This window comes from Pristis pectinata, chromosome 2 (genome assembly GCF_009764475.1).
Source record: "Pristis pectinata isolate sPriPec2 chromosome 2, sPriPec2.1.pri, whole genome shotgun sequence".
Classification (NCBI taxonomy): domain Eukaryota; kingdom Metazoa; phylum Chordata; class Chondrichthyes; order Rhinopristiformes; family Pristidae; genus Pristis; species Pristis pectinata.
In genome coordinates, this window is record NC_067406.1 from 20,718,386 (window position 1) to 21,295,101 (window position 576,716).

General features: G+C 40.7%; 4 protein-coding genes across 25 annotated transcripts; 2 read left to right on the plus strand and 2 right to left on the minus strand.

The window, feature by feature from the left end:
• Window positions 1-44,082: 44,082 nt before the first annotated feature.
• On the minus strand, window positions 44,083-310,654 carry ctbp1 (C-terminal binding protein 1). 16 transcript variants are annotated; one of them, XM_052035614.1, is made up of 10 exons: window positions 310,517-310,654; window positions 281,496-281,668; window positions 81,928-82,082; window positions 58,288-58,432; window positions 57,387-57,593; window positions 56,401-56,615; window positions 55,215-55,345; window positions 49,664-49,791; window positions 46,787-46,904; window positions 44,083-45,101 (listed from the first exon to the last, which is right to left on the minus strand). In XM_052035614.1, exons 2-10 carry the CDS (start codon window positions 281,542-281,544, stop codon window positions 44,918-44,920), a joined length of 1,332 nt encoding a protein of 443 aa, XP_051891574.1. In that variant the 5' UTR covers window positions 281,545-281,668; window positions 310,517-310,654; the 3' UTR covers window positions 44,083-44,917. The 16 variants fall into 16 exon arrangements, with proteins under 16 accessions (XP_051891574.1, XP_051891537.1, XP_051891527.1 ...); XM_052035577.1 differs by lacking the exon at window positions 310,517-310,654 and adding an exon at window positions 172,373-172,431 and having other exon boundaries at window positions 281,496-281,516; XM_052035567.1 differs by lacking the exons at window positions 281,496-281,668; window positions 310,517-310,654 and adding exons at window positions 172,373-172,431; window positions 238,296-238,372.
• Window positions 238,580-385,964, plus strand: maea (macrophage erythroblast attacher, E3 ubiquitin ligase). 5 transcript variants are annotated; one of them, XM_052035704.1, is made up of 10 exons: window positions 310,562-310,576; window positions 319,895-320,067; window positions 321,191-321,373; window positions 345,216-345,419; window positions 362,365-362,487; window positions 365,135-365,211; window positions 377,594-377,702; window positions 379,050-379,183; window positions 382,943-383,138; window positions 385,208-385,954. In XM_052035704.1, exons 2-10 carry the CDS (start codon window positions 319,999-320,001, stop codon window positions 385,301-385,303), a joined length of 1,191 nt encoding a protein of 396 aa, XP_051891664.1. In that variant the 5' UTR covers window positions 310,562-310,576; window positions 319,895-319,998; the 3' UTR covers window positions 385,304-385,954. The 5 variants fall into 5 exon arrangements, with proteins under 5 accessions (XP_051891675.1, XP_051891684.1, XP_051891664.1 ...); XM_052035693.1 differs by lacking the exon at window positions 310,562-310,576 and adding an exon at window positions 319,467-319,580; XM_052035715.1 differs by lacking the exons at window positions 310,562-310,576; window positions 319,895-320,067 and adding an exon at window positions 238,580-238,666.
• A 31,458-nt stretch (window positions 385,965-417,422) lies between these two features.
• uvssa (UV-stimulated scaffold protein A) lies at window positions 417,423-508,183 on the plus strand. Of its 3 annotated transcripts, none has more exons than XM_052009235.1 (14): window positions 417,423-417,894; window positions 419,544-419,655; window positions 421,637-421,967; window positions 424,884-425,004; window positions 427,074-427,469; window positions 428,989-429,098; window positions 434,090-434,218; window positions 443,924-444,029; window positions 455,019-455,178; window positions 470,450-470,629; window positions 483,390-483,573; window positions 492,917-493,028; window positions 498,397-498,580; window positions 505,472-508,183. In XM_052009235.1, the coding sequence occupies exons 2-14, from the start codon at window positions 419,546-419,548 to the stop codon at window positions 505,563-505,565; spliced, it is 2,217 nt and encodes a 738-aa protein (XP_051865195.1). In that variant the 5' UTR covers window positions 417,423-417,894; window positions 419,544-419,545; the 3' UTR covers window positions 505,566-508,183. The 3 variants fall into 3 exon arrangements, with proteins under 3 accessions (XP_051865195.1, XP_051865205.1, XP_051865215.1); XM_052009245.1 differs by having other exon boundaries at window positions 417,423-417,839; XM_052009255.1 differs by lacking the exon at window positions 417,423-417,894 and adding an exon at window positions 417,921-418,115.
• Window positions 508,184-532,065: 23,882 nt separating this feature from the next.
• nkx1.2lb (NK1 transcription factor related 2-like,b) lies at window positions 532,066-535,995 on the minus strand. The gene is made up of 2 exons (XM_052033785.1): window positions 535,431-535,995; window positions 532,066-533,075 (listed from the first exon to the last, which is right to left on the minus strand). Exons 1-2 carry the CDS (start codon window positions 535,993-535,995, stop codon window positions 532,066-532,068), a joined length of 1,575 nt encoding a protein of 524 aa, XP_051889745.1.
• Window positions 535,996-576,716: the final 40,721 nt, after the last annotated feature.

The following is a 576,716-nucleotide window of genomic DNA, read 5'->3' on the forward strand; positions in this document are numbered from 1 at the left end:
CTTTTATTTCCACCCCATTTCTGGCTGTATTTTTTCTTTTCTGGTCTTTTTCGCCAGTGTAACACCACCACCTGGGATTGGTCAATAGTCTGTATGAAACTTCTGAAAGCCACAAGTGGCATTCCTAAAAGAAGGTGAATAAAAATATAAATGTTTCATGGCTGGCTTGCACAGTGGTGCAGCTAGTAGAGCTGCTGTCTCACAGGTCCCATGACCCAGGTTCAATCCTGACCACCGGTCTGTCTGTGTGAAGTTTATATGTTTTCCCTGTTATCGCTTGGGTTTCCCCGGATATGCTGGTGTCCTCCTGCATTCCAAATACATGCGGGTTAGTAGGTTAATTGGCCGCTGTAAATTTCCCCTGCAACGTAGAAGAGTGATTGAATCTGGAGAAAGTTGATGGGAATGTGGGGAGAATATAGGGAAAATTAGTGGAGAATGGGATTGCTCTGTGAACCAGCATAAACTTGATGGGCTGAAATGATCTCCTTCTATCGTATTGGTATTGGTATTGGTATTGGTTTATTATTGTCACTTGTACCAAGGTACAGTGAAAAACTTGTCTTGCATACTGATCGTACAGGTCAATTCATTACACAGGGCAGTTACATTGAGTTAGTACAGAGTGCATTGATGTGGTGCAAGTAAAAACAATAACAGTACAGAGTAAAGTGTCACAGCTACAGAGAAAGTGCAGTGCAATAAGGTGCAAGGTCACAACAAGGTAGATCGTGAGGTCGTAGTCCATCTCATTGTATAAGGGAACCATTCGATAGTCTTATCACAGTGGGGTAGAATCTGTCCTTAAGTCTGGTGGTACGTGCCCTCAGGCTCCTGGATCTTCTACCCAATGGAAGAGGAGAGAAGAGAGAATGTCCCGGGTGGGTGGGGTCTTTGATTATGCTGGCTGCCACACCAAGACAATGAGAGATAAAGACACAGTCCAAGGAGGGGAGGCTGGCGTCCGTGACGCGCTGGGCTGTGTCCACAACTCTCTGCAGTTTCTTGCGATCCTGGGCAGAGCAGTTGCCGTACCAAGCCGTGATAGTGTATGGAAATATGGACAGATATCACCAACATATAGTTTTATTAGTAGACAAAAATTAAAAACTGGGTGGTCTTCAGGGGTAGGATTTTTTTTCAGTTTTATCAGTTAAAGCCAAAAATTCAAGCCCTGAGTGTAATAGAGGTAGATATATTGGATGCAATTTGTTATACTTTATGAAGGCATCAGTATCACAAGATGTGTACTTTCAGCTAACCAAGTGAATCAAATGGTGCCTACCCAGCACTGATGTTATCATTCAGGAGTTTTTTCTCTGCTCTCTCATGAAGATTTAATGAAAAATTTTGTCCTCCGGAAGATGTGGCCTCATGAACACAAATGTACCTTGTCTCAATAAAACGTCTTCTGGACTCTGATAATAACAAGGCAAAGTAGAAGCCAGTGCTTGTTATTACTTTCACAGCCAAGGAAAATGCAACAGACAAACCCTCCCTGTAGCCCTTAGTGAGCCAAAGGCATTAATGGTATGGAGTCACATCCTGACCAGACTGACTAAGGAACAGTAAGTTTCTTTCCCAAGGGAACATTCCTTAACTGGATGTATTTTCATAATACTGTAACACAATAATTTAATTGACACCATTATTGGTACTTGCTTAGTAACCAGATTCATTTATTGAAAATGCATTTGAATGGCACCATTCCATGTCAACTGTTTCCTGTCAGTTCTCAGGCCCATTCCACCCCATGTCCCATTGTCTTCCACCCAGCACTTGCCTGGCTGCCAGGGGATAGGAAGTACCCAATGAGTACAAAGCCTTGTAAGGATTCTTGTCAGGAGCACAGGACCCAATCAGATCTATCATGGGAGCTAGAAGTTTATTCAACATGGTGATCCTTCCTTGTTTGAAGAAAAGTTTCCTCATTTCTGTCCTAAAACTACTCTCCTCTGTTTCTACTCTTTCAATTTAATTGAGGAAATATTCTGGGTTCCATTTTTCCATTGCGGTAGCAGGCTTCTATACCATCCTTCAACGAACGTGCAGGTGCCTCCAGCTAGGTTGAAAAGAATAAGTTTCTCCAGTTTTCCTCCTGAATTGAGATCTGCTTTGTGACTCTTGTCTTGACAGCCTCCACTACTGAAATGTGTCGGTATTTAATTATTTAGTGACCAAAAACTGGATGCGGTTTTCACGGGGCAGTCTCAATGATGGAGAAGCTTGATCATTGGTTCCTGTGAGCCACAGTCTACTGTCTTTGATATGTAGTTCAAGGTTTTAGTGGCTGTGTTGGTTGCTGCTTTATGAGCTTCATGGGAGCAAGGAACTTCATTGCACCCTGGTGTAGATGACAATAAACTAATCTGAATCCGAATCTTCTCAGCATGAGTTGGGTGTGTAGAACAATGAATCTTCTAGGACTCTTGGATCTCCTTCGGCTATAAACTTAGCAAGACCATTCATGGCATATAATTTTCACTTATCCTTTCTTCCACATCTGGCACATTGCATTCAGTTGGCACAGTAGTGTAGGAGCAGGCACGGTACAGTAACGGTTAGCATAACGCTGTTACAGTGCCAGCGACCCAGATTCAATTCCAGCCGCTGTCTGTAAGGAGTTTGTACGCTCTCCCTGTGTCTGCGTGGGTTTCCTCTGGGTGCTCCGGTTTCCTCCCACATTCCAAAGATTCCAAAGACGTATGGATTAGGAAGTTGTGAGCATGCTATGTTGACGCTGGAAGCGTGGTGACACTTGCGGGCTGCCCCCAGAACACTCTACGCAAAAGATGCATTTCACTGTGTGTTTCAATGTACATATGACTAATAAAGATATCTCATCTCATCTCATTTCAGTTGCATTATCTTACACTTGCCATTGTCCAACCCAGTTTATATGCCTTGCCCAACTTCTTTTGTAAATCCCCATGAATGGTCCTCAAGCTGAAGACTCGTGAATCCAGGCAATCACAAATGGGCAATCAAAGCGACCCCATCAGTATTACTTACAGATGAAACACAAAAAATTTACAGACATAGGAACACACGAGTTAGGAGCAGAAGTAGGCCTCCCCGCCCCTCAAGCCACCTCCTGCAATAAACAAAATCATGGCTGATCTGATTGCAACTTCAGCTTTGTACTCCCATCTACCCACAGTAATGTTTCACCCCCCTGATTATCAAGAATTCATCTACTTCTGCCTTAAAAATATTCTGACTTAGGTTCCATCACCTTTTGAGGAAGAGAGTTCCAAAGACTCATGAAATTTCACCTCATCTCTGTCTTAAATGGATGATCATAGAACTAGATAACCAGCAGTTCCTAGTTCTAGATTTTCCCAGATCCACTTTCTATCCACCCTGTCATGACTCCTCAGGATCTTTTTTTCTCAACCAAGTCCCCTCCCACTCAAGTCCCCTCTTCACCCAAGTAAATTCACCCATCTCCAATTCCTTTGGGATATTACTATTATTTTATTCACTCTTTTGGGTTGAAGCATGTGCTGATCAAATGTGATGATACCCTCAAGGACACATACACACAAACAGTGCTGATTGGCACCACGCCAAATCTTCTACGTAAATCCAACAAAGTTGGATTGTGTATAATCTGTTTAATTTATGTTTTTTCTTGTGCTTATCTGATGTTATGTGCCTGTGATGCTGCTGCAAATAAGTTTTTCATTGCACCTGTTCATACATGTACTCGTGCATTTGACAATAAATTCGACTTTGACTTTGAGTTCAGATGAAATAGACTACAATAGAAGCAAAGAGTACAAAAGCAAGGAAATTGTGTTGCTCTTGCTTAAAACATTGGTTCAATCACAACTGTGTCCAATCCTAGTTACATTACTTTAAGAAAATAAGAATTACTTTAAGTCACCCCAGACAGACATGAAGCCTGCACTCAATGAACTATACTCTGTGGTCAACAGCCTTGAAACAGGATACCCTGAGGTCCTCTTCATCATTGCAGGTGACTTCTACCAGGCCAACTTCAAGAGTGTGTTACCAAAATACTACCAGCATGTCTCCTGTCCCACCAGGGGCCCAAACACCCTTGACCATTGCTATACAACCATCAAAGATGCCTTCCAAGCCACCCCCCCCCTTACTTTGGTAAGTCAGACCACCAGGCTGTGCTCCTCCCTGCGTGCAAACAGAAGCTGAAGCAGGAGGATCCAGTACAGAAGGTTCACACTGCTGGTCTGAGGAAATAGATGAGCTTCTACGCGACTACTTTGAGTCAGTGGACTGGTTCATGTTCAAAGACTCAGCTGCCAGCCTTGATGACTATGTCTTCACGGACTTTATCAGCAAGTGTATTGAGGACTGTGTAGCAAAGAGGACAATCTGGGTGTTCCCAAACCAGAAATCATGGAGATCCACTCCTTAGGAGATCCACTACCTACTGAAGTCGAGGACTGCAGCATTCAAATCAGGTGACCCTGACCTTTACAAGAAATTGAGATACAACCTCTGTAAAGCTATCAGAGATGCCAAGAGACAATATCAGTCCAAAATTGAGTCCCAGACCAGCTATCAGTTGTGGCAGGGCTTACATGCTATAACGGGCTACCAAATGAAGTTGGGCAGCATTTCCAACAACAGCGCATCCCTTCCTGGTGAGCTTAACGTATTCTATGCACAGTTTGAACAGAAGGGGAGTGGTTTGTCACCACCCACCCTGACAGCCTCCAATGTACCTGAACCCGTGGTCACCGTTGAGGACGTAAGATCAGTCTTCCAGAGAGTGAACCTGAGGAAAGCATTGGGCCAGGATGGTGTCCCTGGCCGTGTCCTCAGATCCAGTGCAGATCAGCTGGTGGGGGTATTTGCAGACATTTTTAACCTCTCCCTGCTTCAATCTGAGGTTCCCACCTGCTTTAAGGAGACCACTATCATCCCGGTACCTAAGAAAAACAAGATAACATGCCTTAATGACTACCGACCAGTGGCTCTGACATCCACCATTATGAAGTGCTTTGAGAGGCTGGTTATGCCATGCATCAACTCCAGCCTCCCAGACAATCTCGACCCGCTGTAATTCGCCTACCGCCAAAACAGATCTATGGCGGATGCCGTCTCCCTGGCCCTACACTCATCTCTGGAGCATCTGGACAGTAAAGACACCTACGTTAAACTATTGTTTACTGACTACAGCTCCGCCTTCAATACTATCATTCCAAGCAAACTCATCACCAAATTCTAAGACCTGGGACTCAACACCTCCCTTTGCAACTGGATCCTTGACTTTCTGACCAACAGACCGCAATCAGTGAGGATAAGCAGCAACACCTCTGGCATGATTATTCTCAACACTGGTGCCCCACAAGGCTGCATCCTCAGCCCCCTACTCTACTCCCTATGCACTCATGACTGCATGGCCAGATTCTGCTCTAACTCCATCTACAAGTTTGCAGATAATACCACCATAGTGGGCCGTATCTCAAATAACAATGAGTGGGAGAAGAGGAAGGAGAAAGAGAGCTTAGTGACATGGTGTCATGACAACAACCTTTCCTTTAATGTCAGCAAATCAAAAGAGCTGGTCATTGACTTCAGGAAAGGGGGCGGTGTAAATGCTTCCGTTTACATCAACGGTGCTTAGATCGAGAGGGTTGAGAGCTTCAAGTTCCTGGGAGTGAACATCACCAACAGCCTGTCCTAGTCCAACCATGTAGATGTCACGGCCAAGAAAGCTCACCAACGCCTCTACTTCCTCAGGAGGCTAAAGAAATTTGGCAGGTCCCTTTTGACACTCACCAACTTTTACCAATGCACCATAGAAAGCATCCTATCTGGATGGTATGGAAACTGCTCTGCTCAAGAAACTGCAGAGAGTTATGGACACTGCTTAACACATCACAGAAACCAGCCTCCCCTCCATGGACTCTGTCTGCACTTCTCGCTGCCTCAGTAAAGCAGCCAACATAATCAAATACCCCACCCACCCTGGACATTCTCTCTTCTCCCCTCTCCCATCAGGCAGAAGATACAAAAGCCTGAAAGCACGTACCATCAGGCTCAAGGACAGCTTCTATCCCACTGTTATAAGACTATTGAATGGTTCCCTAGTACGATAAGATGGACTCTTAACCTCACAATCTACCTCCTTATGGCCTTGCAGCTTATTGTCTACCTGCACTGCACTTTCTCTGTAGCTGTAACACTTTATCCTGAATTCTGTATTGTTTTACCTTGTATTACCTCAGTGCACTGTGTAATGAATTGATCTGTATGAACGGTATGCAAGACAAGTTTTTCACTGTACCTCGGTACAAGTGACAATAATAAACCAATTTCAATTCCATTTCCAATTCCAATGATGTAAAATCTTTGGAGAGGCAATAGAAGAACATTTTACAGGGAAAATTTGGAAAAACTGTTGTTGTTCCCCTTGGGGAAGAGAAGGTTGAGAGGATCTCAGATAGAGATATTTGAGACAATGAGAGGTCTAGATGAGGAGGTAGATAAAAACTGTTCCCATCGGTGAGAGTCAGGGGACACAGGTCTAAGCTGATTGTCAAAAGGACTAATAACAACATGAATGAAATCAAGAGATTGGCAGCGGGAGTGCCTGGCCTGGTGGACATAGATTCAACCAGGTCTTTTTAAAGGGAATTGGACCAGTGTTTATAAAAAAGAAAAGAATTGCAGGCTACAAGGAAAGGATGGGGAGTGGGATTAGTGGCATTCCTTTTGCAAACCTGGGCTCTAAGAGCTGAATGGTCTCCTGTGCTGCCGCCATTCTATGATTCCATCATTAAATGAAACTCTGGAAGCACTCAGCAGGTCAGGCAGTACTTGGTAGCACAGTGCTACATCTAGTAGAGATGCTGCCTCTCAGTGCCAGAGACCCGGCTTTAATCCAGACCCTGAGTGCTGGCTGTGTGGAGTTTGCACGTCCTCTCTGTTATCATGCGAGTTTCCTCTGGGTGCTCCGGTTTCCTCCCACATCCCAAAGACGTGCAGGTTGTTAGGTTAATTGACCACTGTAAAATTACCCCAAGTGTGTAGATGAGTGGTAGAATCTGGGTGAGCTGATGAGAATGTGGGGAGAACAAAATATGGGATTAATGTAGGACTAGTGTAGGTGAGTGGTTGATGGACTGAAAGTGAGACAAAAGGCCCGTTTCTGCGCTGTATCTGTCTATGATTCTATGGCATTTGTGTAGAGAGAAACACAGTCAACCTTTCACGCCAATGAGCTTTCATCACAGTTCAGATTAAAGATCATCCACCTGGAACATTAACCGCTTCTCTCCCTGTGGATGCTGTCTGATCTGCCGAGTATTTCCATCATTTTCTCTTTATGCTTCAGATTTCAACATCCATGGTAACATTCTCCATTATACAGTTAGGATGAATTAGGGATTGTTGAATGGAGATTTGGAGCTAACCCATGGAAAGAAGTTGTAAGGTAGAAAATTAAATTTCCTGAAGAAAAATGAAATCATGGAGCAGTGAATTTTCAGCAATTGTATTCACAGACATAATTATTGGAACATACATTTTGTGTGTTTCTTGGGTTAAAGAGCAGCTTTCTCTATGAACAATGCTCTACCTTACATCCAATGGTAGATTGTACCAAAGCAAACATACTGGTTTCACATACTGACGTTGCAGGAAAGAAAACAGACCCCTTTAGAAACTCACTGTATTTACTTTTATAATACATAGTGGCATAATGAGTGAGAGTGTAATTAAATAGGATGGGATTATCCTGAAATAGTTTGTGAATCTCAAAGAAGCTAGTCACACACTTGGACTGTTGTCAGTTACTTGAATTAATAGGATCTGACAATTTGGACATGGGTGTCATAATATTACACTGAACACTAAAGGCTGTGGGTAATTCAGTCAGAGGAAATTTGTAATTATAATGATCGCAAGTTAAGTGGATGTAGGAGCTGAACAGATTGCCTATGATAGTCAACCACTTGGTGGTGCCCTTGATATATATGAGGACCCACATCTGCTGAAACAGCTGTTCCATATCAGGGAAACTCTGCTGCTTTCCACATCCCTCTAGTCCCTTATTGCATGCTACATTTACCCAATGAGCTGTCAACAATGTCCATAAGGTTGAATGTCAACAGAATGCCCCAGAGATTCCTCAGCAAAACCCTTTCAAATTTACTGAAGCTTCTGGTCCACAGTTAGAGTCACAGAGTCGTACAGCAGTGAGGCATTCCCTTCAGCACACCACATCCTTTGTACCTATTTATACTAATTCCATTTGTCCATGTTAGGTTCATTTCCTTCCATGCCTTACCTATTCCAGTGCCTGAGTAGATGCCTCTTAAATCTGACCTCCACCACCTCAAATGGCTGGGTGTTCCAGATATCATCCACTCCCTGTGTGTAAAACCTTCCTCTCTAAACCTCCTCCTTCTCACCTTAAACCTATTTCCTGTTGTTGATACGCACACCATGGAAAAAGATTCTGGCGATTTACCCTGTCCATACCTCACATAATTTTATATCAGGTGAGCCCTCAGCCTCCTTTACTGCAGAGAAAACAAACCCAGCCTATCCAATCTCTACTTACAACTAAAGCCCTCCAATCCAGACAACATCCTGATAAATCTCCTCTGTACCCTTTCCTACACAATCACATCCTTCCTATGGCATGGTGACCAGGACTGTACACAATACTCCAAGTGCAGTCTAACCAGTGTTTTGTAAAGTTGTAACATGATACCCTAACTTTTATATTCTATGCTCTATCTGATGAAAGCAAGGATGCCATCTTCCTCCTTTGTTACCCTATCCACCTGTGTTGCCACTTTCAGGGAACTGTGGACTTGTGCCCCAAGTTCTCTCTGTTCATCAACACTCCTTAGATGCTGTGCATGTCATACCCTTATTTGACTTCCCAAAATGCTTCACCTTGCGCTTGTTGGGATTAAATTCCATTGGCCAATGCTACATTCCACTCTCCAGCTGATCTATATCCTGCTGTGGTCTTAGATAACTGTCTTCACTATCCACAGCACCACCAATTTTCATGTCATTCTCAGACTTACTCATCATACCTCCTACGTTGTTGTTAACTGTAAATTGTGACAAAGTTAAAAGCCAAGTGGAGTCTTAGGAGACTGCAGATGCTGGAATCTGGAGCAACACAAAAAGCGCTGAAGAAACTCAGCTGATCAGGCAGTGCCTGTGGAGGAAAATGGACGGTCAACTTTTTGGGTCAAGACCCAAGAGGTCATTGGGTAATCAAGATGGGAATCTGCAGAAGAGTTAACGGTCTCTGTTAAGTCTTCTGCAGAGTCAGTATTCCTGCTGAGAGCTGAGTCAAAACTTCCTGCTCCATGTTAGCACTGCTAGAATATGCAACTGATGTCACCAGTTGCCTGAGTGGCATCTCACCTCCCTGGCTTTACTAGACCTATTGCATTTAGAGAGCAAGCTAGATATCAGAGAACAAATAACACCTTTGTTATTGGATGATATGGGCAGCCACTCCAGTGTGAACATTTTTATTTATTGTAGCCCTGTATGGTAATTGTTTAACGATCCTGCACTCATAATCTGTACCATCTGAACCTCTAACTAACATTAATCTGAAGTGAGCATTTATCTATATAATACATTATTTACTGATTTAATTAAGTCAATGTCGAGTTTAATAGATGTCTAACTCTTAGGACAAATGAGGTAATCCATAGAATTGATGCATATCGAGGCACTCAGCAACCTGCATGAGGAGAAGTGTGTGCTCCCAAGCTGTGCTGGGGAAAGCAAACTGGTCCAGGCAGCTGGAAATTGAGAATGAAGTTCAAGCACTTTTAAGGTAGTATGGATGGTGGGTTGCAGGAAGTATACAATTCAAAGATGACCTGCCTAATTTTCTTCTGTCTAAACCAAGAATTTCCAGTAAACATCTGTGCAATTTATTCTGAAGCATGAAGTCCGTGAACAGAATTTGAAGGCAGAGTTTTTCATGGCGTCATACAGCACAGAAACAGGCCCTTCAGCCCACCGAGTCTGTGCCGACCATCAAACATCTAATGAGGAAGTTTTTACTCATTAAGGCAGGAAGTCAGAGAAATGATGTGATAAATGAGAGAGGTGGAGGTGAAGAGCTAGTTATCATCATGTACATGTGGAACTTTCTATTTTTGGATCTTACAGGGAGCAGGAAGATGAAGGGTGGTGGGTGGCTGGGGTGTTATGCAAGGTCGGATCTGTGAGGGGTCCTGAAGTAACAGTGCAGGAACCAGTAAATTTCACTGCAGGTGATTTTCTGATTACAATTGGATAGATAAGAATGGATGGCAACGTTCACAGTGGCAGAGACACTTTGTTCTCCAGTCTGTCTGAGGGAGGTACAGACAGCAAAGATTAAAGCCATATGTTTTCATAAAGTATATGTTAGTTACCATTCTAGTGACAATGAAAAGAAGTCTTCCCTCGATCATTTTAGCTACAGTTACAGGCTGAAGATCTATTGAGGAGGGTCAGCTGGAGCTATATATATAACTAGGAAAAAAGGGTTATGTATGGATTTTAACAATCAATATGCTGCAGAATGGAAGAGGTCAGAGAAATGAGAGGGCCCAGAAAAGACTTATGACATCAGTGTCTGGGATGAGGGACTACAATTACAATGATAGACTGAGGATGTTGGGATTGTTTTCTTTTCTTTGGAGATCCCAGGGGAGATTTGATAGGGGTATATATAATGACGAGGGCTCAGGATAGAGGCATTAGTAGGAGGATATATGTTTTGGTGGAGGGGTTGAGGTAAAAAAATAAAGGGGAAGAGAATTGACATGAAGAAAGACTGTTTTACACAGCATGTTGTTGGAATCTGGAATGCACTGCTACAGATGTGGTGGAGGCAGGTTCCTTCAAGAGGAAATTGGGTAATGGTGTAGAAATTGGGTTGGTATATGGTGTAGAAAAATTTGCAAGGCTGCAGAGAAAGGAATAGGAGTGATCTAGTGAATTGTTCTAGGAGACAGCTGGCAAAACATGGTGGGCTGAATGGCCTCCTTCTGTGCTGTAACCATTCTATGAGTTGCAATGCTGCCCCTGTTCCCTGATTAGAGGGGTGGACACTATAGACCCAGCTCTGCATTCTGTTTTGACGTTCAGAACGTTATCCCTGTGCAGTGAGTGCCCCAGTACCTCATTAGTGTTTGAATTGTGAGATCCCACAACACTATGCTTGCCCTGTGGGATTATACATAGAGTAAATTGTATAAAGGTACAATAGTTCATGTCTGTTAATTAACTTTCCTACTATCTTAAGGTCAGATGTGGGAATGTTTACCAATGATTACATAGTATTCAGTTCTGTTTGCAAATCCTCAGATAATGAAGTAGTCTGTACCTGCATGCTTCATAAATGGATCAATATTCAGGCTCGGGCTAATAGTGGCAAGTGAAATTTGCATCACATGTGCATCACAGGTAAAGAACACTTTCGATAAAGGAAGCAGTCTAGTTACACTCCCTTGACATTCAATAATATTGCCATTGCTAAACTTCACCACCAATATCCTGGGGAATAACTATTATATGTTTAACTGGACAAGCTAGATAAGCAACATGGCTACAAGAGAAGGTCAGGGGTTGGGCATCATGTGTCAAGTTAGGCACCTCATTCCCCAAAGCTTTTCTGTCATCAGCAGAGTATACATCAGGAAATCTGGGAGAATGCTCACAAGTTGCCTAAATGAGAGCAGATCCAATGACACCAAAGAAGCCTGACATTATCCAGGACAAAACAACTTATTTGACAAGCATCCACTCTCCACCAACTTAAACATTTACTTCCCCTGTCACCAGCACACCATGTGTGCAGCATGTACCATCTGCATGTACATGCCCAAAGGCTTTTCTCAAAACAGCCTCCCAAGCACAATCACCTTACCTCTTGGATGGACAAGGGCAGAGGCCACATAGAACATACTCAACTCCAAGCTCACCTCTGAGACATTTACATCCTGCCTTTGGAATATGTCTGCACCTTCCCTAGTTGTGGGATCACAATCCTGGAACAAACTGGTTCAAAAAGGTGACTCACCTCATGGGCAATTAGGGCTGGCTTGTTAGTTGGCACTCACATTCCACAGAAGAATTTAAAAAAACCTACAAAACCTTCTAGTGCTTCACCCTGTTGTTCAAGGGACAAAGACAATTTAAGTGAAATTCCTTATAGCCTGCCCAGTTCCACTGAAAATCTCAAACCTCCCCTTATACCACTGCTTCCCATTCCCAGTTTAACATGGAGACTCAAGTCTACCTATGTCTTCAATGTCATTAGGCAACCGAAAAAATCAGCCCTCAGAATTTTAAATGCAGTCTAACCATTATCATGGAGAAATGAATCATTCATTCATTGCCTTTGCTTGGTGCACTGTGGCTGAGTTAAGAACAATCTGCAGGATATATTGCTGCAACTTGTCATGGTTACTTCAAAAGCATCTCCCTCCCTGTGACCTTCAGCACTCAGAAAAATGAATAGCAAGGTCGTGGGAACACAGTCTCATCCAAGTTCCCCAGCAAGTTGCACACCATCCTGATTTGGATGTATATTGTCAATCTTTCATCGTCATTGGGTCAATTTCCCTGAAAACACCACTTAATGTAACTGGACACCCACCATTGGTATAAGGATTACAATGGTCAAGGGAAAGGTCTTTTCACATCTAGTGTGATGAGCAATGAATGCCATTCAGATCCCAGAAAGAATCATCACTTTAGTACCTCGCAGGGTAAATAACAACAACTAGTGCATGCAGCCTTTTAGATTCTCTAAACGCATTTGATTGAATGACATACGAGAATTAATTTAGTATAATTTAGGACTGATGGGTATGGGCTAAACTACTCACTTGAATGAGGGCTGGTTAAACAGGTAGAAAACAGATATTAGAAACAAATGGATCAGCGTCCCCTTTCACATGCAGTAACTAATGGGGTACTGCAAGGGCCATGTGTTTGGCCTAAGTTATTCACTGTCTATATCCTTGGCCAAATAGAGCAGAATTCAGCCTGCCACTGGGACTTGCCACCCACAGTTCCTGCACTCCCCCCCAACCCCCCCACTGCCCCCAGCACTTACCTAGGCCAGATGTAGAGGACCAAGAGAGCTAATACACTGCATTCAGGGGACCTCAGCAGCAAGTCAGTCTCACACAGTGTACTGTTGAGGCTCTGCCACTGGTTGCACTGACAGCTTTTGACATGGGCTAAGTTGGGGGGGTTGGGGGGGTGAATCCTCGATTCCTGTCAAAGCTGTGGTGACAAATTTGTTTCTGATATTGAGGAACAATCAAAATCCATCAAGTTTTCATTAAAAAAATGTGAAAATTAAAAACTTAAAAGAAAAAAGTAATAAAATTAGTTAAAAGCTCATTAAGTTAAAATCTTTCTTGTATAATTGTGTATAATTTATGTTGTTAATTTATGTTTTTCTTGTGAACGTTGTGTATCTGATGCTATCTGCCTGTGATGCTTCTGTAAGTAAGCTTTTCATTGCAACTGTGCGTACATGTACCTGTGCATATGACAACCAACTTGACTTTGACTTTTGACTTTGATCTTACCTGCAGCCTTTCCCCTTGGAAGGATTGGCCAAACTCAGCATAGTTTAGATGAATGAACTGTGTGCAATACAACTACATTTGGTGATAATACAATACTAAGGGATAGTAAGCTGTCAGTATGCTAAGAACCTGCAGAGTGATAGTTCTAGCTAAATGAGCAAAAAAAAGGGAGATAGAAAGCAATGTAAAGTTATTCACTTTGTTAGTAAAAGTAAAAGAGGAGAATATTTGGAAAAGGTGAGAAAGTGGCTAATGCTGGTAACAAGAGACCTGGATGTCCTTGTGCTAAACATGGAGAGTTAACATGGAGGTGGAGCAAGCAAGGAAAGCAAATGTCTTCCTAGAATCACAGGAAATTTATAACACGAAGAGAGATCATCCAGCCCATCCTGTTTGTACAAATTACAAAAAAACTAACCAATCTAATCCCATTTTCCATCACTAGATCCATTAACCCTGAAGGACACAACTTTCCAACTACACATCCAAGTACTGTTTGAATCCGATGAGGGTTTCTGCATCTCCTTACATTTGGGTTCCAGACTCCTACCACCTTCATTTTTCCTTATCTCCACTCTAATCCTTTTACCAATTACCTTATTATTAAATTACTGCAGAACAAGAGTTGAAAGGTCTCACTGCAATTATATGGCACTTTCACACAAGGTCTATCATGAATTTATTGAGTGGTACGGCAGCCATGAGGGGCTGAATGGCCTGGTCCTGCTTCTATTTCTTATGGCCTTATGTTCTTACATCTTTCATGCCTGTACTGTTTGCTCTCTTCACCCAAAGGAGCTTGTACTTGCCTGGTTTTTGAGGAACAAGGGGTGAACTCATTGAATCAAAAATTCTTAAGAAATTTCACATTTTGATTTGCTAAGATGATGTTTCCCCTGAGTAATGAGTCTGAAGCTAGAAGCCAAAATCTCAGAATATAAGGGGCCAGCCATTTAGTATTGAGATGAGGAGAAATTTCTTCATTCAGGGAGCTGCAACATTTTGTAACTTATTCAGCCAGTTATCATATTCAAGATCAATAGATTTTTGGATATCAAGGGATGTTGAGATGATGATTTTATTGAATGGTTGAGCAAACCTGAAGTGCTGAATGGCCTACCTTTGCTCCTGTTATTATCTTTTAATGTGAAAATTGATATATTTAGTGAATAGGTCTGATACCACCTTCCTATTCATTGTAGCATCATCTATACCCATCTGTAAGGAGTCCACTCTCCCCATTGCCCTTACCTCCCCTTATTTAGAAAAATGCAATATCCCTTTGAGATTTGTTTCCAGACTCTGTTTGCACATACTATTTCTTTCTATATGCTCCCTTGCTGTGTGCTGAGTTTCTGCTTTACCTTGCATTTCTGGGTCAGTTTTCTTTAATGATGTCCTGGATGGCAGGTGATTCCAGGAAGATTATCCCTTTGTTCCTGTACCTATCCACCAGGAGGAAGCCTTATCCTTGGAGAGCTGCCCTCTTTGTCCAGAATTATGACCCTGCAGTGATAAGTGAAGGGGAGCAGATATCCAAGTTACATTAGCTTGCATGCAATCATGGCAGTGGTCGTGTTTCCATATCCCTGCTTCTCTTGGTCTTCTGAATAGGAGAGATCAAAGTGCTAGGAAGTGTTGTCAGAGGAAGCTGGGTAAGTTGCTGATCCACCATACAAGGCTCTTTGGAATTCAGAGTCAATCTTGTAAGACCTGATAAAATAATCTTGTAATATTGGTTAGACCACACTTGGAGTATTGTGTTCAGTTCTGGTCGCCTCAGTATAGGAAGGATGTGGAAGCTTTAGAGAGGGTGCAGAGGAGATTTACCAGGATGCTGCCTGGATTGGAGAGCATGTCCTATGAGGATAAGCCCTAGCTCACTCAACCTATCCTCTTTGGAGAGAAGGGGGATGAGAGGTGAGTTGATAGAGGTGTACAAGATGATAATAGGCATAGATCGAGTGGACAGTCAGAGACTTTTTCCCAGAGCGAAAATGGCTAACATGAGGGGACGTAATTTTAAGATGATTGGAGGAAGGTATAGGGGGGATGTCAGAGGTAAATTTTTTACTCAGAGAGTGGTGGGTGTGTGGAACACACTACTGGCAGAGGTGATGGAGGCAGATACATTAGGGACATTTAAGAGAATCTTAGATAGCCACATAAATGATAGAAAAATGGAGGGCTATGTGGGAGGGAAGGGTTAGATAGATGTCAGAGCAGGATAAAATGTCGGCACAACATCGTGGGCCAAAGGGCCTGTACTGTGCTGTAATGTTTTATGTTCTAAGTGTGTTGATGTAATATAATCACACAGGTTAATTGTTGAGTTCAGTCAAAACATCACAATACTGTACTCCTGTACTTAACCAAATCTCACACCCAACACTTTCAGATCCTATCTACTAACTATCGTTAAGGCAAAGTTCTTTGTCAATGAAAGTCAAAGAAAACTGAAGGTGCTGGAAACATTAAGTTCTTTGTCAATATGGCTTCGTGATTTACTACAATTAGTACTCAACAAAAACAATCAAACAATGTAATTGAGCTACAATTTGTGGCATTTCCAGGGCTGTTTGATCAGGCTGTGCTCTTGGAGCAGATTACCAGCTAGGTTGATTCACATTATAATGAAGATGTCACTTGCCTAAGAACAAAAAGAGAAGGCTGTGATGATGCAAAAGCATATTTCAGATTCTGAAGCAGAATTAGATTTTCTCTGAGAATTATTTACAATGTTTTGTACAGGCTTACATGCTAACAGCAGCTAATTTCATTTGTAAGTACATGTAAGACTTTATCTGTGATTCCAGATGTGATGAATCTTTGTGTGAGTAACTAAAAGATAGGCTGTTAACAAGGTGGGTTCACTTCTCTGCAAACAAAGTACTAAACTTCCAGGATTGATGGCACATCTGAAGAGATCCTAGCAAATTATAAAACATATGAAGCACTTCCCTGAACTTCGATGGGATGAATTACAGCTTTAATTAAATCCAAGAGTTGGAAATCCTCACTCAAGGTAACACTGATTTGATTCATAGCACCAGCTGCTGGGAAGCATTTGTATAGAGTTGCAGTATTTGTACTCCTATATGAGGAGCAGAGTTCTATGTGTAATTAGATTATACACATCAGAGTATAAATCAGATTTTACAACCTGATAGAACAGTAAACAAAATTACCTGCATGCATTTCATGTCGAGCATCTAACTTTAAATTGGGAAATGTTTCTTGTATCATTAATAATACGTGTGTACCTTTAATAATTTGACTCTGTTGTGTTCAAAATTACAACCGAGTACACAATATGAAATAAGAAGATGCTGTGGGTTTGCAGAGCACCATCACAATGTCTGTTCCAAACTGACACAGCATTTTGGTCACAAAACTGCTCTGAAATGTTGATAAATCAAGGAGGTCCACATAAGATTTGAGACAGAGGAACAGAAAAAGTACAGCGCTGTCTAGGTAGTCAAAATAGTAACTGGGCTAGTTAAGTCCAACTAACAGAGTGCCACAAGGATCAGTGCATGGATCTAAGCCATTTACAACCAATGTCAATGACCTAGGAGAGAGGACCATATACCCAAGTTTGCTAAGTAGGAAAGTAAATTTATAGAAAAACACATAGAAGCAGCATGGGCAGGTTAAAAGTGATTGGATAAGAAGGTGTCAAATGGAATAAAGTTCAGGGAGTGTTAAATTACCAACTTCTATATAAAAAAGGAAGTAGCAGAATGCTTCTTTTGTTAAAAGTGAGAGACCAAAATATGTTGGGCTTCAGGGGCTTTTGGGGATTCCTGCACATATATCACACCAAGCTACTGTGCAGTCACTGCAAGCAATCTGGAAGGCAATGTCTGTGTTAGCCTTTATTGCTAGCAGGGTTGATGCACAGGAGTGAGAAATCAACTGAGAATAGCTCCTGCCTATGTGTCAAGATGGAATGAGTCTTCCAATGCCACATAAAATATGAATGCTCTAATCCAGTTAAATATCCCCAGAGCTTCTGCACCATCCATGCACTCCCAAGATATTCCATATCATTAATTAGTTTCACACTAAAGGATAAGAAAAGTGATCTTATCATCAGGTTATCAAGAAAATCCAAAAACAAAGCAATTTCATAGGTTCTACAGAATATGTTACCAGTACATAATAGCAATTACAAAGTAGTTAAACTATTGTGGAGCTTTGAACCGATTAGAAGATGCTCCAACTTAGATCCTGTAAACTACCTTTATCACCACCTCTGAGCCCCTCAAAGAGGTTCCCCTCTTATCCCTCCTATTGTCATAATCAAAATGTGTACAGATAGTAGAATTTTCCTGTAGCTTCTAAGAAAGCATCTTGTACTGTGTATTAAAGAGTATGTCCATTACAGTAAACTTGGAGAGTTCTAATCTACATTTGCACTGGACAAGTCAAATTAGCTGTAATAAGGTTGAAGACATATTTACTGTTTGTAAACTAGATGGTTATCTAGATCAATATGCTGAGAAACCAACTAGGGGAAAGGCTATTTATATCTTGTTCTGTGCAATAAGAAAGGACTAATTGATAATCTTGTTGTAAAGAAGCCTTCAAGGAAAATGACCATAAAATCATAGAATTTTCCGCTAAAAATGATGTGGTTCAATCCAATACTAGAGTCTTAAATCTAAACAAAGAAGGTTGTGAGGGCTGTGATTGATTGGGAAAATCCATCGAAAGCCATGACTGTGCACAGATGATTGTTAGCACTTTTAAAAAAACATGATTTGTAGGCTAAATATGTTTCTTTAAGGCATAAAAACTTAACATGAAAAGTGGTCTATCTAGCTGGCAGGAGAAATTAAAGATAGTATTAAATCCAGGGAGAAGTTGCAATAGGCCTTAGGATTGGGAGGACTTTAGAACTCAGCAAAGCTTCTTCATTGATGTGACAGTATCATCTCCACCACCTCCTCAGGCAGATAAAGAAAGACAAGAGAGAATACGAAAGTAAACTCATAAGAAGCATAGAGCTGGACTATCAGAGCTTCTATAGGTATGTAAAAAGCAAAACACTAACACAGGCAAATGTGCACAGAAGGTGGAACAAAAACCTGTCAGAAGTGCAAGAGAACAAAGAATTTAGTGAGAATGAGGAATAAATATTAGTAAAAAAGTAACACTGGAGAAGCTGATGAGACTAAAACCTGATGACTCCTAAGGATCCATCGCACAGTTTTGGTGGCTTTAGAGATAGTTGACACTCTAGTTACAGGCAACCCCTGATTTACATCAGTTGTAGGTAATAAAAATTCATCCTTATGGAATTCACAAATCTCTACCAAAAAATCTGAGACACAGAATAAAATTTCACTCACACAGAACTTATGTGTCTTTTTTTTTCAACTTGCATTTCTTGACACATGCACAGATGATGTGGCTTCGTGTTACAGAAAATCATGATACGGTTTTCTGGCGACGTACCAGCCCCTTAACACGGAGTTCGCCTGTACTTTCTTCCAAAATTCTACTTGCAGAATTATTCCTGCAGTTTCCAGTGTAGCATATGTGACCTCACTGTTTAAGAAAAGAGGGAGAGGAAAAAACAGGGAACTATCAAACTGTTAGCCTAACGTCAGTAGCACGGAAAATGTTGGAATCTATAATGATGTGGTAACAGAACACCTTGAAAGCACCAGTGGGATTGAACAGAGTCAGAGAACAGAGACTAGATTTATGAAAGGAATATCCGGTTTGACTAATCTATTGTGAAATTATCTACTTCATTACATAAACCAGAATAACAGGAAAACAAATAAAATTGCAGATGCTGGTGCCTCTGAGATGTCCGCCTTCATCCTGAAACTTGTCTTCTCCTCTGCTATAGCAGATGGAGCTCTCCACTGGATTTCCTCTATTTTCCACACATGCTCTCAGCCCCTAGGTAGTACAATTAATAAGTTTGCAGATGACACCAAAATTGGCGGTGTGATAAACAGTGAAGAAGATTGTCTAACATTACAACAGGATCTAAATCATCTGGGAAAGTGGGCCAAGGAATGGCAGATGGCATTTAACCCAGATAAATGAGGTGATGATTTGGGAAGTTAAACCAGGGCAGTTCATACACAGTTAATGACAGAGCCCTGGAGAGTGTTGTAGAACAGAGAGACTTAGTACAAGTACATAGTTCCCTGTCAGTGGCATCACAGGTAGACAAGGTGGTGAAGATAGTATATGGCATGCTTGCCTTCATCGGATGAAACACTGAGTACAATAGTTGAAAAATCATGTTATAGCTGTACAAGATGTTAGTGAGACAGCACTTGGGATACTGTGTGCAGTTCTGGTTGTCCAACTATAAGAAGGATGTGATTAAGCTAGAGAGGGTGCAGAAAAGATTCACAAAGATGTTGCCGGGACTGGAGGGCTTGAGTTGTAGGGAGAAACTGGATAGGCTGGGACTGTTTTCCCTGGAGCAAACGAGGCTTAGAAAATCTGGAAGTTGATGGAAGTAGGAAGCATCCTAAGGGAAGGAGAGTGCCTTGGGGAGGAGAACAACCTTTCAAAGATTTTAGTTAATCCCTGCTGTGCTATGCCTACTGGATATTTGGGTCACTATGTTTTTCGGTGACCTTATAGAGGTTCATATAATCATGAGGGGCATAGATAACAGTCTTTTTCCCAGGGTAGGGGAGTCTAAAACTATAGGGCATAGGTTTAAGGTGAGAGGGGAAAGATTTATAGGGGACTTGAGAGGAAAGTTTTTCATACAGAGGGCAGTGGGTGTATGGAATGAGCTGCCAGAGGAAGTGGTAGAGGCAGATACAATTACGTGTACATAGACTTTTGGACAGGTACATGGATAGGACAGGTTTATAGCCAAATGTAGACAATTAGGACTAGCTCAGGACGATACCTTGGTTGGCATGGATGAGTTGGGCTAAAGGCCTTTTTTCCCTGCTGTATAAATCTATGACTCCTATATTCTTTGCCACAGTTTATGAAGGCAAGCATCCCATATGCCTTCTTCACCACCCTATATACATGTGCTGCCACATTCAAGGATCTGTTGACTTGTATCCCAGTTCGATCTGTTCATCAACGCTCTCTAGGGCCCTACCATTTACTCTCTATGTCTCACCCTTACCTGACCTTCCAAAATGCATTTTCCTTGCAAGGAAGAAAGCAAGGAAGACATTCTTCCTTGCTATCTACAATACCATGAATTTTAACATCATCTGCAGACTTACTAATCATACACTTCCATTCACATCCAGGGCATTAACGTATATCATAAACATTAAGAGTCCCAGCACCAATCCTTGTAGAACACCACTCACTGATCATGGTATTCCAACCAGAAAAGCAATGCTCCACCATTACCCTCTGACTCCTATTAGCAAGCCAATTTTGGATCCATTTTTCCAGCTTGCCTTGGATGAGCTTTAATGTATTGGACCATGTAACTGAGAAAGGAAGCAAGCAGCCTCAGGAGAGATGAATGTCATAAAAAGAAGACAGCTATTCAGGCATGGCAGAGAACAGGTTGATAGGAGAGAATGCCTCTGGGAGCAGGGTCATGGAGAGGAGCTGCGCTAAGGGGAATGGGAAAGAAAATCTGGAAGTTGATGGCAGTTAGGGAGCATCCTAAGGGAAGGAGAGTGCCTTGGGGAGGAGAACAACCTTTTAAACATTTTATTTAGTCCCTTGATGTGCTATGCTTACTGGATATTTGGGTCACAATGTTTTTCGATTTGCAGAAGATAGTTTCAATATTAAAAATAAAGCACTCCTCTAGGGTGCTACCAGAAGCCCTCTGGAAGGAGATAAAGGTTATTTCTTTTAATTTTGCAGTTCAGTAGATTCCTTCTTCAGTACTTGCAGCTTTTATAGCCTTTACACTTCACAGCAATTTTGAGGCATTGTACACTTTGTTGCTGAAACATTGCTGACTCTCATTACATTTTAGTCAATATTACTGGACAATCCAGCATTATTCGCTCTGTCAAATATGTGCAAAACCAATGTTTATATTTTTTTGCAATCCATGAAGCAGTAGACTGTAGCCATTATCAGGTTAAATTGCAGCTGTGGAGAGATTTAGTACAGTCATTTATATTCCTTCTACTTGGTTTGGTGGCTTCAAAATGTACTTAGGTCAGCAAAATGTATGATGTGAACTGTTTAATTGTGTGCTCTGCTTACAATCCATAACTGGAAATATTTATTGAGGTTACACATCACTTAATTTAGTATCGGCTGAAAATGACATTTATCATTTGAGATGCCACAAAGGTTTCTTTGCTGGAAGACACAAGACAATACCTCATTCAAAACAAATTGCCTAATTTTATACTATTAATAAAGGAGAAAATATAGAACACTGGTCAGAGAAATAATGTTGGTGGATTTATGGTGCAATAAAGATCTGTGCAGGAGCATCAAAAAGCATCTTGCATGGTATTTGTTTTAATTGTGATATAGATGATGACTTTGAGCACACTTAGGGCAAGGTTTCCCAACGAGCAACAAATTGTATTCACATCCTGTCTTTAATGTGGCAAAACTTCACAAGAGTATTATGGACTCATGAGTCATAGAGACATACAGCATGGAAACAGGCCCTTCAGCCCATGTGATCCATACCAACCATCAACCACTCATTTTACATTAATCTTACATTAATCCCAGCTTTTATTTGTTAAAAAAAAACATTTTAAATCAAAGGCAAAGGGAGATACTGCAGTAGATTGATATTGGTATTGATATTGGTTTATTATTGTCACTTGTACCGAGGTACAGTGAAAAGCTTGTCTTACAAACCGATCATACAGGTCAATTCATTACACAGTGCAGTTACATTGAGTCAGTACAGAGTGCATTGATGTAGTACAGGTAAAAACAATAACAGTACAGAGTAAAGTGTCACAGCTACAGAGAAAGTGCAGTGCAATAAGGTGCAAGGTCACAACAAGGTAGATCGTGAGGTCATAGTCCATCTCATTCAATAGTCTTATCACAGTGGAGTAGAAGTTGTCCTTATGTCTGGTGGTACGTGCCTTCAGGCTCCTGTATCTTCTACCCGATGGAAGAGGAGAGAAGAGAGAATGATCCGGGTGGGTGGGGTCTTTGATTATTCTGGCTGCTACACCAAGACAGCGAGAGGTAAAGACAGAGTCCAAGCAGGGGAGGCTGGTGTCCGCAATGCGCTGGGCTGTGTCCACAATCGGAGCTACTAAAGAGCATCACAATGGAAGAAACAGATTGTGAAGGTGGAGATGGTTTAGGAAGGGAATTCTAGAGCTCAGGGCTTTGCTCTCTGCAGGGGCTTGCCATCTACAGTCAGAGAGGAAGCAGAGACATCTTGTTTTGCACAGTCTTTTTCTTTCCTTCAATGTCTTGTGTAATTTATGTATAACTTGTGTTCTGTGGCTTGTCTGAATCTATGTGCCTGTGATGCTGCTGCAAGCAAGATTTTCATTGTATCTGTACCTCACCATATCTGTGCACATGACAATAAACTCAACAGAAAAGGAGGAATGCAGATTAACAGATCTGGAGGAGAAAACAAGAGGCAGGAAGGCAGAAAGGCATGGAGGGACTTAAAAACAGGCCAGAACCTTAAAAATGAAACATTGCCTAACCAGGAGCCAACATGTCTGAGCAGGCACATGGTTGAGAGATGAACAGGAATCATTGCGAGTTAGGATATGTAGAGTTCAGGATGACCTTGAATTTATCGAGGGCAGAATGAGGGAGAATGGCCAGGAAGGAATCCGAGCCATTAACAAAGGCAAGGATGTAGATTTCAGGCAGCTGATGAAATAAAGAAGGGGTTGAGTTGCCAAATTTGTGGATGTGGAAAATAGGTGGACTTAGCATAGATGTGGTTTTGAAGCTCATTTTGGGGTTAAATTTTACACCATGGTACAAATCTATGGTTCACTTCAGACAGATGCTGTGGAGAGAAGTAGGGCTGGTGGCTCCGAGAATGGTATTTGTTCAGATGGAGTATTTGGCTGGAGGAAATTTCAGCTTATCTGGTACTGGATTCGAGAGTAGTTGTTTGAGACTTTAGAATTATTGAGGTGGGAGTCAGACTGAATAGAGCATCATCAGAAACATCACAGGCACATACCACCCCACCATTGGTAGTACCTACAGAAGGAGCTGTCTCAAGAAGGCAACATCCATCATCAAAGATCCCCACCATCCGGGCCATGCCATCTTCTCGCAGCTACCATCGGGCAGAAGGTACAGAAGCCTGAAGTCCCACACCACCAGCTTCAAGAACAGCTACTTCCCTTCAACCACTCTGTTCTGTTCAACCCTAATCACTACCTCAGTATAACAACACTAGATAAGATAAGATATCTTTATTAGTCACACGTACATCGAAACACACAGTGAAAAGCATCTTTTGCATAGAGTGTTCTGGGGGCAGCCCGCAAGTGTTGCTATGCTTCCGCTGGCAACATAGCACGCCCACAACTTTCTACCCGTACATCATTGGAATGTGGGATGAAACCAGAGCACCCAGAGGAAACCCACGCAGACACGGGGAGAACGTACAAACTCCTTACAGACAGTGGCAGGAATTGAACCCGGGTCGCTGGCGCTGTAATAGCGTTATGCTAACCGCTACACTACCGTGCCTGCTCAAAACCATGACCACTTTGACGACGTTGCACTACACTGGACTTTGGTTTTTTGTATTTTAATTGTGTTCTTTCTTGTATAATGTGTGTTTAATTTATGTTTTTCTTGTGAATGTTGTGTGTCTAATGCCATGTGCCTGTGATGCTGCTGCAAGTAAGTTTTTCATTGCACCTGTGCACACATGTACTTGTGCATATGACAATAAACTCGACTTTAACTTTGACTTTGAAACTAACACTGTGTATTCAGATGGTGCTACCCAAGGGGCAGCACCTGGATAAGAAATAAGAGGGGGTCAGAACAGATCCTGGGGAACAGCCAGAAGAAAAGAAGCCATTGGAAGCTCTGGCTAGTATGGGAAGATGGGAATAGAAGCAGTGAATATAGTCAAATCCATCTGGATAATGGCAGGGAGGAAGTGCAGGAGAATGGTGCGCCGAAGGATGGTCAAGTCAAGAAGAGATAGAGCACCCACCTATCCCTTCAAAAGGCCTGAGAGTCATATGGTTCAATACTGCTCCTATTTCTTATTTCCTTGTGTTCAATAGTGTGCCTGTGAACTCTGAAGAGACTGGTGATAAATTGTTGGATATAAGTAGGCTGGTAGAACTGGCAGATATGTGGCAAATGAAGTTTTATTGGTATTGGTACTTTATTGTCATTTGTACCGAGGTACAGTGAAAAACTTGTCTTGCATACCGATCATACAGGTCAATTCATTACACGGTGCAGTTACATTGAGTTAGTACAGAGTGTATTGAGGTAGTACAGGTAAAAACAATAACAGTACAGAGTAAAGTGTCACAGCTACAGAGAAAGTACAGTGCAATAAGGTGCAAGGTCACAACAAGATAGATTGTGAGATCAGAGTCCATCTCATTGTATAAGGGAACCGTTCAATTGACTTATCACAGTCGGATAGATGCTGTCCTTAAGCCTGGGGGTACGTGCCCTCAGGCTCCTGTATCTTCTACCCGATGGAAGAGGAGAGAAGAGAGAATGACCCAGCTGGGTGGGTGTTGCATTCTGGTAGGAAGAATGTGGAAAGACAATATGTATAGAATAAAGGACACTGTTCTTAAAAAGGGTGCAGCGGGGAAGGGACCTGGAGGAAAGGGTGCACGTCATTGAAGGTAACAGGGCAGGTTCAGAAGCAATTGATAGGGTCTACAAAATTCTGGAATTTATCAACTGAAGCATAGAGTATAAAACAGAGAAGTCATGCTGAAACTTTATAAAACACTGTTCTGCCTCAGCTGGAGCATTGTGTTCAGTTCTGGTCACCTAATTATAGGAAGGATGTGGAGGTATTAGAGAGGGTTCAGAGGAGATTTCTGAGAGTGGTTCCTGGGCTGACAGACTACAGTTACGAGGCTAGATTACAGAGAATGGCATTGTTTTCTTTGGAGAAGGAGAACTCTGACAGAAGCATATAAAATGACGAGGGATCTGGATAGAGGTAGACTATTCCTGTTGGTGGGAGAGTCGAGGACTAGAGGTCACAAGTATTAAATAAAGGGAGAGGAGATTAAAAGTGACACGAGGATGAACTATTTAAAGTGTGGTTGGCATCTGGAATGCACTGACTGATGAACAGTCTCGGCCAAAAACGTCAACTCTTCATTTCCCTTCATAGGTGCTGCCTGGCCTGCTGAGTTCATCCAGCATGTGTATTGCTCCAGATTTCCAGCATCTGCAGTCTCTCTTGTGTCTCCTTATCCCACATTAACTCAGTTCTCCTCTCCACACAGATGCTGACTGATCTGCTGGGTATTTCCAGCATTCTCCTTTGTTTCAGATATCCAGCAACGTTATGACCTGCATCTCACAGTTCCAGAATGTTCCGGTGGGTTTTGTTTTCTCTCTAACTGCCCTCATTAATCTATTAACTAGACAGACCTGAAAGCATCGAGCCATCAACAACCTTTGTCTCCACCCTATCACAATCCCTCTGCTCTCTCCAACTGTCCCCTCCCTCAGACTTTAAGCACACTTGTTTTTTCACATCCAATTTTGATAAATGGTCATCACTCCACAGATGCTGCCCTACCTAGAATCAACATAGAACATCAGAATCAGGTTTATTAGCACTGACTTATATGACATGAAATTTGTTGTTTTGCCACAGCAGTGCAGTGCAAATAGATAAAATTACTATAAATTGCAAGTAAATAGTGCAAAAAAAATAACAAGGTAGTGTTCACAGGCTCATGGACCATTCAGAAATCTGAAACTGACCTTATGTTGTTGAGTGTGGGTCTTCAGGCTCTTGTACCTCCTCCCTTATGGTAGTAACGAGAAGAGGGCATGTCCCAGATGCTGAGGGTCCTTCATGATGGATGCCGCCTTCTTGAAGATGTCCTCAGTGGTGTGCCTGTGATGGAGCTGGCTGAGTCTACAATCCTCTGCAGCCTCCTGTGATCCTGTGCATTGGAGCCTCTATACCAGGCTGTGATGCAACCAGTCAGAATGCTCTCCACTGTACATCTATAGAGATTTCTAAGAGTCTTTGGTGACATACCGAATCTCCCAAACTCCTAATGAAGTAGAGCTGCTGGTGTGTCTTCTTCGTGATTGCATCAACGTGTTGGGCCAAAGATAGATCCACTGGGATGCTGACACCCAGGAACCTGAAGCTGCTCACCATTTCCACTGCTGACCCCTCAATGAGGGCTGGTGTGTGATCTCCTGACTTCCCCTTCCTGAAGTCCACAATCAATTTCTTGGTCTTGCTGACGTTGACTGCAGGGTTGTTGTTGCGACACCACTCAACCAGCTGATCTATCTCACTCCTGTACACCTCCTCATCGCCATCTGAGATTTTACCAACAACAATGGTGTCATCTGCGAATTTATATGAGGTGCTTGAGCTATGCACAGCCATACATAAAACAGTACAGGAACAGGCCCTTCAGTCCACCATGTCTGTGTTGACCATGATGCCAATCGAAACTAATCCTATCTGCCTGCATATGGTCTATATCTCTCCCTGCCTCTTCATATGCCTGTCTAAATGCCTTTTAAACATTGCTCTTGTATCTGCTTCCACCACCTCCCCTGGCAGCGCATCTCAGGCACTTACCACTCTCTGTGTAAAATAACTTGCCTCGTAAATCTCTTTTTAAACGTCCCCTTCTCACATTAAAGTTATGCCCTCTAGTATTTCACATTTCCACGATGGGAAAAAGATCCTGACTATCTACCCTATCAATACCTCTCATAACTGGATATACTCCTTTCAGGTCACCCCCCAGCATCCGAGCTCCAGAGAAAACAATTCCAGTTTGTCCAACCTCTCCTTCTAGTTAATACTCTCTAATCCAGGCAACATCCTGGTGAGCCCTTTCTGCACCCTTTCCAAAGCCTCCACATACCTTCCTGTAATGCAGAGACCAGACACAAAACTCCAAATGAGACCTAACCGAAGTTTTATACAGCTGCAACATGACTTCCCAACACTTATACTCAACACCTCCCCTAATGAAGACAAGTATGCTGTGTGCCTTCTTTACCATCCTATTTACTTGTGTTGACACTCTCAAGGAGTTATGGACTCGCACCCCAAGATCCCTCTGTACTTCAAAGTTCCCAAGGGTCCTGGCATTTACTGTATACTTTCCACTTACATTTGACCTCCCAAAGTACAACACCTCATGCTTGTCTGGATTAAACTCCATCTGCCATTTCTCTGCCCACATTTCCAACTGACCTATATCCCACTGAATCCTTTGACAACCTGTCTCACTATCCATGACTCTGTCAATTTTTGTGTCTTTTGCAAATTTACTAATCAGCCCATCTACACTTCCATCAAAATCGGTTTTATATATACCCTTTTGTCTTTTACGTCTAAGCCAATTTTGAATCCAATCTACCATAGAGTTATAGAACCGTACAACACAGAAATGCGCCCTTTCTGCCTACCTCGCCCATGCCTACCATGATGGCGAACTACACTAATCCCATTTGCCTGCATTAGACCCGTATCCCCGTACACCTTTCCTATCCAAGTAGCTGTCCTTTTAAATGTAACTATATCCACCTCTACCACCACCTCTGGCATCTCATTCCAGATAAGTGCCAACCTCTGTGTGGAAAAACTTACCCCTTCAATCACCCTCAGAGCATTTCCAGCAGATAAAATGGTAAAATGCATGTTGATGTCAGAAATAAGCTTAGAAGTCAAGAGGGCCACAAGTCCATTCGGAAAGCCTCTTTGCTGAACTCCATTGATTAGATTAGAAAATTGGAATGTGGTCCTATCGGTTCAGCGTTTTCCTTTAAGGCAAATACAAATTATGATTCCAAGCACATGCAAAGTAACAGAATAGCCTTGATAATGTGCCATATTCCTCCTTTTACCTGGTTAATGAATTCTACACAATGAATTGTTGCAATGTTCATTAATCCAAGGGATCAAAGGTAAAAAAAAATCCCTATGGAAAATTAGATTTCTTCCATCTTTGTGCAGTTTAAACTAAACAGTTTTTCTATTGGATATTAAAGATAAATTTGACAATTTAATTCAGTTGTTTTTGGCCCAATGTGATACAGAGAAGTTATTTTTCATGACATGAAATCATAACCTACATTTATTCATTACATTATTCTGTTGTTACATTCACACACACACATAGCTGCAGGTACAGTAAAGTGCCAACACTGCAGCATTCATACTCCCTACATACTAGGGTCAAGATGTGGCAGTTCTGCCACCTAGAGGTGCATCATTAGAACAGTTAAAGTAAATGGATTCTTGAGACATTTATTATACAGGTAGAACAAGACAAAAAATAATTGGGGACCAAGCAAAAACAGTAACTTCTATTTACATTAAACTTCTAATAAAGAAGAAATGATCCATGGCATCTCACAAAAGCTTAAGGACAGAAAGGGATGTTGCTCAAAGAAGAAAATATTTAGAAAATGAGCAAAAACATAATGGAAGAGATAGTATTGTTAAAAAAAAATGTAGTTTAAATCTAAGAAATCAAAGGAAATAGTCCAGATAAAAACAATGTTAGAATTTACAGCTCAAGCTGTGGAGAGAGAAGCAGGCATAATGTTTCAGATCAATGACCTTTCACTTGATGAAAATAGATATTGCCATTATAGCTTAATAATAAAGGCAGAGATGAAGGTGCTTGGAAATGTACGGTGATGATTTTTCGTCTGATGAAAGGCCGTTGACCTGGAACATTAACTCTGTTTCTCTTTTCACAGATGCTGCCTGACCTGCTGAATGTTTCCAGCATTTTCTGTTTATTTTTCAGGTATCTAGCAGCTGTCACTTTTTGCTTTTCAAAATAGTCAGGTGTCTGGCTTTCTTGGATCCTGTGGATAAATGCAGAGCAAGTGGTGAGAGAAGGGTGGAAAAGTGGGGATGGGTGAGAGACTGAATCTTTGCCCTGGTGTGTCCAACAAGCTAAAAGACAGAATACTGGTCTCCTAAACTACAAAACATTCAGAAAAAAAAGAGCTAAGCCTTGCCTAGATAGGAGGGCTGGCTGCTCGGAGATCTATTCATGGGAAACTTCCAGTTTGGGAGCATCAAAGAAGAATAAATTGGTATTCCATTCTGGGGTCCACGTTCTGATGTGTAGAATAAACAAGCTTGTGAGGCAAAGAAGGGAACTGAGGAGACCTGTGACGTTCAACCCAGACAGCTGAATGGGACAGAGATGGAATGTTCTCCTTCCCAAAGTCAAAGTTCCTTGTAATGTCAGGATGTAATATTCCTGAGTGATATAGGGAGAGTCTAATGACTTTGAAATACATAGGAAATGTATTGTTTGTCGTTTAGACTAATACCTCAGAATGCATGAATAAAGACAAACCATTCTTAGCCAACATATTTGAACTTGTTTCAAATCAATGGGATAGAGTCATGTGGAGGTTATTGCTGCAGGACTGAATCCCATTTGGTAACTGTGATTTACAGTGTGTACCCTGTACAAAAGGTACTGCAGTTACTTGCCCAAGCCACACTGACAGTACCTCCCAAACCCACGACTTCAACCAGAAAATAGGACAAGGGCAGCCGGTGCAATGGGTCCACCCCCACCCGCCCCCAACCCTCCAAGTCGCACACTCTTGACTTGGAAAAATATCACTGGTCTGTCATCCTTGCTGGGTCTAAATTCAGGAGTTTGAAGAGCATCTTAAAAGGGGGAGGAGGTATTGAGGGAGACAACTCCAGACCCTGTGGTCAAGGCGGCTGAAGTCAGGACAACCACTGATGAGAGAAGGGTGAAGGAGTTGTGCAAGAGGGCAGCACCAGTTGATCCAAAGGCTGTACAGCGGAGATGGTGCTGAAAGTGGTTACAGAAACAGGCAGGGAAGGGAGTTAAACACAAGATTAAGAATTTTAAATCCGAGTGAATTGGGAGAGAGGGAAGTAATTTCGATCAGTGAATGCATAGTGCTGAATGGACAGCAATGTTTTGGATGGTTGAAGTTCAAGGACAAGCAAAGTGGAGGGTCACTCAAGAGACATTTGGAACGGTCAAGTCAGATTGTGAATTTCAGCAGTTGGTGAGCGAAGGCAGACCAGAGGCAAGCTATGTGATGAAGGCAGGTGGAGAGTCCGCTTTGGCCTGAGCCATTGGTTGGGAAAATGGAAGGAGGCAAAGGCAATGTTATGGAGTTTGCTTGTGACAGCTTTGTCCTCCCCAGTCACTGGATGGAGAAAATTGGGCTAATCTAAATTTGGAGATCAGGCAAGCAGTCTGATGGAGGGGGGTGGGGGACGGAGATGGGAGATGAGAGAATGCTTAGAACATAGAACAGCACAGCACAGGAACAGGCCCTTCGGCCCACCATGTCTGTGCTGGCTATGATGCCAATCTAACTAATCCCATCTCCCTGTACATGGTCTGTATCCTTCTATTCTCTACCTGTTCATGTGCCTGTTTAAATACCTCTTAAACATTGCTATCATATCTGCCTCCACCACCTCCCCTGACAGTGTATTCCAGGCACCTACCACTCTCTGTGTCAAAAACCTGCCTTGCAAATCTCTTTTAAACTTTTCCCCCCTCACCTTAAACCTATGCCCCTTAGTATTTGACATTTCTACCCCAGTGATGTTGTATATAACCCTCCCTGGACTTGTTACAAGCATGTCTGTGTCTGCAATTAACATTGACAAGAGGCAGAAATTGAATGAGGAAGAGTTCAGGTCAAGGGTGGATCCTTAAGGGAAACTTGAAAGGTAATAATGAGGGGACAGGAAGAGAAATTATTGCCAGAGGTAAACTGGTTGTAATCAGGAAAGGAAGAATGGAAGCAGCTATGGAAATGCCTCTGAGCTCTGTAGGTCCTTTGTGGTTTAATAATTTTTTAATTTGTCCTCACACCTTCAAACCTTCCTGCAAGCATACTCCCATTCAAACTGTATTATTTAACTTATATGGTCTCTCTTCATTCCTCCAACCAAAATTCATCAGCTCCTCCTTTACTGCAATGAATTTCACCTGCTGTGCGTCAGCACATTCTGTTTGTCTATCTGTGCCCTTTCAAAATCTATTATTATCTCCTTCCCTGTTTACTGCACTGACAAGTACTGTATAATCTGCAAGTTTTGAAATTCTGCCCTGCATTCATTGTTTACCAAAAACAGCAGGAAGCCTGGATTGAATGCAGGCAATGATCAGAGTATACCTCACTGCCGTCCAAAGGACAGCCACTCAACACAACAGCTTCTATCCCAAGCCAAACTTGTATCCTTCCTATTCTTTTATCGCTTAAGCTTCAAAAAGGCACAGACAGCAAATACGTGGTATTTTATCAGAAGTCCACATTGATGTTAAATTTCTTCAGCCAGGGTTTTAGTCAGTTGTAGAACTTGCCAAACACATCATTTGGATCCCTGGATGTTTCACCTGACTTTATGTCCTCTATTTTTAACAGCTCCCTGGGGTCTGGAGTTATTCCTGTGGGCTGGAGAGAGGCTCAGATGGTGCCAATATCTAAAAAGGCAATAAATCAGAACTGGGAATATATAACTTCTATTTTTAACACAACAAGGACTAACTATTTTACCCATGCATTCACACATACTATACATGCAGATTCTCTATTCTGTCCACTCTTTCAATATATTTTGAATTCCAGAATTTTGCTTTGCATTATTTGAACTCAACTGAACATTTTACTTTCAAATTTTTATTTCCTTCACTGCCCCTCAAGCTACATTCCAATTTTGAGCTATGTGGGTAATCCAGAGGCACTCTCACCTCCAGCTCAGTCAAGGGCAATTTATTAGGGGTCCTTGAAATGATGACCTGCACCTCTTGGTAAATAACTACTAGTTAGTCATGTTTCTTGATTACATAGGCAATACCTGCAAGCCAACCTGGGTGGGATGGTTACAACAGTTACACGGTTATGTAACACTATTACAGCGCCAACAATCAGGGTTCAATTCCCGCCACTGTCTGTAAGGAGTTTGTATGTTCTCCTCGTGACTGTGTGGGTTTCCTCCGGGTGCTCCAGTTTCCTCCCACATTCCAAAGATGTACGGGTTAGTAAGTCAACATGGGTGTAATTGGGCGGTGCGGGCTCGTCGGGCAAGAAGGGCCTGTTACCATACTGTATAAATATTTTTTTGAAAACCTAGCACAGAACACTCCAAGCTATGGTATTTAAGAACTCTAACTGTTCTGAACTGCTGTGATTAAAGCACAATATGGGCCTGTACCCCAGCAAAATCAATCAGCAATGTTGGTTACAATCTCTCATCACCCAATCATTCTTCCAAACTTCAGTGTCTGATGTTTTTATTATTTAACCTTGGAAGTTAAGATTGATTATGTCTGACTGCATGCACCTTATTTTTCACTTTACACATTAATATTTTTCTTGCCTTTGGATATTACAGGAACAGTTTGCACATTGTTACAACTTGAAGTGGTTAGTGTTCACGTGTATCAGACTCAAATCAGGTGGATACACACACTTTAGGAGAGAGTCTGTTCAAATTTCATTCCAAAAACTTGTACGTAAAACTGAGAGCCTGGGGCAGCACCAAGAAAAGGATGCACTGTCCAAGGAGTTGCTTTCAGTTCAGGCATTAAAACAAGGCTCTGAGGGCTCTCCAAGACGGATGTAAAAGAGACCCTGTCAGGGGAGTTGTCCAGGTGTTATACACAACAGATATCCCTCAAATAGCATTACTAATAAAGGTCATCAGCTCATTAACACATTGCTGTTTGAGGCAGCCCTCTTCTTTGGCTGTAACTGCTTTGAGACATCCTGAAGTGGTAAAAGACACAATACCACTGTTATCATACCACAGAATCTCACTGTAACGAAGAGGAAAGCTTTGCTTCATCCTTGATAGTTTAAACCTGTGTCGACAATACCCTTGAAGCTGCCATGACATAAGTTTTATATGTGAAAATGACCCTGTTCTGTTGCACCCCCATAAATCAATAACAAGGCCAAGGCAGTGTTCAGCTGAAGGCCAGCTCTCTATAAGCACCAAGTGTGGTGACACGAGAGTCACAACAGTGAATGATCCAATGTCATGAAGGATTATAAAATCTTTTACTTCTACTGCACTAGAATCTGCACATTTAAGATAGAAAGAATATAACTAAATGTAGATTGGAGGCCTGTGACTATGCCTCAGGGATCTGTGTTGGGGCCATTGTTGTTTGTTGTATATATCAATGATCTAGAAGATAATGTGGTAAATTGGATTAGTAAATTTGTGGATGACACTAAGATTGGAGGTGTAGTGGACAGCGAGGAAGGCTTTCAAAGCTTGCAGAGGGATCTGGACCAAATGGAACAATGGTCTAGAAAATGGCAGATGGAATTTAATGCAGACAAGTGTGAGGTGTTGCATTTTGGAAGGACAAATCAAGGGAGGACATACACAGTAAATGGTAGGGCACTGAGGAGTGCAGAGGAACAAAGGGATCTGGGAGTTCAGATACATAATTCCCTGAAAGTAGAGTCACAGGTAGACAGGGTTGTAAAAAAGGCTTTTGGCATCCTGGCATTTATAAATCAAAGTATTAAGTATAGGAGTTGGAATGTTTTGGTGAGGTTGTATAAGTCATTGGTGAGACCAAATTTAGAATATTGTGTGCAGTTCTGGTCGCTAAACTACAGGAAGGATGTCAGTAAGATTGAAAGAGTGCAGAGGAGATTTACAAGTATGTTGCCGGGTCTTCAGGAGTTGAGTTACAGGGAAAGATTGAGCATGTTAGGACTTTATTCCTTGGAGCGGAGAAGAATGAGGGGAGATATGATAGAGGTTTACAAAATGGTGAGGGGCATAGAAAGAGTTAATGCAAGTAGGCTCTTTCCACCTAGATTAGGAGAGATAAGTATGAGAGGACATGGCTATAGGGTGAAAGGGGAAAGGTTTAGGGGGAACATTAGAAGGAACCTCTTCACTCAAAGAGTGGTGGGAGTGTGGAATGGGCTGCCATCTGATGTGGTAAATGCGGGCTCGCTCTTAACTTTTAAGAGTAAATTGGATAGATACATGGATGAGACAGGTCTGGAGGGGTATGGTCTGGGGGCAGGTAGATGGAACTAGCAGAATAATGTTTTGGCACAGACTAGAAGGGCCGAATGGCCTGTTTTCTCTGCTGTAGTTTTCTATGGTTCTATGGTACAGGCATTGTTTCTAGCTCCCTGCACGAACTGCCGTAAATCATAGGATGGCTCCAACATGGGAGCAGACCATCTGGCCCATCCACTCCTCCTCTGTTGTCCTGTAATCCCTTTCTCCTTTCAATTATTTATCCAGTTCACTTAGAATTGAATCTGTCTTTATCACCAATCCAGTAGAGACTTCCAGATTCTGCTTTGTGAAAGTTTTTCCTTACATCGGTTTTGATTCTTTCACTTTCATGCTCTCCTTTTTGCCTCCTGAACCCTCCAAGAATGGGAATGAATACTTTGCAGTGTCTTTACAAATTTAATGACTTCAAATACTTGTCAGATTTCCTCTCAATCACTTCTTTTCTAAGGAATTTTCATTCCTGGAATCATCCTAGTAAATACCTTTTGCACCCTCTCTAAAGCCACTTGCTTCTTAAAGTGTGGTACCTGCAACAAGGCATAAAACGTTAATGTACCAATGCTTTTTTTGGGATTCATTATGACTTGCTTGCTCTAATACTCTCCGCCTCTAAATTATATAGTCCAATTTATCAACCTGTTACTTTCAATGATTTGTGCACATAGATCCACAGATTTCTTTGTTCCTTCAAATATTTTAGCATTTATGTGCTCTGGTTTATATTGCCTCACCTTGTACTTGCTACTGAAACCTAAAACTTCCATTTCTCTGCATTAAGTTTCATCTGCTGCATGTCCACCCACTAGGCGGTCAATATCCTCTTGAAACTTATTTCTATCCTCCTTGCAACTCAATAACTTTCCAACATCTACAAAATTTGGAGATTGTGCTCTGTGTATCCAAGTCCAAGTCACTGATATACAGTATATTAAGAAAAGCAGTAGTCTTGGTACTGAGTCCTGTGGAAATCAATGCATAGTTCCCACCAATCTTTCACAACTATTCGCTGCTTTCTATCAGTTAGCCAATTGTCTACACATACTGTTAAAGTCCCTTTTACTCCATTGGCTTTAGTCTTGATGACAAACCAATAATGCCTTTGCAAAGGTTTGTGCACACCAAGCACATTTCCTCCATTAACTCTCTTTGTTACCATGTCAAACAATTCTATCAAGTTAATTAAACATTATTTGCCTTTAACAGATCCATATTAGCTTTCTCTAATCAATTCACAGTTGTCCAAGCTACAGCAAATTGTCACTGAGTAGCATTCCTAAAGGTTTCTCCACTGGCAAGGTTAAACTGATTGGCCTGCAGTTGGTAGATTTATCCTTGCAGCCTTATTTTGAACAAGGGTGTAACTTTTCATGTCACCACTCCTTCAACACCATCCTAAATTTATCACCAGTATCTTTTCAGTTTCCACCCTTACTTCACACAGCAAACTGAGATACTTATCACCTCTCAGCTTCTTACTTTCTCCACCCCCACCCTCCTAAGGTTTAAGATATCTTTACTAGTCACATGTACATCAAAACACACAGTGAAACACATCTTTTTGCATAGAGTGTTCAGGGGGCAGCCCGCAAGTGTCGCCATGCTTCCAGCGCCAACAGACCATGCCCACAATTTCCTAACCTGTACGTCTTTGGAATGTTGGAGGAAACTGGAGCACCCAGAGGAAACCCACACAGACACAGGGAGAATGTACAAGCTCCTTACAGACAGCGGCCAGAATTGAACTAGGGTCACCAGCACTGTAATAGCATTATGCTAACTGCTACACTACCGTGCCTGCCCTACCTTCCCCCTCTCACCTGGACTCACCTATCACCTGTCTGCGTGTAGTCCTCCCCCTTCCCAGACCTTCTTATTCCTGCTTCTGCCCTCCTTTCCAGTCCTGATGAAGGGTCTCGATCCGAAACGTCGACTGTTTATTTCCCTCCATAGATGCTGCCTGACCTGCTGAGTTCCTCCAGCATTTTGTGTGTGTTGCTGGGATGTATCCTGTCTGGACCAGCTGATTTATACATGTTAACTACAGTTAAGCTTTCTCATAATCCCTTTAATGAATGTTAGCCTATCTAGTATTTTCATCTTTGTCATCCATTGCTGAGACTCTGGCAGCATCATCTTCCTTGTGCAGACCAATGTAGTTACTTACTACCCCAGCCACACCTCTCCCTTGATAAACATATCTCTTTCATCACCCGTCACTAGCTGCACTTTTCCTCATACTTTTTACGTGCCCATGGACTTTTGGATTCCCTTTTATGTTTGCTGCAATTTTTGTTCATGTTCTCACTTTGACTCTCTTATTTCGTTTTTCACTCACCCTCTGGGCTTTCCATTATTAGCCTGGTCCTTGTGTTCTCACCCTCACATCTATCTCACACCTTATTTTCTGCTATATTTTACTCTGCATGTCTTTGGGCATCCAGCCTTAACTGCCCTATACTTTCTCGCTTGAGGGAATGTACATAAACTATACTGGAATCATGTCCTCAATGTGTGCTAAGATAAGATTTCTTTATTAGTCACATGTACATCAAAGCACACAGTGAAATGCATCTTTTTTTGCGTAGAGTGTTCTGGGGGCAGCCCACAAGTATCGCCACGCTTCCGACGCCAACATAGCATGCCCACAACTTCCTAACCCATATGTCTTTGGAATGTGGGAGGAAACCGGAGCATCCGGAGGAAACTCACGCAGACACGGGGAGAACGTACAAACTCCTTAGACAGTGGCCGGAATTGAACCCAGGTCGCTGGCGCTGTAAAAGCGTTACGCTAACCGCTACACTACTGTGCCTGCCATGATTCAACTTACCCAGACCAGATCAGTTCTCCTTTTGGAATTGCCCCTTCTCCAATTGATTATTTTTACCTTAATTTGGTCCTTATCCTTTCCCATAGCTACATAAATCTTGGAAATTTTACTTGAGTTCTGTCTTCAGGAATTATTAGAAAATAACAAATTTCATTTAATACAGGAAAAGCGAGGACACTTAAGTCTTTAGGAAACACAAATAGCTGATAAGACACAGCATGTTATGGATAGGAAAGATTTAGAGGGGTATGGGCCAATCATGGGCAAATGGGACCAGCTTAGATGGGAATCTTGGTTGGCATGGACCAAATGCACTGAAGGGCCTGCTTCCTTACTGTATGACTCTATGCTGTTCTTGTTTTTGATTATATTCCTCATTGTTTTTAGTATATTCCTCAATCCTTTCTGTTTGTAGGTGCAGATCTAGGTGCCTCTTCATCCTATTGTACTCTCCTTCAGTGAAGGCTCTCTTCATGCTCTAACTGTGCAATAGTTTTTGCTGTCAATTGAAGCTCTACCACCCATCAAAACTTGAAAAATAGATGGGGCAGGTTTTATAATCAGCCAGAACCGGCACTGAAATTTATTAGAAATTTAGTCAAGCTACATCCTTGGACTTGTGTCCCATAATACAACTTGCATGTTTTAATTAAGGTTGTAATATCCCTGCAGCCAGGTTTACAAGTAAGGATGGGAAGGAAGGTGGGCTTGGCAAGGAGAGGCACTCCAGTAAGTAAATGTGTAACTTCAACTTGTGGATCCATGCTCACTCAGTAACATCAAGGACACATATGTCTGCCCAGCAAGCTTAAGTTCGTGCTCTCACTTCTAGTTACAGCAATGCTTGAATTGTAAGTGATTTTAGGATTACCAGGGAATGCACCAGAATTAGTGCTAGTTGTTGTAGGAAGATCATGCCAGGGTCGTGTGTCATCTGCCATCAGCTTCTTGAACTGACCTGAAAAATCTTAACACTGCCTCGGACTGCTTTTTTCTTCTCTCTTTCAATCTTGCATTAGTTCGTTGTTTACTTTGCACACATGTACGTATAATTTATGTTAACTTTATCTCATGTTCGTCCTTGTCTTGCACTGTGTTGCTGCTGCAAAAAGCTAATTTTCATGGCACTTATACCCTATGACAACAATAAATTTGAACTTAACTCATCCTTCTCCTCATATTCTACTTCCCCCTCATTACATGATCCCTGACTCAGGAGTCAAGCAGTTAAGCGTGCCTCATCCCTCTCTGTGACATGACCTTTGCGCCTTCTTTCCACCTGATTGGTTGCTCAGTACCCTGACTTGATCCGAATCCTTGCAGTCACCAGCTCGAACACAGGCAGATAATAGTTTAAATGGGGCAAGTCAGTGAACATTAGTCACCTGCAGGCAAGCAAGAGGGTAAGGGTGGTCCAGGTCCCAGCTCCCTAGAGAGAGAATGAAATGTACTGCAGAGGATTGAGGTTTTGGTGCAGTAGTCACGAGGAGTAGGCTGATGGGCATGTAGTGTGATGACTGGGGCACTGACAGGTCTGCCTGGAAGGCTCATGGAAATAATATGATGCTTACCTTGCACATGGATTTGTGCAGAGCTTGGAAGGAGTAGGCCTACTTTAACTCTGGTGGACCTAAGCAGTGCACTACATCTAACTGCCAAAATCCAGCTCCATTGCAGCACAGGCAATGCATTGGTGGATGCTCAGGCATTTGACTCTGGTCCACAGGACACAGGTGTTCAAAGGGACTTTTGAGGATCCAACAATAAGTTCTCCAGATGTTCGGTAGGTTTGCAGAAATCCTGCCCTGGGTGAATGGCTGCAGCCCACTGGAGCACACATCAGCTGCTCTTGCACAGAGTACAGTGTTTGTGATCTCATCACTACCTCTTCAACCTTATCTTTGCTATTGCCTGTTAGCCCAATCTGCATCTATGATGTTTTGGGTGCTAAAGCTGGAGACTGAACAAAGCTTTCAGGCATAGGCAAAACCTTAGGGGGTGAGGTAAGATAAACTGTAATCACTGATTATAGTGGTTTGATTGAGAATACCAGGTACAGCGAAGACTAGTGAACAACATGTATTCAGTGTTGAAACCCCTGTTTCAGTCCAACTGCAACATGGCACCTGAACCAACAATGTGAAAAATTACCCAGGGATGTCCTGATCACAAAAAGGACAAACCCAATCTGGTTAACATTCTTCAACACAAATCACAATGCTAATACTTCCCAACTATTTGAAATTCCTGATGCTTGCTGGAGATAGGAACACAATATATACACTTTAAAAGAGTTAGGATGAATAAAAGCCTTCAATAAAGTTGATCTCATGTTTCCAGAGCATCACATGCAAGTATCTTCTCAAACTGTTTACAACCAGCTGAACAGATATTCAGGATCTCATTTTAAAGCCTTGTTCAAAAGGCAGTACTTGAAAGGTACACTAAAATAGGGATTTCCAACTTGAGTTTGTTCAATACCAGGGGATTTGATCATTTTATTTGACTGAATTCTGCTTCCCATGTGATAGATAATCGACTGACATGTGTAAGTACCATTGTATTTACCTCAGTTGAATGCTTCAAGTCCTGAATAAAGTACCTTTTACAGCAAAATGAAGACAAGTTGATATCACAGGGAGAATTCTACTGGCTAATCTTGAAAACTCACTTTCTAAAATGTGTTGCAATCCATCTCCTTCACCCTGGGGCACAGTCTTCAAGCCATTTTCAACAGCCCTAATCTCCTCATCCTGATGGCAGCAATGAAGTACCAAACAACTGGAATAATAATGGGCCTTAGAATCCATAGTTGGATGAGAAAAATGTAGTTCAAAAGCTAAACTTCCATCGATATCAGTGGCAGACAATGCTTTGAAAAAATGATGAAATTTAATAATTACAGATGCAAAATTTTTACAGATGCATTTTTGTTTAGGGCGGCATGGTAGCGTAGCAGTTAGCACGATGTTATTACAGCTCCAGCGATCGGGGTTCGATTCCCGTCGCTGTCTGTAAGGAGTTTGTACGTTCTCCCGTGTCTGCGTGGGTTTCCTCCAGGTGCTCCAATTTCCTCCCACATTGCAAAGACGTATGGGTAGGTTAATTGGGTTTAAAATGGGCGGCGCGGACTAGTTGGGCTGGAAGGGCCTGTTACCACGCTGTAAATAAAATTTTAAAATTTTAAATTTAAAAAAATTTTAAATACACATGAAACTTTTCAGAACTGTGGTCAGTGGCAGGCAAAGAAAGTGGTCTGCAAAGAACTGATTGTCTCTTGTGCCAAGAACTTCCATTTGGTGACATTTGCTTCATCAGGCATCTGGTCAACGGGGACATTGGAATCCTTCAACTGTGATGTCATCAAGCAGGATGAGCAGCCAATCGTTAAAGAATTCTCACAGACAGCAGACCAGGAGGAAAAAAAGTACAATTTTTAATTTACTATTTAAATTTTACAAATCAAAATTGGAACATATACATATGGTTAAGTAAAAGATGAAATATAAATAAACTTTCTAACAAATATTCTTGTTTATTTTAAAATTCATTATATTGTGAATTTTTTAAGCAAGAGTATTGCATTCTACACACACATCATAATTTTTTTTAGGGCCAAGAAGTTGAGGTACTGATTATAGCTTAGTAGGATATTGAGAAATCACACCTTAAGTAACAAGGTGTGAGCTCTTAATATCCCACTTAAGTACAAAGTGTAGTATTTTCATGTATTCTATGCTGTGAAGAGTTTGTAAACAGCCCAAGTCCATGCACATTCATATGATTTGCCTCAGTTCTGTTGGAGAAGGTTGCGAGACATCATCGTCTATGAGGGAGTGTTGAATCACTGACAGCAATTTTGGAATGACCACGTTAAACTATGCATATGTGGATTGCCCAAAGTTACCTTGAGTTTCACAAAGTAATGGCAACAACAACCAATAGTTTCTCTATCATAACTATCGCAAAATCCAAGCCATGGTTTTGTTTAAACAACCCTTCAATAAGTTTGATATTGTAAAAGAATATAAAATATCCATGTATTTCTTGATTAAAATCAACTTAAATACAATGCTTGAAAACCCTTGCAGCCGAAGACTTCTTGACTTGACATGCCGAGGTCCTGCATGATTAATTAATGTTAAATAGTTTGTAAACAAAAATGTTGATGCTCTTTCAAACATTCAGCATAGGTACAACGCGTTGAATTCTCTAATGCCAAACCCACTAAAAGACTTGAACTCAGGAGTATCCAGTCTTAAACATTCTGTACAGCATTATGTTAATTTCTGTTTTATCATCATGAATAGGGCAAGTGATTTTCTTTTGTCATCCAGATCTGCTCATATTCAGTTTTTCACTATCACCAGTATTCTTTTAATATGCAAATGTTATAATTTTGCAGCAAATTACATTGGCTATTAAATTCTAGATCCATGTGATTAGCTAATTGATGCCATATATTCAAACATCACTCTCATTAAGTGAAATTTATCAAGTGCTGAAAAGAATTGATCCTAACTGTGGGAAAATGTTATTGTTGCTTATTTCAGGTGTTGATTCCAAGTCTTATTTCAACTTAGCTACTGTATTTTGTACCCTTAAATGAACACAATCTAATAACTTTAACACAGTATATTAGTGTACTACATGACATATTCTGTACGTATCATCTGGCCACCAAACTTACCTTCCTGGTGCATCTTAATTAACACTTCTATTCTCTCCTGAAGCACTGACATGACCTTCAGAACTGTTGACATTACCTCTGTTCCATCTTATCCCCATTCTTCCTTCCCTTTCCAAGCACGTTGAATATGTTGAAACTTCTCAGATTTACATTCTTGTAACTTCACTTCAATCAGATTTCCACCTTCTTACAAAAATATCAAGTTATGATTGTGATGTAAGTGCTCCTCTCTGTAACATCTGACATAGTAAACCACCATCCTTGCCTACTGGTATCCCTCATTCAATGAAACCGTACCTGCTCAGTTCTACTCGACCTATATATTTTAGCCGGAACATTTCTAGTAATGACTTCTCTTCCCATTCCTGCACTGCCACCTTGGAAGACTCTCAACAGATCCATCCTTTGTCCCTTCCTCGTCCACATGGTACCTCTGTACTGTTAGCCTCCATATGCACACATGTCAATCAGCTTCATCTCCCTACCGATTCTCTCAATCCCTCCACATCGACTTGACAAGCTGGTTGCCCAACACCCAGTTTTGTTTGAAATACACAGGTTACTCCAGCTAAATGGGTATTTACTCCAGCTAAATGGGTAAAGCACCAAAATGGTCACCTCCAGCTGCTACCAGATTCTCATCACCCTCCCTAGTCTCTGTCTGAAGCTGAAGCTACATCAATGCACTCTGTAATAACTCAATGTAACTGCACTGTGTAATGAATTAACTTGTACGATCGGTTTGTAAGACAAGCTTTTCACTGTACCTCGGTACAAGTGACAATAATAAACAATTTAGTACCTCAGTTTCCCTCTAGATCCTGATTTAAAATTTTCCTCACCCCTGTCACTATCATCTCTTGCAACCAATCCTTTAATAATTTCATGCTCAACAATTCCAAGGGTCATATTATTATTCTCTTTTGCCATCACTTGTCCACCGCATCAGAATTTCTCTTTTGTTCTTACTTCCCCTCTCCCAATGTCCTCAATGAAAATTTGTTCAATTTCTAACTTCTGTCAGTTTCCTTCCATTGCTCACCAACTTGAAGAATTAATTTTATTTGTTTCAAGAGATGCCACTCACCTGATGAGTATTCAAGCATTTCCTGTTTCCATTCTAATTGTTTTCCCAGAGGTTTCCCATTCTCCACCCACCGAACATTATCTGTTATCATCTCTCACACCCATTTAGTTATAATCCCTTTCCTATCCTGAACTCCTTCGGTCCAGAGTCAATCATACAGCGCTGAAAGAAGCCCTTCGGCCCACCAACAAGCGCCAACTTTTACTAATCCTCCACCAATCCCATTTTATTCTCTCCAACATTTCAGATTTACAAGTTTCATCTGGTCATTGCCTCTCCATTCCCCAATTCCCCAGCATTATTAAAACATCAGCAAATGTTCTGCCCCCTGCCTCTGGCCTTTTGCTTTTCCTCATTTTAATGCCACCAATGACGATGCCTTAAACATTCCACACAAGTCTCTCCCCAAACCTCACTGACCCTTTCTCCTCCTTGAGACAACTTAAAAACCTTGTTTTTGACCAAGCTTTTAACATCAGCCTTCTTTGTTTGCTAGCCATCTTCTCCTTCCCCTTTCTTCAAGCACAATGTGACATCATTCAATAGAAAAGCACTATATAATTTCAAGTTATTATTCATATACCATAATTATTGGGACTAAGTTCTACCTTAACGTAAACCAAGATAGACCACATTCATTCTAGATATTTAGATTATATTAAAATTGGAGAGGAAAAATAATAGCTTGAGATAAGTAACAGACGTTTTCTGTCTTTTTGTTTTATTTCTTTAAAATAATTCATACAAATGGTTACAGTCACAAAACATGATTATTTCAACCAAAATATTGCTAGCCTACCACATTAACAGGAATCGATGTAGGCAAAGAAATGCTGCTACTTTCCAGTAGTCTAGTGCCTGTACGCATACCACCAATGATATACATTTAAACTGGTGACAGTAAGCATGGTGCTGCTTTGTATGAAATTTTTTTTAAAAAAATCTCTTTGCAACATTTTCCTCAGCCCCCAGGAAAGTAATGGGAATTCATGCCAAAAAGAAAATGAATTAAAAAGTGTTGATTTTATTAGTTGATACTAAAAAAAGATAAGCAGTTACAAAACAATGCACTGCATGGCATATAACACAAAATAAGTGGGAATTTACCTTAGTTTCCTGAGACGTCTGAAAACTGCCTCTTTTTGGGCGTGAATTTAATGTATAAAAGAAAGATTGTTTTCTTTTCAAAAAATCAGTTTTACTGAATATCTCTCTTGGTTTCTGTTTCACAGCTAAGCGAACAAACCCTTAAGTTCTAAAACTGTACACAGACATAGTACATTCATGATAGAATTAACTACTAGAACTTTTCTTGCTCACAGGGAATCCATATGACATAGAAACAGTTAATCAGTCCACTGGACAGGGACAAGCTACAATTTAACGGAGGAACAAATTTACCAAATTTCTTCTTCTCTCCCACATCTTTATTTGAAGTTGGACCAGTTTCTAAGCTTGGTTATTTCCATAGTCCATTGTTCACCATAGCAGGTATTTTATGAACTTCTCTTGTGGTGAAGATCTTGGGTCAGGAATGCGGTCCATCTGGCTACAATTGGTCACCCGTGTGATCTCTGTCAGACTCTGGTTTGACTGTTTGCCCTGGGGAAGGGGCATGTGGTGGGTGGGTGACTGTGGAGAGGCTGTGCGATAACTGCACAGCACTGGGCGCTATTCCTTCTACTGACGGTGGCAGTCCAGTGGGAGCCACTCCGACAACACCTGGTGGATACCTGATAGGGAGATAAAAAATTGGCAATGGGTTAGAATTAATGCCCCTCTCAACTACACTCTGAAACGCAAGTACATTAGAAGACATTTACAGAAACTGGAAGCTTCACTGGTAATCCAGTAAAGCAGTTAATGATGTTGAATAACCCTTTACTAATCTATGGTTAATGACGGAGATGAACGTTAGAGGAGCACTCACAGATCAAACACTTTCTGGTATACTCAGGTTCTGGCAATATGATGTGTGGAATAGCAAAAGCTTGAAATGTGAAGCCTTCCTTCCTTGTTTCCAACATTTCAATCTTTATAATATTTCCAGTAACATCAAATGTTGTCCTCTTCATCTCCAAACATCCTGCTGGGCATACTTTCCCTCTTGCCTTCCATTTTCACTCTATGGACAGTTCATTTCTACCATCTCCTCTACCGATTAACCATTCCCAAACTGCCCAAGCTATACCTTTCCTAATACCCCTTTCTCTGACCTCTGCCTCCACAACTCATTGTACCCTCTCTATCCTAAGTTGTATCAGCGAGTATGTGTCCACAGTAATCTTTTGGTTGAGAAACATTATAGGATGACTAAGTCATGAAAAGGTCGAATTTCTTCTTTACTTCCCTCTTGCCTACTCACATTAAAAGCACTTTTATCTAGGTTAGAAAGTGAAATTCATGCTTCATACCAGCATTAGAATTTCCTTTGAAGTTGACAATCAGAACCAAGAAATGCTATACTGTTGGAGGTACCATTCTTTAGATTAGACCTTAAAAAGATTTCCTTTGTCTGCTCCTTTACTCCAGCTAGACCTTAAAAATCCCACAGCATCATTTGAAAATAAGGAGGCAATGTTATTCCCATAATTTCTTGTCGCATCCTCAAAGAATCCAAGCAAATTTGTCAACCATGATCTGCCTTTCATAAAACTATGTTGACTAGGTTTGACATATATTCAGCTTTCCGTAATGATTAATTATTCCCTCTTTCATCACCGACTCTAGTAACTTGCCAACAATAGATGTTAAACTAAATGGCCTATAGTTCAAGGCCTTCTGTCTTCCTCCCTTATGAACAAGTTCAACCAATGGGTCTACTATCTCTCTGGACAGGTCCCTGCAGATTGCCTGTCTTTAGCCCAGTGAGTTCCTCTAATTGGGATTCCTTCCTGTTATGTGAAATTAGCCCATCTGTTATCTTATGGATATTTGCAGTTTCCTCCATAGTGAAGACTGATGCAAAAGATTAATTTTACGTATAAAACATTTGTTTCTTGTGATTAAGTCGCCAGCCTTGTTCTCTAGATGTCCCATACCTACCTTCGCTGCCTTCTTCCTAGTTATACATCCATGGAACCTCTTGCGTTTGTTTTGATATCACACACAATTGTTCTCTCAAAATCAATTTTCTCTCTTCTTACGAGCTTTTTAGTCTTTTGCTGCTGATTCTAATAATTTCCCAGTCCACTGGCCTAGCACCAGTCCTCGCCACTGTGTACGCCTTGCCACTTATTTGGGGCTTTGTGAACATCTTTTTACCTTTTCTAGTACCCAGCATACGGAATAAGAGCTTTATTGATTTCAATTTCATGTTATGCATTGATGGGAATTGAACCAAGTACCAAACCCCCTGCACCAATGTTTGATGGTAAATAGCATCTTTTAAAGAGATTACTTTCTGCATAATCCTTACCTGTAGGCAGCACCATTTAGCTCTGGGTGAACAACTGCAGGATCCATTCCAGCCCAGTGAGTTGCTGCAGTCAGGTAATCCTTATTAATACAATTTTTCAGGCTGTCTGGGATGCGCCCTGAAGAAAATGTAGAAGGTCTGGTTCATTAATCAGCTCATCCTACAGGTATCAGCATGTGATCAATTTTACCTCAGACATGAGAACACATCAGGAAGGAGCAAGGTTTTCAAACTTGGCATCATCCTTACAAACTATTTTCCATGCAGGTTTTTGTCCACTCTTTCAATGTAATGCTTTTTTACTTTATTCTTAATAGACTTAATAAACTCCGAGTGACAAACTAGAATTACTCCTAATGCCGTGTACTGATTGATGTGGAAGGTCAAAGATGAAAGTGTAAAGAGAGTGTGCTGCAATTCTCAGACACTGAGTGGGACAGCTGTGGCTCTGTTGATAGCTCCCTCATGGCAAGGTTAGAGTACTTGGGTCAAATCCCCATCGAAAAACTCTAGTACACAAACCTAAGCTGACAGTGAGGGGTGCTGCATCATTGTGACTTTAGGGTGAAACATTAAAGAGAATTTCCCTCGGTTCCCTTAGTGGGAGAGTCACAAGCAAGTGGACATAGCCACGAAATGAGAGGCTTGTCATTTAAAGCTGAGGTGCACAGAAATTTCTTCTCAGAGGGTAGTGGAATCTCTGGAATTCTCTGACCCCCAAGGGCAGTGCAGGCCAGAGTATTAGATATATCTAAGGGAGAGACAGATATATTTGAAAGATTGCAGAATTGAGGGTTATGGGAGAAGTGGCACAGGAAAGGAATTAAGGCCAGCATAGATCAGCCATAATATTGAATGGTAGGCTAGACTTGAGGGATCTGGTGGCCTACTCCTGCTCCTATTTTCTCCTGTTTTTGTGTCACATTGCTCTTTTTGAAAAGCAGACATTACCCTTGATATCCTAGGTAATATTTATCCTACACTGAACATTGCTTTTTAAAAAAAAAATTGATGTAGCTTGCCAGGTCTAAATTGGCTACTGTGCTTCAACAGTGACTAAACCTTAAAAATATTTATTTGGCTGTAAAGGGCTCTGGAAGGAAAGTGGAAGCAACATTTCATTCTTCTGGACTAGCCTCTTCAGGATTGTTAAATTTTTTTGAACAGCTTTGGGATTTTAAAAAACGGTTTGATAAAAAGGAACAAAGGCAGCATTAATGAAAATGGCAAGATATTAAAAGGCAGCCAAGATAGCAGGCTAACAAAATAGCAGTAACCAGAAGGTAATACTTAAATTCTGCTTTTCATACTTAACATTATGTAAACACTGCCATTATGCAGCGTCACTATTGGGATCAGTGATCTATTCTGTACAATCATACAGTTTACAAGTCATATGGTTTGAACACAAGGAATGGAAAGTAAATGGGATCTTCAGCTTTTGCACGGTAAGTGGTTGGGATCTAGTTATATCGAGGCATACAGTCATAATTCAGTTTTCTTCATAAAGTACCAATCCTTTTTAACTAGTTTATTTTATATTACTATCTGGTTAATAGGGAAATATTGGTAGTTTGTGAAGCAGTTTTCAGCATTGAAGTTTCTCTACAGTACACAGTGTACGGAGCTCGGTGATGCAGCTTCAGACTCATCATTGACATAAATTACATGGTGAAATCTTTACACCACCATCTTCCATTATAAAAGCTGTCACAATTGTGTGATAAAAACTTCACAGGGAGGAATAGCATAGAGGCATAAGATTTTTACCACCTGCATTTGAATATAGATTGCACAACATCAGAATGTGCAGGTTAAACACCATAGAATCAGGTCCATAACTGAAAGGGTGGGAGAGAGTACAGGAGTCTGAAAGTCCTATGTTCCAGTGTCTTCTGCTTTTATGTCAGGAATACACAGTCTGTTTAGCAGACAAGACAGGTAGAAGTGATGTGAGAACGTAGAGAAATATAAAGTGATGCATTTTAGAAGGAAGATGGGAAGAAAATGAAATGATTAAAAGGAATAGAATAATAGATATCTACAACCACCAATCTGAAAAGCGGCAGGACTAAGTGCCATAAAGTGTTTAAACAATTGAAAAATCAAGTGAAAAAATATGTTTGGTTTCAGGTTCAGGTTTATTATCACTGACATATGTTGTGAAATTTTTTGCTTTGTGGCAGCAGAACAGTGCAAGACATAAAAATTGCTATACATTACAAAAATAAACAAATAAATAGTGCAAAAGAAGAATAACGAGGTAGTGTTCATGGACTGTTCAGAAATCTGATGTTTGGATTGCCATATTACACTAGTTGTCAATGCTCTTCTTCTGAAAGGACATTAACGTCCTGGAAAGAACACAAAAGAGATTTGTTAAATAACTCTGCAGATGAGAGGCTTTCATCGGGAAAAGGCTATTCAAGAGTCATAGAAACACAGAAACATAGAAAAGCTACAGCACAATTCAGGCCCTTCGCCCCCACAAAGCTGTGCCGAACATGTCCCTACCTTAGAAATTACTAGGCTTACCAATAGCCCTCTATTTTTCTAAGCTCCATGTACCTATCCAAAAGTCTCTTAAAAGACCCTATTGTATCCGCCTCCACCACCGTTGCCGGCAGCCCATTCCACGCACTCACGAACTCTTTTCATTACAGCTGGGAGGTTAAGAGATCAAAAAAGTGCTCAAATATGACAATGTTTGATAAGCTAATTAGGAAATAACTACCATCGAAGTCAATAAAAATAATAATAAAAATCAGGAAAATGCAAAATATAGCCTGCTGACTTGCTATCTCCCCTCTGCAACGTCACACAAAGTCAAGAATTTTTGCATCAAGTCAAACTCAGACCCAGCTTGCAACAACATACCTGTTATAGCTCTCCGGATTTCTCGGGCTGCTTCTTCCCTCATCTCGATCGAGGCCTGTTCACTGTACCAGGCAGCATGTGGTGTGCAGATTAGGTTTGGAGCATCTTTTAAAGGACCTTGGCTAAAACTGTGCACAAACATACATTTTTAATCATCCCATCCGAATATAAAACAATTATATACTTCCATACTTAGTTAACAGATACAATTATGTTATTTCCTATTAACCCTTTCTTTGTATATGTGACTACCAGTTTTGGTTCAGACTACTAATAGTCTTTCAACAATACATCAATACAGATATTATGTTAGTGTACTAGTAATAATGAATGTTTGAACCACTACACCATTGAAGACAGCCTCCTTTTTATTAATTGGTCCATGCTAACAAAGTAACACTATAGGTTCTTTCCAGCAATCACAGCTCCCAACCCTCAACACAAAGTTGACACAAAATGAACTCCTCCCCGTGCTCATCCATTGCAGTCAATTTTAATCTTCTCTGGATTTTAGATTGCTAGGAGAGTGAAAAATGCACTGGCAGATCAAAGGCTGAGACTAGTTTGACTCCCAGATCTCATCAACACCCTGCCCAAAACAGATAGGGCTTGGTAACTAGAGGTCTCTGTTGCGGCTGTTGAGGGAAGGTTCACCATTCTTATTCTTCTTGGATCCATAGTGACTAGTTCTTCACCCACCTTAGAGGGTAGTTTTTTAACAGGCTTGTAAATTATTTTTTCATGTCGCTTTCCAATTCCCATTTGAAAACCCTGAGGGAATTTGTTTCCATCAGTTTTATAAGCAGTGAATTCCAGATTGTAATCTCTGTAGAACAAAGCTCTTCCCTCACACTTCTCCATACCTTTTGCCAATCACTTTAAATTTGTGTCCAGTGGTTCTTGAACCATCTGCTAATGGGAACACTTCTTTTTATTTTAATGTTGCAAAACCCTTGTACACCTCTATCAAATTTTCTCTCAACTTGTTTTGCTCCCAGGAGAATAACTTTATTTTCTTTAATCTTTGCTGCTAAAATCTCTTATCCCTGGAAATATTCTATTCAATCTTTTCTGTGCCCTCTTTAAAACCTTCAAATCCTTCCCATTGTGGCCTTTCTAGTGTTTTGTACAGGTTCAACAAAACCACCCTAATTCTGCCCTAACTTATGAAGCACAGGATCCCATATATTTTACTAATCACTACCTGAACAAGCCTGCAATTTTCAAAGGTTTATGCACATGAACTTCCAGGCCCCTCTGCTCCTGCGCATCCTTTAGAACTATGCTATTTAGACCATATTAATTCTCCTAATTCCCACTGGCTGCGTGCAGTGCGCATATTAGGTTTGCAACACCTTTTAAAGGACCGTGGCCAAAACGGTACATAAACATATATTTTTAATCATTCAATCTAAATGTAAAACAATTATATACTTCTATATTTAGTTAACAGGTACAATTGTGGTAATTCTTATTAACTTCTCATCACTTTAAACTCTCTGCCTTAAATTTGTTTCTCTTGTCATTTATCCAACCTGCATCCTCTTGCAGTTGTTACTACCCTCCTCGCTGTATATCACATTTCCAAGTTTTGTATCATCTGTACATTTTGAAATCTTTCCAAACACACTCATTCGCAAGTCAAAAGAGACAGTGGACCTAACACTGACTCCAGGAAAGGGTTAACATTAATTCCCTTTACTTTTAATTGTTATGTTGCATTTATGCATTGCTTTTATCATTAAAAAATGGCCCAAGGCACCTTATAAGCATTATCAAACAAAACTTTGTTTTCTGGCTAAGTCTTTTTTAAACTCAATTCACATGGAAGTCTATCAGAGAGAAGATCGAGATTTTCATTCCAACAGTCTGGATAAAATCTAAACCATTGTTGAAAAACAAGTAATCAATGCATTACTCAGTTGCTCCTAAAATTAAAAATGCAGTAACTTTTAAACTGAACTTCCACCAGAAATTCTAATTATATTTTTTCTATTCCCTAAGCAAAACCTTGTATTTGGCTCTATGTTCACACATGCCAATAAAAACTAACAGATCTACAAACAAAGATTTGAACTCCAGTTGTTTCAACTCAGGCTTAACCTCCTAAGGCCCAATAGGAAGCATATGTCCCCATAAGGATGACTCTCTTGATGGCTCTCTGTCAAACGCTTACAATGAACCTCTAACCATTGCTCCATCTCTCCACTAGTTTCTGATCAGTGCAGACTCGCACTCCTCCGACTGGTGCTGATGGCACCAGCCTCTCCCTCACAGAATTTATTTTTACATCCACAGTGCCCAAGTTTAATGCTTCAACCAAAAGACAGCACTGCCGACAATGTCTCTTACTATTGCACTGGTGTCAGTCTGAATTACTAAGAAAGTCTCAGAGTGAGGTATGTGTTCAAGGCCTTTTTATCCTGAGGTGGTGGTCCTACCACTGAGCCAAAGTGGCACTATCATAGAACAAAACATTGCTTAGGTACAGAGTTCTTGAGGCTATGGAATGGCAGAATACAAACACAGGCCAATTTTTTTTTTATTTTGTCTAGATTGTCCTTTATAGTTATTAAGGTCCTACTAGACATTTTGCTCCAATTTTATAGAGCTCTGGTGAGACCATATCTGGAAACGGTGTGTACATATCTGGTCTCCTGACCCGGGGAAGGATGTACCTGTAACAGAGGGAGTGAAGTACTGGTTCACCAGATTAATTCCTAGGATGGCGGATTTGGCATATGAGGAGGGATTTATGAAGGCTAGGCCTGCACTCTGAGTTTAGAACAATGAGAGGTAATGTCATCGAAACATCTGAAATTCTTGAGGGGTTTCACAAGACAGACACAGAGGCACATTTTCCCCTGGCCGGGGCTGCCCCCAGAACACGCTACACAAAAGATGTATTTCACTGATGTAAGTGTGACTAATAAAGATATCTCATACATATCTTAGAAGTGTGGGTCACTCTCTCAAAATAAAAGGCCGGTCATTCAGGACAGGGATGAGAGTGGTCCACTCCTACTTTGATATCTTATGCTCTTATGAAATAAGTGAAGGCAGTCTCAATCCAGTTCCTAGAAGGCATGGGCCCAGAACACATAGAAAATTTCAGTCAGGATAACAACAGGACAGCTAGTATGAAATTTTAAAATATATCACCGGTGGCTGAGAAGCCCTGTTGAGAAAGAAACCAATCCGGGTCCCTGGAGCTGTGAGGCAGCAACAGTCCCCGTAGCACCATCCAGCCAAGGCTGGTACTTAAGGCTGACTTTACAATTCTTCCTGGTCCTCCCCTTTAACTTACCTGACCATTTTGTTATTTTTAAGGATGACCTTCACTGGTACAAGAATATTTCCTTTTATGGGATTGACAAAAAGACGTACGGGTAGGTTAATTTGAGTTTAAAATGGGCAGCGCGGACTCGGTAGGCCGGAAGGGCCTGTTACCACACTGTAAATAAAATTTTAAAAAAAGATAAAGAAAGCATTTTATTGTAGGTGGGGGCTTAAGAAGCTTGTAAAAGTGGGAATTGCTTGCCTGCCCTGAAGCCAGTTCCAAAGTCAGGAACCAGAAGGCCTTCAGCATTTGTTAGTTGTCTCTTCTCAGACTGTGCGTGACATTGTGCAATTACTAATTGTGTGCTCCCCTTATAAATGGGCCTCTGCCAAGGTAAAAAGAAGAGCTTTGTGTGAGGATTCTCTTTCTTAATACCTTACTACAATGCGTGTACCAATCAGCTATGCCTGGAGGAAAATTCACAGATTTTATATAGACTGCACATGGAGTGGAGATAGCATTATGGTTTCTGCCCTGTATACCAGAAATAACCTTTCCCTGGGTGTGAGGCCAGGGAAATTCAGCTCTGAGCTCCACTGATTTTGCAATATCATCTACTTTGTAGCCTGCTCACAATGATAAGATAATTATCTTTATTAGTCACATGTACATCGAAACACACAGTGAAATGCATCTTTTGCATAGAGTGTTCTGGGGGCAGCCAGCAAGTGTCACCACACTTCCGGCACCAACATAGCATGCCTACAACTTTCTAACCCATATGTCTTTGGAACGTGGGAGGAAACTGGAGCACCCGGAGGAAACCCACGCAGACACAGGGAGAACGTACAAACTCCTTACAGACAGTGGCTGGAATTGAACCTGGGTTGCTGGCACTGTAACAGCGTTATGTTAACCACTACACTACCATGCCTGCCCATGACTGAATGTCATATCTTTTAGCCTCTCCTGTAGTTGGGTCTATTCACTTAGTTATATCTGTTAATTTTCTTCTTCCACTGTGAAATATCTTCAACCTACTGAATTGGATCTTCCACTCACAAAGTTCTGGCTAGCTTATGCTGCCGTTTCTTGACTGGTGAAAACTTGTTTCCCACTCTTATCCCATACAAGTTTGGTTATTTTCTGTCAATATGAACAACTTGGGTTTCTAATTCCAGGTGATTCAAAACAGCAGAGTAGCAAATATTATACCAATGACACAACTCCCTAACCTGCCATTGCTTCTTTACTATCTGTACTGAATGCCTATAAGTTTAGGTTTTAGAGAGTCACTTGCTTAAACTTGTGTGACAGGCTTCCAGCTGAACTTTAAGAAAGTTGAAAATCAAAAGCACTGCAGAATCTGGTAATCTAAAATAACAGATGAAGGGTCTTCGACCTGAAACATTAACCTTGTTTATTTTCCCAAAGATGCAGGCTGACCTGCTGAGTATTTGCATCATTTTCTGTTTTTATTTATCAAATGTTTTATGGAAATGCATGAGTGAACTTTCTGATAGAAATGTATAAGGTAGAAAGGTAAAAGGTAGAAATGTCAAGTACTAGAGAACATGGATTTAAGGTGAGAGGGTGAAAGTTTAAAGGAGATATGTGGGACAAGTTTTATTTTACAGACAGAGTGGTGGGTTCCTGGAACAGGCTGCCAAGGGTAGTGGTGGAAGCAGATACAATAGTGGCATTTAAGAGGCTGTTGGATAGACACATTGAATATGCAGGGAATGGAGGAATATGGATAATGTGCAGGCACAAGAAATTTAGTTTAATTTGGGATCATGTTCGGTGCAGACATCGTGGGCTGAAGGGCCTGTTTCTGTGCTGTACTGTTCTGTGTTCTATAGGCTGAAGAATTATTGTAACATGCTCTCTTCACCCTCAGTACAGGTGACCCCCGCATTACAGCTATTCGGGTAATGAAATTTCACCCTTATAGAATTCACAAGTCACTACCCAAAAACTAGAGCTATGGAATAAAATTCACTCTCACGGAATGAATCTGAAAAAAGGTAAATGAATAAACACAAAACTTATCTTCTTTTCAACTTTTGTTTCTTGACACATGCGCAGATGACACAGCTTCATGTCATGGAAAGTCACGAGAAGGACAGTTTTCTAACAGCGCAACCCCCACCCCTCCCTGTAACATGGGGGTTACCTGTATTAGCAGCTTTTGACCATTTTGTTTGTAACCTCATCCTTCACATTCACCCGATGCAAGTAAAAAACAAAATCTTTCATATTTGACTGTACCTAAACGGCTCTGATTCATGCACATCCAGTGCCGCTCCTCGTATCCTTCCTTCTTTTAAAGCTTGAGCCAGTGCTTTCTCATCGACGAGCCCACCCCGGGCAGCATTCACCAGAAACGCTCCCTGCCTCATCTTCAGGAGAGAAAGCAAAGCCTGCACTTACAATGTACATCTTTTTTGATGGCTAATATTAGAAAATATTACAATTAAATAGAAACATTTTTAAAATAAGGCTAAAATAACAGTTCATGATCCACCATTTTAGCCAATGTAATTTACACATTTAATTGACTAAAGCAGAGCAAAAGAGCCATGATAAAAATGCTTCATTGTTCTTAAATGAAGCTGAACTCAGATCTCATTAGTGTTATAGCAAACCGTTATTTTCAAACATTGCAAAAGGAAATAACACTTCTTTAGCATAGGGGAATGTTAGAAATCTAATGATATCATATCTGAATTTCTATGACCATCAAAATTGTTTCTCCCCTTACATCTTCTATGTTTATTATTATTTTTATTTTTAGAGCAAAGGAAAGTCATCAATTAGATGACAACACGGGCATTTGCGAGAATAATAATGTGAAGTATGTCCTTTTAGTTCATTATATAGTTTGCTTTATTGGAGAATGCCAATTGGACTTTTTGTTCATGTTTTAAAAATAAGACTGGGAAAAGAGGGCCACAGACAGCCTTGAATAACAAATGAAAACTATAAATCTTTCAGACTGATCAGAAAGGAACTCTTTCACACATACTTATTTATTTTCTCATTAAGTTTATTTCATCTGAATCAAGAACTCACAGATACCAAAATTTGACAAGTGTAATTTCCAGCTACCACTAACAACAGAAGCAGTTGTCATTCCAGTCTTCCAGTAAGTGCACCCTTTCAAATTATTAAAATTTGCTGCACTGTCAAAATTCATTCATACATACTTGAAATTAAAGAGAAAATTTCTCCTCTTAATTTTTATTCTATTATCAGGTGAGGGGTTGAAAGGATTCATTTAGTTAGGTGCAATTTCGAGCATTTAAGAAACATTCGATACTACAGTATCTGTGAATGCATACCCTAGATGGTTGTAAGGATAGATATTTCAACAACTTGACTACATGACTGCTGAGACTACATTGAGAAAACAGATGACATATTATTCAAAATTAATGGAAAAGCACAAGTGTACCTGTTTGATAGTGAAATCATTGATAAGATGGTGGTTGTGTTCATTCAGGCTACAATGGAGGGACACACAGTCGCTGTGAAATAGGAGATCTTGTAAAGTATTTACTCGTTGGAGACCCAATGCACGCTCAATACCATCTGAGAGGTATGGGTCATAGAAAATTACATTAAAACCAAATGCTTTTGCTCGTAATGCTAATGCTTGACCCACACGGCCTAAAGGGTAAAGAGAAAAAAAAAGACTATTAGCCATTGAGTCACACAGCAGTATAGAAACATGTCCATTCTGACCATCAAGTACCCATCCATACCAATTCCATTTACCGGCACTTTGTCCACAGCTTTCAATGCCTTGCCATTTCAAGTGCTCGTCAACATGCTTCTTAAGTGATGTGAGAATCTCTGCTTCCACCACCCCTTCAGGCATTGTGTTCCAGATTCCAACCAATCTTTGCGTGAAAAAAATTCCTCCTCTGATCCCCTTTAAACCTCACATACTTTACCATAAACCTATGTCCTATAGCTTTAGACAAGTCTGCTGTGAGTCATGAGAATATCTATACAATATAATAAAAGCACAATTATCAACATAAAAACTTAGTAATTTTACTCCTGTGAGAAACAACTACTTTAGTGCCTTTCTCTTCCACAATAGCAAATTCTGGGCCTGTAAAGGTCACACTAAAAGAGGTGGCTGGCAATTTAAAGGGGGACTGGGGAACAACAGAAGCAGCCCAAGTAGGATTCCAAGGCATTTTTTTGTAGCCCTGGCAAAATGAAGGGAAGAAAAGACATCTATTAGGCTGCAACTATTGAAAGAATTCTTAAGTCCCACCACCAATACATGGAGTCCACCAGCACCATTTAACAGGCAACTTGAATTTAAAGCAACACCCATTAAGTTAAAACTAAGCAAAACGATATTAGTTTTGCCCCACCAATATGCATGAGCAGCTACTTTCTGCTTCAATTTAACAGAAGTCTCACCTAGCCCAATAATTCCAAGCGTCTCTCCTCGAATCCTGGCAGCTCCTGAAGCTATGTCTCGTATTTGTTCAACACTTTGAACCCTTGTGCCTTCCCGCAGAGCTTGGTGAAGCCAGGTAGTCCGTCTGTACAGGTTCAAAATATGACACATTGTGGAGTCTGCCGTCTCCTCTACTGAGGCTGCTGGGACGTTACATACAGCTATACCTAAAATCAGCACACAGAATTCCACTGGCATGTCAATTCTCTTACAAATTAAATGTAGGATGCATACTTTGTGAACAATTACTGCCACAAATGAATAGAGAAAATTGTAATCTTTGCCTCCTTTGGTAAAACCGTACAATATCCCTGGCATATTACCATGAATCCTCATAAAGTACATTTTACAGACAAAAAGTATAGTCTGCAGGAGAAATGACAGAGTTCATTCCACGTGAAGGGAAGTAAAGCTGCTATTAGAGCTGTCAAAGAATATAGTAGATTTCCACAATAGCGATTATAGTACTTTTTTTTCCAACTGTATCAGGGGAGAGGGGGGCATGTTCATTCTGTTCAGTGAACCTTCCAGGCAGTTTCGGGTGGGCTCCCAGGACATGGTAGGGAATTAAACTGATACTTTTCACAAGTCTTCAAAACAGAAGATGATGCAGCCCTGCCAAGAATATATCACAGAACTTACACTAAAATTGAATGAGTGAAACTGAATGCAAATACAGTATATTCCCGACTAATATAAAGGGTCTCAAAAAGTATTGAGCTGATGGCCCTGATGGCTTTCTTGGAAAAATCACAGAAGGAACTTGGTGGTATTCAAATTTACCTTCAATCTCAAAATTATACTCTCTTAAATTATATCCACTTTAAGAACAAGGCTGATCATCACAACTGTTATTCATACCTAAATCTCCAGCTGATTTTATGTCAATGTTATCAAAACCACTGCCAATTCTGACAATTATTCGAAGTGCTTTGAATTTTTCCAGATCTTCTCTTGTTAAAGTGATAGTGTGATACATCAGTGCACCCACTGCTTCATTTAGTACCTAGGGAAAAGAAGCAAACATTTCAGCAGGAGTTTTCAGGTTTGATACAAGTCAGAGGTACATAATTACAAACTTTTGAAATATATGTATTTTGTTGCAACATAAACTAGTGATGGTTCCACAAAATATAAATAAAAAGATATAATTTAATGAAAATGCAGTAGACATTACTTCAAATATTGCACTAAAGATCTACCAACACACTTGACAATATCATCAGATTGCTATCTCACGGTTAAGAAGTAAAAACTGAATAAAGTTTATTGATAATATTTTCATATGGTAGATAATCCTACAAAAGAACCGTGCCACTCCAGGCCTGTGAACTTCAGTACATGTCAGCAGCAGAGTGAGCTGCAAGAGTGATATACCAAGTTCTCTGGCTTGTAACCAGTTCCAGGCAATTGAACCCTTCTGTGGGGAACTTCCCTGGATTAGCAATTCCTGGTGACAATGTATTAAGAGTTTCATCACTTCAAGCAGCAGCAGGATCAGGTGGGAATCAATGACAGTGCTGAGATTGGGAACTCTAGGAGAAAGCAACCAGGATGAGAAGTGGAACTGGTCAGGAGATTGGGAAAGGGAGGAGCCTTTAGTAGGGTTAAGGTGAGGAGGGGATTGAGGGTGGGGTATATAGTAGGGGAAGTGGGACTATCCAATAATGAGGAGAGGTGTGTGTCTAAGGTGAAAGCAGTGATCAACAACAGCTGATAGTGGGTAGCAGTAATGATGGGGGTAGCCACACCAACAGCAGTGGGTGCGTTGGGATTGGCACTGAAGGAAGCACAATGCCATTTTGAAAGGAATGAAGAAGTGTCATTTTAAATGGGAGAGAGGGAAAAACATGGGGTGGAAAGGTAAGGTCTTCCAGTAGAACAGGTGGGAACAAAGACAAGAAAGGTAGTATCTCAAGTTGGCAGAAAAAGTGATGAAGATGAAATGGAGGCCAGAGAAAGGGTTCTACTCTAAGTGGCAAGGTGAAGAACTAAAACTGCAAAGGAAAAAGGCAATAGGATGATGGCCATCCTATTTAGGTTGCTATGGTGATGGTGATAATAGTGTAACTATCAGCTCTCTCCAGCAATGGGATGTGAGTGCCATAGTGGCTAGAGTAAAATACAATACATTTGCAATGAAATTGCAACATGGATCCTTGGTTTTCCTGCAATATTCAGAAGCCTATACAGAAAATCCATGTAACAATAAGCTCTGTGACTGTGCTTAAATCAAAAGTAAATTCTGTGAATCTCAAAATCCAGTATGAAAACTAATGTTCATTCAGCTCTGGTAACATTAGCTTGTTAGAGTCAAAGCACTTAAAGCGTTGTGCGGGATTGATCACAGGATGCCTTCAGACTTAAAATAAAATGCATGTATCCATTAATAATTTGTCTTCATCAATGGTGCATTTGTACAATCCTTTCCCAAATGAACACATCATTTTTCCCAGTCTTTAAACAAATGCTATGTGCTACATATTTCAAGCAAAGTAAGGCATTACTGCTTGCCCCTACACGCAAATTTTATAATCTGGAAATGATACCACATACCAAAAGATGGGTCATCTACAGTACAGACTGCTGGATTACAGAGAATGCTAACATGCAAAGTTTTTCGTTTAAAGGGATGATGTGCCTTGTAACAGACAACAGTCTAGTTCCAAAGGGAATGAAAAGGAGCACTGATCCTTGTTACATTTGGCATGTCAAGATCAGAAACAATATCCTGCAATATTTGTTTTGTATGAAAAGAAGAACTGCATTATTATTTGTAATTCTTCCAAGCAGGTCAATGGCCTTTGGACTGATGATGTTTTAGTTTCTTAATTCTCCCTTAATCTATTCAATTACTTTTTTTTATGAGAAGCCAGAGATTAGTTGCACTTGTCATAACAATGTCCTGTCCTCCAATATATCTGCTGCACCAGTTTCACTCTTGGATTTTCATTGGAAATTATTCAATAATGTTGGATGTTGCTTGGCATTTCATTATTCAGAAACATCAGTACCATTACATAGATGGCAAAGGTTGAAAGGTCCACTGTTTCATTCTTAAGGGAATGGGAATGGCTAATAAATGCAGCATTGTCATCATCATCCAGATTATGTGAGTAATTTTGTAAAAGTACCCCAATTCTCTAAGTGCATTTCTTTCCCTCAAAGGATCAGCTACAATGGTAAAAAAAAGTCTTTGTTGAAACATATGTAAAGCTCATTGATAATACTGACAAAAAGCAGCATGTCATACAGTGTGAGTAAAGTGCAATCAAGCTTGTATTGAAAAGTTGATCACATTTAGCATTAATGATTCTATAACTCAAATTTGTACTTACATAGTCCCTTCAACACACAAAATTGTCCCAATCTAATTCAGAGAGCAATAAGACAAAAAGGATATTGAGCCAGAGGCTTTTAAATTATATAAGATTTTGATAAAATATTTTAAATTGTGCTGAGAAACAAATTCACCAAGAAATCAAATAGGGATTTCAAATTATAGACTCATGTAACTAACTGTCAATTTGTCTACATTTGTCTCAGTTTGGCTTCATGTTAGCCCTCATCTTTGATTAAGATTTTCAGTTCAAATCCCACTCAAAGCTTTGAGCATATAATCAGATCTTTTTTATTCAAGGGATGAGGCAAGCTGAGCCAGCATTTAATTGCCCATCCCTAATTGCCCTCGAGAAGGTGGTGGTGAGCTGCCTTCTTGAACTGCTTGAGCTGTGGGTATACCCACAACAGTGTTAGGGAGAGAATTCCAGGATCTTGACCCAGCGACAGTGAAGGAACAGTGCAATATTTCCAAGTCAGGATGGTGTGTAGCTTGTAGGACCACTTCCAGGTGGAGGTGTTCCCGTGCTTTTACTGCTCTTGTCCTTGTAGCTGGTAGAGGCCATGGGTTTGGAAGGTGCTGTCTAAGGAGTCTTGATGAGTTGCTGCAGTTTATCCTGTAGATGGTACAAACTGCTGCAACTGTGTGTCAATGCTGGAGTGAGTGAATGGTCGTGGATGAGGTGCCTGTCAAGCGGGCTGCTATGTCCTGTATGTGTCAAGCTTCTTGAGTGTTGTTGAAGGCAAGTGGAGAGTATTCCATACCACTACTAACATAAGATATCTTTATTAGTCACATGTACATCGAAACACACAGTGAAATGCATCTTTTGCATAGTCTTCTGGGGGCAGCCTGCAAGTGTCGCCACATTTCCGGCGCCAACATAGCATGCCCACAACTTCCTAACCCATACGTCTTTGCAATGTGGGAGCAAACCGGAGCACCCAGAGGAAACCCACGCAGTCACGGGGAGAACATACAAACTCCTTACAGACAGCGGCCGGAATTGAACGTGGTCACTGTAATAGCATTATGCTAACCTCTACGCTACCAAGCCTTATCAATGGTGGACAGGCTTTGAGGAGTTAGGAGGTGAGTTACTCACTGCAAGATTCCTAGCCTCTGACCTGCTCCTGTAGCCACATTACGTATACGGTTACTTCAGTTCAGTTTCTGGTCAACAGTAACCTCCAGGACATTGACAGTGGGAGATTGAGTAATTGTAATGCAACTGAATATCAGGGGGTGATAGCTGGATTTTCCCTTGTTGGATATCGCCACTGCCCAGCACTTGTGTGGTGAGAATGTTACTTGCCACCTATCCTGGCTGAATATTGTCCAGGTCTTGCTGCATTTGGTTGTGGACTGTTTCATTATCTGAGGAGTCACAAATGGTGTTGAACACTGTACAATTACCAGTCAATATCCCTACTTCTGACCTTATGAATGAAAGAAGGTCATCGATGAAGAACCTAAAGATGGCTGGGCCAACGACATGATCCTGAGGAACTTCAGCAGAGATGACCTTTGGCTGAGGTGATTGACTTCACAACTATCTTCCTTTGTGCTGGGAGGGTTCTCCCTGATTCCCATTGACTCCAGTTTAGCCAGTGCTCCTTGATGCCATACTTGATAAAATGGGGTCTTGATGCCAAGGGCAGTTACTCTCACTTCTCCTCTGGAGTTCAAGCTCTTTTGTTCATGCTCGGACCAAGGCTGTTATGGGGTCAGGAGATGAGTGATTTTGTTGCAACTCAAATTGAGTTTCTGTGATCAGGCTGTTACTAAGCAGATGCTGCTCGATAGCACTATTGATTATCCCTTCCATCACCTTGGTGATGATCGAGAGTAGACTAATGGGGCAGCAACCGGCTGGGTTGGATTTGACCTGCTTCTTGTGGTCAGAACATACCTGAGCAACTTCCTACATTGTCGGGTAGATGCCAGTGTTGTAGCTGTATTGGAACAGTCTGGCCAAGGGCACAGTAGGTCCTGGAGGACAAGTCTTCAGTTCTGGATGAGGGAGATCTTAAACAGTAGATAAAGGGAAACAGGCAATAGTGTCATGGAACATATAGAGATTAAAGAGGAGGGGGTGCTTGCTGCTTTACAGAGAATAAAGGTAGATAAATCCCCCGGGCCTGATAAGATATTTCCTCGGACATTTGAGAGAGACTAGTGTAGAAATTGCAGGGGCCCTAGCAGATATATTTTAAATGTCCTTAGCCACGGGTGCGGTGCCGGAGGACTCATGTAGTTCCGTTGTTTAAAAAAGGATCTAAAAGTAAACCAGGTAATTACAGGCCAGTGAGCCTGACATCAGTAGTGGGTAAATTATTGGAAGGTGTTCTGAGAGATCGGATATACAAGTATTCAGATAGCCAAGGGCTGATTAGGGATAGTCAACATGGCTTTGTGAGTGGTAGATCACGTTTAACGAATCTTGTAGAGTTTTTCAAGGAGGTTACCAAGAAAGTAGATGAAGGAAAGGCTGTGGATGTTGTCTACATGGACTTTAGTAAGGTCTTTGACAAGGTCCCACATAGGAGGTTAGTTCAGAAGGTTCAGACACTAGGTATCCGTGGAAAGGTTGTAAACTGGATTCGAAATTGGCTGTGTGGGAGAAGACAGAGAGTGGTAGTGGATGATTGTTTCTCAGACTGGAGGCCTGTGACTAGTGGTGTGCCTCAGGGATCTGTGCTGGGGCCATTGTTGTTTGTTGTCTCTATCAGTGATCTAGATGATAATGTGGTAAATTGGATCAGCAAATTTGCTGATGATACTAAGATTGGAGGCGTAGTGGACAGCGAGGAAGGCTTTCAAAGCTTGCAGAGGGATCTGAACCAACTGGAAGAATGGGCCAGAAAATGTCAGATGGAATTTAATGCAGACAAGTGTGAGGTGTTGCATTTTGGAAGGACAAATCAAGGTAGGACATACACAGTAAATGGTGGAGCACTGAGGAGTGCAGAGAAACAAAGAGATCTGGGAGTTCAGATACATAATTCCCTGAAAGTGGCATCGCAGGTAGACAGAGTTGTAAAGAAGGCATCCTGGCATTCTTAAATCAAAGTATTGAGTATAGGAGTTGGGATGTTATGGTGAGTTTGTATAAGACATTGGTGAGGCCAAATTTGGAGTACTGTGTGCAGTTCTGGTCACCTAACTATAGGAAGGATATTTGTAAGATTGATAGAGTGCAGAGGAGATTTACTAGAATGTTGCCAGGTCTTCAGGAGTTGAGTTACAGGGAAAGACTGAACAGGTGAGGACTTTATTCCTTGGAGCGTAGAAGAATGAGGGGAGATTTGATAGAGGTTTACAAAATTATGAGGGGTATAGACAGAGTTAATGCGAGTAGGCTCTTTCCACCTAGATTAGGAGAGATAAGTACGAGAGGACATGGCTTTAGGGTGAAAGGGGAGAAGTTTAGGGGGAACATCTTCACTCAAAGAGTGGTGGGAGTGTGGAACGGGCTGCCATCTGATGTAGTGAATGCGGGCTCACTCTTGAGTTTTAAGAATAAATTGGATAGATACATGGACAGGAGAGGTCTGGAGGGTTATGGACTGGGTGCAGGTAAATGGGACTAGCGGGATACCGTTTCAGCACAGACTGGAAGGGGTGAATGGCCTGTTTTCTGTGCTGTAGTGTTCTATGGTTCTATTGCCGAAATGTTGTCAACTGTATTTAACGCTGCTAGCCATTTCTTGATACCACATGAAGCGAATCAAATTGGCTGACGACTGACATCTATCACGCTGGGGACCTCTGGAGGAGGCAGAGATGGGTCAGTTAACTCAGAGCATCTGGCTGAAGATTCTTGCAAATGCTTAGCTTTCTCTTTAGTACTGATGTGCTGGGCTCCCCCAACATTGAGAAAGGGGATATTTGTGGAGCCTCCTCCTCCTCCATGAGTTGTTTACTTGTCCAGACACCCACCACCATTCATGACTGGGTGTGGCAGGACTGCAGAGGTTAGGTCTGATCGGTTGGTTGTGGGATCACTTATTGCATACAGTTTATGCTGTTTTGCATGTAAGTAGTCCTGCCTAAAAGCTTCACCAGGTTGATTCCCCATTCTGAGGTATGCCCAGTGCTGCTCCTGGCATGTTCTCCTGCACTCTTCATTGAACCAGAGTTGATCCCCTGGTATGATGGTGATGGCAGAACAGGGTATATGCCAGGTCATGAGGTTGCAGATTGCAACTGAGTGCAATTCTGCTGCTGATGACAGCCCACAGCGCCTCATGGATACCCAGATTAACAAACAGCACCAAAATAGGGGCTGGAGCAAGCCACATAGCCCAAGAGCGTGCTCCAATATTTAATAATAGTTGGTCCTCAAGATCAATCCTCTTTCCTCCTTTATCCTTATAGCCCTTCATTCCTCTAATCTCCAAACACTTCAGTGCAATTGAGGGATGAGATGTTAAACCTATACCCTGTACTTCTGTTCAGTTGGACAGATATCCAATACCACTACTGAAGGGAGCATTGAAGAGACCCCAGTGTTTTGGATAATGTTTAACTCTTAGCCAGCATCACCAAAACTGATTAGTAATGTATCTTGTCTTTGTGTGATCCTATTATGTGCAAATTAATTAGAGTCATTGAATCATATAGTATAGAAATGGGCCATTTGGCCCACCATGTCTATTGAACAGCAGTCATCCACTGTATTTATAATGGAGGTGATGAAGGTGACTGATGAGAGTAGGACAGTGGAGGTTGGCTACAGGGACTTTGGTAAGGCATTTGGCAGGGTCCCTCATGATAGGCTGATCCAGAAGATAAAGATGCATGCAATCCATGGGAACTTGATAGTTTGGATTCAGAATTGTGGGTAGTGATGGGAGGGTGTTAATCTGGCTGGAGGTCCATGACCAGTGGTGTTCCAGCAGGTGGGTAAGTAAGTTTGCAGACGACACAAAAATTGGTGGACAAAACTTTGATAAGGCCGCACTTGGAATATCGTGTGCAGCTCTGGTCGCCCCATTACAGGAAGATTGTGGAGGCTTTAGAAAGGGTGCAAAAGTGATTTACCAGGATGCTGCCTGGATTAGATGGTATGAGCTACAAGGAGAGATTGGACAAACTTGGGTTGTTTTTTCTGGACCATCGGAGGCTGAGGGGAAACCTGACAGAAGTTTATAAAATTATGAGAGACAAAGGTATGGTAGACAGTCAGAATTGTTTGCCTAGGTTAGAAATGTCAAATACTAAAAGATGTGGGTTTAAGGTGAGAGGGGGAAAGTTTGAAGGAGAAGTACAGAGCAAGGTGTTTTTTTATATATACACACACACACACACACACACACACACACACACACACAGAGTGCCCACTTCAACCCTTCTTAAATGGTGTTCACAATTGTTTCCACCACGCTCTCCAGCCGTGTATTCCAGGTACTGACCACTCTCTGGGTGATAAAGATCCCCCTCAGATTCCCTCTAACTCCTTTACCCCTTACCCTAAATCTACATCCTCTAGTTTTATTCATCTCTAATAAGGAGAAAACCTGCAGTCTACCCTACTTAAATCCCTCATAATTTTATATGCCTCAGTCACGTTGCCTTTTAACCTACTCCTCTCCAGTCTCTCCTCAGACCTAAAATACGCCATCTCAGGCAACATCCTGGTAAATATCCTCTGTAACTACTCCAGCACTATCACGTCTTTCCTTTTTATTGCTGCACTATCCCAAAAAAAAATTCAAAACTTATTTTTAGAGGCTTTGAAAGGACCTAAACATGCAAAAGAACCAAGTGTTCTCTATAGTCATGATCAGAAAAAAAAGTGTTCACTGTTAATTAATTTTATTCAATGAAAGCACAATTAACCATCAAGGGAAAGTGCAGGAGGGACCCTCCAAGAGCACTCTGACAGGAACTCCATTGATTCAATTTTTGAAGAGTATTGAGTGGGAGTAGTTGCTAACTCTGCTCCGAATGACATCAAAATACTTAGGAAGTTAGCAGATAAAGGGAGAATGAAGCCCTCCCTTGACCCTTCATGTCTTGCTTATCAATATTCTTAAAACATACACTTCTTTTCTGAGTTTGTTCTATAATTCTGACAGGCAAGCCAAAGGTGCAACAGATGGCTGATGACTGAAAAGTGTTTAAAAAGCAAAAAACTGCTACTGGAAATACTCAGGTCAGACAGAAACAGTGGAATGAGAGAAACAGTTAACTTTTCAAATAGTTTTCTCTTCTCAGTTCTGATGAAATGACAACTATGAAAAAAAAGCAACTGGGCTTGCTTTAAGATGCAGAAGAGGGCGAGAACAAAGAAATGTTTTTGAATAGGGTGGAGACCAAGAGACAATGGATAAGACAGATCGGTGTTTCCAGACAGAGTGATGAAAGCTTGTTAACAGCAGTTAATCTGTCTGAGGGAGGTGTAACCAGAAAAACAGAGGAAAGAGGGAGAAGAGAAACCACTCCGGAACACAGAGATATAGAACATAGCAATTGCTGGAAATCTGAAACAAAATAGAATGAAAAAGCTCAGCAGCTCAAGCGACATCTGTGGAGATGGAAAAAACTGCGTCAACGTTACAGGTTGATGACATTACATCAGGAATGGCATAAACTGGAAAGGCTGCTGATCCGAAATTATTGAATTTGATGTTGAGTCCTGAGGAAGAGCATAAGCCAAGCTTTGTTTGAACAGTATAGAAGGCCAAAGACAGAAGTCAGAAAGGCAGTGGGTGGGAGAACTAAAGTGGCAGGGAACTGGAAGCTCAGGGGCACCTTTACCATTTGAACAAAGATACTCTGCAAAGTGATTACCCAACCTGCCTTTAGTTTCTCCAACGTAGAAGAGACTACAATATACTAAACAGGAAGAATTGGAGATGTAATGCTGGCACTGAGGCTTTACAAGGCATTGGTCAGACCACATTTTAGTATTGTGAGCAGTTTTGGGCCCCATATCTAAGGAAGGATATGCTGGCATTGGAAAGGGTCCAGAGAAGGTTTATAAGAATGATTCCAGGAATTAAAGGGTGAACGTATGAGGAGCATTTGATGGTTCTAGGCCTGTAATCAATGGAGTTTAGAAGGATAAGGGGGGATCTCACTGAAACCAACTGAATATTGAAAGGCCTGGATAGAGTGGATGTGGAGAGGATGTTTCCAGTAGTGGGACACTCTAGCACCAGAGGGCACAGCCTTAGAATAGAAGGACATCCCTTCAGAACAGAGATGAGGAAGAACTTCTTTAGCCAGAGGGTGGTGAATCTGTGGAATTCATTGCCACAGACAGCTGTGGAGGTCAAGTCATTTGGTATGATTAAAGTGGAGGTTGATAGGTTCTTGATTAGTATGGGTGTCAAAGGTTACAGGGAGGAGGCAGGAGAATGGTGTTGAGAGGGTAAAATAAATAACCATGATCGAATGGCAGAGCAGACTCGACGGGCTGAATGGCCTAATTCTGCTCCTGTGTCTTATGGAGATGTAAATGGAGGGAGAATAGCAACTCTGATAGAATCAGATTTATCATCACTAACATGTGACATGAAATTTGTTTTGCGGTAGCAGTACAGTGCAAAGACATAAAAATCTAAAAATTACTGAATAAACTAAATTAATAAAATAGTGCACAAAAAACAAGGAATAACTAGGTAGTGTTCATGAGTTCATGGATCGTTCAGAAATCTGACGGCACAGGAGAAGAAGCTGTTCCTGAATTGTTGAGTCTTCAGGCTCCTGTACCTCCCCCCTGATGGTAGTAACGAGAACAGGGCCTGTCCTGGATGGTGAGGGTCCTTAATGATGAATGCCACCTTCTTGAAGATGTCCTCGATAGCAGGGAGGGTTGTGCCCGTGATGGAGCTGGCTGAGTCTATAACCCTCTGACTCTTGCGATCCTATGCCTTAGAGACTCCATACCAGGCTGTGATGCAACCAGTCAGAATGCTCTCCACCGTACATCTATAGAAATTTCTAAGAGTCTTTGGTGACATACCAAATCTCCTCACACTCCTAATGAAGTTGAGCCACTGATGTGCCTTCTTTGTGATTGCATTAATGTGTTGGGCCCAGGATAGATCCTCAGATCTTGACGTCCAGGAACTTGAAGCTGCTCACCCTTTCCACTGCTGACCCCTCAATGAGGGCTGGTGAGTGTTCTCCCAACTTCCCCTTCCTGAAGTCCATAATCAGTTCCTTGGTCTTGCTGATGCTGAGTGCAAGGTTGTTACTACGACACCATTCAACCAGCTAATCTATCTCAGTCCTGTACGCCTCTTCATTGCCATCTGAGATTCTACCAACAACAGTGATGTCGTCAGCGAATTTATAGATGGCATTTGAGCTGTGCCTAGCCACACAGTCATGAGTGTAGAGAGAGTAGAGCAGTGGGCTAAGCACGCATCCTTGAGGTGCACTTGTGTTGACTGTCGGTGAGGGGGACACGTTACCACCGATCAGCATTAACTGTGGTATCCCGACAAAGAAGTCGAGGATCCAGTTGCAGAGGGAGGTACAGATGCCCAAATTCTGAAGCTTGGTTATTAGTACTGAGGAAACAACGGTTGAATGCCGAGCTATAATAAACAGTAGCCTGATGTATGTCTTGCAGTTGTCTGGGTGCTTCAAAGCAAAGTGGAGAGCAAGTGAGATTGCGTCCACTATAGACCTGTTGTGGCAGTAGGCGAACTGCAGCTGGTCTAGGTTCTTACTCAGGCAGGAGTTAATTCTAGCTATAACCAACCTCTTGAAGCACTTCATTACAGAGTGCTACCAGGCGATAGTCCTTGAGGCAGCTCACCCTGCTCTTCTTGGGTACTGGCATGCCTGATGCCCTTTTGAAGCAGGTGGGAACCTCAGACTGCAGCAGTGAGAGATTGAAAATGTCCTTGAATAAGCCAGCCATTTGTTCAGCACAGGTTTCAATACCTGGCCAGATACATCGTCGGGGCCTGACGCCTTGCAAGGGTTCACCCTCTTGAAGGATGTCCTGACATTGGCCTCCGAGACAGAGATCACAGGATCGCCAGATGCTGTGGGGATTCTCATAGGTGTAGGTTATTCTCCTTTTCAAAGCATGCATAAAGGGTGTTGAGCTCGTTGGGAAGTGAAGCATCACTGCCATCTATGCTGTTAGGTTTCGTCTTATTGGAAGTAATGTAATGCAAACCTTGCCACAGCTGTCGTGCATCCAATGGTGTCTCTAGCTTCACTCTGAATTGCCTTTTCATTTTCATGATGGCCTTCTATAGGTCGTACCTGGAGTTCTTGTAGGGTTCTGGATCGCTGGTCTTGAACATCACAGATCTAGCCCTCAGCAGACTGTAAATCTCCTGGTTCATCCAGGGCTTCTGGCTTGGGAAGATTCAGTATGTTCTTGAAGGTACACACCCGTCCACACAGACCTTGGTGAAGTCAGTGTTGGCTGTGGCATGTTCATTCAGATCCGAAGGTGAATCCCTGAATATGGTCCAGTCCATCGAGCAAAGCCGTCCTGTAAATGGTCCTCCGCCTCCCTTGACCATACCTTCGCCATCCTCATCACCAGTGCTGCCGGACCTCAGTCTCTACCTGTATCTCAGGAGTAGAAGTACAGCCAGGTAATCGGACTTTCCAAAGTGTGGGCACGGGGTGGCACAGTAAGCATTCTTGATGGTGGTGTAACAGTGAGTGTGTTAGCTCCTCTGGTTCTGCAGGTGACGTGTTGGTGGTAGATTGTCAGAGACTTCTTCAAGCTAGCCTGGTTGAAGTCCTCACGATGATCGGGAGGACATCAGGATGCGCTGTCTTGTGACTGTTGACCACAGTGCTCAGCTCCTCCAGTGCCAGCCTACCGTCTGCCAGGGGTGGAATATACACTGCTCCCAATATGACAGCAGAGAACTCCCTCGGCAGGTAGACAGGTGAACAACTTGTAAAGTTATAGAGTACAGAAACAAGCCCTTCAATCTAACTCATCCATGCTGATCAAGATGTCTATCTGAGCGAACTCAGTTTTTCTCTTTCCACAGAAACTACCTGGCCTGCTGGGCTTTTCTAATATTTTCTATTACTTCTGATTCCTAGAAACACCTGTGTTTTCCACCTCAATTCCAGGATCGTTTATTTATCTTTCTCTTCTCCCTCTATTTAGAGTCATAGCATAGTATAGCACAGAAAGCAGGCCCTTTGGCCCATCTAGTCCATGTTGACCTGATCTTCTACCTAGTCCCATCTACCAGCACCTTGACCATATGCCTCCAAACCCCTCCCATCTATGTATCTATCCAAACTTCTCTTAAATATTACAATTGAACCCATATCTTCCACTTCAGCTCATTCCACACTCGCACCACCCTCTGAGTAAAGAAGTTTCCCCTCAGATTCCCACTAAATATTTCACCTTTCACCTATGTCCTCTAGTTCTAGTCTCACCCAGCCTTGGGGGGGAAAAAAGCCTGCATGCATTCACCCTATCCATACCCCTCATAATTTTGTACACCTCTACAAGATCTCCCCTCATTCTCCTGCGCTCCAGGGAATAAAGTCCTAACCTATTCAACCTTTCCCTATAACTCAAGTCCCGGCAACATCCTTGTAAATTTTCTCCGTATCCTTGTAAATTTGCATCTCCACCAGGCAAATTAGCTGCTGTTAACAAGCCTTCACTACCTTCTATCAGCCTTCACCTCATGTCAGATTGGGAATGAGAAGGGAATTGAAGTGACAGGCAACTGGAAACTCAAGGTCACCTTTCCTGGATGAACAGAGCTGTTTGTCAAAGCAGTTAATCCCATCTGCTTTTGGTTCCTCCCACACAGAGAGAACCATGTCTCTCTTCACAAATGCTGCATCAAGTCACTTGGACAACCTTGGTCTCCACCTTATAGCAGACATTCCTGTTGTTCATTCTACCCATCTCTGGAGCTTAAAACATGCCTGCTTTCTAATTTTTTCTCAGTTCTGATGAAAGGTCATCTACCTGAAATGTTAACCCCTGTTTACCTCTCTGAGTACTTCCAGTGCACTCTGTTTTCATGAAAGTAGTTTGACATTTGATACATATTAGCCCTCATCATAGAGACCACAGCAGGTTCTAAATCAACCCACTTACTCTCCAGTCAAATTATAAGTCTCACTATAAGTCTCCAAAACTTTCTCTAGTGTAGGGAAGGTATTAACTTCGGGATCCTTCAAGCACTTGCCTTTTGTTTTATAATGTGAAGTCATAAATCACTTAAAATATAATATTCTTGAAAATCCCATCTGATCTGAAATATTAAATTATAAAACTACTGTCTGTCAGCAAGTAAGCAACTACTTAATTCAGATTCAATTAGCAGGAAGTCACAAAGTGCCAGTTGAAGCTGCTTTCACCCGAGATGATAATGAGAAAGATAAGCCCCAAGAGCAAGTGGTACAAGAAATGATGAATTAGGTTCTAATTCAGTAAAGAAAAACAAATCCTAATAATCCTTTAATGGACTTCCTGTTTGTTGTGTCATGCAGGTTGTTGAATAATTATCAAAACATTGACCCTCATACTTGATGCGTGGGGAGTTCAACAATAAATGGCACTCATTTACCATTTTTCTTTTATATATATAGCAGAGGTTTTAGGGCATGCAAGTTTTTCATCAACATGAGGTAGAGCAGAGCAATTTATTAACATATATCAAACGGGTGCACACATTGTAATTTGGAGCCTGATTTAAATTTAATGGACGCCGAATGGGTTTCCCATGGTTCAGGAAATTATACCAGTAAGGTTGATGGCTCAAAGTTAATTGCCTACTATAGAACTCCTTGTGGATCATTTAGTGATCTGAATGACGATGGCAAAAGATCTATCGACATCAGGTGCCTTACTGCTAACGGATGCTGAGAAGATAAAATGTGTAATCATCTATTTCAATTTATGAATATATTTACAATTCTTTGAGCATGTTGATGCATTACATTTCTACAAAGGAGATGGGTGTCTGCTTAAAGTCAATAGCAGTCACATGGTGAATGCTCAATTACAACAGACCAAGAGAGTTGCTTTCGTAAGTGTAAAACAATATTATAGTAATGTTACACTGCTGTTATAATTCTGTTCCCGACATGACAAACATGGTAATATTAAAGAAAACAGAAAGGCTGATCATTCTGAACTTCCTGATGTTGCAATTTTGCATTTATTAGGCAAGTGTATCTGAGCAGCAGTCAGTATTGTAGCAACAGGACTCTAAATTTTCTAAGTGAATTCTATCAGTTACAGGTTTTACTGACATGCATATGCATAAATGTAGTTACACTGTCCTCATTATTCATGATGAATAAAGGCACGGTTTTCCCACAGATAAGAAAAAATTTGGATACCACTAAGGCTGTTGGCAATGACAGGCTGCAATGACATACAGCGGTCAAGACCTCTATGGATAATAACAACTTCTATGTAATTTTAGTCTGTAGGTTTCACACTGTCAAAACAAGCTGAAGCATACAAGCAATCCTGGCCCTGGCTCTGTCCATAAACCTGCTTCACACTTCAGGCCCCAGCTCCAGCACATCCCAGCCACACTCTGGATCCCACTCCAGCCACATAACAACTCACTTTCCTGATTCCTGGTGTTCCCAACCCCAACCCTGGCTCCGATCGCACATCCAGAACCAAACCAATACACAGCAGACTTTGCGAATACCCGTATAGGTTAGCAGATAACGATGACCTGTTACTTTATATTTCTAATCCAGAGGAATCTATCCCCGCAGTACTATCACTATTAGATCAGTTTAGTGTTTTTTCTGGCTATAGATTAAATTTTAATAAGAGTGAACTTTTTCCATTAAATATGCAAATTCCAATTTATAGCCAATTACCTTTTAGATTGGTAACTGACTATTTTATGTATTTAGGTGTTAAAATTACTAAGAGACATAAGGACTTATTTAAAGCTAATCTACTGCCTTTAATTGACCATGTTAAACAGTTATTTACTAAATGGTCCCCACTGTCTCTATCATTGGTAGGCCGAATTAATGCGGTTAAGATGAATATTTTACCAAAATTTTTATATTTATTTCCAGCGATTCCAACTTTTGTTCCAAAGTCTTTTTTTGACACTATTGATTCTAAAATTCTTTCATATATCTGGCAGAATAAAAACCCAAGGTTAAGTAAGAAATATTTACAAAAACTAAAGAAGGATGGTGGTATGGCCTTGCCTAACTTTAGATTATATTATTGGGCAATCAATATTAGATATTTAATTTTTTTGGATACAAGATTCAGATGTAATTCAACGTCCCAAGTGGGTACACCGAGTCCCAATCAGTACTTGAATTTTCATTAGTTTCTATCTTAGGAGCTCCACTCCCTTTTGCACTTACTAAATTAAGTAAACATGTGATTAACCCAATTGTTAAGCATACAATACGAATATGGTTTCAATTTCGTAAATTTTTTGGATTGAATAAATTTAATCTATCGAGTCCCATTCAATCTAATTTTTTCTTTCATCCATCCAGAGTTGACTCAGCTTTTTCCATATGGAAAAGGAAGGGAATAGTATGTTTTTGTGATTTATTCATTGATAACTGATTTTCATCTTTTGAACCATTGTCTAACAAATACAATTTGCCGAGATCACACTTTTTTTTTCCAATATTTGCAAATTAGGAATTTTTTACAAGCTACTATACCCTCTTTTCCCATACCTTACAAAGCTGAAATTACGGAAAAAAGTTTTGGTTTTAATCCTTGTCAGAAGGGCTTGATAGCAATAATTTATGATTTAATTATGAAAATTCGTTCAGAACCACTGGACAAAATTAAGAATGAATGGGAAAGTGAACTCCAGACACCTCTACCTACAGAGACTTGGAAGAAAATTCTTCATTTAGTTAATACCTCTTCAATGTGTGCCAGACACACTTTGATACAGTTTAAGGTAGTTCACAGGACCCATATGTCAAAAGATAAGCTAGCTTGTTTTTAATCAACATATAAATCCTATGTGTGATAGATGTAAATCGAATGTGGCTTCTTTGACACATGTTTTGATCCTGTCCTCTTTTGGAAAAGTATTGGAAAGATATTTTTAACGTTATTTCAAATGTATTGAAGATTGATTTACAACCTCATCCTATCACTGCAATTTTTGGTTTACCAAGGATAGAATCTGGCCATCTATCTGCCTCCGCTAACCGTATGATTGCCTTTGTTACATTAATGGCCAAACGATCCATTTTGCTTAACTGGAAGGATCCAATACCCCCTACTACTCTTCAATAGTTCTCTCAAACTATATCATGTTTAAACTTGGAAAAAATTAGGAGTGGTACTGTTGATCCTTCGTTTAAATTTGAGGAAGTTTGGAGTCCATTTATTCAATATTTTCACATGATATAGATCCCTTTATAATAACCTTTCAATTTAAAGGAACAGAGTTGACGATGTAATATTGCTCTGTTTCTATTGAGAAATTTTAGTCCAGTTTTTTTTTTGAACTTTTTTTTTCTTTAGCTTAGTTTGGTTTGATATATGGTTTATAATTTTTCTTATTTTTGGGGGATTTTTTCTTTCTTTTATATTTTATAATAAATCTTTTTCTTTTATATTATATTCATTCACTAACAGATTGTTGGATCTACAGATTTTTTAAAAATACTTTATTGTTCTTTATGATTATCCATGTCATTGTTCTCCTGATCTCTTTGTATTACATGTATAAACATTGATATATTAATCTGTATTAATTTGAAAACTAATAAAAAGATTGAAGAAAAAAGTTAGCAGATAACAAGGACTTCGTGTATTTAAAAATACAGATGGAATAACATTTCAATACATTAAAAGCAAAACATTTCAATTTATATCATAAGATCTTCATGAAAGACGAACTTCATTTATGAGGTTGGAAATCATCCAATGCACATTTTTGTGTGCGTGCATGTGTGAGTATGAGAGTTTACTGTTTGTTGTTGGAGCGTACCACCCTCTGAGTGAAGAAGTTTCCCCTCATATTCCCCTTAAATATTTCAGCTTTCACCCTAAACCTATGACCTCTAGTTCTAGTCTCACACAACCTGCAAAAACCTGCATGCATTCACCCTATCTATGTCCCTCATAATTTTGGAAAACCTCTATACAGTAAGACCTCCCCTCATTCTCCTGCGCTCCAGGGAATAAAGTCCTAACCTATTCACCCTTTCCCTATAACTCAGGTCCTCAAGTGCTGGCAACAACTTTGTAAATTTTCTCTGCACCCTTTCAAGCTCATTGACGTCTTTCCTGTAGGTGGGTGACCAGAACTGCACACAATACTCCAAGTTCAGCCTCACCAACATCTTGTACAACTTCAACATAACATCCCAACTCCTGTACTCAATGCCCTGATTTATAAAGGCCAATGTGCCAAAAGCTCTCTTTACGACTATCTACCTGTGATGCCACTTTCAAGGAAATATGGTTCTGTATTCCCAGGTCCCTTTGTTCTAGTGGATACCTCAGAGCCCTACCATTCACTGTGGAAGTCTTACCCTGGTTTGTCCTCCCAAAGTGCAACATCTCACACTTGTCTGCATTAAATTCCATATGCCATTTTTCAGTCCATTTTCCTAGCTGGTCAAGATCACACTGCAAGCTTTAATAGCTTTCCTCACCCCCAATCTTGGGGTCATCCGCACATCTGCTCATCCAGAGTTAATGGATAATACAGACTCTTCCATTTGCTGAGATCTAAAACCTCCAAAGTCATCAGTGTACTTCAACTGCACTTATGATGTAGGTGAGGTCACCACTCAGAATAACTGTCCAGGAAGTCACCAACAGCAATGAAGCAGCTGGAAAACAACTACCTATTCGTTCTTCAGAGCCAGGGTATACACATTGATAAGCCAGAGTGAAGTTTTTTTGCACATTACAATCTGCTATGAAACAGGCCACCACTGACATCAGTGATGGTGAAGCCATCTCCCTAAAGTGGAATACCCAGGCCAGAGGAACAGCAATCACCTCCTGACTAAGTCAATTGCCTGTGGGATAATCACAATCGCTGTCAATAGTTGCTGAAATGCAGCAGGCCACACTTCTGCATATGGCTTTGATCTTGGCACGGCATCCCAAAGCGGCAACTCATCACATATGCACTTTACAATTTTATGCACATGACATATGAACAAGCATTGCAAATCAGTAATGTAACAGCACATTACAGCAGCTGCACATAAATGTAACCAATTAAATCAATGATCCAGAATTTGTCATCAGTTGCAGCTCTTTGTGTGGGAACTTTCCTTGAGTTTAGTAAAGTTCTGGTCATCTTTGTGTAATCGACATTTTAAGGCGATCCTTGGTGCCTTGTGATGTCCTCAACAGCTCGAGCTGCCAACCACATGAAAAAAATTCTCAGAGTTAGCTTTCAACCACTTTTGTCTCTCCCATTTGGCATGGTTTTTTTTTGTCTATTTGTGGTGCTATACAAGTAACCTGCACAATTAACACAAGAAATATGCTCTCAACGTGCCCAATTTCTGGCTGTAAATCAAAAAAAACGAAGCCAACTTGGGGGAGCTATGCCCTGCATGCAGTCTGTGCACGGATATGGACACTGTCATATTCCCCTCTGTTTCTGTGGTGTGGCCTGAAACCAGGAATAAACGGCTCCTGCTAAATTGGAAGCCCAACTCCAATTTCAGGACGCTTGACATCATCTGGTCAGCTTTGTAGCAGCCTCCACCAAAAATGTAGGTTAAAGTGAACTAAGAGAGTTGCGCTTCATCCTCCTCTCAGAACTAAACTTAGCAATGTGGATAAAGTGCTCTGCAAGCACTAGCAACTTGCTCAAATTTTAGGCAAGTCTTGGGTCCTTTCGTCAGAATGTGCATTGTCTGGGCACTGTTGATTACATATCCAAAAAATGAACCACAATCATTCCCACATTCTTTTCCTTTCATGAATTTGTCTGTGAGAAGAACAGAATCTCCATCACCCACTCTTCACCACAAACACTGGGCAAAAACTTGTGTTTTTTCCAAAATATGTTTTGCATTTACATGCTTCACGCATCAGATGCAATTTGCACCCACCCTATATTTTGTCCCTTTGCATTTTCTACATTTTAAATAAAGTTGGAATCAATTTTTGCAAAGATGCTTTCTGTGAAGTTGGCAGGGAAATGTATTGGCTATGAAAGTGAACAATTATTTCACCATTGTTCTATTTAGACTTCTCCAGCTGAGATGGCTGAATGAGCAATGTGGAGTCACACACAATAGAAGGCATTCATGGAATTGTTGCTTTCTTACCATCTGCACTTCAATTTGTAATCAGTAACAGAGAGAACAAAGCTTATGAGCCATTACTGCAGTAACTATCCTGTAGCACAGGGTCACGGTATTGAATCCACATGGGTTTTTAAAATGTGAAAATGTGACAAAGCACTTAATGATACTTAAAAACATTTGCATTTTTAAAAATGCCTTAAATATGCTGTTCTGATAATCAAAATGATACTGCATTCCTATCTGACGATAAAGTTAAAAACTTTCTTCTTTACTGAAAATCAGGAAGAGGATTTGCAGATGACTCATCTAACATTCCTGACGTGTACAACATTGCTGCGCATAGCTTGCATTTGGCCCATAACTTGCTGACAGTCACATGTCTCTTTTCAAATCAACCAATTTTAGATTCCCAATGATTTGTGAAATTCTGATTTTCTTCACCTCTGGAGATCGAGCTTTGAATTATGCAAGACATTATCCTTCTTGTGCTTTAATTATCAAAATATTATTGATTGAATTCAGGGCAGTTCTTAATTTAATCTTAATTGCATTATAAAAGGTATCATTGATGACAGAGAGCCATACAGAAAAAAAACTGAATGCTATATTTAGCAATTTTTTTTTGTTTCAGTTTCAGGAACCTTTGATGCACCTGCAGAGATCTGCATGACGGTGTTTCAAAAATAAACTTTACTAAATGAATCATCAACAATGAGGCATGACTGTCATAAACAAAAGCCCCACTTCACGTAATGCCCTTAAGGTATCAAAGTAGGCTACAGGATCATTATCAAAGAAAAAATTCTCATGCTGAGCCACTGGAACGGTGACCAAAAAAGGGTTGGTTCTAGGGGGACATTTTAAAGAGCGACTTAAAAAGAGAAATGAGAAATAGATGGGCAGAGCGGGAATTCAAAAACTTTGGATCTTAGCAGCTGAAGAATTGGTTGCCAATGGTGAAACAATTGAGGGATGATCAGCAATTCATAATTAGAGGTGCTCAGACAACGGTGGGTTATTGGCTTGGAGGAAACTACTGAGAAAATGAAGAGGGGAGAACAGAGGGATTTGAAAACAAGAATGAGAATTTTTAAAACCATTGCCTTGCTTAATTGGGAGCTAATGCAGATCAGCAGGTACAATGGTACTGAGTGAATGGGTTTGGGGTGAATTGTTCCTCACCAATCTTGTATAACTGTAACATAACATCCCAACTTCTATACTCAATGTCCTGATTCATGAACACCAACGTGTCAAAAGCCTTTTTCACCACTCTGACTACCTGTGATGGTACTTTCAGGGAACTGTGTACTTGTACTCCTATGTCCCTCTGATCTACAACACTCCCCAGGGCCCGACCATTTGCTGTGAAAGTCCTACCCCGATTTGTCTTCCCAAAATGCAACACCTCAGACTTATCTGAATTCAACTCCATTTGCCATATTCAGCGCACTTACCCAGCTGATCAAGATCCCTCTGTAAATCCTGAAAACCATCTTCAGTCAACGACACCACCTATTTTAGTGTCATCTGCAAACTTACTAACCATGCCTTGTACATTCTAATCCAGATCTTTGATATAGATGACCAATAGCAATGGGCCCAGCACCGGCCCTTGGGAAACACCACTAGTCACGGGCCTCCAGTCTGAAAAACAACCTTCCACCATAACTCTCTGCTTCCTACCATCAAGCCAATTGTGTATCCAATTAGCTAGCTCTCCTTGGATCCCATGCAATCTAACTTTGTTTATGTTGGGAGTTTCCTCATTTGAACCCAATGACAATGAACAAACCAAAATACGTTTCCACAATGGTGTAGAACTTGCATTCCAACCTGTCTGCGGCCTTTTTTAGGTTTCAGGTTTAGGAGGAGCAGTCAAAAGCAATTACTGCTGTTTGCATTGGATATTCCCTCTAGTGAAGGTGCAACTTCCCAATTGGACTTTAATGAACCAGATACGTTTCTACAACAATTTGGTAGTTCTGATTTTTGAAACTAGCTTTATTTTAATTGCACATTATTTACTTAACTGAATTTAAATGTCTTGCTGGGATGCAAATCCAGACTATTCATATGGAACTCTGGATTACTGGCCAGTAATTAACCACTGTGCTACTGTTTTGAACAGCTTGTGGTCATAAATTTTAGATGATCTCTAAATAAGAATGAGACAGCTGAAGAAGAATGGGCTGGAATAGTTAGGTCTGCAGGTAACAAGACCTAGATGATGATTCTGACTGCTGCTGAGTTGAGGAAGGAGGTGGAAGTAACAATTCCGTGAAAACTGTACCAAATACCTCACAAAAATGGCCCACAATAAGCCAGGAAGAAGGATGGAGTTAGTGGCTGGATATCAGTGTTTCTGACTGGGAGTGAAGATAGCAGCTTTGTCCTCCTAATATTTAGCTAGAGGGAATTTTTGCTCATCCAGCATTGGATATTCAACAAACAGGCTGACAAGTGCAAGAGAGTGGAAGGGTGAAGGAATGTGAATATAGTAAGAATGTCACTTCAGAGAAGCCATGGTAAAACAAAAACTGAGATTGAGACAGTTAAGATATTAAGATGGATGGCTAACATCTTAGTCAAAGAGGTAAGCTCCAAGGAAAGGAAAGGAAAGGAAAATGTAGAAGGAGAGAGAGCCATGAAGGAAAGTGTAGAGCCTAGGTTCTTGATGGCTGAAGACAAAGAATCAAAAAGGTGGAGTGAGTGAATCTAGAGTTGAATAAAAGGCTGGGATTTGAAATAGCATACACATCTTGTAGGCTGGAAAAGATTCAGGGACAGGGAGGACCCACTGGAGTGATTTGAACATGGATAAAAATGTAAAAATTGAGGTGTTTCCTAACAGAGCCAATGTACACTATAAAGCATCGAATGGTAGTTAAATTGGGTGGTGCGAGCTAAGATATAGATGACTCAAGTTTGAGTTGCACAATGAGAAAGTTAAGGCACAAGGGATCCAAGGTGCATTGGTGAACTGGATCCAAAATTGGCTGGATGATAGGAAGCAGAGGATAGTGGTGGACAGGTGATTTTCTGACTGAAATCTGTAACAAGTGGTGTACTGCAGGGATCGGTGCTGGGACCTTTGTTGTTTGATATATATTTTTTTATATATTTTTATATATGTGTAAATGACCTGGATGAGAATGTAGGGAACATGATTAGTAAGTTTGCAGACAACACAAAAATTGGTAGAGTCATAGTTAATGAAGTAGGTTGTTTGAAGATACAGTGGGACACAGACAAGGTGGAAAGTTGAGCGGAGAGGTGGCAGATGAACTTTAATTCAGACAAGGTGATGCACTTTCTGTTAGGACATATAAATAGCAGGAACATTAGGAGCACTGATGCACAGCAAGATCTTGGGATGCAAGTCCATAGCTCCCTGAAAGTGGCGACACGGCTGGAGAGGGGTAATGAAAAAGGGATTTGGTATGCTCGTCTTTGTAGGCCGAGGCATTGAGTATAAGGGTTGGGACATCATGTTTCAGGTGTACAGACATTGGCTAGACTACACTTAGATTCATCAAGATGTTACCTAGTATAGCAGACTGTAGTTATAATTTCTGCTCCCCCTATACTGGATGCCAGACAAGCTACCAGGGTTGTGAAAAATCAACAAAACAAAAAGCTGGAAATAGTAGGACAGGCTGCATCAGATGCTAACCTGAAACGTTAACTCTATTTCTCTTCCCACAGATGCTGCCTGAGTATTTCCAGGATTTTCTATTTTTAGGCTCCATAACCCTTTCAGAGCAACAACCGAGATACCAATGACAATCAATATGCAAACAAATTGGAAATACTGAAAACTAATCAGATGTTATACATTAATTATAATACTTGATTTGTAAGGCAATGTAATAACTTCATATTGCCAACAAGCATTCAAAGATTTTCAATCCAGATATTCCTGTACTCACCTTTTCGTGAATCTCCTGTGTGGACTGTGCATCACAGAAAGCCACTGTTGCTACATCTTTCAGAATAGGCATTTCTACGGTGCAATCCCGGCCATCCAGCAGTGCCACCAGGGGGCGAGGATGCATGGGCCCATTCATAATAGGAGGACGAATGCCTAGAGTCAAAGGCAAACACAAATGTTGGTTAAGCTTTTCTGATGCCAGTACTTAATCTGTTGCCTTGGCACACTCCCAATTGAACTTTCTTGACAGAATGCTTTTTGAAGTACAAGGCTTGCAACCAACAAACATTACTACAGCTCTCTCAGGGATACAAAAACCTCAGTGAATGCATCTGCATTTACTATAATCCTAACAGAAAGCACAGCGTAAAGAGTTAACTGCCCAAACCCAACTAAGGAACACTCAGTCCTTTATTGTGGTTAATTATGTTTACCAAGTCTAATCAATACTGAAGTGGAGTGTCAGAAAACAATCTGAACCAAAGTAATGAACAGTTGCAGTTTATAGCCATACTGAGTTATGAAATACAAATTACTAATTGCCCCACGTCTGCGTTCAGCGATACTGATGACACTACTTAAGGGCAAAACACTGACTTTCACATTGCTACAAAGTAGACCAGGGACAAGCTGCAATGTGTCCACAGAGCATTCCCAAGCAGCACTGTAAAGGAGGAAATCGTTCCCACAGAGGGAGGGAAAACCTGCAGACCTGCCCCACCCCTGGGGCAGGTCTACTGACTTGCTACAGCACTTTATAAAAATTTTCCATAAGCAGACATGGTATCTTTTTTTTTAAAGAAACATCCATATAATAAAGTAAATAAATTTAGTGCATTTTCATTAAGATCCTCACGAAAAATTCTGAGCATTTTAACAGTTTATACATCTCCAAATTTGGATCAATGTGGTGAGTTATGGTTATACTGGAGATCATTATAGGTTTCATGCTTAAGTGGAGGGGGCCACGCTTGTCTCATCCCGTCAATCAATAAAATCAAATTTCTGGTAAAAATCCAACCAAAAGAATATTGCTAGTATTTAAAAATTTTGACATACGTGGAGGAAAACGTAAAGATTAAACTGAAATAACACTGAGTACAAGACCGCTCAGGAAGCCGGACACATTCTGGTTTTTATTCTAATTTGTTTTTCAGAATGGGGGCATTGCTGGCAAAGCTAGCGCTTGTTGCCCATCCCCACTCTCCATGGAAGGTTTCACAGAATGTCCTTGGGCAAAGTGTTCTGGTTTAGAATCAGCAACTATGAAGGAATGACAATAAATTTCCAAGTCAGAACGATGTGCAAATTGCAGTAAAACATGCGGTAAAGTGGTGTTCCTATATGCATGCTAGCTTTGTCCTTCTTGGTGGTGGAGGTCATGAATATGGGAGGTGCTGTTGGAACAGCCCAAGCAAGTAAGTGTTTTTATAGATGACACATACTAAAGCCACGGTGCATTGATGATGGAGATAATGAATATTAAGGATAGATGGAGTGTCAATCAAGTACACTGCTTTGTCCTGAAAGCAGCTTTAGAGGTCTTGGACCTACAGAATCAAGTTTATTATCACTGAAATACGTCGTGAAATTTATTGTTTTGCGGCAGCAGTGCAGTGCAAGACAAGACAAGGCATAAAAATTACTGTGTTACCAATCAATAAATAAATAAATAGGTTTTGAAGCTTGTTGATTAGTGCTGAGGGGATGATGGTGTTGAACACTCATCCAGACAAATGGAGAGAACTCCAACACACTTCTAAAGGCTTTAGGACATCAGGAGGTGATTCGCTGCAGGATATTCAGCCTTTGGCCTCAGTATTTATGTGGCTTGACCAAGTGTTGACAATATAGAAACTCGGTGATGATAACACAATTGAATGTGGAGGGTAAGTGGTAAGGCTCTCTCCTGTTGAAACCTGTCATTGCCTGATGCGTGTACAGCACAACTGTTATTTGCCCCTTGTCAGCCCATGCCCTAATGTTGCCTGGGTCTTGGTGCATGCAGGCATGGGCTCTTTCAACACAGAGGAATTGTGAATAAAACTGAACACTGCAATCATTAGTGAACCTCCTCACTTCTGGCCTGATGAATGAAGGATGTCTTTGATGAAACAGCTGAAAATGATTGTCATTGGACATTGCCTAGATGAATTCCTCCAGAGATATCTTAGGGTTAGCATGATTGATAACCAGAACATCTTCCTTTATGCCAAGTATGGTTCCAACCTTATTTTACCAGTATTGGTTGATTCAACACTCAGTAAAAAGCTTGACTGATGTTAAAGGCAGTCACTTTCACCTCACCTGTGGAGTTCAGCTTTTTGGACGATCCAAATCACTTTAGCCAATGGACACAGAATTAGCTAATAATAAGCAAGAATACATTCTCTGCCCTTGCTATGTTCAGTGGTTCTGTGAACTGTTGCTCAACACGGAGGAGCACTGCTTGATCAGCTGAGAGAGGACTGCAGGTGATAATCAGGTTTCCTTTTCCTGAAGCCAAGACACTTCTGACATCTGAAGTTAATGTTGAGGACTTCCAGGGGTATTCCCCCCCACCCGTCTTCTCACCAATGTTTTACCCTCTGGTGTATTACAGTGAGATCAACTACATCAGGTTGTTGCATGTCTGGTCTGTTGTACAACTCTTCCAATTCAGATACCAGTCCCCAGATTTTTATGTGGAGGAATTTGCAAGTTGACTATGCTGGGAGTCACTTTGAATTTGAATCCACTGCCTGGGTCAATGCTGGATGATCCACATGAATTTATTCTAATCCTGTTTTAAGGCAGCAGTTTGACATAAATGAACGGCTTAATGGGCTACTTCAGAGGACAGTTAAGTGTCAACCACATTAATGTGGGCCTGGAGTCACACGTAGGGCAGAGCAGGTAAGGACAGCAGATGACTAAAGGCCATTAGTGAACCAGATGAGATTACCTGATAATCTGTAGTCACCACTACCAAGTCCAGATGCTTTTAAAAATTTCAGATGATTTAATTAATTTAGATTCTACAGCTGCTGTGGTGAGATTTAACTTGCGTCTCTGGCTGCAGTTTAATAATCAAGTAATTTCACTGCTGCAGCACCACCATATCAAGATGCAAAAACCTTCCCCTTTGGACATTATCCAACTTTCTGCTGTTGATCTCAGAGTGGAAGGGAAGAAAATGTGAAGGGATATCATTCAGCACAGGAGGCGGCCAGACAGTTTATTGTGGCTGAGCAATTGATCTCACTCCCCTGCACTTTGGTAGTGTAGCGGTTAGTGTAACGCTATTACAGCGCCAGTGAGCTGGGTTCAAATCCGGCTGCTGTCTATAAGGAATTTGTACATTCTCCCCATGTCTGCGTGGGTTTCCTCTGCATGCTCCGGTTTCCTCCCACATTCCAAAGACGTATGGGTTAGGAAGTTGTGGGCATGCAATGTTGGCGCTGGAAGCATGGCGACACTTGCGGGCTGCCCCAGAACACACTATGCAAAAAGGGGCATTTTACTGTGTGTTTTGATATACATGACTAATAAAGATATCTCATCTCAATCCCTATCTTTGGGCACATATCCATCATATGAACATTTTCCTTCAAGGGCTTCTGTGGTAACCTTTGGCTAAAGTTATATTGAGCGCCCTCATGGAAATTAGTGACAGATTTGATTGCAACATCAAAAGGTTTTCGCCATCGCTGAAATGGCCATTTCTCAGAGAACGCCAAGGAACTGCAAGGACCATACACTCTGAAAGCAGCATACAAAGTACTGCAGATTTTGACATTTGCTAGAAAGATATTCTCAACTATTTTAATGATGAAAACAATGCAACAGGAAGAAAATGCTTCAATGGGGAGGAGGGTGGTGGTAAACATTAGCCAGTTGTGCCAGCAGCAGCCCTGAAAGAGCTAGCCCATCTCAGCTGTTTCCTTATAGTCCAGAAAATTTTCACTTTCCAAATGTAAATCCCTTCTGAAAATTAGAATCAAATCTGCTTTCATCATTCTTTCCACATCAAAACCGTTTGTTGTGTGAAAATACTGTCCTCATTACCCTTTCTCCCCTTTTTATATATTAACTTTGTGATCAGACTTAACATCGTTCAGGTAAGTGGATTTTCAGAGAGCTATATACATCTATCACAGAAAGGAGGAGAAATTACCTGGGAAAAGGATGGGAGAATAACAGTATGAATACATCTCAAATTTCAAAGCTGTAGCAAACTTAGTAAACAGGTAAAGCTTGTGAAAAGATACATATAAAATTGTTCTTAGCAGCAGAACCACCATTATTGATTCTGTAATCAGTGTAAATTTTATCAAGCAATTCTGGTTCTAATACAAGCATCTAATGGAAAATGGCCAACACACTTAGAACTACGAAAGGTCAATCTGCCTGCATCCGCAAAGATGATCTTCAAAACCAGTTCTCTCTCAATGTTTTTAAATTAGTAAGGCTTTACATAAAAGCTGCTCATTTTCTAGGTACTTAGGTGCAAAATGATAGACAATTTTTTTTAAGTATCAGAAATCTATTATCTTCTCCTTCTAACTGTTCAACATCACAGTTCCAGCTCCTAAGGATTTCAATGGCCTTTTCACAGAGTTTTACCATATATGCTCTAGATCTGGTTGTGGCACGAACAACAATTTGATTCGTGAAGTTAATTTTAGTGGTTTGGTGGCTCTTTGCATGGGCACTGTGCAAATCTGGAATCCAGAGGAAAAGCAGAACATCAGAATACCTGGTTACTCCTTAATCCTTTACATGAATGATAGAGAAATGGGGGGGGCTATGTGGGAGGGAAGGGTTAGATAGATATTGGAGCAGGATAAAATGTCAGCACAACATTGAGGGCCGAAGGCCTGAACCGTGCTGTAATGTTCTATGTTCACATGGCTCCGACAACATAATTAAAAGCCCATGACAGTTCACACGCAAATTACCAGACAAAGCTCAACTACACCCAGGGCAAATGACCCAAAGCATAATCCAAAAAGGTTTCAAGAAATGTCTGATAGGAGAGGGAGAGGGATTTACTGGAGGAAATTTGGCATGAGCAGGTGACAACGTGGCCAATAGTAGCACAGAAGGTGCACAAAAAGCCAGAATTGGTAGAGTGCAGATTTCTCAAACAATAGTTGGGCTGCAGAAGGTAGAAGGGGGTGATATCAAGGAAGGGATTGACTCTTTGAAAATTGAGGATGACAGGCGAATACTGATGTGAATTTTACGACCAACAGAAGAGCTATGGTGTGTAGAACATAAAAGGCACTGGAAATCAAAATAGTTGATTTTGACCTTGCAGATAATAAAAGTATGGATGAGGCAGTAGATGAGCTAAGCCAGAGTTAAAAAGGAACAGTCTGGTAGCGTTACAAAAAATGGAAATGGACTCTTTACAGGAACATACAGAAGCTCATCCTGGGGTCAAATACAAACGTGAAAGCTGCGAAGTAGTCTGGTTGGGCTTCAGAAAAGATGGTTAACGAGTTGCAAATGATGGCTTTCTCTTCCCAATATTCATTTGGAGGAATTTCATGCTCATCCAGTACTGGTTATTGAAGAAAAATGAAATTGCCGATTTTGAAAATCTTTAAAAATAATTGGATGCTTGCTAATTTTGAGACTTAACTAATCATACATAATTTTTAAAAAACACAATATTGAATAACTGGTCCACTCAAAAATGAAAACTGGAAACTCATCAACTAATCAGCATTCAACTTGTCACTGACAATGGAGAACAGGTTTGCAGTGTTTATAGAAATGAGAAAAAAATTGGTAAGGTGCACACCTCAAATAGATTTACAGGACAGTTTGAAAGGGCCCAATCTTAAATGAATGACAGAGATCATAAGTCTTGAACGGCACCCTGGATCTTCTATTCCAACGTTTATCCTACTTATCCTTGCTTCTGCACACAAGTTCCAGTTACCATCACTAGCAGAGGCCTAAGCCAGTGACAACACTTTCTGTTCCATCCCATGCTGCCTGTGGACTAGTGAACTCAAGAGGCTAACAGATTAACACAAACTTCCAAATACTTCCCAGCTCTCAGATTGGGAGTCCAGCCACTCAGCTGGTGACAGATGAAATGTGGCATAAACACAGGAGTTCCATCAAAAGAAAGGGAGTCATTGGCTGCAAGGAGAAAGATCAATGAAACTTATTTAATTGCTTGTTTCAATGTTTTTAATTGTTTGTACTTGTGTTTTTTTTTAGTTTTTTTAAACTATATTATTATTTTTTTGATAGGTCCCAAATGTTGCTGGGCATTTGTGAAGATCAAAAACTTTCTAAGTAACCTTGACAGCCTGGGGACAGAAGCCACACTGGCTGTCAAAACCCTTCTGCGAGTACAGCAGGCCGTCTGTGCTGGGACAACCCAATGCTGCTCTCAGCCACGTTGAAGTGTTGGGAGTGAAAACTGCACCTGGGGCCATGCTGAAACAAGCAACTGGCAGATGGCCTGCCATTTCAGGGCAATGAAGATCTGCCCCATTACTACAGGTTCAATACTACACAGATTTATCTGCAATCCCAAATTAATGAAATTATTTGCTGCTGTTATTAGGTCAAGTCTCACATCCATGAAGAACTCCTAGGCAACAGAAGAACGGACTGTAAATAGGCTTTCATAGCATATAATGATCTTGCCACTGTTCAGAAATGAATAAGGTCTTTATTCAGTTAAACAAAACAAAATCTTATATTAAAGACAATGTCTTAACATGAAGATGTAAAACTGAAAAGTCTGCTCTTAATCTGCATATTTATTTAGCAATGTAAATTTCTTATAATCGACTGCTCAAAATTGCTTATTTCGTCTATGTACACTCAGGCAGTTGGCATGCTAGGAGGGAATACCCACCTAACATGCTTCTAATTAATTCAAAAATTACATACATCTTCAAAGTGCTTAGCATCTTGGTTTAAAGAACATGCACTTTGAAGCCAATTTTCAAACACTTTGATGAAGATGGTTCCTGGCTCCAAATAAAACAGCAAGCCCTGATTCAAGTATTATACAGTAGTCTATATGAATAGAAAGTAATAACTAAAATCACAAAATTGGTAGAGAAATAAAAATTGTAAAGAGAACCAGCAGAAAAGAGAAAGGCGAAATAAGTAAAAGTGAGCACAATTTTAAGTATGTATTTTTTTACTGAAAAAGTCATCTATAATTTCATTGTACTTTGCCAGTCCAATGATCAAAATTTCTTCAGGAAAAACTTCAAATTCTGTATCTTAATCTCTGTAGCTACACTAAGAATTAAACTCCTTTTATTAATTTCATTTCGCTCTTGCTTTATATCTGTAAAAGTTGCTTCAAGGCTGTTGTTTGAAAAGGTTCAGACAAAGTTCTGTTTATTTGACAATTTGGATCAGGATCAACATTTCATTTCAAAGGAAAGTTAATCCAGCTAGCGAGCTTTGTGAACCTGGTAAAACCTTGCTGTAATATTTACAGAGATTGGTGCACTTGGTTAAAGTCTGTTCTTTTAACATACAAGTGCAAACATTGGGTAAGCTTGTAATACTACTGGGGATATGATTTTTTTTCCTTGAAAGGAAAACACATTTCAAATAAAATAACCATCAGATGTTTTCAAAGGAAAGGTAAGACTACCAATGGAAAAATGCAAACTAAATTAATATACACATTAATATACATAATTGAATTATAAAACGATTACATTTTCAGATCTGCAATTCAGTTTTCATAGATTAGTTTTTGTTTAACAAAAGCAAAAAAAAAAGGCAAATTGTGCAAAGGTGCAGCGATTGATTAATGCAAGTTACTTACTTTGTATGACACAGAGAAGGCAATTCAGCCCATGGTTTCAGCTCAGAGCAAATGCATTAGTTCCATTCCCCTTCTCCTGACTTCCCTACAACTCGTTCTTTCTCATGTGTCCTTCAACTCCCTCTTAACCTTTTTTTGCCACTTAACTACACTAAGCCAATTAACATACCGAAACACCGATAAGAGGTTGGAGGATAACAGAGCGCCCATGTGGAAACTCACGTGGCCACTGGGAGAACATGTAAGCTCCACATATGTAGTACCAAAAAGGTCAGGATTGAACCCAGGTCCATTAACTGCTGTACCTTCATGCCACCCACATTTCAATTAGTGCTGGCCAAAAACTAATCAAACTTAATGGTGCAATTTTTGCAATGTCCTTCTCCAAGTAAACTAACTGGTGGCCTGAAGAGAAGTTTTGCAGCACTTGCAAGTGCTTTTGTCAACACAAATATAAGATGCTATTTAATCACCACACTCACCCTCTGCATCAGGTCCTTCCTATTGACTATCTTGGGCACTCAAATTTACACACTTAAACTGAGTTCCCCTTCAGTCTTCCCTATTCCACAGGAAACAATCTCAACTTTTCCAATCTTGTCACATTGCTAACATTTTGCAATTCTGACACCTTTGTAAACCTCCTCTGTATGCACTCCAGTGCAATCACATCTTTCATCAGAATTGTACCCAACATACAAGCCATAGTATAACTAATATTGCACACATTTCTAGCATAAGCTTTTGCTTTTCTACTTCATGTCTTGGCTAACAAAGCATCCAACATGCCTTTTCAACAATCTTACTGATTTTCATCCCTGGCTTCCTGCCAATTTTGGATCCAGTTAGCCACCCTATCTTGGATTCCATGGGCTTTTACTCTTTTGACCATTGTTATGTAGGACGCTGTAAAAAGCCTTGCTTAAATCCAAGTGGGCCATGTCAAATACATAGCCCTCACTGACCTACCTCAAAAATTTCAGTCACGATAGTCATACGTGACCTTCCCCGAATGAATCCATGCTGATTGCCCTCGATTAATCTGTGCCTTTCTAAATGCAGGTTTATATTGTTCCTCAGCATTAATTTGAATAATTTGTGTCCCAGAGAAATTAAACTAGCTTGCATGTAATTACTTGCTTTGTCCTTCCTCCCTTTGTAAACAAAGACACAATGTTAACGGTCCTTCAATGCTTTGGCACCACTCCCGTAGCCAGGGAGGAAAAAGAAATTATCAGAGACTCCACGATTTCTTCCCTTCTTTTTAACAGCTTGAAATATACTTTATCTAGAATTTGCTATTCAGTCATTTTCAATGAAACTGAACCTCTTAATACTTCTGCTCTTATGCTCTCTCTCTCTCTGTTTACTTTATCCAACACTTCAATGCTTCCCACCTAATTACCAGGTCTTTTCACTGTGGGCCATCTTTCTCTGGTTTCATCTCTGATCTGATAAATGTATGCTGGTGTCTCACTCAAAAGGCATTTGCTTACGTGGCATTTTGAGATTTTGGATCCCTTTAGGTTAATCCTTGTCCAGCACTCAATTTGGCCTTTCCCAGCCCTGGAAATAGCAAGGCCAATTGCATAGCTAACTGAGGTTAGCTAACTCGATACAAGTAAAACAAATTAGATGTGCAAACCTGATTTGTATGTCTCAGTTACAAACGTGTTACACTTGAAATGCAAAACAAAACTGCAGAAGGTAGGTTATCAACCTGAAACGTTCACTGTGATTCTCTCTTCACTGATGCTACCTGACCTGCTGAATATTTCCAGCATTTACCACATTTATTCCATGTGATACACATGTTCGATGGCCCACAAGGCAACTGACATGAGTGTCAAATAGTTAATACTTATTTATCTTTTTAATTACACACAATGATGTTTCAACAGAGTTGGCTACCCCCACAGAGAGACTTAAACTATGTTCAGACCTACACTACTTCAAAGAAAAAGAGAGTGCTGTGATTTGTAAAGAATAATGGTTCAAGTTTCATCAAGAAGCTAAAATAAAATCTACAAATTCAAATCAGTAGCTGCCATATTCTGACAAGGAACCAGTAAGAAATAACTGATCTACTTAAGTGAATGAAACTGAAAAGAATCAACCAATACAAAAACAACATTTTTCCCTTTTCTCCTCGGACATGGAAATGTGGGATAAATTTGGAGGAAGGCAGCCATCCGTATTGTTTTGAAAGACCGATGTACTGCAATCCTGTATCCCAGCCTTCTCATAAAATGATTCCAAATTTTTAATCAGCGAGTTATAATTATTTGAGATCAGAGTTGTAAAGACAGCTTAGAAAACTATTAATAAAGAATTATTCCCTAAAAGCATCATATACACACTAGGAAAGCACTCATGAAAAGAATAAATTATAAGCTATATTATGTATATAATGCATTTTGTTAGTCTGTTTCCGTTTATCTCATTCATCTCCAAATTAGATAAGCTTAAAAGCAACTTATTTCTTTAAATGTTTTCTTCCAACCATCAGTGTCTCAACACCACAAACCTAAGGCCAAAGCAGCATAAAAGGACTTGAACTCAAACCCAAGGCAATGCTGCTTTCATTATGACCCAAGATATACAAACAAAATATTTAGTAATACTTTTTTTTTCTCCCCCCACAGATTCTCTCTCCTAACCTGTGGAAAGACTTTCAGCCTCTCATTGATGCCCTCATGCAGCTAAAGTACAGAAATTAGGAATCCAAATGGGGCTTGTCACAAGTCTGTGATGTGAGGCCCAGATGGTGTCCCGGGCCACGTGCTCAGATCTTGTGCTGATCAGCTGACACAAGTATTTGCGGACATATTCAACCTCTCCCTGCTTCAATCTCAGGTTCCCTCCTGTTTTAAGAAGATCACTATCATCCCGGTACCAAAGAAAAGCAAGGTAACATGCCTCAATGACTACCGACCAGTGGCTCTGACATCCACCATCATGAAATGCTTTGAGAGGTTCGTCATGGCACACATCAACTCCAGCCTACCAGACAACCTGGACCCATTGCAATTCGCCTATCGGCGAAACAGGTCTACAGCGGATGCCATCTCCCTGGCCCTACACTCAGCTCCGGAGCATCTGGATAGTAAAGACACTTACGTTAGACTATTGTTTATTGACTACAGCTCTGCCTTCAATACAATAATACCAAGCAAGCTTATCACCAAACTCCGAGACCTAGGACTCAACACCTCCCTCTGTAATTGGATCCTTGACTTTCTAACAAACAGACTACAATCAGTGAGGATAGGCAGCAATTCCTCTGGCACGATTATTCTCAACACTGGTGCACCACAAGGCTGCATCCTCAGCCTTCTACTCTACTCCCCATACACTCATGACTGTGTGGCCAGATTCTGCTCTAACTCCATCTACAAGTTTGCAGATGATACCACCGCTATAGGCTGTATCTCAAACAGCGATGAGTCGGAGTACAGGAAGGAGATAGAGAGCTTAGTGAAATGGTGTCATGACAACAACCTTTCCCCCAATGTCAACAAAACTAAAGAGCTAGTCATTGACTTCAGGAAGGGGGGTGGTGTACATGCACCTGTCTACATCAATGGTGCTGAGGTAGAGAGGGTTGAGAGCTTCAAGTTCCTGGGAGTGAACATCACCAACAACCTGTCCTGAACAAACCACGTGGATACCATGGCCAAGAAAGCTCACCAGCACCTCTACTTCCTCAGGAGGCTAAAGAAATTTGGTTTGTTCCCTTTGACTCTCACCAACTTTTACCGATGCACAATAGAAAGCATCCTATCTGGATGTATCACGGCTTGGTATAGCAACTGCTCTGCCCAAGACCGCAAGAAGCTGCAGAGAGTTGTGGACACAGCCCAGCGCATTACGGACACCAGTCTCCCCTCCTTGGACTCTGTCTTTACCTCTCGTTGTCTTGGCGTAGCAGCCAGCATAATCAAAGACCCCACCCACCCGCAACATTCTCTCTTCTCTCCTCTTCCATCGAGTAGAAGATACAGGAGCCCGAGGGCACATACCACCAGACTTAAGGACAGCTTCTACCCCACAGTGATAAGACTATTGAACAGTTCCCTTATACAATGAGATGGACTATGACCTATGACCTCATAACCTCCCGATCTACCTTGTTGTGACCTTGCATCTTATTGCAATGCACTCTGTAGCTGTGACACTTTACTCTGTACTGTTAGTTTTTTTTTTACCTGTACTACATCAATGCACTCTGTAATAACTGAATGTAACTGCACCGTGTAATGAATTGACCTGTAAGATCTGTTTGCAAGATAAGTTTTTCACTGTACCTCGGTACAAGTGACAATTATAAACCAATACCAATACCATGTTTTAGGATTCCAGTGCTCTGCATCACTTGATCATAAGCTCACCTTTTTACTTGGTTTTTAATATTTCTCATTTCTCTGAGCACAGAAACACCTTTACTACTATGCAGAAGACACCATTAGAAATACAAGTGGGCTCGTCCACTTGCAGCTAGACTCTAGCTCACAGATTCTTCATGGAGTAGATCACACAAACATGAGGTTTAAGAAGGGCATATTCCTCTCAGGGTTTAGCAGTGGATTCCTTTGTCTACCTTACCTTTTTACAAAAATGAAATCTCTCCCTAATGTCAACACATCATCACCACAATTTTTTGGGCACAAGTACACTTATTCTGATGAGGAGCCATTTTACCAGTTTGATTTCCTGTCCTGACTACAAAGGAGTTTAAGTAAAAATGCAGAGTGACGATAACATGAATAGAAAAAGTGTTATAATGAATTCTTAACTAACGCAATTTCAGATGTTGCTCTGTACAAACAGATCTATAAATTGACTGGACATGCTAAAATCAATATTCAGTGAGCTTTTTCAACAAGAAAGAATTTCATTAAGAGACAATTAATGATGTTACAGTTTTTCTTTGCCAGTGCTGGCTTTGCACAACAGGGTAAAAAGTTCAGAAAAGCAATGAAAAGGACCCACTGTGCATACTGTAGTCATTTTTGTGTTAAAATATCTTCATTGCTTCATCTGTTGGAACCCAGCGATAGCCATAATGCTTTTTCTAAACATAATTAATAGACAATGTATTATTAATAACGTGTAATACAAGTATGCACCACTAGTCATATTGTATACAATGAAGCTTTAACGCAAAAATGGCATACCAACCTGAAATGACCCTCAAGCTGCCCTTTTAAAGTTGCTAAAATCAGCTGTTGTGCAAAAATAATGGTCAAGATACTGCAGTTAAATTATAGTTTAAAAAAAAATCACAACTCATGACCACTTTCTTAAATTTTACATTCAAAACCTGAAAGGCTGGAAGCATGGATTTCTTTTTAATACTCCTTCCTATAAAGAATTTCAATTTAAGTGTAAATTGTACTGGTCTTCTAGACCAGTGGCAATGCCACATATTGGCCATAGAGTGATCGGTTAATACAGCACAGAAACAGGCCATTTGGCCCATTGTGTCTATGCTGACCACCAGGTACATAGCCACACTAATCCCATTTACCAACACTAGGTCTGTCGTCGTCTATGCACTGGTGATTCAAGTGCTCATTTAGATACTTTTTAAATGTTGTGAGCAAACTGAAAGGAATTCCAAATGGTCAGTGGTTCAGACACCAAACTGACCTATTTTTGTCTTCACCCACAAAGCCGCTCTTCATACAGGAAGAAAACCCTATGCTTATTTTTCATTCGATGCTTACAATACATCAATAGTACTATCTAGGTACAACTGCAAGTCAGAACATTTTTTGTGACATTCCATAATGGTCAAAATGGAAATTTGGAAGAAAAAGTTATTTTCTGCTTTTCAAAAGATTATAGTAAAATCCAGCGTGAAGACTGTTATCATTCTCATATAATTATACTTTCAAGTAAAAAAAGTCACAACAAATCGTGAATATACAAGAAGTCTTCAATCATCTAAAATGTCAGTCATTTAGGCATAAAAAGATTTATACTAAAGTTTGCTTCTACTGACCCTCATTCTTACTAAAGGCATGAAAATTAGCAAAGATTCCTACGTGCTGGGGCATGATACTGTAATGACGTGCTTTCAGCTGGAGTGCTCCATTAATAGAGTTAGCATCAAAGGAAAGTGCAATTTAGAACATGTTGTTTGCCTATATGCTACTTCAAATACAAGTTATTGTGTATAATTTTCCCTAAATCATGATATAAATCTTTCAAAAATATTATGACCTCTGTGGGAAAAAAAATCCACAAAACAATTACTATGCTTCATACAGGCTCAACAAATGATGTCCTGGACTCTATTTAACAGTCTTTGCAATTGTGTATAAAGAAGTCACTTATGCTATTACTTACCTAATGGAAGTAGTTTCCTTTGGAGCAAGCCCTCTGAGAAGACTGCAACAGTTGATCAAGCTGTATGTAAACTCATTTCATTTCTTCACAAAGGCTAACAAGTTTAGGTGAACTTCCATTAAGATATAATCTTTTTGACAAGTGATTGGGCAAAATTCTAAAATTCTGACCTACACCAGAATCTCAGACCAGGTATATTAAAAGGAAGAAAGAGGTGTAAGATAAAATTCAGGTAAAAATAAGAAATTAGCTGCAGGGAAAGACTAGTAGTGTTGCAAAGTTAAAAGTCTGCAGAAATTAATATTTTCACCAATACTGGTTCAAATTCATATCAATGATCTAGATTATGAAAGTTAAGAAGCTCAACTAAGAGGAGTGATTGCATTGGAGACAACCACATCATGACAAATGAAGTGGAGATTACATTATTGCTGAGATGAATGATGCTTTTAAACTAATGAAGTTTTTTTTTAAAGCATTTTATTTAAGCTTGTTAGATTTACAAAGTTCATTCTACATACAGTGCTTGTTTTACCACTGTTCTGATGAAGTAATTAATAAAACATATACCAATATGGAGATTAATGACTTCTAGCACCACGCTTTTTAACATTCACTTAAAATCCCCTTGTGTGTTATTTTAAATACAATTTTTTGTCTGATCAATAAATGCTTGAAAAATTAAAATTTTACATAAAGTTGCTTAAGCAGTGTACTACCGGTTGAAGTGAAACTCCTAAGACATCATGCTAAATTTAACTATAATTTGAAATAAAATGAATATACATTCAAACATGCACAATTAATCAAGGATAGCTCCTGCATGACCTTCTTAAAGGCAGGTTGTGTGTGATAAATTTTCTGAGGATTTGAAAGTAACCAATAGGACAGTCAATGGAAATAAAGTAGAATAGATTTTCTTAAGGGTTTCAAATAATCTCACAGGTATTATTAGGTAGCTTATTTAAAGTTTAAGGAAAGTAGTAAATGAACAGGGTGGATAGAATGTTGGCTGACAAACAGAAAACAGAGTTAGAATAAAGGGTGTACCAGGCCACATGTTGTGTAGCTCAGACATCAGTCTGATTTTTATCTTTGTCTTGAGCAAAGAGAGAGCAAGGTACTAGAGTCAAGAAGTTGTATGAATCTGTACAAAAGATTGGCTGGAGGACTTTGTGTAGTAGTTTACTAATTATGAAATAGGGTAAAAGTAAAAAAAAATCCCACCATGGCAACTGCAAAAACTTTAATGTATTCATCAGAGGATTAGAACCAGAAAATTGGGGAAAACAAGCTTTTCTGGGGCATTCAAGGTTTTTGGCATGAAAATTAGGGCAAATGAATGGGACAAAAGCCACAAAAGATCATCACTAAAGGCTCAGGAGATAAAATACCTGTAACTTTGCTTTTCCATCATCAACAAAATTCTGTAAGCTTCCAAATTAGGCAAGAATCATCGCCATAGAAACTGTCAAGTTGGTGTCTGTATGATTATTTCCAATTTGCATAACACATGTTTATATACCTGGATCTTTTTAAAATTTGCAGAGGGAGGGATTTTAATTTAGCAGTTTCCAATTGGAAACCACTCCTTTCAACTAGTTTTCTACCTGCCACCAATAGACCACTGGGCTGATAGATTTTGCCCATCATTAACATATTTCTATCTCACTTTCTCTTTTGAAGTTATTGTTAAATAGTCAACCAGAAATTCACCAGGGTAAAATTCTTTTGGATCCATCTAGTAAATTATGATAATCTATAAATGATAAACAAGCATAATCATCACTAGTGATTTTCAGGATAATAAATCTCTCTATTTCCCCTCTTCCCATTTCAATGGTATTATTTCCTCAATGGCCAGAAAAAAAGCCAAAAATTGATTTGCAGTAAACACGGGCTGTGTTATCAGGAGTGGAGAGTCAAGGACAAATTGACTCTCATACCCACTTCACTGAATTTCTCTTCTGCACACTGGGCTAAGATTTCAGTTGCATGGTATATTCACCAATCGGTAAACAGTCAACAATTAAGTTACAAAGAATAGATTTCCCCTATAAATAGTCTGTATATGAACCCAACAGACAAAATGCATTTTCCTTCGAACAAAGAATAGGTGCCTTGAATTTTCAGCTTTACAGTTTCATCTACAAATGTAAAGGCTATCTCACATCACTCATCACAATTATGTCAAAACATACAATCATGTCATTACTTGACAGAATTTCCCTAATGTATGCTTCACCGATGTTCGCATTTGAATGATCAGTCTTGGTTCATTTAAAAAATGCACATGGATCAGCATCATTGAGTGGTTTGAAACCAGTAAAAGGTTTACGAAACATTCATCCATCTTAATAACGTGTTTCAATGCAGTACCGGAAGTGAGAAAAGTACCAAAATAGGGTAAAAATATAATTTCTTCCACAAGACATCAATTTATAAATTGAGATTTATGTACAAAATTACACTACCGAATGCAACTCTCCCACTTGCTATATTCAGATGCAAAGAATTTTTAAGCAAGCTTCATTCTCCTGCCCAGGTTATAAACTGTGGTATAAAGTCACTATATGTATACATTTTACCTTAGTTCTCTGCATTCTCTCTCTTAGCCAGCCTACACATCTATAAACATATCTGCACTAGATTCTTTCACGTATTCAAAATCTTTTCAGCAATGGTGGTTTCTTGGGTTTTTGCAAAATGCTAAAATATTGTTATGGAGACAAATGAAAAAACTTGCAACTCCACTCTCATAGCAGAATTCCTCTCTCGAGCTGAACATAAATTTATTTTAAAATTATTTTAAAACATAAGGAATGAGTTAGGTAACAAGAATATACTTTCCTCTGATATAGTAATGCATACATGAGATAAGTAGTCTTAGAAATGCCATATGTAATTAAATAATAATCTTTATTAATGACAATTATTCACTTGAAAACTGTCAATAATATTCCAAGGCAATCCCAATTAATCATGTTTACAATCAACAGTATTCTGATTTTATTAAACAGGTTATTTAAGGAAGCAATTACACAGTGCAATATTTTCATATTTTACATTATTAATACAATACTTTGTATTTGTCTATTCAGGTAGGAGATTATTGTTTCGTCAAACTTAAAAAAAATACTAGCCTGGCCTCCTGGTCTCTAAAAACAAAAGAAGCAAACCTAAAGGTATTACTACAACGTTTGGTAAGACTCATTTTTCAAAGCAGCACAAAATTACTCGATGATGTTACAAACTGCTCAAAGACAAGATTTTCTAAAGGAGAATTGCTGGGGTTGTCCTTGCTTTCTGAATACAGAAGATTCATTCAACACGTCCACTGCATTGGGAGACGTGGATTTACAGAATCCCACGCATTCAATTTCAGAACTGCTGACCATAGGGAAATATTAATACAAAAAGCTGATTTTCGTTGTCGTAAACACCACCCACCATCCATCCCACCAACCTGGATTTTTTTTGGGGGGAAGTTGCAGATTGGAATACTGAATGCAAAATAATCTCTGTGCAAAAAAAGTTATTTTGCAGTGGCTGTTTGTTCGGTTAATGATATGAAAATGAGTTCCACTCAATTCAACAGCTGAAACGGGGAAAAAAAAGGTACAACTAATTCAGAATTAAACAAGAACAAAAAGTCACTCATATGCCAAAAATAAAAAAATAAACATTTGTAGCAGTGCACAATCGAAACGATTAACGACAAAAAGTGCTACCATTTGTTTTTGAAACAAATAAAGTGATCTACTACTGAGGACGGCGTGTGAGACCATTTGTAAAAGTCCTCCGTGAACAATCTCACTTTCAATATCAGCCTGCAAAATGCAGGCGGCGGGGGTGGGGAAAGGAGTTGGAAAGAGCTAGCTGCATGTACACACTAATAATATTTTAACTCTGCCAGCACACACCTTTATTTAAGCCACTTCCAGTGAACGAAAGCCAAGAATCATTACCTAGATGTAACCCTTTGCTTTGGAGGTGAGAGCTCCCCATCTACACAGCCGTTATTTTCCCATTTTCTGAGAGTACTGCACATGAGATATGAAAATACTGGGCATATGGCGGCCACTTCAATTTTCCCAGAAATAAAGCACAGCCAAGTCCTGCTCTCTATGAGAGTGGGAGAGGCGCAGTGCTGAAGCTTATAGGCTGCCAGGGTCACCTGACACATTCAGTGCTGCACACTCAGCTGAGTTCCGAAGGGACAGATGAACTGTGGTATATAATTTGATCACAATGCCCTGTGCATTTTGCACCTCATCATTTTGCACGATCCAGGACTTAATACTGACAAGAAAATCTGATTTGGAGCCGTTTGAATTTTGAGTAGACGAAAGTAGGTATTTTCAGTCTATTCCAGCAACTGACATTGTCAGCACTAGATTTCTCTTCCTCCCTGTGGTAAAAGGCTGCTGTGTCATTAAGCAAACAATTCAGCCTTGTACAGTCAGCCCGTTTAACTTAAAAGCAGCAGTGACACATCAAGGAACGATGACAATTAATTCTCTGCGGTCTATCTGCGGCAGTTTCTTTAAAAAATCTGTATATAGCAAGGTTAACACTTCTCAGTTGATTTCAAAGGCTAATAAAACTGGACTGTCTGCAGTTCAGGAGTTCAAGAACTGCAGGAATAGGGGTCAAAGCAAAGATCAACCATTCACATCAGAATGTTTTCTCTTATCCAACGCTGACATGCGTATGTGCATACGCGAGTCGGAAATAGTCCAGACAAAACTAAAATAAAGAAAACCAAATTAATAGTTTATGCTTCGTGTGTAGCTCCGTGTTAGAATGAAGACAATTCTGATTTTTCTGACGCGACTGCAGTAAACAAAAACTGAAAGTGTCATTTGAAATCCTGCTGTCCAGGTATCTGCGCAGCCGAGTGTTTGAAGACGTTGTTTAAAAACCGATTAGAGTAACGGTAAAAATTCCTGAATAAAACATTGTTCTACGCGACCACCCACATGTTTTTAGATTTGCAGTGATCTGATAAAGGAGTTAGGTAAGTCATTAGATACTCATGATCTATTTTTGTAATGAATGATAAAATGATCTGGCATTCAAATAGCAAAATAACACCAATGAGCCATTAATTTTACAAATGACCAAAGATCTTTTGTTTAAAAGTACTGCATCATTAAACTTATATACTTACACATATAGTTGCTGACAAATTGACCTATGTTGTACTTACTAGCACTTGCTTCGAACTGAAGCATTATTCACATCAGATAATTCTTTTCACTGGTGATGTGGTGATGGTAAAAAATACAGTGGGAAGACAAAATTAATGTTTATAACTCATAAAGTATCATTCCATTTTATTATGATATCACTTATTGCAGTCTGCAATGGACAATTTATCAAATTGTTAATGTAGAACTGAAGTTCTGCACAGGAAATGTTGCCAATCCTGCATCCGGTTTAAATGAGAGGTTTCTATTTTTACATCAAAACTTTATGCAATTGCATTTCATTCCTTCAGTCAAACTTCAGCTATGAGAATGTTACAGTTTACTGACATGCCACAATTTGGTTAACAATTCAGTAGAGAAAAATTTATGATAACTTTTTTTTAAAAAAAGGACACGTGGAGACTTGGGTAAGTAAGTAAGAAAAAGATCATTCCACCTCTCCCCTCCCCCCAAGAATCACTTTGCAGAATCAGAAAGTTGAAAATTATCTTAAAACTGTGAACTTTCCATTATTTCCTTTCTTCCAACAGAGCAAGTCATTGCTAGCAGCGAAACAGCAAAATTGGCATTGCATAAATTAGCAAAGAATTGAATGCCATAGCCAAGAATCCAAAACATTTAAATGTTTTACATAGCTTATAACCTCTTCACATTTGAGCATGATGGGACACATCTTGAATTTTTGTGATAGCATAAAAAAAATGACAAACAGGCAGACAATTTCTAATTCTTTCCTATTTCTGATGACGATGAAAGTTGGGAGAGATACAAAATGGGCTAACAGCCTAGGAACACCTGTTTCCACTGCTTGACGAAGTTGAGATCTAAAACAGTCTCTTAGTCACACACATACTATATGATAAGATATTGTGGTTCTAAGCAATATTATTTAAGTATACTTACAATTTGATTTCCATTTCCAAAAAGTTACTCTAAAACCCCTTCTACTGATGCAGTAATCCTGTTTCTTCCAATGGAACGTTCACACTCCTTTTGCAGATTCAGTGCCTCCTTCCAGCTGGTCAGAATCCAGGACCAACATGTTCCCATGAGGAAGACAAGGATGGCAAGGGTCGGGAATTTTGGATGACGAGCAATGTTGCAAATTTAGTCAGAAAAGGAGAGGAAGCCCATGTAAGGATTAGGAAGCTGAAATCTATCAGGGCCCTCGAGGAGTATAAAGGAAGCAGGAAAGAACTTAAACAGGGAATCAGGAAGGCTAAAAAGGGGCCATGAAATATCTTTGAGTAGGATTAAGGAGAATACCAGGGCATTTCATATCTACATTAAAAACAAGAGGGTCAATAGGGACAGGGTAGGACCACTCAAGAACAAGGGAATTTTTGCCTGGAACCAGAGGATGTAAGCAAGGTACTAAATGAGTACTTCACTTCAGTATTCACCAATGAAAAGGACATGAGAGCAGTGAGATCAGGAAGGGGTATAGTGATATTCTAGGACATATTGATTTCAAGGAGGAGGAGGTGTTGTGTCTCTTGAACATTAAGGTTCCTGAAGAGCATTAAGAAAATTAACACTCATCAATTTTTGTAGATGCAGCATAGAGAGCATTCTATCTGGATGCATCACAGCTTGTGTATGGCAACTGCTCTGCCCAACACAGCATGAAATTTCAGAGAGCTGTGAACACAGCCTAGTCTATCATGAAAACCAGCCTCCCCTCCAATGATTCTGGCTCTGGGAAAGCAGCCAACATAGTCAAAGACCCCTCCCACCCCAGTCATTCTCCCTTCTCCCCCCCCCCTCTATCGGGGAGAAGTTACAAAAGCTTGAAAACATGCACCACCAGGCTCAAGGATAGCTTCTATCTTGCTTTTTTAGGGCGAAAAGAGGGTATGAAATGGATCTGGCAGGTAAGGCTAAGGAAAATCCCAAGGTGTTCTACAGCAATATTAAGAGGGTGGACAGGAAGAGAGTAGGTCCCCTTAGAGATCAGCAGGGCTGCCTATGTCTTGAGCCACAGGAGATGGTTGGGATTTTTAATGAATATTTCTCCTCAGTGTTTACTGAGGAGAAACATTCATATTACCAGGGAGGAGATATTTACAGCCTTACAGTGCATTGTGGTGGATAAAGCCCCAAGACCTGACTGAGTGCATCCTAGGACTTCATGGGAGGCTAGAGAGGAAATTGCAGAGGCCCTTGCAGAGATCTTTGCTTCACCATGAGTCATTAGTAAAGTTCCCAAAGACTGGAAGGTGGCTAATGTTGTTCCGTTGTTTAAGAAAGGTAGCAAAGACAAGCCAGGGAACTGCAGGCCGGTCAGCCTGATGTCAGTAGTGGGGAAGTTACTGGAGGAAATTCTGAGGGACAGGATCTACCAGCATTTGGATAGACAGAGTCTGATTAGGAGGAATCAGCATGGTTTTGTGCTTGGAAAATCGTGCTTGATGAACCTTTTAGAGTTTTTTTTTTGAAGAGGTAACCAAAAAGGTAGATGAGGGTAGGCCAGTGGACCTTGTCTATTTGGACTTCAGCAAAGCCTTTGACAAGGTCCCACATGGTAGGCTGGTCTGGAAGATTAGGTTCCATGGAATCCAGGGAGAGCTAATTAGGTGGATTCAAAATTGGCTTGAAGGTAGGAAGCAGAGGGTGGTGGTTGAAGGTTGTTTCTCGAAATGCAGGCTGGTGACTAGTGGTGTGCCGCAGGGGTCGGCGTTGGGACCCTTGTTATTCATTATTTATATAAGTGATTTGGATGTGAATGCACAAGACTTGATCAGTAAGTTTGCAAATGACGTGAAAGTCAGGAGGTGTTGTTGATAGTGAAGAAAGTTATCATAGAGTGAAGGGGGATCTTGATCAGTTAGGGAAGTGCGCCGAGGAGTGGCAAATGGATTTCAATACAGATAATTGTGAAGTGATGTATTTTAGAAAGTCAAACCAGTGTAGGCACTAGGGAGTGTAATGGAACAGAAGGACCTAGGAGTACAAGTGCATAGTTCGTTGAAAGTGGCGTCACAGGGTGTTGAAAAAGGTGTTTAGCATGCTGACCTTCATCAGTCAGGGCATTGAGTATAGGAGTCGGGACATTATGTTGCAGTTGTGTAAGTCGTTGGTAAAGCTGCACTTGGAGTACTGTATACAGTTTTTGTCACCCCGTTATAGGAAAGATGTGGTTAAACTGGAAAGAGTGCAGAAAAGATTTATGAGGATATTGCCAGGACTAGAGGGCCTGAGTTATAGGGAGAGGTTGGTCAGGCTAGAGCTTTATTCCTTGGAGCATTGGAGAATGAGAAGTGATCTACAAAGGTTTATAAAATCATGAGGGGCATGGATAAGGTGGGTGGTAGTAGTCTCTTCCCCAGGGTTAAGGGAGTACAAAACTAGGGAGCATAGATTTAAATCTTCCCCCTCTCACCCTAAAAGGGACCTGAGGGGCAACTTTTTCACGCAGAGAGTGGTGAGTATAATGGAATGAGCTGCCAGAGGAAGTGGTTGAGGCAGGTGCGATAGTATCATTTAAGAGGCATTTGGACAGGTACATGCAGGGGTGAGGCTTAGAGGGATATGGGCTGAATGCAGGAAATTGGGACTCAATGGATGGGCACCATGGTCAGCATGGATTTGTTGGGCCGGAAGACTTGCATCTATGACTATGAGTCTTGAATAGATCTGTTGTACAATAAAGATGCACTCTGTAATTATAATACTATACTTTGTATTCTGTTATTGCTTTACCCCTTTGTACTACCTCAACGTACATACGTTTGGAATGATCTGTCTGGATGGCATGCAAAACAAAATTTTTCACTGTATTTTGGTACATGTGGCAATAATAAACCAATTACCAATTAGGTGGATAAGTCCCCAGGGCCTGATAAGATCTATCCCAGATTATTGAGAGAGGCATTGCTGGGGCCTTGACAGAGAGCTTTGTATGCTCTTTGACCACCTGTGAGGTTCCAGAGGATGGAGGATAGCCAGTGTTTTTCCTCTGTTTAAGAAGGGCAAACCAGGAAATTATAGGCCAGTGAGCCTTGCATCACTGATAGGGAAATTGCTGGTGAAGATTCTTAAAGACAGGATCTACTTGTATCTGGAAAAGCAAAGACTTATTTGGGATAGTCAGGATGGCTCTGTGTGGGGCGAGGTCATACATTGCTTGATTTGAGTTTTTTGAGGAGATACGAAGATGATTGGTGAGGGTAGGGCAGTGGATGTCATATACATGGACTTCAGAAAAGCTTTCGACCAGGTCCTTCACGATGGCTGAACCAAAAGATTAAGGCACATGAGATCCATGAAGAATTAGTAACTAGATTCAAAATTGGTTTGGCCATTGGAGACAGAGGGTATTGGTGGAGGGGTGTTATTCTGACTGGAGGTCTGTGGCCAGTGGTGTTCAGCGAGGATCAGTGATGGGACCTCTGTTGTTTGTGATACACATAAATGATTTGTATGAAAATGTAGGTCAGCTGATTGGAGTTGTGGATAGTGAGGAAGGTTGTCAAAAGATTCAGCATGATATAGACCAATTGGAAATATGGGCAGAGAAATGGCAGATGAAGTTTAATCTGGATAAGTGTGATGTGTAACACTTTGGGAGGTCAAAAGTAAGAGGAAAATATGCAGTAGATGGCAGGACTCTTAAGAGCATTGATATACAGAGGGATCTTGGGTTGCAAGTTCATAGCTCCCTAAAAGTGGCAGCACAAGTAGATAGGGTGATACTCGCCTTCATCGGTCAGGCTGTCGAGTATAAAACTTGGGAAGTCATGTTGCAGCTGTATGAAACTTTGGTTAGGCCACATTTGGAGTACTGTGTGCAGTTCTAGCCACTGCATTACAGGACAGATGGGGAAGCTTTGAAGAGGGTGCAGAAGAGGTTCATCAGGATTTTGCCTGAATTAGAGAGTTTTAGCTACAAGGAGAGGGAGGATAAACTCAAGATTGTTTTGTCTGGAGGACTGGAGACTGAGGGGCAACCTGATAGACATATATAAAATTAGGTGAGGCATAGAGGGGTGGATAATCAGAGTCTTAGCCCAGGGTGGAAATATCAAATACTAGAGGCCATCGGTTTAAGGCGAGACGGGGAAAGTTTAAAGGAGATTTGCAAGGCAAGTCTTTACACAGAGTTTGGTAGATGCTTGGAACGTGTTGCCAGGGGAAGTGTTGGAAGCAGATACAATACCAATGTTTAAGAGGCATTTAGATAGACACACACAAACATGCAGGGGATGGAGGGATATGGACCACATCCAGGCAGATGTGCAGTTTAAATTGGCATCATGGTCAGCACAGACATCATGGGCTGAGGGGCCTGTTCCTGAGCTGCACTGTTCTATGTTCTTGATAGGATCAATTTCCATGTGGCTTTGTTAAGGGGAGGTCCTATCTGACTGATTTGATGGAATTTTGAGATGACAACCAAGTGGGTCAGTGTCATACAGCTGGAGAGATAGAGAGACATAGCATGGAAACAGGTCCTTGGCCCACTGAGTCCACACCAACCATCAACTACTTATTTACACTAATCCTATATTAATCCTGTTATTTTTTCATACTCCCCTCATTCTCATCAACTCCCCTCAATTCAAGCATTCACTTACACACTAGGGCAAATTGCAGCAGCAAATTAACCCACCAACCCACACACCTTTAGGATATGGGAGACCATGGCACCTGGAGAAAACCCACATGGCTACAAGGAGAATGTGCAACCTCCACGCCAACAGCATATGAGGTGAGGTTGAACCCAGGTCTCTGGCACAGTAAGACAATGGCTCTGCAGGCTTTTTTTTAAATGGTAAGTGAGTAAAACATACTGGTATTCAGAAAGATCTGAGTGTCCTTGTACACAAATCATAAAATCAACATGCAGGTACAGAACACAATTACAAAGGCAAACAAAAAGTTGGTCCTTTTGGCAAAAGGGTTTAAGAGAAGAGCCACGTTACTCCAACTATGCAAGACAGCTCTTTGTGTATAGGTCAGTATACTTGTGATAGGGGGAACGCAGCAAATTCTCAGCAAATTTATTACTGGTTGGTTTGTCATACAAGGGGAGGTTAAGCAGAATGGGTCAACAGTCTGAGTTTGGAAGAATAAAAGGAAAGTTCATTGAAATGGACAAAGTCCCTTCAGGGTCTGATGGGATGCAGGGATGATATTTTCCCTGTTTAGAAGCAGCAGGTTCAAGTCTCACAATAAGGTTTGGAGAGGAAATTTCTTCACTACTCAAGGGCTGTGAAGGCTTAGTCATTAATATATTCAAGAGAGAGCTACATAGTTATTTAGACACCAAAGGAATCCATGGATATAGAATTACTGGAAGAAAGTGATGATGGGGTAAAAGATCAGTCATGTCCTTATAGAATTACAGAGCATGTGCGAGGGGCTAAATGGTCTATTCCTGCCTCTATTTCTTACGTTCCAAAAGAGTGAGATCATCATAAAGGACAAGGGCAAAATCAGTCAAGAATGATTCGGGTAACGTGAAAGACAATATCAAGGAATACAAGGAACAACACAAAAAAAAAAGTCAGACAAATCACAAGAAATGGAATTCCAATTATTTCAAACATTGGAAAATTCCAGAAATATAAAGATAAGTGTCTTTTCACAGACAATGGTTTCAATGTGCTACTGATTACCACTGGTGTGTCTGAGGTTAATTGTACAGATGCACTTAAGAGGAAGCTAGATAAAGACATGAGGGGAAAATGATGAAGTAAGGTATTAGAAGGATCTTGTGGAGCAACAGTCTGGACTGCATTATAAATATTTGGCAATACTTCAGAACTTGTGGAAACAGCTCACACACACTTAAGAATCAAAAAAAAACTTCCAATCATGAGAATCCAAAATCATGAGAACTAATATGCAGTTTTAAGGTGGCAATAGCAACAAGAAATTCTGTTCCAGGAAAAGGAACAGAAAATACAAATTAGTGATGCAACAATTGGCAAGAGAGCAACTAAAGAGATAAAGCTGATGCCCTGCCCTTGCTCTCCCACTATTAGAAGAATTCTGATGAATTCATTGTTTACATGTAGATTCACTGAAAAATAAGTTCTTAAAAATTCTCAGTGTGCTATTGTTAAGTTCAAAATTAAAACATAGTGGAAAAGTGTGTGAGTGAGTGAGTGAGAGAGAGAAAATAGACATCAAACAGCTGAATCTTTAATCCACTGTTATACTTAACCATTTTTGGTAATTCTATTCTCAGGATAGAAAGCCATCTGTGTACATTTCCACATTGATATAAAAGATTATACAAGAATTGGATCCAAATTTCATTTCCGTATTACATCTATTACCAAGAAAAAATTAAAACCTTCTTTTATGCTGTGCAATTTGTGCCCACATCACCAACAAGGCAGTCTTTGAACTATCTGGTACTGTCGGTGACCAGGAAAGATTAAAGTTCAAGACTTTTCCATACACAGAGGTACCCAATTAACACTTAGAAATTATTCTCTTACTTCCATCAAAACAGACCTTAGCAACTATTCATAAGGAAGATCATTATGGTTTATAAAGATCAAGAGGACTGGCAAAAAAGCTTTTGTTTGATCTTCTTCAAATGGAAAGGTCTCCTGTAATTTTATGTTTCTCTCAGTGAGAGATTTGTTTCCAAGTAAAAGCTTTGCAATATCCTGTCAAAATGTGCAATGGCACCAGTACACAATATAGCTATTTTTTGGAAAGTCAAAAAATCTGATAGCTCGAGATTTTTAAATCTGTAAGACACAACAATATCAGATTGACATGCACAAAATGATGGGCTGCTTTTTAAAAATATGCTTATCGACAGCATCTTAAGACTTCATATACGTAAATCATGACCAAATTGTAGCACACAGTAAGATATGCATGTCAAAAAACAAAATGTTCTTGGGGAGTACTCCTAACTCGTGCTTATGTGATTCTCTTTACTTTATTCTGCTACCCGCAAGAACATGAGCTTTGGGCTAGATTTTAAGTCATGAATGTCTAACACTCTATACTGCTGCAATGAAGGGCTATACTGCTGCAATGAAGTCATTGGTGAATTTCATCATGTAATATCTACCTTTGTTTAGAGGTTGCTCCTGAGAAATGGGAAGTGGTCCATGTTTTTCCAGGGTCCTGTTGTTAGTGCACAGTGCTGTGCTGTGAAGGCAGGCTGGTATAGAACATTTTTAGCTTGCTAAGAGTGAATCCCATTCTTTTGTATGCTTCACTGAACGAGTCAACGATGACATAAGAGTTTGGCCTCTACTTGTGCATACACAAGCATCATCTGATTACTGCAGCTCAGTGATGGAGGCGGGAGAGATTTTAGTCTTGAGGGACTATCCACAGCAGAACCCTCAAAAGCACTGGCGAGGAATCATCAATACTGCCTTTGCAAAATCCTCCAAGCCACTGGCAAGATTAGCAAACCAATGGCCTCTCACAGGTCAACATCCCCAGCTTTAAGGCCCTAATTACATGCAGTCATGTCTGAAGGACAGGTCACATTGTTGTTGCCATGCACAACACCAGACTTGCAGCACAGACACTATTTGGAGCTCGGTCATAGCAAGAGATTACTAGATAGACAGAGGAAAAAATTCAAGGACATTCTCAAAGCATCCTTGAAACACTAACATCCCCACCAACTGATAGGGATACCTGGACCATGATTGCTCAAAATGGAGGAGAATGTGGGATGGCATAGTGAGCTACAAAGTCCACCGTACGGATCACACGGAAGCCCAGCATTAACATTGAAAGCAGCACATCATTTTCCAAACTGCCCAAACCACCAAGCAGCCTCTGTCTAATCTACACATCCTATCTCAGAACCCACTGAACTGGAATGGAAGTCTTCCTCAACCCCTTGCAGCTGCCTGACAAAGAGAATGTATTTAAATTAATATAACATGGCAACACATATGGAGAATCAAGACCAAGGGCAGGTTTCCGATCAAACAAGGCCAAATAATGGGAGGGATAATTGGTCTGAAGCATCCAAGAGACAAAGTGGAAAAAAGGTGAATGGACAATAGGATAAGTAAAGATGAGGAGGAAGTGGTGAACGAGGCATATAGGAAACAGCAGGGATAGGAAAAATTGAGGATTGTGGGAATTGGAAGAAATCAGATGCAAGAGGAATTGTTGCAAGTACTGAGAGAGCTGAGAAGAAGTAAGGTACAGTAGGGAGAGAAAGAGACAAAATGATGAAAAAAATAGGAGAGCATTTGTATCATCAATTTGGTATTGGGAGCAAGGGAAAGCTTTTAATTTTCACTCTGGAGACAGAAGTGGGGAAGGTTGAGAAAAAATACTTCTGCTTGGGTTTTGAAGTTGCAGAAGAGTTGAACAAATGGCCTTGTGAATGTAATAACTCTGCTAGGGTAAGGGAAAGAAGGTTAAACTTCTCCAGAGTAGGACTGAATTGGTGTCCCATTTGCAGCCAGAGACTGGACATAGCCCAGATTCCAGGTCCATGGAAGAGGATGGGCATGTGTTGTTGTGCTCAATATGAAGGAAGTAAAGGAAAATACTAGTAAATATTAGGAAGGGGGGATTCATTATTGGCCAATCAAAACCCACTCAAAGAAAGAGAGTATGTGACTGGGTCAATTTCCCTCTAAAGCCAGGATGAGCTTGCGAAAAAAAAGTGGCTGATTATGTGCTTATGGGGAAGTAGACTGTAATATTGCTTGTGGGCTCAGGGAGAAGTCAGATATCAAAATGCGATATGATGATGGTGGAGGAATGTGTACCAAGAACAGACTCTCAGGAAGAAGGGAATTGATGTGATATTTAATGGGGAATGAGGAAGACCCAAAAGAGGTGATGAGGAGATGCTGAACTTCAGGGAAAATGGAAGGATATGTACATCAAACTTTTGCTCATTATTATATTCATGGAGCAGACATGGACTGAAGCCGTCATTGAAGTCAGTGTGGTCGTTTTGGGGAAATGGTAGCATCTGAATCTGAAGACCAAATTTTGCTGTGATGGCAGCAGATACGGAATGTCTAAAATAATGTTCATTAACAAGATGAAGAGAGGCTATTATAAAAATGGTATTTAGCGAGAGCGGAAGCAGGGAAGGGGTCAGGATGTTGCCCAGCAGTGGAGAGATGAGGAATGATAAAGTCTGCTGCCAAATCCTGCAATGCAGCTCTCTAAACATACAAAGGCATGGGAGGGATCGTCACGAAGATGACTGATACAGCCAGGAGCATCAAGGCAGGAGGAATACATGTGCAGTGCATTAACAGATGACCAAGTGTACCAGAAAATACCTAGGACATGAGGTTACTGAAAAATGTTTCAATCTCCTAACAAAAGACAGTTTGTTATAGGTTTGTAATGATCTTTAGTTTTTTTTTATGCAGCTCCATATTACATCAGTAGACCCTTCAGAAAGAATTGCTCCATGATTACTTATCAACAGAGTAGACTTACATCATCACTGGTACGTAAACCTAGCGTCCAACTTTAAACAAACCACACCTCACCAATTTTATGCATAAGAAACAAATTTAACTCTATCCCTAGAAAACTCAGGAGACTGCAGATGCTGGAATCTGGAGCAAAAAGCAAACTGCTGGAGAAACTCAGCAGGTCAAGCAGCATTTGTGAAGGCAAAGGGATGGTCAACACTTCAGGTCGGGATCCTGCATCAGGACTCTATCCCCACATTTTCAGGAATACATCAAAAAGAACAAGGACTTTCAGGCAATCTTTTCTTGTTATTTTATTTTAAATATTCTGTAAGTTTCAAATCATACACCATAGACACAGGCCCTACAGCCCATCACGTCCATGCGAACTATAAGGAACCTATCTACACTAATCCTATTTGCTAGTACTTGATCTGTAGCCTTCTATGTCTTGCTGATTCAAGTACTTGCCTAGATACTTCTTAAATGTTGTGAAAGTACCCACTTCCACCACTCACTGGTGCTCTGTGTTCCAGATTCAAATCATACACTGGATGAAAAAGTTCTTCCTCTGAATGCCTCTAAACATCTTACCCCTTACCATAAACCCACGTCCTCTAGTTTTAGAGGCTTGAACCATGGGGAAAACATTCCTTTCATCTGTCCTATTTATTTCCCTCAAAATTCTGTATACCTCCCTCACCTTCTCCTCCACTCAAGGAAAACAAACTCAGCCTATCCGGTCTCTCCTCGTAACTGAAATGTTTCAATTTAAGTAACATCCTTTTCAATCTCCTCTGCACCCTCTCCGGTACAATCACATTCTTCCTACAACGTGGCAACCAGAAATGTTCAAAGTACTCTGGCTGTGGCCTAACCAATATTTTATAAACTTGTACCATAATCTTCCTGCTTTTATATTCTATGCGACAGCTAATGAAGGCAAGTATGCCAACTTCACCACCTTATCTACCTGTACGGTTACCTTCAGGGACCTTGAACTTGTACACCAAGATCATTCAATCTAAATGTCCTGCCTGCATTCATCCTCCCAAAGTGCATCACCTCACACTTTTAAGCAATAAATTACATCTGCCATTGTTCGGTCCATCTTACCAACTCACCAATCTGATCCTGTAGCCTATGAATATCCTCCTAGTAATCAACATCATTTATATATTACAAGTCACCAATTAGTATATTTGTATAATAGTTTTATTTGCTTTAAATTGGTCTACTGATGTTAAGTTCCTCCGAACCTAATAAGAGAATATGATGGGTATCAAGCACTTTTTCCATTAATCATTTTCATTTGTAGGTGGCCTCATGTTAAACCTGAACATGGTACGAATAAAAGCACATATTACAGTTCACAAGGGATATTCTGACTGTGAGCAAGTATCTCTCCAGTAATTGGTGATATTTGCACAACTCCCTCGTGCAGACATATTCTTGGTTTTCAAATTTTGCTTAGGTTAATAAAAAAAATCAAGTGAACCAGTTCACTTGATTACCAAAACTAGTTCACCAGTTTGATAGTTTGAACTATCAAACTAGTTTGATAGTTCACCAAAACTATCTACTGACTGAGCATCTTCCCATTGGCAAAAAGTTAATTATTGCATTTCAGATAGTGTAGTATCCAGTAAAGGAATCCACTGACAGAAAAAATACTGTTAGAAAAAACATTGTTCTGCCATGCTCTTGTTTGTCAGTTTCAACTATATATTTATAATCCTGCTGTTTGTAGCAACTTACTGCATGAAAAATATTAATATGTAAAAGGATGTTGAGAATAAAAATCATCCTTTGCTCTATCCCTGCTCGATTAACAAGACACAAGAGACTCTGCAGATGCTGGAATCTGCAGCAATACACAAGAATTGCTCATTCCTTTGGACCCCTCACCCCTTCTCTTTCCCCTGCCCCATCCTCATGGCCTCCTTCCTATTCCCCACCTCCTTCCCTTTATTCCATGGTTGACTATCCACTCCTACTAGATTCCTTCTTCTTCAGCACTTTGCCTCTTCAACCTGTCACCTCCCAGCTTCGTACATCACTCCCTTTCATCCCCCCTCCCCCACCCACCTACCTTCCCCCTCTCACTTGGACTTACCTATCACCTGCCAACCTGCTCTCCTCCCCCTCCCTCCTTATTCTGGCTTCTGCCCTCTTCCTTTCCGGTCCTGATGAAGGGTCTCGACCCAAAACGTCAACTGTTTATTTCCCTCCATTGATGCTGCCTGACCTGCTGAGTTCCTCCAGCATTTTGTGTGCATTGCCCTGTTCAATTGAGTTTGTCAGCCATTTCTGCTTTCATTGGGCTGGTCACTAAGAAACAAAGAGGCTGACAGAGCAATACTTGGTCATTAATTATCTGAGTAAAAATGATTAAGCATACACCGCAAAAATATAGTAAAAGAAACTCAAGTCTGTGGGAGCAAAACACAAATTCTTCAAGGTTGAGGGGGTAGGAAGACTAGTAAAGGTTAAAGCACAAGGGTGGCAAAAGCAGAAAGGAGGTAAAATGAGAGTTTTGAAACATAAGAGACGGCAGATGCTAGAATCTGGAGCAAAAAAAATGAGCTGCTGGGGAACTCAGTGGGTCAGACAGCATCTGCAGGAGGAAATGGACAATCAACGTTTGGTTTAGACCCTTCATCTGGACTGGGAAAATGAGCGTTTCCCTGCCTGAAATCCAAAAGAAAATCTTGCCTGTATGACACACATAAACAGAAACATGCACCTGAGTGTGCAAGCATTACTCTACCTGAATGGTTTAAAGTGTTTTTCAATTTCTCAGTGTCAGAGATGTAAAAATTCATTGAGAAACATCAAAAGTTTGATAGAATACAGAAAGTGGAGGTTTGTATCCTATCAATGTCCATCAGGGGCATTCTGAGGAAAGGGCTTCTGCACCGTACTACCTCAAGTCAAGTCACCACTTAGATGTGGCACCATGACTTGGGCTGCAGAGGCCAAATGACTTCAGTTCTCCGCATCCACACCAAATGACTGCAAGCACACAAGGACTACGACTAGTAGGGCAGATCCTACATAATCCATTCATTATAAAGAAAAACGTACAACAATCCTAAAAACAGGCTAGTTACTGTTAAATGACAGATGAAATTTGTAAAACAAAAGGGAATGAAATTGGGATGATTGAGCCCAAAAACTGTTCTTTTAACTAAGTAATGCTTATTTTAATAGCCTTGCAGTAGAGAATTATATTCACTGCTCTGGTATTTCAGCATTTTTGTTATTACGAAGTTGGTTTACCAGCTGTAGCATTTGGTCTCTTCTGGCCTTTTGTATTCCACTTCCCCATGGATTTCTATGGACATGTTAATACTCTAAAAGCTAATCCTTCATAGTTCAAAATAAATCAGGTGCTAGAAATAGGGAACAAAAAAGCCTCAGCAAGTCAAGTAGCTGGTAAGAAGAGAGAAACAAGAGTTAAGATTCCTGCAATCAAAGGACCATTAAACAATTTAAGGCTTGAAATTATGTACAGAGCTCAACTTAATTTGAACAAAACCTAAGAAAATGAAAACTGCATATTTTTGATACAGTAAAACAATAAAAACCTGTAAATCCTTTAACTCCATATCCAGAAGCACTACAGAAGCTTCATCACACTGACTGCAGCAATTCAAAGCAGAAGCTCACCAACACCACCTACGAGGTAGATACATGATCCTTTGACAACTGCCAGCAACACCCTCATCCCATGAATGTATTAAACAAACTACAGGACAAAAAAATGCATTGAGAAGACAATAAACCAAGAATTATCTTATGGAATTATAAATATGCAGCCTTTCAACAAAAGCAGACCAACTGTGATATGTTCAACTCTCAACTGCCCTCTGGATATAGGCTCAGCAAGCCACTCGGTTGCACCAATAGCCATTATATTAAATCAGATAAAGAATTAACCAGATGGAGACCTGGCATCGAGCAAGGCACCTAATTCAGACATAGCAAAAGTGCTCCAAGCCCAGTCAATCTTGCAAAATCCTTCCCATAAACATGTGGGACAGCTTTCCCAATTTGGACACCAGTCTAATTTGGGAATGCTATGCCACAGTCTAGTTAAACCACAGCCTCCCATCAAAAACAGAAAATGCAGGAAAAACTCAGCAGGTTGAGCAGAGTCTGTGGAAAGGGAAACGGTCAATATTTCAGGTCTGCGAGCGTTCATGAGTAGTTGATGGTCAGCATGGATTTGGAGGGCCAAAGGGCCTGTTTCCATGCTGCATCTCATGACTCATTGACTATGAGACTCAAAACATTGACTGTTTCTCTTTCCACAGATTTTGTTTCATCCGCTGAGTTTTCCCAACATTTTCTGTTTTTGTTTTAGATTTGTAGCATCTGGAGGGTCGTTTTGATTTTTCAACAGCCTCTCATTATTTTAGTCACAGAATTATACCTTGAAGAAACATACCTGACTCTTCTGTCACAATCGCTGGAACCATCCTGTTCTATCAGCAGGACAGACTCATCAGAGATGGAACTAGAGTGATACACAGGTGGGAAGTAGTAGCGCTCAGAGTTGTCAATGTTGACTACAAACCCCACGTCTAATGGCCTCGGGTCAAACATGGGAAATGAAATCTCCAGATTACAGCTGACCATATTCCCCCAGCTGATGAATCAGTGGTCCTCCATGATGAACAACCAATGAAAGAAGCACTAGAAGAAACAATGTCTATCAACATCAGTGGCCTTCTAATACTGAGCTGCTCAAATCCTTAAGGATAAAGCTACCAGACCACCAAGCAAACCAACACAAGAAATACACCTATTTCACCTTCCCTTCACCATTTAGTTGATGCATTGTAACCACCACACATTCCTTGCAGTCCTGTGTGGCACTACAAATATGCAAAATGAGACGGCCATAAAACAAGTCTGGCTGCTCAGAATTGGTCACACATGCAGTGCTGTGGACCACCAGCAGCAGCAATGTATACTGCCACAATCTGTAACCTTATTACCCAGTAGATCCCTCACTGCACCATTACAATCAAACCAAAGGATCAACCCTGATTCAATGAGTAGAGGGGCATGCTGGGGAGGCAAACATAAAATGAGTTGCCAACCTGATGAATTTGTAATACATTAGGTACACATATACACTAAGAGATTCTGTAACCAATGGATCAGAATAGAGCTCAACAATCCTGCAGTTACTAATTATGAACGGTGATGAACAATTAAACAGCGAACAGACAGAAGCAGCTTCATGGCTCGCATTCTCAACAAATCGCATGCTTAAGGATGAAACATTTGTAAACACATTTAGCCTGAGGTGATGAAAACATAATTCATCCCAGCTCCCTCCTGAGATCCCTATCACCCCAGAAAGTTGGCCTTCATTCAACTGGAGTCATACTTTTCATGAAGGAAGAGAGTTTTTCATTGCTAGAAGTCAATCATTTCCAGGTCTAAGACATCACTGGAGGAGTTCTTTGAGGTAGTGCTCTAGATGCAAACATCTTCAGCTGTTTCAACAATGAGGTTCCTTCCAACATAATAGTCAGAAATAGAGATGTGTGCTGGTGATTGCACATTGCTCAATTCCATTCGCAACACCCCAGGAAAAGCAGTCCTGCTTGCAGCAAGACCTATCAACATTCAGGCATGGGCTGATAAGTGAGAAGTAACATTTATGCCACAAAAGTGCCAGGAAATGATTATCTGCAACAGGAGAGAATCTAACCACATACCCTTGATATTCAATGTCATGAACACTGTTATGTCCTCCACCACCAACATCTCAGGGGTTTCCAATGAGCAGAAATACAACTGCAGTAGCCACATTAACACTGCAACTGCACAAGCAGGTCGGAAGCTGGGATCCTGTTGGGAAGTGACTTTTCTGACACCCAATAAACTCTCCACCACCTGCAAGAACCAAATCAGGAAGGTGATGGAATACAGTCCATTTGACTGGATGAGCACTAAGCTCTTGAGAAGTTTGACACCATCCAGAACAAAGCAGGTATATTCCAAGTGTTGGTGGAGAGAATGAATATTTGGAAAGGGGGCAAAATGGTAGGCTGCTTTGTCCTATTGAGCTCTGACTGTTCTCCCTAACCCACATCCGCTACCAGAATACAACATGCACAGGAACACCACTACCTGCAGGTTCCCATATAAATCATGCACCACCCAGGCTTGGAAATATATGGCTAGTCCTTCACTGATGCTGGAAATTTTGTCCAAATTCCAGAACTCCTTCCCCAATAGCATTGTGGGAGTACCTTCATCACAAGGCCTGCAGCAGTCAAGAATGTAGTTCATCACCACTTGTCAAGGACAATTACGGAGTGACAATAAATGCTGGCCTTGCCCACGATGCCTGCATCCTGGAAAATGAGCAAGTATCAATAAATTCTGTCACTGATCCAAGCTTGGAGTTACAACTTCCTCTAGTGACACATTAGGAAGATCAAAGTTATTCTTTTGCATGCACAAACAAGCACTGAAGCAATGCAAAGGAAGAATCCATGCTAATTTTGGTCGAAGCTTCAGGGATCCAATATACATGTACTATCATAGTGCTGGGGCATGGTATCAGGAAGGGCACCAGACCCATCAGAGAGCAGGAAGGTCATTGTGTAGTTTGTGGTGAGCACTCAGATTGGAGCAGTGGCAGTGGTGAATATGATCATCGTTGCGACCACCCTGGAGGATTGCATCAGAATCTTCATTATTGAGCTTGCTGGCAGTTGCCCAAGTAAGGGCAGTCTTCTAACTAGAAAAGGAGCAGGCAGCAACCTCCCCATGACACTCCTGCAAGTTCCTAGTGTATTTGCATTAGAAAAATCACAGGAAAGATGCTTATCATACATTGCTTATCAGTAGATATCACTGAAATGGGTCCAGCAGTCTCTGTGCATGAACACATCATGCACGTGAAGACCCAAACTAATACTTCCAGAAAAGCACATGGCAAGCATATTTGAATTAAATTCCACTGCATAGTCCATCGACAATTATACCGCAGAACGGAGTATTCAGGGCACTGTTTCTGACACGCACAACAAACACTATTTCTTTGTCAACAACTATACCCGTTCACAACTTCATTTTATTTGAGCCTTAAGCTGCACTTTGAAGTTCAAAGACTGCTACTTTAACCATTATAATACTAGTGTCAAATTAAGCTCAACTTGCATTGAAGTTTCAGCAGCAGTTACTTCCTCCAGACAGGACAAATCCAGTGCTCTCCTGCCCAGTTTCCTATGTTGCCCTATGTAAACTTCAGCTTGCCCAAAGCTTCGCTACTTGCAACCTATCCTGCGCAAAGGTCCACATGACCAAGCCTCCCATTCTCGCTAACCTCAATTATCTTCCATCCAGGAGATGTCTCAAAATTTAAATCTGGACAACAATGCCCCAACATGCTCCAATTAACTTATAGTTTTTCCTTATGACCCTTGTATTTTTTTTAAACACTTTCCTAGTGTTTTTTCATTTTATATCGAGAACTCCAGAATTATGTTCAGCACTGCAAGAACGGAGCACATGAATTCTTCAATCTATCCATGTCTGACTTTTACTTTATTCAGCAACTTGAAAAGGTATTTAACCTGTCATGCCATTGGCAGTCCCTAAAAATATTTAATTTTGGTCAGCTACTGGTTAATGGAGATATGAGAGTGGGGCAATGGAGGGATTTTAAAACAAGGATAAGGATTTTTAAAGAGGAGTTATCGGCATGGAATCAATGTTGATGAGTAAGGTAGAGGTGGGTGAACGGAACATCATGCAAGTTGAGATACAAGCAGCATCCTTGGGATGGGAAGCTCATCTTCAAATCAAAGGACAGCAAGCTTGAGAAAGTTATGAATTAACTCCAATCACCATGTGAGGGATCGAGTCGACTGCTCTTGATCATCATTCTTTCCCTCTGTAACCTAGAAGAACGAGGCACTAAGTCCAACAATACCATTTTATAAAATCGGTTAGAGCTTCAGTTTTGCTAAAATTGGCCATATAGATGACGATGCTTGAGCTGTCAAATTTCAAATGAAAAATTAATGTGTGTATGTGAGAGGGGAGGGAGGGAGGGAAAGCGAGAGAGCAGAGTCCATATCTGTATTCAATCTTAAAAATTAACATTGACAAATATCATGTTTCAGCACAATACATTATTTTCAGACCTTAATGCATACAGTAAATAAACTTTATGGCTTGCCTCAAACTGTCTTTTAGTATTTTACTTAGAGCTAAAGAGAGAAACTTCAGAGATCCATATGCTGGGTAACCATTTTTCCATAGCAACCATTATCATTTGCTCCTGGAAAAAGGGCCTAGAATCCTTAAGTGCTTTTCCACAGTTAAAATTATTTTTCCTTCATTTTGGGTAAGATATGAATGTTGCAAAAGTTCTCAAATTCTGAAAAAAACACACTTCTGGTCTCTTCATTCTATTTATACAATCAGGGGATGTATGCAATTCAAAATAAACGCTAAATAGGTTGATAATATACATCAGAACATAGTAAGACTTTTACCACGAGAAACTGGCCATCACAGAAGATGATGTCCTATTTGACCCTATGGAGGCTCTTAACTTCTGCCTAAGAAACCTGCAGCAGATCTAATGAAGAGCTCTTCAAGATCCAACCAACCAGTAAGGTTGGCTCACTAAGATCAAATAAACCAGCGGATGAAAGTCAGCATGGCTTTGGGAAGGCAGGGAATGTACATCGAAACACACAGTGAAATACATCTTTTACGTAGTGATTTTGGGGGACAGTCCGAAGTGTCGCCACGCTTCCGGCGCCAACATAGCATACCCATAACTTCCTAACCTGTACGTCTTTGGAATGTGGGAGGAAACCGGAGCACCCGGAGGAAACCCACACAGACATGGGGAGAACGTACAAACTCCTTACAGACAGTGGCCGGATTTGAACCCGGGTCACTGGCACTGTAAAGCATTGTGCTAACCACTATGCTACCGTGCCAAGCAAATGGTTTAGGTCTTTTCATATGGAAAAAAAGGGTATAAATTTACCCAACCTCAAAAACATCAACGCAGAGAGTTGTGGACACAGCCCAACACGTCACGGAAAGCAGCCTTCCCTCCATGGACACTCTCTATACCTCTCGCTGCCTTGGTGAAGCAGCCAGCATAATCAAAGACCCCACCCACCCGCGTCATTCTCTCTTTTCCCATCAGGCAGAAGATACAGGAGCTTGAGGGCACATACCACCAGGCTCAAGGACAGCTCCTATCCCACTGTGATAAGACTTTTGAACGGTTCCCTTATACGATTAGATGGACTCATGAGCTCACAATCTACCTTGTTATGACCTTGCACCTTACTGTCTACCTGCAATGTACTTCCCTGTAACTGTGACACTTTACTCTGTATTCTGTTATTGTTTTTACACTGTATGACCTCAATGCACTCTGTCCTAACTCAATGTATCTGCACTGAGTAATGAATTGATCTGTACAAATGGTATGCAAGACAAGTTTTTCACTGTACCTCAGTACAAGTGACAATAATAAACCAATACCAAAAATTCCATAGGGTGCCCAGGTTTTACTGATCAGAACATCCACTGCAAATACTCTCACCTCATGAGGCAATAGGACTCAATATTCTCATGCTTGGATCAGGCAGGCAAGCAGCCCAAATACCCAATGGTGATAAAATAGTCACAAGCCAAAAGACTGATGGCAAATCAACTGCTTGGATTTTGTCTGGAGTTGTGTGAAGATCAAGTTAAAACTTCTTCCCAAGTTTCAGGTGCTGAACATTATCTGGTAACTAATTCTATGATCCAACATTCCTCTCAAATATGTATTCAGAGCAACATTATGGAGAATTCACAGCACAGAACTTGTCTATGTTAGTCTCATTGACAACCAGAACAATTCTTTACAGCACTTAATTCAGTTAAAAGAAAAATGATGCATAAATAGCAAAACAAATGATTGTGTATTCTGATTTCAGTATTCATAAACAGGAGGCCTAATAGACTCAAAGTTCCTGAGATACAGTGCCACAGAGATTTTTTTAAATATAATGGAGATACAGTTTCAAGGTACTACAATTATTAGTCTATTAGAGTTAGTACTCTGAGAACAAAATGTTTTTTCTGGTTTATATATGTATTTAATTTTGAACTTAAGCCAGAAATTTATCCAGTGTTTAAGGTACCATAAAGCACACTTATGGTATCTTCCCTTATCCACAAAACAAAACCAGTGCCTGTCCATAACCAAAATAATCCTTTTGGTTTCAATAAACTTAAAAACTAAAATCCCAATTACAAGCATTTTATTTTGGCCAGTGTATATATAACCATAACTTAAATTACTGCCAAAGCTTTAAAGAATTTCTCTGTTTACTTTGAAGAGATTAGTTTAATTTAAAATATGTTTCTGATTACTGTTGCTTAGTGCATCATTATTTTAATTTTAATAAATGTTGAACTGAAATACAAGTCATACTTAATAAAAGTCAATCCAATACATGCACTGGATTGTACAGCATTATTCCACTCAGTACAACATTATGTTTTCCTTTCTTGCCCGGTACATGCTGACTTGCATACAGAACTCATCCCTGCACTGTCACTCTCTACAGACATACATGGGGAAAATGACAGCAGGAAGGAGTAGCCATTTGGCGCCTTTATGCCTGCTCCATCATTGAATAAAATATTTTACCTCAGCATCATTTTCCTGTACTAACCCCTTATCCCTCAAATTCCTTCATATCTAAAAATTCTATCGACCCAAGGAAAATGAAAACATGGCATTTTGCCTGAACGACATATCAGTTTGATGTTTACAGTCAGAACTGGAATATCAAAAAAAACCATGGCTCAGATAAATATTGCACTTCATAGTTTACTTCAATGCATATTGACGATAGCAAATATATGATCTCGATTTTACAGAGGTATCGATTTTATCAACAAGCACATTTAGATTGAAAGTATATAGGGTTAATTATTCTCAACTAACGTAGGGCCTGTTTAGATAGCTTTAAATGGTTTCCTGCCCATGAATCTGAATTTGATAGGTGGAACCAGATGGGGATGGGCAGATGAAATTAGGTGGTGGAGGGAGATAGAAGAGGTGAACAAAGGAAGAAGAAAAATGGGTAGATAGGTGAGCGTGTGGGGAAGGAGAAGACAGTGGGCGTGGGTTACCTGACATTGGATAATTCAGTGTTCATACCATTGGGTTGTAAACTGCCCAAGTGAAATATGAGATGTCATTCTTCCAGTTTGTGTTTGGCCTATCTGTAGCAAAGAAGGCAGAGGACAGAGAGGTCAGTGTGGGAGTGGAGAGTTAAAATGACATGCAACCAGAAGCTCGAGATGGCCATTGTGGCGAGAGCACAGGTGTTCTGCAGATGGTGATCAAGTCTACGCTTGGTTTCACCAGTATAGAGAAGACCACATCCTGAGCACCGATTGCAGGTTGGAAGAGGTGCATGTGAATCTCTGTCTCGCCTGGAAGGGTCATTTAAGTTCCCAGATGTGGTGAGGGAAGAGGTGTAGGTACAAGTGTTGCACTTCTTACAGTAGCAGGGGAAAGTGCTGGGGGATGGGCAGGGGTGGATGGGGAGTCACAAAGAGAGTGGCCCCTGCAGAAAGCAGAAAAGGGGGGGGGGGGGGGGGGGGGGGGGGGGCGGTAAGATATGACTGGTTATGGGACCATGTTGGAGATGGCAGAAATGAAGGACAATACATTGCAGACTGTGGGGGTCAAGGCAACTCTACTGCTGTGTCGGGGGCGGGGACGAAAGCAGACATGTAGGAAATTACCCCATCCAAGCAATTGAAAACAGCAATTATATAACGAAGTACAGCTTTCATGCCAAATCAATAGAATACATGTTATGAGGATGATACACTTCCTTAACTTTCATCCACCACGTGTTTGCCCATTTAACCTAGCTATGTCCAAATAGACTAAACTATTGTCATCTTCACTATACTGTATGTCAAAACTTAAAAAATGTTGAAATTGTGTTCTTTATACCGAAGTCAAGGTCATGGTCCTAGTGTTGACCCCATGGGCATCAAGTGTCTATTTCCCTCCAGTTAACCATGACTAACACTTCTCTGTAGTATTGACTGTCAGAGTTGATGTCTTTCAGATGAGATGCTACATCAAAGGCCCATAATGCTGGTTCAGGCCTTAAGCCACTATTATGAAGATCCCTCAAATGACACAACTGAACAAAATATATGCTTCTTGCAGGAGTTTGGTGTGCATAAACCACCTTTCTACCAGTACAATTGTGATTGCACTTTAAAAAGTACTTAATTGGTTGTAAAATCCTTTGGACAGTGCAAATGCAAACATTTATTTTCTTTTTCCACCTTCAGTGATAAGTTCACTTCTGATGATAGAGAGGAAAGAAATTCATAAAAATCACAAAATGAAGCATAGAAGTGGCCTGGCATTAGAGATGGTGTTAACATTGTTTCAATTTTAACCTAAACCATCTGGTAGATATGGAACAGTTTCGGGTCAATAGGGCAGGCATGTAATAAAATTTGATTGATGTAATGTGGACAGGAAATTCAGCACTCTAGACACGTCAACCAACAAGGAGATAAATGAAACCCTGATGTCCTATCAAGAGAAGCTATACAGTTTGGGTCTGCATTCCTTAGAGTTGAGAAAAATGAAGGGTGACCTTATTCCAACATACAAGATCCTAAGGAGGCTTGACAGGGTAGATGTTAAGATGTTTTCACGAGTGGGAGAATCACAAACAAGGGGCTACAGCTACAAACTAAGGGGCCGGTCATTTAGTGTGTGAAAATTTCTCTCAGAGGGTGATGAATCTCTGGAGTTCTTTGCCCACGAGGGTGGTGAAGGCTAGATCAATAGATGTATTTAAGGTGGAGACAGATAAATATTTGAAAGATTGAGGAACTGAGGATTGAAGGGAACTGACACAGAAGAGGATATGAGACCTGGGGTAGATCAGTCACAATCATTTTGAATGATAGGACAGGCTTGACGGGCCTGGTGGTCTACTTCTGCTCTGATTTTCTTTTGTTCCTGTGATGTCTAAAAATTATGAAGAATGTATAATAATACAGAAAAGGTTAATGCAGAGAACTATTTCAAGTTAAAGCACACCTGGAAGCAAAGGTACCACAGAACTGTCAACCAAAAGGAGGCCAATAGTCCACTGAGTCCAGGCCAGTTCTTTAGCCCATAATTTATTCACTTGCATTCCCATGCTCTTTCCCTCCAGTCCTGCAAATCATTTTCCTTCATCTGCCTACTTAATTCCCTTTGGAAAATCCTGACCAACTCATTTTTCACCACCCCTGCAGGCAGTAAGTTGCACATCAAAGAAAACTTCTGACTAAGGAAAAGTTTATCTCAAAACCTTATTTTAAATATGTACCACTTTGAACCACTAGCTAAGAATAACAGGCCCTCTCTATCTACCCTATCCAAATCAATTGTGATTTTGTACAATTCCAGTCAAATCTCCTTTCAACTTTCGATGCTCTAAGGAGAGCAAACACACTCTTCAAGTCCAACCTTGTACATTAAAAGCTGGGGTACCTGCCACACCTTGGCAGTGAACACTTCACAAACAACATCAGGATAATATTGAGGGAACGCCCAAGCAGACACTGGGACATTGCTGATTGGTATTGGTATATTCCTGTCACTTGTACCGAGGTACAGTGAAAAGCTTGTCTTACAAACCGATTGTACAGGGCAATTCATTACACAGTGCAGTTACACTGAGTTAGTACAGAGTGCATTGATGTAGTACAGGTAAAAACAATAACAGTACAGAGTAAAGTGTCACAGCTACAGAGAAAGTGCAGTGCAATAAGGTGCAAGGTCACAACAAGGTAGGTCGTGAGGTCATAGTCCATCTCATTGTATAAGGGAACTGTTCAATAGTCTTATCACAGTGGGGTAGAAGCTGTCCTTAAGTCTGGTGGTACGTGCCCTCAGGCTCCTCCATCTTCTACCCGATGGAAGAGGAGAGAAGAGAGAATGTCCCAGGTGGGTGGGGTCTTTGATTATTCTGGCTGCTTCACCAAGACAATAAGAGGTAAAGACAGAGTCCAAGGAGGGGAGGCTGACGTCCGTGATGCGCAGGGCTGTGTCCACAACTCTCTGCAGCTTCTTGCGGTCTTGGGCAGAGCAGTTGTCGTACCAAGCCGTGATACATCCAGATAGGATGCTTTCTATGGTGCATCGGTAAAAGTTGGTGAGAGTCAAAGGGGACAAACCACATTTCTTTAGCCTCTTGAGGAAGTAGAGGCGCTGGTGAGCTTTCTTGGCCGTGGCATCTACGTGATTTGACCAGGACAGGCTGTTGGGGTGATGTTCACTCCCAGGAACTTGAAGCTCTCAACCCTCTCAACCTTAGAACCATTGATATAGACAGGTACATGTACCCCCTTTCCTGAAGTCAATGACCAGCTCTTTTGATGTGAGCTTCGCATGAACTTCCCCAATAAAGAACGTTTTATTAACTGTGAGGGTGATTTACTACTACATGATGGAATGTGCTACAATCATAGTTATCGACTGGCAATGATTATAGACTGGCATTGGTATGCATAACTAGGAGCTCCTGCACTAACATTGGTTAAGTGGCATCCATCAAATCTGATACGCGCCAGGTAACAGAGCTTTGGCTACAGTTAAAATTCTCATACCCAGAACCATTCCAGTGCTAGATCACTCTCTAGGATCTTCACATTCTTTCAAAAACTTTGACAGAATTGGATGCCCCAATTTTCTTGTGGCCTGCATTAGAAACAGGAGCTGGAGGCGGCCATGTGGCCCCTTGAGCCTCCTCTGCCATTTAATAAGTTCATGGCTGATCTGATCTTGGCCTCAGCTCCCTTTCCCACTTGTTCATCATAACCCATAGACACCTAGGTAGCAAACATCCGTCTGTCTTAGCCTTGAACACTTTCAATGATTCAGACTCCACAGCTAGCTAGGGTAGAGAATTTCAAATATTCAAAACCCTTGAAACTATTAGTCATTGTACGAAAATTCTCACGAGGGGAAAAACACCATCACCTACCTTGTCAAGCCTGAGCAGAATCTAAATTGTTTGAGTCAGTTCCCCTTTCATTCTTTTAAACTACAATGAGTATTGGCCCAACCAGCTCAAACTTTCATATCAACCCCCTCATCTCAGGAATAAAATTGGTTAACTTTCCCAGCATTCCATCCAATACTCCTTTGAATAGAGCAAAGTGGTTGCATTTCAGGTGTGGTCTCATGTACAGTTGTACTGGAACTTCCCCACTTCATTATAAAGGGGATGGAGTACAAAAGACAATAAATATCCCATTACCTTCTTATTTACTTCCTTAATTACTGTAACAATTTGATGTTTTATGTTTGAGGACACTCTGCACAGTAGTGTTCTGTCTTCCTTCTCTTTTTAAACCACATTCTATTTTTCTATTCTTCCCATTAAAATGGATAACCTCTCATTTTTCTCACATTATACTAATTGTTTAATCTATTCAAATCCCTTTTCAAACTCTTTCCAGCCTCCTCACAACTTGCTTTCTCAACTACCTTTGTATCATGAGCAAACTTGGCTATAATGCAGCAAAAAAAAATGAGCCACTGGAGGAACTCAATGGGTCAGGCAGTATCTATGAAGAGAAATGGGTAGTCGCTGTTTTGGATCGAGTCCCTTCACCTGGACTGAAGGAGTAGAGGGGAGACAGCTGGTATAAAGAAGTGAGGGGATGGGGTGGGGCAAGAGCTGGCAAGCGATAGGTGGATTCAGATGAGGGGGAGTTGATTGGCAGATGGAGTCAGGTAGGGAGGGAAGTGTGGAGATAACAACACAGGCTGGGAGATGATAGGTGGAGGTGACACCCTCCTGCCCTTGTCCACAGACCAAACCTACAGTAAACCTCAAGGGTGCAACTGCTTCATGACTTCCTCCCTTCTAGATACATCACAGTGTCCGAAGCTTAGATTCCAGCACATGAACACTGAGTCAAAGTTTCTCAAGTTGCAAGTGTATCTGATGGAGATCAGAGGTCTCCACCAACTCCAACACACTACAACCACAACACAATAACTACCCTGCCAAGTGCATTGCAGCCTAATTAGTAATTTCATTTTTCAAATTGCTGTTTATGACATTTAATGATAATTTAGTCTTGTTACTAATCTGGTTTTAAGTTCCAATTTTTGTTACAGTTTTTCTTTTAGTTGTAATTTAGAGTGAACCCTTTTGAAAACAGAGGGAAAAAATTATGGTCTTCACCAGTCAAATACCTTTCTGTCTCCTCAAAGTGTGGTGAAGCATAGAGTCAGACAAATGCAGAAATGGGCTCTTTGGCCCACCATGCCATACTGACTTTTTTGCTCATCCACACTAATCCCATTTGCCTGCATTAGGTCTGTATCCTTCTGTGACTTCCATATTTATCTGGAGCAAAATACAAACTGCTGGATGAACTCAGCAGGTCAGGCAGCATTTGTGGAGGGAAAGGAATCGTTGACATTTTGGGTGGAGACCCTGCATCAGAACTCTGATCAAGTGGGCAGAAAGGTCAGCCTGGATGTGGCGGGCCGAAGGGCCTGTTTCTATGATATGGTACCACGGTTTGCCACGTGATGCTTCATGTTCACAAGAGGCAACAGAGGCCTCAGCAGTAGACTAGGTTTTCAGCTCGTCTCCAGTTTGTAGCAATCTAAAATATATTGATTTACTAAGACACGGCTGCTCCCAGAATTAAATCAAAGAAATAAAAGGTGTAAATAACAAATAATTTATAATTACATTTAGCAGATAAGTTTTTTTTTTAAAATGTTGCACAAAAACCTGCAATATATCAACTGAGGCAGTAAAGCGATTTAATTATAGGGAACAATACACTCCACATTTAGAACTTCCTTTAAAGATAATTAAACCACATTTAAAAGCAATGCCAAAAATTATCAACTGGCATTATAAACCAAGTTAAAGGTCAATTAAGTATGAACATACACAGATGTTGTTCATTGCACCAAATCTTCCAAATGTAGATGTGAATTAAAACAGTTAATCAGAACTTAGACTCCTATCTCTAGTACAGCTGCAGAAGCTTCAACTGCTCATAAATTTTATTTGTTGGTGTGATTGTACTTAAAGAATGCCATCAAGTAATTAGAGATAAGTGATCACAAGTGTAGTTTAGGCAAAATGAACTTGTTGCTGTATTATATTGTGAGGGAAGGAGGGAGGGGACTGCAAAGTTGATCTTCACTCAGTATATTTTCTTCCCCAAAATGACCACAGAAACTGGAAACACTCCCAGCTCCCTCTTCACTGCTATCCAGCGACTTCTTCAGCTATTATTGCTGGAATATGAACTGAGACATCAAGGTAGAATGCAATAATTTGCACTATGTTAAATGAGATAATTCAGTGCTAAATATAAGGTTAAGCACTATTTCAACAGATGATAAACTGATAGAACTTGGGCAGCTCAAGGATTGTGAAAATAATTGGTATTTAAAGGGGTAAAAAGTGTAAATTGTTACATTAATAAGGTAAGTGGGCAGATGGTAAAACTGATAACATGTATGTAATACTCCAGCCTCCCAGACAACCTTGATCCTCTGCAATTCGCCTACTGCTGAAACAGGTCAATGGCGGACGCCATCTCCCTGGCCCTACATCATCTCTGGATAACAAAGACATCTACGTCAGACTCCTATTTATTGTCTATAGCTCCACGTTCAATACTATAATTACATACAAGCTCATCTCCAAACTCCTAGACCCAAGACTCAGCACCTCCCTCTGCAAATGTATCCTTGACTTCCTGACCAACAGAACACAATCAGTAAGAATCAGCAGCAACACCTCCACCATGATTATCCTCAACATTGCTGCCCCACATGGTTGTGTTCTCAGCCCCTGACTTTATTCGTTATAGAGTCGTGACTATTTGGGCGGATTCTGCTCTAACTCCATTGACAAGTTTGCAGATGACACCACCGTAGTGGGCTGGATCTCAAACAACGCGAGAGAAGAGTACAGGACGGAGATAGAGAGCCTAGTGGCATGGTGTCAAGACAACAACCTTTCCCTCAATGTCAGCAATGCAAATGAACTGGTCATTGACTTCAGGAAGCAGAGCAGAGTACACACCCCTGTATGTATCAATGGTGCTGAGGTGGAGATGGTTGAGAGCTTCAAGTTTCTGGACATAAATATCACCAATAGCTTGTCCTGGTCCAACTACGTAGATACTATGGCCAAGACAGCATACTTCCTCAGTAGGCTAAGGAAATTTGGCATGTCCCTGTTGACCCTCATCATTTTTTATAGATGCACCACAGAAAGCATCCTATCTGGATGCACCACAGCTTGGTATGGCAACTGTTCTGCCCAAGACCGCAAGGAATTACGGAGAGTTGTGGATACAGCTCAGTCCATCACAGAATCCAGCCTCCCCTCCATTGTCAATCTCCCCCCTTCCAGTGGGCAGAAGCTACAAAACACGCACCAACAGACTCAAGGACAACTTGTATCCCGCTGTTATAGGACCCTTGAACAGACTTCTTGTATGATAAAGATGAACTCTTGATCTCTCAATCTACCTCGTCGTGACCATTGCACCTTATGTGTACCTGCACTGCACTCTCTCTGGAACAGTAACACCATACTTTGCATTCTGTTATTGCCTTTCGCTTTGTATGACCTGAATATACTTACGTTTTGGAATGATCTGTATATGTGGCATGCAAAACAAAGTTTTTCACTAATACTAGGTACGTGTGGATAATAAACCCATTACCAATGTTTGGGGACTTCTGCACAGGTCAAACCACAAGACTCCCTCAAACTGTAAGCTACTGAGAGCACTTGGGATTTATGAAGCACAAGGTGGCGGCCCAAGAACAGGGATAGTATTTCATTATGCTCATGGTACTTCAGTTGATTGCTATTGGCTATGCTTAATAGGTACTTTACAGGAAAATTCTCCAATTGTGTCACAGGCTGCAGCAAGAGACATTGCTATCTGTTGCACATCTTTGGGAGTGTGGTTTTGGCAATGAGGCATGTTTAGCATATGCTGAATTTACACATACAAAATGTCTATTTGGTTGTGGCGAGAGGACCTCCAACCACAGCTGTTACGTTATCTCAGCTTCAGCTACTGATTTTAGATAGATTGATTCATTGGGAGAAATCTGGTTAAAGAATGTTTCAAACATAGGTTTACCAACATAGTTAGGCAAAATATAGCTCATATATTCTACAAATAAGAAAATATCAAGGTGGTAGAAGGGGACAGAAGAGGAGTTGGGGCTGAGTGCAAATAAATGTAGAGATGTGCTAAATTCTTTAATTCATTTGCTGAAAGACTAACTGCAGACAGTGATGACAACTATGCAATTATAGCTATTTACAAAACATTTTCTTGCCAAAATTCCAAACTACCCCAGCGTGCCATCTGGTTAATTTTGTTGTGTCTTTTGTGCTTTTCTTTAAGCTTGGCAAATAGCTACATCGCCTCTTTTTTTAAAAAAAGAAAGAGCCATCTTTTAGAAGAATTGCACAAATTCTGACATACATTATGACCATGTATTTTCCAAAGCAAAACAAAATGTATTCCGCTTACTGACATACATGAAAATGATATAAAGTGAAATATTCTGGGATAGTTATTTATTCTCAGTTGCTTATGCTAAATACAGAACAAAGAAGCAGCTGTGTCGTGTACTCTGCTTCCAAAATTCACTTCCATTTGCTTCAATGGACCAGAGTACAAATCGCAGGCGCTATGTGGCGAGTTTAATGCAAGCAGCCAAGAAACAAATCTCTGCCTCTTCAAAATATTTCAACACTTTTTTTTAAATTGAGAGTTTTTAATTCCACTGCCACACCCAAATTGTTCTTTAAAACTTTTAAGTTGATAAACTCTGAAATAACACAACTTCAGCTTAGCTCGTTCTAGATCTACGACACTTCAGAATTACTGAAACCTACCAACCATCTATTTGTCTGTAGGCAGCTGTGAAATCATACCAGGCTGGAGTTAAGTGGAAATGGAACTAAGTGGCTCTCCCTCCTTCACGAGCTTGCATTGAATATAACAATCTTGGTGAGGCAGAAGAAAATTAGCCTTGCTTAAAAATTTGAAAATAGATTTAAAACAAAAATCACAATTGTTACATTATTTGCAGGTTTATTGACAATTAATGGCGTCATTTAAAAATGCTGCTTTTTTAGACAACCGAGTCTTTCTCTGATAACCCAGGGACAATGCCATTCTAGAACCCGACTATGCACAATAAACTGGCCTGACAATATACATGCTGAAAAAAAAACCAAATCACAAAGCTATAACAGACTGGATAAAAGGGTTTGCAACACCACTGATACTTAGTTTGGGGAAAATTAGATCAGATTTGATGTTCATAAAATGTTCAAAACTGTAGATGGGAGTAGTACACTTAAATTGTTTGCTCTATGTCCTGTTAAAAATATTCAGTAGAGCTGGCAAATTTGTACTGGTGTACATCATGCTCCCATTGACATTTGTCAGGAAATACTGTTGCTACTTTCCTTGGGATGTAAGAATAACCTTGCCTTCTCCCTGGGGAGGAAGGGAAGGAAATAGTAGTGCCATTTGAAAATGGAACGTGAAGGTGAACTAAAGTTAAGCCAGTTGATAAATAAAAATTTTCAACTGAATGCACTTCTTTAATATTCCAAGTGGTAAAATGGTTTGAGTGAGAATGGTTAGGTAAATTCTTACTGCTGTTTAAGGTGACCTTGGCCTCGCTCTCCCTCCACCCATAATAGTATCACTCTTAATAAATTCAATGGGAAATTTTTATGAGGCCTCATTCTTTATTTTATAAAATTACCCCTAAAAAATGCATCCACTGGCAAATATTTCATTATTTTTAAATTGTAGCAACTTTTGTTTCCCTAGAGCTCTCCTGAAGAGATTCAGAATCCCTGGATCCTCTACCCCGTTTCTTTGGCTGGATTTACACTTAGAATCTGTGGTAAGTTGAGAAGGATTTACTTCCACCTACAGCCAGGTAAAATGTCCCCATGTGATTTTGTCTTCAATTTCCTACTTGATTCATGCTTTTAACTTCTTTTTGGACAGAATGCAAAATAGGCATTAGTCTGATGTAGGCACAGTACAAACTATTTCACTAAATCTGGACCTTGTAGAAATGTACAGCACAAAAACAGACCCTTAAGAATCATCGTTGCATCCAGGTGCTGTTGCCAAAGCTGAAAGAATCACCCCATCAAGCCTAAACAGCAATCCAAGTTCGAGTCCAAGCAGGGAAGTCGATGTGGCTCTCCATCAGGTTGAAGCTGGTCTACAGAGGATAGAGCCATGGACAATTTTTCTAAACAAAAATTTTGATTGGATCAAATAAAGTGGCTACCTTCCTTAGAGGCAGATTCCTCTCGCTGGCCCAGGTTCTGCCAATTGCTGCTCCAACATGGATCAGCTCACTCAGTGCAGATCAACCTCAATCCTGGGGCATGCAATCTTGCACTATACAACTCGGCATATTTTTTCAGTTAGAAAACCATCTTTGAAATGTTCATACATTGTGATCACAATCACTTCATTTTTGATCAAGATGACAGTCTCCTTCATGAAGATGACAATAGTAAAATAATCAAAATCAACTCATGCCTCTTATACACTGAAGGATATAATTCTTTGAAGCTCTTGGCAAAGTTCCAAATCTATTTGCCACACCTCTAATGCAAACAGTAATATCTATGGGTTCTAAAATACTTCATCGTAAACCCCACCCTCAACTCGATCCTTAACTTCTCCAAAAAAATTCCTTTGAAACAGCCGTCCTCTATTGTGAAATCAAAATGAATTTGATTTCGCTCTACTCTCACCATGAATAAAATAATTCAATTTTCTTTAGTATTTTTCCATTTTCTTTATGTCATGCAAGTAGCAATTCCAATTTACACTTTACTGAGTTCATTGTTTAATATGAGGCTGGAGCAAAACAAAAAGTGATATGCACTGAAACCCAGCCAATAACTGAAATATCCATTATCTATCCGCACAGCTGCACATCCCCACCCTCAGTTCAAAGTGCCTTTTCTGACATCTAGTTTAGTTCAACGTTTAAAAAAAGTCATGTCCCACAGGCATTTACCATACTGAGTTTGCGGATGCATAAAACATCAAGTTCTATTTGACACCAGCACACTTTCAAGATCTCCCCTTGTGGAAGTGGAGTCTTTATGCTTTCATGCAATTATTGTTTGACCCCTGAATACCATGAGTGTCACAGGCAATGCACATGGCATGATATAGCACAGTCATTGAACCAAAGACATCAGTGAAAACGTACAACACACAAGATGACCTTTCAGCCCATTGTGGCCAGTTGAGAAAAGCAGTTCTGTCTGATCAATTGCCTTACAGGTCACAGTCCCTTAAGTACATACCCAAATATTGTTTAAGTATATGCCTTGACCACCTTGTCAAGCATTCAGTTCCAGATCTCGACACCTCCTGGGTGAAAATGATTCTCTTAATCTTTCTTTCAATCCTTCCACAGATTACTGTGAATCTATACTCCCTCATTTTTGAAACAAAAGTCTTCCTGATTACTCTACCAAGACTGCTTAATTTCATGCACCTCAATCAAATCTCCTCTTATCCTTCTGTTCCGAGAAACCGACCCTAGCTATTGCTAAAACTTTCTTACCCTGATAGCATTCTCAAATCCCCTTCTCCCCCACTACAGTGCAGTCACATCGGTCCTGTAAAGTGGTAACCAGAAGTATATGCAGTATTCAAGCTGCAGTCTGATTAAGGTTACATATAATTTTGATGTAACCTTGCTGCTTTTATATTTTCATCTCGAGGCTAACAAAGAAATCATCCTGTATGCCTTTTTAACCACTATATTGATCTGACCTGCTTCCTTTTAGGGGCTGTGGACCAAAAGTCCAAGATTCTTCTATTCTACTCCACCGATTAAATATCCTCCAATTGTATAACATGGAAGGAGGCATTTGGCCCATCAGGCCTGTGCTAGCTCTTTGGAAAGACAATCCAGTCAATGACATCCCCCATTTTTTCCTCAACACCCCAAACTTTCTCCCCAGTCTTTATCTAAATTCCTTTTGAAATTGTTGATGGTTTCCACCACTTCTTCAGGCATCAAATTCCAGAGTGCTTGGTATGCAAATAAGTTTTTCCTTATGTTAGCACGAGCTCTTTTGGCAAGTCACTTTAAAAGTAGGTTGACTGGGTTTTGACCTTTAAGCCAATAGGAATCAGAATCAGGTTTATCATCATTGACATATGTTGTGAAATATGTCAGGGGTGGCACAATAGCATAGCGGTTAGCGTAATGCTATTACAGCACCAGCGATCGGGGTTCAATTCCCGCTGCTGTAAGGAGTTTGTACCTTCTCCCCATGACTGTGTTGGTTTCCTCCAGGTGCTCCAGTTTCCTCCCACATTCCAAAGATGTATGTGTAAGTAGGTTAACATCGGTGTAGTTGGGCAGCACAGGCTCGTTGGGCCTGTTACCGTACCGTATAAATAAATGTTTTGTGGCAGCAGTACAGTGCAAGGCACAAAGACATAAATAAAGAGAAGCTATTTTTATTACGTCTAAACCCTTTGCTGGGAGTTAAATACAGACCTCATAACTGTTAGTGGGAAATAGAGCATAAATGTAGGCAAGTTACAGAGGAACATAAGTAATAATATTAACCAGGATCACCCAAGTGTTAAAGGCCAACGGTGTGGAATTTTTATAGTATGTCCAGGAGGGCTTTTTAAATCACGACATAGTCTGAATAGAGAAGGGCCAGTACTGACCAAACGTTAGGAAACATAGCTGAGAAAATGGTTGCACGAGGAGAGGAGAGCATTTTAATGTTAGTCACCACAGCCCTATAAATTCCAAGGTAGTATAAAAGAGCGTGGATGGACCAGAAATTAAGGTCCCAAATCCTGAACTGAGGGGTGGGGGGTAGAAAGAGGCCAATTTCAATATTGTAAGACAGGGCTGGGCAAAATTAGACTACTCCTAAGCAAGTCTACATCCAATAAGAGGGAGACACTGGAAAGTGAAACAATGAGAGCTCAGAGCTAAAGTGTTCTGGAAGGGTGAGAGTTAGGATAAAAAGTCCAAAGAACCCTGAATGTTAAGGATATTGAGGGTTGGATTAAAAGGAAGCAATATGGCAGGTATAGAGAACTGTAAACAGGGGAGGCTCAACAGAATATAAAAATTGTAAGAGGGTATTTTAAAAAAAGAAATCAGGAGGGCAAAGAGGGGGAATGAAATATCACTGGCAGACAAGGTTAGGAAAATCCCAAAGCATTCCACGAGTATATTAAGGGAAAGGCACAATTCAGGTGTAGAGGAAGGCCCATTTAGGGACCAAGAGGACAATCTGTGCATGGAGACACAGGATGTAGATGAAGGTTAAATGAATACTTCTTATCTGCATTCACTACACTATAGATGGAAAACTCAGGATGGGACAGTGAAATTCCAAAATAAGTTAACATTAAAACTAAGGTATTAGATATCTTTTCAGACTTAACAGATGGACAAATCCTCAGAACTTGAAGAGATACATGTCAAGCAAATGTGGATGACAAGTGAAGAGATTGCTGGGGCTCTAACAGATTTGTCAAGTCTTTGCTGGCCACAGAACAAGTCCAGAGGACTGGAGAACAACAAATGTCATATATTTATTCAAGATAGGCAGCGAAACCAAGTAATTACAGGCCATTGAGTCCAATATCAATAGTTGGGAAGTTTTCACCATGCTCTCACTTTCACATGGCCTATATCAGACTCTTCTCTTTAAGACTTTAAGGAGCACCTTGTAAGATGCAGACAGAAGCAGACAGATAGGGCAGGGCAACTTGGGAAAGGATCCCTTTACACATTTTTATGATTTGACGACTTTTTTTTTTGAAAATCAGTTTTTATTTTTCCCCACCAACAATAATCCATGTTGTCAATAAAAGGCAACTATACAGAATCTATATTATCTTTCATTTTGCATTAGGAATATCACAGATGGTTTTCAAAATATTGATCAATCCAGTTTGCATGTGGACATGCTGGGCAGTGGCAAGACAGTGGTGAAGAGGCTGGGGGTAGAAGTGTGACTAAAAATAAAAAGTGCAATTTCATGAAAGAAAATGAAAATTTTGTTGTAGAAATAATTAAGATACAGACCAAATGAATCGCTATTACGAGTTAATGCACCTTAAATTCTTTCAATAACCAAAATACAGGGGCTCCCAGGGTTCTGAATGACCTGACTTGCAGAAATCCGACTTTACACAAATTCTCCCGTACATTTCTAAAGCATTTTACAAGCCAGTAATTATGTTTCATGGTATTCATTAGTGACTGGGTACTGTATATATTCCATTTGTTTAATTACGGGTTGTGTTAGTGTGATTATTCAATGAAATGAAAGAATTATAGCAAGTGTATGCAGAGCGATACGAATATGGCTAGCTTGAGAAAATGGATTGTTTCCAACTTACGGAGAAATCAGCATATGGACACTTCTCAGGAAAGAACACTTACGTAACCCAGGGACTGCTTTATAATGAACACAAAACTGAAAAACCCCTCAACCAAGCCCAAAGTACCAACTGAAGAACTCAAACTTTAAATACGTTTTACATAAAATGGTGAGCAAGAAAGCAAGCAGTGCTCCAAATGTAGGGTGGTTTCAAGTCCCACTCCAAAAGTACAATCTTCAAGATCTAAGCTAACAATCCAATACAATACTGAGGATTTCTATGTTGCTGGAGATTTTAACTTTTGGATGAGGTATTCAACTATCTTCTTTTGTGATCAAAACAATTCTGTGGTAAAATTTTACAGAAAAGCAGGGGAATTGACCAATATTTTTACCTTTAATCAATATTAAAAATAAAATTATTATTAGTTCATTGTCATGTTGTGGGTGTGTGGGAAACTTGTGTGCAAAATGGCTGCTTTGTTTTCAACTTTATAACCATAACTTCATTGGCTGTAAAGCATCTTAAGGTGGGTCAGGGCCACGAAAAGTATTTCTTCTTTAAAAATATTCTTAAAATATACAGAAATTTTTTTTTAATCAAAGAGAAATAAAATTCCTGAAGGCAACCAACCAATGGGGAGAGCTGCAGGCTTCCTTTAAGCTGCTTTTGTTGAGTCCGCAAAATTTGGAGATGAAGCCAATAAATTTTAGTGCTTCACACTGATTCTAAGAGACACTACAACGTCACGTGTTCCCTTTCAGTAAAATTTTAGATTCCTTGCAACAAATGCAGGCTGTTAAAATGCCTAAAGGCCTACAAAGGATGGGTCAAGTTTCGAAAAACAATTCTACTCTTTTATTCAGACCAAAATCTTGCACACAGGGCTCAAGTCATACAAAATTTCCTTGGCATCCTCTCCTGGAATTTGTATTACGTTCTAGTTATGCTGCAAGCACATCTAAAAATAAGTCTCTTTGCTCTATATGGTTGAATAAAACATCTAAAGCACAGGCCAGTGTTCTGTGAGGCACTCATCTTGGGAAGAAGCCGGCAGCATTCTTTCTATGAACTGAGAGAATGATGCAACTGGAGTATGGGAAATTGGTGTCATCTGCTTTTAGCACCAGAATTGCCTGAAAATTCATTTCGCAGGACAATCCTGCAGCAGCTTTTCAAACTGACTAACCCCAGAAAAAGATACAAAAAAAAATGAGGCGCTGACTTCTTTTGAATTGGACTGTTCTTTAGGTTGAGAGGTTACATACTCCAGAAAATTGGAGGTGGTTAGCTTCACAGCAATTTTGTACTGTAATAGTGATTATGTTTTATTTACAAAAATCTGGACAAGTGATTCAGATAACTGGAAACCATTGTAAAAATTCCACCAGCTCAGTTTGGGAATATGAATTTAGTTTAAAGCACAACTGGAAAATAAATACATCATTGAGACAAAGTGACAATGAAGCTTTTAGACTCTCATTCACATCCACGAACTTATAAAACAAAACTTGTCACCTTACCAGATTTGCCCTTGGTAATTCCGGTCCCATAATAATGCTCATTGTTCAGTGTCAACTGCAAGTTACCCAGTTATATAAAATTGCTACAAAGTCTGCCCTTGTCAAAAAAAGCACATATCAAGAAAATATTTTGGAACAATTTGCAGAGAATGCACTGAAGTGAGATAATATTGCGCAGGCAGTGCTTTCCCCCCCAGATCAGTCACTAAATCTAATCCCACAAGCCTACTCATTAAACTAAGATACACTGCCATTCTTTTTGAAAGAATCTTGTGATACTGCCTGTCTTTATACTGTAAAATTTTAACAGAATCAAGCACTATTTAAATGTGTGCTGTTGGTATGTATACATCAGTGGAGATACAGATTACAGTAACAGCAGGCTAGCCAAATGCTTTCTTGGCAGCAATAAACTGCTGTGGCCTTTTTCTCCACAAAAATGTAGGATAGATTCTTTGGTAAAATACTAAATATTTCAATTTGCAAATGTCATTAATTCTAAACATTTACAATATTTTTATCCGTAATTTGCTATTTTATAAGTTCAAATGTTGATTGTGCAGAACTTCTGCTCAGTTTTCAGTTCAACATTTATTAAACCATTAGATTGGATCACATGTGCAAAGGGAAATTTATTTAGGGAAAATCAACTTGATTTACAAACAAAATATATAATCCCCCCGCTCTTAATAAAACTTTATATACAGCAAATGAATTCAGTGAATTCATATACTGAAAGGTTGCCAAAAATTAAACCAGGATTTTGTAATGCTAACAAGAAAAAACATTCCTGGATGTTCTGCTACTCAAGTTTCCTTATCTACCTATTGTTCAAGTTAAATTTGAGAGCAATGATGAACACTAAGATTAGGCTCCTGCCTATCTTGTAAAAGTTTCACTTTTAAAATGGTCATTCTCGGTTTCATATTTGCCCTCTCTCTCCATAATCATAATCTCTTGACAAACACATGCATGACCCAATCAGTTTCTAATCCCTGAAAGATTTTGTGTAGGAGGTAATAGATAGGAATAAAGAAAATAAATCTTTCTCCCCACCTCCCCCCAAGTCTTTTCCCCTAATCCAAGCGTCATGAGGAACTTTTCTAGTAATCATATGTCAGTGGACTTTTCCACTGACCCACAAATTTCAAAATAAACATTTTGTTTTAAAAAAGACTTCATCCTGCATCTCAGTTCATTGATAAAAGTCAAGAGTGAAAACCATAAAACTGCAGCAGTATTACACTGTGAGCTTTATTGGCACTGAAATTATATGCCAAAGGGTAAATTATCCTCATCACTTTTTAGAATTAACCTCATAACATTTAGAAGAGTGAAAAAAATTGGAAAGATAAAAAAAATACCTTATCTCCCACTTTGCAATGATGTAGCTTGATGGCAGTTTATGGTGAAATAGAGTAACAGACAAAATCACTTACAACATTTGGAAATTCCATACACAAGAAAGAATCCTGACAAGTATATTTTCATTTACTCAGATAACATATTACTTTATGGGTTATTAGGAAATTGGTAAGGGGATTTACATTCCATCCTAATAAAATCTCCCTGCTAATGTGGTAAATATAAATGTATTGCCGATTAGGTACAGCTGCCCAGAGAGATATGGAAGCAAACTAAGAAAGTTTATCTCTACTTCATATTGATAATTATCAATCACTATTCTTCTGACTTACATTAGCTAAACTCTGGATCATCACCATGACAACACAAACATGACTCAGAAAGCTATCGAGTCAAAAATACAGAATCACAAGGGAGGTCAATTATTTTTAGATTGTCTCTACACTGGTGCATCAGATCGCCGATGTTACAATTCTCTCTTCTACTATCTTATCAAATTCTGTTGCATTTTCTTTATTGTACTCGCTCTCCTTCAACTGGAGACCAATCTGGATGTGGAATGAAACACAAAGCTCTAGAAATAGCAAGGAAAGTTCATAGAGTCACATACAAGAAAAACTAACAAATTTCAATTTGGGTTGGATAGAAATGAATAGAAGTTAGGAAATATTTGTTAGAATACATGTATAACTGTGAAGAGTTCTGGGTACTATTTTATGGAAGGGTTTAAGGAAAGCATTAGAGGAGGTACAAGGTCGTACCAGAAAAATTTCTGCACTGAGGTTAAATCTATCAAGAAAGACCGAATTTGCTGGGACTTGTGTTCTGACAAAAAAGATGGAGTGATCTGATAGAGATCCTTATAAAGGAATGTGATAGGTAGACGCAAAGATATTTTGAATTGCAGACAAGAGATAAATTCAACATTTTGACAAATAAATCCAATGGGGAATTCTGGGGAAGCCCCCATCAGAAAGTAGTTAGAACGTGAAATTCATTAACTCTTTAAGGAGTGGTTGAGAAAAAATATAGCATTGATACATTTAAGGGAAAGCTGGAAAAGTACAAAAGGGAGAAAGGAACAGCAAGTAATGTCCATGGGCTTAAATGAATTTGGATCCATTGATGACTGAGGGAAGTACAAATACAAGCACAGGATCTTTACGATTAATATTTTTCTGCTTGCATAAATGCTATGTAAAAAGTCAAACAGCCTTCATTGATTAGATGATCAACTAATTTACGAGCACCCAGTTAGACTGTGCTTGTTTAGGCTTTAACATGACTATTTTGATGCTGCTGAAAATTTAATTTACCAGCACGGTGAGAACAATGCAGCATTTGATATCTTGCTGATGTCTCCTAAACCAATGTTCAAAAAATGCATTGTGGGCAAATTCAACATCTAATCCAATACAGAAAGCGAATAAGAAACAAAAGGAGACAAGGTATCTCCAAAACAATTTGCAACCTGAAGGATTGAGTCTACATGTTTTTTAATCTTTTGCACCAGAGACCAACTGACAGTTTTATTAACAATTACACATGGTTAAAAGGGTACTTATTGTGATAATTAGCAGACTTAACTTTTTATGGCAAACTTAATGGGTAATTAATGTGCAAGAACACTGTTGGTGACATTCCTGGGCATGTTAAGCACAAAATGCCATTTTCGTAAAGTTATTGAAGCTGTGTAAATTGGCTAGCAACGTGTGACAATTCACAATCCATGGGATATCTCTCCTTCAAATTGTTGGCTGATTTGAGCATTTAAAACATTGCGCATTTTTCACTCATTAATTTCATGGAAAGTCCTTTAAATTATTCAAGGGCTTTTTTCCCCAGAACATTTTGCATTTCTTTGAGAGCAAAGTCTTTCAGGCAATTCTCTTCTCTAGTAAAATGGAGATCTGAACAATATTTCTCAAGACATTACCTTCACAAATATGATCATATAAACTCACTGTCATCTTCTATGTCTTGCCTCTGCCACAGTTGACTACATCAACCCCTCCAACTTCTTCCATTTTATTCAGCAGTAAAGGATCACATCCATTTGGTTCTGTAAAGTCAGAGAGATACAGCGCAGAAACAGGCTCACGCTACCTACCAATCACCCATTTTTACACCAATGCTACCCTAACCATTTTTATTCTCCCCACATTCCATCAATTCACTCCCTCCACCCCAGATTCTACTACTGACCTACACATGGGGGGAACTTAGTGGTCAATTAACCTACCATTCCACACATTTTTTTTTGGAGGATTCTGCTAGCCATGCCAATGTGCTGCCACGCTCCATCCAAAAATCTCACCTCTCTCTGGCTCTGATAATTACCAATCATTGGCCTCCTGTCCCTATCGTATACTCTGCTCCCTGTCTGAAATTGAACCAGAGTGTAACTTTGGTGTCATAAGCGATCCAATGATGTATTTCAGACAATGCACCAAATCTATTTCCACCTTAACAAACAATGCCCAATTCCATCTCTGCCTCAGTCATGCCTTTATCATCTCTCAGCTTGCCGATTCCAAAGCACTCCCAGCCAGTCACCCTTGTTGAAATGTGTGAAGTTGAGGTTGTCTAAACGCCGCTGCTTGTTCACCTACCCTCAAGTAATAGGTATAACTTAAACGTCCTGTTCTAGTTTTCAATTACAAGTGGCAGTAAGTGTGGGCCTAACCAGTAGCCTTGCAACCTGTACCAAAATTCATTTAACAACTAATGGGAAGAGGCTGGTCCATGAATATCTGCTTCTTAATAGTTAGTAAAGCCAGCTCAGATGCCACAGGTCATAACATTTGCATCTCTCTTCAGACAGAACTGTCAAGCAGATTATCCTCTATGGCTTACTCCTTGGAGGTTCACCATCACAGAAGCTGTTGAACAGCTAATGTGATAACAAGAAACTGCTAAGAACAATGGATACATTGAAAGTTAAAGAGACTTAACAACATTCTAGTCATAGCCATAGAGCCAAGGTGAGATAGTACAGAAGCGGGCCCTTCAAGTCTGCACCAACCATCAATCAACCATTTACACTTAACCTACACTGACCCCGATTTTATTCTCCCTACATTCTCATCAATTCCCCCCAGATTCTTCCAGTCACCTACACACCATGGGCAATTTGCAGTGGCTGATTGACCTACTAACCCACACACTTTTGGATGAAGGAGGAAATCAGAACACCTGGAGGAAAGCTTACACAGTCACAGCAAAAATGTGAAAACTCTATGCAGACTGCACCCAAGGTCAGGATTAAACCCCGGTCGCTGGCTCTGCAAGGCAGTAGCTCTATTAGCTGCATTACTGTATTGCTGATTGAAGACTTCTTTCCCTGACTCACTACATTGCTGACCCAAGTTCTTTCAGCAAGGCTACAATACTGGGATCTATCCAAAAATGCAGTGTGTTCAGTCCATAAAGAACAGGTTAATTACTGCCCCATCAGTCAATTCTCAATCACTGAGGAGCCAATTTATGGAATATGTCATCAATGGTGCTTTTACTGATGCACAGTTTGGGTTTTGCCAAGACCACATAGCTCCTAGATTTCATTATACCCTTAATACAAACATCAAGAAAACAAATTCTGTTACTGTTATTTTGTCATTATATTAGGCAAGTTGCAACTTAAATATCAGGCTAAAAATTTAAATCAGCTGTTAGAAAGTTAATATAGTGCTGAGGAAAATAATTAGTAGAAAATAAATTTCCATATGAACTGTTCCAACAGATTAAAATACCGAATTATAAGCATCAAAAACCTATCAACATTGTGCGCATGAAAATAATATCCAAGTTTTCAAGTCAGCACTGAATAAAAACAGGCTTCATGAACATATTGGTTGCTTAAACTTCTATTTGATAAGAAGATATGGAACACAGGGTAATTGAAGAGATTAGCATGAAGGCAAGATAAATGTAAAAGAGACAAAGGAAGAATTGAAATGGATGATATGAAGTAAGCTGGGAGGAATTGTGTGTGCAGCAAAGATCCACTGAGATAAATATCATGACGCAATATCAAGCAAAATTGCATAGCGGTCAAAAAATTAGCTCAAGAATATTTCAGAAGTTGTTGGGCTGCAAAACAAAAAGGATATTTTATTCCTTGTGCACAGGGAATAAAGATCAAGTTGGTGTTGCCTGCCAGGATAATCACCAAATCACAAAGTCCAATTTTATTCATCTGCTTCATCCAGAAAGAACACGTCAGGGGTAGCAGAAACAAAACAAAAACAATTTTATTAAAACAAAAATATTAAAAGAACCAAAGCAAAGGGAGAGTTAATAACCACAGTGGGAAAAAAGAATTAAAGCCAGTTGGTCCTTGTTCAGGTTCACGTGTCCAAAATCCCATAAGCTCACACCCAAGACTGTGCCAGAACTTGGACAAAAGTCACCTACCGTACTTACAGATGGACAGGGTATTATGCTCCCCTTCCTCCCAACCCCATCCTGTGGTATTTGCGCTAGCCTTTTTAACACGATTGTGATAGCAAAATACAAGGGAAATCAAAAACCGCACAACCTTTGCTCCCTTTAAGTTGGGTGTCAGTTAAGTCAACTTTTAGCACAAGAACTACACCGATGCACCACTGTAAAGGAAGGGCAAATTGATAATTGGTCTAGCACGGATCTAGCAAGAAATAGGACCTAGTCAAGCTGAATCAGTATTTGAACAACAGGTCTGAATTACTTTCAACTGAATGTGAAACAGAATATTTTCAAAAATGCTGAGTTTTCAAATAGCCACATTTTGGAAGACCAACCTGCAACAGAAATTACCTTATATCCTGAGACCAAATAACTTGGCATTCTTTCCCAAACGGTTCAAATTTACACTTACATTGTTAATCTCATGAATCCTGCACATCTCATATGCATGAAAATAAAAATAAACTGCAGATGCTGAAAAACTGAAATAAAAATGAAACTGATTCGTAGTCAGAAGCTCATGGATTGGACAAATAGGTTGCCATGATTGCCAGTCTGGTTCAAGATCAGAGAGTGACCAGTGGTTAGAAAATGGAGGTGTAACAGAACCAAAACTAATAATTAGTCTTCCTAATGCTGATTTCATTTAGAATGCAAACCACACAAGCAGAGACTGCAGAGGGGTCAGAAGTGATAGTGGGATACAGCTGGAATGGCAGAAACACCCTCATTTTAAACTGAAGCATTTTACAAACGAGGTGGCTGAAACGTATTTTAGTTCTCAAGATTCCAACAAATTTGCATTGTTGTCCACTGCCAGCTTCTGAACAAGGTGGTGCAGTGATCAGTCTTGAAAGATATTGACCTTTATTCACATAGCGGTTAGTGTAATGCTACTACAGAGCCAGCAACCCAGGTTCAATTCCGGCCACTGTCTGTAAGGACTATGTTCTCCCTGTGTCTGCGTGGGTTTCCTCCAGGTGCTCCAGTTTCCTCCCAAATTCCAAAGACGTACGGGTTAGGAAGTTGTGGGCATGCTATGTTGGTGCCAGAAGCGTGGGGACACTTGCGGACTGCCCCCAGAACACACTATGCAAAAGATGCATTTCACTGTGTGTATCAATGTACATGTGATTAATAAAGATATCTTATCTAGTGCACCAACAATAATGACATTTCAGGATTATAACCCACTAGCGGAGTAGTAATGTTGAAGGAATGGTAAAGTAGAAGATGCACAACTCAGTGAAATTTATCTTTCAACAATGCCAAATGTTTTCAGAAGCCAGTTGATTCCCTTTATAAGATGGTATGCACGTTGAACAAAAACATGCCTTCTGTAAAATCAATATCACTGATTTCAACTCTGCTCTCTTGGCAAATTTATAAAAAATAAATTAACAATTTCCTGAAGTTAGCGTTCTGTCGATTGAAGCAGTCATCTGGCATTTTGATGCATTTTCTACCTTAGATTAGAAAAGCTTGTATTTATAAAAAGCTTCAAATAACATACAAGTCAAATGGAGGATATAAAACAATCACAATAGACAGCCCTCCAATGATAACTTTATATCCATTTTCTGCCAGTTTCTTCTTCATGTGATTCAAACAGTTACAAAGATTATTCCACTCAAAGAAAAACCTTGTTTACTAAATTAAACTATTACCAGTGCCATAAATTAATCACACCAATGCCTTAAGAAACCTACTTTGAGTAAGACAAAATTTTGCTGAGGTAACAATAGAACTGATAAATCAAATTAAAAAGCAACATGCTGCCAATGCTAGAAACCTGAAACAAAAACAGAAAATGCTGAGGAAGTTCTCAGAAACTCAGGCAACATCGATAGACAAAGTGATAAAAAGTGTCCACTTTTTCAGCACCGGTGACCCGGGTTCAATTCTGGCAGCTGTAAGGAGTTTGTACGTTCTCCTTGTGACTGCGTGGGTTTCCTCCCACATTCCAAAGACGTACGAGCTATGAAGTTGTGGGCATGCTATTTTGGCGCCAAAAGCGTGGCAACACTCGTGGGCTGACCCCAGAACATTCTACACAAAGATGCATTTGACTGTGTGCTTCGATGTACACATGACCAATAAAGAAATCTCATCTTATTTCACATCTTTGGCCTTGCAACAGTCTGATCTGCCGATTTCCTACATTTTGTGTCTTGCTCCAACACTTGGAATGCTGATTAGACCTAATAACATGTACCACTTACACATAACTGTAAAATAATTCTTAATCTTGATTTCTGATATCATGCTTCGCCCCCATTATATTTTTTTAAGCTGCTGCTGAATTATTCTAATTATGCTAAGGCTATCTCTATCAAGCTATGATATAGCTTGCTTTGTTAAACATTACCTTTACTGATGTAAAGTTATATCACATAATGCACTGAAAAGAGGTAAATCAGAAGACCACTACAGGCAAGTTTACATCATTCACTCGTGAGCTTTTTTGAAATTGCTCCAACCAACCAATCACTTGAGAATGACTGTAAGGTCATTTGATGGACAAAGCAACATATTTCAGCCAAAAAAAGACTTTAGTGCAGCTACACTCCAATTGCTTTTTTGTGATGACAGTACATTAAAATTCTCATTGAATATTCATAGAATTCCTGACAAGACACAGTGACATACAATCCTAGCTTCAGTAGGCAGGAATGCATTGTTCTTCTAGCTGTTCCATAAGATCTCACACACAATAAGTTGAATTTTTCCTTACTAGAAAGGTCTAAAATCCATTGACACGTTTTAACTACACATACTTATTCAAGGTTAGAAATGACAAAGGTAAAATGCATCGATTATAACACCAAATATCTCACCAAAGTATCCCATTTTGACTCTAACCTGGAAAATTATGACCAGGACCATCCTACTTTATTCAGGATATAAAACAAGAAAAATAGCACAGGCCCTTGAACTGACTTTCACTGTGCTAATAAATAATCAAAAGGGTTTTTATCTATATCTGTCTATCTATCTATATCTGTCTATCTATCTACACACACACAAATAAATAAATTTAAAGTGTCAATTTAAAAAGCATTATTAAATTATTTAAATATTAAGCACAGATTGCACCAAGTTCCAGTCTCATCACTGGCTCAACTCAAACTCATTCTTTACGACAACTCAAACAATTGAGCAAGATGGAACAGAAAGCTGCTTTTTTTTTCCATTAAAATTCTCACATCTGCTAGCATCTCATAATTAAAATAGTACTTAAAAGGAACAAAGGCATTCCAATCCATTCTTCTGACTCTCTACACAATGAAAACAAGATGAGACAAGTAAAAATAACCTCCTTAAGTATCAAGAGTGCAAATTCTATTTCAGCCCACAAAGAGTTCTTACACAATGACAGAATATAAATTCAGCTTGATATTTTGAATTGTTGACTGGAAAACAAAAAAAAATGAATAAACGTTTGAAATGAATCTAGTTCCCGTTTCCCAGAATGCTCATAAAATAGTCAGCAGTATGCTAAAATCAAATTGCACAGAATTGCAGTTTTCCATTCAGCTTGTAACCATATAGTAAAACCTGCACACAACCTTTACATGTCACACACACTGCAAATGATGATTCATCTTTTTGCTCGTCAACAAAATACAAATATTAACAAAATTAGAGCCTTGCATGCATCACTGCGGAGTGACATTATTGAGGTTGATAAGATAATGAGGGGCATATAATGATAAGATAATGAGGGACTGGACAGTCAGAGTCTTTTTCCCAGGGTAGGTGAGTCTGAAACTATGGTGCAGTAATTTAAGGGGAGAGGGGAGAAATTTAAAGGTGATTTGGCAAGTCTTTCCCACACAGAGGGTGGTGGTGGTGATATGGTTGAACTGCCAGAGGAGGTGGTCACGGCAGGTACAACTACAATGTTTAAAAGACACTTAGACAGGTACAAGGATAGGAAAGCAGTAGAGGGATATAGGCCTAATGGAGGCAAATGGGATTAGCACAGATAGGTGTCACAGTCCACATGGATGGGTTGGGCCGAAGGGCCCATTTCTGTACTGTATAGATCTGAGTCTATGCCTGTTATTTATAAATGACAAACAGCTATATAAATTCCCCTACAAAATGGCCATTACAAAGCACCAGAATTACATCTTAGTTTGAGTTGAGACTCAGTGCAATTGCATGTTGATTTTACTTCTTAACTAAACGTCATAAGCAAAAGTTATGATTAATTTCATTTATTATCCTCCTCAGGATAAAATGAGAAAGGCATTTTCTTCTTAAAGCTTGCCCATCAGCCTAGTATTGCAAGATGTAAAAGCAATATTAAAAGTTTAATAAACAAGGGTGTAATATTTTGGAATGCAATTAAAAATACCTAATTCACAGCGTCAGCCAAAATAGGTTGGAAACACTCACTTTAGTTAGATGATTGTGGTTTCTGGTACCACTCTGAATATTTGAGCACTAAAATCTATGTAGCACAACAATGCTATATGCATCAGGATTAGATATAAAACCAAAGCTTTACCTACATTCTTTGGTGAACATATGAGATTCCAAGGCACTTATTTCAAAGTGGAGAGAAGCTATCACTGGTGTCCTGGCCAACATTTATCACTCAATCAACATTATGAGAACAGATCATCTGGTAATTATTGCAATAGCTATTAGTTATCACTAGGGGTGCATAATTTCACAGCTGTGTTTCCCATAGTCCAACAGTACCTACATTAAAAACTACTTCACAGGCTGGAAGTATATTATGATGCCTGCTAAGACCACCAAATAAAACCCCAGTTTTGTCCTCTTTCTTCTTTTGAAATTTCAAACTGAGGACTAAAGCCAACAATAATGATTACATGGAAAGTGGTTCACATTTCATGCCAGGGGGACAGAGAAATGTTTCTGCAGCCACCCATGCAAATCCAGGATTATGCATTGTCTCTCTGGTACCAGGGTCACAGAACAATTGCAAGGCATTCAAAAGGGAAGGGTAAACACCCAGAGTTTGTAGTTAAAAATAGGGACACGGTTATGCGATGTGAATTTAGGAACTGCACAGCAGAATAAAGAGCAGGAACTCTGAAGTTCTAGTCTCTGGATTACTTCCAGTGCTACACGATTCATAGCATTATGCAGCACAGAAACAGACCCTTCAGCCCAACTTGTCCACGCCCACCAAGATGCCTATCGAAGCTAATCCCATTTGCTTGCATTTGATATTGGTTTATTATTGTCACTTGTAGAGGTACAGTGAAAAACTTGTCTTGCATACCATTCGTACAGATCAATTCATTACACAGTGGATTGAGGTAGTACAGGGTAAAACAATAACAGCATACAGAGTAAAGTGTCACAGTTACAGGGAAGTGCATTGCAGGTAGACAATAAGATGCAAGGTCACAACAAGGTAGATTGCGAGGACAAGACTCCATCTCATCATATAAGGGAACCGTTCGGGGCCATATTCCTCCAAAGATTTCCTATTCATGTACTGTCTAAATGTTTTTTTAATAAATGTTGTAATTGTACCTGCCTCTATCACTTCCTCTGGCAGCTCGTTCCACATACCGACCAGCTTCTGTATGGAAAACTTGCCCCTCAGATCCCCTTTAAAAGCTTTCCCCTTCCACCTGAAATCAAATGACCTCTAGCTTTAGACTCCCCTATGCTGGGGAAAAAAAAACTGTGACCATCTACCCTATCTATGCCCTTCATAATTTTATAACCTCTGTAAAGGTCACTCCTCAGCCTTCTTCATTCCAGGAAAAACAGTCCCAGCCTATCCAATCTCTCCTTATAACTCAAGCCCTCCAGACTGGGTAACTTCCTTGTGAATCTTTTCAGAATCATGGTAACAAGTATAGGAACTGGAGGAAGAGTCAGATGAATGTGTGGCTGAAGAGATGGCACAGGAGGAGGGCTTAATATTTCTGGATCACTAATAACATTTCTGGGGAAAGTGCAACTCCAAGGTTGATGGACTGTGCTTAAATCAGAGTGAGTCCAACATACTCAGAGGTTTACCAGGGAAGTCAACAGGGTGGGGGAGTGGGAGGTTAAAACTAACTTGGCAGGGGCATGAGGCACAGAGTACAAGTCAAATAAAGAAAAAACAAGTAGGCATTACTTATGGTGGCATGATAAGGCAAATAGGAGGAATGCAAGGTTAAATTGTATCTATTTTAATGCATTGCATTATTATTGAAGGAGTCCATTACTGCAGAATGGGGGACAATATGCTAAAGACTTTGAATATGGCCACATGGATAGAGCTTAGAAACAGCAGGTGGATAATCATCTTCTGGAAGTGCACTATAGATATAATAGTCAGCAGAAAAGAGAGGAGCAGATATGTAGACATACTGCAAGAACAACAGGGTTATAGCACTTAGGAATTTCAACTTCCCCAATAATAACTGGGATCACTTTTGTGTGGAAGACTTAGAGGGGGTAGGATTTTTGAAGTGGATCTTGGGGGGGGGGGGGCTTTATGAATCACTACATAGATAGAGGAGGGGCAGAAAATCTTGCAGAATATAGCCTTGCAAGTGGTGGGAGTGTCTGTGGAATACCATTTCAGAGATGGCGACCATAAATCTGTACATTTCAAGGCAGTTATGGCAAAGGATAACAAGTCCAAGGAATATTTAGTTATGCACTGGAGATTAAAATCCTGAATTGGGGAAGATAGATTTCAACAGTACAAGACAAAATCTGGACGGGTAGAATGTAAGTAGCTGCTTGCACGCAAGTCGAGATCCGACAAGTGAAATAATGAAAGTTCAGGGTCAATGTGTTCCTGGAAGGGTGAAGATCAAGGTTTACAAGTCCAAGAAAGAAAATGGGGGGGGGGCAGGGAAAAGGGTGAGGCCTGTCAGGAGATTGGAAATTATAGCAGCAAGAAACAGGCTGCTGGAGGAACTCAGTGGGTCGGTCCTGATGGAGGGTCTCGACCTGAAATGTTGACCATCCCTCTGCCTCCACAGATGCTGCCCAACCCGCTGAATTCCTCCTGTTTTAGGCTCTGATTACCACATCTGTAGCCTCGTCATCTCTTTTGGAATTATAGATGGAAGGGTAATTAAAAAAATTAGGAGGGCAAAGAGGAAGCACAAAATATCACTGGTAGAAAAAAAATAAGGAAAATCCTCAAGGATTTTTAAGTATTTTAGGGGCAAGAGGGTAACCAGTAAAAGAGTTGGGCCCAGTAGGGGAAATCTGGGCCTAAAGCCTGCACAGTAGTGTAGCGGTTAGCATAATGGTTTACAGCGCCAGCGACCAGAGTTCAATTCCAGCTACTGTCTGTAAGGACTTTGTACGTTCTCCCCGTGTCTGCGTGGGTTTGCTCCGGGTGCTCCAGTTTATTCTCACATTCCAAAACACGTACGGGCTAGGAAGTTGTGGGCATGCTACATTGGTGCCTGAAACGTGGCGACACTTGCAGGCTGCCCCCAGAACACACTACGCAAAAGATGCATTTCATTGCATTTCAATGCACATGTGACTAATAAAGATATCTTTTATGCATTTATGATTTGGATTCAAATAACTCAAACAATTATTCAAATAATTGTGGATGATTCAAAAGTTGATCCTGTTAATACAAGGTAGCCAGCCATAGGCTACAGAACGATATTTATCAATTTGTAAAATGGGAAGAGCAATGGCAGATGAAAGTTAATCTGGTAAATTGGAGGCAACGCACTTTGGGAAGACTAACAAAGCTACGACATGTACAAAGAACAGTAGGGCCCAAGGGAGTATCAAGGAACAGAGGGAACTTGACGTACAAGTCCGAAGATCTCTGAAGGTGCTAGCACTGGCAGATAAGATGATTGGGACTTCTGGGATATTTACATTAGATGGGACATAAAATATCAAGAGTTGGGATGTTATGGTACAATTTTATAAGAAATGGTTTAGGCCACAGCTGGTGAATTGCATACAGTTCTGGTCGCTACACTATACAACGGGCATGGTTTCATTGAAGAGAGTGCAGAGAAGATTCATCCAGTTGTTGCCCAGGATGGAGTATTTCAGTTATGAGGAGAGATGGAATATGTTATATTTTCCTTGGAGGAAGCAGAGATTGGAACCCGATGAGGAATACAAAATTATGGAAAAGCTTATTTATGGAAAATAGCAAGAAGTTTTTTTTTCCCCCCATAGAAGAAATATCTAAAACCAGAGGCCTTAGTTTTAAGGCAAGGGGTAGGAGGCTTTGAGGGGATCTGAGGATGTTTTCCCACCCAGAGGGTGGTTGGAATCTGGATCGCTGAGTCTGAGGGGATGGTGGAGGCACGGACTCTCAATAGTTTAGCATCCAGTTGAACACTTGAATTGCCAAGGCATAGAAGGCAATGAGCCAAGTGCTGGCAAAACAGGATTAGTATAGATCGATATCTGATAGTACAGACATGGTGGGCTGAAGAGCTTGTAACTATTACTCCAAGATAAAAAGAGTGTGATACTATTATGGGTTTGTTTGCTGAGCACCTCAACTATTTGCACTTAAATAGCAATGTTAACACTGTAAATGTCTCACAGGCCTTCAACAGGAACATTAGAAAACAAAATCTGACAACTGGTCAGATCAACATATTAGAGAACACATGACCCAAAACCTTGATCAAAGAAGAAGTGGTTGAGGCAGGTACAATACCAACGTTTAAAAGACAGTTGGACAGGTACATGGGTAGGAAAGGTATAGAGGGATATGAGCCAAACTCAGGCAAATGGGACTAGTTTAGATGGGCATCTTGGTTGGCATGGACATTGGGCCAAAGGGCTTATTTCCTTGCTGTATTACTCTACGACTCTAAAGAAGTCAGTTCTAAGAGGCATCTTTTCAAAAACAAACGGGTAGAGAGGGAGTGGCTCAGTGAACAAATTCAGGAGCTTGGGGAAGGTGGCTGACAGTGGAGGATTGATTTAAGCAAGGATGTAAAAGATGCCAGAATTGAAATAATTCAGAGGGCTCAGTGTTACAGAGTAGAAGGAATTTACAATGATGGGAATGGGCACAACCATGGAATAATATAAAAACTAAAAGAGAACTTTGAAGAAGCTATTGATTTAATGAAGATCAACACAAAGAGTAATGAAGAGCAAATGTCAATTAATGCAATTTAGTACACTGGCAAGAGAGCTGTGGGACAAGCTCAATTACAATAGGAAAGAAGGGGTTTGCTCAACAGAAGACGACTGTTGAATGCGGAGGCAATAATACCCATGTACCAAAAGGAAAATATAACATTCAGGGTATCAATGTTATAACAGGGCTGGGTGACTGTAATGGCCATTACAAGTTGACATTACGACAGACTTGATGCCAAAGTCCTGAAAACTAGACTTAGAGCAGTTGGTGACAACACCAACCACCACAAAATCCAACCTGATCTCATCATCACAAAATAACCTGTCAGTTACATTTATAATTGAAAAAATCACTAAGCTGTGGTTGTGGCAGTGAAGTCCTATCTCCATTACAAAGATTCATAAATCCCTACCTGCACAAGGCAAATAAATGGCAATTGCCATCTTTTCGCAGCTACCATCACGCAGGAGGCACAGAAGCCTGAAGTCCCACACCACCAGGTTCAAGAACAGCTACTTCCCTTCAACCACTTGATTCTTGAACCAACCAGCAAAACCCCAATCACTACAGTTTAGCAACACTATGACCACTCTGATCACTGGACTAAAATAGACTGATTTTTTGGTCTAATTGTTTCTTGTAAATATTGTGTATAGTTTATGTTTTACTTGTGAATGCAGCTTATATGATGCCATGTGCCTGTGATGCTGCTGCAAGTAAGTTTTCCATTGCACCTGTGCATACGTGTACTTGTGCACATGACAATAAACTCTTTGACATACCAGATGGTACATTCAAAGCACACTCAAGGAAATACATACCAGCAGAGAGTTAGTTTTCAAAAGTTTCTGATACAGATATGGGTGTAGACAAGAAAACAGATATTAGAATCAACCATTATATACAGTGGCATGCAAAAGTTTGGGCACCTCTTGTCAAAATTTCTGTTACTGTGAATAGCTAAGCAAGTAAAAGATGATCTGATTTCCAAAAGGCAAAAGTAAAGATGACACATTTCTTTAATATTTTAAGCAAGATTACTTTTTTATTTCTCTCTTCTACAGTTTCAAAATAACAAAAAAAGGAAAAGGGCCCGAAGCAAAAGTTTGGGCACCCTGCACGCTCAGTACTTAGTAACACCCCCTTTGGCAAGTATCAGCTTGTGAACACTTGCTATAGCCAGCTAAGAGTCTTTCAATTCTTGTTTGGGGGATTTTTGCCCATTCTTCCTTGCAAAAGGCTTCTAGTTCTGTGAGATTCGTGGGCTGTCTTGCATGCTCTGCTCTTTTGAGGTCTATCCACAGATTTCCGATGATGTTTAGGTCATGGGACTGTGAAGGCCATGGCAAAACCTTCAGCTTGTGCCTCTTGAGGTAGTCCATTGTGGATTTTGAGGTGTTTAGGATTATTATCCTGTTGTGGAAGCCATCCTCTTTTCACCGTCAGCTTTTTTTTAAAGACGGTGTGGTGTTTGCTTCCAGAGTTTGCTGGTATTTAATTGAATTCATTCTTCTCTCCACCAGTGAAATGTTCCCCGTGCCACTGGCTGCAACACAAGCCCAAAGCATGATCGATCCAACCCCGTGCTTAATAGTTGGAGAGGTGTTCTTTTCATGTAATTCTGCACCCTTTTTTCTCCAAACTTTCCTGCGTCCTCACCACAAAATTCAGCATCAGAAGTTTGCAAAGGAACATCTAAACAAGCCTGATGCATTTTGGAAACAAGTCCTGTGGACTGATGAAGTTAAAATAGAACTTTTTGACCACAATGAGCAAAGGTATGTTTGGAGAAAAAAAAAGACTGATTAATAAGATGAGAGCTCATGGAATTACAGGTAGGATAACAGAATGGTTGGAGCAAGCATTGGCTGGTTAGCAGAAAGCAAAGGGTAGGAATAAAAGGATCCTGTTCTGGTTGGCTACCGGTTACTAGTGGTGTTCCGCAGGGGTCGGTGTTGGGGCCGCTTCTTTTTACTTTGTACATTAATGATTTGAATGATGGAGTAAATGGTTTGGTGGCTAAGTTTGCAGATGACACCAAGATAGGTGGAGGAGTAGGGAGTATTGAGGAGACAGGAAGGTTGCAGACACACCTAGATAGTTTAGGGGAATGGGCAAGGAAATGGCAGATGAGATTCAATGTTGAGAAATGTGCAGTTGTACACTTTCGAAACAGAAATAAACGGGCAGATTATTATCTAGAGGAGGAGAAAATTCAAAGTACAGAAGTACAAAGGGACTTGGGGGTACTCGTGCAAGATACCCTGAAGGTTAACCACCAGGTCGGATCGGTGGTAAGGAGAGTGAATGCTATGTTGGCATTCATTTCGAGAGGTATGGTGTATAAAAGTAATGAAGTGTTGACGAGGCTCTACGGGGCACTGGTGAGGCCTCATTTGGAATACTGTGTACAGTTTTGGGCTCCACATCTTAGGAAGGATGTACTGATGTTGGACAGGGTTCAGAGGAGATTTACGAGGATGATTCCCGGAATGAAAGGGCTTACGTATGATGAGCGTTTGTCGGCTCTTGGACTGTACTCACTGGAGTACAGAAGAATGAGAGGGGACCTCATAGAAACATTTAAAATGTTGAAAGGACTGGACAGAGTAGATGTGGCCAAGCTGTTTCCCTTGGTGGGTGAGTCCAGGACCAGAGGGCACAATCTTAGAATTAGAAAGTACAGGTTTAAAACAGAGATGAGGAGAAATTTCTTTAGCCAGAGGGTAGTGAATTTATGGAATTCCTTGCCAGGTACAGCAGTGGAGGCCAGATCATTGGAGGCATTTAAGGAGGAGATAGATAGATATCTAATTAGTCAAGGTATCAAGGGGTATGGGGATAAGGCCGGAAATTGGGGTTAGAATAGTTTTTGTTTCCTCATGGAGCAGACTCTTTTCCCTCCCACCCACCATTTCTCTTTTTTCCCCCCCCACCCCTTTCTTTGGAGCAGACTCGATAGGCCGAATGGCCTACTTCTGCTCCCTTGTCTTGTGATCTTGAGGCATTTAGCATCAAATTCACACTTTACCAGTATGGTTGCTGCTTCATTCTTTAGCAACTGGCACAAAATGATGTATTGCAATCTTGTTACACTTGTAATTGCAAATAGCTGTCTTCAACTTGTGCATACTGCATGCTGTTATTTTGATCCTACTCAAGATCATTCAAAATGAACTATGCTTTAAAAAGCAAACTTTGAGTAATTCGATGGTCAAATCAAAATCGTGGAATTATCCATTAACAAGACAATGAAGATATTGCAATAAAAAAAATACGATCATCTCACAGACCCTGACTATTTGCATATTCAGCTATCATAAACAAGGCCAACATCTGATACAAATGCTGTTCAATTTCAGTTCAGACATGGGATGTTGGCATCACAGGTTGTGCCAGATCAAAAGGCCAATATTTATTCATCCTTAGTGGTGGACAACAAGTGGGAAGGGAGTATGAAGTAAGTGATAAGACAAACTGTAGAGGGACAGTGAGATCTTAGACTGCCTGTTCACAGAACCCTGAAAGGTACAGTATATATCGATGGACAAGCTGGTTAAGTAACAATAAGGGACACTTGTCTTTACTGAGAGTTCATACCAGAATTGTATAGGACATTGTCAGGCCATAGCTACAGTACTAAATACAGTTCCTGTCCCAATACAGGAAGGATGTGAAAGCAGAGATGATTTCTGAAATTGACACCAAGGCTGGAAAATTTTAGTAACGAAGGAGCGAATGGTTAGCAGGGCTGTTCTTGTCTGGAACAAAGGAAGGCAAGGGTAGATTTAATTGGGAGTAGATAATTACAAAAGCCCTAAGAAAGACTAGTTTAACTTTGCACAAGGACTTAATTAATTTAGCAGAAAGGTTGGTAATGTGGGTTGAGCTTAAGTAACGAGGAGAAAGATCAGAAGCAAATGGAGGAAAAATAATTCCAGTCAAAAGAATGTAGGGGTCTGTAGGTCACTCCCTTTAAGAATGCTAAAGTCTCCACGTTACTATCTGTAACCTTTTGGACCAGGAACTGGGATTAGGCTAGATCGCTGTTCTTTAACCGTCAAGGGGGACACTGAACCAAATGGCTTCCTTCTGAGCTGCATGGTTCTGAGATTTTAAATGGTCCCAGATGTTGGTGGTGAACTGTCTTCAACTGCTGCAGTCTGTGCAATGCGGGAATCCCTACAGTATTATTTGGTGGGGAATTAATAAAATTAACTCTGATAAAGGTGGAACATACTTCACAGTTGGAAATAAATGCAGCTTGGAGGAAAACAATGCAGATGATATTCCCACGTGTCTCCTGCCCTTGTTCTTCTAAGCAGTAGAAATGCCATGTTTGGGAAGTGATGTTCACGGCAATTAGAGTCAAGAGTCATACAGCACAGAAACTTGCCCTTCAGCCCAACTGGTCCATGCCAACCAAGATACCCATCTAAGCTAGACCCATTTACCGATGTTTGACCCATACCTCTCAAAACCTTTCCTATCCAAATACCTGTCCAAGTTTCTTTTAATTGTTAATGTACCTGCCTCAACCACTTTCTCTGGCAGCTCACTCCCTCTGGGTGAAAAGATTGCCCCTCAGGTCATATTAAATCTCTCCCTTCTCACCTCAAGCCTATGCCCTCTAGTTCTTGATTCCCCAATCCTTGGAAAAAGACTGTGCATTCACCCTATTTATACCTCTCATTATTTTATACGCTTCTATAAAATCCTCCTGCATTCCAATGAATAAATTCTCAAACGACTCAGTCTCGGCAACATCCTCATAAGTCTCCTCTGCACTCTTTCCAGCTTAATGGCAACTTTCTTTTAGCAGGTAACCAAAACTGAACACAGTAACACAGTTTAATGAATTGATCTATACAAATGGTATGCAAGACAAGTTTTTCCACTGTACCTCGATACAAGTGACAATAATAAACCAATACTCCAAATGCAGCTTCACTAATGTCTTATACGACTGCAACATATCATCCCAACTTCTGTACTCAATGCCCTGACAGATGAAAGCCAGTGTGCCCAAAGCCTTCTTCGCCACCCTGTCTACCTGTGGTACCACTTTCAGGGAACCAGGTACTTGTGCTCTTCGGACCCTCTGTTCTAACACTCCCCAGGGCCCCATCATTCACAGTAAAAGTCCTATCCTAAGTTGTCTTCCCAAAACGCAACACCTCTCATTTATTGGAATTAAACTCCATTTGCCATTCCATGGCCCACTTACCCAGCTGATCAAGATCCTGCTGTAATTCTTGAGAACCATCTTCACCATCCACAACGCCACCTATTTTAGTGTCATCTGCAAACTTAAACTACGCATTATACATTCTGATCCAAATCTTTTGACAAATAACAAATGGGCCTAACACTGACCCCTGATGCCCACCACTCGTCAGGGGCCTCCAGTGTGAAAAATAAGCATCACCCTTTGCTTCCTACCATCAAGCCAATTGTGTATCCAATTAGCTAGCTCTCCCTTGATTCCACGTGATCTAACTTTCCATAGGACCCACAATGTGGAATCTCAAATCCTTACTGAAGTCCATATAGAATACTCTCCCCACAAGTGGACAATATTCCATAGCAATCCTGCCATAGGCTTTGTAGCAAGGTTTTAGTGAATCACTCACTGAGGTATACCCAGCTTCTGTTTTGTTGTCATAAACAGTTTTTAAAAAAATTTGAACACTTCTGGTCAAATGTTAGTGGTTTTCCTTGTGGTATTGTTCCCTTAATAAAAGATACCCTGTAACTGATTTGCTCTCATACAAAACAATACAGTATTTATTACATATTAAGTAGAACAATGGTAACCGGAAAAAAATACAAGAGAACGAAATAGTCCTAGAACATAACCAGAGTCAGATCTGGATGCACACTTGAGAATAAGAGGCAATGTTATGTGCAGAATTGCCCCCTATGCTATAACAGTTCCATGATTATATGTCAATGGCTTGCTTGGAATGTGTTGACTCCAGCGGCTTATGACAATCAAGATGTTCTAAATGAAAATTCATATTGGATGAAGATCAATTTAAAGTCATTTGTTAGTATAAAATATAGACAAACTAAATAAATAGGTCACCTCAGGAATCTCTGGGGTATCAAGTTCCAAGAAAAATTAACACTGCCTCCTCTTGCACAGAAAATAAAAAGCAACGTTTAACTTCACAGGAGCTGTAATTGTCCAGTAATTATTCTGGGTCTGTGATGGCCAGCGTTAACGTCAGCAATGCAGCAAGCTACTTGGCTGCCAAAAGAAACTGTTGTTTGACTGGTGGACTTTAAGCATTTGGCACTCTGGTCAACTGGAAGAAATTTAAAGCCACTGTTGGTGACTTAGCTGCAGAGAATCAGCAGGAGTAAAATCAAAAAAGCCTTGTACTTTTGTGGGGTCCGTTTTAAATAACTACTCTGCAGAAGAAACATACACAGTTGAACAAATGATTTTGTTGGGTCTGTGCCAATTTGTTCCTTCTGAAAATCAGACACATACCAGTTAGAGCTTGTTACCCCACTCTGCAGAGATCAGAAATACATGTACGTCTCCATTTGGCATCAGAATGAGGAAAACAGGGCATAGTTGGGGAGGGACGAAACAATTAACAATCAGAAATGCAGAAATGCAATTGCTTAAGGCTTGATTTCAATTTAGAGATGATTCAGAAATGACAAGGAAGTTGGAAGATCAGAGAAATGAGCAGAGACCAGCTTGGAGACACTTAGCTGAATGTTTTACATTTGGATGATGACAGTTATAAGCTTCCTCCCAGGTTTTCGGTTTATTTGTAAAACAGGAACATAGTCTCATAGAAAAATAAAATTAAGCTCATTCAAAAAGCTTTTTTTAAAACCAAGTATTCTGGTAAATTCACAAAAATTAGTGGATTCAATATTCAGGAGGATAATCTTAAGTGACAGGACAATTGTTAAGGGACAGAGCAATGACAGGTGAAATTTAATGCTGCCACGTCTGAGCTACTGCATTTTAGGAGATCAAATAAAAATAGGTCATACACAATGAATGGTAAGGACCTAGGGAATATTGAGAGAAAGAGGAACCTTGGTTTAAAAGTCCAAGGATCCCTAAAGGTGGTCGCACAAATAGAGGTGGTCAAGGCAGCATACAAGGTACCTGCCTTCATCAAGTGGGGCATTGAATATAAGAGGAGGGAGGTTATAGTACAACTTTATAAAACATTGGTTAGGCTACAGTTGGAGTACTATGTGCAGTTCTGGTCACCACACTATTGGAAGGATGTGACTGCATTGGAGAGGATGCTGCCTAAGATCAAGCATTTCAATTATGACGACTAGAGAGGCTGGTTTTCTTTTATTTGGAGGAGAGGAGTCTGGTGGGGGGGGGGGGGGGGGGGGGGGGGGAGGTGGCGGTAGGGAACTTGAAAGCGATATGCAAAATTATGAGGGGCTTAGATATGGAACTTAAGAAACCTTTCCCTGTAGCTGAGTATATAAAAAGAGGGCATATGTTGAGGTAGTAAAAAGGTTTAGAAGGGATCTGAGAAGAATTTTTTGCACCCAGAATGTGTTTGTCATCTATAACAACTGTCTTCGTGGGTGGTGGAGGCAGGTACTCTCACGATATTTAAGATGTATCTGGATGAGTGCTTGAACAACCAAGGGCTAATTGCCAGAAAATCAGATTTGTATAGATGGGGACGGTGGGCCAAAGGACTTGTTTCCATGCTATATAACTCTAGTAAATGTAAAATAAGTTTTAGCTTTTGAGGGTTCATCTGCAAATACAATCTGGAAACAAGAGGTTTTACTTTGGCAAATGGTAGTATTGTTCAGGTTATAACTGCAAATTATGAATCTTTCTCATCTGTACTTATCATGAAGGTCATGGAAGCTAAGGAATTAAGGGAAATGAATAGCGATGTCTTGGAACATATCCACATTACAAAAGAAGTGGTGCTGGCAATCTTAAAGCACTTTAAATCTCCAGGCCCTGATCCTAGGACATGGTGTGAAGTTAAGGAAGAATTTGCAGGGGCCCTGGTAAAGATATTTGCATCATTTTTAGCCATGGGTGAGATACCAGAGGTCTGGAGGGTGGTAAATGTTGTGCTTTTACTTAAGGGCTGCAAGGACAAACCATAGGACTACAGGCCAAATGAGCCTAACCTCAGTGGTATGAAAGTTACTAGAAGGCATTCTGAGAGACAGGATCTACCAGCATATGGAAAGGCAAGGACAAATTTGGGATAGTCAGCATGGCTTTGTGTATGAGAAAATCCGGTTTCACAAATGCGTTTAGCTTTTTTGATGAGGTTACAAAGAGAATTGACAAGGTCAGCATGAGGAGTGTTGTCTATATGGACTTTAGCACGGCTTTTGACCAAGTCCCACATGGTGGGCTGGTCCAGAAGATTGGATTGCATGGGATCCAGGGAGAGTTAACCAGTTGAATACTAAATTGGCTTGGTAGTATGAGTCAGGGGATGGTAATGGAAGGTTGGATTGGAGGAGGCCTACGACCAGTGGTGTACCACAGAGATTGGTGCTGGTGCTGTGGTTTGTCATCTATATTAACGATTTGGATGAAAGTGTAGGTGACATGGCAAGTTTATGGATGACACCAACATTGATGGTATAGTGGACTATGAAGAAGGTTACCTGAGATTACAACAGGATCTAGATCCACTGGGGAAGTGGGCCAAAGAATGGCAGATGGAATTTAACTTGGACAATTGTGAGGTGTTGCACTTTGGTAACTTAAACCAGTACAGGAATTAAAACAGTAAATGGTAGGGCCCTGGACAGTGTTGTAGAACAGAAAGACTTAGGGCGACAGGTACATAGTTCCCTGAAAGTGGAGAGGTGGATAGGCAGGGTGGTGAATAAAGCGTTTGGCATGTTTGCCTTCATCCGTCAGGGCATTGAGAACAGTAGGTGGGATGTGATGTTACAACCATACAAGTCGTTGACGAGAACACACTTGGAGTATTGTGTGCAGTTCCGGTCACCTAGCTACAGGAAGAACGTCATTAAGCTGGACAAGGTGCAGAAAAGATTCACGAGGACGTTACAGGGACTGGAAGGCTGAATAAGCTGGGACTTTTTCCTTCCCTGCAGCAGAGAAGGCTGAGGAGCTTCCTTATAGAATTATACAAAATCATGAGGTGAATGGTCTGTCTTTTTCCAAGGTAGGGGAGTCTAAAACTAGAGGGCATAGGTGAGGGGAAAGATTTAAAAGGGATCTGAGAGGAAACTTTTCCCATAGAGGGTGATGGCTATATGGAAAGAGCTACCAGAGGAAGCTATAGAGGCGGATACAATTACAACGTTTAAAAGACATTTGGACAGGTACATGTATAGGAAAGCTTTAGTGGGACTAGCTCAGAGAGACAACTTAGTCAGCATAGATGAGTTGGGCCAAAAAGCCTGTTTCCATGTTGTAAACTATGACTCTATTATGTTTTTCTATCAAAAACAATTTGAAAAAAAAATGCACTCTTTCATCCTTCCCAAGCAGATTTAAATCAGTTAACTGGTAGAAATGTTTCAATGAAATCTGAGTGCGTGCTGTGAACGATTGCTAGACCACAAATCATAAATGTCAGATGTAACCATCCAGCTTTGATAACCTCCATGGAAGTTTATGGAGCTCTTTTTGAGAGGGAGGAGGAGGATAGCTGTCTTTGGCCAAGGAGGCAGCAAGATTGGTAATTTGATATTGATAAAAACAAGTACAGTTATGAATTTTGAACACTAAAATTGTGAAACAATTTGTGCAACTTAAAGAACTTTCCTATTGTAAAATAATATGGGCTATGAATTGGTTTGCGAAAAAAAAATGGATAGTGGAGAAATCCTATCATAGATGGAATAGATTAAGTAGCAGCAGAATTAGATAAGGTTATACAAATTACATTTTTCATGATATGATAACAAAAGGTAATGCCTGAAGTAACTCCCAGTCTAATCCCATGTCCTTTAATTTAAAGTTATTTAAAGTTATTGCACAGTTGGTTTTAGACCACAAACAATGCATAAGAAACTAAGCTAGCCATAATTTTTAATATATGGGAAATAAAGTGTTGGGACCATTTAAGCAGTGTAAACTCAGTGGCTCAATTGCACATTGCAAGCTCCCACTGTAAGCAATGAAAAACACAATCAGCATTTAGTACCGACAGGGATAGATTTTAGTCAGGATACAAGGGTAAATTCTACTGCTTTTCTTTGAAATAGTGCCATTGAATCTCTGATTTCTTTTTATTCATTTATGGAATGTGGGTATTACTGGAAAGAAAATCATTTATTGCCCACACCCGAGTCAACTTGAGAGAGCAGAAAGGATCGCAACATGATATGGCTCAATTAAATTCCACCACATTTTATACTGGAAAATCACTTTTCAAGTCAGTGCTATTAACAACTTGACAAATGCATCAAATGTACTAGGTTTCAAGAAAGAAATGTTAACATTTTGTGTGTTTGTTTCTTACAGATGGTTTTCAAACAACAATTGGTTCTCAGCATACCATCCAACAAATGTAATGATAACAAAATGATACCTACACAGAAAACTGGAGTCAAATATTCCAATGAAAACACCCACCCACACAACCTCCTCTTTATACAGAATAATTTGAGATGCTTGACATATAAACATCATTGGAAACTGAACATTTTGTGCAGACAAATCGTCACAACAGTAAAAGTCCACTTTTAGAAACTGGTAAAAAGATACTCATTTACTTCAGATAAAATGTCAATAACCCTAAGCATTGACACAAATTTTGAATGCAGTACAAAAGTCAGTACATTTAAGGATAGCTAATACTCTGCATTGTTCAAGCCCTTGGAAACTGAAATCTAATGGACCAGATTGCCCTTTCACAAAGAATTTATTTTTTCCCTGTGAATTCTAACAGAAAACAGATGTTACTAACAAAGCAGCATTCAGGTGATAACCTTACTATGCAAGTAATTTGGTACACAACCAGCAAGACAAACAGTACTTGTTTACGTAAGTCTTTTCTCTCTTAATAAATTTGAGATGTCATAAGAAAAACATTCCAAAACATACACCATTATGTTCCATCACTAGAATTTTCTAGAAAAATATTCTTGCTGTCTTAGCTACATTCACAATTTAGTTTTCTCAGTCAATGGCTATTAACATCAACCTAATCTTGCTTTGCTGTGATTACACATTGTTATTAGAATCCATGTCCTCTCAATCAACAGGAACACTGGAGGACATTTCAACTTGCAGCAGCCTTCTGCTGGGAAACTTCACTGGCAACTTAATTTACAGCATACATAAAGATTCCACATCATTTCTAACTTCATCAAGACAACAGTCAGGCAGCAAGGGGATGCCAACATAAAGCAAAATTGAAACGGGATGAGTAAACCCATCTTGTGGGTTCTGAAGACACACGAGAAGGGAAACTAAATAATTGTCCCAAATTATTAGGCTTTCACCCCAGGGCTTTGCAACTTAGGGTAGAATTAAAATTACAGTCTATTCATAATGATGACAAAGAATCCCAACTGCAAATTTTTTTTAAATGAGTTGCAAACCTACATGATCACTAAAAATTGTGGGGGGGGGGGGGGGGGGGGGGGGGGTAGCGGTGGAACGGGATACTGGTGGTGGATATTGGGAGAAACCATCAGATAGATTTTAAATGTTTGCCCATCACATTTCCACTAAAGTGAACAGCAACAAAGTCCACTGATATTTAGCAAAGATATGTTCACTTCATAGTATTCAATGATGCACTTATCTAACATTCCATCAACACTCAAAGTAGTGTGGCAAGATTAGATTCGTCCTCTGTTGAAAATTTAAAAACTTTGTTGAACCTTATGACATTAAATTTCATGTTTATAGGGGGAAAATTAATCAATGATATTAATGCTGACATTTACAAAATGTAGAATCCCATCAGCAGATGGCTTCACAAATAGGAAAACTCCACTGGAGTAATATTATCGGGATGATCTGATGCTATACTCCATTTACAAGCTGAACAACCTCTTCCTGCTGACAGCTGCATAACCAAGAACCATTACAGAAAGACTGCAGTACAAAAGCCATAAACAATTGTACATACATTTTAACTAGATACTGTAGTTCAGCAGTGGCATCTATGGATCGTTAAAGAGGACATGTAATCCCAAAGACAAAGTTTGCAATAGTAAAATGGAGCAATTTACTTAGATAAGAATATTTGAGGTCTTAAAATCTGATTTGTAATATGAAGATGCTTGCATATTAGACAGAGGGTAATTGATGAAGCTCTTCCTTGGACCCATCACCCCACACCTAATCTAAGAATGTGGTATTTCACAAACAGTATCGAAAGGCAATATTAACAAAAATTTTAATCAAGCTGGCCAGAAGCATAGAGAATAATTCTTACCGATTAGAAGCTTGTGATTAGTTTCTACATCCTTTTTTTTAGGTTTATGATATTTAGTGGACTGCTCCCATGCTCAAAAGGACCTATTCCTGTCATCTCCACCCAAAACATTTTCCTTTAATGGCTATCCCTGAATAATGCTGTGCCTCATTGACTTAGGAGCGTACATTCTTAGACGGAGGTCAGATGGCTGTGGACTTGAGTACCATAACAATATTCAACATAATAATTAAAGCCAGCATTGCAATGCAGCATCAGAGAACTCTGCACTACCCAAAGCAATTATGCAATGGAATATCCTACAAATCTCCTGCCCACTAGTTCCTATGGTTATGTGGCTAGGTGATGGGACTATTAAGTGATCAAAAAAAAAGCACTTTTTAAATGTTTAAAAACTGGTCCAAAGCAATTCAGAAAAAAGCATACATACAAAAATGGATTCTATGCTGTAGAAGGAGATATTGAGGGAACTTTAAGCAGGGTCCAAGAGCACGTTTTCAAAAAGTGCAACTGAGGATGAGTTTATAAGAAAAAATCCCTAGTATGGGGAATCATGGAACAAAGACATACAGAGAAAAAAACAAGGCCAAAGCCAAAGGAACATGGAGATCTGGGAGGGGGAAGTATGTGGGGAGAAAAACATTTTCGGGCTCAAGGTTTAAATATCTGCGCTAAAATCGCTAAAAGGGCAAGAGCCAGAGCTTGGGCAGGAAAACCATGGAATGGCTGATTTAGGAGGTCGCAAGTATGTGCTCGAAGATTTCTGCAGCAAACAACCTGAGACGGGTAGATGTTACAGATTAAATCAGTAGTTCTTTGTTAAGAGCATGATATAAAAGCTTAGCTTAGGTCTGCAAGGTAATGGACAAGAATTAGTGGTATGTTACTGAGTTTGTAGTGGAGTCCAAGTTTTAAAGGCCCTAATGATTAAATGGATGAAAATGCAGCTCATCCAAATCTGGATCAAAGCGACTTCAAGCCTTGTGTCATAAGGGAACACGTAGAGCTTAGACAGATATAGAAAATTTCACCAAAATAAAGCATGTGGATGGAGAAGAGGAGGGTGCTGATGTTTGGTACCCAGGAGATCCTCAGGTAATGGTGAGTTAAGGATTGACAGATGTGATCTAACTATGATCAGAATATTTTCTAATCAGGACCATGATAAGAAATGTCTTCACTCAAAGGATGGCAAATCTTAGGAATTCTCTCTCCAAGACAATAATGGAAGCTCAATCACTGAATATATTCAAGACAGAAATCGATTGACTTTGATATTAACAAGCATTTCTGCAGCATTAGGGTCGCACAGTAACACAGCTTGGATAGCCACTGCCTCAGTGCCCAAGTACAAACTGGAGGGAGTTGATGAGAATGTGGGGAGAATAAAATACGGAGTCACGCAGCACGAGCATGAGTGGGTGGTTGATGGTCAGCATGGACTCCGTGCGCCATAGGGCCCGTTTCCGTGCCATATCCATCAATGACATTTTAAAATCAAGCGATATGGAGTTCAGTGTAAGAAAATAAAGACAAGATAAAATAACATCTCTGATCTTGCTGAATAAAGGAGCAGGCTCAGCCTGTTATATTTTATGTCAGGAGTGAGTAAGACTGGAATCCCATGAAGCAAACAACAGAGGAAAAGGCATTTAGTGTTGTGATCAATTATCTCAAAAGCAGCAGAGTTAAAAAACCCATTGCACCAGTTAGAGAAGGATGTTACCATGCAGTTCTCTTGGAGTCCTGGCAAATAAGAGAGCATGAACCAGATCTCAGGTGATATGGCACATATCTGAAAAAGGGTAGGAAAAAGGTAGGAAGTATGTGTCTCTGGCATGTGTGCTATGCTCAAACTGGCACTGGAACAATGGAGACTGCTGGTAGTAAAGACACTTTGAAGGAATCCAGACCTTGGTGCCAATGTGCACAGGAGTGAACAAGGGTGAAAACAGCAAAGCAAAGAAACGCAATTGCTACGACCAGAGATAGGTGATTCTGGAACCTGCATTATGAATCCTGCATGGTGCCAGGGCAGAGGACATCATGGGTGTTTCTGTAACTGAAGATTACTGGGGATCCAGAAGCCAGAGCACTTTGCTTTTTGTAATATATATTAATAATTTAAAACAAAATGTAGGGGCTATGAAGAAACAAAAGTTTGCAGATGATACAAAAGTAGGCTATGTGGTCAACAGAGATGAAAAAAGCTTTAAACTGCTGGAAGATATTGACGGTATGTCAGTTGGGCTGAAAAGCAGCAAGTGGAATTTAATCCAAAGAAACACAGATAATATATATATGGGATGAGCAATAGGGCAAGGGAATATACTGCCATTTATTGCATATTAGTGGTGTGGAGAAAGAAAGGAACCTTGGAGTATATTCCTACATATTGTAAAAAGATATTTTAAAAAAAAGCTGGTGGAACTCAGGGGCCAGGCAGCATCCGGTGGTACTCTTCCACCGGGTAGAAGATACAGGAGCCTGAGGGCATGTACCACCAGGCTTATGGACAGCTTCTACCTCATAAGACTTTTGAACAGTTCCCTTATGCAATGAGATGGACTATGACCTCACGATCTACCTTGTTGTGACCTTGCACCTTATTGCACTGCACTTTCTCTGTAGCTGTGACACTTTACTCTGTACTGTTATTGTTTTTAGCTGTACTACATCAATGCACTCTGTACTGACTCAATGTAACTGCACTGTGTAATGAATTGACCTGTACGATCGGTATGCAAGACAAGTTTTTCACTGTACCTCAGTACAAGTGACAATAATAAACCAATACCGTGGACAAAACCAGGCGGTCCATGTTTGGGTCAGGACCCTTCTTCAGGACTGAAGATAGGAATAAGGGGAAGCCGAACATATAGGAGGGAAAACAGAGCAGTGATAGGTGGTGGGGTGGGCACAAAGTGGTGATAGGTAGATGCAGGTAAGAGATAGTGATAGGCAGGTGCGGGGCAGGAGGGGAGAACAGATCCACTGAGGGGGATGTATCACAGGTATGGAGGCAGGTGCCTCATGGGGGGAGGCAAGGAGAGGGAAGAAAAAAAATAGGGGAGGACAAAAAAAAGAGATAGGCTAGGAAAAGGAATAAAAGAAGAGGCATGGCAGGAGGGTTGGTTTACTTAAAGTGGGAGAATTCGATAGTTATGCTGTTGCGCTCTAAGGTCCCAAGACAGAAAATGAGGTGCTGTTCCTCCAGTTTGTGTTTGGACTTCTCCTGGCAGTGGAGGAGGCCCAGGACTGACTTATCAGTGATGGAGCGGGAGGGGGAATGGAAGTGACTGGCAACAGAGAGATGCAGATTGCAGTTATGGATGGAGCGCAGGTGTGCTATGAAACGGTCACCTCGTCTGCCAATGTAGAGGCGGCCACACTTAGAGCACCAAATGCAGCAGATGATATTAGGGGAGGTGCAGGTAAAACTCTGCCTCACCTGAAAGAACTGTTTGGGTCTCTGGATGGAGGTGATGTAGGGGCAGGTATTACACTTACGGTGGGGGCAGTGGAAAGTCCCTGGGGTGGGGAGGGAGGAGTGAACTAGGGAGTCGTGGAGAGAGCAGTCCCTGCGAAAGGTAGAAAGGGGTGGGGAGGGGAAGATATGCTTGGTGGTGGGGTCCCATTGGAGATGGCAAAAGTGGCGGAGAATATGTCGGATACATAAGCTGGTGCGATGAAATGTGAGGACAAGGGGGACTCTATCCCTATTGGGTCTGGGAGGGGTGGGGTGAGAGCAGAGTTGCGGGAAATGGCAGAGATGTGGGTGCGAGCTTTCTCGACCAAAGTATGGGCGAAGCCACGGTTAATGAAGAAGTTGGACATCTCAGGTCCTGGAGGGGAAAGCCTCATCATCGAAGCAGATGCGGCGGAGGCAGAGAAATTGAGAGAAAGGGATAGCGTCCTGCTTCAGTCCTGAAGGGTCCTGACCCAAAACGTTGACCGCCTGCTTTTTTCCCATGGATGCTGCCTGGCCTGCTGAGTTCGTCCAGCATATTGTTGTTTTTTTTCCATCCAGATTCCAGGATCTGCAATCCTTTGTTTCTCACTGTAAAAAGGTATACTGATAGCTCAACAGAGTGGTTAAAAATCAAAGGGATTTCTTTTATTAATATAATAGAATATAAACAACAGCGAGATTATGCTAGCACTGTACACTAGTTTGATGCCACCTGGAGCACGGCAGACATTTCTAGTCACCACATTACAGGAAAGGTGTGATTATTATCGAAGGGCCGAATAGCCAAATTCTGCTCTTATGTCTTATGATGAAAACGATGCAGTTGATATTTCAGGTTAATGAACCTTTATCGCAACTGGAAAAAATTGAAACAGAAGGGAAGTACGTGATAGGTGGAGACCAGGAGAGACCATCTCCTATTTGAGGCAGAGACGAGACAAAATTTATACTCAGAGGGATGCAAATCTTTGGAATTTCTTCTTCAAAGGAGTCGTGGAAACTGAATATTGAATAAGTGAACGGTGAAAGGTTACTACAGATAGGCAGGAATGCAAAGTTAAATTTGCAATTGGATCACCATGCTCTTACCAAATGTCAGGACATGCTGGAAGGGCCTAGTCTACTCCTGCTCCTAATTCATATATTTTTATAACTTTATGCAGCAAATCATAATGGCCCAGACTTATTGATTTGTTTTTACTTCCAGTGCCCTCGTAAGCATTTCAAAAGAAAATTGGATTCTCACACAGGAGAAGTAAATTTGCAGGGCTACAGTGAAACTTGACCGAGTGGATTGTTCCACGATAAGCCAGCAGGATGTCAGTGGGTCAAGAGACCTTCTTCAAATTGTCAAAGAGTTCATCTATTTCTACCTCCCCAACTTTCCTCACCTCCTCTGGATCCAGCTAAACTACTCTGAAATCCTCATCAGCACCCATATTATCTCTAGATTTCAATTCATACATGGTCTGTAAACCTGGAATATACTCAAAATTCTGTAGCCACCTTGCACCAATTTTTTTTCCCCTCACCCATTGTCTATTTCTCTAGATTTAAGTTAGTTGTCAGTTAAGTAATACCCCTCAAGATTCTCATCATTGCTTTTAACTTCTTCTGTTGCTCTGCATTCCTCTCCTAACCTGCAACTTGGAGAATTCTTCACTCATCCAATCTTGATTTTTGTCAAATCAAATAGCCACTGGCAGCACTGGCTTTAGCTCTGGAGATCTCCACTTATTAAAACTTTCCTTTTAGGACAGCCTTTAAAATTTAGCTCTTTGACCAAGCTTTGCCTTTGTGTTTTCCAATGCAAATCAGCATCAAAATTTGCTCAATACCATGGATGGTTTGCAGCGTTTAGAGTAGAGTATATAATTATAAATTGTGGCATTCAATCTGTGCTACCAAAGAGCAGATTAATTGGTGACAAATTGCGTGATGATGATACTGGTGCAACAGTGGTTGTCACATTTGCCTCGTTTATATAAAACATCAAAAGAAAATTCCATAATGTCAATTGAAAATATAATGCATTTTAGACAATAGGAGTTTGCAAAATTGCACCAAATTAATGAATCGCCCACCTTTCTGCCTTCATGGCCTGTCCTGCCTAGTTGTATTCCTATATACTATTTGCAGCTATTGAGTCCTTCATACTTGATGACAAAAGATTCAATGTTAAAATGTGCGCTAATTATATTTGCTAAATTATGTGATGCTTTGACTTGATTCAAGTGAAATGTGCAGTTTGTAAAACAATTGCAAATCTGGTTAAAATCACCATAAAAAAAGACTCCTTTGCTGATCTTCATCTATTCAGTGTATTATATCGTATAATATTTTCCTATTAACATTATGCTCTATCAAACCTGAAACCAAAAATATGAATACACAAGTGGAAGGAATGAACTTGGAAATTGAGTTCACAATCTATTCAAAATGTCAGGTTAAATAAGGTATTCCATGTTATCTTAGCTATAATAGGGAACTACAATTTTTTTCTCCCCAACAAGAGCCAGAATACCACAAGTTTGAAATTATGATTTGCCATAAGACATTTTAGCCTTTGCAGAATTTTATTATTCATATATTTTAACACGAATCAGAATTTGACTAATTAACCCCAGCAATAAATGCATAAAACAATTTAAATTCTGCATTAATTTTTCAGTATTCTGCTGAAAGTCACCAATGTTAATTCACCACAAAAATTAAAATGTCTTAAAACTTATCCAACAGTCATGTTTGACTTGCATACAAATCAAGAGGATAACATTTATCCACAGAAGCTTTCACATAATAAAAGAGGCGTTAACTCATGTGACATACTTAAACTCTCCAGGCCGCTGCTCCACTTGGTTTCTCGATGCATATCCATCATCTTCACTCTAATTTCAAAGCAAGAATAAAAACAAATGCTAACAAAATGTGATAAACCCCATTTCATATTTCGACCAATTTTAGGAGAGAAACACAAGCCCAATAAATTCCATCTCCCAGCACATTGGCCTAACAATATATCCCGAGCTGGAGAACAATTGGTTGGTGTGGAACGTAGGTGTTTGGGGGAACCAAATTGTCTAACTTCAAATCAAATATTAGTAACAGCACTACCATTAAGCGATTGCTGTGATCCACAGTTCATGGCTTTCAAACATTATTTCCAGAACAATGAGATGCAGTTGGATGATTTTTTTTTATATAATGCATTTTCCCGAGTTTCGCTATTCTTCATCTGTTGCAGAGACATGGATAAATGGAGTTAGAGAGAACAAATTTCCACCATTATTTATATTTTACACAAAACTGATGCCAATCTTTGCCTGTGGATTAAAAGTAGATGAAAATCTTTTTTGGACGAGCTCCAATTTTATTGACCACATGCTCAGAGAGAAGGAATTATTTTTAAGAGTCCTTTATAATGAATGCAGTGATTGAAAAAATTGCTTACACTTGATGACCAAAATTGATGTGCATTCCCAGTCTTCACTCAACATCTTAATGCATGCTGCAACTAACATCAAAATACTGCTCATTACCAAATTGAAGCAGCCATTGAAAGTTTTAATGATTAATACTTAACTTAAAATTGTGCATTTTCACTTCACTGATAAAACAAATTCAAGTGTGACAGAATTACACCACTTGCTTTTGTTCAAGTGGCGTTTTTCCCATCATACTACATGTAGAAAAACAAAATATACAATGTTTAGATCTCCTGAAGCATTAATAAGGAATAGCTGTTTGGCTCTGTGTGCTTCCTACGCTCAGGACTCAACCAATAAAGATAGATCTGTCTAATGTCTACAACTATACATTTAGCTGTATCTGCACAATTAGTTATCATTTCAATCCTGGTCTATTCACTGCGTCACAGCTTTAACAACATAAAACTAAAATATTATGTTTTAAGTGCAACCGAACTTTGAGGCAGCTTTCCTTTTAAACTGAGGTACCATTCAAATGAAGGACAAATTAAAGAAAAAAGTTTTAATTCAATAAACGAAGCTTTAAGAGTTAATTGACCCCACTCAAACGCCAAGATTACATTACAGACATCGTAATCAACAGTAAATTTGAAGTTACAAATCCTCAAGAAAGGACCATGTAATCAATCTGTTTTCAGCATCAACTTAATGGATAACTTCCTATTCACAAATGATTCTTGCAGTTTTTCAGCTTTTGACCTGTCAATCTGTTGCTCAAGAATTTATGAATCAGATGACTCATTTTCCCCAATATCCACAAATGAGATAAATCTAGATTTTGCTGGAGAGAAGCACCTCAAGACAAGCAGCTTGAACTGATTTGTGTCTCCTTTACTCCTCAGCTTGTGATGGAAATGTAAAACAACAATTGGACATCTGGGAAACTGATCCAAAAGTACATCTCCTTAACCAATTAATCTTAAAGTTAGAGAAAGAGAGAAAGCAACAGAGGAAACAGGGTGAATCAGCCAAACTAGGTATAGAAAGAGAAACAAAGAGCAGAAATAAAGAACAGATTGAAAGCATACAGACACAACTTGATTTTTCTTTTCAAATAAAAGGCTCTATATATACACTACCTGCTTTGCAATTCCCAATGCTCGCTCTGTGCCTCAATGGCTGCATTTCATGTCAGGTCCGCATTTCAATTCAGTAACAGGACCCTGATGTCACGAAATATAAAGCCCGCATATGACTAGTAATATACTGGCATAGACAGAGCATAACAGAAAGCAGCAAGTAGAGATATGGGGGTCATTTTTAGATTGGCAAAATATGACCAGTGAGGTCCCACGAGGATCAGTACTGGAACTGCAGCTGTTTACAATATATATTCATGACTTGGAGGAAGGTAACAAATGTGCAAATACGTGAATAACACAAAAATTAATGGGAAAGCAAGTTAGGAGGAGTATAAAACAGTTTACAGAGAGATATTGAGAGGTTAGATGGGTGAGCAAAAAAGTGGCAAATGGAGTGTCACGTGGGAAAGATGTATAATTATTTTTTGGAAGGAAGAATAACTGAAAAACGATATTATTTATGCTACAACTTTGCTCCAGTTAAAGTGAATTGGGTGCATAGCGTGGGTCTTGCATCTGAAACACAAAGCTAGCACACAAATGCAGCAGGAAATTGCAAAGGCGAGCGCAATGTTGGCCCTTATTTCATTGGGGTTAGAGATTCAAGATTAGGCAAGTCTTACTGCAAATGCACAAGGCATTATGAGAACTACATCCAGAGTACTGCCAACAGTTTTGCTCCCACTATTTTAGGAAAGATGTTATTTCAACAGAAGTGGTTCAGAGAAGGTCCAGTTGGAAAATTCTGAGTATGGAAGGATTGTCTCATGAGGAACATGAGCTCTACTCAGTGAAGTTTTGAAGCATTCAAGGCCATACTATTGAAACAAAATTCTTAGGAGGCTAGACAAGGTAAATTCTAAAAACATGTTCCCTTTCATGGGAGAGTCCAGAACCAGAGTGTACGGTCTCAGAATAAGAGAGCATTCATTTAAGGCTGTGATAGATAAATTTCTGTTCAGAGAGGGTATCATAAGGTCAAATCAACCATGATCCTTTTGAAAGTTGGAGCATGTTTGAGGGACTCAGTACTCCCATGGTCTTATTTCCAACAATTTCTTGGTGCTTACAGGGAAACTGACACAATTTGCAAAGAGAGTTCTCGAGGCACAATCGTGAATGCTTTGCAGCAATCTGTAACAATTCTCACTGCAAGATGCATCTCTTACTTGTCAAAAACTATTTTATTTTGAACACAAATAATGACAGCCACCGAGAGTCTGCAACTGATTTATAAAACAACTTCTGGGCTCTTAAACTAACATCTACTTTCAGTTACAGTAAAACTCCAGTAATCTGGCATTCTTCGGTGATGCCTGACTGGCAGATTTTCCGGACTATTGGAAATTACTCATTAATACACCAACATAATTATAATTCACCTTTTTTTTTAATGTTCCACAGTAGCTTAGCACATTCTCTAGTGGGCCTTGGTATGTCTATAGCAAGTGTCTCTAATGAGGCTCTGATGAGCCAGATGCCAAACCATCAGGATTTCCACACAACAGTCCAGCAAATCAGAGTTCTACTATAATGGCATGAAAATACAATTACAGTGCAACATGTTTACTTTAAACATCAAACGAATTGAATGCATGAATTTCAAACAAGAAATAAATTAGGTCTATGACACCTCAATCTTGACCCAGAGTCTGCACTTGACATTGCCACTAACTTCAAAAAGCCACAAATGTTCAACATCTTGCCTAAAAATCTTGCCCCATCATTACAATTACAAACTGGATTTCACCCTCCGTCCTGATGGAGGGTTTTGATCCAAAATGTCGACAATTTCTTTCCTTCCACAGATGCTGCTGGACCCGCTGAGTTCCTCCAGCAGAGTGTTTGTTGCTCCAGATTCCAGCATCTGCAGTCTCTTGGGTCTGGATTTCAGTGTAGTTTGGTGCACTGAACTGGAGCAGGGTATAGTCCTAAATGTTCAATATAGGATCAGTCACCAAAAATTATAAATTACAAATATTTATCTTCAGAAGGGGGAGTTGATGGACATGCACAAGAAAGAATGTGAAGTGGGTTTCCAGTTTAAAGAAACTGCTCCATAGCAGCAACAGTACAGCAGTATAAAAGGCTATCATTGGAGGTGAAGAAAAATTAAGGCATACGAGGGAATTGTACATCCTGCACAGACCCATGAATTGGCAAAAATTGCATCTATGTAGAGAGGAGATATTTTCCCCCTACAAAAACCTGGAGTTAGTCAGAATCTACTTTATTCATTTGCAAATAGGTAATGCAGGACAGCGGGACCATTACTGCATCTGATATCATGACATTTACTCACAAGATATACATGCCACCAGATTTTGATTAAGCTCCCAGCGTTTTTTTTTTGCACAGGTTCCAACCCTCAGTTTGCAGTGGCAGGAGGACAATACACTGTGGCCTTACTCCACAGAATCTTCACAGCAGCCGCACAACATTTCTAATGCGTCTCTCAGTATGCAATGCAGCACCTTGTAAATTGTCAGTCTGTAACATTTGGTTGCAGACAGGTCCTTGCACTGGAAGGCCAACAGTTTTCACGCAGATCAAAGTGTGGCCTTCCACCCACTTCATGACCTTCCAGCAGCTGTTGATGTCTGCGTCAGTGTGCATCCCTGGGAAGATCCCATAGTGCATCGAGGGCAGTGTGTGTTATGCAGCTGTCTGGGATAAACTTCAACAGGTACTACAGCCCAAGTCATTAATTTCAATAAAAATACTTGAGTCATTAAAATCCAGTAAGACAGGGACCAGTATCACACACAATGACATCATTAAATGCCCGGGTAACACTGGCAAAACTCAGCTGCACTAAGATGAATCATACTCGGAAGAGAATGATCCAATTTTCATGGATAAGAATACAATTGAAAATGGCTGCTGTTAAAACGTGACAAAAATGGATTTTATTGTCTCGTTTATTTTTCGAAAGATGCAAACGTACAATTTCTTAGCTGTTGTTTCTCTCAGACATGAATAAGAATTTACAACTTGTTTTGTGCTGGAATGAAAGCTTCCTTGGTTAATGTATCCCTGATATTGAGGTGTCTTCCTTGTGCTTGGATTCCTGGATAGTGTTTTAATACCATTTTTTTTCACCTCCTGAGAAATGCTAGGACTACAATTCTTTGCTGGCACCCTTCTGATGGGGAAAACATCTTTCAGGATTGTCTTGTTAATCACAGAGAGGTATTCTTAGTCCAGAACCAAGTTGCTGGAAACAGTTTGACCAAAGTTTTAAAACATGCAGCAACACTCAAAGTAACAAGAATATCCATTCTTTCCCATCCCACAGTAGTGAAAAACAGCAATTACTTTCTGCACTCTTTATCATAGATGGTATACGAGAGAAAAAGATAATTTTTCCAATATTCAAGGGAAGGCTGAAATGACTGCTTCTGTACCACAAAGGTTTTCAGTTAGGACAGCAAAGTGAAAATCCTTTTTTGCTACAAAATAAAAATAAAATTAAAGGGGTTTTATAATTAAGTATTCAGCATCATAACAGTAACTGTTTTTAACTTAAATAATGTACTGTCCTCTTGCAAAAAAAGAAAGCAGAGTTGGATAGAAGTTCTATTTAACAAACACCTGCTTTCCACTGAGGGCTCTTCAAAGTGAATGACTCATGAGGTAATTTCACTGAATCTTTCTTTCATGGGCTCCTAAACTCCCATACTAAACAATACACTTGTATCGATTTTTATGAACAAATTTAAGCAAACTATCAGAGAAGTTCGGGCAAGTCAAGGCAAGTGAATTTTTTTTTGCCAAAGACAACAGAAGAACAGAACACTGGTGCAGCTAATTGAGTCAATGCCTCGGAATTCCAGCCACCCGAGTTCAATCCTGACCCTGGGTGGGATCTGTATGGAATTTGCACACCCTCTGAGACCATGTAGACTTCCTCCTACATCCTAACCACGTGCAGGTTGGGAGGTTAATTGGTCGCTACAAATTGCTTCTACTACAGATGGGTGGTGGAACGGATTGCAACGTGGGAAGAATAGGTCAGAGGTCCTCCCCAGCTGACAAATGCCCAACTTATATGAGCGCTTAGGACACCGGCAGTATGGATTTGCCAGATGCTGCAGGGCTGCAAACTCATTTTGTGGCTACATTTCTGACTTGTGAATTGTTTGGGTTACAAACAGTTTCAAGAAACTGAATCCTGCTGTAACCTGGGTATGACCAGTACTGTGAAAATTAATGCGGGGAAATGGGATGAGCTAGCATGAACTCAAATGGCCTTCTACATCCTGAGAAAATATGGAAACAACAACAAAACTAGTGGGATATTGATTGATTATCCACTCCTTGCAAAAACCACACCAAAAAAGGTCTTGAAGGTCAAGAAAGAATCTACAAGAAGGGAGAGCATAGATTTGGCAACCTATGCTGCAATATGGAACAGATTCCCTCTTCATCCCAGCCGATCAAGAGCTAGATTGTTGAAGAAACCCTCAAATATGAGAACAATGCCATTCCAGTCACTTTGTCTGCACTGGCAACTTAAAATAATTATTCAATTGTAATTGTTTCCCTACATCTTCCCAGTTGAAAAATAGATCTGTAATACAATATATTCAAGGCAGACAATGACAAACATTTCAACTGCATCAGTGTCAATGCTGTGCAGGGGGCTGGAGAGTGGGAAAGAAAACAAGGAGAGCGAGAGAGAGAAGAGAAGGTGTACAATATTGTAAAGATTAGTGGGTTCAAAAGCCAACAGAGGATAACTTAAAAAGTGAGAAAATGGATGAAGTTACGTCATCAAGAAATAATAAATAGAAAAAAGCTTCTTCAAACACATGAAAGACAGTAGATAAGGTTAGCCACTAAGGTAATAATACTGGGAGTTAACAATGAACAATAGGGAAACTGCAGTACTTCAACCCAAATTTTTCTGTCTGTCTTCACCACATAAGTCACAAAAAACACCAAAGAAGTAGAAAATACAGGAACACAAATTAAAACAACCACAAATCACTTGAGAAAACAATAGGACTAAAGGCTGGCTCTTTCCATGTATTTTCAAGTCTTACAAGAAGTGGTTGTAAATGTAGTGTATGTATTGGTTGTGATCTTTAATAATTCCCAAGATGATGGAAATGACCCCAGAGATAAGAGGACCACAAATGTAATAATGCCCCCTCATCAAATAGGGAAACAGATAACAGGAAAGTATAGGCCTGAAAGCCTGACATCTGTCACTGCAAAAAATGCTGGAATCTATTGTTAAGAAAGCAGTAGTGATATATTTAGAAAATCATAATGCAATCAAGCCAAGTCTGTATGATTTTATGGAAGGGAAATGATTCTTGACAAATTTATTAAAGTTCTTTGCGGATGGAAAGTGCACTTTTCCTTTTATCCACCCAGCAGATGTTGTGGATTTCAAATACCAAAAGGCATTCATATAAATCAACAAGGCACAGGGTAAGAGCTCATGACATTGGGAGCAATATATTAGCATGGATGGAGGACTGGCCAAAAAACAGAACTGGTCTAAAAGGGGTCAAGCTGTTATTAGAGGGGTGCCATTGGCATCAGTGCAACTATTTGCAATTTATATTAACGTCTTAGATAAAGGGGCCAAGAGTATGAAGCCAAATTTGATAGCAAAACAAAAGATAGATGGAAAAACTAATCATCAGGAGGTTACAAAAGTATCTGCAGAGGGATGTGGACAGGTTAATCAAGTAGGCAAAAATTTGGCAGATTCAGTAATAATGTGGGTAAATGTGATGTGATACACTTTGGTAGGAAGGACGGAAAAGCAGAATGTTCTTTAAATGGAGAAAAAGACTGATTGCATATTTCAAAAGATATTAATAAATTGAAAATAATTGATCAAAAACCTATTGTGGTGGAGACTACCAAAGAGGACGAGAACAAGGGAAAAGCCAAGATAATGCACAGTAGTGGTCGGGCACAACTTGCCTTGTTCTTTTAAAGGGAAAGCAGATGCAATTGCACAATTTTTCTCTTGCAAAAAAATGGTAGCATAATAAATTTCAACACAGGGCAGAATAAACTATTGAACACAATATAAAGTTAGGGGAATATGCAGGAAATCTTGTTAAGGATCCAAATGAGTTCGAAACAATACGATCTTTCTCTTTAGTCCTGTCCAGGAACAGGAAAAAATAGTAGGGAATTTTCCAAGAACAGCTAGGCAGGGCATCTGATGGATAGAAAGCTAATGATTAACTTTTGCTATGAAATGAAACTTCTTTAAGAGCACACATCTATTAGTGCTACCCACATCATTTTTCCTGGTTCATGAGGTAATGGGAAATTAAAAGAGCATGCTGCCTTGGTTGGAAAAGTAATGCATTTTACCCAGCTACTTTTGGATAGTAATCACGAAACAGAAAGCTAAGAAGATGGACAAATCAATATTTTTTAATGCAGCATACACGTTCACTTCCCCAGTAATAAAACTCTACACATCTTATTCTTTAGAAACTTATTTGAGACATAAACCAAAAATAAATTCATACAGATTTAATTGCTGAAGTGTCTGTTCCTTAAGTGAAACATTGCTACATCATTTTTAATGATCTTAAAAATGATTGTATCATAAAAATTGTGAAGGGAATGGTGCCCCAATTATGTTTCAATTTAAGGACAAATAGGGAATGATCATCTATCAATTAAGACAAAACTGAAAAAACCTGCATTTTTCAGCCTGACCTAACACCTTCAGAGCCTGGGATCTCATTTATCTAATGCAAGATCTGTTTCTACCAGATATATCCCAAGAATTTCTCAATAAAAATGACAAATCCAACTGACAATCTTTCAGTCATAAAAATGTGATGCGAAGTAATTTGGGGTACTCCCATTTTTACCCACAGCACAACTAAAATTGGACTTCAATTAGCAAGGATCGCTGGTGTGGGAAGAAAAAATATAAAAATCATTTCAGCAGGAGCACTCTGAGATGGGGCCAATGTAGAGGTAGATGTATTCTGCAGTTGGTTGCGCTGTATTTGACATCAAGCACTCTATGCTGACAGACTGCTTGAAATGAGGAAGTATTTAACTTCAGGAACAATTAATGACATGAAATCTAAATTTTGTTCATCATTAAAAGTGTACATCAAATTTAAAATAACAACTTATTACAACTTTCATTTAAGTCCCTTCACTGATCAGCTTTGTAAGAAACAAATTTCAAAATATCACCTTTCCTGGCATGTCAAATTTTATTGAAATATACATGCTTAGTTTTCCCACTCAAAACTGCAAATGAAAGCCTTAATGTGGAAAATACATTTTTGATATTATTGCAGTATGCAACAAGGAGGATAGTGGAAAAAATATTTGAAACAAGGAACAAGTCACAGCATACACTAATATTTAAAATGCTAACTTAAAAGGAATAAGAGATGCCCAATTTTGAAAGATGGATCCAAAAACCACACTAATATGTGGAAGTCATTTTGACTGGAAGAAACAACTACCTCATTCAGTCATCTGAAATAAAGACAAATTCCCATGGGTTCACCCAGGATTCCTCAGAGTACTGAACATTTCAGAAACACTTGTACTTCCTGAACTCCCAAGCTGCAGATCATCTTTTACTGTCAAGAACAATTTTAAAAGGAAATTTGGTCCACGACCAAAATAAATGACTTACCCATTTCCTTGCAGGATCCAATCTTTTTGAAAGCAACAATTCTGTATCAAAATTTTGAATGGCACTGCAACCTTAGTGAAAAATAAACCCAATAGATTTCCCACAATATTGTTTGCAGGAGCTGCACATCTTTTTCTTATGTTCTAACTAAGAGAAACAGCTCAACATTCCATCTCTCCTTTTCGTAGGCACGCACTGCACAGTCCCTGACAACACAATGAATTTGCGACCAGCAGGCACGCTGTGAAACCAGGAAGAAGCCTCTTGCAACAATGTTTTTTTTTAAATATTTACGTAACAGTGAACATCACAGTTGGCCAGTGCTTGTTCCACTTTGGGCAGTCCAATTTTCCAAAATTATCTATAAGGTGGAGTTAGATTCCTCATTAACATAAACAAGGAATCAAACTTTGCTTTAAAAACAGCCATAGATGGTTCAAAAATAAAATAGTGTGGTCCAGTGGTGGGCTGAATAGTTTTCATGAGTGTTTCAAGCACTTATTTTGGCATGACAATGGATTCTCATTTATCTGGTATTTATGCATCCAAAATTCTCATGCAGCTGACAAAAATCCCCAAGAATATTAAGCACTCTTAAATATTTTCCAATTTAGTTTACATTTTAGACAGTTTCTATATTTCTTGAAATACAGAACTGGGTGTAAAACATTGTTATTTAAAAGGATAAGAACATGACAAAGTTCAGCAATTTATTTAAAGGGTAATGCACAGAATACTAGTGTGTCACGCACAATAACATAATATGCAACCGGCATATTCATGCAACCAGCAACCCGATTCCCATGATGCCACAGGGCTGAGAGTACACTCCATTAAGTTTGGCCAGATGGTTTAACGGCTGTAAAATGATTTCAAATCCGATCACTACCCCATCCTGGTCGACCCATTGTCTCACCTGGCTCTTTCTCCACAAAACATTTCTTCCTATCTTGACTCCATTCTTTCCTTCTTAGTCGAGTCTCTTTCCATTTACGTCTGTGACATCCCTCATGTCCTCTGCAACTTGGATAGTTTCCAGATCTCAAACTGGCTTATCTTCACCTCTCTCTCACATCAGGATAGTCCAAGAGCTCTTCAGTTCATTCTTGAACAGAGGTCTAACCAGTCCCCCTCCACCACCAACCTTATTCGCTTGGCTGAATTCATTCACATATGGATCAACTTCTTCTACAACTCCACTCACTTCCGCCAAATCGAAGTTTAATTATGGGAACTCTCATACACTCAAGCTATGCATGTTTCTGTAGGATGTAAGCAGTCCTTTTTTTTTTCAGTTCCACTCAGGTCCCTGCCCTTATCTCTTCTAACCACACATTGATGACAATGTTGGTGCAGCTTCCAGCACTCTCACACAACATTGTTTTGCTGCCAGTTTCCACCCTGCTCTTTCTTTCACATGGTCAACATATGGATTTTCCCTTTCTTGACTTTTCAGTTTCTGTGAATCAGTAGTTTCCAATATCCATTACAAGCCTACAAACTCACAGCCATCTCAACTACACTTCCTCCTACAATGTCACCTGTTAAGACTCCATTCCAGTTTCTCCTTTATTCCTGTTCTGATGCCCAATGTTCCAACACCAGTGTCTTTCCTTGTTCCTTAACAATGGCTTCCTCTCTACCAAAGTTGGTAAGGTTTTCAACCATGTCTCCTCTCACCCCAGTCAATACAAGGATAGGGTTCCCCTTATCAGCTTCCAATTCACTAGTCTCCACAAAAAAAAAACAGATCACCCACTGTTATTTCCATTCCTGTCAACAAGATGCTAATACCAGGCACATCCATCATAGGAAACAACTTTGTCCTTTCACATTTTCTGCTCCCACCATCCAAGGATCCAAACAATCTTCACATGTGAAGCAGTGATTCACTTGCACTTCTTCCATTCTAGTGTACTGTATTTGGTTTTCACAAAGTGGTCTGCTCGAAACGTAGAGAAACCAAACATAAATTGGATGACTGCATTGCAGGGCACCCATGATCAGTCCAGAGGATTGGCCGCAAGTATCGGGTGGCCTGCCACTTCAATTCATCACCCAAATCCTATCCTAAATCTCACACTGACCTTTCCGTCTGTGACATCCTGCACTGTTACAATGAAAATCAATACAGGTTTGAGGAACAAGACATCATCTTCTGTCTAGGCACATTCTGGACTCAATATAGAATTCTCCTACTTTAGGTAACTCATGCATTCCAATGGTATTAGAAAACTCCATTTCTACCTGTCATTATTTTGACTCAGTTCGAGTAAAGTCTGGCCTACTAGGCATGTCCCACAGCCTTGTTATTAGCAACACAAGGCAAACAAAGCAGCGACTAAGCTTTAACTGCCACATTAAGTCATTTGGTCTCACCCTAATCAGAGATATTCCCTTTGTTCTTCCCATCAGTTCTGATAAAGGATCCCCAACCTGAAAACAATAACTGTGTTTGCCATAGAAATCCATGTATGGAAGTTGGAAGTAATCCGGTGGAGTTCACTTTGTTGCTGACCTGTAGAAGGAAACAGGTATTTGTGTGTGGACGACCACGGTTCGGATGCTTTTCGGGGTGAGGAAGTCACTACCGAGTAAACACTGAAGTGTCGTTTGGGTTCCATCGTGGAACATTTGGATTTCGTATGTACTCTCTCTATGTTTTTCTACATCTACATCTTATCTTCAGACAACGGTGGTTGTTGAAGAAGCCCTTGCTCATGTTTCACCTTATGGCTTGCGGAACTGAACTTTAAGAACCATTCCGGAACTGGGAGTTTTGGACTTTATCACACACACACACGAAGAGTTTAGTTTTGGGGTTAACGTTCGAGGTTTAACATTCTTGAATTCTAACATACTAACATTTTTTTTTACTTTTATTTTACGTATTATCATAAGTAGTGATTAATAAAATAGTTTTTAACACTGAATCATGCTCAGTGTGTTTCTTTTGTTGCTGGTTTGTGACATTTAAAAAATGTTTTCATTCAGAGTTCTAGCATCTGCAATTTTATTTTTGATTTTCATCTTCCACCTCATCACATCATGTCTCAATACTAAATTTAACAATTTCAGATAGCCAGACTTTTCTGCCTGTGTCAGAATTGGTCAGTTCCAATACAATGTCAACCAGTAACTTCTCTCTCCCCACAGATGTGACCCAGTCTGCTATGCATTACTGCCATTGTCTAATTTCACATGCCCAGCAACTGTGTTCTATATTATAGTTCCAGCATGTTGTTGCTTCTTCACTTCCAATTTTCTTCTACTTGTACTCCTGACCAATCAAATACATTTAACTTGCATTTTAGAATTCCCAAGATTATGGAAATGAACCTCAATTATGGACAGTGCCATAAATGTACTGCTCCCTGATCGGGGCGGGGCGGGGGGGGGGGGGGGGGGGAGGTTAGTCGGCAGGGAAACAGATAACAGGAAAGTATAGGCCTAAGAGTCTGACATCTGTCACTGATGAAAAAAAAATGCTGGAATCTATTGTTAAGAAAGCAGTAGTACTATATTTAGAAAATCATTATGCAATCAAGCCAAGTCTGTATGATTTTATGGAAGGGAAATAATGCTTGACAAATTTATTAGAGTTCTTTGAGGATGGAAAGTGCACTTTTCCTTTTATTCACCCAGATGTTGTGGATTTTGAATACCAAAAGGCATTGAATAAGATGCCACATAAAACAATAATGCTCAAGGCAAAAGCTCATGACATGGGGGCAATATATTCACACAAATGGAGGATTCGCCAGAAAACAGTTGGTTTAAAAGGGATCAGGTTGACATACTGTTATTAAAGGGGCACTATTGGCATCAGTGCAACTATTGCTTCCATATTAATGTCTTAGATAAAGGGACAAAGCGAATGCAGCCAAAATTTGATAGCAATACAAAAAGGTAGGTGGGAAAACAAATTATCAGGAGGGTGCAAGTGTCTGCAGATGGTTTCATTATTATTAGCAGTACAACGCAGCACAATAGACTTGAAACGCCACATTGACTCACTTGGTCTCACCCTATCAGAGATATTCCCTTTGTTCTTCCCATCAATTCTGATGAAGAATCCCCAACCTGAAAACTTGAACTCTGCTTCTTTCAGATGCTGTCTAATCTGCTGAATGTAAACATCAGGTTTTGTTCTCTTTGCAGATTTCCAGCATCTGCAGTTTTGTTTTTGATTTTCATCTTTCACCTCATCATGTCACACCTCTCACGACTTGATACTGAATGTAACAATTTCAGGTAAGCAAAATTCTCTGCCTGCATCAGAATTGAACAGTTCTAATGTAAGGTCATCAAGTTCTTTCTCTCTCCATGGATGTGACCCAGTTGGCTGAGCATTACCACCATTCTCTTTAATTTCACATTTCCAGTAAGTGTGCTCTGTATTTGAATTTCAGCATGTTGTTGCTTTTTTACCTCTTCAACAGGCCTTAACAGATTCCTCTATCTGTACACCTCCAGACCCATCAACTATATTTAACTAGTGTTTATTTACCTGTCTTAAATAGCACCAAAAACAGTTCTGTTAGCAGGACAACCTGGGTCTCCACTGAATTATAGACATCCCCTCAGCTCTTTCCAATCTTTCCCCTCTCTACAATTTCAAAATCACTTTTCCAGTATTGATGAAAATTATTAACTGTTTCTCTCTCCAGTCACCTCAACAGTTTCTGTTCTCTTTCAGATTCAGAGCATCTGAAATTTTTATTGCTAAACATAGTTTCATGATTGGACTCAAACTTGGGTGGGTACTCACCACCATTCTGCAGAATAAAGAGACCAGAGAAAGGGACAATGTCCTCCTAAAACAGAGGCAAGAAAACTAGGCTTCTCCTCTAACATTTCATGGCTATGGCAACACAGCACTAGCAATATTCTTTGAGCAATCATCGACCTAAACTACTGAGAATTTTATTCTAAACAAATACATGAAGGGTTTTTGCCTGAAACCATTAATTTATTTCACCCCCTTTTCCATCTATTTGCAAAAAAAAAGGTAACACTGGTGATTGGTATTTCCAGCTGATTTTGAGTACAGCTCAAGAATATGTTAAACTCAAAGTCAGTAATGGAGAAGTAAGGTGGCTGTCAGTTGAAACATGTTAGGTAAATAAAAAGAAACCCCCCGAATCACAAAAAAAATCACGCCACCAGAAAAATCAATACACGAACGCCAGTCAATGTCACAAAAAATTCCACAGTTTAAATGTTATGCTACTGAAAATATAGGCTATTCACAATTTGCAAAACAGGATGCTTTTGTTCTCAGCTGTTTCATTAATAGAAACATGAAACAAACTTCTTCCCCAAGGAAAGAAAAACCTGAAAGACTTTTCGATTCCCACCACTCTCTCTGTTATCACAGACACTAAACCAAATCCTCTCCACCTAACCTCGATTCAAAGATGATAATATGTTGAAAGGCATATGAGGGGTGGTGGTGCTAATGATGGGGGTTGAAGGCTGGAATGATTGGAAAAAGATGACTAAAATATGGGGCGAGAGAAAAAAAAACACAGCATCTACAGATTGAATAGACTAAATGGCAGTGTCTCCCAAAACATTTAATCTAAAGCATTATTTGGAAATAACTTTGCATATACATAAATATGCATAACACCAGAAAAAGGAATCTCATTTGAAATACACCACATTAAAAATGTAAGCACTCAACCACATTGTATATACAATCTGATCATTTGTAAAGTATATCTAAGTTAACGTTGACTGTATATCATAAACCATATGGTCTCCAAGAAGAAACACAAATTTTTCCATGAAGTGACAAGGATATGCAAAAACAGAAATTAAGAACCTTCAAATCAACCTTATATAAAATGGAAAACCCCAAGTGGTTTGAAGTCAGTTGACAGATATAGTGCATGAATGCTTCCTGACCCAGTACGTCAAGGAAGCTACAGGAGGAAATGTGCATCATGATCAGGTATTTGTTAATGACTCAGAAAATGTACACGAACAGGAGTTGTAGTACCTCTGGGGTCAGTGACCACAGAATAAAAACATCTCTCATGATTAGGGAGTCAAATATTTAAACAAAGAAACCAATTATATTACTTTCATAGGAATAAATCTTTAGAAACAAGCAAAATAAAACAAAACCCATTTGAGAAGATGGTTCAACAGTAGTTCAGTAGAAGTTAGGTGGGACACTTAATATTGAGCCAACAGGATAAAAACATAACAAAATCAAAGCAAGCAACTATGATTCTAAAATAGGTCGAGCGATTTAAAAAAGCTTTAAAAATCCAGTCGTCAGAAAAACGGAAGCACGTAAAGGGAAGATTTCACGACCAACGTTTAAAAGGAAGCTTGCTGAAAGGCAGAACAGAAAAATCTGAAAGCCCTCGAGCTGCACCTCAACATTTCCTTGAGAAACTTTGAAGTCAGGGAAAATAAAACAATAAAAGTGTTCAAATTGGCTGAAACGAAAGAGAGAGCAAATAATAAATATTTTTGTCAGGAACTTCACTGAGCTTCTTAAAAAAAGGGATTATATTATCTATTTCTGATGTGTCGTGGAAATTCTAGACTTGCTAAATGAGTCCAAACATAAAAATCACCAGATGTGGATACTTCACCCCAGAGTCCTAACAGAGACCAGGAACAAAATTTGAGGCACTAGGGAGACAGCAGTAGATCAAAAACAGGGTCATGCATTACCCAGATTTATCAAGGAAGGCAGAAATGACATAAACCAGTAGATAGCAATGTGTACTGCATCTATTTTCAAATAGTCATAAAGGAATAAACCAGAGGGTCATATTCAGAGATAATCAAGTAACTTGCAGTAAAAGTAAGTTCCGATCTGAACTCTCATATCATTTGTGAAAGTACAATCAAAAAGAGCTCGGGAAAGCCTCATGACTTGCCCGCAAAACAAAGTAGGCACCTCACCTATAGGAAAGATGCAAAGAATCTGTAAAGGGACATAACCTGGTTAGGTAGATGTTCAGTAGTGGAGAATATTCTGGGGGATTTTTTGACATTAAGGGAATCCAGGGATATGGGAAATGTCCAGGAATAGAACAGCATAGTACAGACCCTTCGGCCCACAATGTTGTGCTGACATTTTATCCTGTTCTAATATCTACCTAACCCTTCCTTCCCACATAGCCCTCCATTTCTCTATCATTCATGTGGCTATCTAACAGTCTCTTAAATGTCCCTAATGTATCTGTACCCACAACCTTTGCCACCAGTGCATGCCACGCACCCACGACTCTCTGCGTAACAAGCTTATCCCTGACATCCCCCTTATACCTTCCTCCAATCACCTTAAAATTATGCCCCCTCGTGTTAGCCATTGTCGCCCTGGGAAAAAGTCTCTGACTGTCCACTCGATCTATGCCTCTTATCATCTTGTACACCTCTGTCAAGTCACCTCTCATCCTCCTCCTCTCCAAAGAGAAAAGCCCTAGCTCACTCAACCTATCCTCATAAGACATGCTCTCCAATCCAGGCAGCATCCTGGTAAATCTCCTCTGCATTCTCTCTAAAGCTTCCACATCCTTCCTATAATGAGGCAACCAGAACTGAACACAATACTCCAAGTGTGGTCTAAACTGAGTTCTAGAGAGCTGCAACATTACCTCTTGGCTCTTGAACTCAATTGCCCGACTAATAAAGGCCAACACACCATACGCCTTCTTAACAACCCTATCGACCTGTGGTAGTGCATAACTATCATCTTACTGAATGCTGGAACAGGCTAATGCTTCTATTTCTTATGTCCTGGTTGTCACTGTGTTTATAAATAAAGTTATGGGGATTGAAATAAGACCTACATGTTGATAAGCCTTACATCAGCAAAAAAATATTTCTTTTGCATGGTTGGACCGAGGATGAGTGGGTGGAGGAAACGTGGAGTATCTCAGGGTTTGGCAATGTTCTTTATAATTTTACATAATAAATATACACATACCCATCTTTCAGGAATAAACAAAAAATGGCAAATATTTCCAATGATATAAAATTAAATGGCAAAATATGCAAAGGAATAGAATGGTTTGAAAAAGTTGATATGGAATCCATATAAAAATTGTTAACATGGAATCGTGTCACAGTAGGCTGCCAATCAAATAGTGAAGCGCTCTTTGTTTAGTAATCCCATCAGTCTCATTTCCCTGCTGCTTACCCCATTGCCCTGCAAACTCCATGAAAGCCCTTGGTAACACTATTTCCATCAGCCTTACGGGCAATAAGTTCCAAATCACAATTTTATCATTACCCTCTGCAAGTTTTGCCCATCATTTCAAACACGCAAGCCCTGGTCCTCAAAATGCACTATTGGAAACAGCTTCTCCCTAGTTACAAAGTGTTGTAAACCTATCAAATCTCCTCTCTAGCATCTCCAACATGAAACAATCCCAGCTTCTTGAATCCAACCCAGTGGTTGAAATCCCTTGGCCCTGGGAACATTCCTTTTGTGCACCCCCTCAAGATCCTTCATTTCCTTCCCTAGGGGTGGTAATAAGAATTGGATGCAGTACTCCAGCTGCAGCCAAACAAGTGTTTTAAACATGTTCAAAATAATGTCCCCTCTTAAACCTCAAAAATTACAACAATTGGTACTGAAATGAAGTAGAGGGTAACATCAAAGATTTGATGAATATTGTAGAGGAGAAAGTTACAGGAAAGATGTTGAACTACAAAACCCAAATAGCACAAGTAAAAAGATGACAAATCACGTACTGGTTTATTCTTTCAGAACATACATATGATATTCAGCTCTATTCACCAAGAGACATTCAAGAACCAGATGCTGCTCAGCAGAGTTACAACACTGATCTCTAGAACTGCGTCTAAGTTATTAAGTGAAAAATGAAGAGATTGGCAGATTTTTATCTTGGAGACAAAGTGCCTAAAAGATAAACTTAGCAGGTGCATACAGTGTCAGGTACTTTAAAGCAAGTTTGGACTTGCACATCTTTTTTAAAAAAAGTCATTCATTGTTGAGGCGTGGCTATCACTGGAAAATGCCAGCATTTATTGATATACTTAGTTACCCCAGAATTAAGGAGGGAGTCAATAAATCAAATACATTGGTGGTTTTGGAGTCACAAAGGCCAGGAATGGATGACAAATTTTCTCCCAAGGACATTAGTAAAAGCAATAGTTTTTTTTTTGACAATAATGCCCAAGTTTCAAGCAAAGAAAAGTGTTAATTTCAGATTTATTTTATTACTTCAGATGTTCCCAACTGACATGGTGGATTCAAAGTCGTGTCTCTGGGTCAACTGTCAGAAAACTGACTACTTGTCCAGTAATTGCTTTGCTACTTTATCCTGAGATGATATGAAGTTTTAGCAAACAGCTTCAAGAAATGAATGAAGACAATTATTACAATTTAAGAAACAAATTTGCCACAAAAGGGAGATGTTAAGATCTCCTGATGAATGACTTATCAGCAGAATGGTCTTTGCCATTCACAATTAACTCAAATTGAAAAATTCCTTGAGTTTCCAACACAAGCTAGAACATACTTACTGACATTTACCAGGCCTTAACCAAAAGAGCTTAAATGTTTTGTCAATTATCAATTTACTATTAGGGATATCTATGGCGGGAAAGTGGGAAAGAGTGTAGTTGAGGGATCAAAAGTATTTCCATCAATTTGTGCATCCAAGATTTGTTTTCTTCTTGATTGAACAGCTATTCTTTAATGTTTGAAGAAGTGGTCAAATTTAGAGGGATCATGAACAGCAAGGAATGGACCAAACAAATACAAAGCTTTGGATGGGTTGGGAAATTGAAGTGTTGGGAGGCAAATAACCAATGAAGGCATATCAAGGGAAATAAAGTGGTGAAAATGAATTAATCATCTATGAGCTATGTATCACAATGCCCAAGAGGAATTTAAGCAGCAAATTAGCCAGATTATAAGCAGGAAGGTCAGAGCATAAGTTTGAGGAGATCACGATGAGTCTCTACAAGGCAGAGTTGTAGGGATAACGGGACAAGGTTTCTGGCTAGTATTCCAAAAACAAGAAATTTCAACTGCTCGGGGTATCTGAGCTACAAGGTGACAGTGCAGGAACTTGGGAAAGATTTTTCTACCAAAAGCTAAAGGGAGAACCTTAAATAATAAATTACACCCAATATGCAACTACAAACTCTACAAGCAATGAATGGGGGTTAAGCATAAAATAGGAAAGTGTGCAGAATATTAAGATTTTATTACTTCCTACTGGGAACATGACTGATGTGTGGATGACTCCCTGGGGAAACTTGAGAGACAACTGGTACAGAAAATTACAGAATTCAACTGATACTTGAGGGAATAGGCAAATAGTAGGAAAATATTGCAAAGAAAACACAACTTCTGGCTGTTCCCAATATTAATCATGTTAAAAAAACAAGATCAGACTGAAGCCCTTTCAGAAGCCTCTTCACGCACAGTTATAGTACAAGCATGTAACAGCGAGGAGGAAAAACACAGATAATAATGACTAATCCTTCTCAAATCTGGTCCACCTTTTGAACAGTCAAATGAAAGGAGGTATTAGCAGAGTTAACCAAAAACTTTGCTGGAAAGGTAAAGTAAAATAAAATTTGGAATAGTCTGCTGCAAAAATATCTGGTTTTGAAAAAAAATTACAGATGCTGGAAATCTGAAATAGAAACAGAAAATGCTGAAAACACTCAGCAGGTCTGGCAGCATCCATGGAAGGAGAAATAGTTAACATTTCAGATTTAAAATGCATCATCAGAAGTGGGAAAAAGAGAAAGCAAGTTAGTTTTTAGTAGCAGAGAATGTAGAGAAAGGATAAGTGAGACAAAATTAATGTAACAGTTAAAATTACATTATGCCTCTTCGTGCAATGCATTGCAAATAGAGGCTGTAGGATACACCCTTCACTTCAAGTTTCCATGTCCTAGCCCCAATGCTTCATCTTCACCATAGACATACAATCCCTCTGAACCTCCTATCCCACATTAGGAAGGTCTGAGGATCCTCTGTTTCTTGCTTAAATCAGTTTCCCTCATCAACACACTCATTTTCCTGGATGAACTCATCTTCACATTGGATAACAGCTCCTCCAACTCCACTCATTCTCCAAACAGATGGACCCAAACTACACCTGTCTTTTTTGTGGGATATGTTGAACAGGCTTTCTTTCTGTCCCACTTGGGCCCTCTTCCTCAGCTCTTAATGAGAAAGTATAATGGTGCTATTTCTTTCACTCATACAGAACTTGAAAATTTCATCACTCTTGTTGCTAATTCCCATCCTTCTTTCACCTTCCGAGATGGACCATGTGATTCTTTTCTTCCTTTTCTCTGGATCTTTGTCTCCATCTCAGTGGACAGACTAGCCAAACACATTATTACAATCCCACAGCTACCTTGACTATACTTCCTCCACTGCCACCTCCAAGGACCTCATTCCGTTCTCCCAGTTCCACCATTTCTGTTGCATTTCCTCCGACGATGACACATTCTGCACAAGTGTCCAGAGTGTTTTCCTTCTTCCTAAATCAGGGCTTTCCCTCCACGAGAGTGGATAGATTTAAATTTTAAATTAAAATTTAATTTAATTTAAAAAAAATAATTTATTTACAGCGTGGTAACAGGCCCTTCCGGCCGAACGAGTCCGCACCGCCCATTTTAAACCCAAATTAACCTACCCGTACGTCTTTGCAATGTGGGAGGAAACCAGAGCACTCGGAGGAAAACCATGCAGACACAGGAGAACGTACAAACTCCTTACAGACAGCGACGGGAATCAAACCCCGATCGCTGGCGCTGTAATAGTGTTGCGCTAACCGCTACGCTACCGTGCCGCCCCTAACTGTATTAATTGAGCCCTTAACAGTATTACTATATATCATGTGTTTCCCACACCTTTGCTCTCACCCCCATCCTTCTGCATCGACAAAGAACAGGGGTCTTTTGGCCTCAGACACTTATTCTTCATCCCCCATCCTCCACTCCCACTGCTTTCATCATTTAAGGGTTAGCTCTCTGTGATTCCTTGGTCCACTCTTCAGTCCCCACACCCACCTGATTGTAAATCCCAGCCTGCCACTTTCCTCCCCCTCTTACCCATGTTGAAGGGAAAATCATAGTCAGAGAGGCACTGAAGTGAGAAACTGCAGCTAAGTTATCAGTCATTACATGCACTATTACATTTACTAATTTGAATTCTAAAACATTTGGGTTATCTCAATTTTTAATTGATTTCGGTGATACTTACCTAAAGACCCTTCAAGTCGTACCAATGACTTTCTCTAATGCCTGGTTTGTGCAAACAAAAACACATTCAATACAAGATCAAGTAAAGCAAAAACAAAACAAATAATTCCAAAACAAAAAGCTATCACTGCAGTGAAATATTTTTGCATTTCCAATTTACAAGAACGACTTCGATGAAAGAGTGCTTAACATTTGACAAATACCCGGGATAGCTAAATCAAGAACTAGAGGAAACAGATGTCAAAAGATCCAAGGGTGATGCAAGGAAAAAAGTCAAAATGAGTTGTTATGAACTAGAATGTTATGTTTTAAAATGTGGTGGATTCAAATTCAATTGTGGCTTTTAAACGGAAATTACTCGAGTACTTATAAAGTAAAATACGTGCAGAACTATGGAAGAACAAGGGAATGAGATGGCTTGGATTATTCTTGAAGGAGTTGGCAGAGGCTCAGTAAGTCTAATGGCTTCCTTCTGTGTTGTAATTATTCTATACATTTTGGACCAAATAATCATTCAACCAAACAGTCGGAAGATAGTTGGAGAGTAGCATCCAAATCCCTGGTGGACTATGTAATTTTTAGCACTGTAAATGGCATGGGATATCTCCTTATCCAATGACACCAAAAGAAAAATCAGTAAGGTACCGCTCTTCAAGACTCGACAAAAGTTAGCTGCCAATGCCAATAGAGTTAGGAAATTTGCTGTAGGAAGATGAAGCACACAGGTTTTAGTTCTTGCAGTTGTCTCCTTGCCTTGTTTTAAAGCTGAAAGACAAAAGCAACTGAATATGTTGGAATTTTGGGGGGGGGGGGGGGGGGGGGGGGGCAGGAGAGGAGGGAAAAAAAATACTCCTGAAGGGAGGAACTTAGTGGGTCAGGCAACATTTGAAGGAAAGGAATTTTGTACATTTTAGGTTGATATCTGCACTTAAAGTCAACAGTTCCTTTCCCTCCACAGCTGCTGCTCAACCCACCGAGTTCCTCCAACGGCATGCTTTAAACCATAGAACAATGCAGCACAATACAGGCCCTTCGGCCCACCATGTTGTGCTGACCTTCAAACCACACCTAAGACTATCTAACCCCTTCCTCCCACATATCCCTCTATCTTAAATTCCTCCATATGCTTATCTAACAATCACTTGAACTTGACCAACGTATCAGCCTCCACCATCACTCCAAGCAGCACATTCCATGCACCAACCACTCTGGGTGAAAAACCTCCCTCTGACATCTCCCTTGAACTTCCCACCCATTACCTTAAAGCCATGTCCTCTTGTTTTGAGCATTGGTGCCCTGGGAAAGAGGCGCTGGCTGTCCACTCTATCTATTCCTTTCAATATCTTGTATACCTCTATCATGACTCCTCTCATTCTCATTCTCTCCAATGAATAAAGCCCTAACTCCTTTAGTCTCTCCTCAAACTCGATCCCCCAACTTATGAAAGCTAACATCCCATAAGCTTTCTTAACTACCCTATTCACCTGTGTGGCAACTTTCAGTGATCTGTGCATATGAACCCCCAGATCCCTCTGCTCCTCTACACTGCCCAGAATCCTGCCATTTACCTTGTACTCCACCTTGGAGTTTGTCCTTCCAAAGTGTACCACCTCACACTTCTCTGGATTGAACTCCATCTGCCACTTCTCAGCCCAGCTCTGCATCCTATCAATATCCCTCTGCAAGCTTCTACAGCCCTCCACACTATCCACAGCACCACCGATCTTTGCGTCGTCTGCAAACTTGCTAACCCACCCTTCTACCCCCTCATCCAAGTCATTAATAAATATCACAAAAAGTAGAGGTCCCAGAACCGATCCCTGTGGGACACCACTAGTCACAGCCCTCCAATCCGAATGAACTCCCTCCACCACAACCCTCTGCTTTCTACAGGCAGGCCAATTCTGAATCCACATGGCCAAGCCTCCCTGGATCCCTTGGCCTCCGACCTTCTGAAGAAGCCTACCACGCGGAACCTTTTCAAATGCCTTACTAAAATCCATGTAGACCACATCCACTGAACTACCCTCATCAATCTTCCTGGTCACCTCCTCAAAGAACCCTATCAGGTTTGTGAGGCAAGATCTTCCCTTCACAAAACCGCGCTGGCTGTCCCTAATCAGTCCATGATTCTCTAAATGCTCATAGATCCTAGCTCTTAGACTCCTTTCTAAACAGCTTACCCACCACAGACGTAAGGCTCACTGGTCTGTAATTCCCTGGACTATCCCGACTACCTTGTTTGAATAAGGGGACAACATTCGCCACCCTCTAATCCTCTAGTACCATCCCCGTGGACAACAAGGACTCAAAGATCCTAACCAATGGTTCAGCAATCTCTTCCCTCGCCTCACGAAGCAGCCTCGGGAATATTCTGTCAGGCCCCGGGGACTTACCTGTCCTAATATTTTCTAAGAGCTCCAACACATCCTCTCTTGATATCTACATGCTCTAGAACATTAACCTTACCAACACTGTCCTCAGCATCATCAAGACCCCTCTCCTTGGTGAATACTGAAGAGAAGTATTCGTTGAGAACCTCACTCACTTCCACAGCTTCCAGGCGCATCTTCCTACCTTTGTCTTTAATCGGACCTACTTTTATTCTAGCCATCCTTCTGCTCTTCACGTATGAGAAATAACCCTTGGGATTTTCCTTAACCCTACTTGCCAAAGTCTTTTCATGTCCCCTTCTCAAGTTCCTTCCTTGCTACTCTATATTCCTCACGAGCCCCATCTGATCCTTGCTGCTTACACCTTATGTATACTGTCTTCTTCTTCCTAACTGGTTGTTCCACCTCTCGTCACCCATGGTTCCTTCACCCTGCCATTCCTTCTGCCTCACCAGGACAAATTTATCCCTAACATCCTGCAAGAGATCCCTGAACATCGACCACAACTCCATCGTACATTTCCCTTCAAAAATATCATCCCACTTCACACTCTCAGGTTCTCGCTATAGCCTTCTAATTCGCCTTCCCCCAATTAAATATCTTCCTGTCCTCTTTGCTCCTATCCTTTCCATGACAATACTAAAGGTTACGGAGCAGTGGTCACTGTCCTTCAAATGCTCACCCACCGATAGATCTGTCACCTGACCCGGTTCATTACCTAAAACTAGATCTAATATGGTATTCCCTCTAGTCGGCCTGTCAACATACTGTGAGTGGAATTAGTCATGGACACACAACAAACTCTGCCCTGTCTAAACCTTTGGGACTAAGCAGGTGCCAATCAATATTTGGGAAGTTGAAGTCTCCGACGATAATAACCCTATTATTTTTGCATCTTTCCAAAATCTGCCTCCTAATCTGCTCATCGGTATCCCTACTGCTATTGGGGGGGGGGCTATAGAATACTCCCAGTAGAATAACTGCTCCTTTCTTGTTCCTAACTTCCACCCATATTGACTCTAGAGAGGATCCTTCTACATTATCCACCCTTTCTGCAGCTATAATATTGTCCCTGACCAGTATCACCACCCCTCCTCATCTTCTCCCCACCCCCCATCCCTTTTAAAACACTGAAAACCAGGAATGTTCAATATCCATTCCTGCCCTGGTATCAGCCACGTCTCTGTAATAGCCACAATATCGTAGTCCTATGTGCTTATCCAAGCTCTCAGTTCATCTCCCTTATTCCTGATGCTCCTTGCATTTAAGTAAATGCACTTTAGCTTATCCACCTTACTACTTTTACAGCCTGTACTCTGCTTCTCCTTCCTCAAAGCCTCTCTACCTGTCAGATCTGACTTTTCCACATCCTCTTCTTCCTCTGACCGACTCCTCTGGTTTTCTGCTCTCCTTTTAAAGCTAACTGCTTAGATTCAAAAGAGAGTCAGGAAAAAAACCCATCACATTTCTGAAACAGGGGGTCCTCTGTTCTGGAGAGCATCTCCAAAACTGGATGGAGTGGATAGTGGGGGGATTAAAAACAATCCAAACTTCCAAATGAAGTCAGTCCTGGGAAATAGATGGGCAGGTGGGTGGCAAAATAACCCTGCAGCCAGTTCAGAAATAGCGCTACAGGTTCTGCACAGCACCTCCCTAATCATAGGGTCCCACTCTAATGGCGTAGGAAATTTCCACAGATCAACAAATGCAAGTGGGTAAAGCTGCCCTTAAATATATATTTTGACAATTTGAATCAGTGGATCCAATACTCATTCTAAACAAATATTCATGAATATATGGGTAACATCCTATGTGGTAAAGGATCTGTAGCAACACTTGCAGATGGAAGATTTTAAAGAACTGAACAATATCCTGAATTGGAATTGGTTTATTATTGTCACATGTACCGAGATACAGTGAAAAGTTTTTGTTTGCCTGCAATCCAGATCATTCCATACACAAATAGATCGAGATAGTAAAATGAAAATGGTGTTACATTACAAAGTGCAGAGCAGATGGACAAATAAAGAGCAAGTGCCATGATGAGATAGATTGAGAGATCAAGAGTTCATCTTCAATGCATAAGAGATCCGTTCAAGAGTCTGATAACAGCAGGATAGAAGCTGTCTTTGAGCCTGGTGGTATGTGTTCTCAAGCCTTTGTATCTTCTGCCTGATGGGATGGGGTAGAAAGGAGAATGACCAGGGTGGGAAGGGTCCTCGATTATGTTGGCTGCTTTCCCGAGGCAGCAGGAAGGAAAGAGAGTCAGTGGAGGGGAGGCTGGTTGGCAAGATGGACTCAGCTGTGTTAACAACTCTCTGCAATTTCTTGCAGTCTGGGGCAGAGCAGTTGCTATACCAAGCTGTGATGCATGCAAATATGATACTTTCTATGGTGCATAAAATTAGTTGGAGTCATACAGAATTTCCTAGTCTTCTGAGGAAAAAGAGGCACTGGTGCGCTTTCTTGGCCATAGCGCCCAGATAGCTGGACCAGGTGACATTGTTGGTAACATTTACACCTAGGAACTTGAAGCTCTCAACCATCTCCACCTCAGCACCGTTGAGACAGACAGGGATGTGTATTCCTCTCCGCTTCCTTAAATTAATCACCAGCTCTTTTGTTTTGCTGACATTGAGGTGGAGGTTGTTGCCTTGACACCAAGTCACGAGGCTCTCCCATCACCTTCCCATACTCCATCTCGTCACTGTTTGAGATCCAGCCCACTACAGTGGTGTCGTATGCAAACTTGTAGATGCAGTTAGAGCAGAATTTAAAATAATGTGCCATAATGACTCCTGCCCAGTGGCTCCGACATCCATCATCATTAACTGCTTTGAGAGGCTCATCATGGCACGCATCAACTCCAGCCTCCCAGACAACTTCGACCCACTGCAATTCACCTACCACTGAAACAGGTCCACAGTGGATGCCACCTCCCTGGCCACACAGTCGTGAGTGTATAGAGAGTACAGTTGTGGCCGAGGATGCAGTCTTGGAGGGCACTGGTGTTGAGAATAATTGTGGAGGTGTTGCTGCCCATCCTTAATGATTTAGTCTGTTGGTCAGGAAGTCAAGGATCCAGTTGCAGAGGGGAGTGCAGAGTCCTAGCTCTAGGAGTTCAGAGATGAGTTTGTATGGAATTAGGATATTGAAGGCAGAGCTATTGTCAATAAATAGAAGTCTAGCATAGGTGTCTTTGTTATCCAGATGTTCCAGAGTCGGACCAGGGAGATGGCATCCACTGTGGACCTGTTTCAGTGGTAGGTCAATTGCAGTGGTTTGAAGTTGTCTGGGAGGCTGCAGTTGATGTGTGCCATGATGAGCCTCTCAAAGCAGTTGATGATGGTGGATGTCAGAGCCACTGGGCAGGAGTCATTAAGGTACATTTTTCTTTGGCACTGGGATGACAGTGGTCTTCTTAAAACAAATGGGAACCTCAGATTGGAGTAGGGAGACGTTGAAGATGTCTGTGAATACTCCTACCAGCTGAAATTCATAGATGCTTATTTCTGTGCAAATGCCATGAAAAAAAAATCAGAACTGCTGAATATTTGCTGGAAAAAAACTATTATTTACCTCTTGCCTTTAACACAGAGAAAACCCAAAACACATTACAAAAACATTGCAAGATAAAATGCTGCACAATGCCACAGAAGAGATATCAGGGCTGGTAAGTTTGATCAAAGGTTTATTTAAAGCATTATTTCAAAGGAGCAAGTAGACACAGCAGAGAATAGGGTGTGAATTCCAGGGCTGTAGCCATGACTTGAACATTTTTCACTTCGATGGAAATGGTGGGCACAGGCTTGAAAGAATGAGAAGGCAAATGACTGCAATCTGGGCACATGGAAAGAGCTGCCAGAGGAAGAAGTGATAGACGTGGGTACAATTACAATATTTAAAAGACATTTAGACATCTAGATGAATAGGAAAGGTTTAAAAGAGATATGGGCTTAATGCGGGCAAATGGGATTAGTTCAGCTAGGCAACTTAGTCGGTGTGGATGAGCTGGACCGAAGGGCCCATTTCTGTGCTGTGTAACTATGGCTCAGTGTTAACTATACAATCACAGAATGGTTACAACACAGGCCATTTGGCCCAATTTATATGATCCTGCTGTAATCAGTCTAGTTCTCACTGGTATTCACAACACAAAACTTCTCTTTTACACCCCGCTTCACCCCCCGCCCCCCCACCCAGCAGCTCTGGATTTATTCTCCCAATTTTGAGCTGACAGATCTGAGTCTATCCAACTTAGCACAATGGTCGTACCACAAAACAGTGTATGTCTTCACAATGAAGACATAACTTTGTCTTCTCAAGGGCTCTGCAGTGATCTTTTCATATTGTAATGGATGGATACAATTGAAACTGGTCAAAAGGAGATGAGATGGAGGATTATCCATCTTGCTGGTTGGCACACCATAGGCCACAAGACAGTCTGACAGCATCTCCTTCAGGACTTAACCAGATTGGTTAAGAGTGGTACTACCAAGCTACTCTCGATGACTGATGGACAATGAAGTCCCCTAGTAAAAGCATATTTTGTCCCCTTGTTAACCTCAGTGCTTTTCAATATTAAATAATTCCAATTCATCATCAGGAGGGCAACAGTAGGTAACAATCAAAATTAGGTTTCCTTGTCCATAGTTCAATAGCATGAGGACTGGACTCAACATTGAGGATTCCCCTCAGATTAAGCTTTCAGAGACACATCCTTCCTCTTGGAAACCCTACTGGTGGGACAGGACCTATCTAGGAATTGTGGCAAAAGAGTGCACATTGTTGATGAGGCATGATCTTTGAGTATGACAAGGTTAAACTATTGCTTCTCCCGCCATTGGGGCAGACCTAATTTAGATGTCCTTTCCCAGATTTTTACGAGGAGGACATGGCAAGGTCAGAGTTGGGAATTACGCAAGGTCCAAATTCTATACCAGGGCCAAGGTTGGGTGGTCTTACTGAGTTTGTGCTCCCATTTTGATACAACTGAATAGCTTGCCTCAAGTTTTTTTTGCTAAACAATCAAGTTGATTCACCTACTGACCTCTGAACAGAATTGACAGGAACAAAAGTCAAAAGGTACAGTAGTGTAGCGGTTAGCGTACCAGTGACAGTGACCCGGGTTCAATTCCGGCCGCTGTCTGTAGGAGTTTGTCCATTCTCCCCGTGTCTGTGTGGGTTTCCTCCGGTTTCCTCCCACATTCCAAAGATGTACGGGTTAGGAAGTTGTGGGCATGCTATGTTGGCGCCGGAAGCATGGCAACATTTGCGGGCTGCGCCCAGAACACTCAACATAAAAGATACATTTCACTGTGTTTTGATGTACACGTGACTAGTAAAGATATCCGATCTAGTAGAAATATGTTTCAGTCAATCAGAAAGCATTGGCAGATTATAGATTGCTAAAGCGCTCTGAGTTAGATCCCAAGTAGCAAACTTTAATGCATGTGCCATCAAGAGAAGCTAATTAACCTTAATTATACTTTCAGAGACACATTCTGGACATGAAGTCTTAAATTTAAGGATGAATCCTTTTCCTCAGAATTTAGGTTTACTACAGAACAAAAAAAAACCCTTTTTATTCAAATAAAACATTTCAACAACTGGATTCAGAAAATTTATCTGCCTTCCAAGAAGAGTTTTCACTGAACATATTTTAAGGTAGGACAGCACTGAAGTGGTTGATGAAGGAGCAACTCTGCTTGAAGTAAAACTGGACAATGCTCAACCATACGATATTTTACAACCATTATGCAGGTGTCCCAAATCCAGGACAATTTAAAATTATTGCCATTTGAATACAATACACATAACTCATGAAAAATGAGTTGCAACATCACAATTGCTTCTGATTATCGTTGAACACCATTCTTAGAGCGACTCACTTTTCCCAAAAGTAATATAAAACCATTTTTTTCCTTTACAGACCAACTATGGATCAACTCATCTACATGGCATCTTACAGGATTTAATGTAGAATTGTATGTACAGAAATACATCACCATTTGGCCCAAGTGATGCTCCTATTTCATACAATTCTCTATGCATTCTATTTGCCTCACTTTAGACTTTCGGGATATCTTTACTCAATTTTCTTGTGCTGGCCTAATATCCGCTTGAAAGCTTCTGGGTAATTAACCTCCTACCTCCTGGTAGTAATTTCCATGTTTTTTTCTTTACTCTGAATATAGATACTCCTCATTGTCTAATGGACTTAATCATCAAATTTGGGACTACTCCTGGATTTGCCCACAAGTGGAAAAAATTAATCCCCAATTAATTTCTCACATCCATTCTTAAATTTTACAGGCATCTCTCAGTCAGTCAATCCTAACTTTAAAAAAAATAAGCAAGAGGCTCCATGATGTTCAAATATTCTGAATGTGCCAGAATTTCTTCCATTTTCTTTTAATCTCAGTAAATCTTTCTCAGTCCTCTATCATATGCTTTTATATCCCTTATACAGGCAGAGGGCTGAAATCCACACAGACATGAGTGCAAATTGAATGGTGTTCAATATAAACTGAATATTTTCATTTCATAAACAGAAGTAAGTCCCTGTAAACTACTGATATATTAAATTCACGAGTCAAATACTGCAGCTGCATCTGAAATAAACTGAAATACTCTTATCAGGCAGCATCTGTGGAAATAGAATGAACTAACGGTTCGGGTTGATCATCTTTTGGCATGAAGTACTGATGAAATATCATTGACCCTGGAACAGCAGCTCTGTTTATTTGTCCATAGGCGCTGCCCGAACATTTCCACCACTTGTTTTAATTTAGCATTTTGAGTTTCTCCATGGGTCCATAATGCTGCATTTAATAGATCTGCATAGTTTTATGATGATACTGCATCTGCAAAACCAGCAAGAATGGCAACTTTATTCAACCACAAGTTGGATTTATGCATCAAAGACAGGCTTCCTTTGCCTCTTTAGATAAAGGATTATAGAGAATCTGGCTACAATATCAAAGCCCATAAGCCAGAGTTCTCAAAAGCTATGCAATCAAATATCAATAATCTGCACAACTCAAGTCAAATAGCAAACTTAACTATGTTTAAAGCACCTGCAGAAACCTGGAACAGAAACTGGTGCTTCAATATCACGTCTGAGAACTGAAGCCCTCTTAAAAGACTGTATGACAGAAATTCATCCTGTTTCAGGCTGAATTCAACAACCTGTTGCAAATTTGCCACATATAGAAGATGACAAACTTATCTCTACAACTCAGATAATGCAATAATGCCTGCAAATTCAGTATTTTTTTTAAACAATGAACAGCTTGACTGCCCAATAATAAACATGGCAGGCACAATAACATAGAAACCTCATCTGTGAACTCAGTCCTCCCCAAGCTCAATATGGACAACTCAGCAGAATGGAGTGTGAGCAAGGCAATCAAAATCTTGTTTTGTGTAATACATAAAGCAAAAGCAAAATCTGCAAACTCCTGTGCAGAATACTTAAAAGTAATAATATCCAACTCCTACAAATGCAGTACACCAATAATCCACCATCTGATTATTCAGAAGACACAACTATTCAGCATCTAGCTCACAAGGTGATGCCTTTCCACTCACCAGGACCCCTGTTCCCACACTTTCTTTCCACCCAATTTCCACACTCGTTTACCACTCAGCAGGTTTACTGAAAATTTATTATATTACTGTGTAACGTCTAAATAAAGTGATTGAAAACTATTTTAGGACATTAATAGAAATAACATCCCAAAGTCCAGAAAATCTGTCAGTCCAGTGACATTGAAACCCCAAGCACACTGGAGTTTTAATGTACTTCATGCCAGGCATAATAACATAGAAATGCAACCAACAGAAGTAAGGGACCATCTTTTAAAACAGAGGTAATAAAAACTCCAATGCACAGTAAAAGATTAAACTACATTACACAAAATTGTACAAGATACTCAATAAAATGCTTACCTATTTCATGTCTGGATAGACAAGCATTTGTAACATTACAATATTATTGGAAATGCCTTCATTGCTGGACAGTTCAATGAAGCCCATTACCATGTTGTTCTGCACTTCTGAACAGTCTGTAAAGGGCATTTTGATGCAGTTAAAAGATAGCTCCATGCTACCTTTTTCAAAATTCTTATTCCATTGTTTATAACACTAAACCATTGTTGATACTCATTTCCCATGTGAAGTCAAAATATTCTTTCATCTTGGAATACCTAACAACATCTTTTGGTACTAGTTGCAGGTTCACCCCATCTGAAATCATTTTTTCTAACTTTCGTACCTCCCCATTGCCAATTCCATAAGAACACCCACCGAACCTGATACCCACAGCTACTGGGTTCTGTCCGGAGGGATACAGGAGTGTAAGAACGGAGGTAAAGATCAGGCAATGATAACAATGAATTGTGAAGCAAGCTCAAAGTCCTGATAAAGGGTCTCGACCAGAAACGTTGACTGTCCATTTCCTTCCACAGATGATGCCTGACCCACTGAGTTCCTCCAGCTCCTTTATGTGTTGCTTTATAGAAAGGTTATGCCTTTCAAGATCAATTTCCACAGTTCTAAAAGGCTTCTTTAGCACATGTACAGGCCTAATACGCAAGCGAGACGGAATTTAACAAAAGATTCAAATCTGTTTATCCATCACACAAACCTGGTAGTTTTACATTATATGTACCCAGTCTGATTTGGTGATCCTGGGGAGGTGTAATATATCCCAAGTGCACAATGTCTTTCCATGTCCCCAGGCACATCTAAAATTACATGAACTATTTGCATATCTGGCACAGGCCTAATCCCAAATGGGGCCACTATCTAAAAACAAGGCAGAAGAATCAGCTTCTCCAAGACTTATGGTGCTTAAAATAGCTGGGATGAGTTACTAAGAACAAAAGAAACAGGAGAAGAAGAAAATTCGGCCCTTTGAGCGTGCTTCACAATTCATCATTATCATGCCTGATCTTTACCTCAGTGCCATTTTCTTACACTCTCCAATATCACTCAGTTCTCTTAAATGTCCAGCAATCCATGATCTCTCTTCTGAATGAACTCAATGATTGAACCTCCAGTGGTTCAGCATAGACAATTACAAAGATTCAACACCAGCTGTATGAAAAAATTGTGCCTCATCTCAATCCTAAACCCCTTATTCTGAGACTGTGACCCCTAGTTCTAGACTCCTTAGTCAGAGGAAACATCCTCCCTGCATTTAGCCTGACAAGCCATGGAAGAATTTTCCAAGTCTTAATGAGACTGAGTGCCGCAGCAAGTGCGGGCACTGCCTCACCACTCCGGCTTTGAATACAACTGACTCAATCAGATCATTCCAAAGCTTGATCTCAACCTCCAATGCTCTCAGTGTCAAGTTTGCCCAGTCTCCTCGGGTTTGCATGGGCTTAAACTATGTGATCTGGTTCTTCCCACACCCAAAAGATGTACTGATTGGGTAAGTTAACTAGTCACTGTAAATAATGCCTGGTGTAGGTGAGTAGTAAGAGATTCAGGGTGGAATTGATAGCTTCAAATCCTTCCAGGATAAGAAATTCTGGTGAAGAAATTTCTCCTTGTGTTTGTCCCAAACTGCCTATACTTTATTCTGAATCTGCGAACCTTGGTTCCAGACACTTCAGCCTGGGGAAATATCCTTGTGTCCAATCTGTTAAGGGATCCTATAAGTTTCAATGACATATCCTGTCATTCTTCTTAACTCCAGAGAATATAGTCTCAGTCTACTCACTCTCTCCTCATATGGCAAGCCCGACATTCCTGGAACTTATGTCGTGAATCCTTGCTGCATTCCTTCCGTAGCAGGTACATCATCCTTTCTTTGGTAATGAAACCAAAACTGTGCACAATACTCTAGATACTGTCTCAACAAGGGCTTACATAATTGCAGTAAGATGTCCAAAACAGCCTAGAGGGCCTATTCTCAAATTTATGAAAGAGAAACTACATACTCAATCACCATAGTCACAAACTTGCTTCTGATAGTGCCCGAGCAATAATATAACCTCCCTACTTTATTAGCAGGAACCCCAACTTTAAAAATCCAACCTAAATTCTCCAGTTAAAAAATTATCAATTGGTTTCATTTCTGGCAGCATGTTGTGCAAAAGGGAGACCATTTCCAAACACATTCTCGTGGTCTGAGCACTTAATCAGAACTCTTAATCTGTTAAATATTATTTTTACGAAATGGTCTTTTAGATCAGAGCCCAACCAACTTATTCAACAGAAGGCAAATGACGAACATCAGTCATTTCATGGAGATACGAGAGATTGGAGATGCTGGAATGTGGAGCAACAAACAATCTGCTGGAGGAACTCAGCAGATCGAGCAGAATCAGTCACTTCGTGCCCATTTCATGGAGGGAATTTAATAATCACAAAATTTAAAGAAAGCAACTGTCATTGTTCGACAAAGTGGTGATCATCTATTGATGGCCAAATCCACAAAATCATGCAAGTGCAACTTAGCAGAAGTAACTGAGTTTCATTAAATATAATATGGTGTTATTTTTAAAAATGAAACCTTCCTGCAGGTTACATAATAATTCAAAGGGCAGTTAACTAAAAACAAACAAAAAACTAAAAACAGTATTTGCTGTTATTCTCAAGGCTGCCCTGAAAGAGTAACAGCTGAACAACCAATTTTGTAAAGTGAAATTGGAAACTGAACCAGCTGATTAAATGAACTGAAAACATGTTCACACCTTTACAAAAATTGATTAAATGAACAATTAACAGTCCTCCATTGAGTTACATGTACAACTTTCTAACATTCTAAAATATGGGAAATCTGCAGAACAGCAACTGTAATTCAAACACTAAACCAGACCATTAATTAAGAACTGGAACAAAACCAAACATCACCATCTGTCCATTCTGTGAAAAGACAGTCAAATCCTATGAAACAATTAAGCTTCATTTACAAAAGTAATTTTTGATTACCATTTCACTCAGATTATCAATGATCCAAAAGTTACTATTCCTTCCTGTATAATTCTATGAACGCAATGGAACGCACCAAAGGACTTTAAAACCCCCAAATCTCCTCAAAACCTGATGTGTCAGAGGATCAGACCTTCTGAAAAGGCACCTGCCCTCAAGAAAATAAGTGAAGAATTGGCGAGTACTCCTGATGATGCCATTCCTAACTGTAACCCCAAATTAGGATTAGAGTCCAAATGAACGCAACATTATCAGCCCTTCCATAAAAAGATGCACCCTTGTTTATTGTCCAGATTTAATTGTTTGGAGAAGGTCTACAATCTCCATGGGCTGGCAAGAACCTGTTAGGGACAGCTGAATTGGCCTTTGAACAATTAACCAGTAGAGTAAGAATGTAAAAACAAAACTCATTAAAAACAAACTTGCAGTGCAAACTCCAAGTTTGATCCATTTATGTGAAAACTTTTCTTTAAATCACATCATGTTGAGAACAAGTCCTCCATTAAGCCTCAACAACATTGGTTTTCCTCTACATGCAATGAATTCAGAATTGACTCATGCTAAATTCTCCACATAAAAACTTGTTATCTGTTCCACAGATGTCCTTGAGCAACACCAAGTATGATGGTCCAACCAGGAATTCAAAGAACAAAGAACCAGTAATATTATATATTTAAGTAGTGACTGTGCAGCTCGGGAAAAACAAAATTGTATGATGGTGGATATTGCTGCTTTGTTGGTAGCATTATCAACTCAAGTTAAAAAATCAAGTGTTTTTTTTATATAAAACATAGAAAATACTGGAAATGCATGGGAGTTCAGGCAACATCCATGGAGAGAGAAACAATGAACACCAGGTTGATGAACTTTCAAACATGCTGTAAATTTTAATACTCTCGACAGATGCTGCCTGATTTGCTGTACATTTCCAGCATTCTCATTTTTTTTTAAAAGTTAAGAATGTTGTGGGTATCACTTCAGGAAACCTCAGCACATCATCAGGCTGGCACTTCAGTTCAATAATAAAATTCTGTTGGAGGCACCTTGCATCGAAAGGACTCAAGGATGAACCTTGGTGGGCTGGAGTTGGCTGTCCCAATTGGAACGCTCAACTTTCAGCTGTTGGAAGTTGGTCTTAGGCTTCCACACAGGTGCTGCTCAACGTGAAAGTTTGAGATGGTGCCACATCTGTCATTTCACTCTTCTGCTGATTTCAATTGAGATTCCAGACTTTGTGGATTAGGGGACAAAGGTTAAGAAACTCTTTTTAAAATTATTTCACTGCACTTTAATGTTAATAATTATTTTTTTAAGTATATTTTAATTAAAATTTTTCATGTTAAACAAAAACACTAAAATTTTGGACATTTTTAGTTTTATTCCATCAAAGCTTCTCAGGGTCATTCCATAGATACAGCCTTAAGTTCATAACCCAACCCAAAGTCAACAAAATCAGCTGTTTGCATTTGGATGTGGCATTTTGCACACAGATAGGAACCAAGATCAAGGATAAGCCTGAACCTTAAACTAAAATACAACTGCCCCTTTCACATGATTTCAAATTGGGAGTTGTCCCCAGTGTTTTGACCTACATCTATTGCTTAAAGAAACCATAACCAAAATGAATTACAGGCCATAGAGAAACAAAGGACTGCAGATGCTGGAATCTGGATGAAAAACACTATGATGCTGGAGGAACTCAGCAAGCCAGGCAGCATCCATGGAGAAAAGCAGGTGGTCAACGTTTCGGGTCAGGATCTTTCTTCAGGACTGAAGATAGGAAAAGGGAAGCCCAAAATATTGGAGGGAAAAGCAGAGCAGTGAAAGGTGGACAAAATAAAAGGGGAGGCAGGGTGGGCACAAAGTTTAATCAGGTATAAGATAGTGAGGAGGGGAGAGCAGATCCACTGGGGGATAGGTCAAAGCTAAGTAAAGAAAGGGAGAAAAACAAAAGGGTAAAAAATAAAAAGAGATAGGCTAGGGAAGGGAAGAAGAGAAGCAGCACGGTTGGGGGGTGGGGGCGTTGGGGAAAGGGGATGGGGATTACTAGAAGTGGGAGAATTCAAATCTTTGTGCCGTTGGGCTGCAAGGTTCCAAGACGGAAAATGAAATGCTGTTCCTCCAGTTTGCACTTGGAATTCTCCTGGGAGTGGAGGCGGCCTAGGACTGTCATATCAGTGATAGTGTGGGAGGGGGAGTTGAAGTGACTGGCAATGGGGAGATACAAGCCATCTCTGGGTTTCAAACTTCTGGACACCACCGCATTTGAACAAGCTCCTATGATATTACTGAATTCAAAAGTTCAAGAAACATACATTCATTCCTATGAACAGCAGAACTAGTTTCGTCACTCTCTACTTTTAGCAATTGTTCTTCCTTATCAGTCTTGTGTTTTTGATGCCATTCATTTCAATACTGTGGAAGTATTGTGAGATTTGTGTATTTTCTAACTTGCAGACAAAATAGACTTATACACATCTGTAAACACAGAATCTATTCATTTCCCACGGATGGCCTGCATCTGGTTACTTAAGAGCTTTAGAGGGGTATGTCAGTTAGCAGCTGCATTTTCTACTGAAACGACAAGATGCCCAAAGAACTTCATTCGATACAAAGTATTTTGGAAAGTCCCGAAATTGAAAGATGTTAGGTTAATGCTAATTTCTTTTTCATGATCTCCAGTGCTGTTCTCCAATTTTTCTGCCCCAAAAGCTGCCCAACTCCAGGCATTTTCGTGATCTTTTATAATCTACGAAAGGTTGGATTCCAGGCAGAAGCCTTGTTTGCAATATGTGTTGCAGATGATCAAAGTCTGACAACCTTCTCATTGTGTATGATCAGGGCTTGATCTTTCAACTTTCAAGCTGGAAGGCCAACTCTTTGCTGTCTGTTTCATCTCTTCTCATGCTAATTCTTTTTCTCTCCCACATCATTTTAATATCTTCTGCCCTATTAAGCACCACTGCTCGAGTCAGGAACTGCTTCATAGCCGAAGAGCCAGATGGTCAAATCTTCAATCTTTGCCAAGTTGCACAAGTAAAGAATTCACTGGATTGGAAATCTTTCAACCCTTCTATTTTTGCCATAATCTATTTCTGTTTAGTAGAACAAGAATGTTATTTTGCTCTTTTCTATTCAAACTTTCACTATTTAGCAATTCAGGGAAGTCACAAAAGCAAATACTGTGCAATAGATAATACAGGTCAATGTTGGGAGTTATAGGAAATCCATAGCTACTACAGGGTTTTTAAAATAAAAATCAGGGTATTGATTTTTTTTTCTTGTTTTAATGCCAATAAATTGAAATGATAATTACATCAGTTTATTACCTAGAGAAACTTGGCCAGTTGACTACAATCTTCATTTTGCATTTTTCAAATCTAATAGCTATTACTTAAATAACAGGACAATAATCTTGTTCTGCAAAACTGAAAAGTTAAAGCAACTAAGAACAGTCGATCCATATTTATCGTTAGACAATACAGCCAGAATTTTAAAATCTATTTTTTTTTTACTAACCAATAGCAAATCACTTAAGTCTGTAATCAAGCTGTAATCCTGAAGTCAGAAATTGCAATTTAGTTTTAAAACTACATGCATTATTGATCAATGTATTTTATTGGAAACTGTATTGACATTTCTTGATTACCTTTGTCTTTTTATATTGATTTAATCAGAGCTTAGTGTTTTCCATTTCTTTCAAGGGGAAAGCTCCTCTTCTGCTGAAAGTACCTTTTTGAATTGAGAAAACTCAGCTTTTTTTTATAAAAATGTGTCAATGACTGCAATGCAGAAAATTATTTAAAAGCGATGATAGTGGGTGGGGTGGATATCTAATCTCTAGAGACTGGTAGTCCCCGAAAACCTTCATCCAATGCCAACAATAAAACACTTCATCTAACAGTTACAGCAAAAATCTCTTGAGCAAATCCTCTTGCAGAGGTTGGTTATCTGCTCCATTGATCAATTAATTAGCTGATGAGCTCATCAGAACCAGGCTTGTTTTCAATTTTCTACTTCCCCTTCTCCTGCAAGCTCATTACAAGGCCTCAACAAGCAGCTGATACAATAAATAAACTCAAACCAATTTCACTCTTTTTGGATGAAGCAGATATTAAGGAAACAGCACAAAGTGCATCAGCTCAAATGCTCTTGTTTTAATTTATCTGTCACTACTAATGGTTGTTACTAAACAATGGGAGATTAAACATCCATTTCCAGTTTGAACAAATTTTCAATTTAAACACTTTAAAAAAAATTATCACAAAACCTTTTCATCAAAACAAAACTTGAAATCAGTCATAAAATGCATCTCAATTTCCTTTCTATTATTGGGCTCTCAAAAGAGCAAACAAAAATTAAAGTTTCATTTTAAGTAAATTTTAAGAACCATAGGTATCTCATGAATAGTTTCCTGGACAACTGACACACTGTAACTTCAGGGAAAGAGAAGGGTATTCATAGCATAGTAAATTTTCAATACTTCGGCACACTAGGGACTTGTGGTATCAGACTGACAGATTTTCCAGACTACTGGACATTATTCCTATCAATAAATACCCCAACACTTAATTCTTTTCTTCAAAAAAAAATGTTACAAAGTAATATAACAAATTAACACAGTGCTATATCCCAGTGAATGCAGGGAGTTTCAAGGGAGTGCAGGAAATAGGGCACCAGTGAGTTAGATGTTGAACCATTGGGATTTCCAAATAATCAGACAGTGGATTAACAGAGATTTAATTTATTACTTTAGAGAATGATGGATTTAGACACAGGGAGATAATGCCTTTCTTTCTACCTAGTTATTTGGGATGCAACTCACCCATTCTGGGCGAGGTTTGGTGAAGAGTAATCTGTGGGCTGCAGTGGGCCCGTTATTAGAAAGCAAGGGATGCTGCTTGAGTATTACTGGCAAGGCACTACCCAAATTGTGCTGTTGGGTCTCTACTGCACCACATGCTGATCACTCGATCTACACCCACTTGCGGGGTTTCTGGTCTTCATTTTGGTTTCTCTGACCTCCCTGTCAGATATTTATTGGATCTCTGGCCTCCATACCAGCTGCACTGAATGTCTCTGACCTCCCACTTGGCCATTCCTGTGGCTTGCCCCTCAACCACTGAATCCCAGATACAACTCTTTGTGAAAACCAAATCATGTCCCTGGACCAGAGCAATGAACTGCGATGCACCAATTTATTGAAACCCAACAAGTTAAAAAATAAAGCACTCCAAAATTATTACTCAAATGTTTTAAAAAGGGATAAAAATTGTCTATTTCCTCAACAAACATATATGCTAAATATATGCAAATTATCTCAATTAACCCAAGTAAATATTACTTCAGAATTTTCTCCATCTTTTTGTAACTCTGCTCCAATTATTTTTTTGAAGTTCGATCTGCAATTGTGTATAATTAATGTTTTTCTTGTGAATGCTGCTTATATGATGGTATGTGCCTGTGATGCTGTTACAAGCAAGTTTTTCATTGCACCTGTGCATACATGTACACGTTCATATGACAATAAACTCTACTTTGACAATTTATATAGGGCTTTAATAATGAGCGAATACATACAATACTTGGTGGACTTGCTGTAAATCAGATTTTGTTGCAAATATCTAGCCCATTAAAGTCAGTTTGGTTATGGTGCTTTTACAGGTGAAAGCAAAGCACACCGAAATTAAATGCCTGGCTGCAGTCAGGACCTTGGTCAAACTTTTAATTTGGAAGAGCTGCTACTGCCCATCATAACCCCTATGGCAACCTCAACAGCACAGGAATTTTATGGTGATACTAAGGACCATTGCCAGCTCAGCAAAGTTCTAAGTGGCAGAAGATGTGGGTGGAAAACCCGCTGCTTGCAGGCTTTCAGGAATACAAGTAAACACTCCTGCAGAGCAAATGCACTCCATAAGACATAGAAGCAGAATTAGGCCATCTGGCCCATCAAATCTGCTCTGCCATTCAATCATGGCTGATTTATTTTTCCCTCCCAACCCCATTCTCTTGCCTTCTCCCTATAACTCACTAATCAAGAACCCATCAACTTCTGCTTTAAATATAACCAATGACTTAGCCTCCACAGCCATCTGTGGCAATGAATTCCACAGATTAACCACCCTCTAGCTAAATAAATTCTTCCTCATCTCTGTTACAAAGGGACATCCTTCTATTCTGAGGCTGTGCCCTCTGGTCCTAGGCTCTCCCACTACTAGAAACATCCTCTCCATCCAGGCCTTCCCATGTTCCACAGGTTTCCATGAGATCCCCCTTCATCCTTCTAATCTCCAAACTCAGTCCACAGGAGTGATTCAAAGGTTCCGCGACTTTAAATAACCATCCCTGCTCTCACTCTGACCTGTCTGAGGCCCCTTGTGCTTGTATAACAAGCCCCAATGAAGCAAACTCTAGGAACAATATTTAATATCTCAAATCAGGCATTTTGTAGTCTGCAAGACCCAACAATGAATTTGACTTTAGATACTTATTCCTCAATCAACATACTAAAAATGTTCTTTGGTCATCATCATGTATTTTTGTGGAACCATCCTGGGAACGAACTGGTGGCCATGTAACCTACATTGGAGTAATAATCCCAAATGAATAGCTATAACACACTTTGGAGGGATGTCCATAGTTATCAACAGCTCTACATAAATGGAAATCACATTTCCTTTTTCTTTCAGAGGGCTATGGAGAGTCAGAGGGTAAATTTATCTAAAATGGAGATAGATAGGTAAGATTTCTGGATATTAAAGAAAACATGCAGGAAAATGGCACAGAGAGATAAGCCATGATAGTAGAAAATAGAGCAAGTTGAAAGGACTGGGTGGCCTACTCCTGCTTTCCTGCTTCTGTTTCTTATGTTCAAGTAAAAAAAAAGGCTCTAGAACAAATTCCTCTCATTTAAAACAGTCATCCAAAGAAACTAATTTGTATTCATTTTACACTCAACCAATCTTCAATGCACAATATTTTGCTCCCAATAGTAATATTTATTCTTTAATTCAATGAACTCACTTGAAAATTATTTCCACCCTATCATTGTCCTATACCACGAGTGATCAGAAACACAGGAGGAAATTTTAATGCAACCTTACACCCATGGAGGAGGGTAGAAATTGGGGTGAGACTTTAAAATTCCCTCTGCTATTTTGATTTTTTTCCCCTTATTTTGTTGGTGTCGATGTGCCAAAATATCCTTTTTTTTGGTCACGCAAGAGAGAAACAATTTTCTACCAGTGTATTAGAGAGGCTCCATTCCTCTTCTCAGATTGTGGCAATCACTTGAGTTTGGTGGGGGGGGGGGGGGGGGGGAAGGTGGTCTTCGATTACGTAGGCAGCGGATAGTATAGCTAGAATCAATGGAGGACAGGCTGGTTTTCATGATGGACTGGGCCGTGTTCACAACTCTGACAAGGCTCTGGAAACCTGACAACTAAAGACAGACAAGAATAGAGAGATCCAATAGACATTTCCCCACCCCCCACATAGCAGGGAAAGAAAGCAGGACGTATTTTTTCCCAGCCCCTTGAACAAACTGTCCACCATCACAAGTATTCACCCTCTCGTCAACTCCTTTTTGATTGGTATGTGCTCATCAACATGACAATGTGCAACTTCCCTTGGTTGCCTGAGATCTTTCCCAACTGCAGTCTATTGCCACCAACTTTGCCACATGCCGGGAAAAACCAGTTCCGCCTATTAATTCAGCAAATGGAATTCAGAGAAATGAGGTCCTATCCTCAAATACAACAGGATCACAGGTCTCCAGCATTATAGTCCCCAACCATCGTGGGCTCTGACTCCTCTCCATAAGTTTCAGAAAGTTTTCCCTTGAGATTTCATTGACCATGCTGTCACCACTAAATGTTTGACATCTGCACATCCTCATGGCACTTTCCAAATTCAGAATCTCTGGGAACAAATGCATGACATTCAAAATTGTGGGAATGAGCCCAATGAGAATGCACAAGTTCCACGAACGCAGGATTTAAAAGAAAAATACAGCTCCCTTTTGCCCCCAAAAATATACTGTATTCATAATATGCATCGCTTTGGATACTGCACCACATATTGGATATGGTACTGAATAATATATACCACTTTGGATACTGTTGGGGGAGATAGCTCATCAGGAGAAGGCACTAGTAGCCAGGATCATGACAACATGAGTGGCTCTGCTGCACAGGAGGGCAGGAAAAAGAGTAGCAGAGCTATTGTGGTAGGGGATTCCACGGTAAGGGGAATAGACAGGAGCTTCTTTGGCCGCAAACAGGGCTCCTGGACGGTGTATTGCCTCCTGGCTGCAAGGGTCAGGGATGTCTCAGAATGGCTGCAGAGCATTCTAACAAGGGAGGGTGACGAGTCAGTTGTTGTGGTGCATGCAGCTACCAACGATGCAGGAAAAAAAAGCACGATGAGATCCTACAAGCCAAATTTAGGGAGCTAAGAGATAAATTGAAAACTTAAGACCTCAAAAAGGTAATAATCTTAGGATTACTACCTGTGCCATGTGCGAGTCAGAGTAGGAATAGCAGCCTAGTTAGGATGAATATGTGGCTTGAGCAGTGGTGAAAGATGAAGGGTTTCAGATTTCTGGGGCACTGGAACTGGTTCTGGGGGGAGGTGGGACTAGTACAAACTGGACGGTCTACATCTGGTCAGCACCAGGATCAATGTCTTAGGGGGATTGTTTGCTTGTGCTGTTGGGGAGAGTTTGAACTAATATGGCAGGGGGATGGGAATCCATGTAGAAAGACAGGGAAGCAAAGCAGACACCAGAGCAAAAGTTAGAAGAGAAAAGTAAAAGTGAATGCAAACGAAGGTTACTAGATTCTAAGAGGACAATGAGTACAAGGGCACTTTATCTGAATGCCTGCAGTATTCCAAACAAGGTTAGTGAACTTGCGCCACAAATCAGTATAAAGGGGTATGATTTAGTGGCCATTACAGAAACATAGCTGCAGGGTGGAGATGAGTGGAAATTAAATATCCAAGGCTATCTGCTGATACAGTAGGATAGGCAGGAAGGCAAGGGAAGTGTGGTAGTACTCCTAATTAAGGATGATATCAGGGGGATTGTGAGAGACGATAGAAGATCTAAGGAGCAGAATGTTGAGTCCATCTGGGTAAAGACTGGGAACAGTAAAGGGAAAAAAAAATCATCATCAGTGGGAGTTGTCTCTTGGCCACTGAATAATAACATTACAGTGGCACAGGCAATAAACCAAGAAATATCTAATGCATGCAAGAATAGAATAGAACAGCAGTTGTCATGGGGGACTTTAACTTCCACAGAGATTGGGTGAATCAAGTTGGTAGAGCTAGCCTTGAGGAGGACTTCATAGAATGCATGTGATTGCTTTCTTGAACATGTTAGTGAACCTACAAGGGAAAATGCTATCTTGGACCTGGTCTTGTGCATTAAGACAGATAAGATTAATGATCTTGTAGTTTGGGATCCTTTTGGAAATAGTTATCATAGTATGACTGAATTTGTCATACAAATCGAGGGTGCAATAGTTTAATCTAAAACCAGTGTATTATGCCTAAATAAAGGGGACTACAACAGGATGAGAGAAGTTGCCTAACGTAGATTGGAGAAACAGGCTATATAGTGGGACAGTTGAGGAACAGTGGAAGACTTTCAAAGAGATTTTTCATGGTACTCAAGAGTATATTCCAGTTAAAAGCAAGGACAGCAAGGGTAGGGAGAGCCAGCCTTGGATAACTAAGGAAATAAAAGAAGGCATCAAACTAAAAGCTCATGCACACAAAGTCACCAAGAGTGATGGGAAACTGGAAGACTGGGAAAACTTTAAAAAGCAAAAGAACCACTAAGCAAGCAACAAGGAAAGGGAAGATAGATTATGAAAGTAAACAAGCACAAAATATAAAAACAGATAGTAAAAGCTTTCATAATTATGTAAAACAGAAAAGGGTGGCTAAAGTGAACCTAGGTCCCTTGGAAGATGAGAAGGGGGAATTAATATTGGGTAATGTGGAAATGGCTGAGGCCTTGAACAACTATTTTGTGTCGGTCTTCACAGTGGAAGACGCATCTAATATGCCAAAGAGAGATGTTATGGATGCGAATGGAGGGGAGGACCTCAATACAATTGCTATCACTGAAGAGGTAGTGATGAGTACACTAGTGGGCCTAAAAGGTAGGCAAGTCCCCTGGTCCTGATGGATGCACCCCAGGGTACTGAAAGAAATGGAAGTTATAGTGGTGGTGTTTGTGATAATTTAATCGAAATACTTTGGACCCTGGGCAGGTCCCAGCAGCTTGACAGACAGCAAATGTCACGCCACTGTTTAAAAAAGGATGTAGACAGAAGGCAGGTAATTATAGGCCAGTGAGCTTAACATCTGTAGTTGGAAAAATGCTTGAAGCTATCATTAAGGAAGAAATAGTGAGACATCTGGATAGAAGTGGTTCCATCAGGCAGACACAGAATGGATTCAGGAAGGGCAGATTCTGTTTGACAAACTTACTAGAGTTCTTTGAGGATATAATGAGTGCAGTGGATAGAAGGGAACAGGTGGATGTTGTATACATGCATTTCCAGAAGGCGTTCAATAAGGTGCCACATAAGACTTATCCAGAAGACAAGGAAGCATGGAGTTGGGGGGTAATGTATTAGCATGGATAGAGGATTGGTTAACCAATAGAAGGCAGAGTTGGGATAAATGGGTGTTTCTCTGGTTGGCAGTCAGTGGTGACTGGGGTGCCGCAGGGGTCCGTGCTGGGCCCACAACTGTTCACAATATACATTAATGATTTGGGAGAGGGGACCGAGTGCAGCGTATCTAAGTTTGCCGATAGCACTAAATTAAGTGGAAAAGCAAATTGTGCAGAGGATGCAGAGAAATATAGATAGGTTAAGTGAGTGGGTAAGGGTCTGGCAGATGGAGTACAATGTTGGTAAATGCAAGATCATCCACTGTGGAAGGGAAAATAGAAGATCAGATTATTTAAATGGTGAAAGATTGCAGCATGCTGTTGTGCAGAGGGACTTAGGAGTGCTTGTGTACGAGTCACAAAAGGTTATCAAGGCGGCAAATGGAATGTTGGCCTTCAATGCCAGAGGGATTGAATTTAACTGCTGTGCGCAGTTCTGGTCTCCTTACTTGAGGAAGGATATACTGGCTTTGGAGGCAGTGCAGAGGAGGTCTACCAGGTTGATTCCCGAGATGAGGGGGGGGGGGGGGGGGGGGGGGTCAGCCGATGAGGAGGGATTGAGTCGTCTGGGACTATAATCACTGGGATTCAGAAGAATGAGAGGGGATCTTATAAAAATATAAAATTATGAAAGCGATAGTAAAGATAGAGGCAGGAAGGTGGTTTCCACTGGTAGGTGAGACAAGAACTACAGGACATAGCCTCAGGATTCAGTGGAATAGATTTAGGACGGAGAGGAGGAGAAACTGCTTTTCCCCCCAGAGAGTAGTGAATCTGTGGAATTCTCTGCCCAGGGGAGCAGCAGAGGCTACCTCATTAAATTTATGACAGTTAGTTAGATTTTTGCATAGTTGGGGAATTAAGGGTTATGGGGAAAAAAGGCAGGCAGGTGGAGCAGAGTCCACAGTCATGATCTTATTGAATGGCAGAGCAGGCTTAATGGGCCAGATCCTACTCCTGCTCCTATTTCTGATGTTAGGTACAATAAATACAATTGGGCTATCTATCTACATTCATTGTGCCATCAATTCAATGCCCACCCCTGTTTGCTCCTGAAAATACATCCCTGAACCATTTGAGAGGTTCTTACAAAAGTCCATTCCCTTGGTATCCAGTGGTGGCAGGACCCTAGACCCTAGAATGCAGTCCTTCACAACATAGCTTTGACGGTGGCTGCACGGAGCTTAAGTACATCTGTCAGCATGTCCTCCTACACCTTGGAAAATGCCATTCTGCAGCATTCACTTCCAGACATCTCCTTGCATTGGAAGGCCAACAAGTTTCAGGCAGCCATCTCAGTAGTATACAAAACATTTAAGGGTCCCTCTCACTGCCAGCCAAGCAAGGTCTTGATACTTGTTTGTAAATTCTGGTAATGAGGTATTCTGCCAAATGACTTGAACAGCAAGGACAGGTAGTGCAGAAATTTCCATTTAGTTGGACATCGCAACACAGTGAAATGCATCTTTTGCATAGAGTGTTCTGGGGGCAGCCCGCAAGTGTCACCATGCTTCCAGTGCCAACATAGCACGCCCACTACTTCCTAACCTGTACGTCTTTGGAATGTGGGAGGAAACCAGAGCACCCGGAAGAAACCCACGCAGACATGAGGAGAATGGACAAACTCCTTACAGACAGTGGCAGGAAATGAACCCGGGTCGCTGGCACTGTAATAGCGTTATGCTAGCCACTACGCTACTGTGCCGCCAATAACAAGGCCAGGCCTATCTTTCACAACACCTGCAACAAGCAAAACCTCAGCCTGTAGTGACACATGGAATCTCTAGTCTGGTTTTGTGCAGAGCTTGATGTAGTCACACACAAAACTGGATGAAGGCTATACTGGGTAGATTTTCTTTCCCTTCTCTGGAAACTTGTAGCTCATGACCTGATGAACAAGATCCATTTTGATCTCCAAGTGAAAAGGAAAAATGGCTCAAGTAGCTGATATCAAGCAGCAGCGGGGTATGGGCCATACCTGCACCACGTACAGGTCCTCCCCAGCTTAAGAGGAGATTCCATTCTCGTGAATGGTTGGTAACACAAACAGTTCACAAGTCAGAAATGCAGCTGCAAACCAAGTTCCCACTCAGCAGAAAATGCCTGCCATAGCAGGCAAATTCACCCTACCAGTCTCCCAGATGCTTGTTTGTATATACAGGCTATACAAAGGTCAGGTGTTCCTAAGCTGAGGAGAACTCATACACTAATCTTGAGGGCACCTCAGCACACTGATGACCGAAATAGAATGGATTCCACTGGCGATGATTTTGGACAGAACCTTGTAATCCACATTCAACAGCAAAGTGGGTCACCAATTTCTGTTGCCCTCCCCCTTGTAGTCAAGGGTGACAATACACTTCCTTATGGATTCTGACATTGCTGATTGCTAGGAGCATAGTAACCAAGATGTTATTGCTACAAGGACTAACCTAAAATCAGTAACAGTAAGGACAGCACATATGGACTGCTCACAGCTCTATGTTTTACAGCCATTCAAGTGTATATGGATTGACCTGCCAGAGGAAAAGTTGAGGCAGGTGCAATAACAACATTTAAAAGACATTTGGGTAAGTATATTGAAAGGAAAGGTTTAGAGGGATATGGGCCAAACGTTGCCAAATGGAACTAGCTTAGTGGGCACCTTGGTTGGCATGGATGAGTTGTGCCTAAGCTCCAATTTATCAAGGGAAAAATGTACCAGCTACTCACAGGTCACACATGTAAATATGTAAACCACATCTCCCCACCTCCATTACAAATATTTGCTCCTATATTCCAGCCGAACAGTTAATCTGCCCAATCTTTTTGTGCAAAAAAAACTGCAGTAATGTAAATGAAGGTCTGCCATATTTTTGCAGATTCTTCATCTATTACCAAACTCTCCCTTTAATACAGAGGCTAAGCGAATGGCTCAAATGAAACAAATAGTGCTGAAATTACACATGACAGCCATTTTTCTAATATTTTCATAAGCTATATATTTTGTGTTCAAGCAGTTTTGGACCAGAGATAAATTATCCTTCCTTTCAACAGCTCTCTACATAATTGAATCATTGTGTCATATCTTGGGAAGCTTTTCAAGCATATCTTACATTCCTGGATAGGAAAGTGAAAATAACATCACCTGCCATGTAATCTCTCACTCATTGCTAAGTTCCAATGCAATGTTTCTTTTTCCTCCTTCACATTCTCTATATTGTCCAATTTAAATTGTAGCCTTTTTTTCAGCAATTTTGTCCAACTCCCAGTAATGTGAATGAGGAGCAACTGGTTTACAAATCATAAAAGGCAGCACCCAGAGCTAAAGTTGTGAAAAGTAAACAAGATGAAATTTAGATTCATCATAAACTCGTACAGAACATTGGAAAGTTATGCAAAACCTGCTTTTCAACTTCTTCCCTTTATACTACCTAGGGCTCTTCAAGTGAATCAGCAAATCAATTACACATAATTCAACTTCATATGATGCTTACAATGTGATCAAACATGATTTAGAACATAGAACAGGCCCTTCAACCCACGATGTCTGTGCAAACTATGATGCCAATTTAAACTAATCCCATGCCTACTGAAACGCATTTGAAACATTGCTCTCATATCTGCTTCCACCACCTCCCCTGGCAGCATGTTCCGGGCACCTACCACTTTGTTTAGAAAAACTTGCCTCATAACTCTTTAAACTTTCCCTCTCACCTTCAAGTTACACCCTCTCAGATTTGGCATTTCCACTATGGGAAGACGACCAACTATTCACCCTATTGATGCCTCTCACAAGTTTAGTTACTTTTATCAGGTAGAGGGTTTCAGAATGGCTGAACACCTCTGCTCAGACAGCAAGCACCACCTTGAGCTTCCAGTCATTGGTCCCTCAAATCCTTCACCCAACTCTCACTCCACCCTCTGCCTCCTCTATCGTTCCAACAAGATTCAACACAAGTTTGGGGAACAGCAAGTTTACAGTGCTCAAAACTCTTTTGATAACAATGCTGCTTCTGCTTTCACCATCTTCAGGGAAGCCTTTTGTTTCTTGTCCCATTAGTACCTTATTTTATTTACTTTCCCCCATTATCCAGAAGGTATTTTTTGTTCCCTTTCTCCTCCTTGACCGCAGCATCTGAAAACATGTATTTTCCTCAGTACATTTCCAGTTCTGGCAAATGGTTATAGAATCACAGAACAGTACAGCACGATACAGACCCTTCGGCCCGCAAAGTTGTGCTGACCTTAAAACCTCGCGTAAGACTATCTAACACCTTCCTCCCACATATCACTATTTTAAATTCCTCCATATGCTTATCGTATTGACCCAAAACCTTCACTTGATTTTTCTCCTCACAGATGCTGCCTGACCAACTGAGTAATTACAGCAGTTTCTCTTTTTAGCCCAAATGGAAACTGGGTTGGAAAGAAGATGGGAAAAGTATGGATAATTAATTTAGAAATGCTTCCTCACACAGAAGATAAACATTGAAATGGATTGATCCTGGTCACCATTTTTGCACGTTTTAATGCTTAACATTCTAACCAGCTGCTTCCTACTTCCTTGCCCCATAAGTTTCAGGCCATTTTAAGGTCACTGCTCCCATTTTCTAAATTAATGTTTTCTGATTTATTAGTTTTATATATTTGTTCATGGGTATGCGCATCACTGAAGTGATGCCAGAATCTATTGTTGATCCCCAATTGTTTGCCCCCCACCCTCAAAAAAGACAATCACAAGTAGGTTGATGTTGCATATCGGCCAGAGTGGTCAAGGATGGCAGATTTCCTTCCCCATATATCAACAGTGAACCACTAGTTACGGTTACCACTGAGAAATACCATTTCCTTTACATTGCAGATTCATCCAATTATGGGTATTTTAATTCCACAGCTGTTACAGTAGGATTTCAACTCATGACTCTGAATCAAATGGTCCAAAATTCTGACCACTAGTCCAGGAACTTAAGCACCATACAACCACATTCCATCTCCTCATTTCAGCTTCAAGTCACATTCAATTATACAAAAATAGTCCAAACCAAAAACTAAACAGTTGCAGTTATTTGAAAAAGTAGGTTATTTTAAAATTGCGTGATCTTAAATTAGGTTTACTGTGACAGAATAGTCTTCCTCTCAATGATGCACACATTGATATTCATTGGCCTTAATCAAACTGCTCACCAGCTAGAGTTCTATAGACAAGGTCCAGCTGGCTGCAAAGCATTTTCCTGACTTTCACAGCTGCACACTGCAATACAGAAGTCAGGAGCATGCTGGTGGTCCAACCACCAGAGCATCCAAACTTGCTGCTGAGTCCAGCAGCAAAACACCAAGTCCAGGGGTGGAGCTCCATCATATTGAACTGACAAGCTGGATGCACTTGGCATCTGGTCTCTCAGCTTTACAGCAACCAAGTGCAGTGCACCCCTGTTCACATGAAAGGGGCTGCTGACCTGGGCAGAAAAAAATCAGAGGTAGGTAGTTTATTTCTCATCTTAATTTTATTTAATTTCCTTAGCATTTAATAAAATTTTATATGGTTTAAACAAAGCAGAATACCCTGACATCTGTCACATCAGGGCAGGAGACTAATCAGGCTAGCCCAAAGAAGTCTCTGCCTAACTACTATCAACACATCACCTGCAATACTGGAGGACTCAACACACTTGACTACTCTATGCCACCATCAAGAAAGCCTACCGCTCCATCCTTCACCAACACTTTGATAAATCCGACTACCTGGCTGTGCTTCTTCTGCCTGAATACAGACAGAGACTGAAGACCGTGGCACCAGTGAAGAGAACTACGAAGAGCTGGACAGCACAAGCGGAGGAGCGAATTCAGGATTGTTTTGAGTTGGTGGACTAGAACACGTTCAAGGATTTGTCAGCGGACCTAAATGAATATGCCATAGTCGTCACTAACTTCACGTGGACATGCGTGGATGAGTGCGTACCCACAAAAACATTGAGTCTTCCCCAACCAGAAGTCCTGGATGAACCAAGAGATTCGTAATCTACTGAGGGCTAGATCTGTGGCGTTTGGGGCTGGCGACCCAGAGTTATACAAGAAGTCCAGATACCACCTCCAGAAGGCCATTGTGAGTGCCAAGAGGAAATTTTGGACTAAACTAGAATCATGGATGGATGCTCGACAGCTGTGGCAGGGCTTGCACAATACAACTTCCTGCAAGGCGAGATCAGGTAGCATAAGTGGCAATGACCCATTACTCCCAGATGAGCTCAATGCCTTTTATGCACGCTTTGATAGGGAGAACTATGACATACCCACGAGCACCAACATCTCCAGTCTCCAGGTTGACATCCTGGCATCCTTTAAGAAGGTGAATCCCTGAAAGGCATCTGGTCCAGATGGCGTACCTAGCAGAGTACTAAAGATCTGTGCAGACCAACTTGCTGGAGTACTTATGGACTTATTCAACCTCTCACTTCTGCAGTCCAAGGTTCCCACCTCCTTCAAAAAGGCATCTATTGTACAGGTGCCCAAGAAGAGCATGATAACCTGCCTCAATGACTACCATCCAGTGGCACTTACATCAACTGTAATGAAGGGCTTTGAGAGGTTGGTTATGACACAAATCAACTCCTGCCTCAGATGACCTGGATCTGCTCCTATTTACCTACTGCAAACAGGTCAACAGCAGATGAGGTTTCTCTGGCTCTTTGCTCTGGACCATCTGGACAACAGGAACTCTTATGTCAGGCCACTGTTCATTGACTACAGCTCGGCATTCAAATCAATTATCCCATCCAAACTCATCAAGCTTCAAGACCTGGGCCTCTGTACCTCCCTCTGCAACTGGATAGAGCATCAGCAGACCTGACAGAGGATTGGTAACATCTCCTCCTAGCTAACCATCAATACAGGTGTACCTCCAGGCTCTGTGCTTAGCTCCCTTGCTCTATTCTCTATACACATGACTATATGGCTAAGTAGCTTCAATGCCATCTTCAAATTCACCAATGACACTACTGTTGTTGGATGGATCACAGGTGGCAGTCAGCTTAACAGAGTGAGATAGGGCACATGGTTGAGTGGTACCACTCAACCAACCTCTTGCTCAATGTCAGCAAAATTAAAGAGCTGATTGTTGACTTCAGGAAGGCCAGTCTTCATTGGGGGAATGGTGCTGAAGAGAATCAGAAGTCTTAAATTCCTGGGCATTAACATGTCAGATGACCTGTCCTGGGCCCAGCACATTGATGCAATCATAAGGAAAGTGCACCAGCATCTTTACTTTCTTAGGAGTTTACGCTCATCATCGAACACTAACAAACTTCTGAAGATGTACTGTTGAAAGTATCCTGACTGGTTGCATCGTTGTCTGGTACGGCAATTTGAATGTGCAGCAATGCAAGCAGCAGAGAGTAGTGGACTCTGCCCAATACATCACAGGCACATCCCTCCCCACCACTACAGGAGGAACTACCTCAAGGCGGCAACATCTATTAAAGATACCTACCATCCAGACTATGCCACTTTCTTGCAACTACCATCGGGCAGGAGGTACAGAAACCTGAAGTCCCACAACACCAGTTCAAGAACAGCATTCTATTCTTGAACCAACTGGCAAAACCCAAATCACTACTGTTTAGCAAAACTATGATCACTTTGCAATAAAATGGACTTTTTGTTCTAATTTTGTTCCCTTGTAAAAATTGTGTACATGTTTAATTTATATTTTTCTTGTGAATGCTGCTTGTATGATGCCAAGCAAATTTTTCATTGTACCTGTGCATACATGTACTTGTGCATATAACGATAAATTCTATTTTGACATAGATATCTACTTCAACTGATTTTAGAAGTCTCCAAGCTGTCCCGTGCCATCGGCGTGATCTGGGGAGTCCATTCGCGGCGACTGGGACCAGTCTGCTCTGTGGTACAGCCAAGCCTGAGCTCAATGTGTTCCACAGAGATGCCAAAGCTCAGTATGGCCAGGGGAATAGCATGGAGATAAGCCCAACGAGCCCACAATATCCTTATTTAAATAAAAAAGTGCCAACGTAATATCCTGAACCCACATGGATTGCAAGAACTAATCAAGCTGCATATGATTCTAATTTATGCCAACGTTCAAATTACACTGCTGAACAATTTCACAATCCTCGTGCTAAAAAACCTCACTACACAAATATGCAGATTAATTCATACTAAAGACAACAGCTAGGACTACAAATCAACAAAAGCTAATTACACAGAAGTCCCTTTTAAGTTGTGATTTGTGACCACTTCCAAATTGTTTGGAATACTTAAATGTCAAGCTCTACTTGGCAAGCACTCTCAGGTCTGTAAGCATTTCAGAGACTCTACGCTTTTCATTCCACAATACTACAGCAATGAAGTATCACCATAATTAACACCCAAGACTAAGAATAATCTCTCTCGTGTTTCTGCTGTTCAAATGAACAATACCAAGATGAAAAATTCAGGAACCAGCAAGAACAAATCTACTGTTACTCTACCTTAGTGAGACAGCACTACTACTTACATAACTGCTCACATCACTTAAGTGGGAAATACCATAAACTGAGAAATCAAATAGCAACTCCTTCCTTATAAATCATTAATGTATCAGTTTGGATTGTATACAAGTATGTGAGCTATTTATTGTAGCTGGCAGCTCCAATATATAATGGGTGAACATGCTTTTGTTTTTAGAAAGTTATTTACTTTACTAAATTATACCTTACAGAATGACCATGGTTCAAAGTTGAACTCAACCAATTTCAAAACATGCAGATACATTTTTGTTGCTGCTGCCATTTAAAGGACATGAAATGCCCTTTGTGTTCTTAAAAAAGTAGTCGAACAGAAGACAAATCTCCTCTGTCCAGAAAGCAGCACATATTACAATTCTGTTTGTTACTGAGCAAACAATTTAATCAATGCCATTTTCCAGGGACTTCTGGACCATTCCTTCACTAATAAAAATAGCAGCTCTACCCTGTTAAAATAAAAATCAAAGACTAATGCAGTGTTCCAAGATTAAATGCTAGTCTTCACACCATTGCCATTTACACTCAGGAATAATGGCACTGGCAGGATTCCTTGCTCCAATATTGGCTCCATTATTTGTTTTCAGTGCCCAGACAGTTTTATCAGCTTTAGCAGCTGGATGTAAGCCTGAAATAATGTCTCTGCAGCTAGTAACCAGCATTCACCAAAGTCCAACAAGCACCATTTCCAATTTATGGTGGCTTTGGTACATCCAAGGTCACCCAGTACTCTAAATGGAGTCTTAATTCATGTTTGCTCCAGGTTTTAATTAACAGAAGGCTGTGCCTGTCATTTCATGCAATTCAATGGAATGCATGCGATACCAAGCATAATGTGTACTAATTCAAAGACAGGGAAAGAATTCAGAACAATAAGTTAAAGGATTTAGAAAAGGTACTTCAAAAGCCTATAATCTGGTTACGACCTCCCTAGTTTATCAGACCACCTTGTTCCAAGTGTCTTTGTTGGAATTAAGAATCAGAAGTTTCTCCTGCCACTCAGTAGTCTAATATTTCCAGCAGTTGTGTTCTGCCAGTTACAACTGAACTCAGTAGAAGCCTGTTCACCTAACTTCAGCAGATTGTCTCGTGGATTTCCCCTAAAACATATTGCCTTCTGTACAAAATCTGTAGTGTCCAACCTGCCCAAGAAGCCAATGACAATGAAGAACTCTCAGACAGCAAACCAGGCAGCAACATGTTAAAAGCTCAAACAATAGAAAGGTTGCAACAAACTTGTGGAAAAAATTAAAGAAAATATCCATAGATTTTATGAACTATGCTTTTGAAGGAATAAATAAAATTGTGTAAGTCTACATGAATAACATTTTCAGGCAAGAGTAGTTGTTCAGCAGCAGACCATAAAAAAACCCCCAAGTCAAAAGAGTAACTGATAACATCCTACGAAGGAAATATTAGGGCAGTTAAGCAAACACTTGGTCAAAGAAAACTTAAAATAGCAACACGAAAGAAAACAGAAGAAATGAATCCGGAAGTTTTGAGAGGAAGCTGCAGTGTTAGGGCCTTGGTAGCTAACTATATAATCACCAATAGCTGAGCAATTAAAACTGGGCGTGACCTAGATATTCTCAAAATCAGGTTGTTCATAGCCTCCTAGTTGAAAATGACTCTACTGGGGAGCTACAAGATGCTCATTGACTTGAAAGGATAAGAATTTTAAAAGCAAAGATAATGCTTAGCTGGGGACCAAAGTCAGCAAACTCACACAATAGTTAAATGCAATTTGGTTTAAGATTTTTGGGTGACCTTGTTTTCAAATACAAGCAGCGAGGCCAGTCAAGAGTCCTTGGAGGTCTAAAGCAATTAAAAAAACATAGCTTAAGTATTCAACAGGCAATGAGCTGAGGCAGAAGTGGAATCATACATTAAGATATTCATAGACCGTTTTAAATGGTAGCCTAGTTATTTGGTCCAAAGCTCACAAGGTCAAAAAGGAAACCAAGGTTTCAAGCAGTCTGCTTCAGCTTCAGATCGATGCCACTGATGGGGATGAACTTAGTGGTTGGGGAAAGCAGTTAAGAGAGGTAGTGGTAAAGTACTGAAGGATGTCATCAGCCTGCACATGGAAATTGATTTTACCATTTTATGTTTCTGCTGAGAATAACCATTAACATGAAGTTGGTGGGTGCCAAGGATAGATTCTCTGCAAAGCCATCGCTCATGACTTTGATTTGGATAAGCAGTGGAACCAGGCGAGTGTAGCCCTAACCACGTGGACAAGAGTGAAGAGGAAGTGGAGCAGGATGACAGTCTATGGCCTTTGCTGCAACTAACAAATTGAGAAGGACAAAAAAGGATTGATTAACTTTAGAAGATTACTGTGCAATTCTGGTGAGGAGTGCTTTTGTACAATGGCATGGGTTAAAATATGTTGGGAAGGATTCAAAATAGTGTCTAAGATGGGTAGAAATTTGGCAAGATTCAACTCATTCATGGACTTGAGATCCAAGGAGGGGCTGTAGTTTGCAAAGATAAAGTGAAAGTTTTTTTTGAGAATAGTGGTGGTGAAAGGAAATTTGCGAGACAGAGGTCTGGGGTGGGGGTCGTGGCTGCAGTTTCTCAGAGAGAAAAAAAACTATCCTCAGTTAATATGGAGCCACAAGGGAATTTGGGCAATAAACAGTTTAATGAGAGTAGTGTTGCTATACGAGGAAGTGGGTCCTGTGGAGAACACAAGGTCAGAGAAGGCACAAAGACAGACTAGAGAAAGATACAAAGTCGATGCTAAGAAAATAGAAAAGAAATAGCAAACGTATGACCCCAAAGCCAGCAAAAGAAATTAAGCAAGAGAGACAGCTAACCAAATGATCTTGATCTTAGTGCTGAAGTAGTCCTTGAGCTCCTTGCAATTGTTGTTGGATACAAGAACCAAGACAGGGAAAAGTAGTTTAAAGACCTTGATACTCTAAAATTACCCAAATGACAGCTGAACCCAATAATGCTTCAGATACTCCAGCACATGCAATTGTGAATTCCTGAACATATTGTTCATCATAACTTTCATAGGACAGATTTAAAATCTACACCAGGGGAGAGTGTAATATCTTGACTGGCAACTGGGTTCTCAAAAAGCAGAGGGAGAGATTGGTTAAATAGATTAGTTGCCTCAATGTTCATGCATTTCATTTGGCAACTTTACACTGACCATGTGACTCCTCATTAACAGTTCTCTCCTGCACTTTGTGCTTATTAGAAATTGCAGGAAAATAGGAGGAGATGGTGTGAATGGTGGCATGCATTAAGTGCACAAAATTTCATTGCTGAAGTAATTTTGAGCCTTGTTTGAGACAAATGGGAAAAGGAGAGTACAAGTGTATGGTGTAGGGTTCATTTGATTTAGGAGAGTTTTAAAGGGGGAGGACATTCGTTGTCAGTGCACCACTAATTTCAGAGTCAGACTATACAAATGGAGCCAAGAGCACAACCCAAGCTGATATTGTAGTACAATATTGCGAGAATGCCACACCGTTGCCTTCAAGTACAACATGATATAATAACTCCACATTCCCTCCAAGGTGAACTTTAAAGATCCAGTGGCTCTTGTGGAACATTAGTACAGTTCTTCTCCTGAACACTGGTTAATATTTCTCCCTCAATGCACATCTGAAGAACAGTGGTTAAAGATCAACAGAAATGCCTCACAGTCGATTCCCACCAAACCTTTCCTCATGACAGCTGGCACCTGGTCTACACCCAGTTTTAACAGGTAATGACTGGAGGTCTTGGGCTGACACAATCTGAAGCTATTCAAGCTTTAAATGACATCGTTTTAGCAAGTTATAACAACATTGTTTGCAGGACCTCACTGCATTTGAAGTGCACCCTGATACCCAAAATTACAGCAAAGACTGTACTTTAAAAAGTCTAACTTCCTGTGAACAGCTTTGGAATGTTCTGAGATTGGGGAAATTATTACATAAATGAAAGTTCAAAACTCATACTGAAGAGTGAAGGTGATAAGGTAAATCAATGACTGAAATATTATTTTATGTTTAACTCGCATGTAACAGACAATTTAAATTCATCTAACTTACAACAAAATAAATTTTTCCCTCATACTAAAAATACAAATGACAACGCAAGTTTTGACAGCTTAGGTAACACAATATATCAGGCTCTGATCACTCAACAATTGGCTAGAATGAAAGACACCGTTAATCATAAAGGAAAGTTTCAACTAAAAGGTGCCTGGCATCGAATACATTTACTCCAGTTTACTGTGCTCGATTGTACTTGATCTGGCCCATTGTTTGCTGCTGTATGGCTCCCACATCAAAGCAATTTTTATTTTTGTCTACATGTTTCTGTTCACAGGAAGTTAGCAAAAAAAAAACACCATTTCTGACGAGCACCAATACTTGTTAATAGGTCCCTGGAAATATAACGTGATCATGGTTTTCCAGAAGTTAATTCTGCATCTCCTATTTAATGTTACATTGAACATGTCAGTGTAAAGGTTTGTGGTCCTTAAGGAGCCATTCATAAAATAGCAGTTTAAAATCCCACTGCAGGAAGCTGCAAATTCAAATATCACAGCAGAGATATGCCAATGACAGAATATCACCAGCAAAAACCCTGCAACTTTTAGTATTTAAGAGTGACACCTCACCTTGAGATTGAAAAGAACACACCAGTCCTCATTGAGGGATCAGCAGTGGAAAGGGTGAGCAGCTTCGAGTTCCTGGGCGTCAATATCTCAGAGGATCCATCTTGGGCCCAACACATTGATGCAATCATGAAGAAGGCACGCCAGCCATTCTACTTTGGAGTTTGAGGAGATTTGATATGTCACCAAAGACTCTTGCAAATTTCTACAGATGTACGGTGGAGAGCATTCTGACTGGTTGCATCACCACCTGGTATGGAGGCTCCAATGCGTAGCATCAAGAGGCTACAGAGGGTTGTCGACTCAGTCAGCTCCATCACGGACACACTCCTCCTCACCATCAAGGACATCTTCAAGAGGCGGTGCCTCAAGGCAGCGGCATCCATCATTAAGGGCTCTCACCATCCAGGACATGCTCTCTTCACGTCACTACCATCGGGGAGATGGTACAGGAACCTGAAGACCCACACTCAATGTTTCAGGAGCTGCTACTTCCCGTCTGCCATCAGATTTCTGAATGGTCCATGAACACTACCTCATTATTCCTCTTTTGCACTATTTTTGTAACTTATACTAATTTTTATGTATTGCACCGTAGTGCTGCCGCAAAACAAACTTCACAACATATGTCAGTGATGATAAACCCAATTCCGAAATAGATTCCATTTATTCATGATCTTGATTTATCGTGCCTTCCATAATCTAGAAAGTTACACAATTTATTTCAAGAGATCCACAGCAACCATCATGGACCCACAAGATATCCTCTAGTTTTTGAGTCCCTCAGGATTGAGGTTAAATTGCTTCTTCTCCAGTTTTGTGGGTTCTGAGGTAGCTAAAGAGGGCAATGCGAGAACCACAAACTCTTTCCCAGAGCAGCAGTAGGTGCCCGACTTGTCGGGCAGGTGAGTTGTTTGTGAGGTGGTGAATATGGACACAGTCACAGCTCAAATAAACTTTTTGCGCAAGAACAAATCAGAGCACTCAAAATGTTAGAGATGATTTAAAATAATTAAAGAACTTACTCCTTCAATTTATTTTGCCCTTTCTGAATATCAAAGAAAAATTCTTGCCATTAAAAGTTTTTTTTCTGATTGTTATTACTGGGCCCTTACTGTTATTTTTGTGGGGAAATCCTGTTAGACCTCAGTTGGAGAATTTAAGCATCTATTACTAATGGCCAGATGTTAAGCTATTCAACTATTTCATCGGTCACATTGTTAGAAACACACATCATTCTTTCCCATGTGAAATATTTAAAAAGGTAGAAGTCTGCCATCCATCACATATTCCAGAATGCAACGCAGTTGCAGCAGTGCACAGTACACTGCATCTGAAATTCAGTTACATTGAAGTTAATGTCAGATGATATTTCAGGATTCCTATCACACACATTTAGCACACGCTTGGTGTTAGCACAGAAAATGCTGCTGTTAATAATTATTTTTTAAATTAGTATTGCAGACAGGTAAATGGTGCAAAGAACAGAGCCGGAAAAGTTTCAAGAACTAAACAAAAGCAGCAAGTCAAAGAATCATCAGCATCTGCCCAATAAACAAATTAAAATTGCAGCAACCAGAAGTTTGGAGTGCAAGAATTATTTTCAATAATGTTAGGTAGTACAACCAAAAAGGATTGTCAGAAGCAGACTGATACAAATGAGCATCATGCTAAAAGCAAAATTCATAGGGTACATAACGTAGTGTCTGCACAAAGCCAATTGATTCACACAATTGTTTCAAGACTATCTGCAGGTGTTAAACCTATTTATTTGCATTTCCTGATAACACATACTTGTGGACTCTCTGATCTCCCTCTATTTTTTTCCCATCCATACAAAAAGAGCAAAAGCCAGTTCTTCAGTGCAAACATTTTTTTAATGTATCTGCACCCAAAGTATCCCAAATTAAACAGCTGGTTGTGTGGTTAAGAATTGGACCAAACTACTAGCATTCAGCCATTTAAAAGGAAACAAACCTTAGATTTAACACCAACTCACTACAAGTCCAAGACTTACTGAAATGACAGATGTGGCACCATCTGTCACTCGATTTCACATGGGATAAAATGGCAGTGCCTTGTCTTGCTGGGACTCTTCTGTATTTCAGAAGAGACATGGGGGTGAGAGAATGGAAAAAGGGAAGAGAAAAAAAATCTGAAATGAAGGATTTCTCTGATCTAATCAAAAGGGATTGCTGGTCTACAGATTAGAAAGCAAAGGGCAACATTTTTTCATATAATTACTTTTAAAATCTTTCATTGCCAAGTGTTTTAACAAAAACTTAATTTTTAAAGACCGTAAATATCTCCAAATATCAAAACATACATAAACTTGTTGTCACTACTGTATCCTGGACAGTCATACAACACTGTAAATACATTTGCAAATCACTGACCATTGAAGAAATACTTGGAGCATTTGACAGGCTGGAAAATGGTGCCTCTAAAACTCAGTGCAATATGAAATCAATGAACAGACAGTTTGTTACTTAATAAAAATAAGGTGGTGCTTCTTTATTTTTCAAATGGTCTAATAGGAAGCAACATGAGGATTTAGATAAGGCAATACTGAAACAGTTCAATTAACAAAGATGAAGGTATGCCAGTGTTGGGACTGTGAATGTTAAATTGGGCAATTTTTCTTTTGAGCCTCAAGAAACATGATTTTTTTTGTTTCAACAGTCCAAACAGATGAGATGAAAAGTGCAAACAAGTCAACTGCTGATAGTTTCAGGGGAATTCAGAGAATTCAACAAAAAAAGGATTACAACCAAAATATATCAACAATGGTGGAAAAAAATTGACTTACTTGGAAGTGCTTGCTAGAGGCATTTGAAGCTAAATGACATGCTCTTTGTCAAGAGTGTTGTCAGAGGCAGACAATCACATGCTATGCAAATATAACCAGCTCAAGCTCTGCACAATTGGCGAAGCAAAAGACTGGAACCAAAACCTACAGTACTCTGGCAAAGGATAACTTCAGCCAGAAATTAGCATAAATGAAAAGTGGTTTGATAAGTAGTTGAGGCTACAAAAGCATGTTTGCGAATTAAACGATCTAAAATCTTTTTGCAAAAAAAAACGACAGCTCCAATTGCAATTTATGAAGCGATGAGAATGTGAAACCAATCATCCTGCTCAGATCACAGAAATACCTTTACAGAACAGTAACGATTTTGGACAAGGAAGAAATTTCAGCTGCAAGCCAAGCAGAAATAGTGCAGCAAATGAAGGACATATTGAGGGAATGGACATTGAATGCTGGGAACCTCAATACAAGTTGTTTTGGACAGCATTTACACTTATAATGGCACAGAAAGCAACTATTCGGCCCATTGGGTCCATGCTACCTCCCAGAGCAATCCCCAAGTTGTGTGCAACATTCTTTTTGCCTTTTAATGGGCTTTTACTTTTACATTATCTATGGAGCACTTCCTCAATTCCAGTAGATAATCACAAGTCATACGACACTGCCCTATCAGGCTTTTAATCAGAAAGATCAGGATCAACTACAGTTCACAAGGTAGCAACAAATGCAAAATACTGAGTCAGCCTTATAGGCAAGTCGTAAAGCTGCCCACCCCCCCACTGCTGCTTTTACTTCCATACTTCTTTCTAAAGATCCATCACATTTATTGGTCACCTTTGCATCCAATTGTAAGTCAATTTAAGACAAAAACATTTCAGCATTACTCTTCCTATCCACAGACCCTGCTGGCCTCTCATTCCCACTTTTTGCTCAAGATCTCAGTTGCTCCCACATTTAAGTTCACAAAGATGAGACTTGCAGCTCCTCTAAATTCAGTACTGTTGCCTTTCTACAGTTAATCAAAATTAAAACAGGGAATTTATTCCAATGCCAACCTTAATTTTGAAACAGCACTGTGGAGTGACTTTCCAGATTGTGTTCTTTTAAAATAAAGTCAAGACACCATAACACAAATCAAATTCTAAGTGCTTGATACAAGCAATTACAATGGCCCTTCAATTTCTCTATTGTGTTATTCAAGGTGAAATTTACAAAACAAAACTGATTAATTTTCTTTATGACTACAACCAAAAATAGAATCTTCATCTCACGCACCTTGGTAAGTCAAAATGCTTCTCTTAACATCACTGCCTCGTTCAGAAGTTATAATTAGTATTATACCAAGGACAGCACGGTAGCATAGTGGTTAGCGAGTTCAATTCCTGCTACTGTCTGCAAGGAACCATAGAACAATACAGCATAAAACAGGCCCTTCGGCCCACCATGTTGTGCCAACCTTCAAACCACTCCTAAGACTATCTAACCCCTTCCTCCCACATATCCCTCTATCTTAAATTCCTCCATATGCTTATCAAACAATCTCTTGAACTTGATCAACGTATCAGCCTCCACCAGTACCCCAGGCAGCGCATTCCATGCACCTACCACTCTGGGTGAAAAACCTCCCTCTGACATCTCCCTTGAACTCTCCCCCCCCCCCCCACATTACCTTAAAGCCATGCCCTCTTGTATTCAGCATCGGTGAGTTTGTATGTTCTCCCCGTGACTGCATGGGTTTCCTCTAAGTGCTCCAGTTTCCTCCCACATTCCAAAGACGTACAGGTTAGTAGGTTAACATGGGTGTAATTGGGCAGCACAGGCTCATTGGGCTGGAAGGGCCTGTTACTGTGCTGTATAAATAAACTTGTATAAAGTTTTAAAGTTCTAATCATTCAGCAACTTTTATTCTCCAACTAAATTTACCTGGTTTGGGCACCTTTCCAAGCAATGAGAGATGTTGCATCAATCCTTTTATCTCGTCCCCCTCCAGAAGCCCAAACACCGTTTTCCAGGTGGACAGTGTCCATGACTTGGACCTCCAACACTGTTTGAGCCAAACCCAAAGAACAGCAGCTCATTGCCAACATAGGTTATCATAGCTTTCCAGTATGAACAGTAGCATTCAACAATTTATGTCATCAAGAAATTCAGCCCTGTACCTCAAACTCCAAGCAAATCAATGAGAAAAAAAACTATCACCCACTTATATTTTTTGGTGACAATTTTATTCTACTATTTTCTGTCCTCTTCCAAACCCACCTTGTAATTCATAAAATACATCTGCTGCACTCTTATACCAGGTTTCACCATCTCTTTTGTCATTTACTATCACTCATCCTCTGAAATAAAAGATCAACCCTTTTGTCCCATCTGCCCTCACACTTCAATTTGTTTTATTTTTAAACTTTTCCCAGTTCTGAGTAAACATCTTCAACATGAAACAGTAAACATTTGATTGTACAGGTGCTGCCTGACCCAACAATTTCTAGCATTTGTTTCATTTCAATTTAGAGTATATCAAGTAACAGAAGCACTTTCCACAAGTCTCACGAAACAATGACTCTTATCAGAAAAAAATAATTTTACACACTCACATTCACTATAATGGTCACCACAGCTACCAAATGGAAAGAAATAAAAAAAAACAAAATTTCACTCTGCAGCCAAGTAAATACCACCTTCAGTTTCAAAAATATGCAAGTTAAACCTTCCATTCTCCACTCCACCCCCATTCTGCAATATATCAAGTGTGACTCAGATACATTCAGAAGCCTAATAGAGGCCACTTGGAGGACATTTTAATATTGTAACGTACACAAATTTTCTAGTTCGCCATGCAAAAACATGTTTAGTGAGTTAAAGAACATGGTACTACAAGTGCAAAGATGGAACGATACAGTCAGTTTACTGCACCAACTGGAAAGGTGCTCAGCCACAATATTGCAACTATTCCCTTTCTGCCTTACAACACAAACACCAAAACTAGTTTCATTATCAAACAGACCAACAATCTTTAAACTTCTGAGTGTTACAATTATAGAAAGACTACATGACACTGACATTATTTGACAATTTTTCCATACAAAGCAAATTAAATAAAAAGGTTTTATTTCGGGTCAGAGGAAACTTGAGACTGAGGTGACGAAATAAACGATGAACAGAAACAGCAGAACTGGTTTTGTACAACAACTAAACTTTTATTACAGAAGGTTAGAGCAGATACTTGGAAGGATGATGCACAACCAGGGTATGTTTAGGATTTTATCTGGAGAATCAAATACACAAATATAATCAGAAATATAAATGCATACATGCATCCTATTCTGCAAACTCAAGAGTCCAATGAAGTATCAAACACTATCTAAAACCACCATAAATTAACATAAATGCACTACGAATTACCTAAATGTGTACACAGAACCATAACAGCTTTCCATATATTGCTCACGATGAATAAATATTTTTAAAACCCTTTAGTAGCTCTGTTTCTATCCATCATGGAGGATCGTTTACTTAACAGACATCACACAACATTTTCATTCAAAGGAAATCTATAAAATGATTAAAATACTTTATGGACAGTTGACTAAAATATAGAAACTACAGCAACTTGATTGTGAAAGAGCCTCTAAAATTGTCTTAAGTTTAAGAAAATAACCTGGAAATACACATCAAAATCAGCATAAAGTTGATCCAGCAGACTATGTAGAAATAAAGCTTTGATCTTACAAAGTTAAATTATCCCACAAAAAGGACGGGAACTGAAATATTTCAGCAAGAGCCGGCCTTCACTAGCAAAAAAAAATCTGTAATAAACTTGTACCGAACAAGACTTTGTACTGCATCAAACTCAGCCAAGTTATACACAGGGAAGCATTCTGTTACAGCATCCACAGACCTCCGGGCACAAAATACATCCCAACAGATGAAACTACGGGAAGGGGCAGTATTCATTTATGAGGAAATAAAAGTCGAGCAGCCTGATTACAATACGCTTATGTGCTTGAATTTACAGATTCCCCACCCCCACACTCCTCTAAAAATACACAAGCTTCCTGGCATGGGTTTATTAAAAAATACAACCCGGCCCCTGCATCCTCTTATTTCAAACACTGTAAAAAAAATGAAACAGCAAGCGATCAGGAGCAACCCCACCCAAACCTTTCCAAAGAATTACATAAATCTACCCATCTGCAAATCAGTGCGCAAATAGCTCCTTTCCCCACCCCCCAATTCACCTCACCCCCAAACCCCTCAAAAGCTGCTGGTCCTTTGCGACTACCCGGACCAGAGAGAGAAAAAAAGAAAATGAAATGAAGAGCCAAACCTTGCATCCCCCACCTTCACTTTGTACCAGAATTTGCTTGAGCTTGTAAAAAAAATATGCTGCGAAAAAAAACAGGCCCTGAAACCAATCACTGTATACGATAGCTTGAAACAGACCAATCAGGAGGAGCTGTTGTTGGAGACTGGCCAACCATATCATAGCTCATTACTCAGTCAGACAACTGCTTGCTCAGAGAGGAGGGAGAAGTTGGAGGGGGGGAGGGGAAGGATTAAAAAAACAGAGACATGCACCAGAGATAACGCCTCAAGAGGTGGCTGCAAGGCTAAAATCGTTCCGAAGAATGGTGCACGCAGTCAGGGAACCCGATCGTCCAGAAATGCTGAAGAAAGGGCGACTTGTCACTGCAGCAGGTCAGAAACAGCTGCAAGGGAAAAATTAACCCTTGCAGCACACACTGGGTCTGTGCCGCAGCGCCGGTCACGTACAGCTCCATGAAATTGCATTCAGGTACTCGAGGCTCCCATCAAAGTGCCATGTTTGTGTTGTTTAATATCAAAACAAAACTTGCAAGTTTTACAACTGTAAATTTCATTTCATGTTTACAAGCACTTGGCAACTGGTTTGATATTCACGATTCGACACTTATAACAAGATCATTTTACCCAAATGTCAAATTCCTTCTTATCTATTTAATCATTCTGAATTATACCAAAAAACAAACATAACTGAAATATTACTTATATCAGGAGTTTTAAACATTTACACTCAGAAATACCTGCATTAGTCTAACAGACTCCACTTGTATGTGTGCCTAATCATCAAAGCTGATTTTTTTTAAATGTTGCTTACAAAATTAAGTGATTATCTGAAATATATTTTTAAAAATGTTTCCCAGTATTAACAATGTAATTTGGAAGGCTGTAAGGTGTTTGAGACACCTTTTGGTAAACATTTCAAATAATGGAATAATTAAGTACATCTAAATTCACCAGTGTTGGTGTAACTGTAATACAAATAGCCTTTCTCCCAAAAATGACACAAAATATTTTACCTTAAAGTTCTTGCGTACTTTCAAAAATAATTATAGCCCATATGTAGAATAAACATGAAAGTAAGAATGGTGGCACAACTAACCAAAGTAGTGGTCGAATTATTCAAGGTCTCCTATGTTCTCTATTTTTCCTTCCAGTTCTTTCTTGAAAAGTATTGGATGGTGCATGGGGATGCTGCAAACATTCATGAACTAGGCTGGCCAAATGGCCTCTCATCTGTCTGTGAATGCTCTTGCATCCCATCATAATTGTCATCTTCCTAATAACAAGACTTGCTCTGCATCAAAGAAATAAGTCCTGTTGTTTCAAAATGCTACATTTTTAATTGCTTCTTAACCAATGAAATTATCTGAACATTGTCATTGGTGGACTTCGATTTATGAACTTTCTGCAGATTGGAGGCCACAAACAAAAACATTTGTCGTGCTCAATTGTGGTGGATCTGGTATCCTTGGGTCAATGATAATGTAAAACTCTCCTTGGGTGAAACTGTATGCTACATTGCAATAATGTTGAAGAAAAAAGCCTGAGGATTCTTTTCCCATAGTCTAACCAGTGTTTGAGTATGGAATTCTCACTATAAGTCAGAAAGCTGTGAGGTCAAGTTCCACCTCAAAGGAACAGATATCTTGGGACTAAAAGCTGTTCTTGCAACCATGTGATCCCCACTCAAATGAATGAGCAACAAAAACATCTGCATTGAAAAGTGCAGCAAAAGCTGACATATCATTTGATGCCTTCTCCAGCAAACTGCAGCCTATGAATAATAAACAAAAATGATTGCAGAAATAATGGGCTCATATTTCCTGAACCTACCTTCTAATTCGATAAGCTGAACTTGCTTGCGTAGGTGGCCCTGCAACCAAGCGACAAGGCCTAGTTCAACAACAGGGCCTCATGATGTAATTAGATGATGTGGGTCAGCCAGAGCAAGTCACTGCTACAAAGCTCCTCTCAAAACCTTTGACAGACGGCAAAACCCTACTACCAGATTTGCTGTCTGTAAAAACTGTCAAGGTTTTACAATTCTTCTGGATGACTCTTGACATTCAGACACATTAAATAATTGTTAAAAACCAACAAAATAAAAAAATGAACTCAAATCACAAATAAATCAAAACATTGAACCAAACATAAATTACTTTAAGAAGATTTTATCTTAACTTTTAATCTATCTTACAAATAATATTCACTTAAATGAATGGGCTCTTGGATCCTGCACAAATTTTGAACCTGACACAGTATCCAAGAGTAGAACCCGCAATCCAGCAAACTCAATCTCCGCTACTGTAGAGTTTAGTGGTGAAAAGCACCTGGGAGATCACTGGTGAACTGAGGGAAATTCACATCTTCCACATTCACAAGGGACTCCTGAAACATGCTGGTACTCAGACCAAGAAATGCCAGCAGTTCCATGAGGCACTGCAAGGAAAACCCAGTCAAATCTGAGCAATTATGATGAAAGGGAAGCCTTTCATACAGCCTTGATAGTTGGGAGTTTGAAAGTGCCACAATTAAATGCTGTCATTTGATATTGTTAACTGCTTTGGTATGTTCAAGTTTTCTAAATGCATCTATATTTTCACTCCTTAGCTTGGACATTTAAGGATGCAATCTTTGACGTTTGGTTAATCTGAATTAAGATAAATAAACATCAAGGCTAATATATACAGCTCAATTGCTGAAACTGGGGTAACCTTGACTCTGGAGTCTGGCTACCATAGGTTGAACAGTTTCCCATTAGTTGTGTGAATTAGCTTCACTCCAGGGGAATGCTTGTTGGAGGTGAGGTGCAGCACTCCAGTGAGAAAAGCTGAAAAAGTATCAGGGCACTAACGCAGCTTTGCTTGACGCTAGTCTTGATTGATCTTGTGGACCCTTTGGCTGGGACATGGTGTGCATTCCATTATGAAGATGGACACAAGATGGAAATATGTTTCTGCTGAGTGGAGGAGAGTGCTCCACAGTCCCTCAGGACAGAGTCAAAGGTTTTAGTGAGGTCAAGAAAGGCCATGTTTCTGTGTTTCTCAAGAAAGCCCTGCATTTCTATCATAGGTGTCAGGCGGTGATTGCTGCACCTCTGTGACATTCTGTTTTCCAGTTTCTCGCCATGAATCTTTATACTGGAGAGCAAGTTTGTTCAGTTTGGCAGAGGACCTTCTTACCCATATTGATTATAAGGCCCATTCAATGATATGCTGCAGTGACCTAGTCAAAGATGGTTGGGAGCTTAGATCCCAAGTGCGTGACGAGGAAGACTGAGAAAAACTGTTGGGCAATGATGCAGCCTTGTTTGACACCAGCCTTCAACAAAATTGTTATAGATGTGATGATTAAGATTATGGTTTGTGTGCCATCATGAAGCAAATACAAGTTGGGGGTGATTTTCTCTGGGCAGCTGAATGTGAGGAGAGTGTTCCACAGTCTAAGGCTTTTATGAGGTTGAGAATGGCTGTGTATAGGGGTTGGTGCTGCACTCTGTATTTCTCTTGGAGTTGTCACATTGTGAAGATCATGTACACTGTGCCTCTAAGTGAATGGAATAAGTGAAGCAAGGCAATGTCTTAACTCAGGCCTATATGATTAGCATGGAGGCCCTCAGTTTGCTCTGTTCACATGCCCAACATGAGACACTTGAAACAGACACTCTCTTCCAAGCTTTGTCATGAGAAGAGATAACCAGGCTTACAAAAGAAAAGTTTCAAGGATGTGCTCAATGTCTCCTTGAAAAAAATGCATCATCCTCACTGACCCCTAGGAATCCCTGACTTGTGACCACTCAAAGCAGAGAAAGAGAACTTAGGATGGTGTTAAGAACCTGGAGTGCATGCATTTAGAGGACAAAAAATCCCTGTGTTAACAGTGGAAGGATCTACACCACTGTGGAAGGACCACACTTAACGTTTCAGAAACAGCTTCTTCCCCTCCACCATGAACACCACCTCATTATTTCTCTTTTGCACTATTTATTTAATTTTGTAACTTGTAGTAATTTTTATGTCTTTGTGCCTTGCACTGTACTGCTGCCGCAAAACAACAAATTTTGCGACATATGTCAGTGAAAATAAACCTGATCCTGATTTTGATTCTATCAGGCACTTTTTGTCCCATCTGTGGAAGAGACTGCAGTTCCCACATCTGTCTCATCAGCCACTTCTACACTCACAGAACCGGAATGGAAACAAGTCTCCCTCAATTCCGAGGGATTGAGAGGATTCTGTGTCAAGTGTCTCAATTCCTGATCCTCCAAAGCCATTACACCATCTAAACGACAGAAGTTAGGAGTGTGATGTAACCTCTTTCACCTGCCTGGAGGATTTCCATATCAACAACATCCAAGCAACTCACTACCATCAAAAACAGAAGCAGCTTGATTGGGACACAATCACCAGAAAATATTCAATACCTCCATCTCAGGTGGACTATAATCACAGTGTATCATCCACAAAATGGACCACCGCTCTGTACCAAAGCTTCTTCCACCAGACTTCCCAAATAGGTGAATGCTACCAACTAGAAGAGCAAGGGCAGCAGATACATCACCTTTAAGATCCCTTCCAGGCCATACCATACCTAGAGTTCAAAATGAATTGCTATTCCTTCATTATCACTGGATCCAAATCTTGTAACATACAATTAACACTATTGTGGAAATACCTTGACCACTTTGGTTTTCAGCAATGCCATTTACCCCCAGCACTTTCTCAAGAGCAGTTAGGGGCAAGCAGCAATACATACATCCCATGCAAAGTCATTTTATATTGCTTTAGTTTGACCTGGAGCCAGTAATTTACAAACACCTGCTAATCCTTTTTTCAGCAAAAGCAATGAAACTGCAATTGTGCAGGCAATCTGTTATTTATATCAATTATTCTGAGTGGCCTTTAATGGACTGCTCTGATTTAATATAGATGCACCTCAGCGACAGAATAAAGTTCTGATATCCTCTGATGAGAAACAGCAGTGCCACAGAAAATTAAAATAAACGTATTGCATTCAGTACTGGTCCCAAGAAGAATATATTGATCTTCAAGCAGTTGCAGCACAGATTCATCATCTGCTGCCGATGCCTTATTTGAACCCAATGGTATATAATTGACAGATGTATTATCAGGTAAATTAGTAAACAGTGCAGCAAAAAACAGCAAAGGTTGCAAAACTAAAATTAAGGGTTAGTTGGAAATGGCTGAAAGATGAAACAGGTTCAAGGGACTGAATAATCTCCTTTAATGTTATAATTCCATTCACTTATTTATTTATCCATTTACTTATTTCACCAGCAAAACTTCAATAATCTGGCAGTCATGGGACTTTAGTGGTGCCAGACTAGATTTCCTAGTCTACCAGGTGCGACTATCAATAGCATAACGCACTTTCAGTTTACTGTTTTTAGATATTATTTGGTGCGGTAATAAAGGTTAAAGGGAGCACAGGAAACAACACTGGTCAGTTTAGGGGGTCTTGTAGTTTGTCTGCACTGCAGTTTAAATATTGGCATTTAACCCTTGGAGGAAAATGAGAATGAAAATTTAAGCTACCCTCCAATTTGATGCAAGGTCTTGACCTGAAGTGTCAACCATCCCTTTGCTTCCACATATGCTGCTTATCCCACTGAGTTCTTCCAGCAGTTTGTTATTTGCTTCAGATTCCAGCGTCTGCAATCTCTTGAGTCTCCATACCATCCAATTTCCCTGTTTCACTTGGAGAAATACACAACTCCCCATCAGAACTTAGTCTAAACTCAGTATAACAGTGGAATGTGGCATAAAGCATGCCTGATTACTTGGATAAGGACTGACATTATCTGATATGCTGCAACCAGTAATAATATCCATTGCAATCAGAACACTGGCTACTGCTCTTTTCATTTTTATCTCTATGTTACCACAAAGAGTTAAATGGCTATAAGTCAAATGATATGCCACTCACTTAAATTTTCTGTCAGTCTATTAAAGAGAATTTCTGTGTTCAGAGGTCAAATTGTCACATTAATTCAACAGTGGGCAATACTTTCCAATTTCAGTGACAGGGGGACATTTATCTTTGGACAGTAGTGCAGAATGTATGCAAGACTATCAATCACTAATTGCGCTTGCTAACCTTAAACTTAACTCAGTTTCTCTATCCACAAATGCTGCCTGACATTGAGTATTTCCAGCATTTTCAGGCTTAACATCAGACTTTCAGCATTTGTTGTATTTTGTTATATCTGCTAGATATGTTCTGTGGGTGACTTTGTGGGAGACTGGGAAACTGTTCTGCACCTTAGACATTCTTCACCTTGATCTACATCAAAGTGTTTGAGAAAGAGCCCTGTAAATCAGTCTCCTGTGCATATCCAGTTTCCACCCTTTCTATTCTGCTTTACTTCAATTAAGTGTTCTGGTGACCTCCATTCTGTTCTGTCCATAGAAGTAGAACCAGTTCAATACAGTGACAATAACATTCTTTGTAGGAATTCTCATTGCAAATAAAAGCAAAATACTATACAATCCTGGAAAAGTGCAATTTTTAAAAAGGATTTTGCAAACTCTTAGCCTGTCGGGTATCATTTGTGAAGTGAGGAAGGTAACATTGGCATTTTAAGGTGCTGTGTCCATTCATCCCATGAACTGCCTTGGGTGAACAGTCAAAGGACCTCGACTATGAGCCTTACCACAGACACAGTGTTACATGTTCTTCCAATATTTTATGCTTTTAATTCTCTACTTTTAGTTATTTCTGATGCTGAACATTAAAACAAGAAGCTGATGACTGATTTCATTTTCATTAAAATGTTTGGATAAATCAAACTGAACACTTAAATGAATGTAACCTGGCCAGCAAAAATTGTCAACATTAAGCAAATCTAAGGAGTGAGAATTTCGGTTACAATTAACTTCTATCTTAAATTGTATCCCTTAAGCCAGTAAAACAAAAATATGCCAACCAAGTCAAATTAAAATCTATGTTCACTCTGCTTTTTCAGAGCATTATTATCCTTATTTTTATTCTCAATTTTCATTCACAACAAATTTAAATCATCCAAAGTAACAATATTTACAATATGGGTGGCATGGTGGCACAGCAGTTAGTGTTGCTGCCTTACAGCTCCAGCAACCCAGGTTCAATCCTGATCTTGAATCCTATCTTTGTGGAGTTCACACATTACATGCGCCAGTTTCCTCCCACGTCACAAAGACATGTCTGTAGGTTAGTTTTCTTTTAATAAATTACCCTTTAATGTAGGTAGGTGACAAACAAATCAAAGGGGAGTTGATGGGTAGGTGAGAGAGAATAAGTTGTAAGGCTACAGGGAAATAAGTATGAGGAATGTGAATGAAGGGATTGCTTCGTTTGGTAATGGACTAAATGGCCTCATTCTGTGTCGTAATAAATAAACAATTTATTTTAGCAGTGACTGCTCTTCATTGGCTGTATTAAGCCAGAGGTAGTCCAAAAAGATCAGCTCTTTTTTGTTAACACAAACCACAGAAAAAGTCTGGAATTCTGTCCTTTAATTGCCATGGATGCGGTCAATTGCCATTTTTAAGTCTGAAATTGACAGCTTTTTAGAGGCAAGGTAATCAAGAGCAGGTTAGTGGAGTTGGAACACAAATGTTGCAATAAAATTATAAAACCCATTCAATTGGCTGAATGGTTACTGCTGTTCTTAAACTGCAAGGTAAGATTTCAAATTGTAATTCAATGTTAAAAATGACCAGGAACAGACTTCATTTGTGGTTTCTGATGTCCTCTGAGCTGCAGGATCTGCCAAGCAATCAATCCAAGTGTTCAATATTCACTGTGTGTTCAATGGACGACAGGAATGACCCATAAGTAGAGGTTCAAATTGGAAAGCTTTGCGAGCAGAATAATGTTCGATTAAATACAATGTAATTCTGTTCAGTGGCCTGAAATACTCCCCATAATACATACATGAAGCATTAATGATGACAACTGTACTAATACCAGCAAGTTCTCAAATGTACAATTCATACAGTGTTTTTTGATATTTGCTTCAAGCAACATAAATTTTGTTTGCCAAGTCACAGAGTGAAATTACATCCCCTGGTGTTTTTCTACATTAAGAGTACAGGAGTTCTTGCCAGACAGATTAAAACATTTTTTTTAAAGTACTAATGATTAGGTTTTGAGCTACTGTTAGTATCTTGCCCCAATGCAAACTCTCTGCCAACCTCATATTTACAAAATAATATCCCCTGTACTTCAGAATGGAAGGTGCTGTGGAAAAGTGGGCAGGGGATTGGTGAAGGTAGTTTGAGGAGAGGGTGGGAATTTCCCTTCTTACCATTGTTGCACAAAGGGTCAGCCTTGCAGTACTTACACATGTCATGTAGCTTTAATTGATTCTTACTGGCAAGTAACTTCTGAAGAATCTACTCACTGCGTACTTTTGCCAATTCATGACCATAGTTTACTTACACTGAAAAGTCGACTTACTTGGAGCATACTCTTACAAAGTCTTAATTCCTTTATAACGCGATTATCTTAAGAAAACAAAATTACAATTCGGGCCATTAAGTCCCAGATTTATAATTGACAAAGCTGCTTATGACCTTGTCCTTTGTCCTATGAAAGGAGAATGACTGAATCAGACAATTAAACGAAGAACCACACCAACAATGTTGAAGATCAGGATTACCAATTAAAAAATTTGTAATGTGAAACATTATTTTATGCATTATGATCATTGTATTTGTTTCATCTTGTAAATTAAAATATAATGGATTGTCTATTTTTTGAAAGAAATGTTAATAATATAAATCATTCTTTCAATTCTTTTGAATTAAATAATGCTAAATGTTAATATTATTCTCAATGCTGGAAGAATATTACATATAGTTTCAGGTAACACACACACACACACACACACACACACACACACACACACACACACACACACACACACACACACACACCAGTTCACCTTGTTTTCTTCTCCCTTTGTTCATCCCTTCCATCCGCTCCCCCACCTGGTTCCACCTATCACCAACCAACCTCTATCATACTCCCCAGCGTACTGCTACATACTGGCTATCTTTCCCGTTCTCTCTGATGCAAGATCTCAACCTAAAATGTTGGCTTACACCTTTTGCCTCCACAGATACTGCTTGACCCACTGATTTCTTCCAGCATTATGTTTTTGTTCTAGATTCTAGCATCTGCAGTCTCTTTTGTCTTAATATTATTCTGCTTTTGTTAAGATTTGTTCTGGTGAGTTTTGATCTCAATGTCATTTAACTTGTATATTTCCTTTCCATGGTATTAATGGGAAATGCCCAATCACATTTCAGAATATATAATTAAAATTCTTTGCTTTTACAATGAAGTTACCATGGAAATCAAAAGCAGTCTACCATCTGTAATATCGAAACATCACCTACCATCAGAATCATTGTATTATGAATTGAATTTCTGGGAAGAATTTATCTATTTTCATTTATATATTATGTATATATTTATGTATTGTATATCATAATAACAGCACCTGGATTCATTTGCATTGACAGAAAGCAGCTGCTTCCATTCAGCTCAGTGGATATAGTTATTACCTCCATCAGCTGAGTTTATTATGGATAAATACACATCCAGTAGTGGTGAAAAAATCCCAAAAGAATGAAGCACATGGAAAAAATCTGCAGAAATCAGTAAACAAAACAATTTGCAAGTTCACTAAAGTGAATGAAAACTGCAAGAACATGTTAGGTAAACGAAGTGACATGTGCCTAAATAATCTGGGAACTAAGATTACACAGATGTTGGGTTTCTGAGATATGCAAAATCCTTCATTTGTACTCTCTGTAAGCAAATAAGTTATAACAACTTTTGATCCAAAGTCCAATGACATGATATTTATTCTTTATAAAAACTGATGATGATGATGTCTCTTAAAATGAACCAAATCAAAGTAAAAGCACTCTGATGAGCTCTATGCAAACATTTCTAAATAAATATTATTTTAAAGTAGAGGAATGTGCCCTTGGTTGTTCACACTAAACAGGTGTAAAAGTCATGGAATCATTTAGCAAGGAAACAGGCCCTTCGTCTCATTTGCCCGTGTTTGGCCCATATCCCTCTAAACCTTTCCTATCCATGTACTGTCCAAGTACCTTTTAAATGTTGTTAATGTACCTGCCTTAACCACTTCCTCTGGCAGCTCATTTCATATACTGACCACTCTCTGGGTGAAAAAGTTGCCTTCGGGTTCCTATTAAATCTCTCCCCCTCACCTTAAACCTATGCCCTCTAGTTCTTGATCCCCCAACACAAGGAAAAAGACTGTGTGCGCATTCACCCTATCTATGCCCCATATGATTTTATACACATCTATAAGATCACCCCTCATTCTCCTAAGCTCTAATGAAAATAGTCCCAACCTGCTCAACCTCTCTCCATAACTCAGTCCCTCGAGTCCCAGCAACATCTTTGCAAAAAGTGTCTATCAGCTGTCGATGACAATATAACTAAATGAATATTCTCTCAACAGTCAGTGAACTGGACAGATTTCATCCCTTAGGTTTTTACTATGGAGTCATTAACAGAATCTTGTTCAGCTGGCAAGCTGATTCCACTAAGCAAAAAATTACTTCAAGGTAGGGAAAAACAGTACTTTAAAAATGGACATTAGATTCAGAGATTAACCCTAAAGAAGCTGCTAAACAATCTTCAGAGCCAAAAATATGACAGGCGTAAAGTGCATTCATATTAAGACTTAGGGTGGGCTTGCCTTGTACTGAATTTGGACAGAAACACGCAGTGCCTATAGGAATGACTGCTCACCAGAGCCATCATGCTGAATGTTAGGGTAAGGGAGGAGGTTTATAGAAACAAGTCCAAGACAGTGTGCAGTGAGGATGGCAAGAAGGACAGGCAGGTGAGAAGTCAGGATAATTTGCTGAACAATAGAAGTACAACAAAATCAATAGCAGATACTGGACTAAACGTACTATATTTAAATGCACGTAGCATTAGGAATAAAGTAGATGACCAAGTGGCACAACTACAAGTTAATACGACATTGTGGCAATCACCCAGTCATGGCTTTATGACGGATGTGATTGGGAACTGAATGTCCAGGGGTACACAGTGTATAGGAAGGATAGGCAGGTTGGAAGAGGGGGAGGTGTGGCCATGATGGTTAGTAATGATATAAAATCAATAGAAAGTAAGGACATTGGGTCAGAGGAGGTGGAATCCTTATGGGTGGAGCTAAGAAATAGCAAGGGTAAAAGGACAATAGTAGCAGTCATATATAGGCCCCCTAATAGCAGTCAGGAAGTGGACGATAAGTTGCAGTTTGAAATAGAAAAAGCGTGCCAGAGTGACAACGTGAAGATAATTATGGGGGATTTTAACATGAAGGTGGACTGGGAAATCCAGCAAGGCAGTAGATCTCAGGAGAGTGAGTTTGTGAAATGTCTACGGACGCTTTTTGGAGCAACTTGTTGATGAGCCCACCAGGGGATCGGCTGTTTTGGATTGGGTGCTGTGTAACGAACCGGAGGTGATTAGGGAACTAAAGGTAAAGGAACCATTGGGAACTAGTGATCACAATATGATTGAGTTCAGTTTCAAATTTGAGAAGGAGAAGCTGATAACTGGTGTATCGATATTTCAGTGGAACAAAGGAAATTACAGTGGCATGAGAGAGGAGCTGGCCCATATTGAATGGAAGAGTAACCTAGCTGGAGGGACGGCAGAGCAGAAATGGAAGGAATTTCTACAAGTAATAAGGAAAATACAGGATAGATATATTCCAAGAAAAAAGAACGTTTTGAATGGAAAAAAGGGACAAATGTGGATAACGAGAGAGGTGAAGGCTAAAATAAAAGCAAAAGGGAGGGCATACAAGGAAGCAAAAATTAGTGGGAAAACAGAAGACTGGGAAACTTTTAAAAACCTGCAGAAAGAAACTAAGAAGGTCATTAGGAAAGAAAAGATGAATTATGAAAGGAAGTTGGCTGATAACATTCGAAAGGATACTAAGAGTTTTTTTTAAATATATAAGGAGTAAAAGAGAGACACGGGTTGATATAGGACCAATCGATAACAGTGTGGGAGAGATTATAATGGATGATAAAGAGATGGCAGAAGAACTAAATGAGTATTTTGCATTGGTCTTCACTGTGGAGGACATCAGCAATATACCGGTTAGTCAGGGGTCTCACGGAATGGAACTGAGTTCAGTTAAAATTACTAGAGAGAAGGTGCTAGGAAAACTAAATGGGCTAAAGACTGATAAGTCTCCCGGACCGGATGAGGTGCATCCTGGGTTTTGAAGGAGGTGGCTTTAGAGATAGCAGAGGCATTGGTGATAATTTTCCAGGAATCGATAGACTCCGGCATGGTTCCGGAGGACTGGAGGGTCGCAAGTGTAGTTCCGCTGTATAAGAAAGGTGGGAGGCAGCATAAAGGAAATTACAGACCTATTAGTCTGACGTCAGTGGTGGGAAAGTTATTGGAATCGATCCTCAAGGAGGAGGTTATGGAATACCTAGAGGTGCAAGGCATGATAGGTCCTAGCCAACATGGTTTTGTGAAGGGAAGATCCTGCCTGACCAACCTATTGGAGCTTTTTGAAGAAATCACAGGCAGGGTGGATAAGGGAGAGGCGGTAGATGTTGTGTACTTAGACTTTCAAAAGGCCTTCGACAAGGTGCTGCATAAGAGACTGATTAATAAAATTAGAGCTCATGGAATTACAGGTAGGATAACAGAATGGGTGGAGCATTGGCTTGTTGGCGGGAAGCAAAGGGTGGGAATAAAAGGATCTTGTTCTGGTTGGCTACCGGTTACTAGTGGTGTTCCTCAGGGGTCGGTGTTGGGGCCGCTTCTTTTTACCTTGTACATTAATGATTTGGATGATGGAGTAAATGGTTTGGTGGCTAAGTTTGTGGATGACACCAAGATAGGTGGAGGAGTAGAGAGTATTGAGGAGACAGGAAGGTTGCAGAGACACCTAGGTAGCTTAGGAGAATGGGCAAGGGAATAGCAGATGAGATTCAATGTTGAGACATGTGCAGTTGTACACTTTGGAACCAGAAATAAACGGGCAGATTATTATCTAGAAGGAGAGAAAATTCAAAGTACGGAAGTACAAAGGGACTTGGGGGTACTCGTGCAGGATACCTTAAAGGTTAACCACCAGGTCGGATCAGTGGTAAAGAAAGCGAATGCTATGTTGGCATTCATTTCGAGAGGTATAGTGTATAAAAGTAAGGAAGTGTTGATGAGGCTCTACAGGGCACTAGTGAGGCCTCATTTGGAATACTGTGCACGGTTTTGGGCCCCATATCTTAGGAGAGATGTGCTGATGTTGGAGAGGGTTCAGAGGAGATTTACGAGGATGATTCCCGGAATGAAAGGGCTTACCATAGAACCACAGAACCATACAGCACAAAACAGGCCCTTATCTTAACAGGTCCCTAATCTTAACTGAACTCAGTTCCATTCCGTGAGACCCCTGACTAACTGGTATATTGCTGATGTCGGCTCTTGGACTGTACTCACTGGAGTACAGAAGAATGAGAGGGGACCTCATAGAGACATTTAAAATGTTGAAAGAACTAGACAGAGTAGATGTGGTCACGCTGTTTCCCTTGGTGGGTGAATCCAGGACCAGAGGGCACAATCTTAGAATTAAAGGGTACAGGTTTAAAACAGAGATGAGGAGAAATTTCTTTAGCCAGAGGGTGGTGAATTTGTGGAATTCCTTGCCATGTACAGCAGTGGAGGCCAGATCATTGGAGGCGTTTAAGGAAGAGATAGATAGATATCTAAATACTCGGGGTATCAAGGGATATGGAGATAAGGCTGGAAATTGGGGTTAGAATAGTGTGGTTTTTTTGCCCCCCCCCCACCAATTTCTCATTTCTTTTTCTTTTTTCCCTTTTCTTTGGAGCAGACTCGATGGGCCGAATGGCCTACTTCTGCTCCCTTGTCTTGTGATCCTGTGATATTAGAAGCCACTGCAGCTTGATAGATACTTTTTGGGTATTGGTGGATTTTTACAATTAAAACTCGCAGGGCAAAGATAGCAAAAAATTGCTGGTATGAGAACAAAAAATGGCAACATCCATAAAGAGAGAAAAAGAGTTATTGTTCAGACTGATGACCTTTTATCAAAACAAGGAAAAGTTAAAAATTACATGTTTTAAGTTGCAGAGAAGGAGGACAGATGGAGAGAAGAAAGTGAATGTCTGTGATAGGGTGGAGACTGAATGACGCAAAAGGTGGCAGTACTGGCTGAGGAAAGACAATTTAAAACATATTCGACGTGAAATGTTGACTGTCTCTCGCTACATGACCTGCTGACTATTTCCAACGTTTTCTGTTTTTGTTTCTGATTTTCAGTATCTGCTGTTTCTTGCTTTGCAATTAAAATTTGTTGGTGTTGTACTGTTGCTGCCTTTGAAAATTTAACAACATTTTAGACTACAGTTTAACAACCACTTTCAGAACTAGATGTTGTGGTGATGATAGTCCTTTAATGTTGTTCAGTACAAACTTCCAGGATATTGATCCTGCAGTAAAGGAGGATAATAGTGATATTATTTTGCCCTGATGATATGGGGCATGGGGTAACAGTGGTTCCGTACTTCTGCTGCCTAGTCCTTCTGAGTTGAAGAGGTCATGGATTTAGAAAAATGTTCTCCTGTATGCCTCTATGAATTGCTGCACTGTATTTTGTGAGTAGAAGAGTGCACGTGACATGCCTGTAGTAGTGGCTGTGAGAGCTTAGATTTGTAATTCAGGTGCTAATTTTTTTTAGTTGATTTAGAAGATCTGATATCAATGACAAAGATGGAATTTTCTCCCATCCCAAATGCTCTTGAGAAGGTGATGCTGAGCAATTTTCATGAACAACTACAGTTTTTCCCTGAAGAAACTACACAGTGATTTCCAGGATTTAGACCCAAAAACTATGCAGGAATAGCAAAATATTTCCAAATTGAGATGGTGTTAACTTGGGGGTAGAAGGCGGCCACTCAGCTCCTCAAATCTGCAACCTCATTTAATAGGATCATGCCGATCTGATCGTTACTTCAATTCTGTATTCCCACCTACTTGAAGTAACCTTTCAACTCCTAGTTCATCAGGTATTTATCTACATATGCCTTAAAGATACTACTCGTTTATGGATAGGGTTCTGAGGGTCATGACAAGGACTCACAAGGATGTTACTGAGACTGAAGGGCTTGAGTTATCAGGAGAGACTGGAATAGGCTAGGACTGTTTTTCCTGGAGCAAAGGAGGCTGAGGGCTGACCTAATAGAGGTATATAAAATCATGAGGGGCATAGATCAGGTGAATGCTCACAGTCTTTTTTCCCAGGATAGGGGAGACTAAAACTAGAGACCATGGATTTAAGGTGAGAGGGCAAAGGGGACCTGAGGGGCAACTTTTTCACACAGAGGGTGGGGGATATATGGAATGACCCAGAGGAAGTGGTTGAGGCAGGTACAACTGCAACGTTTAAAAGATATTTAGACAAGTACATGGAAAAGAAAGGTTTAAAGGGACATGGGCTAAATGCAGGCAAATGGGACTAGCTTAGGTCGGCAACACGGACAAGTTGGGCCGAAGGGCCTGTTTCCAAGCTGTATAAAGTCTATGACTTTATGACCCTCAGAGAAAAAAATTCTGTCTCATCTCTGCCTTAGATAGGCAATCCCTGGATTCTCCCGCAAGAGGAAACATCTCCACATTCATCCTCAGGATCTTAGATATTTCAATCAAGTCCCCTCCCTCTTTTAAACTCTAGCAGATAAAAGTGAATTCTGTCCATTCTTTCCTCATAAGATAACCAGCCCTTTCCAAATATTAATCTAGTAACTTTCTCCGAATTGCTACGAATGCATCAACTTCCTTCCTTAAATAAGGAGACAAATACTGTACCTAGTACTCCAGGTACTTACTCACCAATGCAATGTAAAACTGAGTCATAACCTCCCGACCTTTGCATTCAGCTGCCCTAGCAATAAAGCATAACATTCAAACATGCTTGCTTTTTAGTACATTTAGCTGCCACACCTTTGATGCTTTCATCCACTTGCCCTCACATCTACATACATTTTTAAAAGTTGAGGTCCCAGCACCAATCTTTGTGTATTCTTGTATAATTTAAGTATAATTTATGTTTCGTGTGTTGTCTGAACCTACATGCCTGTGATGCTGCTGCAAGCAAGTTTTTCATCGTACCCGTACCTCACCTTACTTGTGCACAGGACAATAAACTCAACTTGACTTGACGTGACACCACTTGTTACATCTTGCAAAGCAGGAGATTGGTTGTGGACAGGAGATTCCTGAGTAACTTGGAGTAGGTGGTATTTTCAAGTACCAAAAGCCTTCATCTTTGTCAGTGGTTGAATAACCGGTTTAGGAAGTGCTGTCCATTTACTTAAGTGAATTTGGTGTAGCAGTACTTGGGTTTTTGAAATGGATAGATCTAAACTGCTTGAAGGCTGTTGGGACTGTGCTCATCCACTCAAGTGGAGAGTATGTATTGTCGGCTTTGGAATTAAGGAAATGAATCAAAGCCACAAATACCCAGCCTCTCACCTCTTGTAAACACTATTTATGTGGCTGGTTCAATTAAATTTTTTGTCAATGGTGCTGATGTTAGGCGTCCTGGAAATGACACTGTTGAAAGGAAAAAAAGGTGGTTAGACTCTCTCATTGAAGACGGTCATTACCTGATACTTATTATGTTATACTTACCAGTCCATGCCTAAATGTTATTCTTGTCTTACGACAAGCAAACACAGACTATTTTATTGTCTGAAGAATTATGAATGGAATTTTTAACATCATGCCATCATCAACAACCACGCCCAATTCTGATGTTATGATGGAGAGGTGGTCATTGATAAAGCAGGTGAAGATGACGAGGCCTGGAAAATCACCCGACCATCCCCTGCAGCAACATCCTGGGAATATGATAATTTACCTCCAACACCATCATTCTATGTGTCAGATATCAATCCAGGCAGTGGAGAATTTTGGCCTGGATTTCCACTGACCAATATTATTGGGGCTCCTGGATGTAATACTTAATCAAATGCTGCCTTGATATTAAGGGCAGAGACACACATCTCACCAATGGAATTCCGTGTTTTCTCCATGCTTCAGCCATAGCTGTATTGATCCTGGCAAAACCCAAACTCAGCACCTATTAACGGGCTATTGGTGAGTGTCACTCGATTATACTGTTGATGACAGCTTCCAACACTGATAATGATTGAGATATTTACAGACTGTGATTAACCCAATTGAATTTGTCCTACTTTCTGATGACAGTACATTCCTGGACATTTTATCCAGTTGTCAGGTTGATGCCAGTTTCATGAATGCTTGGCCAGAGGGGCAGCTACCTCTGGAACATATGCCTCCAGTCTAACAGCGAGGGTGTTACCTTAGCTGCAGAGCAGTTAGTTACCTTGTATTTAATCTGATGCCACTTCCTTTCACTGTACATACAGAGGTTATGGTAGTGTCTGGAATGTTGGCTGTATGGCATAATTCTGTGTCAGGCTGTTACTTGATTTGTCTCCTAGTTCAGGCATGTCTTCCAAAATTTGTAAAGAGGACTGTGTAGGATCAACTGGGCTAGGTGTGCCTTTGCTATGTCAGAATTTTGTGCCAAGTCCAGGTTTATTCTTATGATGTTTTACTGGCATGTTAGCTATTTCAGAACCATTTCTTAATTAATAATCAACCACATTGCTGGAGGTCTGGACTCGCATATAGGTCAGATGTGTAGGTCGGTCAAGGAAAAGGAAGCAGATTACAGAACTAGATACTGCTAATAGAAGGAACACACTCAGCTCTCACAGAGTACATCTCAGATCTCTGGAAGAGCAACACAGCCGGTTCTATTCCCTGGTCGTTTTGCAATAGCCTTGTAATTTCTTTCTTTTTCAGATACTGATAAAATTCTCTTTTGAAGGCCTTGCCAACATAGACTGGATGGGCCAAATGGCCCACCTCCTTTATTGATAATGAATATTGATGTGTCCTGACTATCCATCAGGCAATAGATTCCGTAAAAGGTCACCTATTCATAAAAATGTATTTCCCTTGTTTATCCTTTCCTTTTTTAGAAAACTGGAAGTGGTTTATGGTAATTCATTCCAGATTATTTACAAAACTTAATTTAAATTTGCCAGATGTCACATTGAAAGTCATACTTGTGCCTCTGGATCAATAATGCATGAAGCTGACCACAATACTACCATGCCCATATCCGTATCCCATTTCAAAGAATTGACTGCAAAACATAAGCGAACACCCCAGCACTACATTGTTGGATGTGCCATATTTTGGCATATCCACATGGATGTTTCATCACTGATATCTGCATTCATTGATAGGTGGCTCACAAGGTGTGGGAAGTGGCCCACATTTTCCAGGCCTCATCATCGATGGACCTTTACTGTGAAAAAGGTGGTGTTACGCAACAGGGAAATATTGCTGGAGGAGTTTTGTTTTGCAGATGTTTAATGTAAGACCCATTCCCTGTAGGCGAATCTAGAACAAGGGGTCACTGTTTAAAAATGAGAGGGTCACACATTTAAAATGAAGTGTAACATTTTCTCTCAGAGTGTGGAGAGTCTTTCTCAAGGGTGGTGGCTCTCAATATTTTTAAGGAATAGATAAATAAACACTTGACAAGCAAGGGAATGAACGGATACTGCACCTAGACAGAATGTAGAGTTAAAGTTACAATCAGATCATCTGTGATATTACAAATGGCCTCGAGGATCCGAGTGGCCTACTTCTGTTCCTAATTCAAATGTTCATATGACTTGGAGATATGTTGAGCAGTTTCCCATTTGTGCTGTAGATTAGCCTGTTGGATGTGAAATGTTGATTGCAGTGAGAAATGTAGAGAAAAATGTTGAAGACATAGCCTTGCTTGACTCCAGTCAGCGCTGAGATTGTTGTTGCATAACAACAGTGTGAACCATCATTTTTTTCCAAGCAGTTGGCATTGCATAGAATTGTTATTTTAATTTCTCCTTATTTAATCCTATTTGCTTAATTTGTTTAGCTTTGCTAATATCTGGCCTTAAATGATGAGAGTTTTTAAGATGAGGGATTTGATAGTGCACTGATGGATTTGGACATCCTTTCTCTAACAATTAAGCTGTGTCTTTGCATGGGACAACACACCATCTATAGGACCAATGTCTGTATGATCATAGACCTCAAACTTTGGTCCTTGGGCTCAGAGCAACAGTGCACAAATGGACACATCCTCAGCATCACCACAGAGGCCCAGGAATCCAATCGTCTCTATCAAGATGTGGGTAGGGGTTATGGGATGGTGCATGCTGCTGATTATTATCGGAGTTGGGGGTGGGAAGGGGAGAAAATGCAGCTATCTAAAACGTCTAATAATAAAGCTAAGCAGATTCACCAATTACATCACTGAAGGTGCTATTTGGCCTCCTCTATGCAAGAACAATGCAGTTGGCCCCATTCCTCAACCCTCTGCCCACAGCCCAACACTGTTTTTCCTTTCATAAACATATCCAGTTTCCTTTGATATCACAATTGAATCTGCCTCCAATGTTCCAGATTCTGATAAGCACTCTGTTTAAAAAAAAGTGTTGCCTTGTCATTTTTGTTTCATTTGCCAATTGCCTTTATTCTATGTCTGCTGTTCTTGACCTTTCCATCAGTGGGAACAGTATTTATGTCCAGAGCCTTCGTGATTTTAGATAGCTCTATTAGATCTTCTCCAAACCTCTTCTGTTCCAAGAGTGGAGTGTTTCTCAGACTGGAGCCCTTGACTAGTGGTGTGCCTCGGGTCGGTGCTAGGCCCATTGTTGTTTGTCATCTGAATCAATGATTTGGATAAGAATGTACAAGGCATGGTTAGTAAGTTTGCAGATGACACTAAAATAGGTGGTATAAATTTTTGTTTTTAATTTTATTTACAGCGTGGTAACAGGCCCTTCCGGCCCAAAGAGTCCGCGCTGCCCATTTTTAAACCCAAATTAACCTACCCGTACGTCTTTGCAATGTGGGAAGAAACCGGGGCACCCGGAGGAAACACACGCAGACTCGGGAGAACGTACAAACTCCTTACAGACAGCGACGGGAATCGAACCCCAATGGCTGGCGCTGTAATAGCGTCACGCTAACTGCTACGCTACCATGTACCGTGGACAATGAAGAAAGTTATCAAAAATTACAAGGGGATCTTGATCAGCTGAGTAAGTGGGCTTTAATTTGGCTAGGTGTGAGGTGTTGCATTTTGGAAAGACAAATCCAGGTAGGGACTTTTGCAGTGAACAGCAGGGCCCTGGAGAGTGTTGCAGAGCAGAAGGACCTAGGAGTACAAGTACATGGTTCCCTGAATGTGGAGTCACAGGTAGACAGTGTGGGGAAGGAGGCTTTTGGCATGCTGGCCTTCAGTCAGGGCATTGAGAATAAAAGTTGGATGGTACAGTACGGTTGTACAGGACACTCGTGAGTCCGCACTTGGAGTATTGTGTTCAGTTTCAGTTGCCCTGCTTTTGGAAGGATGTTAGTAAACTGGGAAGAGTGCAGAAAACTGGGCAGGCACAGTAGTGTAGCGGTTAGTGTAACGCTATTACAGCGCCAGCGACCCGTGTTCAATTCCAGCCGCTGTCTGTAAGGAGTCTGTACATTGTCCCCGTGTCTGCGTGGGTTTCCTCCGGATGCTCCGGTTTCCTCCCACATTCCAAAGACGTACGGGTTAGGAAGTTGAGGGCATGCTATGTTGTCGCCAGAAGTGTGGTGACACTTGCCGGCTGCCCCCAGAACACTAATCAAAAGGTGCATTTCACTGTGTGTTTCGATGTACATGTGACTAATAAAGGATGTTGCCAGGACTTGAGGTTATGAGTTATCGGGAGAGGTTGGACAAGCAAGGAATTTATTCCTTGGAGCGTAAGAGACTGAGAGGTGATCTTATAGAAGTGTATAAAATCATGAGGGGCATAGACTGGGCGAATGCACGCAATCTTTTAGCCAGGGTTGAGGGCATAAGTTTAAGGTGAGAGGGGAAAGATTTAATAGGAACTTTAGAGGTAACTTTTTTACACAAAGGGTGGTATGTATGTGGAATGAGCTGCCAGAAGAAATGGTACAGTAACAACTTTTAAAAGACAGTTGGACAGGTACATGGATTGGAAAGGTTTAGAAGGTTATGGGCCAAATGCTGGCAAATATTTGATGGGGCATCTTGGTCAACAAGGACCAGTTGGGCTGAAGGGCCTGTTTCCGTGCTGTATAACTCTATTCACTCTATGAAGGATTAACCCCAACTTCTTCAGGTTATTCATGAAACTGAAGTCCTTCATCCCCAGAATCATTCTAGGTAAATTCTTCTGCACCATTTCCAAGTCCTTCAGATGTTTCCGAAAGTGTTGTGCATAGAATTGACAGAACATTCCAGAACCAGCCTCGAAGAACGGTTCATTATCACTTAATTGATCTGCTATTCTGTACCTCTATTTATAACACCAAGGATGCCACTTGCTTTTTTTTAAACAAAATCCACAATCTATCCTACTACTTCCAATGGCTGATACATGTATTCCCAAATTGAGAATTATTCCTCATAATTTATGTTGCTTCTCATTCTTTCTATCTATGCATTGTTCTAAATTAAATTCTGTCAGCCACATTCCCACCCTTTACACTGGCCTGTCTTATTTCTTCAAGAGTCCATTCTTCTCCTCCTCACAATTCACTGTACTTCTAAGTTCTGTGTTATCTGCAAAGTTGGAAATTATTCCCTGTGCACACTGTCCTAGCCAGCACTGGTCCTGGTACCAACTCCCAGGAACAAGTTTGCAATTCCCTCCAGTTAGAAAAACAACTGTTTTCTGTTTCCTATCACTAATTGTTGATGCATGCTACTATTGGTCCTTTTGTTCTCTAGGCTTAAATCTTGATTACATGCTGTAATCACTGTAATGGCACAATATAGCATATTTTAAAAATCCATATCTTTCTTCTTCTGAGGCAGTCCCTCGGGATTGAGGATGATTTACTTCCACTCCCATTTAGTCCCCTTCTTGTCCCTCTGCCATCCCCTCTTCCATTGACTTCCTCCTCTTGGGGAGGGGCCTGGGGGCTTGTGGCAGGCGTTTGGAAGTTCAAGGTGGTCAGATTTTCCTCACTCCTGGTCTCAGTCCTTGCTGGGGCCACTGCCCTGGTAGGGGGTGTGTCAGCGTTCCTCAGGGGGTTGTCGTTGGTGCCAGCTTCCCCTCATTGCCTGTGCGTAGGTATAGACACGTTTTGGGAGGCCTCGTGGAGATGACCTGCCTCGCCAAACAGGTTGCAACATTTGCTTTCCCTGCAGTCCTTCATCTGGTGGCCTTCCTGCTCGATTTCTTGCAGATGACTGCACTGCATTGGGCTGCCACATGCCCAGGTTTGTTGCACTCCAGCTTCCATTTACTGGGTTCTGAGATGGCTAATGAAGCCAATGTCAGAACCACAGATTCTGTCACAGACGGTGCAAGTGGTGATTGAAGAATTGGGCAGATGGATAGTTGGTGAGCTGGTCCATTCCTTCCACTGCTTATGCAGGACCAATGCATGGCCTCGAGATTCTCAATACCATTCCACATGTTCCTCCTCCACTGTGAGTGGTGATGGTTCCTAGAAATCAGCTGAAATGTTGCATTCTTCAAGGAGATTTTCATCATATCTTTGAAGCTTTTCTTCTATCTCTATGGTAATTTCACTCTATTTTGGGAGTTTGGTGTCAGGCATGTGAACAACGCTAGGAACGTTGGCCCAGGAAAGATCACTGATGTTGATTCACTGAACCTTCCAGGGAATTTGGAGGATTTTGCGAAGACAGCATTGGTGGTATTTTCCAGTACTGGAGATGCCTTCTATTGGAGGTGAGGTCTCAAAAGCACATAGGAGAACAGAGATTATGGCTGACTGGTAGGCCATAAGTTTTGTGTCCCTTTTGAGGAACCTGATCTTCAAATACCTTCTTCAATTGACCAAAGACGGAGCTATGCACTCAATGCAGTGCTGAATTCCATCTTCAATGTTTGCCTTTGCCTAGAGGTGTCGTCTAACTCATGGGAAATGATTCACGTTTTCATGGTCTCAAGTAAACTGTTGTTGCATGGCAGTGTGGTGTAGCAGGGTGGTGGAGAAACTTTGCCTTGTGGATTTAAAGTGTGAGGCTCATCCTCGTGTGTTTCAATGAAAGCGTTGACAATGGCTTGGAGTTTATTCTCTGAGCACAAGTGTCCTACAACAGCTTGCCTACAGTGGTTGGGATCACCTTGGTTCTGAAGTGTCGTCACCAGAGGGTGAGTAGCATTCATCCTGAAGATTAGTTCCACTCCCACCAGAAGTTTGTTGGAGCTGTGATGCAATATTGAGGCAAGAAAAGTATTGGGACAACAATACAACCTTCTGATAGAAGAACAACATCTCATATGGTGCCTGGGTAATTGACAATCCAACAATATGAACAGTGAATTTTCCAATTTCAGGTAACCCTTGCTTCCTTTGTTCCCCTCTCACTCTCCTTCCGATCCAGCTCTGGTCCTCCCATTTTTTTCCATTTCCAATACCACTCCCCCACCCCCCCCCCATATCACCCATTTTCATCCTCCTCCCACCAGTCCCATCCACCTGTCACCATCCTCCAGATCCCCTCCCCCTTCTGGTTCCATCTGCCCTTCATCTCTCCCTTAAATGGATCCCATTATCATCTTCCTTATTTAACAGATTTCTGCACGTAGCCTTTGTTTCCTCACTTATCACCCTCTAACCTCTGTCTCCACCTTCATTCCCTCCCCTGACCTGGCTCCATCTGCCCTTTTCTTCCTTGTCTGCTTCCACCTATCATCCAACTGTCTCTGTTTCCCAACTCCACTCTTCTCCCTCCCACTGGTCCCACTGCCAGCTCCTTCTGCCCAATGTCCCTTGCCCTTCCTTGGTCCTCCAATCACCTACTGGCCCCTGTCTCAACCTTCCCCCTCTCCTCTTTATACAGGCTATCTTCCCTCTCCACATTCAGTCCTGATGCAGGGTTTTGACCTGAAACATCGACAACTCCTTGCCCCCAACAGATGCCGCTTAACTTCCTCCAACAGTTTAATTTTTGCTCCATATTCCAGCATCTGCAGTCTCCTATGTCTCCAATGATACAACGTTGTTTAACATCCTCTTAACTGGGAATGGTTCTGTTGTAGACACACTGGTGAATATTATGGCTTGTATGATGTTGAGGAACAAGCTTATGATGAAGATCAATTGCTGTAGACAGCCAAATTTGGTTATATGTGCTTTTATGAAAACAAAGTTTCTTTGCAGATGTTGGGCAGCAGAAGTATGTTTGAGCATGCCCGTTGTTTACTCAACAACATTCCTTGTCCTGGGCCTGTTTTGTAACTATGCATAGGTTCCTGTTAGTGTTGCTTTAGCTGCCCAATAGCAAATCTCTAACTTGAAGGACTGACTAAAAAGGATCAAACATCGACGAGTACTGACAAGACAATGGACAGGGACCTGCCTGGGGAGCAAGCTGGCAGAGTTGTACCACAAATTAACAGAATCCCCTCTTGTTAACCAGTAAAGTTGCCCAGCTATTAATACGGAGCATGCAAGGCAAGATGTGTTTGATCAAGACAGCCTAGACCTGTCATGTGAGCAAAACCTCATGTTTTTCTCAAAATTTCCATTGGATCACTCATACCTACAGCTAGACTATCTCTAAGACATACAACAAATCTAACAAAAACATGAACAAATAAGGTTAATTTGATAGAAATGTTTCAGCTTGATAAATTATAAACAAAATGCACGAAGTTATAAACTACAGTTGATTTTCAAGCTCTTCTGCACGATGTTCTCAGACCTGACTAGGAAGCATCAGATCAACTCTTATTTGTTTGGAGTCTTCGTTAATAACACCAAAATGTCATTATGCTTCTAAGAAAATCCCTTGAGATGGAGAATGACTAACTAGATTGTGATGCATAAACAGCCAGTCCTGTCTACACTGCTGCCTGGAATTTGCCCTAAGCTCAGGAACAAAGGAACAATAATCAGAAATACCCTTACAAAGATTTCCGCTTCAGCTACCGTTCAAGTTGTGATGCCATCCTCAAGCCCATTAGGATTTCTCAAACCTTCAAAGGGGAAGTTTGTGCCTGGAAAGGATGCAGTGGGATTCTGCAAGTATCAGTGGTATCCTTGCAAGATATAAAGTGGGGTCAAGGTTAAGAGGTTTGTAGATGATACATAAATTGGGCAAGGTTGGAAGTGAGGAAGGAATCTTAGATAACGGAAAGAAATCATCAGATGAGCACAAAAATAACAAATAGAATTCAATCTTAACAAGTGTGATGTTATGTATTTGAAAAGTATTTGAAAGACAAGAATACTAAGAAATATAAGAAACATAATCCAAGTCCATGTCCACAGATCCAGAAGAAGCCTCACTAATACTGTGGCTACAAGAACAAATCATTCTGAACTTGCAACACTCCACTCACTAAGAACTAATTCTAATATTGTAAGTTCTGACAAGGGGTCCCCAGTCTGAAATGCTAACTCTGTTTCTCCTTCCACAGAGGTTGCCTGAGCTGTTGAATATTTACAGCAATTCCTGCTTTAATTTCAGATTTCCAGCATTGGGATTTTCTTGTTTTGATTTTCAGAGAAGATCAGAGGCTGAATATTCTGCTGCCATTGACGCATTTTCTGACATCTCAAAGCTTTTCTACTGTTCACAAGATGCAATTCAAGAGTATGAAGTATTTTCATCTCTTGCCTGAATGATTTCAGCCCAGCAACATTCATAAGCTGAAGATCACCCAGGACAAAGCAGCCAGCATGTTAAGCATCACATCCATCATGATGAAAAACATGATGATGCTGGAGGAACTCAGCAGGCCAGGCAGCATCCATGGAGAAAAGCAGGCGGTCAACATTTTGGGTCAGGATCCTGAAGAAGGATCCTCTTCAGAAACGTTGACCACCTGCTTTTCTCCACTGCTGAGTTCCTCCAGCATCATCGTGTTTTCATCTAGATTCCAGCATCTGCAGTCCTTGTTTCTCACTGCATCCGTCTTACTCTCCATGTCCTCCCTCCCTCATTGGTGCACCATGATTGTATCATAAGGCAGGCAACTCTGGCATGAAGATCCCTTGTCAACTTGAGCCAAATCTGTAACCTCCAATATCTAAAAAGGCATTGTTGGCAAACGCATGCAAACACACCACCTGAAAGTTCCCTCCAAATCACTCACCAATCCTGACATGGAAATATTTTGTTGCCCTGTCAGCATTGGTAGTTTTTTGAGGAGGTGATCGAGAGGATTGATGAGGGTAGGGCAGTGGACAATGTCTACAAAGGACTTTAGAAAGGCCTTTGACAAAGTTCTGCATGGTTGGCTGGTCCAGAAGGTTAGAAGACATGGCATTCAGGGCGAGAGAGCAAATTGGATACAAAATTGACTTGGTGGTAGGAGGCAGAGGATGGTAGTGGAGAGTTGCTTTTTCGATTGGAAAGCTATAACTGGTGGCGTGCCACAAGGTTTGGTGCTGAGTCCTTAATTGTTCATCATATATATTAATGATTTGGGGGAAAATGTAGGTGGCATAAGTTTGCAAATGACTCCAAAATTGGCGGTATAGTGGACAGTGAAGAAGGTTATCCAAGGTTACAACAGGACCTGGGAAAGTGGGCAAGGGAACGGCCGATGGGATTTAACTCAGACGAGTGCGAACTAATGTACTTTGGTAAGTTAAACCAGGGCAGGACGTATACAGTGAATGGCAGAGTCCTGGGAAGTGTTGTTGAACAGTGAGACCTTGGGGTACAGGTACATCGTTCTCTGAAAACTGCGCCACAGATGGACAGAGTGGTGAGGAAGGCGTTTAATATATTTGCCTTCATCATCTAAATGGTTAGGTCACACTTGGAGCATTGCATGCAGTTCTGGTTACTACACCATAGGAAAGATGTGATTAAGCTAGAAAGGGTGCAGAAAAGATGATAGGAATATTGCCTGGACTGGAAGGCGTGAGTTATAAGGAGAGATTGGATAGGGTGGGACTGTTTTCCCTGCAAAGGAGGCTGAGGGGTGACCTTATAGAGGTTTATAAAATAATGAGGGTCATCAATAGGGTAGATAGTCACAGTCCTTTTCCCAGAGCAGGGGAGTCTAAAACTAGAGGGTATAGGTTTAAGGTGAGAGGGGAAATATTTAAAGGGGATCAGAGGGACAACTTTTTCACACATATGGTGGTGGGTAAGTGGAACAAGCTGCCAGAGGAGCTGGTAGAGGCAGGTATAATTATAATGTTTAAAAGACATTTGGACAGGTACATGGATAGGGAAGATTTCGAAGGATATGGGCCAAATGCAGGCAAACAGGATTAGCGTAGATAGGCATCTTGGTTGGCATTAAAGAGTTGAGTTGAATGGCCTGTTTCTGTACTGTATAACTCTATGAATCTATAGCACAGAATAATGTAACATAACTTTTCCCTCACAGAATCCAACACAGAGAACTGAACAGCTTGGCTGTTCCTGGTAGATAGAAAAAAGATACACATTTTGGGTTTATATTTTAACTCTCTGGTTTGAACTTTATATGCAGCCAATCATGGCAACCCAAATGTAGAATGGAGACACAAAAAATTCTGCAGATGCTCGAATCTGGAGCAGTACACAAAAAGTGCTGGAGGAACTCAGCAGGTCAGGCGGCATCTGTGGAGGAAAATAAATAGTCGACATTTCAGGCCAAGGCCCTTCATCAGGACTGGAAATGAAGAGGGCAAAAGCCAGAAGCTTTAACATTCTACATTTCAACATCAAAACTGAAATAGAAATATTTCTACCTTAATGCTATGAATTTGATTTCTCTTGTCTATATCTTCACATTAACTACATATTTGTTGACTGACCTTTAAAGTACAAAGTACAGGTCTCAGCATTAAAAATAATGAGCTTGTCGAATCCTGATCTTGCTAACATTACTTTATTTAATTTTAAATCATTCTTTCTCTATGTCCCTACAGATTTCTTTTTACTTATTAATTGGTTTGCTTAAGTTCAAATATCCAATTATGAAAAAGAGTGGAGTTCTATAAATGGGATTTAATTGCAACTTTGGCAAGAAAGGTTTGTTAAACAGTCAGCAAAGCGAGCATACATCTCTTGTCCAGTCATCCCTCCCCACTGATGACCCTCCCGGCACTTATCCCTGCAACCATGCAAAGTGCTGTGTCTGTTCCTACACCTCCTCCCTCACCACCATTCAGGGCCCTAGACATTCCTTCCAGGTGAGGCACTGCTTCACCTGTGAATCTGAGGGTCCCGGCGCGGCTTCCTCAACATCAGTGAGACCCGACACAGATTGGGTTACCGCTTCGTCGAGCGCCTCCGCTCCAACCGCTGCAGAAGCCAGGATCTCCTGGTGGCCAGCCACTTCAATTCCACTTCCCACTCCCATACTGACATGTCTATCCACAGTCTCCTCTACTACCACGTTGAGGCCAGGCACAGGTTGGAGAAGCAACACTTCACACTCTGCCTTGGTAGTCTTCCAACCTGACGGCCTCAATGTTGATTTCTCTAATATCCGGCAACCCCTCCCCTCTTCCCCCCACCTTTGTTTTCCCTCATTTCTGTGGCCCCCTCACCCCTTCTCTTTCCCCTCCCCTGCCCTCATGACCTGCCCATCTATTCCCCATTTCCTTCCCTTTATTCCATGGTCTACTGTCCTCTCCTACTGGATTCCTCCTTCTTCAGCCCTTTGCCTCTTCTACTTATCACCTCTCAGCTTCTTGCATCACTCCCTTTCATGCCCCTTTCCCCACCCACCTATCTTCCCCCCTCCCCTGAACTCACCTATCACCTGCCAGCTTGTGCTCCTTCCCCTCCCCTGACCATTTTATTCTGGCTTCTGCCCTCTTCCTTTCCAGTCCTGATGAAGGGTCTCAACCCGAAACGACAACTGTTTATTTCCCTCCATAGATGCTGCCTGACCTGCTGAGTTCCTCCAGCACTTGGCGTGTGTTACTCCAGATTCCAGCGTCTGCAGAATTTCTTGTATCATACATGCCAGAAGTAAGTAAATTGGTCTGGAAATGTAATGGACTCAAAATCAGAATCCACCAGAGGATCCAATATTTGTGTACACATGCATGCTTGCCAACCTATCAGTAATATCTCCAGATTTGCTTCAGAAAAATCAACCATATACATTGGGAACAACAGAGGATCACATCTGTAAATTATCCCATTCACTTATGGAACAGTGCACCCTGTTGGGGAATAAGTGCCATAATCAGAGGATATAAAGAATATCCACCACACAAATTAGAACCTTCAAACTACTTCCAATGTCAATTTAAAGCAGCAATTGGTTTTGAAGTTACAAAGACAGCTACATAAACAAACCACTTCCTGTGAAGGGTGGACAACAGACTCAAAGCAGGAAACCACTCAAGTGATATGCTTTGGAAACTGAGAAACAGTAGATGAAGGTTTAGGCATTTGACCAAGGCAATAGGCTCTTGAAATGCTAAGATATTTTGCACCATGGTGACATTGATGAAAGGGGCCCTGTGTCTCCAACCCCAGAAAGAGATCAACGAGGTTCCAGACTGGCTATTTTATGCTCATCAAACATAACACAGTATCAAACATGTCTATCAATTACTTGGGACATTCGTACATCCAAAGAACCATCCCTTGCAATACCATGGTAAAAGGAGGATGTTTTGGATGTCTGCGTCTTGTCCTCAGAATCTTTTAGAATATTGACGTGAACTACCTTGTCTCTTCAAAGGTGTTTGCTTGTCTTGTCACTAAAGTGTGTTCCCACTATAAATGTATAATTCTATGACGCCATTTGTTCACATCCAAATGGTGAAGTAAATCATGCATTGAAACTCGTGAAATTGTATTTTATCACCTGCTATTAACTTTGTACCCGAGGTATAAAATGCATTTTGAATTTGGGGAGATTCTTCCAACAAGTCTCTCCGATGTGTTTGCTTGTGCCAAAGAAGATGTTGCATCCACAGCTTTGGACATTGTGGCTCCTATAAAGTCACAACATAGGCAATTACAAATTACCACCAACTTCCATTCCTGGATCTCCAAAAGATCTTGGCAACATAGAGTTGGATGATCTTTTGTCAGTGTCCCTGCCCACTTCAGGATTGCTCAGCTATTCCTAAGGTAGCAACAAGCACAAGCAAAGAGGTTGGTGGACCAATTTGCCATGTCCTCCTTTTGGGGCAATTTAAAAGGCCATTATTATTTAATCTACAGAGTACGAGATCCAGACAGCCAGAACACAAGGAAAACAAGACTTCTCGTACAGATAAAAATAAAAGATGTTGAAAACGTGAAATAAAAACACAAATGACTGGAAACACTCAGCAGGTCAAGATCTTCTGTGGAAAAAGGAACATTTGATGTTTCAGATCGAAGATTCTTGATAAAGAATTAGGAAAGAGAGAAAGAAGGTTAATTTGAAGTTGCAGAGAGGATGGTGAGAGATAGAACAGAGAGAATATTGCAGACAGGGTGGGGCCAGAACAGCCATAAGATATCTTTATCAGTCACATGTACATCGAAACACAGTGAAATACATCTTTTGCGTAGAGTGTTCTGGGGGCAGCCCGCAAGTGTCGCCATGCTTCCGGCGTCAACATAGCATGCCCGCAACTTCCTAACCTGTATATCTTTGGAATGTGAGAGGAAATCGGAGCACCCGGAGGAAACCCACACAGTCACGGGGAGAACGTACAAACTCCTTACAGACAGCAGCTGGAATTGAACCCGGGTCGCTGGCGCTGTAATAGCGTTATGCTAACCACTGAGTGATAAACTGTTGATGAACTTGTTGACAGGTTAATGAGGGTAGTTATATAAAGAGAAAAGAAACAAAGGGGCATGTAAAAGCTGTCAAATATAGGCCAGAGTTGTGGAAAATGCCAACAGATGGGGCAGGATGAGTGCAGCAGTAAAACTGAATTAATATGGATCACCCGCAGCAGTACTGGCCCATAACAGCTATAGAGTACAGCACAATTTTCCTTGCCAATTTAAGTGCCTGTTTCAATGTCTCTTAAACAGAGTAATTATATCTGACTCTACCACCTACTCTGGCTGCGAGTTCCAGATATCAACCACTCTCCGTGTAAAACACGACCTCCTCAAATTCCCTTTAAAACTCTTTCCTCTCACCTTAAGTACGCGCCCTCTTCTTTTTGATACCCCTACCATGGGAAAGAGACTGTGACTATCTACCCTATCTATGCCACTTATGGGTGGAGATGAGAAACAAAAGGATTTTGTCATTTTGCTGGAGATCTATTACAGACTTCCCAATAGTCAGCAGGAGACAGGGGAACAGATATATGGGCAGATATTAGAGAGATGCAATAACAGTAGTGTTTATGTACAAGGGGATTTCAATTTCCCAAATATTAACTGGAATTGCCAAAGCATTCATGGCTCAGAGGGAGTGGAATTTTTGTGGTGTGTCCAGGAGAGCTTTTTGATGCGGTATGCAGATCAATGAGGGAAGGAACATAATTGACCTTGCAGCTCGTCAAGTGTCATTAAGGGAATATTTTGGAGACAGTAACCATATATTTTAAAGTGGTTATGGAAAAGGATAGGGATGGACCAGTAATTAAGTCTTAAATTGGGGCAAGGCCAATTCCATTAACATAAGGGAGAACCTGGAAAAGGTTAATTGGGAGTTTCTTTTTGCAGACGATTATGCATTTGCACAGTGAGAAGCATTCAAAAGAGAAATAATAAAAATTCAAGACCAACATGTTCCTGTAAGGGTAAAAGACAGGGTGAAAGTATAGGGAATCCTAGGTGTTGAGGGATATTGAGGATTGGATAAAGAGAAGAAATTAAGTATCGAGAACAATTGACAGGGAGGCCTGTCAAGAGTATTAAAAGTGTAGGAGGCACTTAAAATGGAAATTAGGAAAGCAAAGAGCGGTTACAAGAAATCTTTGGCAGACAGGATTAAGGTAAATACGAAGGCGTTCAATAGGTATATTCAGGGCAAAAGAAGAACCAGGAAAAAAGTAGGGAATGATGAGAGGCAATCAGTTTGTTTTGCCAAGAGGTACAGGTGAGGTCTTACATCAATGCTTTTCAATCGTATTCACAAGGGATGCAGACTTTGAAGTTGGAGAATTCAGTGAAGAGATGTGAAAGTTTAGTGCAGCTCTTCATTAATAAAGAGAAGGTACGTGATGCTTTGGCGGGCTTAATGGTAGATAAATCCCAGGACTGAATGGGATTTATCCCAGGCTGCTGTGGGAGGCAAGGGAAGACATTGCTGTAGTTATGGCTGAGATTTTTAAATCTTTGTTGGACACAAGTGAGGTACCATGACTGCAAGACAGCAAATATGGCCCCCCTTTTCAAGAAAGGCAGCATTGAAAAGCTGATAACTAGAGACCTCTGAGCCTAATATCAGTGGTGGGGAAGATACTGGAAAATATTCTGAGGGAGAGAATTAATAATCACCTGGAAAGGCAGTCAGCCAACATGGCTTTGTCAAGGGCAGATACTATCTGACCAATTTGTTTGAATCCTGTGAAAAAGTAACAAAGTGCATTGAAGAGGGTAGGGCACTTCATGTGATAATCATGATCTTTAGTGAAGCCTTTGACAAGGTCCCACAAAGAAGACTAGTTCAAAAGGTTAGTGCCCATGGGATCCAGTGCAAGTTGGCAAACTGGATCCAAGACTGGCTTGGCAAGAGGAGATAGAAAATAATGGTAGAGGGTTGTTTTTGCGACTGAATGCCCATGACTAGTGGTATCGTGCAAGGATTGGTGCTGGGATCCTTGCTGTTTGTAATATATAATAAATGATTTGGATGTGTATGTATGAGGCAAGATCAGTAAGTTCATGGATGACATGAAGATTAGTAGAATTGTTGATAGTGTGGAAGGTGGTCTTCGGCTGCAGAGAGATATCGATGTATTAGTGAAATGGACTGAAAAATAGAAGATGGAATTTAATCCAGACAAATGTGAGGTGGTGCATTTTAGGAGCACTAATAAGGCTAGGACATACACCATGAATGAATGGAAGGGTCAAAGGAGTACTGAAGAACAGAGGGACCTCGGAGTACAAGTCCACAGTCATCCAGCCCTCGGAATTTATCAACCATTGTGCATTCCATGACTTCTAACTCCTCCTAGAAACATAAGAAATAGGAGCAGGAGTAGACTATATGGCCTGTTGAGACTGCTCCACCATCCAATAAGATCATGGCTGATCTGGCCGTGGACTCGAATCCACCTACCTGCCTTTTCCCCATAACCCTTAATTCCCGTACTATGCAAAAATCTATCTAACTGTGTCTTAAATATATTTAATGAGGTAGCCTCTACTGCTTCCTTGGGCAGAGAATTCCACAGATTCACTACTCTCTGGGAAAAGCAATTCCTCCTCATTTCTGTCCTAAGTCTTCACCCCCGAATCTTAAGGCTATGTCCCCTAGTTCTAATCTCACCTACCAGTGGAAACAACCTTCCTGCCTCTATCTTATCTATCCCTTTCATAATTTTATATGTTTCTGGAAGATCCCCTCTCATTCATCTGAGTTCCAGTGAGTATAGTCCCAGGTGACTCAATCTCTCCCCATCGGCTAATGCCATAATCTCTGGAATCAACATAGTGAACCTCCTCTGCACGTCTCCAAAGCCAGTATATTTTTTCTCAAGTAAGGAGACAAGAACTGCACGCAGTACTCCAGGTGCAGCTTCACCAGTTCCCCGTACAGTTGCAGCATAACCTCCCTACTCTTAAATTCAATCCCTCTAGCAATGAAGGCCAACATTCCATTTGCCTTCATGCACCTGCAAATCAACCTTTTGCGATTCATGCACCAGCACTCCCAAGTCCCTCTGCACAACAGCATGCTGCAATCTTTCACCATTTAAATAATAATCTGATCTTCTATGTTTTCTTACAAAGTTGATTACTTCACATTTACCAACATCATACGCTATCTGCCAGACTCTTGCCCACTCACTTAGCCTATCTTTGAATACTTTGCTTCAGTATTCACCAGACAGAGAGAGCTTGATGTTTATGAGGATGGCATATGACAGGCTAATAAGCTAGGGCATGTTGACGTGAGCATAGAGGATGTGCTGGAACTTTTGAAAAACATTAGGATAGATAAGTCACCGGGGCTGGATGGGATATATCCAAGGTTTATTACGGGAAGCGAGGGAAGAGATCGGTGCGCCTTTGGCGATTATCTTTGCGTCCTCACTGGCCACAGGAGTAGTGCCAGATGATTAGAGGGTGGCAAATGTTGTTCCTTTGTTTAAGAAAGGGAGCAGGGATAACCCTGGGAATTACAGACCAGTGAGTCTGACTTCAGTGGTGGGAAAATTACTGGAGAAGATTTTTAGAGACAGAATTTATGGGCATTTGGAGAAGTATAGGCTGATTAGGGACAGTCAGCATGGCTTTGTGAGGGGCAGGTCATGCCTCACAAACCTGATTGAATTCTTTGAGGATGTAATAAAGCACATTGATGAAGGTAGAGCAGTGGATGTGGTGTATATGGATTCTAGTAAGGTGTTTGATAAGGTTCCTCATGGAAGGCTCATTCAGAAAGTCAGGAGGCATGGGATCCAGGGAAACTTGGCTGTGTGGATTAAGAATTGGCTCGCTCATAGAAGACAGAGGGTAGTTGTAGATGGAGCATATTTGGACTGGAGGTCGGTGACCAGTGACGTTCCTCAGGGATCTGCTCTAGGACCCCTGCTCTTTGTGATTTTTATAAATGACTTGGATGAGGATGTGGAGGGGTGGGTTAGTAAGTTTGCTGATGATACAAAGGTTGGTGGTGTTGTGGATAGAGCAGAAGGTTGCTGTAGGATTGCAACAGGACATTGATAGGATGTCGAGCTGGGCTGAGAAGTGGCAGGTGGAGTTCAACCTGGAAAAGTGTGAATTGAGACACTTCGGGAGATCGAATTTGAAGGCAGAATACAAGGTTAATGGCAGGACTCTTAGCAGTGTAGAGGAACAGAGGGATCTTGGGGTCCACATCCATAGATCTCTCAAGGTTGCGTGCAGGTCGATAGGGTTGTTGAGAAGGCATATGGTGTGTTGGCCTTCCTTAGTAGGGGTATTGAGTTCAAGAGCCGCCAGGTAATGTTGCAGCTCTATGGTACTCTGGTTAGACCACACTTGGAGTATTCTGTTCAGTTCTGGTTGCCTCATTATAGGAAGGATGTGGAAGCTTTAGAGAGGGTGCAGAGGAGATTTACCAGGATGCTACCTGGATTGGAGAGCATGTCTTACGAGGATAGGTTGAGTAAGCTAGGGCTTTTCTCTTTTAGATATGGAGGATAAGAGGTGACTTGATCGAGGTGTACAAGATGATAAGAGGCATTGATTGAGTGGACAGTCAGAGACCTTTTCCCAGGGCAACAATGGCTAACAAGAGAGGACATAATTTTAAGTTGAGGGAACATATAAGGGGGATGCCAGGGGTAAGTTTTTTTTTTACACAGAAGGTGGTGGGTGCATGGAACGCACTGCCAGCAGAGGTTGTGGAGGCAGATACATTAGGGACATTTAAGAGACTCTTAGATAAACACATGAATTAAAGAGAAATGGAGGGCTATGTGGGAGGGAAGGGTTAGATGGATCTTAGAGCAGGATAAAATGTCAGCACAACATTGTGGGCTGAAGTTCTATCTGTTCTATGTTCTATCTGTATCTCTCTGCAGACTCTCTGCATCCTCTGAACAATTTGCTTTTCCACTCAATTTTGTGACATCAGCAAATTTAGATACGCTGCACTCGGTCCCCTCTTCCAAACCGTTAATGTATATCGTGAACAGTTGTGGGCCCAGCACCGACCCCTGCAGCACTCTGCTCACCACTGACTGCCAACCAGAGAAACACCCATTTATCCCAGCTCTGTGCCTTCTATTGGTTAACCAATCCTCTATCCATGCTAATATATTACGCTCAACTCCATGCATCCTTGTCTTCCGGATAAGTCTTTTATGCAGCACCCTATCAAATGCCTTCTAGAAATCCAAGCATACAACATCCACCTGTTCCCCTCTATCCACTGCGCTCATTATATACTCAAAGAAATCCAGTAAGTTTGTCAAACAGGACCTGCCCTTCCTGAATCCATGCTGTGTCTACCTGATGGAACCATTTCTATTCAGATGTCTCGCTATTTCTTCCTTAATGAAGCTTCAAGCATTTTCCCAACTACAGACGTTAAGCTCACTGGCTTATAGTTACCTGCCTTTTGCCTACATCCTTTTTTAAACAGAGGTGCGACATTCGTTGTCTTCCTTCTTAATATTGACCTACTCTATATTATGCATGTACCCTTCCCTGAAATCACTATCTTCCATGTCCTTTTCCTTGGTGAATACAGATGAGAAGAATACATTAAAGACCTTGTCCACATTGCCTGGCTTCACACATAGATACTCTTTTAGTCTCTAAGGGGACCCACTTTTTTCCCAAACTACCCTCTTGCTCCCGAGATACTTACAGAATGTCTTGGGATTCTACTTCATCTTTCTTGCCAAGGATATTTCATGGCCCCTTTTTGCCCTCCTAATTTCTTTCTTAAGTTCTCTCCTACACACCCAATATTTTTCAAGAGATTCTCTCAATCCCATTTGCCTATACCTGCCATATGTTTATTTTTTATTCCCCTATTCAAACTTCCAATACCCTTTTTCATCAAAGGTTGCCTTATTTGCCATCTTTGCCTTTCACCCTTAACAGAACATGCTGGCCCTGAACTCTTACTGATTCTTTATTAGAAGACTCCTATTTGTCAGCTGTCATTTTACCCTCCAGTATCTGTTCCAGATCTACTTTCGCTAGGTCCTCCATTGTGCTATTAAAATCAGCCTTCCCCCAATTTCGCATCTTAACTTGAGGACCAAGCTTATCTCATTCCATAACTACCTTGAAGCTTACAGAATCATGGTCACTCTTCCAAACGTGTTCCCCCACTGACACCTCCACCACCTGCCCAGTTCCATTAAGATCAGGTACTGGCCTGTCTCTTGTAGGACACTCTACATATTGTGTCAAAAACTTAACGGATGCACTTACAAATTCCGGCCTATCAAAGCGACATATGTGATACAAACAGAGAAAGTGAGTTCCCTGAAATTATTGAATTCGACATTGAGTCTTGAAAGTTGCAATGTGCCCCAGGTGGAAGATGAAATGGAGCTGACATTAGGCTACTTTGGATCAGTGCAGCAAGCCATATACAGGTAGGTCAGTGTGTGAGTTGGATGGAGAATTAATGTTTTTTTCTCTCCACTGACATTGTCTGATCTGTTGGGCATTTCCTGCAGCTCTGACCTGTATTTCAGAGCTTTTACACATCCTTTTTTTCCCCTTTCTTTCAAACTTCCCTCATAAATCTATCAAACAGATAGCTTGACCATCAATTTATCACCATGGCAATCCTGGCCCTGTCCTATCAGAGATATTCTCTTTGTCCTATCTGCCCCCCCACCCCCACCCTCTCTGCAACTTATAACTATCTTGTTTTTTACTCTTTCCCAGTTCTGATTAGAGGTCTTTACATGTACAAGTACTTGGATTTAAAGTTGAAGTGCAATGATTTGCAAAGCAACAGGTACAGAACTAGGAGTTGGGATGAGGCGACACTGACACCATGGACTGAATAACCTCCTTCTGTGTTGCATACTTTTATAAATCTATAAATGCCTCTGTCATTAATCATGCAAATCTACGTGAGTAAGAGTTTGTAAATCTAGGCAAACGGATAATCTGTGTCAGCAGTCAAAGGAATGCATTTCACTTTTAATTTCCACGGCAACCAAATGACTCAATACATGCATTATTATGAGGACAGCACTCATTATTCAACCTTTTCCACGTACTGCCGTCTACAATAGCATTACACTGGAAAGAATGAAAAGACTTGTCTTTATCACTTCATAAGCACATTGCAAACATTTCTCATCAATGTTTTTCAGAATGCAGCCACTATTATTATTTAAACAAAAATAGTTACCATGTACTAGTTGCAAAACAACTTAAAAATTCACGTTTGGAAGCAAATACATTACTTGCAGTTCCTTTCAGATTCACTGTACAGCATTAACTACTATGCTTATACAAAGCCCCTGGACTGTTTTAGAGTCATAAAGTTGTACAGAACAGAAATGTGACCTTAAACTCACCACATCCATGCCAATCTTTTTGCCCATCTACAGTAATCCCATATGCCCACATTAGGACCACATCCTTCTCTGCCTTGCCTATTCAAGTATCTGTCTAAATGTTCTTAAGTGTAGTAATTGTACCTGATTCCACCACCTCCTCTGGCAGCACATTCCACATATCAACCACTCTGTAAAAAAAACTTACCTGTTAGATCCCCTTTAAAATTCCTTCCTCTCAACTTAAATCTTTGCCCTCTAGTTTTTGAGACCCATCCCATGGGAAAAGGTTTTTGACTATCTACCCTCAATAATCTTGTGTACTTCTATCATGTCACCTCTCAGCCTCCTTTGCTCCAGGGAAAACAAGCCCAGCCTATCCAATCTGTCCCTGTAACTGAAGTCCTCTAATTCAAGCAACATCCTGGTGAATCTCCAAGGTACTTTCTGTCCTGCTATTCTTATTCGCATTTTTTTTGGAAACCATCAGCTAATCATTGAAATTTGTATCGTTAAAGCCCTGATTTAAATGAGCAGGTGGCATCTATCCACCTCAGACTAAGTTGAATAGTGATGATCTGTCCACTCAACGTAATTGAGAAATAGATAACTCACCCATTTCAATGCAACCTTTTGTAAGTCCACCAAGGCACATTTAAAATGGCATGCACATTTAAAAAAAACATGTTTGTAAATAACACAAGATGTGGAGCCACTGTGAGGAAGACAGCAATGAACTTCAAGGAGATATAGGCAGGCTGGTGGAGTAGGCAGATAGGTGGCAGAAAAAGCTTAATACTGAGAAATATGAAGTGTTATGTTTTGGTTGGACGAATAACAAGAGGTGATGTAAATTAGAAGGCACGATACTAGAAGGGTTCCAGAACAGGGAGATCTGGGTATATTTTGCATAATTTAATGAAATTGGCAGGGCAGGCTAGGAAAGTGAATAAGTAAGCATACAGGGTCCTGGGCTTTAGAATTAGAAGCAGACTACAAGAGCACAAAAGTCATAATGAACCTTTCTAAAACACCAGATTAGCCACAACCAGAATACGATAACCAGTTCTTGACACCACACTTTAGGAAAAATGTGCCAGTTTTGGAGAAATGCCAAAAAGGTTTACTAACATGATTCCAAGGATAAAGGACTTCGGTTATGTGAACAAAATGCTGGAGTTATTCTCCTTGGAGGTTGAGAGGGAATGTGATAACAGAGCTTAAAGTCATGTAGAGTACAGACAATGTGGAAACAAGAAAACTGTTCACAATGGTGGAGAAATCAAGAACGAAAGGATGTAGAACAAAGGTGATTAGAAAAAGAACCAGAATGATTTCAGGATTTTATTATGTTTACACAGCATGTGCTTGGGGTCTGGAATGCATTGCCAGGGATAAAATGGACACAGATTCCAAGGCAGCATTTAAAAGGGAACTAGGTCTGCGAGGAAATAATTTGCAAGGCTAGAGGGAGAGGGCAGACGGACTCGGTGGATTGATCTTACATGGAGCTGGTAAGGGCTCAACAGACCAAATGGCTATGTCAATGCTACAGCCATTCTGTTATCCAGTGGAAATTGTTCAAGCATGTGCACTGTTGTGCAGTTTAAACTTAAATTGTAAGCACAGAGATTGGCAATGTGAGGTAGAGGAGTCTACACTAGTGAAGCTCCTCCCACCCTGTCTCTTGCAAAGATGCGGTCCCTTTTTCTCAATTTCTCCGCCTCCGCCGCATATGCTCCCATGATGAGGCTTTCCACTCCAGGATATCCGAGGTGTCCAACTTCTTTTCTAACTGTGGCTTCCCCCGACTGTGGTTGAGAGAGCTCGCACCCGTATCTCTGCTATTTCCCGCACCTCTGCTCTCACCACCACCCCTCCCAGATCCAACAGGGATAGGTTCCCCCTCGTCCTTGCATTTCATCCTACTTGCCTACGTATCCAACACATCATTCTCCGCCACTTCCGCCATCTCCAACGGGACCCCACTACCGAGCATATCCTCCGCCCCAAACCCCTTTCTGCCTATCACAGGGGCCGCTCTCTCCGCGACTCCCTAGTTCACTACTCCCCCGCCCACCCATCCCGCTCCCACCCTGGGAATTTTCCACTGCCCCTGCCATAGGTGCAACACCTGCCCCTACACCACCTCCATCACCTCCATCCATGGACCCAAACAGTCCTTTCAGGTGAGACAGAGTTTCACCTGCACCTCCCTTAATATCATCTACTGCATTCCGTGCTCCAAGTGTGGCCTCCTCTACATTGGCGAGACCTAACGCAGAGAAGGTGACCGTTTCACAGAACACCTGCGCTCTGTCTGTAACCACGATCTGCATCTCCCCATTGCCAGTTGCTTCAACTCCCCCTCCCGCACTATCACTGATATGTCAGTCCTCAACCTCCTCCACTGCCAGGAGAATTCCAAGCACAAACTGGAGGAACAGAACCTCATTTTCCGTCTTGGAACCTTGCAGCCTAATGGCATAAACATTGAAATCTCCTACTTTAAGCGATCCCCACACCCCTTCCCCACACCTCCCCCCAACAACAATGCCTCTTTTCTTCCCTTTCCTAGCCTATCTCTCATTCTTCTACCCCACTTTTTTCTGTTTTTTTTCTCTCCTTACCTTTGACCCATACCCCGGCGGATCTGCTCTCCCCACCTCCCCCGCACCTGCCTATCACTGTCTCTTACCTGCATCTACCTATCACCACCTTGTGCCCACCCCACCTCCCCTCTTCTGTCCACCTATCACTGCTCTGCTTTTCCCTCCTATATACTGGGCTTCCCCTTTTCCTATCTTCAGTCCTGAAGGTCCTGAGCCAAAACGTTGACTGCCTGCTTTTTCTCCACGGATGCTGCCTGACCTGCTGAGTTCCTCCAGCATCAAAGTGTTTTTCATCAAGATTCCAGTATCTGCAGTCCTTTGTTTCTCTGTCAAATAGATTATGTTTTATGAGACTATCACACATAGAAGGAAATTTTTGGATTTAGTTTGATAAATTCAAGAATGATAAACCATCTGCAGATGATGCTAAAAATGGAGAAAACTCCAATAGCTCTGTACAGATTATGGGAACTAATGATGCTCATTTTGGAATTTTGTATTATGAATTCATGCATGCATATAATTAGACAATTATTTTTGGAGGTACAAGTCTAAATATAAGTATTATTTAGTACTGGCCAGCAGTGGTACAATAACATGCAGTGTCATGATTAGAGAAATAAAAGATTTTATCTTCAACATAGACAAACTTGAAAATCTGAGTCATGACAGCAGCAAGGCATTAAGGAGAGAATAAGAGAAAAGAACACACTGAAAAGTCTCCAGTAGGTTCCTCTTGTGTGCCTTCAAGAATTGCCTTAAGATCACCCAATCCACCTGATCCATCATTTTGTGTACTACAATAGGAATACTTGCCATATACCTTCAAACCCAAAGCCAAATTATATGTTTAATGGGAATAAAAAAATACTTTATTCCAAAACTTGTTGGGATGAAAATGTTTTCAGGTATGAAGGAATATCTAATATTGTTCCAGACAATTGTGCATTGTACAACAAAATAGTCAATCTGCAGGAGCAAAAGACATACTTGTGTCCGAATTGCATATTATGCTTAATAGCATGAAAGTAGATCTCTTCAGAATAGACTTCAATTGCAAATGATTGATTTTGCTTCCTTCTGCACCTGATACTTTGAAGAGAGCCTCTGATTAAATGCAATTGCAGGGAACTTACAACTCTAAATGTAGAACACTGCTTCTCATTTTGTTGAAGCATTTAAGTCTGTTCTCTGTGACACTGTAACGATTGACATTAATGTCTGGTTCCAACAAGCTAGAATCAAGATAATGATGGAGGAATTTGGCGATCTCCCTGTTGTCCAAAGACTAGAAAAGCAGCTTCTGAAAGCCCATCCTCCAGACAGGACCTATGTGATGCAGCAGCTGAACAGACTGCTGGCTCTAATTCTATAGTTCTACACCGCCAGTGGCAATCCAAAGTGACAACAGATGTTACTGAATATATCCAACTCCACAGCAAATGTGGAAAAGAACATTGTGGTGCAGATGCAGTCAACATATGGAGATATTGGACCACAAAAATCCCACAAACTCACAGAGCCTGCAGGCAACAACAACATGTACAATAGAGTGCCATTAACTTTGCAAGATGTCCATAGACACTTCTTAAGAGTGATACAGCACAAAATTTGAAATCAAACCACATATTAGGCAGATGACCAAAAGCAAATCGCTCTCTGTACAAATCAGGATTCTTTATGGAATATCAGCTTGATATCATAATATCAACCAATCAGGGTTCACCTTGATATGAGTAGTTCAACTTGACACTCAGAATGAAAAATATCAAAAGCAGCGCAGTTACTGCAGCAGGTAGTGCAGTTGTCAAACAGCTCCAGTATCCTGGGTTCAATCCTGACTTTTTGGTACTGTCTGTGTGGAGTATGATAAAAACCACTTTCCCCTGTTCTCATTTTATCAGTGAATGCAACTCTTTATGCAGATTATGATTCATAATTGCACTTATAAAAACCTTCGGAGAAATAGAACTGCTCTATCAACAGTAAGTATTTAGCTAAATAAGGTTTTGTTAACCAAATTTTGAATAGTATGAGCACTGAAAATTTTTTTAGTCTGATAGTCATTTGTAAAACTCATTGATATTGGAAGATATTTGATGGTTACTAGATATATTTGCCTGTTCCATGGAGAATAAGCTTTATAACTGTTTGAATTTAAAAAGTCTATTCTGCTCACAACCATGCTATTATTTGGGTTTTTGATGCAAGTAAGTAAGAACCTTACCCATATAACTACACAAATACTTCTGATCCAAAAAATACAAGTCTTAACAAACAAATTACTTTTGTGCATTAGCAACTGCATAATTTTGATCAGTGTAGCATCCAACCTTCAAACATTCGATCAAGACGCAGCCGCTTTACTTTATGTTTGTCCATGAGAGACCAGGGGCAGGATCGAAAGGTCAGAGGTTGTCACCACTCCTTCTGCTGTGGTACTCCAAGGGAAAAATACAAATCCAATCGATATGATGCACTGAGTGTTCAAATAGTTCTTCCTAACCTGGTGAGAAAAGAAAATGCATTTTTCCCAGTTGTAGTTGGAATGTTAGAATTAAACTACTTATCTATCTCTCAGATTTGTGATAGCTCCTCCTTTTATTTACAAATGGTGTCATGTCAAGTTAAGGAACCAGTCATTGCAAAATCATCTCTGAAGATTGAGGAATAACAGAACGCAAATAATCCATTCCAGTTTTCTACTTTGCTTCACTGATTTGTTGTTTATTCACTAGTTTATTACTATTGACAAAACTTAAATTTCTTCAACAAAATCAGTCAGCACAATAAATTTATCACCAAGGTGCTGAGAAAATAACTGTTCTAAACAGTGATGAACACTAAGCATTTGCATGATGCGTGTCAGTTTCACTCTACACATTAATGTTAAAACAGAAAATATTGGGATTACTCCGCGGGTCAGGGGCATCTATGAGAAAGGAACAAATTTAATACTTCAGATCAATTTTTTTCACTCTTCACACCATTCCCTTGAGAAATTTACAACCAAGAAGTTAAACATTTGGCCTATTGTATTGATGGCAGACACATTAAATAAATAGAAAATATAATGATAGTAAAGTTAATTTATTCCAATTATGACATAGCCAGAGTAACAGTTGCCATATATTTCTCAGGCAGCCATTATGTAGTAAATACTATTTGAAACCATCTGAACTGGAAATTCTCTAGCAAGGAAATATCCACATACAAATTATGCAAAACCATAAGAATTCTGACAGAAGTGCACACTAAGCATGCTACTTGATTAATTGGTTAATTAAACAATTAAAATAAGGAGCAATGTTAGAAAAGAACCTGGTTTGAATGGCACTTTACCATGTATTCATAATGTTAAAGTGCTTCGTAATCAATGAACTCCTCACTGGAGTGAAGTTGTCATTATGCAGGCTAATAAGAAAAGCAATGTTTGCAGTGAAATTCAATCTTAAAAACACTTTTTATCAGACACAAAATTACACTGTTTGAACCTCCAAGCAGGATATATTGCAAGCGAAATGTTAAACTTAATAAGACCAGCTTCGAACAAAGAATGAACTAACAATCAATTTTGAGTTAGCCACCCATAATAAACCCTACTCATCTGTGGATTTGGCTAGTAGCCTCTATACCTACCACCCAAATCACAAGTAGATTGGATATCCATTGTATATCATGTCCTCATAATATCGATTCATAACACCAATTCACAGTGACAGTAGAGTGCCACTGCCTCATAGTGCCAGAGACCCAGGTTCAATCCTAATCATGGGTGCTGTCTGTGTGGAGTTTGCATGTCCTCCCTGTGACTGTGTGGGTTTCCACCAGGTGCCCCAGTCTCTTTGGTACCCACTCATATCCTCCTCTTCCCTGATGTGGGATGTAAGTTTGTGAATTTGTGACTTAAGTTCCTTCAGCAGGGATACCAGCTGCTCCTAAGGCTTTGTTCTTTCTCTTAGTTGGCATGTTGCCTTTTTAACTTCTCATTGGTCAGGGATGGTGGCAAAGCTGGTCTCAACAGTTTGCTGAAGCATTTGAGTCAAGAGTGGTCACATCAACGATAAAGTCATGACTGGGGAGAACTCGCAAGTATACAGCTTCGCTGGAAGGCCAAACTGGAAGTCAAACACCTTCTCCAAGGTCAGCCATCAACAATGAGTTGGTGCAGCTATTCCCTTTTTGGGATATGTGAAAATCAGATTGGCTGGCCATAGTCAACCATGCACATGTCCCGATCCTGGAAGCTACAGATGAAAATAAAGAGGAATTCTACTCAGCCATTTCTGTGGACTAGATGTGATCAACAAGGAAGGAGTTAGAAACGTTTGAAGCTCAACCATCCAAACTCCTGTTTTTCCTGAGAGACAAGCAAACACCAACATCTCAAAACAAGAACGCTCTATAGGAGACTTTATGACAACACCCTAATCCAGGCAAAAGCAGCTGAGACATTATATAATCGCTTGAGTGAAGAACTTCAACAATGTCCATAACGCCTGCACCACAATCCTCCCTGTTATCAACATCAGCCATAAGAAAATCAATTCTGAAGCTCTCTATGACTCTGAAGACCCAGAGGAGAAGAAAAGGTCGTGGAGCTGGATGATATTCCTAAATTTAATCTGGGTGACTGCTGCCACAGATTATATAGCATTTTTATTTTGAGATTTTGGTGTTTGGTTGTGACTTGGACAATCCAGATGTAAATATTCCACCACACCCCTTAATTGAGTTCATAATGAGGTCAGGAGGTAAATCACTCATTTCATCCATATCCTGCTCTGCTATTCAACATAATTGGTTCAGTTCAGCTTCCAGTGTACTGATACACCAACAACGATAACAGGTCGTAGTGAAGCTCAGAATCAAAGAAGCAATTTGTGAGCCAGGAGACATTCATAGAACATAGAAGAGTACAGCACAGAACAGGCTCTTTGGCCCACAATATTGTGCCAACATAGCTAATCCCTCCTACCTACAGAATGCCCATATCCCTCCATTTTCCTCTCATTCATGCGCCCATCCAAGCCCCTCTTAAAAGCCCCCAATGAATTTGCCTCCACCACCCTATCAGGCAACACATTCCAGGCATCCACCACTCTCTCAGTAAAAAAAATGTACCACCCATGTCTCTTCTGAACCTACCCCCTTTCACCTTAAATGCATGCCCTCTTGTATTGGATCTCTCAATAATGGGAAAAAGATATTGCTTGTCCACCCTATCTATGCCCCACATAATTTTATGCACTTCCAACAGATCACCCCTCAGCTTCCGCCACTCCGGAGAAAAGAGCACCAGCCTCTCCTGATAGCACATGCCCTCTAATCCAGGCAGCATCCCAGTAAACCTGCTCTGCACCCTCTCTAAAGCCTCGACATCTTCCTATCGTGAGGTGACCAGAATTGCACGCAATACTCTAAATGCGGCCGAACCAGAGTTCTATAGAGATACATCATAACTTCTTGACTCCAATACTCAATACCTCGATTAATGAAACCGAGCATTCCATAAGCCTTCTTAACCACCCTGTCTACCTCTGAGGCCACTTTCAGTGAGCCATGGACTTGCACCCCAAGGTCCCTCTGCTCTTCAACACTGTTAAGGGTCTTGCCCTTGTGTACTGCCTCTTGACATTAGTCCGACCAAGATGCAACACCTCACGTTTATCTGGATTAAACTCCATCTGCCATTTCTCTGCCCAATTCTGCAACTGATCAATATCACGCTGTATCCGTTGCCAGTCTTCTGCACTGTTCACAACTCCACCAATCTTGGTATCGTGTGAAAACTTACTAACCCACCCATCAACATACTCATCCAGGTCATTTATGTACATCACAAACAGCAGAGGTCCCAGTACAGATCCCTGTGGAACATCACTACTCACAGGCCTCCAGCCTGAATAAGTCCCTTCAATCAGCACCCACTGTCTTCTATGGGCAAGCCAGTTTTGGATCCACACAGCCAATTCTCCACTGACCCCATGCATCCAAACATTCTTGATTAACCTATTATCTGGGACCTTGTCAAATGCCTTCCTGAACTCCATACAGATGACATCCACAGCTCCAGCTTCATCAATCTCTCTCGTCACCTTGTCAAAAAACTCAATCAGGTTAGTAAGACACAACTTGCCCTGCACAAAGCCATGCTGGCTTTCCTTGATCAAGCCATTGGATTCCAGATGCTTATATATCCTATCTCTAAGAATTTTCTCCAGCAATTGCCCTACAACTGACGTGAAACTCACCAGTCTATAGTTCCTCAGATTTTCCCTTGTTCCTTTTTTAAATAGAGGAACAACATTAGCCACTCACCAGTTCTCCGGGACCTCACCCGTGGTCAAAGTGTCACAAACTTGTCACCAAACTCAGAGACCTAGGACTCAACACCTCCCTCTGTAACGGGATCCTTGACCTTCTAACCAACAGACCGCAATCAGTGAGGATAGGCAGCAATACCTCCGGCACGATTATTCTCAACACTGGTGCCCGACAAGGCTGCGTCTTTAGCCCTCTACTCTACTCCCTATACGCTCATGACTGTGTGGCCAGATTCTGCTCTAACAAGTTTGCAGATGATACCACCGTTGTAGGTCACATCTCAAACAGCGATGAGTCAGAGTACAGGAAGGAGATAGAAAGCTTAGTGGAAAGGTGTCATGACAACAACCTTTCCCTCAATGTCAATAAAACAAAAGAGCTGGTCATTCACTTCAGGAAACGGGGCGGTGTACATGCACCTGTCTACATCAACGGTGCTGAGGTCGAGAGGACTGAGAGCTTCAAGTTCCTGGGAGTGAACGTCACCAACAGCCTGTCCTGATCAAATCACGTAGATGCCATGGCCAAGAAAGCTCACCAGCGCCTCTAGTCCTCAGGAGGCTAAAGAAATTTGGTTTGTCCCCTTTGACTCTCACTATATTATATGATGCACCATAGAAAGCATCCTGGCATGGTACGGCAACTGCTCTGCCCAGGACCGCAAGAAGCTGCAGAGAGTTGTGGACACAGCCCAGCGCATCACGGACACCAGCCTCCCCTCCTTGGACTCCTGTCTTTATCTCTCATCGTCTTGGTGAAGCAGCCAGCATAATCAAAGACCCCACCCACCCAGGACATTCTCTCTTTTCTCCTCTTCCATCGGGTCAAAGATACAGGTGCCTGAGGGCACGTACCACCAGACTTAAGGACAGCTTCTACCCCACTGTGATAAGACTATTGAATGGTTCCCTTATACAATGAGATGGACTATGACCTCACGATCTACCTTGTTGTGACCTTGCACCTTATTGCACTGCACTTTCTCTGTAGCTGTGACACTTTACTCTGTACTGTTATTGTTTTTACCTGTACTACATCAATGCACTTTGTACTAACTCAATGTAACTGCACTGTGTAATGAATTGACCTGTACGATCGGTTTGTAAGACAAGCTTTTCACTGTACCTCGGTACAAGTGACAATAATAAACCAATACCAATACCAAGAGGACACAAAGATACTGGTCAAGGCCCCAGCAATTTCCTCTCTCACCTCCCTCAATAACCAGGGGTATATTCCATTGGGCCCCGGGGACTTATCCACCTTAATACTGCTCAGGAGACCTAACACTTCCTCCTCCTTGACCTCATGTTTACTCCCTCAATTCCAATTTCTACGTCCTCCATGTCCTTTTCCTGGGTAAACACTGAAGAGGAATACTCATTCAGAACTTCACCCACATCTTCTGCATCCAAACATAGATTCCCTTCTTTATCCTTAAGTCGTCCTACCCTTTCCCTCGTTATCCTCTTATTCCTTACGTAGGTATAGAATGCCTTTGGACATTCGTAAGGTCTTAAGTGTATACTTCTCATCTGTTTCACTAAGGAGAAGGGCATTGTCATTGGATATTTCAAGGAGGGGGTGTGGAGAAATTCTGGAACATGTTATCATTAAAAAGGAGGTATTAGCTGCCTTAGCTAGTTTGAAGATGAATAAATCCCAGGGTGGGATTAGATGTATCCAAGGATGCTGCCTGGATTGGAGAGTATTGAATATGAGGAGAGGCTTAAGGTGCTGGGGCTTTATTCACTGGAAAGGAGGAGGATGGGAGGAGACATGATAGAGGTATATAAAATATTGAGAGGAATAGATAGAGTAGACAGTCAGCGTCTCCTTCCCAGGGCACCAATGCTCAAGACAAGAGGTCATGGCTTTAAGGTTATGGGTGGGAGGTTCAGGGGAGATGTCAGAGGGAGGTTTTTCACCCAAAGAGTGGTTGGTGCATGGAATGCACTGCCTGGGGTGGTGGTGGAGGCAGATACATTGAACAGGTTCAGGAGCTTGTTGGATAGGCATATGGAGGAACGTGAGATAGAGGGATATGCGGGAGGAAGGGGTTAGGTAGTGTGAGGGTGGTCTGATGGACGGCACAACATGGTGGGCCGAAGGGCCTGTTTTGTGCTGTGTGGTTCTATGGTTCAATAGAGGAGATAGCCAAGGCCCTGACAAATTTTTTAATAATTTTCACTGGCCACATGTGTGGTGCCAGAAGACTGGAGGATAGCAAATGTGGTATCTTGTTGAAGAAGGACAGCAGGAATAAGCCAGATAATCAAAGGCGAGTGAGTCTCATGTCAGTGGTAGGTAAGTTATTGGAAAATATGCTGAGGGACAAGATTAATTTATGTTTGGAAAGGTAGGAATTAAATAAATATAGTCAGCATAGTTTCATTAGGGTGCGATCCTACCTTAACAATTTGAGTGAATTTTTCAAAGAGCCAACCAAGTATATTGATGAGGCTAGTGCAGTTGACATGATGGTCCTGGCGAGCTCCTGCTCACCCAGCCTGGAATATCTAATGGTGAAGTGTCAACCATTCTATCTGCGAAGGGAGTTCACTTCAGCTATCCTGATGGCGGTCTACATCCCACCACAGACAGACATGAAGCCAGCACTCGATGAGCTATACTCCGTGGTCAACAACCTTAAGAAAGGATACCCTGAAGCCCTCTTCATTATCGCAGGTGACTTCAATCAGGCCAAACTCAAGAGTGTGTTACCAAAATACCAGCACATCTCCTGCTCCACCAGGGGCGCTAACACCCTTGACCACTGCTATACAACCATCAAAGGTGCCTTCCGAGCCACCCCTCGTCCTCACTTTGGGAAATCAGACCACCAGGCTGTGCTCCTCCTCCCTGTATACAAACAGAAACTGAAACGGGAGGATCTGGTACAGAGTCGTGCAGTGCTGGTCTGAGGAAGCAGATGAGCTCCTACGTGACTGCTTTGAGACAGTGGACTGGTCCATGTTCAAAGACTCAGCTGCCAGCCTTGAGGAGTACGTCACCACCATCACAGACTTTATCAGCAAGTGTGTGGAGGACTGTGTACCAAAGAGGACAATACGGGTGTTTCTAAACAGGAAACCATGGATGAACCGGGAGATCCACTCCCTACTGAAGGAGAGGACTGCTGCACACAAATCTGGTGATCCTGATCTGTACAAGAAATCGAGGTATGACCTTCAGAAAGCTATCAGGAATGCCAAGAGGCAATACTGACTCAAAACAGAGTCCCAGACCAGCTATCAGTTATGGCAGGGCTTACATGCCATAACAGGCTACAAGACGAAGTTGGGCTGCATAGCTAACAACAGCGCATCCCTTCCAGATGAACTAACCACATTCTATGTGCGTTTTGAACAGAAGGGAAGTGGATTGTCACCACCCACCCCGACAGCCTCCAATGCAACTGAACCCGTGGTCAACATTGAGGAGGTAAGGTCGGTCTTCTGGAGAGTGAACGAGGAAAGCACCTGGCCCAGATGGTGTCCCTGGCCGTGTGCTCAGGTCTTGTGCTGATCAGCTGGCAGAAGTATTTGCGGACATCTTTAACCTCTCCCTGCTTCAATCTCAGGTTCCCGCCTGTTTTAAGAAGACCACTATCATCCCGGTACTGAAGAAAAGCAAGGTAATATGCCTCAATGACTACTGACCAGTGGCTCTGACATCCACCACCATGAAGTGCTTTGAGAGGCTGGTCATGACACGCATCAACTCCAGCCTACCAGACAACCTGGACCCATTGCAATTTGCCTATCGCCGAAACAGTTCTACAGCAGATGCCATCTCCCTGGCCCTGCACTCAGCTCTGGAGCATCTGGACAGTAAAGACACCTACATTAGACTATTTTTTATTGACTACAGCTCTGCCTTCAATACAATAATCCCAAGCAAACTTGTCACCAGACTCCGAGACCTAGGACTCAACACCTCCCTCTGTAACTGGATCCTTGACTTCCTGACCAATAGACCGCAATCAGTGAGGATAGGCAGCAATACCTGTGGCATGATTTTTCTCAACACTGGTGCCCCACAAGGCTGCATCCTCGGCCCTCTACTCTACTCCCTATACACTCATGACCGTGTGGCCAGATTCTGCTCTAACTCCATCTACAAGTTTGCAGATGATACCACCGTTGTAGACCGTATCTCAAACAGCGATGAGTCGGAGTACGGGAAGGAGATAGAGAGCTTAGTGGAAAAGTGTCATGACAACAACCTTTCCCTCAATATCAACAAAACAAAAGAGCTGGTCATTCACTTCAGAAAAATGGGCAGTGTACATGCACCTGTCTACATCAACGGTGCTGAGGTCGAGAGGACTGAGAGCTTCAAGTTCCTGGGAGTGAACGTCACCAACAGCCTGTCCTGGTCAAATCATGTAGATGCCACGGCCAAGAAAGCTCACCAGCGCCTCTACTTCCTCAGGAGGCTAAAGAAATTTGGTTTGTCCCCTCTGACTCTCACCAACTTTTACCGATGCACCATAGAAAGCATCCTACCTGGATGCATCATGGCTTGGTACGGCAACTGCTCTGCCCAGGACCGCAAGAAACCGCAGAGAGTTGTGGACACAGCCCAGCGCATCACGGACACCAGCCTCCCCTCCATGGACTCTGTCTTTACCTCTTGCTGTCTTGGTGAAGCAGCCAGAATAATCAAAGACCCCACCCACCCAGGACATTCTCTCTTCTCTCCTCTTCCATCAGGTAGAAGATACAGGAGCCTGAGGGCACGTACCACCAGACTTAAGGACAGCTTCTACCCCACTGCGATAAGACTATTGAATGGTTCCCTTATACGATGAGATGGATTCTGACCTCATGATCTACCTTGTTGTGACCTTGCACCTTATTGCACTGCACTTTCTCTGTAGCTGTGACACTTTACTCTGTACTGTTATTGTTTTACCTGTACTACATCAATGCACTCTGTACTAACCCAATATAACTGCACTGTGTAATGAATTGACCTATACAATCAGTATGCAAGACAAGTTTTTCACTGTGCCTCAGTACAAGTGACAATAATAAACCAATACCAATACCAATATTCTGTCTGGACTTCAATTAGGCCTTTGACAAGGTCCCACATGGGAGGTGTTCCAACCAGTGAGAGACCATATGATTCAAAGCAAGTTGGCAAATTTGACCCAAAATTAGCTTGGTAATTGGAGGCAGAGGATGATGGTGGAGGGTTGCTTTTGTGATTGGAAGTCTTTAGCCAATGATGTACCACAGGGATCAGTAATGGGACACCAATTAATTATACATTAATAATTCAGATGTGAATAAAGGAGATATGATTAAGTTTGCAGATGACATGAATATCGGTGTTGTTGCTAATAGTGAGGAGGAGAATTTTAGGCTACAGAATGATATTGGTGAGTTGGGAAGATGAGCAGAATAATGGCAGATGGAATTTAATCCGAGTATGTGTGAAGTAGTGCAATTTGGGAGGACTAATAAGGGGTAGGTATTGGTATTGGTTTATTATTGTCACAGTGAAAAACTTGTCTTGCATACCATTTGCGCAGATCAATTCATTATACAGTGCATTGAGGTAGTACAGAGTGCATTGAGGTAGTACAGGGTAAAAACAATAACAGAATATAGAGTAAAGTGTCACAGCTACAGGGAAGTGCATTGTAGGTAGACAATAAGGTGCAAGGTCAAACAAGGTAGATTGTGAGGTCAAGAGTCCATCTCATTGTAGAAGGGAACCGTTCAATGGTCTTATCACCATGGGATAGAAGCTGTCCTTGAGCCTGGTGGTATGTGCCCTCAGGCTCCTGTATCTTCTGCCTGATGGGAGATGAGAGAAGAGAGAATGACACCTGGTGGGTGACGTCTTTGATTATGCTGGCTGCTTCACCAAGGCAGCGAGAGGTATAGACAGAGTCCATGGAGGGGAGGCCGGTTTCCGTGATGTGCTGGGCTGTGTCCACAACTCTCTGCAGTTTCTTGTGGTCCTGGGTAGAGCAGTTGCCATACCAAGCTGTGATACATCCAGATTGGATGTTTTCTATGGTGCATCGATGAAAGTTGGTGAGGTAAAAGTAGGATATACACAATGAGCTATAGGACCATAGGGAGTATTGTGGAACCTTGGTCTACAAGTAAAAGTATTCCTGAAGATCGTAACACGGGTAGATAAAGTGGTGAAAAATGCATTTGGATACTTGCCTTCATTCACCTGGACATAAAGTGTAAGAAGGATTAGTACAACTTCATAAAACACAGGGTAGGCCACAGCTTGAGGATTCTGTGCAATTCTGGTTGCCACACAATAGGAAGGATGTAATTGCACTGGAGAGAGTGAAGAGGAGATTCACCAGGATGTTGCCTGGAATGGAATGTTTCAGTAACGAGGACCAACTGGAATTGAAATTGGTTTATTATTGGCACATGTACCGAGGTACAGTGAAAAACTTGTCTTTCATACCATTCATACAGATCAATTCATTACACAGTGCATTGAGGTAGTACAAGGTAAAACAATAACAGAATGCAGAATAAAGTGTAACAGCTACAGAGAAAATGCAGTGCAGGTAGACAATGAGATGCGAGGGCATAACGAGGTAGATTGTGAGGTCAAGAGTCCATTTTATCGTACTAGGGAACCATTCAATAGTCTTATAACGGTGGGGTAGAAGCTGTCCTTGAGCCTGGTGGTACATGCTTTCAGGCTTTTGTATCCTCTGACAGATGGGAGGGGGAGAAGAGAGAATGTTCAGGGTGGGTGGGGTCTTCGATTACGCCGTCTGCTTTACCGAGGCAGCGAGAAGTATAGAAAGAGTCCATGGAGGGGAGGCTGGTTTCCATGATGTGTTGGGCTGTGTCCACAACTCTCTGCAGTTTCTTGCGGTCACGGGCAGAGCAGCTGCCATGCCAAGCAACTGATGATGCATCCAGATAGGATGCTTTCTATGGGCTGGATTTGTTTTTCTTGGAACGGAGGTGGCGGAGGGGCGATCCAAAAATTATACATAAAATTACATTGAAATACATAAGACACATAAAATTATGAGTGACACAGATATGGCAGATAATAGGAAGCATTTCCCCATAGCAAAGGTATCTAAGACCAGAGGCATAGCTTTAAGGTAAGGGGCAGAAGGATTAGAAGGGATCTGAGGAAGAAAGTTTGCACCTTGAAGGTGGTTGATTCTGGAACAAATTGCCTGGAGACAAGCACTCTCACAACATTTGAGAAGTATCCAGGCAAGCACTTCAATCAGCAGGACATTGAAGCTTACACACCAAGTGCTGGTATGAGGCATTATTATAGATTGGTACTTGATGGTCAGCATGGACATGGTGGGCTGAAGAGTCTGTTTCTGTGCCAAATGCATTTATGACTCTATGACTTTCTATCTATGTTTTCTGTTATTATATTCATCATTACAGATTCCAGCATTTTCCATACCGCTGATCTTTGACTCACAGGTTGGTGGTTCCCCGTTTTCACACTCCCTCCTTTCTTAAATTGTGGGCTCACATTTACTACCCTCACAGGAACAATGCCAGAATCTGGAAATTTTGGATGAAGACAAACGGCATTATCTCTAATATCACCTCTTTCAAAACTCTGCAATGTAGATCATCAACTATGCTTCTGCAATACAGAAAAATATTCGATGTGAAAAATGACAATCATCCAACTCAATCGATTCTATCCCGAGAAACAATTGTCAATTAAGAGACATTTCATATATCTTTGCCTCAGGCTACGTCCCTAATTTACACAACTTAGTAATTATACCATAATAAAAACAAAAAATACGGTGAATGCTCAGCAGGTCAGGCAGCATCTGTGGAAAGGAAACAGAGTCAAAGACATCAGAACTGCTGAGTATTTTCTGCCTTTATTTCAGATTTCAAGCATCTGCAGGTTTTGGATTTTCATTTAATGATTTATATTATTTATGTCTGGCATTCAAACGGATGGAGAAGTAGAATGCAACATGACTTATGTCTGAGTGAGATGTTTACAAGGTCAGATCTGAACAACAGCAGAATTTATTGTGTAAGTACAAGTGACCCTCTCTGAGTTCCATTATAATGGAGGAAGGGTGACAACAGCTTCAATAGTATGTTCATGCATTTTTGGATGGATAAATCAGAAAATTACTGCCAGTGATTCACTGCTTCTACAAAAGGTGTGCTGTTTTGCAACCTCCATAAATGTAAATACATGAAGTCCTTGCCAGTTCATTGATTACTCAATCAATGAATGGCAAGTGAAAATGTTACACATTACTGTATGAGGTGCAAGTTTTAAATGGAGGTATGCTGCTGTAAATATTGCTTAACAATCTCCGAGCCCCAAAAAAAAGTAAACATGAAGATCGATGTTTCTTCAAATAAGTATTTCAAAATACAGTATCTGTTTAAAATAACTAAAGAAGATAAAGCAACAAAAATATTAAGCTTCTTTATGTTATTTCCACTTCCATCTAAACCTCAAGTACTCTTGTTCTAAACTTTATTTCAAGTTTTGTGAAATGTTTATCACATTCATTAAAAACTGTGCCTTTAACCTCCTGACTTGCTGTACTTGACAGGTCTTGAATGGCTACCCAGCCTGCTTGATGATATCACTATTGTTGAACTCCAGCATTCTTCAAGCTGCTGCCTGATAAAACTGGATAAATCCATGTCACAGAGAATGCTAGAGCTTTGTGAGCAGCTTGTTTTTTTTTTAAGCCCATTGTCACTTTGCCACAAACTGCAAAGTCTGGGGCTAATTTCCATCAGACATGACATTTCTCCATCCAAAGCAAAACAAGGAATGACAACTCCCATCATAATAAGGCAGCAGAAATCCATGTTGGGGTCATAGTACTTAAACCTAGCGTCAGTTTCATATTAAGGTATAATAAAGAAAAAATTAAAATGAAGTGGGATAGTCAGCTAAAAGTGTGTTTCAGAGAGCAAACACAAAATTCCCCATTTCTGTTCAACTACAAAATTTGAAAAAAAATCTATCACAGGACACCAGCAAAGGTTTACCCTGAAGGATAATTAAAAGTAAAACAATTTCACCAGTTCTTCTATCTTTGCTTTGAGAGCTATGAGCAAGCTCTTTTTCTGCATCACCCTATTCTGAGGAGAACAAAATTCAATTGTATACTATTCTGCAAATAAACAAGAGAATTTTTAATACTTTTAAGAAATTAACCACTTCAAATGAACGCACTGCAAAGCCAAGGAAGTGAGAGATCACATCTTAGAGTAATCTGAGACTTGGCATCAAGTTTGAAAATGATGGCATATTGGCCACAATTCATTTTTAGTTCCAGTGAAACTTAAGCAGCTTGACAGGAACATTAGGATAGGTAAGTCACCAAGGCCGGATGGGATATATCCAAGGTTATTACGGGAAGCAAGGGAAGAGATTGCTGCACCTTTGGCGATGATCTTTGCAGCCTCACTGGCCACAGGAGTAATGCCAGATGATTGGGGGGTGGCAAATGTTGTTCCTTTGTTCAAGAAAGGGAGTAGGGATGACCCTGGGAATTACAGACCAGTGAGTCTTACTTCAGTGGTGGGCAAATTACTGGAGGAGATTCTTAGAGACAGGATTTATGAGCATTTGGAGAAGCATAGGCCTCACGAGCCTGATTGAATTCTTTGAGGATGTGACAAAGCACGTTGATGAAGGTAGGGCAGTGGATGTGGTGTACATGGATTTTAGTAAGGCTTTTGATAAGGTTCCTCATGGAAGGCTCATTCAGAAAGTCACGAGGCATGGGATCCAGGGAAACCTGGCGGTGTGGATTCAGAATTGGCTCGTCCATAGAAGACAGAGGGTGGTGGTAGATGGAGCATATTCGGTGACCAGTGGTGTCCCACAGGGATCTGTTCTGGGACCCCTGCTCTTTGTGGTTTTTATGAATGACTTGAATGAGGATGTGGAAGGGTGAGTTAGTAAGTTTGCAGATGCCATGAAGGTTGTGGTGTTGGGGATAGTGTAGAAGGTTGCTGTAAGTTACAACAGGACGTTAATAGGATGCAGAGCTGGACTGAGAAGTAGCAGATGGAGTTCAACCCGGAAAAGTGTGAAGTGATACACTTTGGAAGATCAAATTTGAAGGTAGAATACAAGGTTAATGGCAGGACTCTTAGCAGTGTGGAGGAACAGGGGAATCTTGGGGTCCACGTTCATAGATCCCTCAAGGTTGCCGTGCACGTTGATAGGGTTGTTAAGAAGGCGTATGGTGTGTTGGCCTCCTTTAGTCGGGGTATTAAGTTCAAGAGCCAATAGGTAATATTGCAGCTCTATAAAACTCTGGTTAGACCACACTTGGAGTATTGTTTTCGGTTCTGGTTGCCTCATTTATAGGAAGGATGTGGAAGCTTTTGGATAGAGTGCAGAGGAGATTTACCAGGATGCTGCCTGGATTGGAGAGCATGTCTTATGAGGATAGGTTGAGTGAGTTTGGGCTTTTCTCTTTGGAGCGAAGGAAGATGAGAGGTGACTTGACAGAGGTGTACAAGATGATAAGAGGCATAGATCGAGTGGACAATCAGAGACTTTTTCCCAGGGTGATAATGGCTAAGATGACAGGGCATAATTTTAAGACAATTGGAGGAAGGTATAAGGGGGATGTCAGGGGTAAGCTTTTTTTTTTACACAGAGTGGTGGGTGTTTTAAGTTCTATGTTCTAAGTCACATGGGCAATATATGCAAGTATAAACACTAAGCATTCGTGTTGTCACTTGATTAAAATTAGATGCAATGAAACACTCCAAAGCAATTTCTTAAATATTAAAGGGGATTGTAACTATACACAGCAAAGATTTCCTAATAGTATTTTACACCTCTGTTCCCTTTACCCATTATTTATGGCAAGAGAATGTATTATGCATAGATTATAGATTATCTTCTTTAATTACAAACTCTTTCAAACAGCTAAGATTTTCTGCACCTGCAACAGGATCAGTATCTTCCACAGTATTTGGTCATGGAACTTGGTATTTGGAAGAATGTAAAATAAAATTCAGATGATGACTTTGTAGTGCCTAGGCTAAGCAGAATACAGGATTTAATTTTGATGACAAAGGAACGAGTGGCATGTAGAATTGAACTGTGCATGACACTGGGAATATGGGAAGTTATTTATGTCAGCACATTTTACGTGCAAATAATATAATGTTCTTTATCTCTGAATCTGCTCAGCTTTTGCCACAGACGAATTTTATATATGGTAAGTCAGAAAAAATATCACCATTGCAGATGAAAGGAAAAAAAAATGATAATGAAAATATGCCTAATAATGATGTACAGCAAGAAGAGGAGATTTCTTTGATAGTCTCCTTATTTCTGGGTTTCTGAGAGAAACTACTTATCCCTGACTTATATTCTTTATTTTTTTCATAAATAATTTATGAATTAGAAACAAAGAATTTGCATCACAGCAGTGAAAAGGTGCCCTTTTGATTCAAAATTAAAACATCAACATATATACTACATATTTCCTGCCATCTCTAGTCAGTTACATTTTGAAATAGCTAAATGGACCAGTTTGAGTTCAATTATTGGGGGAAGAGAAAGACAGAAATGGACATAAAGGTTAAATAGTCAACAACTATTATTTCAGCTTATGTGGATTATTGTCATATAACAAAGTCAGAGATGTGGAACCATACCCCAGGAATAAAACCCAAGAAAGCAACATTTGAAAAGACAATTGAAATAACTTTAACATAATTCCATTGTATGTTACTTCAACCAATCATGCTAAAGACTTTTAATATTCTCTCATTTGCAGAATTACACAATTTCAGGTTCTTTACAAGTATTGAAAAATATTTTAAATTTATGTTGGTATTTATAATTAGAACAAATGCATAATTAAGTTGGAGCTTTTAACATCACAAATGCACTGCTTGCAAATTAAATATCATCCTTGGCTCAACGGAAGCTCTGAGTATGAAGGACAAATAATTAAGAAAATCATCTTGGGTGACACCAGTACAATGTGCAGGCAGGACAGTCACTGCCTTGTTAAATGAGAGCTTATTTCAACTGCCCTCACAGGTTGAAGCAGAAACTTTCAAGACAGCCTTTTAAAAGAACAAGAAACTTGTCCTGATGGTCAGGCCAATATTTATCCATCGACCAAGAACCAACAGTATATTGTCCAGTCCCTTAATATGTTGTTGACAGTGCAAGCCTGTCGTGTGCTAATTCCTTTCAAAGATTACTTCACTGGCTGTCAGGAGCTTTGGAGTGCACAGCCAAAGTGAAAAACACAATATAGTGTGTTTAGACATACCACATCCTACAATTTGGGTATATGCATGTTACTTGTAGAGAATATGAGTCCAAGCCCAACTCTGGTCCCTGACTCAGCATATCACAACAGAAGAAAACTGAAATCATCCTCATGTTTGACATCCAGCTGCACCTACATCTTGGGGGTAAGCCACCAAGTATTCTCATCTCTACATGTAGCTTGGAGAGAGATGAGAGAATGCAGGTGCTGCAATCTGGAGCAAAAAACAAACTGCTGGAGCAACATCTGTGGAGGCAATAGGATAGTTGACGTTTTGGGTTCAGACTCTGCATCAGGACTGAGAGTGTAGAGAGCCAGTATAAAGAAGTGAGAGGGAGGGGTGTCTCATCTTGCCCCATGGCAGAAATAAATTCTGGGTCACTGGCAGAACTAGATCATGGCACTGTTGAATAGATATGTGTTTTTTGTATGTTTTGTTGCTGACTGCTGAAGAATTGCCAGAAGTCTATTGTCCTACTGATCTAGGGGTAATTTTGCTTCAACACTTATTGTGCTCCACTTTTTCCTTTTCTTGGGTTATGATCCTTAAAACTGGTCTGTTGAAAGGGAGGAGTGAGACTAATGTGCAAAAGTTCTGTAAGTATTCTTTGTGCTCATTTTACATTCAATAACCAGGTGCAAAATATACCAATTTCAACCCCAAAACATTAAGAAGTTCAGCATATCATTCAACTGCACATCAAAAGCTTGAAACAAAAAGAAGGTGACAATGTGCAATAATAAAATGCTCTGGCTCTATCTTATTTAGAGTACCACCTTGAATTTTGAAGAACTATCCCACAGGAGGGAAGTGTTTGCTATGGAAGGGTGCAATGCAGATTCACCTTAACTGTATTAATGTCCCTTGAGATGATCTCATTGAGGTGTTCAGATGATAAGGGAACTAAATAACTGGAGACAGAAAAATTATTTTCTGAGTAGGGTGTCCATAAGAAAAGGGAGTTGCCTAATTAGAATAAGGTTGTTTTGGAGTCATGTCAGGAATCATTTCTTCACATGAAAAATGACAGAAATCTGAAATTCTCTTCCCCAAATGCTGATAACACTTGGTCAACTGAAATTTTCAAATCTGAGATTGACAGATATTTATTTGGCATGGAGATGAAGGGTTCCAAGCTAATAAGGATAGATGGAGTAATGATAAAGTTCAGCCATATTCTAGTTGTAGGGCACATTAGTCTCAGGATACTGAATATAATAGTTCAATACAATTTATAAAATAAGAAATAAAAATTCAAAGATAAATATTACCATCAAAGCTGGAATTGATTCATTCATGCTCAGTTGAATTCAATAGAAGTGGCTTTGTTTGTTTATATACAGTACAATGTACTCAGATAAAACTGTTAAGTAAACAGCTAAATAGCTGTTTAATGGTAAAGATTTGTTGTTCTGCAATTAGTAATCAAAGCAAACATAGAAGCAACACATTTGCAAATGAGTAACAATTGGCTAGCTGTACTGGGCATAAAAGGGAGAAACGCATCACTGATGACACTGATGTGATAGTCAATAAAAATATTGCTGAACTTTATCATTACTGACCCCAGCTGTAAGTTCAGACTTTATCAATGAATTTCAAAGTTCAATAAAAAAAATATTTCCTTTGTGTTCAAAATAATAGCTTAAATAGTTTATTCTTAAGAACAAAATAGAAGAGCATATGGTGAAAGATTATAGAGCTCTGAGAAGCTGACAGATCTGGGTGTTCTACTGCATGGTTCATAAAAGGCTAATATGCAGGTATAGCAAATAATAAGGGGATGGGGATGTTACGCTTCATTTATATAACGCATTGGTGAGACCACATCTGAAGTAATGTGCAATTACTCTAAAAATCTCAAATTTTAAGGAAGAATGTAAATGCATTGAAAGCATTTTAGATAAGATTTACCAGCCTACTACCTGGAATGGGCAGGTTGTCTCATTCAAAAAGGATGGGCAGGCTTGGCTCACATCCTCTGGAGTTCAGAAGAGTGAAAGGGAATTTGACTGAAACATAAATCCTGAGGGCTCTTTGCAGGTTAGGTGTGGAGAGGATACTTCCTCTTGTGGGAAAATCTAAAACCAGCGTCATTTTAAAAATAAGTATTCAGCCAATTAAGACAGTGATGAAGTGAACATTGTTCACTCAGAGAATTGTGAGTCTTTGGAACTGTCTTTCTCAACAGGCGGTGGAAGTAGATGGATCTCAATAAGAAAGGGAGTAAAAGATTGCCCAAAAGATGGGAAGACAGAATTGAGATTACAATTGGATCAGCCATAATCTTAATAAATGTTAGTGGAAGCTTGAGGAGCCATGTGGCCTTCGCCTGCTCCTAATTCATATCTATCGTATTTTATTTGCTATTCACTTATCTGCGTTTGTTGCTGATTGCACCGGTGAACAAGTGTAAACTGATCACCAAATCTGACATTTTTATCAACTGAATAACCATGAAATCTATATGAATAACTTTCACTTTATACATCAATTTTTAAGTAATACAACAGCCAAGACTTAAGTTCTTTCACGCAGAGTTACGGGTAGTGAGTATCTAAAACATTGTCATTTATCAGTATGAAACACAAGTATTTTAAAGCATTGCGCAGAGAAATCAAGGTGTCAAGATGTCAATACAAAGAAAACAAATCAGGCAAGTTAAATAATGTCATTTTTATTCAAATTTGTTTGGTTCCTTTTTTTGAATGGCAAGAAGTAATGGTAAAGACCTAGAAATCACATGCCTGAATTTATTTCATCGTTAACCAAGGATCTCCACAGCCGTGTGTGAGATAGAATTTACGATAAATAATCTACATTTATAGAGTGCCCCTCATATCACAAAATGTTCCAATCACAGGAGTGCCACCAAGTGAATGACAACAAAACTCTTAAGGAGATGTTACAACAGGGAAGAAAAGAGACTGGGCTGGGGTGCGGTTAAGGTGGCTTCTTGAGAGAGGTAGTGGGGAGAGAGGTTTAAAGAAGGGATTACATAGCTTTGTGTTTGGTTATCTGAAATACAGACATATCAGAAAGGGGCTGGAGAAGTGAAGCTGTGGAGGAATCTGAAAACAAATCTGAACAGTAAAGTGTTTGAGCTTATGGAATAGGCAAAGCAAAATAAACAGCATTTTACCAATACCACGTGGAGCAAGGCACCAAAAGATACCTGTGGGTCAATACTCAAGTCAGGAGGAAGAAAGCTGGTGACAATTCTAATGCATTATTTTATTCAAACTTTGGTATTTTTGTTAAGTGCTTAACATTATATGAATAGGGTACTATAATGGGATGAGTTTAATGTTATCTCATGAACCCTCTAGCTGCAAGTGCATTACTTGGTTGCTCATATATTTTAAAGCTGAAATAAACTTATAATGTAAATCAACTAGAAATGTTATTCCAGAGGTACATTGTTGCAGTGTTGCTGCAGAGAGTGGCTTGAAGCAATCATTTCATGGAAGCTAATATAAACGGGGTTACAAACAAAGTCTAGGAGAAAGGATAAAAAGCATATATTTGTTCTTCTCAACAACCCTGCAGCATTCAAAAAGATAAAATAAGAATTGCACGCTACGTTCTTCATAGAAAACAATTTCATGTTGCTATCCAGTACAACTGGAGCTTTTATCAATGCCATTATTCTTAGATATTGGAATATCATTCTTAACTCTTGCTATTGCATTCTTAGCAGACAAAAATCAGTGAAGAATTGATTTGGCATGAACATAAATGATTCAGATAGGAAATTTTAATGACATACTGTAACATTACTATTGCTGAACAATTCTGCAGGCTCTCAAAATGCTATTTTACTTACAAGTGTGAAGTCTTTCCTTCAGAAGAGGAATAAAAATTGAAGATTTTATAAAAGATTGTTTTATGATATTTAAATGTCTTCCTTCATTCCCTGTTTATGTCTCAATCGTTTTAAAAACACCCAGCAAAGTCATTTATATTCTCTCAATTTTACTTCAGGCTCTTACCACAATCTCATTAGCTGATCAGCCCACTAAACATATGAACATAAGAAATAGGAGTTATGGGCCACATGGTTCCTGAAGCCAAACTGCTATTCAATTAAACCATGGTAGTTGTTCTACCTCAGTGCATTTATGGCAGATCCCTCTAAAATTTCCCTGATTCCAAAATCTATCTCTGCGTTTACTTTAGTAAGATACTACAACATTGGACTGGAGGCTCATATCTATAATGAGATACTACAGAGTATCAACAACACTGTGGAAGAGAATTCCAAACATTCAGAACTCTTTGAATGAAGGAATTCCTTCACCCTAAATATCCTGAGATTATGTTTCCTAGCTTAAGACTTGGCAGCCAAGGGAAACAATCACATCCAATCCATCAAGTCTCTTCAAAATCTTTGAAGTTTCAATACAATCTGGAGAGAGAATATGGCCCTTCAAAGACCAAAGTGGACATCGATATGTGGAGCTGCAGAAGGTGGATGAGGTCCTCAATGAATAGTTCTCCTTTGTTTTTACTGTGGAGAAGGACATGAAAACTTTGGAACTTGAGATAGTTAATGGGGATGTCTTGGGGATAGTCCGCATTAGAGCAGAGGAAGTACTGGACGTCTTAAAGCTTGAAGGTAGATAAATCTGCAGGACCTGATCAGGTATATCCAAGAACACTGTGGGAAGCTAGAGAAGAAATTGCGGGAGCCCTGGCTGAGATATATGTATCATCATTAACAACGGGTCAAATGCCAGAAGACTGGAGGGTGGCTAATGTTGTGCCTTTATACAAGAAGGGCTGCAAAGAAAAACCTGGGAACTATAGGCCAGCAAGCCTAACACCAGTGGTAGGTAAGTTACTCGAGAGGATTCTGAGGGATAAGGTGCGCAAGCATTTGGAAAGACAGGAGTTGATTAGGGATAGTCAGCATGGCTTTGTGGGTGGGAGATCATGTCCCATGAACTTGATTTAGTTTTTTGAAGAAGTAACCAAGAAGGTCAATGAGGGCAGGGTAGTAAACATAGCCTATATGGACTTCAGCAAGGCCTTTGATAAGGTTGTGCATGGTAGGTTGCTGTGGAAAGATAGATTGCATGGGATCCAGGGAGAACTAGCTGATTGGATACACAATTGGCTTGATGATAGGAAACAGAGGGTGATGGTGAAAGGTTCTTTTTGGACTGGAGGCCCGTGACTAGTGGTGTTCCCCAGGGGTCAGTGCTAGGCCTATTACTATTTGTCATCTATAGTGGGTCAAGGAATGGCAAATGGAGTTTAATTCTGCTAAGTGAGAGTTGTTGCATTGCGGAAAGACAAATCAGGGTGGTCAATGGTAGGGCGCAGGGGAGTGTTGTAGAATAGAGGGACCTAGGATTAGAAATACATGGTTCCCTGAAAGTGGAATCTCATGTAGATGGGGTGGTGAAGGAGGCTTTTGGCATGCTGGCCTTCATCAGTCAGGGCATTGAGTATGGAAGTTGGAACGATATATTGCAGTTGTACAAGATGTTGGTGAGGCCGCATTTGGAATATTGTGTTCAGTTTTGCTCACCCTTCTACTGGGAAAGATGCTATTAAGCTGGAAAGAGTGCAGAGGACACTTTTGAGGATGTTGCCGGGACTGAGTTATGGAGAGAGGTTGAGCAGGTTGGGACTTTTTTCATTACAGCATAGGAGAATGAGAGGTGATCTTAGAGGTGTATAAAATCATGAGGGGCATAGGTAAGGTCAATGCACAAAGTTTTTTTTCCAGGAATGGGGAATCAAGAACTAAACAGGAACCTGAGGGGCAAATTTTTCACCCAGAGAGTGGTCAGTGTATGGAATGAGCTGTCAGAGGAAGTGGTTGAGGCAGGTACATTAACAACATTTAAAGGGTACTTGGACAGGTACATGGATAGGAAAGGTTTAGAGGGATATGGGCCAAACATGGGCAAATGCGACTAGCTTAGGTGGAAATCTCGGTCGGCATGGACCAGTTGGGCCAAAGGGCCTGTTTCTGTGCTATATGACAATCACTTCTGAACAACAGAGAATATAAGTCCATTGTATGAAGTCCTTGGACATCCCAGGACTGAAACCAGTAAATCTTTATTGGGCTTGCACCAAGGCAAGTACACTTTTCCTGAGATAACAAAAGCTGAACAGAGTGGTTCTGGTGTTATCCAGGTGGTATCTCATTAAACCCTTATGAATTAGATTATCCTGTGATTGTGGTAACGTTTCCTTGTACTCCAAACACTTTTCAATTAAGGCAAAATGTTTCACCTGCCTTCTGAATTCCTTCCAGTATCTGCATACTAACTTTCTATGATTCATTTTGCTACTTGCCCTATTTCTGAATGTCACAGATCCTCTGTGGATGCTGTCATTAAAAATAACATTAGCAATAAAGAAATCTGTACTCTCAAGTTCAATGAATCTTTGTGCACAACGTTTTTGTTAAGGGTAGCAGTAGCAGTACTTTCACTACAGGCTGCAAAATGTGAACCAATGGCTCAAAGTCTTTTGAAATCAATCAAAATTTGAGAATCCTCATACCAGAGTCAATCAAAATGATTGAAATAAATTATATTATATTAAATAAAGAATATTTCAAATTTTACTAGCCTCTGACTGAAACAACTGTCCTATCTCCAAATAAGTGGAAGTATATGGCTCTCATAGAATTCATGTTCTTGATTGCTGGAGGATAAAAAGAAAAATTGTTAACTATGGCCTTGGCAATCTAAAGCTTTTCCACCCGGCACAGTTATCAACTTAGATCTGACAAATACAACAGACTCTTCGTCGCTGTCTGTAAGGAGTTTGTACGTTCTCCCGTATCTGCGTAGGTTTCCTCCGGGTGCTCCGGTTTCCTCCCACATTGCAAAGACGTACGGGTAGGTTAATTGGGTTTAAGATGGGCGGCGTGGACTCGCTGGGCCGGAAGGGCCTGTTACCACGCTGTAAATAAAATTTAAAATTTAAATTTACCTGACCACCCATCTTTCACTGTCCATAAATAAACGCATTTCAAACTCTTCTGGCTGCATACTAACTCACATTGTCCCATTGAGTCATCACCCTGTGTTTGCTGCTGGTTAAGCAATGCCTTATTTGTAATGTTTTCATCCTTGTTTCCTGATCCCCCTTTAGCTTTGCTACCCTTTCTTAGCAACCTCTGCCAGTCTATAATTCTGAGTTATCAGTTCCTTCAATTTTGATCTCTTACTCAACCCCAATTTTAATTGCTCCATCACTGGGGGCTGTGACGGTACCTGCAAGGCTCTGGGCTTCCTCTCAAAATCTCTTCACCTGTTCCCTCCTTCTTACGATTACCTGACCTACAGTCTCATAATGCAGCTTGATGTCGAAATTTCTTCAGCAACCTTTTTGCAAACCATCTTCGAATATTTTATGAAAGGTGTATATAAGTACAAGTTGTCACTGTTGTAATTTATTCTAAACCTCTGCACATCATTTACTCCTGAATACAATTTTTTTCATTTGCCAGAGTGGCAACATTGCAATGATTTGACAGTCTTCTGTTGGTGTTAAAGTAAGAGATACTTCCTCAAAGGAAGGAAATGCAGTCTCAATGCACCTCCTAGCTGTTGGAGTAGGATTAACATCTGCAAATATATCAAGACTTGAAAAGAAAGTAAAATTAATTTCACAAATACAATCAAAAATTTAAATTTCATTTAATACAGTATTCATCATCATTAATGATATATTTTCATCTCATATCTCTCTCTTTTTATGTGAAAAACTATCTATCCAACTCCAATAGTATCTTGGCTTGATGATTCAATTCAATATGGATAGTGTAGTTGCTGAACAGGGAAAAATAATTTCCTGCAATAAATTGTTTTTACAATGCATTTAATGGTTCATAAATGTAACTTAATCTGTCGTACTTCCAACCACGTCTCTCATTTATCAACAAATTATAGGAATAAATGGACAACTGCTTCATGCAATTAACCCATCTGTAACATTATTTCCACTGAAGCACAGTAGATTCTTCGGTAACAATACATAATAATTTGGAATAATAATCCCTAAATAAAAGCAAATTCTCTCACTAGGGATCAAGAAATTCTTCTGGTCTTCTAGTGCTCCCTTTGAACGGTGGAATTTTGCTTTAGAGTTTTAGAATATTTTGGAACTTTTCTTGTTCTTACCAAAGTCCAGTCATGCAAGCAAGCCTTTATCCCATCACTCCTATGGGCTATGGGATCACAAGCAAGACCTGCATTCCCTCAGAAGGAGTACACAATTTCTTTTGTCAATATTTACAAATACAATTTGCATTTATCTAATCCATCCAACACAGGATAAATAAAATAAGCTATTTTCCAATTTGTGTACTCAGAAAATAGTTGACAATGAACCAAAATGTTGACTGAATGTCTGGTCAATGAAATAGTTTGTAATTCAGGGAGAGGGAATGGCAAAGCATATCCCTGAGCTTAAGGCTCAAGATGAGCACAGTCGTGAAGCAATTGGAAGATGAACAAAAGATCAGACAAAGCAGAGCACAAAGTTCTCAGAGGCTTCGTGAGGTGGCAAAATACATAAATAAAGGAAGGGCAGAGGTTGTAAAAGCAAATGATAGAGAATTTTAAACTTTAAATGTTGGAGAATCAGCAAGCACAATCATACTATGTGGGCAGGACTTGGCAAAGTTAACAGAGTTCAGTAAGAAATGAAATTTATGAAGGCTAGATAATGGGAGGGCAGTCAGGAGATCTTTGGACCAATCATTTGTGGAGCTGGATGGGGGCTTCGGCAGTTGGTGGGCTGGGGTGTGTATTGAGGTGATGCTCATAGGTGGAAACGTGTGCACCCTGTGCTAGAAACACAGAAATAATTGAAAATTTAGGACAAAGAAAGTCATTTGGCCCACTGTACCCATCCCAATCCAATTTAATCCCACCCTCTAGCACTTGGTCTGTAGTTCTGCCATTCACTGCTCTTCAAGTACACTTTCTAGCACTTTTTAAAAATGATGTGGATTTCAGCTTCTTGAAACTTTTTCAGGCAGTTTTTTTCATCTCTCCTCTAATCTTTCTACCAACAGCTTAATATACACCGAGTTTAAAATGATTGCTCGGGAAATTGTCCTTATTTACTCAATTGAGGCCCCCCAGAAATCCTATACACCTCAATTAAGTTTTCCCTAAACCTCCTCTGCTCCAATCTTAACTCAAATACTTTTTCTTTCCAGCTACAATTATACAATCTGGTAACATCCTGTTAAGTTGCCTCTGCACCGTCGCTAATATAATCACATTTTTTCTTCTAATGTGGGAACTTGTGTTATATATAGTTCTGGTATAGCTTCTTTGCCCTGGTTTTCTACACCTTGCTAATAAAGGGAAGTGTCCTGCATACCTTTTAACCACTTTATTGAATATGCTACCTTTAAGAATCTATAGGCAAACACTCCCAAGGTCCCTGTCTTTCTCCACACTTTTCAATATCCTCACCATTTATTGTGCATTCCCTTGCTCTGTTGCATCTGCCCAAATGCAATATCTCATGCTTCTCTGGATTAAACTCCATTGCCACTTTTCTTCTGAACTGACCATATCATCTTTTTAATCTTGCAGTCTTAAGTCTCCTCATCAAAGTCAAGAAGAGAGAATGTGAGGTCAAAGTTCAGTTTCAGGCCAGAGATGACGCAAGCGTTTTAATTCAATCCAAGACAGTAGTCAAGCAGCAGTTCATATGAGTGGCATGGGTACAGAATTTGTGCCTCAAACTGAACATGACAGTTTTGATTCTTCCAGAATTTAATTGGAGGAAATTGTGGTCCTAATACAGCATATCTTAAGGGGTTGATCAAAACCGCTGCTGGTATGCATATCTTAGCAGATATAATAAACGACGATATAATTTCTCAGTCTTTGTAAAGTCAAGGATTAACACTGTTGGACCATAATGAATGCCACAAGATTGTGGAACAAGTCGCAGGAAGGTAGTGCCAATGTAATTTAAAAGTCATGGTCTCCTTGCTTCGAGGAACAGAAACATACACTTTGATAATTCCACCTATACAATTAGTTTCCATAATGTAACTCTTTGCCATTGTGATACGTAACACACCGCAATACAAGATAAAGTGAATAATGTGTTCCACATGCATGTCCACTTCTGGTTAGCATGAACACTACAGGTCAAAAGGCCTCCTTCTATGCCATGCATCTCTAGGATTCTACAATACAATGAATGAGAACAGCTGAATTGGGAAGATGCTACAGGAATCTTCAAAAAAATACATAGGCGAGTCTGCAGAACTTCCAATTCCCCAGCCCCCCACCACCAAAATAAAAGTCTTCAGCAGAAAGTAAATCCTACTGTTAAACCAAATTGACCAAATTAGTTAAATGGTAATTGATTGCATTTTAAATGAGAAAGCAAGCAATGAATGATTTCTGTTTGCTTTGTACTGAAACTCTAATTTTATTGAAAATAATGCCTATAAAGTAACATTTCAAACAGTAGTGTGTGATCCCCAGCCTGGGGCAAGGTAGTTAATGTGTATTTGAAATGGCCAATCACAATGTGGCAGAAAGATATTAAGAGGTCAACTCTGTGACTAAACTTGTGTCAGCCCAACTATTCATCTTGATTTTCTAAATAATGGCCTCTGTAGGCAAATAAATACAGTAAGTTGCAACAGCTGCACCTTTGATCAATGTGGCAATGCAAAATATTAAGTAAAGGTCCAGAAACAGTAATCAGAGACAGAATGAGCAGTCTGGACAAGTAAGGATTGCTTAGAGTAAATTAGAATGGATTACTGAAGGCAAATTATGTTTAACTTGAGAAAGGTTTTTGATGAAGTAACAAAGAGAGTACAGGGTCCTCCACAAGGCATTTGATGAAATGTCACATAATCAGCTTGAGATCATGACTGAGGGTCACAGAATAAAAGGAGTTGGATAGAAATTTGGTTAAGTCACGAAAAGCTGACAGTGGCAGTGAAAGGCTGTTTCTCAGACAGGAGGGAAGTGTACAGCAGAGTTCTCCAAGAGTCAGTACTTGGAACACTACTTCTTTTCATTGGACATGAAGTTGAATGTGGAGGTCACATTTTCCAAGTCTGCAGGTAACACAAAATTTGGGGACAACAATGAAATGGACAGTAATAGACTTCATAGGGAAATGTACAGGCTGTGGAATTGGTGGCTTGATAGCAAATTAAATTTAATGCTGATAAATGCAAAAAAGGTTACCTTTTGGTAGGAGAAATAAGAGACAATATAAACTGGAAACTGGAAGACACAATTCTAATGGTGTACCAGAACAGAAACCAGGGGGCATACATTCAAACTTTGTTGAAAATAACAGAGCAGGTTGTGAAAATGGTTAAATTTTTTATGGGATACTAGGCCTAATAGAGGCAAAGATTACAAGCAACCAAATTATGATGATCTTTTGGAAAAGACTGTCCAGTTCTTGACACCACGTTTTAGGCTTCGCACCTCGGAGAAGGTGCAGAAGAGATTTACTAAAAATGATTCCAGATGTGAGATACTTTGGCTACATGAATAGACCAGAAAAGCTGAACTTGTTTTCCTTGGAACACAGAGGTTGTGAGGGGATCTGATGGAGGTATTTAAAATCATGTAGGGTATACATAGAGCCGATAGAAAAACTTTTCTCAGTGGTAGAAGGGTCAAGAACTAAAGGATATAGATGAGAGTTATCTGATAAAAGAACCAAAGGTGAAATGAGGGCTTTTCCCCACACACAGCCAGTGGTTAGGATCAGGAATCGCCAGTATATGCAGTTTCAAGTGTGGCTTTCTGAGGGAGATCAATGAGTACATCAGAGTAAACAATCTGCAGGGCTGTGAGGAGAGGGCAGGTGAGTGGGACCAGCTGGAGAGCTTTTACTGTGAGCCACTACAAAACAGATGGACCGAATGGTCTCTTCCATGCTATAACTAGTCTATGAAACAATTTCTAGGACTAAAACAAGAGTGTTAGATAAACTAGTATGTAATATTTATTTTCTATGCCGATGTAAAAAAGTACTTCCAAAGTATTTGCAATTAATTGCATTGACTCTATCTTGTATTCAAAGCTGACAATTCATTTGGTATTGGGTTAATCTATGGCTTCCAAATGGCCTCTAGATTTCTCCCATGATGTCAACACGTGCTCCAAATTCTAGAACTTTACAGTTTTAAACCACACTCGACGATCGACTTTAAATATCCCATTCCAGTATCTGCAAAGAGGGAAGTGCTTAATTAGTCCAGAACACTTCATGTACTGCCAGCTCCGATGTTTGTGTCATTCAACACCACGGCCAATCACAAAATCAACAAGTTTCATAATGCATACAGTTATGACTAACGAAATAAACACTCCAGCATGTTTTGTTAAAAGTCAAGCGCTAATCCCAAAGGACAAAAGATAAAGCAGCTGGAGAAAGAGATGGGGAAAAGAGGATTGCGGATAGGTCACTCCCCTCAACCTTATTCTATCTGAATAAACAAAAACATGGCGAAAGTGGTCTGAGCTGCGAGTGCCATCTCTTTCCAATGCAGACACGCTATTGTTACAGGCATTTTCATCACACTAATATTCACATCTTAATCCAAACTGAAAGGTTGGTGGCGGGGGAAAGAGGTCTCACCCTAACAAGCAAGAAAATGTGCAGAGTACAGCGCTTGAGAGAATTCAATTTACAATAACATTACAAAGGATTCCAACGGGATTATCATTAATATCACGTACAAACCTTACATTTTTTGGCGGTCGAAAGTCCCTTCGCTGTTATTCAGGCATGCGACTACCGACAAATTGGTAAGTTCATGCTTTTTGCACGAGTCGACGTATCTATAAACAACCCCCACCCCAGAACAAATTATTGCTCCACTCCGCTCCTTTGCACGTCAAATTATACTTTGATAACAAAAGCACGCAATCCTTTCACAAACACACGACGACATAAAGGTATTTCGGTCGTTTCAGCACCAATCCGAACAACGTCGTATGATTTACTTACTCATCAGCAATGCACATCATTTCTACCCTCCTGCAAACTGTGAATAAACAGCACATTTGTTTTACACGGGCATTCACTCCAAACTCATAGCAACAGCCTCTATAACACATGCAGTAAAACACAACTTGCAATTTTAGAGAAATACACAACGTATTTAAATTATGTTGTGCATTTAGCTGCTGTTATAATTACAACAGTAAATTAACAAAATAGTCAGATTTGCCAAGTGTGTGCTACCAACATGAAATGTATAAGCGTTTTCATTCAAGAATACATTTTATTAAGAAAATAATGAAATGGTTGGATTAGCATCTTTACTATACGCTAGAACAATTTGGCACGCTATGATTTTCTAAAAGTTATATTACAGGAGGATCTTGTACTCATTTTAAAAAGCATTAATATTCAAAATTCTGTTGCAAAACATGCCTGGTCTATTGTACTATTAGAATTATGATAAAAAGCACGTTTTTAATAATATTTAACTGAAAGACAGAATAAGGTGATCACCAGTTCAGAGGTATCATAGAGAAACGAATGTGAAGGATGGCAGGCCAAAAAACCTTAATGTTTTCATGTCAATTAATATAACTGTAACAAAATACATATCCCACCACATGCAACATTAAGCTCCAATCTTTCAAAATTCACCTTTCAATTGTTTCCACACAAAATCATTTTGTTCTGAAATTCCTATTAGAGAAAATCATTGAAACTTGAGTTTTAACCAGCCTCCCTGATCAATGTCAATTTCTACTGTTGTTTTCCTGGATAACTCAGGCAGTGGCTGCATCAGACACTTCCTAAACAGAGTCTAAAGTTTGGAAGTTGGTTGGAGGGAAATTCAGTGCTCAGGGAAGAAGAGGTGCTGCCACTTGCCTCCTAAGTAAGATTGAGAGAGTATTTAAAATGATGCCAATTGTTTTAGTGTTTAGTGCAAAATAGTGTTAATTTTTTTTTTAAAAGACTTAAAGAGAATTACAAATTATGTCTTAAATTACAGGACAGCAGATTATTTTAATGAACAATAAAATATGAGATTGCGTGGACAATGAGACTGCCCTGTGCAAATGCAACTGCATATAGATTTTCCATCTGGAATCTCTCCAGCTCAACGTCATTGAGCTAGAGTGTGAGTTGTAGATGTTTTGACACAAGTCCACATATTCCTCCCACGTCTTTGCTCACATCTCACAGATAAGTACAAGATCAAAATTAATTTTTAAAAAGAATTAGTGAACGACAAAGAACTTGCAACTTCTGAAGATAGATAAAGACAATTGGGAAGACTGCCAGAAAAGTGAATGTGGGATCTTGGAGCAGGGATAGGAGGAGTAGCTTAATGGGATAGTTAAAAGGATTCCATAGTTCAGACTGAGGGGGCGGGTGGCAGATGGCATCCTTTGTAAGCCCTATGTGGTGGGTTGCCTGCACTGTGGCAGGATGAGGGACATCTTACATTCGTTTGAAAGGATATTGGAAAGGAAGTGTGAGGATCCGATTTTTGTGGGCCATGTTGGAGCCAACAAGGAGACATGAGTAGGCAAAATATCCTGTTTAGAAAGTGCTGATACAAAGAGCTAAATTAGAGGACTAAACCAAAAGGTTTATAATTTCTGGATTATTGCCTGAGACATTTGGAAATTGGCAGAGGGATAAGCAGATGAATGAGGTAAGTAAATGACTGAAGGAATTGTGTGAGAAAAAGATACTGTGCCAATTCTGTGACCTCATTGAACTGTACTGTTTGGATACGCTCAGTGTAAACTGGACTGGGACAAGTGCCTTGGCGGAAAGGATACTAGAGCAGTTTCATGGTTTTTAATGGGAGCGGGGAGGCGTATTAAAAGGCACAAGAGCAGGCTAATATTCAGAATTGTGCTTTAGGCTATGAATAAACAGTATTCTAAAGAAAGTAACTTACTTAAATGAGGGGAGGGAAGTAAGAAATGTATGTGTGAATCAGTAAAGCAAGATTGGTATTGGTATTGGTTTATTATTGTCACTTGTACCAAGGTACAGTGAAAAATTTGTCTTGCATACCGATCGTACAGGTCAATTCATTACACAGTGCAGTTACATTGAGTCAGTACAGAGTGCATTAATGTAGTACAGGTAAAAACAACAACAGTACAGAGTAAGGTGTCACAGCTACAGAGAAAGTGCAGTGCAATAAGGTGCGAGGTCACAACAAGGTAGATCGTGAGGTCATAGTCCATCTCACTGTATAAGGGAACCGTTCAATAGTCTTATCATAGTGGGGTAGAAGCTGTCCTTAAGTCTAGTGGTACTTGCCTTCAGGCTCGTGTATCTTCTACCCGATGGAAGAGGAGAGAAGAGAGTATGCCCCGGGTGTGTGGGGTCTTTGATTTTGCTGGCTGCTTCACCAAGACAGCGAGAGGTAAAGACAGAGTCCAAGGAAGGGATGGTGGTGTCCGTAATGTGCTGGGCTGTGTCCACAACTCTCTGCAGTTTCTTGCGGGCCTGGGCAGAGCAGTTGCCGTACCAAGCCGTGATACATCCAGATAGGATGCTTTCTATGGTGCATTGGTAAAAGTTGGTGAGAGTCAAAGGGGACAAATCAAATTTCTTTAGCCTCCTGAGGAAGTAGAGGCATTGGTGAGCTTTCTTGGCCGTGGCTTCTACGTGATTTGAGCAGGACAGGCTGTTGGTGATGTTCGCTCCCAGGAACTTGAAGCTCTCAACCCTCTCGACCTCAGCACCATTGATGTAGACAGGTGCATGTACACCGCCCCCTTTCCTGAAGTCAATGACCAGCTCTTTTGTTTTGTTGACATTGAGGGAAAGGTTGTTGTCATGACACCATTCCACTAAGCTCTCTATCTCCTTCCTGTACTCCGACTCATCGCTGTTTGAGATACGGCCTACAACGGTGGTATCATCTGCAAACTTGTAGATGGAGTTCGAGCAGAATCTGGCCACACAGTCATGAGTGTATAGGGAGTAGAGTAGAGGGCTGAGGACGCAGCCTTGTGGGGCACCAGTGTTGAGAATAATCGTGCTGGAGGTATTGCTGCCTATCCTCACTGATTGCGGTCTGTTTGTTAGAAAGTCAAGGATCCAGTTACAGAGGGAGGTGTTGAGTCCTAGGTCTTGGAGTTTGGTGACAAGCTTACTTGGGATTATTGTATTGAAGGCAGAGCTGTAGTCAATAAACAATAGTCTAACATAGGTGTCTTTACTGTCCAGGTGCTCCAGAGCTGAGTGTAGGACCAGGGAGATGGCATCTGCTATAGACCTGTTTCAGCGACAGGCGAATTGCAATGAGTTCAGGTTGTCTGGGAGGCTAGAGTTGATGAGTGCCATGACCAACCTCTCAAAGCACTTCATGGTGGTGGATGTCCGAGCCACTGGTCGGTAGTCATTGAGGCATGTTACCTTGCTTTTCTTCGGTACCGGGATGATAGTGGTCTTCTTACAACAGGTGGGAACCTGAGATTGAAGCAGGGAGAGGTTAAAGATGTCCGCAAATACTTCTGCCAGCTGATCAGCACAAGATCTGAGCACACGGCCAGGGACACCATCTGGGCCAGGTGCTTCCCACGTGTTCACTCTCCGGAAGACTGATCTTATGTCCTCCACTATGATCACAGGTTCAGCTGCATTGGTGGCTGTCAGGGTGGATGGTGACAATCCACTTCCCTTCTGTTCAAAATGTGCATAGAATGCATTAAGTTCATCTGGAAGGGATTCGCCGTTGTCAGCTATGCAGCCCGACTTCGTCTTGTAGCCTGTTATGGCATGCAAGACCTGACATAACTTGACGGTTGGTCAGGGATTCTATTTTGAGTTGGTGTTGCCTCTTGGCATTCCTGATAGCTTTCTGAAGGTCATACCTCGATTTCTTGTACAGATCAGGATCACCAGATTTGTGTGCGGCAGTCCTCTCCTTCAGTAGGGAGTGGATCTCCCGGTTCATCCATGGTTTCCTGTTTGGGAACACCCGTATTGTCTTCTTAGGTACACAGTCCGCCACACACTTGCTGATAAAGTTTGTGATGAGAAAGTTAGAGTGTGTTGTCCAAATATACATTCTTTGAACAAATATTTCAAAAACAAGTTCAATTAGTTTCTTATGAAAATTCACCTGTAACCATTACAGAGACAGAGATTGATAGATTTTTGGATATTAAGGGAAAGTGGTGCCAAACTAAAAGATCAGCCCTGATTTCATCAAATAGCAGACAAATGACAACAGGCCAAATGACCAACCTCTTTTTATATTTGTTATGTTCTTATTTTAAATGGATTGCAATGTAGTTCATAACAAAATACTTTTTAAATGATGAAAGTGGCAATGGTAGTGGTTATGCAAAAAGACTTCTTGAATGGGGCTATTCATGTGCATAGATCATTAAACGTCACAAGGAAATACAGAAAATAATCTAAATTAATGAGATGCTGGTGTTTATAGCTGGGGAACCTGACAAAGGAGTGGAAGTTATGCTACAGCTATACTAAGCCCAATAAAATCTTAAAAAGGACTTGTTGGCCTTGGATGGAATGCATGAAAAATTATAGTTGGAATTTAGGGGTTAAATGACAAGAGATTATACAAACGAGTTGTATTTCTGGAATTTACAGGATGATTTGCTTGAAACTTTCAAGATATTAAGAGTACAGTAATACTCCGATAATTCGTGATCTGACAATTCCCGGGCTGGGGTCCCTTTCCACTCACTGGGACCTCATTTCCCATGCTCCCTTTAAACTCACTTGGTTCACTGAAAAAAAATTATTACAATTATGTGTAACATCTAAAAAGAGTGAAATGAAAGGGTATTGGGGTATTAATTGAAATAACATCCAAAAGTCTGGAAAATCAGCCAGTGTGGCACAACCAAACTCCTGAGCATGCCACATTATTGGAGTTTTACTGTAACAATAGGCTAGGTATGAAGAAACCATCTCCACTGGTCAGGGAGTCAAGGACCTTCGACATAGAACAAAGAACAGTATAGCACAGGTACAGGCCCTTCAGCCCACATTGTCTGTGCCAAACATGATGCCAAATTAAACCAGCTGCCTGTTCATGTTCCAAATCCCTCTATTCTCTGCCTGTTCATGTGTCTGGCTGAATGTCTCTTAAGTGTTGCCATTGTATCTGCTTCACCCACCTTCTCGGCAGTGCGTTTCAGGCACCTACCAATCTTTGTGTCCAAAAACTTGCCTTGCACATCTCCTTTAAAATTTGCTTCTCACCTTTTACCTATGGCCTCTTATATTTGACATTTCCACCCTAGGAAAAAGATTCTATCTACCCTATCTATGCTTCTCATTATTTTATATACTTCTATCAGGTCACCCCGCAGCCTCCAACACTCCAGAGAAAACAGTCCAAGTTTCTCCAACCTCCCCTTGTAACTAATACTCTTCAATCCAGGCAACATCATGGAGAACCTCTTGTGCACACTCTCCATGGCTTCCACATCCTTCCTGTACTGTGGCAACCAGAAATGCTCAGACGACTCCAAATGTAGCCTAACTAAAGTTCAATACAGCTGCAACATGACTTCCGGACTTTTATACTCAATGCCCTGAGCAATGAAGGCATACATGCTGTACACCTTCTTTACCACCCCAACTATTAGTGTTGCCACTTTCAGAGAGCTATGGACTTGCACCCCAAGATCCGTTTGTACATCAATGCTCCTACGGCTCCTGCTATTTACTGTATGCTTTCTTCTTGCAATCTGACCTCCCAGAATGCAACACCCTCACACTTATCTGGATTAAACTCCATCTGCCCAAATTTTCAACCGATTTATATCCTGTTTGAATCCCTTGATAACCTTCCTCACTACCCACGTCACCATCAATCTTTGTATCATCTGTGAAGTTACTAACCCACCCATCTACATTTTGTTCCAGGTCATTTATATATGTTACAACCAGCAGAGGTCCCAGCACTGATCCTCATAGAACACCACTGGTCACAGACCTTCAGTCAAAGAAACACCCCTCTATCACTATGCTCTTTCTTCTATGACCAAATTAATTTTATATCCAACTTACCAACTCACTGTGGATCCCATGTCATTTAATCTTTTGGACCAGTCTACCATGAGGGACCTTGTTATATGCTTCCATGTGGACAACAGCCACTGTCCTACCTTATCATATTCATCACTTCATCAAAAAACTCAAATCAAATTTGTGAGACAGGATTTCCCCTGCACAAAGCCACTTTCCCTAATAAGTTCACACTTTTCCATATGCAAATAAATCTGGTCCCTCAGAATCTTCTTCAATACCTCCCCTACCACTGATTTAATGCTCACCAGCTTATAATGTTCTTGTTTATGTCTGTTGCCCTTCTTAAACAAAGGATCAACATTGACTACTCTCCAGTCTTCTGGGACCGAGCCAAGTAGCAAAAGAGGATACAAAGATCTCAGTTAAGGTCCCACCAATCTCCTTCATCAGGCATTGGGGACTTATCCACCTTAATGTTTTTCAAGAGATCCAACACCTCCTTCTTAATAGTGACATGTCGTAGAATATCAACATACAACTCCCTGATCTCACCATCATCCCTGTCCTGTCAGAAATGGAGATAATCCAAAAATTTGTGTTTGGGCTTTCAAAAATGAAGTTACAACACTTCTATACAAAGAGGATAGTGGAATTCTGTTGCACAAATGGCAATTAACTTGTTAATTGTTAATAAATTAGAGGTTGTAGATTAGATAAGACTTGCATAAGGGTTTAAGGAATGTGGAAAAAGACAGGTTTGTACAGTTAGGTGACAAATTACTCTTGATCGCTGAATGATGGAACAACCCGAAGGGCTAGATAGCCTCCCCCAATCTCATGTTTCAAGGCTAATCCTTTCCCTTATATGCTCACTGGCAAGATATGATATGACAGTTATATTTTAACTGCCCAAAGTATGTCACCAAGAAAGGAGACGAGGAGGATAGTGAGTTCAGGTAGGGATATGTTGACAGTCTGGAGCATTAAGAAGGTGGAGCTGACATATGTCTTGGAACACAAAAGGATGGATAATTCCCCAAGGCCAGATGAAATGTATCCTGGAATGCTATGGGAGACGGGTGGAGATTAGTAGGGCCCTGATGGTGATTTTTGCATCCTCATTAACTCTGGTGAGATACCAAAAGAATGGAGTATGGTAGTTTCTTTATTTAAGAAGGGCAGCAGGGATAAGCCAGATAATTTACAGGCCAGTGAGCCTTACGTCGTTGCTAGGGAAATTACTGGAAAAAATTCTACAGGATAGGATTTATGTACATTTGGAAAGGCAGAGACATGGCATATATACCCTGTGCAGGGGAAATCCTGTCTCGCTAATTTGAGTTTTTTGAGGAGGTAACTAAGAAGAGTGGTGAAGGCAGGGTGGTAGATGCTGTCAATATGGATTTTAGTAAGTTTGCAGATGACACAAAAATTAGTGTTGTGGATGGCAAGGAAGTTTGTCTTCCACTACAGCAGGATACAGATCAGAAGGAAAGTTGGGTGAAGCATTTGCAGATGGATTTTAATCCCAACAAATGTGAGGCGATGCATTTTTTTAATCAAATTGGGATAGGACATAAATGGTAAATGGTAGGGCAATGTTGATGAACAGAAAGACATAGGGGTCCAAATCCATAATTCCCTGAAAGTGGCACCATAATGAAGAAGCTATATTGCATGCTTGCCTTTATAGGCTGAGGCATGGAATAGAAACGTTGAAAATGTTGCAACTTTACAAACACTAGTTGGGCTGCATGTGGAGTCTTGTATGCAGTTCTGATCACCACAATATAGCAAGGATGTGGTGGCACTAGAGAGAGTGCAGAGGAGATTCACCAGGATGTTGCCTGGTTTGGTGGACTTTAGGTTGAGGGAGAGACTGGATGGGCTGAGCTTGTTTTCCTTGTAGTGAAGAAGGAGGAGGGGGTGACCTGATGGAGGGATATAAGATTATGAGAGACACAAGAGACTGTAATCTGGAACAACAAACAATCTACTGGAGAAACAAAGCAGGACAAGCAGCATCTCCCACAGATGCTGTTCAACCCACTGATTTTCCTTCGGCAGATTGTTTCTTAAGATTATGCGAAGCATGTTTTGGGTAGATAGATTATTTTTTCCATGATAGAAGCATCAAAAACAAGAAGGCATATGTTTAATGTCAGAGGAAGGGGACCTGAGAGGAAAGGTTTTTTTAAACAGAGTGTCTGATATCTGCAAGTAGTTATTGGAATCAGATGCAAACACTACGTTTTAAGAGGCATTTGGGCAGATATTTGGCATAGTAGGATTTGTTCCAAATGTGGGCAAATGGAATGAGTGTAGACAGGCAAAATGGCCTGCATGGGCATGATGGGCCGAAGGGCCGGTTCTGTGCGGTACAACTGTACCAGAAGCATAAAAGTATGAAATGAGTTTTAAAATTATGCATACACCGTGCCTTTGGTCAAACGATGTCCTTCATAAGTGTCCATGCAGCTTTCAAGGTTAATTTTCCATGCATGTCCGAGGTGCTCGGGTGAAGAGGACGAGTGAACTGGAAGCTGGAAATTCAAACCTGTTGAAGGGTTTTGAACCCAACGGTTCGGCAGAGGGGGCGGGTCTCCATCCGTCACGTGGGGAGGGGGCGGGATTTAGCTTCGGCACGTGGGGGTAAGGGTAGAGTCTGTTTCCGACACACGGCGAGAGGGCGGGGTCTCTATTTGTCATGCGGTGAGTGGGCGTGGCCTGGTCCCGTCGTGCGGTGAGTGGGCGTGGCCTGGTTCCGTCGTGCGGTGAGTGGGCGTGGCCTGGTCCAGTCGTGCGGTGAGTGGGCGTGGCCTGGTCTCGTCGTGCGGTGAGTGGGCGCGGCCTGCTCCGGTCATGCGGAGCGGGGGGGGGGAAGAGGGCGGGGCTTATCTCCGTCACTCCGGGAAGGGGATGGTGCTCGGTTCCGTCACGGTGGGAGAGGGCGGGGCTTGGTTCCCATCGGCGGCGGAGTGGGCGGGGCTTGGCTTCTGTTTTGTCCTCGTTCGTGTTCTGAGGGGATAACGGCCGCCGCTTTCCTGATGGGAGTGGAACAAGGCTGGGTCGACAGACTTGTTGGGTGAAGTGGTGAAGTGACCCGGTTTGTGCTTCAGAGCGTTCGCATCCTGCACTGGCTTCCGTTGGCCCGGCCTCCTCGCGTCCCTTCGGGCTGCCCTTTCTACCCATGTTGCACCGCAGTATTGATGGTTGAGCTAAGATGGCGGTTCAGGAATCTGCTGCTCAACTATCGATGGCATTAAAGGTCCAGGAGTATCCCACCTTAAAGGTAAGCTCTGCTGACCAACACCATCTCCCCATTACCAGTTAATGTTCTCAGCCGTTGTACACATGATATCCTCTTCAAGCTACAAAAAGCCACATTTAGGTACCAGTTTTCAGGTTCTTGAGAGATATTAAATATTCGCTCAAACATCTTGGAGAGGATTAAAGGTGAGGTATTCGGACTTTCTGTTCAACTTCATTATATACAATATGAAAAAAAACGAGTCAGAGTTAATTGTTGCCGTGTCAGGTACATTGAGGATCAACGAGTCATCACTCACCCGTTTTCGTGAGGTGTAGTCGCATGTTAAAATAAATGGTTTCGTTGAATTAGCTAGATGGGAATTTGTTCTTATTTCTAGCCCAATAGCAAATACTTCTCTAAGAGGTTTTATTTCTCAGTAGTTAAGTAATGTTAACACATGCTGAAAGTTAATAACACAGTGTTTAATCAAGGGGCTATGAGAAATACTAGCGTTTCTGATGTTTAGAGGCATTGTATAACAATAAAACAGGAAAGTTGTTCTGTGTTGACTTCACTGTTTGAAATCAGTCAATGGAGTGACTATAATATGAACAATAGTAATATTTTTCACAGGTCCTATGAAGCCATTTCTAAGCTATTGAGAAAAGATTTGGTAGATGCTGAAAATGTCAAATTTAAAAACAAAATGCTTGAAATGTACAGCTGATTTGTGTTCTTCGGTGAAGATGGAAACATTTTCTTTCTCCATAGATTTTACTTGGCTTGATTATTATTCCCAATGCTATTTATTAATGTCATTGTAGTCTTTTGATTGCACTGTTTAATCTTTAAATGAGATTGCAGTTGCACAAGATTTTTTTCAGTTTCCTTACATTTGGAGTACTAGTTGAAGTTTTTGCAAGATAGTTTGTGGAATAAAAGTCATGCTCATTCCAATCAAGCACATAAGAACCACATTCAAGTGGAAAAGTGAAATAGCAAAACTTGTGGTAATTATAAGATCAAACGTGATGTACAAGAGGTGGGAGCAGTATTTTTCCCTTCATGTAATTTCAGTAATGTTTGGGGGAAAATGATATCAGTAATTCCCCCCCAATTTCAGCTTTGTAAAATTGTGAATAATTGCTTTTTATATTTGCAGGTACCTTATGAAACCTTAAATAAGCGTTTCCGAGCTGCCCAGAAGAATATTGACCGAGAAACTAGTCATGTGACCATGGTAGTTGCAGAACTGGAGAAAACATTGAGCAACTGCCCAGCAGTGGATTCTGTCGTGACCTTGTTAGATGGGGTGGTTGAGAAACTCAGCGCTTTGAAGAGAAAGGTACAAAAGTCTTTTGGTAACAAAACCAATGCTTTTGGCTGGGTAACTTTTCATTGAAAATGGAAAAAGCTTTTAATTTTTAAGAATGGGTGGATAACTTTGAGATATCATTTCTGAAAATAAGTGTAGCACTCACTGATATTTAAAAATCAAACTGACTGCTTTGTATTCTCGTGGAAATAAAACGTCTATGTATATTCTATCTCCTGAAAATTCAAAATTGAAGACATTATCCATATATTAAGTCATTTTGCGTAAGATGTTACTGAAAATTTTAAATGTTATATGCTTTTGATTGTATTGTAGAGTCATCCACATAGAAACAGGCTCTCTGGCCCACCATGTCCATACGGCTTGTTGTACACTAGTCCTATTACCCTCGGTTAAAGTTAGAGTATTCTTAATAATTATGCATTTGACCCTTTCCTTTTGGAACTTCATGGGTTTTCAAGCAACTTTGTTAAGAAGCAGCCGCATTCTTAGATCCAGAATGTGCATTGAAATTTCGTTAATTATTATTTGCATGTCATTGGACTGCAAGGTAGAGTTTCATTGTTTCCAGAGGCAATGATCAATAGAAATGTCTGGCTAGTAAACAGCAAAAATAATACGTAATCCATGTGTTTTGTCCTGGAATTCAGAGGTATAGTGTCTCAGGATGGGTATTGATATGATTCTGAATAATACTTTTATTATCACCCACCCATATACTTGTTCGGTTGATGAACTTGTATAATATGTCAAATTTAATATAACCAACCAAAAATATTCTGAGCACAACTCCATTTTTCTAATATATACGAGCTTTGCTTTTATGAAGCATGGCAGTGATCTCATAAAATAAAACCATATCCACTCCTTGACCAGGAAATGAGCCTTATTGTGTATCCATATCCAAGTTTGTTGCCTTGCAGATTAGATTATATAAATGTAAGAGTTAGCCTTATTTATTCCTGATATTAACTCCAATGTGAATGCTACATTTTACAAATTTTGCAGATGAAATTTGAATTAGTAGTCAGTCTTGACTTGTTCAGATTAATTTGAAGCATATATGAGAAGGCAAAAGTAGATAATCCTGCAGTGGAACATTTTCATTTTGGAACCGATCTGGAAAAACCTTAACGCGACCTCAGACTTGTTCCTATTTCTTTCAGTCTTGCACTTGTGTCCATGTTTATTTAACGCACGTTATGTATAATTTGTTCATATTAACTTGTGTTTGTCCTCATCTTGTAATATTCTGTGCTGCTGTTTCATAAAGCTAATTCTCATGGCATTTATACCCTGTTTATGGATGCCTATGACAACAATGAACTTAAGCTTGAGGAATGCCAATGATTTGGACATATTAAACATTCTTTCTTTTCTCGTTGCTGTATTTTCTGGATTCATTGATTAGTCATTTAGCTCTCAGCAGTGTAAATATTTGAGTTGTTTTCGTATTGTAACTTCAGTTTTTTTTCCCTACAATGGACATCAAAAATTGGATTCAGAGGCTTCTGCTCGTAAGTTTTTAAATTTGGTTCTTTACTTTGGGAATTTTTGTATCTTGAGATATAGCTTGGAGGAATTGTTCAGGAAAGTAGTAAATTGATGGCTTTTATTACTGGCCTTTTCTCATAAGGATGAGTGATTCCACGAGCTGAGTAACCTTAAGTTGCTCAGTGATTTATACCATCTTCCTGATGGTTATGAAAATCCTTCTGAGGTAATATCTTGGATGATGAGGATGAATTGCTTCCATTCTGATTTTGTGGTTTTTAGGTTGGTTCATGATGCCACAGATGGAATGGCTGGTAGTGAGGTGTTCCACCCTTTATTTTGCTGCATATTAAAGGTTTAGGTGCGCTCTTAATGCAAGGCCTTAAGTTTCTCAATATCATCCTGAATACTGCTCCTCCACTTTAAATGATCATGTGTCAAAAATTATCAAGACATGGCTGTGATTGCTCATGAATTCCAAATCATCTTGTCACAGAAACTGGGGGTGCTATTTAATTTCTTAGCCATTACATTAATAGGATGGTTTGTGGTCCTATCATGCATCAACTCTGAGGCCCAGAATTAGAAATACAGAGACCCTGGAGTCTCATTCTTCTGATTAACCATTTGTAGAATATTTTCTTAAATTTTTGTTTTGTTTTTCTTTGTCTTTTTGAATCTAATCTGACTGTAATTCACTCTGACCTTTTTCTTTCCTCTTTGTATTATCTTCCAGTTGTCAAGCCATTGATTTCTGAGACTCAGATACCCTTGAGCTGTTTATATTCGGCCCAACTAATCCATGCTAACCACAGCGTCTACCCATCTAGTCCTAATTTCCTGCATTCGGCGCATATGCCTCCAAGCCCCATCCCTTGTGTAACTATCCAAGTGCTTCTTGAATGATACTATTGTACCTGCCTCAACCACTTCCTCTGGCAGCTCGTTCCATATACTCTGGGTGAAAAAGTTGCCCCTTAGGTCCCTTTTAAATGTTTCCCCTCTCACCCAAAACCTATGCCTCCTTGTTTTGGACTCCTACCCTGGAGCAAAGACGGTTACCATCCACCTTATCTATGCCTCTCGTAATTTTAATCATTTCTATGAGGTTACCCCTCCTCCTTCTACATTCCATGGAATAAAGACCTAGCCTGGCCAACCTCTCCCAATAACTCAGGCCTTCTAGTCCAAGGAACATCCTCCTAAATCTTCACTCTTTCCAGTTTAACCATGTCTTTCCTATAATAGGGTACCAAAACTGTATACAGTACTCCAAGTGCAGCTTCACCAACAACTTGTACAATTGCTACATAATGTCCCAACTCCTATACTCAATGCCCTGACTGATGAAGGCCAGCGTGCTAAGAGCCTTTTTCATCACCCTGTGTAGCTGCTTTCAATGAGCTATGCACTTGTACTCCGAGGTTCCTCTGTTCCATTGCAATCCCTGGTGCCCTACCATTCATACTACAAGTCCTACACTGGTCTGATTTTCCAAAATGCATCACCTTACACTTAAGTGTATTAAAATATACTTGCCACTCCTCAGCCCACTTCCCTCGCAGATAAAGACCCCGTTGCAATCTATAATGACCGACTTCACTGTTAACAACACCTAATTTTGTGTCTTCTGCAAACTTACTGATCAAGCCTTGTTTATTCGCATCCAAATCATATAAATAACAAGGGTCCCAGCACCAACCTGTGCAATATACCATTGGTCACCAGCCTCCATTCTGAGAAACAACCTTCAGCTATCACCCTCTGCTTCCCACCTCTGAGCCAATTTTGAATCCACTTAACTTGCTCTCCCTGGATTCCATGGAACCTAATCTTCCAGACCAGCCGACCATGCGAGACCTTGTTGAAGGCCTTGCTAAAGTCCAAATAGACAACATCTACTGCCCTACCCTCATCCACTTTGTTGGTTACCTCTTCAAAAAAAAACTCTAAAAGGTTCGTCAAGCATGACCTTCCATGCTCGAAGCCATGCTGACTCCTAATCAGACATTGTCTCTTCAAATGCTGGTAGATGTGTCCCTCAGAATTCCCTCTCGTAACTTCCCCACCATTGATGTCAGGCTGATGAGCCTTGCAGTTCAGAAATAATTAGAACTGACTGGTGGACACAGAGTGCGTACTTAAGTGCTGATGATAAAAATTCAACTTCTGACCTGCACTATGACAATCCATCCCAAATTCTGACCCATTATGGATAAAGATTTTGTTTTAAATGCATGCATAATTTAGCACTTTCGATGGTATGCAATAGTTGTACTAACTCAGTGATCCTGTAATTTCATTTGTACTTTTCAACAACAAAATTGCAGGATACAACATTGAAGGAGACTGTTTGGCCCATTGAATACGCAGCCTGTAGTTTTTTTTTCTCTCTTCAAATATTTACCCATGCCCTTTTAAAATATTTCAATTAAGGCAGGCACAGTAGTGTAGCAGTTAGCATGACGCTATTACAGCGCCAATGACCCGCGTTCAATTCCAGCCACTGTCTGTAAGGAGTTCGTACATTCTCCCCATGTCTGCATGGGTTTCATCTGGGTGCTCTGGTTTCCTCCCACATTCCAAAGTTGCACAGGTTAGGAAGTCATGGGAATGCTATGTTAGCACCAGAAGCATGGCGACACTTCCGGGCTGCCCCCAGAACACTACGCAAAAGATGCATTTCACTGTGTTTCGATGAACGTGTGACTAATAAAGATATCTTATTTACCACCCCCTCTTCCACCCTCCCTATAAGTGGACCTCAGACTCTAATCCCCTGCAGTCTGTCCCTGGCAACTTTCTTTATTTAAAAGAAATCCCAAATACTAGTAGTTGGTGGATTTATCCTTTCTCTTTTTTTTAAAAAACATAATGTAACATTTGCAGTTCTTCAGTCCTTGTGGACCACTTTCCATACCTGCAGAGCTGTGATAAGAACATAAGCCCTGAATGAACTTTGTATGTTTGAATAAAATCATCCCACATTCCTCTGAACTATATGGAGTATAGGTTTAGTCTGCCTAATCTTGCATTGTGACAAATATGCCATCCCAGAATGCAGCTGGTGAACTTGTTGTAGCACATCCTTATTCGCAAGTAAATTGCTCCTTGGGTAGGGAGGCCAGACCCAAACACAATATTCCAGATGTGGTAGCATCAGGGCCCTACAAAATTGTGTTTAAGACATTTTTATTCTTGGATTCCAACTTTTTCAGGAAAAGCCAATGTCTGTTCAACTTCCTCACTGCATGCTCTAATTGCATTTTAATTAGCATAGATCAATGTACAGAGATACCAAGGTCTTTCTGAACATTGACACCTTTCAGTATTGCTAATTAAAATATACTGTGACAATTTTTGACCTTGTATTCCATCTCCTTGCCCATTTAACCTGTCCATATCTACCTGACACCTCTCGGCAACCTTCACTGCCATCACAATGCACTTCCAGGCAGAAATCTGCATTACATTTAAACAGAACTTCAATGTGTACTTGAAGAACTGTGACCAGCAATGCTCCAGACCAAAATTTGGACGGTGACATTAGGCTTGGTAGCACTTGCTCAACCAGCAAAGACACCATGGGTTCTGGGTTATTTGTTGTAACTGTTCTGTTTCTGAGATTAGATCATGGAAAAATGGCAGATTATAAATTAACATATTTTGAATAGCTCTATTTAATTAACCAAGTAAATGCGGTGCTATTGTTAACAACATGAGTCCAAGTTTTGAGATGCCTTTAATATGGTTGTGTGAATCCCAGATATTTTGATACTATTTACTGCACCACCAGCCTTTGGATAGTTTTTGGATGTCTTGCTTGAAAGTGATTTGGGGGTGTGGGGGAAATAGGGCTATTTCTTGGACTTGGAAATCTGTGCTAAAATGAGCAACTTGTAGCATTCAATTTGTATGAATGATTTTTCCATGAACTCTCATGATAAGAGATCTTTATTAGTCACATGTACATTGAAACACACAGTGAAATGAATCTTTGCATAGAGTGTTATAGGAGCAGCCTGCAAGTGTTGCCACGCTTCTGGCACCAACATAACATGCCCACAGCTTCCTAACCCGTACGTCTTTGGAATGTGGGAGGAAACCGGAGCACCTGGAGGAAATACTTCCATTAATAATGGGGAGAACGTAGAAACTCCTTACAGACAGTGGCTGGAATTGAACCTGGATGGCTGGCACGGTAACATAGCAGTTAGCACAACGCTATTACAGCGCCAGCGATCGAGGTTCGATTCCCGTCGCTGTCTGTAAGGAGTTTCTACGTTCTCCCGTGTCTGCATGGGTTTCCTCCGGGTGCTCCGGTTTCCTCCCACATTGCAAAGAAGTACGGGTAGGTTAATTTGGGTTTAAAATGGGCGGCGCAGACTCGTTGGGCCGGAAGGGCCTGTTACCACGCTGTAAATAAAATTTCAAAAATTTAAAAAATTTAACCACTACACTATCATGCCTGCCATGATCAATGTCTTGCAAAATGCTGGTTTAGTTTTTAATGCCCCATGCACCCATTCCAAGTCAACATTGACAGTGATTTTAATGTTGAACAAAGTGACTAGTATATTTTTTCCCTCATGTCCCATAACCAGTTTTTATTTCATGCTGACACTGTCTCTTAATCCTTATGGACTTGAACTTTTCCCATCAATCTATTTTGTGGAATCTCTGTTATGTAATCAAAGAGCTAGGTCAAGTTTGTCAAACATGATCTGCTTGAACAAATGCTCATCTTTCATTAATAATCCCATGTACTTTTCATCAGAGTTAATTGTTCCCTGGATTATTGTCCTGTTTTCATTCTACCCGTGTTGGGCTGACTGACTTTTTTGATATTCTAGTTGTCCTCCAGTACTCTGACATTAGTCTCACAGAAAAGGAGGACTGGTAGATGTTAGCTGAGAACTGTGTGCCCTAGCTTAGTTCATTAACGTAGGATGTTATATCTTACAGGGTCAGTGACTTCAATACCGAATTTCATGGAGTGCGCAGTGTAGAACTTGAGGAACTGCATGGAATTGGCAGTGCTGAACAAAATCATCAGCCCACCAGCCTATGCTGGCATTTGAGCTCCATGTGAGCCTTTTCCCATTCTTATTTACCTAAATCATGTCAGTTGCTATAGTTCGCCTTTCTAACTTCCCTTTGAGTGCCTCTGAAATTTTCTCCTTAATTACTCTTGCAGTGGTGTTTATCGTCCTTGCCAAATTTTTAAGCAACTTTTTTAAGGTTGATTTTTTTTTGATTTATTGGTGATTCTTTTACTGCAGCATTGGCAGCATCCTTTTCCCTATTGAAAACATAATGAGTCTAATTTTTTTTTGGCCCCTAATTGGTTTAGTTCTTCCCCAGACTAATAGTAAAAGACACCTTATTATATACCTTTTCAATTGGCTGCTACTCTATTCACAAATTTTTCTGCTTATTCTCTTCCTTCAATATTCTTTGCATTTAAAACAAAAAAATAAATATTATTAACTTAGCGTCTGTTATGGCTTTTCTTTACCTTTTCTCATGAGCCACGCAAGGAATTTCAGCTTTGGGTGGCATTGCTTTTACTCTCAAGGTAATATTTACTCTGGACCTTTCTGAAGACATTTTGGTAGTCAGTTTATATCCTTTCTTTTCCTCGACCAAAGCTCACTGAAGCTAGCACTCGTTCAGATAAGTATTTTTATGGTTAGTGGTACTTTGTTCTTATCCACAACCATTATAAATCTAGTAATGTGATCTCCCCTTGATAAATGCTCCACTTGCCCACTTCATTCAATGTAACTTTTGGTGTTTAGCCAATCAACCCTTTCACTCCTAACTTAACTCTTTCTCACATCGATAGCGTCGATCAGAGTAAGCAAGACCTGACGTATTATGATGCTTAATCTGAGGTTAGTAGAGCACAGCATGTATAATACACATTTGCAAACTGGACACAAGCCATTTTCTAGGAATTTTGCCTGCATCCTGATTTCCTTGCCTAGCCCTTTCCATTTCTTTTGGGACCATTGAGCATATGTAGCCAAAGCCTCTGGTTGAACATGTCCAAAATTTTTCCTCAAAATAATGTTAGCCCAGAACTTCGGATCAAATTTGTATCGTGCAGTGACAGAGATCCCACATACCTATAACCCTGCCTTGCCCTTCAATGACCCTTGCAAACATCAGTTTTGTCAAACATACTGTCACGATCGGTCTATTGCAGTTCCAAAGACTTGATGGGCACTTACTGCCCTTTTGTACCCGAGGCTGAACTTGACACCTGAGATTTGAAGTTGGTAAGACTTTGGGTCCCCTGTGAAAGCTGCAGCTTCAAAAGTGCTGATCTTGTCTTTTCAATTTCTTGAAGAGTCTATGCTTTTGCTGTGTGCCTTTGCTATCTAGTCATACGACAGGGAGCATTTTGCGATGGAGTTAGAAATGAAATCATGTTTCAAGTTGTTGTTTTGAAGTATGTAAACAGTCCTTGATGAAAATGTGAATGATAATTTACATTTATGACAATTATGATTACAACAATGATAAGCAATCCAATACCAGAGGGCCTGCATTTAAGGTGAGAGGGGTAGGTTCAGAAAAGACGTGAGGAGTACGTTTTTTACTCAGAGCAGTGGATGCCTGGTGTGGTGTGGGCAAATTCATTGGGGGCTTTTAAGAGGGGCTTGGATGGGCACATAAATGAGAGGAAAATAGAGGGATGTGGGCATTCTGCAGCCAGGAGGGAATAGCTATGTCGGCACAACATTGTGGGCTGAAGAGCCTGTTCTGTGTTCGATAATGAATGGTTATGGTTGAAAGGATTCAAACTGGAGACTTCCCACAGAACCATATTCTTTGTTAGGCTGGACACAGATCAAGAAAGTTCTCTGCACTTGAGCAATGCCTCCCCCTTTGCCCTTTTATACTGTTAATATGCAAGTTAGGATAACAAAACTCTTCCGTTATCAGTGCTGTGTAGTCTTGCACAGTTCTGTAATTTGCCTGCAAATTTGCCAACCCTTCACCACCTCACTACTTGGTAATTTGTAGTGCATACTTTGTATAAACTCCTTCGCCATTAATCTTGAACAAGTTCTGCCTTTGATCTCTCAGCTGCATCATCATTCTTCTCCTGTGTAGTAATATCTTCTTTCATCAGTAAGTTATTTGCTACCTTTCCTGAATACCTTGTAGTCAGGTGTATTAAATTCCCAAATCCGTGACTTGGTTATGTTTTTGGCATTGTATCATATATCCATGTAGCCATTCGTGTTAATTGCCATGCTGCACACATGATAAAGTACACCTACTGTGGCTTTCAGATATACAGAACTTTAAAAGTAGGAAAAACATTGAGTCCTTCACAGGAATTTTATCAAACAAAGGAATTGATGCAAAGCATCATAAGTAGATTTAGGAGCACAAGAACCCGATTCAATGTTGCTTCCTTCCTTGTTAGGCTGGAACCAGATCAAGAAAGTTCCCTTGTACATTTTTCAGCAATTCCTGTTTTGCCTCCTTGGGGGGTGGGGGGCCGTTTTAGAGGTAGTTTTTAAGTTCATAGGAGAAAAAGGGAGACAGAAAGAATTTAAAAGGGAATTTCAGAGCTTGGCAGCTGCAGGTATGCCTGGAGCTGGATGTGAGCTGAATTCTGAATGTGAACAGCAAGTAACTGTTCTTGATTTCAAGGCAGCATTTAACTGCATGCAGAAAAGGGCATTTGGATCCAGTCAGACATGAGTAACCAATGCTTTGAGCTGATCCTGTGGAACTTCCGGAGATTTGTCAAGTTATAACTTTTAGCTAAGGAGTATACACCTCATTTTGGCAATCTGGTATAGGTAACTATACCTCAATAACATTTTTTAAATGCTTGAATGCCAATATCTGTTTTTATTTATAATAATGCATATAACAAATTATTTTAAAATAAGATTTGTAGTCCACAGGAATAAATAATATACATCAGAGCTTCCAGAGAGAAAATATTTGATTTCCACCTGACTGACGGAAGTAGCATGTTGTGTTAATGCCCCCTTGGCTGACACATTTCTAAACGTGAGGCAGTTGAATAATGAACAAAGAATATTAGCTGGGCGATATTCTGTTTGGTTAACTTGTTTTAATGAATAAAATCAAACATTTGGGCATTTTTGTTGAAGTTGTCTGATGGCAGAATTGTTTAGAAGTTTGTATTTGGCATGGACAAGCTGGAACTTGACAGTCAGAAACAAAAGATATGTAATTGACATTGTGGCTAGTTTACAGAAAGTAGAAAACAAGGGTGAATAATTTTACTGCAAAGGGAGTTTTTACATTTTATGAAAACTAGGATATTATTATCTTGGTATTTGATTTACTCACTGCAAGGAAAGGAGGTCATAAAATTCTGCATGAGTTTGTTTTCAGCACTTAGTGCCTTCAACTAAGCCTTACCAAGCATTTGGCAGCCTCTGAAGCTGCCCCAGTTCCATCATTTCTGATCTGGACCTCCATGGAACAAATGCAAGGAAATGAAATATAGAGTAGTGGAGCAGCAAGTGCGGTGGTTGACCTCTCACTGAGGTGGGTCTTGGTGTGCAGTCTGGATCTTGTGAACCACTGCTGAATCTGCAGATTCAGATTGGCCCATAGAGTTAGTCTTTTAAAAAGGAAATTGTCTGCAGGGAATAGGTTGGGTAGCCAAACCAGAGTTTCCTGAATGACTTGCGAAAGTGAATGGGCGATGGACAAACACTAGGTCCAAACAGATTGCATCCTAGGTTGCTGAGTGAAATAAGGGTTGAAATTGTACAAAATCAAGCCATAATTTTCCTTACCTCTTTGGATATAGGAAGGCTTGAGGCCTGGAGAATTAAAAATGTCCAGGATAAAATTAACAATAACTTGGATAAAGTATGGATTTGTTAATGGAAGCTGGCATGGATTCTTATAAAACAAAGTGTTGGAAATATAACGTCATGCATGATTGAAGAGCAGACTAATTTTGATGTGTGTTGACGTGTGATAAGGTGCCACATAATAGCCTTGTATGCAAGGTTGAAGCATATCAAGTGAATGGGATAGCAGTTTGATCTGGCAGAAGGTGGTTTGGTAGAATATAATTCAGTTAGTTTTAACATAGTAATGGAAAAGGACAAACACCAGGAGTAAAAGTTTGAAATTGAGCAGACTGTTTAGGCTGGTCCAGAAGATTAAGGCACATGGAATTCATGGTGAGTTGGTAACTTGTATCCAAAATTGGCTTGGTCATAGAAGACAGCGGGTAGTGGTAGAGGATGGTGACCTGTGTTGTTCTGCAAGGATCATTACTGGGACCTCAAGTTTGTAATATACAGTATTTAATAATTTGCATGAAAATGGGTGGTCTTGTTGACACATCAGTTTGCTGATGACACAAAGATTAGTGGAATTGTGGATAGTGAGGAAGCTTGTCGAAGGATTTAGATCAGTTGGACATTTGAGTGGAGAAATGGCAGATGCAGTTTAATCTGGACAAATGTGAGGTGCTGTGTTTTTGGGAGGCCAAATGTAAGGATGGTATACAGTAAATGGCAGGACCCTTAGGAGCATTGATGTGCAGAGGGATCTTGGGCTTCAGGTCCATAGTTCCCTGAAAGTGGCAACAAAAATGGATAGGGTGGTAAAGAAGGCATATGGCATATGTGCCTTCATCGGTCGGGGCATTGAGTATAAAAGTTGTGAAGACATTGCAGCTGTATAAAATTTTGGTTAGGCCACATTTAGGAAAGATGGGGAGACCTCGGAAAGGGTGCACAAGTAGTTCACCTTAGGAGACATTTAAACAGATGTGTGAACAGGTGGGGAATAGAGGAATGTGGACATTGTGCAGGGAGATGGTTTAATTTGGCACGATGGTGAAAAGTCCCGTTCCTCCGTCCTTTCTTGCATTCTTTGTGATTTAGCAAGAAGTGGATAGGCCACAACTAAAGTTAAGCGCGTGTCATAGCAGTGAGATACAAAGGAAGGCTGTAAAAGCTGGGATCTTGCTCCTTTGAATCACATATTTTAAAGGAGATTTATTAAAGGTGTTGAAAATACAAGGTTTGAGTCAAAATGAACAAAGACAAATTGATCCGAGTGATGGGAGAGTCAAGAGCCGGAGAATAGATTTAAAGTGAGAGGTTCTTTTTCCAAAGATAAAATGAAAAACTTTCCATTGATATACACAGAACTGAATTTAGGGACTGAATGTGATCAAATTCGAGTGTCTTAAAGATAAATTGAAGTGTTTTCTAAATTATAAAAATCCTGTGGAGAGGACTAAAATTATTTAAGGCTTTATTTTTGGCACAAAAAACAATCCAGAAGGCTGTGTTGTTGGCCTGATCACATTTAATGCCATGACTGTAGATATGTTTGAATCTGTTGGAAACTTCCTGCTTCCATCAGCACAACTTTTTGCCCTCCTATCATCTGTAGGCTTGGATATGTAACTCTTTCTCTTCAATCAAGCAAATTTGGAAATGAAAAAGTTAAGGCACATGAAATGATTATTCTGCAAAACCACTTGTTTCAGCCAAATTTTTGTCTTTGTCTTGCACTGTACTGCTGCCACAGAACAACAAATTACATGACATAGTCAGTGATAATAATTCTGATTCAGTACTTTTTTATTTAATCTCTCCCCGGCCCCACCAACTGCCAAACTGATAGTTTCGGCCTTTTTCAAAAGCCAACTGAATTATGTTTGTATTTTGGCTAATTATCTTGTGTAGGATTTTCCTATTTGTATCTGCCTATTTCAAACCCTTCACTTAGTGCAATTAATTCCATAATTGACATTAATACTGCAATTTATGGATTAACATTCAGACATTGAAGTTAATTGGCAGTTTGCTGGATGTGTACTGACCACAGATTAATTTGAAAGGATCATGCAATATTATTAGTGTGGTAATGAAGAAGAAATTTAAGATTAAAAATTTGCTGTGGATTGAAGTAAACTTTTAAAAATATTAACTCATAACTGATTATATATTACATCCTTGACCTCAATAGGAAAATATTAGACCCTTTTAAAAGAACAGTACATTCAAAGGTGTGGATATTCTCTGTTCAGGTTAGTATTTATTGCCCCGAAACTGAATAGTTCTGCAGGATTTTAATTCCAAAGAACACAACACCCAAAGGTTCAAGGAATAGTTGTTTTATTTCATTTTTTTTAAAAAATGACAATTACAAGTCAAGTTGAGTTTATTGTCATATGCACAAGTACACGTGTGCACAGGTGCAATGAAAAATGTACTTGCAGCAGCATCACAGGCATGTAGCATCACATAAGCAGCATTCATAAAAACATAAATTTTCAGAATTTTTACAAAAAAACACTTTTTGTAAGTGGTCCAGAAGATACAGCTTCTGTATCTCCTGGACCAGATGGTGGGGATCTTTGATGATAGATGTTGTCTTCTTGAGGCAGTGCCTCCTGTAGATACTATCGATAGTGGGGAGGGATGCATCTGTGATGTATTGGGCAGAGTTCACTACTCTCCACAGCTACTTGAGTTCCTGTGCATTTGAATTGCCAGACCAGACCATGATGTAACCAGTTGGGATACTTTCAACAGTACATCTGTAGAAGTTTGTTAGTGCTTGGTGACAAGCCGAACCTCCTTACCCAAAGAAAGTAAAGACGCTGGTGCACTTTCCCCATGATTGCATCTCTGTGCTGGGCCCAGGACAGGTCATCCAATATGTTAATGCCCAGGAATTTAAAGTTCCTGCCTCTCTCCATCACCTATCCTCCTACTCCCCTGATCTCCTTCTCTCTCTCCCCCCCCCCCCCCCCCCCCCGTGTCGATTGGTGCATGTTCGCCCTGCTTCCCCTTCGTGAAGTCAACAATCTGCTCCTTAGTTCTGTTGACGTTTAGCGAGAGGTTATTGTTGCGGCACCACTCAGCCAGGTGTCCTGTCTTGCTCCGGTAAGCTAACTCATCACCACCTGTGGTTCATTCAACAACAGTAGTGTCATTTGCATGAATTTGAAAATGGCATTGGACCTGTAACAATTATATAATGTCAGTCAGATGTGACAATTTCTTCATGATAGACTGATCATACAAACAGTAAACAGAAAGATGTCTTATTGTCATTTACAGGCCTTTTTTTGGTTGCAGTCTTAAAGTTGTTGAAGTTTTAAACCAAGGCTAGCATAAAGGATTCACCTTCAAGTGCTCTCAGTTACTCAAGTGATCTGATGTGTACAGTTTAGACAACATACTGAGATAAGCCCATGCTGGCATCAACTTAATTAATGTTATTCTTTTATCTGTCTGCAGGTTTTGATGCCAGTTCTCCCTTTTCCTTTTCTGTATCTCAGCTAGTGCATTATGTTCATTTTATTTTCTACTATTACGAACCAGCAACAAAAGAAACACACCGAGTCATGATTCAGTGTTTAAAAACTACTTTATTTATAACTACTTATGATAATGAGAAAAATAAAAGTAAAAATGTTAGAATTTTATAATTAAAAATGTTAAATCTTAAACACTTTCCCCAAAAACTAAACTCGTCGTGTGCGTGTGGCAGATTCCCAAACTCCAAGTCCAAGAATGGTTCTTAAAGTTCAGTTCAGCAAGCCGTAAGGTGAAACGTGAGCAAAGGCTTCTTCAACAACCACTGTTGACTGAAGATACGATGTCGATGTAGAGAGAAAATAGAGTAATTATGAAATCCAAATGTTGCACTTTGGAGCCCAAATGACACCTCAGTGTTTACTCAGCAGTGACCACTCCACCACATCTTCCTCACCCCGAAAGGCTCTCGAATCGTGGCCATCCACACAAATACCTGTTTCCTTCTACAGGTCAACAACAAAGTGAACTGCACTGCTTTGTTCTGAAGCATCTGCCACCCCAAAAAGCATCCGAGATGTGGCCGTCCACACAAATACCTGTTTCCCTCTACAGGTTAACGACAAAGTGGACTCCGCTGGATAACTCAAAATCCATACGTGGATTGTAGTGACAGGCACAGTTATTGTTTCTCATCCATTTGATAGAGAAACTCGCAGGCCCCTCCCCCCCCCCCCCCCCCCCCAAAACGCCATTATGTTCTTTATCTTCCGTTGTCGTAACCACGCCAACACACACACACCACTATGCTCTATCTTAAGGGACATTCACCAATCGTAACCCAGTTCGTAACACTACAAAAATGTAATGTGGCCTTGCTGGATACTGGTGAAAAGATGTGTTCTTAAGTTGAACTGTGCAAGCGAATCTGTTGAAGCACTTAAATTCAGGAGTGGTGTCCTTGTATCCATCTGTTCTTCCTTGTATAATTTTCTCTCTGACCTCCATATCTTGAATTATTGCATCATGTAATTAATATTTTTGTGCAATGAATGGTTCAACCTTTTTGACAATGCTCCCATCTGCTGATCAATAACCTAACTTAGAACACTTTAAACTAGATTGCGAGGGGGAAGGGAACCGGAGGAGTAGGTCAGAGGAAGAAGGGGATGGGGAAAAGTTAGACCTGACAGGTAGAGAGGTTTTGAGGAAGGAGAAGCAGAGTACAGGCTATAAAAGTAGTAAGGTGCATGGGCTAAAGAGCATTTACTTAAATGCGAGAAGCATCAGGAATAAGGGAGATGAATTGAGAGCTTGGATGAGTAAATGGGACTATGATATTGTGGCTATTACAGAGACATGGCTGACATCAGGGCAGGAATGGATATTGAACATTCCTGGTTTTCAGTGTTTTAAAAGGGATAGGGGGGTGGGGAGAAGAGGAGGAGGGGTGGCGGTACTGGTCAGGGACACTGTTACAGCTGCAGGAAGGGTAGATAATGGAGAAGGATCCTCTCTAGAGTCAATATGGATGGAAGTTAGGAACAAGAAAGGGACAGTTACCCTCCTGGGAGTATTCTATAGGCCCCCCAGTAGTGGTAGGGATACTGAGGAGCAGATTGGGAGGCAGTTTTTGAAAAGATGCAAAAAAAACAGGGTTATTATAATGGGAGACTTCAACTTTCCAAATATTGATTGACACCTACTTAGTGCCAAGGGTTTAGACGGGGCGCAGTTTAAGTGTGTCCAGGGCAGATTCCAGTCACAGTATGTTGACAGGCCGACGAGAGGGAATGCCATATTAAATCTAATTTTAGGTCATGAATCGGGTCAGGTGACAGATCTATCGGTGGCTGAGCATTTGGGGGGCAGTGACCATTGCTCCATAACCTTTAGAATTGTCATGGACGGGGATAGGAGCAAAGAGGACGGGAAGATATTTAATTGGGGAAAGGCAAATTATGAGGCTATAAGGCGAGTACTTGGGAGTGTAAATTGGGATGACATTTTTGAAGGGAAATGTACCATGGAGATGTGGTCGATGTTCAGGGATCTTTTGCAGGATGTTAGGGATAAATTTGTCCCGGTGAGGCAGAGAAGGAAAGGTAGGGTGAAGGAACCGTGGGTGACGAGAGAGGTGGAACAACTAGTTAGGAAGAAGGAGGCAGCATACATAAGGTGTAAGCAGCAAGGATCAGACAGGGCTTGTGAGGGATATAGAGTAGCAAGGAAGGAACTTAAGAAAGGGCTGAGGAGAGCGAGAAGGGGACATGAAAAGGCTTTGTTGAGTATGGTTAAGGAGAATCCCAGGGCGCTTTTCTCGTACGTGAAGAGCAGAAGGATGGCTAAAGTAAAGGTAGGTCCAATTCGAGACAAAGGTGGGAGGATGTGCCGGGAGGATGTGCAAGTGGGTGAGGTTCTCAATGAATACTTCTCTTCAGGATTCACCAAGGAGAGGGGTCTTGATGACGCTGAGGACAGTGTTGGTCAGGGTAATGTTCTAGAGTATGTAGATATTACGAGAGAGGATGTGTTGGAGTTGTTAGAAAATATTAGGACGGATAAGTTCCCGGGGCCTGACGGAATATTCCCCAGGCTGCTTCGTGAGGCGAGGGAAGAGATTGCTGAACCGTTGGTTAGGATCTTTTGAGTCCTCGTTGTCCACGGGGATGGTACTAGAGGATTGGAGGGTGGTGAATGTTGTCCCCTTATTCAAAAAAGGTAGTAGGGATAGTCCAGGGAATTACAGGCTAGTGAGCCTTATGTCTGTGGTGGATAAGCTGTTAGAAAGAATTCTAAGAGATAGGATCTATGAGCATTTAGAGAATCATGGACTGATTAGGGACAGCCAGCATGGCTTTGTGAAGGGAAGATCTTGCCTCACAAGCCTGATAGGGTTCTTTGAGGAGGTGACCAGGAAGATTGATGAGGGTAGTGCAGTAGATGTGGTCTACATAGATTTTAGTAAGGCGTTCGACAAGGTTCCGCATGGTAGGCTTCTTCAGAAGGTCAGAGGCCAAGGGATCCAGGGAGGCTTGGCCGTGTGGATTCAGAATTGGCTTGCCTGTAGAAAGCAGAGGGTTGTGGTGGAGGGAGTGCATTGGGATTCGGATTGGAGGGCTGTGACTAGTGGTGTCCCGCAAGGATCTCTACTTTTTGTGATATTTATTAATGACTTGGATGAGGGGGTGGAAGGGTGGGTTAGCAAGTTTGCAGACGACACAAAGGTCAGTGGTGTTGTGGATAGTGTGGAGGGCTGTCGAAGCTTGCAGAGGGATATTGATAGGATGCAGAGCTGGGCTGACAAGTGGCAGATGGAGTTCAATCTGGAGAAGTGTGAGATGGTACACTTTGGAAGGACAAACTCCAAGGCAGAATACAAGGTAAATGGCAGGATTCTGGGCAGTGTGGAGGAGCAGAGGGATCTGGGGGTTCATATCTACAGATCACTGAAAGTCTCTTCACAGGTAGATAGGGTAGTTAAGAAAGCTTATGGGATGTTAGCTTTCATAAATCGTGGGATTGAGTTTAAGAGCCGTGAAGTGATGGTGCAGCTTTACAAAACTCTCGTTAGGCCACACTTAGAGTACCATGTCCAGTTCTGGTCGCCTCATTATAGGAAGGATGTGGAGGTGTTGGAAAGGGTGCAGAGGAGATTTACCAGGATGCTGCCTGGATTTAGAGAGTATGGATTATGAGGAGAGACGAAAGGAGCCAGGGCTGTTCTCATTGGAGAGAAGGAGGATGAGGGGAGACATGATAGAGGTATACAAGATATTGAGAGGAATAGATAGACAGCCAGTGCCTCTTTCCCAGGGCACCAATGCTCAAAACAAGAAGACATGGCTTTAAGGTAATGGGTGGGAAGTTCAAGGGAGATGTCAGAGGGAGGTTTTTCATCCAGAGTGGTTGGTGCATGGAGTGTGCTGCCTGGGGTGGTGGTGGAGGCTGATACATTGGTCAAGTTCAAGAGATTGTTAGATAAGCATATGGAGGAATTTAAGGGGGATATGTGGGAGGAAGGGGTTAGATAGTCTTAGGTGTGGTTTGAAGGATGGCACAACATGGTGGGCCGAAGGGCCTGTATTGTGCCGTATTGTTCCATGGTTCTAATAATGTTGTTTCCAAAAGTTAGATCACTTTGGAAGGTAGTTAAAAGACTACATGTATCAGCACGAGTCTGAAGTCGCACATGGGCAGAATTCACTTTTCACTTGGTTGCTATTTGAAGTTATGATTTAGACAAAATAATTTATAAATCCATCCCTTGGATTGATTTGATTTTGAGGGAACAGGTGATTATCTGGAACCAAGGCCTAATATAATTTAAATTGAATGTTAAACCAAATGATGAACAAGGAAATGTTTCATCAGATGAAAGATAAGTGTAAATGTCAATACAGGTGAAAACCAAACTTTAATTTGATGTTCAACAATTTGTGATAGAGAAGCTTGCCCAATACCCTTGGTTCCTATCGATCCCTATTCACCAAAATTTTCTCCAGTATTAAAGTACTTTTGAGTCTGAAAGTAATATAAAATGTACTACTTCAAATGGAAATATTTCTGTCCGGTTATGCACTGATGAAAACAAAAGACTTGGAGCTATAGAGATTTTTTTTCTATTCACCAGTCACAGTTTGCTCAAGTTGTGTTGGGGTTGGACAAAGTTGGATTGTTTTCTCTTGAGCATCAGAGGCTGAGGGGTGACCTGATAGAAGTGTATAAAATTATGAGAGGCGTAGATAGGATGGATAGTCAGTCTTTTTCCCCAGAGTGGAAATATCAAATATAAGACACGTTGCTTTAAGGTGAGAGGGGGAAAGTTTAAAGGAGATGCGCAAGGTAACTTTTCTTTTTACAGAGTGGTAAGTACCTGGAATGTGCTGCCAGGGGAGGTGGTAAAAGCAGATATGATAGCGGCATTTAGACAGTCCATATTCCTCTGTTCATGTGTCTATGTGCCGGCAAATGGGATTAGTTAGGTTGGAATCAAAGTTAGTGCGGACATAGTGGGCTGAAGGGCCTGTTCTGTGCTTTACACTGGTGTTCTCTTTTGTAACTAACTTGGTTCACAACAGCTGTAGTCTTGTTTTCAGATATGTTAATAATAGGTAATGAGCGTTTATGCTGGAAGCTTTATTCCCCATTGAATCAGTTTCTTACTGCATGCTTTTCGTCAGAGGAAAAACTTTGAAGTGTTTGTTTTTGATCAGATATTCCTGTTCCTTGATGTAGTTTTACCTCATAATGGAAATATACTCTTTAAGATGTTTTCTGTCAGCAGCATGGTACAGAGCAGTTTGTGATTCCTGTCTCTCAGCTCCAGGGATGTGGGTTTGATCCTGGCCGCAGTACTCTGGAGTTTTGACATTCTCTTCTGGGTTAATTGCCTTTTGTAAATGTATTCCCAGTGTAGGAGGGTGGCAGGCGCATCAAGAATTGAGAGGGTATGTGTTGCAGTGAAATGGCTTGCTTTGAGCATTGACATAGGCTGAATGGCTTTCATGATGCTTCCTTATATTATTTTCTTAAAAGGAATAAAAAGTCAAATTTTCTGTGAATGATTATGAACTGCAAGCAGTATACGTTCTGTAAAAATTAGCAAGTCTCTGGTTTAAGTACCTTATTTATGAAACATTGATTACTTTGGTTGACCACATGAAGATGCTGAGTTAAAGATTGGCATTTCTGAGCATTTTAAGTTAGTATTCAAAATGGACTTAAAGGAAGAAATTATCAGTTAGAAATATTTCACGATAGCATAATTTGTGGACGGAACAAAGTTTGTGGACTTATATCTTTGTTATCTGTAGCCATCATTGATTTTTGATTGCTGTGGTATTTAATTGTATGAGGATGCAGAATTAATTAAATTAAAAGTAATTTAATTAGTAATACAATTGTGCAATATTTTTGAGAGACCAGGCTTCTGAACAGAACTGACAGACATGTAAGATATTTTTCAACCTCAAAATGAAAGTAAATGAGGCGATGAAATCAAATTTGTCAAGATAGAAATCTGAAATAAAATCAAGATGCTGTAAATACTGAACAGTTAAGGCAGTTCATTTCATTGACCAAAATGTCATTTGACCTCAGCATTTTGACTTTTCTTTTCTATCACTTGTATGGGTAGGTGTGTCAATGCAATTCTTGACTAAGTCAGGCAATATGCTATCTTCAAGTGCAGATATTGCTGACAAAGTATGATGAAAGGAAAAAGTAGAAATGACTGTAGACACAGAAGACCATGAAAAATAGAGGCAAGGGTAGGTCATTCAGCCCCTCCTGTCTGCCTTTCCATTAGTATGCCTAATCTTTTAGCTCAGTGCAACTTTTCTGCACTAACTCCATGCTTCCTGATTCCCTTACTATCTTTATTTTAAAAGTAATATCATGAATACACTAAGCATCTAAGACTCCAAACCCATATTGGGAGGAAAAAATGGAAAGATGTCTGCCTTCTGGGTAAAGGAGTTTATTTTCATGTTACTCCTGAATGACTGATTCTTTTAATTTCAAGACTGTAACCCCTTGTTTTGGAAGCCCCAGCCAGGAAAATCTTGCCTGCATCAACCCTTAACATTTTGAAGGATTGGATGAAATTGCCCTTAATTTTTTTAAACTAGTGGATATTGGCCCAGTAGCCACCTCTCTCTTCCTCCAACCCCAACATCCTGGAAATTAATCAGTTGAACCTTTGTTGTGGTCCTATATCATAATTGTGACCTTCCCTGCATCATGACACATTGATTCTAAATCTGTTTTCTACCTGTTAATCAATACTCAGTTCACACCCAGTCTTGTGTGCTCTAATTTTGTTAGTATCTCGTGGTACCTTTTATGAAAAGCCTTCTCCAAGTCCAAATACACTCATCTACTAGGTCCTCCTAATGTATGATAGAACCATAGAACAATACAGCACAATACAGGCCCATTGGTCCATCATGTTATGCTGACCTTTAAACCACGTCTGAGACTATCTAACCCCTTCCCCCCACATATCCCTCTATCTTAAATTCCTCCATATGCTTATCTAAAAATCTCTTGAACTTGACCAATGTATCTGCCTCCACCACTACCCCAGGCAGTGCATTCCATGCACCAACCACTCTCTGGGTGAAAAACCTCCCTCTGATATCTCCCTTGAACTTCCCACCCATTACTTTAAAGCCATGCCCTCTTGTATTGAGCATTGGTGCCCTGGGAAAGAGGCGCTGGCTGTCCACTCCATCTATTCCTCAATATTTTGTATACTTCTATCATGTCTCCTCTCACCCTCCTTCTCTCCAATGAGTAAAGCCCTAGCTCCCTTAGTCTCTCCTTGTAATCCACACTCTCCAATCCAGGCGGCATCTTGGTAAATCTCCTCTGCACCCTTTCCAACGCTTCCACATCCTTCCTATGATGAGGTGACCAGAACTGGACATAGTACTCCAAGTGTGGTCTAACCAGAGTTTTGTAGAGTTGCATCATTACCTCGCGGCTCTTAAACCCAATCCCACGATTTATGAAAGCCAACATCCCATAAGCTTTCTTAACTACCCTATCCACCTGTGAGGCAACTTTCAGGGATCTGTGGATATGGACCCCCAGATCCCTCTACTCCTCCACACTACCCAGTATCCTGCCATTACCCTTGTACTCCGCCTTGGAGTTTGTCCTTCCAAAGTGTACCATCTCACACTTCTCTGGATTGAACTCCATCTGCCACTTGTCAGCCCAGCTCTGCATCCTATCAATATCCCTCTGCAAGTTTCGACAGCCCTCCACACTATCCACAACACCACTGACCTTTGTGTCGTCTGCAAACCTGCTATCCCACCATTCTACCCCCCATCCCTAAGTCATTAATAAATATCACGAAAAGTAGTGGTCCCAGAACCGATCCCTGTGGGACACCACTAGTCACAGCCCTCCAATCCGAATGTACTCCCTCCATCACAACCCTCTGCTTTCTACAGGCAAGCCGATTCTGAATCCACACGGCCAAGCCTCCCTGGATCCCATGCCCTCTGACCTTCTGAAGAAGCCTACCATGTGGAACCTTGTCAAACACCTTTCTAAAATCTATGTAGACCACATCCACTGCACTACCCTCGTCAATCTTCCTGGTCACCACCTCAAAGAATCCTACCATGTGGAACCTTGTCAAACACCTTTCTAAAATCCATGTAGACCACATCCACTGCATTACCCTCATCAATCTGCCTGGTCACCACCTCAAAGATTCCTATCAGGCTTGTGAGACATGATCTTCCCTTCACAAAGCCACGCTGGCTGTCCCTAATCAGTCCATGATTCTCTAAATGCTCATAGATCCTATCTCTTCGAATGCTTTCCAACAGCTTGCCCACCACAGACGTAAGGGTCACTGGTCTGTAATTCCCTGGACTATCCCTACTACCTTTTTTGAATAAGGGGACAACATTCGCCACCCTCCAATCTTCCGGTACCATCCCCGTAGACAATGAGGACTCAAAGATCCGAGCCAACGGTTCAGCAATCTCCTCCCTTGCCTCACGGACCAGCCTGGGGAATATTCTGTCGGGCCCCAGGGACTTAACTGTCCTAATATTTTCTAACAGCTCCAACACATCCTCTCTCTTGATATCAACATGCTCCAGAACATTAACCTTACCAACCCTGTCCTCAGTGTCATCAAGGCCCCTCTCTTTGGTGAATACTGAAGAGAAGTATTCATTGAGAATCTCTCCCACTTCCACAGCTTCCAGGCACATCTTCCCACCTTTGTCTCTAATTGGTCCTACCTTTACTCTTGTCATCCTTCTGCTCTTCACATATGTGAAAAAGTCTTGGGATTCTCCTTAACCCTACTCGCCAAAGCCTTTTCATGTCCCCTTCTTATGTTCCCTCCTTGCTACCCTATATTTCTCATGAGCCTATCTGATCCTTGCTGCTAGTTAAAACCTCAAAATCTAACATTTTAAATCTGTTTATCCAACAAATTCTATTTTTTTTTCTTTTTAAGCACTCTGTTACCATTTTCTTAATAAAATATTCTGTATTTTCCCCACATGCACTAGTCTGTAGTTCCCTGCTTTCAGTCTTCCCTCTTTCCTAAATAGCACAGTTAAATTACTACTTTCCAATCTTTGGGAACCATCGAAAATCTAAGCAACTTTGTAAGATGGCAACTAGTGTCTCCATAACCATATCTTTGAAAATCTTGGGGCGTCAGATCCCAGGGATTTATTGGCTTTCAGGGCCTTTAGGTTTCAAAAATTCCTTAAGAATTTTTCAGATTCTCGTTCACTACTCAGATGATTACTGAGTCTTTTTTTGAAGTCTAAAACCAAATATTTGTAAGTGTATCTGCTTTTTCTCATTTATTCATTCTGTAATGGACCACCTTAACTTGTGCTAATCTTCTCCTTTTTTTACCTTATTTGTAGAATATTTTGTTATATTTTTGCTCTGTTACTCCTGACTTTCTCCCTGTCTATTGCTGAATTCTGATTTATTTTCTTCAGTTCTCTGGCTTCTGTTCTTTTAGCAACTTTAAAGCTTTTTCCTTTCACCTAGCACTATTTTTAACTTGTTAGCTATGCCTTGTACTGTATATGTGAACTCTTATCTATTGTCATATCTCAATAAAATTTCTCAATCCACTAAAGTCAACTCCTCAATTTTATATATTTTGTAGCTTGCATTTAAATGCAAGAACCTGATTTGAGATTGAACTCTGTTACTTTCAATGTTGATGTAAAATTTGTATTATGATCTCTCTTCCCTAACTCGTGTCTAACTATTGGATGATAAATTAGTCCTTCCTTTACTGCACATTACTAGATTTGGTATTACTATGGTATTATTGACAGGAGGCTGAGACCAAGGGCAAGTGAAATGGGATAATGTGCTTTCTAACTTCTCCATTTTCATTCAAAATCTACGTTCACAATGGAGATCTGTTATGCTGTAATCACACTGAAGCAAGTGCTACTATATTTTGAACTTCAAACCATGATTCTTGTTTGTTAAATCAGTTTCCATGTTGGGGATATCATTAAGTATTTTTGTTCTTGCAGGCAGTTGAGTCAATCCAAGCTGAAGATGAGAGTGCAAAGCTGTGCAAACGTAGAATTGAACACTTGAAAGAACATAGCAGTGACCAGGCGGCAGCGGTTAATATGTGGAAGAAAAAACGCATGGACCGTATGATGGTGGAGCACTTGCTGCGGTGTGGCTATTACAACACTGCTGTTAAACTGACCAAACAGAGTGGAATTGAGGTGAGTGGTGCTTGAAATGAATCATTGCAGCATTTCCAGCACAGTGCAATTGCATAATAAGGAGAGCCCAGTGAAAAATCACCCTATTAACTTGTTATATAATGGATTATTTTGTCATGTATATTGTTGGTTTCATTTGGGTTAATTATTTTGAACTTTCATTTAGCTAGTGTTAATTAGACAATAAATGTTGTGGCTGAAATAACCCTTGATCCAAATATGCTAACTCAATGGTATTTAAAAGCAATGTACGCATAATCAAATTGGCTTAAACAACATTGAGGTGCATTTTAAACTTGTATTTGTTTCAGTTGAAAGATCATAAAATTGATTACAGGATATGCCTGAAATCTTCTGTAATTGAGAAGCATTTGTATCATATCATACTATTATAATGCAAAGATCGTAAAATTATTTCAGTCATACTTGTTGTTCAGTCTTGTTGCCCTGTATATTTTTAGAATCTGGTCTCTTGACAATGTATTCAAATTTAACATTATGCTGATAAGCTATTCAATTTCAAAATAAAATTCAGATGACAGCAAATCAAAGTTTCAGAGAAATGGGAGAAAAATATTTTGTTTTGAACATCAAACAAATTTTGAGTGAAAGCATTCAACCCATTTTTCAGTCGGTCCAAATCCATGAAGAATTTTTCCAATTTGATATTATGAAAACTAATGCTGTGCATCATAGAATAAGGTAGATATTACTCGAAGAATGGCTACTTCTGTGCTGTGTCCACATTTTGAAATAACTTTTTCCTATAAGCTCTGCAATTTCGTTCCCCAAGTATTGAAACAAATTTTGAAAGCTAATATTAAATCTGCTTGGAGCACCCATCCAGCAGTGCACTTTAGATACTCGTGTGTGTGTGTGTGTGTGTGTGTGTGTATATATGTATATATGTGTGTATGTATATATGTGTGTATGTATATAAATAAATAAATATAAATAAGGTCCTTTGGCAATTTATATAAATGTATCCTTTTGTTTATCAATCCCTTTGCCATTGGATACAGCACTTCTCCATCTGCTTATCAGTGGCAGTACCAGTCTGGTGATGAGCTTTTGCACCCTCTGGAAAACCTTCACACCATGTCTAAATTGAGTCTTGAAATAACCGAATTACAACTGGAGCCTACTTTAAAATTTATCAGTATTTTCATGCTTCTGTGTTTTTGTTTTGGCCTCGAATTATAAAGCAAAGGATCCTATTGCATTAAATCTTCCTATAAAAGTAACTTCTGTACATGTCAACAACAATTATTATTAATGGATAAATTGGCCAGTGATTTAGATATGAGATGTGAACGAATTATTTCCTGGATGTTTTGTACCATTCCACTGTTCACGATGCATTTGTCATCTTGCCCTCAAGTTCCCAAGTGCTTTATTTGTTCACAAATTGTCCGTTAAATGCATCACAGAACATTAGGGTTGGAACTTATAAAGTTTTTTTTTCCACTGTTAATTAATGTAATGCCAGTCAAACCTGGCCCAGAATGGAAACAGCTTTTGCTTTTCTATCTTATTTCTGCATTAAATTGCTAGTTTATATTTTTTAAAAAATGCAGACTCACATTTTTCATGCATTTCTTTCCTTTTACTGAACCTCATTTGACTCTAGGTCACTTATTCTCAATTCTTAAATCTCATTGAACCATAGAACCATACAGCACAAAACAGGCCCTTCGGCCCACCATGTTGTGCCATCCGTCAAACCACCCTCACACTAACCCTTTCCTCCCGCATATCCCTCTATCTCACATTCGTCCATATGCCTATCCAACAAACTCTTGAACCTGTCCAATGTATCTGTCTCCACCACCACCCCAGGCAGTGCATTCCTTGAAACATGAGTAAACCATTCATTCGTTTACCTTTTAGCAAGATTGTGACTGACTCCATTTGTTGCAATATCCATATTCCTTAATTGCATAGATTAACACAACTTTTTGGGTAATACCTTGCCAATACTCCAATTACTGAACATTCTCAACCCTCGAGTAATTTAAACATGTTTCCTGTTGAAAGATACGTTAGTAAAGTATATGAGATCCTGGGTTTCATAACTGGAACAAAATACAAAACCAGACAAGTTGCATTGAGAACCATTAATGAAAACATAAGTTCAGCTACCCTGAGGGCTTTGTCCAAGAGGGTACAGAAAAAATTTAATAGAATGGTTCCATGCATGTGGTATTTCAACTACAAGATTACAATAGATAAACTGGGATTATTTCCCTTGGAGCAAAGAAGGTTGGGAAGAGGTGCCAGAGGTATATAAGACCATAAACTGGTTTAAATAGAGTAAGAAAGACAAGAAGTTCTTTCCATTAGTGGATATTTCCAAATTTTCGAAGACCAAGAAACATAAAATTTTAAATTCTGCAGAAGGGAATGCAAACAAAATGTGATTTTACTTTTTGGAGTAATTGGGAACTGGAACTTGCTATTTATAAGAATGGTGAAAATAGAACTAATTGGTGCCTTAAAGGAAATAGGATAAGTACTTTGAGAGAATACTTTGTAGAGATATGGAGAAAGAGCAGAGGAATAGGTCTGAAGGGATCATTATGAAAGGATTCAACATAGACTTGATGGGCCAAATAGTTTCCTATTATGCCATAATTATATGATTCTTATGATTTTGTATTCAGGAGCAGCCAAAGTCAAAATGCTGAAGATGGTGATGTTAAAAGATTTGAAGTGTTTTAGTTGTAGTAGGAAGCTCCCTTTTTATATGCAATAATTATGAATTTTGACTGCAGTTGTAGATCATCCTCTTTTGGAACCAAGAAACGAACATGATTCCCATAAGAACCACCCTTATGGATTGTAATATACTGTTAGTGTCAAAAGTTTAATATTATTGGTGATAATGACATTGGGAAGTAATAAATTAAGCTTATCCATTTTGAAGCGGCATCTATGATTTGTAGGAAATTCTCAAAGCCAGAGATCTAGTGATCATCAGTATTCTGTTGACATTAGTGAGAAAATCCCAAACTCTGTTTTTGTTATCACCAGCATGAGTGTTTTTTTTCCATCAGTGATCTGCTTGTGTTTAAGCAATCATCTATTTCTTAATAATGAGAGGCCATCAGACTACTGTAGCAGTATATTAACAAAATACTTCTGATTTTGCCATCAGAGTGTTTGTTGCTGTAATTTGACATTATAAATTTAAACAGATAACTCGTACGTCTTTTGTGTTGTGAATCACATTGATAAACTTATTATACTGAAGACTTCACAGCCAGTGTATTCGTTCCCAGTCATACTTGGAGCTGAGATCTTAAAACTGAAAATAGTGCTTTATAGTTCAGCATATAATCCATTTCAGCCAATCTTTAGCCAATTGTCTTTTAAGCATTTCAGTTAAATTTTTTTTTAAAGTTGGATTAATTTTTTATTTTTGTCCTGCAATATCCTTGATTGGATTTTCTGGGAAACTTGCACTATGTTGTGCAAGACTTCACTGCAGTACAGGGCCTTGCTATTTACAATCATCACAACATTTGAACAGGAAGTTAACAGTAGAACTACAAAAGATGCATAAAAGAAGTTGCCTTGTGGTCAGCAGTGAGCACAGTAGCTAATTCTGTTCTCTTCTCTGCTGTGCATTTTTATTCAGTTTCTTTGCTTTATTTCAGCTGTGATTAATTGCTACCTTCCAAGCCTTTCCTTTCTACTACAAACTGTTTAAGAATTTAATGTATTGTATTTGTAAAATACTGTAATGTATTTGTAAAATAGTACTGAAATTTTGTCATGACAATTGTAGATTTTAATTTACGTGTATTTGTATTTATAGCACTTGGGTCCTTACTCATTTATTATACACTTTTTTCTTAAAAAGATGTTTTAAATGCAGAGCTTTATACCAAGTAACTGGAAAGACCTATGCCAGTCCTTGCAGAAGACTTCCGTCCTGCCATTTTTCAAAGATGTTTGTGAACATCCAAGGCTGTGTTCTTGCATCCCCTTCAGTGCTATTGATATGTTTAAAACACCGGTCATCATTTTATTTACTTCCATGTTATGTTAACAGCAAGGTGATTTGGCCTTAAGTTCCTGCCTGCTTGATAGGTAGTATCAAAGCGGCTAAATGTACATGCAACTGGAGGACCATGGGATTGACCTTGTTGTTCAGGTGAGGACAGCCAGTCATGCTGGAAACAAAAGACAGCTTGTGACATAGTCCCTGAAATGTCTATTCCATGAAGTGCTATTACCTTTCTCCTCTACAGCAAGCCAAAATGAGCTCCCTGAATCTTGCTTTTCTGAGGATTTGATGGAAAATGACAAGTGAGGTGCTAACTTGGTAACCAAAACAGCTGTAAAAGAAGATGCTTTTACTTGTGATGTGTTTGTGTCCATCTGTAACTGAAATCGATAACAGCTAGAATTGTATTGTCAGCTCATTAGACTCAGTTGAGCAGATTTTAGAAATTTTTTTTGTTATTTCATTTCCATTTGTGAAGTTCCATTTATGCTAGCTTGCAAGTAAAAGTTAAAATATATCTTGGTGTATTTGTTATAGTGTTTGATCCAATTGGCTTGATAAATGGGACTTAATTCTGCTGAAAGAGTGAATTCTGAATTGCTTTACCTTCTGATTGTGTTGTGGTAATGGTACTGGAAATTGAGTTCAAACTTCATTAAAATATTTGTGGTTCTGAATTTAATAAATAGAAGATAGAAACACACAAAAACAGGAGCAGTGGTAGGCCATTCGTCCATTCATAGAACATAGAAAACCTACAGCACAATTCAGGCCCTTCAGCCCACAAGGTTGCCAAACATGTCCCTACCTTAGAAATTACTAGGCTTACCTATTTTTCTCAGCTCCGTGTACCTATCCAAAAGTCTCTTAAAAAAGACCCTATCATATCCACCTCCACCACTGTTGCTGGCAGCCCATTCCATGTACTCACCCTCTCTGAGTAAAAAAAACTTACCCCTGACATCTCCTCTGTACCTACTCCCCATCAACTTAAACCTGTGTCTTCTTGTGGCAACCATTTCAGCCCTGGGAAAAAGCCTCTGACTATCCACACGATCAATGCTTCTCATCATCTTATACACCTCTATCAGGTCACCCCTCATCCTCCATCGCTCCAAGGAGAAAAGGCTGAGTTTACTCAACCTGTTTTCATAAGGCATACTCCCCAATCCAGGCAACATCCTCGTAAATCTCCTCTGCACCCTTTCTATGGCTTCCACATCCTTCCTGTAGTGAGGCGACCAGAACTGAGCACAATACTCCAAGTGGGGTCTGACCAGAGTCCTGTAAAGCTGCAACATTACCTCTCTGCTAAATTCAATTCCACTATTGAAGGACAATACACCGTATGCCTTCTTAACCAGAGTCAACCTGTGCAGCTGCTTTGAGTGTCCTATGGACTCAGACCCCAAGATCCCTCTGATCCTCCACACTGCCAAGGGTCTTACCATTAACACTATATTGTGCCATCATATTTGGCCTACCAAAATGAACCACTTCACACTTATCTGGGTTGAACTCCATCTGCCACTTAGCCCAGTTTTGCATCCTATCTATGTCCCACTGTAACCACTGACAGCCCTCCACACTATCCACAACACCCTCAACTTTTGTGTCATCAGCAAACTTACAAACCCATCCCTCCACTTCCTCATCCAGGTCATTTATAAAAATCACAAAGAGTCAGGGTCCCAGAACAGATCCCTGAGGCACACCACTGGTCACTGACCTCCATGCAGAATATGACCCGTCAACAACCACTCTTTGCCTTCTATGGGCAAGCCAGTTCTGGATCCACAAAGCAATGTCCCCTTGGATCCCACGCCTCCTTACTTTCTCAATAAGCCTTGCATGGCGTACCTTATCAAATGCCTTGCTGAAATCCATATATACTACATCTACTGCTCTTCCTTCATCAATGTGTTTAGTCACCTCCTCAAAAAATTCAATCAGGCTCATAAGGCAGGACCTGCCCTTGACAAAGCCATGCTATTTCTAATCATACCTTCTCCAAATGTTCATAAATCCTGCCTCTCAGGATCTTCTCCATCAACTTACCAACCACATTCAGCGTGATAAAGGCTGATACTATACCTTGATAGCATATTTCATGCGTCTCCTCATATCCGTTGATATTGACTAAGATGGCATGGCCTGGATGGTGGGGATCATTGATGATAGATGCTGCCTTCTTGAGGCAGTGCTTCCTGTAGATACTACCAATGGTGGGGAGGGATGTGCCCATGATGTATTAGGTAGAGTCCACTACTCTCTGAAGCTTCTTAAATTCCTGTGCATTCAAATTGCCATACCAGACTATGATGCAACCAGTCAGGATACTTTCAACAGTACATCTGTAGAAGTTTAAGACTGTTCAGTGACAAGTCAAACCTCCTTAACCTCCTAAGAAAGTAAAGCTGCTGGTGCGCTTTCCTTATGATTGCATCTGAGATAAGATATCTTTATTAGTCACATGTACATCAAAACACAGTAAAATGCATCTTTTGCGTAGAACATTCTGGGCATAGCCCGCAAGTGTTGCCACACTTCTGGCGCCAACAGAGCATGCCCACAACTTCCTAACCCGTACATCTTTGGAATGTGGGAGGGAACTAGAGCACCCGGAGGAAACCCATGCAGACACAGGGATAACATACAAACTCCTTACAGACAGCAGCAAGAATTGAACCCCGGTCGCTGGCGCTGCAAAGCATTACGCTAACTGCTACACTATCGTATCTGCCTATGTCCAGGGCAGGTCATCCATTATGTAGCGCCCAGTAATTTAAAGCTGCTGGCTCTCTTAACCATCAGTCCCCCAATGTAGACTGGTGCACGTTCGTCCTCCTTCCCCCTTCCTGAAGTCGACAATCTGCTCTTTGTTTTTGCTGATGTTGAGTGAGAGGTTGTTGTGGCACCGCTCGACCAGGTGTCCTATCGCACTTCGGTAAGCTGACTCATAAGCTGACCTGTGATCCGTACAACAACGTTAGTGTTGATAGTGAATTTGAAGATGGTATTGGAGCTATGCTTAGTCACACAATCATGTGTACAGAGAGTAGAGAATTGCACAAGTTTCAACACCCTCTGCGTGAAGAAATTTCTCTCTTGGTTGTAAATATTCTGAAACTGCGATACCTTGTCTGGACCCCCAACCAGGTGGAATATCCTCCCTGAGATCGGCTTGTCAAACTCTTGTCAGAATTTGTTTCAGAGATCCCTCTTGCAGTGAATACAGGCTTTACTGACCAAATCTCTGCACATGTATCAGTCCTGCTATTCCAGGAGTCTGTCTGATGAACCTTCAGTACACTCCCTCTCTACTCAGTGCATCCTTTTCCAAAACTGGGCACAGTACTCCAGGTACTGTTTCATCAAAGCCCTGTGTAATTCCTCCTGTTCATGGTCAACATTTCTGTTGCTGCATCTCCACATTTGTTTCCAGTAACTGGTGTTCTAGCACACCCAGGTTCCTTTTTGTACATCAACATTTCCCAATCTGTCACCATTAAAATAATGGTCTGCCTTTTGATTTTCCACTAAAGTCAATAGCTTCACATATCTGCACCTGTAATGTATCCTGAAACTCCTCCTGACCAAATAGCACTTTTGGAATCCCTTCAGTGGTTAAGACCACAGTAATTCATAGCTGCTACCACCCAGACAATTGGAAAGTGAAAATATCTTGACAACAATGCTCATGTTCTATAAATGAATGAAACATTACCTCTTCAATGTGTCCTCCTCGTTTGAAAGATGTGGATGGCACCCTCTGAAATATTTTACCATTTAGTTCCTGTTATGTCTCCTTTTTCCTCAAAAATATTAAAAAAAAGACTTCTGTGGACAAAGTATCATTAGCGCATTTAATGAGCCTCACAATTATTTGTTACATTTTCAAAGCTTTATCATGTGGAATTTGAAATTATGCGTCAATATTCAAGTCTTGGTTTGTAATGTACTTCAAGAACAGGAGTCCTAAATATGCCACAGGATGATCACAACACTGTTCTGACAAATGTCTGTCTTTCACTGTTTATTTTGTCTCCTGAGCAAATTGTGTATCTATCTGTTACTACCTCTTCAATATCATGGACTTAAAGTTGTTTTCAAACTTGTGTGGTACTTTTAAACACATCTGAAAACACACAGACATGCACTGCAAACCTTAAGTAACCTCTTTGTTCACCAACAAACTTTGGGAAATCACTAATATAACAAATCTGTGACTTGTTTATTAACTCGTAATGCTTGTAATTGCATCACTGTTGACTGACATTGTTGACCTGATGCTGTATTTATGGTCCTATAGGACAGGGAATGATGAAAGAAGTACTTTGTATTATGGGCCACCAGAATCTTAATTTTGTAAAATGCAACTTCATATTTCATTCTTTGCATCCTTCAGTAGGAGACCAAGATTTCTAATCCAGAGATTGTGAATTTGGATTTCATGTTCAGTATGAGAAAATAGATTTTGAATCATTTAAAAGAAAGAGAACCATATACAGGGGCTCGCAATGTTACCAGAGACCTGACAAGGTGGTGAAGAAGGTGTATGGCACGCTTGTCTTCATTAGATGGGGCATTGAGTACAAGAGTTGGGATGTCATGTTACAGCTGGACAAGACATTGGTGAGACCACACATGGTTACCATACTATAGGATGGACGTGATTGAGCTCGAGAGGGTGCAGAAAAGTTTTATTAGGATGTTGCCAGGACTGAAGGGCTTGGGTTATAAATAGAGACTGGATAGGCTGGGACTCTTTTTTTTCCCCGAAGCATAGGAGTACTCCAAGGTGACCATAAGGGTGACCTTGGTGGTTTATAAAATCATGAGGGGCGTAGATAAGGTGGATGGTCACAGCCTTTTTTCCAGGATTAAGGGAGTCTAAAACTAGAGGGTAGTGGTTTAAGGTGAGAGGGGAAAGAGTTAAAGGAGATCTGAGGGACAAGTTTTTCACACATATAAGGTGGTGAGTTTATGGAATATGGAACGAGTTGCCAGAGGAATGGTGGAGGCGAGTACAACTACAACACAAAGACATTTGGATATCTACATAGAAAAGGTTATAAATATGGGCTAAATGCTGGTAAATGGGACCAGCTCGGGAAGGCACCTTGGTTGGCATGGATGAATTGTGCCAAAGGACCTGTATCTATACTCTGACTAGGAATCAAAGTTAGAAGTGTAAAATATTTCTTGAATTTATCTTTTAGAGATTTTATTTTGATTATATGACGTGATGGTATGGATGCTTGTCAGATTAACGTGACCAGCAGGCCAGAATACAAACAGAAATAAAGAGCAAGTTACTTAAATTAATAATAGCATGTAACATTTTCTCTTTGATAGTTGTTAAGGAAATGTGTAGTTCCCTGCTTTTTGTTTTCTCCTCTCTTTCAATCAAAGATTTACATTTGCTATTTTTCAATCTAACAGAATCTTCCTGGAATCTAGTAAATTTTGGAAAATCAGAACCAAAATATCAACCATATCAATAGCCACTTTTTTAATACTCATGTGGAATTCATCAGGACTATTTCAAAGTTGTTAATTTCGGAGTATTATTTTAACATGGCTTGAAGAATATAAGAAATGTGAGTAAAAGTTAGCCACGTAACCCATTGAGGCTGATATGCCATTTTACAGGACCGTGCTGATCTGATTTTAGCCTCTACTTTCATATATCTTGTCTATCATTATAATTTTAATCTTTCTCAGCCTTGAATATATTCAATTACTTTTGCCTCCACAGCTCTGAGTAAGGATTCGTAACCCTCAAAAGAAATTACTTCTCATTGCTGTCAGACTGCTTCTTAGTTTCTTCATTGATCTGTGCATCTGTAGTTGTTTCTGATCTCAAATGAATACCGTTTACCTCACTAAACATTGCTGTCTCTCAATATGGGCACTGTTTCTTTTTTGCTAATTTAGTGTTTGAAACCTTGCTCTGTATAAATTGGCTTCTTACACTGTTCCAACTGCAAATGAAATTTTGGCTATAATTTGCTTAGGGATGTCATGAAGCATTGTGAAGCACATGATCTAAATGTCTGCCTTTAATTGGAATGTTGAATTGTTGCTGAAGAAATTCTAAAGCTGACTTTGTATTTGTGTTTTAAGTTGTACTCTGGACAGGAATTTCCTGAAAGTAACTTCTTTTAATTTGAACTGGCTTAAATCTATCTGTTGTCTCATTTCTTTCAAGTAATAATTAATATTGCATTTCATTTTTTTTTGCCATGGTTAATTGCAAGTGTTTATCCACATAACATTTTGGAAGATCGTAAGCAATTTGTACTTTCCATGTGATTAGATATGCCACCCTGCCATATCTAGCTGTGTGCTGTTTTCAGCTTGCTATTTGGGTTCTTGTGGTCCAGCATGCTTTCCTCTGAACCAGCTGGATAAAATGGACTCTCTAAGAGTATGAAGATGACTCGTTACAGCTGAATGTCATCTGTCTGTCCAGCTTGCACACTCCTGCATGGGTTGCTTGGCTGGTTGGTTGACCTGATCTTGATTGAGTATAAGTTATATTGGGGGAATAAAGAAATGCAGAAATTAAATCAAAACTGCAGAAGACGGAGAAATTTTTAGGATAAGAAATTAGCTCAAATACTTCTGGAAAGAAACCTATATTCTGTTCTTACTCCCCCCCCCCCCCAAAAAAGATCTTGGAATTGGCATTGAGAGATTATCCAGTGTTTGACAGAGGGTGAATGTTTATCCTTTCAAAATATTTATGAAATGTATTAGTTCTGTAATGGGAGTTTACTAAGTAATGTTCACAAAGCCATTTTTATGTTAATTTAGCTATTCTGAAATCTAAGTAATTATCTGTTTAGGGCAGTGTGAACAATAGATTTCCCTGCAGAGCTCTTTGTACCGTTATAAGCCGTCACAGTGAGACAGATTGTACGTTGTTGAATGCCACATATAGGTTCCTTTGATGCAAAATCCACTTGTGTTTTTTTATTAAATTGTATTTTTGACTTTCAGCCTACATTACTACTTGTATGACAGTTTATCATATTCTGTTTGACACTGCTGATTATAAATAGTGTTTTGAAATGAGTTGTTACTGTGCTTGTCTCTGTAAATATACAGTTCTCCTTGAAGTGTAGGGCTACACATCAACTGTAAAGTGCCTGAGGCAAATGAAGTCCCGTGTTACACTTGCATAAAATATTCTTTTACTCAAGTTTAGGGGGTGTTAACATGCTTTTAAATTTAATTGCAGCTCTGATGTATTGGTATCAATTCTTATCTGGGAATTACTAAAATATGATTAATTTTGGCTTTCTTCCCCTTGCCTTGTGTGCATTAATAAGCTTAATTCTCGTATGTCATTGAAGCTTGAGGCATTCTTTTTTTCCAAAGTAATGAGATTATTTAGCTGCTTTTTTTTATAAGACATCAAGAAATTGCAGTGCAGGAGAGATGCTTCATAACTTGCAAATCACAATCACTACAAGTGACTGGATGATTTTCATTATTCTGCTGAATATTCTTATTCAAGGAAACGGTAGCTTACCATTGACTTCATAATGACTTTGGAAAAATATATTACTGCAATGGACAGAGTAATGCTGAGAGGATATTTCCCAAGCATGGGTATCATGAATTAGGGGGAATTAGAATTAGGGGTTGCCTACTTAAGAATGAGATCATAAGGAACATGTGAGAGAAGCACCTGTTTGGAATTCTCTATCATTGAACCTCGTCAAAGTGATGACTGACAGGCATTGGAACTACAAGGGAGTTGAGGAACGTGGGGAGAGAGCAGGAGAGTGTTGTTGAGGCCAAGTTTGGATTAGTCAAGTTGAGTTTGTTGTCACATGAGCAAGTATGGTGAGGTACAGGTACAATGAAAAATTTGCAGTAGCATCACAGGCATGTAAGTAAAGATAACAAAATATAAATTATACATATATTGTATATAATCAGCCATGATATTGAATGGTGGAGCCGGCTCATGGGAGGTGGGATGACGCAGATTGGCCTACTTATCCTGTTGGATATAGTGCTGAAGTTGTGACAGGTTTGATGCAGCCTCATTGTGAGCAAGGAGAGGGATGAACTTGGTGTCAAAGGAACAATACATTTTGGTGGAATTCAAATGTGCATTGATGAAAACCAATAATAATGAATACCATGCTGGAAATATTTGTTGAGGCAGCATCTGTGTGGAGTGAGTTATCATTAACTCAAAAGCATTAAACCCTCTCTCGGCAGATTCTAGCAGATCTGCATATTGCCAACATTTCAGTTCAATTCATTTTATCACTCCACCATTGGCAGTGGCATGAAACTTGGTATCTATCCAAGGAGGGAAATTAATTCTTGGTTAAATGTCTTAACAGAAATGTGGTACTTCTGACAGTCCAGTGCTCTCTTACTGAAGTGTCAGAAGAGATTGTATGCTTGAGTATTTGGAGTCCGACATCCACTAACAACCTAATTGCTCAGAGATGAGTGTGCTATCACTGAGCTGAGGAAGTTAATTACTTTTATCTCTTATTGGGTGGGTGAAGAGGTGGGGAGGAAATAGTTAATGCCACATTCCATTGTATTTTGGGCTGGGGATGATCTGTCTGCAGTATTGTACTGAAATACAAATTTTGGAGACTACCACAGACGTAATGTTAATTCCAAACAGATGTTTTGAATTTAGTTTGGCTGCTTGAGCGACAAATAGGGCAGCTTTTGAACAAACATTGACTGTATGTTTAAATTTAAAAACAACTGGGCATCAACAGATTGAGTTATTTGCATCCAGGAGTTCCTGCTAACGGTTTTCAGGAATATTTAGTTACTAAATATTTGCTAGTAATATTTGTCTAACTGTTTTGATAAGAATACTTTTAAAATTTCATTTCCTGCAGTTGTAAGAAAATGAGAAATGTGTATATATTAGTGCTCCACAAAATATGGTTAGATTGTAAATCTTGATTATATTCAATACATGGATGTGCACTTAGTATTTATCACGTGTCTCTAGATGGCTGAAGCCTTAACAATTTCAGTGATTCTTCTGGTTTCACATAACTCATTGGTATACTGAGCTACTTCAGAGCATTTGAGTTGATCAAGTACATAAGTGCAGAGCTGGAGTTACATAAGTGAGGCTAAGTTTTTAAAAAAAAAAGAACCATTTAGACACTTAATAATCGCTTTTTAAACTGCCCTTTTCTCAGATGACTTCATTCTCAAATTAATTTCATGGGGTAGGAGTTGAAGGCAGGTAAATAGACCAAGAGTACAGAACAATTATGAAAACACACAAGGTCAGGCAGCATATGTGAAAAGAAATTAATGTTTCTGATAGTCTTTCATCAGAAATAGGGAAGGGAAATCTGGTTCACTGGAGGTTGCAGAGTGGCTCGGGTTGAGGGTGGGTCAATGAATCAGACTGAGAGAGTACCCGTAAAATGGAGCCAACATTGCTGTGGTGAGGAGCTGTTGATGAAACAATCTTCATAGATGGACAGATGTGCAAACATTTAAAAGCTGTGAAGTGCAGATCCGAGCTGTAGGAAAGGTGTCAGTGGAGAGAGAAAAACTGTTAATATTCAATTTGGGTAACCTATACTAGAGCTGGGCAGTTTTGATACAAACAGAGGAAGTGAATTGCCTGAAATTAATCTGATACTGAGTTCTGAATGGTATGATATGCCCAAATGGAAGATGAGCTGTTGCGTTGGTCTTCAATAGAACAGTGCAGGAGGCCCTGGACAGGTCTGAGAGGGAGTGGGATGCAGAATTAAAGTAATAAGCAAGTAGGAGCTTGAGGTTGCAGACTGAGTGTGCTCCGCAAAGTGATCACATAATCTGCATTTGAGTTCTCCAATGTAGAATACAGAAGATACTTGAAACATCGGGTCAGCATCTGTGGAAAGGCAATATATGTCTCATTTGCCTACAACCTAAGTGGGGAATGATTTTTTTTAAATCTGGTACAACAAAAGTATATTTTCTTGATTCCATAATAAAGAACTAAATACTGTACCTGGATAAAAGTTATTCCAAGGCATCAAGTAGTGGTTTTCCCCAGCCTCTGAACAAAAATGAGTATGATCGTACACTTCGCAAGGCAGGTTGTCTTCAAAAGTTTGCAGCAAAATCTGAAGAGTTTTAGCAACAGAAGTCTTTCCTTTATATTTCCTTATAAACATCGCTATTGTTTTCCATGGTCTCTTATCCAATTAGTTCGTGAGATGACATGCTACAGTTTAGGTCCCTCACTTTGAGCAGGGTAGATCTGTTCTCTGGTCAGTATAATTTGTGCTGTATCCTCTTGTCAAATAACTATTTAAACAATGAATACTAGGGCATGACCACTGCACCTCTAGCAGTATTTCTAGTGTAATAATTAGAGTATCAAAGCTCAATTAAACAGTGCAATAGTTTTGCAGCAAAAAAGATGGCCCAAAAATAGGTAATCCAAAAGTGAAGTCAGATTAATTTTGAGATGTCAATGACAGCTGCCTAAAATAGATGTTGGGCCCTCCGCATGTAAATGAGGATCCTGAACCTCGCACTGGGTCTCATCTCAAACTGAAATAAATGACGGTGAGCAGAAGTAAGGGTTGGGTCTGGCTGTGTTAGATTCTTCAGTGGTTGCCAAGAAGGTCCCTCTTTTGAGGGATCAGGCGGCCTTCTTGTCTGTCCAGATGGAGCAGGCTAGATCAACTGGGAAAGTGGGCCAAAGAATGGCAGATGGAGCAAAAGAAAATCTGTTGGAGGAACTTAGCAGGTTGAGCAGAATCCATGAGAGGAAAGGAACCAGTAACGTTTTGGGTGACCCAGAACATCAATAGTTCCTTTCCTCCCACAGATGCTGCTCAAGCTGCTGAGTTCCTCCAGATTCCAGCATCTGTGGTTTCGTGTATCTTGAATGGCAGATGGAATTTAACTCTGACAAGTGCAAGGTGTTGCATTTTGTTAAGTTAAACCAGGGCAGGGCTTGCATAGAAAATGGTAGGGCCTAGATGAGTGCTGTTGAACAGAGACTGAGGGGTAGGAAATGGTGTTTGGTACGTTTGCCTTCATTGAATAGGGTATTGGTACAAAAGCTGGGATGTCATATTACAGCGGTACAGGACATTGGTGAGACCATGCATGGAATATTGTGTGCAGATATAGTCACCATACTATAACATGGATGCAATTAAGGTAGAGAGGGTGCAGAAACAATTCATGAATATGTTGCTCGGACTAGAGGGCTTGAGTTATTAGAAGAGATTAGATACTGGGACTGTTTTCCTTGGAGCGAAGAAAGCCAAGGGTGACCTTGTAGAGGCTTATAAGATCATGAGGGACATAAATAAGGTGAATAGTCAGTCTTTTTTTTCCAGGGTAGGGGAGTCTAAAACCAGAGGGCATGGGTTTAAGGTGAGAGGGGAAAGATTCAAAGGGGACCTGAGGGGCAGGTTTTTCACAGGGTAGTGGGTCTGTAGAGACATCAGTCATCCAATGTGGAAACAGGCCCTTCAGCCCAACTTGTCAATGCTGGCCTTGGTTCCTACCTAAGCTGGTCCCATTTTGCTGTATTTGGTCCATGTCCCTCTTAACCTTTCCTATCCAGGTACTTATCCAACGAGCTACCAGAGGATGTGGTGGAGGCAGGTACAATTACATTTAAAAGACATTTGGACAGGTACATGGATAAGGAAGAGTTTAGAGGGATATGGGTCAAATGGGACTAACTCAGGAAGGCACCTTGGTTGGCATGGACTAGTTGGGCCAAAGGGCATGCTTCCGTGCTGTATAATTCTATGACTCTACTACTTGATCACAACAGTATAAGCAGTTATCTCGCTCCCATTTACCTGCTTCAGCCATCCCCTCAGAACATGGCTTCATGCTGCAGTCACTGACATGTTTTGACATTTACTGATTTACAATGCATAAATTGCATATGGAGGAACAAACCTAACGCAAAATGTTAAAGGCACTGTTTTGTGCAAGCTGCTTGGCAAGCATGTAGTTTAGTCTCCCTTTCCCTGTGTTTCAGCTACATAATTCAACATTGTGGTCTATGCCATTTCTGCCTCAGTTTTCTCCTTTGTTTGCCAAGATTTCTCTGTTTCCTATAAAATTGAATGTGCCTATCTGTAACTTCTGCTGAGAGCTCTTGGTTTCCTATATTACAGCAGAGACTGCACTTGAAAGAGCTATGGCATGCTCTTGTATACTCTCATGACAAGTTCCGTAGGTGCAAGTTCTTAAGTTGTGCAAACTGTTATCTTTTTATTCATAGTCACCTTGCCTCGTAGTTAAAAAGTTCTTGACATTTTTTGTTGTTGCAAGCATCAGGATTTCTTTTTTGCTAGTTTAACAAACAGGCAGTAGGTTACCTAGTGCCTGAGGAAAGATTTTTCAAATAATATTGGAAGCAAATGGTACTAATATTGCATCACTAGTTCAGAATTTTAAAAATGAAATTCTCCCCCTGCCTGTGACACAATGTTGTTTTCGAATGCTATATTTCTTAGTTTGATGGGTGGTATGGTTATCCTACTGGTAAACCAATCAACTTGTGTCATTATTTTAGCACTATCACTCAATTATTTGTCTTAACTGCTGTATTCTTGAGCTGTCTGGTTGTTTTGTGCTTGTATGAATAAAGGATATAAATTGACTAAGTCAGATTAGAGGTCTGTAATGCATAGCTAATCATCTCGTGATTTGAGAATCCATTTTTTTTTAATAAGTTGAAGATAGAGAAGTGAAGTTCACAGTATAAATTGCACCCATGCATCCAGACATAGTATCAATGCCTTGATTTCCTAAACTCTTGCGCTTTGTGATTATGCTTTGTATTGATGAAATACATTTAATCCATAATCGATTAAACTGTAGTATGTCATTGCATTGTTTTGCCGGTTAGGACATAATATTTATGGTTATTTTCTCTTATAGGACTTGGTGAATATTGACATGTTTCTTACAGCCAAAGAGGTTGAAGAGTCACTCGAAAGGCAAGAGACAGCTACTTGTTTAGCCTGGTGCCATGACAACAAATCAAGGCTGAGGAAGATGAAGGTATGTTCTTAAAATGAGCTATGAATATTGTTAGACAAAATGGTTTTAGATGTCTCCTAATTAACCACCATTTATGATTGGTGTATCTGGAGATCAGTTGAACATTCACTCCAAATTTTCAAACTGTATAGTAATCTTTCACCAAGGGGAAACTAAAAACTTCTACTCACAATTGCCAAAACAGTTTTAGAATTTACTGATTTAGATTAATGAGTTAAATTTTCAAATATTAAAATGCTGTTCTTAAAATTTTGTCAGACCTTTTTTGCATTGAAATAAATGCAATTTAATCCAATAGTCTTTTCTTGCTCCATGCCATGCTGCTGCCCGTCTTGTCTACTGACCTTAGAGAATTCTGTATCTACTTCCAGCCTCACTTCTGCTTGGGATCACACCCCGCTGCTAAACTAGGGGTACATGGAAATTTCTTCTTGCAGAGGATGGTGAATCTCCGGAAACCTCTGCCCTGGCAGGTGGTGGAAGGTAGATCGTCATTATAAGTAAGATAAGGTATCTTTATTAGTCATATGTACATCGAAACACAGAGTGAAATGCATCTTTTGCATAGTGTTCTGGGGGCAGCCTGCAAGTGTCGCCATGCTTCCGGCGCCAACATAGCATGCCCACAACTTCCTAACCTGTACGTCTTTGGAATGTGGGAGGAAACCGGAGCTTTAAAGTAGAAGAGAATAAATATTTGATCAAGGAATAAAGGGTATCAAGAAATGACACAAAAGAGGACTTCAGGTCAGCATGGATCGGCCATGATCATATTAACAGGTGGGACATTCTTGAAGGGCCTGACAGCCTACTGCTATTTTCTTGTGCGTGATTCTACAATGACACATTTTGTTAAAGAGGTAGATTAGTACAACATTGGCTTGTTATTTTCTATTATTCAACTTTGAGTGTGCACAGGCTTTCCAATCTTTGAAAGCACAATAAAGGATGATCTTTCTATCGACAACAAAATCCAAGGTGGAGGACTAAGCACTGCATCACCTGCAGAAGTAATGGAATTCAGTGAACAACTAGTATTATCAGAAATGAGTTGTGATGCATTCAGACTTGGACTGCAGGACTGGTGAAAAATTCTCACCTACAACCCATAAAGCTTCATCTAGCTTTCATCTGAAGCAGCTCTTGATTTGATGCTGGTTGTAGTTCTGTGACCAGAAATTTCATGCTGCTGTTTGATGTGTAGATCATTCTTTTTAAACAAGTGATTACAGTTTCAAAGTGATTTGTGCTTTTGAAAACCTGCTCACTGCTTCAATGCTGTTTGGACTTTTTTAACTCTTGAATGACAACCTTGCCCTACCACCCAAACAGGAAATAGTATTGTGGTTCCATGTAGGAACATTGAGACTAGAACCAAATTACTTAGGACATTTTTATTAATCAATATCAATGTTCTTTCAGATGTTTAGTTTCTGTGACAAAGCTTTACTGGTATCACAGCTATAAGTGAACTGTTTTAAAGAGTGACATTCTTATAATTGCAGTGAACTGTCAGAATTAGACAGCCCTTGGGGAAAAATAATAGATATTTCAGACAGTGACAGTGAAACGATATGACATCTGTTGCAAAAGCACAAACAGCTTTGGGGAAGTTGTTTCTTGCCAGTAAAAACAAGAAGATTCTACTTTGTAAGTTAAGAGTTAAAATTGAACTATATAATTAACCCAAGTCCCACTAACTTTAGCAAATGATAAACACAGCAAAAGTCAAGGTCTATATGGCCCTTGTAGTCTACCGTGCAGTTCAGCAAGTTCATGGTTTATTTTGTACCTCATCCACTTTCCTGCCCCATCCCCGTCTCTCTCCATTCCCCTTTAGTGTCCAAAAATGGATTTTTCTCACCCTTCAATGTGCCACTGAGCATTCACAGACTCCATTAGAGACTTGCAAATATTTGCAACTATCTGAATAAAGTGAGCCAGATGGCACTATGAGCAGGGAATGAACAACATGTGTGCTTTGGGCCTCTGTTTATCCATAAACATGGGTTTTGTGCATGGGGAGTGGCTGTCGGTGAAATATCCAAACTTCATGTGCAGGCGACCTTGGACTTGTGAGCATATGGCCTTGATTCAAAGATTCCTCAATATGACTGGAGGAGACTTAAACCAGGAAGTAGATTCCATGTCAATTGAGAGCAGAAAGGAAAAAAAAACTCTGAGGAAAACTTAAATTAAGAGAAATTGTGAGAAGAAATCTCCAATAATCAAATAAAAGCTAAAGAAACACCACAGGTCAAATTATTTTGTGTTGGTGGAGAGGCTGTTTTCAGTAATTTAAGGATTACTGTGGGATTGAAAGGACTCTCAGACAGAAATGGACAAGCAGTTCTTGCTTTGAACTTCGTCTGATTCTTATACCCAGTTTGAAAAGTTAATGCTGTTTCTTTAACAGGTGAGGCACACAACAAACTAAAATTATGCCTCAATGGACACAGCAGTTTCTGTACTTTTAGCATTTAACTACACATGAGCTTTTGGCAGGTTTTGCTTTCCAGTCTTTGTATAACCAGCATTGTGTGCTGTAGGCCTGCTATTTCCTGCCACTGTTTTCATATACTTGGGCCACTTTTATGCAGGAAATTAAAGTGCTTTTTGAGTTGAAGCAGTTCTTTTGTGTTCACAGAGTTGCCTGGAGTTCAGTCTGAGGATTCAGGAGTTCATTGAACTTGTCCGACAAAACAAGAGGCTGGAAGCTGTCAGGTAAGGTTACTGCTTGACCTTGAATTGTGTAAATGCAAAATGCAATTACTTAAATAATTTCATAATAAAATTTATTTTAATTTTGTTGGTAGATACCAACATTAACATTTACACACATGCTAACTTGGGGTTTCAAAATGAATACTGTTGCATTGCTGCAATTACTCCCTGTGTGATTGACCGAAGGGTAATACTTTGAAATCTTTTGCATTTACTTTCCAACAATGCTGTTAAATGTTTTAAAATTTAATTCTCTCATTTGAGTCATTTCACTAACTTAATCTGTTTTCTTTGCTGACCAGTTAGCTAATAGCCCTCCCTTTCCAACATAATTGCTTTGCATGTTCCTGATTTTAAGTTTTTGCCATGGTGTCATGACTGCTAGTTTTCTTGCACATTGGTGCTCTAAGTTTAACTTTTTAATGTTCTTGTATTTTCATGTTTTAATATTGCTTTTTACAGCTGATTAATACCACTCTATTTCTGCAACATTAAGCTGTTGAGATGAACCAAATCATATTTTGGAAGCTTAGCTTACTTAGTCAAATTTATTTATATTAATAAATTTATTAATAATAACCTTTATTATTCCAAGATGGTTGCAGAGAACAAATTAGTTCTTTCAGCTTAATAGTTGTGAGCAATATGTTGAAACACTACCCACAACTCCATACCAGTGCTAATAATGGAGGATAGATTTAAGACTTTCTACAAATACATTAGAATTAATGGCAACATTCTTTCCTTGGTTCCTCAGCAAAAGCAGATATGATGTCATGGAAACACAAGAGATGGCAGATCTGGAATCTAGAATAGTAAACTGCTGGAGTAACTCAACAGGTCAGGTGGTATCCCTTATTCAGGATGCTGCCTGACCTGCTTAGTTCCTCCAGCAGTTTGTTTTATTGCTCCAGATTTCAGCATCTACAGTCCCTCGTGTCTCCATTTTACAAGTACATTGCAAAGTTTCCAAAGTATGCCCGCTTTAAATAAGTATTCCTCTTCTCTTTGGGATTTCTGAGAGTACCTCTCGCTGCTCCGCCTGTGGTTTCTTCAGCTCTTCTCTTCGACTATGATGTCAAGAAAGACTACTAAATTTTTCAAATATTTTGGTTTTGTGGAAACACTATTTTGCAGCCAAATTTACAGCTTCCAGAATTCAATCTGGTGGTTTGATAATCATGCCAATTCCTTTCCCTTGCCAATCTAAAGAAATCTGTAATACCCATTCTAAACCTGTTGTGTCGGTGCAAGTGTTATATTTTAACTATGGATTATATGACCTTGGTTTCTACCAAATGTAATAAACTCGCTTGATTTTTGCCATTAGGGCAAATGATTCAATGGATAAGGGATGCAATTACAAGTATTGACTAATGGACAGGTTGTCATCAGAACCTACCACATAATGGTTTCATCCTGATGCAATGCATGTTTTTGTTTTGAGTGGCTCCTGTTACTATTTAAGAGTTGTGCAACTTAAAAATTTATGAATGCTTAAAATGCATAAGCTAGTAATAAAAAAAATCCATTTTAGCTTGCTTCAACTGTGTAATCTGTTGTAATTTTTCAATGGCTGAACTGTTTCAGCACAGATTTTTGCAGCTAACAGATCAATTATAATAGGTGTTCAGTTAGCCATAGTAGGTGTACTTGCTTCATCAATTTTATGAAGCAATCATGCTAAAATGTAAGTCTGAAACACAGCGATTATACATGTTGAGATTGGTGAAAACAAGGAAGTATCATGTGTTGCAGTGAGTGTGTTTTTAATGTGTCATGGATTTGAGGAATAATCCAAGAAGATTTTCTGTATTGTAGTCACTGAAATTCCTGAGATAGAAATGGTCCACTGATGATCATCTGAAAGATCACTTGGTTAATGTAATAGCTATTGAAATATTCTATGTATGTTATCTTTGGAAGATGAAATGGAAAAACATCTTGGAGATGAATGTGACTTTAGATCAGTAGCCAACTTATTTTACGTAAAATGTGACCAGAGCATTTTGCACAATGAGAACCAAGAATTTCTTGTGAAAATGCAATTTAGAAACTCTTAATATAGGTTCACATGTTTAGAAGAATTTGTCATTGCTGACTGGCTCAACTTTCTATAAAGATGTTTTAAAATACAACACCAGTGCTGTTCCTTTATGTAATAGAATGGCTTCCATCACCTGCACTAAACCCATGAGTCTGCTCTTCAAGTGTTGTGAGATGAGTAGAATCATAAAATTTATGATACAGAAGGGTGTCAGTGGGCCATGGTTTCTGTGCTGGTTGAAAGAGAGTCAATCTAATCCCACCTTCCAGCACTAGGTTCTTGGCCCTACAGATCATAGCTCTTCAGATACCTATCCAAATACTTTGGAAGTGTCATGAGGGTTTCTGTCTTTTCCAGCCTTCCAGAGAAAACAACCCAAGTTGTCCAGTCTAGTCCTAGTTTTTGCTCCAGATCCCAGCATCTGCAATCTCTTGTCTCCATTGGTTAGTCTTGCTTCCTTTAAGGATATGGTATGTTGATATCAACTCCAATGCCCTTCTTCTCTGATTTATTATCCATTCCCTTTTTTTTGCACTTCTCAGTCCTTCTCACTTCATGTGATCCTTTTATGCTCTACTCAGCAGATCCACATCTTGCAAACACTGTCTATAAATTTCTTTATTACGCTTCCTATGTATACACCAGACTGATTCCTGCAGTGGTGAGACTGCTGTATGAAGAGAGATCAGAATGACTAGGTTTGAATTCACTAGAATTTAGAAGAATGAGATGGGATTTTAACTTGAATATGAATAGACCATCCAGCCCTTCCAACTTGCTCCACCATCCATTATCATTATGGCTGATTTTCTGCCTCAAACTAATTGAAACTTTAAAACTTCTGATTGTGCTAAAAAGGTTGGATGCTTGGAGGATCTTTCCCCTTGCTGAAGTGTGTAGAATAAGGGGACATGGTGCAAGACATTTAGGACAGATGAGAAGAAACTTCCTTTGCTAAGAGGGTGGTGAAACTGTTGAATTTGCTACCAGAGATGACTAGCGTCTCAGTCACTGAAAACGCTGAGAAAAGAAATCAATTTCCAAACTTAAGAGACGTCAGGCACTGGTGAGAGAAGGAAAATATGGTATTGAGATCTGTTATAGTTTTACTGAATGGCTAAATGGGCTCAAATAATGTTTTAAGATAAGATCTTTATTAGTCACATGTACATCGAAACACACAGTGAAATGCATCTTTTTTCATGTAGAGTGTTCTGGGGTCAGCCTGCAAGTGTCGCCACGCTTCCGGCGCCAACATAGCATGCCCACAACTTCCTAACCAATACGTCTTTGGAATGTGGGAGGAAACCCACGCAGACACATGGGGAGAACGTGCAAACTCCTTACAGCGGTGGGAATTGAACCCGGGTCGCTGGTGCTGTGATAGTATTACGCTAACCGCTACACTACTGTGCCTGCCTACTTTCCTGTTTTTCTACTCCTATTTTCCTGTTTTTATTATTAAATTCAAAGGACCTAGTACTGAGTCCCGTGGTACCCCACTGGCAATAGACTTGCAGTCACAAAAAAAACCCTTCAACCTTCGTCCTTCCTGCCACTATGCCAACTTTGGATCCAATTTGCAACTTTCCCTTGATAAGCTAGTGGAAGCCCATGGATATTAATAGGCTTGTGACATTGTTTTCCATAGATCCCATGTAGACTACATCAACTGCACTGTTCTCATAGAAACTCCATGTTATTTCCTCAAAGAACTCAATTATGTTACTCAAACACACTTTCTCATAACAAATCTGTGAGAACAAATGAAGGTTTTTAATGTCCATTTAAATGGATTCCAATTATTTGTCCACCACCAAAGTCAAACTAACTGGCCTGTAATTGGTTTATCTCCTTCTCCCTTTTTTTTAAACAAGAATACAATGTTAATCCTCTGGCATCACTGCTGTAGCCAGGGAGGATTGATTAATTGAGGTGAAAGCCTCTGCAATTTCCTCCCTTGCTTGTTTAAACAGCCTGGGATTTATTTCGTCCAGGCCTAGCGATATTTGGATAGCAATGATAAATCTCTTCCTCTTATTGTAATTCTCCCATCCAATATTTCACATTGGTTTGCCTTAACTATAACGAGCATCATTCCCCTCCTTTTGTGAAGATTGTTGGAAGTTATTCATTAAGAACATTATTCAAATCTCCCTTTGTATACACGTTACCTTTTTGTTTCTTATAGACTCTGCACTCTGTTATCTTCTTAATGAAATATCTTTCAATTTTCTTTGATTTTTTTCCAATCCATTTTTTTTGTATTCTGTTTTCCCAAGTTCCCCTTTGAATATTATTCTTGCACTTCCTGTACACTACAGACTTTTTTATAAAGTGAAGTAAACTAAGTGTCTCCAGCTGGGGTCGCTGTGGTGCATCTTGGTATTGGTTTATTATTGTCATTTGTACCCAGGTACAGTGAAAAGCTTGTCTTACAAACCGATCGTACAGGTCAATTCATTACACAGTGCAGTTACATTGAGTCAGTACAGAGTGCATTGAAGTAGTACGGGTAAAAACAATAGCAATACAGAATAAAGTTGCACAGCTACAGAGAAAGTGCAGCTCAATAAGGTGCGAGGTCACAACAAGGTAGATCGTGAGGTCATGGTCCATCTCATTGTACAAGGGAACCATTCAATAGTCTTATTACAGTGGGGTAGAAGCTGTCCTAAAGTCTGGTGGTACGTGCCCTCAGGCTCCTGTATCTTCTACCCGATGGAAGGGGAGAGAAGGGAGAATATCCCAGGTGTGTGAGGTCTTTGATTATGCTGGCTGCTAGGCTCTGAATTTCGTGGATAGCATACTTGGAGAGTGGTCACCCTGCAGCTCAAATATGAGCAGGCAAAGAGTGCACAGCACAGTACAAGGAGCAAGCAACCACTGCAAGCACTCTAACAGCATCCAAAAGAGGGAAAAAAAGTTGTTATAGGTAATGGTCCCTCATGGTGGGTCCGCTGCAGAGGATAAGTGGAAGAATTAAGAGAGCAATAGTTCTGGGTGTTTCTGAAGCTGTAGAAGTGATTCCAAGATGATATGTTACACCTGTAGTGCCAGGTTCAAGAATGTCACTGAAGGGCAACAGAGCACCCTGAAAGGTGAGAATGAAAAGCTGGAGGATAATCATTCATAGTAGTACCAACAATATAGATTGAGAAAGGGAAGAGGTCCTGCAGGCAGAGTTAGGGAGCTGGAAAAGGATTAGAGGGCATCCCTGGATCTCTGTCATTAAGTAGTGGATGGGATGGTTGAGCAGATAAATGTGTAGCTGGAGAATTGATGCAGAAGGAATTTACCTTTTCAGGGGCAGGTGATGTCTGTACAAATTGAATAGGTTGCACTTCAGCAGGACCAGGACCAATATCACTGTTTTGGTGGTGGGAGGGTAGAGATTACTAATGTTATTGAGGAGGTTTCCAAACTATTTGTATGATGATGAGAATTGAGGAGGAGGGAAAGGGGGAGGAAGTTTGAAAAATAGTAAGTGAAATAAACAAACAGCAAAAACTAAGTTGAACAAGGGGGGTTAAAGTACAGAAACGGCTCTGTACCAGGGACTCTGGTACCAGGGAGATAACGTGTCCTCCTGGAATTGACAGCAAGAAGATCTACCTGCTCCCCTAACTATAGAATCCCTTTCAACTATTGTTCTGCCAATCTGTACAGCTGAGCCACCCATAGTGTAAAGATTTTGTTCTGGTTGCATTCCACAGGGGGATCCTGTCAACATGTAGAACTGAATAAAAATTAGAGAGCAAGATGCTCTTGGAGGTCTGCCTAATCTTCATTATGAATTTGACAGCCATCCACTCCCTCTCTTGAGCCATGGGGTGATCACCTCCTGAGAGATGCTGTCCAGGAAACACTCAACCTCACAGATGCATCCCATTATATCAACTGTTGCTTCAAAACCCAGAACTTGCACTGTTCCATCTGGTGACACTTCCTACACCTGTGCTTGTCCAGGACATTGGAAGCATGCTGGAGTTTCTCCCTGGTACAGGATATGCACTCCTCAGGCCTGAGTTAACTTAGGTTTACCTCTAATCAGAAATCAGAGTAATTGAATTAATTGACCAAACATAAAGCTGCACTGCTGCCTTTAGCAAGTCCACCGCACACAGTGGGTATTGCATGTTGTGCTTCAGTAGTATCCTCAGTTTTATATTCCCAGATGTCACAAGTTCTGAGTTGGCTGATAATAATAACTTCATATAACCATTTCTGGCTGGTTACCTAATTAACTAGAAGCAGAAAACTGAGATTGGGATCTTGATGTATTTAGGATGGTAGCACCCACTAATTATGGAGTGTGTGAACTAATATTGGGCCGTCTTTAAGGCTGTTGTGTAATTGTTTGAAATTGGGATTTGTGCATGGTGGAGGACAAAAAAACTATTACCAATTCCTTTGGCATTGGCTGTGCTAATATTTTAAAATATGTTTCACCTGTTTATTGTCCGTCCTTGCACATATCTAAATTTTATTTCCTTTTTTTGATTTACCTTGTCGTTTGATTTGCACAGACAAAAGTTTTGCCGTAAAAGAACAAACTTAGAAGAACTCAGTGGGTTGAGCGGTACTTGTGGAGGCAAAGGGACAATCAAGATTTTGGGGTCAAGAGCTTGCATCAGGGCTGAGAATGTAGAAGGGAGATAGCCAGTATATAGAAGTAGATATCGGGGTGTTAGGAAGAGGATTAAAGTTCTGATATTTGGAAGGGCTTGTGTTATTGTTGGTCTGGAAGCAGGAATTGGTTGTCTTCGGGCACATTTATCATACTTGTATGCAATGTTTTTAATGGGAAATCCCTCTGATCGAGAATGACTTGCTTTCACTCTACTTCCGTGGGTTCTGAGTTGATCAATGCAGCCAATGTGGGAACAAGAGACTGTTCTGGAGATGGGACAGGAGGTTTCTGATTAAGCAGGGCAATGCATACTTCGTGAGGTGGTGCACTCCTGTAGTTACTAAGCTTTCGTGTGCCCTTGACGCATGAACTCAAGGCTTTCAATAATATACTTGCTGTTCCTTCTCCACTTTGAGAGATTATGGTCCAGAGAAATTTGTTTATTATTGTCATATGTATCAAGGTGCAGTGGAAAAACCTTGTTTTACATGCTATACGTACAGATCATTTCATCACATTGGTACACTGAGGTAGTACAAGGGAAAAGCAATAACAGAATGCAGAATATAGTGTTACAGTTACAGAGAAAGTACATGCAGACAGTAAGGTGCAAGGCCATGATAAGGTAGATTGTGAAGTCAAAAGTCCTTATCATACTAGGGAACCGTTCAATAGTCTTATAACAGTGGGGTAGAAGCTGTCCTTGAGCCCGGTGATACGTGCTTTCAGGCTTTCTTTTGCCTGATGGGAGGGGGGGAGGGAATGTCTGGGGTGGGTGGGGTCTTTGATTATGTTAGTTACTTTACTGAGGCAGCAAGAAGTGTAGACAGTCCATAGGGAGGCTGGTTTTCATGATGTGCTGAGTTATGTCCACAACTCTGCAGTTTCTTGCAGTCTCAGGCAGAGTAGTTGCCATACCAAGCTGAGATGCATTCAGATAGGATGCTTTCTATGGTGCATCTATAAAAATTGGTGGTGGTCAATGGAGGCATGTCAAACTGGAGCACTTGGTGGAAATCTGTGGTCACTGGAAACCATGCAAAGTTGCATGGGCAGCACCTTAAGGCTGGAGTCAAACTTGGGTCCATGGAACTTTGAGGCAGCAACATTATCTGATGCATCATCAAGGTGCTTTTAACTGCAAGGGGTCGTCTTGCTGTCTGACACAGAACAACATTGCCAAGGTCCTCCTCAACCACCACCTCCCAGTGGCTGAAGAACTGTATCCCAAATCACAATGTGAATTCCCTCATCTCGTGAAATTATCTGCATGTGTGGCAACTTCAAGAGGGGGTAGTACCAGCCATTATATGACCTCCAGCATCTCTAAATCATCAAGTGGTAGGGATTGTGGCATGCTGTTTCATAAAGGAGCAAGCTGCTAAATGCTGGCTAGCCTGTATTTCCCTGCTCTATTTCGAGCAGGGTATCTATTATAAATGGATATGTTCAGACATGAAAGCTTGCAGGAAAGATATTGAACTTCTTACTGTGAAACAAGTGTTCATGGTTTTGTATATTTAACATTGACATTTGGAGCCTATCCCTGATTCATTTTGCCTTGAGAGAAATGGCCATTACTTTGGTTTACGAGAAAGCCAACCTACGAAATATAACAAGGATCTGGTCCTCCAGCTAAGAAATTCTTTTTTTTGTGCAACTCACTTGAAACTGTTGATGTGAGTGTTCTGCTTCAGAGAGAGTACTCCTGTGCTTCTTCAAAATGTGTTCACAATGGCAGCTGGCAGGTGAAGCTTGGGAAATAGAGAAGTAGTAATCCTTTATGAAGGTTCAAAGTACCTTTTAGCTTTCGGACCTTAGAATAAATTGAGGCACAAATATCTGGAGCCTTGCTGCACACATGAAGTATTCCACAGTTGTTTATGCAGGAACCATGTCTGAAGTGCATTCCAACTGTTGTGGACCTGCATAACTGTTGAAGTAGCCAAGTCAAGTGGTCATAAATGTTTGAATTGTCAAGGTAGTGCCTTTTTTCTCTTGAGAGAGATTTTCCTTTTCTTTCAGAAGATATTGACATCAGTGGAAAAGGCAGCTGTTAAAAATCCATCCCATTTATCTAGCAACTGAAGGGCTTACTTGGCTACTTAGAGCAGTTAAAAGTCAGTCATATTGCTGTGGGTCAAGGCCAGGTAGATTTTTGTCCCCCTGAAGGACGTTATGAACTAGATGTGTTTAATAATCTGGCTTCATGGTCACAATGCTGTTGCAAGATTTTTATTCCAGATTATTTCACTCACAATTTATATTCCTCAGCTATTGCGAGTTCAATTTTTCAAGTTGAATTACTCCAGGTTTCTCTAACTCCGATAATCTGGCATGCTTGGGCACCAGGCTGGCTGATTTTTTTTTCCAGACTATAGGATGTTATTCCAACATTTCTTTTTAAGATATTACACAGTATTCTAATAAATTTTCCAGTGAACTTGGTAGGTCTACAGGGAGCATAGAAACCAGGCCCTGGTGAGTTGAAAGGGAGTGCAGCAAGCATCACAAGATGCTGATCAGTTGGGATTTCCAAATAGTCAGATCCAGGTTTATCAAAGCTGTACTGTACTAATCTAATGTAACAATTATTTTGCTGTATTCTGTGATGGCAGTTTTTCTAAGATGTTGTAAACGTGTGATTACCTGAGAAAAATATGGCAAAATCTCATCTTGTGTTAGTTTGTATTGAATCAGTTTTGACCAAAGGAATAATCAGTCAGTGGTGGCTGCTTTTTTTTTAAACAATTGTTCTTTTACCATGCAAAAATTTGCAACTTGGTTGGATGTTACTTTATCCAAATACAAAAAAAAATCACATGTTAACAGCAAAAGTAGCTGGTTGAAATAAAAGCACAGTTTGTGAAATCCAAAGTTTTTTGGTTATTCATCCTGGAAATGGGTTAGTGAGAATGAAAATTCAGACAAAAATGCAGCAGGCCTCAAATGTTCAATGAGAACACAAAGTTCCAAATAAAGCTACGAACTGCTTTAACACCAGAGCATCCAGGGACAAGCTTTTAAAAAGTTACAAGGACCTAAATTAACAACTATACACAAGTCTTTTAAAACACCGGTCATGTATTTCCACGGGAACCTGCATTCTCAATGTGCACCCAACACATTGCTTTCCTACCTGTTTTCCCCTGTTTCCATTTGATAACAGAGACCTTTATTTCATCTTACTATGTCTCTATATTGCCTCACTGTTTGTATGATATTCTGTGGTTAAGTAGTCATTTTCCCATTTGACTTTTTTTTCCTTTGCAACCTGGGTTGCTCTTGGCCCACCAAGCCTGTGCTGCCTCTAAGAGCAATCCTATTCCCCCACATTTTTCCCTGTAACCTGTTCTCTCCCACATACCCATCCATAGCCACACTAGAGGTAATTTAAATAGCCAAAGAACCTACCAGCTAGAACTACTTTGGGATGTTAGAGGAAACTCATGCAGTCACACAAAGAATATGCTGGATCATTCAGAGAAGAACATTTAAAAAGTTAAAGGCCTAAATTGAAAACAAAGCAAAAAGATTCTACAAAGTATTGATCAAACATTTGCACAGGAATCAGTACTTCTCAATGTGCACCAACCACGTTGTTTACCCCCCTCCCGTTTTCCCCCACGTTTCCATATGATAACACAGTACTTGAGTTTGGGATCAAACCCAGGTTGCTGGAGCTGTGCAGGAGCAACACAACCTGCAGTGCCACTGTTATACAAATATCGTTTCCAAATATTTTTTGGCTTCTTGCTAAACGTTTCAGAGTCATGCCTCTATATTTTTGCCTTAACTGTCATCTCCACCAGTCCATTTCCAAGATGAATAACCCAAAAAGAAAACCTGCCGAGTAGTTTCTCTGATGAAGTAACAAGAAGACCTTCCATTTTCATGGGCCTCTCCACAAATCAAGTTCAAGCTTATTGTTGTAGGTATACATACATGGTATAAATGCCATGGAAGTTCTGTTGCCCTCGTCACTAGCTTCATCACTCCTGGTGACCAGTCTGAAGCTGAGCTTGGCTCTTGCAAGCTTACCTCATTTCAGGGATGAATGAGGCTTCAGATAACGCATCTGTGCCGCCAACCCCCAGGGCATACCATTTATTCCTCTAATATTGCCTGCAAGAGAAGAGACGGAAGTCTTAATTTCATCCAGGCTTAACTATTTGGTGTTCTGGTGTCAGGCATGAGAATGACATGGCCTGCCTGACATAGCCAACTGAATGAAAATGAAGCCTCAGTGCTGGGGATTTTTGCCTGTGAGAGGACACTGATGGTTTACTTATTCTTTCAGTGAATTTGGAGGATGTTTGGACGCAAGGTTGGTAGTATTTTTCCAGTGCCTTGAAATGATTACTATAGGTAGTCCAGGTGTATATCCACAATGCACATTCTTTACTATGCAGTATTTTGAGGTAGTTTTGGCAACACTGTTTCACTTACTCCCAGTAGTATAGAGAGGCATATTTTATTTCTATGCTGTGCATATAATATGCTCGGCAAATGTTTGCTGGTTTTTCTTTGCCATTTAACCAGCTGACGCTAACCAAAGAACCAGGCTTATGTAGTTGGTGGAACACAAATCCAGAACACGCATTCTAGAAGACTGCACCTGTTGGTTTGTTCTTTGCTAGATTGCAAAGAATACAGTTGTGGCCCCAGTTTTTTTCTTGAGGTTCTCCAGCATTGCACTGAAGAATTTGCCTCCTAGATCCTAATTTGTGTCTGAAGCAAGACCCCAGTAACTTCATTGTAGATATTTGGTTTTGGATTCAGCAAAGGGGAAGTTAAAATAAAAGCACAATGGTGAGCTGCTTACTAGGTCAGGCAATGCCTGCAGACAGAAACTGATGTAATGTTTCAAGTTGATAAAGGTTGTTAATAATGGGTTTTAAGTTGCAGAAAAGGGGAGAGGGGTGAAGAAAACAAAGGAAATGGCTGTGTTGAAACCAAGAGAGACTGTGATGTGAATGATGGTGATAAAGGCTGATTTAATGCAGATTATCTGTGTGGAGGAGATGCAAGTAGGAGACAAATGAGGACAGAAGTGAGAGGGGACTAGAAAAATGGTTTCAGATATAAAACTTTGCAGTTGCTGGAAATGTGAAATAAAAGAAAATGCCAGAAATACCTGAGACATGAGAGACTGCAGATACTGGAATTCTGGAGCAATGCACATGGCATGCTGGAGGAACTCAGCAGGTCAGGCAGCATCTATGGAGGGAAATGAACAGTCGATGTTTTGGGCCAAGACCCTTCATTAGGACTGGAGAGGAAGAGGGCAAAAGCCAGAGTAAAAGGGAAGGGGGAGGAACATGAACTGGCAGGTGATGGGCGAGTCCACATTTTGGTTTGAGGGGGGGGGGGGGGGGGTTGGTGGTGGTAAAAGGGAATGATGTGAGAAGCTGGGAGGTGATGGGTGGAAGAGGCAAAGGCCTGAAGAATTCCTTCTTGGGCTCAGATTCCTTCTTCAAAAAGCAAAAACCAGCTTATGCTAAAGAAACCAAATTCTAGTCTGAAAGCAGTGATCTTTGCAAGGAAGTAGTTACTCAGTGTTGAACCAGACGTCTTCAATCAATTTCAGTCGAGCAGTAATGTTTTCTAAACATTAACAACTATTCAATAATTCAGCAGAATTATATTTTCTTCAGTAGAACTTGCACTGAACGAAGGTATTTACTATTTCTTCCTTTTAGGCATGCACGGAGACACTTCAGTCAAGCAGAAGGAGGACAACTGGATGAGGTGCGACAAGTGATGGGTATGCTGGCTTTTCCCTCAGATACTCACATTTCACCATATAAGGTAAACATGTTGATTTAATTATTCTTCAAAAATTATAGATGAGAACACCTAAAATATCTTAAATTTTCTGTTCTGAAATACACATTATGCCCTTAATATATCTGTAATAAAAATGATTTCAGTCAGATTTGGTCCATGATGCCATCTGCCACGAGTTCCTTTTGCTGTGTTTATTGATGCAGCTCTGCTGTCAGGATACATACCAGGTAGAGGGAGGGAAAATTTGGGATCGTCTTGCTGTGGTCATATGATTGAAGTTTGCAGAGTGGCACTGGCTATCAGAGCACATGATTGAGTTCTTGTGTTCCCTAGCAAATGACGTGTGGCACTCCCTACCTAAATTTACTGTTCTATTTTATTGTACATGGAGGATAGTGAGATCAAGGAAGGATATGCTAATATTATCAAGCATCTTGATATCAAGAAGAACGATGTTGTGTCTTTTGAAGAACATTTGGTGGATGTCCCCCAGAGCTTGATGGGATCTATCTCAGATTATTGAGAGTTGCAAGATAGGAGATTGCTGGAGCCTTGATAGAGATCTTTGTATCCTCGCTAGCCACAGGTGAAGTTGCAGAGGAGGGGGGAATAGACAAAGTTCTTCCTTTTGTGTCAGAAGGGCAATAGAAAAAGCAATAGAACTGTCTAGGGTAGACGGTGAGAATCTTTTCCCAAGGTAGAAATGTCAAGTACCAGAGGACATGCATTTAAGATGCGAGGAGGGAAGTTTAAAGGAGACGTGTGGGGCAAGTCTTTTTTACAGAGTGGTAGGTGCCTGGAATACGCTGCCAGGGGAGGTGGTAGAAGCAGATATGATAGCAATGCTTAAGAGGCATTTAGACAGGCACATAAATAGGCAGGGGATAGAGGGAGGTAGACCATGTGCAAGCAGACGTGCAGTTTAAATTGGGATCATGGTCGGCACAGACATTGTGGGCTAAGGGGTCTGTTCCTGTGCTGTACTGTTCTACGTTCCAAGTATTTGCAATCATGAAAGAATTTCCAACATTAATGCTGTGCCTTTTTCTGGCATCAGTTTATTCTTAATTCCCTTGCTCTCAGGACACTGCATACTAAATGAACTCTATCCTTCCGCTGTCTATCTTTACTTGAGAAAGTAACAAATAGAAGTTGTATCCTCAAGCTCCTGCTGTTTTCTGTTCCCTTTACTCCATCTGCTTCAAGCTGTCTACACTTATCTGTTATGTGGAGCTCGGAGTTCTTTTATGTGGAGAGGAACTGTAGCAATGGAAGAAGCCATTTTAATTTTGAGTACTCTCAAACTTCTGAAGCTTGGCACGGGTTTTACTTTAAATGAGAGTCAAATATGTACGTTATCCTTTACAGGATCTTTTGGATCCAGCCCGATGGAAGATGCTCATTCAACAGTTCAGATATGATAACTACAGACTTCATCAACTTGGAAATAGTTCTGTCTTCACTATAACACTGCAAGCAGGACTATCGGCTATAAAGACACCGTATCCTTTTAGAGTTTTAGAACCTTTCACGTCGCTATCAATATCTAAAAATATTTATTTGATGTAGATATTAGGATTGTTGGAAGTATGCAAATTGTAAAATCATTCCCTAGGCATTGTCTTGGGGTGTTGCTTGAAATTCCAGGATGTGTTGAGAGTTTTTGTGGATTCTGTGAACGACGACTATGTACTTTTTTTTTAGCAAGTTGGCAAGTTTTACAATTATTTTCTGAGTATGAGAGTTTATTGAAGATTTTTAAAATAAAAACAGATTGGGGGATCAGGCAGCATCTGTGAGGAGAATCAATCACTAACCTTTCTTCAGAACTGGAAGAAGTTGGTGATTTAATCTTAAACCAGATTGGTGGAAAAAGTCTGGGTGGAGTGGTCAAATAATGAAAGTGATTAAATGGTACAAAGTAAATAGTAATAGAAGTAAAAGAAAACAAAATGCATGTCCAGAATAAACACCAGATTTGACCATGGCAATGGGACACTGTCCTCAACAAGAATATGTGCCCTAATTGAGAGAGCTGTTCCATAGCCAAGATACAGTTGAAAATGGAAATAAAAGCATAGAAACATAGAAAACCTATAGCATAATTCAGGCCCTTCAGCCCACAAAGCTGTGCCGAACATGTCCCTACCTTAGAGACCCATAGCCCTCTATTTTTCTCAGCTCCATGTACCTATCCAAAAGTCTCTTAAAAGACCCTATCGTATCTGCCTCCACCACCATTGCCGGCAGCCCATTCCACGCACTCACCACTCTCTGAGTAAAAAACATACCCCTGACATCTCCTCTAGACCTACTCCCCAGCACCTTAAATCTCTGGTGGCCACCATTTCAGCCCTGGGGAAAAGCCTTTATCTACCTGAGTAATGCCTCTCATCATCTTATATACTTCTGTCAGGTCCCTCCTCATCCTCTGTCGCTCCAAGGAGAAAAGGCAGAGTTCCCTCAACCTGCTTTCATAATGCATGATCCGCAATCCAGGCAGCATCCTTGTAATCATTAAGTGTCTCCTGGTTTGTGGATTCAAGAAGAAGCATTTAACTGCAAATTATAACTTATTGAACGTACAGCTCAGCAGATGGGCCATCAATGAGTTAATGAAACAATGAATGGTGGTGATGCATGAGATGGAGGTCATAATGTATCAGTGTTAGGATGAGATCCAAAACATAATGTTTAAGTGTCGAGAATCACAGCTTGAGTGGTGCAAGATCCTAGGGAGTAAGTTTCTAGTAAGACATTACCAGTGACTGTAAACAGGTTTCTTGGATTTCTAGCATACCCTTCCACATAGTCACACAACCTCCTGAGAGAGGCAAAGGAATAATTATAACATGTACTAGGAGCATTGTGGTTTACAAAATCGAGCCTGGCACCATGCTTCTAAATACAACAATTGGCCTTGCGAGTGAGCAGATTGCGACCAGATTTGAGACTTGTAAACGGTTGTATGCATTCAGTAGTGGCAGGGACTGCAGCACGTGTGAACTTGAGTTGAGATTTCTGTTAATTAAGGGGGATCTGAAGTAAGATGATCAATATTGTGAAGGAATTATTGCCAGCCATCTGACGCCCAGATTATATAACTGTTGAATAAGCCCATCTTAGCCTGGAGACAGCATAACCTCCCTGCTCTTAAATTCAAACCCTCTAGCAATGAAGGCCAACATTCCATTTGCTTTCTTGACAACCTGTTGCACCTGCAAACCAACCTTCTGCGATTCATGCACAAGCACTCCCAAGTCTCTCTGCACAACAGCATGCTGCAGTGTTTCACCACTTAAATCGTCTGATCTTCTATTTTCCCTTCCAAAATGGATGACCTCGCACTTACCAACATTGTACTCCATCTGCCAGACCCTTACCCACTCACTTAACCTATCTATATCTCTCTGCAGACTCTACATTCTCAGCACAATTTGTTTTTCCACACAATTTAGTGTCATCAGCAAACTTACATGCACTACACTCGGTCCCCTCTCCCAAATCATGAATGTATATTGTGAATAGTTGCAGGCCCAGCACCGACCCCTGTGGCACCCCACTCACCACTGACTGCCAACCAGAAAAACACCCATTTATCCCAGCTCTGTGCCTTCTATTGGTTAACCAATCCTCTATCCATGCTAATACATTACCCTCAACTCCATGCATCCTTATCTTCTGCATAAGTCTTTTATATGGCACCTTATCAAATGCCTTCTGGAAATCCAAGTATACAACATCCACCTGTTCCCCTCTATCCACTGTGCTGATTATATCCTCAAAGAACTCCAGTAAGTTTGGAAAACAGGACCTGCCCTTCCTGAATCCATTCTGTGTCTGCCTGATGGAACCACTTCTATCCAGATGTCTCGCTATTGCTTCCTTAATGACAGCTTCAAGCATTTTCCCAACTACAGACATTAAGCTAACTGGCCTATAGCTTTTGTCTACATCCTTTTTTAAACAGTGGTGTGACATTCGCTGTCTTCCAATCCACCGGGACCTGCCCAGAATCCAGAGAATTTTGGTAAATTATCACAAATGCCTCTACTTTCACTTCCGTCATTTCTTTCAGTACCCTGGGATGCATCCCTTCAGGACCAGGGGACTTGCCTACCTTTTAGGTCCACTAGTTTGCTCATCACTGCCTCTTCAGTGATAGCAATTGTATTGAGGTCCTCACCTCCCATCGCATCCATAACATCTCTCTTTGGCATGTTAGACTTCCACTGTGGAGACCGACACACAATAGTTGTTCAAGGCCTCGGCCATTTCCACATTACCCATTATTAATTCCCCCTTCTCATCTTCCAAGGGACCTACGTTTACTTTAGCCACCCTTTTCTGCTTTACATAATTATAAAAGCTTTTACTATCTGTTTTTATATGTTGTGCTTGTTTACTTTCATAATCTATCTTCCCTTTCCTTGTTGCTTGCTTAGTGGTTCTTTGTTGCTTTTTAAGTTTTCCCAATCTTCCAGCTTCCCATTACTCTTGGCAACTTTGTATGCATGAGCTTTTAGCTTGATTCCTTCTTTTATTTCCTTAGTTATCCAAGGCTGGCTCTCCCCACCCTTGCTGTCCTTGCTTTTAACTGGAATATACTTTTGTCGAGCACTGTGAAAAATCTCTTTTTTGAAAGTCTTCCACTGTTCCTCAACTGTCCCACCATATAGCGTGTGTTTCCAGTCTACGCTAGCCAATTCCTCACTCATCCTGTTGTAGTCTCTCTTATTTAGGCATAATACACTGGTTTTAGATCAAACTATTGCACCCTCCATTTGCATGGTGAGGGTCCTTAATGATGGATGCTGCCGCCTTGATGTCCTCGATGGCGGGGAGGGTCTTGTCTGTGATGGAGCTGGCTGAGTCTACAACCCCTCTGCAGCCTTTTTCGATCCTGCACATTGGAGCCTCCGTACCAGGCTGTGATCCAACCAGTCGGAATGCTCTCCACCATACCTCTGTAGAAATTTGGTGACATACCAAATCTCCTCAAACTCCAAATTAAGTAGAGCTGCTGGCATGCCTTCGTGAAGGGCTGAGCACTTCTGCCCAGCTCTTCAGTAATTTGTCCTGTGGCTCTGGTTCAGTTTTTTGTTTGATGATGTTTCTGTAAAGCAGTTGGGGTGGGGGTGGGGTCGGTGGTGGGGAGGGGGTGTAGTTTTGGCACCATGTTAAAGGCACCATAAAAATGGTAGTTAAGTATAGCTATTCAAGATTTCTCACAGAATATGCCTGAGCTGCAAGGTCCACAGACAATGTTATAAAGAAGATGGCACCTCTAAAAATCCAGACTGCCCTGTCTGTAGCAAATCTTTGAACAAGCTTGCACAGCCTCTACCTATGGCACATTGTGCTAACTCACGATTGGTCTGCAAGATTTCTGGTGAAGTTATGAATGAAAATAATCCACCCATGATGCTGCCTAATGGATACGTATACGGATACAATGTAAGTTTTAAAGGTTTGCTTTTTGTTTTATGGCTATGCTTGCAATAGATAAGTCACTTATTCAAGATGGAATGCATCCTTGGTTGCTGAGGGACAGCAGGTGAGGTGGAAATTACAGAAGAATTAGTCATAATTCTTTAATCTTCCATAGATATAAAAGAGGACAATGAAATAGCAAATGTTACACCCCTGTTCAGAAATGGGTAAAAGGGCAAGTTCTTCAAAAAGCTAGCTCCGTTTCTAAAAGTGTACACAATATGTATGAAAAGTGGCTGGCTTGCCGTTGAACAGAGTGACATGGTAAATGTCGCATATTTGGATTTTAGGTGATTGTTGAATTGCAACATAAACATATGTATGTAAAGTTAATTGGGGGCAATAAGCACAAAGTTGCAGGAAATATTTTTGTTTTCTCCCTCAGACTGGAGAAAGAGGTATTGAAAGAGATTGAATATTTGTATAAAAATCATGATTGATAAATTGAGAAACTTCCTATTGAAGATCAGGGGACATTATTTCCAAATGATTAGCAGAAATCCAGGAATGATGCAAGGAAAATCATTATTATACAACAAATAGTTGTAATCTGGAATACACTACCTCCCACCTCTAACATGTGGCCTCTTGTTTTTACCATGGAAAACTACTACCTACCTGATTTATGTCTTTTGTAATTTTCCTGTTCATCACCTACAATTATCTTTTGCTTCTGTGATAATACCCACCATGATTCACAGCATCCAAACAGGGACTGCAGTCCTCTTCATTTGATGTCTCTCGCCAGTGAGAAGTTGAAGTGTCCCTGATGTTACATTTGAAGCACTCCCTAACATTTCATAGTGTATTCGTTTGAGTAATAAGTTAATTTCTGTAGTAATCAATTCTATCCACAAGTATTTTTTAAATCAGGAGTTGTACTTTGAATGATTCAACTTGCCTGTTTTTTTTCTTGTTCCTGGCAGAAAATTCAGTTAGTAAATTGATACCCAATTAGTTTGCATCCTTCCATGATTTGAATTTTTACATAAAGCTGTTAATTTCATTTCACCTTTCTTATTAAAAATTTCAAAATACATCATCCTGCTGGTAACTCAGTATTCATGGTGTCTAATATACTTTGGCAGCTGATGCTCCAATCAAATTAACATGTGCATGTTTTATTTTTATTCTCTGATTTGCTTCTCTCATTTGGTAAATACCAAAAATCTTGACAAATCTTGATATTGTCCATGTTACACTTTCCTTGGGATAAAAATTGATGTATGCTAATTCTAGAATCATACAGTCCCTTCAGACAACTGGTCTATGCCGACCAAGACGCCCATCTGAGCTTGTCCCATTTGCCTATGTAAAAGGGGGTACATTCTTTTCAAACAAACTCTTTTAAAGAGAAAATAAACTGGGTTTTCAAATATATCCCCTTTTATGAAAGCACTGGAAGTCTGAAATAAAAACAAAATACTGTAAACGCTAAGCAAGTTGGGCAGCATCTGTGGACAGAGAAATAGTTAATTTTTTTTGGGTTGAAGGCTCTTCAGAACACTTGAAATGTAGTCTTTTAGTGCTTCAGGCTCACTGCTTCTGCACACAGTAGAAAAGTGTACTGCTGATGCCTCGGTTAATTTGTCTAATCTAATTGCTTTTTTTAATTTCTGCATTCACGGGATGTTGGCGTTATTGGCAAGTTGGGATTTTAATGCCCATTCCTAATTGCCCATGAACTGAATAGTTTGCCAGACCACTTTGCCCTGGGTCTGGAGTCACATTAGGCCATAATAGAAAGGGTGCCATGTTGCTTTTCCTGAAAGCACATTAGTGATGCACATGAGTTTTTATTACAATTTAGTAATTTCATGGTCACCAGTATTTATACAAGCTTTTAATTCCAAGTTCATTTGGTAACTAAGTTCAAATCTCATATTGCCAACTGGAGCATTTTGATTTCTAGTTTTAAATCAATAGCCCAGTCATCGTGACAATTGGTCCAAAAACTTGACATTTTCTTTGTTGTATCCAATTATGTTGGTGGTAATTATCCTGCTTACATTTCCTGATTTTTGTTGTTTCAGTCACTACTTTCTATTCGTCAAGATGACAAAATTATCTGCCCAAGGACCAAAGAAGTCTACAACTTCTCTCAAGCTGAAAAAGTATACATTATGTAGAAGTGTGGAAAAGAGCAAGGCCAGAATTTGAACCACGGGCTATCAGTTGGCTTGGCCTGTTGACTGCTGGGTATTGCTTGATTACCTGTGGAAATGCACCTTTTCTTGGTGGATGTCTGTCTCTTGTGATCAAAATTCCAAATGGAACAAGAAATACACAATGTTGTATGATGACAGGAGGGTGAGGAAAGGAAGAAGAGTTTGTACTAAAAAGGTGAAATAAAACAATTGAGGCTCTGACATGGGTTTTGTAATGGTTTACATTACCTGAAGAATTTTGACAGTTTTCAAATGTACTTCATTCGTAAATTTAAATTTAGTAACTCTCATTAGTGTTGTGCTTGGGGGGGAGGGTACAATATTGAACTTGTTTGGCTGCCTTATTTCAGGCCTTCAGAACTTGCATAACTTGCACAACTGCAGTTAGTGTTTACGGGCCATAGTGTTTTAGAGTAGTACATTTCAGTTTAACCGGATCAGCTGTAAAACAAAACACTTAACGTATTTTGAGTAATTGTGATTATGTTCCAAGATTCAAAGTTGCAAATTCCAGAAAGCTTACATTTTAGCTCTATTTATGCATGCAGACACTGCTAGATTGTAGACTTAAAATTATAAGGTTGGAAGCAATTGCGAATTAAAAAGAATCAAATAAAACCTGGTTTAGTTTGTTTTATTTGATCCGAGTTAATATTTTTCTTTGAGAGTGACACTTGCACTTTTTCACAATTACTTTCCTTCCTGAAATTGTGATTTGATTTTGAATATTTTGTCATGTCCTGTTAGTATTCATGTATGAGTCAACTGAGCCTGCTGACATTCTCTCTCCCTTAGAACTCTAATGCTTTCATCCTGAAGCTTTGAATTTGTAGTCATAAGCCAGGACCTTGTTCTTTTTCAATTTCCTGTCCAGTTTAAGAATACAGACAAATTTAGTTAGATTGGCTAACTACATGGTGTATTTACCCATAGAGGAATCCAGGCAGCTTTTTGAGAGATTTTCATTTCCCTTTGATCAATGTGCATTATCTTCAGCCAAGAATAGACTGAAACCAGCAGCTTGGTCTAATTTTAGGATAGATGAAAGATGTGCCACAGATGAAGGAAACCATTGCCATTTCAGCACCAGGGTATCTGAAGTGTCTGGAACACTGGGATACAAAACACTAGAGATGTTGGAAATCTGAAATAGAAGCTGGCAATACTCAGCAGGTCAGGCAGTATGGCTGGAGAGAGAAAAGTAGTTAACATTGCAGGTCAATTTTCCATGAGGAATGGCCAGTTCTGATACAAAGGAGGTCCAAGCTGTGCTTTCTTTTTGAGGGAGACATGGAACAACCCTTGATGCAGTAGTGTTAAGCTTCCTTTACTATTGCTTTTTCAAACACTGACTATTGGTGTTGCTTCCTGCTCTCGTACAGGACTTGTACACACACAGTGCTGGAGGAACTCAGCAGGTCAGGCAACCATGGAGGGAAGTAAACAGTCAACATTTTGGCCCGAGACCCTTCGTCAGGACTGGAAAGGAAGAGGGCAGAAGCCAAAAATAAGAAGGTAGGGGGAGGAGCACACGCAGGTGATGAGTTTAGGTGATAGTTCAGGAATTGAAATGGGTGGTGGAATTGAATTGGGTGGCCACTGGGACACTGACACTGATTGGGTGACCGCATCATCGAGCACCTTCGCTCCATCCGCTGCAACAGCCAGGACCTCCCAGTGGCCACCCACTTCAATTCCACATCCCACTCCCATACCGACATGTCTATCCATGGCCGCCTCTACTGCCATGTTGAGGTCAGATGCAGATTGGAGGAACAACACCTCCTATTCTGCCTTGGGAGTCTCCAACCTAACGGTCTCAACATTGATTTCTCTAACCCCTGGTAGCCCCACCTCACCCCCCCCACCCCCCAACTCCTTTTGTTTTCCCTTATTCCTGTGGCCACCTTTCTCCCGCCTTGATGACCTGCCCATCTCTTCTCCATCCTTTATTACATGGCTCACTGCCCTCTCCTACTGGATTCCTCCTCCTTCAGCCCTTTGCCTCTTCCACCTATCACCTCTCAGCTTATTACATTTTTCCCCCTCCCCCACCCACCAACTATCCATCCATCACCTGGACTCACCTATCCCCTGCCTACGTGTTCCTCCCCCTCCCCCCCACCCTCTTATTCTGGCTTCTGCCCTCTTCCTTTCCCATTCTCAGCCCGAAAAGTCGACTGTTTATTTCCCTCCATAGATGCTGCCTGACCTGCTGAGTTCCTCCAGCACTTTTTAATGTATTGCTCCAGATTCCAGCATCTGCAGAATTTTTTGCGTCCTCGTACAGGACTTGAAAGTTTAATCACATTTTTCATTTTTTTATCTTAATCTTGCTTTCACCTGATGTATCTAATGCTCTCTTTCTATCTTGACTTCTCTATCTCAAGGGATAGCTCGGTGATCAATATCCATTACAAGCCCACTGATTCCTACAGTTGTTTTGGCTGCTTTCCTTCAACTCTACTGCATATAATAACACGACCAGAACCTTGAGCCCACCATGTTTGTGCTGACCATGACGCCAATCTTAATCCCATTAGCCTGCACATGGTCCATATCCTTCTATCCCCTCCTTGCCTGACTGACATGTACCTCTCCAATTTAGTGTCATGCAGATATCTCCCCTGCCCCAGTTAAAGTTTAGGAACACAAACCCTTTATCTGTAGCAGGAGGCAGCTTTCTATTACTAACGAGGTATCCATTGCAAAGGTTTTTAGTTACAGGAGGTCAAAAAATGTAAAATCAAAAGTATTGGTTTTAAGTACATTAAATATTTAAATTTAGAAGGCAGTTCGAGGACAGAAGCAAATGTTTTTCCATGAGAGGGTGGTGTGAGAAATGGACAGATCTGCATTTTAAGTGCTGATGGTGGACATGGAGGCTGGTGTGAGAAATGGACAGATCTGCATTTTAGGTGCTGATGGTGGACATGGAGGCTGGTGGGTTAGGCAATGAGATAGCAGCATCAGTCAATGTGCTGGATGAGCTCAGTGGTGGGTCAAGCAGCATCCATGGGAGGAAAGAAGTTGTCGATGTCTCGGGTCAAAACCTTGCGTCAGGAGTGAAAAGGTAAGGTAGCCAGTGTAAAGAGAAGGGGAGTGGCAAGAAAGGATTCCAAGGATTAAGGAGGGGTGTAAGATGACAGGTAGGGGAAGGAGGTGAACGTGGGTGGAGTTGGAAGACAGTGGCAGGTAAATGATAGATGGAGCCAGATTGGGGGGGGGGGGGAGGGGAGTGCGAAGATGGGAGGAGCTGCTGGAGGGAGATGAGCAAGAACACAAAGCGCTACCAGTGCTGGATTCACACAAGTATAGGGGGTGAGAATGGGAACCATTGTGGGAGAGGTGAATGGCATATGGAACCAGATGGGGGGAGGTGGGGGGGAAGAAATACTGTGTGTGAAGTGGGTGGATGAAGCTGGGAGGGGGCTGGGGGGAGGGTAGGAAAGGGGACAAAAATGGGAGGACTGGAGGATCAAAAGGGGGGAGGGGGTAAAAGGGAAAAGTGTGTGTGTGTGGGGGGGGGGGTGTTTACCTAAAATTGGAAAATTTAATATTCATGCTTTTGGGTTGTAGACTACCCAGGTAGAATATAAGGTGTTGCTCCTCCAGTTTGCGTTGGACTTCATCCTGGCAGTAGTATGGGAATGGGAAGGTGAGTTGAAATGGTCTGCAACTGGGAGCTAGGGATTGCCATTGCAGACTGAGTGTAGTGTTCTGCAAAACAGTTGCAGAGTCTGCACTTGGTCTCACTGATGTAGAGAAGGCCACAGTGGGAGCACTGAATGCAGTAGACAAGGTTGGAGGAGATGCATGTGAACTTTTGCCTAATCTGGAAGGGCTGTTTAGATCCCCAGATGGTGGTGAGGGAGGAGGTGTAAGGACAAGTGTGTTGAATCTACTGTGAGGGCAGTAGACAGCAGGCTGTGGTGCAAGTTGTTTGGGTGATATTGATACAGTAAGCACTGGTTCATTGGAGGACGACATTTACAGTTTAAAGAAATTTTTGAGAGAAGACTGGTAATTTTCACAACTTCATACAATTCCTGGTATCAACAACTGTTTAGCTTGGTGCCATGGACAACCTTTATTACTATGTTCCATTTTGGAGTCAGAAGCCTTTACAATTTGCCAAGATAATATTTCAGAAAAGAAATCATTTAACACTTTCAATCCAAGTTTTCCTGAAGGTTTTCCTGATCACGATGCATATAAAAAGCTTTGAATGTTGAAATGATACCTTAGTTCAGAGGTTGCAATATGCTTGTAGTTTAGGTGTACAGGAGTGAGAGAGATCGGCTGATTGTTTTTGTGACACCACTCAATCTTGCACTCAATGTCAGCAAGACCAAGGAATTGATTGTGTACTTCAGGAAGGAGTAGGCAGGAGAACACACACCAGTCTTCATTGAGGGGTCAGTGGTGGAAAGGGTGAGCAGCTTCAGCCTCCTGGGCGTCAACATCTCAGAGGATCTATCCTGGGCCCAATACATTGATGCAATCACAAAGAAGGCATGCCATCAGCTCTACTTTGTTCAGAGTTTGAGGAGATTTGGTATGTTACCAAAGACTTGCAAATTTCTACAGATGTACGGTGGAGAGCATTCTAACTGGTTGCATCACCACCTGGTATGGAGGCTCTGATGTGCAGGATCAAAAGAGGCTGCAGAGAGTTGTAGACTCAGCCAGCTCCATCACAGGCACAACCCTCCCCACCGTCGAGGACATCTTCAAGAGGCAGCACCTCAAGAAGGCAGCATCCATCGTTAAGGACCCTCCCCACCCGGGACATACCCTTTTCACATTACTACCATTAGAGAGGAGGTACAGGAGCCTGAAGACCCACACTCAACAATTCAGAAACAGCTTCTTCCCCTCCGCCATCAGATTTCTGAACGCTCCATGAACACTACCTGTATTCCTTTTTTTGCACTATTTATTTATTTTTGTAACTTTAATTTTTATGTCTTTGTCTTGCACTGTACTGCTGCCGTAAAACAAATATCACCCCTTATGTCAGTGATAACAAACTTGATTCTGAATCTCAGGATGCACCTCTCAGTCTCAGGATATGATTGCACGGTCTGGTAATCCCTTCCAATTAAGCTTGTTTGACTGCATAGCCATTGTATTTCATAATTTGCAGCTCTTCAGGATATCACTGGGCAGCAGCAACATCTGCACTGGCAGCATCTCCAGCCATCTTTTTGTTGCAGCAAAAAATTTCATGTGTTTGCTGACAAGGGAGACCTGTATACGTGATGCAGTGTCTTCTACACTGGGGAAACAAAATAAAGATTAGAGGATTAGAGAATTAGAGCATGGGCTACCCCATGCGAGGCTTATGGAGAAGGTGAGGAGACATGGGATCCAAGGGGACATTGCAGTGTGGATCCAGAACTGGCTGGCCCACAGAAGGCAAAGAGTGGTTGTTGAGGGGTCGTATTCTGAGTGGAGGTCGGTGACCAGTGGTGTGCCTCAGGGATCCGTACTGGGACCCTTACTATTTGTGATTTTTATAAATGACATGGATGAGGAAGTGGAGGGGTGGGTTAGTAAGTTTGCGGATGACACGAAGGTTGGGGGTGTTGTGGATAGTTTGGAGGGCTGTCAGAGGTTACAGGGGGACATAGATAGGATGCAAAGTTGGGCTGAGAAATGGCAGATGCAGTTCAACCCAGATAAGTGTGAAGTGGTTCATTTTGGTAGGTCAAATATGTTGGCGGAATATAGTATTAATGGTAGGACTCTTGGCAGTGTGGAGGATCAGAGGGATCTTGGGGTCCGAGTCCATAGGACGCTCAAAGTGGCTGCGCAGGTTGACTCTGTGGTTAAGAAGGCATATGGTGTATTGTCCTTAATCAATCGGGGAATTGAATTTAGGAGCCAGGAGGTATTGTTGCAGCTATATAGGTCCCTGGTCAGACCCCACTTGGAGTATTGTGCTCAGTTCTGGTCACCTCACTACAGGAAAGATGTGGAAGCCATAGAGAGGGTGAAGAGGAGATTTACAAGGATGCTGCCTGAGATGCGGAGCAGGTTGAGGGAGACGGAGGATGAGGGGGTCCTGATAGAGGTGTATATGATGATGAGAGGTATTGATAGGGTAGATAGAGGCTTTTCCCCAGGGCTGAATTGGTGGCCCCAAGAGGACATAGGTTTAAGGTGCTGGGGAGTAAATATAGAGGAGATGTCAGGGGTAAGCTTTTTACTCAGAGAGTGGTGAGTGCGTGGAATGGGCTGCCGGAAACGGTGGTGGAGGGTGATATGATAGGGTCTTTCAAGAGACTTGTTAGATCGGTATATGGAGCTGAGTAAAATAGAGGGCTATGGGTAAGGCTAGTAATTTCTAGGGTAGGGACATGTTCGGCACAGCTTTGTGGGCCGAAGGGCCTGAGTTGTGCTGTAATTGTTCTATGTTCCAGAATTGGTTTACAGAACACTTCTTCCAGTCTGCAACAGCGATCCCAAACTTCTGGTTTCTTTTCATTTTAATTCTCCATTTCACTCCCACTCAGACCCGTCTTTGGATTTTTGCACTGTTCCAATGAAGCCCAATGTAAGTGTGAAGGACACCGACCTCCTGATTTGACATGTAACAACTGTCCAATATTAACATTGAATTCAGTAATTACAGCTTTTCCATTTGTCATCAGCTGGTCAGTTCTGGAGGCCATCAACTTGTAATGTTAACTCTGCTTTACTCTTTGCACAAATGCTACCTGATTGGAGTATTTCCAGCAGTCAGTCAGTCTTTATTTCAGATTCGCAGCATCTCCAGTGTTTTTATCTCACAGTTCCAGCACTGTTACTTTTCTCTTTGTTTTTATTCATTTTCTTTTACTTGCAATTCCTGCAGACCAGTTGTGATTAACAAGCCTTACCCCACTCTCTCAGCTGGCACGGCTGTCACTTATGTCATTCATTTCCTTGGTTTTCACCCAATCATACACAATCCCTTTGTCCTCTACACCCTCCCCCTTCTCTACAGAAATATTAACTGTTTTTCTCTTTCCACAGGTACTGCCTGACCTCAGTATTTCCAGCATTTTTACTTTTATTTCAGATTTCCAACAGTCTTCTCACTTTATAATAATATAATTCAAAAAATGCAAACTGCAACATTACACTGACCTATACAGATAATAATATAGGAACAAAAGCTTCATAATGTAAGAATTAGAATTGGAATTAGTTTATTGTCATTTGTGCTGAGGTACAGTGGAAAAATTTGTCTTGCACACCAATTACACAGTGCATTAAGGTAGTACAAGGTAAAACAATACAGAATGTGGAGTGTCACAACTACAGAGAAAGCACAATGCAGGTAGACAATAAGATGCAAGGTCATAACGAGGTAGATCGTGAGGTCAAGAGAGTCGTGCAGTGCTGGTCTGAGGAAACAGATGAGTTCCTATGCAACTGCTTTGAGACAGTGGACTAGTCCATGTTCAAAGACTCAGCTACCAGCCTAGATGACTATGCCACCACCATCACAGACTTTATCAGCAAGTCTGTTGAGGACTGTGTACCAAAGATAATACAGGTGTTCCCAAACAGGAAACCATGGATGGACCGGGAAATCCACTCCTGACTGCAGTCGAGGACTGCTGCACACAAATCTGGTGATCCTGTACAAGAAATCGAGGTATGACCTTCAGAAAACTATCAGGAACACCAAGAGGCAATACTGACTCAAAATAGTCCCAGACCAGCTATCAGTTGTGGCAGGGCTTACATGCCATAACAGGCTACAAGATGAAGATGGGCTGCACAGTTAACAACAGCGCATCCCTTCCTGATGAGCTTAATGCATTCTATGCACATTTTGAACAGAAGGGAAGTGGATTGTCACCACCCACCCCGACAGCCTCCAATGCAACTGAACCCGTGGTCACCACTGAGGACGTAAGATCAGTCTTCCGGAGAGTGAACACGAGGAAAGCATCTGGCCCAGATGGTGTCCCTGGCCGTGTCCTCAGATCTTGTGCTGATCAGCTGGCAGAAGGATTTGCAGACATCTTTAACCTCTCCCTGCTTCAATCTCAGGTTCCCACCTGTTTTAAGACCACTATCATCCCAGTACCTAAGAAAAACAAGATAACATGCCTTAATGACTACCGACCAGTGGCTCTGACATCCACCATTATGAAGTGCTTTGAGATGCTGGTCATGGCATGCATTAACTCCACCCTCCCAGACAATCTTGACCCACTGCAATTTACCTATCGCCAAAACAGGTCTACAGCAGACACCATCTCCCTGGCCCTACACTCCGCTCTGGAGCATCTGGACAGGAAAGACACCTATGTTAGACTATTGTTTATTGACTACAGCTCTGCCTTCGATACTATAATCCCAAGCAAACTTGTCACCAAACTCCCGAGACCTAGGACTCAACATCTCCCTCTGTAACTGGATCCTTGACTTCCTAACAAACAGGCCGCAATCAGTGAGGATAGGCAGCAATACCTCTGGCACGATTATTCTCAACGCTGGTGCCGCACAAGGCTGCGTCCTCAGCCCCCTACTCCCTATATACTCATGACTGCATGGCCAGATTCTGCTCCAACTCCATCTACAAGTTTGCAGATGATACCACCGTTGTAGGCCGTATCTCAAATGGCGAAGAGTCGGATTACAGGAAGGAGATAGAGAGCTTAGTGGAATGGTGTCATGACAACAACCTTTCCCTCAATGTCAACAAAAGAGCTGGTCATTGACTTCAGGAAAGGGGGCGGTGTACATGCACCTGTCTACATCAATGGTGCTGAGGTCGAGAGGGTTGAGAGCTTCAAGTTCCTGGGAGTGAACATCACCAATAGCCTGTCCTGGTCCAACCATGTAGACACCATGGTGAAGAAAGCTCACCAGTGTCTCTACTTTCCTCAGGAGGCTGAAGAAATTCAATATGTCCCCTTTGACACTCACCAACTTTTATCAATGCACCATAGAAAGCATTCTATCTGGATGTATCACGGCTTGGTACGGCAACTGCTCTGCCCAGGACCGCAAGAAACTGCAGAGAGTTGTGGACACAGCCCAGTGCATCATGGAAACCAGCCTCCCCTCCTTGGACTCTGTCTTTACCTCTTGTTGCCTTGGCAAAGCAGCCAGTATGATCGAAGACCCCACCCACCCAGGACATTCTCTCTTCTCTCCTCTTCCATCAGGTAGAAGATACAGGTGCCTGAGGGCACGTACCACCAGACTTAAGGACAGCTTCTACCCCACTGTGATAAGACTATTGAAGGGTTCCCTTATACAATGAGATGGACTCTGACCTCACGATCTACCTTGTTGTGACCTTGCACCTTATTGCACTGCACTTTCTCTGTAGCTGTGACACTTTACTCTGTACTGTTATTGTTTTTACCTGTACTACCTCAATGTGACTTCACTGTGTAATTAATTGACCTGTACGATTGGTGTGCAAGACAAGATTTTCACTGTACCTCGATACAAGTGACAATAATAAACCAATACCAAGAGTCCATCTTACCATACTAGGGAACTGTTCAATAGTCTTCTAACAGTGGGATAGAAACTATCCTTGAGCTCTGTGGTACATGCTTTCAAGTTTTTATATCTTTTGCCCAATGGGAGAGGAGAGAATCACTGGTGTGGGTGGGGTCTTTGATTATGCTGGCTGCTTTACCGAGGCATGGAGGTGAGGCTGGTTAGGTGATAAAAGTTGGTGAGTGTCAAAGGGAACATGCCAAATTTCTTTAGCCTCCTGAGGAAGTAGAGGCACTGGTGAGCCTTCTTCGCCATGGTGTCTACATGGTTGGAGCAGGACAGGCTATTGGTGATGTTCACTCCTAGGAACTTGAAGCTCTCAACCCTCTTGACCTCAGTACTGTTGATGTGGAGAGGAGCATATGCACCTCCCCCTTCCTGAAGTCAATGACCAGCTCTTTTATTTTGCTGACATTGAGGAAAAAATTGTTTCCATGTCACTAAGCTCTGTATCTCTTTCCTGTACTCCCACTCATTGCTACTTGAGATATGGCCCACTACGGTGGTATCATCTGCAAACTCGTAGATGGAGTTAGAGCAGAATCTGGCCATGCAGTCATGAGTGTATAGAGAGTAGAGTACGGGGCTGAGGACACAGTCTTGTGGGGCACCAGTGTTGAGAATAATCAAGCCGGAGGTGTTGCTGCCTTTCCTCACTGATTGTGGTCTGTTGGTCAGGAAGTCAAGGATCCAATTGTCGCGGGACGTGTTGAGTTTGGTGATGAGTTTGCTTGGAATTATGGTATTGAAGGCGGAGCTAGTCAATGAACAATCGTCTAACATAGGTGTCTTTACTGTTCAGATGCTCCAGAGATGAGTGTAGGGCCAGGGAGATTCAGAATCTGTTGAAATAGGTCCAAAATGCATGGTAAACAGTGGCAGTAAGGTTACTGGAGACTCATTACTAATGAAGCTAATTAAACGGACTGCTCTGTAATATTACTGCAGTCTATTCTCATTGAGCACAGTTACTAAATGCAGGAGCATACATTAGGGGCATCCATATACAGTATATTGCCCAAAGAAAATACTGGAAATTGGGAGAATAAATATAGCCTATTATTTATTTTTGACAGATTCGGTAAGGTTTCTTGTTCATTGACTGTTCTCCATCACCACCACTACTATAACAACCTCTGCTTAAACTGTAGCTCTTGATATTTCAAAATGATTTTTTTTCTCATCAATTCAGATAATGTACCTGACCCAGTTGGGAGGAAATGATATTTGATGGTGAGAGGAGATACCAAAAAAAAGTAAATCCCCTCCCACCTGATGACATCTGCCTATTATCCTCTCCCCACCTGGTTCCAAATTCCAATTATCATCTGTCATTTATCAGCCTTTAATCCACTTCCCTCTACTACAATAATGAATATGCTTTTGGATGTCAAGAATGTGAAATGTATTATATAAATAGGTAAATTTATTATTGTCACATGTACTGAGGTACAGTGAAAAACTTGTCTTGCATACTGCTCAGACAGATCAATTCATTACACAGTGCATTGAGGTAGTACAGGGTAAAACAAAACAGAATGCACAATAAAGTGTTACAGACAAAGTGCAGTGCAGGTCGACAATAAAGTGCAAAGTCATAATGAGGTAGATTGTGAGGTTAAGAGTCCATCTTATTGTACAACAGGTCCATTCAATAGTGTTCTAACAGCTGTCCTTGAGCCTGGTGGTACGTGCTTTCAGGCTTTTATATCTCCTGCCCAATGAGAGGGGGTGAGTGGGGGGAGGGAGGGGGAGATTGTGTGTTTTGAGGAAATAAAAATAAATGTGAAATAAAATCACAAATTGATAGAAATAATCTATAGGTCAGGCAGCATCTGTGGTATGGAAAGTTCTTTGTTTTCTCTGTAAGCAAAAGCTTACTTGCCCCATTAAGGAGAATCCAAATTACAGCACTGCAGATCCTGTAATAGCCTCTGTTCATAATATCTCTCAGCTTCTGGAGTTCATCATGAGCTGGAAGATGATTTATTTTATAAATTCAATTACCATCAATGCATGCATACACACATACACTATGCTAGGTTTGAAATATATGATTGATATTTGATTGTCTCTTAAATCTAATATGATTTATTTTTGCCATTTATCTAAAACCTGCGACTTATGGCCATCAACCCCTGCCCACAAAACAATTTCTCTTATTTCAACATGATCAAACTCCTTAATATTGAAAAGTTTTCTTAAATATTTATTTTGTCTCAACAAAGAAGAATCTCTCCACATAACTGAAATCCCTTGCCCCTGTTACCATCTTCATAAATATGCTTGCAGTAATAAATCCCATGAAACAGCACGCTCTTGTGGCTGACCTGCAACATAATAAAATATTTATTTATTATTCTTTGAAACACACAGTGAAATGCATCTTTTTGCATTAACAACCACCACAGTCTGAGAATGTGCTGGGGGCAGTCCACAAGAGTTGCCACGCTTCTGGCACCGACATAGTATGCTCACAACTTCTTAACCTGTACGTCTTTTTGGAACATGGGAGGAAACCAGAGCACCCGGAGGAAACCCACGCAGTCATGGGGAGAGTGTACAAACTCCTTACAGACAGCAGCAGAATTGAACCCGGGTCACTGGCGCACAAATGGTGAATCACCAAAGAAAGTGGTATAATCTTTAATTTTCGGTTGTGCATTGTATGCTTCATGCCGATTATTGCTAGTAATAGTGTCACACCAAGGGGAAAATAGGGTGGGAGAGTGGTCAGGACTTTGTATGACAGTAATTGTTGGGTCCATTAATGATATATCTGCCCCCATAGAGTGTTACATTTCCTATTGTTCTCATCTCTACTTTAACATTGGGACATCTTGCCCTCTATCCATTATTTTCAATGATTACCCTTAATTTCTTTTTCAAATATTCTATTGCTGCCCTGAAAATATATTAATCCCTTTTCCACCAATCCCTCTCTTTCAAACCTCCCTAATCCCCAGCTACTAAATCTATAAAGTATTTCCATTTCTGGTCTTCCTAATCCCACCATCATCACTATTGCTTTTGTAATATGTTCCTCTGATACTTGCCATTACCTACCAAACATAAGGGCACATTAAATGTAATTTATATATGTTGTATATATGTATATTCCCATGAACCTTTTCCAATCTAACTTTTTTGAATGGTTTGGAGTATTTCAGTTTTGCACCCCAAAATAACCTATTGACTTAGATTACTTTCTTATGTAATCCTCACAGCACTGAGTTTAATCGATGGTCTTCTGCAGAATTTTATCAAAACTCTTTTGGATTTAAGGTATACCATATCTGAAGGCACAAGCTGTTGCTTCCTTGCAGACTTCAAGGTTTTTTCTATTCTGAATACTTGCTGACCGCTTTTAGCAAGGTTATTGTACAGATTATCTTAGAGTCATTGAGTCATAAAGCATGAAAACAGGCCCTTCGGTCCAACTGGTCCATGCTGATCAAGATGTACATCCAAGCTAGTTCCATTTGCCAGCGTTTGCCCCATAACCTTCTAAACCTTTCCTATCCATGTACCTGTACCCATCCAACTGTCTTTTAAAAGTTATTTTACCTGCTTCAACCTCTTCCTCTGGCAGCTCACTCCACATATATACCTCCCTCCGTGTAAAAAAAAGTTGCCCCGCAAGTTCCTGTTAAATCTTTCCCTTCTCACCTCTAACTTACGCCCTATAGTTCTTGATTCCCTGAGAAAAAGACTGAGTGCATTCACCCTATCCATTGCCCCTCATAATTTTATACACCACTATAAGATCACCTCTCAGTCTCCTAGACTCCAAGGAAAAAGGTCCCAGCCTGTCCAACCTCTCCCTATAACAGTCCCTTGAGTCCTAATAATATCCTTGTCAATCTTTTCTGCACTCTTTCCAGTTTAACAACATCTCCTAGTTTATTCCTGATTGAGAATTCCATGGAATGTAAGTAACACTGGTAGATTTGTAATTACTTTTTGTTTCACTTATTAATTATAGAAATCTTATTGTTATTGGCAAGGTCAGTATTTATTGCCCACCCTTGAGAAGGTGGTGATGAACTGCTTCTTTAACCACTGCTGTCATTTTAGCAAGGTTACTCGAGTTCAGTTGGGATTTCCAGGATTTAGAACCAGCGATGCTGAAGGATTGGTGCTGTATTTCCAAATCAGATGGTGCGTAAGTGCTTAATTTGCTGTGGAGTTGCCACACTTCTGACCTTATAATGGAAGGAAGGTCATTGAAGGTCAGCAGCTTAAGATATTTGGGCCTAGGAGTCTGCCCTGAGAAACTCAAGGGGCTGGGATGATTGCTCTCAACAACCATGGCCTTCTTTTGTATAGAGTATAACTGCAACCACTGGAGTATTTTCTCTTCAATGCCCATTAGTGCCATACTTGGTCAAATGCTGCCTTGAGGAGTCACTCTCATGGGTAGTCACTTGCAATTCACATCTGAAATTCAGCTCTTTGGTCCATGTTTGAATCAACACTGTGATGAAGTCTGGAGCCAAATGATCCTGGCAAAACCCAAACTGGACATAAGTAAACAAGTTATTGGTGACTACACATGGCTCGATAGCGCTGTTAATACACTTCCATCACTTAACTACTGATTGGGGAACAATTAACTGGATTGGATTTGACCGGCTTTTTGTGAATAGGACAAACATGGGCAATATTCCACATTTATTTTCCAGAATGTTTATATTATCATAATTAAAATGTGAACATTTTCCTGCATGAAGCTGCAGTGAGTAGTGGACTCAGCCCAAAACATTAAGGGCACATCCCTCCCCACCATCAGTGGTATCTATAGGAGGCGCTGCCTCAAGAAGGCAACATTCCATCATCAAAGATCCCCACCATCCAGGCCATGCCATCTTCTCTCAGCTACCATCAGGCAGGTGGTACAGAAGCCTGAAGTCCCACACCGAGAACAGCTGCTTCCCTTCAACTATTTGGATCTTGAACCAACTGGCAGAACCCTGAAGCAGCATGGCAGGGTAGTGGTTAGTGGAATGCTGTTACAGCGCTAGCGACCCAGGTTCAATGCTGCTGCTGTCTGTAAAGAGTTTTTAACGTTCCCCCCATGTCTGCGTAGGTTTCCTCTGGGTGCTCCAGTTTCCTCCCACATTCCAAAGGCGTACAGGTTAGGAGCTGCGGGCATGCTATGTTGGCGCTGGAAGAGTGGCAGCATTTGCGGGCTGCCCCCAGCACACTCTCAGTAACGCAAAAAGACGCATTTCACTGTGTGTTTCAATCTACATGTGACTAATAAATATCTTACATAATCACTACATTTTAGCAACAATATCACCACCTTGATGACATTGTATTAAAATAGACTTTGTTCTTTTTTGTTCTAATTGTGTTCTTGTAAAAATTGTGTATGATTTATGTTTAATTTATATTTTTTGTGTGAGTGCTGCTTATCTGATGCTCTTTGCCTGTGATGCTGCTGCAAGTAAGTCTTTCATTGCATCTGTGCATATATGTACAGTACTTGTGTACATGGCAATAAACTTGACTTTGACTTTCCTATTCTCTTTCCTCAGCAACTGCCCATAATGTGCACTTCTTTTGTCTTCAGGATTTAAAGAATCATAGAATTGTACAGCATGGAAGCAGGCAACTTGTCCATGCCAACCAGTGGGCATCCTTCCAATATTAGCCCCATCGCTCAGTACTTGGTCCATAGCCCACTGTGTCTAAGCATTCAAGTGCTCAGCTAGGTACTTCTTAAATGCTGTCGGCAGCCCAGGTTTAGGTTGCTCAGGCAGTGCACTTTGGGGATTTTCCACTCTCAGAGTGAAGAAGGTCCCCCTTAATCTCTTCCCTCTTACCCTAAACCTATGTCCTCACGTTTTATCTACCTCTGATATGGGGAAAAGTTTCCTGCAGTTAATCCTATCTATACCTCTCATGATTTTTTATATCTCAATCATCCCTTTTTAACCCCTTTGCTCCAGGGAGAAAAGATCTAGCTTCTTTAGTTTTCCCTCATAACTGAACTGCTCCATCTGAGGTAACATTCTGGTGAATCTCCTCTGCATCCTATCCAGTGCTATCACATCTTTCCTAGACCTTAGTGACCAGAATTGCATGCAATAGTCCATCTGAGGTCTGGCCAAGGTTTTACATAATCTCCCTACTTTTGTATTCAATGTCCCGACTAATGAAGGCAGTACCCTGTATGCCTTCCTAACCACGTTGTCTGCTGTGTTGCCACCTTCAAGAATCTATGCAATTGTACTCTGAGGTCCTTCTTTTCCGCAATGGTCCCTAACTCAAGTATTCATGGTATATGTCCTAGCCTCATTAGTGCTCCCAAAATGCATTACCTCACATTTGTCTGGATTAAGTTCCATCTGCCACCTCACCGAAACACTGATATCACTTTGCAGACTAAGGCTATCTTCCACACAATCAACTCCACCAATCTTCGTGTCATCCGCGAGCTTACTGATCTTGCCTCCCACATCCAAGTCATTTACACATCTTCAGGCAACTCCTGCATTCCAGGGATGGGGGTTGCATTCCTGCAAAACTGTCCGTATGCAAAATATTCCATAACGCAAAGCATATGCATGCAACAAGAAGCGTGAGTTTAAAAAAAATAAATTTTGTGTTTATTTACTTATTTTTTTCACATAATTTCCATGAGAGCATATTTTATTCCGTATCTCACATTTCTGAGTAGCGACTTGTGAAATCTGTAAAGGTGAATTTCCTTTACCCAAACAGCTGCAATGCAGGGGTTGCCTGTATTACAAACAACAAGAGTCCCAGCACCTATCCTAGTGGGACAAAACTAGTAACAGGCATCCAATCGCAAAAACAACTCTCTACCATTACCTTCAATCTCCTATTGCCAAGCCAATTTTGAATTCAGTTTGCCAATGTGCTGAATCCCATGGACCCTAACCTTTTGAAACTGTCGCCCACATGGGATCTTGGCAAAGGCTTCACTAAATCACATCTACTGCCCTGCCCTGATCAATACACTTTATAACCTTTTCAAAGAATTTTGGCTGTCTTTGATAAGTCCTTGCCTTTCCACGTGATTATTAATGCACTCACTCAGAATTTTTCAATGGATCTTCTCTACCTAGATGTTAGGCTCACAGGTCTATGGTTATCAGGCTTTTCCCTAGTGCCTTATTTTTGAAAAGGGGGACCACGTTTGCTGTCCTCCAATCATTTGGTGCCTTACTTGTGTCCAACGAACATTTAAAAATCTCAGCCATCGCTCCAGCAACCTCTTCCCTTGCCTTCTGCAGCAACTTGGGGTACAAAAGGCACAGACAATTTTATTCGAGTGGGCAAGAAGGTGGCAGTTGGAGTATAATATGGGGAGATGTGAAGTTATTCATTTTGATCAGGAGAATTGAAAAAAAAGATATCTCAAGGTACAAATGGCCCTATAGTTTACTCCTACTTTTATTTGATTTGTTCTTGTTCTAATGAGACCAATATTACACTTGGTATACCAGATGTGGCCTTATACAAGATTTCCTTATTCTTTGTTACAATCTTCTTGTATCATACCATTTGCCTTCCCAATTGTTTGCTGTACTTACAGGTTTACATTTTGCATTTCATGAACCTGGACATTAAGATCCTATTATACAGTATATTAGGTTACCGTTAAAAAAAGGTTCACTATTCATCCAACATAAACAACCTTATTTTATCTACATTTTATTTCATCTGCCAGGTTCTTGGTCACTCACTTAACCTATCTATTTCTGTTTCCAGATTCCAGACCTATGCCGTAAGAGACTGATAGCTGGGATGAGGGGAATGCCCTGTGAGAAAAGATTAAATTAAATAGGCCTATACTTGCAAGAGTTTTGAAGAGTGAATCACATCACATCACATCAAATTATGTAAGATTTTGAGAAAGGATAGATTTTGGAAGGCTGTCTCATCAGGCTGGAGAGTCTAGCATTTGGGAACTGTTTTAAGATTAGGATTTGATCATTTGGGATTGAGTAGAAATTCATTTTATAAATAGTTGTGAATCTATGTAATTCTTTCTTCCAGAGGGATATGGATTGTCAGTTAATAAGTACATCTAAGACTGAGATCAATAGATTTCAGGACATCAAGGGAGTCAAAGGGTATGAAGATCTGGCAGAAAAGTGGAGATAGAGGATTAATTATGACATCATTGAATGGTAGACCAGGCAGGAAGGACCATTAACGGGTCACTTAGTTTAGTCCTGTTTATCCTTATGTTAAAATCTTTCTCTGGTAACTCTTTGTATCTAAACCTTTTTAGTATCTACACCATAAGAACATAAGAAATAGGAGCAGGAGTAGGCCATCTGGCCCATTGAGCCCGTTCCACCATTCTATAGATCATGGCTGATCTGGCCATGGACTCAGATCCACCTACCTGCCCTTTCCCCATAACCCTTAATTCCCCTACTATGCAAAAATCTATCCAACTGTGTCTTAAATATATTTAATGAGGTAGCCTCTTCTGCTTCCCTGGGCAGAGAATTCCACAGATTCACTACTCTCTGGGAAAAGCAGTTCCTCCTCATCTCCGTCCTAAATCTATTCCCCTGAATCTAGAGGCTGTGTCCCCTTGTTCCAGTCTAATTCCCTTTAAAAAGCAGTGAAGCGTTGGAATGTGTCAGATGTTAATTAAACGATTTAATTGAACAAATTATGAACGAGTGAATATTGTCAATGTAAATGAATATATACTACTAACCACCTTCAACAAAAAAATCAATTCATATGCTAAGCTTTACATTTCGTACTTAATCTTAGTACATGTGACAGTGGAGAACTGCATACAATTGTGGTCAGCACTTTGCAGCAAAGATATGAATGCAATGGAGAGGGTGCTGAGGAGATTTACCAGGAAGTGTGAATACTAACCTGAGGGCAGCATTAGAGAAGGGTGAGGAAGACATACTGAGATATATATTTTAAAAAAATCCCAGAGTAAGTAGAAAGGACCTTTGCCCCCAGTGGAGGGATCAATTGCCAGCTTAAAAGGATTAGAGGAGAAATAAGGAAAAATGTTTTCAACCAAATGCTGGTTGCAATCAGGAACTCACTGCCTGAAAGGTTGGTAGAGGCAGAAACCCTCATTAGGTTTAAACAGTACTTAGATGTGTACTTGAAGAGCTATGACCTGCAGGACTAAAGACTAAGTGCTTGATGGTGAGATTAGGCTTTTTTGACCAGCATGAACATGATGGTCTTGGTATTGGTTTATTATTGTCACTTGTACCGAGGTACAGTGAAAAGCTTGTCTTACAAACCGATCGTACAGGTCAATTCATTACACAGTGCAGTTACATTGAGTTAGTACAGAGTGCATTGATGTAGTACAGGTAAAAACAATAACAGTACAGAGTAAAGTGTGTTATGGACTCAGTGAATGTCCCTTTAAGATAGAGAGTGTGTGTGTATTTGTGTGTGTGGCGTGCTTACGTCAATAGAAGATAAAGGACGTAATGACGTTGTTGAAGAAGAGAGAGAAGGGAGAGAGACACCAGCCTGCTAGTTTTCTCTATCGATGGATGAGAAACAATAACTGTGTCTGCCATAGAAATCCATGTATGGAAAGTGGAAGTAATCTGGTGGAGTTCACTTTGTTGCTGACCTGTAGAAGGAAACAGGTATTTGTATGGATGACCACGATTCGGATGCTTTTCGGGGTGAAGAAAGTGACACTGGTGAGGTAAATCTAGTGCGAGGCGTTACGGATGACACCATATCTGTCCCTTTACACAGGGTGATTTTAAAGTCAAAGTTCATAGAAGGACCGGTCGAGATAGGGATAAGACCTAGGTTACCAGTGGAAGGAGTTTCTTTGTTATTGGGAAATGACCTTGCAGATGGAGAAATTGTTCCTGTGGTACGGTTAACAACCAAACCAAGGATTGATGAGTCTGAGAATGATCCAGATGTTTACCCATCATGTGCGGTGACTCGAGCTAGAGCTAAAGAATTAGCCAAGGTCGACAGTCCTGTGCAGCCTGATGTGGTTCCTTGTGACAGTCCTAAACAGGAAGAAAATTATGATGCCTTATCTGAGACTTTTCTGTCTTCACTGGAGGATCAACATCCTTATAGTGAGCATCAAAAGAATTATTCCACCATAGAGAAAGAATTACTGTCGCTTGTTTTAGCCTTGCAACATTTCAGTGTATATGTTTGCACTGCTCAGAAACCATTGACTGTATATACAGATCATAACCCATTGGTGTTTCTGAGCCGAGTCAAAAACAAGAACAGAAGGCTGTTAAACTGGAGTTTAATTTTGCAAGAGTTTGATCTCATGGTAACTCACATTAAAGGCAAAGATAATGTGATTGCTGATTGTCTTTCCCGATGTTAAATGGGAAACATGTATCTGTACTAATTTGATAGTCTGTAGTTGTGTAGCATGATAATTATTAACATTACTAACTGTATGCGCGGTTAAATTTTTCTTGGGAAAAATTTTTTTTAGGTGGGAGGTGTTACGGACTCAGTGAATGTCCCTTTAAGATAGAGAGTGTGTGTGTATTTGTGTGTGTGGCGTGCTTACGTCAATAGAAGATAAAGGATGTAATGACATGAAGAAGAAGAAGAAGAAGAAGAACCTGCTAGTTTTCTCTATCGATGGATGAGAAACAATAACTGTGTCTGCCATAGAAATCCGGGTATGGAAAGTGGAAGTAATCTGGTGGAGTTCACTTTGTTGCTGACCTGTAGAAGGAAACAGGTATTTGTGTGGACGACCACGATTCGGATGCTTTTCGGGGTGAGGAAGTCACTACCGAGTAAACACTGAAGTGTCGTTTGAGTTCCATCGTGGAACATTTGGATTTCGTATTTACTCTATGTTTCTCTACATCTACGTCTTATCTTCAGACAACGGTGGTTGTTGAAGAAGCCCTTGCTCATGTTTCACCTTATGGCTTGCGGAACTGAACTTTAAGAAACATTCCTGAACTTGGAGTTTGGGACTTTGCCACACACACACACACGAAGAGTTCAGTTTTGGGGTTAATGTTCAAGGTTTAACTGTTGAATTCTAACATACTAACATTTTTACTTTTATTTTACGTATTATCATAAGTAGTGATTAATAAAATAGTTTTTAACACTGAATCCTGCTCAGTGTGTTTCTTTTGTTGCTGGTTCGTGACAAGTGTCACAGCTACAGAGTAAGTGCAGTGCAATAAGGTGCAAGGTCACAACAAGGTAGATCGTGAGGTCATAGTCCATCTCATTGTATAAGGGAACCATTCAATAGTCTTATCACAGTGGGGTAGAAGCTGTCCTTAACTCTGGTGGTACATGCCCTCAGGCTCCTGTATCTTCTACCCGATGGAAGAGGAGAGCAGAGACAATGTCCCAGGTGGGTGGGGTCTTTGATTATGCTGGTTGCTACACCAAGACAACGAGAGGTAAAGACAGAGACCAAGGAGGGGAGGCTGGTGCCCGTGATGCGCTGGGCTGTGTCCACAACTCTCTGCAGCTTCTTGCGGTCTTGGGCAGAGCAGTTGTCGTACCAAGCCGTGATACATCCAGATAGGATGCTTTCTATGGTGCATCGGTAAAAGTTGGTGAGAGTCAAAGGGGACAAACCAAATTTCTTTAGCCTCCTGAGGAAGTAGAGGTGCTGGTGAGCTTTCTTGGCCGAGGCATCTACGTGATTTGACCAGGACAGGCTATTGGTGATGTTCACTTCCAGGAACTTGAAGCTCTCAACCCTCTCGACCTCAGCACCATTGATGTAGACAGGTGTGTGTACACTGCCCCCTTTCCTGAAGTCAATGACCAGCTCTTTAGTTTTGTTGACGTTGAGGGAAAGGTTGTTGTCATGACACCTTTCCACTAAGCTCTCTATCTCCTTCCTGTACTCCGACTCATCGCTGTTTGAGATACGGCCTACAATGGCAGTATCATCTGCAAACTTGTAGGTGGAGTTAGACCAGAATCTGGCCGCACAGTTGTGAGTGTATAGGGAGCAGAGTAGAGGGCTGAGGACGCAGCCTTGTGGGGCACCAGTGTTGAAAATAATCGTGCCGGAGGTATTGCTGCCTATCCTCACTGATTGCGGCCTGTTTGTTAGGAAGTCAAGGATCCAGTTACAGAGGGAGGTGTTGAGTCCTAGGTCTCGGAGTTTGGTGACAAGCTTGCTTGGAATTATTGTATTGAAGGCAGAGCTGTAGTCAATAAACGATAGTCTAACATATGTGTCTTTACTGTCCAGATGTTCCAGAGCTGAGAGTAGGGCCAGGGAGATGGCATCCGCTGTAGACCTGTTTCGCCAATAGGCGAATTGCAATGGGTCCAGGTTGTCTGGTAGGCTGGAGTTGATGCGTGCCATGACCAACCTCTCAAAGCACTTCATGATGGTGGATGTCAGAGCCACTGGTCGGTAGTCATTGAGGCATGTTATCTTGTTTTTCTTTGGTACCGGGATGATAGTGGTCTTCTTAAAACAGGAGGGAACCTGAGATTGAAGCAGGGAGAGGTTGAATATGTCCGCAAATACTTCTGCCAGCTGATCAGCACAAGATCTGAACACACGGCACAGGACACCACCTGGGCCAGGTGCTTTCCTCGTGTTCACTCTCCACTGATCTTACGTCCTCCACTGTGATCACAGGTTCAGCTGCGTTGGTGGCTGTCAGGGTGGATGGTGACAATCCACTTCCCTTTTGTTCAAAACGCGCATAGAATGCGTTAAGTTCATCAGGAAGGGATGCGCTGTTGTTAGCTATGCAGCCCGACTTCGTCTTGTAGCCTGTTACGGCATGTAAGCCCTGCCATAACTGGCAGCTGGTCAAGGACTCTACTTTGAGTTGGTATTGCCTCTTGGCATCCCTGATAGCTTTTCGAAGGTCATACCTCGATGTCTTGTACTGATCAGGATCACCAGATTTGTGTGCAGCAGTCCTCTCCTTCAGTAGGGAGTGGATCTCCCGGTTCATCCATGGCTTCCTGTTTGGGAACACCTGTATTGTCTTCTTTGGTAGACAGTCCACCACACACTTGCTGATAAAGTCTGTGATGGTGGTGACATACTCATCAAGGCTGGCAGCTGAGTCTTTGGACATGGACCAGTCCACTGTCTCAAAGCAGTCACGTAGGAGCTCATCTGCTTCCTCAGACCAGCACTGCACGACTGTCTGTACCAGATCCTCCCGTTTCTGTTTCTGTTTGTATGCAGGAAGAAGGAGCACAGCCTGGTGGTCTGATTTCCCAAAGTGAGGATGAGGGATGGCTCGGAAGGATGGGCCAAATAGCCTCTATTTGTGTCATAAATTGTACTTCGACTCAGCCTCTTCTGTTCCACAGAAAATAACCTGAGTTTATTAATCTTTCCTAATGGCTGCAGTTTTCAAGTCCTGGACACATCCTGGTAAATCTTGGCACCCTCTCCATTGCAATCACATCTTTCCTGTAAAGTGCTGACCAGAACTGTATGTAGTACTCAAACTGTGGCTGAACTAACGTTGTATGCAGTAACAGCATAACCTCCCCGTTCTTAAAGCACAATCAAAATACATGACATTAGGAAGGGTAGAGTAAAAATAGGATAAGTGGAATAGAATATTTTTACTTAAAGTAATTTATTTTATAGCTGAAATGTAGTATACCAGAACCTATACAGTTATTTACCCTGTAATACCAATGATCATTTCAGCCTACTTAATAACCTGGAAATTTACTGTAGTCCAATCTTTAAATCTGCAAGCTGTGCAAGAGTCAATTGACACAGCCAAAGAAATCCTCCAATGAAAGGAGAAGAAAATAATTGGGAACAAACCCTAATTATTAGTTTAGTTAATTATACTGTTTAAGTTTCAAATCCTTAGCCAAAGAAAATAGTGATAATGCTAATTAGTTAAACAGATGAGGCAATTAATGAAATTTATTCTTAAATTAATGAAAGACTGATATTGCTAGTTAGATATGGTGTGACTGTCATACTAAGTAGTTGTATTGATGTGCATACGCAACAGTGAAATCAACATACAGTCAATATTATTTACAATTAATTCAATTGCTGTCACATAAATGGAGGGAAATCTAAACGAAGAGCTAATCTGCATTTTATTGGTCAGATCTTGTAACAGCGGGATAGCTGTCCTTGAGCCTGGTGGTATGTGCTTTCTTTTATATCTTCTGCCCAATGGGAGGGTGGAGAAGAGATAATGTCCAGGGTGGGTGGGATCTTTGATTATGCTGGCTGCTTTACTGAGGCAGCAAGAAGTGTAGGCCAAGTCCACGGAGGGGAGGCTGGTTTCCATGATGTGATCAGCTCTGTCCACAACTCTGCAGTTTCTTGCGATTCTGGGCAGAGCAGTTGCTATACCAAGCCGTGATGTATCCGGATAGGATGCTTTCTATGGTGCATCGATAAAAATTGGTGAGTGTCAAAGGGGACATGCCAAATTTCTTTAGCCTCCTGAGGAAGTAGAAGCGCTAATGAGCTTTCTTGGCCGTGGTGCCTACGTGGTTGGACCAGGACAGGTGATGTTCACTCCTAGGAACATGAAGCATTTGACCCTCTCGACCTCAACACCGTTGATGTAAACAAGAGCATGTGCACCACCCCCCTTCCTAAAGTCAATGACCAGCTCTTTTGTTTTGCTGACATTGAGGGAAAGGTTGTTGTCATGACACCATACCACTAGGCTCTCTCTCTCCTTCCTGTAGTCATCGTTATTTGAGATTTGGCCCACTACGGTGGTGTCATCTGAGTGCAGATGAAAATACGGTCAGTGTAAAAAAAAGATAAAACGAAGGGTTCTTTATCTGAATTCACGCAGCATTCACAACGAAACAGAACTGACAGCACAAATAGAAATGAGTATCACCTGATTCTATTACAGTTGAGATGGCCAGGTGACCAAGGCTAGGAACTAAATATTCTGGAATACCTTATGTTTTGGAAGGATGAGTGGAAAGAGAAAAGATGCGTTGTATATCAATCAATAAAGGAATAGATCAACGCCTTAAAAAGTAATGATCTTGACTGAGAAAAGATCAAATTGTGGAATCAATCTGGGTGGAATTAAGAAATAATGAGGGAAAGAAATCACTGCTGAGAATTGTGGAAATTTTCAAGAAATAATGGGAACCTGTAGGTAAGGTATGCAATTATCATGGATGATTTTAAGCTCATATATTGGACAAATAAAATTGGCAAAGATGGCCTTTAGAATGAGTATATGGAATAGAAAAATATGTGCAATCAACCAGGAAACAGTTATTTTAGGTTTGGTCACATCTGTATAGAACTCTGGTTAGGTCGCATTTAGAGTATTGTGTGCAATTCTGGTTACCTCACTACAGGAAGGATGTTGAGGCTTTAGAGAGGATGCAGAGGAGGTTTACTAGGATGCTGCCTGGATTAGAGGGCATGTGCTATCAGGAGAGGCTGGACAAACTTGGGCTCTTTTCTCTGGAGCGGCGGAGGCTGAGGGGTGATCTGTTGAAAGTGTATAAAATTATGAGGGGCATAGATAGGGTGGGTAAACAATATCTTTTTCCCATTATTAAGCGGTCCAATACCAGAGGGCGTGCATTTAAGGTGAGAGGGGGTAGGTTCAGAACAGACGTGAGGGGTATTTTTTTATACTCAGAGAGTTGTGGATCCCTGGATACGTTGCCTGATAGGGTGATGGAGGCAAATTCACTGGGGGCTTTTCAGAGGGGCTTTGATGGGCACATGAATGAGAGGAAAATAGAGGGATATGGGCATTCTGTAGGTAGCAGGGATTAGCTATGTCAGCACAATGTTGTTGACCAAAGGGCCTGTTCTGTGCTGTACTGTTCTATGTTTTTTGTAATAAGACAGGATTAATTAATGATCCTCCGAGGAACAGTGATTCTGTCATGGGAGGATTTCACGTTTAATTTGGGAGTGAGAAATTTAGGTCTGAAAATAGTGTCTTAAAGTTAAATAAAGGCATTTACAAAGGTATGAAGGTGGAGTTGGCTAAAGTGGACTAGCAAAAAGGATTATGTCAGATGGTAGATAAATTGTGGTAAACATTTAAGGAGATATTTCATTATTCTCTGAGTATAGTGTGGTCATGGATAACCACAGAAGTTGCAAATGGCATAATGTTAAATGACAAAAATAATGTTGTGAAAATTAGGGCCAGGCCAGAATATTATGAAATTTTTAGAAACCAAGACTGACTAAATCTATTTGCTCCCTCTAATTTGTTTTTCCAGAGTAAGGTAACAAGAAATATAAACAAAAGGCAGTCAGAGCTTCTATGAATGTACAAGAAGGGGTACCTAAGTTTGTCTCTCAGGACAACAGTGGGGAAGTTATAATGGGAAATGAGAAAAAGACAGGCACTTAAAACAAATATGCCTTCACTGGAAATGACACTACAAGCATCCCAACAGAAGAACATTAGAGGCAAAAACTGAAACTATCATTATCATCACATTAAAAGGTGCTCGAAAAACAAATGGGATGAAAGCCTGACAAATCGCCTGGACCTAATGGCCTATATTCTTGGATCTTAAAAGAAGTTGTTGCAAATAAAATGCATGTATTGTTTATGAACTTGTAAAGTTCTCTAGATTCAGCAGTGATCTGAAATATTGGAAAATCAAAAATGTAAGTACCATGTTCAAGAAGTTAGAAAACTACAGGCCTGTTAGTCTGACATCTGACATTGGGAAAATGCTGAATCCATAGTTAAATAATAGCAGCACATTTAGAAAATTATCACACTATTAGGAGAGTCAACAGTTTTATCAAAGGGAAATTGTGTTTATCAGACTTCTTTAAGGATGTAACAAGCAGGGTGGATGAAGAGTACCCTGAAGATTTAATGTGGTTGGGTTACTGCACAAGGTAAGAGCTCATGGTATTACAACATTCCTCTATCTGAGGAATGGCAAGGAGTCAGTATTGTTGGATCAAGTTCAAGTTTTCTGGCTGTAATTAGTGGACTCCCAGAGGGATCAGTTCTGCGGTCTCAACTATTTACAATCTCTAGTGATGACTTAGATAAAGAGACCAAGTGTATTGCAGCCAAATTCGCCAACAATACCAACAAGCATAGAAAAACAAGTTGTGAAGAGGACACAAAGAGACTGCAAAGAGAATTAAATAAGTTAAGCAAGTGGGCAGATGGAGTATAATGTGGTGAACGTATCCACTTTTGTAGAAATAGAAAAGCAGAATATTGTTTAATAGAAAGATTGAAGATTATGAAATGCTGCTCTAAAGATGGATCTGTTTCTCACACATTGAAATATATTCAAAGCCAAGATAGATTTTTTGATTTATAGAGGAATCAAGGGTTATGATGAATAAGCAGGAAAACGCAGTTGAAATAAAGATCAGATCTGCCGTATTACTGAATGATGCGAGAAGCTAAAGAGGCCACACAGCCTATTCCTGCCCATTTCTCTCATGCTCCTCCTATCCCAAGATGAGGCAACTTGGCAATTGTTTTTTTTAATTGCCACATGTATGGAGATACAGTGAGACTTGGATGGATCAGGGACTGGAATGGTTGATTCAAGTGCCGGGTTTTAGATATTTCAGGAAGGACAGGGAGGGAGGCAAAAGAGGTGGGGGAGTGGCACTGTTGATCAGAGATAGTGTCACGGCTGCGGAAAAGGTGGACAATGTGGAGGGATTGTCTACGGAGTCTCTGTGGGTGGAGGTTAGGAACAGGAAGTGGTCGATAACTTTACTGGGTGATTTTTTATAGGCCGCCCTATAGTGACAGGGTTATTGAGGAGCAGATAGGGAAGCAGATCCTAGAAAGGTGTGAGAATAACAGAGTTGTTGTGATGGGGGATTTTAATTTCCCAAACATCCACTGGCATCTCCAGACAGTGAGGGGTTTAGATGGGGTGGAGTTTGATAGGTGTGTTCAGGAAGGGTTCTTGACACAGTATGTAGATAGACCTACAAGAGGAGAGGCTGTGCTTGATTTGACATTGGGAAATGAACCTGGTCAGGTGTCAGATCTCTCAGTGGGTGAACATTTTGGTGATAGTGATCATAATTCTATCTCCTTTACGTTAGCACTGGAGATAGGAACAGACAGACGAGAAAGGTGTTTACTTGGAGTAAAGGGAATTATGAGGCTCTCAGGCAGGAAATTGGAAGATTAAATTGGGAACAGATGTTCTCTGGGAAAAGTACGGAAGATATGTGGCAAATATTCAGGGGGTATTTGTGCGGAGTTCTGCATAGACATGTTCCGATGAGACAGGGGAGTCACGAGAAGATACAGGAACCATGGTGTACGAAGGCTATAATAAATCTAGTCAAAACGAAAAGCATACAAAAGGTACAGAGAGCTAGGTAATGTTAGAGATCTGGAAGAGTACAAGGCTAAAAGGAAGGAATTTAAGAAAGAGATTAGGAGAGCCAGAAGGGGACATGAGAAGACCTTGGCGGGCAGGATTAAGGAAAACCCCAAGGCGTTCTACAGGTACGTGAAGAGTAAGATGAGATGCGAAAGGATAGGGCCTATCAAGTGCAGCAGTGGGAAAGTGTGTATGAATCCAGAAGAAATAGCGGAGGTACTCAATGAATACTTTACGTCAGTATTCACTACAGAAAAGGATCTAGGGGATTGTAGTGGGGACTTGCAGCGGGCTGAAAAGCTTGAGCATGTAGATATTAGAAAAGAGGGGGTGCTGAAACTTTTGGAAAGCGTCAAGTTAGATAAGTCACCGAGACCAGATGGGATGTACCCCAGGTTGCTGTGGGAGGCAAGGAAGGAGATTGCGGAGTCTCTGACGATGATCTTTGCATCGTCGATGGAGACGGAAGATTGGAGGGTTGCAGATGTTGTTCCCTTATTCAAGAAGGGGAGTAGGGATAGCCCAGGGAATTATAGACCGGTGAGTCTTACCTCAGTGGTTGGTAAGCTAATGGAGAAGATACTGAGAGGCAGGATTTATGAACATTTGGAGAGGTATAATATGATTAGGAATAGTCAGCATGGCTTTGTCAAGGGCAGGTCCTGCCTTACGAGCCTGATTGAATTTTTCGAGGATGTGACTAAACACATCGATGAAGGGAGAGCAGTAGATATAGCGTATATGGATTTCAGCAAGACGTTTGATAATGTACCCCATGCAAGGCTTATGGAGAAGGTGAGGAGACATGGGATCCAAGGGGACATTGCAGTGTGGATCCAGAACTAGCTGGCCCACAGAAGGCAAAGAGTGGTTGTTGAAGAGTCGTATTCTGAGTGGAGGTCGGTGACCAGTGGTGTACCTCAGGGGTCTGTACTGGGACCTTTACTCTTCGTGATTTTTATAAACGACCTGGATGAGGAAGTGGAGGGGTGGGTTAGTAAGTTTGCGGATGACGAAGGTTGGGGGTGTTCTGGAATAGTTTGGAGGGCTGTCAGAGGTTACAGAGGGACATAGATAGGATGCAAAGTTGAGCTGAGAAGTGGCAGATGCAGTTCAACCCAGATAAGTGTGAAGTGATTCATTTTGATAGGTCAAATATGTTGACGGAATATAGTATTAATGGTAGGACTCTTGGCAGTGTGGAGGATCAGAGGGATCTTGGGGTCCGAGTCCATAGGACGCTCAAGGCGGCTGCGCAGGTTGCTCTGTGGTTAAGAAGGCATATGGTGTATTGTCCTTCATCAATCGGGGAATTGAATTTAGGAGTCGAGAGGTATTGTTGCAGCTATATAGATCCCTGGTCAGACCCCACTTGGAGTATTGTGCTCAGTTCTGGTCGCCTCACTACAGGAAAGATGTGGAAGCCATAGAGAGGGTGCAGAGGAGATTTACAAGGATGCTGCCTGGAATGCGGAGCATGCCTTATGAAAGCAGGTTGAGGGAACTCGGCCTTTTCTCCTTGGAGAGACAGAGGATGAGGGGGGACCTGATAGAGGTGTATAAGATGATGAGAGGTATTGATCGGGTAGATTGTCAGAGGCTTTTCCCCAGGGCTGAAATGGTGGCCACAAGAGGACATAGGTTTAAGGTGCTGCCGGAAACGGTGATGGAGGCTGATACAATGGGGTCTTTCAAGAGGCTGTTAGATAGGTACATGGAGCTGAGTAAAATAGAGGGCTATGGGTAAACCTAGTAACTTCTAGGGTAGGGACATGTTCGGCACAGCTTTGTGGGCCGAAGGGCCTGAATTGTGCTGTAGTTTTTCTATGTTTCTATGAAAAACATTGTTTTGCATGCCATCCATACAGATAATTTCAAAACATAAGTACAAGGTAGTACAAGGGAAAAGCAATAACAGAATGCAGAATACAGTGTTACTGTTACAGAGAAAGTGCAGTGCAGGCAGACAACAAGGTGCAAGGACCACGATGAGGTACCTGGATGCATTGTTAACTGCAGTGAGGATGTATGTCATTCCAAAACATTCATCCATATTTTCTTTTTTTCAGATGTTATCTGATATGAATCAGGAATATGAATCAGGTGCAGGAGTAGGCCATTCAGCCTCCTGAACCTGCACCACCATTTACTGAGATCATAGATGATCTGACTGCCATCTCAATTCTGCATTCCCAACTACTCCTGCTAACCTTTCATCTCCTTGCTAATCAAGAATCCAAGTGCCTCCAAGTAAATATATTCAAAGTCTCTGCTAGACACTCACATTTGAGAGAAAAGGCTTTCCCTCCTCTCTGTGAATGAGTTGAAAATGAACAACTTTATTTTTAACCAGTGACCTCTCGTTCTACTTTATCCCGCAAGAGAGATGATCTCTCCACATCCACTCAGTCAAGAACTCTTCAGGATTTAGTATCCTTCAAAAGCACCCCGCTCACTCTTATGAATTTCATCCAATACATTCAAAGCCTGTCCAATCTTTCCTCATAAGACATTCTAGTAAACCTTTCTATGAATTGCTTCCAATATTTTCCATAAATGAGGCCAATATTGTACACAGTACTCCAGACATAGCCTCAAAAATTCCCTATGTAACTGAACCAGAAATTCTTTAGCAATAACTGAGAACATTTTTTTGGCTTTCCAAATTACCCATTGTACTTGCAGAGTTGGTTTTTACACATCATGCTCTAGGACACCCAGATCCTTCTGCAGCACAGTGCTCTGCAAACTGTTACCATTTAGATAATATGCTATTTTGCTTTTTTCTTGCCAAAATGGACAATTTCACACTGGACTCCATTTGCTCACTGACAACCTATCTATAGCCTTCTGTACCCTCATTATGTCTTTTCACAACCTACTTTCCCACCTATTGTGTGTATTAGTAAATTGAAGTGGGGATATCAACGCACTGATAGGACACCATTGACCAAAAATGCAATTGCATCAACCACACAAATACCTGTAAGAGCAGATTAGAGTCTGGATATCTTAGATCAAGTAACTCACCACCTTTCCACCATCTACAAGGCACAAGTCAGGAGTGTGATGAAATACACTTCACTTGCCTGGATGAATGCAGCTCCAACAACTCTCAAGAAGCTTTAAGAAGATTTTAAACACCCTAAACATCTCCTCACCACTGGCACATTGTGGAACATCTATTAAATGCACTGCAGTTACACAGCCAGGCTCCTCCAACAACACTTCCCACACCTTTGATCTCTACACCAAGAAGGACAAAAGGAGCACTGCTTACAGGTTCCTCTCCAACCTACAGACCATCCTGACATAAATTGAAAGCACTATCTGGTGAAGGGTCTGAACCTGAAATGAAACATATTGCTGGTCCATTATCACAGGGTCTAAATTCTGGAACTTCCCACCAAATAGCACTGTGGGAATAGCTTCACCAGAAGAACTGCAGAATTTCAAGGTGGTGGTTCACCATCACTATCACCACATGAGCAGTCAGGGATAAGCCAAAAATGCTCAGCTTGTTATGCCCACATCCCAGACATAAATTGAAAGCACTTTCTGATAAAGGATCTGAACCTGAAACGTTAACGGTTTCTCCTTCCACAGATGCTATGGGCCGAATGTACGAAATTGGGACTAGCTGGGTGGACAACGTGGTCAGCATGGACTCATTGGGCTGAATTTGTGCTGTATTGCTCTATGACTCTATACTGCCTGACCTGCTGGGTGTTTCCAGCAGTTTGTGTATCTATTTTCATTTTAAAAGAAACATTAGCAGCCATACCTTTAGTCTCTTCATGTAGTGATGTCTCAGCACCAATCAGTGAGGCACACCATACATTGCATCGTGTCAACCATAAAATGCCCCATTTATGCCTGTTCTCTGATTGCTGTGAGCCAGCCAATTATTCCATACCAATATGTAACCTTCTGTATTATGGTCTTTTATTTTCTGCAATTTTTTTTGTATCTTAAAATCATTTAATAATATTTACAACAATAAGGACAAACTACTCTTAATTTAGGTTCCTACGATAAACATTCACTTCTAAAACCTATTATCTTATGCTAAACGGAACTGGAAAAGGGTGATGGACAGTAGCGCTAGAGAAGGACTGCAGTAGCGCTGTCAGATCAAATAATTTTATTTTCTTTGTTGCTAAATCGGTCTAACTGAAGACTACTTCAGCACGTACTGGCGTAAAACATACTTTAAAAGTGGAACGCACCGTTGACTTTACCTATTACTGTAGTGGAGTTAAATGGTAAAAGGAGAAGCGCCACCCGCCGCTGCACAGCAGCCTTGCCCTGGTCTGTGCCCGGGCTGGCGACGGAACCTCGCCATCAATTCAAGATGGCGGCCCGTGCATAAGGTCCATCTGCCGAAGCGGCGCTGATACGGAGGCGGCCGTGACCTGACGCCGGCATATAATCTGCTGCGCGACCTGTGTACAATTGAACCTCAGTCTACGTGGATCACTCGGTGGTCGCTGAAACCTCAGCAAAGAGAATCGGAGAGAAGAGAGAGGCCGTGAGCCGTATCACCTACTCGTCAGTTCGCTATCAGGGCACAGGAAGTCCCGCCCTCAGCTCTGGCGTGCCCATCTGATTGGTGGCGCGGCTTGCCTCTGTCTACAGCTGTCGATTCCGATTGGCCACGGTCGGTGCCATTCAGCCGGGCGGCTCTGGGCCAGTGTTGTTTAGCTGTCGGCTCGGTGGGTAGTGGAGTGGGTTGGGGGCAGGGTCATAGGGTCACTGTGTTGCCCCTGGTGACCAGCTGGGATAATGAATGTCGCTCCGTGATTTAATTTTAGTCCCAATGCTGACTACTTACACAATCCACAGTAACATGTTGCAGGCGCTTCATGGTAATGTTACCAAACTAAACTGACTCCCAACCCAACTCCAGGACACTTGTCACTTGCTTGGTCTTAAGGTAAGTTTTAACAAGCTTCCCGAAGAGTTAAAGTAATGTAGGAAATTCTGGAGTTTGTGACCTGATGCAGGGTTAAGACCCGAAATCGCGACAATTCCTTCCCCCTGCCCTCCCACCCACCCCCCCCCCACCCCAGATGCTGCCCGACCCGCTGAGTTTCTCCAGCAGATTGTTTGTAACATCATCCCTCTTCACCTCCCAACCCCAGAACCTTCCTGTGGCCACAGGCGATGCTACACTTTCTTTGCTACATTATAGAGTACTAAGCAGCCCCACTATGAAACAATTATTGTACTTTCAATATAACATACAGTCAAACTCCCATAATTTGGTATGTGTGGACTTTAGTTGTGCCAGATAAGATATCTTTATTAGTCACATGTACATTGAAACACACAGTGAACTACATCTTTTTGCGTAGAGTGTTCTGGGGGGGGGGGCAGCCTGCAAGTGTCGCCACGCTTCCGGCGCCAACGTAGCATGCCCACGACTTCCTAACCCATATGTCTTTGGAATGTGGGAGGAAACCGGAGCACTGGAGGAAACCCACGCAAACACGGGGAGAACTTACAAATTCCTTATAGACAGCAGCCGGAATCGGAGCCGTGTTGCTGGCGCTGTAATAGCGTTATGCTAACCACTACACTACCGTGCCTGATTTACTGTGCGTGAATGGCAGATTTTCTGAACTATTGGATGTAATTCCTATTAATTCCCTAATGCACCTTTAATTCCATTTTTTTGTAGCTGTTATATGGAATTATATTAAATTTCCAGTGAATCTTTTAAGTTTAATAAGATTGCGAGAACTGGGGCCCCAGTGAGTTGGAAGGCAGAATCCCAGTGAGCTGGAAAAGAAAACCACAAATATTATCTGGTAATTCACGTGCTGAACCATTGGGACTTGTGAATAGTCAGCTGCAGATTATCAGAGTTGTACTGTTCTATATTTTCTATTTTGGGAAGTTTCTTCTGAATTCTTACTGATTTTATTAGTTACTATGTTGTGTTGAGCTATTTCAATGTTTTTGTTGTGGCACCCATTCAGGCACGTGGTGAATATTTTTTCACACAATTGATCTGAGTATTATAAATTGTATATAGACATTCAAATGTACCTAGATTCTGATTTACCTGTTTTGTTCATGTAACTGTAGAAAGGAAATGTATTAATGTAGTCCAGTGTGCCTCATGATTTTTTTTCTCTTATCCTTTTGAGGATAGCCTAGTTTTCACACAGCATCTCTACAAAGCCCCAGCTGAAACTGTTGACTCATCATAATTATTTTTTCATGCAAAATTTTACTCTATTGGCTTTTAAATATTGATGTTCCTGTGACCCAGTCGCTATAACAATATAACTTTGGGAGTGATTGAATTCTGAACCTATGTTATACTATATGTATTTGTGTTCTTATTCCTTTGCAGGAATGGAAGATCAACAGGATGAGAAGCTTTCTCAGTTGGTAGAGGATCTCACCACCTCGGGACAGCAAGTGCTAGATCCAGAAAAGATGAGGCAACTGAAGAAAATCTGCAAGTATGAAGTTGCATACTGCTAAATTACAATGTTTGCTGAAGGAGTCTATTGTGTTGCAAAATTGCGGAATTGTGCCTGTAGTTCCTTGCATCATGAGTTCCTGTATCTTGATATATCAAGTCATAGAACCGTAGTAAAGAACAGCCCAGAAACAGGCCCTTACAGTCCACCTCATCCATGCTGACTATGATAACCTATCTATGCTAATCCCATTTGCCCACGTTGGGCTGATATCCGTCTACTCCTTACCTGTCTGAATGCCTTTCAAACATTGTAATAGTATCTGCTTCCACTACCTCTTCTGGCAGCTCATTCCAAATGTTCACCACCCACTGTGTGGAAAAAAACTTAACCCTCAGATTTCCTTTAAGTTTCTCCTCTCTCACCATAAACCTGTGTTATCTAATTCTAGACTCCTCTGCTCTGGGAAAGAGATTCTTACCATCCTATCTATGTCCCTCATAACTTTGTAAAGCTCTATAAGTTCACCCCTCAGCCTGCCATGTTCCAATGCTATGTCCCAGCCTATCCATTCTCTCCTTGTAACTACAGCCCTTCATTCTAGATAATATCCTGGTAAATCTCTTCTGTACTCTCTCCATTGCTCAGACATCCTTCCTGTAGTTTGACACAATACTCTAATTGCAGTCTAATCAATGCTTTGTACAACTTCTGTACAAAGTCAAGTGCAGATGCTTTATGCACAAAGGAAGGGTAGCTGGAGGGTGACCCTCTGCATTCCAGTCCTTCAAGTAGTTTGTTGTGAAAGTGTTGGTACAAGCTTGATTGTACTCTTGATCAAGGACTAGTACTTGATGAAGGGAGAGATTTCTTTCATGATATTATAATTGTAATGCTTAAGAAGTATTTAGCTAGGCACATGATCAGGCAGGGGATGGAAGGATATAGATCATGTGCAGGCTTATGGATTTTAGTTTCGGTTGGCATAATGGTTCGCACAGACACTAAGGGTGGAAGGGCCTGTTCCTGGACTGTTATTTTTTCATGTTTTAATGTGAATGGTATATTTTGGAGCAGACCTTATTTCAATAACTGGAACGAAAAAAGCTGCAGATGTTGGGAATCTGACACAAAAATACAATGTTTTAAGCACTCAGTAGATCAAGTAACATCAGCAGGGAGAGAAACAATTGATGTTTTGGGTCAAGGACCCAACATCAAAAGTCAAAGTGAGAAAATGAGTTGGGTTTTCAGTTGTGGGGAGAGAGCTGGAGAAAACTGAGAGCATGCCTGCTCCACATCTTTGTTTCAATGTGTTTCCTTTCCTTTAATGTCAAGCTAACAATTACTGTTTAAAAAAAAAATTGGCAGAATTGGAGACAGAAAAGCAAATGCATTGAAACATAGAAGTGTAGCTGCATCTCTGGAGAGAGAGGAAAAAACAGAGTGGTTATCTGAAATTGTTATCAATACGAGGTGCTGAGGGCTGCTTATAACCCATAAAGATGCAGAGGGGCTATTCCTCAGATTATATTGGGCATCAATAGAGCAGAATAGGAGGCCTAGTGGAGAGAGGCCAGAATAGCTGTGGGCTAAGAGATGACAGGCCACTGGAGCTGTTCTGCATAGCAGTCACTTAATCTATGTTTAGTTTCTCTAAATTAGTGGAGACCACATTATGAGCCCTGAATGAACTACACTAAATTGGAAGAAGTGAAGTGTCTCTTTTTCCTTCCCACACTCCAGGGAGCCCAAACAATCCTTCCCAGGTGAAACAGCAATTCATTAGCACTTCTTAAAATTTAGTGTATCATATATGGTGTTCGTGATGTTGTCTCCGCCACACTGGAAAATCTAAATACGGTTTGGGTGAGCACTTTGCAGAGCTCTTCCCATTAAATCAGCAAGAACGCCTTGAGCTTCTAGTCACCTGCCACTTTAATGCTCCATCCCGCTCCTACTCTGACCTCTCTGTCTTAATTCCCAAGACACGTAATTAAAATGTATTTACATTTTACAGGTCATCTGAGGAGTATGTCAAGCATGCATACCACTTAATTATGAGACAACTAAATCAAGAGCATGCAGAGATCCGTCTATCTGCTTTCCAAATAGCAAATGAACTCTTTGTGCGTTCAAATCAGTTTCGGTTGCTGCTTGTTTCGAACTTCCAGGAATTCTTGGAACTAACAGTAGAAACTAATTTTGAACAACCTCTGCCTCCACCAAAAGAAACAGCTCAGAAATTGAAGAAAATGGCAATTAAATCTGTTCAGGAGTGGCAGGACAAATATGGAAATGCTTACAAAAAACTCTCACTGGGTTATCACTTCCTGAAGCAGATTAAGAAGGTGAGTACTTTTTCCTCCTATTGAAGTATCCCTGCCTCAGTCCTTTAAATATTTGAGAATTGTTAAATATATTTGAAATAGCAGAAGTATGCATTTGTATCATGTATTCCTTCTCATTTTAATGGAATGATGTGTGTGGGGGGAGATTTCTGAGTGTATTTGAGAGAACTTTGTCAACACACTAACCTGGAGGACCACGAGGAACTGGCTACTTTGGATTAAAAACAGGCAGTGCTGGAAATTCTTAACAGGTCAATCAGCCTCTGTGGAGAAGGAAATGGTTACAAAGAGACAATATGAGACTCAAGTTGGTGGTACTGGCTGAGAGTAGTGGTACAGATTTGCTAATCTCAGTTGATCTATCTGGAAGAAGTATAAGTAGAAGGAGAACTGGAGACTTTGCTCATTAATTGGAGGACAGAGGAAGGGGGGAAGGGAATGTTAGAACTGTGAGATACAGAACACTGCTGTTGCTGAAAAATTGAAATAAAAGAGAATGCTGGAAATACCAAGCAGGCTGACAGTGTCTATAGACAGAGAAACTGAATTAATGCTACAGTTAATCTTTTATTGAAACCATCCAGTTCTAACACAGACTGGAAAGGCTGGTTATCTGAAATTGATGAATCTTGAGGAAATTGACATGGCAAGTTGGAAGATGAGATGCTGTTCCATGAGCTTGTGGTAGACTTCACTGGAACAGCATAAAATACATGAAGGCCCATTGGGATTGGGGTGGAGAATTACAACTCAGAATCACCCTTACAGACTAACCAGAAGTGGTAATGGAATCTGAGTTTTCCCTAATGTAGAGGAGACCACATTGTTAGCACTGAATGCAGTACACACATTTGGAAGAAGTGCTAGTTAATCACTACCTAGAAGGAGATTCCAGGTCCTTAGTTGGATAGGAGGAGGTTAAAGTGCAGGTGTTGCATCTCCTGCAGTTTCATGTGGAGGAGATGTGAGCAGATAAGTGTTACAAGAGATGGAAGAGTGAAGCATGGAGTGGTGGATGGAAAAGTCCCTTTGGAATGCCGAAAGGTGGAAAAGAAGTGTCTGGTGGTGGCATCACATTGAAGGTGGTAAAAATTATGGGGGATGATCCATTGAATATGGAGGCTGAATCCAATGTGGAGGCTTTGAACCCAATTCTTCTTCGGAGGGCAGAGTGCATGAAGTGGAACAGGCTGAGTTGATAAGATATCTTTATTAGTCACATGTACATCAAAACACACAATGAAATGCATCTTTCATTGAATGTGCTGGCGGCAGCCCACAAGTGTCGCCATGCTTCCGGCACCAACATAGCATGCCCACAGCTCCTAACCTGTACATCTTTGGAATGTGGGAGGAAACCGGAGCACCAGGAGGAAACTCAAGCAGTCACGGGGAGAACGTACAAACTCCTTGCAGACAGTGACAGGAATTGAACCTGGTTTGCTGGCGCTGTAATAGTGTTACGCTAACCGCTACGCTACCGTGCCCTATCATCAATGATAGAGGGGAAGCCTCTGTAAAGGCAAGTGGAAGATATCTCGGAAACACTGGTGTGGAAAGTGACATCGATTTCATATCTCGGTTTATGTTAAAGTTATAGCTAATTGCTTAATTAACTGAAGTTATTAATTACTGAAACTGTTGTTTGCTTGTTGCTCATGTTGATTATTCTTCTATACTTTTCACAATAATCAAAATAATTTCTCTTGCTTGTATTTCTTTAAAGCAAACATTGTTCCAGATTACCCCTTCAGTTAGGACAAGTCTAGCAATCCTGCCCCATGTTCTGGTTAAAAGAATTCAGAGTAGTTCTCCTTGTCCTCTCAGTGACTATAATATGCAGAGCTTTGTGTTTTATTCATTTTTGGAATTCACTGACAATGCTCATCCCTAATTGCCCATGAGAAGGTAGTGCTGAGATACTTTTCTGAATCACTGCAGCCTAAGTGTTATTTTCATTGATGGTGCTATCCCTGATTCTGCCATAGATTGTGTTTGCTACAGTTAAACTGGCTCATAGATCTTTATTTTTGATGGTTGTTATTATTTACTGCTATTAATGGGTAAATTTGGCAGATTTTGGATTGGCCTCCAGAAAGTTGTGTTTTAATAAATTTTGTATTAAGTTATTTTCTAATAAAAAATAGATGTGCTTTTGGTGTGCTGAGAGGGCAAATTCTTCTTTAAACTTCTGGTTTACTTCACTGCACTATTTTTATAGACTTCATCATGATAAGTGGTGGGTAATATTTGTACCACAAAAATGTCAAGCAATGTCCAGCTCCAACCAGAGAGAATCTGACAGCATGCCCTTGACATTCAATGGTCATACCCATTTCTGAATTCCCCCACCATCAACAACCTAAGGATTTCAGTTGGCCAGAAACTCAATACTATGCTGTGGCTACAAGAGCAAATCAGAGACTGGGTATCCTTGCAGTGAATGACTGACCTCTTGACGCACCAGTACCTCTCCACCATCTATTTGGCCCAGGTGAGGAATGCGATGGAATACTGTTCACTTGCTGGATGAGAGCAGCTCCAATAGCACTCGAGAAGACTGACACTATGTAGGACAAAGTAGCAGTTCATCCTCTACCACCTTGCATATGCTATCTATGAAATTAAGGCCACTTGCCTCCTTGGCAAGTGACCTCTTCCCAAGAACAATAAAGGCGGCAGGCACATTGGATCACCACTATCTGTGGGTTCCTCTCCAAGTCACACATCATTTTCAACTAGGAAATGTATTTCTGTTCTTTCCTTGTTGCCAAATGTAAATCCTGGATTCTTTATCCCCCAGCTTCATTGTGGAAGTAGGATGACAGCAATTCATGGAAACGGTTCACCACCATCTTTTCAAGGGCAATTATGTGTGGGCAATAAATGAAAATTTTTTATCTCTTCCACGTATAGGTAGATTTCCAAGGTATCCGTGCCAGAACTCAAGCCGAGAGAAGACGCGAGGAAGAGAGATTGAAAAGACTGGAGAATATTAATAACGTGAGAGTGAAGAGAGCGGAAGAAGAAATGAAAGGTCTGCTACTAATTCCATTACTTTTTAATTACGTTGCATTAAAACAATAACAGAATGCGGAACAAAGTGTAACAGCTACAGAGAAAGTGCAGTGCAGGTAGACAACAAGGTGCAAGTTCATAACAAGGTAGATTGTGAGCAGCTAAAGTTAGTAAACTAACTTTTTAGTTGCTAAAGCAACTAAGAGTCCATTCAGTAGTCTTAGGGAACCATTCAATAGTCTTTCGACAGCAGGATAAAAGCTGTCCTTGAGCCTGGTGGTACGTGCTTTCAGGCTTTTGTATCTTCTGCCCAATGGGAGAGGGGAGAAGAGAGAATGTCCCGGGTGGGTGTGGTCTTTGATTATGCTGGTTGCTTTACCGAGGTAGTGAGAGGTGTAGATAGGATCCATGGAGGGGAGGCTGGGGAACAGGATATTGATAGAAGGCAGACCTGGGCTGAGAAGTGGCAGATGGAGTGGCAAACTTGTTGATGGAATTAGAGCAGAATCTGGTCATGCAATCATGAGTGTATAGGGACGCAGCCTTGTGGGTTACCACTGTTGAGGATAATCATGGCAGAGGTGTTGCTGCCTATCCTTACAGATTGTGGTCTGTTGGTCAGGAAGTCAAGGATCCAGTTGCAGAGGGAGGTGTTGAGTTCTAGGTCTAGGAGTTTGGTGATGAGTTTGCTTGGAATTATAGTTTTGAAGGCAGAGTTATAGTCAATAAATAATAGTCTAACGTAGGTGCCTTTACTGTCCAGATGCTCCAGAGATGAGTGTAGGGCCAGGGAGATGACGGATTCCACCATAGACTTGTTTTGGCGGTAGGCGAATTGCAGTGGGTCGAGGTTTTCTGGGAGGCTGGAGTTAATGCGTGCCATGACCAGCCACTTGAAGCACTTCATGATGGTGGATGTCAGAGTCACTGGGCGGTATTCATTAAGGCATGTTTCCTTATTTTTCTTAGGTACCGGGATGATAATGGCTTTCTTAAAGCAGGTGGGAAATGGGATACAACTGGTACGTTTAAGGGGCATTTAGACAGGCACTTGAATAGGCGAGGCATAGAAGGATATGGACCTAATGTGGGAAAATGGCATTAGCGTAACGCTATTACAGCGCCAGCAACCCGGGTTCAATCCCGTATCTGTAAGGAGTTTGTACGTTCTCCCCATGTCTGCGTGGGTTTCCTCCGGGTGCTCCGGTTTCCTCCCACATTCCAAAGATGTACGAGTTAGGAAGTTGTGGGCGTGCTATGTTGGTGCCGGAAGCGTGGCAACACTTGTGGGCTCCCTCCAGAACACACTACACAAAAGGTGAACTTCACTGTGTGTTTCGATGTACATGTGACTAATAAAGATATCTTATAGTGTAGATGGTCCAAAAGGTTGGCATGAATGTGAAGGGCCTGTTCCTGTGCTGTGTGACTCTGACTTTAACACAAGTTCTTGCTGACTAAGAGTTTCCCATGTTTTCAAAATTGCAATCTATTATTTGTGGTATTAAACTGGGGCATAGCATTAGGCTAATGTTTTTCCTGGCCATTCTTCATCTTGCAACTGACACTACCTGCCTTGATCTCATTCCAGTCTATGAGACTTGACTACAGAAATGGGTTATTTATTTGTCTATTTAGTAAGAGCCTACTTCTAAAGCAATTCTTGGGCTGGCTAATATTTTGGGGAAGGAGTCTGAGGGTCTGAAAAGTCATACATAATGCAGTCTAGATGAAGGGGCTTGACCTGAAATGCCAACTGTCCATTTCTCTCCACAGATGTTACCTGAACCACTTGAGTTCCTTCAGCAGCTCTTTTATTTTCCCTCTTAATGATGATATTGGGCATTAATCTAATCTTTGCAGTGCAATGGAAAGAGAATGGAAGTGTGGGATTAGCTAATTTGTTCTTGAATAGAGCTCACACAAACTCAATGGATTGAATAACCTGTATTCAATATTTTCTTTAATTCTAGTGTTCAGCCATCTTTTACAAGCTAATATAGTGGTGTGTCATTTTCACCTTGGGATGTATTTCTCTGTGTTGCTACTGGCTGTTATTTCTAATTGTCTATTCTGCATTCAAAACAGATATGTCAGAAGAAATTCAGAACACTTTGACAGAACTGGAGGAGTGCTTCAAATTACTGCTGCCCAATCTTTCTGAGTTCACACTTCATGATATAGGGTCTCAGAGCAAACAATTGCCTGATAGAACAGATAATGGCAGCTCTGCAACCAGCAGGCAGAGAGATGACCACCAATCCTATCACTGTGATGATGAGCAGCCTTGCAGCAGTAAGGACCTTGCCCCACTGCCTCATATGAACAGTCTCCCTGAAGAACAGGAATCGGATGAAGAGCTAGATGACTTTAGTCAAAATGAAGAAGGTGAAAGTGAACAACTTGAAGACAATGAAGAATCATTTATCAGAAATCATGGGCTTCTTTCACATAAATATTCTCTTGACTTGGAAATTCATACAGGTAATACATGTCACCCTTATTGCATTATTAATGTTGGAGGTGGGACTGCAGTCTGAAGAGAAAAATGGTCCAGGGCCTACTTTGTGATATTGGGAGACTGGGAGAAAAAATATTTCATAAAAGGATAAATTGATGTGTGCAGGAACCATACAGATGGATTTGATCATCATTCCCAGGAGCATTGCTGCATAATTTTTGTAGTGTTGAGAGTGTAATTTTAGCAGTTTTCATGTTATTAAGTTATGAATGACAGTCATAAAACATTTCAGTTGTCATGCAGATTATTTTGTTTCCTTGTGATCAAAGTCAAGTTTATTGTCATATGCACAAGGACATGTATTTGTGCATATGACAATGAAAAAGCAGTATTCACAAGAAAAACATAAATTAAACATAAATTATACACAATTTTTACAAGAAAGAACACAATTAGAACAAATAAAAGTCCATTTTAGTACAGTGATCAAAGTGGTCATAGTGTTGCTAAACTCTAGTGATTAGGGTTGTGCTGGTTGGTTCAAGAACCGAATGGTTGAAGGGAAGTAGCTGTTCTTGAACCTGGTGATGTGGGACTTCAGGCTACTGTACCTCCTGCCCTATGGTAGTTGTGAAAAGATGGCATGGCCTAGATGGTGGGGATTTTTGATAATAAATGTTGCCTGCTTCCTGTGGATACTACCGATGGTGGGGAGGGATATACCCGTGATGTATTGGGCAGAGTCCACTGCTCTATCCAGTGAGTGATCAGAGTTAAACTGATTTTTAATTAATTTTCTTTGAATTTCTTCTTGTGTTTTTAAAAGAACTGAAAATGCACAAAATACTAGCTTTGTAAATCAGCACTTAAAAGTATATTTCAAAAACCCTTGTAAGTTAAGGTCATATCTTGTAGAGAAATTCAAACTCAAAATAGTACTCAACCTGGGTCCTGGGTCAAATCAGTGGTTCATGACGGCAAAGGGCAAATGGGGAAGGGTTGCAAAAGATATTTATTTATGCAGAGGTTGTTAGGCAACTGGAACACCTTAATGGGTATGGGTTGTTGAGACCAAAACACTTGGCTCTACAATAAACAGCTGGATTGCAGAGCTTGGATTTTGGAATGTTAGCAGATGGCCCATCTTTCAGATGCATCTCATATGCTTGGGGTTCGGTCCTGACCTCTGGTGCTGCCTGTGTGGAATTTGCACATTCTCTCTGTGGCCACGTGGGATTCTCTTGGGTGCTCTGGTTTCCTCCCATGCACCAAAGAAGTGCAACTGGGTAGGTTAATTGCCTACTATAAATTGCTTCCAGTGTGTTAGTAAGTGATAGAATGGGGAGGGGCAAGAACTTGATTGGATTTGGGTAGGATCAGTGTTGGTGGGCTGAAGGGCCTGTTTCCATGCTGTATGATTCTAAATTATTTATATGCTGATTTTGTGTATTAATTATTTTAGTTATGTTTCTAAATGCACAATAAAATTTAGTTTGAAAGAAATTGTACCCATTTAGAATAATCTGCATGTTTGTATGACAGATTTAAAGATCAAAGAGGATGAAGAAAATAGTGCTGTAATTAACAATATAAAGGATTTCCAAAGATTAATCACTAATAAATATCTGCCGACTGTACAGTACTGGATCCAGGTATGAATAATCCTTATCATGTAACTACAGCGTGGTTATTAGTTTTGTGCAAAGAAGCCTCTGAATTGTCATATCTATATATAGTATTATTATCAATGAGGTTTCAGGACCTATTATGTTCCATCCAGCAAGATAAAATTTACAAATTGCATGTCTAGGTTTATGCCACCAGAATGTTACTTTTAAGAAATGCCTTTTTCTAAGTACTTGCAAACATTTTTTTGTCTCAAAGCTGCCCTTCAGTAACATCATCCAAAAACACTGTCTGTTTCCACATTTATATTGACTCTTCCCTTGTCACTATAATGTTAAATTACTTGACTATCATTCAGTTCTGAATGGGCAAAAATTTCCTCCAGCAAAATACTTTAGGGACCAAGCCTTTGATTTTAGACCCCACTGCAATCTCCATGCCTTGACTACTAACTTCATCTATCTCCCTGTCCAAAATGACCAGACTGTTGGATTTTAATTCTCCATTTTCTTCCACTCTGTCCTCTTTGCCCTTGGCCTCTTCCATAATTTAAAATGAGGTAAAATGAAGCTCAATGTAAGCTTGAGGAGCAGCGCCTTATCTACCAACTAGACACATCCTTGCCTCTGGACTCAATGTTATTCAATCGTTTCAGATAATGAGATCTCCATCATCCATAGAAATTTTCATTTGATAATTCCAGATAATGATTCAGCTTCTCCTATTTACCCCTCCTCTCGACCAACATTGTGCTTCTTAACTTAACCACCCTCTTACCTGGTACTGTCATCACTTTTTGTCATTTAATCTTTCATGACTTCCTTCCTATGACAGACCACCTTCTTCATTCTCCTCTTTCACCCACCACACTCCCGTCTATCCCAACACACGCTCACTTTCTTGACACCTGTTAACCTCTGACTTTTCCCAGTCATGATGAAAGATGATCTATCTCAAACATTAACTCTGTCTCCATCTCCATTGATGCTATCTGATGAGCAATTCCTGCATTTTCTGTTTCATTTTGGACTGTTTGCAATATCTGTGTCACATTTGAACCCAAACTGAACTTTGGATCACATTCTTGTCCCTTTACTGATACAACCTTCAGTCCTACAACCTTCTGGGTTTAGAGTTATACAGCACAGGAAAGGGTCCATGCTGACCTTTTTGCCCATTTACACTAATCCCATTTGCCCACATTAGAACCGTATCCTTCTATGCCTTGCCTATTTAATTGTCTGTGCAAATGCCTCTTAAATGTAGTGGTTGTATCTGATTCTACCACTTCATTTTGCAGCGCATTCCAGATATCAACTCTCTGTTTAAAAAAAAAACCCTTAGATCCCCTTTAATACTCCTTCCTCTCACCTTAAAATTATCCTTTCTCATTTTTGATATTTCTACTGTGAGAAAAAGATGTTGATTATCCTATCCGTGTCTCTCATATTCTTACATACTTTTAGAGATAAATGGTATTTGACTAGTGTGGTAGCATGTTTTTGATAAGGTAGCAGAAAAGGTTAAAAGGAACCCTTTAGATGTTATCTATGTGGATTTTAAGAAGGCAGTTAACACACAAAATGTGAATGGGCAAAAATGAGGGCCAAAGAATAAAAGGATCATTGGCAGCATCCCAGGCAATCATGGGAACTGGTTGGTAGACAATGGTGTTTCCTCAGCAGGCACTTCCAAGATCACTGGCTTTTAATATGTATTAGTGAGTTGGATATGGGTATAAAATTTCAAAAGTTGTAAATTATACAAAACTCACACTGGTAAACAGTATGGAAGATAGAAATAGACAGCTGTCTAGAAATTCTATTCTACCCATTTCCTTGAGCCTCCAACCTACAATACCATTATTCCCTCCCCTCCCCTCCCCTCCCCACCTCACCTCAACCTTTGCTGTTGCTTCTGTTCTTCCTCCACCCCAAACTTTCATGCTAGGTTCTGAACTCCTCCCACTGTCTGAACATACTGACTCCTGGCCCAGATCCCAACCCCACAACTTGGATATGCTGTTCTCCCCAACTACAGCACTAACCTCCCAACCCACATCCCCAAATGCTTGCCTGCAATTTTTAACACCTCTCACGTAACCATACCCACACACAGGAAGATAAGAGCATTCTTTAGAGTGGATTAGAATTTTTAGGCATCCAAAAAGACAGACAGGCTGGCAGAATGTGGTAAATAAAAGTTAAAACAGAGAAATGTGAAGTGATATCTTTTGGCGAAAAGAATGAAGAAAGACAATGTAGTTCTAAAGAATATCCAGTAATGTGGGCCTGTGAAGTGGCAGAGAGGTAACTTGGTCAGCATGGTTGAGCTGGGCCTAAGGGCCTGTTTCTGTGCTGTATTACTTTATGACTCTGACATTTTTTAGAGAGTAGTTAGTGAGCATGTGGGATCCTGGGATTCATAAATTGAGGCACAGTGTATAAAACCATTCTTTAAGCCAATTTCTTATCAATGCTAGTACTGTCCCCCTTATTCCATGTTGTACCTGTATAAAGCACTACACCTGAAGTATTGCATCCAATACTGGTCACCATGCCTTAGGAAACATGCAAAGTCCCTAGAGATGTTTCTGACCGCCTCGACTACTAGTAATTCTGGCATCACCTTCACAATTTTGTGTACGCATTCTGCTGGATGGCAAGAGGCATTTGGCTTGTCTGACACCTGGGGTGTGGGGGGGAGGGGGGTGGTAGGGAGGTTTTGTGGTGAAAGGTATGTGGGTGGGGGGGGGTGTCCAGGAAAGGATACATTCATACTGGGGAATCTGAGAAGAGCAGATTTAACGGGGGGGAAACATAAGCAAAAGCTGGATAAGTCCATTCAGCCCCTCATGCTTGCTCCACCATTCAGTGAGATCATAGCTGATCTTTTAGCGTCATATTCCTGCGCTGATCCCTTACCTCTTAGCGTCCCCTAAAATCTAAAAAAAACTATAAATCTCCACAACCATCCTGAGAAGTTCAAAGATTGACTGCCCTTTCAGTGATGAAATTTCATCGCATCTCAGTCCAGATTGGCCCACCACTCATTCTGAAACTGTGACCCATGGTTCTAGACACCCCATTCAGGGGAAGCATCATCTGCCATGTCAAATCCCATGAAAAAATATATACATTTCAATGAGATCACTTCCCATTTTTCTAAACTTAGGATGGTATAGCCCCTGTATGTTTAATGTCATGTCATAGGTCAACCACCTCCTCCCCATCCCAGGAAACAATCTGATGAATGTTTATTGCACTACCTTATCTCAAGTATGCCTACCCTTTGTTTGGGAGACCAGACTAGACCTATACACAATATCTCAGGTGAGGTTTCACCAGAACCTTACATAATTGCCATAAGGCGTCTTGTACTCCAATCCAATTGCAATAAAGGTCAATATGCCATTTGTCTTCCAAATGGCTTGCTGTACCTGCAAGTTAACTTACGGTAATTTGTGTCCATAACCTTATGAAACCTCCCTACATTTTTCTCTCCCAGATTGGTATCATTGGTACTGCTCAGAATGGGCATGTGGGAAGGAGCTTGTGGCAGGACAAGCCTGACGTAGGTGGGTCATAGTGGTACTTTGTAGTGGTGACCTTCAGTGAAGGAACTGTTAAAACAAAGGTTAGAGCTTAGTAAGTCATTGGGGATGTTGCTCGTGAAACGTTGAGGTGTACAATATGCAGCAGCAGCATTTTAGAATCTGTTGTTGCCTGTTTTGGGCATCATAACTTTGTTGGCAGTAAAGGACAGAGATGGGCAATGGCATTGTTGAAGCCAAAACCAAGTACATAGAGATCATGATGTTGTTACAATGGCCATTGCTGTTGATCAGCTGAGATCCAAAGACATTCTGCATATTACTACAAATCCAGAAAAATATTGTTTGTTTATTCATGCCAATGATGTGTTTCTGCTCAGCTGCACCATAATCCATGTCAGGAGGTTGTTGTTGCATTCTTAAGTTCTCTGTTGATATTGAGACCAAAGCTTGCTTCAGCTGGATGATTGATGCTGAATCCTGTCCAGTTCCTGGCAGCACCTACTACCTTCCATTTGCCTGCAATTTCAAAATGTTTTGGCAGGTTTTCAATTTGGCATTCATTGCAGCATGCACTTCACTTCCATTCCCACATTTTCTATTACTGAAATAACTCTCTTTTACCTGCAGCTCCTTTTCCAAAACCATGGTATATATTTGATTTCTGTTACACTATTTTAGATGACCTAGCTACTTTGAACTTCGTCTTCCTCACATTTTCCTTTATAATTTCACTGACAAATTTGACAACCTGAGTCAAACCCACAACCTCTGTCAATTAGAAGTACAAAAGCAGCAGGGGCGTGCAACACCATCTGCTGGTTATCTTTCAAGTCTCATGCCATCTCAAGCCCTTGCTTTATCATCATCACTGTATATAATAGTATGGGAATACCATTACTACAAAGATTGCAGTAGTTCAAAAAGACAGCTCGCCACGATCTTCTCAAGGACAATCAAGGATGGGGTTAATAATGGAATTTAATAAAAAAAATACTGCCTTTACCCAGTGTCAGGTTCAGAATTCTGAAGTGGATTGTGCTTGTTTCTGCTGCCTTTGAGAACTTTCTGTTCATCATCACCATTCTTCCTGCTATCAAAAAGCCACTATTTCTCTGGCATGGTCCACTCAAACCTATCTCTCTGTTCTAATCCTCTTTCTTCATGCTTGATGTTTACCATTTCCCCTTATTACACAACACTCCAGATTAAAGCCAAGCTGCCTGACTTGTGTCTGCTGGGACCTAACTATGTGTCAAGTTTGGGTTGAGTTAGGTTGGCTATGGATGGGTCAAATATTCTCTTGTATCTGAGCACGTGAAGAGTGCTATGAGCAAGATGTTGAATTCATGGTTTTTGTTTTTCACTGTTTTCACTTAACTGTGCAATTTCCTATTGGAACATTTGTTGAAATGGGCATGTGGTGAAATAGTTTGGAGTAACACCTTTGGAATTTCATTGCAGGCATTCACCAAAGCTGGTATTAACGATGACCGATTAAGACGTGCCATTGACCTAAAAAATGCAATAGGTGGAGTACTGAAAAAACATGATGAGATGAACATTAGTTACAAGGAGAGACAGAGAAAAGTGGTGAGTATTCCAGTGATTTAAATCATGCTTCTTAAAATGTGCATGGGAAAGCAACATTGCTGCTTTAAAAGCTTGCACAAAAATATAGCTATACTGTAGACAAATATTGTAATACACTGTACATTCATTGTTTCAGTTATTGGTATTGGTTTATTATTGTCACTTGTACCGAGGTACAGTGAAAAACTTGTCTTGCATACCGATCTTACAGGTCAATTCATCACACAGTGCAGTTACAATGGGTTAGTACAGGATGCATTGATGTAGTACAGGTAAAAACAATAACAGTTCAGAGTAAAGTGTCACAGCTACAGAGGAAGTGCAAATAAATAAGGTGCAAGGTCACAACAAGGTAGATCGTGAGGTCATAGTCCATCTCATCGTATAAGTGAACCGTTCAATAGTCTTATCACAGTGGGGTAGAAGCTGTCCTTAAGTCTGGTGGTACGTGCCCTCAGGCTCCTGTATCTTCTACCTGGAAGTGGAGAGAAGAGAGAATGACCCGGATGGGTGGGGTCTTTGATTATGCTGGCTGCTTCACCAAGACAATGAGAAGTAAAGACAGTCCAAGGAGGGGAGGCTGGTGTCCATGATGCGCTGGGCTGTGTCCACAACTCTCTGCAGTTTCTTGCGATTTTCAAACTGAACTTTTTACTCTGGAGGAAAGTTACAATACTTTTTTTCTATTCATTTTTTGGGATGGGGTGTTGCTGGCAAGGAAATTTATTGGTTGTCTTTTATATTCCTTAGAAAGTAACTGAGTGACTTGCTTGATCACTTTAGTGTACATTGCCATGCGAGTGGAATTGTGTGTTGATCACACTTGGAAGGAAGAGTTCAGCAGCTCACTTGCTCACACTCTGGCCTTCGAATTAGCAGGTTAAGGGTTCAAGACCCAGTGCTGAAGCTTGAACAGAAAAAATTAGGCTGGTACTCCACTACAGTACACTACTGTTGGTATTTCAAATGAACTATTAAACTGAAGCACATCTGCACTCGTGGGTGGAAGTAAGTGATTCAATGGCATCATTTGAAGAAGAACATGGTAGTTATCCCGGTATATTGGACAATTTTTAGCACTCAGTTATCATCATTGTAATCAGAATGTCTGATGATCATCATATTGCTTTGACAGAGCTTGTCATCCCCAAATTATTTACCTTCCTGGTTAAAGTGAAAATATTCAAGCATCCCTATTGAATGTAAAGTCTTTTGATGCATACTGAGGTCATTGGAAGATGCTATATAAATGCAAGTTTGCCTTTTGTATTTAGAATCATACAGTTATAGAATGTAGCACCACTGAAGGAAGTCATTTGACCCTTCAAGTTCAAACTGGCCCTTGATAAGCGATCTACCTAGTCCCATTCCCCCATGATTTCCTTTCAGCCCTGTGGTTCCTTTTCAGTGAACCACATTGGTCCAGTTGCCTTTTGGAAGCCATGATTGAATCTGCCTTAACATCCCTGGTAGGCAGTGCATCCCACTTCAAAAACTGAAAATGCTGGAAGTGCTCAACAGGTCAAGCAACATCTGTGGGGAAAGAAACAGGGTGTAACATCTCAGGTCAAAACCTTCTCTGGAAAACTGAGAAAACTGCTTGCTTAAGTTGCCAGGATGAAAGAGGGTGCAGAAAACGGAGGGAATGTCCATGACAGGACACAGACTAACGTTGTCACGGTAATAGTATCATTTGCTAGAGGCTGCAACATTCAGGTGGAAGATAAGGTGCTCTACCTTGAACTTGTGTTGGGCACCATTGGGGTAATGAAGACAAAGTGGTCAGAATGGAAGTGGTTCCTACCATAAAGTGATAAGCAACTGTAAGCACAAGGTCACCCTTGTTAATTGAATGGAGGTATTCTGCAAAATAGTCAATCAATCTGGATTTGGTTTCTACTATGTAGAGGAGTCCACATGGTGAACATGGAATGCAATGCTCTGTTGGAATTGTGTTGAAGCTGAATGCAATAGTCTCTTGTTTTATAGAGGTTCATCATAACTTCCTTGGTTTTGTATTCTGTGCCATTATTTCTGAAGCATAGGATTCTGTACATTTTTTTAAAATTGCCATCTCTGTCTTCTGCATTAAATTTCATCAGCCCATTTCACCAGCCTGTCTGTGTTTATTTGGAATGTATCACTATCATCTCCACTGTTCAATATACCACTTGGAGTAATACAAGCAGCAGAAGGGAAGATGGTTTCCTTCATGCTGTCTGAAAGGCAAAAACCTATTTATATGTTTTGAGCATTTTTGTTGGGGGGAGTCTATTATATTAAGCAGCAGTACTGAAACTGACATTAAACGCAAAGCATTATAATTATAGTTTAAGACACAGTATTTTGTTTCTAAGAATATTCTAAAACATTTAAATTGAAAACATATCAATTTAAATGCAACAGAATGGGTAGATGTGAGTTCAACCAGTGACTGATCCGACCATATGTTTTAAACAATCAAAGCCAAATTCCTCCTCTATTCTCTTTTAGCTGTTAACTGATCTTCCTATTTATTGAAAATTTATGACAGTATGAAGACATTTGCAACTTTTATAGAGAAGGTAAAATCAGAGCTTTGGGCATTTCATAATAAACGGCATTTGTAGTATTTATTTGCTCCGTCAGGCTCTGTTTGTAAGGTGTTACTCACAATGAGGAAAGCTGGGAACTCTTCAGCTTTGATAAGTCGCCAAGGGTGCCCATTCTGTGTAAATGGAACTTGATGCAGAGCTGGAGCTTGTGGACTGAGAACCTTTGGATTAACCAAACAAATATTTTGAACACTAAAGTTATTTAGTTTGATGTGGTACTTGAAATAACACAGAAAATTTGAGGTTTATTTTTAGGGTGAGGGTGACACTTAATTGTAGAAGTTGAAGCATTTTGTGAGAATTTTTTTTCATCAGCTTTTGCAGCTTGAGTTGGAATAATACCATAAAGCCCAGCAGAGGGGGTTTGTGCTCTGTGTTGGGTTGCTGGGACAGAATATATAAGCATCATTGCTGGAAGAGAAACAGAGAGACAACAGATGCTTGCAACATTTCATTGGTGAATTAGTACTAAGTTTGAATTGGTGTATTAATTATTTTCAGCTTAACTGAATTTTTCTCTCCTCAGAATAAGGCAAGGCAATATTAATTGCCCATCTTCGTTAAGCCAGAATTTATTTTTTAAACTCCTTTACAGTAGTGCCCTTACTTATAAATAAAGCTATGCTAATTCATTACTAGTAGAAAAACAACTCCTCCAGGATACAAAATTAACAACTCGTGTAAGAATATAGGAAAATTTGTAATGCATAAATTATTATTCATTGTCTATATTATACATTGTCAGTTTTAGGGAAGTTAAGTACCTTTCTGTAGCTATACTAGGAAAATTAAGTAGTGCTGTTAAAATACCCAAACTATGAAATTCTTAGCTTGACTGTGAATGATGTTACTATCACTTCTGATCAGTATCCAGGCCGGGAATCATAAAAAGTGGGTTATTCCAAGCCACCCTTGGCATCTCAGGCTTGTGGCCAGGAAATGAGCATTTTGATAGCTGCTCTAATCTGCTAGAAAAATTCCTGCCCAAAAAACACTTGATTGAAGAGGAAGGAATTGAACTTCCAATGGTGCTTTGTTGTACAAATGAGTCTGGCTATCCATTTTCATTAGGAGCAGCCATCTTAAGATTTCAAGAACCTTTTAGAGTTCACATTATGCCTCTAGCATCAGTGTTATTTTTATTTAATGTTATTTAAATAGATTTCTCATTGAATTGCACAGTGCTCTTGCTTCTTTGCCACTTTCTTATCATAATCATTGGGTTGGGGTTTCTATTTCTGCCATTGAGAACATGCACTGAAATTCCAAAAGGTTAATCAAGTTTGCTTTCTTCTTTCATTGAAAAGTGCTGGAGATATTCAGCGAGTCCGGCAGCATCTGTAAAGAGAGAAACATTTAGTTCGGGTCAAGGAAAAGTTAGAGATAAGCAAGAGATTGCAAATGCTGGAATCTTGAGCAACAAGCAGTCTGCTGGAGGAACTCAGCGGGTCGAGCAGCATCTATGGGGGGGAGAGGAATTGTTGCTGTTTCAGGTTGAAACCCTGCTTTACTCCTGAGAGGTAGGGGAGAGAGAGGTGAGAGTGGCTGATAGGTGGAACCTGATCGGCAGATGGACCCAGGTGGGGGGGATGGAGGGGGGATAAGTGAACAAAAGGGGAAGAAAACTAGATGGATGGGTGAGTGTGTGTGGGAGGAAAACACTGGGGGTGTGGGTCACCTGGAATTGGAAAATTCAGTGTTCATACCATTGTATTGTAAGATACCCAAGGTAAATATAAGGTACAAAAAAACAAACTGCTGGAGGAACTCAGTGAGTCAGGCAGCATCCGTGGGATAGTTGATGTTTGGGGTTGAGACCCTGCATCAGTACTCATTGTGTTGAACAAGGTGTTGTTCTTCCAATTTGTGTATGGAATGGAGTGGAATGTAGCAATGGAAAAGGCCGAGGTGTAGGAGTGGGAAGAAGATCCCAACACAAGTCACATTTTTCCTTCTCCCTCCCTTTCTGCTTTCCACAGTGACCACTCTCTTCATGACTGCCTGGTCTGCTCATCCCTCCCTGTGCCCCGGCATTTTCCCTGCAACTGTAGGAGGTGTAACATTTGTACTTTCACCTCCTCCCTCGCCATCGTCCAGGGACCAAAATGGCCATTCCAGCTTCACCTGCACCTCTTCCAACCTGGTCTACAACATTTGGTGCTTGTGATGTGGCCTCCTCTACATCAGTGAAACCAAGCGTAGACCAGGTGAAAGTTTTGCGAAGCACCTGTGCTCCATCTGCAATGGCCATCCTGAGCTTCCAGTTGCATATCATTTTAACTCTCCGTACCACTCCCACACTGAGCTATTTGTCGTCTGCCTTCTCGATTATTATGGCAAGGCCAAATGCAAATTGGAAGAACATCTCTTGTTCTGCTTGGGTAGCTTACAACCCAATGGTATGATCATTGAGTTTTCCAATTCCTGGTAACCCACACCCACTGTTCTCCTCCCACACACACTTACCTGTTCACCTATCTTTCTTCTCCATTTCATCACCTCTCCCATCCCCCTCATGCTCTCTCCCCACCCCCAGCTGATTCCACCTGCCCATCATTTCCTCCCAAGCTGGTTCCACCTCTCACCTTCCAGCCTCCATCCCATCCCCTCGTACTGCTATATACTGGCAATCTTTCCCCTTGCCTCTTAGTCCCAATGCAGCGTCTCAACCTGTAACATTGACTTACACCTTTTGCCTCCACAGATGTTGTTTAACCTGCTGAGTTCTTCCAGCATTCTGTTGTTAATTTGAGATTCCAGCATCTGCAGTCTCTTCTGTCTTCTGACATTTGATTATTTAGACTCTGGTGTAAGCAAGTATCGGAAAATAGTTTGATAAAGACAATGTTCTAGTCAATTTCCTCTTTTTTTTCAAAAATTTTTATTCTTAGCAGTGTAGAGGAACAGAGAAATCTTGGGGTTCTAGTACATAGATCCCTCAAAGTTGCCATGCATAGGGTGGTTAAAAAGGCACACGGTGTGCTGGCCTTCATTAGCCGGGGGATTGAGTTCAAGAGCAGAGAGGTAAAGTTGCGGATCACTAAGATCCTGGTTAGACCACATCTGGAATATTGTGTTCAGTTCTTTTCGCCACACTACAGGAAGGATGTGGAAGCTTTGGAGAGGGTGCAGAGGAGATTTACAAGAATGCTGACTGGATTGGAGAACACGTCTTGTAAGGAGAGGCTGAGCAAGTTGGTGCTTTTCTCCTTCGAGAGACCGAAGATGAGAGCAGACTCTATAGACATATATAAGATTATGAGAGACATAGGCAGAATGGACAGCCAGCATCTTTTCCCCAGGGCGGTAATGGCCAATACCAGAGGTCACCCGTTTAAGGTGCATGGAGGGGGGATGTCAGAGGTAGGTTTTTTACACAGGGAGTGGTGGGTGCCTGGGATGCACTGTTGGTGGGGGCGGGGGTGGTTGGTGGTACGATAGGGTCATTTAAGAGCCTCTTAGATAGGCACATGGATGAAAGAGAAATAAAGGGTTATGGGAGGTGAAGTAGAGAGGGGGATAGATAGAATGTGGATAAGGTTTATATAGGTCAGCACAACATCGTGGGCTGAAGGGCCCGTACTGTGCTATACTGTTCTATGTTCTGTTTAGAGCACAAGAAAAGATGTGACAAGGTAGCAGATTTCTCAAGAGTGTAAAATTTGGAAAGTTTTACAGAGCGAGGTGATTTGCTGTATCCAGTTCCTGCTCTGGTAGTAGTTCCAAATTATTGCCCTTTCCCTTCCTAAAACGAAATATTCAATACAACTGCTTCTGTAGTGTCCATCTCTTCCTCCTAATCCCCCTTCCTAGCCCAAGATTTGCATCTCCGGCAATGCTTATCTCATTCATGAAACCCATGTACTGAACTCTCAGTTCACCTGCCCTGACCCCACCACACCAAAACCAAACTCTTAAACATTCGCTGTCTTGTTTGGGATGGTGCCATCAGTGAACCAATTTATTTGTCCTTATCCCATTTACTTTCATTGCTCTCAAAAAAAAATTCAATCAACCATCGTCTCCAATTACTGTTGTTTTTCCTGAGCTTCACAATTTTGTAATTGTCACCCAAGTCTACCTGATGTTACTGAAACTTTGAATCCCTTTGTGTCAGTTTCCTCCAAAATGGCCTTAGCTGAAGTTGCAGGTGACCTAGTCTTGTGACTGTGAAACTGATACAGTATCTGTGATAAGTTATCCAACTTGTCTGTGATATTTCTTCAGTCGACCACTCTTCTCTAGTACAGCTCAACTGTCCAAATCTCTGCAACTGACCTTGCATGTTTGCTTTCCCTATGTAGCTGATGCATCTTCAGGAAGGGATATTCTGCATCATGCTTTCACTTACCTACATTAATTTCCAGTGTTGCAGCCATGAATATTCTTTTTCATAGTTCATGGTGTAAATCAACCCCATCTCTAGGGGGAAAAATGTAAATGCTGAAAATACTTAGTAGGTTAAGCATCTTTTGTGGGGAGAGAAATGGAGGTATCTCCTTGGGAAAAGATGTATTTATCTGATTTGGATCTATGAAAGACAACTCAGAAGGTATGTGTGGTCTTCCACTCGTAATCTGAACCTTCATTACTTCATAAATTCATATTTTTTAAAATAATACTCATAATAAGTAATCTTTCATGGCAAGTAAGGATTGAAAGTTGAAGGGGAACCAAAGGCCAGAGATGAATCCATCTATGTTCCAAAAAGGAATTAAGAGAAAAGTAAAGCAGACTATTATAAATGACATCATCAACAATGTTTTATTTTAATATGTTAATTCTTGTGATGTAGGCACTGGTTATCAAGTTTGCACATGAACTGAATGGCTTGCCCAGCCATTTCAGAGACCATTTATAGATCACCCATGTTGCTATTGGTCTTGAGCCAGATAAGGCAAGCACTAAAGTGCTTTAGTGGACCAGATGGTCATTACGTCTGTACACCAATGGACACAAAGTTTCAGACTTATTCAATCGATTAATAGAATTTAAGTTCCCTAGATACCATGGTGAGTCTTAAACTTTCGTCTCTCCCGATCATTAGATCAGGCCTCTAGTTTATTAGTCCAGCAATGTAAGCTATTTGCCCATCAGGAAGAGAAACATTCTGGAAAAATGCATGCAGGGAGAGCAGAATGCCTGCTCTGAACAAATTTGATGGCTGTGTACTTTGGCTTGGAGGTACTGTTGAGTTACAGACAAAAATAAAGAGTTCCCCATCCATCCAACTATCAGAAAAGCCTTGATGCTGCTACATTTTGCTTAGTTTCTGAAGCTTTCATTGTTCTCTGGCAAAACTGCTGTAAAGTAAATTACAAGCTAATCACTAAAATAACATTTCTGAAAACAAAACATGAAAAAAATATTTTGGGGGTATTTTATTAAACAAATGCTTTAGCAGCTCAGAGGTATGCATTTATCTGGGCATCAGCATTCTTTCCAGCACTTGGCTTTGCCTCACTGCCAAAACATTCCCTTGTGTACTGTGATTGTATGCTCCTTCTCATTCGTTATTGGCAGTCAGCAGTGTCTCTATCAACTTTAAAGGCAAGTTGAAAACATCAATGACCAACATTCCAGGTTGATTGTGATTTTGAGTCTTTGACAGTCTTTCAAAATGTTGTGCATTTTTTTATTGCACGGTTGGAGCCTAAGGCTAGATGCACCTGACTTACTGGAGTGCTATAATTTGCAGGACCTTCCAGAAAGGATATTAGCATATAAATAGCAGATGCAATGACGACTATCACAGCTGAGTACATTTAATTTTTAGTTTATAAGATAGAATGGGTTTTTAAATGCATAGCCATCAAGCTTGCAGAATGACAAATGAAGTTTAGAGTTCACTTGTCTAAGGATGCCTTATAACATCATTTTTTAGAGTGTAACAGACACTTATTTAAGAACAAAACTGATTTCCTGGGTGGGAAGTAATTGAGATTGCCTCCCAAATTAATTAGACCATGGAGAATTTATTTTATGATTCTATTAAGATTTTACACAAAACAAAAAGTATAAGAAAGCAGATTTGTTCAACCATTTGAACATATAGAATGATTCCTTTTTCTTAACTTATTCTTGCATTATCAGACAAAATTGAGTAAGTGCCTTTATGACCCATTCAGAAATATAATTCCTGGTGCTGCATTTTAGTGCTTTTACTACATTTTTTTATGAGACATTGGAAATGTTTCTGTAACACAGTGATATAATAATTGTTTTCTTTTAAATTGAATTAGAATATGTTGCTTCATTCATCCAATCTTGAGCACAACAGTGGTGTAAGATTTTTTTGTCTATGGAATATTAATGCACTTCATTGTTGGCTTTAAAGAATTGTTGCTTTCTGCTTTAATTAATATGTGATGCAGGAACCTTGTAATCATACTTAGCTACCTAAGAATGAAAACTGCTTTCAAAAGTAAATCATTATCCAACACTATTGAGATATTTAGAGGTGACAGTGCACGATGGGATATAAATTTAGCTTGGGTGCAGCACAAAATGGGCAATTGGAAATCGACACCCCTTTTTTTTAATGGAAACAGAAAACGGGCGGAGTATAAAACAGTGCCCAGCTTCACTCAAGCCCTAACTTATCTGCAAGAATAGTGAAATATTTCTTCTGAGAGATTCCGATTTCTGCTCTTTTTGTTTTGCAAATCAGTACTAAATTTACTTACGTAATTATTTAGAAAGATGCTTGTAATTTTCCAAAGAATACTTTTGAGGCACTTGATTACGGTGAAATTTTGTGTATTGAACAGTGATGCTCTATATGTTATGCATTGTAGCACAAGACCCCCTCCTACTTTACCTTTCAGAAAATTAAAACACATAAATTCTGTTTAGCGTTTGATATGCAATGTGCAAGCTGAAAGCCATAATACCCTAAACCTTGGGTTGTGTTTCACCTTTCATAAATTCCTGGGTAGATTCTATACAAAAATAATTTTCAGGTCCGCAGCTCATTGTTATTCAGACTTGATTGATTGCTGTCATTTATTCACTGAGAAAGTTAAGTGCTCCTGTCATTTCCGAAGAGTATAATTAGGATGTTTCACAGGTCAGCGATAGTGACAGGTTTTCTTTTGATTTGCTTCGACAGATGAAAGCAACCGATGAGGATGATGACGACGATGATGATTTTGTTGAAGTTCCTGAGAAGGAAGGTTATGAGCCACACATTCAGGAGCACCTTCAAGAGGAGTATGGTGAGTTTATGCAGCTGCTAGCTGCCACTTCTCAGCACTGTCTCCCACAGCTAAGTAAACAAACCCTGTTATTAAGCAATAAGGTGATCAGCTGTGTGTTTAATCTGTCCACTGATGACTGAGGAAGCTATCACTGAGTTATTTGAACACTTATTTGTTAATGGACAAATAAACCTTTCTTGGTACTATTTCCAATAAGGATCTCATAATTTTCTATCTCCTGAATGTGTTAGTTAAATTTCCTTCTTGTCCAAGTTCACATCTCCCTCAAAGCTCGTCATACGTTGAATATTACATCCTAACTCCAGTACCTCCAGGTGTATAAATGCAAGTCTTTCCTCCCCTCTTTATTTTGTAAAATTCATAGCACAAGTGTGCTTTATAGAATGGAGATATACAAGTCTGTAACCCATTGTGCAATCACATTACAGCAATGTAGGTCTTTGTTTAATGATCAGGGCACAAGCATTTGATGTGTTTATGATAATGTAAATTCATATTGGCATGGTCAACCCATTCTGGAACATTTTATTTCATGATGGTGTAAATTAGGAGTATAATTCAACTGAGTATACTCCACAAAATTCATGCCAGCCAGATACTTATAACAGATCATGACATAAATGTGGCAGTTAGAGCAAGATACTATAATACTACAACCCTAACTGGACTGAATCAGTCCATCCTCTTAATCTTGACACTAAATCCATTTCTGGCAGCTTTCACAGTAGCTGGGAATAAGAGAAAGACTACTAGTTTATCTAAGATGCATGTAGTCTCAAGGAAGTAAAAGGTTTCATGTCTGCTAAAGCAAAATTTATTCTTGAATTTCTATTTTTCCCTTGCGTGCTAAATTTATTTAGAATAGTCAATAGAATTGTAATTATATTTACCTGAATGTAAACTATTGGGCACTAAATTAACATGTTGCTAAAATAACTTACCAAATTCTAGGTAATTTAAGTGAATTCTTTCAAGAGTGGAAAAACTTTTGAATGTACGTGTGGATTTTTTAATCCTTAGATTATCATTTGATTTTCTGTACTTTTACTAAAATGGTGATTAATAGAAGTTTTTTTTTTACTGAAATTTAGCAACTTTTTCAACAATAATGTTTTTGGATTAACTTCCAATATCTTGACTGAATTGCCAGATTTTAGCTTTTAGAACCCAACTGCTGAGCCTAACTCTTGCTGATTCTCAAGTACAGAACCTGAAAAACTACTACATTATTAAAATAATATCCTTCAAATCAGCATTTTAAATCAAAGTCCAATCTGCTGCAGTGTTGCAAATGCAACAGCAGTTTGCCTGTAGCTAGGCCGCCATGTAATGATCAGCTAATCTGCGTGTGATATTGATTGAAGGACATGTTGATAGAAAAGACTTTAATTTAAAGGGAATCTTTCTCACTCATTTCAGAACATCCAAAAGTGTTTACAGCCTATGAGTGCTCTTGAAGCTACTTTTGTAAAGTAAGAAACGGTTACTGTTGTAAGTAGGAAACATGGCAGCCAAACTGCAAATAGCACACATTCTGCATACTGCAATGTACTGATGACCAGATACTCAATAATAATCATCATAATAATAATAATAATAATAAAAATAATGAAAAGGGAGACAGAAGAGACTGCAGATGCTGGAATCTGGAGCAAAAAATTGAACTGCTGGAGGAACTCAGCGGGTTAGGCGGCATCTGTGAAGGGAAATGGACAATCATGACATTTTAGGTTGAGACCCTTCACCTAGACTGAAAGAGTATACAGGAAATGGCTGGTATAAAAGGGTGAGGGGGAAGGTTGGGGCAAGAGCTGGCAAATGATAGGTGGATCCAGGTGAGGAAGGGTTGATTGACAGATGGAGTCTGGTGAGGGAGGGAGGGGGGTGGAAATAATGACAGAGGCTGGGAGATGAGCGATGGAGACAACAGATTGCGGATTATGGAATGTGATGGGTAGATGGGAACAGTGGGGATGGGGATGGGGGATCCAGTGGGAGGAGTGCATGGGTGATGGGCAGATGGAACCAGGTGGGGGAGGGGAAAGAAACTGGAAGATCAGGGGCTGGGAGTGAGAGATGTTGGAAAGAAGGGGGTGAGTGAGAGGACCTGGGATAATCAGGAGAGAGAAAGGGACAGAGGGAGAGCATGTTACCTGAAATTAGAGAATTCAGTGTTCATGCCATTGGATGGTAGACTACCCAGGCTGAATATGAGATGCTGTTCTTCTAGTTTGCACTTGGCCTTACCCTGGCAGTGGAGGAGGCTGAGGGCAGATAGGTCTGTGTGCGAATGGGAAGGGGAATTAAAATGGCTTGCAACCGGCAGCTCCAGATGGCCATTGTGGACAGAGTACAGATGCTTGGCAAAGCAGTCACCTAGTCTGCACAATAAAATAATAAGGGAATGAGAATAAACATTTGACAGGACTATGGGGGTAAGTCCTGTGTTCTTTTGCAGAATAGTGCCGGTGGGTCTTTTAGATTCAACTGAGAGAGTAGCTGGGACCTTGGTTTAAGGCTTCATCTGACAGGCAGCACTTCTGTTAATACAGCACTCCTTCAGTACCTCAATGATATGTCACCATAGGTTTTTGTTGCTCAAGTCTCTTCAGCAGAGCTTGAACCTGGAATCTTTTGATTTAGAGCTAAGGGTGCTCGCACTGAGCCATAGTTGGCATTTTGGCCATGTCCAGAATTTGTGTTGAATTTCTGTAATTGGCCTCGAGCCTACAACATTCTTGATTGGAGGTAAAAGACCTAAGCTGTTTTAGTTTCCTTCACATGGTGACAATAAGACAAGATATCTTTATTTGTCGCATGTACATCGAAACACACAGTGAAATGCATCTTTTGCATAGAGTGTTCTGGGGGCAGCCCGCAAGTGTTGCCACGCTTCCGGCACCAACATAGCGTGCCTGCAACTTCCTAACCTGTACGTCTTTGGAAGGTGGGAGGAAACCAGAGCACCCGGAGGAAACCCACGCAGTCACGGGGAGAATGTACAAACTCCTTACAGACAGCGGCCAGAATTGAACCCGGGTAGCTGGCGCTGTAAAGCATTATGCTAGCTGCTACACTACCGCTCCTGACAATAGGTAGTACAACAGCGTAATTGGGTAGGGGACAGAAACTTCAGACCAGCTTCCCACTATGATGAAGCATGACTGAAGCATGCACCTTAATGATGGAATCAAATTTTATCTGATGTTACTTATAGTTTAGTGGTCCACTACCCTGGCTTCACAAAAATATGGTCATTTGAATTAAATTTGCTGGATGAAAGCAGGTACTTGTGCAGTTGAGCTGGATGTGGAAAATGAGATGATTTAAAATAGTTTGTCAAGATTTTTTGTTTGCTTTGTTGATGCTTATGATACTTTGGAATTGGTTGTGGTGTAATGCTGTAGACATTGGTTTACAGTGGGGTACTCCACTTACTGAGTACACAGGCTTATCTGTTTGTTGAGCTAACCAACAACAAAAATCAAAGATTTACGCTTTGACTTTTCCTGCTTGTCTATTTTCAGAACATTCACTTAACAAGGCCAGTGGTCAAAATAGTCTGTATAAATTTTATTGCTGGTAATTGCAAATTGGTTTATTTTCTGCTTACAAACAAATTATCCAGTAATCTGAATTAAGCAATATCAGTGGAAATATAATTTTCTGAAAAAGAATTATAAACTAATTTTAGTGGCAACAAAAAATCTAATCAAATTATGTGGGAAATTTAATAGAAGATAACAAAGGGTTCTAGTAGGTGATGATAAATTTCTCAAGAGTATACCTAGGTTGATGGAGTCTGTTTATAAGAACCATGATAATGAAGTAATGATACTTTTTTTAAAAAATGGATTCCAACAATTTATGCATTGTAAGCTAAAGGCCTTTCCTGTTAGGAAACTGTCCAGACTATCATTATTAAGTAATTAATCTTCCCCATTGGAGCAGTTGCAAATATATTCAGAGGTATTTTTATTTTAAATTATGTCAGGAATATATATTTATGTTTAAAATATGAAAACCATAAAGAATCATTTTTTAAAAAAGGTTGCAATACATCAGCATGGCATATTCATTTGTAATCTTTCCATGAAAGCTGCACTTGGTCTTGATTCCATGAGAATTCTCAACCACATGTAACTGACCAGTTTTGGTTTTCTCTGCCTTTAAGCATTTTGCCAATTTTTCTTTCCCATAAGTTTGGGTAGTAAAATTGTTCATTGTGTGCAAAGTTTTATGCAAAATCATCTGTTGAAAGTTCTGTCACGGGCAAAAAACCAATAGCAACTTTTTTCCCCAGTATAAATAATGTGGTAGAATGCAGTATAATATACTCTTATTTCAGGGCACAATTTGCAAATTTAATGTCTAAAAGCAGAATTAATTTGTTTACAATTTATTGAGTGTTTAAAAGAATGATTTGCTTTAAATCTAGACTGATTGAGAATTGATTTAATTTTTTTTATTTTGCTTTAAATGCATCTACCAAAATTCAGCATTTTTTGGCATTTCATTACAAGAAAACCGGGTGTTAGTTCCGTAATATTCCCTCTGACATCCTCTGATAGGAGACACATTTTATGAGGAAAATATTCCTGTCATACAGATGCTTTTTTTTAAAAGGAGTTATTGATCCATTTGAAAAGCAGAATGAGAATGGACAGAAAATCACAGTTTGTTGCAAGGTTTAAGCAATACACTGTAATTCTATGGGTTAGCAGTATAATTTAGTCTTTTTTTGTCAGTCTCCTTAACACAATCGTAAATGTTGCTGTGATATATTTACCTTCTACATATGGGGAAACCAAACTGGTTAACATTTGTAAACTGAAATGAATGAGCCTTAAGAGCCTAATGAGGTATTGCTGCTACTGCTGCAGAGCTCCAGTGACCCGACTTCAATCCTGACTTTGGATGCTGTCCACGTGGAGTTTTCACATTCTCTAGTTTCTTTCGGCATTCCATAGGCACACTGGTAGGTTAATTGGCTACTGCAAAATGCCCGTAGTGTAGGTGGGTGGCAGGAGAATGGGGGAGTTGATGGGCAAGTGAGAGACAATGGATTACTGCAGAATAATTGGGTGAATGGGATTGATGAGATTGTTCTGAGGGTAGACATTGAATTGATATGCCGAATGGTCTCGTCATATGTTGTAAGAAAGCCGTGAACTATGAAATGAGTTAGATGGGAAAAGCTGCCTTTGTGCAACATATTGCTCTTAACAGAGTTGACTTTTAAAGCAGAGTGACAGCAGGTGCCAAAAGAGAGTTCAAGAATTAAAACAATTGCCTTTTAAAATTATTCATTGACGTGTTATTTCCACCATCACTCTTATCCCATTTCTGCTTGTCAAATTAAAAACAGCTGCAAATAACTTATGTTGTGTAGTTAAAATATATTGGAAACTAGAGGGTTAAAAGTTAGAAGCATTAGAGTTCATAGGAGCTTTCCATGGTTCAACTTCTATCAGCAGTTTCTATTATCTGTCTCAACAATTTGCCAATTAAACTTCAGAGCAGATCCAATGTTGTTAAAGTAAGGGTAAAGCCACACAGCTGAGGAAACCTTCCTTCTCTCTCTCTCTGCACCACTGAGGCGCTTTATCTTCTCCCTAATCCTAAGATTTCTGTCAGGACATAATCTCTTTCTCAAATTTACATTTTAATTACAAGTCCTGGTGAACTTGCTAAAATCAATAATGTCAGCATTCAGTGGCCTAGCTTCGAGCCACAGGCCCTGCCTTGCCATTTCCTGCTATTGATTAATCTTTTTAACTCTATCCATGTTATTGCTTCAGGCAAATAGGTGACACTGAGCAATTTCAAAAAGATTTTGGTATTTTATAGTTTTGGAATAAGGTCACATTTATAACTGTGATTCTGTGTTTGAAAAATTAAAGGTTAAAAACAAATGGAAAAACAAAAAAATTTCCCCAAGTCTCAATATAGAGACATTGAATATTTACGACACAGAAGGAGGCCTTTTGGCTCATTATGGCTGTACTGGGCGAAAAAGAGCTACCCAGCCTAATCCCATATTCTAAGAGTTGGTCCATAGACCTGCAAGTCGAGGCTTTTCAAACACACATTCAAGTACTAGTCGAGTGTAATGAAGTTTTCTGGCTCTACCACTCTGTCAGACAGTGAATTCCAGACCCATAGTGCTAAGGTATTAGATTGGGTGGAATTTGTCAAGTGTGTCCAGGAAAATCTTCTTGAGTAATATGTAGATGACCGTACTAGAGAGGGGGCAACACTTGACCTCCTGTTGGGAAATGAATCTGGACAAGTGGGGGAGCACTTTGGGACCAGTGACCATAATTCTAATTAGTTTTAAAATGGTTATGGAAAAAGATAGGACTGGTCCACAAGTTAAAGTCCTACATTGGGGTAAGACTAATTTTGATAGCATTAGGCAGGAACTTGCAAAGGTTGATTGGGAGATGCTATTAGCAGGTAAAAGGGATGTCTGGCAAGTGGGAAGCTTTCAAAAGTGTGGTAGGGAGAGTTTAGGGTCAATGTAGGTGAAGGGCAAGGCTGGCAGATTTAGGGAACCTGGCTGATGAGGGATATTGAGGTTCTGGTCAGGAAAATGAAGGAGGCAGATGTCAGATGTAGGCAGCTGGGATCAAGCCAGTCCCTAAGGGGATGTAGGAGTAAATTTAAGAAGGAAATCAGCAGGGCAAAAAGGGGACGTGAGATGTCCTTGGTAGATAAGGTAAAGGACAATCCTAAGATATTCCATAAGTGTATTAAGAGCAACAGGGTAACTAGGAAGAGAATAGGGCCCCTGTGTGGTTGTTTACCGTGTGGAGCATGGGGAGATGGGCAGCTCTTAAGTGAATACTTGTCTATATTTACCATTGTGAAGGCCATGGAAGTAGGGGAATTCAAGAGTGATGTCCTGAAACACATCAACATTATGAAAGAGAAAATAGATGGATGAATCCCTGGGGCCTGACCAAGTGTATCCTAGAACATTGTACCAGGGGCCCTGGCAGAGATTTTCATATCTTCCTTAGCCACAGGTGAGGTACCAGAAGACTGGAGGGTGGCTAACATGGTGCCTTTATTTCAGAAGTGCTGCAAGGACAAACCAGGGTGAACCTTACATCAGTGGTAGGAAATTTACTGGAGGGGATTCTGAGAGACAGGATCATTCTGCATTTGGGAAGGCAAGGACTGATTAGGGATAGTCGGCGTGGCTTTGTGTGTGGGAAATCATGTCTCACGAATGTGATTGAGTTTTTTGAAGAGCTAACCAAGAGGATTGATGAGGGCAGAGCAGTAGATGTTGTCTACGTGGACTTTAGCAAGGCTTTTGACAAGGATCCACAAGGCTGGCAGAAGATTGGAGCACATGGGATGCAGGGTGAGTTAGCCGATTGGATACAAAATTGGCGTGGGTGAAGAAGGTGGGGTAGTAGTGGAGGTTTGTTTTTCAGATTGTGGGCCTGTAACAGTGGTGGGCCACAGGGATTGGTGCTGGGTCCCCTGTTTGTCATGTATAATGATTTGGCTGAGAATGTAGGTGGCTTCATTAGTCAGTTTGCTGATGACTCCAAAATTGATGGTGTGGTGGTCAGTGAAGAAGGTTGTCTAAGGTTACAAAAGACTCTAGACCAACTGGGCCAAGGAATGGCAGATGGAATTTAACTTGGATAAGTGTGAAGTGATGTATTTCGGGAAGTTAAACCGGGGCAGGGCATACATAGGGCCCTGGTATGTGCTGTAGAACAAAGAGACCTAGGGGGTACAAGTACAGTTTCCTGAAAGTGGTGACACAGATAAACAGTATGATTGAAGGAGGAGTATGGCACATTTGGCTTCATCAGACAGGGTATTTAGTACAAGAGTTGGGATATCATGTTACAGCTATACAAGACATTGGTGAGACTCCACCTGGAATATTGCATAAAGTGCTGGTCACCATACTACAGGAAGGATGTGTTTAAGCTAGAGGGAAAAGATTCACAAGGTTATTGCTGGAACTGGAGGGCTTGAGTTAGAAGGAGAAACTGGATAGGCTGGGACTGATTTCCCTGGAGAGTGACCTTGTGGAGGTTTATAAAATCATGAGGAGCACAGTTTTTTTTTCTCCTCCAGGGCAGGGGAGCCTAAAACTAGAGAGTATAGGTTTAAGGTGAGAGGAGAAAGATTTAAAGGGGAGCTGAGAGGCAAATTTTTCACCCAGAACTGATGGGTATGCGGAACGAGCTGCCAGAAGAAGTGGTGTGGGCAATTACAATGTTTAAAAGACATTTGTTACAGGGACATGGTTAGGAAAGGTTTTAAAAGGATATAGGCCAAATGCAAGCAAATAGGACTAGCCCAGGAAGGGACATGGTCGGCATGGATGAGTTGGGCCGAAGGGTTTGTTTCCACGCTGTATGACTTTATTATCCCTATCTACCTCTTAGTCACAAACTTCTTCCACATCTCCCCTCTAATCAATCTACTAGTTACATTACCTCTGTGCTCCCCAGTTTCGATCCCTTTTTAAGGGAAATGGGCTCTTCCTTTGCTTAATTCTCTTTTGGGGATCTGGGCATTATGGGAAAGACCGTTGTTTATTGCCCTAGCCCCAATTGCCCTTGAGAAGTTAGTGGTGAGCTTTCATCTTGAACCACTGCAGTCCTTCTGGTGAAGGTACCTCCAATGTGCTATTGAGTAGAGAGTGCCAGGATTTAGATTCAGTGACAGTGATATCTTTCCAAATTATGATGGTATGGAGCTTGGAGGGAAACAAGCAGGTGGTGGTGTTCCCATGTGTCTGCTGCCCATGTCTTGTGGCAACAGCAATCACAGGTTTAGGAGGTGCTATGCTATAGGAGTAGCTGGGCAAGTAACTACACTGCATTTTGTAGATGGTAAACACTGCATTGATGTTATAGGGAATTAATGTTTAACTTGCTGGAAGAGGCTGCTTTGCTCTGGCTATGTTGAGCTTCTTGAGAGTTGTTTGAGCTGCACTCTTCCAGGTAAGTGGAGGTTAAGAGGTGACACTGAACAATTTCAGAAAGATTTTGTCATTTTATAGCTATGGTCCTGATGATGAAAAGATTTTGGGGTACTGTTTCTTGCCACCAGATACCCAGCGTCTAACTTGTTCTTGTAGCCATGAGTTTCTGGTCATTGCTGACCCCCAGGATATTGATAGTAGGGGCTCTCAATGATGGTCATGCCTCTGAATGTCCAGGGCAGGTGGTTAGGTTCTATCTTATTGGAAGTGGTCATTACCTGTCACTTTTGTGGCACTGGTGTTATCTTCCACTTATCCTATTTACTCTGTCTGGGTTCACTCATAATTTTACACACGTCATCCTCGAGAATCTTGAAAGCAGCCTTGGTTGATCCAGTTTTTTCTCATCAATACAATTTTCCAATCTTGGGAACCTCATAAGTTTCCTCTGAACCTTTTCCTATGCAGTCACATCCTTCCTGTGATGTGATGACCAGAATTATCTGCAGTATTCATACTGTGGTCAAACAAGTGTTGTATTTAGCTCCACTGTAACCACCTTTCTCTTACGTTCTTTGTCTCAGGTCCACCTTGTTCACCTGTTCTGCAACTTTTTAAGGAATTATGGATATACACTACGAGGTCCTTCTCTGTTTCTCCCCACCTGTCATTGTCGTGCTATATATTGTATGTCACACCTCCCCAATTGTATTACTTTTAAGGATCAACTTTCATTTAAATTCTGTCCAATTGACCAGAGCATCTACATCTTCCTGTAGTTCAACCTAAATGTAGGAGTGACAATAAAGATTTTGCATTATCTGAAAACTTCTTTATTGTCACTTCTACATTTAGGTTGAAATTATTGCTACACAGAAAGGACTGAGTACTGAGTCTAGTGGAACCTCACTGGTAATGGCCTTCCAGTCACAAAAATACCTATTAACCAGTGTCTTTTATTTCCTGCCATTGTGCAAATTTTGGATCCAATTTGCCACTCTCCCTTGTATCCCAGAAGTTTTTACTTTGTTGAGCAATTTGCCAAGTGGTAGGTTGTCAAAAGCTCTGAAATCTCTGTAGGCTACATCAACCCTATATCTTAGGATACTTTTATTCTACTAGCTTTATTTTTACTGGAATATAAACAGTTTTACTAACTATTCTTTAGTGTCACGAAGTTATTTGATTTGAATTTCTAGTACATTTTTTTTGCCTCCACCTTTTTCTCCTGTCAATATACAGTTCTAGAGGGAAATGGATCTTTTGAAACATTGTTCCAATGGTAGTTCATGTACTACTCTAGTTTGCAACAGTCTTGTGGTTTGGTTGTTTACCTGATCTTGAGGTCCTAATAACTGAGCCTGCTGCAGTTTTTCCAGCAAGGATTGCCTATCAGTGATTAAGTATAAACCCTAGATTTCTTCTGAGCCTAATATCCCACTGCTGCTTTGGTTGAGATTGACTGGTTTGCTGTAGGTCTGGGTATTCAAACTGGTAGCTACTAGGTCTTTAAGCCTTTCTGTCAGAACATTTATTTAGTTAATCAGGGGTTTGAAGAAAGGAATCCTTTAATGCTTCATTAAATGTCACTCAAGCAACTTTGGTATTTAAAAATTCTGTCCTTCAGTTTTACAATTTTTTTTCTACAAATTTCTGCATGCTTTGCATGTCACGGTATCTAATGTAGATTTCATACTTTTAGTAAACTCACATTTGTATAACCAAGAAAATTACTTCATTGACAGCATATTTGAATCTTAATGCTCTTACAAATTTTGTTTTTCTGCCTTTGTGTTATGCTTACAGATTTCAATCTCTAATGAATATTTTAGACATTTCCTGTAACTTTTACTATAATTATTGAACCAGAATTTTTGTCTCAAGTAACAAATGAACTGAACTTAAAAGCATCTCAACATAGCATAATTTTGAAGACATTGATAATTGTTATTTAAGATTTTATGATATTATGATATACACATACAACATACAAAAAAGGTTTGTATCATCTGTAACTGCAGGACTGGAGCCACTGATACAGAAGACCAAGGAAGCAGTGAAAAATGTAACACCATCTGCTGGACCCCCAGCATTGCGGAGGAGTGATGAGGAACTTGATCCAACGTGTGCTGCAGCAACATTAAAAATCTGGAAACAACAGCTGTCCTCGCGGATGTATAGGTAGATGTTTCTTTTTCATTTTGATTTTGTGATGATTTCCTGATGGGTAAATGTGACATAATGCATATCAAGAATAAAATGCACTTAAAGATCATTTAAAGCTCTTGGTTTCATATTGTTTTAGCAACATAAAGCAACTTTATGCTGGTATATTAAGCAGAGGAAGCAGCAGTCTGCAGTGATGAGTTTCTGCCTGAGTGCTGCTCTGTTGGAGCTACACTATCAGTGTAAAGCTGCTTTTATAATAGGCAAGTTTTTTGTTTTCGCCTGCTGTTCACACCCGTGATCTAGGGTGACCTTGCATCCTTCATTCTGCACAATGCACCATTAATCACTTATTAATAACGATTAGGCCATAGAAGATGCAGAGTTTCTCACGTTACGCTATTTGCTTCTGTGTCCCCAGCTGTACCTTTGCAGTAGTTTGTTTTATGTTGATCTATGAATTCACCTGGATAAACCAGACTAGAAATGATTATGCAGATAAATGAAGGGCGGTAAATTTTAAACAAAAATGAAGGAATATTAGAAAGACATGTTTATGCAGTATAGCATTTCACACCTCAAAACACTTCACATAAAAGGCATTTCTTTGAAATGCATTGACCGTTATGAGGGCAAACTTAATAGCCATTTTCCACAGAACACTGTTGAATAAATACATTAGACTGCAGGAAAACTTAAAGTTTGTAGCTTAGTTTCCCTATAATTGCTGTTGTTAACTGAGTGATTATTTTTAGCTGGGGCTACAGTGATAATTATAGCTAAAATTTCCATTTAAGATTGAAAGTTTAAAGCAAAAGCAGATAAACAGAATTTGTAATGACTGATTATTATTTAAAAATGTCAAATTTACGGAATAATAGAAAAGTCATATTTTATGAAGTTTTCTGTGGCATTTTGACTCGATGAAAGCTTTTGGTATGTACTAAAAATAACTTGTGTCCTCTTTGTACTAGTTAACATCCTCATTTCTCTCCAAAGGCTCTTGCTGAGATATGGTGCACTTGCATTGATTGGCTCCCTGTACATTTGCCTAATGATCATTATTAATTGTCAGAAATGATTCATTCAATGGGATTTGCAACCAAGCCCATTCCAGGTGTTGCTCAATATTCAAGTAGCATATTGCAATGTTTCATTTGAAATTGGCAATTAGGAAAAGGACCTTCAAGGATTATCCCTAAACAACCCTGGGCACAGAGCCCAGTGTAGTTTTCTGCTAAGATTAGCAAATTCCACACACTCTGTGAGTTGACTGCAATCTTCCTGCTATATGTTGAACTAACTACTTTATGGGTAAATGTATGGATCAGAAAATTCATTAGTATTTGCAGAGGCAAGTTAAGTTGTTGTTCATCATGCACCAATAACCATTTGGTCAAAGATTCACTGCTTAAAAGTGATACCTTAGTCCCAAGACAATGGGTGCTGCATGAGTACAAGATCTTACTTTTATGTACTGTGCCAGTGCAGGGTATGCACATGTAATAATGGATCTGGATAGGCCTAGGTCAGGTGACAGATCTCTCGGTGGGTGAGCATTTGGGGGACAGTGACCACCACTCCCTAACCTTTAGCATTGTCATGGACAAGGATAGGAGCAAAGAGGACGGGAAGATATTTAATTGGGGAAGGGTAAATTATGAAGCTATAAGGCTAGAACTGTAAATTGGGATGACATTTTTGAAGGGAAATGTACTATGGAGATGTGGTAGTTGTTCAGGGATCTCTTGCAGGATGTTAGGGAAAAATTTGTCCCGGTGAGACAGAGAAAGAATGGCAGGGTGAAGGAACCATGGGTGACAAGAGAGGTGGAACAACTAGTTAGGAAGAAGAAGGCAGCATACATAAGGTTTAGGCAGCAAGGATCAGATAGGGTTTGTGAGGAATATAGAGTAGCAAGGAAGGAACTTAAGAAGGGGCTGAGGAGAGCAAGAAGGGGACATGAAAAGGCTTTGGCGAGTAGGGTTAAGAAGAATTCCAAGGCTTTTTCACATACGTGAAGAGCAAAAGGATGATGAGAGTAAAGGTAGGTCCGTTTAGAGACAAAGGTGGGAAGAGGTGCCTGGAAGCTGTGGAAATGGGTGAGGTTCTCTTCAGTATTCACCAAGGAGAGGGGTCTTGATGACGCTGAGGACGGTGTTGGTAAGGTTAATGTTCTGGAGCATGTAGATATCAAGAGAGAGGATGTGTTGGGGCTGTTAGAAAATATTAGGACAGATAAGTCCCCGGGGCCTGACAGAATATTCCCCAGGCTGGTCCGCAAGGCGAGGGAGGAGATTGCTGAACCATTGGCTAGGATCTTTGAGTCCTCGTCCACAGGAATGGCACCGGAGGATTGGAGGGTGGCAAATGTTGTCCCCTTATTCAAAAAAAAGGGTAGTAGGGATAATCCAGGGAATTACAGACCAATGAGCCTTATGTCTGTGGTACGCAAGCTGTTAGAAAGGATTCTAAGAGATAGGATCTATGAGCATTTAGAGAATCATGGACTGGTTAGGGACAGCCAGCATGGCTTTGTGAAGGGAAGATCATATCTCACAAGCCTGATAGGGTTCTTTGAGGAGGTGACCAGGAAGTTTGATGAGGGTAGTGCAGTAGATGTGGTCTGCATGGATTTTAGAAAGGTGTTTGACAAGGTTCCGCATGGTAGGCTTCTTCAGAAGGTCAAAGGGCAAGGGATCCAGGGAGGCTTGGCCGTGTGGATTCAGAATTGGCCTGCCTGTAGAAAGCAGAGGGTTGTGGTGAAGGGAGTGCATTCGGATTGGAGGGCTGTGACTAGTGGTGTCCCACAGGGATTGGTTCTGGGACCACTACTTTTCGTGATATTTATTAATGACTTGGATGAGGGGGTAGAAGGGTGGGTTAGCAAGTTTGCAGATGACACAAAGGTCAGTGGTGTTGTGGATAGTGTGGAGGACTGTCGAAACTTACAGAGGGATATTGATAGGATGCAGAGCTGGGCTGACAAGTGGCAGATGGAGTTCAATCCAGAGAACTGTGAGATAGTACACTTTGGAAGGACAAACTCCAAGGTGGAGTACAAGGTTAATGGCAGGATTCTGGGCAGTGTGGAGGAGCAGAGGGATCTGGGGGTTCATATCCACTGATCCCTGAAAGTTGCCTTACAGGTGGATAGGGTAGTTAAGAAAACTTATGGGATGTTAGCTTTCATTAGTCGTGGGATTGAGTTTTAGAGCCGCGAGGTAATGATGCAGCTCTATAAAACTCTGGTTAGACCACACTTGGAGTACTGTGTCCAGTTCTTTCTTTCTTTCTTTCAATCTTTTTATTGAATTTCAAATTAATTCAAATTAATATACATAACATTAATGATTATACATATGGTGCGAAGAGATCAGGATAACAATAACAGTTAATATATATACTCACAAGGAGTAAAATATATAATCCAGACCTCCTGCTCTCTTGCTAAGTGAGCGTGATACAAAAAAAATTGAAAAGAAATTTAATTATATGAAAAGAGAACACCCAAATCAAAAAATAATAATAAACAAAACCAAACCAAAAACTTCAAAATAAAACTGGACTGATATTTCTTCAGTTTAAAAAAAACATTATTATGTCGTTTGTTCTGCTCCTCTATATTCAAAGGTTATTGAAAGGGATTCGAAAAAGGTCTACTTATATCATATGGAAATACTGAATAAATGGACTCCAAACTTCCTCAAATTTAAGCGAAGGATCAACAGTACCACTCCTAATTTTTTCTAAGTTTAAACATGTTATAGTTTGAGAAAACCATTGAAATGTGGTAGGAGGTATAGGGTCCTTCCATTTAAATAGAATGGATCTCTTGGCCATTAATGTAACAAAAGCAATCATACGACAAGCAGAAGCGGATAAATGGCCAGAATCCATCATTGGTAATCCAAAAATTGCAGTAATAGGATGGGGTTGTAAATCAATATTCAATACAGGAAATAATAATAAAAATATCTTTCCAATATTTTTTCAAAAGAGGACTGTGTCCAGTTCTGGTCACCTCATTATAGGAAGGATGTGGAAGCATTGGAAAGGGTGCAGAGGAGATTTACCAGGATGCTGCCTGGATTGGAGAGTATGGATTATGAGGAGAGACTAAGGGAGCTATGGCTTTACTCTTTGGAGAGGAGGATGAGGTGAGACATGATAGAGGTATACAAAGTATTAAGAGGAATAGATAGAGTAGACAGCCAGCGCCTCTTTCCCAGGGCACCAATGCTCAATACAAGAGGGCATGGCTTTAAAGTAATGGGTGGGAAGTTCAAGGGAGATGTCAGAGGGAGGTTTTTCACCCAGAGAGTGGTTGGTGCATGGAATGCGCTGCCTGGGGTAGTGGTGGAGGTAGATACATTGGTCAAGTTCAAGAGATTGTTAGATAAGCATATGGAGGAATTTAAAATAGAGGGATATGTGGGAGGAAGGGGTTAGATAGTCTTAGACATGGTTTAAAGGTGGGCCGAAGGGCTTCTATTGTGCTGTATTGTTCTATGATTTCTAGGGTAAGCCTGGGAGAAGGTTGGGATTGTTGGAGATCAGAGGGGAGCTTAAAAGCCAATGAATGATGTTGGTGGGGCCTGCAATTGCTACTTGGAAGGCTGCAATGACTGAGTTGGTTAGGTTTCAGGAGTTGAGTTTGGCAGGAGGTGGGAGGTAAGGGGCGATCATTGAGTCAGTTCCATTGTTAAGGAGGTAGTGAGAGCACATTTAAGAAATCATAGCACAGGCATGCAGAGGGAGCATGGTTTTATGAAGAGGAAATGGTGTTTGACAAATTCATTAGAGATCTTTGAGGATGCAACAAAGACGGTTGGATAAAGGGGAACCAGTAAATATAGTGTACTTTGAATTTCTGAGAGTAATTCAATAAGGTGTCACATAGAACATTACAGCACAGTATAGGCCCTTAGGCCCACAATGTTGTGCTGACATTTTATCCTGCACTAAGATCTATCTAACCCTTCCCTCCCACATAGCCTTCCAGTTCATGTGGCTATCTAGGAGTCTCTTAAATGTCCCTATGTATCTGCCTCCACCACCGCCTCCACCTCTGCTAGCAGTGCGTTCCATGCACCCACCACTCTCTGCCCCCTTATACCTTCCTCCAATCACCTTAAAATTATGCCCCCTCGTGTCAACCATTTTTGCCCTGGGGAAAAAGTCTCTGACTGTCCACTCAATTTATGCCTCTCATCATCTTGTACACCTCTATCAAGTCACCTCTCATCCTTCTCCTCTCCAAAGAGAAAAGCCCTAACTCGCTCAACCTGTCCCCGTAAGACATGCTCTCCAATCCAGGCAACATCCTGGTAAATCTCTTCTGCACTCTCTCTAAAGCTTCCACATCCTTCCCATAATGGGGTGACCAGAACTGAACACAATACTCCAAGTGTGGCCTAACCAGAGTTTTATAGAGCTGCAACATTACCTCGCAGCTCTTGAACTCAATACCCTGACTAATGAAGGTCAACACACCATACGCCTTCTTAACAACCCTATCAACCTGCGTGGCAACCTTGGGGGATCTATGGATGTGGACTCCAAGATCCCTTTGTTCCTCCACACTGCTAAGAATCCTGCCATTAATCTTGTATTCTACCTTGAAATTCGATCTTCCAAAGTGTATCACTTCACACTTCTCCGGGTTGAACTCCATCTGCCACTTTCAGCCCAGCCCTGCATCCTATCAATGTCCTGCTGTAACCTACAGCAACCTTCTACGCTATCCACAACACCACCAACCTTCATGTCATCTGCAAATTTACTAACCCACTCTTCTACATCCTCATCCAAGTCATTTATAAAAATAACAAAGACCAGGGGTCCCAGAACAGATCCCTGTGGAACACTACTGGTCACTGACCTCCAGGCACAATACACTCCATCTACCACCACCCTCTGTCTTTTATGGGCAAGCCAATTCCAAATCCACACAGCCAAGTTTCCCTGGATTCCATGCCTCCTGACTTTCTGAATAAGTCTTCCATGAGGAACCTTATCAAACGCCTTTCTAAAATCCATGTACACCACATCCACTGCTCTCCTTTCATCAATGTGCTTTGTCACATCCTCAAGAAATTCAATCAGGCTCATGAGGCACAACCTCACATAGCCACGCTGACTGTCCCTAATCAGCCTCTGCTTCTCCGAATGCTCATAAGTCCTGTCTCTAAGAATCTTCTCTGGTACTTTGCCCACCACTGAAGTAAGACTCACTGGTCTGTAATTCCCAGGGTCATCCCTACTCCCTTTCTTGAACAAAGGAACAACATTTGCCACCCTCCAATCATCTGGCACTACTCCTGTGGCCAGTGAGGACGCAAAGATCATCGCCAAAGGCACAGCAATCTCTTCCTTCATTTCCCGTAAAAGTCTTGGATATATCCCATCTGGCCCTGGTGACTTATCTATCATAATGTTTTTCAAAAGTTCCAGCACATTCCCTTCATGTCGACATGCTCTAGTGTATCAGCCTGTTGTACACCATCCTCACAAATGTCAAGTCTCTCTCAGCAAAGTATTCATTAAGGACCTCCCCTACCTCTTACGACTCCAGGCACATGTTTCCTCTTTTATCCCTGATCGGTTCTACCCTCACTCTAGTCATCCTCCTATTCTTCACGTATGTGTAGAACATCTTGGGGTTTTCCTTGATCCTACTCACCAAGGCCTTCTCATGTCCCCTTCTCGCTCTCCTGTCCATCTTAAGCTCCCTCCTGGCTAACTTGTAACTCTCCAGAGCCCTGCCAGATCCTTGCTTTCTGAACCTTAAGTAAGCTTCTTTCTTCCTCTTGATAAGATATTCTACATCTCTTGTCAACTCTGGTTCCTTCACTCTACCATCCTTACCCTGCCTCAGTGGGACAAACCTATCCAGAAGCCTATGCAAGTACTCCATAAACAACCTCCACATTTCCATTGAGCACTTCCCCAAGAACATCTGTTCCCAATTTGCGCTCCCAAGTTCCTGCCTAATATCATCATAATTCCCCCTCCCCAAATTAAATACTTTCCCATATCGTTTGCTCCTATCCCTCTGCAAGGCAATGGTAAAGGTCCAGGAGTTATGGTCACTATCTCCAAAATGCTCTCCCACCGAGATCTGAAACCTGATCAGGCTCATTGCCTAGGACCAGGTCCAGTATGGCCTCCCCTCCAGTCAGCCTGTCCACATACTGTGTCAGGACTCCTTCCTGGACATACCTAACAAACTCCATCCCGTCTATCCCCTTTACACTAAGGACGTGCCAATCAATATTAGGGAAGTTGAAATCACCCATGACAACAACCCTGTTATTTTTGCACATTTCTAAAATCTGCCTCCCAATCTGCTCAGTGTCTCTGTTGCTATTGGGGGGTCTGTAGAATACTCCCAATAGAGTGATTGCTCCCTTCCTGTTTCTGACTTCCACCCACACTGACTCGGTAGACGACCCCTCCAGGATGTCCTCCCTTTCTACAGCTGTGACACTGTTCCTGATCAGCAAAGTCACTCCCCCACCTCTTTTACCTCCGTCCCTGTCCCTTTTGAAACATCTAAAACCTGGAATATCCAACAGCCATTCCTGCTCTTGTGACAGCCAAGTCTCTGTAATGACCACAATATCGTAGTTCCATGTACTAACCCATGCTCTAAGGTCATCACCGTTGTTCCTGATACTTCTTCCATTAAAGTAGACACGCCAGCCTATCCAACTGACTGCAATTTTGCCTTTTGAAATGCCTGTCCTTCCTCACAGTCTTTCTACACTCTGCATCTACTTGTACACCAAATGCACCAACCTCTGACCAATCACTCTGGTTCCCATCCCCCCTGCCAAACTAGCTTAAACCCTCCCCAACAGCTCTAGCAAACCTGCCCACAAGAATTTTGGTCCCCCTCCAGTTCAGGTGTAACCCGTCCCTTTTGTACAGGTCATACCTTCCCCAGAAGAGATCCCAATCATCAACAAATCTGAAACCCTGCCCCCGCACCAACTCCTCAGCCACACATTCATCTGCCATATCATCCTATTCTGGCCCTCACTGGTGCGTGGTAGACAGCAATCCAGAGATTACTACCCTTGAGGTCCTGCTTTTCAGCTTCCTGCTGAGCTCCCTATATTCCCTCTTCAGGACCTCATCCTTTTTCCTACCTATGTCATTGGTACCAATATGTACCACGACTTCTGACTGTTCGCCCTCCCCCTTCAGAATGCTGTGGACCCAATTCGAGCCATCCCAGACCCTGGCACCTGGAGGTAACATATCATCCGGGAGTCTCTTTCATGTCTACAGAATCTCTGTCTGCCCTCCTTACTACTGAATTCCCCATCACTACCTCTCTCCTCTTCTGCCCCCCCCCCCCCCCCCCCGCCTTCCCTTCTGCACCACACATGCTAGGTTACTGCTGTAAATGAGATCTATAGTCATGGCTTAGATGAGGGGACCCAGGGGTATTGTGGTCAAATATGCTGAAGACATAAAGGCATGTTGTGTAGAAGAATCTGCAAAGGGATATGGTTAGATTAAGCAAGTGGGCAAATATTTGGCAGATGGAGTAGAAATGCGAGGTTATCACCTCCTATAGGAAGAATAGAGACATAAAATATCTAGAGACTGCAGAATGCTGCAGAGCAAAAGAACTGAGTATCATTGTACATAACACAGAAAATTAGCGTGGAAGTTCAAGAAGTAAGTAGGAAGCCAAATGGGATGTTGGCCTTTATTGTAAGGGGGATATAGAACAAAGGTAGAGAAGTCTAGCTATAACTGAGACCATGGCAGAGTACTACATACAGTTTTGATCTCCTTACTCAAGGGAGGATATACTTGCATTGCTGGCAGCTCAGGGAAGATTCACCAGGTGATTCCTGGGATGAAGAGGTTATCTTATAAAGAAAGATTTGAAGCTTGGGCAAATGTTCATAAGATTTTAAGAATAAGAAATCTTACTGAAATGTATAAGATTCTGAGAGGGCCTGACAGGGTAGCTGCTGAAAGGATGTTTCCCTCATGAGCAAATCAAGAATTAGAGGGGACGTGATAAGGGGACAAATTCCATTTCTGAGGATTGTGAATCCTTGGAACTCCCTGCATTAGAGTTCTGGAGGCTGAATCATTGAATATATTCAGGGCTGAGATAGACAGGTTTTTGTTGTATGAAAGAGTGAGAACAGGCATAAAAGTGAACATGATCAGAACGGCCATCATCTTATTTAATAATGTTGCTGGGATGCAGGGCCACGTGGTATATTCTTGTTTGTGTTGCGTGGTCAGGTATGATTGAGGGGGAAAGGGGTATCTCTGGCTGTGAGTCATGAGGCACTGTGGGTTTGGTGCGCAGGCAAGCTTGAAGGAGGGAGGAGATTATTAACATTCAGAGAATGGAGGCAATGAGTGATGGTCCATTTGCAGAGGTAAGTAAACAAATTAAAAGGAACTGATGAAATTGTGTGACACAAAAAATTCTGCAGATGCTGGAATCTGGAGCAATGCGCAAGAAGTGCTGGAGGAACTCAGCAGGTCAGGCAGCATCCATGGAGGGAAATAAACAGTCAACTTTTTGGGCCGAGACCCTTCATCAGGACTGGAAAGGAAGAGGGCAGAAGCCAGAATAAGAAGGTGGGGGGGAGAGGGAGGAGCACACGCGGGCAGGTGATAGGTGAGTTCAGGTGATAGGCAAGTTCAGGTAATAGGCGAGTCCATGTGAGATGGGGATGATAGGTTGGGGGAGGGGGAGAAGATGTAATAAGTTGAGAAGTGATGGGTAGAAGAGGCATAGGGCTGAAAAAGAAGGAATGCGGTAGGAGACGGCAGTGGACCATGGAATAAAGGATGGAGGAGGGGAGGAGAGGAGATGGGCAAGTTATCAAGGCGGGGAAGGGAGCCTCAAGAATAAGGGAAGAGAAAGGAGTAGGTGGGGGGGGGTGGGAAGGGAAGTTAGAGAAATCGATGTTGAGACCATCAGGTTGGAGACTCCCAAGGCGGAATATGAGGTGTTGTTCCTCCAACCTGCATCTGGCCTCAACGTGGCAGTAGAGGAGGCCGTGGATAGACATGTCAGTGTGGGAGTGGGATGTGGAATTGAAGTGGCTGGCCACTGGGAGATCCTAGCTGTTGTGGCAGACTGAGCGAAGATGCTCGAATTGTGTGGAATAATTTCTTCCTACAATGGTCCAGACAAGCTTTGCACAGATAATGAGTGTCACAGCTTTCATTTCCAACACCAAATCATATTATTGTTGCAGGTGCCAATGATACATTTCCAGATTACACAATTCAATTGGAACTCATCGTAATTACCCTTAACTCTTTTCAGAAGAAATTTATTTTTCATGCTCTCTGTGTTGATAAAGACAATGCAGCAAGGCAAGTGGGCCACAGAGAGAATCAGGCAAGGTATCAGTTTCTTTATATCATGGTGCACAGTACAAGATTTTTATAATTTGCCAGTTAGGCATCACCTAAGGGTATTGGTCAAGAAGTTGGTCAGCTCCTGCAAAAGTATATTAACTAGCTGCTGTGTGGGGGGTTTTGTTCATGGATGTGACACTAAGAAATTCAGTAGTACAGGAGGCCCAAGATCTCATGTCTGATTGAATGAGCCTTATTCAAAAAGAGGCCTTTTTCCTTTGGCAAGCACAGGGTGGGAGTGGGTTGTACAGAATAGAGTTGAGGACAGAGGGAAGGTAGTACTGATCAGTGGAATATTTGGAGCAAGAGTTGTTAGTGGGGTTTGAGGGGGAAGGTCAACAAGTAGCTGTCAGGGGATGCCATTGACTGTCAAGGATATCAGTAGTGGAGACGGGGGATGTGATTGGCACTAAGGAGGAGGTGGTCAGTCGTTGCTTCTGTGATGGAAGGAATGGGTGGAATTATCAAGGGAGCACTGGATTATTGATGCAAAAATCAGCAATGATTTCATGGGTCAAACATTTGTAGCACTGGTTCACAGTTGGATTATAACAGGCTATTAACATTCCTGACGGGAATCCTGTTCTTCAATATTATTGCAACAAGTATACTCTGGGCTATTTTTGATGTATTTTCAGCTTAACTATCTCAAAACTTGTGCAAACTACATTCAGCACAAGTATCTATGATTAAAGGAGAAAATGCTGGAAATACTCAGCGGGGTCAGGCAGCATCTGTGGAAACTATTTAAAATTTAGGTTGTGGATCCCTTTATCAGAAACTGTCCACGATTATTTTCTAAAAATAATTTAAAATAGGAATACTAGTAGGTAGTGGATTTACACTGAAAAAAAATTTTTTGATAGAAAGATTAGATCACTGTCTGAAGGGTGGAGGCAGAAATCCTCCCTGTGTTTAAAGGTGGATCATCACTTGAAGAACTATAATGGAATTGAACTTTATTTTTGGGTGGCATGGATTGATGACCTGACTGGCTCCACCTTTGGCGTAAACTTCAGTAATTTGATGAAAACAATTTCATCTATTAATTAAACTACACCAATTTATTGTACTTAAATTAATTGTTAATTGCTGACTGATTGTAATGGGTCAGGACAGATTGTAGATTTGAAGACATAGTTAGATAGATTTTCACATAGTCGGGGGAATTAGGGGTTATGGGGAAGGGCAGGCAGGTGGAGCTGAGTCCACAACCAGATCAGCCATGATCTTATTGAATGGCGGAGCAGGCTCAACGGGCCAGATGGCCTACTCCTGCTCCTATTTCTTATGTTCTTATGATCTATTAACCAATTCAAGCAGAACCTTGGAGATGAACAAGTTCCCCCATTGGCAGCCAATTTGGGTGTATTTTGTGCCAATTATTAAAACTCTCAGATTCCAGTATAAAGCCATCTAATAATAGCAGCAACAGATAGTTATTCTAATTGAGCACAAAGAATGAAGGAGAATTATTGTATTTACTAGATTATTAGTACGTAAAATGTCCACCACAAAGTGATAATGCATGCATCATAATCACTTTCAAATGAAATTATGTGAAAAGGCAGCATTAAAAGCCAGCACCAGCTCATTGATCTGAAAAACTTTTGCTGTACTCTTTTTTACTGCAAAACTTTTACTGTAAAAAAAATACCATTAAATAAATAGCAATTAAACTTAAATAATTTACATGTTATGATTTCAGACATGAATCCTATGCCAGTAATGAGCTTTTTTGTTTTAGATTTTTAACATCTGCTTTTTGTTATTTGTTTAAATCAATTATATAATTGAAAATAGTGCAACCCTGGCAGATAAAAGAACCCTCTGTGTGAACTCCATACATTTTGTAATGGATTAGCATAACTATCAACCACCATTCTTTTTGGAGAATAATTTGAGATGTAAGTGTTTTTTGAGGAATTTCAGTTTCTGAAGGAAATCAAATATGGGTACTTGTTTACTGAATATTACCCAGAGATGGAATTGAAGAAGATCTGGAATAAACAAATAATGTTATCTATGCATTGAGACCCAAATTTCTCAGTTGTGAGGGCACTGATTATAGCGGAACACAAGAGCTACTTTCTGTTGGACAAGATAAAGACATTGCAAATTGAATCTTTTGTTAATGAATCCAAGGAGCTTTTGAAATTCGTGATGTAGTAGAATGCTGAAGAAAGCATTGCTGAAATAGATCTTGATCAAGTAATTGTACCATGGTTTCAGTGACTGAGTTCTTTGAATCGATCCAGTCGAAACAATTTGGCCTTTATGAATTAGTTGAAGGGTTTCAGGTCACTTAGCAGGAATAGATGAAGGAAATGTACCCCAAACAGTTGAGCAATCTGCCTGGGGATGTCTGAAGCTGACTACTCATGATGGCCTTGCTAGTAAGACTTGACCTCCAACTAGATGAATGAGAGAGAACAACCAGACAGTTTCTTCATAGTTTCACTAGATAAGTGAAAAACCAGAAAATAATCCTGGAGAAATTGTTGAAGTAAAATCTGTGCGTTCTGCTGTCCTTCAGGGAACCTAATCAAACCAATACAGCCTCATTAGTTTATTGGCAATAACAGTGATGGTATATATCACCATAACGATTGTAGCAAGGTGATACAGTGGTGTAGAGAATCACTAGTCTTGCTGGTCAGAGAATCATGGCTTATAAGCAGCATTGGCATGCTCTTTCCTGTAATAAACCATTATCTGCCCTTAAGTGCAGACTTTATTGACTATTTTCATTTGTATGGTGCCTAATGTTTATTTCATGCCATTTAATGGCCTAATTATTTGGAATAGCATCTGAGCAATTTTTGCATGGAGTTGGCAGGGATGGGTGGACGTTGATGCAAGTGAAGAAGCAGACGATGCGGAGGATCTCCAGGTTTTAAAGGCATAGCCCTATGTAAATTAACATTCCTAATAGATTCACTGACTGGGAGGTGGAAAGGAACAGCAGTTTGCCCAATGAAGTTTTAACCAGAGAACAATGGAAACAATCCCCGACACTCGGTGTTGAGCTAAGAATCGGAACAGCTGAGGATTATTTCAGTCTGCTATTATAGGATGATGGTACTAATTATTTGCCAATGGAGGTGAACACTAGGATAGCCCAAGGACTTATTGCAAGCTTTGGATCATTTGGAAATGCTTGCTGTTACTAGCCTTCCTTAAACCTCGAAGAGGTTATTTTTTAAAATGTACTTGGATATCTTCTGGCCATCTGCTCCTCCCATCATGTTTCTGTTTCAGTATAGCACACTGCATGATGACTTCTGCATTGAAGTAAAGTTGCAGTGCTAATGATATAATGTGGCCCAAACTTTGAATCTTAAGAAAGACTTCTAGTAGGAGTCTTGTCTAGAGCTTGAATGGCTGTGGGATTTTTTTTATTTATCCTCTCATCTGATCCTTTTCCTGCCTTTCCCAGAGAGAGATTAGATGATGCAACTGTTATATACAAGACTTGTCTCCTGTGATGCTTAGTTATTAATATTAATTTGTCATAGTTAGTCTAAGGCAGCATACAAATGTAGTGGGACATTGTTCAATGGTTGGAGTTAAAGTAAAGTTACTCTTGCAGTTTACCATAACTGTCTTAACTTTGAAGGCAATTTTCAATAACTTGCACACCAAAGCATCTCAATAAATTATTTTCTAAGTGCCAAAATATTTGAGTAAGGTTTTCATTTCTGCTCATTCTTCAATAAGAAACTATCAAGCAATGAAGTCTTGTAGTTCATTGGATACAAGTTAAACAAGAGGAGGTTTTTAAGAGAGAATGTTATTTGAAATTTACCATGGTATACTGTATATCATATCAAGTGTGAACATATGTTTATCAAGATGAAAAAGTGGTAGGGAATCCTAACTGTTGTGATGTCAATATTCATTCTGTTAACCACTTCAAGATATGATATTGTCTAAAGGAATTTTGAAACCATTCCAAGTCTTGACAGTGATGTGCTCTTACCTCATGAGGGAAAATACTTTCATAAGCCCTCCAAATAAATTTCTCACTTCAGAAAATGTAGAAATCCCATTCTAGAGGACATGCATTTAAGGTGAGAAAGGGAAAGTTTAAAGGAGAAGTGTGGGGCAGGTTTTTCTACACAGAGTGGTAGGTGCTTGGAATGGGCTGCCTGGTTGGTGGTGGAAGCAGATTAGATAGTGGTGTTTAAAAGGTTTTTAGATAGATATGTGAATATGCAAGGAATGGAGGGATATCGATCATGTGCAGACAGAAAGAGATTTAGTTTAATTTGGCATCGTGTTCGGTGCAGACATCATGGGCTGAAAGCCCTGTTCCTGTGCTGTACTGTTCTATGTTCATACTTTCAAATGTTCATTGTTCAGTTGAAAGAGATCAGGGGATATGGCGATTGGGTGGGAAAGTGAATTTGAGGTGCAGGATCTTATTGACTGGTGGAAGGTACTCAAGGGGCGACTATAGCCTACACCTGCTCCTAATTTTTTTATGGTCAAATGTACTTTAGATGTCTTCCTGTTGCTTGAAAAAGATTGTTTAGTTTTTCATCTGTTTACATTTTGTTGGCTGCTGTTGAAGCAAATATTGGGAAAAAGGTGAAAAAAATTGGTCATTGTGTCTTTTTTAACTATCACTCTTATAGATGATGTCTACTTTTATTTTTCCATGAGTGACCTCCAGGAATAGGTTACATGCTGGAAACTTAATCAAATTTATGAGCGAGTTGTAAAGTATATAATGATGGTGTTCGTCAAAGTGGGTCTGCATTAATATGAATATTAGCGCAGAGGATAATGAAATTGGAACTGTGACTGTGCAGAATGTTACCTTCCATTAATTTTTTTTTTTACAAAATATATGTTTTTCTAATAGCCTTCCTGGAACCTCGGAGGACAATGTTCGGGCATCCACATCAGCAGGACCTGAACTATCCAGTGAAGATGCCAAGAAAAGAAAAAGGGAAGAAGAGATGAAAATAGCCCCTGTTATGCCCTTTGGGTTAGACCTTCACTACTGGGGAGAACAACAGACAACAACTGGCAAAATCCTCAAGTAATTTATCTTTATGATTAGCTCTTGTTGTTGTAGTGTTGAATAAGTTCAAGTTCTTGTTCATTGTCATGGGTGTACATACCTAGGGTGTAAATGCCATGAAAATGAGCTTTTTGCAGCAGCAGCACAGTACATTGCAAATGTGACAAACATAATATGAATTTAAATTAACGCAAATTATACATAACTTATAACGACACAATAACAAAAAAATAACGCAATGACAGTGCAAGTTGAGGGAAATATAGTCCGAGGTAGAATTGGGGTTTTTCAGGTCAGTTCAAGAACCTAATGGCAGTGAGGAAGAAGCTATTGTTGAACCTCAAGGTGTGGATCTTCAGGCTACGGTACCTCCCGCCTGATAGCAGCAATGGGAAGAGGGTATGGATCGAATGATGGGGGTCCTTGATGATGGATGTTGCTTTCCTGAGACACTGTCTCTTGTAGATGTCCTCAATGGTGGGGAGAGTTGTACCCATGATGGAACTGACTGAGTCCACCACTCTCTGTAGCCTCTTGTATTCCTGCGCATTGGAGTTTCCATTATCAAGCCATGATGCAACCAGTCAGAATGCATGAAGCTGCTCGCCCTTTCCACTGCAGACCCTTCAATGAGGACTGGTGTTAGTTCACCTGATTTTCCCCTCTTGAAGTCCATAATCAGTTCCTTGATTTTGCTGACGTTGAGCACAAGGTTGTTGTAACGACACCACTCAACCAGCTGACCTACCTCACTCCTGTCTGCCTCCCCTCATCACCATCCGTGATTCTGCCGGCAACACTGGTGTCATCGGCGAATTTCTAGATGATATTGGAGCTATGCTTAGCCGCAGAGGGAGTAGAGCAGGGGGCCAAGCATACAGCCCTGAGGTGCCACTGTGTTTGATGGTCAGTGAGGAGAAGATGAGGTTTCCAATCCGTACTGATTGATGATATGCGATTGGTGAATGTGTGATGGTGCTGGAGAGTGGTGACATTTTGCAGCCAGCTCCAAAGAGAACAATAAAATATTCCTGTTCCTACCTTTTAAAGCTGAAATCTGCAACCACAATGACTGCAGTAACAACTTATTTTTTTTAATAAATTGCAGATGGAAGTTTGCCATTTTAGTTGGGTTTCCAGGTACGTTATAGGATTGTTTATAATTTGAGAGTCAGAAGTATTGTCTTCTTTGAAATGAATGGATATTGTGGACAATTGTCCATTTTATATTCAACATGATAAATTTCTAGAATGTCCTTCAATATTTCCAACCATTGCAGATCAGCAGACACTGAAATTAATAGAATGCTGCACAGAAATAATCAAATTGATTACAGCCAATTGTTGGACCATTCCTTGGACAGTACAACCTCTTCTCATCCAGTACAGACCGTCCTGATGCAGGGTTTGACCCGAAACCTCGACAATTCCTCCCACAGATGCTGCTCAACCCGTTAAGTTCTTCCAGTAGATTGTCTGTTTGTGGCTGCAGTTTTTGCCTGTATAAATCTAGTTTCAGGAACTGTTGTGCTTTGATTCATCAACCTAGATAAGTCTTGTGTTTCAACACCATTTCAATCAGTTTGTTTATAAACATCTGATCAGGAATGTATATTTTTCTCATATTTTGGGTTTTTATTTTCTACCTCCTACGTTTTCCCCATAGATCTTGCCAAGGGAATGGAATGTATTTTGCAGAATAAAAGAAATTTCAGTATACAGGAGCTCCTGGGTACAAATGACCTGACTTAAAGAAATCTGACTTTATGCAAATTCTCCTACACATTTTAAAGTATTTTTCAAGCTAGTAATAATAATGTTTCATGGTATGCATTAATGATTGGATATAGAATATTTTCCGTTAGTTTAACTATAGGTAGTGTTTGGGTGATTATTCGATGAAATGAAAGATGTATAGCAAATGTATGTAGGATGGTATGACATGGGTAGCTATAAAAAATGGATGCTTCTGACTGAGAGAAATCGATTTACGGACAGTTCTCAGGAACAGAACCCTTGGATAACCCAGAGATTGCCTGTATTAACTGAAACAATCCGGTTGATTCCTTGGCTGGAGGTTACTGCACAGGTGGGTTGCCATGTGTGGGATTCTTCAACCAGAGGAACAGCTGCTTTGTTTTAATATAATGAGATGCCTTGAAATATAAACTTGCCATTCTCTTGGCTGAACTTGCCTCCAAGCTCGGGGAAAAAAAAATCATTGCACGTTTCCAGTTTCAGAATTCCCTTGCCAATAGACTGCACGCCTGAGGGGTCATTACCGTTGAGAGAAAAACATCCCGTAGGATCACATCTCCACTTATAACATGGGATTCAATGGGAAATGGGACTTCACATTACGGAAGATCATACCACAGACATTTTTCAACGAACACAACCCCCCTCCCCCCGCCCCACCCTCCGTAATGTGGGGGTCACCTGTACATCACGATTAGCAGCTATATTTCATTGCAAGGCTTAATGGTCTACTCGTATTCTGTTATAATTCTCCATGCAGTGAACTAATTTTTATGTAGGGTGGAAAAGACTAACTGGAGTGGAACAACGGGAAAATCCAAGACACACAATTCTGAATTTTGTATAGAGGAGCATTGAAAATTGAACACAGACATGAGGAAGTGTACAAGAATTAAATCACCATTAGATTTTTACATGTAGCTTTGGGTAGTTCATTTTAGAAACTGTTTCGGGATCATGGAACAGCTGCAATAAGGATAACAAGATGAAATTAGAGAATTTTTCGATTTCTCTTTTAGCATCATTAATTGACGTTGAAAATTTAAGTGTGCAGTATGCATGGTTACCTCATTATTATTTCCTGATCAAAACGTATTCTCATAATTTTTGTATGTTCTTCCTCTGGGCAAGGTTTGCAATGATCCAGGGATGTTCGTTAGACTAAGGCTGTATTTGTTGGAATGTAGGAACCTACTCATTGGTGAACTCCGACAACAGACCATAAACTCTAGAGGAATACTAAGCCCACAAAGAATCATCATGCTCATAATCATTAAAATGTTGATTACATTATGAGAAGTAGCTGTTTAAGAACCGGGCCACTCACAGCATTAAAAGGAAATTCAATATATAGTTGAAAAACATGCTAAGAGGTATTGAGAAAGAGCATGAAAATTTGATTGTTCAGCTTCAACTGGGAGTGAATAACTTTATTTTGTGCCAAATTTAGATGAGTTTAGTACCGAAGTGCAGTCTATAATCCAAGCAGTAAAATCAGTTATTGTGGAATATTTGTTAGCTTTCTTAAAAAGGAAACTTCTGCATCCTCAAAGAACTTGAAGTCATTATGCTGAGATGACGAAAGTGGGGAAAACATAATGGCAGCCTCACTGAAGGAATGGCATTGAACTTACTGGAAGAAATTTGGAGCCAATGACGAAGGCAACATTTATCATAACCAGTATTTGAATAGCAGCAGTCAACTGAGTTATGCTGTCAAAGCAGTTGACTGGAAGTTTGAGGTTGTGACAGTGAAACTAAATAGTGTTCTGGTCAAGCTGCACCTTGGGTACTGTACTCAGTTTTGATCATCAAAGCGCAAGATTGAAATCCATGATGCGATTATAAATAAATTTTGGATCCAGTCATTTTCTGAAATCGATAACCTTTTGTAGAGGTCAGTATCTTCTATAAATGAGTAGGTGAATAGCCGTTACAGAGTAATAGCCAATACAAGAGAGATGACACCCAAGTATCCTTAAGAAAATGTGTGAGAAATGGATAAGAATTTACAGTAGCTTCCTCTGGAACAAGTGGATGGTGAATGTCTCCCTAGCTTTCAAAAGATTTGAGACAAATTAATGAAGCAAATGAATATCTTAAAAGCATGAAGCCATCAGAATTAGTTTTCATGGTATAAGAAACGATATGAAATGACCAGGACTTGAATTCGATCTAATATTTTGTTCCATAGATTTCTTTCTTTACCAAATCAAGTGCTGATTGTTTTCAAGTGTCATAGTTTGTATAAAGTCTTGGAGCTAACTGAAGTGATTGTCTCTGAGCAACAACATATTTGTCTTAGTGGTACTTTACAAAGTTAGTATTGTATGAGAAAATGGTAAATGGGTCAGAGCCATTCACATGGACTTTTAGATGAAGCTTTGGAGTTTTATATTGCCAAATTTTAAAGGGGTGAAGTTAGGTGGTTTTCTGTCTGTGTTCTTCTGTTTAGTATGTTCAGAGATTTTTATGTAATGCCAGCCTCTTGAGTCAATACAGTCATAATTGTGCCTGGAGATCTATCTTCATCAAGGCATTACATCAAAGTGGAAAGGAAATAAAATTTAAAATAAGGAAGTTAAAATTGAGACACAAGAGACTGCAGATGCTGGAATATGGAGCAATAAACGATCTGCTGGAGGAGCTCAGCGAGTCAAGCAGCATCTGTGGAGGGGGAAGGAATTGTCGATGTTTTGGGTTCTGATGCAGGGTTTTGACCCAAAATGTCAATGATTCCTTCCCCCCCACAGATGCTGCTTGACCCACTAAGCTCCTCCAGCAGATTGTTTGATGCTAACAATTAAAATTATTTGTTTCAAGAAGATTGGATGGTGATTTAGTCAGAGAGTTTCCAATATGTAAGAGGCCATTTGCCCATCATGTCCACACAGGTTGAAAAAGACCTCCCCAGTCTATTCCCATCCTCTTGCACTAGATCCAAAGCCCTGAAAATCATAGCTCATCACGTACACATCCTAGTACTTTTTAAATATAATTTGAGTTTGTGCCCCTCCAGCCTTTCAGGTACTGAGTGAAAAAACCCAGTGACCCTCTGGGTGAAAAGGTTTAATCCCCATCTCCCATCTAATTTTTGCACCAACTTTAAATCTATGACCACCTGCTTTTTGACCCTCTGCTGAGGAAATCAGCTCCTTCCGATGTTTTCCATTTAGGACCTGTATTTTCTGCATCTCAATTAAATCTCTCCTCACCTTCCTGATTCAAAGATTATTCCTAGTGTTTTCTGTTTTTATATCACCTTGCAATCTAAAGCTTTCCCGTTGGACGCATGGCCAGTTTCTTTTTTAAAACAATATCTGAAAACTTGTCATATTTTCTTATCTTTTCATTTCCTGGATCTAGACGTCACACATATGGCGACATTTATTTCCATTCTCTAATTGCCTTTGGGGCATGGTGGTGCAGCAGTTGGTGCTGGTGTCTCAGAATTTCAAGGAACTGGGTTCCATCCTGATGTTGGGAGCTGTCTGTGCGGAATTGGCACATTCACTCCCTAGCTGTGTGGATCTCCTCTGGGTGTTCTGGTTTCCTCCTATATTCCAAAGATATGCTGGTAGGTTAATTGGCTAAATTGAATGTAGGTTAATGGCAAAAAAAAAGTCAAAGGGGTGATGATGGGCATGTGTGAAAGAGAATAAAATGCAGTAGTATAAGAAAATAGAGGGCAAATAGGACTGATGGGGCTGTTCCTCTGAGAGCCAGCATAGTCCTGTTGGGCTGATTGGCCTTTTACTGTGTTATTATAAAGGTGGTGGTGAACTGCCTACTTGAACCATTGGAGTGCTTAACGTTTGCCCATTGACTTAATTTTTAACTTGATGCCACACTTGTTTAAATGCTGCCTTGATGTCAGGACAGTCACACTCACCTACTCCTGAAATTCTGCTCTTTAGTTATGTTACAGTTGTACAAAGCATTGGTTAGGCCACACATGGATATTGTGTGAAGTTCCAGTCACCACATTACAGAAAAGATGTCATTAAGCTTAGAGGGGTTGCAGATTACCTGGATTAGAGGGCTTGGGTTTTTAGGAGAGATTGGATAGGCTGGGTCTGTTTTCCCTGGAGCAAAGAAAACTCAGAAGTGACCTGATAGAGATACATAAAATTATGAGAGGCATAGGTAGGTACAAAGCCAGAGTCTGTTTTCCATAGTAGGGGTATTAAAACTACAGAGTGTAGGTTTAACGTGAGAGGGAAGAAGTTTAAAGGTGATCTGAGGGGAACATTTTTCATACCAAGAGTAATTGATGTCAGGAATGAACTGCCAGAGGAGGTGGTAGAGGCAGAAGCAGTAACAACAGTTAAGAGGCATCTAGACAGGTACTGGAATGAGCAGGGCATAGTGGGATATAGAATTAATGCAGGTAAGTGAGGTTAATATAGATAGGCATGATGGTCGGCATTGACTTTGTGGGCTGAAGGGCCTGTTTCTATTGCTGTACAACTTTATGACAAGTCCACATGCAGACCGTGTTGAGGTTTTGTGCCAAGTGGTCCTGGTGAAACCCAAAAAATGGCTGCAAGCAGGGTTATGGTGCATAAGTGCTGCTTGATAACACTGTCGACGGTATCTTCCATCTGTTGATTGAGAGTAGATTGATTGGTTGCTAATTAGTTGGAATGGATTTGTAAACCAGGATATACCTGAACAATTTTCTTTGTTGTTGGGTAGATGCCAGTGTTGTAACTGCACTGGAACAGCTTGGTTTTCAGTATTACAGACATAATGTTATCTTATCTCATAGCCTTTATTGTATCTGGTGCCTTTAGCTTTTTCTTGATGTCACATGAGTGAATCAAGTTGGTTGAAGGTAGGCTTTTGTGATGAAGGGGATCTCCAGGAGGAGAAAGTTAACGTAGAACATTACATCACAGTACAGACCCTTCAGCCCATGATGTTGTGCCGACATCTTATCCTGCTCTAGTATTTAACCCTTCCCTCTCACATAGCCTTCCATTTCATGTGGCTGTCTAAGAGTCTCTTAAATGTCCCTAATGTATCTGCCCCCACAACCCCTGCCAGCAGTGCGTTCCACGCACCCACCACTCTGTGTAAAAAAAAACTTGCCTCTGATATCCCCCTTATACCTTCCTTCAATCACCTTAAAATTATGCTCCCTCGTGTTAGCCATTTTCGCCCTGGGAAAAAGTCTCTGACTGTCCACTCGATCTATGCCTCTTATCATCTTGTACACCTCGATCAAGTCACCTTTCATCCTCCTCCTCTCCAAAGAGAGAAGCCCTAGCTCACTCAACCTATCCTCATAATATATGCTGTCCAATCCAGGCAGCATCCTGGTAAATCTCCTCTGCACCCTCTCTAAAGCTTCCACATCCTTCCTATAATGAGGCAACCAGAACTGAACACAATATTCTAAGTGTGGTCTAACCAGAGTTCTATAGCACTGTAACATTACCTCGTGGCTCTTGAACTCAATACCCCAACTAATGAAGGCCAACACAGCATATGCTTTCTTAACAACTCTATCGATCTGCGCAGCAACCTTGAGGGATCTGTGGACGTGGACCCCAAGATCCCTCTGTTCCTCCACACTGCTAAGAGTCCTGCCATTAACCTTGTATTCTGCCTTCAAATTTGATCTTCCAAAGTGCATCACTTCACACTTTTCCATGTTGAACTCCATCTGCTCTGCCCTTTTGGCTGGATGTGGTTCTGAATTCCTTGTCTTTGCTACTCAAATGTTGGGCCACACCATTATGGAGGATGGGGATGTTCTTGGAGCCTTCCCCTCCAATTAGCTGTTTAATTGTCCACCACTATGACTATAAGTGATAGGACTTTCATCAAACTTGTTTAGCTCTGTTTATTGCATGCTGTTTTAACATGCATGTTGTCCTGTGTTGCAGCCTCACTCAATTGCACCACATTATTAGGTGCGGCTGGTACTGCTCCCAGCAAGTCCCTAAGTCATTGAACCAGTTTGATCTTTTCACACAATAGTGGTAGTGTGAAAGGTGGACTGGGCCATGAGGTTACAGATTGTGGAGATGTATAACTTTTCTGCTGCTGATGGTCCTCAATACCTCAAGCATACCCAGTTTTGTGCTGCCAGATCTATTCCGAGTCTTTTCCATTTAGCATAATTGTAGTGTAACACCACACAGTGGAAGATGTCCTCAAGTGAAGACTCGACTTCGCCTCCATATGGACAGTGCCATGTGCATTTTGACCGGTGCCATGGTGGACAGAGGTTAAATAGATTTATGTTGGTTTGCTCACTACCTGCTGTAGAGACATGGCAACAATTTCAGATTCTACCAGCTCGACCTGTAATGGTGCTCCCGAGCCACACTTGGTGATGGACATTGAAGTCCCACCCAGTGTACTTTCTGTGTTAAGAAGTACTTTCAGTATTTCTTCCAGCTGTAAACTGGAGGTGTGAGTGTAAGCAGAAGTGTGGAGAAGCCAAGTCTTTTCTCACTGGAGCAGAGGAGGTTAAGAGAGGACATGATTGAAGTATATAAAATTATGAGGGGTATAGATAGGATAGACTGCAACAAACTTTCCCTTCTATTGGAGGTAGATAGAACTAGAGGTCATAGGGTTAGGATAGGAGGGAAGAGATTCAGAGAGGATATGAGGGGAACCACCTTGACCCAGAGAGTGGTAAGTGCCTGGACTGCACTACCTGAGAGAGTAGTTGAAGCAGGATTGCTGACAGCATTATTAAGAAGTGTCTAGATGAATCACTTAGGCCTAGAGGGCTATGGACCAAGTGCTGGGCGATGGGGTTTATTCAGAAGTGTGCCCACTGGTCAGCATGGATGAGCTGGGCCGAATGGCCTGTTTCCATACTGTACGATTTTATGATTGTAATGTGGAAGAGCACTACTTTATCAGCTGAGGGAGGATAGTTGGTGGTAATCAGGAGGAGATTTCCTTTGCTAAAGTTTGACCTGATGTCTTGAGACTTCATAGTGGCTGGGGTCAATATTGAGTACTCAAGGCTTTCGCCTCCTGCCTCTGTTGTTCTCTCTGGTGGATTTGTGCTGCTAGTGGCACAGAATGCACCCAGGGATTCTGATGGAGAGATCAGGCGTGCTGTCTGAAAGAAATGATTCCGTGAGTTTGAGAATGTCAGGCTAATGCCTGATTGGTCTATGGAATTGCTCTCTCAATGTAGGGACCAGTCCCTATATGTTTGTGAAGAGATCGACTGGGCTGTGAGTAACTTTGTCATGTTGAATTTGGTGCCTAGGTCAATGAATGATCCATACGGTTTCATTCTTTGATCTGTTTCAATGGTGCAGCTGAATGGTTCTCAGAGTTGGCTACATTGGTGGGTCTGGAGTCACATATAGGCTAGACCAAGTAAGAAGATTTCCTTGAGCAACAAACAAGGTGCTCTGGACAGTCAACGTTTCAGGTCGGGACCCTTCATCTGGACTGAAAGATGGAACGGAGATGGCCAGTATAATGAGTTGAGGGGCAGGGGTGGGGCAAGAGCTGTCGACTGTCCATTTCCCTCCCCAGATGTTGCCTGACCCACTGAGTTCCTCCAGCATCTATCGTCTCTGGTGTCTCCAAAGAGATTTCCTTCCCCAAAGGACATTAGTGAGCAGGATAGATTTTTATGTCAATCTTGTAGTTTTGTAGTCTTTATTGCAAATAATTTACTTTTTAAAAAAAATCCAGTTTGTTAATGCGTTTTTAAATTGCACAGCTGCCATGGTGGGATTTGAACTCAAGCATTGTGATTTTCACTGTGCAACCACCGCATCCTTTTCACGTTCCTTATATATATCTAAATCAGAAATATATGTCATAGAGCTGTACAGCACAGAAACAACCCCTTCAGCAACTCGTCCATGCCAACTGTGCTGCCTTTCTATGGTAATCCTATTTGGCTGCATTAGGCCCGTATCCCTCTATTTCTTTCCTATCCAAGTACCTGTCTAAATGCCTTTTAAACATTGTAATTGTTTCTGCCTCTACCACCTCCTCTGGCTGCTCGCTCCATATAACCACCACCCTCTGTGTGGAAAAATGTCCCTCAGATCTCCTTTAAAATTTGCTCCCTCTCGCCTTAAACCTATGCCCTCAAGTCTCCCCGACTCTGAGAAAAAGACTCTGACTACTTCCTCTGTGCTCCTCATTATCTTTTAAACCTCTAAGAAGTAAGGAATTGAGTACTTAACAGACGCAAAAATATCCTTCCAAGTGTTACTTTTGGCTTCCTGCCACTGAGCCAATTTCAGATCCAATCATGGTCTTTTACCTCATTAAGAGCCTTGTAAAAACTGCATAGTCTACATCAAATACACCGCCCTTATCAACCCTCTTTATACCTCCTCAAAGAATTCAGTCAACTTAGTCAGATGTGACTTTCCCTTAAAAAAAATCCTTGCTGATTGTCCGATTAATTTATGCCTTTTATAATGAAGGTTTATATTTTCCGTTAGAATGGATTCCAATAATTTTTCCACTGCCAAAGTTAAACTAATTGGGCTGTAATCAATTTGTTTATCCCTTCCTCCCTTTTTAAACAACAGCGCAATGTAAACAGTCTTCCAATCTTATGGCATGGGAGGATTGAAAAATGATGGTCAGGGCCTCAGCAATTTCCTCCCTTGCTTCTTTTTACAGCTTGGAATATATTTCAAAAGGCTCTGGCGATTTAGTCATTTTCAAAGATGTTGTACCCCTTCATGGTCCCTCTCTTGCTATGTTTGTACCACCGATATTTCACATTCTTCCTTCTTAGGATCATCCCCCTCTTTTGTGAAGATGGCCACAAAATATTTACTGAGAACTTTACCCACGTCCTCCGACTCCACATATAAATTATCTCGTTGGTCCCTCATAGCCCTTACTCTTTCCTTAGTTATCCTCTTGCATTTCCGAGGTGGCACAGTAGTGTAGCGGTTAGCGTAACGCTACTACAGCGCCAGCGACCCGGGTTCAATTCCTGCCGCTGTCTGTAAGGAGTTTGTATGTTCTCCCCGCGTCTGCATGGGTCTCCTCCAGGTGCTCTGGTTTCTTCCCACATTCCAACGACGTACAGGTTTGGAGCTGTAGGCGTGCTATGTTGGAGCTGTAGGCGTGCTATGTTGGCGCTGGAAGAGTGGCGACACTTGTAGGCTGCCCCCAGCACATTCTCAGTAATGCAAAAAGACGCATTTCACTGTGCGTTTCAATGTACATGTGACTAATAAATATCTTTTATCTACTTTAACATCTTTGCATTTTCTTTGATTTTACTTGACATTATTTTTCATGGATGCTCTTTGGTTTCCTAACTTCCCTTTTACTTTCACCCCTACACTTTCTATAATTGTGTGATACAGCTGGCTGCTGTTTACTGATAGCAGCCTTAGAAAATTGCTGGATGACTCTGCAGTCTGGTCGCTCAATATTTCGAGTGTAACACTTAACGTGGCCAAGGAAAGGAAGCATTTATGGACTGAGGTGGATCTGCCACTGACTAAATGATTTGCTTCTTGCCCGAGGGAGAAAACAGAGACAAAAGTTTCAGAAGTACCTTTACTTAAGTGTGTTTTATTGTGGTTATTAGCCCTTAAGACTATTGAAACTATGTTTGTTGATGATCCTGTGACATTGAGGTAGTTCTCCTTGAGTCAGTAGGTAACTTGATGATATTTCTAACAATTACTAACCTCTTCCCCACAGAAATTCCTCATTCAGTTATTATGTTAGACTATTTTTTATGTTTGGTGAATACTGGCTGTGTTTTTTTTAGTTTGGCACTAAACTATAAGTTGAAATCTTCCCTTGCGGTGGTTAACTAACATATTAGCTTGCCAATCTAGCAATGTCCATCAGCTAAGTAACAGTAAAAATGTGCATATTTTAATTTTGTTACTGATACTGTATGGCATGATTTCAGCTAATTTTGAGCAATGAATTTGTTTTCAGCACATTGCATGGATGGCTTTTAGTGACACCAGCCTCCTTTTCTCTGGTTTAACTCTAAGTATATGCATTAATCTCCATTTGGGGATCAGGTAACCTTCGATTTGCCCTTTAATGCCTAAAAGCTCTCCAGGACGAGGTGGGTCATAGGTCCTTCTGATGGTGGCACTGCAAACTCTGATGATATTTTATCACAAGATTGAGATGTTGTTTCCATCATTTATGTTTGCTGTTCATTGTTTTGACAGTTTTTGAAAGGGTTTGAAATTAGTCACATCTTGTTGTCTATTTCCCTGGTCATAAACAACTGCTGCAGTTTGGTCGATGAATCTTTTTCTTTTGCAATGTATCTATATAGCCACCAGAGGGCATTCTACCCTTTGTTTTAACCCATGGTTATCATGATCCCAGGGCTGGATTTTTAGATTTTAGGATAAAAATATTTGCTTGAATGTAGAGTTGGTCATACTGACTTTTCATATTGTAACAGAAACATAGTAAGTGCAGAAATACTGAAGCTTAGAATTGTCAGAGTAGGGAAGGAGGCCATGCAGCCCGTTAAATCCAAACCTGCTGGCTGCAAGAACAGTCCAATCAGTGCCACTCTCCAGCCTTCTGCCCATAACCCTGCAAATATATGGATTAGCCAAAAGAGAGAAACAGATTAACACTTTAGGTGCCAATCTTCATCTGAACTTTTACTCTGAATCTATAATATCATCTGTTATTTATTAATTTTTTTCCATTATCATTGAAGGAGTTGGAATAAAGGACCTGCATTTATGTAGTTTCTTCCACAATATTAGAACTTTACAAAGCACCTCACTGCCATTGAATTAATTTTGAAGGGTTGTCATAGCTGTAAAACCCAAATAGCAACAAGACTGACATTTTATTAAATCCCATGAATAATTAGAAGGTGTATACTCCATGCTACAATATAGCACAAAGCGATTACTGTTGAACTGTATCATTACACCACTGAATTTCTAATGTCATTCTTAATGTAAAATAATATAATATCCTTGTCAAATTAATGAAACCTAGTGTTATCCATCCCTGCAAAGTGGATTTTATCTTTTGTATATGTATTTACTAGGGTTGACACTCCGCATCGATTCTTGGAGTCCAAAGATGTGGAAGGTGAGCATGAGAATGAGGAGATGACAGCCTTGCTGAAAACCAGATACATAACCTTCGCAGGAAAGTTTGAACCTGTAACCCACAAATGCCGAGCACCATTGCCCAACGGAAGGCTTTGTGAACGCCAGGATCGATTCAAGGTTTGTTTTAAAGTCACAAGTTTCAGAGTATTGTTGTACTACGTCAGCATTAGAATGAAAAGGTGATGTATGAGGCAGTGAATGTTTGTAATGGACACAAGCAAGTTCAGCTTTAATTCCACCTGGCCACATGATCATCATACACAGCAGTGATGCAGTGAATGGCAGTTTACGTGTGTGAGTTTGTGTAAAAAAATTGAACAAATTAAGTAAGGGGAAGAAAAAACCTAAAACCCATAACTGATGAGCTGCAATATCTCAGCCAGGTTTGCAGCATTAATGCCCTGTGCCAAAAATGACCAGGAATGGTTAGATCTGTGTAAGGATACCATTGGACAGATATCAGGAATGCAGACCATGTATAAACTCCAGAACACAAAAAGGAGTGCATCGAGTCCAAGGATACGCAACATTATAAGGCACAGGGTTCAAATGAATTCCGCTGATCATTGCAGAATGTGAGAGAGAATGAACAGTACCTGGAATATGAAGGAGACTGAATTTTAATATTGAATTTTAATTATTTTAATATCATATATGGCTCCAGACGTGCCAAGGAGTTTCACTAATTAAAATAAATACTTTTTAATATGGGATAATTTTTTTTAGTTTATACCTGAGGTAATGGACCTGACCTCTATCAAGGCACAAATTACAATTTTGTTCCAAGACCTGAGTTGTTCTTACTCCCAGCAGAGCCTCTGTGATGTATTAAGAGACTGGGATTGAAAGTAGTTCTTCGGTACTTTCAAAATCTAACCTGCAACTAATTACAGGAATGTATTCTCAACAAGCCATGTTAATGTTTGTCTGTATCTTTGGATTAATGACATCCTGGTTTTTATTATCACCCCAACCATCTAATCATGCTCTCAACACAGTATCTGGCCAAAATGGAAAATATAGTTGGTAACTTTGCTCACAGTTCATTATTTTACCTATCTAATACTGGACTGTTGAGTAAAGAGTTTTCTTGTAACATATTGGTAAAAAAAAATTCTTTGGGGAAAGAAACACCAGGACCTCTTCTGAATCCATTTGAGTTGCTATGAGGTCAGAATCCTGGATGTATGTGGAGAAAATAGAATAGTTTAGAACGCTGGGTTACTAACATTGCGGAGTAATCTGTTCTTTTTTGGAAACTGGACTTTACTAATAAGAGCAGAGTGATTTGTGGACATTAGGGAATTGTTAGATCACAGTTTATATTCTGTATTTTTGGTCCCCCCATTATATAAAGGGTTGTATATTGAGATATTATTGAACTTAAATCCAACAGAATGATGCCAAGGGTGAGATGCTATAGCTTTGAGGAGAGAATTGACATTCTGGGAATATTTCCCAGAACTAAGAGAAATTATAATTTGTATACTAGCTGTCACCCTGATGATAGTACTCTTGCCTTTGAGGGAAAAGATTGTGGGTTCAAACAGGACTCTAAACACTTGATAACAAAATCTAGGCTAGTGCAACAACATAACCATGAGACAATCATCAGAGGGGCTGCCTTGCAGATAAGACATTAAGCCGAGGCTTTATCTGCCCTCTCAGTTGGGGATAAAATATCCCATACCACTATTTTGAGGAAGACGAGGTCTCCTCAGTTTCCTGAGCAATATTCATCCCTTAACTAATGTTACTTAAAATAGATTATTTGAGTAAAATCTCACTTATGTTTGTGTGCAACTTGGCTACAGTAAATCTTGCATTGCGATGTCCAATTGCCCTCAAGAAAGACAGCAATATACACTTCCAACTCAGGATCATGTGCAACCTGGTGGGAAACCTGCGGGTGGTGCTCTTCCCATGCACCTGCTGCCCTTGTTAGCAGAGGTCCAGAAAATGTGTTCTACATTTTTTTATTAATAAAAATATATACGTTATTTGTAAAAATATATACAGGAAGTACAATACAGGTGTCTTGCTTTACATTCTTTGTGCCATCAACTCAAGACATTCTATTTACAATGCATCAATGTCACTCTGTTTCATCTTTAAATACACCCATAAAGCATTTGTACTAAGAAATTGCACTGTAAAAGCCGCAACTACACATACTAGTTAGAACACTAAGAGCATAAAAGGTATTTTAGTGTGGTCTGTGTGGATGTGGTAAGCCAAACGCTGTGTTTCCATGCTGTGTGACGCTATGATACTTTTCCTACTAGCTGCAGAGATCCTCAAAAAGTTGTGATCTGTGTTGAATTAATATTAATAGATGTTAAAATAACAAAAAAATTGTATTACTATGAATGTAATTATATTACAATGATATATAATTTCAAAAGAAATTATAAAGTGAAGCAGCAGAAGCCACCATAGACTTTAATCGTCACCACACAATCAAACACCACATCACAAACAATGATGTTCTATTTTTAAATTTAAGATCAGGGAGAGCACGAACACAGAGGTCCTGGGTTTGGGAGATGCTATTAGATTAGCCTGGGCAAGTAACTGCAGTACATTGTGCATTGAGGTTTCAGCCTCACCACCTTTCAGACAGTGTGTTTTAGGCTCTCCTGAACTCGTCTTTAATACTGCCAACTATCCTCATCCTTAGCTATGCACCTGTGTGGTAAGTGAAATGGGTTCTTCCTAGTTCCATTTCAAATGGCCAACACTGCCTTCCAGGCATAAATCTTATTGCATGAGGAACCAGAACAAGTCCTGTCCATGGGAATGCTCCAAAAAATCCTCCTCTGCCCATTTGAGCCAAGGCCCCAACTTAACCACCTGTCAAATTATTTTTTAAAAGATCTAACAAAATTAAATATCAAAACTCTTGGATACACCTAAATTACCAAAAAAAATTAAAAGCCTTGAAGTAAGAGAATAGAAAAAGATATAATTGAACTAAAACTTACTTTAGTTACCCTCTCTCCAAATAAATGGAAATGTTCTTACGGCAGATTTGGGAGACTACCATAATTTTTCCCACCAACACTGGACTAAATGAGGGGTGCAGTCGGTAAAATGCTAATGAATAGTCATCGGCGGGTTCAGGAGTCATACGTTCATATGTGGAATCACGATTTGGCGGCACTTAAACATAGAATTGCTAACACTTCGGTGTGAAAACTGCTGGCAGTTTCCTTCAAAATCTGGGCCAGTAGTTATTAGTTAAAAAAAAAGCCTCTTATATGTCATTGCTGTAATCTTTCTGTATCTAGATATGGAATTGAAATTTGTGATAGCTAAAATATATCATGCTAGTTAAATAAGATTTGGCCAAATGCTGAATGGATGGGAAGAAGTTTGTATGAAATTTGATGCTGTGTAATTTGAATGTAGCTTGAAAGACTGATATCTTTCATAAACAGTGTTTTGACAGACAGCATATAACACATTTAGGAGACATTACCTCTTGAAAAGATCTGAAATTGCTACATCCATGAAAGATCTTCCAAATTTGAAATGGGACAGGACATCTTGAGTGAAAGGATACTTTTTATCTGAGAAGAACCTTTTTGTGACAACTGCTGTATAAATATTTATCAGGGTTTCTTAACATACTGACTGGCAGATTAACATTGTTGTAAAATGTGAATTACTAATAGGTAACAGAAGCAGTAGTCTAGTATGAGATTTTACTTTTGCCTCTCTCCTTCAATAGTGTTTCCAGATAACAACATTAGATTTGGAATGCCACAGTATTTATGCATTCCACAGTATTTAAGCATTTATGAAATGTTCTGGCAAGAGTTGAATCATGGACAAAATCATAGTCTTTGAAGTTATTCATTGCTTCAGCAACCATTTAAAAAATGAATAGGTTTTGATTCACAGCACTAGAAAAAATTGCCAAGAAACGTATCCTTAGTCAGGTAGAGTTATATGGTATTAGCAGGAAATTGTTCTCCACCTCTGAAAATGAGGATCCATTGAAGTTGGTCCTATTGAATTTTGGAGGCAGGGTAGAATGTTCTGCCTGGACTATATGGTGGCCTGGAAATTCAACTGGACCCATTAGGGTTCTCAGATACAGGACACTAGTAACTGTTTTTGTCTTTCTGTACTTTCCCTTCCCCCCTCCACCCCCTCCCTCCCACAGTTCCATGCCTTTTTCAGAAGCCAAGCTTGGGGAAAAGTTGGGGACCAAAACCAACATTTGGGATCAATATATTGACAAAGAAATAGGGTGGTGTAAATACTGAAGGGTTAGGGAGGGTGAATTGGCTGATTGGCAGGGAGAAAGATGGAGGTCTTCAAATTGTCAAGGAAGGTGAGGCTACATTAGCAGGTAATAGAAGGCTTGTGGGGAGAGGCTGCCTGGAGATCAGAGGGTGTTGGGGGACACCTTTTACTGGAGGGTGAGGAAGGCTGGGAGCTAGGATGTAGGTAACTATCTTACTTGCAGTCTTCCCAGTTACATAATGCTATGTGAGACCAATGTTGTCCTGGGAGTGCCCAATGACAGGTGTCCCCAGAACAATGTGGATATGCCCCTGCAGTATTCCTATCAGGACATTGCATGGGGAATGACATCATCCCTGCATGTTCCTGATGCAGATACTGCAGTGGGTTCACGAGGACGACTGTCGAGAAGTGCCTGGCCAAATTTTCCGAATGGCAGGAAACAGCCAGAAGGTGGTTGTTACCATGTTTCACTCCAGGAAAAATCGATTTTCAATTGCATAACACTAAAGAAAACAGGATTATGTAATTGAATTTCCAGAGTAGTGTGCTTAGCACTGCTAATCAGGGATGAATTTCTTTCTGAAAAACCTATCTCTGCATTTTCCTACTGGAGCCTTTCTTCAAGAATATCCCCAGGTCTTTTATTTGCACAGATACTGCGCTGGAACTAACTTAATGAGTCATGTGTAACAGTTTCATCAGTCATTGTTTGTATTCAGTGTTTGAATCAGCGCACAACTAAATTTGGCCATGATGTGCATAAGATCTCCTTTATTTCAAACAAGTGGTCATTAAAATTTTATCTGCTTTATGAATTGGCAGGAAAAGACCTTATAACCACATCAAAATGGTGAAATATTAGTGAAGTAATTTTGGTCTTGAGAATTACATTCGTGGAAGTCACACCAAAACTGCATTTGCGACAAGACTACATGGAAGAGGGTCACATTAATATCTTTGTACAATCTTTGCAAATTGCCAGCATTTCATAATGCAAACATCACTTTATAAATGTTTTACTTTAAAGTTGTAATGAGCAAAGAAACTATGGTCCACTTTCTACTGATAAAAATTCTCAGGAGCTTGGCTTTCACCCTCTTGAGAATTTAATGAAGTTTTCATACCCAAGTCGATTTTGACAAAGTTAACGGACCAGATGTTCTACTGCGAGTTGCTGGCTTGAAAGCGATGTTTGGTGCTAAGGATTGAGCCAATGTTTTCAGACCGTTTCAGGGGAAATATTGCCAATGACTAGGGAAACAAGTACTGCAAAAATGAAAAATTGATCCACGTTATGCACCATTAACTCTCACCACGAATGCAAGAGTCACTGTATATTGCAATCCCCTTGATACTATTTGCCGTGAGATCAACTTTTCTAGATGCCTAAGTGTCACTTTTGTCGTAATTTCACACCTTTGTTCCAAAGTACTGAACATTTTGGTTAAAAAATGAGTTTCTCCTAATAAGACTCTTTAGGTCATTGAATATTATTGCATGCTTTCTTGGCCTGTTTGCTGAATTCAGCTGTAAAATGCACTAATTTTTTGACATTTGTTCCAGTCATTTTCAGTGATATGCTGAAAATCTTTGTGATAGGTGTATCTGAACCGAATATATATTCAGCACCTGCCACTATCTTGTTTTGTATTGCTATGTGAACTAACTGAGCCCTTTAATCTCCTCATCCAAGTTCATTGTTGTTGCTAGCATGGTCCTGTGAAACTTCAAAATGTGTTACACCATATGAACAGAAATTTATTCCTACAGTTGTTTCTAGATTTTCAATATTATCCCCCACTAACAGTGACTCTTGGTCTGAGTATACATTTCATGAAAAGATGTGTAAAGATGCAAATAACCTAAAGAACCTAGTGGTTCAAATACAGCAGTCCTGAAACTATGCATGGACAGAGCAAAAGCCATGACTAGGGGTTTGGGTTTTATAATTAAATTTCTATGGGAATGTTTTGATGAATTTATAAGGTAAGATAAGGTATCTTTATTAGTCACATGTACATCGAAACACACAGTGAAATACATCTTTTGAGTAGAGTGTTCTGGGGGCAGCCCGCAAGTGTTGCCACGCTTCCGGCGCCAACATAGCATGCCTACAACTTCCTAACCCATACGTCTTTGGAATGTGGGAGGAAACCAGAGTACCCAGAGGAAACCCACGCAGACACTGGGAGAACGTACAAACTCCTTACAGAAAGTGGCCGGATTTGAACCCGGGTCACTGGCACTGTAATAGCGTTACGCTAACCGCTACACTACCGTGCCTGCCCTCTACCGTGCTTGGCTTCGCTAAAGAAAGTTCATTAAATCTGCAGAGAGTGCAGAGCAGTTTTATCAAGATGATTGTATAGATGGGAAATGATGGTCATGAAGATAGACATCATATTTCCTTTTGGCCCAGAGAGTCTATGCTTGCTGTCAGAGCATTCCCATTAGTCTCATTCCCCCTTTATTTACCTGTTGCCTTTTCTCTCTCACATGTCCATCAACACCCTGATTCTTCTGCCACCTTACATCAATAGCCAATTAACTTGCTGACTAGCACGCCTTTGGGATGAGAGAGGAAATCAGAGCATCTTTGGGTGAACCCATGTGATCATGGGGAGAACTCCCAAGCTCCACACAGACAGCACTGAAGGTCAGGATTAGACCTGGATCACTGGAGCTGTCAGACAGCAGAACTGACTGCTTTGCTGCTATATCGCACTTATGGTACTGGAATAGTTTCTCCTGAAATATTACAGGCTAAAAGGATATTCAATAGAGCTTTTAAACAATTGGACATATTTTCAAAGAATGAATAAAGATAGTTTCCTCTCTTGAGCAATTCAGTGGTGAATATGTAACTTTAAAACTTTTACTGGGAAAGGGAAGTTAAGAGAGTTTCTGTGCACTGGAGCATAGCTTGCATTGTCAAAAGAAGTGGTGGAAACAAACCATTGCATCTTTCAAGGGTAAATTCAATAAATATTTGAAGTTGAGGAAGATGTGCATTTCGCTTATTGGCTGGTTTAAAGAGAGACAATGTGATCTGTAGAGCTCTAGCAAAGCACCTACGTACTCCCAAAGGGCAAAATGGTATTGCAAAACACTTTGCATGATTCTATATGAGCAAGTTTTCTGCTTTGTCTAATTCCAGATTTCTAGGTTGGTGTTGAGCAGCTGCGACACATCGATTCACAGGGAGAAAATAATGGCAGATAGTTCACCCAAAAATAGCCAGTTCCATAGTAAGGCACTTAAAAAAAGATATTCATAAGGTCAGATCGTGCTGAAGTGACCTGCTCCTCATGCTTGCCTGCTCAGGCTGTTCCTGCAGTGGTACTTACTTTCTCCTTGCCACCGCAGCTGTCCAGTGATGCAGGGTTGTCCATGAGCAGTGACCAGGCCTTGTGTGGTGGATGCTGAAGCCCCATCCAGAGACCTTTCTGATAACCTTTGACACCTCTAATGATCGAAGACATTTAAAACCATATTAAAAGGATTATCAGAATCGGGTTTAATATAACTGTCTTATATGATATGGAATTTGTTGTTTTGCGGCAGCAGTACAGTGCAAGGACATAAAAAAGCTATAAATCACAAAATAAATAGTGCAAAAAAAAAGGAACAAGGTAGTGTTCATGGACCGTTCAGAAATCTGATGGCGAAGGGGAAGAAGCTGTTCCTGAAATGTTGAGTGTGGGTCTTCAGGCTTCTTTACCTCCTCCCCAATGGTAGTAACGAGAAGAGGGCATGTCCCAAATGGTGAGTGTCCTTAGTGATGGATTAAAACAAAAATATAACAAATTTTTAAAATATATTTATTTTTAAGGATTTAAATTAGTTAAAACACTAAGATAAAGAAAAATGCCAGACCACTTTCTCTAATTTAACTTATCAATTCAGTTTGGCAGTCCCATTCAAACGATCAGGGTATTTGTGCATTTGGCATATAGTTGAGGTGCCAAATACAAAGTGCATCTCGCTTTTTAGTTTGACATGGCTGTACTCCACTTCTGGACTCTGCTGAGTACAGGTATCACCTGGTTAACCAAGGGATTAGGTTCCTAAGATCCCTTCCTTATTCAAAAATTGGTATAGTTGGGAGATATATTAAACCCTTAACTTTTGTTAGGGCATGTTGGTTGGCATGGATGGAAAGAAAAGTCAAAAGGTACCTGATATCCTCCTAGTAAGGATGCAGTAAATCAAAGCAATCCACGTTTGTTTTGATAAGATGGAATATACAAATCTTTCATCTGCTGGCCATTATTGGCAGCCGGAAGAGTGCAGGTGCTCAACAACTGACTCCTTCCCACTAACCTGATCAAAACAACTGTCAAATGTCACTGCTTTTCATGGACATGTTTGTGAAAGACGGTCTCTAAACATGTTCCCTACCTTTCATTGAAATGAAGGAAATCTTTGTTACATAACAATTTAAATTAAATAAACCCTTCATTGTAGCAAAGATTCATTAAGTGGATGTTCACTAACCAGTGAGACTTCTACAGTGGTAGAACAAGAGGTTTAATGGAGTAGTGTCTGAGCTGCAGCTCATCTTTGACACAGGCCCAGGCACAGATAGCAGTAACAAGCTGACCCATGAAGAGTAGCTCAATGGCAGTTCTTTGTTGAACTGCTGGCAAAGGGCGTTTTGGGCCATTGTCGAGCATTCTTCTGTCTGACTGGCCCTGTGTTTGTTGATCTCTGTTGGATTCTGTCCAGCAGTACCTCAGTTTTAAAATTATTGTTTTTGTGTTCACAGTTGTCCCTCCCTATTTTTGTGATCTCTGTCCGCTCTAAGTTCTTTGCACTCCTTCAGTTCTGACTCGATTTCATGTGCTTCACCAGCGATGTCTTCAGCTGCCTAAACATCAAGCTTTGGAATTCACTTCTTAAATCTCTTTCTCGTGCTCTCTCTCGCCGAGTTCTTGGACACTGGACCTAAATAGATCTTTTGTCAAAATTTGGGAGTCAAAATTTGATTGTTAACATTTTGATGTTTTATTTCATTAGAGGTGCCAATAAATGCAGTTTGGAAACATATTGGCAGACATGGTCAGATAGAAATTCCACAAGTGCCATTGCCAGAAATAACAAGCTTCTTGTGGAACCTACCAGTAACTGGATTGCTTTTCCTTTATACTGTGCAACATTGTTTGTTCACTGTTTGTTCTATTTTGATTATACACAAACACAGTGCCCTTTCCATGGAAAGATAATCTCAAGAGATGAGCAAGGAAATCCTGTAAATCCAGAAGATATTCAAAGGCTGGAGCAAGAAGAACAGAGAAAGCAAAAGGAAAAAGCTGGTATTGATGTGATTTTGATTTCTTTTAAAAGTGTTAGTATATGTGATATAGAAAGGTGATATTTTTGTGTATTGGGTGTGCATGAATTTAGACCATTTGGAGCATACTATTGCACATGTAATTCTGTTATCAATAGTGCAAAGTACAAGAGAAAGAATACTTATATGTGAACATTGAAAAAATTCAGCCAAGTTATTTAAATATGATGCTGTATAAGAAGTGTCAAAACAGATCTTTATATCTTTGGAATTCTATCATCATTATCTCCTGGTCACGGTCAAATCAGACACTTTCCTTGATACCATGCAGGTTAATTTTAACAACAAAAAACAGAAGCAACAAAATGTTTTGGCAATATATATTGAGAGTATAGTACAATTAAAGCAAAATTGCATGTGAGAACATAGGAAAGAATAAAAACAGGGTTGTTACTGAGGACTATGCTTAACTTGAAAATGATGGTTCTCCTTTTCAGTTGCAAGCACGCTGAGATTTGTAGTTTAATATGGAGGCAAGCTGAGAGAAATAGAGGGACTAGCAGGACAGTGAAAATAAAATGAAAGAGCTACATTTACATTGCACCTTTCTTGTCTTTGGGCTGCTAAAAGTACTTCACAGCCAGTAAATTGCCTGAAGTGGCCAGATGTGGTAGCCATTTTGTGCAAAATAATACTAAGGGTGGGAGTTGCTAAAATTTTACATACGTTCAGGTCAATTTTTATGATAAAATAAAATCCAAACCTTATCAGGTATAAAATGTGCTTGAAAGCTCATTTTTGAAAATCATGGTGATTGCTGAGGCATTTTTATATTTAAGCCCAGGCTTTTTTCCCAGCTTTTGTTGGCTTATCAGCAGACTCGGGGGCTGAAGGGACAAAAATTGATTAGGGGATTACATTCCATTCTACCTTTATTTTCCAGCTTTTTTTTAACTCTTCATTCTCTTGATTAACAATGTTTCTCTAGTGCCAGGTTGATATATGCAAGTTTAATGCAGAAGAACAAGGTTCAGCCTCCAACATATTTTATGCTTTTGTAGGCATCACCTGTTATACTGCGGTATTCATATTGATAAATTAGCAATGGAAGCCCCGACCCATCTATAGATGTGGCACCTGTGCAAAAGATCCTTAAAGCAAATGCATTAGAAATGAATATTTTTAGCTTTTTTTTTATTCCGGCAGCTTGGTTTCCTTATGGTAGCAAGTTGCTATTCCTCCAGCATAAAACCTCACTCCTTTTGTGGTTCAAAGCCCAGATAAACCCTGAGGAATGCCCCCATGGCATAGGTTCAGGATTTTGTGATATCTGATGAACCTCTGAGAGAACAGGTCTTTCCCCGTTGCAGTTACCCTCTCCCATCCCCAGGCAAAAAACCTAGGTCCAATTATCTGGATGACCAAGCTTAAGTTTCTTTAGATTGCATTGCTGAGCAAGAGCTCGTTGATATTTGAAGAACTTTATATTTAAAATAAATCAGACATTCTAAAACACTGAGGGCAATGAGATTTACAAAGAGATTTTTAAATTTCAATTCAGTGGAATACAGTTCTACCCAATACAATGAATGCTAAATCTTCAGCTTGTTTCATAAGAGTTCTTAAGTTTCTGTTACGTGAATAAAGCTGGCTGACCGATTAGTATATTTCCAGCATTTCCTGATGTAAGAATTAGGTCACACCTTAAATTAGCTATTCCCACCAGAGTGTTTGGGCAACCCGAATTTCTAAAACCTTAATGGCCTCACTGAACAGGATTGAGCAATTCAGCAAAACATTTAGAAGGAGCCATTGTCTGCACTGCTGGAGATTGCAAATAACTTATATTAGGTTTAGATCATTCAGTCTTACCTTTTACTGTGTTTAAATCAAAACTATGATAAACATAGTGAGAAAAAATGAAGTATATTGATCAGTACCTTAAATGGAATAGGGAGAAGAACGATTTGGGTGGAATCTTTCAGCAGAATCTTTCCAGAATTTGGGCATTTGCACCTTTTCTTTTAAACTTAAAATATTGTTGCAACTGTGCCATTCTGCAGTACCTGTATACTTTACAATATCTTTTAGTTAACATTTATGTCTATGGCTCACATAAATGGACAGCAAGAAAAACACTTTACAAAATAATTTCTTGGGTTTCTAAGAATCTGTCTGCTGGAAACATCATGTTCTGTTGTTATTCCTAATGTATTTTTGGTTTTGGGATGTATTTGCTGTTGATGTTTATTGCAGCTCACCAATCAAATAATTTCAGTTTTGTGCAATGCACATTTCTAGATTTTGACTTCCAGTTCTAAAAATTATCCACTTAAAACCAAGTTGATGGCCATGCACGCAATCTGTGATCCTTGCTGTAGCTGCCTGGCTGCCTCCAGGTGGCTTTGAATCTGGAATTTAGTCGGAATTCAGCAGTTTGAAGTGTTCAGTGTTCCATTTTAAAATAGATTGGATCCCAAATACCGTTTGACACAGTGAATGAACTTAGACATAACAGTATTACAATCTATTTGGGAATGACAGCAGAAAATGTGCGTAGAACAGTTGTGCTTCCTCCAGTCTGATCCTTTCTAAATCACTTGACTCTTTCCCAGTTTGCAGTGTTCACATAAAGCCTTAAATATAATGCAAATACTCCACATAATGATGATTTAGGTGTTGATACTATGAATCAATGATAAAGCACAGTGACCTACAAATATGAAGCTTTCATCCTTTTCAATGGTTCGCACATAAGAGCAAATTAAGTACCTATTTTTTGTGTCAGTACTCAAGAATATCTGGTCTTTCAACCTTTAGTGACTTGTTAACAAACAGGTATCAGGACAACTGCGAGAAGGCAGGCCTCTGGCCAGTCAGATGTGAAATAGCATCGCTTTGCTAACTACAGTATTGATTTTTCTTCTCAAACTGTGTAATTTTTTTCACCATCAGTAAAGTCAGCAACACTATATGAAGAGCTTTAGGGTCCATCAAGGCTCTAAAGACTGTTCTTCCTTGGCACACTATTGATTTCTTTTCAAAGGCTTTTAAATTGGTCTTTCATTTTGTTGAAATGCTCATTTCATACTGACTGGGCCCCAGTATTTTTTTGCCATATTTATACAAGTGTCCCATTCATGGAACTCTAAGCTGGTACCGCCTTGTTGTTATTGGAAAGTCTTGTGCCTAACTGTGCTTTATTTTGGTCTTAATCATGGATTAATAGTTTCATTTTTTGACTTGTGTCACTTTGTATTTAATCTCTTTCAAGGTTAAATAAATCTTTTGGAACAACTTTCTTCATGGACCCCTCACTTTCTCTTCCCCCTTATCTCACTGCAATCCATTTGTAGAAGACATTTAGTGCTGATTTAACCCTGTGGAAATCATAGTATCTATCCAAGTGCAGACCGTAAAAAGAACAATCAGGTTATTCCTTTCTTTCTGAAATCCAAGGAGCAGATTTCGCGGTGAGCTGCAAAGAGACTGTGCTCTTTGCTGCTCTGAAGGAAGCTCAAATATTTATTGAGCTCCATGACATCAACTTCATCTAGTCTTCTGTGACTTTCAAGCTGGTGCTTTAAAAGAACTCCTCAATTTATTCCTTCCTTAAGTATTCTTCCCAAAACCCTGCATTTACTTATATACCTTTTGAAAGTTCCCATGAAGTCTGCTTCAGTCACCACCTTTGAGATCTTACCATAAGTATGATAAAATGACTCTTATGACAATTATTTTGAATCCATGACTTCTGGTTATCAACCCATTGCCAAAGGAAAGTTTTCTTTGCTCACACGTAGTTTCATAGCTAGAAGAAGAACAATCCCAGCCTTTCTAATCTCTCTGCATAACTGAAGCCTCTCCACTTTGATATCGTCATGGTAAACATTCTCCATTCATCTCCAGGTCTCATTCTCCTTGGATAATTCCTTGAAAGCCTGCAACAGGACTCTAATAGATTCCTTCACTCAGCTGATTCTGAAACTGCTCCAATTTATATTGCAATATTTCTCCTTTCTCCACCACTACTTTCCATAACCATTACACCGACCACCCCTTCTCCAACCCCTCAACAATAATGGCACACCCCTTCTGCCTGGTTCTTGATTAATCCTGGTGCTTGTGTTCCTTCTCTAATCCAAAATATTGCTCCCAATTTCTATCTCTCAATAGCTTGACAGTTTTCACAGAAAGCACTGCAGTCCCCAGCTCTGTTGCTGGACTGGTCTCTGGATTAGGCATCTGGAGAACTACTTGTCACTGAGTCCTCACTGCCTGATTCCAGAGTGCAGAGAACCAGTAAAATTAGCTCTCCCCATCCAGACCAGATGAGTATGGGAATGTTGGGGCTGCAGGAAGTGACTCCAGGCAGCAAGATGGGTCCAACCTATAGTTGCACCTCTTTTAGAATTGTTACCTCAGCAAACTGAAACTCATCGAATATAAAATCTCTTTCTCTGCAATGACTAGGCCAGTGTATACAAATAAATCAGCCCACACATCCAGAAATGTTATGAAATGCCTCAGTCTCCACCATTCTGCCAGTAAGCAAACTATTCAGTAGCATGCTCTGCAAAGTCCAGTGCTGAACATGGTCAGCAGGCAGTCATCATATCTGTGGCGAAACAATAGACTGCAGATGCTGGAATCTGGAGCAAAAAATAAACTACTGGAAGAACTCAACGGGTCAAGCAGCATCTGTGGAGACAAAGGGATAGCCAATGTTTCGAGTCGTGATCCTGCATCTATTTTGATGCAGGATCTTAACCTGAAATGTTGACCATCAATTTGCTTCCACAGATGCTGCTTGACCCACTGGGTTCTTCCAGCAGTCTGTTTTTGATCATTTCTGTGGCTTGGTTTCTTATGAAGTCCCCAATTTAAAATGATCTGTGTTCCAACAATTACACAAGGAGCCCATGTGATTAAACCACATAAAACGGATCTTGTGTCATTCAAGAAAGAAGTTCCAGAAACAAATTATTTATACATAATTTGCTTAAATGTTAATGATATAATATTTTAATTATTGTATTCACAATATAAATTATGAGAAAGGTCATCTGCTATAAGTTGCGATTATGCCTCTTTTTGAACCTCCTTTGCAAATAAATTTACTCAGTTTGTTCAGCTTCAATATAATGCTCAACTGCTTGGAAAATGAGTGATATTTTAGAGGGATACAAAAACTCCTGTTGATAAGCATAATTACAAGCCAAGGTTTGCTGTTCATTTCCTAAGTACAAACATTTATTTTGATGTTAAAGGAGGTATAAGAAGATGGGAGTCACACTTGAATCAGGGTTGAAATACTCTAGAAGAGAGCTAAAAAAACAAGAATCATTTCTACTCTTGTAGGAAATTGATGGGTGCTTCTTCCCTGACAGACTGGCGGGATCCAGAACTGATGCGTGAGATTGAAGCTGCCACAGGAGCAAATCTTGGCTCTTCAAGATGTAACCAAAAAGGAAAAGGGAAAAAAGGAAAGAAGAAAAAGTATCCAAATCTCACTGATCTAAAACAGGAGAATAATACAGCTCGATCAAGGCTGGAGAAACGAGTGTTCAACAAGTAAGGACTCAATCCAGTGTTTTTTATTCCTTTTCAACGTGCTTCTGTTTCTATTATTTTAGTAGTAATGGGTGCTTGTGCTAAACCTGCAAATGAAGTAATTGTTTTCCACCATGTCTGAAATGCAACTTTAATGGAAACAAATTTTGGAAGACCAAGTACAGAATTCAGCACAAGCCACCAAAGATGAATTACTTCTTGATTGTCTTTAAATATAGCAAACATATTTCCCATGATGCATTCAGATAACTCATTTTGAAATTCCATCAGCAGTTTCACATTTTTGTTTTATTTGTGTTTCTTTACCAAATCGGGAGATTATCATGAGTTAATAAAAAGTGTCTGTAGACAATAATTTTCCTTTTGCTACTGGCTTTAATCCAAAATATCCTGCAACTGGAATTGCAGAACCCTTGAATAATGTAGCACATTCAGAGGCAACTTGGCCAATCATCCCTGCACCAGCTCTTTGAAGGAGCTGTTGAGTTGGTAACACTCTCCTGATAATTCTGCACATTTTCTTCTCCAGTTCTCCTTTGAGGGCCTTTGTTGGATATGCTTCCACCAACCTATCAGGCAGTGCATTCCAGATGATAACAAACTGCATATCAAAAAAAACATGCATTCTCTTGCTAATTATCATAAATCTGTGTCACTGCCCTCCTGCCAGTAAAAACAATTACACTTTTTAAGATTATGAATAACTGAATTAAGTCTCCTCTTAACCTTCCTACTCTTGAGGAGAACAAACCCAGTTTCTCTAGTGTCCTTATGCAGCTGATATCTTTCTTCCTGGTTTCAATCTGGCAAATCTCTAAGGCTGTGACATCCTCTACTAAAGTCTGGTGACCTGAACTATCCACAGCATCCCAGTTGGGGCCTGAGCAGTCATGTACAAAGCCTCCTTTCATTTAGACACTGTGCCAAGGCTTTCAACTGCCAACTTAACACACTCCTCGGCTTAAACCTGCCATCTTAAAAAAAATCATAAGCCTTTGTACTCTCTGGTCTCTGTTTTTCTTGATCTGCTTTAATAATGTACCATTTGGTTAAGATTGCCTTTGCTCGTTTTTCCTATCAAGATGAATCACTTTATCTTGCACTCTTTCCCTATTTCATTAGTTTATACTCTTCTGAAGCCCATTGATATGTTCCTCACTATTTGCCGTGTTTCCTTGTTTCGTGTCCTCTGCGAACTTTGAAATGAATTACCATTATTGGCATTTCGATGCAGGTACTGAGGGAGTGTGATGTTGTTGGAGGTGCAGTCATTTGGTTAAATAAAAGCCCAGTGTGCCTATTCAGGTAGAATTGAAAAGGGGCAAATATCACTGGCATATTAACTGAATAATCCCCATTATTCATCACAAGACCTAACCATAAAAATACATGCATGATATAAATTACCTATGAGATGCAACGTTTTCATGTTTTAGAGTGCTTAGGGGGTTAATTAACTTTTCATTCTTTTTGCCACAAGAAAAAGAAAAAGACGTGATTTTAACACGTAATAAAATCCTGCTGTTTCTGTCAATAGAATTTAGTGAATGGCTGCACAAGGCTGAGATGGATATCATTTCATTTGCAGCACCATACGGTGCAGTGATGCTGATGCCAGACTTAACATTACACACCAAGAGATGCCAAGGCCACTGAATTAGTGCTAAAGACTCCTCTTAAGAATTAGATATTTGGGCTGCAACTCTGCTGTTTCCTAATTTCACAGGTCTTGAAGATAGATACGATTCTGTTAAATGTACAGAGTGTCCTGGTGTGCTTTCATTAACAGAAAGTATTTTCAAGGAATTACATAGCTTAAAGTATTGATCTCTTCTGGAACTGCTGCAAGGGAAATCAGTGTTCAGAAACTCGTATTTGAGTAATTACAATTTTTATTGAATTCAGGCTTTTCCGTTTGGTTATTTATTGTTCAGTTTTGTTCAAACTAATCATTCCTAAACCAACCACAGCTACAATAATAATCATGCTTTGTGTGGCTCGAGATCTGTTTGAAAGACTGGATGTGAACATATTTTTATATCCTAATAAAGTAAAGACAACTGGTTAAATCCAAATTTATTGTTTACATTTGCATGAAGGGCATTAAACCTTCAGGATGCTGATTATCTATTTCAATTTTAAAGACTGTCATTTTAAGCAAAAAATGACATTGTTTACATTTCCCATAAAGCAGAAACTAAAATTACAGAAATTTGAAAGCATACATAAAAATCCAGAGAAAGGACTTTGAATGCTTGAAGTATGAATGTTACCATAAGTGACCATCGTGTAAAAGCTTTCCTGGAAATTGCTGAAAAATTCAGCTCTTTGTAAACCAATAAATCATAATTCGTGCACTTTGATAACTGGTCAGTTTTGTAAGTAAGGAGAGAGGCTAGAGCTGATAAATGAAGATATCTAGATACTCTGTAATGTTCTTTCACTGTCTTTTGGAAACACTGAATAATTATGGAGTGCTTTCATTTAATACATTTAACTTGATCGGGTATCGATTTCACAAGTTATGTTGGAGGAGCAGGTTTGTTCTTATCCACTTTGTTTCTTTAAAGCAAAGAGCAAACGATTGAACCTGCATTCTGGTGAATCTGCACTGCAGTTCTTCCAAGGTCCAGTGTTTATAACTGAATGGAGTATATTAAATGGAGTATAGTCAGACCATAGAACTCTCTCTATTGCATTCTACCCCATCAGGACAGGAAGAGATATTGATGCTAAGTCCATTGAAGTTATTAGTTTTAACCTTCCATCAGTACAAAACTGAAACATAATTAGAGATTTGTGTGAAACAAGCTTTATGGACTGAATAGACTCCAGTCTTATAATAATAAAATTTAATTGCTGCTTGCTGCCTATTAAAAATGGTGTTTGTGAGTGATACTTGGTTAAATTATCAGACTAATAATTCAGCAGCCTGGAATAACAATACAGATACCTGAGTTCAAATCCCACCAAGGCAGCTGTGTAACTTAAATTTAGGTATTCTGGAATATGCAAAATGACAATTAATAATGATGAGTTCTTAGCCATCTGGACAGTATGTGAATCCAGACCCACTAGTGTGGTCGATTCTTAAATACCGCCTGAAATGGCTGAGCAAACTACTCATTTATACCATTACTGACAACATCCCAGCTGTATTACTGAATAGCTGCACTCCAGAACAAGCTGTGCATCCAGTCAATTTTTTGCAGTATATTTACAACACTGACAACATGGAAAATAGCCCAAGATTGTCTTGTCAATCTGGCTAATTGTCACCGAACCAGTCTGCTCTCAATCATCAGCAAAGCAATGGAAGCCATTGTCAATGGTCCATCAAGTGGAGCTCACCTACTTGCTGATTCCCAGTTTGGGTTTTGCCAGAAACACTCATCACTAGACTTTATCAGGGTGTTGGTCAAAACATGAACCAAAGAGCTGAATTCCAGAGGTGACATGAGAGTGACTTTCCGTAACAATGGCATTTGACTGAGTGGGGCATGAAGGAGCTCTGTTGAAACTGAAGTCAGTGTTCACCAAAAGGAAAATATTCTAATGGTTGGAGTCATACCACACATAAGGAAAGATGGTTATGGTTGTTGGAGGTCAATCATTCCAGCCCCAAATCATCACTGCAGGAGTTCCTTGGGTCAGTGTCCTAGGCCCAGACATTTTCAGCTAATACTTAAATGATAATCTTTTCATTATACATTCAGTAATGGAGTTGTTTGTTGCCGATTGCAAATGGAAATGTAGATTATACAATGCTTAGCAAATGAAGCAGTTCATACTTGCACACAGCAAGACCCAGACAATGTTCAGGAAGGGATTGTTAAGTGGCAAGTAACCTTTGTTCCACAAATGTGCCTGGCAATGACCCCCTCCATCAGACAGACTCTAAACCACCTATCCTTGACATTCAATGGTATTACCAGAACTGATCCCTCACCATCAGCATTCTTGGGAATCAGCATTGACCAGAAACTCAACAGGATCACCTGCATAAGCACAGTGGTCACGGGAGCAGGTCAAAGACTGGGTATCCTGTTAACTTTTGACCCTCTAAAGCCATTTCACCATCAACAAAGCAAAAGTCACGAGTATAATGGAATACTTTATATTTGCCTGGAACACAATAACTCTAATGAACCTCAGTAACATCCAGCACAAAGCAGTCCATCTGATCAGTATCCTATTAACACTGAAAGCATTTCTTCCCTACATCACTGGTGCACAATGGCTGCAAAGTGCACCATCTACAAATGCACTGCAGTTACTTGTCTTCAGAAAAGACTAGACATCTTTTAAATTCACAGCCTCTACCACAATGTGGGACAAGGGCAACCAGTGCAAGGTAACACCTGTGCAGTTCCCCTCCATATCACACACATCCTGATGTGAAAATATATTATCATTGCTGGATCCAAATCCTGGAATTCCCTTGCTATACTATTGTGGGAGTACCTTCTCCAGGAAGTTTGAAATAGTTCAAGGAAGCAACTTCTCAAGGACAGCTAAGGATCCAATAAATGCTGGCCTTGCCAGCATTGCCCAGATCTTGCAAATGAAAACAAAAAAGGTTTATTAGTGGTATCCATTCTTACTAATGTGGGAAGGGCTCTGAATTGATACTGTTTGTGTTGCAGTCTGTTGGCAGTTGAATGGGAATGATGGACTCACCAATTTGTAGTATAGGGGCATAAAATGAGGAGGTTTGGGGAAAGAGGGGTGTGAAGGAAGAAAGGAACTTTCCAAAAGCATTGATTGCATGCAAGGAAGGAAGGGGTGAACAATATTGGAAAAAGACCCCAGTCAGTTGGGACTGGAAATTAAATTATGATCCATAAACAACTGTTAAAATGGGATTTAGTTAGGTTTGTGCCGTGTGACTGTACACAAAATTCTTGTGCATAATATTCACACACATACTATTCAATATCAATAGTTAGTATAGGAGTAAGAAGCCCAGAAGTAGAGAATTGGGGTGCATGGCTGAATATGCATAAAAGTGAAAGCTGCAAATTATATTCACTTCCAAAATTCTGCTCTGTTGATTTTAATGGAATTAATTTTCAGAAGCAGAGTGCAATTTGCTTTCTCTACTACAGTGCCTGTTTAAATAACGCATGCAAGGGCAAAGTGTTGTGTTTTAAATGGGTTAATTGTTTTGAGTCCTGGTCAAGGAAAATATCTAGAACACTGTCTAGGTTTTAAAATAGTTAAAAAGACAAATGTATTGCTGCATCATAGTTAGAAGGAGATAATTGCAAATTAAAACTATTACTTGAACCTTTTCCAATACAAGCGTATTTTGAGGATGACATGACCTGAATTTAGAGCAGCAGTTGTTACCCACTATTTGACTTGGGAACTCGTTATTTGCACTAGTTATATTTTGTACTTGCTCTATAGCTGCTGCCTGACTTGAGCACTGACAACATTTTATCTTGTGATGCATGTTTTCAACATCTGCAGTATTTTATGTTTGGGTTTGCGCTGTTCAGTACTTTCCCAATGAGATGCAAAGTCACTCAAGGTACTTGGTCACCCTAGGTGTAGGAATGTTCTAATACACCATTAATTAGCTGTTTTTTCCTCACTGGTTTGCTTGTCAATGAGTTAAGCCAAGCTGTCATCTTCTTGTGATTTAGTTTGGGATCACACATAGAGATATAAATTATAAATTGTAACCAATTGGGTGTCCAAAAGTAAAGATTTGCTTTCATTAGTTTGGTTATCATATTCATCTGCTAGGTTAGTTAGGGAAGATTTAGCATGTGGTTGGTGAGCAGATTAACTATTCTCTGTTACAGCCTATTGAGTTTCAACTCCATTTGCCAAGATGCTTCATAAGTAAAGGAAAACTGCAGATTATAGAGAGTATAAAATTCAAGGATAGTAGTCTATGATGATGCTGAAATATCCAGGCCTGTTGCATTGCTTTAAAGCCTTCATTTTCTTTTATTCTTTGGGGTCTCAAACATTGATCTGTTGAAGGGTAAAATAGTTATATAAAAAAAATAGTGTATCAGCTGCCAAATAAACACCCCACGCATTTTTTCTTGGTACACCAGCCACACATTATACACTCCAGTTGATCTTCCATGCATAGACATCAATGGAAAGGCAAAAAGTACAAGTCCACAACAGCCCATTTTGTACTTCTGGTTGAGGTTGAATTTTACTGTCCCACTCCACAATTTATCACTTGGACTCCACTGAAAGGGGTGTTTCGTAAATTATTTTGTTGTCATCATTGAATCAATGATATGTCAAATTTAAATATGCTTCTCCCATTTCTCTACCATTATTCTTCCCTAATTGGCACTTCCCAGTTGTTAGAAATGTATTGATAGTGTTCATTAATTCTTTTAAAGGCCTGAATGAGACCACAGATATACCTTCTACAGAACTCCTATTATTTTGTCACACTTATCCAACAGATATTTTAGAAATTTAAATTAAACTGAAGGACATCATATTTGTGCATTCATTTTAAAAGGTTAAAGACATAGCCCACAATAAGGAATCCTGTAATAGCTATTTAATTTGATACAAAAGCAAAATATTAGAAGTGCTGGAAAACTGAAATAAAATCAAATCCTAAAAATACTCAGCAGGTTAGGTAGCATCGTATTAAAAGTTCATCTACCTGAAATGTTAACCAAGTTCACCTCTCCGCAGAAGTTGTCTGACCTACTGAGTGTTATTTTAATTATTTAGCTTGTTCCATTGCATCAGGTGGTCTTGATGCTGTCATCTTTGCAGCAGGTAGGAGTGCATTAAAGCTGTTGTAACTCTTTATAATGTGTGTTGATCAAGTTAAATAATTTCACATGAGCAAATTCTAAGTCTGAACAACATCACCTTTTTTTTTGTTTCTCTTTGCAGTGCTTCCTTGAAACGAGTCTCCAAAGCAATGGCTTCTCTAGACAAAAGGAAACATGAAAAGTTTGCAAACCAGTTCAACTATGCATTGAATTAAGGCCAACAAAGACTGGAAAATGGTCTCTTTATTAAGTGACCATGTTAAGTCTCAACCTTTTAAGTCTTTTGTAACAGAAATTTCAGACCACTAATACAGCTGTTTTTCTACAGATTGCAGAATTTAAAAATGACCAATGTACATAATTTATTGTAAAATATTTAATTTTTTTACATTGTGCCACACTTGTATAAAATATAAGTATTTAATGTATGTTGTTATTTTAATAGACGGTAATTGTAATTGATGATGTGATGCACGGAATTCCGGGGACTTCAGATTTATTCATGTAATGTTTTATTGAGCAGTTTACTGAAGAAAGTAAACTGATTCATTAATCTTCCCAGCAATTCAAATCAATTTAAACTTTACTATGACCTGCATTGCTTTTCGTCGTATTTGAATGCTTTCATCAGTTAATGGTTTTAAATGTTAAGAAAGGATTTAGCAAGTGATATTTCCTTACTCTCTATGATGCAGTCTTTCCCAGCTCAGCAGATGAAGAATGATCTAATTGTTTCCCTGATTTTAATTAGATTAGAGCAGGTAGCTTTTAATGGGGAACAAATGTGAAGCACTGTGGCAGAGAGTTAGAAAACAGGGGTTGGGGAATTATGGGTTGAAGGTAGGGAGAGGGGAGGATGAGATGGGGATGGAGGGGTTAAGGGGTGAAAGGAAGTGGAGCTCAATTGCACCATGATGCTGAAAAAATAAGAGATGGCCCAGATTTTAAAGAGAGACAGATTACCAAAAGACTCATAATTAAAATGTAAAGACATGTCAGACCAGTATTATACCATGTAACAAACTGATATTTAAGATAAAAGTGTAGTAACAATTTTGAATGAAGGAAGACTGGAGAGGAGACCAGGGTGTTGTGTAACTCACAGATCCAGGTGCCAAAAGAGAAGATCAAGAAATAGTTTATAAAATAAAATTACCAGATTCTTAGTATTGGTTGTATTTAACAGACAGTGTAAAATAATTTGAAATAAAAGGCAGAATAGATTAAAAAATAAAAATATCAGTATGTTTTGAATAGATAGTGAATGTTTGATGCTATATGAGAAATTGAATAGAAAGATACGGAGATCAAATGGATACTTGCCATATAAACACAGAGTTTGAAAGCAAATATAAGGACCTTGTTAAACAAAGTTGTGTGATTTTTTTTCATGAGTTTATTTTGGAGGCATTCTTATTTAAAGTTTGTATAAGTAATATATATTGAGGACTTAAAGGAATACTGGAGTTATTTTTCCACTTCAGTGCTCCCACTTTTGAGTTCTGCCCACTGGGAACATAAATCCTTTGCTGAGAATGTCCAGTGTCCCAGTATGTGTTCTGGCTGGTACAAAAGTACTGATGAAAAAGAAGACATTGCTAATGCTGGTGACAGCAAAAAGACATTGCAGGATGGGCAAATTGATGGCAGGTCCAGTTCAATGCCACAAACCATGAAAATATTAAATCATACAATTTTAAATGGAAGTAGAAGGGATCCTATCAAAAACTTATTACAACGGGATAAAGCGAGCTGGTATTAAAAAAGGAAAGGGAATGTTTTGCTTTGTACTTAGGGCTATAGAAAGCAAAAAAGGTGATGCAAAATAGGTGCAAACAACAATTTGCCTGTTGTATGTTAGAATTCAGATATAAAAGATATAAAAAGAACAGAAAACATGTAGTGCAGATTCATTAGAATGCCATTAGGGATGGAAAGATCTTATGGTTATGAAATGGAATTTATGAAATTATGGCTTTCCTCACTAATGCTGAGAGCATTAGGGGTTGACCTGAAAGTGATCCAAATGAAAGAAATCAAGAACTGTAGGGGCATAAATTTAAGTTATTCACAAAGAAGAACTAAAGGGAAAATAATTTCCAAATAGTGGTCAGAATCTTTCTTCTCAATAATAGGATATATTAAAGCAGGATGTGTAATTTTTTCCTAAGAGGAATAATAAAGGACTTGAGGAATATCAGATTAGACAAATGGCTGTTTGGGTTGGAAAAAGACAGCAGCACCACAAATTTGATAAGTCAAATTGCCACATTATGCTGCAACCTTTCTTAATTATGTTTTCCAGAAAGATTTTACCCTATCCAATTCATCCCATTTTATTCAGGCACATTCATATTGGATGGATCAGCAGAAGCAGTCTTGGTTTAGTTAGTGAGCTGCAAGTAATGAGCTACCTTCTTTCCTCACAAATGGCACCAGCTTTAGATTATTTGCAAAGTGCTGATGTTACATTATATTGCCTTTCTAAAGAGAATGCCAATAACTTTCAGGTATTTAATTCTCACTGTCCAAAGTCACAATAATATAAATAATGTGTGATCAGACTAATTATTAAAAATGCATTCAAATAATGAGTTAGATTAATGATTCATTTAATACTCATAAATGTAATATTATTTTACCGATTTGTGTATACTAGCTCATAATTAACACTTTTTAATAGTACAATTTTTTTAGTGTCAACCAGATGAGCAATTATTACTGTTTGTTTAAATTGTATGAATGAATATCTTATAAATCTAATCTTCACCTGCCTCTAAATGTAATTTAAGACAATAGAGCAGCGGGTGTAGAGTAAATGCTTTTGTTGACTATTGACTGAATAAAATGCTTACCTTGTAGACTGGACCTGATTTTAATCACAGTGCTTAACACATTTGTTCTGAAGGATTAACATCTAGAACTCATTCTTATGCATGTAATGAGATCAAAGTGGATAACATGGGGTAAAGTAGATTAAACATTTGATCCTTCTGACAAACATGAAATGTAAGTCCTGGTCCAGATGCTAAACTTCTCACCCCTACATTAACCTTGATATCGCAACTTGTGTTTTTTCCTCTACGTGATCCTAAACCTTTGTGTCACCTTAATCTCTGCTAGGAATATTAGATAAGAATCTCTTGAATGCAAATGATCATTTAAACAGTAAAAAATGTGTGGTTGTTACAATTTAAATCCATTGCAACATCTAGAGCATAAAAAATCAGTTGAAGAAGACCTGGAACAAGATTGCATTTGGCCTTTTAAGAGTAGTTACACAGAATTTTCCAAGGCATCGTCAATTTGGGATTTTGACTGAATTATTGTGAGCAGGAGCAGAAAATTGTCCAACAAAATGCTCCACAGTGTTTCCAATTTTCTTGCCTTTGTATCCTTGGTTTCCTGCTGTGCTGGACATAACAGTGCATAATAAAGCCACTCATAGATAAGCTGTATGTTGAACACATTTACAAAAGATGTGTTAGTCTGTGACATCCAGCATTGCAGTGATGGCAGAAGGACCCTTTCAGTTTATATCAGTCACTGAGCAATGGATTATGCATAAGATAATTCCTCCCAAAGAAGGTTTTTCTTCTGTTCATTTTCTCAATGGGAAGCATGGAATTTATTTCACTTTCCCCTGGTAGAACTCTTCAAACTGTCCACAATGATCAGTTGAATCTTTGTGTAGGCAGTTTCAGAATTTTGGCCCAGTAATAATGATATGTGCTTTGGATACACGAGAGACTACAGACACAGGAATCTGGAGCAACAGATAAACTGCTGCAGGAAAGTGGGTTGACCAGCAACTGTATACTTTTTCTATCTGGCATTTACCTAAAAATGCAACAGCAACCCATTGAAGCCAGAACTCAGGACTACATGCATGTCAAGCACTGAAAGCAGCATGCAATAGACACCGACGTCTTCCTGTTCTGCATTTCACAACTCCCACATTCTTTTTGAGTATGTTCTTACTCTCTAACTGCTCCCATTCACGCACTGGCCAGATAACATTGTTTGCAGATTATCCCTATAGCTGCCCCAGTTTTACCCTGTCAGAGACATACCCCCTCTGCCGCCCTCAATGCAACTTAACAAGCTTCTTTTCCCTCCTTCCCAATTCTGACAAAGAGTCTTCAACTTGAAAAGTTTCTCTTCCCACAAGTGTGGCATGCTCTGATGTCGTGGAATACTGCCTGGCTTTCTTGGAGGATTGCAAATAAAACAACACTTGAGAAGCTTAGCACTATCCAGGACAAAGCAGCGCCCTTGATTGGTACCCTGTGTGCACAGTGCCTGCAATGTGCACCATCTACAAACTGCATTCAGTTAGTCCTACTCTGGCAGCCCTCTCAAACCTGTGACCTCTGCCACCAAGAAGAACAAGGTCAGCAGGTGCATGGGAAGACCACTACCTGCAGGTTCAATCGCACATCATCCCCAAAATGAGTCGCTATTCCTCCAGATTCACTGGGTCCAAATCACCAGAGGGAGTGCAGCAATTCAAGAAGGTGCTCACCACCTCAATAAATGCTGGCCTTACTGATGATGCATAGATCCCAAAAAGAATAAATGAGAAACTGAAAAGTCAATGTCTTTGTTAGTCTCATGAAGTGTCAGGAGTAGATGATTAAGCTCACTTTAGGAGATTAATGTTGTCTGAATCTCAGATGTTTATCAGCCGTCTTGCCATATAACTTCATTAGTTGAAGAACTGAACATTGTAATGAATGATAACAGATTTATTTTTTGACCTTGTGATAGAAAGTTAAGCCCAGGATGAACTGCTGTGGTGTAGTTTAAGATATTGACCTGCGATCGCTATGTGTGCCTTCGTTTGTACTAGGTGTAACTCCAACTACTGGAGTGATTCTCCTTGTGTTTAGTTTTACGAGGTCTTACTTGATGCCATGCCTAGTAAAGTCCAGTCTGGTATAACTAAAAAACAGTTACTCTCACCTCAGCTTCCATCTGGAATTCATGTCTTGTTTCTGTTTCAACTCAGGGTAATGATACCCTGGAGCTGAATAGTTCAGTCAGAATCAAACTGAGCATTAGTGAGCATTTATTGCTAGATGTTGCATCATAGCACTGTTGAAAGCTCTGTCCATCACTTTAATGGCAGTTGGGAAAGACCAATGGAGCAAAAGATAGAAAGAAACACTTACTCTTATCTAATGCTGTTAAGCCCATTTAGGATATCCCCAAATACTTTAGAGCCAGCGAGCAAATGGAGCAGCCAATTTACTTACAACAATCTCCCACAAACAGTAATATAACATGATTATCTCCTTTTTGTGATATTAGCTGAAAAATAAACATTAGCCCGGACTCTGAGTATAACTCCAAAACAAAAACACTGCAGATTCTCTATAACTGAATTTTAAAAAAACGGAAAATGCTAGAGACACTCTGCTGGCCAGGCAGTATCTGTGAAGAGAAACATCAAGCAATATGTAATTCTGCAAAGTTGCCTGTCTACACTCAAAATGTTAAAGTTAAATAGGTAATTATAGCCATTGAAAATGTAGTTAATCATTTATTGTTGACTTTGTATTTAAAAAAGTATAAAGCCTGTGGGGAGATTAGAAATTGATTCTCCAGAACACCTGCTTGTGATGAATAAAGAATGTTTATATCTACCAGCTTAAGTATTCACTGAGTCAGTCAGTCACAACACGACACAACACAACAGTCTGAACATTAAGTTTTCCAATTTGAGGTAACCCTCACCACCAGTGTTATTTTCCCACTCCACTCCTACCACTGCACCCAGGTTCCCTCTCCCTCTGTTCATGTTTTCCTCACCCACCCCCCCCCCCACCCATTACATAGATTGTTATTCTTCCCCACCTGGTTTATTTGTCCACCACCCACATACATATCCACCTGGATTTCATCTCCCTTCCTATCCACTCCCCTACGTGGTGCCATCTGCCCACCATCCTTCCCTTATCTGGTTCCACTGATCATCTTCCATTTTTGGTGTCTACCTTTCCCGTCCCCTCCGCCCACCTGGCTCCTTCTGCCCAATCCACTTTCTTCCCTTTTTTCCTTGTCTGATTCCACCCATCACCTACCAGCCCCTATCTCACCCTTCCCTCTCACCTCTTTTTACTGGCCATGTTCCCTCTATGCTCTCAGTCCCGATGCATCTGGACCACTAAGTTCCTCCACCAATTTATTTTTTGCTTGCAGGGATAAGTCAGATAATTATGAGGCCAGTGAGTCTAACATCAACAGTAGGGAAATAATTGGAAAAATTTCTGAGGGACAGGACTAATCTACACTTGGATAGGCAGGGGCTGATCAGGGATAGTCAGCATGGCTTTAGGCCATAGAAGATAGAACTTTACAGCATATTCCAGCACAGTTAAGGGACGTCCTATCAAACTGATGGTGTTTTTCAAGGAGGTAACCGGGTGTGTCAATGAGGATAGGGCAGTTGCTGTGGACTTTAGTAAAGCACTTGACAAGGTCCCGCATGGTAGACTGGTCCAAAACATTAGAGCCCATGGCAACCATGATAATTTGGCAAATTGGATCCCAAATTGGTTTGGTGACAGGAGGCAGAGAGTGATGGTTGAGGATTGTTTTTGCAACAAGCCTGTACCATAGTGTACCACAGGGATCGGTGCTGGGATCCTTGCTATTTGTTATGTACCTTAATAATTTGGACATGAATGTAAGAGGTAGGATTAATAAATTTGCAGATGACATGAAGATTGGTGTTGTTATTGATAGTGAGGAGAACAGTTTTCAGCAACAGCATGATATTGATCAGTTAATAAGATGAGAAGAGAAACGGCAGATAGAAATTAATCCTGAAAAAAGTAGGTGTTACATTTTGGGAGTGGTGAGAAGACATTAATATACACAATGAATTGTAGCACCCCAGGAATTACTGAGGAACAGAGGGCCCTTGGTGTATATGTTCAAGGATCCATGAAGGCAGCAACACAAGTAGATAAGGCCATAAAGAAGGCATACAGAACACTTGCCTTCATTAGCCTGGGCTCAAAATATAAGAGCTGGGGTTAATGGTACCACTTAATAAAACATTGGTTAGTCCACAGCTGGAATACAGTGTGCATGTTCTGGCCACCACATGAAAGGAAAGATGTGGTTGCTGTGGAGAGGATGCAGAGGAGATTCTCCAGGATGTTGCCTGAGATGAAACGTTTCAGCAATGAAAGAAACTGGATAGGCTGGTTTTATTTTCCTTGAAGTGGACTCGGCCGAGGGGGTGACTTGACTGAGGTGTACAAAATTAGGAGGAGCTTAACATTGGGTAGATAATGAGAAACTTTACCCCCTTAACAGAGATATCTATGACCAGAAGGAATTAGTTTAAAATAAGGATTAGGAGATTCAGAGGTGGTTTGAGGAAGAATCTTTTTAGATGCTATTTGCACCTTATAATTCACTGCCTGAGGGTGGAGGCAGGGACTGTCACAGCATTTAAGAAGTATTTAGATGCGCACTTGAAATGCAAGGACAAAGAATACTAGGAGCTGAGAGCTGGAAAATGAGATTGGTATCGATGGATTCTTGATAGCATGGGCACAATGGGAGCATTTATTGGTCATCACAAATTGCCCTTGAGAAGGTGATGGTGAACCACATTCTTGAACTGTTTCAGTCCTTTCAGAGAAGATAATCCAACAAGTAAGTGAAAATTTTAAAAAAATGCAGATGCTAGAACTCTAAAACAAAAATGGAAAATGCTGGAAAATCAGATGTGGCCTGACCTGCTGAGTATTTCCATCATTTTCTGTTTTTGTTTTAGGTAATCCAGCAATCCTGTTGGGGAGGGAGTTTCAAGATTTTGACCCGTTGACAATGAAGGAAAGTTGATGTAATTCCAAATCGGGATGTTATGTTATTTGCAGGTGACGGCATTCCATTGGATACATGCGAACAGTTTATCCTCTTTACTTTTGTTACAATATACGTGGAATTGTTTTTAGATGACTTATGACTGCATCATAATATAAAACTCTGCATGCATGCACAACTCCATAAATTCAAAGAACTGTCCAACTGATGTCTGCAGTGCAAACCAAAGACTCTCTCAATTTAGAATCAGAGCATCTAATTACAAACTTGGCTTCTTTTAATTCAGTACTGCAGCCAAAAGCTCCTTCTTGTGTCAGACTGCCTCCCATTTTTGTGTTGCCACAGCACGGTGCAAGAAGGAAGGAGATGGGAGTGATTGCTCCCTTGCCTTTTTGAGACCACTGTGGAAACTGGAGCCAGTCATTTATTCTTTATAACAAATTCTCTACTCTGAAAGTTGGCAGAACGTGCAACAGATTACCACAAGGTGTGGTTAAGAGAAATAGTATGGCTACCTTCAAGGAGAGGCTGAAGAAAGCTTAAGGAGAAGATGAAGCACCTGAGACAGAAAGATTTGAGAAGTTAGGTGGGAGAAGACTTGACGACACAAACCAGATGGCCACTTGACCTATTTATACACATGTAATTCCAAAGATGTGTTCCATACTCTTTCTTTGTTTTCTCTTAAAGCACATTGAAATATTATTTTATAAACCATAACCCTATCTAAAATAGACACATTCATATTCTTGTGAAGGCATTCAGGTGCTTTCTATGCATTCTTTGTTTCCCTCTGAAGACTGTGGACTCCACTGTAACTTCTATCATTGATTACATATTTTGGGATGTTTTTCTTACAATCTACTCACGGATGCCATCCTGCAACAAGCCTAACAACATCTGATTTTGCATTTCAGTCAAAAGTTCTTCTCTCCTGAGCCTTTCTTCAGACACTTCCTTCTCCTTGGGTTCCCCTGGGTCACTATGTCTATTCTCAGTGTCCAGGCGGGTAAACGGGAGAAGATGACAGCAACCATGAGACAGCAGTGCTGTGTGTTGGAGCAGAGTGCCTTGGCCTGTCTAACCTCCATCCACCTCTACCCCCTCTCACTCCTTTTGCAGTGAATGATACAGGTAAAGGGGAGGATACGCACTCTGTCAGGAGTCCACCATCAATGAAGAAGTAACAAGAATATAAAGCTGGTAAGATTAAGATTTATTTATTAGTCACATGTACATCGAAACACACAGTTAAATGCATCTTTGCTTAGAGTGTTCTGGGGGCAGCCCGCAAGTGTCGCTACACTTCCAGTGCCAACATAACATGCCCGCAACTTCCTAACCTGTAAGTCTTTGGAATTTGGGAGGAAACCGGAACACCTGGAGGAAACCCATGCAGTCACAGGGAGAACGTACAAACTCCTTGCAGACAGCAGCTGGAATTGAACCCGGGTCACTGGCGCTGAAATAGTGTTACACTAACCACTACACTACTGTGCCTGCCATAAGTTAACTGTGCTCCTGCAAAATTTGCTGAGTAGGTGTACCCACAGCCGGCATTCCAACTCCTCCATTCCTCGCTGTAAGTGTGCGGTCTTCCCAGGAGACCCGTGACTGATTTCTAATATGGAATCAGCAGCCTCACATCAGTAACCCCTTCTCCACAGCATTTTGCCTCTCTTTGGGGATCTTTCTTTCAGGAAGAATGACAACAATATGTGAGAGCCCTCCTCCTCTGAATATTCAAAGAATCCCTGGTTTAAGAAGTTTCCGAATCCAACAGGAGGAGAAAATGCTGTAAGTCTACACAGGCAGGTGAGAGGAGATGGAAAAGGATGCACACACAGGAGGCTTGTGTGGGTAGGTCTATGCACAGGTACCAGTTCAAAGAGTTGGCTGAGGAAACCACAGTGCCTTCTGTATGACTCTGCTACAGCCCAGTTAACACAGTTGCAATGAAAAGTCATTGATCTGAAACATTAACTCTGTTCCTCTAATCACAGATGCTGCCCGACCTGCTGCGTTTTCTGCTCGTGATATCAGATTTCCAGCATCTGTAGGTTTTGCTGTCCGAACACTGAAGCTGAGGGGTGCTCTCTCACTGATAAGTTATCTTTATTAGTCACATGTACATCGAAACACACAGTGAAATGCATCTTTTGCACAGACTGTTCTGGGGGAAGACCACAAGTGTCGCCACACTTCCGGCGCCAACAGAGCATGCCCACAACTTCCTAACCCATACGACTTTGGAATGTGGGAGGAAACCGGAGCACCTGGAGGAAACCCACGCAGACACAGGGAGAATGTACAAACTCCTTACAGACAGTGGCCAGAATTGAACCCAGGTCACTGGCACTGTAACAGCATTACACTAACCGCTACACTACCATGCCTGCCCATAATAAGTATACACCCAATGGCAGTCGTGGGATTCGAATGCACACCTCCATGGAGATTGTAGCCTTAATCCAGTGCCTTAGACCACTTGGCCGCATCACCATACTGACAGCACTGCAGTGCATGCAGGGTGCTTGATGGAAAGAGGTATACTGTCTTATTAGCTTGCCAGATCTAATCAGCTCATTAAAGTTCTTCCAGCATTGTCTTGTTGCCAGGGACTACTGAAGAGGCCTAATACTGCCATCCCTCAACACAGCTGGCACCAACCACTACACTGGCCTTCCTTGGGTACCCAGCAGCCTATCCATCCTTTGTCTTAAATTCAAAGTGGACTTGATGAATGAACAGATCCACATCAGAGAACCTTGCAACAAACTGCTTAAAGATGCCATTCCTGCCATTCCTTTAATTGCCCTTTACCAGAACACGCAACCATTAGTATGAATCCTTCTTAGAGTCATAGAGTTATACAGCATAGAAAAGGGCCCTTCAGCCCAACTTGTCCAAGCTGACCAAGTTGCCTAATGCTATTTGTCTATGGTTTGCCTTCTTGTAGCTCAAGTTCCATTCTTTTCCTGCTTTGTTACTCCTGTATTACTGGCCACTTAAGATGCTGTAAGTAAAGAGACTTGCATTTATGCCCAATATTTGATGAACGCAAGGCATCCCAAATCCTTCACAGGCAGTGAGGTGTAAGTGGAGTATAAACGATAGAAGCAGCACTGATCCAAAGCCATTGTTTACAACAACAAATGACAAGTTTGGATTGCCTGCCATGATTAATATGTAAATGATCCAGTGACATGTGGTGAGGACAGGAGGTCACTGAAGTTAATGTCAGCCAGAAACTAATTGTAGAAAGATTAATCACACATAATCAGAATCAGAATCAGAATCAGGTTTATTATCACTGACATGTGTTGTGAAATTTGTTTTGTGGCAGCAGTACAGTGCAAGGCATAAAATATAAAAATTACTATAAGTCACAAAAATAAATACAGGTAAATAGTGCAAAAGAGGAGTAATGAGGTAGTGTTCATGGGTTCATGGACCATCAGAAATTTGATGGTGGAGGGCAAGAAGCTGTTCCTGAAACATTGAGTGTAGGTCTTCAGGCTCCTGTACCTCCTCCCCGAAGGTAGCAACGAGAATAGGACGTGTCCCAGATAGTGAGGGTCCTTAATGAAGGATGCTGCCTTCTTGAGGCACCACCCCTTGAAGATGTCCTCGATGGCAGGGAGGGTTGTACTCGTGATGGAACTGGCTGAATCTACAACCCTCTGCAGCCTCTTTTGATCCTGCGCATTGGAGCCTCCATACCAAGCGGTGATGCAACCAGTCAGAATGCTCTCCACTGTACATCTGTAGCAAATGCCCAGAACCTAAGGATTTCTACCCAAGGGCTTTCAGAGAAGTAGATAAGGAAGTTGCCAATACTTTGGTCATAATCTTTCAAAGCTCTCTCAACAGAGAAACTGTCCCTTTAGATTGGAAACTTGCAAATTTAACTCCATTTAGGGGGTAGGAAGTTATAGACCAGTTACTCTAACATTGGTTATGGGAAGGTTATTGGAACTATAATTCAGGGTAGGTTGACAGTGAACTTAGAGAAGCTTGATTTGATTAGAAAATGCCAACTGGATGTGTAAAGGTCAGGTGAATCAGATTGAATTGATGAGGGGGAATTAGCTGAAGTGGTTGAGAGTGCAATATTAATTGACAGTTATTTTAGACTTCGGAATGCTTTTGATGAGGTTACATACACCAGCTAAAATTAATGCTCTTAGAATTGAAAGTAGATTATTGACTTGGTTAGGAGATTAGGTGGAAGAAGATAAATAGCAGGAATAATTGGTACACACTTAAATTAGAAGCAAGTGTCAAGTGGTGGCCCACAAGTATCTGTGCTGGTCCCTCAACTATTCACTGTACTTATTAATGACTTAGATAATACAATAGTGAGCCATATATTCAAGTTTGCTGATGACACAAAGATTGGTGGTGTTCTAAGTAGAGTAGACAGAAGCATAAAATTACAAAGAGACACTGATGGATTAAGTGAGTTGGTGAAACCATGGCAAAATGATTTCAACTCAGTTAAGTATGAAGTCATCCATTGTGGACAACAAAAAGACAGATCTGAGTATGAATTAAAAAATGAAGAGAGAGGAACAGTGGATGTTCACAGAGATGTGAGGGTTCATATCAGGAGATCACTAAAATTTAGTGGTCATCTGCAAAATTAATCAAGAGGTTAATGGAATGTTGAAGTTTAGAAGCCAAGAGGCTAAAGGGGAGGAAATGTTGCTGCAGCTACATAAAGCTATGATGCAGCTGGAGTACTGCATGCAGTTCTGGTCACTGCACCTGAGAAAGGATAACCAGAATGTTACCAGGCTTCCAACGCTAGTCTTTTATTCCCTGGAGTGTAGAAGGTTGGGGAGTAATGCTATTGAGCTTTTTAGGATTTTGAAAGGAATGGGTAGATTCAGAGAAAATGTTTTCCGCGAGTGAGATTGTGGTACAATGGTGTTTCTTTAAGAGGACTGACAGAGCCATAGAGTCATAGAGTTGTACAGCACAGAAACAGGCTGTTCAGCCCACCACGTCCATGCCAACCTCCTTGCCCATCTACTCTAATCCCTTTTGCCTGCATTTTGGATGCTGCTTTGCTTACTTAAGTGCCTATCTAAATGCTTCTTAAATGTAGTGATTATATCTGATTCCTTTGAAAACACATCAATCACTTTCAGGGTAAAAAACTTACCCCTGAGATCCACTTTAAAACTTCAACCTATCACCTTAAAACTAATACCCCTACCATGGGAAAGAAGTTTTCACTACTACTCCAGCTACACACATAATTTTATATCCATCTCTCAGATCACCCCTCCACCTCATTAACTTCGTGAAAACAAACCCATCCTATCCAATCTCTCCTCATAATTAAAGTCCTCCAATCCAAGCAATGTCCTGGGGAATCTCCTTTGCACTCTCTCCAGTGCAATCACATCCTTTCTATAGTGTGGTGATCAGAATTGAAAACAAGTGCTGCCTAATCAGTATTTTGTAAAGTTGCAACATTATGCCGCAACTCTTATATTCTATGCCTTGACCTATGAAGGCATTTGCCTTCTTCACCATCATAGCCACCTTTGTTACCACTTTCAGGGACCATGGACTTGGAACACCAGGTCTCTCATTCATCAGCATTCCACTTAAATGCCAAATCAATTATCCGACTTTCCAAAATGCATCATCTTGCATTTAGTGTCATAGAGTCATAGTCATACAGCACGGAAACAGGCCCTTCGGCCCAACTGGTCCACGCCGACCGAGATGCCCATCCAAGCTAGTCCTATTTGCCAGGATTGGGATTAAATTCCAAAATTTATCGGGATTAAATTCCATCTGCCGATGCTCCGTCCAACTTTTTATCTGATCTATATCCTGCTGTAGACTTAGACAGCCTTCCTTGTTATCTATAACACCACCAATTTTCATGTCATCCGCAAACTTACTAATCATACCTCCTACATTCACATCCAAGTTGTTAATATATATCACAAGCAGCAAGGATCCCAGCACTGATTCCTGTGGTACACCAAATAGTCAGACGTTCAATCATAAAAACATCCTTCCAGCACTGCCTCCTATCACCAAGCCACATTTGGATCCAGTTAGCTAGCTCACCTTGGATCCTGTGTTTCTTAACCTACAGGACAAACCTACCATGCAGGACAATGTCAAATGCCTTACAAAAGTCTGTATAGACAACATCTATTGCCCTGTCTTCATCAATCTTCTTAGTTACCTCCTTAAAAAACTCAGTCAAATTAGTAAATCAGGATTTCCCTCACACAAAGCCATGTTGACTATCCCTGATCAGTCCTTGCCTTTCCAAATGTACATAAATCCTATCCCTTAGAATTTTTCCAATAATTTACCTATCACTGATCTCAGGAGGATGTTGTATCCAGTGTTTATAAAATGCAGGTGTCAACCAACACTGGATCATTCAAAGGCACACACAATCTCTCCTTGGCATGAAAATCCTGGACACCATCCAAGCCAGTCTTGCTGCCACTCCTGACCAATAGGAAGTCAAAAAAGTCATAAAACAACAATGCCTGGGGAGCATATAGTATCCCAGATGAAATTCTAAAAAAGAGCTTCAGTCACAAATCCACAATCTCCTTGTCCATATCTGGGAAGAGAAGTTTCGTACCATGGGACCTCAGAAATGCTGTAATCATGGAAACTTCGGGAAAGGAGACCACTCTGATTATAGTAACTATAGAGGGGGCTTCCTGCTCTCTATCACCAGGGTCCTCCTCAACCATCTCCTCCCAGTGGCTGAAAACATTGCTTCCTGAATCCCAATGTGGATTCAGCTATCCAGAGACACTGTGAACATGATCTTCACCGTGCAACAACTTGAAAAAGCAATATGGGGAGCAGCCCCAGCCACCATAGTTGGCCTTCTTTGACCTCACAAGTTGGGCCGAAGGGCCTGTTTCCGTGCTGTATGATTCTATGACTCTATGCCCTCCAGTATTTGACATTTCTACCCTGGGAAAAAGATTATCTACCTAATCTATGCCTCGTATAATCATATAAGATGGCGGAACATGAAAAACTCAGGAATGTCTAATCACCACTGATCACAGCCTTGTTTCAATTGTCCTCTTCCTATTTGGAACAGTGAAGATTCAACTTTCAGTCAGTCACAAAATAATGCTCCCTCAATGCTTCAGTGGATTGATGACACACATCCAAGGTGGCCAATCTTTACTATATACATAATATATGTACATTACAGTCAGGAGGGACCACGAAACATCTTCCTCAAATAGAGCTGCTCACAGAGATTCATCTCCACATTGTGTTTTCTCTGTGATGGCATGCAATCCACAATACTAACCAACAGGTCTACAAGAGAACCAACTCAGTCAAGATTGGTGTCAAACCTCTACGAACCCACCCCTGCTGCAGAACACTGGCCTTCGACAAGAAAGGTTCATAGACTCTGGAAAACGTGGACCACTTCCCATTTTTCAGGAACCACCTCTTGGTGAAGGCAGACATCGACAATAGAATCCGCCACTGCCTTCAATGTGCCATCACAGCCTTTGGTTGATTATGGAAGAGGTTGTTTGAAGATCAAAACCTCAGACACAAAACTCAGCATCTACCAGGCACAGTGATCACTGCCCTCCCATATGCTTCCAAGACCTGGACTGCCTACAGCAGACATCTCAAGGCACTGGAAAAGTACCACCAAAACTGTCTCTGCAATGTCCTCCAAATTCACTGAAAGGATAAGGAAACCAACGTCAGCATCCTCTGTCAGACCAACATCCCCTGCATTGAGGACCTAGTTACAACGAGTTGGCTACATTGGGCAGGCCACATCATTTGCGCAGCTGACAGCAGACGCCTGAAACAGACACACACAAAAAGTGCTGGAAGAACTCGACAGGTCAGGCAGCATCTATGGAGGGAACTAAACAGTCGACATTTTGGGTCGTCAGGACTGATGAAGGGTCTTGACCTGAAACGTCAACTGTTTATTTCCCTCCAAAGATGCTGCCTGACCTGCTGAGTTCCTCCAGCACTTTTTCTGTGTGATGCTTCAGATTTCAGCATCTGCAGAATCTCTTGTATTTCCTGAAACAGACAATTTATTCTGAACTCTGTCACAGGAAGAGATTACCAGGCAGAGGAAAAGGTTCAAGGGTCTGCTCAAAACCGCCTTGAAGAAATGCAAAATCCCCATGGACTCTTGACTCTGGCCCATGACCACTCAAAGTCAAAAAGTCATAGAAAAGTGGTAGAAAGAGTGTCCAACCTCCCAAATTACCCACCATCTGCCCAGCCCATCAGCTACCTCCTTCCCATCTGTGGACAAGTCTGCAATTCCCACATTGGCTCAGAACCCACAGAATCAGAGGGAAAGCAAGTCCCCCACAATCCTGGGAAGAAAAGTTAAAATCCAGCATCTTTGATTTTGAGCACACTGGCTGAGCAAACAAAGACGTAGAACATAGAACACGGGACAGTCCAGCACAGGAACAGACCCTTCAGCCCACCATGTTTCCACCGACAATGATGCCAATCTAACCTAATCCCATCTGCCTGCACATGGTCTGTATCTCTTCAGTCCTTGTCTATTCATGTGTCTGTCTAAATGCCTCTTATCTGTTTCCACCGCCTCCCCTGGCAGTGTGTTCCAGGCATCTACCAGTCTCTGTGTAAAATACTTGCCTTGCAAATCTCTTTTAAACTTTCCCCTCTCACCTTAAACCTATACCCTCTTGTATTTGACATTTCCACCCTGGTAAAAAGATTCTTTCTACCTTAATTCTGCCTCTCGTAATTTTATGTACTTTTATCAGGTCACCCCTCAGCCTCCGACGCTCCAGAGTAAACAATCCTAGTCTGTCCAACCTCTCCTTATAGCTAATACTCTCCAGTCCGGGCAACATCCTGGTGAACCTCCTCTGCACCCTCTCCAAAGCCTCCACATCCTTCCTGTAATGCAGTGGCCAGGAATGCACACGATACTCCAAATGTGGCCTAACCGAAGTTACATACAGCTGCAACATGACTTGCCTACTTTTTGCTCAATGCCTTCACTGATGAATGCAAGCATACCATACGTCCGACTTACCACCCTATCCAATTGAGTTGTCACGTTCAGGAAGCTATGGACTTGCACCCCAAGATCTCTCTACACATTAATGCTCCTAAGAGTCCTGCCATTTGCTGTATACTTTCCTCTTGCATTTGACCTCCCAGATTGCATCACCTCGCTCTTGTGTGGATTAACCTCCATCTGCCATTTTACTGCCTAAATTTCCAACTGGTCTATGACCAGCTGTATCCTATGGCAACACCCTCACTCTCCACAACTCCACCTATATTTACATCCAAATCATTAGTATATATTACAAACAACAGAGTTCCCAGCACTGCTCCTTGTGGAACACCACTGGTCACAGACATCCAGTCAGAAAAACATCCCTCCACCACTGTCTTCTGTCTTCTGTGACCAAGCTAATTTTGTATCCAACTTACCAACTCATCATGGTTCCCATTGACCTAATCGCGAAGGACCTTGACAAATGCTTTACAGAAGTCCATGTATACAACATCCACTGACCTACCCTCAACAATCAGCTTCTTCACCTCAAAAAACTTAATCAAATTTGTGAGGAAGGACCTCCCCCACACAAAGCCATGCTAATTATCCCTAATAAGTCCATGTTTTTCCAAATGTGAGAAAATCCTGCCTCTAAGTATGAAATAATTTCCTTGTGACTGATGTAAGGCTCACAGCCTATAATTTCCGTTATTATCCCTGTCGCCCTTCTTAAACAAAGAAACAACATTGACTATTCTCCAGTCACCTGTGGCTAATGCAGATACAAAGATCTCTGTCAAGGCCCCAGAAATCTCCTCCCTTGCCTTCCTCTGTATCCCTGGGATAGATTCCATCAGGCTCTTGGGACTTATCCACCTTAATGTTTTTCCTGACACCAAACACCTCCTCCTTCTTAATATTGACATGTTGTAGAATATCAACACACCTTTCCCCGATCTCACCATCATCCATGTCCTTCTCCTTGGTGGATATGGATATGAAGTACTCAATAAAGACCTCATCCACTTCCTCTGGCTCCATGGATAAATTCCCTCCTTTGTCCTTGGCGGACCTATCCTTTCCCTAGCTACTGTCTTACTCCTAATATATGTCTAATTGCCTTGGGCATTTCCTTAATTCCACTTACCAAGGATATTCCATGGCCCCTTTTAGCCCTCCTATTTCCTTGTTTAAGTTATTTTCTGATTCCTTTATATCCTTCAAAGGCCTTATCCAATTTCAGTGTCCTAAACCTTACATATGTTTCCTTTTCCTTTTTGACTAAATTTACAATATCTCTTATCAACCAAGATTCCCAAACCTTGCCATCCTTATTTTTCATCCTCACAGGAACATGTTGGTCCTGAACTCTAACCAGCTTGCCTTTAAAATACTCCCACATCAGATGTGGATTTACTTCCAAACAGCCTCTCCCTATCTACTTCCCCAGTTCCTGCATCATACTAAATGCTGGAGGAACTCAGCAGGTCAGGCAGCATCGATGGCGGGAAATGAATAGTCGACGTTTCGGGCCAAGACCCTTCATCAGGTTTGTCCAGCATTTTGTGTTGCCTGATCTGCTGAGTTCTTCCAACATTTTGTGTTCATTGCTCCAGATTTCTAGCATCTGCAGTCTCTCTTGTGTCTCCTGCCTCATACTGTTGTAATTACATGAACAAGGGTATATAACTCGAAAATCTGAGCTAGGCATTCAGGATAGCGGTTAGGAAACATATTTTCATTCAAGGAATGGTATAAATGAAGAACACTGTTCTCACAAAATTGAGTAATATTCTATGTGAGATTGAAAGATTTTGGATGAATTAGGGTATAATAAATAAGGACCTCAGAATATGAATCAGAATTAGGATAGTTTATTATAGCTGACTTATATGACGTGAAATTTGTTGTTTTGTGGGAGCATTACAGTGCAAAGACATAGAAATGACTATAAATTACAAAATAAATAAATAGTGCAAAAAAAAAGGAATAATGAGGTAGTGTTCATGGGTTCATGGACCGTTCAGAAATCTGATGGTGGAGGGGAAGAAGCTGTTCCTGAAATGTTGAGTGTGGGTCTTCAGGCTCCTGTACCTGAAGGTAATAATGGGAAGAGGGCATGTCTTGGATGGTGTGGGTCCTTAATGATAGATGGTGCCTTCTTGAGGCACCGCCTCTTGAAGATGCCCTCGACGGTGGAGAGAGTTGCTCGTGGTGGACCTAGTTACTCAAGTTAAGATAAAGGTGATCTCATTGAATGGCAGAAAAGTCTTTGGGGATAAATGTCATTTTTTTCTTGCTTTATTCCTATTACAAGGTAACCCATGAATTACGAATTGCCATATGTGAGCTAACACATGCTTCTCATCCAATGGCTTCACAAAAATAATATCTCACCCTGACTTTATCCATGGTTTTTCATGAAATGCAGCATTTACACACTAATTCCTAGAAATTTGTGATTTTCAGTGTGAATTCTCATTCAACAATGTGACAATTGTCAATAACTACCAATCAACTACCTTTCCATGGAAAGTAAGAAATTATAAATCTGGAGTCTCATTCCTTCAGTTTGTGAATTGTTTGAGAAGATTGCCGAAGTGTCAAATTTAAATTTTCTGACTTTTCCTTTCTCTTTTTCCTGCCTTTTAATCCTTTCCCTTAATTTATTTCCAGATCATATTTCATGTTGAATACATTCTTTATCCCTTCTGTGCTTTCTCCATTGCCAGATTTCATTGGTCTATCCTGCCCTTCACTAAGGTGCCAGGTGCCCTGTTGCCTTCGTTGTGCCATCATCAACTCACACTTCCAAGTGACTAGTGGATGGAAAAAAGGTTACTGCATAATCCTTGTTTGTGTTAATATGTGTTTCTGTTAGTCTTAGTGTGTGCTTGTGTTAGTCTGTGTTTGTGTCAGTATTTTTTTTCTTCCCCCCCCTCCATCCATTTCTCATTTCTTTTTCTTTTTTCCCTTTTCCTTGGAGCAGACCCGATGGGCCGAATGACCTACTTCTGCTCCCTTGTCTTGTGATCTTGTGATATTAGTGTGTGCTTGTGTTGGTTTTAGAGTGTGTTTGTATTAGTGTGTGTTTGTGATAGTATTAGTGTGTTTTTGTGTTAGTGTGTGTTTGTGTTAGTTTTAGAGTGGGTTTCTGTTTGTGATACTATACTGCATAATCCCTGAGTTGTTCCACTTTGTCAAAATCTGGCCTGCTGTATAATACATAATAACTACTGCTGAGACAGAAAATAAGTTGTTGCTGTTGACATTGACACTGAATGCAGTTTATAATAGAATCATAAACTCGGGTCTGCTCACCACCTCATTCCCACAGCCCTGTACTTTATTCTATTCAATTATTTATCTGGCTTCTTTTTGGAAGTTACCAGTGAATTGGCCTCCGCAACCCTTTCAGGCAGCACATGTAAAATGCTTTAATCATGTTGTCACTGGTTTTTCTGTTGTTTATCTTAAATCTGTCCTCACATTACACTCCCTTTACATTACCTCACATTACAAGCCCCTCTTACACTCCCTTTAACTGAAGGAGCCATTTCCCATTATACTCTGTCAAACCTCTGCATAATTCCAGACATCTTGTGTATTCTTCCTTTATCCTTTGCAGTTCTGGGGAGCACAACCTCAGTTTTCCCAGTCTCACTGTACAAGTGAATGTTTTCATCTCTGGCAGAGGCAGGGCAGTATGGTGGTAGTAGTGGGAGACCATGATGATAGTGGGGGGAAGAGGGTGAAGGTGGCAAGGCAAGAAAGTTCACAGTCACCATCATGACCACCTGAAACATATTCACGATGTGAGATGATGGGCATAAACACAGGCACGTTCGCCCTGTAACATTGGCAGAGAATGAACCTCCAAAGGCCTGCAAATTTTGAGTCCTGCACATGCCCACAATTTATTGTACTATCCAAATAAATCACTAGTTCACCCTCTTTAATTCTTTGCCTTCCTGAAGTTGTGCACAGAAATGACCATAACACTGCAGCTGGAGCTGAACCAACATTTCATAAATTCTTCTTAAAAACAGTTAGCGTAACGTTATTACAGCAAAGCGACCCAGGTTCAGTTCCGGCCACTGTCTGTGAGGAGTCTGTACGTTCTCCCAGTGTCTGTGTGGGTTTCCTCTGGGTGCTCCGGTTTCCTCCCACGTCATAGATGTACGGGTTAGGAAGTTGTGGGCATGATACGTTGGTGCCGGAAGCGCGGCGACACTTGTGGGCTGCCCCCAGAACACTCTACTCAAAAGATGCATTTCACTGTGTGTATCGATGTACTAATAAAGATATCTTATCTTATAAACAGTAACAAACTTGATTTCTCCTTTTCCCATGTCTGGTGAAGGACCTTTGATCTGAAATGTTAACTCTGTTTTTCTCTCTCTCCACAGATGCAGCCTGACCTTTTTGTTACACTTTCTGTTTTTATTTCAGATTTCCAGCATCTTCACGTTAATATTCCTTTATAAATTCCTTATCTTTGTACTGTATACATCTATGTATAGAGCCAAAAGTCTTTCATGTTTTTTTGTTTAGACAGCCTTCTTAACCTGCCCTGGCAGCTTCAAAAACTTCTGGATGTGTCCAGCTAAACACTCTGTTCCTGCAATTCCTTTGAAACTGTACTATTTAATTTCAGAGACATAAGAAATTCTGTAGATGCTGGATGTATCTGGAGCAATACACAAAAAAAAAGCGCTGGAGGAACTCAGCAGGTTGGGCAGCATCCATGGAGGGAAATAAACTGTCTTCTTTTCAGGCCAAGACCCTTCATTAGGACTGGAAAGGAAGAGGGCAGAAGCCAGAATAAGAAGGTGGGGGGAGGGGGAGGAGCACACGCAGGCAGGGGATAGGTGAGTCCAGGTGAGAGGGGGAAGGTAGCGGGTGGAGGAGAGGCAGAAGATGTAATAAGCTGACAGGTAGAAGAGGCCGAGGGCTGAGGAAGGAGGAATCCAGTAGGAGGGGGCAGTGGGCCATGGAATAAAGGATGGGGGAGGGGAGGAGAGGAGATGGGCAGGTCATCAAGGTGGGAGAAGGAAGCCACAGGAAGACAAGGGGAGGGGGTGGAGAAAAAGAAGGGGTAGGGTTGCCGGTTGCCTAAAGAGAAATCTATGTTAAGGCCATCAGGTTGGAGACTCCAGGTTTCTGTTTTGCTATTTAATTTCAATTGCATTTCCTCCACTTGTCAAAATCAGCAAATTCAGAGTCACAAAAATTTTATTTCAGATCTAAAACTCATTTCTTAATTTATATACCTACAAAAGGTACCTGAAAAAGAAGCTACTTCATACACTAAATAATGTTGAAATTATGAAAGGCATTTGGAATTGTTGTCTACTCAAGAGTAGGCCCGGACCGGAGTGCGCCCTCTCTTGGCCATCCCTGGAGCTGTTTGAAGCGGGCAGAGAAGACGACTTCTTTCATTAGTGATGAGATGTATGGTTTGTATCAGACCTTATAAATTCCTTACGCTTCACGCATGTTGTCTCAGAAAAGATGTCAAAATAGCCTCACTCAGGAAAGCAAACAAGGGCAGACAGGTAATAGGGTTAAAAAGATATCATTTAAGACGTCAGTCACCAAAGTGCTGGACCAACTATTAGGAATGCAATAAATGGCATGACTCTCTGGGTTGCCATTTTATAGAAATATTGCATTTACGGGAGCAAAAAGGTGTAACAGCACCGTTAACCACAATGGAAATCTCACACGCTGAAGGACTGTTAGTGATAACAGTTTTAGCTATTAATTCATTATAACTTGGAGACACAAGAGACTATTGATGCTGGAATCTGGAGCAACAAACAATCTGCTGGAGGAGCTCAGCGGGTCGAGCAGCATCTGTGGGAGGGAAAGGAATTGTCGATGTTTCGGGTCCTGCAGCAACGTCAACAAATCTTTTCCTCCAGCAGATTGTTTGTTAATTATAACTTGTATTGATGTACTGCCGTTAACACAATATCATCACCCAAGGCGTTTCCCAGGATCACGATCGAACAACATTTGATGCCGTTGCATAAGCGGGCATGAGGGTAGACTTGACCAAAGAAATAGGCGTTAATCAGCCCCTTAAGAAGCAGACAGGGTGGTTTTTTGGGGGGAGGGGACGTGGATTCCGGAGCTGAGGTCCTTGGCGGAGAGATTAAAGTCTAGAATGTACAAGAGACCAGATGAGAAGAAGGCGGTGATCTCAGAGGGTTGTAGTCCTGGAGAAAAGTTGCACAATCAGAAAGGAGTGAGAATCAAAGGACTGCAGATGCTGTAACTAAAGGGGTGAGACGGTGGATGGATTGGAAATGCGGGATGATTTTAACACCGACGTGTGTTAAACCCAATGTTTAACCCAGTGCCAACACAGGTCAGCAAACACAGGTGCGATGGACGGGGAGGGAAAGGACTCAGACTTCAGAATCAGCAAGGCGTCTGTAAGAGTGGGGAATGTCACCTGCCATGGTCTCCCTCTCCTTATGACGAAAATTTCGTCCTTGTCTGCAGCCACCAGTGATATTTTCGGTAGGATTTACCGACAATAAAAAATTGCCGAAATGAGAACTCGTTAAATGTGGAGAAAGAAACAGCAGGGCGTGACAGATTAGGGAATAAAATGCTAATTGGAAAGGAGGGAAGCAAGGAAAGGGTGGAGAAAATAGATACCCGTTTCAAAAGATGAGGCAAAACCGTTCACAAAAAAAAAGAAACGAGGAGAGGAGATAGGAAATAGTATGGACATGATCATAAACTAGCGGGAAGGAATGGACACGAAAGGGAATTTAACAGAGGTGTGTTTACCATAAAAGTAGAAAGTTGAATATAAAACTGCATTTCCTAATTTCCCTTTCATGCCCCAATCTTAATTATCCACAAAACTCTTCTGTAACTTTGAAAAGCGCGGCGATGGAATCTTCCGGGCTGAAAGAGCGATGAAGTGAGTTCAAGATGGAATTCACAAGGCAGCCTCAAAGACACAAGCAAAAAGTTATCCGATGAGACGGAGGTGATTAAGAAAGGGTGGGCAAGGAGAGAGGAGACGGCGGGCGACCCGAAACAGTGTCAGCGCCGCGGTGCTGAATGTGCAGGCATTTAGGAAAAAAAATCTCGTTAACATCTCTTATTTACAAATTAATTCAGTTGGCATTTTAATAAATGATAGAGTCAGCATCTTTAAACAAGGGTGAGAACTGTTCATAGAATATGGAAGTAGGTTTTACATGTATCAAAAATATTTAATATGTGGTATCTGTTCATAGAAAAATACAACAAGTAAACGGGGTGATTAGCATAGACTCAGTTTATTGATTGTTCATTTAAAGTATTTCAACTACCAAAGTGCTCGTTCATTAATTGGCCATATAATGTCGGAGGACCGCTCTCTCATAAGTTACATCAATTACAAATTCAACTATAGAACATCATAAATATACAGTGTAAATAAAACAATCTCAGATTGGTTTCTGGTGAACAGTAGTATGAGCGTTTAGTTAACCTTCTCCATTAGACGCCTTTACAAAACATGACACTGAACGATTTTTGGGGACTGGATTTTCCTCATTCTAGTTCCTCGGTCCATGAACTAAGCGCCTGCTTCATTTTATAAACAAAAACACAAGTAATGGATGATAATGATTTCACAAGAGAAACCATTCTCTGCCAGCAATTTACAGAACTGCCACTTTTGTAAATTATGTACCCTGAGACTCGAGTTGGGTGCTTCCTAATTTTTTTTTACAGAAGACAGATTACAATAATAAAATAATAACAGTACAATAATCAATCGAAATGTGTATCCAGTGGGATCAATTCATGAAGAATGGGAAACGATTTAAAACGGACCTCAAAAAATTGTATAAACCACGGATAACCAACTGTCGGTGAAAAATAAGTTTCTTCCAAGTTCAGGTGTGCTTCTGAGGCAGTAGTTTAAGATAAATACCGAGCCCCGTATGAAAACACAGAGCAAAGTTTTTAGTTTACAGTTCAGGAGAGGCGCCACCTTTTGATCGAATCACACGAATTAGAACATTACAAAGTTTGTTTCTCCCTCCCTGGTAACTCCCTCCACACCTCATCCTCATTCCACCCCTCCACCTCCCCCCCACCCCCAGCATCATCACAACTTCCGAAATTCTCTCGGACGGAATCGAACGAACGCTGTCGGCTTTCCACCTTCACCGTGACAGGGAGAGTGCGGGGGGAGGACCGACTGCCTGCAAACACAGGTAGAAAATCTTCACTATCGATTTCCTTCCCTACCGACCAAAGGGAGCTCGAGTCAAAGACTGCTCGGAGCAGACTAACATTCATTCGGAAATCTCCAGTCTACCGGGAAAACACAAGCGAGGCTCGAAATCAGATGCTTCGAGGTCCACTTTAAGCATCGGGAAAATTTACAATAAATTTCGTTTAGTCGTATTAACATAAATTACAAAAATAAATTAAATTCCACATAATATTAACCGAGAAGGCTGTGCGAAACTGGCGGAATTTTACATGTATGTTTATTACAAGATCTGATCTACATAGAAGAATAAAATCACCGGGAAGGGAAGGGAAAATCCTTTTTGGTTTGGCCAGAATTAAATTTCAAGCTGCCTTCTTCGCACTTCCCCGGCACACTGGCTTTCGCTGCAGTTAAAGGGGATTTTAATTTCACTCGGTTTATGGTGAAGGGGAGAAGGGCTTAAAATACCCCAAATGAGCTCTACATATTAATTTCAACAACTGACTTTATAATTTACCGGAAACCGAAGACCCGGAGACAATCTACACATAAAATGCACGCAGAGATTCTTTCTGCAAATCCTTAACAAAGTACCTGTTACCGTTGGATCGAATGTATTTCCGAAATACCACAATCTCTCTATAAACGTCGCACCCAAGTATCCAATTACAGAAAGTGTTCATTTATTTTTACTGAGGGTTGCCAAAGTCCCACCGACTCTCTACGAATAATGAATGCTCCTCTGCACCGCACTCAAACTGAAAATGTAAAACCGCTCCGGAATAAAGTTTCCTTTTGGGGTGTGGGTGGGGGGAAGGGGAACAGGGTGCATTTGTGAATTGAAAAGCGCATTTGCTTTTCTTTCTTGGCGAACGAAGTTTTATTGGGAGGGGGGTGAGGGTAAAACACCAGTTGTTTTGGTGGTTGCACAGAAATGCAAAATTACCATTTCCGTAATTCTGCGGCGTTTCTCTGGGCACAATGAGCAAGCGGGTTTTAAACAAACTTAATCTGCAAAGTGATATGAGCAGCAACGCACACAGGTTGTTCATATGTGAAGGGGCTCTCGGCTGCCGGTTATCCTGTGGCGTGGTTACAAGATTAATATTCCAGTACAAACCAAAAGAAATAAAACCCCAGTTAAATAAAAAGCTAGAGTTGGTGTATATATCGTGCAATAACGGACGAGGAATCCAACTTTTGTGATATTTCATTAAGTGCAAAGGTGCTCCGTTTTTAATTTAAATTAAACTATGTGGATAAAATATTATGCAATTCCAACATGTTTCAAATGCTTTAACATAAACAGCATGTGGGTGAATAGTTCAGTTGTATCGATCAACATTCCAAATACGGACTTGTTACCATGACAAGTAGGCAGTTTGGATGTCTGGGCTTTTAATTTCATCGTGGTTTTTTTCCCCCCAAGAAAAGGGAGGAGATTTTAATTTCTTTTTTTCTTTTGATTGAGTATTGGCTCTGGGGGGCAAAGTGGGACTACGTTCCTCACGCACGCACTCACACACACATGTACACACATGTATACACACACACGCACAGCTCAACTTCCTCGCCTTTGATCTTTTCATTGTAAGTGTGGCGCGTAGAAAGCCGGAGCCCCGTAAGTCTGCGAGCTGAGCATAAAAGGGGAGAGCACGGCTGCCGGAGAGGGCAGGAAGGGCAACTGTGCGGCGCACACCAGCCCGCCGGGGTTTGAGTAAGCCGAGTGCATGGAGAGTGGCCCGGTCACCGGAGAGGAGGAGCTCATGGGGCTGAGGCCACCCAGGTGGCCCCCCGATGGTCCCCCCAAGCCCGTCCCTGCCCCTGCCCCTCCACCGCCACCACCTGCTCCTCCGCCCCCTGCGCCTCCTCCTCCCCCGGTGGGAGCGCTGGTGTCCGCCCCGGGGTTCTGCTTCTTCCACTTGGTCCTGCGGTTCTGGAACCAGATCTTGACCTGGGTCTCGGTGAGGCTGAGGGACAGCGCTAGGTTCAGGCGCTCGCACACCGACAGGTAGCGGGTCGACTTGAACTTGTTCTCCAGCGCCACCAGCTGCTCGTAGGTGAAGGCAGTGCGGGCCCGCCGGGGTTTGCCCGACTTGGCGTCCGAGCCGCTGCGTTTCCTCTTGCTCTTGTGCTGCTGAGCCTGGCTCTGCTGCTGAGGTTGGGGTTGGGACTGCTGCACCTGCTGGCTCTGAGGGCTGCGAGGGCTCAGGCTTTCTCGGCCTCCCGCAGCACCTTCGTCTTCCTCTTCTTCCTCCTCCTCGTCCTCCTCGTCCTCCTCTCCCTCGACCCCGGGCATCCTCTCCCCTGGAGAGACCAGAGTGCCACCTCCTCCTCCCCCTGGTGTTCCTCCTGCTCTCCTCCCCGCCCCGCTATCTTCACTCAGCTCCTCGGCGTCCTCCTGCCTCGACGTCTCGTTGCTGTCGTGTTCCGATTCTAAGGTCCGGCAGAAGTCTTTCTCGCGTTGCTCAGCTTTGTAACTGTCAAGGAAATCTCCATCTTCTTCGTGGGATGGTGATAGTGGGGTGGGTGGGTGTGGGGAGTAAATAAAGTAGACCATTAGACACCAACCATTTTTGTACAGGACTTCAAAGACTAAAAGATTGGAAAATCATAGCTCACTTTGGGCTCTACACCTGTATTAATCCTTATAAAAATCCATTAACTTCTGAACCACAACACGTTATACTAAAAAGTAAAAGTTATAATCATATCACACTTGATTTTATAATTCATTTTAGTCATTACTCTCCAATCTGCACTCAGATCTTAAAACCAGTTTCATACAGCTGTTGAGAAGTCGTGTTTGTCTCAACTATTAATCGCCGCGTTTGAAGTCGATACTTGCACGTAATTAACTCACTGACAACTTCTCTGCTGAATTGAAACGAGTCATCGCCAATTCTCGGTAACAGGCAAATTTGTTTCTCCAGAATTACTGAAAAAGTTGCAAGACTTGTTTTCCTATATCACAACTGACCGTCAGCGGTTAGCATAAAAGGAAGGCACTTCAGGCATCCTGACAGAATATCAGGGAAAATATATAGATTACTTCATGTGAGCAGACTTTCTGTGGGGCCTATCTCCTCCATGATTTATCCAGGAAAGTGACCAGGTGGGAAATGAACACTCAGAGTAAACAGGTGACAAATTCAGCGATCCCTGCTGTCATTCGTGAAGACGCGCTGAATAACTACAACCTTCGTATCCCAATAGCATTTGGCATTCTAGCCGGTTTGAATAAAGCGCGTATCGACTTTCTGAGAATCATTTACCTGAGTATAACTCTAGTATACGTTCTATTTTGTTGACGATATAATCTATTTTTTTTGGTAGATAGTTCGAATGCTATTGACATTGTAACTATTTAGAACTATTTAATAAGAGCGTTGTGGACTACAACGAGAAATACTCGTGGATACGAGTTTATGTGAATTTTATAATGTCATTTAAATGTAGTTACTAAACAACAGAGCTGTTAGTGCCAGATCGGGTGAGGTAGGGGTAAATCTCTGAAAGATATAAAGCTGCGTTGATTAAACTGGACTGCTGTCTGTAAGGGAAGTCCGTCTATTGTGGAAACTAATTGCAAGACACTTAAATTAATTGTAATCATATTAAAGCCCCATTAGATGTAGCAGGGAAAATAATAACGCACTTAAAAAACATTTACCACTTTCAACAGAAATTGCATATGTTCACAGGAAGGGTTTGTTCTCTGCGTTGTTGCGTGTTCCTTCTCCCACCATTTAATCAACATCCAAATGTAGGCGACGTGCAGTGTGTTATGTGAATTATAGAAACGGCCCCCTGGGAACGGCCGCAATTAACAATCTGACCTTCTGATGCATTCTTATTTTAATTTGCAGTTCGCCTGGTTACTCTGTGTATAACATGCTTCATTTGATCTAAACAATAACTGTACATCCTCAAACTTTAACCGGATCAGACACTCTAGGTCCTATAAGGAGCGACTTTAGATAACTGGACTCAAATTGGGCAGCACTTTGCTTTTTACAGTTTGCTGCTCGCGAGTTTCGGGGAGAGTGCCGTTTGATGACCGCTCTGCCTTTTCTGTCTTCGAATGTCACCAGATTAGAAGGAAGAAAGTTAGGACTTTTTTTGAAAGACGTGCGCAGGTTGCAATCTGGAGTCTGGGTCGAAAGCGATCCTCGATCAATGGCAGCCACTAATAACTGTAATACGTTTTAATCGAGTAATTATCCGAATTTTGACCCTATAATTTAGACGTTTTAGGAGTGTTTGCAAGCTGTTTGAAAGAGATATGCAGAATTCGATAATAGGATATCGATCCTTCCAGCCCAACATGCCACTCTGGGGCGATTTTCGCCATTATAAGAGCTCTTTAGCGCTCCTAAGCACATTTTACCTTAAATGTAATCGAAGAAATTTAATTGTTTTTCTAGAGATAAGCAGCGTTTTGTCACAATTAGTCTGATTCGTCCTAAAAACCGAAGGGGAGAGAGAAAATTGAATCTGTCGCCCAAAGCATGAAGGATAAACTCTAGAGATGTCTTTGAAAGATTGGATAAAGCGCCTTTAAACGGCAGCGAGTCCTTTTTATTTCAAACAAGCAACCTCTTAAAAAAAGAGCCCAGCCGAATGGAACACGAGAGACCTCAAATTGTACAAAAGTAATTAAATCTAATCACAAGGCGAGTGCAAGGAGCTGATATATTAACAACACTGACTTGCAAAACAAAATGTTCAGAAAATCACAAACCTTTACAAATTAACATTGAGATCTTTCCGAAAGGGTTTCTTCAGTTACTTGGGTACTTAACAGACTTGGTACACTGTGGAACTCTGCTTCAGCGAGTGTTAAAACCTTACCTTAACATTAGGCTCTTTCCTTATTAAAGGTCAGCATACATAGTTCATTACTGACAGCGGATCATCAGCACACGAGACTCCGTCGTGTTAATTTACCTAATCGTGGTTTGCCCAAAGCATCTTTTATTTTTAACCAGCGCGTCAAACTTACACCAAGACTTCTGGGCGCGGGTCTTTCAAGACAGCGCGCTGGTCGCCGATACTTACTGATGATATCAGCTGCCTTCTTGCATGTGTCCAACCCGCTATCGTTTATCGTTTTCCGATCTGCAATTTCACAAAAAGCGTTTGCAGCCCTTTCCCCCGCCGCTGCCACTGTGTACTCGCCGCCGGCTCTGTACAGAATGCTGCACTGCCGCCGCTTGCTGCTGTTAAACTTGTTGGGATCCAGAATGTCCAAGACCGAGAAAGAGGTGGTCCTGTTGTTGCTGGTAGGAGCTGGGACCACGACCACTGCCTCTTGGCCAGCAATGCCCTGTGTGTCCCCTTGTCTCTCCCGGCTGGCCGGGCAGGAGAAAGCAGCCAGATCATTGCCGGGGAGCCTCTGCTCCCCACTCACATCCATGGCTTCAGTGTGGATGGTACAAGACATCGGATCTGCCACCGCCGCTGATGGTAAGGATATATCAGCGGGCTGAACCTTTTCTCTATTCACGTTCATGACTTCCCAGCAAAACTGTTTAATAGTCTTTTCTTTTTTAAAAAAATACGGCAATGTACACAGCCAAATCTTTGAATCCGGTTCACCCCCTGGCGTCGATCAAGGGTGTTAATGTGAAGTCACAAAGTGCTACTGATCCTCAGAAGGTCCTGACTGTCTCCCTAGGACTCCCCCTAGACATTTCTGCCCCACACACACGCCAGACTGCATGTTATTTATGCATTCATATTCAGCAACGTTTTGTAATTGGCTACAAATTAATCCCTTGCCCCTAATAGCCTCTAATCTACATCACAGAGAGAGAGACGGATGATGTTGCCTGTGATATACTTGGCTGTCAGGTCTTTTGCAGCGCGCTTCCACTCATCTGGAAACCATCTAAATAGCCTTATTTGGGAGGGGTGGCGCTTTCCTTAAATAATTGAGATGGGGGGGGGGGGGTGGGGGTCAAACAAAGAGCTATTTTCTCCTAAACACCTATCCTTCTGTTTAACACGTCACCCGCTGACTAAGAGCGAGAATAGAGATTTTTTTAAAATAAAAAAAGAATAGTTACTGGAAATTAAAGTTAAGCCATTTTAAATTACGATGGTTTTGACAATAAATACCGGCTCACTAATGGAAGTGTTAGCTTCAATTTAATGGATGACATGCGGGCTTTTAAGGTAAAGCGTTTATTTATATGGAATATTGAATTTTAATTTAAAACGTGATGGTAAATATGCTGATTAAATGGATGCTTTACAATGTCACGTTGAGATATAGGGCCTAACTTTCCTGCATTTAGAAACTGTTTTCCTCTGTAATTTTGAGCACCGAACGTTGAATCAACTGCCAAAAAAAGTACGTTTGGAATCCGGCACGAAAATTGGATTTTTTTCCTCTCTCTCCCTCTGTCAGATCCATGACACCTACAAGGACAGGACCTTCGTAATTACCGCGGGCAATGATCCTTTGGAAAGCAGAAATTAAAAGTTCTGTGAAATAATCGGCCAGATAATCAGATGTAACTTTCGGCAGGGTGGGGGTACTTACCAGGGCATCAAAGGTTCGTGCCCGGGGTGAGTTACAGCAACCCCTGACTTTAATCAAAGCCACCAGCCGTTCTCCGTAATATGACAAACTGGAAGAAGCTATTAGACTTCAATCAGTGCCCACAACATTTTGTCCCCTGTAATGACTTTATTCTGATTTATGCCCAGGTTCATATTTGCACTACAGATTTTCCGGAGATTTTTTTTGACAAACTTTCTCCCAACGGTATAGAGTGGGCACATACATCATATTCTACGATATTGTACATTGGAAGATGGATGCTTGACGTGCAATTGCTTAAGACGGTGCAGAGAGATTCAAAGAAATATGCAGATATTAAACCAAAGTTTCCCAGTTGCTAAGAGAATTTCATGCACAAGCGAATATGTCCATTTTATGATCATTTCCAATAAGATCATTTGTCTTTCCAGATTAACATTCTATGGGTTCTTATTAATACAATATAGCTCAATTGTTAACGCAAACCTTTTCCATAATATGGACCCTATAACATGTTTTAAGGTTTTAACTTTTGGATCGAATGTGCGGACAGTTACTTATTTTTAATTTAAAATGCTGAAAATAAACGACGAACACCGCATGCAGTATTCGGGGTATGCTCGATGAGAAAGATACTTCGACACACGTTATATATAAATAGACTTCAGAAAGGAGAAAAAAAATAAAAGTACTTAAAGTTATTCACATAACAATCAGCGGTAACAAATCTGAATAAATGTAACGTTGAGTACGGACAGCTCCTAATACATTTGGCAAATTGTGTTATTGTAAAAAAATAGGAAATTGCAGGGGATCATATAGATGTCCCGGCTGTTAGATGAGACTTGACAAGGATTCAGCCAGTGCAAATGGCCAGTTCTTCTCTCCACAGATTGCAAGAAGTTGAAGTTAATCTTTAAAGTTTGAATGTTCACTGCCGTCAGTCGCAGTGTAATTACCGCTGATCGGAGAGTGTTTAAGAGTGGGGGGTGGGGGGGGGGGGGGTGGGGGTGGGGAGGGGACGACATATCTGAGCTCTCTCTCTCTCTCTCTCTCTCTCTCCCTTCTCTGTCTCCGCTGCAGTATCTGATTGCCCCTGTTACTTGGCGAGGAGCTGCCGGCAGTCATTTGCATGTAAATGAAACGGTGTAAAGGACAGCAGTGGACTCCTGTCAAAGCTAGGCAAACTTTAGCAAGGGGACCACCCTCTAATTTCCTGCAAATTACTCCATGTACAGCAGGAATGAGCTGCTCCTATTGACTCACCATGTCCTCTCCCCGCTGGAGCCCGAGGATCGGCGCATCACAGAGCTCCTTCCTCAAAAAAGTAAAAGCATCAGAAATGATTGAACTCAGATAATTTATGGCTTCCTTTTCAAGTCCCTAAAAAAACTGCATTAGAATTTGCCTTTGATTATAGGCGGCCTTCCTTACATTCCCAGTCATTTGAATGACGGCGATTTGTGAATATTATTAATTGTAGCTTTGCAGAACATATCGTCGCAATCCATGCCATTCGGTAACGCGAAAGGGCATTTTTAGCATAACAGCTTTAGCAAATGCGCTGAGCTGTATCACTTCGTGGGCTAGTTTGGGTGAAATATCTGGCTCCATTTGGCCAACTCTCTTTGAGTTGACATAACAAAGGTGGTCTGGTTGGATCAGATCAACGCTTGCCCAATGTGTATCTTAATAAGTAAAATCAAGAATAAGACATCCAAATACTACCAAGTTGGTAAATCACTTTGCTAAAAGACAACATTTTAACGGGCTGTGTGTAAAAATAAAAGTTTAGCTAACTTGGGATAAGGTGCATGGGTCCATCCGATTTATATGAATGAGGCTTCAAAAAAATGAATGTTGTTTTGATCGGAACCAACCAAAAGGGATGCGGGAGCATTAGTTTCCTCACTTGCGTGAAGTAGAAATGAGAGTAAAATGCGGTTAGAAGGTAACATTTGCTGAAAGAGCCGGCACTCGAGGAGAGAACGCAGCAGTTCAGGATTGGAGCGCAGGGAGGTTGGTGCACGCATTAAGGGGTTCAATCCAAGATTATAAGCGTTAAATATAACCCTCTTCAGAATGATAACTGGCTGTAATATGGGAAAAAAGACTTCGGGCTGATTTTCCCCGAAATACCTATGCTTGGATGCCTACGATGCACGGTTGCTTCTGAAATCAGTCGAAAATATTACTAATCACGGTGCCTGGGCGCTAAGAGTGTTCCTGGGCGCAACCCTTCCCTTACTGTTAATAAGACCAATCTAAATATTTCCGCGCACGGAAACCTCTGTCCCAGATGGGTAGTGACAACTTGTCAGTTCCTGCACTTGTGACAACGTTTCATCATTGGTAATCATTCATCATGCGGGGAGCGGGTGTGGGATGGGAGTGGGAAGTAGGGTTGCCCCAGCCTGAAAGGCGAGAAGCAATTATATCAGTACATCTGCGACAATCTGCGCGGCGTTTATTATTTCTCCCCGTGACCCCTTCAGATTATTTACTTATTGGAGGTCTAACAGGTTTATTTCATGGCCAGATGCTGTCCTCCAATTAACCCACAGAGCGCCGTACATCACACACCCGATGTGGCTTTGAAACACTTATTTACATCGTTTTCAAACCAGCATGGAGTTAAAAGGCCAGGGAAATATCGCGGCTCTCCGCCACATCTTAAGTTGATGCCCTTATAATGAATTCATCGGGGGATAGTTGTTTTCCAGGTGAAAAGATTGCAACTTTTACATGGAGGGGGAATTTTCTTAAATTAACTGAAAACCAGAACTATTATACGTATAGGTAAAGGCTCAACCTAAATATTTAGGGCACACATTCTTTATTGAATCTTTATTAATCATATTAATGGTCAATGGAAATGAACGAAGTTTGGTTGGATGGTCCTTTGATCCTTGTCTCAGTTATCTCGAATATGGTAATGAAATCCCTGCACTTGTGGCAAATCACAAGGCAATTCAGCTCCGATAGGGTTAATGCACAGGAACGAGGTAGGAGAATCTCAAAGTATTTCACCATTCCAAGGTTCAGACCAAACTCCCGCGTGTTGGTCATCAGGAGACGAAACATTAGCACATGTATCCAAAAATGAAAGTTAGCTGTGAATCAAGGCAATGGGATACAAGGCAACGATCATTTTGAGCCGAACAACAAAAAAAACAGGTGGGGGGGGGGGGGGGGTAGCATCCTAAATAATGGCAAGCCGCATCAATAACCTGGTATTGTCTCCAAAGTGCTACAAGAAGTTAAAATAACTCAAGAGTTCTGATCAATAACAGCGGCTGTCCTCTGTGTGCATAGTGCTCACTTCACACGGGGACTGTCTCACGTCCCAGCAGGAATGGAAAGGGACGGGTGAAGGGTGGTGGTGGGGGAATCAAATTTCATTTTCACCCCTCCCTCTCTTCCAGCTCATATAACAAATCGTGTCCCATCAATAGTGTCAGGTACTTACGGTGAAGGATTTAAATGCACAGGGGAATGCAGGTTAAGACAGTAATGAGCTTAATTGAGGTCAATGCTCTCTGCACAGCCCTTGATTATTAAATTAATATTATCTCCAACATGGATCATAATTAGAAGTTTAAACAACGCTCTGGGAAGAGCCATTAAACCTCAGCGATCCAGACGGGAGAAGAGGATAAAAATACAGGACCTTGTTCCCTCACCTCTCTCCAACCCCTTCCCATTTATTTTCTGCCCCCACCCACGGCAGCATAGTTTAAAGTTGTTTCAGAGGAAATACCGAGACTGACTATAAGCAGTCTTGTTCGTTAACGATTTTAAATGAGCTCTGACGCTGGTAAAATCTGACAATTACCTATCATGATAGGAGATGATGGTTAAAATTACCAGGAATCAATATTCTCACCGGGTGTCCAAGCCTGATAAGACCAGGCAAGACAATGTTGACTATTAAAGTCGACAGCTTGAGATATTACACTATTAGTTATGCTATTTTTAATAATCTATAATATTTTAGGTATAATTAATTAATTCTACGGGTCAGATAATATCTGGGGATAGAATGAAGTCTGAAGGGTCTATTAAGACTGGTAATGAGAAAGAGAAATCTAATCTCAGGACGAGTGGCCGGGAAGGGACAAATATACAACTGACTTCCGAGCGAGGCCGCCGAACAGGCATTCCCGCAGAGAATTGCTTGTAGATCAAGTACGTTTCCTTTTACACCTTTTACAAGTTTATTCCGATAGACTGTCGGTGCAGTATCATATATAAAAGAACAGGTTCTGTGTAGCATTGTACACTTATGACAATATCCTGGAACGACGCTTTCTCTGATCAATACTGTCTTTCCCAATCATCCGCTGGCGATTCGTTTTTACAACATCCGAGGCTGGAACACTTCTGTTGTTTATTTCACGTAGTAAAGAAGAAATTCAATTAATGTTCCTTGGTATTTCCATTACTAAATGTTTATTGTGATGAATTTGCCACTTTCCATTGGTTTTGAATTCTGTAATTGTATTTGATAGTGTGGGCGCTGGTGGGAGGGGAGCAGGGATGGGGTGTTGTTGGCAATAGATAAATCCACATTCAATAGCAATCGCTGGATATACCAACTCAGTCCCTATATACCAAGGAAGATTTATTGTGACATATCTATGTATTCGGAGGCACAAACCTTTTGCCTTTGTGTTCTCCCTTCCCCTAATTATTTTAAAGCTGCAAGCATTTACTAAAGGGATTAACCGACGCAGGTTTTGCAAGTAACTGCCTCTTCTCCCACACAGCATTTAGGCCCTGTTCTGCCGACTAAAGCGAGGACAGTTATTTCTTACTAAATTTGCAAGTGTTGATGTTCACACTTCCTGCGAAAGCAAAATAATCCCAAACTGACTGAACAAACGCGGGAAAATAAAGACGGAAGGAAAACCCCTCACAGATACACTGAAATGATTTTTTAAACCCAGGAAGCCTGTCACGCAGTTTTAAGGTGTGCAGAAGCCACTGTTTATGGTTTCTGAATGGCATCAGGTGAAGTCTGGTGTTATGTTCCCAGTTTGCAATCATTTTGCATTTAGTAGGAATGGAGGATAATGATAATACTCCACAATTTGATTCCATTTTATTGGTTCACACTTCTGCAAACCGAGTCTGGCAGCTATGTTCTCCAAGTCATAGGGTTGGGCCCTTCGGCCCACTGCATCTATGCCGACCATCATGCCTACCTATATTAATCCCACTTGCCTGCATTAATTCCGTATTCCTCTACTCCCTGCTCATTCCAGTACTTGTCCAGATTCCTCTTAAATGTTGTTACTGTTCTTGCCCCCACCACCTCCTCTGACAGCTCATTCCAGATACCCACTACACTCTGTGTGGAAAATTTACCCTTCAGATCCCCTTTAAACCTCCTCCCTTTCACCTTAAACCTTTGCCCTCTAGCTTTAGAAACTCTTGTCATGGGAAAAATATTCTATCTACTCTACTTATGCCCTCATAATTTTATAAACCTCTATCATGCCATCTCTCAAACTTTTTCGTTCCGGGGAAACAGACCCAGCCTATCCAATCTCTCCCTAAACTCAAGCCTTCAAATCCAGGCAACATCCTTGTGAATCTTTTCTGCACCCCTTCTAGCTTAATCACATCCTTCCTGTAGTATGGTGACCAGAACCACACACAATACTTCAAGTGTGGCCTAACCAACATTTTGTACAACTGCAATAATGACATCCCAACTCTTGTACTCAATGCCTCAGGCATTGCAGAGAGTTGTGAATGCAGCCATCATGAAAACCAATCTCCCCCCATTGACTTCCCATGGCCTTGGGAAAGCAGCCAATGTAATCAAGGACACCTTCCACCCCAGTCACCCTTCTCCTCCCCCTCCTATTGGGCAGGAGATACAAAAGCCTGAAAGCACGTACCACCAGGCTCAAGGACAGCTTCTATCCCACTGTTATAAGACTCCTGAACAGACCTCTTATATGATAATGATGAACTCTTGACCTCCCAATTTACCTCGTTGTGGCTCTTGCACTTTATTTGTCTATCTGCTCTGTACTTTCTTTGTAATTATAACACTATTCTGCATTCTGTTTTTTTTTGCCTTTTGTACTACCTTGATGTACTTATGTATGGAATGATCTGTCCAGATGGCACACAAACAAAAGCTTTTCACTGTATCTCAGTACATGAGACAATAATAAACCAATCACCAATGACCAATTACCAATGTGAATTTTAGCACGGATGAACACAGCCACTGCATTGTAAGACTAGTACCTGGGAAAATAGTGAACTCCACTCACCACACAAAAAGGATCATTTCTTCTTTTCTTGCAGCATGAAGAACTCTAAAGCCCTAGAAAAGTCTCAGAAACTAAAACTTAGAACATAGAACATTACAGCACAGTACAGGCCCTTGGGCCCACAATGTTGTGCCAACATTTTATCCTGCTCTAAGATTGATCTAACCCTTCCCTCCCAAATGTTAACCCTTCCCTCCCATTTTTCTATCACTCATGTGGCGACGTCTCTTAAATGTCCCTAATCTGCCCCCACAACCTCTGCCGGCAGTGTGTTCTATGTACCCACCACTCTCTATGTAAAAAACTTACCCCTGATATCCCCCTTATACCTTCCTCCAATCACTTTAAAATTATGCCCCCTCGTGTTAGCCATTTTCACCCTGGGAAAAAGTATCTGACTGTCCACTCGATCTATGCCTCTTATCATCTTGTACACCTCTATCAAGTCACCTCTCATCCTCCTTCTCTCCAAAGCGAAAAGCCCTAGCTCACTCAACCTATCCTCATAAGACATGGTCTCCAATTGAGGCAGCATCCTGCTAAATCTCCTCTGCACCCTCTCTAAAGCTTCCACATCCTTCCTATAATGAGGCGACTAGAACTGAACACGTGTGGTCTAAGCAGAGTTCTATAGAGCTGCAACATTACCTGGTGGCTCTTGAACTCAATGCCCCGACTAACGAAGGCCAACACACCATATGCCTTCTTAACAACCCTATCAACCTGCGTGGCAACCTTGAGGGATCTTGTTTCTTTTGACCTTTTGTGCTTTCTTTTCCATTTCAGACTCATGCCTACTACTTAACACTTGTAAATCAGGTGATGCAGGTGTGGGCCTCTGTTACTGTCGGACTATATGAGAGCAATGCAGCTGGCTTGACTGTCAACTGTTGGACTCTGGCTCCAACATTGACAATAACTTCCAGCAAGATCAGAATGTACTGGAAGTGCTCAGTAGAAGTGAAATTTGCGCACTTGGATAAAAAGGTGGGTTTTAAGGAGCATTGTAAAAGAGGCAAGTGTAGTAGAGAGGCGGAGAGATTTTAAACAGAAAATTCTGAAGCCTACTGTGAAAGCAGCAGAAGGCAGTCAGTAGTGGAGAGATGAAGGAAACAGGTGATGCTCAGGGGAACAGATCTGAAGGGACGTAGCTCTCAGGCAGTGCAGGACTGGAAATGGCTACAGATGTAGGGAGGGTTGAGGGTATTGGTATAGATGGATGAAACCCTCTGCTGGAGGTGTTGCTGGGTCAGGCTGTACAGGGCAGTGAGTATGTGGTACTTGGTGTGAGTTAGAACATTGACAGCAAGGTTTGGATGATGGAGGGTTGAAAGGGAGTTAACCTCAATGCAAACAGTTTCAGGGAGGGGGATGGAGTTGATGGTGAAGGGACAGAGATTGTAATGAGGACAGAAGACAATGGCTTCAATCTTCACAATATTTCACAGTCTCATCATTATCCAAATAGATTCGTTTCAGACCAGTTTATTGTCAGATAAACCAGAGTACAATGAAATTCCTTGCTCACATGAAGGTCACAGAGTAAACAGTGTACATGGTAATAATAAATATAACAATAAATACAGTGATGAGCACAAAACAGCAGAATGGTGCAAAGATTGTAGTTCAATCTGAAGTAGTCTGAAATAAAAAGAAATGCTAAAGTGACAATAATGAAATAACTGAGAGAGGTAGAACTAAGAGTCTGAGAATGTGGCAGCACCACCGGGAAGGGGGTGTGAAAGAGGTGATCGGTTCAGGAGTCTGATAGCAGTGGGGAAAGAAGCTATTCTTGTCTGGTCGTCTGGGCTTTCAAGCTCCTGTCTCTTCTCCCAGAAGGTAGAAGTGGGAAAAGGGAAGGGCCAGGGTGGCAGGCATCCTTAATCAACATTATTGCATTGTAAAAAGACCACTGTGAAATGAACACCAAGGAGACAAATGTTTTCTTTCTGAGGAAGATTGCAATGCAGAACAATATTTTGTATTTACAGTCTACTGTAGTAAGCGTTTATAAGAATTCTAGTTAGTTTTCTTTTGGGATCAATGGATAATATTTCCTCTCTGGCTCTTTGCCCAGGCTTTGATTATGAGCAGGTAGGCGACTTGATGGTGCCAACCACAGAGGGAGTGGATGAGATCCATCACTTAGTTCTTCTCTGACCTCACATGAAGAAGGTATCAGAAGACTGTTCTTGACAATAGTTAGAAATGGGAATCTTAACTAATTTTCTCTTCTTAATGAAAGGATGACAACTACTTTCGCAAGTGATGCCAGCTTTGGTGTGGAACTATAGTGATTATATTACTAGACTGGTAATCCAGAGGGCTGGACAAACAATCCAGAGAATGTGAGTGTAAATCTCAGATGGAAATTTGAGAAATTCAATTTAGTCAGAAAAAAAGCCTTCTGATGCACGCAGCTGTTGAAGTCCTATTAAAAAGCCCAGCTGGTTGACTGATGTCCTGAAAAGAAGGAGGTTTGGCACTCAGGTGGCTCTAGTTCCACACCAACATGATTGACTACCCTTTGTTGAGGCTTGAAAGACCACTCAGTTTATCAACCCACTGGAGGTTCAAAGACCATCACCACCATTTCCCTGCAGTTATGGTGGGGCACTAAATGCTGGCCTTGCCAGTGAAGTGCACATTGCAAGAATTAATTTTAAAAGTTGCTAATTTGGGGTGGGAAAGTGGTTGAAGGGGTCTCTTGAACTCTGCCACTCACTGTCTCAATCCGTTGATTCATAAAGGGAATATTTTTAAAGTTTAATTTATATTTTCTGTGGTTTTAGGATTAGATGAGGCACAGTAGTGTAGCAGTTAGTGTAACGCTATTACAGCACCAATTACTGGGGTTCAATTCCGGCCACTCTCTGTAAGGAGTTTGTACGTTCTCCCCGCCTCTGCATGGGTTTCCTCCGGGTGCTCTGGCTTCCTCCCATATTCCAAAGACATACGGGTTAGGAACTTGCGGGCACGCTATGTTGGCACCGGAAGCGTGGCGACACTTGCGGGCTGCCCCCAGAACACTCTATGCAAAAGGTGTATTTCATTGTGTGATGCACATGTGACTAATAAAGAGATCTGATCTGATCTTTGGCTGCTGGGCTTCCACGTCTCTTCCACAGTTGGAGTTCATGCTCCTGGTGAGCTAAGGTGTGGCTTTACCTGCTCAAATGTAATTTTCAGGGCTTTATCAATGTCCTTCAGTTTATGGGAATATAATAATCTCATAGATTCAGGGGGCTAAAGAACATATACACAAAGATTAGGTCATATTTACAATTGTTCCTTTTATAAGGTCATTGCCTAATAGCAAGGTTTGGTGTGATGTAAGGGCATCACGTTGGGTAGAGAGTCTGGTGGGAGAAGAAACCCTGCTCCTGAAACAACATGAAAAATTTTTGACAGCTGGCTAAGCCACACCTCTTGCAAACTTGTCAAAACTTTCACAAGGCAAGCTAGGACGCTTAAGGCATGTAAGAACACAAGAACAATGAAAACACAATTAAGCACAATTCGTTCAAAGAAAGGTAAGTTATCTAATATTTGTTTCTTCACAGCAATTCCTCACTATTCAAATGAAGGGAGTTGCTGCTCTTACACTGGATCTAACTTAGCAGGCAGGTTTAGTAGATAAGTTCCCTAATGCAAGTACTAGTAAACTCTCGCCTTGTCACACTACACCACTGAATTCCACAAGAAGTCCAATGTTGAACTGCAGTCAGGAAATTGCTCGGAAGAGCAGCCAGTAAATCTGTGGCTTCTGCTTTAGCATGGGAATTCAAAACTGTTGGTGCTTATGTGGAGAGATACCAGTGGTTTTCTGTGAACATTTTGAGAATACCCTGTAAGATCTGGCCCATATTATAAGTAGCTACTATACCTATCTCCCCAAAATGTTTTAAACAGCAGAGGTGCTTTCCTCAGGCTAACATTCAGCTCAAGACTGAATTCAGCCAGTTACAGGTTGCGTGGCTACCCAAGACGCATTAACCCCTCCCTCATATTGCCTTTGGTGGCTACAGATTGATTACAGTCTTCATACATTTCAGTATTACATATAGGTCCATAGTATTTTGGAGGTAGCCAAAGATAAAACACACAAAACTGGATTTCTTGTAACTAAATTTAGGGGAACTACATTCACAAGGTTCAAACTGAAAATTACCCGATACCTGTAGCTGTGAAGTGTGTATCTACTGTAAATATCCTGTACAATGCTTACAACTGAATGGATTTATGAGAAACCCTACTTTTAATTGCTCTTTTAGACAAGAGCCCATGCAAAGAGAATGGCAGCAAACAGCCCACACCTATCTGAACGCCACCACACCAGAACATAATGTATTTTCTCTGCAGCTTGGAAAAACTGCTAGAAGTAACCAAGCAAGAAAGAATCCAATAAAGATCTATCATAGACAAAAATGCATCATTCCTTCATGCTGTTTACAAGCTCCGACTTCACAGATCTGCAGCACTTGTGATGTGATTGTGTGGGAAAGAGAAACAGAAGGGAAGAAAGAGAGTGAATGAGAAAGAGAGAGAAAGTGGAAATAAAACAGAAGATAATTGAATGAAAGAAAAGCAAAATCGGAAGAGGGAAATATTTTAGGGTACTTTTCATGTCTAAAGGGTTCTTATCAATAACTTTTTAAAATGTGGATTATGTTTTTGTAGTCAAACAGTAAAATCCATTTCCCCAAATTGCTATAAACCACATGGATGACTGAAGAGTTAATCTGCTTCAATGGGTATATATTTATTAGGATGCTAAGGGATATCAGGGACATTTTCAAAAAAAGCACTATGGATGTCCACTTGCAGGATCAGATTTTGCTTGACTAGGATATTCTTAGATCTTGGTAAATAAATTGGTAAATTAGTTGTCATTGTCACATGTACTGAGGTACAGTGAAAAACCGGTCTTGCATACCGTTCATACAAATCAATTCATTACACAGTGCATTGATGTAGTACAAGATAAAGCAATTACAGAATGCAGAATAAAGCGTTACAGTTACAGAAAAAGTGCAGTGCAGATAGACAAGAAGATGCAAGGTCATAACGAGGTAGATTGTGAGGTCAAGAGTCCATCTTATCGTACTAGGGAACCATTCAATAGTCTTATAACAGGGGGATAGAAGATGTCCTTGAGCCTGGTGGTACATGCTTTCAGGCTTCTGTATCTACTGCCTGATGGGAGGGGGAAGAAGAGAGAATGTTTCGGATGGGTGGGGTTTTTGATAATGTTGGCTGCGTTACTGAGGCAGCAAGAAGTATAGGCAGAGTCCATGGAGGGGAGGCTGGTTTCTGTGATGTGCTGAGCTGTGTCCACAACTCCCCACAGTTTCTTGCGGTCACAGGCACAGCAGTTGTCATATATCCATGATGTATCCGGATAGGATGCTTTCTATGGTGCATTGATAAAAATTGGTGAGTGTCAAAGGGGACATGCCAAATTTCTTTAGCCTCTTGGCCATGGTGTCAACGTTGTTGGACCAGGACAGGCTATTGGTGATGTTCACTCCTTGGAACTGGAAGTTCTCAACCCTCTTGACCTCAGCACCATTGATGTAGATGGGAGCATGTGCACCGCCCCCCCTTCCTGAAGTCAATGACCAGCTCTTTTGTTTTGCTGACATTGAGGGAAAGGTTGTTGCCATGACACCATGTCACTAGGCTCTCTATCTCCTTCCTGTACTCCAACTCATTGTTATCTGAGATACCGACCGCAATGGTGGTGTCATCTGCAATCTTGTAGATGGAGTTAGAGCAGCATCTGACCACACAGTTGTGAGTGTAGAGTAGGGGGCTGAGGACACAGCTTTGTGGGACAACAGTGTTGAAGATAATCATGGCAGAGGTGCTGCTGCCTATCCTCACTGATTGTGGTCTGTTGGTCAGGAAGTCAAGGATCCAGTTGCAAAGGAAGGTGTTGAGTCCCAGGTCTAGGAGTTTGGAGATGAGCTTGCTTGGAATTATAGTACTGAAGGCAGAGCTGTAGTCAATAAACAATAGCCTAATGCAGGTGCCTTTCCTGTCCAGATGCTCCAGAGATGAGTGTAGGACCAGGGAGACGGCATCCGCCATAGACCTGTTTCAGTGGTAGGTAAATTGCAGTGGGTCGACAATGTCTGAGAGGCTGGAGCTGATGTGTGCCATGACCAGCCTCTCGAAGCACTTCATGATAGTGGATGTCAGAGCCACCGGGTAGTTGTCATTAAGGCATTAAGGCAGTAATCTTTCCCGCCTTTTGTAATGGACAAGGAAGATCCAACAATGTAGCAAAATCAAATTTCATTGTTAAATTATGCAATTAGAGTGATGATTGCATTCCTTAATAAAAATATCTCAATGGCTGTTGTTTTGTTATGACTGTAGCAGTTCCCAATGGAATATGTGGAGAGATAAACAGAGTTAACATTTTATTTGGAATGTCGATTGACAGTTTTCTTTCCAAGTCTGGTTATTATGCCATTTAGCTTGTACCAAAAATGGTGAAATCAGGTACATATGGGTTGTATTCATTCAATCACATTTGAAGGTAATTCCTTGTTTATTCCATCAAAACAGTTTTTGTAAATTCTTTTCTGCCTGTTACTAAAGCTTGTAGTTTGTACAGTCATTGATAACATTTTGGTCCATGGGATCTCCTGGGATTTTCAATCTAGGTTGGAGAATCTTTTTCCTTTAGTTTGCCCAGGTTTTTTTTGCCAATTTTCCCTGTCCCAGGAGACTACAGAGCAAGCTGGAGAGGAGTGCAGGGAGGTGAGGGTGAAGTGGAGAAATGGATGACCAACCACAATGTTCTATCCTTCAGGAGTGTTGGTAAGTTGGGACAGCTGGTCTTCTCATGGCCCTCAGTCTTGTATGTGTTCATATTATCTAGTTGACTTAACTTTTAAGTTACTTCAGACCCTAAATTCATGTTTAATATATTCATGCTAACATGGTGTAAATCCTCCCCCCACTATTCAAATACTCCGTTCTTATTCATCTGCTTTTGCAATTTACTATCATTAAACTCTGTTAAATAAAACCATTTTAAATAGAGGCAGCACCTTCTGCAATGCTTTCTCCACTTGACTCATTTCCAAATGACCAAATCCCTTTTCACTTCTGGTTGTACACTCACAGATTAACCCTGTGCATAGCTCCTGTCATCATCTGCCATGTTCTCACTTGCTCTTTATGCCTTTCATGATCATGCCAATCTTGTGACGCTGGTTGTTCCATATCTCAATCAATCACGAGGACATGAACTGGTGTCGCATGATTAATGTCTTCAAGTGTGAGATTGCAGGCAGTTACTTTGTAAACAAAGGCATTATCAATCTTTGATGCAAAACCACAACCTGCTCCAAGTAAAGCAAATTCAAAACACGTTGTTGTGGTAAGAGGCTTGTCTTCCATTTTTCTATGGGACACTGGAAGAGCAATAATTCATATTTAGTTATCGATTATTCAAATCTACCACCTTATTTAATTAAATTGCATCTTGGTGGTGACAAGGTCAGTAAAATGGAAGGAAAGACAAAGTTGAAATAGTTGCCTTACTTTACAGAAACAGAAGCAATTATTCCAGCAAAACGATCAATTAGACTGAAATGAACATTTTCATTTGGAAGCAAGTAAACAGTACAGGAGGTTAAGTAAAATTAAGAATGAAGAAAATGGATAAAGTTTCTAAAATTGTACAGGTAGTAAACCAATCTCAAAAGTACAACACAACTGTATAACAACAAATAATGCCTCAGGTGATTTGATGTCAATCAGTTCCTTGTGCTTAGTGAGAAAGAGCATTCCAGATTTTCAAGGCTGATGAGTGCAACACAGTTTGATTTAAACAATTTTCCTGCATCATTCTGTTAATTTCAAAACATTATTCATACTCAGCAGGTGGACAGTATTGTGTTAACCCATTAATTGACATGTCAATCTTCCAACCAGTGTTAGTCCAAAGACACTAATGTATCAATATCACTGGGACAATCCATAGACACCTCATCTTCACCTGGTTCCAGGTCATCAACTTCTGAGGTGCGGACTTTCTCAGAGGATATTGCTTGGGTACAGGGATCATTGAGTGACGAGGTATTGGGAAGCAATATAAACCTAAAAGTCCAGGGTCCATTCTGAGCTACACTGAGAATAAAATTGCTTTACTATCCATTGGTTACTTCAGAGGCATTCTCTAAATATTCCATAAAATAGCTGGTGGTAATAGAAATAAGTGGAGAGGTTTATCTTTGCATTGTCATTTTTTTCTCCTGCTTTTGAGCAATCATATGGACCACAACTACCATCTGTGTTCATTCTGGTCCATTGCAGAAGGTGACGTCAGATAGTGGTTCACACTTGATGGATTGCAGCAATTCACTCATCAGTCTATTTCTCTCATGGTTTATTTATTCTCTGAAGGGAGTTGGGTGTTACAGGTGAGGCCAGCATTTATTGAACATCCATAATTCCCTTGTCAGGCAGTGGTGAGACACCTTTTGGAATCACTGCAGCCCGTCTGATGGAGGTACCATGCTCAAAACAAAAAGTTCAGGTGTTAGAAATCTGAAATAGTGCTGGAGATACTCAGCAGGTTGGGCAGCATGTGTGGAGGGAAAAACAGAGCTAACGCTTCCCATTGATGACCTTCCCTAAGTACTACTGAGCAGACAGTTTCAGGATTTAGACCCAGTGAAGATGAGAAAAGAATGAGACATTTCCAAGTCAGGACAGTGTTTGAATTGGAGGGGAACTTGTATCTGATGGTGTACCCATGAGCCTCTGACCCTTATCCTTTTGGGGATAATGCAACCCCATTAACTGTTTCTGATTCCTGTTGTGTCTTCTGATTTTAGAACTCTGTGGAGATATCAGACAACTGAAACGTATGAATGTTGGGACCAGCATTTGGTCCCTCAGAGCCAGAATCTGATCGGGGAGATATAGCCCCATGGAAGGTCTCTCCATTGCTTGGTTCCCCCAAAGCCCAATTGCCCTGTAAATATGTGAAAAGGGAAAGTGATATTTGGCTAGATCCTACTGATGAATGTCAATAGTTCTGTGTTTTATTGTTTAAACAGTAGTGAGTACCAGACTGCCATGTGCATGCAGTTAAAGGTGAAAGTGTCAGACTTACCTACAAATTTGGAATGCTGAATCCATCAGTTCGCTCCATTGCTGGACATCACATAGAGTCCAGCAGGACATTCCATTCATGCTTCCTCAGTAGGGCAGCACAGTGGTATTGTCAGCAATTTTGGGCCCTGCATCTAAGGAAAGATGTACTAGCCCTGGAGAGGGTCCGGAGAAGGTTCACAAGGATGGTCCCAGCAATGAAAGGCTTAATGTATGAGGAGCGTTTGATGGCTCTTGGCCTGTACTCAATGGAGTTCAGAAGGATGAGGGAATATCTCATTGAAACCCACCAGATACTGAAAGGCTTGGATAGAGTGGACGTAAAGAGGATGTTTCCATTAGTTGGAGAGTCTGGGATCTAAGGGCACAGAATAAAGGGATGTCATTTCAAAACTGAAAGGGGGAGGAATTTCTTCAGCCAGAGGGTGCTGAATCTGTGGAATTCATTGCCACAGAGGGCTGTGTTGGTCTAGTCATTGAATGAACTTAAGGCAGAGATTGATAGGTTCTTGTTTGCCAAGGGGTTAAGGGTTACAGGGAGAAGGCACTAGAATGGGTTTGAAAAAAAAAGCCATGATTGAATGGCAGAGCAGACTCGATGGGCCAAATGGCCTAATTCTGCTCCTATATCTTATGCTCTTATGGTACAGATAGTAGAGCTGCTGCCTCACAACTCCAGCGAGTCAGGTTCAATCCTGACCTGGGGGGCTGTCTGTGTGGAGTTTGCATGTTGTCCCTGTGACTGCATGGTTTTCCCCTGGGTGCTCTGGTTTTCTCCTACATCCCAAAGACATGAGGCAAGGTAGGCCAATTAACCACTGTATATTGTCCCTGGTGTTTAGGTGAATGGTAGAATCTGGGCGAGTTGGTGGGAATACAAAGAGGACAAAATTATCGTAGGATTATTGCAAATGGGTGGTCAGCACAGATTTGATGGGCTGAAGGGTGTGCTTCTCTGCTGTTTGACTGTGACTTATGCTGGTACATCACCTCTTGGATCCTTTGAGACCTCACTGATTACAATGGGATACAGTAGGGTGCAGATTAGGAGGCTATCTCCTAAATTTGTTGCACAGAACATTTTTAATTATTTATGTTTTTTTTGCTATTTTTAAATGATGGTATTTTCTTATTTTGAATTGTTTTAAAATACTAATTAAAAGTTTAAAACATTTGCTTTAATTTTATTAGTTTTTAAATATCTCCAAGTTCCGAAGATGTTTAAGAAACTGTTAAAGTCCCTCAGTTTTTATAGCCCACAGAGCTGGGGTTGGGTTTGGCTGTATAAAAAAGTTTCAGGGTGCCCTGGAGGCTGGGTTTCCTCTGTGCACCAGTAGGGTCCTGCCAACATTCCTGGTGTCCAGGCTGCTTTGGGCTAGCATGATTTTGGCCTTCTGCATCAGGACCAGGTAAGTAGCCTGGTGAGGTGACTGCGGGAGGTGATTCCAGATGGAAAGACCTGTCAGCTCTTTGGCATTTACTGCTGTCTAAACAATGAAATGACCCATTATGTCCAGAACAAAAACTTCAATTTTGGAAATTATTTGGATTCCACCCCCATCCTCCCATCCTATATTAAGCTATTAAAATTAAAGTAAATGATTTATTCTACAAAACAATATTATTCCTACTAATATGTGATTTAAAACCTGGCTTACCATTTGCCATATATTGTTGAACACAACAGCCAGTCTGAAAGTCACCTCTTTAATGGCAGATTTCAATCGTTTTCCCTTCTGTATATTATCAAAAAGTTTTATTTTTAAACAGATATATTAATTAAATCAATGGAAAGCTAATAATTATTTTTTGTAACTGAGTATTACAAGGGTGCTGATGAACAGGAAGGTGTTATGAAGAACTCCAGAACAACTATATCTGTTTCAAATGTACAGTTTGTACTATAAGAAGGGTGAATTCATGATGTGTAGACCTGTTCCCTGGGCTCAGTGATGAATTTGGAATATTAAAACTGAATTCATTGCAGAAATATCCAAAGAGTCTCAAGATTCTCAGCCCTAATACCACAAGTAATATAATCTTTAAAATTCTTAAATGGCTCTTTTTATATTGGAGATAGAGTGGATGGAAACATCAAGAGCTATATAACCGTTCACACAATTGCGATGCAAATAAGACACAGGGTAATAACTTTTACCTACAGTCTTATTACAGAAGCAGCATTGTATTAGCTTACTTCATTTCATACGTCCATCAAGTTTATAGCGAAAAAACACAAACTGATCAATTGAAAGTGGTATCTCAGTCTACAGCTGTAGTCATTTTTCATCTTTAGTGCATTTCCCCAGTATATGTCTGTGGCATGAAATATGCTGAGCTCATGTTTATAAACATAACTCTACAGCATGTAGTGGTAGGGAAAACCACACACAGATGCACTCGCACACTCCCACATACGTACATACTAACACATGCTGAAACATACTATGGAGACTTATTTAATTGCAGTGGAAATCTAAGGAGATAAAAACATTTCTCTCAGCCTTTCATGCAGGGCTCTTTGGTATTGGTACTTTCTAAGTAAATTATAGAGGTGGAGCTGTAAGCAAAATATCCTTTATTAGAGGCAGTAAACTCTCAACTAATGACAGTGCCTGTACAACAATGTATCATAAGTCATGCCACATAGTACAATTGTACTTAAAGTACAATCCACTTATATGCAATACCCTCATTGCCTGGTCTGTATCCTGTGATAATGAATGGAACACCTCTCAGTCACTTGACAGACAAGAGATTCTTATTCTTAATTTCTATTGATGTCACTTCCTCCAGCTGTTCAATCATCTTAGGACTCAGCACTACTGTAGTTCTGGTCTCTTCCCAGGTGCCTTCACTGTTCCATTGGCAATTGTACTTTCCACCTCCAAACCAATCTGGTCTGCTGGCATCTTACAGAGCTCCTTAAAGTCTTTTTCATTGGTTGAGCTTTTGGTCACTTGTCATAATTTCTCCTTATGTGGTTGGGTGTCAACTTTTGATTGAGAATATGCTATGATGAATCCTTGGCATTTCACTGCATTGAAGATGCTTTTGATGTAGGATTGACAGCTTTATGGGAGACAACAACAGCATTTATAATGTCAAGTTATGCAGCATCTTTGGCATAATAAGATGGTCCGAGACAAAGATTCTGAATAAAGGTACTGTACATGAAATCTATTCATTAGTGTCCAAGGCATCCAAAATTTAGTTTGCCCATGTTGCTTTGACAAGTTTGCATGGCTGCATAAGGTCGTCTGCTGTTTCTATCCTTTCAGAGATTAACTGATCATCTTTCCTCATAACTCAGGGAAAGCTCTTTGGTTTCTTGCCACTTCTAGCACTGAGTGCTTCCTCCTTATCTTAGCAGCTAGACCTGAGCACAGCACTCAAGATGTGGTCTGACCACTGCTCACCTTCAGCTTTGGAGTTTTACTGATCTTGCAACATAGCTCAGCATTCTAATGGCTTCTTATTTTCTGCTTTGCATTGATAGGGTGTGTGAAGCGTTGAGCTTGCTATCAGTTCCCAATCTCTTCCTCCCTTAATTAGTTTAGGACCTTTTATTGAGTAAGTGTGTCTGTTATTCCCGCTTGCAATGTTATACATTTATTCATATTGAATTTTCTCTGATGTAGTTCTGCCTCTTTGCAAATTTAGTACAGGTTCTTCTGTGGTTCTTTGGCTGCCTTCTCGAACTTGACCTTAACCCTTATAGAGCTTTATATTACAAGTGAGTTTGTCTGAAATGCAATTTGCTTCTAGATTCAGGTTGTTTATGTAGATTAAAAGCAGTTGAGACTCCGGCAGTGATCTATGGGACATTCCACTCAGTACACTTCCCAAGCTTAAAATCACTCCTATAACTAATCACCTCATCATCAGGAAGATAAAGAAAAAGGTAATTAAACAATGAGAGACCAAGACATTAAATTCTGCGTGGAATTATAATGAGCATGTTGCATGTGCAACCTACCTGCTTGTGGACATCTAATGAATAGATTTCATGTACAGTACCTTTATTCAGGCAGTTAATGAATATATTTTATGTACTGTACCTTTATGTGGACAGTTAATGAATGCATCAAATGTACTGTATACCCTGATTCTTCAGTTGCCACTGAAAGGTGCTTATATTTTTCTTCAGTATCTTAAGCTGAGTTTTTCTGTTAATTTGCTCTGGGAGACATTGAAAACATAGTGCAGTCTGTTTTTGGCAATATTACATTTTCCAGCTTGTGTAGTTTTAATCATCTCAGAGTTGTCAAGCATTTAGGCACATTTCTTAACGTCTTACCTTGGGGGGGGGGGGGTGGAGCGGTGAGTTTCCTTTGTTTAAAGATAGAAATGGATTGGTTCCATTGGGTAAGGTGGTTAGAGGTGCATAGACTGATGGTGATTGTGGATTGACCGCATTGTTTGTAGATGCTGGGATGTCATCGGTTGTAGAGATAGAATTGGCCCCACTTGTGAAGCTGATATTTGACAATTTAGCCATTCCTCCAATCCTGTCCTATCTTCCCAGTGTGAAATGGGTACAGTGTAGTTCTCAAAGATCAGAGCATCCTCAGTATTATTGAGTTGACACCCTATTAGATTACAATGGTTTTGGCACTAGACAATTAATCCAATATGGATTGATATCTATAACACTTACACAAGCTCCATGCCACAGATTTTGTCAGCAGTTTGGAATTACCATCTCCAGCACAGGTTTCTATGAGATTCCAGGAAATTTAGCAGCTGAAGAGAAGTGGGAATGTGGATCAGCTAAGTGCTTTTCCAGGACTATGCATGGGGCTGCCGAAGGAGGAGTACCTTCCACTGCCACTCAAGCAAGTTGACTGCAACCTGCTTCCCTCCCTGGGAACTGATATCTTCCTGTATCTCTTCCAGTCATCTCTTTCACTGATGTTGGGATCTACCTCTCATCTTTTCATTTGGTCACTGTAATTTTAGTTTCATAAACCTTGTAGAAACCCTGAAAAGAAGGGTGTAAAATGGATGACACCCATCCTATCCCTACATGGTGTATTTTTTTCTCCTTTTTTAATAAAAAAATTCACCTATCCTACATTAAGATAAGATTTCTTTATTAGTCACATGTACATTGGAAACACACAGTGAAATGCATCTTTGCGTAGAGTGCTCTGGGGGCAGCCCGCAAATGTCGCCACGCTTCCGGCACCAACATAGCATGCCCACAACTTCCTAACTTGTACGTCTTTGGAATGTGGGAGGAAACCGGAGCACCCGGAGGAAACCCACACAGTCACAGGAAGAACATACAAACTCCTTACAGACAGTGGCCGGATTTGAACCTGGGTCGCCGGCGCTGTAATAGCGTTATTCTCCCCATATCCTCATCAACTGCTCCCAGATTCTACCACCCACCTACACACTAGAGGTAGTTTACAGTGCCCTATTAACCTATTAATCAGCACATTTTTGGGATGTGGGAGGAAATCGGAGCACTTGAAGGAAACTCACACATCACAGGGAAGGAGGTGCAAGCTCCACACAGATTGCACCCGAGGTCAGGATTGAACCCTGGTCTCTGGCACTGTGAGGTGGCAGCTCTACTAGTTTAACCTGTTCCTTCTATTAAGGATGGCAAATCTTTCTTCTGACACTGGATCTCCACTGCTTTTTTTTCTGTGTTTGAGCCCAGAGGGTGAGTGCCAATGGGCTATTAGATGATAGGGTTGATCTGAATGAGATCAGCTGTGCTATCACACCACATCTTGGGCATCCATCAAATGAAGAGAGCTTGACTGATCTCATCAGCCCAAGCTCAGCAGTGTCAAGGTTAATAGCTCAGCAGAGAGTGAGCTGGTAATAGAGTGAGTCTGAGGATTAACAAAGTGGGAATTCAGTGAGAGGGGGAGTTAGTAAAGAGAAGGATGTCAGCTTAGATTTTAACCTGTGTTAACAGTTGCCTGTCAGTCAACTGCAAGGTCACTGGCCTGATGTGGTTTTGATAGTGTGAGGCCAATGTTAATGCCCTGTGATCAACAGCAACAACAACAACCTTCATTTATTTAAAGCTTCAGAATCACAGAAATTCTCAAGTCGACCTGCTCGAATGTTGTGAAGCAAAATCTGGGACCGTATGATTTAGCCTATCTTTGGATAGGTGACAGGTTTAGGGATGAGAGTGTTTTGAAATGGAGTGAGGGGTAGAGAGGTGAAGAAGTTCAAGAAGTGAATTCTAAACTCTGGGCCTAGGTAGCTGGAGGCATGGTCACCAGTGATGCAACATTGAAAAGTGGGGATGCAAAAGAGACCAGAATTAGAGGATTGCTGAGTTTTTAGAGGGTTGTAGGGCTGAGGAGGTTACAGATGTTGGGAGCAGTTAAGTAAGGGAGAGATTTTAAACCAAGGAAGAGGAAATTAGAGGTTCTTACAAACGGCAGTTCAATTCAATCTCGGGATCTTGAGAAGGCTGGTAAGTTTGTCCATCCCTGGTTACTCTGTGAAGGTGGTGGTGAGCTGAATTCTGCAGCTGCAGTCCATGTGATGAAACTTCACAGAGGTTGCTGCTCTTCAGATGTGATGTTAAATTGAGACCCCTCCTGAACTATTCCCTGAGGCTGATGTGAATTCCCTTAGGCTCCTGAAAGAGTGGGAGTCTTTTCCTCATCAAAATCCACCCCTCAATCAACATCACCAAAAATCGGATTTCTGTACTTTATTACTCCGCTGTTGGGAGCTTGCTTCATTCAGATTGATCGTTGCGTGTTTCCTGCATCGCAATGGTGACTACACAGGAAAAATGCTTTATTGGCTGTAAAGCTCTTTGACAAGTCTTGAGCTCAGAAAAGGTGCAGTACAAGTCCAAGGTTATCTTTCCTCTGTTAACGAGGCCATCAGACTAATTTGCCTCCGTTTAAGCACTGATCTTAGGAATGGACAGCTTGAGTTTGACCTCGATCCCATCCCAGTGGATCACAATCCATCTCATAGGATGTGGTATTTCTAATCTATGGCAAAGTCTTGTGTTCCCAGATAGTACATTGGAGGTTTGGGAGTTGTTAGCCAAAGAAGGCTTGGTTAACTGCTGCACTGCATTCTGAAGGCTGTATAAAACGTTAATGGAATTTTAGGTTTTATCACAAGCGGTATGAGATATAAAACTTGAGAGATAATGATGAGATCATATAAAACCTTTAAGAGACTGCAGCACAATAAGAAGTATATTGAGGCTTTGGTGAGAGTGATTCTTTAGGATGCTACCTCAAACCAAAGGAAATATGGTGGAAGGATAGGGCCTTTAATTTTCATTTTAAAAGGTTGAAGGTGATTTGCTAGATATGTTTAAAATTGTGAAATTGCTAGAAGTAGATTGTTTCAAGTAGACAAGAAGTCAAATCTAGATTAAATGTAAGTGATTTAGTACAGAAGGCAGGAGAAGCAGTTTTTACGCAGAAAGTTGTTAGTCTGTTGATTCATGTACAAGGTTAGTGTTTGAGGGGGAAGCTATATTAAAATTCAAGTTTAGATTGAATAGGATATAAAGGTAATAAAGATAAAAGGACTGGGTGATCGATTTGGTTGGATCTATTTGTTCACATTGTGGGTAATTGCCAGTATAGACTAGTTGGGCTGAATGGCCTGATTCTGTGGTGCAGGCTCTATATATAGCATATCTTAGAATGGTTAACATTGCAAATTAAGAATCAAACCAGGGGATGGCTCTATAATATTCTGATTGATGATTAAGTTAAAGGGAAGTGAACCATCACCATGAACGTTGAGAGCTTTTCACTTACTGCACAAACCACTTGTTTTTTGGTTTTGTATTTTGCTGTAGACGTAGTTGGAGATTGGGGTGGCATGGTAACGGGGAGATGATATGGACTTGTCATCCTCAGCAGCCTTCAGAGTTTGGAGAAGTTTCCAGGTATGACCCCTGCTGCCAGGCATCATTTATTTGTTCCCATTGTTCACACATTCCCTTACATCCTGTTACTCTCTATTCAACAGTGAAGTTAGTGATACACCACATGGATGTTTCTACAAATTAATGTCACTTTGTTCCCTCAATAAATTCTTCCACAACATTATTTGTTTGGTTTAACCAACCTATTTTATACTTTCCACCCACAGATGTGCTCCTTTTAAAGGAACCTTAGCGCAATTGTTACTGGGACCTGTGCAAAGAATCAAATATTATTATTTTGTTTTTTTGATGAGATCTTGAACAGAGATGTCAAATCTACTCTCTCAGGTGAGCTTAAAAGATCCAAAGGTATTATTCTCAAAACGAGCAGAAGGGTTCTTCCACAGACTGGGCTACTATTTATCTCTAACTCCTTCACTAATCAACAGGTTATCTAATGATTATTCCAGTGCTGCTTCTGGGAGCTTACTATTCACAAACTGGTTGCCATATTGACAATATTACAATAGCTTCTACACTCTAGTAACACTTCATTGGTTGTAAAGATATCATGAGATCATTAAAGGTCCTATATTAACGCAAATCTTTTTTTTATTATTGAATTCTGCTCTGTAAGGTTTTATAGTGACCATCAGGAGCCAGATGTAACTTTCTGAATCACATTGAACATGAGATCACTGAGGTCAAAAATCCACCTACTCATATGACAGTGAGAATAATACATGCCATCCTTCATAAAAACTAGAAATCCAAGAAGTAATTTAACTCACTTAAATTCGGAAATATTTTTACTCGTTGTCTCCCTTTAATCACGATTGACTGTGGATGCAATTATGAAGAGACATGTTTCCACAATTAAGTGCAATCTTTTGGCTGCTTTACCTTCAGATCATTTTACTGTGAATGCCTGTGTCAAATGCAATCATCAGAGTGTAACCGAAGTGCATGAGTTTTAGCACAGATAATTAAAACAAGATGTTCTTTAGCCAAACAATTTTATTTGCCCCAAACATTGACAAGGTCATCCTTCTGAATCAGGCTCTCAATCAGTTCTGCCAGCTCAGTAGAAGAGCAACAATGAATCCATGAAATAGTTAAAATCCAACTGATGTGAAGATTTGTGTTTGCTGTTGGCTGCAGGTCTTAAGAGTGTTTATAACTGAAAATATTGGAGTGTTTTGTTTTCACTCTGGTTGTACACAAAATGTTGTGGGGAGTGGGAAGGGTCGGCCTGTGGTTGTGGTGAGGAATGTTCAAACAAGAAATCAGGAACCCTCTATTAATGTGGATATTGTATTGATCCTGTTTGATCTGTGTGTGACTAATGGTCCCTCCAAAAGTGGTCAAATGTAAACTCCTGAACATGGCCTGGCTTTGATTCCATTGCATGCAGGGTTTTGACCCAAAACGTTGACAATTCCTTTCCCCTCACAGATACTGCTCGACCCGCTGAGTTCCTCCAGCAGACTATTTGTAGGATATGAAACCCTTGTTTCTGGAATCCAAGCAGAGTAAGTAAGAAAGGAGGAGCATTTTATGATGATAGAGAATTCCTCTGCTTGTGGTGAAGACTTTGTCATCATGATCTTAGTGGACCTGCTGGAATATATTTACATTCCCTGCTAAAAACTGAGAACAAGCAGATTCTTGAACAGCTTGACACATAGAAACATAGAATCTTACAGCACAGAAGGAGGTCTTCAGTCCATCGTGACCTTGTCGGTTCTTTGAAAGAGCTCTCCAGCCTTTCCTCGCAGACCTGTAAGTGTTTCCAATTGATCATATCGATTAAAGAAATCAATCCCCTTCATGTTGATACAATGACCTGATCTGAATTTCCTGCGGGTTTCTGTGGGATGGAGCAGGGTAGTGGTCTCTGATAGACTTGCTGGGCACAGATAGATCCAGGGTAGTAACTAGTTACCTCCTTGGGATGCAGTTATTCTGATTTTAATGTGAGGGTCTCTAAGAAATACACTCTCCAATTTTCCAGTTATGATGAAGAAATCACTATCCCTATTTATCACTCCACTGTTTCTATCTGACCTGCTGTGTACCTCCAGTACTTTCTGTCCTTATTTCAGATTTCCAGCATCTGCACTTTTTTTGATTTTCAATTCATGAAAAATTCACCTTTCGGATCAATGATTCTGATCCAGTCCTATTTAAATGTCTAGTACTAGAGGGCATGCATTTAAGATGAGAGGGGGAAAGTACAAAGGAGATGTGTGAGGCAAGTTTTTTACACAGAGAGTGGTGGGTGCCTGGAATGCACTGTCAGAGGTGGTGGTGGAGGCAGACAGCATAGGAATGTTTAAGAGACTCTTAGATAGGCATGTGAGTATGCAGAGAAGGGAGGGGTATGGTCAATGTGCGGGGAAGAGGGATTCAATTAATTGGGAATCATTGGTTTAATTAGATGGGCACAACATTGTGGGCCAAAGGGCCTGTCCTATGCTGTACTGTTCCATGTTCTTTATAAAACTTAAAAATAGTGCTTCCATTTACATAATGCTGTGGATTGAGAAACAGAGTCAAAGTTTCAGGTCAATGACCTTTCACCATAACTGGAGAAATGGAGAGTATATTTCTCATACAACCCAATATTAAAACACAATTCCTTTATATCCCTGCTTCCAAAGGTGTTTCAAAAGAATATTCTGAAATAAAAAAAATGGCAAAAAAGCCACTAAAGGAGACATTTTGGAAGAAGACCAAGGCTCTAGTCAAAGAGGTAAAAGTTATGTGATGAACTAAACAAAGATAAAAATATTGGGGGCAAAGAGGCTGTGAGAGAGATTCTTCTTAGAGCCTTGGTAGCTGAAGACACAGATACCATTGGTGGGGCAATTAAGTTCGGGGAGGCTCTGGAAGTTGGAATCAGAGGAGTAAACATATCTTGGAGGGTGATAGGGCTGGAGGAAGTTACAAAGATAAGAACATTAGAAGCTAAACAGGAGGAGAAAAGATAGGCCATGTATCAGTGATTTGGATGAGGAACTAAATGTAACATCTCCAGGTTTGCAGATGGCACAGAGCAGGTGTGGAGATTTGAACTGTGAGGGCGATGTAATGAGGTTCCAATGCAATTTAGACAAGTTGGATGAGTGGCCATCTGCATGACAGATGCAGTGTAACGTGGATATATATGTGGTTATCCATTTTGGTTCTAAAGCCTAAGGACAGATTATTATCTAAATGACAATAGATCGGGAAAAGGAAGCTGCAAAGAAACCTATGTGTCCTTGTACACCAGTCACTAAAAGCAAGCAGTGCGGATAGCAAGGGTATGTTGGCATTTGTTAAAAGAGGATTTGAGTACAGGAGCAAGGATGTCCTGCTGTAGCATCTAGGCGAGCCCCGTCTAGAGGTTTGTATGCATCTTTGGTCTCCTCTGTAGAAGGATGATCTTGCCACAGAAGGAGTGCAATGGAGGTTTACTGGACTGATTCCTGGGATGACGGCACTGATGTTTGAATAGGTCAATTAGGCTGGAAAATAGAAAAATGAGAGGGGATCTTATTGAAACATATACAATTATAATAGGACGAGAGACACTAGTTATCGGCAGGATGTTTCTGGTGGATGGGGAGTGAGAACTGGGGCTCACAGCCTCAGGGTATGGGATATGCCATTTAAAATCAAGATCAGGAGAAATTTCCCACCCTTAAGGTGGTGAACTTGTGGGATTCTCTACCACATATGGAAGTGGAGGACAATACATTAGATCTACTCAAGAAGGAGGTAAATAGATTTCTTAATTGCATCTGTGGGCAGGCACGGTAGCATAGTGCTTATCATAACGCTATTACAGCACCATCGACCTGGGTTCAATTCCCGCCGCTGTCTGTAAAGAGGTTGTACGTTCTCCCTGTGTCTGTGTGGGTTTCCTCTGGGTGCTCCAGTTTCCTCCCACATTCCAAAGACGTACAGGTTAGGAAGTTGTGGGCATGCTATGTTGGTGCTGGAAGCATGGCGACACTTGCGGGCTGCCCCCAGAACACTCTACGCAAGAAGATGCATTTCACTGTGTGTTTTGATGTGCATGTGACTAATAAAGATATCTTTTGTTATAAATCTTAAAACACTGGTTAGGCCACACTTGAAGTATTATGTGCAGTTCTGGTCACCCCACTATAGGAAGGATGTAATTGCATTGGAGAAAATGCTAAGGAGATTCATCAGGACGTTGCCTGGATTGGAGGACTTCAGTTATGGGAAGAGGTTGGATTGGCTGGGTTTGTTTTCCCTGGACAAAAGGAGGCTGAGGGGTGACCTGAATGAAGTATATAAAATTATAAGAGGCATTGATTGGGTAGATCATCAAAAACTATTTACCATACTACAGGTATAAAAAACAAGAGGACATGGGTTTAAGGTAGAACATAGAACATAGAACAATTACAGCATAATTCAGGCCCTTCGGCTCACAAAGCTGTGCCGAACATGTCCCTACCCTAGAAATTACTAGGCTTACCCATAGCCCTCTATTTTACTCAGCTCCATATACCGATCTAACAGTCTCTTAAAAGACCCTATCGTATCAGCCTCCACCGCCATTTCCAGCAGCCCATTCTACGCACTCACCACTCTCTGAGTAAAAAACTTACCTCTGACATCTCCTCTATATCTGCTCCCCAGCACCTTAAACCTATGTCCTCTTGTGGCCACCGATTCAGCCCTGGGGAAAAGCCTCTGACTATCTACCCTAACAATACCTCTCATCATCTTATACACCTCTGTCAGGTCCCCCCTCATCCTCCGTCTCTCCAAGGAGAAAAGGCCGAGTTCCCTCAACCTGCTTTCATAAGGCATGCTCCACATTCCAGGCAGCATCCTTGTAACTCTCCTCTTCACCCTCTCTATGGCTTCCACATCTTTCCCGTAGTGAAGTGACCAGAACTGAGCACAGTACTCCAAGTGGGGTCTGACCAGGGACCTATATAGCTGCAACAATACCTCACGGCTCCTAAATTCAATTCCCCGATTGATGAAGGACAATACACCATATGCCTTCTTAACCACAGAATCAACCTGAGCAGCCGCTTTGAGCGTCCTATGGACTCGGATCCCAAGATCCCTCTGATCCTCCACACTGCCAAGAGTCCTACCATTAATACTATATTCCGCCAACATATTTGACCTACCAAAATGAACCACTTCACACTTATCTGGGTTGAACTGCATCTGCCACTTCTCAGCTCAACTCTGCATCCTATCTATATCCCTCTGTAACCTCTGACAGCCCTCCAAACTATCCACAACACCCCCAACCTTCGTGTCATCCTCAAACTTACTAACCCATCCCTCCACTTCCTCATCCATGTCATTTATAAAAATCACAAATAGTAAGGGTCCCAGTACAGATCCCTGAGGCACACCACTGGTCACCGACCTCCACGCAGAATATGACCCCTCAACAACCACTCTTTGCCTTCTGTGGGCCACCCAGTTCTGGATCCACACTGCAATGTCCCCTTGGATCCCATGTCTCCTCACTGTCTCCATAAGTCTCGCATGGGGTACCTTATCAAACGCCTTGCTGAAATCTATATATACACTATATCTACTGCTCTCTCTTCATCGATGTGCTTAGAGGAAGGAATTTTAAAGGACATCTAATGGATACATTTCTGATGTAGAGAATGGTTGCTATCTGGAACATGCTGCCAGAGGTGGTGGTGAATCAGATACAATCGCTACTTTCCAGAGGCATTTAGATGGACACTTAAATACAGTAGGCTAAGCATAGAAGGATATGGTCCCAAAGCAGGCTAATGGGATTAGTGTAGATACACCCAGTGTTTGGTATGGATGTGGTGGACCAAAGGGCCAGTTTCTGTGTTGCACAGCTCTATGACTCTATGATATGGAGAGGAGGCAGGAACAGGGCACTGAAGTGGATGATCAAGCATGATCCTATTGAATGTGGAGGAGGCCTAAAGGACAGAATGGTCTACTCCTGCTCCTATTTTCTGTTTCTATATTGAGCTTCAAGTCTAGCTCTGTCATTCATGAAGACCATGGCTGAACATCCACCACAGTACTATTTCCCATATCCATTGATTCTGTATTATGTACGGAGGGATCTGAAACATAGATGCGTATTTGGAAAATATTAACAGGGAGCTAAGTGCAGTCAAGTAAAGGGTTGGTGAGTGAATGGGATTTGGATCGAATTAAGGCAGGAGGATCAGCGTCTTAGGTGTTTGCAGAAAGTTATGCATATGAGGACAGTCAGGAGTGAATAAAGAATGGTGAAAACTAGGGCTAACAATGGCAAGGTCGAGGATTTCAGCAGTAGAGGAGCTGAGGCAGCAGCAGAAAGGGGTGGTGGAAATAAACATCCTACTGGTGACATAGGTAAGAGACCTAAAACCTAATTTTGGGTCAAAAATGGCAACAAAATAGTGAAGAGTCTGGTTCAATTTCAGATGGTTGCCAGTGAGAGTCGGTGGCTCTGGTCTTCCCAACGCTCAGCTGCAGAAAATTTCTGTTCATCCTGTACTGGATTTCAGACCAAGAGCCTGAATGCAGAGATGGTAGAAAGATTAAGAGAGATGATGATGAGTTAAAGCTTGGTGTCATCAATGTGCTGAGGTGTGTCATGCAGATAGGATATATCAAGATTCAAGGACAGATCAGAATCAGACAGTCACAGAATCATGGTTTGTACAGCGTAGAAGCAGGCCATTTGACCCACTAAATTTAAATTGACCACCAAAAACCCACCTTTACTAATCCCAGAGACACAAGAAATTCTGCAGACGCTGGAATCTGGAGCAATACACAAAAAGTGTTGGAGGAACTCAGCAGGTCAGGCAGCATCCATGGAGGGAAATAAACAGTCAACGCTTTGGGCCGAGACCCTTCATCAGGACTGGAAAAGAAGAGGGCAGAAGCCAGAATAAGAAGGCAGGGGAGAGGGAGGAGTACGAGCAGGCGGGTGATAAGTGAGTTCAGGTGATAGGTGAGTCCAGGTGAGAGGGGGATGGTAGGTGGGTGGGGGAGGGGGAGAAGATGTAATAAGCTGAGAGGTGATAGGTAGAAGAGGCAAAGGGCTGAAGAAGAAGGAGTCCAGTGGACCATGGAATAAAGGATGGAGGAGGGGAGAGGAATTGGGAAGGTCATCAATACAAATCCCATTTACCAGCACTTGATATGTAGCCTTCTATGCCTTGCTGATACGAGTGGTTGTCTAGATACTTCTTAAGCATTGTGAGAATCACTGCCTTCACTACCCCCTTGGTCAGTCTGTTGCAGATTCTAACAACCCTCTGTGTGTAAAAAATCTTCCTCAGATCCCCATTAAACCTCTTATCCCTTTCCCAAAACCTATGATAAGATAAGAGATAAAATTTCTTTATTAGTCACATGTACATCGAAACACACAATGAAATGCATCTTTTGCGTAGACGGTTCTGGGGCAACCCACAAGGGTTGCCATGCTTCCGGCGCCAACATAGCATGCCCACAACTTCCTAACCCATATGTCTTTGGAATGTGGGAGGAAACCGGAGCACCCGGAGGAAACCCACGCAGACACAGGGAGAATGTACAAACTCCTTACAGACAGTGGCCGGAATTGAACCCAGGTCACTGGCGCTGTAAAGCGTTACGCTAACTGCTACATTATCGTGCAGATAAGAGATAAGATCTTTATTAGTCACATGTACATCGAAACACACAGTGCAATTCACCTTTTGCATAGAGTGCCTTCTTATTTTAGACATCAGGAAACACCTGGAGTAATCGTGTGGGAGTAGACGCCTTAATTGCTGATTCTCAGGTTTTGACTGGAAATAAGTGAGCACAGTCCCACCTGCTGAATGATGTTGAGAAGTGTCGGAGGAGGATGGGTGGCCGACCATGTCAAAGGATGCAGACAAGGAAGAAGAACCAGGAAGGATCATAATATACAATGTTGCCAATGACTTTGATCAGAGCTGTGCCGAATGTTCTTCCATTGGATGACCATAGGTGTTTCTAGAATGGCCTCTTCTTGTTGCGATAAGCCCAATAAGAATGCCCCTGGCACTCCCCTTGAGGATATAGTTAATGTCCAAGGTCCCTGGTGTAAGGGAGTGAATCATTAGTTTCTAAAAGATAGAGTGTTAGGTCTGTCTCTAACCTGCCCAGGATATGGGAGTCAGTGGACAGCTAACCCATCTTCACAGCTGCCAATCATCCCCTTGCAGTTCGATTAACTGCTTATATTTTACATAACCTTGGGAACATAACAGTGGCTCAGCCAACCAATAGGCAATCCCATTGCAGTCTCCATGGAGCCCCTGGGTTACAAAACATAAGGTGAAATTTAACATGGTAGAAAATCATATTTACTATTGTAACATCATCTATCCTGAAGTGAACACTGTAAGTCTTAGCTGAAACTGTGACCCATTATTGAAATGCTATTCCAGTGAGCTGGTTAAACAGCTTAGGGGAAAATTTTCACCTACAACTCACAATTACTTTTAGCACTATAAATTTAAACGCAGAAATAATTCTTATTCGACCAGGTGTCCATGGGAAATATACACCTTTATGACTGATGATGTCATTGCCAATTCAACACATGAGGCTGTGCCAGAACGTGTAAGAGAAAGTCAAAAGGTTCCTGCATTCCCTGTGGGGAAATAATTGGCATCTGCTGTCTTCTTCTCCTTGAAGGTACTAATGGTAATACTGTAGCCCATCATGAGCATATAGTTGGACTCTCTCTTGCAGAGGACAACTTTATCTGTTTTAGTTATATCTGTTGAGAGATAAATACTTTTCAAGACAATAATGGAAGCCACATCCTTCTTGGAATTTTGGTAGAGCACATCAATTGCCACCAGACAGCAAAGAATAATTTTTATGTCTGTGGCAGGAAAATAAAAAAAGGAACATATCTAAGTGTCTGTCTGAGATGTAGAGGGGTCTGAATGTCTGAGAACATGATTCTCAGAAGGCTGGAGTGCAGGTGCAGTAATTAATTAGGAAATCTTACAGAACGTTATCATCCAATACTGGGAGATTTGAATACAAAAGGAGGGAGGTTATGTTTCTGTTATAGATGGCATTGGTGAACTCCCATCAGGAGTACAGTGGACAGTAGAGACACAAGAGACTGCAGATGCTGGAATCTGGAGCAACAAACAATCTGCTGGAGGAACTCAGTGGGACGAGCAGCATTTGTGGGGGGAAGGAATTGTTGACATTTCGGGTCGAAACTGCAACAAGACCCTCCTTTCCCCTCCACAGCTTATCTTACGAGGAAAGATTGTTCAGGCAAAACTTAAATCTACTAGAATTTAGAAGAGTGAGAGGGGAACTGATTGAAATAAAGAAGGTCCGGAAGGGTTTTGACAGGGTGGCTGTGGAGAAGATGTTTCCTTTTGTAGGAGAGTAGACGTATGGTTTACTGTTTCAACATAAGGATTGCCCATTTAAGACAGAGATGAGACAAAATTTTTCTCTCAAAGGATTGTGAGCTTTCAGAACTTTCTTCCTTAAAGGGTGCTGGAAATGGTCATTGAGTATTTTTAGGGCAGAGGTAGATAGACCCTTGATAAACATTGGGTAAACGTTACTGTGTGTAAACGGGAATGTGGAGTTGAGATTATAATCAGATCAACCATGACCAGTCTCGAGGTGGTGAGTGGCCTATTTCTGCTCCTAGTCTGTATGTTTGTATCCTCAACAAGACAGCAAGGTTGACAGGCATGAATAAGAATGGATTCACATCCTGGAATTGTGCTGTCAAATTAACATTATAATTCCACTGCGATTTTAAAAAAGAGAAGTGAGAATGAGAAACAATGATCTTCCCAATGGGGTTGCCAGCAAGATCTGCCCATGAAAGGCAGTATGGCTTTAAGCTTGCTCCGCCTCATGTGCCAGATCCCCTTTCCAGGAATGGAGAGAAGGACCCGGTACCTCAAAAAGACAACCAATCACTCTGTTTTGAAAGTACTCATGCACTGACTTGCAGCTGATGAAAGTTCTGTTGGATACATTGGATGGAATTCCTGCATAGCTGCAAAACTCACCAGCTGTAAACCCACCCTCAACATAAGGGCTGTGGAAGGGATCTTGTGTTAAAAATGATGGAAACTACAGAAGTCACAAGATGAAATTACTACTGGCAATAGTAGCAACAGACATTTAATAATTTCGTTTGAAGTTCCTTATTTTCATTTCAACAGGAGAGTTAACTCAGTTAAGATAACAAATCAACATCAATGTTATGTAAATACTTCAATCAGCCAATATTATCAAGCATATTTCTGGGATCTTCACAAGCTCTTCTGTTCTATTATCATTTCCTATTTCCATCAGAACAACTCAGTTCATATTTGTTTTCAAGGCTTGATAAAGAAACTAATTTAAAATGAATTTGATAAAATTACAGTCCAGGATCAGGCTATTGCCAATATTTGCCAACAACATGCCATTTTTTAATCTTATGTAAGCTTTCACACCATACTTCATCCAACTCTTTCAGCATAACTTCTATTCAATTCTTCCTCATGTACCTTCCCTTTAAATGTATCTATGCTTCTTGTCTGAACTACTCTCCAATAAAGAAGTCTGCCTTGAATTCCTTATTAGATTGATTGATGACTTTGTATATTCACAATCCTTCATTTTCAACATCCCCTCAAGTAGAATCATTTTCTCCACATTTACATCTTTGAATTTTTTGATAATATTAATGACATCTATTAGATCACTTTTAACACAGTGAAAAGAATACTTAAAAACTATTCATTCTTTTGTTTGGAAATATCACAAACAATTTAAAAGGATTGGGTTGAAAATTATCCCTGTCCATTTGTGCTAAAATCACACATATAACAGTGACTTCGCATTGTACTTTTGGTTCCATCGATTTCAATGGAGCTAAATTTCAGGAGCATAATTCAATGGATGGCCACTACTGTACTGCAAGTAAATGGGAGCAGATGCCATCTCCTTAATTTGATCCTTTTGTTCAAATTGTGATAGTTGAGTGGTGGATAATTCTAGGTTGAGCACACAAGCAATGAATAAAAGCTTCATTGGATGAATATTTTCAGGTAGAGAATGGAAGATGTAATCATGTACTGTACATAAAATCATGCTGTTACTCCTTCTGTTTATACAGTTAACAACTCTAAGGACCATTCAGGAGCACTGCTCTCTCCTGCAGAATCATTGTTAATTAAGAATCACCCCATAAAAGGCCAATTAAAAATTAGCATCAACATAATTAGCTAACGCTGATATTTCATTTACCACATTGTTTAAATAATTTTCCTGAAATTACCCTTTCAGGCACTCTGTCTAATTTAAATAATAGAAGCAGTATGTCAAATAAATGAAGTGACAGCTTTGTTTTTGTCCAAATTATAAATTAATAGCATTAATTTTTGAAGCTTGCTAATGCAAGGAAATTTTAACACATTTTCTAATCCCACAAAGTCTCTGTAATCAACATAAGAGGTTAAATATTGGACATTAAAACATCTTTCTTTCCTTTTTTTCCCTATAAGATCATATCTGCATGACCTCCTCTAGGTACAAGGGCACAGAGGCACTGTAGCCCAGGCCACTGCATTACTGTCAAGGAGCACACTCAAAGCAGGATCAGTGGGTGAGAATATGCTCGAGAGCTTTTTATGGGATGCTGTCAATGTTCATCTAAAGAGCACGGAGGCCATAAGGAATCGTTGACATGGTTTTCAAAGCAATAGGTCATGCCTGATGAACCTACAACAATTCTTTGAGGAGGTGACTAAATTAGCTGACAACAGCTGTCCAAGAGAAATGATTTATTGCAAAGTTCAACACAAGAAGACAAGAAAGCACAGGAACAGGAGCAAGCCATTCAGCCCATCTAACCTGTTCCATTATTCAGTGAGATCCAGACCTGATCTCTACCTTGACTCCACCCTGATTCTAAACCTCTTACCACCCGGGTTTAATAAAAAATCATATCTTTCTTAGTTCTGAAATATTCTATAGATCTCGCTCAGGATGGGAAGAGTTCATTCAGCTCATTGACCCTATTTCTTCCACATGTAATGTGCTCAAATGACTACTTGATCTCAGAAAGAAAATAGCCAATACTACACAACACCACAAGGAAAATGAAGGTCATCACGTTCACTTTCCAAATAGTATTCCAGAATATCACAATTTACATCTTTCAAATCTGAAGAACTGTGTACAGCAGATTATTCAGCATAGCTCCACGAGTTCAAATTTGTTATTGAAATAAAAGCATAGAATTTGGAAATATTTAGCAAATTAGGCAGCACTCATGGAGACAAAAACAGGGTTAGTATTTCAGGTGGATGACTTTTCATCAGAACCAGGAAATGTTAGAAACTAAATACATTATCCCTGAGTCACAATTAGATTTATTGGTAATTACAGTTCTTCATTATTATTGATATGTGTCTCTCTTCATTTTTAAAATATCCAATCATATTTTTAAACTGATATTTATTCAGTTCAGATGAAGACTTATGCAGTCCAAATGAAGGGTCTCAGCCCAAAGCATTGACTGTCTATTTCCCTCCACAGTTGTTTCCTGACCCACTGAATTCCTCCAGCAGTTTGTGTTTTTTTTTATTCAGTTCTTTTCAGTAGAAACTCATGGATATAGCACTGAGTAATTTTACTGAAAATCTTTTCCATATTTTACCTTCTCTTTTTACAAAAAAACAGTTCTTGCTTGGGGCCTGTTTATTGTGTATGCATGTCTTCCAACATATCATTGAGGGATACAACTTATTCAATTCTACACTAGCTCTCTACTTTCTTACTTTAGATCTGAATTATCTATTTTCATTGTCACTTTATCTTGAGTTCAGCTCAGAAAGCATCCCTTCATAACTTAGATTCTTATCTCCACGATCCTCTTACCTTAGAGAAAAACTCTGTCCACTGTACTGATGCCCTTCTGAGGATATTCTGTCCAAAATAGCACATAATATGGAGAAATTGGACTTCACTGTGAGAACAGAAGTGATAATGATCTGGCAGCTTGCTGTGCACCTTGCTCAATTCAATGGAAAATATTATCAAACTGGGCGTAAAATGGACTCCTGGCTTGCAAGCCTCCATTATGTACAAATATAAATATCTCTAATGCAATAGTACTAATTAATCTCACATACAATGTGAATATAAGGAAAATGCTATTTTACAATCGTAGGTATTTGCTGATCTTCTAACCCTGTAATAGTCTTTGAAGGATGACCATGTAATAACAGGTCAATACTATTGGAGTCATAGTGAGATACAGCAAGAAAACAGGCCCTTTGGCCAAACAAGTCTGCATCAACCATCAACTGCCTAATTACACTAATTACACGTTAGTGCCATTTTATTTTCCACACATTCTTCATAACTCCTCCCAGACTCCACCACTCACCTACACATAACTTACAGTGGCCAATTAACCTGCCAACGCATATGTCTTTGGGATATGGAAGGAAACCAGAGCACCCAGAGGAAACCCACGTGGTCACAGTGAGAACATGCAAGCTCCACACAGATAGGTCAGGATTGAACCCAAGTCTCCGGTGCTACGAGGCAATGACTCTATTGGCTGTGCCACTGAGTTTTTCTTTTTCTATTCTTTGGCAGTCCATCGGGAACTCTTCCCATGGCAGAGTCAGTGTATGTTTTGGGCATTTATTGTTGGGTATGTGACTGAGATGGCCAACTCATTCGAGCCAACTGAGTGTAATTAGGACCTCAACGCCGGGGATTTAGTCTGGGAGAGGACATCAACATGGGTCGACCTCCCATGAACTTGGAGAATTTTGCAGACTTTCCAATGTCTTGAGGTGAGTGCTGTGGGTAATTTTTGTCTCAGAAGCACATAGGAAGGCAGGGATCACTGCTGCTCAGTAAACTGTGATTGTTGTGCCATATCTGAGGTCTTGATCTCCAAATATCAATTTACTCAGTTGACCAAAGGTGGTGGCTGGTTCATCGAAGACAGTGGTGAATTTCATCATTGATATCGACCTTCACCAAGAGGTGGCTACTGAGAAATAGGAGTTGGCCTACCTTTTCCAGGGTCTCACTTCAAACCTTTATTGTTGGACGGCAGTGTCGTGCAGGTTGGTAGAGGACATTTTTCTTGCGATTGTTGATTGTAAGACCCATCCTCTCATACTTTTCAGTGAAAGCACTGACAATAGCAGGAGCTCGGTCTCTGATCATGCACAAAAAGAAAGTGTCATCTGTGTATTACAACTCAACTATTGACTTGGTTTTGGAATGTAGTCACCACCAGTTGAACAGTTTCCCATAGTACTCCAGGGGGAGTTTGCTGGAGGTGAGGTGCAATGTTGTTGCAAGAAAGAGTGAGAAAAGTAATGGGACAATGTTGGAGCCTTATTTTACACATGCTTTCACTAAGATTAGCTTTGCTGTAGACTCACTGGCTACTATTATGGAACAAACATAAAATAGAGATTATATTTGTGGGCAGGGAAATTTAAGGAGGGCAATCCACAGTAAATTATCCACAGAATGTAGCTGGCATGGTTAGTAAGTTTGTGGTTGATGCCAAAATTGGTGGCATAGTGGACAGTGAAGGAGGTTGTCTAATATTACAACAGGACCTAGATCAATTGGGAAAGTGGGCCAAGGAATGGCAGATGGAATTTAACTCAGACAAGTGTGAAGTGCTGCAATTTGGGAAGTTAAACCAGGGCAGGACCCTGGAGACTGTTGTAGAACAGAGATACCCAAGGGTATAAGTACATGGTCCCTGAAAGTGGCGACACAGGGAGACAGGGTGGTGAAGAAAGCATTTGGCATTGGACAGGGCATTGAGTGCAAGAGTTGCAATCTCATGTTACAGCTGTACAAGATGGTGTAACAACATTTGGAATATTGTGTGCAGTTCTGGTTGCATAGCTGTAGGAAAGATACGTTTAAGCCGAAAATGGTGCACAAAAGATTTCCAAGGATGTTACTGGGACTGGAGGGCTTGAGTTATAAGGAGAGACTGGATAGGCTGGGACTGTTTTCCCTGGAACTTTGAAGGCTGAGAGGTGACCTTACCGAGATATATAAAATCATGAGGGACATAGACTTAAGGTGGGGGAGGATAAAGCATAAGGGCATAGACTTAAGGTGAGATTTAAAGGGGACCTGAGTGGCAAGATTTTTGCACAGAGGGTGGTGAATATGTGGAACGAGCTGCCAGTGGCAGTGGTAAAGGAGGGTATAATTCCAACATTTACAAGACATTTAGACAGGCACATAGACAGAAAGGGTCTAGAGGGATATGGGCCAAATGCAGGCAAATGGAACCAACCCAGGTAGGTAACTTGGTCAGCATGGACAAGCTGGGTTAGTACAGGATCAGGCATAAATTGGTCTCAAATACAGATATTTATTCTCAGCTGCCTAGTTCATTGAAACATGGGTTTTGGAAAGATAGGATGAAGCTTTTCCTCATTTGGAATGCTTGAAAGGGTGGTGAAAGCTGATTCTACTGAAAAGTAATACAAAAAGGACAAAACTGTAGGGCAATGGGGCAAATGAAGGGAAGTGAGATTAGTTGGTTGTCCTCTGAGGAGAGCTGGCACCAGGAAACCAGTCCAAATGGCCTTTATCTGTGTTGTGCTGTCATGAAGAGATGCTCTCCCTCCTCAGCCAAGAATATACAATCACCAATTTTAACATTAGACTTCATAAGAGACTTTGGATCACTTCTGAAAATGTTTGGTCAATTGTTGCGCATGATAGAATGGAAATAACATCTTAGAGGAGCAACAGTAAACCTCCAAAGGTGTTAACAAGTAAAAACTAATACTAAGTCCCCTACTGGGGCAAGCAACCAAAATATTGGTTAAAGAGGTAGTTTTCGAGGAGTATTTTAAAGGAGAAAAAACAGGTAGATAGGCAGAAAGTTTTGGGAAGGGAATTCCAGAATTAGGGACCTTATCACTCGAAGGCACTGCTATCAATGATGGAGCAATTAACTTCAGGGATGATTAAGAGGTTAAATTTAGAGAGTGCAGAATTAGAGAACCAATAGCATTGTAAAAGATCTATTGGCTTATCTTATATATTGACTTGGCAAGGTTGTCCTATCGCAAGAGCTTAAAGAAATTAGATCTATAATCTTTGGAGTTCAGAAGAATCAGAGGTGATTCCTTATTGAAACATATGAGAAGGCATGACAGGGTAGATATCAAGATGTTTCCGCTAGTGGGAGAAGCTTGAACAAAGGGAAGAAGTTACAAGATTAGGGGATGGTCATTTAAAACTGAGGAGTGTAGGTTTTCCTTGCAGAGACTAATCATTCTCTGGAATTCTCTAGCCCAGGAGGTTGTGAGGCTAGA

Excerpts from the sequence above, each read along its gene's own strand:
- nkx1.2lb (XM_052033785.1), bottom strand. The coding sequence starts at position 535,995 with ATGAACGTGAATAGAGAAAAGGTTCAGCCCGCTGATATATCCTTACCA. Across the intron at positions 533,076-535,430 it reads TTTGGGCAAACCACGATTAG|TCTTTGAAGTCCTGTACAAA; the intron begins GTAAATTAACAC and ends CCAATCTTTTAG.
- uvssa (XM_052009235.1), top strand. The coding sequence starts at position 419,546 with ATGGAAGATCAACAGGATGAGAAGCTTTCTCAGTTGGTAGAGGATCTC. Across the intron at positions 425,005-427,073 it reads AGCGGAAGAAGAAATGAAAG|ATATGTCAGAAGAAATTCAG; the intron begins GTCTGCTACTAA and ends CATTCAAAACAG. Across the intron at positions 427,470-428,988 it reads TGACTTGGAAATTCATACAG|ATTTAAAGATCAAAGAGGAT; the intron begins GTAATACATGTC and ends TTTGTATGACAG.
- maea (XM_052035704.1), top strand. The coding sequence starts at position 319,999 with ATGGCGGTTCAGGAATCTGCTGCTCAACTATCGATGGCATTAAAGGTC. Across the intron at positions 362,488-365,134 it reads CAAGGCTGAGGAAGATGAAG|AGTTGCCTGGAGTTCAGTCT; the intron begins GTATGTTCTTAA and ends TTGTGTTCACAG. Across the intron at positions 379,184-382,942 it reads CTATCGGCTATAAAGACACC|ACAATGTTATAAAGAAGATG; the intron begins GTATCCTTTTAG and ends CAAGGTCCACAG.
- ctbp1 (XM_052035540.1), bottom strand. The coding sequence starts at position 237,922 with ATGAATACTGCCCCTTCCCGTAGTTTCATCTGTTGGGATGTATTTTGT. Across the intron at positions 172,432-237,791 it reads GCAGTACAAAGTCTTGTTCG|AGTGAAGATGATGGATATGC; the intron begins GTACAAGTTTAT and ends CTTTGAAATTAG. Across the intron at positions 56,616-57,386 it reads GCTTGGAATTATTGGGCTAG|GCCGTGTGGGTCAAGCATTA; the intron begins GTGAGACTTCTG and ends TTTACCCTTTAG.